Source organism: Vulpes vulpes, chromosome 2 (genome assembly GCF_048418805.1).
Source record: "Vulpes vulpes isolate BD-2025 chromosome 2, VulVul3, whole genome shotgun sequence".
In the NCBI taxonomy this organism is placed as follows: domain Eukaryota; kingdom Metazoa; phylum Chordata; class Mammalia; order Carnivora; family Canidae; genus Vulpes; species Vulpes vulpes.
Window position 1 is genome coordinate 85,729,513 of NC_132781.1, and position 513,673 is coordinate 86,243,185.

The 513,673-nt window shown below is 51.8% G+C and overlaps 7 protein-coding genes across 67 annotated transcripts; 5 read left to right on the forward strand and 2 right to left on the reverse strand.

The window, feature by feature from the left end:
- The first annotated feature begins 13,790 nt into the window (after window positions 1-13,790).
- Window positions 13,791-18,728, forward strand: PHOX2B (paired like homeobox 2B). Its single transcript, XM_072743604.1, has 3 exons — window positions 13,791-14,276; window positions 15,103-15,290; window positions 16,570-18,728. Exons 1-3 carry the CDS (start codon window positions 14,036-14,038, stop codon window positions 17,083-17,085), a joined length of 945 nt encoding a protein of 314 aa, XP_072599705.1. The 5' UTR covers window positions 13,791-14,035; the 3' UTR covers window positions 17,086-18,728.
- Window positions 18,729-65,237: 46,509 nt separating this feature from the next.
- On the reverse strand, window positions 65,238-365,751 carry LIMCH1 (LIM and calponin homology domains 1). 45 transcript variants are annotated; one of them, XM_072749141.1, is made up of 29 exons: window positions 365,558-365,730; window positions 326,939-327,185; window positions 325,889-326,005; window positions 244,586-244,656; window positions 222,771-222,840; window positions 204,540-204,649; window positions 161,906-162,012; window positions 157,107-157,137; window positions 154,974-155,084; window positions 147,968-148,163; window positions 142,682-142,934; window positions 125,090-125,125; window positions 120,864-120,990; window positions 119,899-120,056; window positions 119,288-119,696; window positions 115,817-116,032; window positions 100,088-100,178; window positions 98,618-98,781; window positions 94,928-95,033; window positions 90,911-90,951; window positions 87,416-87,496; window positions 85,619-85,711; window positions 84,402-84,506; window positions 83,136-83,263; window positions 81,382-81,503; window positions 80,785-80,908; window positions 75,856-75,964; window positions 73,716-73,818; window positions 65,238-67,827 (listed from the first exon to the last, which is right to left on the reverse strand). In XM_072749141.1, exons 9-29 carry the CDS (start codon window positions 154,980-154,982, stop codon window positions 67,802-67,804), a joined length of 2,697 nt encoding a protein of 898 aa, XP_072605242.1. In that variant the 5' UTR covers window positions 154,983-155,084; window positions 157,107-157,137; window positions 161,906-162,012; window positions 204,540-204,649; window positions 222,771-222,840; window positions 244,586-244,656; window positions 325,889-326,005; window positions 326,939-327,185; window positions 365,558-365,730; the 3' UTR covers window positions 65,238-67,801. The 45 variants fall into 45 exon arrangements, with proteins under 45 accessions (XP_072605242.1, XP_072605214.1, XP_072605239.1 ...); XM_072749111.1 differs by lacking the exons at window positions 204,540-204,649; window positions 325,889-326,005; window positions 326,939-327,185 and adding exons at window positions 77,546-77,623; window positions 133,781-134,083; window positions 141,569-141,835 and having other exon boundaries at window positions 66,292-67,827; window positions 365,562-365,744; XM_072749112.1 differs by lacking the exons at window positions 204,540-204,649; window positions 325,889-326,005; window positions 326,939-327,185; window positions 365,558-365,730 and adding exons at window positions 77,546-77,623; window positions 133,781-134,083; window positions 141,569-141,835; window positions 287,368-287,460 and having other exon boundaries at window positions 66,292-67,827.
- Window positions 365,752-402,711: 36,960 nt separating this feature from the next.
- On the forward strand, window positions 402,712-430,643 carry WFS1 (wolframin ER transmembrane glycoprotein). Of its 7 annotated transcripts, none has more exons than XM_072749150.1 (10): window positions 408,650-408,804; window positions 414,789-415,000; window positions 418,453-418,524; window positions 419,242-419,376; window positions 421,347-421,429; window positions 421,672-421,816; window positions 422,899-423,069; window positions 424,375-424,455; window positions 426,220-426,365; window positions 428,337-430,643. In XM_072749150.1, exons 2-10 carry the CDS (start codon window positions 414,790-414,792, stop codon window positions 430,143-430,145), a joined length of 2,853 nt encoding a protein of 950 aa, XP_072605251.1. In that variant the 5' UTR covers window positions 408,650-408,804; window position 414,789; the 3' UTR covers window positions 430,146-430,643. The 7 variants fall into 7 exon arrangements, with proteins under 7 accessions (XP_072605255.1, XP_072605251.1, XP_072605253.1 ...); XM_072749155.1 differs by lacking the exon at window positions 408,650-408,804 and adding an exon at window positions 417,777-418,338 and having other exon boundaries at window positions 414,867-415,000; XM_072749152.1 differs by lacking the exon at window positions 419,242-419,376.
- Window positions 430,644-441,426: 10,783 nt separating this feature from the next.
- On the forward strand, window positions 441,427-483,342 carry IREB2 (iron responsive element binding protein 2). 4 transcript variants are annotated; one of them, XM_072749158.1, is made up of 23 exons: window positions 441,462-441,612; window positions 443,011-443,100; window positions 445,181-445,485; window positions 457,017-457,182; window positions 458,446-458,583; window positions 459,640-459,858; window positions 461,654-461,723; window positions 462,239-462,422; window positions 463,348-463,487; window positions 465,510-465,681; window positions 467,169-467,269; window positions 469,395-469,511; window positions 470,507-470,666; window positions 471,344-471,479; window positions 472,471-472,555; window positions 472,909-473,065; window positions 473,523-473,647; window positions 475,379-475,483; window positions 475,576-475,718; window positions 477,792-477,939; window positions 478,025-478,147; window positions 479,949-480,134; window positions 480,759-483,342. In XM_072749158.1, exons 4-23 carry the CDS (start codon window positions 457,082-457,084, stop codon window positions 480,867-480,869), a joined length of 2,721 nt encoding a protein of 906 aa, XP_072605259.1. In that variant the 5' UTR covers window positions 441,462-441,612; window positions 443,011-443,100; window positions 445,181-445,485; window positions 457,017-457,081; the 3' UTR covers window positions 480,870-483,342. The 4 variants fall into 4 exon arrangements, with proteins under 4 accessions (XP_072605257.1, XP_072605259.1, XP_072605258.1 ...); XM_072749156.1 differs by lacking the exon at window positions 445,181-445,485 and having other exon boundaries at window positions 441,427-441,612; XM_072749157.1 differs by lacking the exon at window positions 445,181-445,485 and having other exon boundaries at window positions 441,512-441,606.
- Window positions 483,343-485,446: 2,104 nt separating this feature from the next.
- HYKK (hydroxylysine kinase) lies at window positions 485,447-501,156 on the forward strand. Of its 7 annotated transcripts, XR_003233172.2 has the most exons (7): window positions 485,447-485,570; window positions 488,019-488,104; window positions 488,472-488,827; window positions 489,897-490,036; window positions 492,325-492,508; window positions 494,501-494,605; window positions 499,761-501,156. XR_003233172.2 is itself a non-coding variant. In XM_025986041.2 (6 exons), exons 3-6 carry the CDS (start codon window positions 488,479-488,481, stop codon window positions 500,219-500,221), a joined length of 1,134 nt encoding a protein of 377 aa, XP_025841826.2. In that variant the 5' UTR covers window positions 485,447-485,570; window positions 488,019-488,104; window positions 488,472-488,478; the 3' UTR covers window positions 500,222-501,156. The 7 variants fall into 7 exon arrangements, 5 of the variants coding, with proteins under 5 accessions (XP_025841826.2, XP_072605268.1, XP_025841828.2 ...); XM_025986041.2 differs by lacking the exon at window positions 494,501-494,605; XM_072749167.1 differs by lacking the exons at window positions 494,501-494,605; window positions 499,761-501,156 and adding an exon at window positions 494,196-494,472 and having other exon boundaries at window positions 485,451-485,570.
- A 2,005-nt stretch (window positions 501,157-503,161) lies between these two features.
- On the reverse strand, window positions 503,162-505,812 carry LOC140596480 (uncharacterized). The gene is made up of 4 exons (XM_072745110.1): window positions 505,736-505,812; window positions 504,822-505,610; window positions 503,648-503,774; window positions 503,162-503,452 (listed from the first exon to the last, which is right to left on the reverse strand). The coding sequence occupies exons 1-4, from the start codon at window positions 505,810-505,812 to the stop codon at window positions 503,360-503,362; spliced, it is 1,086 nt and encodes a 361-aa protein (XP_072601211.1). The 3' UTR covers window positions 503,162-503,359.
- Window positions 505,147-512,045, forward strand: PSMA4 (proteasome 20S subunit alpha 4). Of its 2 annotated transcripts, none has more exons than XM_025986045.2 (9): window positions 505,147-505,285; window positions 507,126-507,151; window positions 507,388-507,430; window positions 507,803-507,965; window positions 508,989-509,066; window positions 509,363-509,451; window positions 509,915-510,045; window positions 510,540-510,663; window positions 511,708-512,045. In XM_025986045.2, exons 2-9 carry the CDS (start codon window positions 507,149-507,151, stop codon window positions 511,860-511,862), a joined length of 786 nt encoding a protein of 261 aa, XP_025841830.1. In that variant the 5' UTR covers window positions 505,147-505,285; window positions 507,126-507,148; the 3' UTR covers window positions 511,863-512,045. The 2 variants fall into 2 exon arrangements, with proteins under 2 accessions (XP_025841830.1, XP_072605269.1); XM_072749168.1 differs by lacking the exon at window positions 505,147-505,285 and adding an exon at window positions 505,548-505,643.
- The last annotated feature ends 1,628 nt before the right edge of the window (window positions 512,046-513,673 follow it).

Here is a 513,673-nt window from a genome sequence, read left to right on the forward strand (position 1 = left end):
TCGCTTAGTCCATATTTCTCCATCTTGTCCATAATGATATCAGGATAGGCCTGGACAAATGCCCTGCTGAAGTCCAGATGCATTATGCTGACTGCGGTTGGCTGCTCTCTGAATCCACTGAATCCACTATCCCTGTCACAGGAAATGAAGCAAATCTGACTCTTCTTCAACCATGCCGTGCACTTTGATGATTCGGAGGCTTCACTCACGTTATTTCTCTGCTTGGAACTTTCTCCACTGCACCTTGGCTGCATGACTATTTCCATTGCTCAGATGTCCCCTTCTTGCTGAAGCCTTATTCCTTGACTCCAGGCATAATTATTTCATGCCTGGTTTATTTCCCCAAAGCTCTTTCTACATAATATCATGTCCCAGTTGTTTGCTTATGCTCGCTCAGTCTCCTCTCCCTCATCTAGAATGAGCCATGTCTTATTTAATAAATGTATGATGACTTTAATTCAACTAGGCCCTGGTGCCTAGTGACCATTACTTCCTTTCCAAAAAACTCATAAATCACTCATTCCAAAATTCAATCTAGGGCCCACAACGTGGTCTCTAAATACCAATTCCGACTAAAAAGGACCAGGGCTCCTTGGAGAAATGCCTGATACCAGGTCTAGGCAAAGAGAGTAAAAAATGAACCTGGGACATTGTGTCATACCAGCTAGCAGAGAAGCTATCAGAGACCATGAGGGTCCTGTCAAAAGAACTAAGAGGCAAGTTGAGGAGGCTTCTGCTGGTCAAAGTTTGGATAATTTGAGCATAAATAAGAATAAATACTGCGATGAAAGAAAATACATAAAACATATTCAGACCTATGAGCTCATAATGCTGAAAAAAAAAAAAAAACCCCAATCCCAAAATAAGACAAAAAGCTCCACTGATGATCTTTGAAGGACACTCAGGGAGAAAGTCATTATTCTGAAAACTGATAAACAGAGGGAATGAATCCAGTATTTATCTTGACTTGCCGAACCTTAATATATACCAAGCATGTCTTAGGTACCCGATGAACGATAAAGGGAGTTATTTTTTTCTTCATGGGAGTCTTCTAGCTAATAAGTTAACAAAAAATGATATAGGGCATTAACATTTTCACCCCTTAAAATGAATAAAATCTCATAGTTGAGGCAACACACTGATCAACGTGGTCGAGGCTCCTAAAATCACTAGGTAACAAGCTCATGGGGAACTTTATAACGGGTGATTCCAGGTGATAACACCCCAACCCCACAGATCAACAGAACCTTGTTTGGACCCTGACACCCTTAAAGGACCGATACCCTGCCTCCCGATGTGTGCAATGGGACTTACGCAGCACCACCGAGGAGCCTCCTTGCTAAACGCCAAACCTGAGTCCGAAGAAGCCTCTACACCCACCACCAGCTGACAGGACATGAGGGTTAGGTCCCCACAGCACGTGGAGGCCACCAGCCTAACCCAGGCCGTGTGCCCTTCAGAGCCCAACTCGGCTGGGGGTGGAGGGGAACTATAGACAGCTGAGGGGAGAGGGCAAGTATAGAGGGCTGAGGGGGGAGAGGGGCAGTGTAGACAGCAGGGAGCTCGAAGGACACACAAACACGCCCAAGTGCGGGGTGTGGCCTTGTTTGAACTCTGGCTCAAACCAACTAAAACAACTTCTGTGGAACAAATAAGGGGAAATCGAGCGCGGGCTTGGCGAGGACACAGAGACATCGTTGCGGGGTGGTTTCGTACTTTTAGAAAAGAGCCTTCGTCTCTGAGAGGTAAAGTTCTTAAGGAAGCGGTGGCGGCCGGTGAGGCCGAGGCGAGGGACGTGGCCCCGGGCCGATGACCCACTGTCCCGACACGGGGGCACCGTATTTTCTGTGGGCCGTTCCCTGCCTCTGTGTGTCAGGGACATTCTTTGCCACAGTTTTGAGATCTAATAATCTAGAATCTCCCCTGAAGCTGCAGGGACCGCTCTCCATCCCTCGCGGCCCGCGGCCCACTCGCCCCTCATCCCGCGGTGCCGCAGAGCCCGGGACCCGGCACCTGCCTAGGCACCTGCCCAGGACGCGGGCCCGTGGCCGGCACTGTGACCTCCTGGCTCTGGGCCCTGGGCTCGGGTCCCGCCGACCGCTGTGGCCCGAAGCCCGTGCCCCGCGACCGGAGACAAGCACTGGAGCTGGCCCTCGAGTCCGTGCTATCGTTTCCCAACATTCAAAAAATCAGTCCCAAGTGGTAAATGTATTGCTTTTATCACCGAGTTCTTCCTAAACATAAGGAGGAGACCTCTTTGTCATCATTAGATGTAAAAATAAATAAATAAAGCTGGATGCTGGCATTTTGAACTCTGCTCGTGCCGTCTGTTGTCCTTGAAGATGACCTGTTCTGGCTCCTTCTTTTGTGCAGGATGGCTAGTTTCTTTGGGCACGCTCTCCTCTTTATTCTTTCTTTTCTTTTCTTTTCTTTTCTTTTCTTTTCTTTTCTTTTCTTTTCTTTTCTTTTTTTCTTTTCTTTTCTTTTCTTTTCTTTTTTTTTTAGGATTTTATTTATTTATTCACAAGAGACACAGGCAGAGGGAGAGCAGGCTTCCTGCGGGGACCCCGATGCAGGACTCGATCCCAGGACCCTGGAGTTGCGCCCAGAGCTGAAGGCGGATGCTCCACCACGGAGCTCCCCGGGGGCCCCAGCTCTCCTCTTTCTTAAGGATTTTTGCTCATTTCTAATAGCAAAGTAAGAAGAGGTCATTGGCTGGTATCACACGGTGCCGCTGAGTATTGGAAAACAGGTATTACCGTCTTCTGCTCTGCACATACAAACTGGTACCGCCTTTCTGGAAGGCCGAAGGCTACTTTGCAACATGTGTCCAAAGCTTGTTTGAAAATATGTCATCCTTGTGTTATTTTATATGTTGGCAAATTGAGCACCAATAAAAATAAATTTATAAAAAAATAAATTAATTTTAAAAAAAGGAAAGAAAATATGTCATCCTTGATCAAGGGTCATCAAGGGTCCCACTTCTTGGGAGGTGCTGGAAGCAAGTCGTGTGGATATGCAGAGATTTAGCTAAAAGGGTATGTGGAGCAGCGTTTTTTGAATATACTTTAATAATAAGAAGCAAATGAAATGTTCAACAAAACAGTTGACCGGATAAGCTATGGCTTATCGCGTGACACCATACAGCCATAGAAAAATACATTAGAAGAATATTTCATAATGTGGGAAGATGCTCATGATACATAGCAGTCCGTAGAGGATGCCTCCCATTTTAAAATCATTTATATGTATGCATAAGGAAAAAAAAGATTGAAAAGTTATATGAGAAATTCAAGTATAGTTCTCGGAGAAATTTTAACTTTTATTTTATTTTATTTATTTATTTTTCTATACATTGCTTTGTTTCCTTCCCTAATTTTTTTTATTGGTGTTCAATTTGCCACCATATAGCATAACACCCAGTGCTCATCCCGCCAAGTGCCCCCCTCAGTGCCTGTCACCCAGTCACCCCCACCCCCCGCCCACCTCCCTTCCCCCACCCCTTGTTCGTTTCCCAGAGTTAGGAGTCTCTCATGTTCTGTCTCCCGCTCTGATATTTCCCACTCATTTTTTCTTTGGAGAAATTTTTATTTATTTATTGAGAGAGAGAGAGAGAATGAGCCTGAGCAGGAGGGGCAGAGAGAGGAGAGAATCTGAAGCCCTGACTTAGGCCTCGATCCCATGACCCTGAGACCAAGGCCCGAGACAAAACCAAGAGTCGGATGCCTAACCGACTGTGCTACCCCCCAGGCGCCCCTCCAATAGAATTCTAAAGACCATATGCCAGGACATTTTCTAAAATGGACATTTGTTACTCTGAAAATAAGAAAAAGAAGTAATTAATGATAAAAATAGGAAGAGGGCTCCCAGGGCAGCTGTGACCTCCCCGCAGATGGGTGTTGGGTGCAGCGTGCTCTGGCCAATCATCCCGCGGGATCAATCACTAGCCCCCCTCTCTGTGCCAGAGGCCAGGCCTGGATGAGGGCCTCCCTGCATGGAAGGCCGCTTTGGCAGCTGGTGGGAAGGTCGCCGCCGCAGCAGCTGCCGACCAGGGGCCCTGCCCAGAGTGGGGCGGCCAAGGGCAGAGTCTGGCTCCACCCTGGGGTGCTTGGTGCCCAGCGGTCAGCACTGTGCTTTCAAGAGGTTTCCCGGGTCCGGGCTAACGCTGTTGGCCTCTGCTGTGGCCCGCGTGTGGCCTGCGTGACTCACTGGGCGGCCGTGGCAACTGCTTCGTGCTGCGTCCCTCCCAGCGGCCTCCGGCCTCTCCTTAGACCTGCCCCATCCCCCTCCTCCCGCGCGGCCCAGTCCCACCCCAGTCCCACCCCAGTCCCACAGGGGGAGCACAGTGAGCCGGAGCTGGGAGTGCACTAGCTGGCGTTAGAGCCCTGGGCCTGAGCTCCTGCGGTGTCTGCCCTTAAACAGACGGAGAAGGGGTGGCTGGCGGGGAGGGAGGAGGGAGGAAAGCAGGTGCCTACTGTCCATCGTAGCCAAGTGGGGGAACACCGGGAGCTCGAACCACGGGGACCGGCCGCCGCCCCCGCTCGCAAGGTCTGGGACGCATGGTGCCTGTCCCCGAGGCCTGGGTCACGTCTGCCTCCGAATCCTGAATCAGCCGAAATTCACATTAAAATGCATGATGCTGCAGTCTGTTACTGGCAAACCCACAACTTCCCAAAGAACGCAAAGTGACATAAGCAAGCGACAACAGCGGCCGCAAGATCTTTTTGGACAACCCAGAGAGGAAAACATCTTCAGGAGTTTCAGGATCCTCTTGCATTCTTTATTTTTAATTTTTTTTAATTTTTAATTTTTTTTTCCTCTTGCATTTTTTAGACGTATTTCAAGGCTGAGCCGTTTAAGAGGGTGAAAGGCTCCAGGGCTTCCGGCGCGGCTCTCCTTGGGCTCCCTGGGCTGGGTCAAATGCAAGATCACTTCCTGGGAGTGGATTCTGTGTTTGGGGAGGCAGCACGGACCCCAGTACCAGCACCTGCACGTAAGCCTACTGCCCTCGGGGTGCAGGAAGTGGCTTCCTCGAGGTGAGACAGGAGATGCAGAGGGAGGGGCCACCCACTTTTAGGATGCCCTATATCCCACCATCAGTGCTTCTTCCCTCTGTGGTGTCTGGTTCTGGCACCTTCCTTTGAAAATACTCCTAGAGCACAGCATCCTAAGACCTTCATATAAAGAATGGAGAAACGGGGGACAGTCACTCTACTCTTCCCTACTCTCCCCGTTACACTCTTCCGGGGGCCCTACACACCCTACACACCTCCTTCCCTCAATACGTTGCTCCTATGTTCCTCCTTTCATATTGAAATGGATGTAGAGGAGGTTCCTAAGCCCCGCCCCCAAATAATAATAATGATGATAATAATAAATCAGAGGATAATAAATAAGAGAATGTTGGGACTTAAAAGAACCTCACAAATTTATGTTCCAGCTCTTGATGCCACTAAGACCTTTCCCCGGACACACGGAGCAGGGACCGGTCTGATGGCCAGTCCAGGGTGGAGATCCAGACCCAGCAAATTCAGCGCCCCAACAAAGCCATGCTGTCCCTGGTTGGGAAGGGTGAAGGGGGTCCCCACCGTCAGCCCAGTGGTTCCCCCACAGAACCTGCTGACCTGGGGTCTGCTCTGTCTCAAAATGAGCTTGCAAGACAACACCTGAGCCACCTGTAAAGCGCAGGTTTCTAGGACACCACAGGGTCGGGATTTCATACCCACAGGTCATGAAACAGGAACAGAGGTGCAGATCTTGCCCTCAGATACAGGAGAGGGCTTAGGTTTTGAGGTGTCCTGTTGGGCCTCCTGAGATCCCAGCACCGGGCACACCTGCTCCTGCACCTGCACCTGCCCTCGGGCCCTGCCTCCGTAGCGTCTCTTGAATCCCCTACCTCTCCTCATCCGGACGCTGCTCCTCCCTTGCTTTGGAATCCATCATTTCTGCGGAATCCATCATTTGTGGCCTAGAACAACCCTCCCGATGAATCCCTGGGCTTCCCCGCTTCCTCACTCCCTGCCCCCCAATCCCTCTACGTGGCATCTGTAGTCCTGCAGGACCTCATGCCTACGTCTGTCTCATCACAGCCCTCCTTGGGTGGCCCCCGCCCCCCGAATCTCCCCTGATTCTAACTAAGTGGCACGATTTCTAGATTCCCAAACACTCCGTGCTGGCCGGCATCGGAGTCACTGACGGTCGCTGATTCCTATGCCTGCAACTTTCTCCTTTTCCCCTCTTCCTGCCATTTTATTTGCTCACTCCCACCAGCTCTTTAGGACCCAGCATAGGGATGCCACCTCTCAGAATCCTTCCCCGACGCCCGAAGGAACTACATGTCCATCCTTGTGCGTCTCCCGGACCCCCTTCTCCACCGCATACGTATTCCAGAATCAGGCTGACCGAGGAGCCACTGCCTGAGCTCCGCCGGCTGCCATGGAACAGGGCAAAAGAGCGCAGAGACTCAGACACTAGGTCTTGGGGCTTCCCCACGGAAGTCACAGCTCACACTTCCACTCCGTTTTCATTGTCCGAAGCAAGTCTCAAGGCCACTTCTAAACGTTTAGGGGTTAGGGAAGGAAAAGTGTACTCTGTGGTCAGAAATGGCGAGAACTGGCGATATTTGCCAGGCACCCCCGGTGACTTCCACGTTGACATGAGCCGAGGCCTGGTAAATCCCCAGTGGATTTGGTGATCTGAAGGGGGAGAGCGTTTAATTTGTGTGATGGCGGCGAAAGCCAAGTCAGAGGGCGCAGTGCAGTGCCTGAGAAGCAAAGAAATAAAGAGAGCGTGAGGATAAAAGACAACTCTTTCGAGGTGTTGGACTGTGAAGTAGGGAAGGTAGATAAGGGGCGGCGGTGGCGGCTGTAGCCGAGGAAGAGAACAGTGTTCGTTGGTCAGTTATTAGCATGAGTGTAGCCTGAGCGCATGTGGGATACTTGGCGATGAGCACGGCTGTTGGAAGGTTCTAGAAGGAGCAACTGGGTAAGGTCTCCGAGCCCGGGGAAGAGCCTGGGCTCTAAAGCATGGTGGCATGATGGGCTTTGGATCGCAACCGGCCTCCCTCCTGGATACAGTAGGAGGAGCAAGTGGGCACCAAGGTCAAACGGCTCATAGATTGGGAAGCAGCAGGGAGTTGAGGGAACCTGCTTCAGTGGCTTCTGTTGTTGTGATCATAATCTATTCCCCTTGGAGGCATTTAGGAGACCCTGGGGGGGGGGGCGTAGGGTGGGGGGGTGTAGATGCCCCTTTGTAATCCTACACCCAGCACAAAGGTGGGGAGGATGCTGAGCACACTGCAGCTCTGTACACCTTACGCGATTTGAGGCCTATTTCAGGCGCTGCTGGGGCAGGTTTAACCGCCAAGTGCCATCTCTTCTTCTTCTTCTTCTTTTTTTATTTTATTTTATTTTATTTTATTTTATTTATTTATTTATTTTTATTTATGATAGTCACAGAGAGAGAGAGAGAGAAAGAGGCAGAGGGAGAAGCAGGCTCCATGCACTGGGAGCCCGATGTGGGATTTGATCCCGGGTCTCCAGGATCACGCCCTGGGCCAAAGGCAGGTGCTAAACCGCTGCGCCACCCAGGGGTCCCTTCTTTTTTTTGTTTTTTAAAGATTTATTTATTTATTTATGATAGACAGACAGAGAGAGAGAGAGGCAGAAACACAGGAGGAGGGAGAAGCAGGCTCCATGCTGGGAGCCCGATGCGGGACTCGATCCTGGGACCCCAGGATCGCGCCCTGGGCCAAAGGCAGGCACTAAACCGCTGAGCCACCCAGGGATCCCTATTTTTTTAAATTAACTAATTAATTTTTTTTCAAGTGCCATCTTCTAAGCACATATATATAAACCCACGGAGAACTGGCTCATTCTTAGGAGTTTTAACACAGCTATGAAATCAAAGTCCATTTTTGCCCAAACTCATCCCTAAATATACTGGGCTATTTATTAACTAACCCCAGAGGCTTCCTCCTCACCCCCCTTTCTGTCTCCAACCTGGAAATGACTTCCCAACCCACACTGTCCTCACACAGGTCGGGACATTGCTTAGCTGAGAACATCTGACCTGCTCCTTTCCTTTGGAGCATAAGAGGACGCCTTCAAAGTCTCAAAACATAGCTACCTTAGGATGTTCCTGCTCTACTCATTCTGGAAACCGCTGGCCTGGAAAGTCACGATCCTCTCTGTAAATGCTCTTCTGCACCCTGCAGGCTTGCTCAGAGCCCTTGATTATATTTTTCCTCCTTTTTCAAATAGTTTTTTTTTTCCTTCCTTTTTTTTTTTTGGTTCAGACAGAGAGGCCTCCCTGCCTAATTTAATTTTGTTTCTCCTTTCTTTGTTACAAGCAGATGTCACTTTTACATCTGTGACTCTGATCAAATGCCCCATGTCTCCCCACCACCAGCCCAGCAGATGTTACTACTATTAGCCAAACTCTGGAAAAAAAAAAGGTAACAGGCAGCCCCTTCTGTTAATCATAGCATGGGTGGGGGAGACAACAGGAGAAGTAGAAAGGGCCTTTCCCTGTGATGTCCTTAAAAAGCTGCAGGCTGGAGATTTGTATCCCATCAGCTATACAGAGCACAGCATTTGCATCTGGGATGTCTCCAAAGTTAGTCTAAAGACAGAGGCATCATCTAGGAGTTAGCCATGAAGCTCCAACCCCAAACCACACAGCCAACCCAGGGCAAAGGCCCTTTATTTTTTATTTATTTATTTATTTTTAATTATTATTTTTTTGGACAAAGGCCTTTTAAAGTGACGTGACTCTGAACGCATAATATTTATACACGGGAGTAAAGCAACCTATTAATCATGCATGATTATTGGGTATAAACTAAGAGAAAACATATAACTAACCTCTATACAGAAACACACCTTCCAGTAAATTCTTAAAAGGGAAATTTGCTGCCCGGCTGCTTTGTTTTCTCCCATCTGATATCTGAGAGCCTGCTCTTCGATTTGTCTGTCCTCTTTCATAGGCATCATAAACACGCAACAGGAAGGACAGGGTCCAGCACCGCCTAAATCCCGAAGTGTTTACTACACAATCCAAGGAGACTCCAGCACCATCCTCATGGCCACCGTCATAATCCTCATGTCCCACATTCCCGGGATTCTTTCCAGGTGCCAAGCACTGTGCTAATTGCTCGGCACACACTATTGTCAATCAGTTAATAATTGTTAGTCCCCCCAGGCCAGGAGGTTAGTTACCAGAAATACCAGGAATTTCTATTATGAAACGTGTATTATGGTTGCTAGGCAAATGGAAAATGTGGGAAAAAACTCTAAGATGCCAGGAGAAGGTCTGTGTCAGTGGCTCTTCCTGCTTGGAAGATGCTGTGGTTGGTTTGCTCCATGGACCCAGGGAAATGTCCTCTCGATAAATTCTGACAAGGTTATTTTCTTGGTGCAGGTGAACGGGAAAGGCTGCTGCCCGTGGAAATCTTTTTGGAGAAACCCAAGGACAAATCTCGCCTTTGAATTCTCCGGTTGAGGGAACCGTTGGTTCTGAGTTGAGCCTTTGGCAGTCCGTGGCCTCGCTGTGCTGGGATCATTTGGATGCAGGATCAAATAAAGCAATCAGAAAGAAAATTCCTCTGAAACTCTCACTGGTATTTAATATTTTATTCATTCCCATGTTATTGTGCTTCGCCTGCGGTGAAACAGCCTCAAAACAGCCTCCTAGGAGTGAGGCATTAGGAGGCTGACAAGCGTTTGCCCATGAATTGCTACTACAATACAATGGCATTTTGTTTGCTGTTTTGTTTCCTTGTCTTCTAACATTCTTTCTGACTTTCAAGGAAAAAAAGAAGAAGAAAAAGAAACCCTCCTGTGAATGGCAAAGAAAAGGAAAGAAAAGTTTCTTTTAAACTTTCAACCTTTTTCATTTGGTACTGGGTAGCATGTAAACATTTTTTTTCTCATGGTATATATGCTGGTAGTTTCTTCCCCTTTTTTTGTGCTTTAAATGGCTCCCCCCTCCCTTTTCTTTCTTTCTTTTACCACATAGCACTGCCTTTCCATTATTGATTCAGAAAATCGGCAAGGGGGAAGGAAAAAATCAACCGTGTACACATATTAAGAAAGGGAATTCAGAGGAAGATGGATCAAACCATCCATCTATCCATGTGGTCATTTATCTATCAATCCATCTCGCTACCCACCCGCCTCTATTAAAATAAATAGCAGGCACTGTACACACTGCTGGTTGGCTGAAGTTGTGATCTGGACAAAAGGTCTGTTTGGGAAAAGGATGCTGAAGCTCTAATTCTATTTGTGCCGGTTGAAAATCAGGAGGGGTTTTTCTACACTTCACTTTTATTAGATTATTTCTTATAGATGGTTTCTTTTTTCCTCCCAGACGCGTGGTGGAGGCTGCTGAAGCAGTTGGTCCATAGTTGGAATAATCAAATTAACCATTTGGTACAACTTTTAGGGGAGAGCTCGCGTGTAGAAAGCACAACTCTTAACAAAACAGGGCGCTGGGGCTGGGGCTCCGGTCTGGCCCGGCCCCGCAAGCCTTTCATCTTCGGAGCAGAAGCAGGACCCCGGGCCACAAAAGACCCGCAGAGGGGACGCGGGGGCCCGGCCGGCGGGGGCGGGGTGGGGGGGCCGGGACGGTGACACTGAACAAAATAAACCTACACGGCCTACAAAGGGGAAGATGAAGTCAAGCGCATTTGCTCATCCGACCGAGCGGTCCGGGCTCGCTGAAAGGTCCCCCTGCCAAAGGGAGGGAGGTGCGCAGCACCCGGACCCCGCGGCCCTGCGGCAGAGGGCGCCCCGGGGAGAGGGCCGAGGAGGCGGGGCGGGGCTGCCCCCTGCACGCCCTGCACCCCCTGCATGCCCCCTGCACCCTCTGCACGCCCCCTGCATCCCCTGTGCCCCTGCACGCTCCCCTGCGCCCCCTGCACCCACTGCATACCCTGTGCCCCCTGCATCCCCTGCACGCTCCCCTGTGCCCCCTGCACTCCCTGCGCGCCCCCTGCATCCCTTGCACCCCCGGCACCCTCTGCAAGCCCCCTGAGCCCCCTGCATCCCCTGCGCACCCTGCACCCCCTGCACGCCCTCTGCATCCCCTGCACCCCCGCACCCCCTGCACCCCCTGCACTCACTGCACCCCCTGCACGCCCTCTGCATCCCCTGCGCCCCCCTGAGCCCTTGCACCCCCTGCGTGCCCCCTGCACCCCCCTGCTTCCCCCCCCCTGGAAGCCCCCTCCCTGCTCCCCGCTCCCTGTGCACACGCAGCGCTCCCCACGCGCACCCAGCGCTCCCCGCAGCTCCCGCTCCACCCAGGGCCCCAAGTTCCACGGGGTCACTGTGGAGCCACCCTCGGCAGTGCAGCACCCTGCTCCGCCCAGCACCCCAGGTCCGGGAGCACCAGGGGCACTGGGGACGTGGGGCCGTGGCCACCCTGAGCGGGGACCTCCGGGGAGCGTGCTCCCTCCCTCCCTGGGAGACGCAGCCCCGGGTTCCCCCAACCAGGGCCTGGAAGCCCAAATGCATCCCCCCACAACGCGCACACACTGTCCCTCTGCTGTGGAGAACCACGCTGGGTGCCACTCGGGCCAGGGCTCCTCGCACCCACACCCCCTGCATGCGGGCCTGGGGCAGCGGGTCGCCTTTGGAAAACCAGGAGGCACCCCCCCCCACACACACACACACACAACCTGGACAACCGCAGCCCTTACACTTGACAACCTATCCTCTGCCTCCCTGAAAGGAGGTGGTGGTGAGGGTGGTGTCAATAAGGGTGAGGAAATTCCGCGTGTAGCGTCCAAAGGGGCACAGCCACCTCCGGGTCTAAATGCAGATTCATATTCATGAGAATGGGGTAAATAAAGACAAATCCCCACTGTAATAACACTTGGATTCCCATCCGTCTTTGCTGGCCTTTAGGTTTAGGGGACCGAAGACAGATGTTTGCATCTCTTTTCTCCTCTTGTCTGGTGACCATAAAGAAAAACCATTTAGAGCGTTGCAATTTGTTTCTCGCCGCAGTACAACCTTGTACACATTTATTTTCATTTCACCCCCGTGCACAAAAAAGTGCACACTGGTCACCAAGGGCCCTTCTTTATCAAATACGCATTGTACACCATGCAACTGCAATAAAACTATCAGCCCTCCCCATAAAACTATCAGCAGGCTGCTCGGCCGGACCCGCTGCCCGCACGGCCGCCCTTAGGTGCGGAGGCCGCGGCAGCACCGGAGAGCAGCCCGCAACTCACCCCGCACGGAAGCCCCAGGCTGGGGGGCCCCTGTCCCTCTTTAATCCATTACAGCGTCCGCTGCAGTTTAGTGCGCAATAAAACACGGTGGCAGCGGAGAGCGGGCGCCCATCCGCTTCCCAGCACTAGCATCGAATTAAACCACTTAGTTTGGCAAACACTGAACGCCTAAATGCCCCTATAAAGACTTTATGAGTTTGTTACTTTAATTACTGACTTGTTACAGAGCACATAAAGGGGGTAATGAATGCAATAAAACTAATTATCTACACATTTAATTCATATAAAATATCCAGGGTTTGTTTACACCACCCGGCGATTCAACTAAGCATTCCTCCTCTTGTCCACCGAGAGGAAGGGTTTAATGAAATAGTTTTCCTTATTCTGCTAGAGCCTAACGAACCAAATGAAAATTACCCTCTGCTTAAATCACGGGGCCACCGAGGTCCACAGATCACCGATGGCTCCTTTGTCTGTACCTTGCCGCCAGCACCCAAGAGCCTGGGGAGTTGGGGAAGGAAAGTGCTCGACCCGCAGCCTGGGCGCTCAGTAAAGAGCAAAGGCTCCGAGTGGTCAGCAGACCCGAAGGGCGAGTGCGCACACCCCTCTTTTCGCAGCCGCGGGTCTGGGGTGGGTCGGGGGGCACCTGGCAAAGCGTAGTGGGTGCTAAGAGAGCAGAGTTCCCATGGAGGGAGGGAAGAGGACACACGTTCGTTCGGGACGCTTCCTGCCCGCTTGCCAGTCACGGCTTGTAATCAAAATCAACAACCGCCCAGAACCTCCAAACCAACGAAACGCAAACCTGCAGCTAACGCAGAAAGACACAGAGCCGACCGCAAGGAAGCCATCGGTCGACAGTCCAGATGTTTCACATTCGAGAGCTTTACTTGGACGTTGCTTTATTTTTTAAACAGCTGTGTAAGCGGAGGCTCTAGAAAAGCATGTTAAGCCGCGACAAGAAATGCAATTTATAAGACGCTCCTTTTTTTTTTTTTTTTAAACCCCCTCTACCAGGTGTATTGTAAAGAAATCCGCTTCTCCTTCACGGAAACCCCGTCGGCCCACTTACTCCACGTTACAGGGCGCCCGAGTCTTGCCAATGTCCCAGTCCTTTATAACATTTCATGCACTTCGGGGGGTAGGCTTGTTGTTAAATTGAGCGTGTAACGCTCTTACAAAACAGGTTTTCTATGACATCAAGGTTTCTTCTTCCTCACCGAGGGGAAAAAAAAAGGAGGACGAAGGGGGAAAACACACACACTATCTCAATTTATGCCTAAGGTATATGATCAGTTAAAAAGGCTTAAAAGCTCGGGGAAATTGGATCAGAGTGAATCGTCACCCAACTTTCATTATTTCCAAGTAGTGTGATTGAATTAAAGGGCAGGGAGCTGGTTAGAAGGGAGGATCAGGGGCTCGGTGCGTAATGGTGTGGTATTAAATTCTAATTAGAGATGCAGGAATCAATGATAGGGAGGTTGGGCAGCTCAGTTCCCCAGTGCCAGCCCAATAGACGGATGAGTTATTGTCATGTAAAAAGCGCCAGCAATAAGACCAACCGCTTTGCTATTGTCCAAGTGGAAAGAGCCAAGTTTATTATGAGGACTATATGCTCTAGAGACCTCAGACAAGGCATCTCATAGGAGGCTTTTTCATAAAACTAGGCTCTGCTGGTAGTAAGGAGGCCAGTTTGGAGGCAGGCGTTGAGCTGTGCACATCTCCCCACTCCAGCCACCTTCTCCTTACCCATCTTTTATTTCATTTTTCCACTTGGCTGAGCCATCCAGAGCCTTTTCAATGTATAAAATGGAATATTCTTACCTCAATTCCTCTGCCTACGAGTCCTGTATGGCTGGGATGGACACCTCGAGCCTGGCTTCAGCCTATGCAGACTTCAGTTCCTGCAGCCAGGCCAGTGGCTTCCAGTATAACCCGATAAGGACCACTTTTGGGGCCACGTCCGGCTGCCCGTCCCTCACGCCGGGATCCTGCAGCCTCGGCACCCTCAGGGACCACCAGAGCAGTCCGTACGCCGCAGGTAAGGACCGCCAGCTTTCTCGGCCGAGGAAGCCGCCTTTCCGCTCGTATATAGGAAGCCTTGATTGCATTTGAAAATGGAAATGTGTTTAGTATTTACCAAACGAAATTTGCTTACACAAATGAAAGAATTTATCACGTTAGAAGCGATTGCAGGGAGGGGTAATTCACTTACAGGGTTACACTATCCTAGTCACACCCGAACCGCCAACAAAATTATCTTAAGCTGCCAAAATGATAGGCATAATTTATTTACTTTGCGATGAGACGTAAAGCTTAGAAAATAATTAAATAACAAAGAGTAAAGCTCATTACTGGCAGTGTCTCCCGCTCTCGCTTTTTAAGAACCGACAGCGGCTCACACCTCTCTGGCTGGTCCTGTTTGTGATTATTCCTTTAATTTATTATCGTTATCATCTTTTTTTTTTTTTTTTTTTTTTTTTTTTTTGCAGCACTTTTCCCCCTCCAACTTTTCGGGCAGGGTCAACTTCTGGGAATTGGGAAGGTGCCGCGGTGGGAGTGTTTGGGGGACTTCTTGCCCGGTTCCCCACATGAGCCTACTGATGTTTTTGGACTCTTTTCCGCCTCTCTGGTTCTCTCTCTGTTTCGCTGACCCCGGGGCACCGTGTCACCCCCTCCTACCCAGGGCGCGGGAGCCGAGGGGGACCCGGCTGCAGCCCGAGGCTTGCCCAGCTCGCCCCAGCACTAGCCTGCCCGCCGCTGGCCGCCCGCGCCGCCCTGCCTGGCCTGGGTGGCCCCACACTGCGGCCCCGGGGCGCGCCCCAGGCAGCTCGGCTCACGCTCTGTCCCCTCCTCCGTCCCCCCAGTTCCCTACAAACTCTTCACGGACCATGGTGGCCTCAACGAGAAGCGCAAGCAGCGGCGCATCCGCACCACCTTCACAAGCGCGCAGCTCAAAGAGCTGGAGAGGGTCTTCGCTGAGACGCACTACCCCGACATCTACACCCGTGAGGAGCTGGCCCTGAAGATCGACCTCACCGAGGCGCGGGTCCAGGTAGGCGCGGCCCGGCCCGGGGGGCAGGGGACAGGGACGGGGACCCAGCCGTGCTCCTGGCGGCTCCATCACGGGCCCGAGCCCGGGGCTAACCCAGGGCTGACCCAGGGCTGACCTAGGGCTGACCCAGGGCTGACCTGAGAGGCCCAGTTCGGATGGGCTGAGTGTGCTGCCAGGCCCGGGGGCAGGGGACGGGGACTGGGACCCGGACGGTGCTCCTGGTGGCTCCACCACGGGCCGGGGCTGACCCAGGGCTGACCCAGGGCTGACCCAGGGCTGACCCGAGAGGCCCAATTCGGACGGGCTGAGCGCAGGCGGTGCGGGCTCGTGTCTATGCGGCCCTGTTGGCAGCGCTTCCCGCCCCACGCAGCCCTGCGCAGGCTTCAGGGGTCTTGGGCCGTGAGCGATCGAGGCTCTCGCAGGACTGGAGCGAGCGCCCTGGGCGGGGAGCGCAGACCTCGCCCCCGTGTTGCCCGAGCAAGCAAGCGGGGCTTTGGTTCCCGCCGTTTGCTGCCTCCTAACTCCGTCTGTCTAACTCGGAGCCCTGGAGCGCAGCTGCCTCCTCCGGGTCACTGTGCCTTGCATCACGTTGGCAAAGGGGCCGTGGCTCCACGAGGGCCATGAACCCCGGCTGGCTGTGACCTTGTAGCGGCCAAGGTGAGCCGCGCGCCCTGAGCTCCTCGGGGCGCAGAGGCCAGGACGGCCCCGAGAGAGCCCCTCCCCCTCCCCGCGGCAAAGGGACTTTAACCTTAGAGCCGCCGCTCCGGAGGCTCTCCGGACGCACCGCGCGGGCTGCTGGGGTAGGCCTTGTGCGCAGCCTGCCCAGCTCGGGAGTCCGCCGGGGAGGGTTCCCCGGACTCCAGCACCTGGGGCAGGTGCAGGGGCGCGCACCCAGGGTAGGTCCAGGGGTGCGCACCCGGTGCAGGTGCAGGGGCGCGCACACGGGGCAGGTGCAGGGGCGCGCACCCGGGGCAGGTGCAGGGGCGCGCACCCGGGGCAGGTGCAGGGGCGCGCACCCGGGGCAGGTGCAGGGGGCGCACCCGGGGTAGGTCCAGGGGCGTGCACCCGGGGTAGGTCCAGGGGCGCGCACCCGGGGCAGGTGCAGGGGCGCGCACCCGGGGCAGGTGCAGGGGGCGCACCCGGGGTAGGTCCAGGGGCGCGCACCCGGGGTAGGTCCAGGGGTGCGCACCCGGGGCAGGTGCAGGGGGCGCACCCGGGGCAGGTGCACCCGGCCTCCGCCCCGCGCTTCACCGGCTCCCCCCCTCTGCTCCCGGGCCAGGTGTGGTTCCAGAACCGCCGCGCCAAGTTCCGCAAGCAGGAGCGCGCTGCAGCGGCGGCGGCGGCCGCGGCCAAGAACGGGTCCTCGGGGAAGAAGTCCGACTCGTCCCGGGACGACGAGAGCAAGGAGGCCAAGAGCACCGACCCGGACAGCACGGGCGGCCCCGGCCCCAACCCCAACCCCGCTCCCAGCTGCGGGGCGAGCGGCGGCGGCGGCGGCGGGCCCAGCCCGGCGGGAGCCCCGGGGGCGGCGGGGCCCGGGGGCCCGGGCGGCGAGCCCGGCAAGGGCGGCGCGGCGGCTGCGGCGGCGGCGGCGGCGGCGGCTGCGGCGGCGGCGGCGGCGGCGGCGGCGGGAGGCCTGGCGGCGGCGGGGGGCCCCGGACAGGGCTGGGCCCCGGGCCCCGGCCCCATCACCTCCATCCCGGATTCGCTCGGGGGCCCCTTCGCCAGCGTCCTATCCTCGCTCCAAAGACCCAACGGTGCCAAAGCCGCCTTAGTGAAGAGCAGTATGTTCTGATGGGGTCCGGCGGCGGCGGCGGCGGCGGCGGCGGCGGCGGCGGGCGCGGGGTCGGGCGGCCCAGTGGGCAGCGAGCGGGCTGCAGGCCGCCGCCGCCCTGGAGGAGAGCCCAAAGCAGTCGCCCTAAGAATAAAGAGAACGTGGCGTCGCCCCACTTCCACCCGCCCCCACCCCACCCCGAACCCCCAGCGAAACAAAACTTAGAACTTCCCCGTAGCTTCGCACCTGCCTCGCACCTGCCTCAGGGCCGCGCACCTGCTGGGCGCGGGGGCGAGCGGCGGCCCGACTGGGGGCGCTCTCAGGGGGCTGCTTGCGTGCGCGTGCCGCCGTCCGTCCGTCCGTCCGTCTGTCGTCCGCCTCCGGGACTGTGTGTCTGCGGCTCCCCCACCCCCCGGGCAGGGGGCAGGCGGGGTGCGTGGAGAGGGGGGCACCGCCGGCTCGGCCACGCGCTTATGGAAAAGAGGAAAAGAAACATCCCCCCTCCACCCCCACCACCGCCGCCCAAGTTTTAAAAAGGGGAAATTTAGGAAGGCGGCCATCAGTTTAAAAAAAGCAGCCAAGGACAACCGGAGAGGCTTTAGAATCCAAGGGGAAGCGAGGCAGGTGGGGAGGAAGGGAGGCCGCGGCCCGCCGCACCCGCGCCTCCTGGGGAGCTCGGAGTCGCCGTCGGGGCCTGCGTAGGCGGCGGGGCGACCCCGGGCGCACAGGTCCCCGCGCTCCCGCCGCCCGCCCCCCGACCCCGCGCGGTTGCAGCCCCCGCCCCCGCCCCCCTTTGCAGCCCCTCGCCCGCCCGCAGATGTGCCCCCCGAACATGAGATGCCTTTTCACCCGCACACTCTGCAAACCGGCCTCCCAGCTCGCAGCTCTCCCCGTTTGCTCTCTCCCGTCACCCCCCACCGGCATTTTTCTTCTTCCACCAGCTTTTACGGAACTTTTGTGGCCCTGCGTTGGATGAGAGTCACGGGGCGGCCCCGCGGCGACAGGGGGGCCGCAGGTGTGCGGAAGCTTGGGCCCGAGCCGCCCGGACTCCCATCCCGGCCGGTGGATGCGCTGTATATTGATGATTCCATTCAAGCCGATTAGACATCTCTGTTGGGACTTTTGGTTTTTGTTGTTGTTGTTGTTTTGGTTTTCTATTTTTCTTTTTTTGGTTTTGTTTTGTTTTTATTTTAAAAGGCACAAACTATAGATATTAGTTGAATGTTGAGGCTTTAACTTTTTCGGTGTCTTTCTACGACTGTGTTCTGTGACTCAATTGTATCGTGTTAATATCAGTACAGACCGTCTCCTCTACGTGACCGTATAATGTTTTTCTCCCCTTGTAGTGTCTATGGCGTGTCTTTATGGAGTAATAAGGTTCTCACGGGTTCAATTCCTTTGTGTTTAGAGAGACCACGGTTCAGACAATGGTATATATTTTTGTTATCAGGTGCATGTCTGTCTGATTCCTTTTTTCTTCTTGTCGGACCATGTTTGTGGACATAAGCGTTCTAAGTTATGTTTCAGATTTTCGAATTTATTTATATGTGTTATAATGAATGCTTCTATTTAAAAGGGAAATATTTCTACATGTGCATATAGTTTTCCAAGAGTGTACCATTAACTTGATTGTTGATAATAAAAACAAAAAGCAAGTCTAGCAATTGAACTCTTCCAACTTTTCCTTGATTCGTTTTTGTTTTGTTTTGTTTTAAATTTGATTTTAGAAATGATAAGGGAGGACAGAGGAAGAGGAAGTGGTACAAAATATCTAGAAGCCACTGAGGCTCTGGAACCCCAGGCGGGTTGGGGAGTGTAAACTCATGCGGCCAAATTCAGCCGATATAAGATTTGGTGCTTGGGATAGCAGGCAAGTTTCTCTGGTCTGTGTTTATTGGTCTCGCAGGCCCCGCGGAGGACAGGACACCAGGGCATCGATAAAAACGTTCAGCAGGCCTCAGTGGCAGCAAAGGCGGGTTTCTCAGACCCGACTTTGAGAAAGACTCAGAAGTGAGGATTCGTGTCCGCGTTTTCAGGACCAGTGGCATCTGGTGCCCGCAGAATGCCAGCCCCCTGGCGCATCCGAGGGCCTCTGTGTGGGCATGTGGGTCAGGAAGGACAGCCCGGCCTGGGAGCAGCTCCGCAGTGTTGGTGGGTTCGGAGGAATAACGCTGGCAGCGACCGAGATCAGTGAGAACTTGCACGTAGCATCTTCTGCTTTCCACGCGTTCTCTCATCTACCCCTCAAACAGCTCCTGGGAGCAGCCTCAATTCCTATATTCATTTCCCTTTAAACAGATGAAGTGCTAAGGCAACAGGCAAGTTGAGCTGCTTGAGAGTCTGCAGTGTATGAGCGAAGGGGCCTGTCTCTGAGCCCGGGAACTCCGCTTCCGGAGCCCGCACGTTTCACCAGGCTCCCGGAGCGGTCCCTGGGCCAGCAGCGGCAGGATCGCCCAGGAACTTGCTGGACACATGGATTCTTCGGATTCTTCGACTCCCTCCAGCCTCGATCCACTGAATCGGCAGCTCTGATAGGGGCAGGGTGGGGGGCAGCAATACACATTCTAATGAGCTCTGTGGAGGAAGGAGCACCACTGAAGGACGCTTGAAGGAATCCAAACGGGAAAGTTCTAGAATTGGGGCTCCTCTGGGAACAGGTATTGGGGAGGGAGGCACTGGCAGCTTCAGCGATGCCCCTTTGGAAAGAAGGACTCATCACCAGAGCCCCAAAAGGGAATTTCGCCTCTTCCTTGCACTGTTTAGTTGGGTCACTTCAGGCACTTCTCTGGGCCTTATCAATAGATGACTCCATCCCCTTCTGAGGGGAGCCCCGGGCCTGCTAGCTCTGGTCTGAGGATTAGCTGCTGATCTGGGCTGAATGTATCAGAGCTTCTTACCTTATGCATCCAAATACCACCGGCATCAAATCAGGCAAGTTTCATTCAGAATTTTCAAATGTTTGGATCTTATGTAACTTCTAATAGTTTCTCTAAAGGGCTTTTAAATAGTCTTAAAAAAACCAACAACAACCCCTCCTATCTCTAAATGCCTCACACAAGGGCTCCTGGGTGGCTCAGTCAGTTAGGCTTCTGCCTTCAGCTAAGGTCCTGATCCCAGGGTCCTGGGGTCAAGCCCCACCAGCTCTCTGCCTGGAGGGGAGCCTGCCTGCCTCTCCTTCTCCTTCTGCGTGTTCTTTCTCCCTCCCTCTCTCTGGCAAACAGATGAATAACATCTTTTTTTTTTTTTAAAAATGCCCTATGCAAACTCCCTAAGACGATATTCCATATACGATGGCATTAATTGTGCTGGTCTAAAACACTAGCAGTTGCTAGATCCCTTGGTTATAAATGTAATTTATATGGTCTGGGAGAGGCAACAGGAGGGGCAGAGATTCATAGATGCAAAGAACATTCAAAGTTTGGGTAACTTGGTCCTAGGCTTGGCTGGAGGAAAATTAGCCTTCCCGTGGGCATCGAGGGACACCAAGTGGGAGCCTGTGCAAGCTGACGGTCAGAACGGTGGGGCAGGCGTTCTGGAGAAGGCAAGACCGGGGGAAGGAAACAGAATGAGAAATAGAAAGAGGAAGAAAAGAGAAAGAGAAGAAAGAGGAAAGACAAATAGCCAATGGGGAGTGTTTAGAAACCGCAGTGAAGGGCCTAGAAATCCTTTCCGAGGGGCACGGACTAGATAGGGATCCCCAAATCCTCTTCTCTTGGCCTTGACCTTCTTTGAACAACTTATCTCCAGGACAAGGGAAAATAGAGATTAATGAGGAAAATATGCTTCCCACCCCCACAGCGCTCTGGCTTCCCAGAGGATTGCATTTTTAATGTCTGGAGGCACCCAGCTTTAGTATTTTAAATATCAACTTCTTTTTAATTTGGGTCACCTCTGCCTCGCTCACCGGTCAAAGGAGCAAACTATTAGGAGGCAAGTTTATGATCAAATGCAAAATAATGCCCCTGTAATATGATGGAACCCAGTGGCAGGACACTGTGTCTCTTGAGTTGTGTCATTTCCTTGGAGCCCTGCACAGTGTGAACAAGCTCACTTTCACTTTTCCTCTCCTAAGGAATTTGCATTTTGGCTCATCAAGGCATCCTTTTTCCTGGCAAGTCCGGGACCGCATGTGACTTCACAAAAGCTGCATGAGCCGATGCCAGATGGCCACCTCCGAGCCAAGTCTCCTTCAAGATGGCTGAGCACAGAGAACCAGAGAGCGGGCTCGGAGTAGAGCAGATAGCCACGCAAATACGGTAGCTGTCCACACGCACCTCAGCTGCTTCCCCGTGGCCACTCCACATCCTCAGGCAGGCAGCCCGTGGCTAGACAGAGGCGATCTTCAATTCAGGGAAGGGATCCACGTGACTTGGGACTGCAAAAAACTGAACTCCTTTGAACCTGATTTTTCAACACAAACGTGGATAATAAAATAATACAGAGATATGGGGGTATTGGTGGGATTAAATAAAATGTTCAAGTACCCAGCATAGCAGGAAGTTCTCAGCAAATATCAGATGATGATGATGATGATGATGCAACTTCTAAATCCTTCTTGATCTCCTCAGAGATCAGCCCCCAGAAGATTAAAAAGGGCCCTCATTTGTCACTGAGGTCAATGGCCCAGGAGCACAGAGTGTGAAGAATATGCAAAGGTTGGCATTGGAGAGCTTTGCTGAGGGTGACAGTAATAGCCAAGGGCTGACAAGGTAACTGCTAGTATTTACTGAGTGCTCATTATATGGCAGGCATTTTTAAACTTACAAGCTTTAAGGTATTTATGCATTTATTTATTTTGAGAGAGAGAGGGAGAGCGTGAGTGAGGGTGGGGAGCGAGGGAGAGAGACAACCTTAAGCAGACTCCGCTGGCTGTCGGAGCCAGAACCCAGGGTTGATCTCATAGCCCTGAGATGGTGACCTGAGCCTTAACCCATTGAGACACCCAAGAACCACTTAAATCTTCTTTTCTTTCTTTATTTTTTTTTCTTTTCTAAAGTAGGCTCCACACCCAATGTGGAGTTTGAACTTACAAGCCTGAGACCAAGCGTCAGATGCTCTACAGAGTCACCCAGGTGCTCCCTAAGCTTTAAAGCTTCACAACTACCCTATGAGAAAAGTACTGCTTCCATTTTTTTCTTTTTCAAAAGATTTTATTTTATTTATTTATTCATGAGAGACGCAGAGAGAGAGAGGCAGAGACACAGGCAGAGGGAGAAGCAGGTTCCCTGTGATCCCAGGACCTCGGGGTCATGCGGTGAGCCAAAGGCAGACGCTCAACCACTGAGCCACCCAGGTGCCCCTCCATTTTTTTTCTTAAGAGGAAACTGAGGCGTGAAGGATTAGGTAACATGGCCAGGGTCATGCAGCTAGTTGCATTGCAACAGGAATCCAACCCCAGCTGGTTTGTCTCCACAGCCCATGTTCCTTATGGTCTCTGCAAAAGGAGGAATTCATTTCAGCCCACGAAGTCACATATTTCCAGACCTGGGAGGAGATCTTATTTTGTAAAAAGACTCAGAAAGATAGGTGAGGGTAGAAAGGACAACAGGAGGAGTAACACTGGAATGAGAACCCCAGCCAGATTCAAAATGAAGTTCAAGGGCTGAAAGGGGAGAGGCTTTTGGATCCCCAAGAAGACAGAGAATGTTCTCTGCAAAGCCAACGTATTTGCAGTTCATGGTGTCTTTCTGGCAATTGAACAAGCCAAGGGGTAGCCAGAGGCATGGACCATGCCAGGGAAAAGGACAGTTACATCTATGAAGTGTGGAACATTGGTCAGTGGGTCGGAAAGGGTGTCAGGAGTAGATGCCGACCTCTAGGCTCATTTATCACCGCCATGACGATGGATGGCACAAATGGCAAAAGCCCACCTGAATCCTTAATTTTCCAGCCTGGATTCGAAAGTGAGTAATCGCAAAGCTACACAGGTAAATAATGACCGAATGTCTTCACCTGTTGGTACTTCCATGTTGGAAAGCCAAGACCTACCAGTGTCCTAGGCCAGTAGGCGGGATTATCTGAAAACAGCGTATGGCCATGTCCCTATCACCATGGTAGACATTTGGGATCATGTTGGTCATGGCTTAGTTCAGGGATTCTTAATGCTGGGCTCTTGGGTTGAATTCAAAAAGGATATGAAAAAAATGTATACATATATTTTTAGTAATATCCACGTGAAATCTAGTCATTGCTTCAGTGATGAATGTAGGCCACAAAGCCACATTTTGTTTGTTCCTGAGATTGTCACCAATGGAAATCACAGATATTTTCATTTCACATTAGAGTTTTTGAAGCTATCTCAACATACCATTTATATCCATCATTAATTTGAAATTATGGCAATTATAAGCCTAGCCTCTTGGTCTGGTTATTTAATACATTAATAAAGAAGCATATGCAGAAAAGAATCACGTACGCGACTATATTACAAATCATGGAAGCAGCCCAAGTGTCCATTGGTAGGTGAAAGGATACAAAAGGGTGGTTATATATACACTGGAATATTATTGAGCCATAAACAAGAATGAAATCCTGCCATTTGCAACCACATAGATGGGGCTAGAGCATATTAGACTAAGCAAAATAAGACGGGGAAAGACAAATACTATGTGATTTCACTCATAGGTGGAATTTAAGAAACAAAACAGATGAGCAAAAGGAAGAAAAAAGAGAGAGAGAGACAAACCAAAAAACAGACTCTTCACTCTAGAGAACAAACTGGTGGGCACCATGGTCACCGAGGGGAGGTGGGTGGGGGTGGGTGAGCTGGGTGATGGGGTTAAGGAGGGCTCTTGCGGTGCTGAGCACCAGATGATGTATGGAAATGCTGAATCACTAAAGGGTAAATCTTTACAGTAATATTACACCATGTGTTAACTACACTGGAATTAAAAAGAAACTTAATAAATAAAAATGTTGAAACATGCCTGATAATTTTATTTTAATTGGCTTCTTTTGTAGTCCTATGCATTTCAGTTTTTGCATTTAAAAATGTTCTCTGGAAAAAATTAAAAAAAATAAAAATAAATAAAAATGTTATCTGGGCAGCCTGGGTGGCTCAGCGGTTTAGCGCCGCCTTCAACCCAGGTTGTGATCCCAGGGTCCTGGGATCGAGTCCTGCGCCGGGCTCCCTGCATGGAGCCTGCTTCTCCTTCTGCCTGTGTCTCTGCCTCTCTCTCTCTCTGTGTCTCATGAATAAATAAATAAAATCTTAAAAAAAAAGTCATCTTTTTTTACCATGAGGTTCCACCCCCAGGGTGGAGCCCAACCCCGGAGCTTGAACTCAGGACCCTGAGATCAAGACCTGAGCTGACATCAAGAGTCAGATGCTCAAACAGCTGAGCCATCCAAAGAGCCACCAAAATGTTATCTTGAGAGGGGTGTGTGGACTTCACCACACCGCCAAGGGGTCTGTGGCACACGAAAAAGCTAAGAGCCCCTGGCTAATTGATGGGAGCAGGGTGCTCCCCTTCTCTCTGAAGCTCTGACTTCCAGAATCTCTCATTAGGACCCGAGCACAAAATCCATTTATCCTACAGGTGGAAGAAATCGTAGAAAAGTCTTGAACCTAAGAAGGCTTATCCAAAGGACAAAAATTGAATAAAACAACCCCCTAAAGCTGAACAAAGAAAGTTTTAGGATTTTAAAGACTACTGGCAGCCCCAGGGGGGAAGAGGAGGTGATTCCGAGGGTTCAGTGGGGCTTGCACGTCCGCGAACTATTGAGTCTTTACCCGAGACAGGCACCGTGCTGAGTGCTCCCCAGAGCAGTCTACGAGGAAGGTGGTGCTTTCCTTCTTTTACGCTATTGAAGTTCAACGCTGTCGAATCACTTGTCCAAGCCACACCGCTAAAGGCAAAGTCAGGACTCAACCCAAGGCCCAGCCTCGCAGCCAATATGACAGAAAGGTTAAAAAAAAAAAAAAAAAAAAAAGAGAGAGAGAGAGAGAGAGAGAGAGAGAGAGAGAAAGGAAGGAAAGGAATTTTTCATTTGCCTAGTTGTCACTCACTTTATTTTTTAACTGAACCTGAAGCTATTTGGTTTGTTCAAATACCCTAAGGCCAAGTGATGGAGCAATGATGTTACTTTAGCCATGTGTTTCATGTCAAAGATCTCCCTCTGGGGAAAGTCAGACATCAAGGGGGAAATAAAAGCTTCTTACCTGGACATAATTTCATTAGGGAACCAAATGGATGACTGTTTGCTATTTGCCATCCGATGATTTAAGCAGCGATTTCCAGAACAGGAAGAGTCTGGGTGTAGAACTTAATTTCTTTAAGGTCCCAGTGGTTTGGCCACCTCAGGCAAAAGCGGAGCGTAAACCTGGTTTGTGTGAGGCATAAGGGGTCGTGTGCCCGGAGTCCGTCCGTCCATGCGTTAGATACTCGGCTCACTCTTCTGCGTTTGTTGTGTGTTATGGGTCTCGAGACTCCGGAGGCAGAGAGGAGTCTCACTGCACGGGTGAAAAGAATCCACGTAATAGGGAGGCTGAGCAACCTCAATCAAGGTGCTAGAGCTCGTAAGTGCTCTGAACCTCTGTACCTTGGACCCCAAAGCCCCGTTCTCTAGGGGGTCCCAGAGTCCAGAGGATTCACGGAGGTCACAGTCTAGGGCCGGGCACTGCCCTTACTTGCTGCTCGCACCCTAAGCCAATGTCCAAAAGGATAGAAAGGGTCATGCAAACGTCCCGGTAGCCAGGGTGATGGCTACCCAACTTTGTGAATATACGGGAACCTACTGGACCGTAGACTTTATACAGGTGAGTTAATTTTATGCGACATGAATCGCAACTCAAATTTTTTTTTCTACTGAATCCATTTGACATGTAACATCATATACATTTAAGGTATCTAGTTTGCTACTTTGGTACATTTATATATTGTAAGATGATCGCTGATGTACTAACGTCACATTACTCACGCTAAATAATAATAGCACAATGTTATTGTCTATATTCATTAGACTGTGCATTCGATCTCATGGCTTACCTACCACTGGTTACAGTTTGTACCCTTAGACGTCATCACTCTTATCCCCCCAGGCCTCATCCCCTGGGAACCACCACTTTACTCTATTTTTTATAGGTTTGACATTTTTAGATTTCATGTATAGCTGCTATCACGTACTACTTGTTTTTCTCCCTTTGCCTCATCTCACCTAACATGAGGTGCCTGAGGTCCGTCCATATGGCGCATGAAAGGGTATCCTCCTTTCTCATCTAAATAACGTTCCATCGTGTGTATGTACCACATTTTAAAATATCCATTTACCCATCGATGGGCACTTGGGTGGTTTCCGTATCTCAGCTGCTGTGAATAATGTGCGATAATCAAGGGTGTGCACGTATCTGGTCAAAGTCTTGGTTTTAGGCACCTGTTGGCCTCTGTGCAGACTGGACTGTAGTCACTGGTGCACCCGGTTCCGCTTCCTCTGCAACCGCGTGGGACAAACTCAATATGGCTAAGAGAGAGAAATTTGATAAGCTGAAATCGAAGAAGACAGAAACTCGAGAGAAAAGTCCACTGCCTTCCAAAGAAACCAACGCGAGAAGCAAGCAGGTGAAGTGCAATGAGGTGCGCCCACCAGGACGCTTGTTCAGCTGTTTGCGTAAGATGCAAAGGTTGGATCAAGTTTAAGTGACTGTGCCGCCCCCTTTCACATGAACGAATCAAGAACTACTGACAAGGAAGGCCGCGCCTGCCCCTCCCATCTGCCCGCCTAGCTGGCCGGGAAGGAAAAGAACTTGCATGTCAGTGGAGGAACACGCTGGGTGGGATCGATAGAGAAATCTAGAATAAAAAGCAAACTGGTCCAAAGCGTCCCGCAGGCTGTAAAATGCGCTCTAGCCAGAGGGCCATTTGTTGTTGCTGTTGTTCAAACGATGTTAATTACTGGAACACACGATTTTTTAAATATGCAAATAGTCTAAAACCTGAAAAAAATATCCTGTGGTTAATTTCCTTTGGGTGTACGCCCAGAAGTGGACTTGCCGGGTTGAAAGGTAGATACATTTTAAATTATTTTGGTGACTCTCCATATTGTTTTCCATAGTGGGTGGACTAATCTACATTCGCACCAACAATATACAGGGGATCCCTTTTCACCACATTCTCACCAGTGCCTGTTGTCTTGTCTCTCTTTTTAAAGATTTTATTTATTTATTTATTTATTTATTTATTTATTTTGAGAGAGAGAGAGTATGCATGCAAGCAGGGGGAGGGCTGGAGGCAGGGGCCAGAGACTGTCAAGCAGACCCACGTCAGGCTCAATCTCGCTATCCTGAGACCCATGACCTGAGCCTAAAATCAACTTATTGAGCCCCCAGATGCCCCTGGATAGTGGCCTCTTACCTGATACACGGCTTGCAAACATTTTCTTCCATTACGTCGGTTGTCTTCATGTCGGTACAGAATGTATCAAATTTGCTGTCCAGAAGCTTTTGAGGCTAATCTAGTCCCGTTGGTTGACTTTGGCTTTTTTTGTGTGTGCTTTGGGAGTCGTGTCCAAAATCACGTCCAAAACCAGTATCAGCGAGCTTCTTACCTATGTTTTCTTCTAGGAGTTTTATGGTACTGGGTCTTATGTTTAAGACCATTCTGATCCATTTGATCCATTCTGAGCTAACTCTCGTGAATGGCATGGGAAGGGCTCCAATTTCATTGTTCTGTGTGTGTCTTGCTGTTCCAGCGCCATTCGTTACAGCGACCATCCTTTCCCCGCTGGGTAGTTTTGGCCTCCTTGTCAAATAGTGGTTGACCGTATATGCTGGGATTTAATTTGGGGCTTTCTATTCTGTTCCACTGATTGATCTATTTTTGTGCCAGCACCACACTGTTTTTATTACTATGGTTTTGTAATATAGTTTGAAATCCTGAAGCATGACACCCTCGGACTTGTTCATCTCTCAGTTTATTTTGTTTTGTTTTAAGCAGAGACGAATACAGGAAACCCAGCATCGGTTGGTCTTCCTGTGTGATGTCCTCAATTTCCTGCAAGCGTAATTCACATACGCCTTCATCTGAGTCTTAAGCCAGAACAACATAAATTAATAGAGATGGAAGAGAGTGGAAAATATTACTGTTTTCTTGAGCAATTATCCTTTTTTTTTTTTTAGGCTAATGAATGTATGTTCTACAATATTGATTTCAAAACAAAGTAGACAAAACATTCTTAAAGTGAGGGCTTTAGGGATCCCTGGGTGGCTCAGCGGTTTAGCACCGCCTTCAGCCCAGGGTGTGACCCTGGGGTCCCGGGATCGAGTCTTACGTCAGGCTCCCTGCATGGAGCCTGCTTCTCCCTCTGCCTGTGTCTCTGCTTCTCTCTTTCTGTGTGTCTCTCATGAATAAATAAAATAAAATATTTTTTAAAAAGTGGTATGCTGTGGTAGTTTTTTTCAAATTAGTCATGGGAAGTCCAGAGAGCCATTAAAATGGTCAGACATTTGAAGCATCTCCGTACCTGGCCATATAGTGAAGCATGGGGACTCCTCTGGAGGGAGGAGAAGTGCTCATCTTCTACTGAAGGAGAAGAAGTAAAATTTAAAGGATGTTTGAAAAATGCCTGAAGGCATTCTTCCTCTTTTCCTGAGAGTTTGTTCAAGTCCATTGAAACATAAACAAGTAATTTCTTTAAAAAGCCTCAAAAGACTGAATTTTCAGCACACATTTATTAACAGAAATCAGGATAGTCCACCTAAAAATGTGTTTCCTGTTTCATTGTAAGGTCTTTTGAGAAGGTATAGATGATGCTGGTGTATCAGTTTCCAAGAGACACAAGTTGCCTTTTGAGGAGCTGATTTTCTGGTCTTAACACCATCGTGTCTCTCTCTGTTAGCTCAGGGTTCTCCTGCACCATAATGTTTCTGCCTGGAAAGAGAAAACCCATCAGATGACAGCCCTGTGGTTACGTTCTTTTTCATGGGATGTCCTTTAGCCCTGTTATAGCTGGGATGAGCTAGGATGGTTTCCTCCTTGTTGAAAAAGTAGCTTGTCATAAGTAATAGAAATAGATCTGAATAATTCAGTGACATCAAGGTTCTAAAAAATTGCATAGGTAACACGCACAAAATTCAAATGATTATTTTATTTTTTTAAAATTTATTTATTTATTCATGAGAGACACAGAGAGAGGCAGAGACACAGGCAGAGGGAGAAGCAGGTTCCCCGCAGGGAGCCCGATGAGGGACTCGATCCTGGGACCCTGGGGTCACGACCTGGGCTGAAGGCAGATGCTCAACCGCTGAGCCACCCAGGTGTCCCCAAAATTCAAATGATGTAAAAGGTTATTCAATGAGAAGTATATCTTCCTCCTGCCTCTGTCCCCTGGTGTTAGGTTTTTGTTTTTGTTTTTTGTTTTTGTATCTTTAAAGCAGTCAATATATATGAGCACAAAGCCATTACATTATACTCAATTTCTGTATTTTGTTTTGTTTTTTTTTTACTTAACATAAACATCCAAAAGGTCAAAACTTTTGAGTCTGCCTTATTTTTTTATAATAAAAATCATTATCAACACAGAGTTTGAACTCACAACCCTAAGATCCAGACCTGAGCTGAGATCAAGAGTCAAATGCTTAACCAGCTAAGCCACCCAGGGCCCAATCTGCCTATTTTTAATGGCTGCATAGTGTTTGGTTTCTAAAAGGGAATGCACCATAGCTCCAGCAGTCCTAACGGTGCCTCGAAGAGAAAGGGAGACTGTGACCAGAGACTGCTAAGGGTTCCCTGACAAACATTCTCCCCTTCTTCCAGGTACTAAGAGAACCTCGTGACTTCTCGGCTGGCTGGGACATGGCCACTTGGGTAGAGAGGACATTTCCCAGCCTCCCATGGCCCTAGATAGGTCCACGTGCCTGAGTTCCAGTCAATGAGGTGTGAGCAGAGCGGTCGTGCCACCTCTAGGTCATGACCTTGAAAGAAAGCTACTCAGCCTCAACTTCTTTTCTTCTTGCTCTGAAGTAGAATGTAGACGTGGCAGGGAACTCTAAGGTACCTAGCACTACTCCTTGCAGTAGGACCGTCCTATTACACTTTGCTGATTTTTGCAGAGAAATACGAAAACTTATTCCACTGGCAGCTATTTGGTCCATGTTAAACGATTGAAGCATCGTCTTAACAAAGATAAGACCTGCCCTTGAAAAGCTGACATTTGTGCCGAATATCGAGTGGGATTCGCCCGATGGACTGGGGTGTGAGAATGACACTCCAGCCTATTGCGTGTACAAAGCTGGGGAAACTTAAATGATTTTTTAAAAGAGCCAGTAACTGGCAGATGGATTAGATAATTCAGGTCTATTGTCGCCAAAAAGTCCATAATCATTTTGCAACACCATTAGTACGATGTTCACTTAAGGTTTTTATTCTCCTGGAAAATGTTGATGGACTTGGGTATGACCAACATGAACTGCCTACTTTGTGATTCCCCGGGAAATCCCAGGACAGATTTTCCCACTGGAATGACAGGAAGACGGGTCCCAACCACTCCTAGTGCCAACAGCGCTGAAGAACAATCCCACCGAAGAGCACGTAGCCACAGGGTTCGCATCTAGTTGCGGTTCTTTCCTTCTAAGTAGCAACTTTCTGAACAGGAGAATCCTGGGTCCACAGAAAAGACATAACCATCTTAAAGTCAAAATAACTCCTCAAAATGCAACTTGCATCTTATAAACACTCACACGCCGGCACCATCTACACTTCTCAAAGTACCTTACAACGAAACACAAAGCAACCTCATCAAGGACTAGTTCAGGGGGATTAGGTACCCAGCAAATGACCTTTCTGCGGCGAGTCTAGAAACATATTTACTTTCGTGAAAAAGGAGACCCACTACCAACAGCCAAAAATGATGATATTAACTTTGATTCAGGGTTTATCACGCCCTAGAAACTGTACCAAGCACCTTCTGCTCGTTGTCTCCTGCAATCTCGCTAGTAGCCTTATGGGATGGGTGCTACAATAACCCCCATTTAAGAGGTAAGGGAACCAGGCCTTACAGTGGCGAAGCAGCTCGTTTCAGCTCCTACCGCCGCTAAGCAGAAGAGCTGCAACTTGATTTGAACTCGGGACAGCCTGACTCCGGGCTCTACTCCGCTCTACGGAATCTGGTTATACACACTGTCCTGAGCTTCCTCATGCATTGGAACATAGAGTCCTCCTCACGACCCCAAAGAGGCCTGATTGTGCACAAGCCAGTATTGGTGCACAGTCTTGTGTGTGATCACGTATTCAAGAGCCTTAGTTGTTGCAGGCTCGAGCCTATGGGTTCTGAAGCCCCATCTCCGGGCAGCTACTGCGTACTGTTTACCTGTGCGGGGGGTCTACTGCTCCGCTCAAGGAGTTGGAGCAAGAAGGACTCTAAGGTGCTCGGGGCTTGGGTAAGATCCTCATGGGGTCGGGATGCCTGGGGGGCTCAGGGGTGAGCGCCTGCCTTCAGCCCAGGGTGTGACCCCGGGGTCCCAGGATGGAGCCCCGCATCGGGCTCCCTGCATGGAGCCTGCTTCTCCCTCTGCCTGTGTCTCTGCCTCTCTCTCTGTGTCTCTCATGAATAAATAAATAAAATCTTTAAAAAAAGACCCTCGTGGGGTCTACTTTGGCTACTCCTCTCCTTGCCCATGAGTCCTCCTTCAGGCAGCCTCCCCAGAGCCCCATACACAGGAAGATAGCCAGAAGCAGCCATATGAGGTTGAGGTCAGGAGGTTGGCTCCAAATGATGAGGATCCTGTCTAGACCCTGCCCTGTGTGACCTAAGACTTCCCTCTCTAGGAGCAAGCGGCCGCTGCCTCTTCCCACTTTGGTAAGTAGTGTAGTAGGTTGATTCAGGAACGTCAACACTTTTCAGTGTGAGCCTGGGACATCTGTAGCAGGTGATAAATGGATTATACTTACCCAAAGGCCAGCCATGTCCCCAAACTAATTTATGAGTCCAGAACCTGCCACGCTGCTAGATCGAGTCCGAGTATGATTAATCTCACTCGGGCCTCACAGCCACCTTACGGGCAGGTGTGATTATTCCCATTTTCCAGATGTATGAAGTCAGGTTTGGATGGGGAGCAATGACTCACGTCAGATTGTTCGGGCTGTAAGTGGTGGAAATTTGGATTCAAAACCCCATGTGCAGAGACTCCTAACTCTGGGAAACGAACAAGGGGTGGTGGAAAGGGAGGTGGGCGGGGGGTGGGGGTGACTGGGTGATGGGCACTGAGGGGGGCACTTGATGGGATGAGCATGGGGTGTTATGCTATATGTTGGCAAATTGAACTCCAATAAAAAAAATTAAATTAAAAAGTGCGCTTTATCCTGTGGCTCTGCTGCTCCTATTCCACCTATGCCTGGAATGGAGATATCATAGAAATGACAGCCATTCAGGGCACACATGACCTTCTTTGGCCCTGTCCCTCTGGTTGCTTTAAGCAAGGAAAATACCCGTAGAGATACCCTTGGTCCCCGTTCCCCAGGGCTGCTGGGAGCAGAGCACAGTCTGAGATCACAGGTTGTTACTGAATAACACGAAGTCTGCAGGACTCAACACGGGCTGGAGGCCTTCAGACCCTGAGGAGCCAGGCCAGAGCCCAGAGTGTCAGGACGATGCGGCCTCTTCCTTGCGGCAGGATCATTTCCAACCACCGCCAGGGACGCAGAGGCATTAGCAAGCCTGCGACGTCAAAACGGCCAGATCAATTCGCAGAAGCACTTCTAAGGGAAACAAATCAATAAATTCCTTCCCCTAAAGATCGACAGCATCATCAGGCAGCAATAGATGCCTTTTAGAGCAGGCACGTTCCCAGCGCTCCCCGTGCTCCGCTTCTGTCTCAGGAGAAGCAATTGTAAATCAGGGGTTGAACATCAGAGCTCGCAGCACCTGTCAGGACAATAAAAAAGAACATTCTCAATGTACCAGGCAGGTTTCAAAGTGCCATCAGGTACTTTGTCTCTTTTGATTAAGATCCTACGAGGCGGATGTTACTTTCCCCACTTTGCAGATGAAATCCAGCAAAACGAAACCGCTCCATCTGCTTAAAACCATGATTATTCATGACCGAGCTGGGGCTTGAACCCTGACCTGGAATCCCAGAGTCTGCCTGCGGGTCCGGTGCTCCGTGGCCTGCACTCACTCCCTCACCACCTTTGCAGTGTTGACACATCAGAAAACCTCTATGTAGTTGACTATTTTTCTTTTCGTTAACCCCCCCCCCTTTTTTTACCTAAATACATGATGTTAAAAGGAAATTTCTTTCTTTCCTTTTTTTTTTTTTTTTGATTTTATTTATTTCTTCATGACAGACAGAGAGAGGCAGAGACACAGGCAGAGGGAGACGCAGGCTCCATGCAGGGAGCCCGTCGCGGGACTCGATCCCAGGACCCTGGGGTCATGCCCTGAGCTGAAGGCAGACGCTCAACCCCTGAGCCCCCCAGGCATCCCGGAAATTTCTTATCATAAGAAAGAATTTCTTTCTTATTTCTTGTCACTTATAGATGAAAACAGCATGACTTCCACCTATAAACAGAGATCATAAAGGGTTACATGATCTTTAAAAAAAAACAAACCCACGTATACATGATACCTTTGCCAATGGTCAGGGACCATACATCCTTAGGAAACATGGACACAGTAGTTTTAGATTTTGAGGTCCTAAAACATGCTTGATTTAAGTAAGATGTGTGGGTTTGTCTTGTGTGTGTGTGTGTGTGTGTTTGCCCAAATTGACAGACCGAGGTTCACTGTATCTCTACAGTGATAAGAACTTACGGTTTTAGGGCAAATAAATAGTTTGTTTCCAGTCTCCCTTCCAGAGGCCGGCCCCCGGGTTATGCCCCAGGGGAGTGGAGGCGTCAGTAAGAGTAAACCATGATGGGTTTCCTGAAACCTGAAGAAGAGAGACAAACGATTCCAAAGAATACTGTCATTTAGACAAATACAAACCAGGCCAGTGTCCCCCGCGTGCAAAATAGAAGGGCACTAACACCTTAGTCACATCACGGTGAAGGGGGCGCCTGGCTGGCTCCCTGGTGGAGTGCGGGACCTGATCTCGGTTGTGAGTTCGGGCCTCACGCGGGATGTAGAGATGCTTAAAGATGAAATTTGTGGGGCGCCCTGGGGGCTCTGTGGTGGAGCACCTGCTTCCAGCTCAGGCCATGACTCCGGGGTCCCGGGATCGAGTCCCCCATCGGGCTCCCCACAGGGAGCCTGCTTCTCCCTCTGCCTGTGTCTCTGCCTCTCTCTGGGTGTCTCAGGAATAAATAAATAAAATCTAAAAAGTATATATATGAAATATTAAAAAAAGATAAAACACGATGCGAAGAAGCAAAGGAAAAGCATCTAACTCCACTCCTTGACCCCTGAGTTAACCTATCATTTAAATTTGCTTCAGAGCCACGTAAGCATCATGGTCGGTCCTGCCAGGGCAGCGCTCTCCCTCCCCACCCTCGGATGCTCACCGAAGCCCTTGGCTCATGTTCCCGGGATGGGCCTTCAAGCAGCATCCTCGGGGACCGGGAAGGGGACGTGGCCCCAGCTCAGCTCCTCACAGCGCAGAGATGACCCGGGCACCGTGAGAGTCTCCTCCCTTCGGTTCCTTCCCTCCAGGCGAGTCCCCTCTGATTCACCCTCCACGAGTTGCCTCGGAGTTCCCAAAATACAGATCCCTCCCCATCACCCCACACATGCCACAGAACATGCTTGATGCCTCCCTGTTGTTATAGGATAAAATCTAACTGCCTTAATAGGCCCACCTGGCCCTTCCCCAGGCCCCAGCCACACGCCTCTCTGTTTTCTAGGCTTCCAAATTAAAATTTAAAAAAGCATCTGGTTCAAAGGACATGTTTTATTTATAATATTAAAACCGAGCTCTTGATTACGTCCCTCCCCTTTCCCTAACGGTTTCCTGCCACCACCTTGAACTCCTCTAACACGGAGCCCAGAACACACCAAATACTTGTTGATGGGTCTGCAGAGAATGGGGAGTTTTGCACCTCCGGGGCCAGGTGTTCTGTGAGCAACGCTAAAGAGACACTGGGAGATCATCGCTTGCCAGTCCATGAATTATGCATGGATTTCTACTTCCCTTCTTCTTTAAAAACAAAGTTTATTCATCGATTACTTCCTTTTAGTAAGTGGAAATGTTGACTGAAATTTGGGGCTTGGTGTGAAACCTAAGACTTTAGAAATTCAAATGCAGGTTTGGAAAAGCATCCATTTTCATCTATTAGCTGACAATGACCGAGACAGGAGGCTCTTTCCTCCTCAAGCAATTGCCAGTTTGAGACAAGTGTAAAACAGCATAATTCATGAGTTGGTTCATTTTTCTGTTTTCAAATGTTAGTCTGGGTTTGGTAGGAAATCAGCCCCCACCTACCTCCAGAACGTCCGGCTTTGTGCTACCTTTGCCTTGCGAGGTCAGTGGGAGCGCGACACATCCAGGCCTCGACTCAGCAGGTGCGCTCGGGAGCCTGCCCTGGGCCAGGGCAGCCCCAGAGGTGGAATTGGGGGACGAGACGTTGGGGGATAATCCATGCATGCGGGGCAGCCCCAGTGGCTCAGCGGTTTAGCACCTGCCTTTGACCCAGGGTGTGACCCCGGGGTCCCGGGATGGAGTCCCGCCTGCGTCGGGCTCCCTGCAAGGAGCCTGCTTCTCCCTCTGCCAGTGTCTGTGTCTCTCATGAATAAATAAATAAATTAAATATTTTTTATAAAAGAATCCAGACACGCGCTGAAACGTCAAGTGTGGCCGGTTTGCTGGTTCGGCCGAGGACGTGTGGGGCTATGATGGGAACTCAAGTCAAGCGTCGGCTCCTTCGGCCCCTCGGGGCTCCAACCCGCAGTCCCCCCATCTGCAGTCTGCTGCGCGTGCCTCATCCCACCTCCCGAGAAATCCTGCACACTGAGACACGGAGACCATACATCGGGTGACCTGCCTGTGGTCCCACTGCCCGTGCCCGTGCCCGTGCGTGTGCAGGTGTGCAGGTGTGCAGGTGTGCACGCCCGCCGGGGCCCAGGGCATGAGGAAGGGTAGGAAAGAGCGAAGACAGAGGTCAAGGAAGAAGACCAAAACTTGTATTGAGTGCCTACTGCGTGTCTGTCACCCGCAATACCCCAGTTCGCTCGGGTCACATGGCCACTTGGGGTAAATACCACTATTTCCTGTCATACCGATGTAGAGGCTACTATCGTCTGTATTGTCAACCAGGACCGGGACACAAGCCCGTTCTTTTCACCATTCCAAGCTGGTACCCAGGTCTGGTCGCCCCCTATCCAGGGTTCTTTCCAGTGCATCGCACCTGCCTAACCCACAGGAAGAAGGATTTGATGCTCCAGAGATGTCCTTGGTGGGCTCTCTATTGAATTCATTGTCTTTCCCACATTTTAATTTCTCTTTGTTTTTTGTTCTTTATTATTTATTTATGTATTTTTTTTCTTTATTTTTAAAAACATTTTATTTATCCATTCATGAGTGACACAGAGAGAGAGAGAGAGGCAGAGACACAGGCAGAGGGAGAAGCAGGCTCCTCGCAGGGAGCCCGATGTGGGTCTCGGGTCTGGATCCCGGGACCCCAGGGGTCACGCCCTGAGGCAGATAATGAACCCACTGCGCCCCCACATTTTAATTCCTTAAAGTTTTGTTGTGTTGTTTTGGACACAGCCTGCGTGTCTCCCTCTCTCAAGCTGAGCCTTTCCCCTCTGTAAGTCAAGCCCCGCCCGCAGGGGTCATACTCCCCTGTTATGCGTCCTACAAATAGGGCTAATTCAGCTTCAGGTTGTGTGTATCTAAAGCAAGATTTCAGGAGGAAGGTAAGGGTGAGGTGCAATAACCTCTGTCCGGTGCACTCGTGTCTTTATTTTGGAGTGGATTCGGTGGGTGAGAGAGGACTCGGCGGCCAGGATCACAGGCGGGCCCGAGGAGATCCTAGAGGAGGATTCTCTACCAGCTCTGCTTCAATATTTCAACCACCAGCACGTGGGTGCCTTTTGACTAAATATCGGCTCCGCTTCTGGCCTTCCCCACCTGAGAGCTTCAACGCCCACCCCCCTCGGCAGGTGACTCCCCTCCACTGAGCTGGTGGTGCTTGTAAAGACAGGGGCGGGGGGGGGGGGGGAGGGTAGGGGCTGTGTGCAGCCCCAAAGGGCTGATTAGTCTTCCTTCCTTGCTTTCCTGCTGTCTGGCTTTTGCTTTCACTTTCGCTTTCTCTTTCTTTTCATTTTTTCTTTTTCTTTTGTTTGCCTCTCAGCAACTCTGCAAGCTTTGGGGGCTAATGCTCTAGGGCGGCAACTGGTGCCCTTCACCCAGGCCCATTCCTCCCTGCCCCTAAGGACCCAGCTTTGGGGCATCCGCTGGATGCGCGGCTGCCCAGCTAGCTGCACACTCCGTTGCTCACCCCACCTTGAGCCGCAGTGCGCCCTGTGTCTGCATTAGCCCAGGGGGTCGTGCCACTCTTCGCCCCTTCCATCCCTCGGATGCCCGGGATGCATGCAAGACATAGGAGCTGCTGCCTCGGAGCAGAAGGGAGCTGCACGCTGGGGGCGGCGGCTCGGCTCTCCCAGCCTGGACTCAGCTCCGGACTGCGGTGCGGGAGAAATGTTGAGCTCTTTTTATTTAAGCCACGTGATATGAGGGGATCTTTTTTTTTTTTTTCTTTGTAGCAGCTAAGACTCTACCCTCAGAAATACTGCGTATTGAAGGTGTCATTAGCTGGTTTCCAGGACTTACTGCCTTTGGAAATGGAGAGGGGGGCACAGTGGGCTTAAAAGGCACAGCAAAGGCTTTGCATATGCAAAGGCTGAAAGGTCAAGAACCAAAACCAAGCCCCAGAATGCAAAGGGCCTTCAGAGAACTGTGCAGTTGAGGGGTGCGTCGCACGGGGCCGTTGCACAAGTCATCCCCGGGGGCCACGCTGTGGCTTTGCTTTGAGTCTAGGTGGACTCGGTGAAGAGTTTTGAGTAAGCATGTGGCCCAGTCCAGAGTCTATTGCCTTGGAGGGTGGAGAACAGATTGCAACGGGGCCGGGGGAAGGCATTAGAGACTGAGAAGCCAGGTATGGGGCCGCGGTGGTAGAGCGCGTGAAAACTCATGGTGGCCCAAAGTAAACAAGACCGAAGTAGGCAGAGGGAGAAGCATGAGGAGGTGGGGGTCTCTGAGGCCAAGGAGAGATGATGGGAGCGGGCTGGTGAGGGGGCAGGTGTTCAGCAGAGGCCCTCCTGGCAGGATCAGAAAGCTGACAAAGCCAGCCCGGGGTGTCCCATGTCCCCGCAGGGACCCCCTCGTGTTCGCCGTATACCGTCCCTCCTTCACTTGCTTCTCCCCAAGGTCTCAGCTCTGATCCCTTCTCTTGCTGCTCTTCTCTGTCCACGCCTTCCACCAGTGCTTTCCCACCCTTCGCCGGGGATGCCTTCGATTCAAGCCCACTCAACATTTTGAGACATTTTTCCTGAGAAAGCAAAGACTGTATCTGTGACTTGCATCGGTCACCGTAAGCCCATCTCCAGGACTTCCTGCAGAGCAGACACCAGCCAAGCCACTTCAGAGACTCCTGGGGGTCGCTCAAAAGCCAACCAGAGCTTCCGGTTCCCAGTATCCTTACAACGGTTGACATGATTCAAGGAAAAAGGGGAAGGAGTCACGCTTTAAATAGTCTCTTACCAGAAGTCAGGTGTGCGTGGTTCTCTGCTCGGGATTTCGAAATCCTGAGCCTGGAGAGCAGGCTCGTTGGTGACCCTCTTACTCACAAAGCTGTGAGTTGTGGGGATCCCGGACATCATTTGTCTACAGTGACGAGTAACGGCTTAAGATCTCTTTAACGGCACCAACGGTCCCCCCTTCCCTTGGAGACAACTCTTACTCCACTTCGTGGGGCTCCACTGGGAGTCCGCCCTCGTGTTTTCCTTCTCCGGCCGCAGGGACAGGCACCTGGCCTGGATCGACCCAATCACGGTGCCCCTTCCTCCCGACGAGTGACTGATCCAAGCGTTGGTATGTGACCCATTGGGCTGCTTGTGGTTTTCCCTGGGATCGGTCAATCGATGCTGGGCGAGAGAAGGGATCCCTGCGTCGTGGGTGCTGCTAAGCCCGGAGAACGTGCGTAGAGATCCGTCAGTATCAATTTTCCTTGGCAGGGGGGGAAAGCTCGGCCCGGTAACAGAATATCGTGTTGACCCCCAGAGAGAGATGGAGCTGGAACATGGGGTGGGAGAGCTGGGGTGGCATCAGGTTGGCTCCCAGACCGCGTGGCAGTGCCCCCGAGGCTCTCGCCTTACTCCCACGAGCTGCCGCTGGTTTCTCGGCTCCGTGGACCAGGGCGCTCCTCATCTGGTGAGGTTGGCTGCAGGTGGCCTGCTGGCACCGTGGGCTCCCCACCGCACACGGCCGCTTCCTCGCGATCGTCGATGCCAGTTAAGCCGAGAGCTCGTGGGTTCACTCGAAGTGGTATGCTCCCCGTCTGGGTGGACATTCGCATTTTGCCCAGGGCCTTCCAGAACAAATGCTTTGACGCGAGTGGTGGGAGCAGCTCTGGGCAGGGTCGCGAGCCACGTGTGGGGAGGTCCGCTGGGGCACCTCTGCCGAGCTCGGGGCCGCAGAGCAGAGCCCCCACTTCCAGCCCGTCCTGTGTGCGAGGTCCGCAGTGGGGTAGCTGGGAGGACGGACGCGGTGGGCCCACTGGAGGTCAGGACTGTGTCTCCCGGGCCCGGGCCCATCCACCGCAGGAGACCCGGCCCGAGAACACTTGCTCCGCGTACCCCCGCACTTCAGGGAAGGACAGTTTGCGACTAATTACTTCCCGTGAAAATACCCCAACACAATTTTGTTCATGATTAAAATTTTCCAATAATAGATTTATCTTCCCCATTAAGCAATACATTATTCTCCCACGAAACACACAGCGAACTAGAATTACTAGGCACTGTTTATATTAAATTGTTGCTTAATAAATTAAAACTCCTATGGTTATGAATAAACTAGGTCATCTGCACATTTTGTAAATTAGTAGTTCCTTGTAGTTATTCTCTCCTGGTCAAAGCCTAAAAGAGGGGGAGAGAAAAAAATGGTTATCATTATTATTTTATTGTTTTCAAGCAAAGTACTGCTCTCTGCACTGTAGTTTAAAATAAGCCACTCAATCTAATACAGTAGAATCAATATCGTTGAGTATCAATCAATATGGATGAATTTTAAAGGCAATGGTCTATAAACTTTTTAAGTCACATTAAAAGCTACATCTACTTGGATATGTAAGATCTGATAAATAACCAACCTCAGAGTCTTGATGCAACAAGCCTGGTCCGCAATGATTTTAATTATTGATCAAAATGTTTTTTTTTTCCTGCTACAACTTTTGGGTCAGTTGAGAAGCTTTTTTTTTTTTTTTTTTTTCTGACTTAGGGAAAGGCAACTTCTCCTCTGTCAGCTTTTAAATTTGAGATAATTAATAGAGATTTTCTGAGGTCATATCAAAAATGGTTGATGCTATTAAATCGCTTGCAAGGACTCCTCAAGTTACAAAATCCTTACATAAGGAATCATATAATGCTGATCGACTGCTGCGCTCCGTTTTGCTGTGTTTTAGGTCCCCCCAGCCGTTCCAAGGTCACCAGGACGCCAGCCAGGCCACACTCAGACAACTGCACCCCCTTCCTGGCGGTACATGGAGCTGTTGGAACCCGTGTATTTATCACACACATTCCTCCTTTTTTGTCTTGAAGGTGAACATACTGAGTCTACCAGGCTCCCTCCTCATCCTTGTTTCCAAACAGCTAGAGTTCAGTTATTATTATTTTTTTTAGATTTTATTTAATTATTCATGAGAGACCCAGAGAGAGAGGCAGAGACCCAGGCAGAGGGAGAAGCAGTCTCCATGCAGGGAGGCCCGACCCGGGACTTGATCCCGGGTCTCCAGGATCATGCCCTGCGCTGAAGGTGGTGTTAAGCCGCTGGGCCCTCCCCGCCCCCCTCCCAACCCCCGCCAAGCTGCCAAGTTATTATTATTTTTTTAAAGATTTTATTTATTCACTTCACAGAGAGAGAGCACAAGCCGGAGGTGGAGGGCAGGAGAGGGAGAAGCAGGCTGAGCAGGGAGCCCGACGTGGGGCTTGGGCCCAGGATCACGACCCGATCCGAAGCAGACGCCTCACCGGCTAAGCCACCCAGGCGCCCCTACACGGGTGTTCTCTACGAACACATTCCTCCGTGTTCTCGCTCTTCGACTATTGTCCGGCACCTCGGGAGTCTCTGTGTCTTTGCCGAGCAATTTCTCTCCTATAGAACCTTCTCCACTTCTCTGTCCACTGTGGGACCAAAAAAAAAAAAAAAAAAAAAAGAAACAAAATGAGACAAAAAACTTTACCATGTCTAATATATACAAGAATAGTGCTGATAGTAATAAGGAAAACAAAAGTCAAACATTAAAACTGTAGGGCCCCTGGGGGGCTCAGCGGCTGAGCATCTGCCTTCAGCCCAGGGCGTGACCCCGGGATCCCGGGATCGAGTCCCGCGTTGGGCTCCCTGCATGGAGCCTGCTTCTCCCTCTGCCTGTGTTTCTGCTTCTCTCTCTCTCTCTTTCATGGATAAATAAATAAAATCTTTAAAAAGAAATAAGGAGGAGAAACTACTGCTTCATGGGGTTGGAAGTCAGGTTTTGCTAGACTTTAAAGGAATAATATTTTCTTTGAAAAAATACTCTTTTTTGGAAGAACCTAGTCAACCAGGATGATAAAATAAGTAATAAACGCACATTTTCACGCGTGCCTCATCCTCCTGAATCCTCTGAATAGATTTTCACATTTTGCAAACCCACACACTTGAACTTCTGATAAAGAAAAACCAAAACGGAGGCCATGGAAGGAGCACCCCGCAAGCGGCCCGCTGCCGCCTTGCGACCCAGCCCCAACCCACGTGGGTTTCCCCAGTCGCTTCCGGTGACCTGGGCTGAGGCTGGTGGCCCACGGGGAGTGCAGCTCTGGGCCACCGCCTGGAGCCCTGGAGCCCGGAGCACTCACTTTGTCACTGAGCTGGAACTGCCCCAGCCTCAGCACTCGATGGACGCTCGGTCACTGCTCCTTGGGGTGCAAGGGACGCCCTGTCATCTGCCTTTTTTTTTATAAATTTATTTTTTATTGGTGTTCAATTTGCCAGCATATAGCATAACACCCAGTGCTCATCCCATCAAGTGCCCCCCTCAGTGCCCGTCAGCTAGTCACCCCCACCCCCCGCCCACCTCCCCACCACCCCTAGTTCGTTTCCCAGAGTTAGGACTTTGACGCCTGTTTACCTGAAATGTCCTTTCACTCTGGAGCCTAGAAACGACTGCAACTGGGCACGACTCAAGGCGGCCACGCTGGGTTTTATTTTTTATTTATTATTTATTTTTTTTAAAGATTTTATGTATTCATTCAGAGAGAGAGAGAGAGAGAGGCAGAGACACAGGCAGAGGGAGAAACAGGCTCCATCCAGGGAGCCTGACGTGGGACTCGACCCTGGGACTCCAGGATCAGGCCCTGGCTGAAGGCCGGCGTTAAACCACTGAGCCACCCAGGGATCTCCCCACACTGGTTTTTAAAGCATCAATGACGGACGAAAGAGAAAAGCATTTTTCTTTCTTTTCCCCTTTCCTTTCCTCCCCTCCCCTACCCCTCCCCTCTCTTCTCCTCTCTTCTCTTCCCTTTCCTTCCCTTCCCTTGTCTTCCTTATCCTATCCTATCCTTTCCTTTGCTTTCTTTCTTTTCTTTTCTTTTCTTTTCTTTTCTTTTCTTTTCTTCTTTTCTTTTCTTTTCTTTTCTTTCTTTTCTTCCTTTCCTTTTTTCTTTTCTTTTCTTTTTCCTTCCCTCCCCTCCCCTCCCCTCCCCTCCCCTTCCCTTCCCTCCCCTCCCCTCCCCTTCCCTTCCTTCCCTTCTCATCCACAGAAAGTGCAGCAACTATTATGTTGAGGGCACAATCAGCACCAGGTTGAGTCCCCCGCCAGGCTGCCACCATCTCCCTGGCCATGCACCATGTCACCGGATTTGACAAGGCCACACGTCTCGGTGAATCCGAAGTGACTTGGACCTCCTTGCACTCCTCCCTCAGCCACCGGCCTTCGGGGCTCTGTCACCAGCCCAGATACTGGTCCTTTTGCACCCGAGAGAGGACGCCTCTCCGTCACTGTTGCTTGGCCCTGATCCCCTGGCCCGTTGCCCTGGTGGGCGCACGCAATCCCCCAGTATAGGGCCTGCTGGCCCCGCACAGCCCCCGAGGCCTCCCCTCGTCAGCCCCTGGCCTGGGGCCCTGTGGGCCCCGCCTGTCCCCGTCCTCGACTGCACCGGGCCTGTCCACAGACCCTCGCTGTCTCTTGAAGGGCGCCTGGGTGGCCTGCTGCGGTCGTGATCTTGGGGTCCTGGGATCGGGCCCCGCGTCCGGTGCCCTGTTCAGGATGCGCTCTCTCTGTCCCTGAAATAAATAAAGTCTTTAAAAAAAAAGAGACTTAAATATAATCTACAAATGTCAGAACCGTGAGTGTCTGGCCCGGGTCCTGGGCGGAGGTGGACGCTGGAGGAGGCCGCGTGGGTCACACGGGGCCGGGCCCGCGGCTCTGACAGGAAAGCAACAGTCCTGTGAAAAGTCTCTCGTGTGCTCCTATTACTCGGGCATTATTATTTTTCCAAATTAGATGGATTTTTGCCGGAGGGAGAGCAGAACTGTCATTTCAATGCATCCTTTACTCTCCACATGAATGTTTTTAAAATAATTGATTCTTTCCCATCATTAGGGGAAATGGTGCCTGTAAGACAACATGAAGTTTACCCACCACCCTAAATACGTCCTTGGGCTGACTTTCACCAAGGCTCTTCTCCTCTTTCTTTTTTTTTCTTCCCATTTACTGAAGATTGAAATTATTTCCCCCTGGTGAAGGGAGTGGTTTCACCTACTTGATCCTGATGGGTCATTTCTTCTTACTAGAAAAAAAATTCTTTTTTTCTTGTACATCACACCTTGATGTGATTTTATCAAATTCTCGGTAAACTCAATCATGAGGAGGAGAGGTGATGTGAAAGGGCGCTTTGTTTGGATGGCGGTGGCGTTCCAGGATTCCCGGGGCTACCCTCGGAAAAACCCCTAAGTGGAATTTCACGGAACCTTTAGTCCCTCCCACGTAGCCTGTCCCTGTGACTAAAATTGACCCTGGAAGCTGGAAAACTGCTGCTCATTGGCCACTTCCTCCCCCAATTAGTGTATTTTTAATAACGCTGCAGCCTTGCCATGCCGGACAGCCAGTGAACGTTAAAGGGAAATAATCATCCTATAATTCAGACTGGGAGGAAACAGTCATTTCTAATTATTGGTTCTCTAATGGAATTAAGGATCTGGCTTGGGCTGCAGCCTCTACACAGCTGCTGTTTCCGCTGATTCTTACTTATGACGGAAAAGGCGAAGCCCGCCAGCCCGGCCATGCGCTGCCTCCTGCCACAGAAGACCCCTGGCAGGGTTTTGGCAATCTGGGCGGCGGACCAGGCTCGGAGAGCTGGCGCCTCCCAGGTCCTGGGCTCAGGACAATCCTCGGGGATTATTATCTCCGGAGGTGGCCGGGGACACTTGCCCGTGCTCAGCGCCCGCGTCTCGGTGGCCCCTCTCTGGAGGGCCCGTCATGCTGAGCTGCTTAGGATGCGGACACAATTTTCTTGCTCCCCCCAAAAGACCGTTTTCGTCCTTGCCCTGCTTGGCCTTTGTCACAAAGACATGTGATGGTGTTGCCGGGTTCAATCTAACGTCCCCTGCCCGGGTTCAATCTAACGCAGAGGACCACGTTTTCTGGTTTCCCCATAGTTCATGTGGAACCTCCTTCTGGCCCCGGCAGGTTTGGGGAGAGCTGCGGGCGACGGCTGTGCCGAGGCCCCGAGGGCACGGGGACCCCCTGAGAGCTGCCCCCCGTTGGGGCTCCGGGTCCTTCCCTTTACGGGCGGAGACACGGGATGAACATGGCCCGGCCTCTGGGGCGAGGGCTTCGCGTGGGCCTCCTCAGGGCCCTGCGAGTCCGGGGCCCGGGGCAGGGAGCCCCCAGTGCGCCCGCCGTGGCTGGGGCGGGGTTCTGTTCCGACGTCATCACCGGCCTGTTCTGGCTTCCAGCCTGGCCGGCGGCACCTGACCCTGCCAACATTTCCTGGATCGTGCGAGTCAGAGGTGTCTTTGGGGTGTCTGGGGGGTTAAGTGCCGTGGGACTCCGGATTCCCGCTCAGGCCGGGAGCCCGGGGGTCCTGAGCTCGAGCCCTTGTCTGACCCCGCGCTCCAGGCGGCGTCTGCTCGGCGGGCGTCTCTCTCTCCCTCTCCCCCCGCCCCTCCGCTGACTTGCTAATAAATAAATCTTAAAAAAAGAAAAAAAAAAGAGCTCTCCTGATTTTCCTGTGACCCCTTTGACCTCGTCCCCGCGGCTTCCCATTAAGCTTCTTCTTCCCAATCCCAATCTTTAAATTTTGGAGTTTCTCAGTTTTCTACCCCGGCCTCTCATGTCCTCTCACTCTCCTCGGTCTCCCTAGAGCAGCTGCCACACGACGGGGACGCTCCAGCCTCCATCTCGAGTCCAGGCTTCTCTCCTAACTTACAGATCCCTACCCGTGTCCCCCTCCTCCTGGACGTCTCCTATGGATCTGAAGCTCCGTCGACTCGAAATTCAGCTTAAAAGCTCTCCCTCTCTCAAGACGGCTCCTCCTCTAGTCTTTTTTTTGTTGTTGTTGTTGTTGTTGTTTGTTTGTTTGTTTCTCAATTCTCAGTGAGCACTAGCACCGTGGACGGTAGCTCTTCTCCGAAGAGGGCCCCGGGGACCCAGACCTCCCGCGTTCATACTCCTGTCCACATCACCCCACATTGACTCTCTTTGGCCCCGTGACCCACTTTAACCAAAAGAATGTAGTGGAAATGAGACACGGCACCAACAGCTTCCACGTTGGCTCTTTTGGGAGCATTGAACCGCCACCTCCGATGTCCAGCTGCCCTTCTGTAGGGTCTCCAGGGCAATACTGAGGCCCTGGGTCTATACGGAAGGAAGGCAGAGGCCCAGGTATCCCAACACTCCAGATGAGCCAGTTTCCCAGGCACCTGTGACAAGGCCCTGGACATGTGCTGAAGCCTCCTTGGCTGCTCTAACCCAAGCTTCGGGGCGACTGCAAACAGGAGAGAGTCCCAATCATCAGAGGAGCCATCCAGCTGAGCTGTGCACATCAGCGGAGAGAATCGTGCAAAATAATAAAACAGTTGTTTATAAATAATAATAAACAGTTGGTTATAAATAATAACAAATAATAATAAACTGTTGTTTAGTTATTCAGTGTTGAGTGGTTTGTTATACAGCAACACAGACAACTGAAACACTATGTGCCCAGACGCCTGGCCAATCCTCTTTTCATTTCTCCCCTTCATCCTCCACATCAGGGTTCCAGCCCTTTTGATGATACCTCCTAAATATTTCTTGAATAGCACGTTCCCCCCCCATGCCACTGCCTGTTCCAGATCCCCCTTCTCCAGCGTTGGATGCCTCCTGTAGCAACAGGAATCATCTAAAATGCTAATATGATTATGGTTTTTGCTGGCCATCTAGAACTTTCTCATCGATCTCTATGGTTTTTAGGATAAAGTCCAATCCTCTTACCACTGCTTACAAATCTGTGCAGGCTCTTGTCCCTGCTTATTTTGCAGCTTCACCTTATGTGACTCTACGTTCCCAATCATCCTTGATTTCTTTCAATTTTTTCAGGGTATCATGTTGTCTCTTGATTCCTTTTGCTTTTTTCCTTGTTGTTCTTTCTACCGAAAATACTTTCTCCTGTGGTCATCCCTTCCCCTTTCTCCTTTTTTCAAATTCCTGCTCATCCTTCAGGTCTTAGTTTAAATATCATTTCCTCCTGGGAGCCTTCTCTGATCCTCCAAGCCGTGATTTGTTGTCCCTGCCAAGTGCTTCCATATCATTCATCAATTCTTTCATTCATCAAATTTTTATTGAGCTTATACTATGAGTCATATACTGTGTCATCCTTCCCCTATAATAGCACTCATCATCCTGTTCTGTAATTATTTGTTTGTCTGGCTCTGCCGTGAGCCTGCAGGCTCGTCAAGGGAAAAGACTCTGTTTATCTCATTCTACTTTGTACCCCTGGTGTTTAGCACGTAATAGATGCTCAGTGCATATGTAATGAATAAGTCAAACTAAAGTCAGTCTCCCCAGATGGTATGGCTAGTGGAAGGAAATAATTATTCAATACATACTTGTTTCTGATAAACAAACCACCTAATATTTTGTTTTATTTTAGTTATTTTATTTTATTTATTTTATTTTATTTTATTTATTTATTTTTTACCACCTAATAGTGAATATTTGGCAATAAAAAAGTTCATGGTTTACTGGAGACAAAGTACAATTTTCAGGGACAAATCAGGATAAAGACTCAAGTCCAGTTTGGCTTTCTCAAAGCATAGTTATTTACAAATTAAGGGGCTATAGTAGAGACCACTGAGTGTTAAGCCAGCGGCTTTGATGCTGGCCCATTGCAAACATCGGGCTAGATAGGAAAGCTAAAGCCAGAGAGTCACTGCATCATTTATTTCACAGACAGCACTGTTGTCTGGGTACCACTCTGAGAACAGCTTAAATATATTTGCTACAGAAAGATAGGATGTGAGGAATATCTTTATCCCAAAGACCAAGCATGCCTCAAAGATGAGTGGTTTCCAGGGTGCTTAGACCTGGTAATTGTTGGTCCCTCCCAGAAAGGACTATCCCCCCGTTGGCTGTTAGGAAGCTTGGAGAATGCTGGGTAGGTCAGTTTCAGATAATTGCCTCGCATTCATGGCCCCATTTTAGGGTGATTTCTGCAACAAACCTGGAGCAGCCACCAAAGCATAGGGGGCAGACAAACAGGCAGAGCCCCCACCACCGTGGAACATGCATTGGCAGCCATCGGCGGCTGTTTCTGGCCAGCGAGGTCTTGTATTCATCGCAAAGACTTTCTACTTTTAGCCTAATTTCGGTAGTCCTTTGGCGTGTCCAGGAAGCCACCCCAAGCCCCTTTTGAAAGCATGTCGGCTGCAAATAGACATTTCATGTAACAGCTGTTTATTAAATTAAAATGGAGGCTTTATTCCAAAGACTGGTTTCTTTGGATATGGGGAATAAGTGTGAACTGTATTTTTCTATGGCTTCTGAAATTTTTTTTCATTGAGAATATATATATATATTTTTACAGCAAGAAGTAACAACATAACAATTAATAATAGCATACGGGGGTAGAAGAGATCTTAATAGTTATTTTGCTATGCCTGTCATCATACACTTGGGAAGGTAAGACCCAGAGAAGATGTGATTTACTTGATCTCTGATGACATGTAAACATTAGTCAAAAGTGAGCTTTTGTTTAGTATTTCGAATTAGATGTCAATACAGCTTATATCATCAGGAAAAGGGGAAAGCTTTGACTTCCTGGCCATACTGTTTAATACTATCTGCACCCCAAATCTGACAAATTGGCTCATCATTGGAGATAAATGCCTCTGACATCTGTATCTGAACTTGGATTATACATGATTCTTTTGGGGCATTTGAGTAATAGAGCCTGAGTTAGCGTCTTAGTTTGCTGGGGCTGCCGTGGCAAAGCACCACAAACTGGGGGCCTTAAAAATCAGAAATTTATTGTCTCATGGTTTGGGAGCCAGAAATCTGAGATAAAGATGTTGGCAGGATTGGTTCTTTCTGTTGGCTGTGAGAGCATCTGTTCCTTGCCTCTCCCCTAGATTTTGGCATTTTACAGGCAATCTTCGGGTTCCCTGGCTTGTAGAAGTGTCAGCACAATCTCTGTGTTCATGTGCACATGACACTCTCCCTGCGTGCATGTGTCCGTGTTCAAATTTATTCTTTTTATGAGGCTACCAGTCATATTACCAGAGGCCCAGCCTACTCTAATATGGCCTCATCTTAGTTGACTCCATCTGCAAGGAGCTTATTCCTAAATAAGGTCGCATTTGTAGGTACTGGGCAATAGGACTCCAACATACAGATTTTGAGGGGGACACAATTCAGCCTATAATACTGTCATAGAAAAGGGGATGTTACGGTGTGGATGGGTGGCTCAGACTCTTGGTAGCGGGTCTATTCTGAGTGGCAAGTTCTGGACAAAGTCAGGTAGGAGAGATTTGCCTGAAGTTTAGACTCGTGTCTCAGGGTGTGTGGGGATCAGTTCTTTGTAGCACAGACCCAAGCCGTGGGTCTGTCCGCTCGTGGCCCCTGGGAATTTCGTGGCTGCCACGCCTCAAGTCCAGACCCCGCTATCTGGGTTTCTCTGGTGGAAGGGACTTCTCTGACTCCTCCAGGCTGTGGGAAGTGGATAGTTACCATTTGGTATGCTGTTTTTTGGCACCAGAATGATGAATGGACTTATATTTTATTTTCAATAAGTAGGCAGGTCTATTGCACTGGGTAATTTAAGAAATAAAATGACCATTATGCCAGTATTTAAAAAGACTCAAAACTCTAAAAGCAAAATTCAAAAATCTCTTCTACTCCTAAGCCCTCACATTCTAGGGAAGGGGCCAACCTTTGAGACTGTGGATTTGAGATATATGCACCCCTACGTGATTACAGAATTATTCACAATAACCTAAATATGGAAGCAACTTAGGTATTCATCAATAAACAAATAGAGGGGCGCCCGGGTGGCTCAGCAGTTGAGCATCTGCCTGTGGCTCAGGTCATGGTCTCAGGGTCCTGGGATCGAGTCCCACGTCGGGCTTCCTGCATGGAGCCTGCTTTTCCCTCTGCCCGTGTCTCTGTGTGTCTCTCATGAATAAATAAATAGAATCTTTGAAAACCCCCAAATAGATAAGGAAATATATATATATGTCATATACATAACAGAATATTACACAGTCATAAAAAACGATGAGATTGTGCCATGTAAGACAACAATGAATGGATCTGGAGGGTATTAGACTAAGTGAAATAAGTCAGACTGAGAAAGTGAGAAAGACCAATATCCTATGATTCCGCTCATAACTGGAATCTAAAAAAATAAAACCCCACCAAAAACGAGTGAATAGATAAACAAAAAGCAGAACCAAACCTATAAATACAGAGGACACACTGATGGTTTCGAGGGCAGTGAGATGGGCCGTTGGGGGGAGTGGGTGAAGGGGCGGGGGAGGCACAGGCCTCCAGTTACAGAACGAGCAGATCATGGGAATGTGGTCAAGGACATCGTAATCGGGACGCAAGGGGACAGAGGCAACTGCCCTTGCCCTGAGCCCGGCATCACATATAAACTTGCAGAACCGTTAAATCGTACACCCGAAACTCCTGTAACATGATGTGTCAACCATACAAAAAAAAAAAAAAAAAAGACTGGTTTTGAAACTATTCAGGATAAAAAGAAAAATGAGTTGTAGAGTCCGCCCCCCCCCCAACTTTTCTTAAAGCCCAAAGCTTGGGAAGCGAATGAATAATCGGGTGCCGGAATTTGCTGAAATTACCTATTTTCTCAATTGCTCCATTCATCACTCTTATTTTATAGACAAATACGAAGTACCTGCACTCGACATTGGAGACATGCTCTTTCTGTAAAGAGATGCACAACGAAGTCTTTAAAAAATATTAAGGGAAGTTTTAAATACGTTAGGGGGTGACTGTGGAATATTGCGATAGAGTCTTCCCTGAGGAGTCCCCCCCCCTGCCCCCCGCCCCCCACCCCTGAGCACGTACCTGGAGCTCCAGCAGGGCACCAGCCTGCAGAACACGGCCATTCCCGGCCCTGAGCAGGAATCGGAGACCTCCACATCCTACTTTATGTAAGAGAATTAGCAGAAACTCATCTCAGTGGGCCTTCAAAAGAGTCTTAAAAAAAAAATAAAAAATAAAAATAAATAATAAAAAAGAGGAAATTAAGCAGACAGCCTCGTTAATTTAGCATATAGACTTGGAATGCGGCACAACATCCATCATCTCATTAAATTCAATTAAAACATGGGTTACTGGCCAAAGAAAAGGAGCCAATTTTCTCTCTCCCTCCCTCCCTGCCTCTCTCCTTCTCTCTCCCTTTCTCTCCCTGTCTCTCTCTCTCTCTCTCTTTTTGGAAGAGTTCTTGGAACATCACTAAGCCCTTAATGGTTCTTTCATTATGGGAGCCAATTTAAAAGGATAGTTTGAGCATTTGAATGATCCCTAACATTAGAAATTAGAACTTGAGCAGTTACACAATTGCTCTTAATTTAAAGCACGCCGGCGCTAGCCATAGTGGGCAGGGAAGGAGCATATTTAAAAGTCTTTTTAAGGACTTTTGATATCATTATAAAACTCTTTAGATCCTACAGGATCTTCTTTTATATGGCAGAGAATGTGTAGTGGTGATTATCCACTTAGCTCAGACCCACTCCACAATTTAAAAAAAAAAAATGTTATTTGCTAACATACAACCAGACTTCACACAGGGAGAGGGTAAGCCCACAGGTCCTGTAACACGATTTGCAGTGTTAAATGTAATTGGGTCTCAAATTTTAAACAGTTAAATGTCTTAATTTGTTCTTTTCTTCCTACCATAATATAATGAGGATAAACTTTGACACACAGCAGCTCTGCAAAGAGAAGATTTCTCCTCGTTCATTGTTTCTCAAACCAATCTTCTTTCCTGAAATTTGATTTCCGAAGTGCCTTACAGTCCTTAAGCCAGGTGGGCGGCAAGGAGTCCACTCGGAACATTCATAATCATCTGAAATAAAAACACGCTCCAGAAGCCAGACGCACTTAAGACAATCAAATGGGGTTAGTCACCAAGTAGAAATAACTCTCTTAACCTCTCGCTAATTCTGCCCAGGAGCCAACCGACTGCAGCTCAGGTTGCTGAAGGGAATCACCTTGGCCCTGAAATAAATACTATGAATCTCTGTGGGTTCAGTATGTACGTGTTGCCTCATCCACACAATTCATTTTTCTGGTGCTCCGGCCCCAATATTGTCAATTGGAGATTTGCCTCGTGGCTTGAAGAAGGAAAACCACAGTACGCCGTCCAAGGGACCCAGACGAAGCCTCTCTGTACAGGCCTTTCGAGCCCAGACTTCAACCCTAAATACTGAATGTGATATTTTTTCCATATCAGTTAGCCTTCCAGCCCCGGGAAAAGTCAACGGAGACGGTGATTCTTAGATTCTTAGAAAAATCAAAGAAACGCCACGTGCAATTCGGGGAGGGAAACCATGGATTTGGATTTGACCACACCTGGCTATGTTTTTGTTTTTCAACAAAATTGGGCCTGGTACACACGTTTCCCATTACCTGGTCAGCCCGAGGAGTAGGCTTCATTGCCCTTGTAAATAGGAGACCTGTCACACCCTATCGAGAAAGCCGACTTTCTAGAATTTTTTATGAGGTAGAAGTAACTGTTGACTTAAAAAGAGACATCTCTTCCTTTTGTTTTTGTTTCCTCCTAAATAGGCAAGTCAGGAGTTTGGTGTTGACGAAGAATAAACGAGACAAAAGTAAAACCAATGATAGTATTTGAAAAAAAAACAATGATATTAAAGGCAAAGAAGGTGTTACTAAGGAAAAACTACAGAACCTATTAAATTTTGACCTTAAAACAAGTATAATCATATATTAAAAAAAAAAAATCCCAAGTACTTCCAGGAATGAAATTGTAAGTACCTGTGCTCATTTTAATGTGATTTTCGGGGTGTGCCACAGACCAATGTTTCTGCCTCAGTTGGAAAGCCTCTCCATTCCAAGTGACGGAAAGACCAACTCGCCTCACCTTAAACAATGACGGAGTTAATAGGTTCCGTGGAACTCCGGGGGTGTGAGTTTCAGAACAGTTAGCTCCATGATGTCATCGTTGACTCTGTTGCTTCCATTTTTTTTTCAGAGCTCTATCTTCCGTCGACAGTGTGGGCTTCACCCGAGGGCCGGACCCCTTGAAGTTATAGGATATCTGTCGGTACAAGTAGATTCACGTGCTTCCTTTTTCTTATCTGGGAAAGATAGGTTGCTCTCCGCAACTACCTAACAGACGTTCTGAGATTCCCGCTGACCCAGCCATCGATTGGCTTAAGCCAAGGCCACTGAAGCCAACGTCCACGGCAAGGGGGTGGGATGATCCCGATGTATCCTAACAATCAGACCTGAGCCCTGGGGCTGATGGAGGGGTTAATTCCACCTAAACTACACGACTGCTGTAGAATGGGTGTGGGGAAGGTAACCCTGGACACTGAGCTCAGGTGCCCCCACCTTTGGGGTGTCCGTTACCGTAGGCAGTGAAAAACACAATGATGCCTTTAAAGTTATTAGAAATCTCAGTGTTTTAATTTATTGAGGCCCCTTTCTGAGAGCTATTACAGAAGGAGAGGTTGTGAGGTTGTTCAACGGTTTCCTCACTTATGTCACTCAGACTTTTCTTCTATGAGTCACGTAAAAGCTTACTGAGGTGCATATGAGTACAATTCAAAGTCAAAAATCATTCTCAAATTCTATGCAAAAAGGGGGGCATTTGGGGGGCTCAGGGGCTGAGCGTCTGCCTTGGGCTCAGGGCGTGACCCCGTGTCCCAGGATCGAGTCCCACGTCAGGTTCCTGCACGGAGCCTGCTTCTCTCTCTGCCTCTCTCTCTGTGTCTCTTGTGAGTGAATGGATAAAATCTTAAAAAAAAAATAAATGATGCATTAAAGAAAAAGACATTTCTTGGCCTTACTCCACCCCTCCGTTTTTTACAAAAAGAAAAAAAAAAGCCCAAGAAGTTGGGCGAGGGCAAGTGATAAGCCCCGCCCTTCAAAAGATTCTCCAGACAGAAAAAACAACGGCCCGCGTTGGCCACTCTTCCGGAACAACCAGGTGAGATGACCCAGAATGGAATCCCGTGTAGCCGGTCAGCTACGGCCAGTATCAGCCCCTGGCCCCAGCTCCCCGACTTTCAGGCCTTCTTTATTTTGTCGGTCAGAGCAGACTGTCCCAGGCTCTCCCGCTACCACCTCGTGCTGCTTGTCTGTTCCCCTCAAATCTGGGTCAGGGGTTCGCACGGCCCTAGGATGTGTGGTGGCCCAGCGGCCCGGACAAGGTGCAGGGCGTGAGATCCCCGAGTCCTGTGTCCGGGGCTGTCCTCGAGTGTGGGGTGGAGGGAGGAGGGCAGGGCCTGCTGGGCAGGGGAACCACTCTGTCCTCCAGTTTGCCGTCTGTTGGGGTATCGCAAACGTTGTATTTGAGGAATTATCATTCCTGCTCCGAGAAATAAATACTTCCGACCATATTGCTGCCAGAGCTCCTCGCGAAAGCACTGCTTTCCCCTGGAACTCTCCAGAAGTCGGCCCCAGAGAACAGCGTGCTCGCGGTCCCCGGCCATCCCACAGCTGCCCTGGGCCTTCCCTCACACGAGCCTCCCAGGGGGACGGAGGGATGGCTGCCGTCCGTGAGCCTGGATGTCAGAAGAAAACACTGCCTAAGACCTGAAAAAACACATCTGCGGGTTATCGAGGTACTTGCATGGCTTCCCAAACGTAGTACTTGCTCAGTTAATGTTTCCCCAAGTGTATTCTCTGAAACCCAAGCATCAGAAGAGTTTTCAAGAAGAGTCCGGAATAGTTTCCTGATGAAATATATTTGGGGAAAAAAATGGGCTACTGCAGAAAGGCTCAGGCCTTTGGTCTGTATTCTCTGTCCCCAAGAAAAGGGATATGGGGCGCTGTCCCCACTTGTTTGACCATGGAATTCTTTTCTTTTCTTTTTTTTTTAAGATTTTATTTATTTATTCATGAGCGACAGAGAGAGAGAGAGAGGCAGAGACACAAGCAGGCTCCATGCAGGGACCCGACGCGGAACTCGATCCCAGGTCTCCAGGGTCAGGCCCTGTGCTGGAGGCAGGTGCTAAACCGCTGAGCCACCCGGGCTGCCCATGGAATTCTTTTCTGGAAGAGTGTTTCATGTCATGCATCTGAGGAACACACTTTGGGGAAAGCTCAGCATGTCCAATCACTACGTTCCTAGGACCCTAGCATCTGCCCGTCTTCCGACAGCCTTCCTTACCAGCTGTGCTGGGACTCGGTTCCACGACACAACCCCCCAAGAAAAGCTTTGCCAGTTTTGTTTTTTTTTCAAGGACTCGTAGGATAGAGAAAGGCCCTCACGCTGTTTTCTCAAGGAGAGCAGATGTGATTCAGAACCGGACGCCTCTGATTCATCGTCATTGTCGCATGTCTGAGGGCAGAGGACATTTGCCATTAACCTCTACCTGGATCCCTCCTCCCCACTTAACCCATATCCTGCTGTGCACACGCGAGGTCACAGTGGATGTGGGAGGTGGTCCCGCTGAGGTCTGAGACAGCTGACAAGGGTCGAGGGAGGCGTCCTTCACAGCCCACTTTGAGGGCCGGGGTGATTCCTGTGCACGGAGGCTGCAGACGGAGCTCAGGGCCTGGGGTCAGCTGCGGGTCCCCGTGAGGATCCAGCTGGCCCTGAGGGCCCACCCTAGTCCCCACAGGGAGGCTGGCAGGTCGGCGGGCCGCCCCCAGGCCTGTATGACGGCTGCACAACGGCGAGGCCGGGCCGGGCCCAGCCACCCAGACGAATTCTCTTTGCTTCACCCAAGAACACCTTTCACTGTAGAAATTTTGTAGCCGAATGAAACTCTCATACACGGTCTTACCTGCTGTGGATTTAGGAGGAGGCTTTCTTTCCATATTTTGTAATGCTCTTATTTTTTTTTTCATATTATAAACGCAATAGGTGGTCAGTGTGGGCAAAACACACAAGGGCATACAGATGGATACAATCCGAATCACCCATAACCCCACCAATCAGAAGTAACTGCTACTGGTATTTTGGTTTATCTATTTAAATATTTTATTTCTTTTTGATTTTGGCACATTCTTATTTTGCACAGTGGTTTGAGAGTAGTTCTGTGCTCCTTGTGGCCCTAACCATGCAGGCTGGAGCTTATTTTGGAGGGTCTGCTCCCTTTTCTCAGAAGAGCTATACTGATAAGCCTGTCCAGCCACAGAGATACAAGTGCAGTGGGAGTATATTTTTTTAATATATTGGCCCCAAATAATCGTAGATTTATTTTATTTTTATTTTATTTATTTTATTTTATTTTATGTATTTTTTTTTTATTGGAGTTCAACTTGCCATCAAAGAGTGTAACACCCAGTGCTCATCCCGCCAAGTGCCCCCCCCCGTGCCCGTCACCCAGTCACCCCAACCCCCGCCCACCTCCCGTTCCACCACCCCTATTCATTTCCCAGAGTCAGGAGTCTCTCTGGTAGAATGATTTTATTTCTGTCACTACCAACACTCAGCAATACTAATGCTAATGGAAACTGAACATTTTTTTAATATGTAGAATAAGTCCTATTTTATTTTTAAAAAATATTTTATTCATTTATCCATGAGAGGCACAGAGAGAGGCAGAGACACAGGCAGAGGGAGAAGCAGGCTCCCTGCAGGGAGCCTGATGCGGGACTCGGTCCCAGGACCTGGGTCACATCCTGAGCCGGAGGTGACACTCAACCGCTGGGCCCCCGGGTGCCCCTGTCCTATTTGAAGTACATTTTCTGATTTAATTCTCACAACAGCACTGTGTGGACATTCTATTATGCCGCGTCTCCCCCCCACGGAGAGGACGGACACCTGCCAAAGCGTGGCGAGGGCCGGGGCGGGCCTCAGAGGGCAGAGTCTGCGCTCCTTCGATGGACAGAGACGTGAGCCGCGGCCCTCGGGTGAGGGAGAGGCTGCTTCGCGGTGGGCTGAGCGCGGCCAAGGAAGGCCTCGTGGTCGGAGCCTCGATGTGGCTCCCCCCGCACGTCCCTATGCAGGGGTGCCCTCCAAGGGGCAGGGGGACGGGGCGGAGGGCCAGAAGCCGAGTGTGCCTTTCATGCCACAGCTGAGGAGGAAAAGCCCTTGCTCCCTGGGAACAGGTGCGCCTAACAGACTCTAAGAGGCACGATAGGTGCACCAGGTGCACCGTGGTCTGGGGTTCCGCTCTCCGGCCTACTACTGGGCTCAGGGCCCTAAGCCGCACTGCGGGAGCTGCTGCAGCCACAGAGCCGCTCAGCTGCTGCCTGGAGAGCAAAGACGCGACTGGCCGGGTCCACGCTCGGGGTTTAAGCGCCAGAAGGATGGGAACAGGCAAAAGGGCCGAAGAGCAGCAGGAGGCGGCAGCCAGGCCCGGAGGGTGGAAAACCGCAGCCAGGACGAGCTGAAGATCATCGCAAATAACTGCAGTGAGGACCAGACCGCAAGGCCTGTGCGCCGGGGCACGCATCTATATTTGGGTGCTATGCGGAACCTCAGTCCCGTAAGTCTGGATGGATGGGGACTCCTGGGGTCCATACAGAAGGCAGAACATATGATGTATAATTTACTTATAAAACTGGAATCATTATATGTATCGCTTGATATCATGGCTTTTCACTGTAGTATTTTAGTATATTTTTAAGGGTTTGTTTATTGTTATTTTATTTTATTTATTTATTTATTTATTTTGTTTATTGTTATTTTATTTTATTTTATTATTTATTGTTATTTTAGAGAGAGAGAGCACAAGCAGGTGGAGGCGCAGAGGGGGAGAGAGGACCTCAAGAAGACGCCCCACTGAGGACAAAGCCCGATGGGGGCTCCATCCCACGACCCTGAGATAGTGACCTGAGCTGAAATCGTCCGGGGGATGCTTAACCGGCTGAGCCGCCCAGGTGCCCTTTGAGGGTCAGTATTTTGACAATTCAAATGAGATATTTTTGAACATGCAATTCTTCAACAGTAGAATGCAATTACAGGGACGGACCGCAGTCTTCGCCACTACTTCCCTGTCGCTGGGGGTCTGGGATGTTTTCTGACCATCCTGCCAATGTAAAGAACACCGTGATTTCACTACCAAAGTACAAAATCCCAGAGACTGTAGCTGATAATGTCATAGTGACATCACACGGAGACGGGTGGTGACCGCACTTACCGTGGGATGCCCCGAATGATGCCCCGAATCGTCACATCGCCACGCTGCCCGCCTGAGCAGATGTGACGTTGTGTGTGCACCCTGCTCCCTGAGTAAGTATTGGAAAGAAATGAATTCAAAAATGAAATAACCTAGAATATGACAACGTGGTGAGACAAGGAATCTCATCCTTGCCGTTTACTAGTCATCTTAACAATAAAATGACACACGAAGAAACGAAGATGTGATTGGAAGGAGACAAAATAATATATATCTATTTTTTTGGTAGATGATGATTGACTTCATAGAAGATACCGGAGAAATGATAACCTATTACGACTAATAAGAGTCTCACGGAGCTGATGGCCCTGGAGTAACGTTTAAAAAGGTATTTTTGGATACTAACGAGGCCAATTAGAAAATTATTGTCAAGTTCGATTTTGATCACAATTCCAAGAGGCAATTTGGAGAAATTCGCGGTTTATTCTAAAACTCGTCTGGAGGAGTCAAGGCCAAAAACGGCCGAGACAATTTCGAGAAAGAAAGGAAATCTCTCCTTCCGTCTATCAAGGCACGACCTGAAAATGCAGTGACTAAGGAGCGCGATGCGGGTGCGGGGGGCAGACAAATAGCCCGAGTGGAACGGAAAAACATCCCCAAATCAGCAGGACCAAGGATGAGCTATTTTTTTTTAACAAAGACAGTTTTTTTTTAAATTTTTATTTATTTATGACAGTCACACAGAGAGAGAGAAGCAGAGACACAGGCAGAGGGAGAAGCAGGCTCCATGCACCAGGAGCCCGACGTGGGACTCGATCCCGGGTCTCCAGGATCACGCCCTGGGCCAAAGGCAGGCACTAAACTGCTGCGCCACCCAGGGATCCCCAAGGATGAGCTATTTAAGAAGTGGTTCTGGGAAGATAGATGGTCCAGAGGGAAAAACATGAGACTCCAGTTTTCTTGATCCAGATGTGAGATTCCAAACTTTAAGGACTGTTAAGAGTGGGGAGCACAAGATGTCCACAGAATCGGGGCAGCGAGGGCCTGGGTGGGACTCCGGGGGCTCCAACGTGCACAAGGGTCCGTGCATCTGTTACGCCCGGTTACAAACAGGCATGACAAAATTCCCAAGATAAGCCACAGGCTGAAAGAATTGGGGCGCCTGTGGCCGATAGGGGCATAGGCTCCAGAACTTCCCTGAATCCCTAAAAGGTAACAACACAAAGAAAAGCAACTAAGTAGGAGAACTGGCCAAAGGAAGGGGCCGTGATCCCCAGAAGTGAAACCGGACCAACAAGGAAGTGTGAGGACACGCTCGGTGCCACCAGTGCCAGGGGGCGCTGACCAAAGGGGGAGCCCCACTTTCCTCCCGCCAGGCAGGCCCAGCACTACAAAGCCCGACAGCAAGTTTTGGGGATGATGCGGGACTGGGTCGTCCACACGTACTCATCACACTATTAGAATCACTTTAAAAAGCAGTCTTGGGGGGCACCCGGGGGGGGCTCAGGGGTGAGCGTTGGCCTTCAGCTCAGGCCGTGACCCTGGGGTCCCAGGATCGAGTTCCACATCGGGCTCCCCACAGGGAGTCTGCTTCTCCCTCTGCCTGTGGCTCTGCCCCTCTCTCTGTGTGTCTCATGGATAAATAGATAAAATTTAAAAAAAAAGAAATAAAAAATAAAAAGCATTTTTGGTGGGACGCCCGGGCGGCTCAGTGGGTTGAGCCTCCAATTCCTGGTTTCAGCTCAGGTCAGGTGTCAGGGTCCCGGGGCCGGGGCCGATCCCCCGGCGTGGGGTCTGCTGTCGGATTCCCTCTCCCTCCGCCCTCCCTGCCATCGCCTGCGTGCTCTCTCTGTAAAAGAAAAAAAAAAAACTAAAAAAAAAAAAAAAGCAATTTGATAATATCTAGTGAGGCTGAAGGTACTCCAAACAGAACTTATGAAGGATAAAAAATGAAAAGGCAATAAAGCCCTTACTCCCCGTGTGCGCTCCTTGAGGCATCCCCCCCCCTCCCGCCGCCACCTTGAATCCTGAGCTTTGCTTCACTCTTCTCACTATCACGCACCGCCCAGGAGACCATAATGGTTAATTTTCAATTGTCTTTGACTTTCAGGGCGGTGGTGTCTCCGTGCAGGTCACAGGTGGTGTCCCGTTACATGTGCGCACTTGGTAGTTTGTTCTAGAATGTGCCCGTGGGGGACTGGTGACCGAGTTCTGAGCTTCTCTCCAGGTGAGGCTCTGGGATTTACATTTTGGAAGGAAATTCCTACATTCCGGGGTGTGAGCTTCGTGAGCTTCACCAAGCTGATGCAGAATCATGTACCAGCATTTACTCTTCAAGACAAAAAAACCTCCTTCACCCGTGAACTACGCCCCCCACCTGTCTGGCAACCACCAGCTTGTTATCTGTGTTTAAGAGCGGGGTGGCTGTTTTTGTCTCTCTTTTTTCCTTTTTCTGTTCATTTATTTTGTCTCTTAAGTTCCACCTACAGGGGAATCCATGTGCTAATCGTCTTCCTCTGGCTGATTTATTTCACTTTAGGGCCGGCGATGTTGCAAGTGGCAACGTGTGGAGCATCTTTGTGGCTCATACTCCGCCGTGTGTGTTCCACGCACACCTTTATCCACTTACCTGCCGTGGACGCTCGGGCCGCTTCTGTATAAACAACAGTGCAATGAACCCCGGGGGGAATGTACTTTTGTGATTTAGTGATTGATGATTGGTTGATTGATTGATTGATTGAGATAAATATCCAGTAATGGAATTACTGGATCATAGGGTAGTTCTATTTTTGTTTCTTTGAGGAATTTCCAACTTTTCCCCACAGTGGCCGTACCGATTTGCGTTCCCGCCAACAGTGCATGAGGATTTCCTTTTCTCCACATCCTCGCCAACACTTGTTTCTAAGTGTTTTCTATTTTCACCATTCTGACAGGTGTGAGTTGATGCCTCATTGTGGTTTTCACTTGCATTTTCTTAGTGGTGAGTGATGTTGAGCATCTTTTCGTGTGTCTGTTGGCCGTCTGCATGTCTTTTTTGGAAAAATGTTTATTCAGGTCCTCCACTCATTTTCAAATCAAGTTAGTTGTTTGTTTTGCTTTTTGGTGTTGTGTAAGTTCTTTATGTATTTTGGATATTAACTTTTTATCAATATACATTTTTTTATAAGTAGTGTTTGAATTCCCATTGCTCCATATCTTTACTTAATGTCATCAAAGCTTTAAATTTTAAAAAAAATTTTTTATTTATTTATTCATGAGGGACACAGAGAGAGAGGCAGAGACACAGGCAGAGGGAGAAGCAGACTCCCTGTGGGGAGCCCGATGTGGGACTCGATCCCGGCCGGGATCATGCCCTGGACTGAAGCAGCTCTAAACCACTGAGTCACCCACGGATCCCAAAGCTTTAAATTTTTATCAATTGGATGGATATAAATGACATTTCATAATGGTTTTAATTTGCATCATCTTCCTAATGAAATTGAATGTATTTTTGCCTTTTTTTTTTTCTGTTCATGTTTCCTATGATATCACTTTCATGTTTTTGGTTTATTTATTTATTTATTTTTTTAAAGATTTATTTATTTATTCAAAGAGAGAGAGAGAGAGAGAGGCAGAGGGAAAAGCAGGCTCCATGCAGGAAGCCTGACATGGGACTTGATCCCAGGTCTCCAGGATCAGGCCCTGGGCTGCAGGCGGCACTAAACCACTGTGCCACCAGGGCTGCCCGGTCCATTTTTTTAATTGACCTGTTTATATTTTTCTTCCTTTTTAAAAAAAGATTGTATTTATTTATTTGAGAGAGAGAGAAAGAGTGAAAAAGAGCACAAAAGGTGAGGATGAGCAGAGGGAGAGGGAGAAGCAGATTCCCTGCAGAGTGGGGAACCCGACTCCAGGCTCGACCCCAGGACTCCGAGATCACGACCTGAGACAGAGGCAGACGCTTAACCAACTGAGCCACCCAGTTGCCTGTTTGTATTTTTCTTATTGATATTTTGAATTTCCTTATTCAGTTTGGATACTAATCTTTTGTTGGTTGGACGTGTGACAAAACTTCTCTTGGTTTGTAGCCTTTTAAAACCTTTATTTTTGTGATATGGAAGTTTTTAGTTCTTAATATAATCTATTGACTTCCTATTCTGGGGGGTGTAGGGAGAGTCTTATCTTACTGTTGTTTTAATGTACATTTCTTTGATCACCAGTCAGCTGAACATTTTTTTCATGTTTACTGGTCATTTATATTCCTTTTCTGTCCTGCTTTTTTAACGTCCTTGTGCCCACTTTCCATTGATTTGCAAAGGACTTCAGATATTGAGGACATTAACCTTTTGGCTTATTTGTTGGGAATATTTCCCCCAGTTTTTCATCACTTGTAAATTTTGCCTAAAATTCCCTTTATTATGTAAACGTATGTAAACCTATCATTTTTTTTGCACTTAAAACTTTAATTAATCTGGAATTAATTTTATTGTGAAAGGGTGACATTAATTAACTGTTCCTCCTTTATCCACTGATTTCTGATACCATTATTATTATTATTATATACTATAAGTTGTATATTTATTTGGGTCTGTTTCTGGGCCATATACTTTGCTCCATTAATTATAATTAGTTTATTAATTTTTGCCCAAGATATGTACTTGTTTATTGTTATCTTTATAGTAAGTTTTCCGGTTGGTATGGCAAATTTCTTTTTTCCTTCTCTCCAAACTTTCTTGGTTCATCTCAGAATAGGCATCTGCAGTTAGCGAATCAGATACTCCACTTGTTTCGCGGAGTGTTATCATATAAAAAAGGTGTAGCTTCTCAGTCTTCAAAATATTAGAGAACAGGAAATATTATCAGAACTTTTCATGTTTTCAGGAGGAACTGCTGAATGCTTCAGGATCAGAGCTTGAGATAGTAAGTAATGCTGCCCCAGAGAAGGAGTGTGGTGCTTGAGATGTTGGCTGGGGCTTTGTAGATTTATACTTCGGTCACTTTCCAGCCACAGTATTTTCTAGACTAACAGCACAGCTGAACTAGTTCTCTGGCTCCTTGGTGGCCAGTAAACAGGTTTTTCATGGATAATGTCATTGTTCCTGCGGGAAAGATGAAATGCCTTGATTTAATGTTGGCAGTGAGATACTATTGTGCTAAAGGAATCTGTGGGCTGTGCCCTCCGGGCCGTCTCCCCATCAGAGGCCTGTGCTGTTGAGTTTGAGACGGGCTGGACAAACGTGTTATCAGGAAGGCTACTTTTTCCCAGCTCTGGGGACCAGATTCCGGGAGGGTGGAGAGGCTTTGGAAGTGTTGTGGGTCAGGGTAGGGGTCGCTGGGCTCCAGCCAGGTGTGAGGTTAGCCTGAGAGACTCGTTAGCGACCACGCTGGCAAACACTAAGATGCCCAAAGTCACGTCACAAGGGCCAGCTCTCTTCTCTCTTCTCAGGGAAAGACATCAAACCCTAAGGGGTAAAGTGGGAATCCTAAGTCCACTTGAGGATTTTGTGAGTGTCAATTTACCCTAAGAAGACGGCTCCGCTCTCCATTTGGGTGTAGATTAAATCCTGCCAACTTCCAGGCAGTTGGTGGCTCAGGCTCCTCTGGGGTGGGCTGGCGAAGACCAAGCAGGGCCAGTCCCCGCTGTGCGGGAGGGGAGTACGGCCACCCCGGCTGGCGACGGTGACGGATACACAGTCACGGACACTCTCACTCGCCCTCCCGGGACAAGCCTCACTTGCTCTCACACCTCCATTTGCCACCTGCAGAATGGGGGGGCGGATAAACCACCCCCCCAAAGTGCTTTGTGATGCATAGAACAACTTGGGCAAAGCTACCCTTGGTGCAACAATGCCCAAGAGGCTTCGACAAGCGCAGGCCTGGCCGAGGGTGAGGGCGCTGCGGGAGGGAGGTGGGCACTGGGGCTTGGCTGCAGGCTGCAGAAGCGGGCAGAGAGCAGCTGGGAAGGGGGGGCACTCACTTGCAGGCTCAAGTCGGGAATGCTCTCAGTGCTCCTCCTCAACATTTAAAGGCCCACGATTCCGTCTGGAGACAACTGCCCAGAGTCACGGAGGCACCTCTCTTCAGAAGGACAGACGTGGCCATGTGGCAGGTGGCTGTAGTCTACGCCCTCCGGATTGGCCACCCTTGCTCCTCCTCCGGGGCATGACCAGTCCCTCCGGGTGCCTGAGTTGGGCCGCTTGACTTAGAGAACCCCGAGGATGGGCAAGGGTCCCTTGTGCTCTAAACAGGACCCTGAGAAGAAGTCCTTGGGTCTTGAAGAAAATCAGTGGGCGGCAGGCGGTGCAGACCCAAGCAGAATGGGGCCCTGCAGTGGGGTCCTGGGATGGGGCCCTGTGATGGGGACCTGGGGTGGGTCCCTGCGATGGGCCTCTGGGATGGGGACCTGGGGTGGGGCCCTGAGATGGGCTCCTTGGGATGGGGACCTGGCATGGGGCCCTGCGATGGGGCCCTGGGATGGAGCCCTGCAGTGCGGCCCTGGGATGGAGCCCTGCGGTGGGGACCTGGGATGTGTTCCTGTGATGGGAACCTGGGATGGGGCCCTGGGATGGAGACCTGGATGGGGATCTGGGATGGGGACCTGTGGTGGGGCCCTGGGATGGGGACCTGAGGTGGGACCCTAGAATGGGGCCCTGCGATGGGGACCTGGGACGGGGCCCTGTGGGGAGTGCAGGTTGTGGGGACACCTCCTCTTGGTGTCAAAGGTCTCACGGAGGCCTGACTCTCCTTAGGAACGATGGGCACGGGCGGCGGCCTGATGGCTACTGCAGCTGCCTGAGGGTGACAGGTCAGCGACCCTGGAGGCGCAGCCGCTCCCAGGGCCCAACCACCTGCCGAGATCAGGACGCGCCCGGGCGGGGGAGCGTCCCAGGACCTGCCTCCCTCACCCTGCTCCCACACCTGCGGCAGGGCCAGCCCAGGTGCCTTCTACTCTGGAAAGTTCCCGGCATCAGCAGGAAGCCTCTGTTTGGCACATTTCCTGGCGGGAGGCCCAGCAGCGCGGGGACAACTGGCCCAGCCCCGCGGCTCCCTCTGGTTACAGCCCCTCCGGGGGTCCCAACCCTCCAGGGAAGGCGCTTCCTTGGCGACTCCTGCCACCAGCTGCTCAGTGTGATCGCCTGCAACACCCGCCCCCGAAGGGCATCAAGGCGCCTCCCTGCTACCCCGTGACCGGGACCCTGGGCCACGCACGGGCTCCCCGGGGTCACTGTGTGAGCCTCCCCACCCCCCCCACCCCCCGCCCCGAGAAAGCTGCTCCTCCACGCCCCCCAATTAACGGAATACAGAGTTGACTCGAGTATTTTATTTATAAATGTACATTTACTATAAAAGCTGTTGCATTTTAGACAACTTTAATTTTTTTTTTAACTATTTGTCAGAGGCATTTTAGAATAAATATCTTAAATGAAGGTTAGTATAACTGATACGGAACACTGGCCCACCCACCCAGAACAGTAACATCTCTTGGATGGACCCACACAGGAGGTGGCTCGTCTCAGTCTGTTAATCCTACACGGCGTACAGAGAACTACAATAGGCGCCGCATTAGTAACACTACACGGAAAGGATGAGGAAATGCCATGAAAGTGTGCTAGTGAGAAAACAAAGAGTTACCCATTTCTTTTCTTTTTTTTCTTAAGAAAGGACTAGATTCTGCAGTATGAGGGGGAGAAAAATCAGATATATTTCCTCAGGAACGATAAATCACTCACTTGCCTCATCTGTTTTTTAAACAAACGCATTTACCTCGTAGCTCCACGGAGTAGAGCATCTTTTTTTTTCTTTTTCTTTTTCTGGGATTTCAAAGATTATTTGAAAAGAAATAGATCATACTCCTTATGCTGCATTGGAAAAAAACAAGATCTAGTCCATCCAAGCTGCCATGTAACAGACTCCAAATGAAATATAAATCAAATATAAATAGAAACAGTTGGCAATTAGAATTTAGAAAATGTTGGAGATTATTCTGTGCTGGTGACTATTGTTCATTATGGGAAAGCACATTTCGCAGGCGGAGAATGGGGCTTTATTTTTCTTGACTCGATTCAGGCTTCAATACATGTACAATGAGTCTAAGAAATATGTATAAATGGGTTTGTGAAACCAGAGGAGAATGTGCAATATTCATATAATCCTTACATAACAGATGGAGTTCCACATGTAAAAAGTATCCTATAAAAATCGGTTATGAATGATCATATTGTACATGTTCTGTGCATTATTTGTGGTAAGGTACTCTGCTAATATCATGCAAAGTGTAAACATCCACATTATCAAAATATTTAATAAAACATGCAGGTGGTTAATCAAAATATTGAACTTAATCTGTACATTTTCAAAACTTTTTGATTTTTTTTCTATTTTTCTTTTTTTTTTTTTTGAATTTTTTTTTTCTCCCCGTAAAACAGCAAACACTTCCATGCGAAGTCTTGGTGACTTGGAAGTGACTTCTCTCTCTCCAAGGTACTGCATCCATAATTCATCACGAACTATGTGCAACAGCTTCGCATTTTCTAAGGCACGATTTTTTTTTTTAAATGAAATGATGTGTAAATTTCAATCTAACGACAGCTCATCCAAATGGCAAAATGGTCAAAATACCTCCGGTGGCTGAGGAAATTTCTGCACTTACATGGAACCCGCATGCAGAGGACAGTCTAGCCTGTAAATAAATAATTGCTAGCCATACTCAATAAGACACAGAAAAGAATTATTGCTTACATAAACGGGACGGACATCTACTCGAGCTCCTCCTCATGACTACGCTAACCTATTAGGAATCTACCCAGAGTCTACATTCACAAAATGTCATCTTCACTTATTTGCCGTCTTTTTAAGGCAGGATAAATAGGCCCCGCGGCCCGGTCTTGAAGAAAACAGCCTGGACACGGAGGCAGTCGCGCCGGGGACCCGGAGCCTCCGTTGGCAGCCAGCTCCTGGCACGGCCAGCCCCGCGGTCCCCTGGCGGCCTCCCCCGAGCAGTGGGTGACGCGGGACGCAGGAGGATGGATGGGGCGCACCTGCTGCAGCAGGCAGGGCACAACGTGGGCTCTGGTCCCCGCGATGGCACCGCAGTCACTCAGGGCAGCAGGTCCCGGGGCCCCTGTGTGCACCTGTCGCCAGGCTGGGGTCTTGCCCAGCGCCCTTCCAACAGGCAGCCTCCTCGCGGGGTTCAGTCACAGCTTCGGAAACGATGCCCCAAACCTCTCCCTGTGGGGTCCACCCCCCGGCAGGGCCCAGGGTGGGGGTGTCGGGGGGGCTCACCAGGTGCGGGCTCCGACGGGCCCGCCGCCAGCACGCCACAACCCCCGAGGCACAGCCGCCACTGGCATGGCCTCTGCGTCCCGGGGGTGACAGGTGCTGCGGGTGTGGCACTGCAGCCCAGGTGCGGCTCGGGGCCAGTGGGGACCCCCCACCCCAGTCCTGCCCGCTGAACCGTAGCTTCGGCCCGAGGAGGCCACACTCACACGGCCCGAGCCGCAGCCCTGCAGCTGCCTTCCGCAAACTGACGCGTGGGACCCCTGCCCACTCCCAGCGGCCTTGCATCCCGCATCTGGCCGGTTCTCAGGGGAGGCCGCCCAGGGACCCCGAGCCATTCTGGGGACCCACGGGCCCCCTACAGCTCAGGACTCTTTCGGATGTACTTTGCGAATGCAAACCCAAAACAAAACAAAAGTCAAACCCGAAACAAAACCGGGGAAGAACACAAACACTGTGCTACAGAAGAACAGATACCAGCTTTTCAGAAATGGGATCGCCGCCCAGAAGGCCCTGCACGTGGGGTGGTGTTAAACGGTCGCAGGGGACGCCCCCTCAACTGAGCGACGGGTGAGCGGGAAGCCTGAAGCCACGTCACAGGGTGGTGGGCTGGCCGGCACCTACGACGAAGAACACAGCAACATCTGGTTAGAGGCCGGCGCTGCCTGCCCGGGACAGGGCACGCGGGGGGCAGGGGCGACCCACCCGCGTCCCTTCCCTCCGGGCCGGCAGTGCCCGCGTCAGCTGCGCTCGTCAGAATCGGTCTCGGGTCCCCCCCGGAGCTGAACCGGGAGCCCCCGGGGATTCGTGTGAAATCTGGGGTTCACCCTAAACCAAACGGTCTTCATCAAGTTTCCTACTTGTCTTCTGGGGCAAATACGCAAGAAAATCATTTCTCTTCTCTGGTTCTTTAGGTTTTGGTTTCTCTGAGAATACGTACATCGCTACAGGAGGATCCGGTGATCCTGTGATCCACCTATGAACCCATGCAAGTCGGACTGCTAGACGTAGGAAATGAAAATACATAGCACCCAATAAAATTTGAATTTCAGGTAAACAACAAATTAAAAAAAGGGTTTTTTTTTCTAGTATATCACATAGGGGTATTTGAGATTGTGCTAAATCCTGACCATGCAATATTTGGAACACACATACTAAAAAAAGATCATTGTTTCTCTGAAATTCACATTTAATAGGGCAAAAATATTTTACTATTATTTTTTTAACTTTTTAAAAATTTTATTTCTTCCAAAAATTTTATTTATATTTATATTTAATTTTATTTTAAAATTTTTTTATTTTAATTTTTAAAAAAATTTATTTCTTTTGAAATTAAAAAAAATTTTTAAATATAAGTTCTTAAAATTATATTCATGAGAGACCCAGAGAGAGAGGCAGAGACACGGGCAGAGGGAGAAGCAGGCTCCCTGCGGGGAGCCCGATGTGGGACTCGATCCCAGGACCCCGGGGTCACACCCTGAGCCGAAGGCAGGCGCTCAACCACTGAGCCACCCAGGCGTCCCAGGACAAAAATATTTTAATGGAGCATCTTGTGTTTTATCTGGCGACTCCATCTAGAAGGATGGTTTGGGTTCCGTATTTCCTGCTGAACCTTCGCAAAGTTTCTCCTTCCGTGGGAGGCACAAGAGTTGTAATGAGGCAATCACAACACTGGAAGAGACCCTGGGGATTTTACGTTAAATGCGTGTCACCAGAATGAGTGATGGAACAGACACAGAGACACAGCCATCCAACACCCAAGCGCAAATGGCACAGGCTAGCCACGTGACGGCTTCACTTGTGGCAGGTGATTTGTTTTGCACTTCCATTCCCATTTACATATGAACTTAAAAACCGTTTACATTGCTTTTAGGAATTGCATTTTAATATGCCGTTATGCTATTTTTCCCCTCCAAGAGAAAAATTTCATTTAAATGTGACTAGTTACTTGAAGAAAGTGGGATTATATATTCAGGCTTTATTATTCCACACAATGAAATTATTTCGTTTCACTTAGAATGCCTATGATGTAAACCACCCCCCTGCCCATCTACCCTGCTCCCCTCTTCTCAGCTCAGATCCAAATCAAATAAAAAAGAAAGAAAAATGGTTTTTAGCCATTTCTTTCCATTCTGACTTCTTTTTTATTATTGCAGCTGGGATATACTCAACCAATTCAGGTTGGCTCAGTAGCTTACTTCTTAAGCCAATTATTTATCCCCTCCACTGATTCACTCTTTTTTTTTTCCCACTGATTCATTCTTAAGCTATATTTTTTTCTTCTGGCACCAAAAAAGAAATGTGCACTAGTCTCAGATATGCTTATCATCGTACCTGTCATGTGTTAAGTACAGTTTAGCCCAACATAATATTAATATTTAGCTGGAAAAATAAGAATGAGAGAAGAGTTAAGAAAAAATTGAAAAAAAAATAGTTGGCAAGAAAGTAGTCATTACTACTCAATATTAAAACATATTATGAAGCTATAATAATTAAAACGATTCAATACTAGAGAATAAGTAGGTTAATAAGGCATAATAAAACATCCAGAAATAGACCTAAATATTTATGGGAACTTAGTTTATGAGAAAGCTGACATTTCAAATTAATGAGAAAGAAAGGAATTATTAAGTTATATTTGCACAGCTGCTAATTGACAAAAAGATAAAATAAAATAAGGCTGGACATCGATGTCATTTCTTATCCCAAAATATATTCCTGACGATCACATATTTACATGTGAAAAAGAAAATAAAGAACAATTCTAGGAGAAATCTAAGATAAATCCTCGGAGTAGTGAAAGTTTTTCTAAGCAGGACACAAAATTTGGAATCCATAAAAAGGGGGGGAAAAGGTACGTTTAATCACCTTAAATGAAAATCTTTTCCATCAAAAAAAGTTCCAATGCAGAAAGACCAATGACAACTGCAGTAAGCAGCAAATATAAAATCAAGGGGAAATGTCTCTAATTTACAAAGAACTACAAATCAAGTATCAACAAAACAACGGGCAAAGGATAGAGAAGAAAGATAAATATTTTATAGCAAAAAAGAAATAGAAATGGTCAATAAACACATGAAAAGATGTTCAAGCTCACTTAAAGACACACAGATCAAAGCAATGGGATCTTCTCTCACCCACGCGACAGTGGACATTTACAGTCTGATGCTCTCCAGAGCTGACACAGGCATGGAGAGAGAACGGGGCCCTCTTCTGCACTTTTCTGGAAAATAACTAGACAAATTGTCTGAAAAAATTTTAAAAGCACATGACTGTTGACTCAGTGGTCCCCCTGCTCCGAATCTGCCCTACGGAAAAGCTTTCAACCGTTCACAAAGACCGATGTCTGTGGACGGTCCTGGGAGCCTTTAAGAAGACCTACCAAAAAAGCTGGAAACAACCAAAGTGCCCCTGCACAGAGAATTAGTTTTAAATCATGGTAAAAGTCCACACAATGGCATTGTACTCGGGTATTAGAAAGCCATTGGGAAGAATGAGGAGAAAGAGTATGTTACATGAAAAAAAATGGCCATAATATATCATATTAAGTTAAAAGCAAGAGCAACAAAGAGTACAGAACCCTACAGAACCCTATACCCAGCACACACGTAGGCAGACGCATCACACACGCGCACGTGGGTATGTGTACGCGTATACCAATGTACACTCTGCCTCTCTCTCTAAGAAAGAGTTAGAAAGTGATTACAGCGGTTAATTCTGGAGACTTTCATTTTTAATTTGGTGTCTTTCTGTGGCCCCTCGGTGGCTCCAAGAGTGAATAGCGGTGGAGCGTCTGCCTCGGGCTCAGGGCGTGACCCCGGGGTCCTGGGATCGAGTCCCGCATCGGGCTCCCTGCATGGAGCCTGCGTCTCCCTCTGCCTGGGTCTCTCATGAATAAATAAATAAAATCTTTAATTTGGTATCTTTCTAAACAACCCACCACTCTAACTTTATACCATTCATAGTTGCATTTATTTATTCCTTTGAATATCTATAGGCAGAGGAGGAATGAGCCTTCTTGCTTTCTTCTTAGTATCCAAAAAAAATCCTGGTAAAATATTTCATATAAAATATAAAACAAACAAAAAAATCGTTTTAGTTTACCTCCCAATCACTTTCTTATTTTTTATCTAGGGGACTATTATAACTTATAACCTCTTATGGATGAATGTAACTCCATGGTTCTTGTCTTTAGATTTGGAATTAGAAGCAGTTAAGGCCTTTTTTATTTGTATGCACAGGAGATAAATTACTGGCCTAGATCCAAAAAGCTAGTTTACAAAAGAAATGACAATAAATCACTCAATCTCTCAATTAAAAATAAAAATGTGGGAGAGCCTAGGTGGCTCAGTCGGTGAAGCATCTGCCTTTAGGCTCAGGTCATGATCCCGGGGTCCTGGGATGGAGCCCCAGGTCGGGCTCTTCTCTGCTCAGTGGGAGTCTGCTTCTCCCTCTCCTTCTGCCCCCTGCTCATGCGCTCTCTCACTCTCTCTCAAATAGATAAAAATCTTTAAATAAAATTAAAGTAATAAAATAGATTTTATTTTAATACTATATATTTCATAATAATATGTAAATATAAGTATTTACTATAGTAAATCTAAATAAAATATAAAAACAAAATATATTTAATAAACACAAAATTAAAATACTAAATAAATAAAATTTACATATTTAATAAAATAAAATTAAAATAATAAAATTTAAATTAAAAAATCTTTACATAAAAATAAAAAATAAAATAAAAATCTGGATGAAAACAGGTCACTGTCACTCAGAGGTGGGTTCAGGTTTATTCTCTGCTGGCATCCTCCAAACACTTTAAATTGTGAGAGAAATTCAGATTTACAGTAGTTTTCCAATCTGGCGTAACAGTCCTTCAACCTAACAGTGCCCTCTTCTGGTTCCATGATTCACATTCATCTGGTTCATGGAGATAAAGTATAGTTTGTAGAAGATGATAGTTAAAAGCACTTTGGCATATGGGAGAAAAGGGCTTAATTTTCCATTGTAATGTATAAAAACAAAACCAAAAAATAAATATCCAGTTTAAATAAATATAAATAAATATATTTTATTACTATACACTATATATGTATAGTGTATACTTACATACTTATGGATTAAACAGAATAAACTATTTTTTGCTGGTCATTTTATGGAGTTTAGGGTTTTTTTTTTACTATTTATACCCTATTATATATATAAAATACATAGTATAAAATGAATATCAATATTACATATTATGTCAATAGATATCATAAATGATATATAAAATCAATATCAATATAGTGTATGTATATATAGTATGTGGTACAAATAACTCAGCTGGAGGGCAGCAGCTCAAAGTCGGAACTGTTTTGACTTTAAGTCCAATGTTTGTTATGGATTAGAACCACCTGTGTTTGATCTCTTTTTTTTTTTTTAAAGATTTTATTTATTTATTCATGAGAGACACGGAGAGAGAGAGGCAGAGACCCATGCAGAGGGAGAAGCAGGCTCCATGCAGGGAGCCCAACGCGGGACTCGATCCCAGGACCCCAGGATCACGCCCTGGGCCAAACGTGGTGCTCAACCGCTGAGCCACCCGGGCTGCCGTGATCTAATTCTTATTTCCCATTATTTTATTAAAGTGGGCATATACTTCTCTCTGCATTTACTAAATCCACAGCAATAAGACAACTTCAATTTCACTCTCCAATCCTCAGGCTTGCAGATTTAGAGACCCACGTAAAAAAGACTGTAAAGACGTCCCTTCACTTACTTTGAGAAAAAAAAAAAAAGATTCTTGAATTTCAAACTCGCTCTCTTCACTCCCACGGTTTTTAAAGGAAGAAATTCTGACTCTGAATTTGCTGGCGGCCCAGCTGGGGGGTGCCTGCCAGGGGAGTCCTCCCCCCGCGGCCAGTGAGCGGGATTCTGGGGAGAGCCTCGGCCGAAGTGGGCAGCAGCACCCCGGGGCCCCTGACGCCAGCACGGGCCTCCCGTGGCTGGAGAGCCAGGGCGCGCCAGGGCCTGCCGTGGGGGCCTCGGGGCCGGGGGCAGCCTGCGGGGAAGCGGGCCCTCGCTCGGCTCTGGCCGTGTCGCGAGGCTCCCGGGGTGGCCGGGCACACGGACAGACGCTGGGGGGGCTGGGTTGGGCGGCGCGGGGAGCCCTTCCTCCTGGGACCCCAGGGAGCCGCGCATTGTGGACCTGCACCCCCCATCTAGCTCCCCCAAATCTCTGTGGTGAGCTTGGGCGAGGTCTCGGGCTTGGTCTATGGTGTTCACCTCCGTGGCGGTGGGCACAAGGGATTTTTCTGGATAAAAAGCATTTGGCCTCACCGTGCGGTCACTTCAGTAAGGGACGGGCAGTAAATAGGGCTCATTTCCTGGTTTCTTTTCCCGCAAGGCAAGGGCCTCTGGACGCAGGCCCTCCTGCCCTGGGGGGCCGGTCAGTGAGGAGTCGCTCCCGTCCTGCGCGGGCCGCCACCACCACCCAGGGCCCCGAGCCCAGTGCCGTGCTTACTTCTGGATCGCAGGTAGCAGTCGTTACAATTGAGCAGGCCGCTGCGGATCCTGACGTCTGTCCCGCTCACTGCGTCCCCAAGCTGTCCTTTGCAGAGTCCACACTGCAGGGTGGGAGGGACAGAAGTTAGACGGCCGAGCGCGCTCCGCACCAGGGCACAGCCACCACCTCCACTGCGTGCATGGTCAGGGGCAGGTCTCGCACTGAGAGCCCCCGACGGCCACAACACGCTCACTCGCGCCGTTTCACCCCTGCTCCCTGCATCTCACAGACAAGGACACTGGATCGCAGGCTCTGGTCGGTGGTCCCAGGCCGAGCCCGGGTCAAGACGGGATGGGGATGGCTCAGCCAACGCGGAACAACTACTTCAAACAGAGACACTCTAGTGGTTTTAAGTAAACGCTTGGCCAGTGATGATCTGCTGAAACCCGTCTGTGGGCCACCCTTAAACGCTTCCCAGAAATGCTGCCCAGTCCCACCGGGTCAGCTACTCCGTCCTCCGCTTCCGCATCAAAAGCAGGGACACGCGGAGCGACAAATCCACTGGGAACAGAAGAGACCTCAGCAAAGTCTGCCCGGGTGCAGGAGGAGACCTGATGGCAGCAGGGCAGGTGGCAGAGGCCAGCCTCTGGGGGGGCTTGGGACCCCGCTCAGGGGAGGAGAACCAGCCCCAGCCTCTCGTTGCGAGGTCAGCAGCGGCCCGGGGAGGCCTCCTCCGGGTTCTAGGCTCCACTGACCTCACTGGGGCAAGGGCTCAATCTGGGAGGCGATGCGCCTTAACGCGTCGCATCAGCTCCAGGACAGGAATCGGGAGCGAACAAAGGCCTCGACAGCCAAGGAGGCAAGTCTCCGAATCCCGTGAGAAACGGCAAAGACTCTCTGCCATCCGCATTATCTCAAGTCCAGGGAGGGTCTCTAAGAACAAACTGTGGTATTGGGACACGGAATCTTGGCATTGCCAGGAAATGTCTAAGAAGCACATAGTTTGAGCCTTAAGACACCTCCACACAATTTAGGGACACACACTGTCCAGCTTCATTTCACAATCAGAATATCGATAAATTGAGTCTGATTAAGCACCCGGGTTGTGTTTTGCCCATGATGAGTCTTGCTTTCCAGTCATCACGGAAAGCATTAAATTAATAATTTTAGGACTTTGCTCACTTTCTGTGGGTTTATAGGTAAAGTGGGGCTTATTTTTCACCCACGCAAGTTTAGTTTATAGCTGAAAAAGCTACCAACAAAGAAACACAACGAAATTAGAGAGGGGGCTGGGGGGAAAGAAAGCACGTTAGAAAAAAGTGACTCTTATCCAGAATTCAAGGTTTAGCTTCAGAATTAGGTATTAACAACTTGAATTGTGTCCACGGGTGAGACAAAAAAAAGAGACGCCAACAGTCCAGCTTGTAAATTCTATAAGAAATGAGCTAGAGGAAAAAAAAAGAAAAGAAATGAGCTAGAGGTTGTTAGTTCACCTCCTTATTAGCAGGAGATGTGGGACTAGGGTCTAGGACTCCCCATTTTCAGTTTATTGATTATTTCATTCATCAAAAACTACTGACACGATCTCTGCGGGGATCGGAGGGAATGGCGGTGAGCTGGACGGATGTGGCCTCTGCCCTTACGGAGGTGGCGGTTTATTCGAGGAGATGATAATTAGACAAGCAAGCGAGCGATAAAGGACCATGAAAGGCTCAGTAAGGACCGTCACACGGGCCACTGAGCTGGTCCGGGCGACAGGGACACCCAATTGTGGTTGTGCACGTGTTCGCCGGACGCCTACAATTCTGCAACGGGCCATCAACCACTTAGTTGGCAGGAAGTTTTCCATTAGGTCAAAGACAAAAAACTCTGATGCGACGGCACAGGAGTGTCAGAAGCCACAAGGTCGTGGCGTTCCACATAAATGCACGCGGCCTTCCCAGGCTCGGCGGCGACCAGGCCCGGCTCCTGCCGCCGCCCGCACGCGCCCTTGGCCCCTTGTCCCCTGACACCCCAGATGGACGCGGGGGAGGGGGCTTCGTCCCGAAGGGCGGGCTCTGCAGGCACCCGCGCCGCCCGGGCCTCACGAAGGCCGCAGGGTTTCCAGGAGGCGAGGTCCCCGCGCAGAGCCATGGCGGGGCGAGCGGCGCGCACGTACCCGAAAGCACTGGATGTGGAAGTAGAGCTGCAGCGTCTCGATGATCATGGCTGCTCCCCTCCCCAGGGGGAGCCCACAGGACGAGCACAGCTTCTTCCCGCTGATCGACCTATAGGTTCGGCACAGACGTGGAGAGAAAACGTCCATTTAGAGTATAGTCGGTCTAGCGCACTAACGCACTAACGCGTGACCTCACGCAGAAAAACAAACCAGAGCGTGGATTTGACGAACGTTTACATCCCGAGTGGAGCTGGTAACGGGCAGGAATCAGGCATCAGGGACAAGTCGCAAATGAGATGCACGACCCGATGCAACAGGCATCCGCTGTGGCATGGATGGGATTTGCGGGGTCGGTCTGTCTCTCTGTCATGTGTTCTAAGAAGCCTACATCGCGTCTCTCCAACCACAGCACTTAAACGCCTTGACAATGATTCAATGCATTTATCATATGTTTTCTTAAGTCCTAAAAGGTAATCAGCTTTAGCATTCCTAAGGTTTCGACGTTGCTTTGAAATTTTCTATAATCGGTTCACTGGCCCGCTCGGGCGTTTCTTTTTACGTATTAAGAGAAAAGTCTTGGTTGAAACATAGAGAGGCAACTGTGACGTAGCCCAATAGGTGCCAGGCAGACATGGGGCCACTCCCTGCTGTCATCAAGGTCTAGGATCTGGTGGGAGGAACACGCTCCGGGTTTTTCCTTTTACTGTTAAAATGAGGGGATTGAATTAGTTGGGTCCCTACCCACCACCTCTTGTAGTGCGACCGCCCGGTGACTCCATGATCTGGGCACCTGCTGCCTCTCTGAGCCGTCAGCGCCTGGAGGGCACGGCAGCGTCGCCCCCCCGCTCTGGCCCCCTGCAGCCCCCACGACGGGGCCCACACTGGACTAGAACCTGGCCCCACAGACTGACCGCCAGCCTCCAAGGCAGCTTTCCCACAGCTAAGGGCACATCGTCATGATGCCGGACTGTCTGGAAAGCTCTCGGAATTACACAGGCCGTTTAAAAATATGCAATTTCATCCAAAAGCCAACAGGGTACAGAGGAACCGAAGAAACAGAAAGTAAGACAAGAGAAAAGGGGAAGGGTTGCTCTGAGCAAACTCTGCGTCTTAGGATTTCCCTGTTATCCGGTAGTAAAATGAAATTTCCAAATCAAAGAAAACCTCTGAGTAGCCACTACTTTGTCTCTCCAGTGAATGGGAACTCAGGCAGCTTTTAAGAATATCATGGGGCCCAATTAATGTCCAGAAGCCATCACGGCCGAGCCTGAGTGGGGTAAGGGAAGGATGGAGTTTTGTGGCCAGCCCCCCCGGGCCACTGTAAGAGCCATCAGCAGACCCTGCCCAGAAGGACTGGGCAAACTTGGAGGGAAAGGCGCCGGCGGAGGAGCCCGGCAATTGTCTAGTGGGTTTTATTATTAGATTGCAGATTCTGCACAATGTAATTAAAGCCCCATGGCCACAGCCGTGCCAACATCATGCACTGGGCTTTTTCTATCACGGGCTGTGCAAATCTGCAGGCGGATGGGGGGACGTGTCCCTTCCTCCGGCCCGTGTGCGGGACTAGGAAGAGAGGGAGCGCAACGATTCACTCAAAATCATCTGGCAAGCACGAATTTGGCCAAAACCACGCTCAGCAGCCTCCAGGCGAAACCACGCAGCCTCAGAAAGGCTCTCTAAGCTCTTGTACCTGTTTGGTGATTGGCCAGGAGGGGTGGGAGAGCAGGGGGACAAGTGCCCGGCCTGGAAATTCTCTCGAGGGCTTTTCCTGTAACACGGTAAAGGAGCCAAACATTATGAGGAGTCAAGAGAAGCCCATCCCACAAGAAAAAACATTTTGGATCAAAACCACACAGAACAAAAAAACCCCACTCCCTTGGTGACCAAACAAAAAACAACGGAACGTCCTAGTGGTAATTTTTTTATGAAAAACAAACAAACAAAAAAAAACACCAGCCATTCCACCTAGCAAAGACTGTACATGCACTGGCTGTACAATATCAAAGCCAGGCTGGCACAGCACAGCTGGAGAGAAAAGATCAAATACCTTTCTAATCTTTATTATTTATTTTTTTTGCAAGGTCCTTTGCTAGTTACCTTTTCATGCTGGGTTCGATATAAAACTTAGGGACTGGGTGGGTGGGGAGAGATGAGGAGGGATACAGGAAGATGCTCTTTAAAGGAGCCCAGAGCTAAAGGGCAGATCTTAAAGGAGGTATTGTTGCCACCAGGTGGCTTCGACCCCTACCATCACGGGTACCTCTGATTAGGGGTCATGTTCAAAACATGCAGTGACTGCTGTGTCATGAACATCCACACCGCAGAACGGCCCCCAGCCAGAAGGCGTCACAAGGGTTTTACAGGTGCTCTGTGGGGGTACCTGGGCTGTGCCTGCGCCTAAGCCCTGCTCGTGGTGGATGTGAGCCTGCTCTGGGCTCTTGCTTTTAGGAGTTAACTTCATTTATGAAGAAAGGGACAGAACACAGAAAAGAAGGAGGAAAAGAGAAATGCCAACACAGAAGTGAACAGGGCACGAGTGCGTCGGTCCTTGAACTGCCTTCAGAACGACTCCCTGAGCCCCCGCCCGCTCCAACCCCCCTCCTCAGGCAGAGCCTGTCTCCTCCAGGGGATCAGACTATATACCCGGAGGTACTCACGTACCAATGTACTCATATAGAGGGTAAGTACATTGCCTTTGAAAAGGCTGAAAATCAGAGCAGTAATCAAGATAATAATGATTACTTCTATGTGATTTTACCTTCTATTGATTTTGAGTGTCATCGGGACATATGGTAATAAAATAGGATGGACATAAGCGATAAGGGGAAATGGTTCAAATACTAAATTGAGAAAAAAAGTGTAACTAAATAAGGTAGAAAGATGAACTCATAAAACAAGTCATCACCGCCATCACCATCATCATTATACCATTACCATCATTGTCACCATCATCACCATCCCCCTCCCACCACCATCACCAGCACCACCAGCACCATTACCACCAGCAGCAGCAGCACCATCATCACCAGCACCAGCATCATCACCACCATCACCATCACCATCACCAGCATCACCAGAACCATCACCAGCACCATCACCACCATTACCATCACCAGCATCATCACCAGCACCATCACCATCATCATCATCACCAGCACCATCACCAGCACCAGCATCATCACCATCACCATCACCAGCAGCACCAGCACCATCACCAGCACCAGCATCATCACCATCACCATCACCAGCAGCACCAGCACCATCACCAGCATCATCACCATCACCATCACCATCATCATCATCACCAGCACCATCACCATCACCAGCATCATCACCATCACCATCACCAGCAGCACCAGCACCATCACCAGCATCATCACCATCACCATCACTATCACCATCATCACCAGCACCAGCACTAGCACCATCACCATCACCATCACCAGCAGCACCAGCACCATCACCAGCATCATCACCATCACCATCACCATCACCACCAGCACCAGCACCATCATCATCACCAGCACCATCACCAGCATCATCACCATCACCATCACCACCATCACCATCAGCAGCAGCAGCACCATCATCATCACCATCACCAGCATCATCACCATCACCATCACCACCATCACCATCACCATCAGCAGCAGCAGCACCATCATCATCACCATCACCAGCATCATCACCATCACCACCAGCACCAGCACCATCACCAGCATCATCACCATCACCATCACCAGCATCACCACCATCACCATCACCAGCACCATCACCAGCATCATCACCATCACCATCACCAGCATCACCAGCATCACCATCACCACCACCATCACCAGCATCATCACCAGCATCACCAGCACCATCATCACCAACACCATCACCGTCATCATCACCAGCATCATCACCAGCACCATCAGCAGCAGCAGCACCACTACTTGCATTCTCACCACTACCACCTACACTATATAGCACCTATCATTTGCCATGCACAAAACCCTAGGAGGGTACTAAGATTATTCTCACTTTATACATGAGGAAACTGAGACAGAGGAAGATCAAGTAACTTGCTTAGAATACAATGTAGGCAAGTGGCAGAGTCAAAGCTTGAAGCCAGGTGGTCTAGCTCTACATTGAATGATTGGTCAATGTATCATGACTGTCATGGATGTTACTATATATGTTAAAAACTGATTACAAGACCTCTGGCCCAAATATGATCTTATCATGGAACGATGGGTTCATTTTGACTTCCTCTACCACTTAGGCAGTCAAGTACTTTGGATAAGTTATTTAATTTCCTTAAGCCTCAATGTTCTCATCTCTAAATGGAAACAACAACCCAGTTAAGTTATTGGAAGAGTTCAGTGAATTAATGTCTATAAAAAAGGGGAGAGATATGTAAACCCTTTGACACAGTGCCTATTACATATTGAAATGCCTCAAAAATGATAAGAACTATGCTTATTGTAAAATAATACAGTTTTTTACAAAATAAGAATACAGCCTGGAGGTATCGCTTAATGGGAGAGCATGTAAATGAGAGAAAAACATTTTTTTCTCATTTATTTTCTCATTTTTCTGTTTTTTCAAAGAACATTTGTCAACAGGCTCTGAGACAATTTAACTCACTTCAATAAATCGCTAATACAACAGACCTGCACATTCCTCCCAAATGTTCAGATCTGAAGGTTAAAAACATTACTTTGCTCTTGCAAACTGATAAAAATCAGTGTGCATGCTTAGTTGCCAGGAAGACTGTCTCGAACACCCATAAACACTTATCATCCGATCACATGGCGTCAACGGAGAGAAGCACAAAAAGACTGCTGCCGTCTCGCCATCTCACACTCTTTCTTCCCATTCTTAGTCAATAAATTAAAAACACACAAACGAAGGAATTCCACATGCATCTTATTGGCTACTCACTTCCGTCTCTCACTCGGCGACTCGATCTGATGGTTAATGCTTTTATCCAAAGGGAGCGTTTTTGGCTTCACATCTTCTAAAACGTGCATTGGTGGGTTTGATACCTGCGGATTCTGGGGTGGATCTAAGGCCAAGTAAAGAATAAAGAACACAAACTCAGTGTTCAGTGACATCACCCTAGTGCTTTGTATGTCATCTTTTTTAGATTAAAATATTTTACTTATCCATTCATGAGTGACACACAGAGATAGAGAGGGGCAGAGACACAGGCAGAGGGAGAAGCAGGCTCCCTGCAGGGAGCCCGACACGGGACTCAATCCCGGGACCCTGGGGTCACGGCCTGAGCAGAAGGCAGATGCTCACTCCTGAGCCCCCCAGCGGCCCTGTATATCATCTTTCTTGAAAGCACTAATGCCTGCTGTGGTCTCGTGGTGGGTTCGTGCACTCTGTGGGCCCACGCTGGTGGGACTCTACTCCCTGTACTGTGCAGCATCAGCTACAAGAGAAGCTTGCAGCCAGTAGAGGTCATACGTGTCTGAACCGTGTTTGGGGGGAATTATAATAATTTAATTATTGGGTTTAAACACCCATTCTTACCCTGAGCTAGCTGGGAGTTCATCCCGCAGCAAAGGGCCCCCGTTTCTGCATCCAGCTGATGGTCCTGATGGACTCCTTTCGATCCAGGATTCTTAGAGGGAGCCAAGGCCCCTTGAGTTAGGCTGTTAGGATAAACAAGCATATTTCAGAACACAGATGGAAACAACTGAACTGGGTGGTAAGCTCACCCTATCCCTTCAGGCCTGGAAATTGCAGCTACAATTTGAAAAACAAATGGGACTAACTGCGTGTGTATTTATTCTTTTCATTTTAAACCAGATTTAAAGTCCTGGAAAGTCATACACATTTTCCACTATCCATCAATTTAATCAGCTTGAGAGACCATCATTTCTGATGTCTTCTCCGTCTCCCTGTCCAGACAGCTCTTCATTCTGATCATTTCAAGGGATGTCGGGGCTAACCGGGATCTCCCGGATTTTCACAAAAGAGGGACTCATTGTAGAGACCACTTGGGCCACGCAGGATTTGGGGAGCCCATGCGAATTCCCTGGCCTTGCAGGAGCTTCTGTGTGTAAAGGGAGGAGGAGGAGGAGGTTCAAAAAGTTTTTGGGAAAAACAAAGTTTCTGGAGATAACAGGGACTGTCTGGAAGGGCAGCAAAACGTCACATACAAGGCTTAGCAGCTCCATTCAAACATTCCTGACTAGCGGCTTTTGTTTCATGAAACTGGGAAGTTTCTTTCGATAGTGCCAACTGGAAACAGATGTGCTATTTATTGCAAAGGCTCTGCAGACTCTGGACATGGACTCGGGGCTCCTAGGGTCACCACTCACCCGGTCCTCCAGCTGATGGATGCAGGAGGATTCTCAGAGCAGATCCCACTAGAAGAGCTCAGCCTCCAGCCAAACTTTCAAATTGGACAGCCTTGGAAAAATGGCACTTGGCCGGCCCTTCGTGTCTTTGGGTCTCTCTGAGGATGCTGTGTGCACACACGTGTGTAGGCATGCAGACTGGTGGACGTGCAGGTGTGCATATGTTTGTTTGCACACTTGCCAACATCTGTCGGGCGTCTCAGAGCCCCAGAAGCAAACATCTGCTTCGTAAAGAACTGTCTCCTAAAGAACTCATAAGGGAGGCAGGGTACTGGCAGCTGCTTGGGGTTCTGTGGGTCCCTCGCAGGTTAGGCACAGGGTGGCATCGGTAAGTCCACCATACGCCAGAGCCACAACCAGATTCCGCTCCAGTTTGAGTGAGCTCTGAACGATCCAGAGGCTTCTAGGTACCTGTTTGGCTCTCCCGAGGAACATGCGGGAACCCGCGGGGTGGGGTGATGGTGATGGATCTACAACCGATCCATTTGTTAGTTATCCTTTATATTGTCACCCAGAGTAAATGTGGTTTCTCACAGCGCAGAGGACACTGACGGCAGAAGCCAGGCCCCCAGTCAACCCACGGTGGGTAGGACCCCAGGGCCTCATTGCAACCTCTGTCCCTCGGGACACGTTCACCGTTTCAGGTGAACGATACTTAGATCTGGGGCTTTGAAGCAACAACGTGCTCCTTTGATGGTCTATACGATCTCCCCTAACTTGAAAAAGATCTCACCTATTTAAACATAAGATGATTCGTATCATAAAGACTGACTTCAGAGATCTCAGAATGTGTTGGGGGCAACACACAACGTGGCACAGGAATGACAGTTTTGAAGCTGAATGTGATGCGCATTAGGAACGGGTCCTCTTTCTGGGGAGCAGACAGGCCTGGCCGCACGCAGTTACGAGGACGGTCCATACCTGCCCTTTCCCTCCAGGGGGTGATCTTCCCTAGCCTTAGGCATTAAATCACTGTCGTCCCCCCGGAGTGGCTTCTTCTGTTTTGTCTCCTGTTCTTCCTCCCGACAATTTTCCAAGTCCATCTTACTCTAATTGAGAAAACAAAGATAATATTGGACATGATTTATCTATTTGCGACAGAGAGAAGGAACGCGCCTGCGCACACAGGTGCATGCTACGGGAGGGACAGGGGAGGGAGAGAACCTCAAGGAGACTCCCTGCTCCGCGTGGAGCCCAACACGGGGCTCAATCCCACGACCTGCGAAATCGCGACCTGAGCCGAAACCAAGAGTCGGCGGACTCTGAATATAATTCATATAATTATAATATAATATATAATTATAATATAATTCCACCCCGGCGCCCCTGAATATAATTTTTAAACACACTGGAAAACACTATTCTCTGGCCGTGGGATATTTGAAACACTTTTTTCCAATCACAGTGCCTACAACGTAAAGCACAACCTTCCAGACTAACTGAAGAGTAACGGATTTCCAACGATCTGAAATAAATGTATAATCTGGATCTCTCTTGAAAGTCATCATGGAAGAGAGCTGGTTAGAAAACCACCCTTCAAAATAAAACGAAGCCATCGGAGTATTCATTTAGGAGCAATGGCTTTCGAGTGCCTATTTTTTTTTTTTATAATGCAGATTACAGACTGTTCTAGTCTCCGTGTAACTTTTGTTCGGTATCTTCACAACCCGACTTGGGGGAAATGGAGGTGGACCACCCTTTCTGCGCTCCCAGCAGCCCGTGAAGATGCATATAAATTTCATGTGGGATTTTAAGAGTGGGCTGGAGGCAGCTTGCGTGGAGCTGGTGGGGGTATGATGCTGGCCCCCCGCTGCTATCATCTGGTGCAAAGGAACACACGGTGTGGCCGACAGGGACACACATCTGTTGAATGAGTGAATGATGGGCGGTCAGGGGGACGTTGCAGCACAGGGTTCCACTAACCAGGATGTCTCCAGCCAGTGCAGAGACTTCGGTGGCCAGGCCGTGGGAGCAGATCGGGCCCCCGTAATGATTTCCCTGCTCCCAGGGAAATGACTCGGAGGCTGGCCATGGCAGTGACAGCGCTTGGTCCAAGGGCCACACAGCGGCTGACTCTAGGGGAATAGCCTAGTCCCGGACTCAAACTGATGGGAAAGTTGTCTTGTTGTTATGTACTTCTCTTTAGGTTTATTTATTTCACAGATTGATTTTAATCTAAGGTCTCACCACTGTCCCGGTGCCCTCGGTCACAGAGGAGGACGTAGACAGCTGGTCTGCAGAACTTGAAGAAAGAGTAAATGGAACCACAGTGTCTTCAATTATTTTGCGCTCCTAAAGGGAAGGATAGTAGTTGGTGAAAGGGGAAAAATAAAATAATAAAATAAAATAAAATAAGATAAAATAAAATAAAATAAAATAAAATAAAATAAAATAGAAATAATAAATAAATAAAATAAGATAAAATAAAATAGATAAAATAATTAAAATAAAATAAAATAAAAAATAAATAAAATAAAATAAAAAATAAATAAAATAAATAAAATAAAATAATAAAATAAAATAAAATAAAAAATAAATAAAATAAAATAATAAAATAAAATAAAATCTCTTGACATTTGTCAAGAGGAAAATTGCATTAAGGAACTAAAAAAAAAAAAAAACCCACAAAAACAAAACCTCCAAAAAAACCCATTGGATTATGTGCAAACAAGCAAGGCATTTAAAAAAAGAGTGTGTGTGTCTTATTTTCTAAAAGCATGTAAATCAGATAACACTTTCTATGGGCAATAATTTAGAAATTAGCATTTAATTTGGAAAAACCAAAGTCTTTTGCAAATTACTTAGTCCGATTCAAGAGGCCTAATTAGAAATGCTTTCAGGGATCAGATTATGCACAAAAAGTACTGAAGATAAATTCACAACAAAATTAGTCATGAACAAATTTTAGATAATACACATTAAATAGAGCTCCCTTCCAACTCTCTACTGTGGTCTGGTGTGTTCATCTAAAAAAAAAAAAAAAAAGATGAGACAAACAAAACCAAATTCTCCTCCCTCCAGATCTCTTTAGTACCGTATCGTGAACTCAGTGGTTAAGGACTCACTTAGCCTCAATGTCAAAATCATCGTCTCGAAATTCAATTCACTCCCAGCAAACTTGGCTTCCTGAGCAAACACACGGGCTCCCAGGCCGCCTCCCCAAGGCAAATGAGGACCCTGCCTCTAATGGAGACCCAAAGGCCCGCCTGGCGTCCCCGCCCGTGACCTGAATGCCCTTCCCACCCTCCAGACCTGGGGCCTGTGGTCTCCCCGAGCCCCGGGACTGGACTCTTGGAGGAAGCCCATGGGGCCAGGATGCAAGAAGGACAGTGAGACACTGCTTATGCCACCGGGAAACTGAGGCATCAGAGCCACGGGTCAAATTCCTTCCTGGGACCCCCTACCTCCTCGTAGTATCTGCGTTCCTCTTCCTCTACCTCCTTCTGGGCCTTTTCCCACTCTTCCTTCAGCTTGTTCTGTTCCTTCTGGTATCTCTCCTGTTACAGAATTTCCAGAAGGCTCGTGAACGGACGTTGCACAGACCACTGGGAACCACCCCCCCAAACACAAGACATCGCAGGACCAACTTCGTGCGGCAGCAGTCTGCGTCGGACCCTCTCATGCCGTGCAAGGGCAATGCCACCTTGGGGCACCCCAACGGGCTAGGGTATGGGAGCCCTGACCGGGACGGGGTCTTCTGTGCTTGGCGTTCTCCAGGTACCTGACTGGACGCTGGCTTATGCAGAGAAAAGACAGACCAAAAAGACCCTAAGGTCTTCCTTAGCTTGGCTTTTGTCCCAGGAGGTGAGCTAAGCCTACGGTTTGGGTCGACTGGGCCCTCGAGGGGTAAGTTCTGTTATTTCGCGGACAGAAATACGTTGGTATTGAGAGATTTGGATAAAAGGCAAGATAACAACCAACCAACGAACCAACCAACCAAACAGAACGTTGTAGGTTTACGAGACCCATGGTGCAGAAAGGGCCACAGTAGACAAGATGATGATCAGCTGAGTAAGGGTGGCTTTGAAAATGTGACTGGGGTCCCCCAGAGAGGTGACCAGAAGAAATGAAGACATGGAGATTAAGATTCTAATGGTCACGATGAGAGCCGACACCCCGGACGCCTCGGGGATGGTGCCCCCGATGCGGCCGAGATGGAGGCATCCCTGGTGAACCCCATGCGGCCAGAGGTCCCAGCCTGACTATGGTCCGCTCTCTCTCTGGGGCCAACACGAGTCCTTTATCCTTTTTACCCTTTATCCCCTTGGGGAAGGCAGTGAGGCTTCCTCCAGGCATCCCCAGGGGCGTCATTATCTTGGGAGCAAAAGGGCTTTATTGGGATTGTCTGCAGCCTGATGTTTTTATGATGCTCGGGAGAAACCACTGTTGGTCACCCCGTGGCCGGCTTTTAACTCTGTTTTGTTATCAAGATCAGACCTTACAGAGTCTCTGAGAGGGACCTCGGGAGCCCTTCCGGATAGAGGAAAACAGGCTCTAAACCTTAACGCAAGCTGAAGCACCAGCACAGCTGAGGTTTACTGGCTCTAGAAGCTCACATCACGTGCTCCCCTCCCCAAGGCGATGGACGGGCACGGCACAGGGAGTGGGAGACGCTCCCAGGGCTTTCCTAGAATTAAAAATAGCAGCCTTGACTAAAAGATGGAACAAACATTTCCACTTAAGGAACAAAACCGAGGCCAAATTTTTTTTTTTTCTGAGGCCAAATTTTTATTTCATGTGTATACCATCAAATAGCTTTTCGGTAACTCATCCCCACTGCTCCTTGGACTGGAGTCTGGTTGGCAATTAGGGAGGTGACACATGGACAGGTTGGCCCCCAATACCTGCATTTTTATTTTTTGGGAAGATTTTAAGTCATCTCCGCACCCAAAGTGGGGTTTGAACTCACAACCCCAAGATCAATAGTCACGTGAACCAGTCAGGCGCCCCCTTGGGTGTTTTGTTTGTTTGCTTGTTTTAATGAAATGCTTTTTCACTGTGCTCATCAGCGTCGCCTCCCTGGCGAGAGGAACCAGACACAGGGCACCGTGTTGCACGGGCACAAGGTGAGCGATGTAGACTCACCAGTTCCCGAGGAGACCTAGTTCCGTGCATCTGCAGTGCTGAGAATCCATTTAATACAAGGGTCACTAAAAGAGCATCGCCTAACGGAGAAAAGGAAGCTGTGAGCCCAGTCGTACCTGGAGCAAACGTTCCTGCTCCTGTTGCCACTTTTCCTGTCGCCGGCGCTCCTCTTCTGGGTCCCACGCCCAGAACTTGAACTGCGTAGAAAATAAAATCGTGATCAGAACTAAGCCGTGTCCTCCTGGGCGGCCCGGGGTGGGGGACGCAGCGGCCTACAGCCTGGCGCCCGACGGATGCGCCCAAGCAGGAGCCCCCTGCACACAAACACCCTCTTTGGTTGACGGAAACCACTTTCTAATCTTAACCCCTCCCTGGCTGACTTCCAAGAGGCTGGCAGGACTCTGAACATCGCTGGGGCTAAGGAAAACGTGGAGGCGATTAGCCCCCAGCACGGGAGGCTTTTGCTTCATTTCTTGCAGAAGTGGTCCCTTGCACGGATTCACGCTTCTGGGCGGAGATGCTCGTTGTGCATCTGGGTTCACGCTCCTGGGCAAGAGGTGCTCGTTGTGCATCTGGGTCCAGGGCCGCATCGGCGGGGCACTCTGCAGAGCGGTGCCTGCTGCACGGAGAGCTGTTCTCGCTCCTCCCACGGCTGAGGTCGCAGGCGTCCTCCGGCACCCCAGGGACCCAGGTGACACGGAGCCTCTGCCTGGCGCCCGCGCAGCCAACCTCAGACCCAAGCCTTCTTCTTCTTTTTTTTTTTTTTAAAGGTGTTTGTGGGTTTGGCACCAAATGAATGAGCGGGAATAATGAGAGAAGGAGCACGGAGCGAAGTGGGCACCCAGGTCACAGAACCTGTGCGGCTGAGCAGGTTCTTGCCACAGGGCAAGAGGAGTCACGGCTGGGCTCCGGGCAACCTGTCTATGGGCTGCGGCCTGCGGCACTGAGCCTGGCCCTCCCGACACCCGGAGGACTTGCCAAGGCCAGCATGTGCCCCAGGAGCCAGGCACCTTACCCCCCACCCCATTCTGATCGGGGTGCCTGGGCCAGCCCTCCTCCCACCCTGCCCTGCCCCCGGGGGGTGGACTGGCCCAGGGAAGTCTCCCGGCTGGGAACGGAGGTCCCGCGGGGGGTTGCCTGGCTCCTTACAATATCAATGTGGTGACCTTCACGTAGTTCCGCTTACGAGCCCCCGCTGAGGCTCTTGCCAGGGTGCCTGCACCTGCTCAGGATGATGCCCACAGAAGGTCAAGGAAGGGTGGGCAAACAAGGCGGGGAAACACATTTCCTGGATGCCGCGTGCGGGATTCACGCCAAGCCAAAGGCTCTAACGCGTCGTGTAGGAGAAAAGCTACTTAATGATAGTCCGAGATTGCCCAAGTCTCCTCGCAGGGCCGTAAAATGTCACCCAAATGGGATTCCAGGGAAGAGACCTGGACTTAGTGGGTTAGAGGTTGGCTTCACTTGGCATTTCCTAAACCTGGGCGGGGGGACCCTCAGGAGCGGCAGAACGGTCCAAGAACCTCCCTCAAGGGAGGCCCTTCTTTGTGTTTTGAGGACAAAGGATGCGGTCACGTGAATAAAGCCAGAAGGAGTCCGGTGGGAAGATAGAGCTTCGATGAAGAATGCTCTCATTTTCCGGCTTCTCCAGGCGGGAACTGCAAGCAGAGGTGAGGGGCACACAGGCAGGGCAGGCAGCCGGGAGGTGAGGGAGGGACACGGGGCGCAGGGCTGGGACGTCTAGGGAAGACGGGGAAACCCTGAGAGTTTTCAGGGTCAGATGCAGAGGAAAGGTGATCCCGCCCCTTCCACAGGTGACTCCCGGCTGAGCCCTGTTGGGGGCCAGGTGCGGTACCTGCGGCCCAGGCCCCGTGGAGCTCACACCTGAGTGTGCAGTGGGCGGTGGGTGTGGGGCCCTGACGCTGGGGACGCTGCCGCAGCTGCTGCAGAAGAAACGCGAAAGGTGCTAGAGAAGACCGGGCGCACTTAGTGCACTTGGTCCTAGAGTCTGTATGTCTACACATCGCATCCCCGCCCCCTGCTGGGGCCCCGCTGGGGCCTGCGGTGACGCTGAATCCGGGATGGAGCCACTTCATGCTGCGCACGCTTCCTCCCCCGTCATAGGCTCAGGCCCCAGAGCCTCGGGCCTCCCGCGGTCAAGTGCTTCCTCCCTCTTGGAGCTTGTCTGCAGATCTCACGCCCGTGCTGTGGGGGCCAGCTGTGGGGTCCTTCTGGGGGCTCCCACCCACCGCGGTGCACTCAGCTGCAGGTTCCCCGTCCTGGCCGCAGGTGGCTGGAAATACTGAGGGTCCTGAGACCCTTCCCCGTCCTGCAAGGACACTCAGGAATTCCCAAAGGGAGACATGTCACCTGTAGACGAGAGCTGCTCTTGGCTCTGGGGGGGCCTTGGCCACTGAGGAGGATTCATTCCGGGTCAGGCACTGTCCTCGAGGCTTCATGTCATCACGCCCGCGAAAGCTCACAGCACCCTTAAGGGAGGGATGACCTCTTCTTTGCACAATCAAGGAACGTAAGGCTCAAAAAGGTCACGTAACATCTGCAGGGTCACATGCTAGGAAATGCTGGAATCTGGGGGCACCTCCGTGAGGATGCCGCTTCGCCCGGGGGCTCCCGGGAGCGCTATAGGCAGCTGTGCAGAGGAAGTCTCTGAATCCGGCAGGAATTTCAGAGGGTGAGCCCGGCGACGGCGACGGGCCCAGCGCCGGGAGCACTCAGTCCAGGGAGGAGTCAGGTCTGCACAGAGCGTGCACATGCAATTCGGCCGCCAGCGGTTTCTACAGCATCATGTGTCTTCAGGTTGACTTTCTGCAAATGCTTTTTTTTAGGTACCATCGGAATAAAAAATTGAAAGCTAAAGGTACAGTAAACACTGTCCAAGACATTGATTGTGGGAAGGAGCGCAACAAGGACAGCTTGGGTTGCCCAGAGAGTTCCAGGTGGGAACTGTCCGCCCGTGGACAAGTATTGTCCTCGGTTAAAAAAAAAAAAAAAAAAAGATCTTGAGCGCTTATAGAAGTTGCAGGTTCTACTACTAATTCCTATCGTCACCTTCATGGAATTTTACTTTCCTGACTCACCATTTTGTTTCTGGGCGTGATCACGACTCTGCATAGTGATCATCCACGTCTGTATTCAAATTTCACCCGACAGCATTACATGTGACTTTTTCATTGTTCTTTTACGATCATTTAGAGCCCATTTTTGATCGAATCCTCTTTAAGCAAAACGAATGCTTTATACATTAAAATCACACTACAGGGGATCCCTGGGTGGCTCAGCGGTTTAGCGCCGCCTTTGGTCCAGGGTGTGACCCTGGAGTCCCGGAATCGAGTCCCACGTCGGGCTCCCTGCATGGAGCCTGCTTCTCCCTCTGCCTGTGTCTCTGCCTCTCTCTCTCCGTGTCTCTCATGAATAAATAAATACGGGCACTGAGGGGGGCACTTGAGGGCATGAGCACTGGGTGTCATTCTATATGTTGGCAAATTGAACACCAATAAAAAATAAATTTACTAAAAAAAAATTAAAAAATAAAAAATAAGAAAAAAATTACACTATATGCAAGATCTTATTCCTTAAGATGAGCTACTTACAGGAATAGTTACAGGCGACTTTTCACTGCCTGGAGAATCCACTGTAAGGAAAGAAAGAAAGAAAGAAAAGATCACGACGTGAGCAGCTTCCAACAGTATCTTGCTTTGGTCCTCGGGGTGGAGCGCGGTTGCTAGGTGAGCCTCCGATCAATTTTTTTGGTAAGCCGAGAGCATTAGAAAATCATTAATGAAGCACACCCTTGAAGCAATTTGAATCCATCACCAAAAGGAGTTATAGGACCAGCGTAGTATGACCGAGCCCATCCATCAGCACCAGGTACTAGACTCTAGGAGCAAAAACGACAGGTGGTAGTGTTGAAGGCCCCTGCGTTGCGGCTGGCTCGCCCGGTTCCCTCACTGTCTGACGTGGAGAATCATCACACAGAGGGAGGCCAGACATCCGGGAAGTAGACAGAGGGACACAGTTAACAAGAGAACCATTACCAGTTCCTGGTAAATGCTTCTATCCTTGGCTAAAAAAAAAAAAAAAAAAGGACAAAAAACGAGTTTGAACGCTTATATTTTGGTTTTTTGGTTGTTTTTTTTTTTTTTTTAAAGAAAGAGTCGAATATTATTTCTTCAGATTTTCAAAATCAAAGAAAACTACGAATTTCCTTCCAATTTCAGTCTACGTGGTACTGGCATCAAAGAACTCGCTCTCTGCTAACTGTGTGTCGGAAATGAGCATTTTTCCCCCCGAAATCAGAAATGAAGAAGACGACCAGACATTACTGGCAGCCCCGACAGGGATTTTTGCACAAAGGAGATAAAGCTACCCAGGACGCATTTTACCTGACTGCGAGAAAAACTGGGAGCGCCGCCAAGAGTTCTGAACTCTGAGCGGGAAGCCGGCAGCGCCAGGCGACCCTGGAGCAGATGGCACAACAGAACAGACAGAAAACCGTGAGAACGGGGGTGAGGAGCCAGGAGGACCGAGCTCCCCAGTCCCGAAGGAGGTCTGGCTGTAGTGGCTGCAGGCACCGAGAAGGAGTGGATCTAAAATACAAAATATCTCAATAAAACACATGAAACCTGAAGACGTGGGCGAAAACCAACAGAAATGGGACAGGCCAGGGGTGCCCGGTGGGCTCAGCGGTGGAGCACCTGCCTCGGCCCAGGCCATGACCCCGGGTCCCGGGATCGAGTCCCGCATCGGGCTCCCTGCATGGAGCTTGCGTCTCCCTCTGCCTGGGTCTCTCAGGAATAAATAAAGAAAATCTTAAAAAAAAAAAAAAAAAAGAAAGAAAGAAAGCCCGTCCTCAGGGTGGATCAGGACACGGACTTCCAGAGCGAGCACCTGTCTTCGCGCCACGCCAGCACCGAGCCGCCGGGACACCGCGGGGCAGAGGACCGTCACCTCCAGGTGTACTTGATGTTTTCAGGGTATTGGAAGACGTGTGTGTGTTTAAGGGGAATCTGTGTGGTTTTGGGGCTCGCGGCCGGATCTCCAGCAGCCCCGACAGCCAGTCTCTGGACAGGTGAGTCTATAAAAACGGGGAAGTCATCATGGCCCAGGGGAGGGGACAGGAGGCGCCAGGGTCCTAGCCGTGCAGCTTCCTCGGACTCCGCGCGACCACAGACCCGTGGACCCCTGTCATCGAAGCGCAGAGAGGTGGCCCCAGCCCCAGGTGCAGGGCCCAGGCCGGAGCATGGGGGCAGACACGCGGAGCCGTGCCTTTCGCCCCCCTCACTTACCTGTTCTGCCCCTGGAACCCTGCTCCTCCCACTCCCACTGAGTTTTTTTTCTGGGCAAAATCCTATGCCTCCCAGGGGTTTTCCGAGTGTGGCCCCTGGATCTGCAGCCTCGGCACCGCCTTTGGGAACTTGTCAGAAATGCGAACCCCCCGGCCCCGGCCCAGACCCACCCAGGCACTGCAGGCCGCAGCCCAGACGCCCGCGTCTTCACCAGCTGGTTCGGAACCCTGGCTCTTACGCACGCTCCAAAATTGCCGCGTTAAGCTGTGAGTCTACAACATACACCCCAAGCTTAAGAAGAGCATTTAGAATAGCTCATTGCCACCTGGCATCTTGCTTTGTACTAACACTCCCGCTGCCGCTGTTCTGAAACGACTAGATTATATTATTGGTGCTTATTCTGGGCCAGGTCTTGAGCTAAATAAACACTTTTGTGGGGTCGATCTCATTTCATTAATTCTTCCAATACCCCTATGAAGTCGGCGGTATTTTTACTTCCACTTTACAGCTGGCAGGCGACAATGAGAGATTAGGAGCTCTTGGTGGGGGGGAGACGAGCGAGGATTCGAACCCGGGCTTTCTGTCTCCAGAGCCCGCAACGGCCACTCCAGCTTCCGTGAACCGGACGAGCGCACAGAACAGGTGTGCACCAGATACGATTCTATCTTAAAGACTCATGTTTGAAATGCTCTAGTGCTACTAAGCTTCATTTTTTTTTTTAAATCACTCGACTTCGGTAACACGTGACGTGAAGTCCCTTAGTGAACAGCACGTTTTATAAAATCGGAATGCCCTACCACAGGTAACGGGCTGTCAAAACATGTGAGACAACAAAACTAATTAAGGTGGCTTAAAATAGCTACTTCCCCTCCGTATTACTGATCCGCGCAATTAAAAAGTGGTAAAAAAAAAAATGGGGCAGGCTCAAGATCTGTCTAAATACGGTCCATTGCCGACCCAGTTACGAGACTTTGTTTCTGTCGATTCCCTTCAGGACAGGAGGGCTGACAAATTTAAGACAAACGCTTTGAAGACAGTACTGAACCCGCTTCCACGTTCAGAGACCAGGCACCGCGGCTGCTCCGCCCCCCCCCCCCCAACCCCCGGGACGTCCTGCTACCCAGTGACAGCCGCCGCCTCTCCCAGCCCGCTACTAAGGGGATGAAAGCCGACCCAGGGGCTGCCAGGAGCGGCTGGAGAAGGCTGCTCATCCCCGGAAAAGAAAAAGGAAAAATAAATCCCCAGCCACAATGGTCCTGGACCATCTTCTCTTTGCCTGACCTGATAAATCTATAAAATGTACTGGGAAGAGTAGGTCAAAAAAAGACAAACAAAACCTGACAGTCTTGCCTCCTAAACTCTGGCTGCTTCTGCCCCTGGACAAGCACTCACACCAGCAAGGCCGGAAGTCTGTTCTGAAGAACACTCTCGCACTCGGCTCCCTTTCTGCTGTTTGGGGGCACCTGGGTGCTCACGGGGAGGAAGGTACCCCAAGAGCGCTCCTAAAGAGCAAAGCGATGCGTTCACAACTATGCATGGCCTGGGGGGCTCCTGGGGAGTCTGCAGCATGTGCTGGATCCGTGGGTGGGAATGATTTCTCAGCCATCATCATGCACACCCTGGAATTACTATGAAACGATAAAATCTGATTTTCTTCTGAAAAATCAGATTGTCAGATTAAATGAATATTTTATAAAGATGAGATAATTAACAATTAATGAAGTTGACATCATACTAGGAAAGATAAACTTTTTATTAAAGTTATTTTTTATTTTGTATTTTTTTTTTTTTTTTTTTACATTTTGGAGCCAATAACATTATTTTAAGGTATCAAATACTTATGTAGGCTCCCTTATGCCGACAAAATGGTTTTGGCAGCTGGTTTCCTGGCCGGGCCAAATAGAGAATGTAACCTCAGATTTCTGTTCGGAAGTCATTTAATTCAGCCACCATGGACGCTTGCAAACACTACGGCTAATGGGATTTAACATAAAGGAAGTAATCTTCCTTTAAAATAAAGAGTATAAAAAAAAAGTATTTTAGTTAACAGCCTCTTATGGTTTGACTCCCTCGTTGATTTTATCTTATTTCACTTTTCCCTCCTTTCCCCTATGATCCTCTGTTTTGTTTCTTAATTTCCGCATATGAGTGAAAGACTCACTAAACTCTACCTCTGAAACTAATAATACGTAAGTCAACAAACCAAAGATTATGTTAATTCATTGAATAAAATAAAATAAAATAAAATAAAATAAAATAGACCATTTTACTATAGTTGGGCCCAGCAAAACACGTAGAGCTAAAATAAAGCATTTCTTTTACCTTGAGAATTGAGATTTGGCAAATGTAATTGGTTGGTTTCAGATATTTTTTCCAGAAATGGATACGTCAGGGTTGCTTCAGGTTCTGGTGATTTTGGCTTTACCACCTGGATCATGGGCAACAGACAGAAACATTATAAGCAGTGTCCATTAAAAAATGCACAGGTGAAATAAAATTTAATGACTCATGGCAAATACGTAAGTCAATAAACCAAATATGTAACCTTTAAATGGAGATGCTTACCCTTTCCCCAAACCCTTTTGTACTTTCTACATTGATACAGAGGCCAATTTTTTTTTAGGGAAATCAAACTGGAGCATAAAAATACGATCACTTTTCTCCAAACCCAGAAGATAATATTCAATTTTTGGGATTGTATATCACTCTGTCCCATTTTCTGATAGATCCATCACATATTCTCTACATAATACTGACTACATAATACTGATTTTGTAATGTCAGGAAGTGGGATGTTCCACAATAAGATAAAAGAAAATCTCACTCTGTAAGTGCTGAAAATTAAAATAAAAATAAAATAAAAATAAATAAAAAAATAAAAATAAATAAATAAAATATCACCTTCTAATGGACATTATTCTTGAGAAATTATAGAGCCTTCCCATAAACTTACACAAAGCACATTGAAGGCGATGGATTTCCCATGTTGACAAGGAAGTATTATTATAACTATTATCAACTAGTGTCATAGCAATGGGGCCATCAGGAGGTCTTTGAGCCATGTTACACCACTTGTCCTTAGGGTAAATAGTTCCAAAACGACAGGCTTTAAAGATTATGTTTGCTTTCTAAATGAAATAGATTTTTTCTTGTCATTGCTGTTTTTAATTTGTTTTTCCCCACCCTGAATGGCCTTTGGTAGAAGCACCGTCCTTTGGATTTGTTGCTTCCAATCAACTGATTGCTGAAAGACCAGATTAGCAAACACATGTCTGAAATAAGAGTCAGTAGATTCTGAGCAAAGATCTCAAGGAGTGGCATGGCTGTATCAGTTCATGTCCTTTTGGCTGCTTTTATAGGGCTTTCTCAGATTTACTCTGGCTGGTGGTTGTGCTCCCAATAGACTAATTTGAAAGCCAACAGGGCAATTGAGGCTGAAGAGCATTGTTTCATCATAAGCTGATCTGTGATTTGGTTCTCAGGATGATTTAATACCTATAATTTCTTCTTGGTAAAATTTTATTTTTCTTTATGAATAATACATTCAACCCTAATGGAATCCTGAAGAAAATAGAGATAATCACTTCATTCTGCATTACAGAGGTCAACCAGATGTCCACGTGAACTTCGATGTTAAACACGCAGCCAAAGCCAAGGCTTAGATTTACTATAAAGTTGATAACCCCCGAATCTTAACCCCATACCACTTCCTCCATGGTGGAGTCTGACAAAAATGCCTCGGTAATGCTCAGTTGTAAATGAATGCTCCTAGCAGAAATGCTCAAGACCACCTTAAGAGGTGACAAAAAGGTCAGCCTGTGTGCATGGGCACTTTCTTTCATAAAGGTGACACTCTCAAGTGAAGTCAGGAAACAAAAGCTGTGGCAACGGTGACCTGCTTTCTTTTTCTAAGAGGTATCTCCACAGTAGGGAGAAGGGACGGAAGGGATTCATACGGTGCAAGAAAAGCACTGGGTTCTAAGACCATTATTCCATTTGCTAAACCACTAGTAGAGATTCTTAACCTGGAGTCCACAGAACAGAATTTAGGGGGTGGGTATACTTGGTATCACTTGATACCAAGGAAAACGTGGTAAAATATGTGTGTTTTATGCTTTCACCATAGTATCTTGAGAATACTGTTTACCAAAGGATCCACACACACACACACACACACACACACAATTGAGAACCCCTGAAAACAATTTTTTCCGTAGTATACGGTAGACATGACACTGGCGGCCCAAAGATGGGTCACACAGATGAGACATGCAGATAAACACTTTTTAGTTTTCGTGTTTATTTTGTTTCATTTTTAAAAACGACACAGTTCTCTTTCCAGTTTAGACTTAAGTGGGGAGGCGGGGAAGCCTACTTGGAAGAAGAATAAATAAATAATAGCTACAAGTGTAATGTGGATAAGGCAAGATCTGCAAAGGTGGGAAATCGTGTCTGCCCCCAGTGTTTTCTTACAGGTTAGTTCCTCCGTTCAGAATTCTGGACCACTCTTTAATCCCCTATTTATAACTAGAGGTTGAAATCCCCCCAAAGCATTAAGGCAGTGGGCATTTCTGAGGCTCCGAGGACACAGCACTGTCAGCAACTCGGACCATGGGCTGCGTGCTGTTTGCTGTGGAACACCCACTGTCTAGCACAGTGCCTGGTTTCTAGTAGGGGCACAGTCAATAGAGTAAACGATGGATGGAGTGGAACTAGACGTGGTAAAATTTTCATTCTAAAGCTATATCCAAACTTAGGGTTAATTTTTAAAGTTGGAACATCACCACCTAGAGTAAGCCAGTGTGCAAGTCCCGGGCTCTCTACTTGGTGGCCTACTGGAATCACCTGGGGCCCTTTCACAAACACAGATGCCTGGGCCCTGCCCCCAGGGAGTCTCATCTATTTGATATGGGGCATGCCTGGAATTTTTAAATTCTAAAGGGTAGCCAAGGATGAGAGCGACTGGTATAAAAGATGAAGACTTTTCTTTTTTATTTATTTTTTTAAAGGTAAAGACTTTTAGACAGTGGCTGAAAACAGACCAAATTAATATGAATGAGATGAGACTCCAAGCAAGGAAGAAATTTAATAAAAACAATACATTAAAACTCATTATATCAGAATGATAATTTTCTAGTTTTCTTGCTGTGCAAGTCCAGAGGCATCAGAAGTACCGCTGTTATAAAGCAGGTAAATATTGGAAAGAGAGTATTTAGTAAGCTGCAAATATGCAAGCTCATGCACAGCAAACGAACACCTAACCCCAAAGCTTTAGAGCTTGTATTACATTTTCTTTTAAATGTATGTAATTCTTCATAATTAAAAAATTATGTAAAATAAAATTTAAAAGATATTGAGTGAATATATACAGACCAATATATGTCAATTTTTACTAATAGAGGCAGATTTCAGTGACCTTTTCTCTATGTTCTATTTTTTAAGGTTTATGTATTATTTTTTATATGTTTACATATTATCTCTTGATAAATCTGTTACCTGTGTATGTACATCGCTATAAATACAAGTTAAGAAGAACATATAGCTACAGACTGAATGGAGCCTCCCAAGGTTCCTATGTTGACACGTAGGTGATTCGTGTCCTTATAAAAGAGACTCAAGGCAGCTCCCTCATCCCGGCCGCCAAGTGAGGACAGCGATCGGGGAACCGGGAAGCAGGTTCTCATCAGACACCTTGACCTCGGGCTTGCAGCTTCCAGAACGGCGAGGAATAAATGTCTGTTGTTTACAAGCCACCCAGTCCGTGGGAGTCTGCTCTAGCACCCCGATGGCCTAATGCACACACTTTTCTATATGCATTTAACTTTTTTTTTGTTTGTTAAAACATGGAACATGTAGCACATTTGTAGTTAGAAAAAAAAATACCCATTAAAGATAGGAATAGATTCAGAGAGAAAAGACATCTTCATTCTGAAAAGTGCCACTTTATCAATCAGTTCACTTCAGAAGCCGGTTGCAACATGAAGCCGCGCTCATTTGGGATATGCACTTCACCTTTTGGGACAGCACCAACTCCACCTTCCCACTCATTTCATTTCCCAGTTTCTTCTGGTCTTCTTCTGGCGGCACATCGTTCCTCCGCTGGGGGCTGGAGGGAAACTCTACAAAGGGCACAGTCGGGCTGGACCGAGTCACAGTTGTCGTGAAATGCTGTGGCTCTGAAATGGAGTGACATTCAGAGACATGAAACAGAAGAGGGAAACCACATCAAGGACCATTTATCCCGTGATGCCGCAAAACACACCAGTCCATATCCCCCCTGGGCCATAGGAAGTTGGACTGTAGTGTGATGAGAGGTATTAAAGAGCCTCAGATGCCAGAGTTTTCTAGGCTCTTTCAAGATATTAAAAAAAAAAAAATCACACAACATTAAACACATCAAAGAACCCCACTATGGAAAATATAAGTTGTTAATAAGAGTCGCAGTCTCCATGTGAATGACACTACACGGAGCAGAACGCTGGTGCAAAATATTATGGCAGGCGGGCTGGTTGGGAGAACATTTAAAGAGTTTCTACCCAAACGACTGAGTCGCAGCCTGAGTCTTTTCTTTCATATTCCTTTTTTCTTTTCTTTTCTTTTCTTTTCTTTTCTTTTCTTTTCTTTTCTTTCATATTCCAATGCTCCTTTTGAACAGAACATTTTCATAACTGGAATGTGTTAAGGGTTGCGTGGTATATAGAATGCAATGAAAATAAAGTGTTCTCTGATTATATAAAGGAGACTCAGGGATAGTCTAGACTCCGGTACAGTCTAGAGCGAGGGCCGTATCAAAAGGTGGAGGTGCTATCTAGTTTGAAAAAACATATGCTGAAATTCTTAGCATATTTTAAAACATTTATTTTTTAAATACATTTTAAAATAATTTGGGATTTAGAGGAGGGTAAGAGGTTTTTACATCTGCCAAAAGACGAAACATGTTAAAAGTACTGAGGAACATTACCTTAGGGAACGTTCATACTCACTGTCCACACGAGTAGCATTTACTTCATTCATTCATTCATTCATTCATTCATTTTACTTTATTCTTTTTTTTTTCTTTTCTTTATTCTTTTAAACTATTCCCCAGCGGTTTTCATTTGAGCATCTGTTTTTGTGATATATTTTTGGTTTATATCTTATTTAGTGATGTGCCGTGTACTAAAATAGGACCCGCAGTTTTTAAGCATCGTTTATTTGGGGAAATATAATCCTTCTGGTGATGGAGATACACTTTCAAAATAACAAAAAAACACCACAGGAGCAAAAAAGTATGTGTGGGCTCCGGTTGCTACAGCAAAGACCAGTCACATCCCGGGATTCCCCCAGGCAGCCTGCAGGTGGCAGCAGGACCACACCAGTGCCAGCGCCTTCACCGACTACCTTTCTCAGGCTCAGCGGGAGAAATCCTTGACTATTTTCATTGTATCTTAAGAGTTAGGACATCTACCATCTACCTTAAAACTAGTTTGTTAGCGAACAAACCTGATGGGGCGAGTTCTGTATTTCCTTTCTGTGTTTTTCCGCCATCATTCTCATCCTCTTGACTGTTGGGTTCAGTTTCCTCAGTGGTTGCCTGAAAAAAATAATTTTTCCCCCTTTGAATAAATGATCTCTTTGAAAGTTCTAAAGGGTAAAAGATTTCTTCCTTTCTTTCTTTTGAATAGTAAGTTTTAGGCTAATGAGGTAAATTGCCTTTATGAGTTCATTGCTTTTCCATTTCCCGGGTAGCCTTACTAGGAAAGGCTGGATTGCTTGGAAAGAGATAGTCGTGAAGGTGAAGGGGGCAATAGGAGTTCACAGGCACCCACCACCTCCCCACCTCCTCTGGCCACCCCAGATGCACATCTCACTTCTCCTTTCCCATCACCACTGAATTTTCAAAGTCACAGTCACCGCACACTTGCTCCCAAATGTCTTTAGTGTTGGCTTAGGGTCATATCACCAGTGAAAAGAAATCTTTTAAAGTTATAATTAGCTCGTCTTCAGCACAGATGCCTATGACTCTTAGCACTGTGGGTTTTGGCCTTGATGTTCTCTTTCTGGGCTCTCAAGAACTATTGCCTGATTTCTCATTCTCTCTCTATACTAAACTTCAACTATTTTCCATCACCTGTGCTGAATCGCCCTCAAGTGGATCAGCTGTTCTCATGAACTCACCATTATGTTCTCCACCCATTTATGAGTCGTACTTTCATCTCCAGCCCAAGCACCCATCAGAGCTTCAGTCTGGCACATCGGTGTCATGGTAAATGACTCACGCTCAACGTGCTAAAAGTTACCTTCAAGTAAGCCCTCCCCCAAACTCACAATTTCTGTTTACGATATTAGTTCTCCCTAGTACACAAATTAAACTCGGAAGTGCTTCCTGACTCGTATCTCACGCGTGCCCGTCATTTGCCAAGTCTTGCCAAGGTTCTAACACAATAGTTTTCATATGCATCCCTTCCTTTCTGTTTCTATAAGCTAGGGCCTAAGTATATCCTTGACTCCCATGCTCTTCCACTAAGGGGTCTCTCTAATTTGACTCTTGGTGTCTAATCCACCTGGCACATCACCATGATGTTCATCTCTTTCAGTAGTACCTCAGTTAATCACTTTTATGCCTGTGTTCCTCTCTTTCAGGAGTACTTCAATTTATCTGTTTTATGCTTCATAAAATTTATAACATTAAAAAAAATTTGAATGACCTAAATGTCCAACAATTGGAGATGGCTGAATGAATTACAGCATGTCCATAGAAGGAAATACTATGCAGCCATTAAAAATGGTATTGAATAATAGTTAATGATATGGGAAAATACTTATTATCTAATGTTGAGCCAAAAAATATAAACTGCATATCCAGCATGATGCCTACAGATATAAGATTTTACACATGCTATATTTATACACAAATATACCTGCTAAAAATATATAAAAATGTCTTTTTATATAAAAGACAGTAAGGAAATATACTAAAATGTTAATAGTGATTATTTTGGATGACTTTTTCTTCTTTATAAATATATTTCCTATATTCTAAAATATTCTCCAATGACTATATGTATTGCTTCTGATTCAGAAAACAAAATCAATGTAATTTTACATTATCTTTACTTGGGAGCCAATTGATTCCAGGGAGATTTCAAAATTCTCCCACTGATATTATAGTAGTTGCTTGATAAAAGTAATTAAAAGGATGACTAAATACTGGCTAAAATATACTTGAACAATCAAAGAAAACAAATTAATAACTATTATGTTTTTTAGTCATAGTGTCTTATTGTAAAGGGCTGAATTTGAATTTTTAAAATATGTATGAAATAATACATTTTAAAAGGTTTTAAGATAAATATTAAAATTGGTTTCAGAAAAGGCATTATTAAGTACTTTATAAAATATCTGCATGGGTTCTCAAAAAGCAATGCATTTATTGACATCTTATAAGTACATATATACAAGTATATATATTTTACTCCTAAATCGATTTGCCTTTCACCCAACCAAAATGAAAGCTCTTAATAGTTAATGCATTGGTGGAAATTGTTATTGAATTCTTTAAAAACAAAAAAAACTTTATGAAAGAATGCAAGAATGGTTCAACTATGTAAATCATAAAATGTGATATACCATATTAATGAAGTGAAGGATAAAAATAATATGCTCATCTCAATAGATGCAGAAAGAACATTTGACAAAATTCAACACCTATTCATGATAGAAGTGCTCAACAAATTAGGTACAGAAGAATCTACTTAAACATAATAGGGGCCATATTTGACAAGTTCATAACTAACATAGTATTTACTGGTGAAAGCTCAAAGCCTTTCCTCTAGGATCAGGAACAAGACAAGGGTGCCCACTCTTCCTGCTTCTATTCAGTATAGTAGTGGAAGTCCTAGCCAGAGCAATTAGGCAAGAAAAAGAAATAAAAGGCATCCAAATAGGAAAGGATGAGGCAAAATTATTTCTGTTTGTAGATGATATGCTCTTATATATACAGAAAACGGTAAAGACTCCACCAAAAAACTGTTAAAACTAATAAATGAATTCAGTAAAGATGCAGGATACAAAATCAATATACAACATAAAAAAAGAAGAAAACAATCCTGATTACAACAGCATTGAAAAGAATAAGATACTTAGAAATAAATTTAACAAAGGTGAGAGATTTGTATACTGAGAACTAAAACATGGGTGAAGGAATTGAAGAAGACACAAGTAAATAGAAGATAGCTTATGTTCATGGATTATTAAAATGCCCATACTACCCAAAGAAATCTACAGGTTCAGTGTAGTCCCTAACAAAATTCCAATGGCATATTCGCAGAAAGTTTTAAAAACCCCTAAAATTCATATGGAACTACAGAAGATCCTAAATGGCTAAAGCAATCTCGAGCAAGAAGAGTAAAGCTGGAGACATCATACTTCCTGATTTCAAACTATATTAGCAAAAGCTACAGTAATTGAAACAGTATGGCACTGTCATACAAGCAAGTACATAGATCAATGGAATAGAACAGAGAGCCCAGAAATCAACCTACACTTTTATGGTCAACTATTTTATTTTTTTATGGTCAACTAATTTTTGACCAGAGCACCAAGAACACAGAATGTATAAAGGATTTTTTCCACAAATGGTGTTGGGAAACTGGATCTCTACATGTGAAAGAATGAAATTTGATTCTTACCTGACACCATACACAAAAATCAATGTCTAAATGGGATAAAGACTTAAAACTGCAAAACTCCTAGAAGAAAGCAGGAGAAAAGCTCCTTGGCATTGGTTTCAGCAATGATTTGACACCGAAAGCACAGGCAATAAAAGCAAAAATAAACCAGTGGGATTACCACAAACTAAAAAGGTTCTTCAGAGAAAAGGAAACAACAGGATGAAAGGGTAACCTATACAATGGGAAAGATATTTGCAAATCATATATCCAATAAGGAATTCATATCCAAAAATACACAAGGCATCTTACAACACCATAGCAAAAAAAAAAAAAGGCACAAATAATCCAATTAAAATAGTTAAATAGTATATGAAAAGATGCTCAACATCTCTAATCATCAGGGAAATCAAAACTACCACAATGAGATATCACCTCATACTGTTATTAAGAATGACTTAAGAATTAAGAATGACTGTTATTAAAAAGTCAAAGGTAACAAGTGTCATCAAACGTGGAGAAAAGTGAATTCCTGTACACTCATGGTGGGAATGTAAGTTGCTATAGCCATTGTGGAAAACAGCTCCTCGAACAATCAAGAATAAAAAAATAAAAAACAGAACTATCGTATGATCTAGCAATTTCACTTCTGGGTACATATCCAAAGAAAATGAAATCAGGGTCTTGAGGAGCTATCTGCCCTCCACGTTCACTGCAACATAGTTCATAATAGCCAACCTAAGGTTGATGGATGAAAAGATAAAGAAAATGTGATGTGTAACTATTATATTACATGTATAATGAAATACATAAGTGTGGTGATATATAAATATTAATATTATATACAAATATATCATTCGTGCATGTATAATTTGTATCTATATACGAATAAACACCTATCTCTTATCTAACTATACACACACACATATACAGACACAGCGGGATATTACTGAGCCATGAGAAAGAAGGAAATTCTGCTATTTGCAACATGGATGAACCTGGAGAGTCTTAGGCTAAGTGAAATAAGCTGACATAGAAAGACAAATATTGCATGATCTCAGTTATATGTGGAGCCCAGTTACCACAGGCTGGGGTGCGGGGGGAAAGGGGACAGAAAGTAGGGTCTGGGGGAGGGGATCGTGGGGAGTTATTGTTTAATGGGTGACGAGTTTTGGTTTTGCAAGATGAAAAGAATTCTGGAGATGATGGTGGTGACAGTTGCACATTATGAAAGTACTTGATACCACTGAAGAGACACGTAAAAATGGGCACGATAATAAATTTTAAGTGTTGCCACGATACATAAATTGGAATAAAAAAAATTTGCTTCAATAAAAAAATTAGAAAAAAAAACGCTGTAAAAAATAAATAAAAATTATTTGCAAATTTTCTAAGCTTTAAAAAAAAAGCACTAAGAAACTTTAGGCAACAAGACTTTTGAGCTTCTAAAAGATTTTACAATAGCATCTAGTGGCAAAAATAGCATCCTCTTTTGGAGGATGGGGTGATTTTGAACTCATAATTAGATGGGCATTTTCTTTCTTTTTATAAAGATTTTATTTATTTGAGACAGAGAGTGAGTGTGAGACTGAGAATGAGCAGGGGAGAGGGAGAAGGAGAAGTAGACGCCTCACTGAGCTGGGAGCCCGACGCGGGACTTGATCTCAGGACCCTGGGATCACGACCTGAGCTGAAGGCAGACGCTCAACTGACTGAGCCCCCTAGGCGCCCTGATGCACATTTTCTCATGATGGATTATTATGTATCAATTCTGGAAGAACAGGGATCCCTGGGTGGCGCAGCAGTTTGGCGCCTGCCTTTGGCCCAGGGCGCGATCCTGGAGGCCCGGTATCGAATCCCACATCGGGCTCCCGCTGCATGGAGCCTGCTTCTCCCTCCGCCTGTGTCTCTGCCCCTCTCTCTCTCTCTGTGACTATCATAAATAAATAAAAAAAAAAAATTAAAAAAAAATTCTGGAAGAACATAATATTAAATTAAAATATACTTTTAAAAACGGAATAAGCACCATATTTGTATTATTTGATCAATTCTGTAACTTTTTAATATATTACCAAGCCTGAGTTGAATCCCTTCAAAGAGACTTAATGACTGGAAATAGTTAAAGTCTCTTTTATCATATGTGATACGCACGTGGTACACGTGTTTGCATTCTTACGTAAATGGCTGATGGAAAAGCAGTATTTGAAGATCAACCAGCCTCGCATGACAAAAGAATAAGTTAGATTTTATAATTTAACACACTCCCGCACCACACATAGAAATATGAATATGTGGTAGTATTTTTATGATGTCCATATATAAACTACTATCAGAAATACTGATTTTTAGCCTGTGCCCCCAAATTCATTATAGAAAACTATCTGACGTTGGAAGACAAATTTGCAGATTTAAATATTGGTGAAGAATGCTTTTGAGAATACTAGCGTTTCCGATCACTAGGAACAAAAGAAAGAACTATAAAAACCGGGCCAAGCCTTCCTGCTCCAAAAATGAACAAAGACATGGGCACAGTTATCACATCTCGGATGCCAAGTCTAAGTCGTGTTCCTCTGGGTACGACCTAGAAAGGGTATATACGCTCCTTCTCATGATACGCTGCCGGCGGTAAGATACAGAGCGATTTAGAGACCTTCAAATGCGGAAAGTGTGCCACTTGGAATCCAGGAAATAATTCATGAAGCCCTTTAGACATAATTTATAATGCGCAGGAGACAAAACCCTCCAGCGCTCCTTCACTGAAGATTATTTTCCTCGCACATCACATTCCAGTACGAGTTTACTTATGCATGACTAATGGAGCATTTCCATTTCCAAGAACTCTCAGATTTCAGAATTCATTTCTCTCTAGCTTACTGCTCAAACACTGAGCTCCCAGACGACCCTATTTACCTTCCCTTAAACACGATGCTTTAGACGTTACGTCCCGTCGTTACCTTTGATACTGCGTTTACCACGTGTCAGTGCTGTCGGGGCACCTGACAGGGCTTATCTCTCTTGATGCTCACAGCAACTTGGAACGTAGGTATCAATAGGATTCTCTTAATACAGGTGAGGAAACTGAGGCCCAAGGGGCTATGTGGCTTATGTAGGGTCAGTGCTAATAGGCAGAGGCGGTGGGAACCTTGGGCCCAGTGCTGGCAACCTCAGTGCTCCACCGTCTGGGCTCAGACTCACGCCCACCTCTGTATCGTCCCCAGGTGTATAAAGGTTTTGGTTGTTAAGACGAAATATAAGAACCTGAGAATCCCCAAGTTTATTGCTGAAATGATTCAAACTGCCCTTTCCATTCCCTTCCCTTGTCATCCATTCTCCTTCTCATCTGTTTGTTCTGCAGAAGATGAGAACTCCCTGGAATCTCTCAGAACAGGAGGCAATCTGGCCAAGACTCCACTTCCGAGGGCAGCTCGAGACCTGACTGCCCCTAGCCACCACCCCATCTTGGGGCCCTCCACCCGGCCCAGGTTCTGCGGGGTCGGGGGAGCACGCAGCACAGCACCTGGCACCGAGCAGATATGTAATCCGGGTCAGGTGAGCAAATATTCTGTGCATTATTTATGGAATTCACACTCTCAAGCTTACTTTAAACACACAGTAGTCACCCAAGTCAGGTTATTAGCTAGCAAAATATTCAGGGTAAATGAAGAGAAAAAACAAGCTATGACACATTTGAATAACATGAGCCCATTTAATAAATATTTTATATGCACGGAGAGAAAGAAGAGGACATACATTTAAAAAGAAATCTTAGGATCCATTTCCATATGGCTGGAGCCATATGCAGTTTTATTTCCTTTATACTGTTCTGTGTTTTGCAATATGCTTAGACTATGGATGAATCTTGAACAAAGGTGGGGTTGGGGGCGCTGACCCCTCTGCACAGTCAAAAATTCATGTGTAACTTTTGACTCCTCAAAAACTATTCTAATAGCCTATTGATGGCCAGAAGCCTTACCGATAACATAGTCGATTAATACAGTGTTTGTTATATATATTCCATATGTATGTTTTTAAAAGATTTTTTATTTATTCATTAGAGAGAGAGAGAGAGAAGGGAGAGGCAGAGGCAGACGGAAAGGGAGAAGCAGACTCCCCGCCACATGGGGCTCGACCCCAGGACCCCGGGATCATGACCTGAGCCAACAAAGGCAAACGCTTAACCAACTGAGCCACCCAGGCTCCCCCCATACATATTCTTAAAATAAAGTAAGAAAATGTCACTAAGAAAACCATAAGGAAGAGTAAATACATACAGTATATATAGAAACAAATCCACACCTAAGTGGACCCACGCGGTTCGAAGCGTGTTGTTCAAGAGTCAACGGAGGATGTAATCAAGGGAAATCCCCCAAAACAGTTTGATTAACTTGTGTCTGGCTATTGCATCTTGAAAGTTTGTTATCTTTGTCCTCACATTACTACTTCAAAGGAAATGAGATCAAAATTGGCAGTTCCAAGCAGTCCCGATGGGCTGGGAAACTGGCCTGGGACAGACCGGACTTGCTGGAAACGGCACTTTCTGATCTGTACGTTCCTTTGGTTCCAGCTACCAGGAGCAAGGCCTTCCCTTCTCCACCCGGTAACACTGCCTCAAGAATGAAAACAAGTAAATAAGAACAGAGCCCTGGACCCGAGTAAATAAGAATACAGAAAGGTGACGGGGCCTCGGCCCCCAGTCGGCCTCTCCCGGACGGAGAACCAAGATGCAGGCTGGCTCTGGTGCCAGACTTAGCCTCAGGCCCACGGGTGGGTGGTGGCAGCTTCCTGGCCGCAGAGGAACCTGGTGTGGCCACAGGCTCCCCTGGCGTCTGGCTGCTAGGTCTAACCAGGATCTGCCCGCTGGGTTGGCCTAGACCGCCACACGGGAGGAGGAACTGGAAATACGAAGCCGGAGAGCAGGAACGTCCTGAGACCCAGAGCTTGGGTGGTCCCGTTTCCAGGATGGAGTTGGATTGATGGTTTGACCTCTGTGGGTTGGAAGAGGTGATACCCAAAGTGCTTTCTTCCCTGAGCTTCTCTTCTGTGACTGAGTGATTTCCTGGCTTCGGTCTCGAATAACTTATCTGGACGGAAGCCTGGAAAATCAGTCTATTTATGTCTTGGCACCATGACCCAGGTATCACATATGCCATGCATGTGTTTCCCCATCCACTTTTATACCTCCGAGTATCTATTTTCACTGGATGAAAGAGGATCTACATGGAGAACCAGACTCCCCATTCCTTAGACTTTTTCTTTTCTGCTTAAGTTTTTTTGAACCAACGATGTGAGGCTCCGGTCCAGGTAAGATGGGCTAGTTTGGATTTTTTAAGAAATCGTCTCGGATGTATACTTTTTTTTGAAGTCTGTGAATGCTTCTGAACCTCAACAGTTTTAACAGCTTTTAATCACACACTCTTACAGTTACTTCTCGACAGAGAAAAAGTTTCTAAGTTTCTAAAGTTTCTAAAGAAATGCCTGTTGGCATTTGACATCTGAAAGGAATTTGCAGTTGGTCTCAGTTGTAAGGAAAACAGCACCTACTCAAATGCCTTCCCCCCGCTCTCACTGCAAAGTGAAATGTTCTAAGCAAGATCTAATTGTCTCTTTTCCTGGGTCAGGCCACGTTAGTAAAGTACTGAATTTTCAAGACGAAGGCTTAAGGCTGATATTATCAAGGTTGAAAAAAATTCACCTACCTAATTACTTGGCTTGAGAAAAGCAGGTCAAACAGTCCAAACAGTGACTAGTGAGGTTTGGTCCTGGGTCAATGGGCAAGAATTGGATAGGAAGGTGCTGGCCAGCAGGGGGGCTTGCACGACACCCCCCACCCCCACCCCGGGACCTGCTGGTGAGTGGGAGCTGATCAGCAGGGTCTAGATGGCAGAGGGAAGCCAGAACTGGGCAAGAGGGGGGTGATGGGGGGCCAGGAGCACGGGGGAAGCACCACAGGAGCACCTGCAAGGGCAATCATCTTCTGGAAGGAGCTACTCCCAACTGCACGTTTCCTAGTGAATTCCAGCCGGAAGGACCGACAAGCCGAGCTGGACGGTGACAAGAAATTCATCCCATTTGTCTGAAATTCGCACCTGAGCACAATGGTCATTTTGATGATCTTGGTTTAAGCTAAGAAACGTTACTGAAAAATATACCATGACTGTCTCCCATCTGTTGTACAACCGTTATTACATATACTGTAAGGGCACCTCTGTCCTTGAGCCGCCTTGACGTCCGCCAAGTGCTCTCTGTACATGAATCCTCACACCAACCATCGGATGACGTGCTCGCATTGTCTTTGTCTTTCATATAAACTGAGGCTCAGGTGGGGTTAGATCTCTGACCTACTGCACAGAGTAGTATACTACTCTTGGTATTTTAGGAAAATGGTCATTTTTGGTACCACAGAGGAAGAGGTTCAAATATAAATACAACTCGCAGTGGGTCTAGATTTGGGGGAGACAGAAACATCTTTCTGCAGGTTATTGAAGAGGATAAATTCACCATCAGAGAAGAAGAACTTACAACTTATTTTCTAACCTGGGATTCCAAGAGTCTGGCTTTATGCTATGACATGATTTTCTTACAGGAGCCAATATTTTTAAATGCTTAATTAAAAAAAAAAAGTGTTAGGCTTCTGCTGGGAAATATCTCAGGGATAATCAGATGAAGCCGTGGGAGGCAGGATTCCCCTGCTTGTAGTGTGTAGTACCCCAGTCACCCTCGTCGCCTCTTCACCCTGTGACTCCCTCTTGGGATCGTCTCGTGGATTCCTCATCACCGTTCCTCATCGTCCATGCCTTTGCTCCCACTATTCCCGACATGCTCCATACCAATGGGAATCCCACATCTAAGGCCAAATTTCAAAATCTCTATCCCACACAAAATCCTTCCCATAACCCCAACCTATGACGGTCTTACCTGTTCTTTGCAATCTTACATCCCTTTAGTCTTCTGACCCTGTTGATCCAGCACTTTTTAGAAAAAAGATTTTATTTATTTATTCCTGAGAGACACAGAGAGAGGCAGAGACACAGGCAGAGGGAGAAGCAGGCTCCCTGCAGGGAGCCCGATGCGGCACTTGATCCTGGGACCTGAGATCACGCCCTAAGCAAAGGCAGATGCTGAACCACTGAGCCCCCCAGGGCCCCTAACAGGCCTAGTTTAATTTCAGATCCATTTCTAAAGTGAGAGAGCAATGGTCCCAAGGGTTTTCAGGGACAAAGGTGAGGCAGGAAGCAACTGAAGAGATGACATAGCGTGAATCACACGACAGTGGTGGCACTGGCCTCACAGGCTGAGCCTCCAACCTCACCCCATCCCCTCCCACTGGAGCCCGGCGGTCGCCCCTCTCTGCGGCGGCGCCCCACGGTCTGAAGGAGTGCTCCTGCCCACGGCTGCTGTGCCCTTGGGACAGCTCCAGCTCGCCCTGGACAACTGTGACATTTTCGTGGTGGGTGAGGCTACTCCTCTGTAGAGAGTGCATCTGTTGGGAATGCAATTTTTGGAAGAAAGACACCATTTAAAGAGAACACTATTCCTTTGACTCCCCACTCTGTGGGGCCAATGAATTAGAAAACGGAACCGAGTCCAAGCTGGTATCAGGCCCCAGGAGGCCTCTGTTTCAAGCTGGTCGCCATACCCTGCCCTGACCAGTCAGGCCCACCCCTTCCCCAGGGATACACCGGCTGTCACGCAGTGAGAAGTGCTTTTCTTGGCGTGTGGTGGAGGAAGTAAAATGGGGAGTAGGTTTACTAGAGAAGAGAGTCCTTTAAAATGATGCTGGAGATAACACATTGGGAATGGAAAACTTCTGGAGTCACGGACTGTGAGTATGGAGACGTTATAATGATGCGCCGACATTTCGTTGTCTAGCAGGCACACGCGGAGCCACCTCCCCAGGAAATACTGCCACGGCCCCGCATCGGTTGACCAAGGGCATCGAGGCCCAGAGGCAGCGCAATGAATGCTTCCTCCTCGAAACCACCAGGGCTTCTTGAGCCAGAAATTACTCCGAACCAGACACTCCTTCCTTCCTCCCTTCCTTCCTTCCTTCCTTCCTTCCTTCCTTCCTTCCTTCCTTCCTTCCTCCCTTCCTTCCTTTTCTCTTTTCTTTTCTCGTTTCTTCCTTCCTTCCTTTTTTTTTTTTTTTAAGATTTTATTTATTCATGGGACATACACAGAGAGGCAGAGACACAGGCAGAGGGAGAAGCAGGCTCCATGCAGGGAGCCCAATGTGGGACTCGATCCTGGGTCTCCAGGATCCTCCTCCTCCCTTCTTCTTCTTTAAAAGAGGTCTTTATTTTAGAGAGAGAGCACACATGGGAGGGGCAGAGGGAGCAGGAGAGAGAACCCCCACAGACTCCGCACCGAGTGCAGACCCAGACACGAGGCTCCATCCCACGACCCTGAGATCAGGACCTGAACCGAAACCAGGAGCCGGATGCTTGACCGACTGCCCCACCGGGCGCCCCTAAACTAGGCAGTTTTTTCAAGTAAGGGGCATATACAGGAAGAGCCTCCCAGGCTTTTCCATGAGTTTGGACCCACACCTTGACCCCGCCTGGATCAGTGGCTCAGGGGAAGGAAGCCCAGCAGGACACCTTCGGATCAGAGCTCTCCTGGTTATACTGTATGAATTTCTGAAGTAACCTGATTCCTTTCAGATCATCTGATTTTGCTCCTCCTCAAACAAGACACTTCAGGGGACAATGCAACAAGTGTGAAATATTTTGGTCCCTCTTCGCTTTGACCTCAGGGTGCTTAACGACTTTTAAAGTGGAAAATGCGGGATCACTGGGTGTCGCAGTGGTCTAGCGCCTGCCTTTGGCCCAGGGCGCGATCCTGGAGACCCGGGATCGAATCCCATGTCGGGCTCCTGGTGCCTGGAGCCTGCTTCTCCCTCTGCCTATGTCTCTGCCCCCACCTCTCTCTCTCTGTGACTATCAAAAATAAATTTAAAAAAAAATTTAAAGTGGAAAATGCCTGCCCCTAAAAAGAGAAGACATTGCTTTTTGGAGAATTTTGCTCCCTGTAAAATTGAGAGAATTACTAATCATCAAGAATGAGTATATTTTTTAAAGGGAGGCTATGCTTCTCTACAAACCAACAAACTCCTTGCTCTTTCTTAGGAGTCTTCTGCTTAATGCCACAGAAAAAGCTGTTTTTTCCTCTAAAGGGTTAAAGACTTAGAGCAAGTTTGGGCTTCATACCGTAACCTCGTCTCTTTAACTTCTGTTGGGAATAAAATCTATTCATCCAAGGGCAGGGTTTCCCCCAAACTCAAACAACAAAATGGTCAGAGGGCAGAACTGGTTAAGAGGTAGAAAGCAGACATGTGCCCAATAGCAGAGCCCTCAGGGTTTGTTCTCATACTCAGTCGGCTGTGCCCGAGTCAGCCCTGTGTCCCTCTATTACATGGCAGGTGTCACGGGACAATCATGGCACCAGAACATTGCTTTTCCTAAGGAGAATGAGAAAGAGCTGTGCTGGATAGTATGTGCAAAGGGCCTGTGGCCTGACAGAGTCATCAAACCAAGTCATGGAAAGTCCTTATGGAGGGAACTGAAGAAATGCGTATCAATAACTGTGGCAAAAGACAAATAAGAACAGAATTCCTGAGTGTCCCAGAAGAGCAATCCTACCACTGTGATGTCGAGTTAATTACAGGCACTTCTAATTTAAAATTAAGAGCGTGTGTTGACTCTACCAGTGAAGTTCCCACGCTAGCAACGAAACTCAACATTTCGTCTTAGGATAATTTGTTAAGAATTCTTCAGAGATGATAACATTTATGCAAATGAAAAGTGAGATTAAATTCCACAATGAGAGACTCAGCATATGCGTGGATCTCAAAACTTTGCTCCTGGAGGCCAGTGAATATGTTACCATGGTGAGGAAATTATTTAGGTTTATTCCAGTTTGAAACTCCTCCACAGGACTTGGGCACCATGGGGAAGACCTATGTCCTCCCCTCAGCTCCTCTGAGAAAACACATTTTATTCTTCAAAAGACAAACCCCAGAATGAAATCCGGCCATTATCTTACACCGTCTACAAATAAATCCAAAATGGATCAACATATTAACTGTGATACCTAAAACCATAAAATACTTAGAGGAAATCATAGGTTCTTTGACGTTTGTCTCAGTAGTATTCGTTTGGACCAGTCTCCTCAGGCTGGGCTAACAGAAGCTAACCCTGGAAAAACTGGATTATATCAAACTAAAAAGCCCCTGCACGGCCAGGGAAACCATCAACAAAACGAAAAGGCAACCTACGGAAAGGGAGAAGATGTTTGTAAGTCACCCGTCCGATAACAGGATTAACACCCGAAATATGTAAAGAAGTTACACCTCTTGATATCAAAAAACAAAGTGATTAAAAAAAAAAAGGCAGAGGACTTGAGCTGTTTTTCCAAAGACGACACCCAGATGGCCAAGAGGCACACGGGAAGATGCTCCACGTCGCTCGTCCTCAAGGAGAATGCAAATCAAAACCACAACCAAAAAAAAAAAAAAAACAACAACAACCCAAAAAACAAAAAACCACAACGAGATACCGTCTCACTCCTGTCCCGTTGGCTACACCAAGAAGACAAAGAATAAGAGCTGGCAAGGAGGCAGAGAAAAGGGAACCTTGTACACTCTTGGGGGAAATGCAAACGGTGCAGCCACTGTGGGAAACGGTGTGGAGGTTCCTCAAAGAATTAAAAATAGATAAATAAGCTCCTGGTTCTACAGCAGGTCACGGGGAGACGGCGTACAGATAGGGACTACAGTCCGTAGTATTGTGACGACTCCGCATGGCGATGGCGGTACCCGGACTCACTGCGGGGACCGCTCGCAATGTGGAAGGCTATCGGGTCGCTCTGACGTGCCCTAGAAATGAAGAGGACGTGGTACGCCAGGTACACTGCACTTAAACGAGGGTAAGAGGTAAGAGGATATCTCCGGAGATCAGAAAAAGAAGGTCCAGCCCACTGGGGAGTTTAGCTCGCTGGGTCTTCTGACTCAGCCTCGGAAGACAAGTTTCCCTCTGGGTCGGACCCTTCCAGGCTCTGGGGCATTAAAATGTGCAGGTCTCCCCCATCCTCTGCGATTCCGACCCAAACTCCAGCGACGAAGACTGCAGAAATCAGCGTCTGGTGAGAATGAACAAGACTGTGCAGAGTCCAGCCTGCGTCCTAAGAGCTGGGCTGTGTCCGTGGTCGAGAAACTTTGGGTCTGAGCCACAAAACCAGCAGGACCCGTCCTGAGAGCCCCTGGAAAGCGAGCTCTTCCTGACTGTATTTTACATTCTGAACCAGCAAATATAATAGGATTTTGAGTTTTCTCTTCTGCTGTTCTTGAACCACCCTATGTTTTTCAGCTTGGCCACTCAATAGTTGGGTCCAGTTGCTCTGAATATAAGGGGCTAAACTAATAAAACATTTTATTGCTTTTAATCTTTTGGTTTCTTTTTAATCTTTTTGTAGTTTTATTTATTTATTTATTTATTTATTTATTTATTTATTTATTTATTTAGCTAATAAGATAGATACCCTTTCATGCATTTGTCAAGGATGGAAAGCCAGGTCCTTAGGGCACCAGTCATTTTCACACGTATTCACAAGGCTGATGGGGAACAAAGAGGGAGGGAAAAGGTCCTTTAGAGATGGATTTATTTTTCTGTAACACTCGATAACCAAGAATGTGAAGACAAGGAAAAGTCTCTGTTATTCATAAGCTATAATACAACTTCTGTAACACCCCACGGTTCGGGTTGAATTGTGTCTCCCCACAGCACCCCAAATTCGTGTGTTGAAGTCCTACCTCCTCGCACTCCTGGGAAGGCGAGGCCTTCCTGGGAGGTAACCTCATTGCAGATATAACGAGTCACGTTAGGTGTGGTCCTAACCTCCGGACCTCTAGGACCGGAGCAGAGTGGGTCCCTCATCCAGGATTAACGCGTGTCCTTACAGAAAGGGGAGGCTTGGGCACGGGCAGGGAACGGGTAGGATTGCAGGTGAAGATGAAGGCAGAGAGCAGGGCGGCGCTTCTACAAGCCAACGACAGCCAGAGATGGGCTAGCAAACCCCCGAAACCAGCAGGGCGGCACCGAGCAGAGTCTCCCTCGCAGCCCGTGGAAGGGGCCATCCCGCAAGACCCTCACTTTGGGCTCCCGGCCAGCACGACTATGACGCAGGTCGTTTCTGATTCCTAACCCACTCAACGTATGGCACTTTGCTACGGCAGCCTCAGCAAGATGACATACCCACGCGGAGGGAAGAAACGGTGGCTATTCAAGACCAACTTATTTTTAAAAGTAGACTCTTTCGGGGATCCCTGAGTGGCGCAGCGGTTTGGCGCCTGCCTTTGACCCAGGGCGCGATCCTGGAGACCCGGGATCGAATCCCACGTCAGGCTCCCGGTGCATGGAGCCTGTTTCTCCCTCTGCCTGTGTCTCTGCCTCTCTCTCTCTCTCTCTCTGTGACTATCATAAATAAATAAAAATTAAAAAAAAAATAAAAGTAGACTCTTTCACCACGGAATCACCCCAAGAAAAGGAAAAGAAAAGTTCATTCTTACTCTCAGTTCTTGGGGAACGGAACTGGGCTTCTTTATGTTGATCTCAATGCTATTGTTGTCCTGTTTGAGCTCCACTGGGGACCCGTGCACTCTGGCCACACCTTCAAACATCTGGGGTTTGGTTAATGAGGGGGCAGGTGCCACCGTGGGACATTCTCTCTCCTTCTCCTTGTCACCATGAACTGCTTCTCCATTCATGCTGACTTTCCCATCTACCTGTAAGACACACAATGCACAAAAACCATGCTATTTCCCAACGAGATAACACATTTAGGGTCATTGGAAGACATTATCATTTATTAATCTTAGTCCAGCAAAGAAATGAGGTCTTTCATATGCCCCCATCCGTTCTGGAAATCGGGCCTCCCATAAATGACCTTTCTGATGGCCTCTTTAAAAGGTCATAAATCCCCAAATGAATGAGACCATATGACTGGGTGACAGGCACTGAGGGGGGCACTTGACGGGATGAGCACTGGATGTTATGCTATATGTTGGCAAATTGAACGCCAATAAAAAAATCTAAAAATAAATAAAAAAATAAATATTTAGGCTTTGAAGGAAAAAAAAAATAAAAGGTCATAAATCTCAGGCCACTTCACTCTGGATTAAATTTCATGCTCACCTTACTTGGGGTGGGCTCTTATTTTAAAACGTAGACTCTGAAATGAATAATACACTATGTTAATTAGCACACCATGTTAATTGATTTCAAATAAAATAAAATATAAATATATAAAAATATATTTATAAAAATATATATAAATATAAAAAATACAAAAAAAATTAAGTGTAGAAAAAAATCAAGGAATCTTAAGTACGGATGCACATCACCTACTTGGATTGCGCTACTTCTCCATTTAAATTCTGAATGCTATTCCACGACTTTGAGATTTTTTTTTTCTATGAATGAGGTGGAACCCGCATCAGATCAGGAATCTTTTACAGGTTACCCTGCAGTAAGGGGGCAACGGGTACATTTTCGCAAGCTAACACGGAGGGCCCCTGGCCCGATGCTATGCTACATCACAGTAAAGCCCTATTTCCAGGTAATTTTACAATCCCGATTTTTTCAAGAACGGAAGGCCATACACATTAAAATATCTTTGTTTTGCACCCATGTCTAGGGAAGGTGGGAAAGGCAAGAAAGGAGGAGTCGAGAGGGGGCGGTCAGCTAGGTCTGGCTTATTGAAAGGCACCCAGAACGCCCCGTCTTGGGGTCTGAGGCGAGTACACAGCGGTCACGCGAGGAGCTCTGCAGTCGGCCCCCCTCGGGTCCCAAACCACATGATCTTCAGGTGTTTCCCTCTGTGTGCTCGGGCTCCCCACCCAGCAACTCCCTAACACCTGCCTCTCCTGGAGAGCACCGTAGAGGGGATCTCACGGACTGACTCACGTACGGAGTTTACACGGTGTCAGGCACATTCCGTGCGTGTAAACATTAGCTATTATAATTACGAGGCACCCTAAGATCCTCCACAAGGAATCCAGGGAAGGCCAGGTGTTAGGTGTCGCTCATTCACCATGAGCCAGTGGCTCACGTAATCTGTTGCCTGTGATCCATAAGAAAGAAACTTAAATCACAGCTGAGCTCCCCCCCATAAATACAGCTGAAAAAGGACTTTTGCAGAAACGCTATTTACTTGTATTCTGTGTGGTGCACTAGAGGTTGTTTTTTTTTTATTATTTTTTATTTTTTAATTTTGCTTTATTTTAAAAAAATGCTGATACCAAGCTACTAAGTGGATTTCACAACCTGGCGACAGGTAGCAACTGTCACTGTGATAAACGCTGCCTTTAACTCCTCACTTGATCATCCTTTACCCTTAATTGTATCGTCCTGGGAACCTGAGCCCATACTGTCTGTCCCCGCCGCCCCCTGCCCTCCCCACAGGAACACGCACATCCCCCTTAGCTTCCGAGCTGGCCTTACCCTTTGCATGTGGCCATGGCTGGTCAATGGTGGGCTGCGTATGGGGCAATAGCCCCCAATGCCAGTGACGCGTTCACGGCTCGTGGGTGGTCAAGAGCAAACCCCAGCTCTAAAAAGATCTCAGCTGAAGCTCTGCTCCCCCCACCCCACATGTGTTCCTCCTGAGGCCCTCTTACGCGGTTTTGCCACAACAGTGGGAGGCAAGGTTTCCTCAGGGTCAAAGTCCTGCCTTCAAGTCATCTATCCTGGTTCCTCAGTTTACATGAGCACCTTGTACTACTCACATAGAGGACGGGAAGTGGACAGCTGGCTTATCCCAGCAGATGCTCGGGTACCAAGTCAAGTATTCCCATCCCCGCGCTGGGCCACCTCCGCATCGCATGATCCTTTGTAAACCATCACGGACCGCGCTGGGTCATGAGCCCGAGACGGAGAGCTGCCGCAGCATAGGTAGGACGTGAGCGCGACGGGGACACGCTCGTCCCTGTGTGAGCGTGCATGATGAGCAGCTCGGCTTCTCAGGGGGAAAATCCATGTATTTATTCACTAAGAACTTCCTGAGCGCCCACTACGTGCCGGGCACCTAGGCCAGGCTCCCGGGACAGAGCTGGGAAGACACAGCCCCAGCCCCGCGAGGGACCCACATCTTGACTCGGCCCAGATGGGACATCCAGGACACCCTCCTTCTGTTCCATCAAAGCCTAAGGCAAGGATGGTTAAGATCCATCCCGAGTCAGTTAAGCCAAGTTTGGTTCCCTCTGAAATTCGACGGGAAGATCCGTGACGTCACATCGTCAACGGGCAGTAGCCAAGCAGACTTTCCTTACGGCCACGTGCCCGTGTCTCCTGCTCATGAATCCCGCCTCTGTGACCCATTAAGAACCCACGTGCTGTGCAGGGACAATGAAAACTAGTTTTTCTTTGTAGTCAAAAGAGCGTAAGCCAAAGAACGGCCTGCTTCCTCGTGACGTGAGGGAAAACACTGGAATCTGAGGAAGCGAGAAGATGCTTGGTTGACACAGGAGGTTCTTTGGTTCCGGAACATTACCTACTCATCGGCAGGAAACAACCTAGTTTTTTTCCCCTTAAAAAAAAATATTTTTCGAAACCCGTCTCATCTGAGAATCAAGGACATCCCGCGTTCCTATGGGCTCCTTGCGTCGTTCCTTCTGTGCGACTCTAGCATCTTTTTGGACATGATGCCAAATTCTTTAAAAAAGAAGGGGTGGCTGCATACGCCTCTATCGAAACCAAAGGCAATTACGATTTTTTTTCGGGGGAGTTTGCTAGACCTCCACATGGCTGGAGAGCCCCAGGGTTTTACTAAATCAAGGGTAGAGAGACCAGTTATATGGGACTGGAACTAAACCCTGCTCCTATTTGGAGACTTTAACCAAATCCCCCGAGACCCAACCTTCACAATGGGGAACGCTAAACCATTCTGCTTTTGCTTGATAAAAAATAATTGCATCTTCTTGGGGGCAAGATGCTTCTTTTTGTGGATCGATTACCTGGGATTCTTAGGGAGTGTGTCCTACCTTAAAGGTCTTCAGAACGTCTTGAGAGTTTTTGGGCTGGGAGTAAGGCTTGGGTGTCAGCATAGGCACTGCTTTGGGAGGGACAGTCTTGCTTGGAGACCCGCCGCCTGCTGACACGCCGGTATCCAGAATACTGGTCCGGGCGATGGTGGTCTCCACGGTGGCAGTGAATTTGGGTGGAGGCAGTGACTGTCGCCGCAGGTACTTCATGGGGTTAGGGTCATTCAGGAAGGGCGTTAAGTTTGGCTCCGTTGAATGGCTTCTTTCCAGAATTTTTGGCATCTCCAAGCGTTCGAGGACAGCCTCGCTGATGGTGAACCTCTCGATGTACTGCTGAAGGATCCCCTCTGCCTCCTCCTGGGACCGCGCGTTCTTATAGGCCTCGTGCAGCTCCCTCTCTCTCCGCTCCCTACAGGATGGACACGGCAGGGGAAGCAACGACACAGTCAACAGTCATAAAATCACAAAGACCTTGGTAGGAGCCAAGGCTGAGCTGAAAGGGGGACACCCCGGGCCACGTGGGTGTCCGAGCCTTCGCCATAACCACCGTCTTAGAACGAAGCACATCTTGATACTACTGCATGTTTAAAACAACAACAGAAATGACTCACTTTTCTTGAACGATTTCTCTGTAGGTTTTGATGCTTTTCCTTCGTTCACTCGTCCCATCCTCTCCAGCCAGTAACTTCTCCATTTTCTTCCTCTCTTCCTCTTTCTTGATTAAGTCCTGGGAAGCACTTCTTCTACGGCTCTTCCAACGAGCCAGGTCCTGGGGGCGTGGGGGGGTGTAGGGGAGACATGAGATGCTGCTACGGATGCGGATGCGCAGGTGAGCCTGGGTCCCCCTTCGTGGGCCCAGCGCTCGGCGAGCCGCCCCCACTCAACCCAGCGGAAGTCTGGTGGGAACAGGGACGCCTCGAAGGCAGGAGACATCCGGATGGAGCCCGTTCCCCGGGCCAGGGCAGCGCGTCCGTGTAACCATGGTAATATGAGCTAGCATCATAGTTCACTCATAGCCAGCTGCCGGGGTTTAAGGTGCTGCCTCCCGGGGCCCCTGGGAAACCTCATTTCTTCCCATCTATGTCCCGCACATTGCGAATGCGCTCACTGACGATGGAGTGGTTGGGATCAGGCACAGACCCCGCAGAAGGCAGAGGTCATTGTTCCTGTGGGGTCGGGTGGGTGGGGGTGCAGCCGAGCGGGTCCTCCCTGCTTTGGGATCTTGGCACGTTTAACAGCCTATCTGTGCCTCAATTCCCTGATGTCTAAGGTGAGGGTGGTAGTGACGTGGACTCCTGCCAGCCTGCCCAGGGTCACAAGGTGGGGTGCCTACGGGGTGCCAGCTCTACTGTTGGTGTTACAGGCTTCAGCTCTTCAGGGACGGTAGGGTCCCCACGGGCTGCTCGGGGGCTCTGTGAGGGCCGCGAAGGGCCACGCCCGGTCTGGTCACCGTCCTGGCCCTCCCTGCCCTGGCCCCGGGTCCCGGCACTCCGGCTACGACAGGGCCTCTCAGCCCGCAGGCCCCCTGCCCGCCCCCCGTGCAGGCGCAGCCCGGCCCGCAGCCCACGGCACTCACGTCCTGCCACTTGTCGTCCTCCTCGCGCAGTTGGCTGTTTATGAGCTGCAGCTGCTCCTGGCGGGCCCTGCTGTGCGGCTGCACCGCGGCCTCCTCCTCACACCGCATGTCCAGCAGGCTGGAGCTCCTGGGGGGCACAGGGGGCAGCCATGGGCCGGGTCCTGCTGCTAGGCACGCTCCGCCCCGGGAGGACCCCTACCCCCTCCCGCAGCCACTCGGCCTGCAGGGCGGCCGCAGCCAGCAGGTGCCGGATGTGTTTGGAAGAGCAGGGAAGGTACTGGGGAGCTCTGGGCTTTTCTCATTGGCAAATGTGTCAGAAAGCAGAGTGAAGACAGAAGGTGCAGGCGGGAGGCTGTGGGCAAGGAGGCTGGCATTCCGCAAAGCAGAACTTGCCCCTAGGTGGGCGCTCGTGCGTCAAGAGCTGCCTTACACGCTCTGCACACTAACTCAGGCGACCTCTGCACCCTCCAGGCATCACCCGGCCTCCAGGCTCACGCGCCCAGCTGCGTCTTCTGAGCTGCGGCTGCATCCAGCCCTAGGCTTGATTGACTCATAGATCTGATGTGGTTATTTCTGGTTCCTGTAAGAATGTCTACACTGGTAGTGCAGTCGATAGCGCCTTGCAATCAATGATAAAAGGTGTTTTATTGTAAAGACGCAGGAGTAAAACATAGAAACCAGCGTATCCTAATAGTCTCACGAGCATTTTACCTGACTTTAGCTTCTAAATTTACTCTTTGGGAGGGCGAGCAATTTTTTAGACCCTTAGGCTACACGTATTACTGATAACATTCTGTAGGAGCGCATTACACGTTGGGCAAGACCACAGGGACTATTCCATGGTGCTCATGCGGCCTTTGTTACGGCAAAAGCTGAAGCAGCAAGATGAAAACAGAAATACAAACTAAAGCAAAATCCTCCCCCTCCCTCTTTCCCTCCCTCTTTTTTTTTTTTTTTCTTCTCTCAAAGAAATGAGTTCTGGGACCAAGTGGGTCACATGGTCCAAAATCAAAAAAATGCAGGTCTGCTGTTAAACTCCAAGAACGCAAGATGAGGAGAGTCCATTTTCGAAGCCAGCTTAATGCAAAAAAAAGAAAAAAAAGAAAAGCCATGCACTTAGACACCGATTAATTCTAGACATCGGGGTGACGTGCAAAATAGTCATCCCCACGGCCAGACGACAAGCAGCAACAGCAGCAGCAGCAGCGCTGGATGCCGGTGGGTCCTTAGCGCCCAGCTCTCTGGGAGGGGAAGACCGACGCTCAGCGCAGTGGTTGCCCACCTGCATGGCAGTGTGTCCAGGTTCAATCCGTTGGGGGGCCTCCCCCTTCTGTCTACACATTCGATTATTTAAGTCTGACCTAAGAGAGCCAGCGTGGGAGACTGTGCTTGTAACCGGTCTTCCCCAAGAGCATTCTGATACCTTGACTGCACAGACTGCATGGAAGGACTTTTACCTGCGGCTTCTACGGCACAGATGGGACAAGCCAGCACGTGGAGCCGCCTCTGCACGCTCCGTAGGTAGTGCTGCCCACGGCCGCCAAGCCTTCCAGAAGGATAAAGTGCAGCCCTCCAAGGGGCAAGGGGCTGTGGCTTTTCATTTATTTTTTACTATTTATTAATGTCGTTTAAGAAGGTTTGGGGAGTTTGCAGAGGTAGGTAGAAAAGTCTAACCTGGTTGGTTTTTTTTTTTAACATCGTGCATGAAAACTCACTTAAGTAGGCTTTCCGGAGGGAGACTGACATTCATCACATTCCTGGAGCCGGGTCTCCCTCTGGAACCCCAGGGAAAAAATGGTCTTGTCCAAGATTTGGGATTTGGTTTGGTCACTCGGAAGAGGACAGGAGCAAGGCCCTGGGAAGTGCCCTCTTCTGCCCTGGGTTCCTGTCTCCGCCCCACCGTGAAGTTGTAATTACCGCAGCCCAAGTGTGGGCAGAATAAAAAGAGAAACTCTCGTTTGCCCTCCCGGATACCAGGAAGGACTATTTTCCCCGATAGGGGTTTTTCTGTTTTGTTCTGGGTTAAGAAATACCAGCAAACTGGCCAAAAAAAAAAAAAAAAGGAACTAAGCAAGTGGAGAATTGATAATACTAGCTAGAACATGGGCTGAGTCACCATCGGGAAAATGTTTGGACCTCAGAGGTGGGACTCGGCCTCCAGCACAAAGGGGCGCGTGTCTGGGGGCAGGTGGGGGCCGTGGAGGAGCCCAGGTTGCAGGATGTTGATGTGACTTGCATGGAGCATCTGCTCCGAGCCTGTGCCACGTGCTGCTGGGACAGGGTCCCCGGGGGGGGCGGGGCGCAGGCTCGAGGGGTGTGCACCTGAAGAGCAGGGCAAGGGGGCGAAACTAGATGCACGGGCATGCCAGGGAGGTGGAAACCTCTGCCCCCCACCCTGACCCCCACCCCGACCTGCGTTTTCCTTAAAGGGCACATTTTTGTTCGACTGGGGCTGTCCTGAGAACGTGCCGCTCCTGAGTAGAGAGCCCGGCCAGTCGTGGCCCCTGAAAGGTCTCCGAAGCGGGAGAGAGTGGGGAATGAACTGGGCCACTAACGCTTCTACTTGAGAAACAATCTCCCGACACGACCTTGCACTCTGTGCCCCTCACGGTTTCGGGGAGGCGTGTCCGCTCCCGAGAGACACCCGCGGGCCCCTGGACGCTCCAGGTAAGACCCCTGGACGGCAGCTCCGCTTCCTCTTTGCCCGTGAGGCTGCTTTTTGTGAATTTGGAGCAGAGCGGGGAGACCCACTGGCACCTCCTTAAGGAAAAACAAAATCCATGGACGTTTCCTGTGGGTGAGGTCTCGCGTTTAGGCGCAGCAAGACTCGGCCGCGGCCTCCTGCCCCCAGCTCCTGGGATTTGCACCTCCATCGGGCTCTGCACCAGCAGACAGCAAGTCCAGCCCACCAGCATGTTGGCGGCCAGCCCGTCCTGCCCGTGTCCCTCTCAGGGGGGCTCTGTCGCCACCACAGACCCTGCAAGCGAGAAGCAGGGCTCAACCCCGCAGACGCCTCGGCGCCACGCAGCCCGTTCAGCTTGGGGAGACCTCAGGGCTGTGACGTGACCGTCCTGCACACCGGGCCACCAGGCAGTTGCTGGCCGCACACCGGAACACGCCCTGGCACCCGAGGCGGACGCCTTAGCGCAAGGAGCACGAAGCAAGCGGACACCTGAACGCCAACAGGGACGCGGTCCCGGGGCAGCGAGTTGGGGGCCTAATCGCATTGCTGTGGGCGGCAGGCATTTCTGAGTCTTCACACCTTGACCCCTTGGTGCCGTCCGCATCTCAGGCCAAGCACTGCCGGTCGGACGGCCCGGGCTGCACCAGCATGCACAGCGCTTCCCACGGGGTGGCCGGTGCGCCACTCCCTGAGAATTAGATATGAATTAAGTTTCTTAAAATACAAAAATTTACCCAGATCTGCGAAAACTAGGAATCTGCAAAGGGGACTTTTGCCTTGGAGGATTTCTGCTTCAGGATGCTCTGCAGATGGGCAACCCGTTTCTGAGACAGAGTCACTGCGGTCACGGGTGGGGAGGGCTGGCTTCTCACACTGAGATGTGAGGCAGAGGCAGGGAATGACCTCCGAGAGCAGCGGAAGCTAAGGAGCTGGGAGCGGAAAGCCCACATCGTGTTGGACATCCTGACCCCTTGCTATGCCACAGAATTCGAACGCAACCCCAAGGGTCTGGTCTTGAGCATCCCACAGTTTACGTTACTCCAACCTGGGAGGAACTTGGGCTTCTGAAGCCATCATTAGTGGTTTAGGATTTATTTTCTTAGCTCAAAAAAAAAAAAAAAACAAAAACAAAAACAAAAAAAAAAACAAACCAAGGCCGTGAGAATGACTTGCTTCATTGTTAAGGCCAAGTCCTCACATATCAAGAATTAAGTGCAAAACGCAGAACGATTCTGTGGTTCACAAGGGGCACCAACAGCTGGGCCCTATGAGCAGCCCCGCCATGCCACGCCCGTGGAAAGCAAATGTTAGGGTTTAAGCAGCAGCTGTGCCTCAGAGTCATGCTTGGGGCACCCTCGCGCCCGCGTCCCCGCAGGAGCCTACGTCCTGTGCTCCGCTCCGAGCGCTGCCGGGGCCGCGTGAGGCAGGCCAGCCGCTCGCTTCGCTGCTGCCTCCATGGCATTCCCATTAGTGGGGAGTCCTGCGGGCATGCAGCTTGGGCCAGTTATTATTACCGGGTTCCTACAAACGCAAGGCAACTTACTCTGCGTCATCAGACACAGGAGTCCTCGGCCCGTATCTACAAGACCAAATACAAAATTAGAGGAGGGGGCGAGACAGACGGTCAGCTCCGGAACCGGGCCGGCAGCAGACATCGCCCGCGACGTGTCTGCGGCCGGGCCGTCGCTGCCCATCACACTGGAAGAGAAGCGTCGTTAGCTGCTGAGACTGAGAGCGGAGTCCCGACATTTCTAAGGAATGCAAAACGTGTATTAAAACACCGAGAAGAAGTGAAAATAGGCCCCCGTGCTGCCCACAAAAACACACACACAAAAAAAAATCTGCTCAGTCCAAACACAAGGCGGCTTAGGTGCAGCCCACGATGTGTGCAGGAGGCAGTGTCAGAGGAGGAAGGAGAAGAGAAGCCAAACCTGAATTACGGTCGGTCACAAACGGTTAAATTGCTCATGCCCTTACGTCGGCGGCGGGCGGGCGGCGGGCTCCAGGGCACCCGGAGCGGGGCGCACACTCCTGACTCCGCCCTGCAGCGCTCATGCGTTTGCACAAGTGCCATCAGGGAGCGTTTCTGCAGTTTTCTGAAAGCAAACCAGAACTCCAACCAGAGCCCCAATCAGTGCCTTCCGCATGCATTTGACAAAAACCACAATTCCTAGAAAACTGGCAGGGCCCTAATCAAAACCAGACTTGGATAATATTCCATAACTTGAAAAACCGAAGTTTTGGAATCTTTTTTTTTTTTTTTTACAATCTTTCACAGTCTGATAATTCAGAGCTACGAAGCTGTACCTTCTGCAGTACAGACACTTTACATTTTAAGGTATCTGATAAAGCCAAGAAAAAGGTTAAATTGGAAAAAAAAAGAGAGAGAAATGAGGGCACTGAAAAGACATATTTTAAAGCACGTTTTTAAAAAAGCCGCTTCCACAAAGGACTGTCTCCTGAGCTCCTGAGCCAAGGGAAATTTTAAAAGAAGGTTCTTACCTCCGCTCTCAGAGGCTGTTCATTTCTCACTCTGATGGTGGACAAAGACTTATTTGAGTAAAGGGGGAAAAAAAAAAAAGCTCTGCTTTCAGTTCCCAGCAAGTTGAATTTTGGGGTTTTCAGCAAAAATTACCTAGTCTCGTGTTCAGTTTTGAAACAGTTTATGGGGAAAAGAGTGATTTCTAAAGACGTGTTCCTGCATCTTCGGGGAAAACACCCTGGAATGCTCGGTGCACACCCCTCCCCCCCCCCCCCCCCCCCGACTTACCTGCTCCCGTCGTTCTAGAACACTGATTGGTCATTGTCCTTGTTCACAGTGAAGGCGACCGGACCAGGGCCCGACCCAAGGTCTGGGGAGGGGGGACGACCAGAGGGTTTGTGGGTCTCTCTCTCCCAGCAGCAAGGCCCGCCTCCTGCCCCTCCTCCAGGGGACAGTTCCAGGAGGGGCTAAAGTCTGAAAACCCTCGATTGTCTCGGGACCGTATGACACTGGAGTGGACGACCTCCCCCAGGTCAGGGGACAGCGTGTGAGCCCCCAACTCCCACGTCTGCCGGTTAACGGGCTATTGCAATGGGCGTATTCAAATCCAGTTTTCTAGATTCTCCAGGGAAGAGAGCAGGGAGGTCATGCCTGGTTAACCTACGGACGACCAACTAATAGCTCGTGTTTTTGCGTCTCTACCTGGGGATCTTTGTGAGTGTTTTATGGAGCTTTAAAGTGTATGCAGCAGGTGCACCCGCCACACACACTCCCCAGCAAAGCTGCACAGGCCACACACGTGCCGGGGTTAGTGTCAACCGTGTTGTGCCGTGGGCACAGAACCACGCAGTACGCGTTCCTCTGGGTTCGGCTCCGTTAGCACGTTTTTGTCGAGGAGACTGAGCTACACATTGCGCATAGGACGGATTCGAATCCCCACTGCTTCTACCCGAGAATCCTTTTTTTTTTTTTTTTTAAGATTTTATTTATTTATTCATGAGAATACACAGAGAGAGAGAGAGAGGGAGAGGCAGAGACACAGGCAGAGGGAGAAGCAGGCTCCATGCAGGGAGCCCGAGGTGGGACTCGATCCCGGAACTCCGGGAGCACACCCTGGGCCGAAGGCAGCGCTAAACTGCTGAGCCCCCCCGGGGTGCCCATACCCGAGAATCCTTAACGGCATTCGTGGAGGTCTCTGCCGACAGACGCGAATTCACCACAGCGCAAGCTCCAGGAGGGCGGGGGTGCCTCTCTGGGCTCCCTGAGGACGGAGCGGACGAGGCCCTCGGGAAGCAGGTGTCGGGCACTTAGGGACCAAAGAATAGCGCAGTCTCTGAGGATGCCCTTCGTTCACCCCTTTGGGAGGCCTAGACTGACTTAGGGGACTTCCTCTCTGACTCACTCATGAGCTTTGAGAGGGCATCGCTGTGAGCGGAACGGCCTTGCCGTTATAGGGAGCAGGTGATTAGAGCTCGGGCTCCAGATGGCTTTCTCTCGGGTGTCCTATGGGAAGCCGGGGAACCACTGATAAAGGGACTTTTTAAGGAGCGCAAAGTGGGTGGGTCAGTAGGTACAAGATTGGGCAAAGCACAGTCGCTATGAGTGTCCCAGCAGAAGGAAGGATGGCAGAGAGGAAGGGAGGAAGGAAGGATGGAAGGGAGGACGGGAAGAAGGGAGGATGGAAGGGAGGGAGGGAGGATGGCAGGAAGGAGGAAGGAAGGGAGGGAGGGAGGAGAAAGAACGGCTCTGAGTAGAGGCCAGTGGTGAGGCCGGGACGTTTAGGAAGGTCGGGGCCCACTCTGCGCACCTCCTGACCCGTGCCCCCCGGGGGCACCCGGGCATCACTGCCCAGCAGCCTACACGCCAGCACCCTGGAGCTGGCGTCACGGGACGGGAGTGGCCGCCCATGCTCCCTGCCGTCCCGCCCTCAGCCCCGGCCCCTGAGCCCCAGCCCCGCTGCGGTCCAGCCTTCACCCCTCAGCGCGCACTCAGGGAAGGAGACGCAGGTCCCCGAGGCGCTCACCTGCTCGGTGCCCCAGGAGCCGTCCATCCCCATGGGGTAAAGAGGACCCTGTCTGAGCCGGAGGCAGGGAATGCATCAGCCCCTGTAGCCTCCAGGTCCCCTAGGTCCCCTGTGCAGTGGGGCGGGTGCTCATCCCCCCCCTTCGATGGGTCTTCTGTGGGACGTGGTCATCACGAGCTGGGGGGGTGCCAGCCCCCGCTTCCTCCCCGCCGAGTCCAGGCAAAGACCTGGCCTCTCAAAGGCCGTGTGGGGCCTGAGCAGGGGCAAGCACCGCGAGTGCTGAGTAGGCCCCGGGCGGCCACCTCCCTCTGCTCCGTGCTGACTTGCTTTATGGGGTCAGGGACACGGGGCCCTGCTGGGTCCGGGCACCTGGGAGCTGCATGCGGTGGCCCTTCGGTCCCTGAGCGGCCCAGACCAGCCGGGACCCGCGGAGACCCGCTCGCCCATGTGAGGCATGGGCCCCGGGCAAGCCCTACAGGGCTCTGGAGGGTGAAGCCGGGCACCGAGGACGCCGGCTCCAGAGGCCCCTCTGGGAGCCCGTGTGGCTCAGGCAACGGCCACCTCAGAGCCAGAGCCGAGAGACGCGGCTGGACGTGGATTCTAAACCTTGGGTGTCGCTTAAGGTCTTCGCTGCTCCCATCCCACCCTCTGTCCCGGTCCTTTCAGGTCCTGGGACAAGCGGAACTATCACTTCCTGTTTCACGGTGGATCCTGTAATTATGCAAAACACCCCGTAATTATGCAAAACACTCCATAATTATGCAAAATCCCCTTCATTCTGCTCAGATGTGTCGGGCGACCCTCCCAACAAAGACGCGGCTCCCCTACTAAACAGCGGAGGGGCTTCGGCACCTAGGACTTCAGCCACGAGCCCTTGATCCCGTCTTTACTCCTCCCTGCACATCGAGCCACCGCCCGACCCAAGCGGGCCTCCGGACAGCGCCGCTGGCTGTTCTCGGACGTTCAAACGAAGTGAAGGCGCCAACGGGCAAGTGGTCCACGTCCTCCCGGAGCTGAGAGCGTCCTGGGGTCCAAGTGGAAGCAGCAGGTGGGAGAGGAGCTCTGAGCTCTGAGCCTTCACGCTGCCCACAGGACGAGCCAGAAAAGTGTGCTTAGCGGGAAAACCCCAACTGCACCTTCTTTGCACACCTGCTTATAGGCCAAGAAAGGAAGAAATAAAGATTCTGGGCAGGCGGGGCCGGTTCTTATCATTCCACGTCGGCAAGAACTGCAGGCAGCGACATGGAGGCGCCATGGTCGTTCGCAAGGCGCCCGAGGCCCCCCGGGGGCGAAGGCTTGGGAGAAGCTGCTGACGTCTTATCTGTCATCGGGGCCTTGGCAGGTTCCTGTGCAGCCTGGTGTCTTACAAATGGAACTGGAGGGAACTGGTTCACCTTGGATGCGACATGCGTGCCAGACGTCGGGTTGCCCCGCGTGGGCGGCCTGTCGTGTGTCGTGAACCGTGCGGGTCCCCTTGGCTGCTTGGGTCACTGCCCCTCCAGGCGGTGCCGCCGTCCCCTCCGAGTGCTCTTCTGTCCCCTAACCTTGTACTCGGAGGCCAGGGGACATACACTAGGGCAGCACACGGGTCTGCCAGTCAAGGCCGCCGTGCGCCCCAGCTGTTGTTGGTCGCACCGTCCCAGCCACCACCTGGATGGGGACGCCGGCGTGCAGCGGGCGCTTCGTGGGGACGGGCCCCCCCTGGGCTTCACGGCGCCGAGAATGGGCCTTGGCTGCATGCAAAGGCCGGCCGCTTGGCCCGGGGAGCGCCACCCTGGCCACGGGGACTGCCGTCAGTGCCCCGGGGTACACACGCTGCTCGAGCTGCATCCCAGGGCCCGACAGCCGCAGCAGCGCAGGCGAGTGCTCCCGGTGGCCGCCGCCTCTGCTCCTTGGCACCCACCGGGTCCCCGTCAGCCTCCGAAACACCAGCTGGTGGCCCAGGATGACCCAGGCCCCCGCCCGCTCGGTGGCGGCTCAGCCCAGGGGACTCTGGGTCCTCAGGAACCCCCAGCGAGGCCTCTTTTTCCATTAGTGACTTATTACACTTTTTTAAGTGTGTGTGGGGGAGACCTTCACTCTCGCCTTGTCCGTGTCAACGTCCACGTGTGAGCTCCTGATGTCGATCACTTTTTTCCTCCCTCCGTGGGAGCGGAGACAGGGAGGCGGTAGGTGAGCCTGACTTTTATCAGCACGTCCTTAGAGGAAACACAAGGGGATCCTCAGAACCTTCCATCGAGTTCCTTCAATGTCTCCGACCCATAAAATCGCGCCTGATGGAGCTGAGGGAGAAAGGGTCACTTGCCGAGATTGCGGCGATCCCGGGCGACGACTTGGGCGACGCCTGCCACGACCCTCGTGCCGTTGACGCGGAGCCACCACAGAGCGCAACCAGCAGCAGGACGCGGAGGTGGGACTGGGCGCCCGGAGCCGGGCCGCCTCCCTGGGTGCGGCGTGAGCTCCATCGCGAGCCTGAAGCGCAGGGACCCGTGTCGCGGGCTGCACGTGGTCGCTGGGATCACTGCCGTGGCCGGTTTCTGCCTCGGTTCCTGGTGGAGACTTGGGGGTGCAGGCGAGTGCAGATTAGCGGGAGGTTTTAGTTATTTTTATTTCCTTGAATTCGAGCTATGAGACCTGTGTCTACGGCTCCCGCAGAACTGCTTTTCCAGCCGCCGAGCCAATGAGGAAAGGGTCCGTGTCTTGCCGGGTGAGCAGGGCCTTGGGCGGCCACGGCCTTTGGACGCGACGCCGTGGAGGTGGCGGGGCAGCCGCATGATCCAAGTGTAAGTTCCTCCGGTTAAACAAGCCGCCAAGTGCCCCTCGGACAGTCGGTTCAGGGAAGGAGGATGCTTTCCATCCAGCAGCTCCTAACTCAGCTCATGCCCGATATACCCCGGGTCTTGACCCCGTGTCTTGACAGGTGTGTTTTTCTCTGGCCTTGTGAGTACACAGAGGTACAGGGGTGGCGTTTGATTCCGCTGACGTGCAAAGATGACGTGGCCCGGGGAGAACCGGGGCAAAGGCCACACACCCTGAGCCTCTCCATGCGTCCGAGTCAGTTTCCGTGATGTGGGCGGCGGGCCGGCCCCGAGTGTCCGCTGGGTGAAGACTGGGGCCGTCCTCGCGCCCCTTCTGCAGGCGGCTGTCCCGAGTGCGAGCAGCCCTGGCATCCGTCGTTTTTATCCAGGCCCCCATATCCTTGGGACAAAAGCAGGTTCGAGGGAGGGGGGCAGACAGACAGACAGACAGACGGAGCATCAATCGAGGAATTCCAGGGGCCAAGTGGACAGGATAGCAGCACCTTTCCCTTTCTCAAAAAAAAAAAAAAAATAGGGAACCGCCTTTCACCTGAGCTACCCTTCTGAGCCTGCCACGGGACGGGGTTTTTGCACCCAACGGCGCTCTCTGCTTTGAGGAAGGGAAGCCGGGGCTTGGCTGGAAGACCACTAGGAATGGTAATGAGATTTCGGGTTGCCGGTAACGAAGCCCGATTCCCACACTATTCAAGTTACGATAATGAATTCGTTCTCCTGATGGAATCCCCGAGCCCGCCCGGAATGTCTTTTACTGCAGCAGTAAAATGTCAGTAACGAGCCCTGCACGATCCAAATTCTAGGATTACTTTGGAGCCGGCTGGCACGCGGCTCACATGCTAAATCTCTCAGCCACAAACTCTCGCGACTGCCGGAGAGGACACGTAGGTCAGGTCCAGGACAGAAGGGCTCGACCTTCCTGGTCCGTCTCTGCCTCCTGATGGCACCGGCTGGGTTCAGGGAACGTCGACTTGAAAACCAAACAGACCCGTATCCCCTTTACCTGGGTCTACAGAGCCAACACCCGTTTGTTTCTTTCTTCTTCTTTTTTTTTATAATAAATTTATTTTTTTATTGGTGTTCAATTTGCCAACATTCAGAATAACACCCAGTGCTCGCCCGTTTGTTCTTGTGTTAATAATCCGTCCCCTTTGCTGATGCTAAAATGATGTCTTTTTTTTTTTTAATTTTTTCTAAAATGATGTTCTCAACTGTTCTGCTAAGACGTGGACGTTAGACAGCTTCATGCTGCCAGGTGCCGTTTGCACCAAAGCTGTGGCGTCCATGTGCATAAACATCCATAGCATTAAAAGCCAGATTCTAGCCAAGCATGCTTCCTAGGAGAGAAAATCTCAATAATCTACATAATAGGGCGATTTGTTTTTTTTTTTTAAAAAGGCATCACCATCACCCAAGCCAGAAAACCAAGCGGCATTCTCTTGTTACATGGATGATGTGCTGCGTTTGCAGAGCCTAGACACGCAGCAGGGCTACAGAATTTTCTCTTTACCTTTAGTTTGGGAAAGGGGAGGAAGGAAGGGCGGAGGCGAGAGCCACCAGGGCGTTCTCTTCTTTCATCCGTTCTCTGATGCTCTCCAGAGAGGTCACGGGCCATCCCAGGCCCAGAGCCTGGGGTCAGGTGACAACACACAAACGAGGCTGGAAACAGCAGGAATTAAAATTGCATGCAGGAGAAAGGGGAAAAAGGAGACACAAAAGCTCCTCCTTCTCCTGACTCAAGTTGCGGGTCCTCATCAACGTAACGCGATGTTAGTCCACGTTGTCCGGAAGTCTCTGTTTCACATGCACCAACGGATCCCCTGCAAAACGCGTGCTTACAAGGCATGCCCACAGAAGCAGCACGGGTGAGAGGCTCCCGAAGCTCTAGTGCGCCCCATGAAAGACATCATGCTGGCTTCTGTGTGCTAATCCCTGCTCCGCTTTGGGGGAGCTTCCAGGTATTTAGTACCTGTCACGTCCCAGAACCACCACCACCACCACCACGGACGGACTACTCCCCTGGGCTCAGCGACTCCGCCCAAAGAACCATCCAGATCAGATCGTGTAAAACACAGTCAAGATGCTTATACTCTTCATTCAACAGAATCCACAGACCTCTTAAAATGATCGGCAAAGAGTTGGCAAATTGGGACGATGCAAATCGCGGATTTTGGCACAAGGAAAAAAATACAACAATGATCAACTCTGTACGATGAAATTTAGCCTTAAATAAAACCATGCATCTCCTAAGATTTAAAATAAAAAAAATCGCTGGCCAAAACCCATCCCGTGACCATTTTCCTTTGCCAAACTAAGAGGGTGGGAAAAACGCTGGGAGAAGGAAACTCAACTCAGAAAGTTTCCATAACAGGACAAATAGGAAAATCGAGGTGTATTGTGTTTTTGAGAAGGTTGTTTTGTTCCGTTTCTGGCTCGCTGCCCACCGTGGAGCCCAGTGTGGCCTTGAACTCATGACCCTGAGATCATGACCTGAACTGAGATCAAGAGTCTGGTGCTCAACTGACTGAGCGGCCCAGGCACTCTGGATTTGTTTTGTTGTTGTTGTTGTTGTTGTTGTTGTTTTGTTTTAAATGCGAGGTTATCCATCATTAAACGCCAAAGCAATTTTGTTGGTACGTGGGAAGAAAGAGCAGGCCTCGCTCTCCCCGCCTTGCAATATCTAAAAGGCGCCGATAAGAGAGAAGAGGCTACAGCCAAGGAACAAGTGTTTTCTGCTTCCTCTGAATGGACGGGGGCACTGGATATCTGGATAAACCACCATGACCAACTACCTGTAACTGGGGCAGGAAAGAAAGGAAGCGGGGCTAAGACCCGAGACCCCTCTCTTCGCGATGCTCCCCCCTCCCTCGCGCGCGCGCGCACACACACACACACACACACACACACAGTGCACACCTTTTATCTTCTAGCCTGTTCTTTTCTGAAATTCCCTTCGAGCACTCTTCTCTGCCGTCTGATTTTTCCGCCTCTCTCTTCGGGTACGGCCCATAGAGGAGCTGATTCAACGGCACCCTTGGCTTGGTCTGGTTCATCCTCGCTCTCCTCACAGCAAAGTCATCTTTCTCGGGGTCGGGCCGTCGACGCGCGACGTCGTCTCCTGACTCTGAATCTTTGCCTCGCAGGTGGGTCGGGGAAGGGTTATCTTTGCGAAGGACGGTGTCCTGAACGGCTTCCTCCCCGCTACTGGATGGCTTGTGACTGGTAGAGCAGAGTTAATACAACTCCCCGTGTGATCAGACCCAATGTTTATTTTTAAGCCCCCATCTCCGGACACACAACGGTGCTGTTAGTGAAAAGTCTTCTCAGTATCGTTAGTTTAGATGACGTCTGCCCACTCTTTCAGGCCAGAGTTGTAGCACAGTCGGGGTGAGTCTTAAAACCTTGAGTTTAGCCAGCCATTAGCAATGCTCTAAATCCATTTAACAGACAGAGCCCCATCAGCATCAGCAATGCAAGGTCCTAAATGGCTCTGAGAGGGACCATCCAAAGCCGTCTCATGAAATTGGGAAGAACTGAAAGCTTTTTTTTGGTTGTTTTTTTGTTTTTTTTTTTTTTTTGTTAGCACATTAGCAATGCACCCAATGGGGACTCAATGTGGTTTTGAGCGACAGGGCAACAACTGGAGCCACCAAGGAACTGACGTGGGGAGAAGCTAATGCTTGCAGCCATGTGACAGCCAGCCTCGACCACGGGCCAGATTGCAAAGTGTGAGGAGGGTCTTTCGGCAGAGCCGAGCTAACATGAAACATTTGGAAGCATTTAGGACCATTCACAGGATGGACCCGAAGCGTAAATGCCTCCCTTGCCCTGCACCCTCCCAAGAGCGGCTCTGTCTTCAATCTTCTACCCCCACGACTGGCCACCCCTCAGCTCTTTTTCGTTGTATGCTAAATGTCAACTAAATTGTGGTGAACCATCTTGCCAAAAATGGCTAAAAACCGATCGCTTGGCGCCATTTCCATTTTCAAAGAGATAACTGAAGACCTCAAACCTTAAATTCCTGAACATAGTTTAATGGTGGACTATCAGGACTTTTCACTCAGTTTTGTTTTTGTCTTCGTTGGAGGCATGTGGGTTCGGAATAGGGGCAAGTGTGTCCATCTGGTGTGAACACAAACTCCCCTCCCCCTACTCCTAAGATCAGCCTTGCTTCTAAGCAATTATTATTCTAAGCAATAAGAAAATGTGAAGATCTTTAAAGTCATTTATCTTTTCATTTCATAAAGATAAGTGAAGGAAAGATCTGGACTTGTAAAGCCTACCTACTTTGTTTCCACTTTCTAAGAGAGAATGAAGAGTAAATTCTTCATCCTCAGAGGACAACTCATCTCAGAAATGAAGAAGGAGGAATTAGCTGAGCTGGGAGGAAAATGAGCAATGAGACCGTGTACCTGGTCAACCAGGTGGCCCGTGCTCTTGCTCCATACGGCTCCCGAGGGGGACGCATCTGACGGCTACAGCAGGCCCTCGCTTCATCTGACTTTTAGAAAATCAAATCTTCACTCATCAGACCCAGAAAATTCCTTCTCCTTACTGCTGACATTTCCTTTTCTTTTAAATATTTTACTGATTTATTTAAGAGAGAGAGAAAAAGTGAGAGAGAGCACGAGCGGGGTGAGGGGCAGAGAGAGAAGCAGACGCCCCGTTGAGCAGGGAGCCGGATGTGGAGCTCGATCCCAGGACCCCGCGATCATGACCTGAGCCGAAGGCAGACGTTTCACCGACTGAGCCACCCGGACGCCCCAACTGACATGGTTCTCAATAAAAATTTAAAGCACAGAGTTTGTAAGTCGTCGGCAGTGCTTTGCTTCCCGAATAAATTTCTTAAAATATGAGACCCTGCCCCTGGAGCTGTACGCCTGAGTCTCCGTGTCCTGCCTGGCCACCTCCGGACGGCGCTCCTGCTCCTCCCCGCCTCCTTGGCCAGTGCGCCTGGCAAGTACCGCCCGGCGTGGGTTGACTACGGTCACAAAGAATGGCCAAAGGAAATCACGGGCCATTGACTCAATCTCCTCAAAAAGGCACTACTTGAAAAGCACAACCTTGATGACAGAGGAAGCGGCCAACAGCCACTGAGCACACACTCTGGGATAGAAGGCCGCCTACGCGTTAGTCCCCTAACCCTGCGATGTCTGTGTTACCAGCGTTGCCATTTCGAGAGAGGGGAAAGTAGGTTCTAGCTTAAGAAATCTGCCCAAGGTCAAAGCGCCAGCGCTTACGTTAAAATCCAAACCCAGGCAGCCTGGCTCCAGGGGCTCTGTTGTGGCCACTGCACTGCACGTGGCCGGCCGGGAGCAGCGCTGAGAGCAGGACGTGATGTAAAAATAGGGCATTATCCCCACTACGGACGCAGGAGAAAGAGAAGGATTCTGGTTACTAACTCAAGGGACCCCGAGGGTGATGCTTGGATTGGAGCCGTGACTGGCGTTGCTGATGACGGACCGCAGGGTTCAGCTGGGATGAAGGAGCAGAAGCTAAGGGATCCCACCTCACAGTGCTCGCGGGGCACCGCACGCTCACAAAGCGTTTTCAAGCTCATTTTCTCATTTCAGCTGATCGGACTCTACGTTTGGGGGCGGGGGAGCGGGCCCCTAGCTGGAACCTCTTAAGGTTCAAAGGCAGCATGCTTTTCATGCTTTGACCGGGAATCACCGGTTCTGATCTCCCCCCAACTCAGGCAGAAATCTTTAGAGCAAAATGTATGTGTTTATGCAAATGCCCCCGCCAACCCGCGCGGCCAACTTGAGCGGGGGAATCTGGTGTTCCCTCTATCACAGGAGCCCAGGCCAGCCTGCCAGCTCCCTGGGGTGTTTCTTTTTAGGCTAAACGCCCAGTGTGGCAGGACGTGCCTCAAGGGACCTCAATCTAGCTGTGTGGACTTACAACACAAAACGACGGCGAAGAAAGCTCCCTGTGTCGTTGGCCACCGAAAGCCGCTCCCTGCCCCCTTGAAAAACAACGGGCACAATGACTGATTTTCCGCTACTACTTGCTTGAATCCTGTAAATTCAGGGTTTGAAGGCAGACTCAGAGAAAGAGGAGAAAAATAAAATAAAAACACAAAATCCGGGCGGTACCTCTGGCCACGTGGGAACCCCTGATGCATAAGCGGTAGATGCCTCGTGACTAGCTTTTAAGTGACTCTTTGTATTGGGCATTTCTTTCTCCCTTGAAAGAGCAGAAGGCCGGTCTGCCTAAAGCCTCAGCCGTCCCTCCTCGGGTTTTGATCCTCACGGCACCCGGAACAGCCTGTGCATCTCAGATTCATGAAAACTCTGGGAGACGGGGCGGGGCGGGGGGCAGCGGTTATCACGTCTACTTTCTGGAGGAGAACCCTGAGGCTTCGAGCTCCAGTTATCCGAATTTAGGGCAATGAAGTGACTTGCAGGGGCAGGCTCAGGGCATCTGGCTCCATGTTCACAGGGGAGCCTGGACTCTTTATTTTTTCCAGTCGTTCGGAGAGGAGTCACTTTGGGAAGAAGGGGCGGCTCTGCTTCACCCGTGACATGAGGAACCCTAGCCCTGTCCCCAGCCTGGCAACCCTGTCCAGTCTCACCGGCAGCAGGGAAAGCTGCCTCTGCAGGGCAGACCGTGGGCTCAAGGCGGGTGAGGGGAAGAAAGCGCTCCTGCCTCTAAGTTAGAGATTTCAGACTGACCGAGAGAGTGATTGAACTAAGGAGGAGCTGGCATTTGCTTTCCCCCCTTTCCCCTTGGTGACACACAAGCAACCAGCTCAGACTGGCAGCCGGTTTGTTCTATTGAAAGAGACCAGGCTCTCCAGAAGGGCCCGTGAGGCCCCCCGGGAACGTCGGGGGCAACGCCAGAAACCTCCACGCTCACCCTGGTCCACCCTGGGCTCTCGTCCAGTGTCCCAGAGGCCCCTGCAAGCTCCCTGTGCGCCTGCCCCGCTCCCCCAGGACCTGCTCAGCCATGGCCACTGCCACAGGCTCCGCTGAGCAGAGGGGGCTGGCACTTAGCTGCATCCACTCTTCCTCTAAAGATCTCAAAAATGCCTATTGTTCCTCGGAGAGATTTTTTTTTTTGCCCTCTGTAATTAATTACTATGTGGTTGAGAAGATCCACAGACCAGCAGAAAAGACTGAGTGCTGGAACATATGAAAACAATTAGAAGAGAAGTACAATCACGTGAAACCTATAATTCAGCTTGAAAAACAAAACAAAACAAAACAAAAAAACCCCCAAAAGACACGTCAGTTCTCCAATAGGAAACAGCAGGTAAGGGAGCTCAAATCTCCCTGGCATTTTAATTCGGGGGAAGTGAATGTTGGTTCCTATTTTATCCTCTTAAAAACAGAAATCTTGGCTTTTGTGGCACAGTCTCATGTTTGGGGGTAATTAAGCTGACTTAATCACAAACTAAAATAGAAGAGAAAGTAGTTAGTATACTTCTTATTTCGGTGGTGACTCTAAAACACACTAAACTCCACACCTTCATTACAAAGTCCTACTTTCTCTCCCTCGATGCTAAGATACCTCCTAATAGATGGTTAGGCAGGAAGCCCGGGGCTTCTGGGCTTCTAATCTCCTACGAAAACAGAATACAGAGCATTCTTGCTCCTTTTCATGCCATATTAGAAAGGCTACAGGAGGTGTCTGAGAATACTGGGGGAAAACGTAGGACAATAGTACAGAAATAAAGCCTTGGTGTTTGTGCACCTCCATCCCTTGCCTGGGACTTTATGTCATGACCCATGTCTACAGACACAGACTTTCCCAGCTACGAAATGGGCCAAGGAGCAGATGTGGAGCCTCTTGCTGGGTTCAGGGATGTGGCAGCCAGAAGCCATCCGGATGGCAAGGACGGGAAGTGGAGGTTCAATGTGTTACATATTTCCTATCCTTATTTTCCAGATCCCAAGACGCCTTTTCATCTTTATGTGTTTCATTCCCGTTAAGCTACTTTCTGCCACATTAAAAGCAGGACTCCAAATGTGGATAAACTTAGCGTGACTCTCAATTCCAGTAAAGGCTGCGGAACGTGAGTGACAGGGATGCAGGCAGGCCAGGGACGCGGTATGTGTACGACCTTTATGGGAGAGCTCGCGGCTGAACAATCTGCCGACAGAAGAATTCCGGGCGTTTGGAGCAGCTGCGTCACACCGCTGTTGGGGACATTCTCTGGGAATATGCATCGTTTTCCTGAACCCAGTTTTAAATGCCGAGTCGGAAGATCTCAGGTGTGATGATATTTACAGACCTGGGGATCTCGGCCTCATGCCGCTAACTTGGATGGAATATGTGAACAACTGAGCCAGGTAACGGGAAACGTGGACGGCACCAAGGACAACCACATAAGTAATATTCATCCGTCAGAGTTACATATGTAAACGAGCCAAGATTCTGGGTTCGTGCACAGAATGGGAGCCACCATAAAAGATTTCAATACGTCATCACGAAATAAACCTCACGGTCACTGACACAGGTCACCCAGGGAATTCCCAGCCTCGTCCAATCTCTTCTTTTTTCTCCATCACCATGGCTCCTGGGTGTGCTGACTTAGCTTCGTGAAGCTCCGCACTCATCTCTTATTGCCCTTTTGGATACTCTAAAGACGACAGAGAGAGTCCTTGAGAAACTAAAAATGGAGCTACCCCCTGACCTGGCAACCCCACTTCTGGTTATTCAACCCAAAGAATCGAAGTCAGGACCCGTAAGAGGCTCCCGTGTTCACTGCCGTACTAGTCCCAGTGGCCCAGATTGTGGCAACGACCTAAGTGTCCACTGATGGATGAATGGAAGAAAATGTGATATTTACGTTTAGTGGAGTATCGCTCAGTTTTTAAATAGAAGAAAGTTCTCCACTACGTGACACTATGGATGAACCTTGAGGCTATTAGGCTGAAACAGGCCAGTCACAGAAGGAAAAATGCTGCACGATTCCTCTGAAATGTCAGATCTAGGAGTCAAAATACTTAGTCAAATACTTTAGTCAAATACTTATTTCACCACCGAAACGGGGAGTTGCTGATCAATGGGCATAAAGCACCCCTTAGGAAGGACGAATGAATTCTAGAGCTCAACACGTGACACTACCTACAGTCAACAACGCTGTATCGGACAATTAAAGATTTGTTCAGAAAAAAGAAAAAGATTTGTTCAGAAGGGAGATCTCATGCTCAGTGTTCTAATAAAATGAATATTTTTTTTAATGGGGAGAAAGTGGCCAAGGATTATGGAAGAAGAAACTCGAACAGCCAATGCAAATTACCCTCAACCAGACTGGTAATTATAGAAGAATCCATTTTTTAAAGATTTTAGCCGAGCAGAGTAGTAATTTTTGAAAGTGATAATAAAATGGGGGGAAAAATATCACGGTGTCTTCGGGAAATTTTGCCTTAAAGACTTCCCAGATGTCATCAAAATGAAGGTATGTGTGTCAAGGATATTCTTGGTGACTTCACAGTCTTACCTGTGTTACCTACTACTCCCCCTGGGCCTGAAAGCCGATACCTGGTTAGGGGACATTACTCATCTTTGTATTCTCAGCAAGTAATGTAAAATGGTGTTGAAAAAATAAGTCTCCAATGAGGTCTTTCCACCAAAATTTATAGAATATCTGGATTTTTTTTACGATTCTACAACATCACTCTTATTTCAGAAATCCAGAGAGCTGCTTGTAACGCACTTTTACGGTAGAGTCTTCTAGAAGCAAGTGTGTGTTTAGGACACACTTAAGTGGGATACCACACACGGGGTGGTATTTTCTCCTCTCAAATCAATACAAAGGTGCTCCACGATTAAGTCCATATAGGTTCAGGGCTGGAACTTCCAGTTTAAGAACCAGACCGTGTAGCACTAACCACATTTGGAGTCGTACGGAAAAATGGCAAACGTTCTGCTCAAGCACAGATGCGGTTCTGTGGTCGGAACATTAGGATCTGGCCTCCAGGCGGGCGGTCAGCAGCGCTCGGGCCGGCGAGTCGTCGACTGTCACCGGCCCTCAGTTTACCCTTCCTGAAAATGGGTATGTCACCCACTGCTTCCAGTTAAATGGAAATTCAACCGTCAAACTGTGTGTTAGGGATTTTAACGTGTCAAGGTTTGGTGTCGTGACGGTTTGTTGGGATCTCTGCGGCTATTATAGGGGGGAAATGAAGCAGCTTCTCCAAGCGCTGCCCCTGACTGTGGAGCTGGGGCTGCCCACGGCTCCCCTCGCCCCGTCCCGCGGAGACAGGCTGGTGCCTTCGGTACAACCAAGGAAGGCATCGCGCCCTCTTTTGTTTTGGAATCAGCGAGCCTTGGGAGGACAGGCCGACGGGCGCCTCCTTACCACTCCTGCGGGACGAAGAGGGGGTGGGTCGGCGGGGGCCAGCTATGCTTTCTAAAAAGGGAGCCCCCCATTTCCAAGGAACTCGTCTCCAGTGAGCGCAGACAGGGTTAAGAGCCATTTAGGAGCAGTGGGGCGACCAACACGCGGCGGGCTATCGGGAAACAACATTCTCGCATGGGGGATCTGCGGCCCCCCGAACAGAACGAGTCTAATGAAGCAGCAAAAAGCTCACCGTTAGCCTCCGTTTAGAACAACCAGGTTCTTGACGGAGCCGTGCCCGGGGCCAGGACTCACAGCCCCTTCGGGGTGCAGGGGCACAGCGCTGCAAAGGGCAAAGCGGGCAGTGGAAGTAGGGCGGCCCCCCCCGTGCCGCAGGCCGCCCTCGGCCTAACCTGGCAAAGCGACGCGCCGCCGGCCTCACTCTGATCCCAGCTTGCTCCAGCCGTCGGCGCTTCTGGACTTCAACGGCATCTCTGTCTTCGGCCTGGGGAGCCGGTGCCGCTGTGGGCCCCCCCGGAGGAGGCTGCTCCGTCCCGCGGCCGGCGGGCCGTCCTGAGCCCCCGCCGCAAGGCTTCCCACCGGGCTGCGCTTGGCCGGCGGGGTCCACGTCACAAGGAGACCCCACTTCACTTCCCTCTTCCTCTATCGTTTCAGGATAGCTATGTGAGTGGACAACACGGTTTACCAAACTAACAGCCCGGGGGGCGGGGGGCAGCCACGTGTCACCCCGTGGCCACTCTCATCTTACTTTTCACTTAAAAAAAAAAAAAGTCATGACGTGCAATACAGTCCTGGCAACGTGAAGAAAGGTGAACGTGGCTGTTAGCTACGGGGCAGCATCATCCCAACGCCAAGAGCTATTTCACGGGGGCTAGTGAGAGGCGAAGGGCCTTTTCGGCTGGGAAGGTGGAAATCACATCTTGCTCAACAATCAAGACTTTTAACAGCGTGTTTGTTCGATGAAAGTCACGGACAGTAAAGGCGGACCGTGGGAAATAAGGGTGCAAGGGACAGGATGGTTCTGCTCAAAGGACCGGACTGGCTCGGGAGTCCCTCGAAGGCAGGGGCTCGTCTTATTTCCCACTGGGTCCCTGGGGCCTGAAGGGGCCTGTAAATACCTGCTGAGTAAGTGGATACGCACTACGAGGACCTAACCGGGTGCCAGGGAGATGCCCGCCGATGTCCCAGTGCACCCCCTGGCCTCGGTGCACCCCACGCAGGGGTCGGGGACACATCCCGCGCACCCTCGCACCCCCGAGCTCGCATCCAGGTGAGCACGTCTCTAGGCCCAGGAAAACTCTTCTTGCACCAAGGCAAGGCTCTGTGCACCCAACTGACGGGAGGGGGAGGCAGGCAGCCTCCGCAAAGGAACCGGGCGGCCGCTGTGCCCCTAGCGACCTGGCAGCAGACCCGGTCTCCACCATCCACGGGCTCGGCAGGGACCCGCAGACGGGATGCCCGTCCCCCCGCACTGCCCCCTCCGCCAGAGCCCCCCCGGGCCTCACCTACAGGGCCGGTCCCCGCCCAGGGGCGAGGTGGCGGTGCTCCAGCTCTTCCGGTACTCCTCCCGCTCAGCCTTCCTCCTCCTCAGAGGTGCCGGCACATAGGCCGTCTGGTTGCTTTTGTTCGGGAGGTACTGGTTGAACGGCACTGCCGACTTGGGCTCGCCGTGGGACGTCCGCCTCGCAGACATGTCATCCTTCTTCACGTCCGGCAGCTTGCGGTGCGGCAGGTCAGACTCAGAGTCGCTTCCCCTCCCTGGAGAGGAGACACGGGCGCTGAACCGGTGCGCGGGGCCGGCCCGGGCCTCCCCGGGGCTCTGGGATCCCCCACCCCGGACCGTCCACTGACCGAGCGCCAAGCATCCGTCCAGCAGAGCTACGCTGGGGCAAGCTCCAAACTCAGATCAGGGGGAGAAAGTCAAAGTAGGGGTGCAGAGGTGAGCCCGGCTGTGCAGGAGGCCACAGGGCCTCATGTCCGCGGGACAAGCAGAGCCAGATTACAGAAGCCCGGGGGGCATCGGCCATCGCCAAGGGGGAAACACGGAGGACAAGAGCGGGGCTCACACGGGCGGCCGAGTCCCACGAGGCCCAGGGCTGCCTCCCAGGAGGCGCTGTGAGGTGTGATGCACGCGTACCCCCAAGCCGGAGCCCTGCCTGCGGCCTTCGCTGTAGCCCTCCATTCCTCCTGCAGACCCCGGGGCCCCATCCACCCTGCCCTGCAGGTGCGTGACCCCGCTGACCTCACGCTTGGAGGACAGGTATTTGCAGGGTTCAGCTGGCGTCTCTGCACCCGGCGGGCAGCCTCAGATCATCTGACGGGCACACGAATCGGTTCTGGCTTAGCGCTGTGGGCGACGCAAAGGAATTCAGTGGTGCCCAGTGAGGGGGGCTCAGGCGGAAACCCTTCAGCACGGCGAGCATCAGGAAGGGGGGACTCCTGTACACTTGGGAGGAGCACCCGCGACGGAGTCAAGAGAAGGGGCGGCCGAGGCAGAGAGGACAGCGGACAGGGCCTTAGGACTGATCCACCTCGCTTTGAGCTCGGCCACTCACTAGCTTTGCAGTCATTAGGTCATGCCTCAGTTTCCCCAATCTGCAAAGGGAGGGTAAGGATGCCACCTGGTTGGCGGGGCTTCTGGGAGGACCGGGTCCGTGTGAGCGGCCGCACGGTGAGCGCTCGGCGAGCGCGGGCCGCTCTCTTTCGCCGTCCTGGGTGGTCCTGGCGTTCACTGCGGGCTCCCAGGCCGGCTCCAACACACCTGCCGGTCCTTGGCGGTAACAACAGGAACGAAATGATGCTCCTGCAGATTAAATGACTCGACAGCTTCTGAAAGGCCTTAAAAGTCAGAAGCACAGGCCGTAAATGAGTCATTCCTTGTCGCTGACGGAGCGCGTGGGTGCGAATCCCTCATGGCTTCGCCTCCCTTCCCAAGTCGTCCGTGTCAGTCCTCGCTGGCTTCTGACGCGTCGCTCCGCACTCTCCCACCCCGAGGCCGTCGTCAGTGTCTCCGCCTGCCTGGGGATGTGGTCACGGGCCCCCCGCCCCCCCTTGCCCGCCCCCCCCCAGAGGCCTCATGAACAGACCCTGATGTTTTCTGACCTTGCCGGGTGCTCGGATCTGAATCCTGATCTGATACTATCCCTGTTTCGCAGACCCGGGCGGACGTGGAGGCTCGGAGACACCCAAAGAACCCCCTCCGCGGCCGGGGCCGGGACGCAGCAGCTGGGCCCCCGCTTTCTCTTCTCCAGACCCTGGACCGAAGCTCCTCCTTCCCCTGGGTTCACTCCTCGCAGAGAAGGGTCCTCCCCGTGTGCGTGCGGCGCCCCGACTAGAGAAGCGCTACCCTTTCCCGAACGAACGAAGGGAAACGATTCTGGGATCAGCTAGGCCGGCCCAGGAATCGGCGGCGTCTCAAACTGCTGAAATCCTATAATCCGCGAGGCTTCCTTGGGTGCAGTAGCTGAGGACATCCTGTCCTGACGAACCCTAGTGCCAGTCTCAGGGCAGTAGCTTAGCACGTGCGCGATCACCTTTTCTCTCCCACGCTTTTTGGTAAAAGTCTTTGTCAAACAGTTGAAGAGGAGCTCATGTGCCGATGCTCCGAGGCCCAGGGAGGGACCCAGCTGAACACGGGGCAGCTTTCCGGACTCAGAGGCCGGGCCGTAATTCCAGTCTGTCCCCTGCATTGCTGCACACAGACCTCAGGGGCCTCCTGGAAGCCTGCAGACGGTAACAGGTGGCGGGGGCCCAGGAGACGGCACGAGCACCCAGAGAGTGGCTGCTGCGGCCTCCCCTCCGTGAGTTGGGCGGGATCCTCATCAAAGGCAGGACTTCAAAAGAGCTTGACTTCACCCCGAACACACACACTGGGGTGGCCTCGATCTTGATGCTGACGTCAGGCAACAACAGCGCAGCACACGATGGGGGAGATGCCGCTTTGTCCGAGTCCGAGCCTGCCTCTCCAGGGGGGCTACGTTTCTCTCCTTTCTGCTAACCAGGGGGCTTTCTTTTTTCCTGTATTTTGACCATATGCACCCCAACCCTTGGCTTTCTTTTTTCTTTTTTTTTAAAGATTTTATTTATTCATTCATGAGACACAGAGAGAGGCAGAGACACAGGCAGAGGGAGAAGCAGGCTCCCTGCAGGGAGCCCGATGCAGGACTCAATCCCGGGACCCCGGGGTCATGCCCTGGGCCGAAGGCAGACGCTCAATGGCGGAGCCACCCAGGCATCCCCGGCTTTCTCATCTTCCTTTTACACTTAAATTTCTCTCGTTCCTTATTTCTTTTCCTCAACTCACCCTTTTATAAAACACTGTTCATTTAACAAAACACATCATATTTATAAACTATGTTCTTAACTTTATTTATTTATTTATTTATTTTTTATTCTTAACTTTAAAGGCAATCGAGTGGAAGGCTTTGTATTTCCTCTTCCGTGAGGTCCATCGAGTGGCCTCGGGAGGAGGAACCGGCACCGAGGCAGCAGGACGGGCTGGCTTCACGGGCGACGGGAGCCAGCAGGCCTCCTGCATGACCCTCACGAGCGTGGCTCTTGCCCGTCCTCCCTGAATAGGTCAGCGGGCCTCAAGGGTATGGAAATACGGACCCAACATGGAACCCGAGAAATTTATGCTAGGATTTTCCCTGATTATGAGTCCTTAGGAAATGAATTTTCAAGACTTAAAAAAAAATGTTCTTCTAGATTTAAAAGTGGGTTTTAGGATTAGCAGTCTTCTTGATCGACATCATTAAAAAAAATACCGTAAACGCTGATAAACTACAACATGTATTTGAATAAAATCATGCTATTTTTAAAGGCAGATTTTTTTAAAAAGTGCTTTTTTTTAAGTGTGTTTTTAAACCTCATTAGGTCTCGATCAGTTTGCAAGAACATAAGCCTGCAGATATGTGGCTGCTTGGCAAGATCGGTGTGTAGGGTCCTCTTTCCCAAACGGTGTTTTGTGAGGCTCAGTTTCATATTATTCTTTATGCAGAAAAAATATTTATAAAAGGACTTGAGCAGGGGATCCCTGGGTGGCTCGGCGGGTTAGCCTGTGCCCTCGGGTCAGGGCATGACCCCGAGGTCCTGGGATCGAGTCCTGCATAGGGGTCCTGCATGGAGGCTGCCTCTCCCTCTGCCTGTGTCTCTGCCTCTCTCTCTGTGTCTCCCATGAATAAATGGATAAAATCCTTATAAAGAAAATAAATCAAAGGACTTGAGCGCATCCATCCTAACTGTTGCAAACTACATTGTGCCTCAGCGCACATTAGCGGGATATCAGCGATCACCACCTCGGATGCCTTCAGGATGGGGCTCGTCACAAACTCTGAACCACCCCCCCCCCCCGAGGTTGACAGAATGAAGGATCCGTCACCACTTGTGAAGCTCCAAGGTGAAGAAAATGGTAGGTCTCTAAAAAAAAAGAAAACAGTCGGTAACACGACATAGTTCGGTGCAGACGTGCTCGGTAATCGGGTGGGCCGGGCGGCCGGTCACGGGCTGGCGCTGCAGCTTCTAGTCCGTGGGTGGCACTGCACACGCATTCCACATTTTAGGGATGTTTTCCAGGCCGCTCACAATGCGCCATAGAATTCTTTCGGGGTCACATACTACGCGGCCCCGAGGCTGCTCCATTTGTTGCAAAGCTGAAAAACGAAAGCATCAGCCCAGTCGTTCTAGAATCCCAAAGATCTATTGGGTAAATAGAAGTGTGGGCACCATCCCTTTAAGGGTCTAAGTTTCGGGCTCACAGTTCCTGACCCTCTGTCGGGTTCATCCATAAAACGCAGATGCACAATATCCCGCGGCCCCAGGAGGGCTGAGCAAGAAGCCACATGGCTGGAAACCTGTGCTGCCCCGCATGCCAGGTGCCAGGTCACCCATTGAGGACCCGGGCGCGAGAAACCTCCAAGTATCTTAGGCTTTTACGGCAGAAAGGGATCTTTCAGCCCTAAGGGGCAATTCTCATCCCCAAGAGGAGCCCTTAAGTCTCTAGAAATGTCAACATCAAGCAATGCATAGAAAAAGTAGAAACAAAAAAAAAAAAAAAAGAAAAGAAAAAGAAAAAGTAGAAACAGATTAAAAAAAAAAAAACACTGCGCCAGCCTTAGCCCCCTTCTGCAGGTTCATGGGGACAGGAGCGAGCCACCCTCCGCCATGAAAGTACGGAGGTGCGGAGGTGCACGGTAAGTGACGGCAACAGCTTCCGGAAGGTGACGCGTCAGATGCACATCAGGTTGCACGACCCCAGATTCCTAGAGAAGCGGCCATTCCTTGCAGGTGATATGAAATCCACGGGGTTTAACTCGAAGCTGGACTCGGAGCAGCCCGGCAGGCTGGGCCGTGTACCGTGAGGGCCGCAGCCAGCGCGCAGGCGCCAGGGGCTCCAAGCAGGTTGCCCGAAGCCCCCGTTAAAGCCTCCTGGGCTTCAGCCCGTCCCTGAGCATGCGGCACGGCTCCAGTCTGGGAGTGGGTTCGTCTTCACGTCTACACTGCGGTGACGACACACTTCCCTTCCTTGCACCCAGAGCATAAAAGCTTGGGCACACGGTCCGAGCTCACGGCTGCACAGTGCCTGGGTCCCTGAACCGGCGGGGAGGGAAGCGACCCGCTTTCCCCTTGCCTCATGGAGCCGACCCCAACTGGGGGGGCCCCGGAAAACAACATTCAAGCACTTTTCTCCTCCCAGTTCGGAGTTACTGGTCCCAGCAAGGTGCCCACGGTGCCATGGCCGCCCCTGTGCACGCGCGACCGCGAGGGCGCAGGGGCCCACGGCCGCCACCTACCGTCGCTGCTTCCCCGGAGGACGACATCCGGCGAGGGCGTCTGCCGCGATCGGGACCCGAAGGAGTCCAGGCTGTCGAAGGAATCATCTCGGCCGTGGCGAGGCGGGGACAGTGAGTCGCTGCGCTCAGAGTCCCAGCAGTCTATGTAGCCGCTGTCCCGGATACTGCGCTTAGGGCTCTCGATGTCATCAGTCTCCTGTCCAAAAACAAAACGGAAGGACTTCAGGCCCCCCGGCCACAGACGGAGAGGGAACCCGGCTCGGGCGCCGCAGCGAGGGCCCCGCGCGTGGCATCGGGTGGAAAAGTCATGGAGGGCCGCCGCCAGGCCGGCATCTCGTTCCCAGACCCCGGCCACACCTTCCCGATCAGGAAACCGCGCACAATTCAAACAACAAACAGAAAGACCTGAGTGACGCACGTGCCACCATGGTTTGTCTTTAAAGGTCGAAGGAAAGAAGAATAAAAAAATCATGATGTTTGGATTCACAGGAGGACAGCGACAGAGCAGAGCCGCCGGGGAACCGCACGCCGTGACCTTGCCGGGCCCTGGGGCACCCATCAGCCCCCCCACCCCGCCCCGGGCCCCGCGCAGCACTTGCGTGTGTCCCCGAGCAGCGCGCGTCCATCCTGCCACCCCGGGGGAGCTGCCGGCTCTGAGAGGGACCTGTCTTTCTGAGGTGGAAAGTTAGGAAGGAAAAAAAAAAGCAGCAATGAAAAATATGCAAACTGCTTTTCTTTTCGTGGTGCCTCCGAAGAATCCAGGCGGCCGGCGGGGCGCTGGGGGCCGGAACGGCTGCCAACAATTCGCGCCCCACAGACGGAGGCCGGCCAGTGCCCGTGGCACACCCGACGCCAGGCCCCGGGGACAAAGGTCACCAGAGCCAACTGCGGCCTTGCACCATAATGAAAGCCTTGTCCCTGCTGCTGTCTTCGCCTTGGTTACATCAGTCCGGGCTGACGCCGACAAATGCAACTCCGGTCGCCGAAGGTAAACCTCAGTTTCATCCCCTCCAGCCGCGCCTAAAACCTGGACGGCGCCGACGCTGGCAGGGGCCTGCCCTCACCCGCAGCGACGGAGCTCACCCCGTGGCCGCCCCGGGGCGCTACTGCCTGCACCTGCCCCACGCAGTTCTGGAAAGTGTCTATGCCGGCGGGTCTGCCCTGGAGCCAATGCCTCGGTGGGCGGCATCCCCGCCAGCAGCCCGGCACCCCCGCCACACTCGGCGGCAGGAGCCTCTGGACGGGATGGTGGCTGCGCCCACAGGCGTCCAGGGCTCGGCCTGCAGATGGGCACTGGGTGCTACACCGCGTGCTGGCAAGTTGAATTTAAATTAAATAATGTAAAAAAAAAATCCCCCTCCCCCCAGAAAAGAAGGGAGGGGGAGAAGGGAGGGCAGGATGGAGAGAATAGCCTCAGCCTCCACCCACACGGCCGGCTCAGCCCCAGGAGGATAGGGTGTCACGTGGCCTAGGCGAGCATGAGCATGAGTGCGAGGGTGAGGGTGGGCGTGAGCGTGAGCGTGAGCACAAGGGTGAGCGGGAGCATGAGGGTGAGCATGAGGGCAAGGGTGAGTGTGAAAGTGAGGGTGAGGGTGAGCGTGAACATAAGGGTGAGCATGAGAGTGAGCGTAAGTGTGAGAGTGAGCGTGAGTGTGAGGATGAGCATGAGAGTGAGTGTGAAAGTGAGGGTGAGCATGAGAGTGAGGGTGGGTGTGAGCATGAGGGTACCGTGAGGGTGAGCTTGAGGGTGAGCGTGAGCACAAAGGTGAGCATGAGGGTGAGCATGAGTGTGAGGGTGGGTGTGAGCATGAGGGTGAGGGTGAGCATGAGAGTGAGTGTGAAAGTGAGGGTGAGCATGAGAGTGAGGGTGGGTGTGAGCATGAGGGTGAGCATGAGGGTGAGCATGAGTGTGAGGGTGGGTGTGAGCATGAGGGTGAGGGTGAGCATGAGAGTGAGTGTGAAAGTGATGGTGAGCATGAGAGTGAGGGTGGGTGTGAGCATGAGGGTGAGCATGAGGGTGAGCATGAGAGTGAGGGTGGGTGTGAGCATGAGGGTGAGCATGAGGGTGAGCATGAGTGTGAGGGTGGGTGTGAGCATGAGGGTGAGGGTGAGCATGAGGGTGAGCGCGAAGGCGAGGGTGAGCGTGAGCGGCCATGCCCTCCACCCCGTGGCGGGCCGAAGCCGCTGCCTCGCAGGTGGCAAGTGGCCGGGCCGTGCCCACAGCAGGCGAGCGGCTGCCCCGGGGGAGCCCGCAGCGGCGCCGAGAGCGCTCGTCTGACCCGGATCCAGTCTTGTACTCGATTCCTCTGGAAACGTAGGTGCTGACCCGAGACCAGGTGTCCCTGAGGACGGGCCAAATGGCCAGAGCCTGGCGCTTTCTGAGCTGCACTTGACCCTTGCGGCCCCTCGGCAACGTGGGCAGCGTTGTCCTCGTTCCACCGAAGAGAACAGTGAGACCAGAGAGGCCACGAGACCCGTGAGGTCACATGGGAAGCAGCAAACCTGGGATCCCCACGCCCGGCCCCAGCTCTGGCTGCCGCGCCCGGGGGGGGGGAGGGGGTCATGTGTCACGGGCGGCGCGGCCCCTTCCCCACGGGCGCCGCTCCTCCCTCTGTGGGCGATGCCCCCTGCTAAGGGCTGCTGGGGCCCCGGCCCCGAGCCATGGATACAGCAAAACAGAGGCCATCTAGGGGCGTGGAGAGTGGGGTGCGAGGCTCGGGTGCGGGGCTTGAATCCCGGCTCTGCGCCTGGTCGTGGGGCGCCTGGGGCAAGCTGCTCCCCCGACCTCAGCTTCCCCACCTGTTGAATGGGCCAGTGATACCAGCAAGAGCCGGACACTGAAAGGCACAGCCGGTTGGAAAAGTGAAAAACGGGCCACCCGTTCGTAGTCACCCTTGGCCAACCTGGTCCCTTGCACCCTCAAGGTGAAGCGAGAAGCTGGTTCTTCAGCCAGAAATAAAGACGTGGCCTCAGCTGCAGGAGCGAGTTCCCGGATTTTCCATCAGGTCGTCCGAGGTTAAGCTGCTGGGGACAGCGAAAGCTGAAAGCCCAACACAAAGCCAGACGGCCTGCGCTGTCCTTCCGGGGCCCGTGTCGAGGCATCCGTGTTTCCAGCCAGGACCCCAGGAGCATTTCCACTTCTACGGGGAGCACTTCAGCGGCGGAGACCGGACGCCAAGCCGCCCGCCGTACCTGCTGCTCCAGCAATGGGCGCAACGCCTGCGTGGGGGCCGAGGCTTCTGCGGTGTTTCCGGACGCTCTCACTCTCCATCCTTGCCCCGTCCTCCTCGGTGGAAACGAGAGCCGCTAAGGCTGCCGGGCAGCTGGCGGCGTCTGAGGAAGCCCAGATGCCTCCGTGTTCCCACTCAGCGTTGTCCGCTTCCTCTGTGACTTATAAAGTGGCCGAGCCGCATTCTGGGGCGGTTGAGGCTCTGCTTCTCCAGCTCGATGACCCACCTGCACCTACGACGCGCCGGCTGGGGGCTGTTCACCCCTCGGATGCTTCCCGGCATCCTCCAGGAGCCCGAGCGCGGCTCTCCACGGAGTCCATACATACCTGTCCCCGCTGGCTTGCGCTCTGGCAGGAAGACAGAGAGACGCACACGCGAACATAAGGTGGGGGGCGAGCGACACGCGCAGACCAGGCAGATGAAGGGGAGCGAGGTTGAGGCCGGCCGCCCCGTCCGTGTCCCCGGAACGCCAGTGCGTCGGCCAGGGGCGGTGGCCACAGAGCCTGGCTCGGGAATAGGACCCTCGCCGGGCCCACAGCCCTGGGGCTCGAGCAGCCGGGCCTCCCAGGAAGACTCCCCGCTGTCTGGGGAGGGGCCAGAGGCCGGTGGTCCTGGGGGCGCTGCTGGCCCCAATCCCTGATGTGGGACGTGTCAGGACAGGCAGGAGGAGGTGAGGGACAAGGGGAAGAACCCGACTGCTCACGCCCAGCCCTGCCTGCGCGATTCTGAGGCCACCGTAGGTCCCGAGGTCTTGCTTCAACCCCAACGCTGTCATGGTGATGCCCCTCCGCCCCCTCATGTCCCCTCCGCTCGGAGACCCCCCGGCGACAGATCTGGGCTCACTGAAAGGCCGCAGTCACCACGCTTTCGGAGACGCGTCGTTGCTACAGGGCAGCGGCGACCGGTCGGCGCTTACGCTCAGGGCTCTGCCCCCGTTATCTTGCCGATAGGTACTTTTCGGGAACATTTCTCCCACTTGAAAAACGAATATAAAAAAATCTCTAGTGTCCTTCCTGAAAGAAGACGTCGTGGTTCCAGGTGTGTGTCAGCCTGTGTCTGTGCAGAAGCTGTGGTCGCTGTCGCCTCGGTATCCGCTCCCCGTTCCTTCTCCAGTGAAAACACCCGGTTCTTGACTGAAACACAGTCTACCTTTCCCGGGTCCCCCCGGCAGGTAGGTACGGACGTGTGAGCACGCTCACATCTACAGGAGCGAGCGGGGGAGGCACGCACGACTTAGCAGACATGCCGTCGGGCGGCGGGCACGGGTCCTCCTCCCCCTCAGCCCCCTCCCCTCCCGACTCGGGTGAGGATGCGGGGGCTACTCCGGGACAGCTGGGTCGGATCAGAAGGCGGGAGCCCGGGGACCGAGGATGTCGGAGCAAAGGACCTGAGGGCCCTGGGTCCCTGATGATCACCTGCCCACTGCTCTCGTTCAGACCTCTTTTCTGTGAGTTCGAAATAAGATTCTATCGTATTTATTTTTAAATATTTTATTTATTTATTCATAAGAGACCAGATTGAGAGAGGCAGAGACACAGGCAGAGGGAGAAGCAGGCTCCGTGCAGGGACTCAATCCCGGGACCCCGGGGTCAAGCCCTGGGCCGAAGGCGGCGCTCAGTGGCTGAGCCACCCGGGCTCCCGATTCTATCATATTTAAACCACATTTAGGCTTTTCTGCATTTCCCACAAAACCCAATTTTAAGCAATAAAATGAAATAGGATCTACTCCAGGTAAGCTAGCTTCTGCAGGTGTTGGTATCTATCCGTGAAGCTCAGGTCAATACGCTTTGCTGTGTTCAGAGGTTCGGGGGCTCCGTGGGGGCCGTGCCAGCAAAGCCGTGCTGTGTCCAGTGACACCGAGGCCTCCCTCGTGGCCTGTGATGTCGTGCTACGTTCACTAAGAAAGGGGAACGGCCGTTGGCCACGAAAGGTCATCTCGAGGCAGCTGGTGTAACAAGGGTCGACAGAAGGGAGTTGAAGAAATCATAGCTGCGCAGAGTGTAGACAAGCTGGGTTCGTGGAGACACAAGAACAAATCAGATTCCAAGCAAAGAAAGGGACTGTGAGGCAGGGGCTTTTACGCAGTCGTACCCAGATGACCTACGGGCGGCTCAGTCGGTTGAGCCTCCAACTCTTGCTTTCGGCTCAGGTCATGATCGAGCCCCACGTCAGGCTTCCCACTCGGTGCAGAGTCTGCTTTTCCCTTCACTTGCCCTCTCTCTCTCAAATAAATAAATAAAATCTTTAGAAAAAAGAGAGATGGCCCGTGTGTCATTATTCAAATCTGAATTGAATATTAAAAAAAGGGCAGACCGGGTGGCTCAGCGGTTTAGCGCCGCCTTCAGCCCAGGGCGTGATCCTGGAGGCCCGGGATCGAGTCCCACATCGGGCTCCCTGCGTGGAGCCTGCTTCTCCCTCTGCCTGTGTCTCTGCCTCTCTCTCTCTCTCTCTCTCTCTCTCTCCTGTGTATTCTCATGAATAAATAAATAAAATATTAAAAAAAAAAAGAATATTAAAAAAAACAGGCATTCGAGTTTCACAAAGCAGACGGGACCTTACCTGTGTCCTTTCTCTAACACAGACTTGCAGGAAACAGTAAAGGACGCACAAGAGTAAAAAGTAAGAAACAAGGCGTCACTGGCTGTGTTCAGTTATTTTATTTTATTTTATTTTATTTTATTTTATTTTATTTTATTTTTTTATTTTATTTTATTTTACTTTATTTTATTTTATTTTGTTCAGTTTATTTTTAAAGGCATTTAGCTAAAAGGTCTTTGTCTATATGTGTAATGACCAATATGGAAGCTTTGTCCATTTATAAGATACATGAGCCAGACCGGCTCGGGCCAAATGGGAAGAATTGTCAGGACTATTATCTTCAATTTAAGGAAAGGAGGATAAATCGTTAGAAAGCTGGAGCTCGTTCTTGTGTTTCAGTATGAAAAGAAAGTTTGGAAAGCGTGGACGGTCCCTCAAGGGGGGTCTCATTAGTGCCTTTTGTGTGTGCGCTAGACGGGTGCAGGAGGGCACGGCCTTACCTCCGTGCAACCGCAGGGACCTCATCCAAACCCGCCGATGCGACCGCAACCGTGCGCCCCCTCCACTCCCGGGCTGGGCGGTGGGGTCCCCAGGCGGAACCACAGCCTCGGGCCTCGGACCACGGCTTCCCTGACACGCTCCTACCTTAGCTCAGCCTCCCCATCGTCAAATAAACGTTTATTTTATCAAAAAAGAAAAAAAAAGGTTTCCCACATTTCCTGGTCACCCAAGTACAAGGGTCGTAAAACACACACGTTGGGGGTAGCTGCCCCTGGTTTGGCGGCGCTTGGCCAGGGTGGGCCAGGCAGGAAAGTGACCTCGCCCACACCAAGGCCCTGACGGGGAAGCAAAGTGACCTTTAGGACAAAGGCAGAGCAAGCCTTGTCTCTGGACAATACCGTATTGTTCTGTTCAGGCCACTCCCCCGCACGGGAGCAGGGGCTGAGCTCTCCGGCACACAAGCCACGTGCCGTCGGGCTGGATGTGGTCTTCGGGGGTGCAAGCTGGGGACAACTGAGACCTGCCATTCCCTGAAGGCTCTGCAGGCTCAGGCAGGCACGGGGTGCACGGGGTGCACTGGGCGCACGGGGCACACGGGGCGCAGGCCTCACTGGGGGGAGCCCGCGTCTTCCCGGGGGCAGGGCAAGCTCACCGCGCTGAACCGCAGGGACCTTAACCCGTGTGCCGCTTGCCATTGTGTGCCAGCCTCTTGGGATAAAGAAGAAAAGTCCAGTTACCTTTCTCATCTGAGCCAGCAAGCCTTCGAACTCCTTCAGGTTCAGCGTCGTTCCGCTGTAGGACGCGGAGCTATTTGCTGCTTTTCCCAGCCAGTAAATGGTAACTAATACCTGCGAAACAAAACCGGGCACGAGAGCGGGGGAGTTTTCCCTCAAGAATCACTTTCAAACCAAGGAACCAATGATGCTCCGCCAACGCGAGAGCAGGAAGGAGGGAATGTGCAACGCTGATTTATGGCGCCCACCACCCATGAGGGATCCATTAAATGGAAAATCATGTTAATAGGAACCCAATGCTCTATCAGTCAACACAAACACGATTCGGTAGTTAAAATAGTTAAAACAGAGCTCCAGCCTTAGGGAACGGTTGGTTGGGGGAGAATGGTCTCTGAGGCAGCCAGAAGGAAAAGTAAATGCCCCCAAATCATTTTTATGTCATAAAGGTCTCAAAATCAGAAAGTGAAAGTCGTCAAGTGGTCGGAGACTCTGGGGTCTTTACCCCGGTGAGCATGACACAGGTCAATTCCTTTCGAGGGACAGGTGCTTTTACAGCCTGGCGAGTCCTACCTGTGGGCACGAGGCCCCGCTAAGGCCCGCGGCCAACTCTCAGCAGAGATACGGGTTAGTCGGTGTTTCCCAGCACAAGAGCAACACCACACATCTAACTAATCACAAGAACGCAATGTGATGAAGCATATGCTCTTCGGATGCCTGGTGTGGGGGTAGAGTTAGAGTCCCATTAATCCGAGATGGGACATTTTTAGCCTGGACAAAAATCACTGCCAATTGAATGACCTTGGATGCTCATACAAGGGGTTACTCCGTGCCCGTGCATATTCGGCAGCCTGAAGCTACGGCCCTAAGCTCATCCTTTCTGTCTTTCCATAGAAACTGTCCACAAAAGCAAAGGTTCTTGACCTTGGTTTTTCCATAAAGCCCAGAAGGCCGAAGATGAGCACCTTAAAACGGAATTATTTGGATCTGAAGCTCACGGAAAAGCTATTAATTTATTTTCACATTTGGTCTTATTGCTTCTATCGGGCGGGGAAGTACTTCCTCCACCTCCCTCCCCTTGCTAGGCCAGGCAAGATCTGTGAACACGGCTCCAGATGGCAACAGGCCCAAAATACGGTTAATGTGTATCAATGCTACGATGGGATTCGGTTTTCTACCTCTGTGGGAAATCTGCACTTCAGGACCCCTTCAAAACTTCCAGAAAGTCTTTTTTTTTTTTTTTTTTTTTAATACTGATTGCTTACAAATAAATTCCCAGAGAGCAGACAGTTCCAAGTCAGGATGTTAACTAGGACCATAAAATAAGTAACGTGGGCTAAGGGTACGAGGCTATTTTGGAAGGTGTAATAGGAGAAAGATAGGACTGTGTTGTGTTTTAGATTACGGGTTTTCTGATTTGTTTAAAAAATGCATGATGAAAAATGGCGTTTATCCCTAGTTTTATAGAGGACAAAAAAGGAAGACGGGAATGAAAATGCCAAGCGAAAGTAATAGCATCCTGGAAATTAAAAAAAGGAGGGCTTGGTTGCAGCCGGTTTTGGATTTTATATACAGAAGGTCATATTGTACATTTCTCAATTGAAACTTAAAAGAGCACTCACATACTTGCTCTTTGAAGACGAGATCCAGCTCCAAAAAGTTGATTTGGGGGAATACCAATAAAAATGCAAAAGATTAATAAGAAACATAGAAAAAGGGCAGGTCCATGACAGGCAGCACGATTTATATCATGTGGATCTTTTCCCTAAAAATATGTGCCCAACTGCCTCATTTCATCATCTCCCATCTGTGCCTACTGGCAGAAAGGAACGGATAGTGGGGCTGAGACAGGTCATCCTGTGCTCAAGAAATGGAATTACAAACGGTGCAAGCTTTCGTTCATTGACTTCTAGGGTGAGCCCTTAGTGATTACACAGACTCCCCCCCCCCCCCCCATCGATAATTTGTGTTTCTGTCGCAGCGATTGGCTCTTGCGCGTCAGGGACACCTAAACTTGTTTGCTAAGGACACCATCTAGCAGGCGTATGAGAGTCACCCAACCTAGAAGCACATTTTACACCCGAGCCATCATCAAAGTTAGAAGGAAAAACGTTTTGAAAGTGAACTGAAAACACTTACATTTTTCAGTTTCCTACTGTAATCGAGGCTCCTGATTAAGAAAAAGAAAAAGAAAAATCTGGTCAGAACGGCAGTTGCTTCCCTTAAACACCTCTAAGATGTACCTGAAGCCAGCAAATAGGATGAAATCAGTAGAATACGTTATTTTTTCTAACGCCCGTGCTTAGCGGTTTCAGGTACTGGAGGAAAGTCATTTAGGAAACCAAGTGCGGAAGGACGGGACGATATCCGACTTGCAAAGTGCACCATGAAAAGACGAATTCGTTGTAACAGCTGGAAAATGAAGGATTCCATCTAAAACTGGGATGCTTGATGCTTGTGTCCTCGAAGCTCGACTGTTAAAGTGAAATCTATGCCTTGACCACGGGCCACTGTCGAACTGAAACCCCGCTAGGCTTCCCAAACCCTCGTACGACTGGTACTTTTAACAAAGGTCTACAACCTCCCTTCGTTAAGCAGACCTGAAAATACATGCAGAAGAGGCAAAGCCACCCAGGTGGTTGTTCTTGTCCGCTAAAGATGTAAATTAGCAAAAAAAAAAAAAAAAAAAAAGATGTAAATCAGCATTGGGAATTAGCCATGGGCAGGAAGATACGTGTGCTACGTTCAAACGCACTCATGTGCATCCTTAGAAGTAAATATATGAATGTTCACTCTTAAGTCATAAACCAAAAACAAACAAAAAAAAGCTAGTTGATGGTACTTTTGTAATATTCATACAGCGAAATATAAAAGTTTCTACAAAGCTAATTTGAAGTTTCCTTAACATGTCAATGAATAAATGCTAGGAAAACCCAAACAAGCATGTCCTTTTCCCTTAGTAACCTCAGCTGGGGTGGGGAGCAGGGGGCAGGGATTGTAATTCTATAAATTATAAACCACTCAGGAATTGTGTTGCGTATTGAGACACCGGTTACTTCGTTGCTGCAAATTCCACCCAAAGGATGTATGAATGAACAGGTGTATGATTTTAAGTCAATTGGGATTTTGGGGAAGAGAAAACAACTAGTAAGTATATACTAAGCAGATGAACCCAGCGGCAGGGACTTGAACTGAAGGACACCTTGGTCTAATTTGGATTTGATTAACAGAAAGCTTTCAAGTTTCTCACTTTTAATTTAAAAAAAAAATATATATATATATATATATTGCTTAGAGGTTTCCCAAGATTTTTTTTTTTTTGACTTACAAAAAATCCCAGATGGAAACACACACAAAAAAAAACCTATGCAAGATTTGAAATTTTAATGAACACTAAGAACAGGGAACATAAAATGTTTTCTGCATTGACAATAAAACTTCATTGACTAAAGACTGAAACCTGGTTCTAAAAAAAACTCATAAAAAAATAAAAATAAAAATAAATAAAAAATTAAAAACCTCATGTTTGGCACACAGCAGGAGCTCACAAAATATTTGTTGGATGGCTTCTACCTATCAACCGATTATGTGGAAATGCTTCCAGATTTTTCAAGAGGTGCATTCAGGAGCAAACCGAAGCCTTTCCTCATTTTCATGCAGTTGCTTCAGTTCCCTGGACTAGCAGGCGCTGCAGGCCCTGCAGGAGGCCCGAGTCCGTCAAGGTGCGGCTCACACGGTCACACACGCACTAGCCATTTGCAGCCTCCACCCCGCCCCCCCACCTTTCTTTTTCTTTCTTCCGTCTACTCAAGTAACTTCTCAAAAAACAAAACAAAACAAAAAACAAAACAAAACAACAACAACAAAAAAACAATGAGGTAAGAAAAACTACCTACAACACAAGCCAAACTGAAGAGCATTCTTTCGAAACCAGTGTCAGGGACACCCCACAGTCTGTTCCGCGGGCCGAACCCCGAGGCCCTGCTGCGCGCTCGTGGGCTGTGGCGCCAGTGCCCGTTCTGCGTCTGGCCGACCTTCTGCTCAGGCCTCGGAGGACAAAGTGGGGGAACTCCAGTCCTGCTTCAACCTGCGTGGCTAGAAAATCCACGCGGGACAGCTGCCCCGGGCCACGCCAGGTGAAACGCGCCTCATTTCTGGAATAGTGGGGAGCAGAGCTCGTCCCACGCTCCACCTGCCACCCCAATTGGAAGTGACTCTCCACGGCCCGCAAAGGAGCTCACGGTGTGACTCTGACGTGGAATTCTGTGTGTCCTTCCAGATGCTCGGATGGCGAAATTCAAGTTCTTCCCCCTGGTGCTCCGGCTTCGCGTCACGCCACGGTGGTTCTGCGGGCTCCTCGTGCCACCTCTCGGGTTGGACCCCTGCCCTGAAGCCCCAGGCCGCTCGCGCTGCCTCCCGCTCGTCTGCTCCGCGGCCTCCTGCGGGCTGTGCCCAACGGCGCCCACCGCTCGCTCCCTCCTCCAGTCCTACTCGGCTGTCACTGGCGGGCCACACCGTAAGGTCATGCGACGCGCCACGGCGAGTCTCTCATGTCATCTCCTTCCTTCTCAGCACTTGTCACTCCTGCCGCGATCGCTCTGATTTTACCCATTTATTTCTCATTTCCTGACACTGCGTGTAAATCGCACGGACCCAGGAGTGTTGGCTTTTTCTCGTTCGTTCCAGTTGCCTGATGACTGCAAAGTATCGGACGCACAGCAGCTGCTCGGCCATTAGCCACTGAGTGAATGAAAGATGCTACAGTCGGAGCAGACGGTGACGGGAAAGCACCGCTTAGAGAAAATAATAATGTGCAAGTAAAGGAAGAACAGAAAAGGGAAGAGAATGAGAGGAAGAAGTTGCAAAAGGGGAGAGAGATGGAAAGACGAGATAAAGAAAGGAAGGGAAGCACAGGGAGGAAGAAGAGGTGGAGACCAGAAGCAGCTGGAAAGATGAACAATGATGGGAACGGGGGAGGGGAAGAAGGTGCAGATGGCACAGCAACTGGGACGTGACCGCGTCTGTGCCACTGGGCTAAGCGACTCTTCCTCCTTATGTTGTCCTCTTGCCTTTTTCTTTCGGCGTTGATTGGGCCATTGTCACAGATCTGAGCAAGCCCTAGCTAGTGTCGTTCTGTGAGGACCTCCTGCCCAGCCCCGTCTCACAGCGGAGACACAGAGCCCTGCTGAAGGCAAGACCCTTCCAGACCTGGGAGTAGCAGATCAGGGCCAGCCCTCAACTTCCTCACGCCCAGTCTTTTGTGGAGAAGCAACAATGGCGATATAAACTCTGAATTTCTGAAACCAAAACCGTCTCAGAATTCTCCTGGTTCAGGGACATATGGGTTTGGGGCAGCTCCAAAAAGCAAACAGTGCAGCTGCCAACACCGTCCAAACAAACCTTCCTGCACTATCAAAGCGACGTGTGTGGTGCCAGCTGTTATGATGTCATGGAGTTGTTTCTGGTCACTTGCCACTCAGGTGAAACTATAAATGTCAGAGGAGTCAGAAAGCATTTCCTAAAGTGAACAATTTATAGAGGCCAGATTTAGGTGCAGTAGTGCACGGAGCACGTGATGTCTAAAATGAGGCAGGGGCGCCTGGGTGGCTCAGCCAGTTACGCATCTGACTTCAGCTCGGGCCATGATCTCAGGGTCTTGGGACGAGCCCTGCGTCAGGCTCCCTGCTCAGCGGGGAGGCTGCTTCTCCTTCTCCCTCTGCCCTTCCTCCTGCTTGTGCCCTCTCTCCTTCTCTCTCACATACAGACATATCTTTAAATGAGGAAAACGGTGGTTTTCCATATCCAGATACCATAATTTGTATTCTATTTTTGCCTTCAAGTAAAATTTTTCCATGAGAAATATTAAAGAGAGGCAAGTGGACAATGGAGAAGTGTGATTTTATATGATCAATCACAGCTGGCTCTCCCTTATTTCCCGTCATGAATCATAAAATCCAATATAAACTAACTTGATTTCATTCAGTAGCTCCCATTTTTCTTCCTGATAATCATTATTGGCAAAGAGTATGAAATTACCAGCTCTGAATTTTGGCTTCTCTCCCTTTTTCTGCACATCCGTGATAAAAATGACCCAAAAGTAATCAAAAGAAGCGTAGCCAGCCCACAGACCCTCAGATATCTGGCAATATCATGCCAAATATTGTCTGACTGCAGTGGCAAGTGTTCTGTGTGAACTCCGTAGGGTGGGAAGAACTTCTAAACTACAGGAACGTCATCGCTACCACCCCATGAGCTGCTTTCTTCTCATCACCCTGCTCACCAGCTATTTTTTTTTCCCACCAGCCAGCTATTTCTTTCCCGAGAAACACACTGCCTTTTCCCTTACTGTGCCATTCTTTCCCAAAAATTCTTTGGCCGCAAAACTGGCTCAGTGAGTAGACACAGTCAACTACAGTCAAACGGCCAATAATCCATCTTCAAAGAACCTGATCACTGACACATGAGAAAACAGTTACCCATGTAAATGAGGAAGCGATTTCTCCATAATCTCTTGCCCTCTTTGCATAATAATCAGAGTCCGGATCTGTTTACCAAGTTTGTACCCTCCCGAGAGCCTATTCAAATGCCCAACTGGAGCCAGTGAAGGCTTTCAGTCTAACACAGGGGGTTTCTGAGCATATTTCTCTCTTGCTTCTCCCTCCAGTAAGTCTCACTTAACGTTTTTCTCCTCTTTGGCATTCTAACTCTCTCTGTGTGATTTTTGCATTTCAAAGAAATCACGTTTGACCAGAATGAAAGCTACGTAGTCACAAGGCCAACATGTCTTGTTTTGAAAGCTTAATTTTTACCTTCCCATTTTTATTTCATGAGACACGTCCAGTATGTGGCCTCTTAGACCTTACTTACAACATCACCACAAAGCTGCGAACCAAACCATAAGTTAAGTTTTCCTTACACGTAAATCTTGTGTTACTTACTTGACGGTCACTCTGTTGGATGTATCCTGTAGGTCACTAGGGTCAAAAAGTTGAGATTCCCTCAGGCCAAGCTCTTTACAACCTCTCAAGAATAAGATGATATTGTCCTGAAAGGAAAAAAAGAAATCCCGGTCTATATTACCTTGTATTACCTTTATGGACCAGCCCCTCCTCTTTAATAGTCCAGATTACCAGAGGAACACCAGTTGTTAAGACGGCAAGAGTCGGATCTAAATTATGGCTCGTTGGATAATAAAATCTTACTTTATTAGAGTATGCCAGGTGCATTTTTTCCCCTTTACCTTAACACATTTATATAAAACAGCAAGTAAAATATCATTGAAAAGCAGAACCAACCATCTTCCTAGGAGCCAAGTAACCCTTAAAACTTCAAGGTTTTGCCCATGTCTTATTGCTAGAGTTTGTTCAAACTGGATAGATTCTTTTAAAAGTTAGTTTTACCACCCAAATGTCAGCAACAGGCTTTTCTTTTAAATTGATCTTCTAACATGCATTCTTTATCAGCAGGTTTTGACTGATAATACTGCTTTGTGGACCATAAATTGTGCTAAGTGGGGAAAAAATATAGACTTAACTGTGAAGGGAAGGAAGAGGAGCGAGGAAAGCTTTTGAAAATGACGCACAAGGCCATTTTTGAAGGGAACCTTTCCTCTAGCAGGTACATATCAGGCACATCAGACAATTAAAGGTTCGGCCCTTCATCTCCGGGAGTCAAGAATATGCAGAAGACTCTGGAAAAGACTGCAACCAGGGGCCACCCGTTTGCAATCCCAGGGTATCAGCAGCCGGCTCCACAGTTACGGGTCCCTCATTGTCCTCTTCCTAGAAGACTTCTGACGGGCTACCGGGTCCCACCAGTTAGAGAGAACTACAGGAGAGGAATAGTAGGCTTGGTTCCAGGGGCCAGAGTGCCGTGAATCCATCCGAATGCCCTAAGAAAGTTGCTACAAAAATCTGAAACGATGGGGGCGGTGGTCACCGAATCATATACTCACGCAGATGCAGTTCAAGAAAGCAGGCACGCGGTGGGGATTTCCCAGTTACCCAGTCTGTAGGCAAGAGGCCAAGGTGACTCCCGGGAGCACTGCTCCCTGTGCACACCCTGCACAGTCGCCTCCCTGGGAGGGCAAGGCCCATGAGTGTGCTGGACATCCCCCTGCGGTTCTCTTCCTATCCAGCTGGCTCTGCGTTAATCCCAAGGAAGATTATCTGACTGGGCCTCACGTAACCCCGGGAGGATCTAAAGGAAAGTGAGCAGAGTTCTTGGTGGCTCAGGGTTCAATGGCTGCAAGGAGCTGAACCCCATCAATGACCACAGAAGCTGGGGCGAGGCCTGGAAGCTCAGGTGGGACTCAGCTCCCGCACACACCTTGGCTTCAGCCCCGTGGGACCCTGAGCAGAGGTCACCCCACGTCCACACTTCTGATCTACGGAAACTAAGAAAAGAAGTGGGTGCTGACCTAAGACTCTAAGTGTATAGTAATTTTTAATGCAGCGACCAAAAGTTAATCTACCCAGGCGCACAACCAAAAGAGCAACAGCAACGAACGGCTGGCTGTGCACGGCCCTTCTAGGCCCAGTACTCCCCCCAGGAGCTTCCTACACGCTAACTCACGTAGCCCCTGCGCCGCCCTAGTAGGTACTCCCGGCTTACCTTACTAGGGACCCCGTAGGTGCCGACAGCAGGTATTACCATCATCCCCGTTTACGGATGAGCAGCCTGCAGCACAGAACCACCAAGCACCTGGCCCGAGGCCGCGCAGCAAGGGGTGGACGTGCAAACACATGGCATACAAAACAAGCTCAGGCATCAAATCTGAGGTGGTGCCAAAGGAAGATGATGCTCTGGAGGTCACAGGGGGTTGTGGCGGCCCTGGAAGGTAAGCTGTAATCTGAGAAACAGTGCCCAGATTGGCTGCAGAGGGAGATGGCCGGGAGACAGGTGCAGGGAAGGTGCGGGGTGTGAAGGACTTCAGGGGAGTAAGACAGGAGGCGGGGAAACCGAGGAGATACCACAATCTCAGCCCTCCCCCCTCCTCCGGCATGGAGGGCGACCCCTCCTAGAATATCTTTCCTTTGTTTGGCCTGTGTCCTTGCATTTGCACGAGACTGTGTCCTTCATGAGTGACAACGAGCCGGTCACAGTCTGAAGTTAGCCATCCCCCGTCCGTCTCTCCTTCGGTCACTTGGCATGTTTTAAAATTATCCAATTTCGGGGCACCCGGATGGCTCAGGGGTTTAGCGCCGCCTTCAGCCCACTGCGTGACCCCAGGGTCCCGGGATCGAGTCCTGCATTGGGCTCCCTACAGGGAGCCTGCTTCTCCCTCTGCCTGGGTCTCTGCCTCTCTGTGTGTGTCTCTTGTGAATAAATAAATAAAATATTTTTTAAAATTCATCCAATTTCTTTTCGAGGTTTCTCCATCCCCTTCACCCCCCACCTCCAGACTTCGACTAGATGTTCATGTGAGTCTTTTCTATGGCATGCAACCATCTTCTTGCTTGGTCTCTGAGCCCTGAGGGCTTCTCCCTGGGGGGAAAAGAAAGGATGGGTCCTGGAGCTCTGTAGGACTCCTTCGGGATCGCAGTACAAGGACCAACGGTGAGCAGCACGGAGGCCCCTAAGAAGCACATGACTGTGGCACCTCCAAGGAGGCGCGCCTCCCGTAGGCATCCCCAGCCGTGGCCCTGAGTGCCACGCCACCTTCATCACACAGACGGCTAACCCAACAGTGCTGTGCTGCCAGCCGGGCTGAACAATTGGGGCCGGGACACTTAATGACTCCGGGTCTCCCTCCAGCTCCTCGCTGCAGCCTGATGATGCTGGAGGGGAGCCAGGCCCGGGCAGGAGAAAAGCCAGAAGAAAGGGCTCCGTGGCCAAGAGCTAACAGGGGCACCAGAGTGGGTAAAAAGGACTGGGCCTTTAATTACGTAAAACGCATCCTGCAAATTGCCATCTGCCTTGCTCTTCACGCTGAGCTTTTTCCACACGTACAATTCCAAGCAAAACTCACGTCTCCGTGCCTTTGCTGCAGACGCCGAGCGTTACAGCAGTGTCTCGGGCCCACAGGAGGGAAGCAGAAGTCACTGATGGGTGGCCCTGAGCATTACATCAGCTCTCACTATCGCAGCATTACGCACCCATTAAAACTTGGTGAGGCTTCAGAAAAAGGTTTTAAGGGACTCTTCCAAAAATTCAATGTCATTAAAAAACAAGAACTGGACATGAAGGAGACGTGATGACCAGGTGGAACTTACGACCTTGCTGGGATCCTAGATCCAAAAAGGAAAAAAAGGGCTATAAACACCTAATTTAAATATGGACTGTGTGTTGAATGACGTTATTGAATGAATATTGATTTTCTTAAGGGGGGGATGATGAGGTTATTGCGGCTGCAGAGGAAAGTGTTTTTATTTGTTTTTATTTTTATTTTTTTCTTTTTGAATTGACACTTTTATTTTCTTTTGGTAAATACCCAGTAGTGGAATTATTGGGTCATATGCTATTTTTATTTTTAATCTCTTGGGGGAATCTCCAGAGTGCTTTTATTTTTAAGCAAATATAGAAACGGTTCAGGGACAATTTATCATAATGTCTGTGACGTAATTTCAAAGGGTCAGAAAAAAAAAAACATGGGTGTGCACCTATCGGAGAGATAGAGAATGTTTGCCTGTCGCGGAGAAAGGGATAAAGCAAATATGGCAAAATATTAACAACCGGTGAATCTAAGAATTAGAGATTGGGAAGGTTTCTCTGTAAAAGCCTGGGCCTTTGTGGGCCTCTAAACATCTCTGCCAAAATGACTTGATTCTGTCCTCCGAGCCGGACGATTCAGAAATGAACGCAAGCCTGCATATTCCGACATTTTTTTCACAAAACCAGGCCCGGGGCTGGATTAGGACACGGGCTGTGCAGCCCTCGGCCCTACTCCACGGAGGGATACGAAGGTATTCACCTCGGCCTTCTTCCAACTTCTCTGACCTTCGGAAGTTTTCCTAAAAAAGTTTGAAGGAAACGTCTTGAAATTTGTAGACACATGAGGCGCCGGAGCGGCTCAGTCCCTTCGGCATCCGACCCCTGGTTTTGGCTCAGGTTGTGACCTCGGCGTCCTGGGATCGAGCCCCGCGTGGGGCTCCGTGCTCAGCCAACCTCTCCCCCCACCTCTGCTTCTCTTTAAAATCAATCAATCAATCAATCAATCAATCAATAAATACAGTCTTTTAAAGAATCTTTGGGGGATCCCCGGGTGGCTCTGCGGTTTAGTGCTGCCTTTGGCCCAGGGCGTGACCCTGGGTACCCGGGATCAAATCCCACATCAGGCTCCCTGCATGGAGCCTGCTTCTCTGTCTGCTTCTGTCTCTCCCTGTGTCTCTCATGAATAAATAAATGAATCTTTAAGAGAAAAAATTAAAAAAATAAAAATAAAAGAATCTTTGTAGAAGCGCATCCAACTACACGACTTGGCTGGCAGGACCAGTCCTGTCAAACTCAAGGAGGAAATAGCGGTTGCGTCAGAGGCGACTCCTGCAAGGCCACCAAAGAAGACGCTCAAGTGGTGCTGATGGAAGGGCCACCGTTTGTGGCGAGCTGGGAAGTGCTGCAACGTGAGTCTCAATTCAACACAGATGCTCGACGTCGAGTCCCTCAAAGAGTCCACTCTGTGCTCGGCCAACGTGCATCCACGTGTCCATTGCTCTTGGGCTGGTGGTCTCTCATTTCATTAATTTCTGGGCTGCGCCGTGCGTGAAAACACTCCCTGCAACCCTGGGGTGGAGGCCTGAGCTTTCCACCCTCCCCAGGGCCTCTTCTCTGAAAAAGCTGCTTGTACTTTGCTCACCCTCTTCTCTTGTTTCAACGGCAGGACGAGGGAAAGCCCGGGGTGGTCTCTACCTGTGGAGCGTGGCACGATCCCCGGGATACAGGAGGCACGTACTAAAGATCTAACGTGAATGAAGTCCTGGGTTCTGGGGACTCATGAGAATGAAAAATAGCTTCTCTTCTGGGTTCGCGTCCACGACACGTTAAACAGCTGGATTTGTTCAAGAAATCCCCAAACCGAGGTCGGCCCTCCAATCCGACAGTGGAAATGAAGGGCGTCTGGGTGACTCGGGGTCACGAGATCAGGCCCTGCAGTGGGCTCTGTGCTGAGGGTGAAGCCCGCCAACGGGTATCTCCAGGGACATGGCGAAACAGCCTCGGAGTCGGGGGGTCTCCGGTGAGAACTCCAGCCTCGTCCGTCTGTTGGCTCTGGGGCCTCGGCCTCACGGCCTCGCCTTTCTGAGCCTCGGGTTCCGAATCTGGAGGCCGGAGGATGCGGTTCCCCCTTACGGGACACCTGAATCACAGAAGAGCCGGGCACTCGGCACGCGGAAGTCGTCGTCACCTTCCTGTCCACTCCGGACAAGAAAAGCCCGTGGAAGGTGGAAGGAGGGACCGTTGGTCCAACCGCGGAACACAGGCGGGGGGCGTGCGCAGCCCTTGCCAGTGACGGAGGAAGTGGTGAAAATAAGAAAAAGAAAGAAGAATTTAAAAGGTAGTTGCTGTTGTTGCGTCGTCACCGCCATGGACCATGGACGCCGACCGGGGGCCTCAGCTTCACCCCCGGGGGCGCCCCAGGCCCCGCACAGGGCCCCGCACTTCATTCCTCAGCCTCTCACAGAAACCATCTTCGCACGGCGGCTCCCAGAGGTGGAGACGCCCACCGAGTCCAGAATGTGGGGGCGCCGGGGGCTCAGGGGTGAGCATCTGCCTCTGGCCCAGGCCGTGACCCCGGGGTCCCAGGATCGAATCCCACGTTGGGCTCCCTGCATGGAGCCTGCTTCTCCCTCTGCCTAGGTCTCTGCCTCTCTCTCTCTCTCTGGGTCTCTCAGGAATAAATAAATAGCATCGTTATAAAGAAAACACAGAGGCTGCATCCGTCCGGTGGCAGTGGGTGGCAGTGGGTGGCAGTGGGGACAGCCACCGGGTGAGTGCAGGCCCGCTCCAGGAGGGTCCCAGCAACTCGGGGGGCAGGGGGGAGCCGAGCTCACGTGGAAGCAGGAAGAACCGAGGGGAGGCCGCGGTGAGCACCTGCTGCTTGGCAGCTGAGTGCACTCGAGGGAAGAGAAGGGGAGGCAGGGGGCTCACCAAAGGACAGACGAGGGGAGACCTGAGAGTCAGAAATGGTAAATGAAGTCTGGATCACTATCCAGTGAAAGAGCCACAGTCCTTGGGGAGCTTGCATTCGGGTCTGGAGCCCCGAGGTGAAGCCCGACAGCCACGCAGGTCTGGGGACAACCAGGGCGCGCCCACCCAGCCACCCGGCCACCCGGCCACCCGGCCAGAAGTTGAGAGGGAGCGGGAGAGCCTGACGCAGGGCCACCCGGAACGCCGGTACCGGGGGGCCGTTCGAGGACAGGGGGCCCGTTAGGACTGCGGGGGAGCCCAGGCGAGTGGAAGGGAAGCTGGAACACCAGCAGGGCCGGGGGGAGCACTGCTCAGGGAGCCCCTCGGGCCCCGTGCCAGACGCCGCAGCCTTACATCCAGATCCCGGCACTGCCCCCGATCGGCCAAGTACCAGGGCCAGGTTGCTTACCTGGTTCCTGCCTCAGTCTCCCTTTCTGAAAGCACAAATGCTCACGGTGGCCCCAAAGCCCTCGAGCGGCTGCCCTGCCCATCCGGCCTCGTCCCTCTCGCCCTTCCTCTCCCTGCAGCTGGACACAGCCCCTCACTGGCCTGGGACCAGCCCGGCCAGGGCCTCCGCATGCGCATTTTCTTACCTATGTGTTACCTAAAACGGCGTCTGGCTAGTAGCAGGTACACACCCAACAAACACGCGTGGAAGGGGCGAACGGCCATAAAAACAGGGATGCCCCTAATATCACAGGGGCCCCATGGGGGTTCAGTAAGCAACGGCAGACACGATGCATGCTTCCCACCGACGGCACTTGCTTCCACCAGAGTGAAAACCGTGAAGTCATCAATGAACGGACTTTCTGACCCAAAGGACAATCCTGACTTTGGGGAGACCTTCAGCGCGACACTAGGGTAAAAGTCAGACTGTGGGAACGTTCAGAGTCGGCGTAGAACCCAAACAATGGGGGAGACGCACGGAGGCACCTTTGGGAAGTTTAGCGGAGAAGAGATTATGGGATAAGGCGCGGGGGGTCCAGAGACGGCGCTAGTCCCCTCTAGGCAAGCCACGGGCCTGGAGAAACGCGGGTCCCAGCCTGGCCGCCCCAGGCCACCGTGCTGGGCTCGCGCTCGTCTCGTCCGAGGTTCGGGCCATCAGCCCTTCACCACGCGGTCTTCCGTCCCACTCACTACCTCTGTCACAATCACGGGGACCCTAGCGCCAGGCTCGCTCCTCAACACAGTCGCCGTTCTGGGTGACGTCACGTTCCCTGTGGGCAGCTTATTTGACGGTTCTCGGACACCTTCGATTCCAACAGCATTTACTCACATGCTGCATTTTAGGATCCTAGTCATCCTAGTCATCACCTATACCAGCCAGTGGGATTTGAGACTCCAACACCCTGCCCTGGTCTAGCCCCCCTTCCTCCAGGCTTCTGGCTCCTTCCCTCCCCTAACGCCCCCTCTTCCATCTCCAGATGCTGCCCTGCTCTCTCAGTCCATCTCCCTCACCCCCTTGGTGCCTGGCGTCCCTCGTGGCCCAGTCCAGACCAGCGAGACTATTCCGCTGCCCCACTTGCTGTATCTTCAATGTCCCCACTTTCTGTCTTTCTCTTAGGGAGTGAAGAGCAGGAAAGGAGATGGTGCAGGTGGAACCGTGAGCCTTAGATGCGAGCCTGGCGGCCAACCAGCCCAACCACGTGTGGCCTCTACTCGAAGGGGCATCGGGTACGCCCACCCCTCCTGTCTCTACGCCGAGGGACGACACTTCCGGCCCCTCACTCTCCTCCGCTTGGTTGCACAGACGGAGGAACGGGGCATGCTCAGCTCAGCCGGGTTGGACCTCCCTCCGTGGAAGTCAGCCTGTCTGTAAGACATGTGTCCTGTCTGCCTCTGCCACGTGGTGGGAGGCCTCTCTCTGCGGGGGAGGCCCGTGGTTGTCCAGCTGTGCCAGGAGCGGGTGCATCAATTTGTTTAATTCAGGAGTGAGGATTAGCAAACCCTCCTGGCTGCTGCTCTAAACCCCCGCTCTCCTATTTATTTCATGGGAAGTAAAGTTGATATTTTGGTCTCCATCTGCCTCCTGCGTTTATACCTCAGCAGGGAGGGGAAGGGAGGAATATTATTTGCTGATCACCCTAAATCCCTAACAATCTTCTCCTGGTGCTACTGGAAATAATGGTGCCGTTACTTTGTCTGGAGCTGCGATAAATTTACAAGCGCCCACCTCCCTGGGCCCCTTGGATCCACGTGGTAAGCCTTCTGGGTGTCCCTGCTCAGCTGCGCTCTCATTCCTTGCTGAGATTTTATTTTTTAAGATTTTATTAATTTATTCATGAGAGACACAGGCAGAGGGAGAAGCAGGCTCCACGCAGGGAGCCCGACGTGGGACTCGATCCCGGGACCCCGGGGTCACACCCTGGGTTGAAGGTGGTGCTAAACCAATGAGCCACCCGGGCTGCCCCTTGCTGAGGTTTTTACACGCCCCTTCTGCTTTCTAATATCTCTCTACCATGCCTCCATCTTCTCCATCCACAGATAGACATCATTAGCCCCAAAGAGTTCAATCCCTTCACCCCACTAATCCCAGGTTGTGTATATAAAAGCTTTTCAAAAAAGGAATAAAAAGTTGGATACTGTAAGGCATTTGCAAGCAGTCAGTTAACGTTTTTTCAGCAACGGGGGCAAAATGTAAGTCTGTGTTAGAGTGAACAGCCAACAGCCAGTGGTTGTGGCCATCTTAATTTTAGTTTATTTTTTTAAATGTGTTCAAAGGTATTTATTGGGCAGCCTGGGGGGGCTCAGCGGGTTTAGGCCACCTTCAGCCCAGGGTGTGACCCTGGAGTCCCAGGATTGAGTCCCATGTCGGGTTCCCTGCATGGAGCCTGCTTCTCCCTCTGCCTGGGTCTCTGCTTCTCTCTCTCTCTCCCTGTGTCTCTCATAAATAAATAAATAAATAAAATATTTTTTAAAAAAATATATTTATTGCATGAAATGGTATGCAATTCAACTGTATGAATTGAATTCTTATTGCGTGAAAGATGGTGTAATGTGCTAGGTGCTTTGGGCAGGAAGGGGTCCCAGTGAGAGCCGGGACCCTAATCTCAAGTGAGAGAACCCTGGACGCAAATAGACATATACTGGATTCCAGAGCCCAGTACCTCCCAGCCACAAGGGACTGGGGAGGCAGCTGATCCTTGGAAACGACTGGAAACCAGGGCCTTGTGTGTTTGAAGCTGGAGCTGCTTCATCTCTTGTCTGCTCATTCTGCAAGCTGGCTTATTTGCTTTCCTCGCAGACAGTTTTCATCCACGTGGATTCCTAGTTCCCGAGCTTCATGTATGAAGGCTGTCACCCCCCAAGAGGACTAATTTTCTTCTTCACTTGCAGTTCAAAAAAAAAAAAAAATCCTGGGAGAAGGAAAAGACCCTTAGTGGCCTGCCTAGGGTGAGGTTCCCTCCTACAGCGCGCAATGGGATGCCGTAAAAGAGACCAGGGATCGTTTTAATCGATGGTCGGGGTCCAGGTAGGGGGGCACAAGAGTTTCCAAAAGAGGGAGGATGATTCCCTAGAAAGGGGACCCTGGCAGCCAAAGCTAGCCATGCTGGCCATCTTCACAAGAGTGGCCCAGGTACGGATTTTTCTCTCAAAGTTCTCACGGAGTAGTCTACAGAGCTGCTACTACCATTTTTTTTTTTTTTTTTTTAGTGTTTCTATATATGACTGATCACATTTAGTTTTCCTTTAGATGTTCTTTTCAAAGAGCCTACAGACTAACTTGTAATGTTGCCTCATCTTCCCAAACTTCACAGGCTTAGTTGCCAAAGACCACCAACCCCCGAGTGAAACAAGCACGACGACTGAACTAACTCTGTTGGAAGAGCTTTCGAGCACGATTCCTGGTTCACGGTGATGGGAGACTAGCTCCTCTTCCTTTGGGACATTTAGGAAAATAGAGCTCCCGATCCCAAAGGCTCAGGCACCTTGATTTTTTTCTCTCTCTCTGGATTCCAGACTCATGACCATCCACAGAGCAGCAGCTTCTCCTCTCCTGGACTTGACATTCGAGCCTACTGGAGGGTCGGTGCCATAGCACTATCTCAGGAGAACTGGGATTCCAGCCTATCAGAAAAGCTGTCTAGATTCCAAAGCATCTCTCTCTCTCTCCAAAAAATGACCAAACTATTCCCCAAACTACTCGGACTAACCCTAAAACACAGTGTAAGTGTTACCGTCATGTTGCCAGATTGTTTTCCAGCATAATTCACTCATTGTACTTGGGAATTTAATGAAAAATAGCTTTGCATTATGTTAGAATACTAAATAAAGCTGCTGAAGCTATCATACCTCATTAAACAATACTCATATATTTGACACGTAATATATGACTTCAGCATTTCTCAGGGCAGTGATAGTCAAACTGGGGTCCATGGATGGTTGCCTGTTTGGACTTCTCACCCATGGTGAGGCAAATGCAGAACCAAAAATAAGTTTTTAGAAACTTTTATAATAATTTGACAGTCTATACACATTTAAGTATGCGATCAATAGGCACATCTCACTGAACAAGGTAAACACCATTCTGGATGCTTCTCCAGCCTGCATACTATGTGAATGGTTGGTTAATGGTAGTCAAGTCACCTATCAGTCCTAACTAGGTTAGAAATTAAATAAATGACAACAAAATGCAAATCAAAATCCAATGAGATGCCATTTGATACCCAGCAGAATGGCTATTTAAAAAAATACAAGGGGGGATCCCTGGGTGGCTCAGCGGTTTGGCGCCTGCCTTTGGCCCAGGGCGCGATCCTGGAGACCCGGGATCAAGTCCTGCATTGGGCTCCTGGCATGGAGCCTGCTTCTCATTCCTCCTGTGTCTCTGCCTCTCTCTCTCTCTGTCTATGATGAATAAATAAATAAATAAATCTTAAAAAGAAAAAATCAGTGAAAAAAAAAATACAAGGGATCAGGCTCTCTGCATGGAGCCTGCTTCTCCCCCTGCCTGTGTCTCTGTCTCTCTGTCTCACTCTCTGTCTCTCATAAATAAATAAATAAATAAATAAATAAATAAATAAAAAAAAACTGGTGAAAAAAAAAAAAAGGCAAACTGGTAGCGACGCCTGGGTGGCCAGTGGTTGAGCACCGCCTTCAGCCCAGGGCATGATCCTGGAGACCCTGCATCAAGTCCCAGGTCGGGGCTCCCTGCATGAAGCCTGCTTCTCCCTCTGCCTCTGTCTCCGTCTCTCTCTCTCTCTCTAATAAATAAATAAATAAATCTTAAAAAAATAAAAATAAAAAATACAAGGAAGGGGCACCTGGGGGGCTCAGGGGTGGAGCATCTGCTTCCGGCCAAGACGTGACCCTGGGGTCCTGGGATCGAGTCCCACATAGGGCTCCCTGTATGGAGCCTGCTTCTCCCTCTACCTGTGTCTCTGCTTCTCACTGTGTCTCTCATGAATAAATAAATAAAATCTTTTAAAAAATACAAGGAAAATAACAAGAGTTGGCAAGGACGTGGAGAAATTGGAATCCTCGCGCGTTGCTGGGGGGAACGTAAAATGGCACAGCCTCTGTGGAAGATAGTTTGGCGGTTCCTTAAAAAGTCAAACAAAGAGTTCCAATATGATCCAGCAATTCCACTACTAGGTATGTACCCAAAAGGGTTGGAAGCAGGGACTCAAACAGGTACTTGTACATCAATGTTCATATTCACAGGAGCCAAAAGGTGAAAAGAAGCCAAACCACCTGCCCATCAACCAATGACTGGATAAACAAAATGTGATACATACATACAATGGGTATTATTTAGCCTTTAAAAGGAAGGAATTTTTTTTTCTTTAAAGATTTTTATTTATTTATTCATGAGAGACAGAGAGAGAGAGAGAGAGAGAGAGGCAGAGACACAGGCAGAGTCCCAGGTCAGATAAAACGCTGCCAAGTGCTTGCCCTACCCTTGGAGTTCATAAGGCTTAGGACAGACCGTTCTGAGAAATTCCCTCTACCCTGTTTATTTCCAGGTCTTCACTTTGCACTTGGCATTTCCCAAGCTTACTGGACGTCAGGACCCTTCCTGCCACCATGTCCACCGCTTGCTATCGCACGAGACATAAAGAAATGTTGATTGCCCCATGGATGCGGACACACGGTTCACACTTTCACACTCAACACAGAGGACAGGGCAACAGTCGTCACACTTGGGCTGTGGCTCCTCGTCTACAACGGTCAACCTTTGCTAGGCGCCCTCACCAGTTCCTGTGCAGGCAATGCCGAGGCCCGTGGCACGCCGGGCTAGCAGAAGTCCAGCAGCCAGGACCCGGTTATCTCTGCCCCCCCTCAAGCCCCACAAGGAGGATACATTGCACAGCTGCCTTCACGGGGCTGCAAGCGAAGCCAACGACTTACTAGTCCGAGTGACCCCAGGAGAATATAAAAAATAGTGAAAGGGAATAAAGGGGAAAGGAGAAAAAATGAGTGGGAAATATCAGAAAGGGAGACAGAACATGAGAGACTCCTAAGTCTGGGAAATGAACTAGGGTCGGTGGGAAGGGGAGGAGGGCGGGGGGTGGGGGTGACTGGGTGATGGGCACTGAGGGGGGCACCTGATGGGATGAGCACTGGGTGTTATTCTGTATGTTGGCAAATCGAACACCAATAAAAAATAAATTAAAAAAAAAAAAGAGTGACCCCAGGAACAAAGCGCTCAGGGGCCGGGTCAGACATGTGGAGGACATTAGAAAAAAAAACAGGCGAAGGAGTACAGAAAGCAGGAGCCACGTTGATGGACCCAAACACCATTACCCCTATCGTATTTAGGGGTCACCACCTCTCTACTGAGAAGGCCAGAAAAGCCAGCCAGAAAGGAAATTCCACAAAGTAAAACACCAGAATCCACCTTTGCAGTCGTCGCCATACACCACGGCCCGGAGAAATTGCAGTATTTAACATTTTTGGCTGGGAAAAAGCTTGCTGCAAACGTTCTGCTGATACTCAGACACATGTGAGAAGGAAGGAGAGGTATGCGGAGTAGGAATCCGAAGCAAAAAAAAAAAAAAAAAGAGAGAGAAATCTGGTGAAAACATCACTGCCATTCTTTGTATTCTTTTTCAAGTTTATCAGGTTCTTAACCCAAGTTGGGCCCCCCCCCCCCCTTAACTGTTCCTTTTTTTTTTTTTTTGTTCCTATGTAATTCAAAAAAGGTGCGGGCGGAAAGATTACCTTCAAATGACTCTAGATTCTCGGCTTTGTAATCATGCACAAGTGGAAACCACATTTCATCTTCAAGAAACATTTAAAAAAAAGGTATGTTCAAAAATAATAAATTTTCCATGGATACTGGCTTCCTCTTTCCAAGTCAGCGTTTGGCCTAATTTATACAATAAATCTAATGGGCAAGTTATCGCTCACAAACAGCACCTAGCACATTCTTGGCCTCGGACGGGAGCTAACACGTTGCACATGCTGTTCGTGTTCACAAAACAAGATACCGGAGGAGAGGAACCAGCAGGGCCCACCGACCGGGGAGGGCGAGGGTGGGAACGTGGGAGGCCCCGGGGCGGCTGCCGAGGGCCGGGACCCCGAGGGCGGTTCCCCGCGCACCTGATTCTAGAGACGCAGCCGCACCCGCGGGAGGAGCCAGGGTCTCCCAGCACGGAGGCCAGTCGGCTTCTGACCCAGCGCGGGGGACGAACGGCGGTGACGGGGCACAACGGCGGCAGCAACTCGGTGCCACGGAGCCGCCACCTAAGATGGTTACGACGGTCAAGTTTAAGTTGCGTATGTTTTACCAGAAGAATAAAACAAAAAGAAGAAAGAAAGGTCACTCCCGTAGCTTCCCAAGGTCACGCTGTGTGTCCACGACAACACTAGGGGCACGCGGCGGGGCCCCAGAGCCCCCAGGCTTTCCCTGAGTCTCTCAGATATAACGGTAAAGGCGCTGATGATGAGGGCATTGTCGACCTCGTCCTCACTCCATCCTTATCCTCCCGACCCTCTGCTTCTTTTTTTTTTTAAGATTATTTATTTATTTTGAGAAAGGGAGCAAGCGCGTGTGCACGAGGGGGTGGCGCAGAGGGAGAGGGAGCGAGACGCTCAAGCAGACTCCGCGGCACCTGCCTGCGGGGAGGAGCCGTTCGGGCCCACAAGCGTGAGATGGTGGCCCGAGCGACACCAAGAGTCCGCCGCTCCACGGCCCGGCGCCCCTGTCACCCGCTTCTGGCACCCGCGCTCTGTGCCACACTCGTGTGCCTTTGGACGCCGGGGGCTCGGGACGGCCCCGCCAGGGGACCTCGGCGTCGGCCCGACCTTCCGGGGGAGGAAGTGGAGCCCACAGGGCCTCGCCCGAGTTCCGACCGTGCCCTCAGCTCCCACCACGGCCCCACGCCCACGTGTGTGCCCAGGGTTAGCACCAGGGCCGGTATTTGTCCTCATTTTTCTTCGTTCACCCGGAATAGTTCAAATAATATGACTGTTATCTGTTCCTGAAAGGCGAGCTCTGCAACCAGCTGGCCCGTGAGCCGCCGTCAGCCCTGACTCTACCTTTCCAGTCCCTTCGATGGTAATTTCAGTATCTTCAGGGTTTTGGTTGTTCCTGGGGACAATTTCAATCATTTACATTTTGCTAAGAAATCGTCCTTTTCTGCCGGTTTTTTACCCCTTTGCCCCAGGTTTGTTTATACAAGTCTCAAAATGATTTTAATTTTTCTTGTATCTGTTGCTTGGCCATTTCTTTTCTTTTTCTCAAATCTTTGTTTTGCATTCTCTTGCTTCCCTGCTTTATCCTGAATTGGGCTTGCAAGGGGTTTATCTATTTTATGGGTCTTTTCAAAGGGCCAGCTTTAGGATTATTTATCCATTTGTGGTTTTATTTTTATTTTTTTGAATTTTAAATGCCAGCATATAAACAATAAAAAATAAATGCCAGCATAATTAACATATAGTGTCTTTTAAAAAAGATTTTATTTATTTATTCATGAGAAACATAGAGAGAGAGGCAGAGACACAGGCAGAGGGAGAAGCAGACTCCCTGCGCGGAGCCCGATGCGGGACTCAATCTCGGGACCCGGGGGTCCTGTGAAGTCTCTGTCCCGTCGCCGAGGGGTGAGGCGTTCTCTGGGGGTCAGTATGCGACTCAGGGGAAGGGCAGCAGTGTTGGACGACTGGGGACGTCCACCTGCCTATTTTTATCGGCCGAATGTGATCTTTGCCAGGTCGGCAGGACGTGAGGTCACCTCACCGTTGTTCTACAGGACACCTCGTATGACGTGATGAGGCAAAGCATGAGATTTGCGTCTTCCCTGTGTAGGGCCGGGCCTCCGGTGCTTGGTCCTACTGGCCTCCCGACGTTACCAGCGAGAGGAGGAGCGAAGCCTGGGTGCCCGCTGAGTGCGGCGCCCTCCTGAAAGTCCCAGGCAGCCGTTGAGACGCTGCCCTTCGGCAGGAGCTCCCCGCAGCCCCGGTGGGAGCAGGGAAGCCTCCACGTGGAGCCGCGTGGGCCAGGCGCCGGGACCACCCAGGGTGGAGGCATGGACACGGCACAGCACGTGTGTTACACGCAGCCCAGAGGCAGCCGTCCCAGGCCCGGGGTGCCCAAAGCACTGAAGTGCTTCAATGCCCTGGAAACACCGAGTGGGTGCGCGGAAGCAGGGGCGCCAAGGAGGGCTCCCAGGGCGGGTTCGCTGCTCCAGTCCGCGTCCTGCAGAGCGGTTCTGCAGCTCGGGGCTGACGGAGAAGGACATCAAAGGAGTTTGATTTGTTTGATGTCTGGACACGTACACACGATGCGGATAACTGCGGGATTACCGACGCCCGTCTGCGCGCCAGATGGACAGCGACCCCGGCAAGACATCTGACTCAGCACCATTCGGAAAGCAGATTAAGGTCAAAGCATCCTAGTGCACGTGCCCTCCCCCCCCAACGTCTAAGGGTCTGACGTGGCGCTGCTAGTCCAATCACCCCACAAGCTACAGTGAACTTTTACGACCTCTTCTTCCTGTGTCAACGCCGCCGTCGTCCGCGTCAGAAGTGGTGACGGATTTGCGGGGCCAGCTTCTGAGGACAGGCAACCGGACGGGGCGAGCGGCCCCGACGCTGAGAGGCACGGTCGGGGATAGCGCAGCAGCTGGCCCGCAGACGGACGCGACCACTTTAGATTTGACATTTGTCAAAGCTTTTCCTCTGAATGTTTGCACAGGCAAAAATAAATACGTGAATAAGCAGACACACGCGATCTCATCCTCCCAGAACTTCTTCTAAGGCGCCTGTCCCACTGGGAATCTGTTTATTTTTCTTCTGCTAGCTTTTACTCATCGGATGTACGAACGGCCAATAAGGATAAGGGGGAAATTTTAACCTATCGAACCAAATTCAATGCAAATTAAGACCGCGGCGTAAAACAGCTTTAGTGTCAGACTGGCCACGACGAGCACAAATGCCGAGGCCCGGCACAGGGGAAGCTATGGGGGGTGGGCCGTGCCGCTGCTGAGCGAGCAAGAGTGTAAATCGGCTGCCCTGCCCTTCAGGGGCTGATTCAGAAACACGTGCCCGCTGCTGCGAGGAGCACTGGGCGTCGAAGGAAAGTGGTGAGTCACTAAATTCTACACCCGAAACTGGTATCACGCCGTGTGTTAACCATGTGGGATTTAAATAGAAACTTGGAAAGAAAGGGAGAAAAAAAGAAAAAGAAAGAAGTGCCAAAGCTTTAGGACTTTATGTTCCTTGGCTGTGGCAATTTCCCTCTTGAGATTATGCTCTAAAGACAAACGTGAAGCGATTCACAAAGATATTTGTAAAAGTGACTGCAATATAGTTTATTTATTTTTTATTTTTTGCAATATCGTTAAAATGAAAAACTGAAAACAACATAAATACTCAACGACAGGGGATCCCCGGGTGGCTCAGCGGTTTGGCGCCGCCTTCGGCCCAGGGCATAATCCTGGAGTCCCGGGATCGAGTCCCACGTCGGGCTCCCTGCATGGAGCCTGCTTCTCCCTCTGCCTGTGTCTCTGCCTCTGTGTGTGTGTGTGTGTGTGTGTCTCTCATGAATAAATAAATAAAATCTTTAAAAAATAATAATAATTTATTGAATGTCCACATGGGGTAAAATGATATACGCCATCAAAATGATGTTTACGAAGGAAACAACACAGAAAAATCCTCCTCATCAAGGACAAGGGAAAATGAGAGCTAGAAAGCTGATGCGCAGCAGAACCTCAACCACGTCCTTTGTAAACACGCGCACACGGAGAAGCAACGAGAAGACCGTAATCCAGGATGCCAACCACCTGACTGCACTATATGCATGACTTTATTTGCCCTTCCATATATTTTTTTGATTTTTATGTTTAAACATAAATGTGGATGTTATGATTACATATTACAGTTAAACCCAGAAAAAGATGACACATAGGTCTTTTTTTTTTAAAGATTTTTAAAATTGGTTGTAGATGCTGTTGACCCTCTGAGCCATGAGCCGTCTCCGGTTCCAGCCAGCTCAGTTGGCCAGGACTGTTTCTCTTTCACCTTCTGGCCTCTGACCGATTCATAGCTTATAGGTATTATCACTGGTGTCGAAAGGTGGAGTGAGAGGGTGAAACCCAAAGCCATCTTTTTTGGTAGGACAGACCTATTGCCATGCGTCTGTTTGGCCAAAATTTGGAATTCCAAAGTGGCTAAAGTTACTTAGAGATTTCCCTTATCCATGTAACCCCTGCTGCAGAAATTGCTTCATTACCGTATCTTGGTCTAAGGCAATAAAAACCCCTTAAACTAGGAATTCCCATGATGTCGACGCGGGGCCACAGCCCCTGGGAGGCGTCTGCCTCCTCCTAGGCGAGTGCCCTCATCTCTCTCTGCCTTCAATGTCTCGACGCCTCGGAACTGGGGTGTCCCTAACCAACCAAAGACTTGCTAACTAGGCTCTTCCCTACTTTCAAGCCAAAGTTCTAACCATCAAGATCCTGGAATCGAAACCCCGAATCCGTGAGGCAACGTCCTGGCAATCCACCTTCACAGACACTAACCCAGTTCATTCTGGCCTGTCTTTGTGTTGTCCCTGTTGGCATCCTTTCTCCCTTGCTTACAAAACAGCCTGTTTCACATTATCGTCCTTCACTATGATCACTTAAAATAGGCTACGAAAAGCCTTGCTTTCTTTTGCCAGAATGTCTTGTCTCGTGGACCCTTTTTTTCATTTACTTCCCCGCTGAATTCCTTCTCACTCGAATTCCACTCTTAATTTTCCTCCAGGAGTTAAGATGTCTCCTGTTTTCTTTCCCTAAGTAAACAACAAAATAAAATCAATAAAATCAATAAATAAAATAAAATAAAATAAAGTAAAGTAAAATAAAATAATGGAACATGCCTTCTTAGGCACCGAGATGGAGTACACAACCCCTTCTTATGGTCATCTACCTAAATCCAGTGATTTATCTGTGATCCTAAATCCCCAAACGGTGAGCATCTCCGTATTATTCACAGTAATCCAAGCGAGGCATTTGCAAGACCACTTTGTTATGAATTGGAGACGATGCTGTGAGTCACATTTCCAGAAGGAGCTGCATGTGGACAAGTTTGCTGACAGTGAGTGAATTCAGTTCAGCAGCTGGAGTTTTCTCTCTTTGCCTGTGGTCGGAGTTCACACACACTCTCTCCACACGCTCCTACCGCTGTCGACACACCAAGCAATAAAATATTTCTGGGAACTGCCCCTTTCACCTTTCATTCATGCTTAGCTAGGAGTCATCACAGATGAAAATATTACCCGTGCCAGTTCTATTCCAGTTTACGACAAAGGCAAGGACGTGTACAACACCCAAGATAGGAATTTTAGGCTGTAAATAGCTACTTGGAGCAGGGGTGACTTTCTGCAGTGAGGATGGCATTTCAGCATCCCTGACCTTAAACCCCATGGAAGCCTCCTGCGTCACCCTCCTGTTAGGCCAGGCTCCACTCTGGAGGCCCCCCAGGACCCTCGTCCTTACCTATAGTGATAGCTTGGAAAATCCAGCTCCCCTTCACATGGCCAAATACATCTATCTATCGATCTCTCACCTGCAAAATGCATTAGTTTAGACCTCATAACCGAGTTCTAACCTCTTGATCACTCAACAGAGCATGCTGGCTCCATTATAAATTCATGATTTCTGAACTCAGTGGGGTCCCTGCTGAGAGCACCTTCCTAGTCCCCCTCGGCAGCAAATGCAACCTCTCACTCCTCTGTGTGTGCTTTGTGCCACACTGCCCCTGCTTATTTTTACCTATCCTTGTCTGTCACTGCCCCGAAAAATCGAGGCCCTCGAGAGGGCACCATCAACACTCTGTTCCCTATTTACACACATTGTGTTCCCCTCTGCTCCTCTGGACTGAGGGCACAAGATGCCTCTCCTTCTTTGTCAAGGTCATCCCTTCCTATGTCCGAAGACTTTACCCTCTCTTCCATCTACTTCATCCTCTCCCTTCTCTCCTTTTCTCCTTTTCCTCTCTGGTCTTCTCTTTGTCCTACAGACAGGATAAAACAGTTCCTACCCTATAGAAAAATCCTCCGCAGACTGTGTCTCGCTCAGCCTATGCCCACTCTCCCTGCCTCTCCCTCAGCTGTCATGCCCATGTGTGGTGTTGCCAGGAACAGTCTTTATTTCTCTCCCAGCTTTGGAACCCGTGACAACTTGAGTCCAGGTCTCACCACCTGGTACAAATGATCTTAAGGTCAATAATCAAGGGAGACTTTCCGGTTCTTACACTGGGCTCTCTGCCCGCGTGTGACGGAGTTCACTAGCTTTCTCTTCCTCAAGACATTCTCCCTCCTACTGACGCGATAATGTGGCCCTCTCCAACAGTCCTCACCCTCGTTTCTCAGTCCTCTTCCCGAGTCCCTCCTTCTCCCTATTCCATCACTGATATTCCACCCCCCCCCCCCCACGCCCCGTGGCTGATTTCTCTTCTCAGTCTGCTCTTGGGCCCTACGATTCATCCCTGTGGTTCTAACCATTGCCAAAACATTCACGATTCTTGAATCCTTCAAGACTTCCCAGAGCTGCCTGCAGGATATCTTTCATGTTCCACGATGTCCCGAGAACGGTCACCATTACAGATGGTGCTGAGTGACCATTTCCTCCTTTCCTCGGTGTTTAAGCCCGACATCATGATTCATTGCATCTACAGAATTAATGCTTCTGCCTTGGTGTACGCATGCAAACGGAAGTAAACACGAGCTTATAACTACTCCCCTGCAACGCTAAGGCGACCACGTCATGTAAAGAAAAGAGGGCTGAATGGAACAAGAGCGAGGCCCGAAAGTCAGACGTTACAGCTCCCGCTGGAACCACAGAATGTCCACCGGGATCGGGCCGGTGACCACGTTTTGATGATTTACTTGAACCTCATGGGAGACAAGGCTGTTTTCGAGTTATAACCAGAATGCTCGGGTAAGAGCTTTGCTTTAGGACTACAGGTTAAGCCACGGGGGCTGGAGGGGCTACAGAATTCCAGGGGTCAGGCAGGCTTACCGTCTTCCATCAGGCTGATGCAGCGCATCTCCTGGGGACCTGATGCGACAACACCATCCTGCAAACACACGGTTAACACTGTGCGGCCCTCGGCTGCGCTCCCACCCGGGATGCTACGGTGACCGCCTGTTTTCTCCTGTCCTCCTTGAAGAAAAGTTCAGTCATAACAGCAAGAGAAACGCCACGTCGATTAAATAGTGTAGGGGCTTCTATGCGTAAACTCCTTCCTGATGACGAGAAAGCTATGGGTTGTTCTTCGGTGGTGCGCCTGATGCACAGCCGGAAGTGACCTTGTTGGAGTCCTTACTCTGTATCATCACCTTTGAAGCCATCCCCAGTACTGAACGCGGCTCTGGACCTCACCGCCTTGACCAGCCATCGCGACTGATCTGCATTCGTAGGGTAAGTTAATCGCGCCACCCGGTAAGTAAGCACCACGTACCGGGTTAGCGGGTTCGGGTTTGTAAAAGGCCTAGATTTCAGCTGCACCCTACGGTTTCCCACGGACAGCGGGCCTGTTATTCCTTTGCTTCATGTTTCCGGGTGGCGGGGCCCCAGCAGGGTAACCCTCCCAAGCGTTCTCGGCCGCCTGCCCCCGAGTCATCTGAGGGCTGAGAAAAGGAGAAGAGACTGCACTTCCAGCCCAGGCTCTTCCTGCCGCTGCTGGCGAGGGCCGGGCTTTCCCTCCAGCTCCTGCAGCAGAGGCCTGCTTGGCGGGGCGTCCGCGGGCTGGCTGGGCCCCACTGAGCTGGGGCTGCACCAGGAGCAAGCAACCCTGCCAGACCAAAGTCACAGCCTCCAACCTAGTTCTTACCAGTAAGAAGTGAGCATTTTGATCTTTTTCTGTCAACTTCCACATCTCTCGAGCGGGGAGACAGGTGATTGCGTTATTATAATGAGAAACAAAACAAATTATCACAGTATCTACGCTGGTTTGGGCTATTTTTACAGTCAGCTCTTTTCTATTTCCTCTGGCAGAGAATTCCTTTTTTACTATCATGTCAAGAAGCCCAACGGTGTTTTCTTAATTACTTAGAACAATTTCTCTATTTCATTCAGTGTGTATTTTTGTAACACTGATACTCGGAAGGTCAAGAGGATGAAAAACTGGCGATATGAACGCAAACTGACCAAAAAAAAAAAAAAAAAAGAAAGAAAATTTAGCGAGATTGCCAACGAGTCAAGACAGGCAGGGTAACCTGAATAGAAAGTCAAAAACACGTCTCAAAGACCTAGACTTTGGTAAAGTACTTGTGAATGTCTGTTCTTGCGAGCAACTTCAGAGTCAGGCATGGTCTTTGAACAGTTCCTTACTATTCACAGGAAATGCCAACACCTACACTTGTAGCCTGGCTCTATTTTATGACAAAGAAGACAATTTACAGCTGGTTGAACACCCATAGACATTTCATCAATGTTTGGGCTCATTTTAGCAACGTCATGTTCTTCTTACACAGCCTTTCTGAAGGAAAGCCAGAAGAAACAGTCCATTTTAGAGGAGTTTCCTAACCCTGGTGTTTGAAGATATTTACCAAAAATAAGTAGAACATCATGTCACCACACTTTCAAACACACGAACCCGGTGATTGCATGGGTCAAATTCCATGACACCCCTTTCCAAGGGACCGTGACATTCTTGTCCCGTAAATCCGGTGTTTCAAATAGTGTATAACAATAGCAGAGCCCAAGGCTGGGTGTCAATGATCTTTTTTTACGAAAACTATTTTCAGATCACATGCCTTACCGTAGAGTGATAAGGAAAGCTTTCTTTGTGGCGAGGCTGGAATTTCGTGGCCGCTTCTAGCTGCACATACTGGATCCCACTGGCCATTTATTCTCAAATGCCGTCTGACTGCCCATGTTAAGTAAAGGTCTGAGCTGCAAATCTTAAATCTTTTTTTAAAAAGATTTTATTTATTTATTCATAGACACACAGAGAGAGAGAGAGAGAGGCAGAGACACAGGCAGAGGGAGAAGCAGGCTCCATGTAGGGAGCCCGATGCGGGACTCGATCCCGGGTCTCCAGGATCACCCCCAAGAACATCGTCTATGAAGTGAAACAAACCCATAATCATTTCTGATGCCACTTTATTTATGGAGTTGTCTCAAAAAAGGCTGTATTATTACTGCACAGGGGGTAGATACATGTCCAAAGAGAAACCCAGAAAGACCCGGGTTCTAGTCATGCTTTCCTACTCCCTGGGAAACCTGGGCGAGCTGCATAATCCCTTTGAGACCCAGGTTCCTCACTTGTCAAATGTGAGAAAATATGCCTACCAGGTTTCCCCAAGAAATAAATGAGATCACAGAGGCACGGCACGTAACTCTGTACCCGACTCCAAGTAGGTAGTTAAAAGTGTGGACTCTGGAATTTAATTCTGGCTTATGACTATAACTTATTAACTACTATTGCTGCTGCTGTTGAGCTTGTCATGGCTACCATTGAATAAATTGGCTGAAATAAGGTCAAAAGCACACCATGGTGTGGAGCTAACATGAACACTGAGTGCCCAGAACATGCCAGGCACTGTTCTGAGGCCTTAAATGTATTGACTCACTGATCTATTTTAATATTTAACATTAATATTTTAATATTTTAATTTTAAATAGTTTAATATTACCCTATTTACAGCATAATACCCTATTCACAGCGTAATAGGAACCTGTGCACAGAAAGGTTTAGTACCTTCGTCAGGCACACGCAGTAAGTGGCTAAGCCAGGGTGCAAACCCTGGCACACCAACCCTTAACCTGAATGTTCTCTCTCTTGGGCCACGATGGGCCGTCTGGCCGAGTGCTTGGACATTCCCGAAACTTGGTGAAAGGAAGAACGGCTTCAGGAACAGAGAAGCCTGAGAAGGCGGATGGTTTTGCAGCCTTTCTGATGGGCACTTTGGGGCACTGACTGATAAGAGCATTCGGGGTTGGAATCAAAGAAGCAAAGGACTGACAGTGGTTGGAGTCTTCGCCAGGTTGACGTCCAGCCTGAGGCTGAAGAGCTTCACTGAGGAGGCGGTGACCCATTTCTGAGGCACTTCGGTCCATTTTTGGAGAACTCTGAACGTGACATAAAAGTCTCCCGTATATCCCGCCAACACGCTGTTCCCAGTGGTTTCTCCTCGTTGGTTCTGATTCTGATCCACAGAACTGCCCGCCCCGCGTCATGCTCAGGCTGCCCCCCCACATGCCCTTCAACACTGTGCAGCTCCCTCACGTCTTCCTCTGGCTTCTCCTCCCCACACTCAAAGCCTCCCAGTTGCTCCATCCACATGGTGCGGCCCTTGCTGTCCTCCCCACCGGGGACTCTACACTGGTGCTCAACCGTTAGGGGATGGAGCGAGGTGGACATTGGTTCAAACACCAGCTCTGTGTCCCTAATTCTGCGACTTCAGGCAGGTTTCCTCATCTGCCAAACAGGAATGAGAATACGTATATGGTAACTGACGGGGATTAAGAAACCTCCAAGACCCTGTAAGAAGCTCCCAAGAACCCAGTGCCACGCCCGGTACACAATACATGTCCCCAGATGTCAGTTGCCGATAGTTGCTGCCGTCATCGCCTGGGATGTTGTGAGACTGTGGGGTCCCAAGTAGGAACGAGACCCCCACTCTGATCCAGCGCCAGGACAGCACAGGAAGAGCTGGGCGGTCACTCTGAGTCTTAAGCGTGCGCCACGCACGTCACCACCATGTCCCGAGACGAGAGCCAGGACACCCGCGTGTCCCCTTCTCGACATGACTCACCTGTGCTTTGGAGACTTACCTACGTGCCCGTGTGCCACTCCAAGCGTACCGAGGGGAGCGGATACATGGATTTTGGCAGACGTAGCGGAACTCTTTTTAGCGAAAGATATTAAAACCACATGATAGATTTTACTATGAGATGGGAGATTCTGAAAACCACAGGACTGTTAGGATCAGCGAGGAATGCCAAGCTGGAAAAAAAGGGACAGAAGCAGCTAAATCCCTAACCCCCCGGAAGTTAAGTTACTTCTGACCTTCTTTTTTTTTTTTTTTCTGACCTTCTTTGCAAAGACGCCAACCTCTGATGGAGAGCAACAAAACCCAAATGCAAAAACCAAGGAAATCTTGGCTCCAATGGCTGATCCTCGCTTGGAACGGGACGGTGACAACTCGGAAGAGAAAAATCATTGCAAACTCGCTCAAGCTCTTAGGCGCTGTCAACACACCGCTGTCAAGCTGTTCCCACCATCTACCCGAAGCCTAATTTGGGGATTCTTTATTCAGACATTATTCTCTTCTCTTATTTGCTTTAACAGGACCTATTATTTATCCTTCAAGTAATCCAGATTTCCTAAAGACTAAACAGGGCCCATGATACAAAGCGATCAGTCATGTTAACATGATTGAAGCCGCTGTGAAGTTGCAGGAATAGAACAAATCTTCTTTGAGGACAAAGCTGGCATCATTTCTCTCTTTGAGTTTCACGCCCCTCCACCCCAGAACCCGGCACAGACCCTTCGCCATATTATGTACCCAATAAATCATTTCTGGATAAATGTTCCCGAATTGCAGGAAAGCAGGCCTTTGTCTTTCGCCATAAGGACCTTGAGCAACAGAGCTGATGTAAGGCCCAGGAGTCCTCTCTACAGAAAGTTGGAAATTGGAAACAGCTTCATCTGAGTCCTCTTCCCCGTTCTGCTGGTGGAGCAAATGGGTGAGAGAAGCCTCTAGAACCAGGCATCTGAGTTCTAATCTCAGGTCTACCAACTTGAGGAGTCCGCTCAAACGTCTCTGTGCTCTCTGCTCCCTTCATACAGTGGGGATGGTAGTATTGTGGACGCCTCTCGGGCTTCTTAGGAGAAGTAATTGAAATAAGACACAAAATGCTTAAGGAGAGCTTTTGGCCTACAAATGAGCACCCAGTACAACGTCCGCCATCGCACTACTGGCTCGTCCCAGGGCCTGGGTAAGTCACCTAGCTGCGGGAAGAGGGTAGCTATGGATCCAAGGGTCCTCCCACGCCAGCACAGAGCCAGGGAGGCTGCTAAGAAGTCCAGCCCCCGTGACCTCCAGGGAAGTGGCAGGAGGCCCCTGATGGAGAAGTTTCTGATCGCTGGACGAGAGGGAGGGAGTCGTAAAAACATCAGTTCGTGGGCAGCCCGTGTGGCTCAGCAGTTTGGTGCCGCCTTCAGCCCAGGGCGTGATCCTGGGGACCCGGGATCGAGTCCCACGTCGGGCTCCCTGCATGGAGCCTGTTTCTCCCTCTGCCTGGGTCTCTGCCTCTCTCTCTCTGGGTCTCTCATGAATAAATAAAATCTTTAAAAAAAAGAATCAGGAAGAAAAGAAATTTGCCCTCTTTTTTGTATCTGTCGCTATGAGTGACCTAACTCTGCCCTTCCCTACAGGGAAAATGCAAGAATCCATCTGCAAGGGTCCAAGTGCCTTGGATTTGAAACGCACTCTCCTCCTTTGACAAGCTCTTCGGGGGACACCACGTTGCCGCAGTGTCGTGGGCAGCACGTCTGCCTCCCCAGCTCTTGGCGGGGCTCTGCTTATCCACGCCCCGGATCTTTCCTGGAACGGAATAACATCTGCAGCAGGATGGACAGCAGGGGACGGAGTGCTCGCCCTTGAGTCTATCACCACTGAGGTCACAGGCACCGAGGGTTGCGGTGTTGACTGGCACAAGTGAGATTCGAACTCAGGGCTACAGTCTGTAGCTCGTGCTGTAACCCTCCAACGACTCGAGGTAAGAAGCTCCCCAGCGAAGCACGCAGTTTGGAGCGGACAGGCCGTCCTGTCCGGCCTGCCACTTGGAGAGGAAAAGGCCCACCTTTACCGGAAATGCTGCTGTTCAGTTTGACACAGTGGAGCGTGCTGCAACCCGGGGGCCGTGTGTTCACCATGCACTGCAGTGGGGTCTTACTCCCAGGCCTCCCGAGGATCCTCCCATCCGAGGCCTAGCAGTTCTGGCGACAGGGAAAGCTAGAGGCCCACGTCCTGTGGTGGCCCCAGGGGCACACTCTTCTCTCCCTGGTGCAGACGGTCAAATACCCTTCTGATACCAAGGAAAAGCTGTCTGGACCCTTAGCGCCAGAAAAAGCCTAGACTTTACCGTTTAAACGTCCCTGCACCAATAACAACGGCCGCGGCAGAAAGGGTAGGAAGCTCCCCAGTGTATGGGGGTGAGGACAATCTTTGGGTTAGCTGCAGATTTTGCTATCTGACTGCACAATTTATTTAAAGTCTAAATTAATTTCTTTTTTTTTTTTTTAGATTTTATTTACTGATTCATTCATGAGACACACACAGAGAGAGGCAGAGACCCAGGCAGAGGGAGATGCAGGCTCCATGCAGGGAGCCCAACGCAGGACTCAATCCCAGGCCTGAGCCAGAGGCAGATGCTCACCCGCTGACCCACGAAGCGGTCCCTAAATTAATCTCTTTTGGGACAGGATGACTGGTCCCACGCTAATTTTCACGACGGGTCAAAAAACACTCCCTTTTCATTTAAACATCTCACCAAGACTGTTCTCCTACTGCCAGGCTTGTTGACATGTCCCCTTTTTCCCTTTCACTTTTGGATAGAAACTTGGCTAATTGACATTCTCTGCAACTTCTTGGAAGGCTACTGGGGACTAAGGAGAGCTACAAATAACACCTCGGAAAGCCGGAGTCGCCCTGACCACGCCGAAGGGAGAGAACCTCCCCATCCACCCGCGCCGCTCAACCTGTTTGTGGGATAAAAAAATCCGTACATGTTGGAAGGAGGCAAAGAGCTTGTGGAAAGTTCTGGCTAAGAGGTGAGGAAGCGGCTTGTTACCCACCAGGCTCAGTGGAGACGCGGCCGAGGTCTGTGGGGCCGCCCGGCCCCGGCCCGCAGCACCCGCGTGAGGTTCTGCACACCTCCCAAGGCCGCGCACAGGCTCCCCCAGAAGCCCGAGCCCACAGGCGACCGTGATGCTGCCCATATAAGGGCGAGACGCACAGAAGATGTTTTCTCACCCCAATTCCCTCCAGACCGAAGGATTTTTAGAGGTCTTCGGGGAGATTTCTGAGGATCATTAAATACTGTTTCCAGGCAAATGTTTACTGGCGTGCGTGTCCTTGCGACATTCCTATTTCTCCACCGTATAATTAGGAGGTACAAAGAATACATGCTTGGGTCCTTTTCTCATCTTGCTTTGCCTTTGGTTCTCTTGTTTATCAGATCCCTGGTCGTTCAGTTATTCAGCGCCAGTAGAATTTTTGAAAACTATCCATTTCTTTTTTTTTTCCCCCTCCACGGTGTTTGGACCGTATTTTAATGCCCACGAATATGAATTTTAGATTAGGAGAGATTTAGAGCATTTTATGGACTGGTTTGTCATACAGGATAAAGCACACCAATTCCCCCTTGAAAACCGTCGACACGACTCGAAAGCTCCATATTTATTTACAGCCTCCTTCTCCAAACCCCACATGCCAAGTGCGGAGACCATACATTCTAATTCGTTTATCTGCATGCCGCTCACGCGCCGCCCCACTCAAAGAACTTTAAGACGTTCATCGCCATTCACGAACAGGCCCTGACTCACCAAGATTTATAAAGCAATCAGTGGCAAAGTTAATTGGAATCTAGATTTCCTAACAGCTACAGAAAAATCCATGCGGTGCTAGGGGCAAAAAAAATAAAAATAAAATAAAAATAAAAATAAAATAATAAAATAATAAAATAATAAAATAAAAAATAAAAATAAAAATAAAAAATATATTTATTAATTAAATTAAATAATTTAATTTATTTAAATTAAAATATATTAATTTAATTTAATTTAAATAATTTATATATTTATAAATATAAATAAACATATTTATATTTAAATAAAATAAAATAAATAAATATTTAATATTTATTTAATAAAATAAAATATATTTTATTAAAATACATACTTGTATATTTTATTTATTTATATATGTTTACTTAAATATATTATTTATATAAATATTTATATATTTATTTTATTTATTTATATGTTTATTTATATATTATTTCATATAAATATTTATATACTTATTATATTATAATGTATATAATATATTATAAAAATATATTATATAAAATAATATATATAATAATTTATATATATTATATAAATAAATATATAATTAAATATATATTATATAATATATATATAAATATATATATAAATATATATTATATAATATATTATAATATATATTATATATTATATATTAAAAATATATATATATTTAATATATAATTAAATATATAATTATATATTATATTATTATAATTTATATATATTACCCAGGGATCCCTGGGTGGCGCAGCGGTTTGGCGCCTGCCTTTGGCCCAGGGCGCGATCCTGGAGACCCGGGATCGAATCCCACATCAGGCTCCCGGTGCGTGGAGCCTGCTTCTCCCTTTGCCTGTGTCTCTGCACCTCTCTCTCTCTCTCTCTCTCTGTGACTATCATAAATAAATAAAAATTTAAAAAAAAATTAAAAAAAAAAAGAAATTCCCAGTGTCAAATGGTTAAAAAAATAATAATAATTTATATAATAAATAAATAAATAAATAAATATATATATATATATATATATATATATATATATATAGCCAAGGGGTGAAACTAAACTTAAGTATGGCATTTCTAAACCAAAGGGAGAGAGGTGGGAAGGGAGAGTTATTTGCAAAGGGTTTAAACGTGGGCGAGGGCAGCATTGTGCTTCCCCTTCACGTGTAGGTTGGCTGCAGCCCCAGGGCCTGGAGAGCCTGGCAACCTCTGCAGACTCGTTCAGCCCTTGGTCTGCTCATGGGCCCCAGGTGCCCGGGGGGGCGATGAGTCGGAAGCATCCTGTGCCCAAATCCAGGAGAGACCACAGATTGGGGAGCATCTGGGGAATGCAGCTCTGAACAGAGAAACTAGGGCCCGGGGCAAGGAGGAGGGCGGCCCTGGTCAGCTGTGCGTGAGCCTCAGAGGCCCCGACCTGTACGGCGAATAGGGGGCTGCCTCCTACTGCGGCCTGGTGATCCTGTGAAGTGAGTTAGCCAGGCTTGCGTAGCCTTGCAGGCAGTGCAAAGGGCCTGGGGCCCTCCAGTGCTGTACTGGAAGGGCCGGGAAGGAACTTAATCCCCACCATGGGACCGGAGCTTCGACAGAGGCCGGTGGGCGGAGGAAGGAGGAGACGGACGCGTGAGGGAGGGCCTGAGAGAGGACTGGACATCGGGGGGTAGGAAGGAGTCCTGGAGATGCCTTCAAGCACGGTGGCCGGAAAGACGGTGCTGCCGTCAAGGGAAGTCGGTTGTTACGGGGAATGAGGCATGTGACATAGGAACGGCTTGTGACACGAACCGTGTGTCCCACAGAATGAAACTGAGGCACTGCCAGGAACACGGGAAATGAGGGAAGAGCGTCCTGGAGAGAGGACGGGACTGCCGACGCACGCCTGGGCGTCCCTGACTCACCTGCGCGGGGCGAAGAGAGTAAGCAGGACCGTCAAGGCAGCGACAGGCCCACGGAGGGAAGCCGGAGACGTGACCTCCAGTAGGGATGCATCAACGAGAGCAATCCTACGGGAGGTAGTTAGTGACCTCCAGTGACTCGGGGGGTAGGTTGGACCCGGTGGTGGGAGATGTGAGGAGCTGCTGAGACAACGATCGACATAAACGGGCAAGTCTGTCCCTGCAGAAGCCGGCAGGCAGATGGAAGTCGGGGGAAGCAGCCCAGCTCGGGAAGGGGGAGGGAGGGGTAAGAAGGGGCTGAGCGGGTCGCTGGGCTCAGAGGGCGGAGCTGGGGGGAGAGAGATGGGCTAGAGCGGTGGAGCCCAGGTTCTGGAAGATTCTAGAAGAAAGCAGGACCAAGATGGGACTGGGGGAAGGAGGACAAGACACGGGCTGCAAAGAACATCTGAACCAGAGAGAAAGGGAGTGGACGGGGTTTCCAGAAGACTGTTCGGAGCTCGGCTCGTTTATTCTTATCGCGTTTTAATGGCAACGGTAACAAGAGTATTTTATTTAAACATCTTTTATTCGTATTTGTTTAGAAGTGATTTTATTGTTTTAAAGATTTTTTTTTTACTTGAGAGAGAGCAAGAGAGCATGTGCGCAGAGTTGGGGGCAGGGCAGAGGGAGAAGCAGACGCCCCGCTGAGCAGGGAGCCCGACGCGGGACTTGATCCCAGGACCCTGGGGTCAGGACCCGGGCCGAAGGCAGATGCTTCACCGACAGGGCCCCCGGGCGCCCCAAATCTACTGTTCTTAGAAGACCGGGTTTAAAAGCCAAAATGTGAAAGCCTCGCCGTGCAAGCCCGTCCCGCCACAGGAACCTCCGAAACTGGACCAAAGATTTACTTTTCTTTAGCTACAAAGATGGGGACTTTTTGGGTGATACAGAGCAAACAAAGCAGCCCAGAAATCCGCGCATGTTCAACAAACCTAAATTTCTGTATTAGTAAACCAAATATTTATCATAATTGTGCACGGCAAAGACACGTTTGTGGACACGTGGGCTGAAATTCAAGAATTTTGAACCAAGGAAGGAGCCGTGCTTGCCCTGAGATCGTATGGGGAGGCGTCCGCTCTGCCCGGTGGCATTAGCACGGTCACCGGGGGCGGGGACGGCCGGCCAGACCCCGCACCCCGGGGCACTGTCTCCCGGAGGAACAAAGCCCTCGCGCCCCAGGGCTGCCAGGTGGCGGCCGGGAAAGGACGGGGACGGGGGATGTGGCCTGTGCCTGCGGTGGGGCCCACGTGCTCGAAGCCGGACGGATCCAAATCCCGTCTCCACTGACGCTTCCGACGAGACTTCTGAATGTATCTGAGTCTCGGTTTCCTCAGCTGCGGATGGGGATCGACACTACAGCCTCCCTCCGGGCTACGGCTGTGAGGCAGCCAAGGCCTGGCCAGATGTGCCGAGCAGCGGAGGCCAGGATTCTTGGTCGGCGGAAACGTGGGACCCAGGGCTTGGATCCTGTCCGTGATCCTTCCTGGTGGCTGCACGGCTCACTTTTTGACTTTTTGTCAGATTCTGGACCAAAATACTATGTTCTCAAGGTGGCCGGCCCTGACATTTCAGTTCTCCACCAGGACAATCCACAGCTGTTCTTCCCAACGTGGTCACCAAACACGCTCTCCTGTTTTCTCACCTATTGTATCACAACCTCTTGTCCCATTAGAACATCAGCTCTGCAAGGGCAGGAGTCCTGCGGGTGTCGCCTACTGGTGCATGTCCAGCGCTTGGTGAGCTCTTGATATTTGCTGAATGGATGAAAGAAGAAGTGTGCCTACGCTGGTTCTGTATCTGAACGCTGGGTCGCTCAAAGGGGGGTAATGCTTCCCCACGGTGCTCACCTGTCAGCTCCAGGCTCCGCGTGGGACGGACAGCGCTGCTAACTGGGCGCCCAGGACCATCAGGACGCACTCAAGTGGCCCTCGCGTGGACATACCAAGCTCTGAGTGACATGGGGAGCTTTTCGGAGATAGGCTTATGTGTTCACCACATGCTCCCTTGCCCAAGATCCCTCACACGTTATGCCCATCCAGGAGAAGGCGTCTGAACTTTCCACGAAAACGGTAGGAGACTCCGGCTAGATCAACATCGCTGTGAGCGCGATGTCGGTCAAGCTCGTAATGTTCAACAGAAACCTGCTTTTTTGAAATTTGTGAACAGTTTCCATATCCGCAGACTTATTCATGCCTTGTTCGAGCAGATGTGTCAACATCTCACCAAATTATCAATCAAAAGGCAATGACTGGAATTTTAATCAACTACAGGAGTGCTCGAATAGAACAGAGAGGCTCCCAAAGCACAAAAAAAAAAAAAAAAAAAAAAAAAAAAAAAAAAAAAAAGATACTACAGGGTTGATAACGCCTTTTAGTCCTGACTGCTGAGTCTTCAGCATCCGGCCTACCCTGCTGCAGTTACAGCACAAATTCCCTACGAGCAAGGGCGACGTCGATACCTTGACCCTCGAAGAGCGCCCAGCACCTACCAGGCCCCGGACAAGTATGTACTGAATGGGTGAGCAAATCCAGCTCCTTTAATACATATTTCAAAGACCCTTTAGGAAACCCAGTTGACACAGTTGAAGGACTAGATAAAGATTGCAGCCAACTGGATGAATGAGCGTTGGCAGCCGTATATATGGAAGGAGATCTGAGAGGTTTTGTTTTTCTCAAGCCCGACATGAGACGAGGGCCAACTGTGCAATTCATGTGCTAAATAAGCTAATGCCATCTGACCCCAAATTAACACTTAACAGAGCAAAAGTGTCCAGAGGATAAGGATAAAAAAATGGTTCCTTTGCATTTTTAGGGGGTCCAACGACACCTGGCGGAGAGCTAACCAGGTCTGGGTGCACCGTTCTGACCTGATGGGGAGTAGTCCAGGAACTAAGTCTCAGAGGTAACAGTAGAAGGAACTGGGAGGCACGAGAACATGAGCAGGGCGGCCAACCAGAGCAAGACAGACAAGTGGACGGCCCTGGTTCAGCCCTACCAGCCCGGCTGACACCAGGTCACCCCCCTGGCACCGGAGAGGGCCTGGCCAACTCAGAAGATACCAGGCTGACCATCCCAGATCCGTGAGCAATCACAGGCTGGTCGAAGCTGCTGGACCTGCACTGCCCTGGCTTCACCTGACCTTGGCCAAAAGGCCTGGCTTGATATCGGAGAGCCTGACTCGGGTCACTTAGCTCAAGGAACCTTATCCGTTTTGTTCTTCCATCCTACGCATTCAGACAATAGCACAGGATCTAGCACAGAGTAGGTACTCTAGAGATATTTATTAAACCAAAAACGAATGGAAGACGGCAAGGCTGGCCCCTAGTCCCCCCCCCCGCCCGCCCCGCCGAATCCAAGAAGGCAAATGGTCGAAATTGGGCCTACAAGCCACATAGACCCAACCAAATATTTAGAAAATATTCAGAAAAAATATTTATAAAAGCTAATTTCCAAGTTCCCGAGGAAAGGAGCAGGAGTAATAAGTAACAGGCTGAGTGTCCAGGGGAGGTAGAAGTGGGACATAATGGATATTTGGTGGCACAAGACTCTTAAAATATTCATGGTTATCATTTTTATAGATTAGTGAGAAGCAGCCCAGGACGACAAGAAGCAAGGAACAAAGGAAAGGTACTGATTCCAGGAGAACGTGAGCCGGTAAGGAAAGGCTTCAAGAGCGAGGGGACAGTGTTTATAAATATAACGGGCCTTGGGCTCATGATTCCAGCCTTCTGGAACATTCTTCCTCTCAGATGGATCCTGATGCAGGCTTAGCAGACGTCACGCTCTAAAGGTCAGTACCTGAGGATATAGGAGATGAGCCCCGTGTACAGAGGCCCCTCAGGCTTAGGGAGGTCCCTGCCCCTCAGAGAAAATAGCTCTTCTTTGTGCAGATCTCTGCATAGCACAGGAAGGCACGGAAAGTGCTCTCCGCACTGCGACACGAGTCAGCAAATTTTTCTTTAACGGTACACATTTTAGGCTTTGTGGTCATGTGTAGCCATAGACGGCACGTAAGTGAATGAGGACAGCCATATTCAGAGACAACTCTATTTACAGACACTAAAATCAAAACTAATTTTCATGTGTCCCCAAATATTCTTCTTTAATTTCATTTATTAATTTAATTAATAATTTATTAATTTATTATTAATTATTTATTGTATTTATTATATAATTTATAATTTACTAATAATTTATTTTATTAATTTATTATTAATTTAATTATTATGTCTCTAATTTTTAGCCATTTAGAGACACAAAAGCCACGCTTAGCTTGTAGGCCATGAAAAAAGGCGGCAGGCTGGTTCTGGCCCGTGGGCCAAAGCTCCAGCCCCCTTGTCTACATGAGGACTCTAATGACATCTCACAGTTGTGTCTTCCCACTGCCCAATGCTTGCAAAAACGACTCAGCCATTAAAATGACAAATACCCACCATTTGCTTCGACGTGGATGGAACTGGAGGGTATGATGCTGAGTGAAATAAGTCAATCGGAGAAGGACAAACATTATATGTTCTCATTCATTTGGGGAATATAAATAATTGTGAAAGGGAATAGAAGGGAAGGGAGAAGAAATGGGTAGGAAATATCAGAAAGGGAGACAGAACATGAAGACTCTTAACTCTGGGAAATGAACTAGGGGTGGTGGAAGGGGAGGAGGGCGGGGGGTTGGGCTGAATGGGTGACGGGCACTGAGGGGGGCACTTGATAGGATGAGCACTGGGTGTTATTCTGTGTGTTGACAAATTGAACACCAATAAAAATAAATTTATTATTAAAATAATAATAATAATAATAATAATAATAATTCCAAGGATTAAAAAAAAAAAGGACGGCCCCCGGAAGATGCTCAGGAGTGACCATTTTGATATGATAAGAGCAACTTGTAATTTTACGACACAGCTGCACAAGGAAAAGTTAGAACTCACCCAAGTTATCTTGTCCCGCACAACACCCTCAGAAAATTTTAAGGGTCGGGCGCTTATTTATTTATTTTTTTATTGGAGTTCAATTTGCCAACATATAGCATAACACCTGGTGCTCATCCTATCAGGTGCTTATTTTTGTGGCCTTTAGTGAGCTTGACAATATAAAGTAAGGCTGTTATTAGTATCCATGATTATGAAAGTTCAGCTACACTCATGAACCCTTAGGACAGTGTTTGAGGGATGAAAGACACCATTTCCCCCCATAGGCCAGTTGTATGTTTATGTAACTGTACAACTCCCCTGACAATGATTTTTTTTTATTATTAATTAATTAATTAATTTATTTTCTGACAATGATTTTTAAAATTTGCTTCCCATGAACGGTGTCGATTTCCTATCATGGAGGTAGAAAGGTAAAAGAAACATTCTGCATTTTTTGTTTGTTTGTTGTTTTTTTCATTCTGCGTTTTTAGAATCAGAGTCCCTTATAGAAAGATTTATAAAAGGAATTTCTTTAAACTCTTTGAATTTCAAAATTCTTTGAGACCTAGATAATAAGGATAGCCTTGTCCCTCAAAATCAATTAATATGACCATGTCTCATGGAAGTGAAGACGTTTATAATTAATCATATAATTAATCACGTTTTCCTTTGTGTTGTGGCTGCCAGAAAACTCAGAGTCAAGTCTGTGCCTCAGTTATAGAAATCAAATAAAAATATTTATCCTTTGGCTATACTGATATTTTCAAATGCTCAAAGCTTTTATTTATTTATTTTTGCCTCAATATCTTTATTTTTCCTCAGGAATTTCCTCAGGAATAACCATGTAACCATGTTAGCAATACATTTATTTCAAGACAACCCAAATGAAGCATTTCTTTCAAATATCCTTTTTCAAGATTGCCTTCCATTTCTCCATATGTTTCTGTTCTTCATCTGGCTGTTAGTTTTTTGTTGCCATGACACTTAATATTTATACAAACAACAAAAAGTAAAATAACAACTCCTGCCCACTTCCTGTCAACTCTAAGTTAAAATTTCAGGCCAAGTGGTATGTGATTGATTGCAACTTGATGCACCCGGAGACGGGGAGATGGGATGGCCTGGAGTCATTTACTCCAAATCATTTAGAAAGTAGAAGACTCATTCTTTTAATGCCTTGGAGAGTAAAATGAAGTAAGGGTATCAGATTAATTTTCCTTATTGATTCAGCCAGCAGGCATTAATTAAGCATCTACTGCTTGTCAGACCTACAATAAAAATTAACTAATTGGATTCTGTATCAAGTTTTGGGTCTCATCTTCCTGTAAACAGAAAATAGATTTTTTAAATGGCAGAGTGAATAATTAAGGACGTACATAATTAGAGCTCCACTAAGGATGTTGGGGGTGAAACCTGTCGTCTCCTGCAGTTTGGTCTCACAATGAAGTCTTATTAATTCAAAGAGCATTATTTGGAATCTAAGAAAATCAGACAGGAATTAGATTCAACTGTAACATCTTACTAAATAAAAAGAATCTCTTTGCAAATAAATAATATGTTGACTACAAGGTGATTTATGCCCGGCTCTTTGAGTAAATCTGGTCTCTTACGTGCTTAAAAAAGTCTTATCACTTAAAAGCTTCTACTTGGGGCCCCTAGGTGGCTCAGTTGGTTAAGCATCTGCCTTCGGCTCAGATCATGATCCCGGGGTCCTGGGATTGAGCCCAAGTCAAGCATCCTGCTCAGCGGGGAGTCTGTTTCTCCTTTTCCATCTGACCCCCCTCACTCCCTACTGCTCCATGCTCTCGCTCTGTCTCTTTCAATAAAATAAAAAATATTTAAAAATAAATAAAAGTTTGTCTTACATGCTTAAAAAAAAATAAAATACCCAAACGAAAATGTGCCATCACTTAGCTTTTCACTAATCCCAAAGGTACCTGTGAAAGTAGTGAGAAATCCACTGAGGCCATGGAATGTTCTGGGTAAGAGCCAGGCTTGAGTTTGAACCCCCAAACACTCGTTGGGTTACCATGGCCAAACGTTTGACCTTCCCGTGCTTAGTTTCTTCATCTATAAAACGAGGGCACTATTACATCCTTCCTAGTGTTGTTGCAGGAAGGAAAAGGAGAAAAAGGGAAGTGCTTAAGGAATGATGTATAACAAAATGATTAAGGGCAAGGGTATGGCGTCAGACTCTGGATTCAAATTCCAGCGCCATCACTCATTCACTGGCTCCTTTATTCACCTTGAGCATATACCTAGCATCCCTCTGTCTTGGTTTCCTCATCTATGAAAGGAGGATACTAGTTGCATCTACCTTGTTGGGTTACTATGGGGAGTAAATAATACATGTAAAGTGGTTTAGCATACAACGAGCACTCAATTAATGTTAACTTATTAGAATAATGTCTGGCATTTATAGGTACTAAATAACTGGTAGTAAAAATTGACAGTATGGAAAAGATGCTCAACATCACTGATCATCAGGGAAATGCAAACCAAAACCATGATGAGATGTTGCCTCACACTAGTTAGAAGGGCCATTATCAAAAGAACAAAAAAAAAAAAAGGACAAAAAATCACAAGGGTTGGCATAGATGTAGAATGAAGGGAACGCTTATGCACTGTTGGTCAAAATATAAACTGAGGAAGCCACTATGGGCAACAGCATGGAGGGTCTTCAAAAATTAAGACTAGAACTACCACATGATCCAGTAGTACCAATTCCACTTCTGGGTATTTATCCAAAGAAAACAAAAATATTAACTTTGAAAAGATACATGCACACCCATGTTCACTGCATCATTATTTATAATGGACATGATATGGAAGCAGCCTAAGTGTCCGCTGACAGACGAAGGGATAAAGAAATCATGAGATCGATCCATCTATTGGAATATTATTCAGCCATTAAAAAGAATAAAATCTTGCCATTTTTGATCACATGGGTGGACTTCAAGGACGTTATGTTAAGTGAAATAAGCCAGAGAGCGAGATAAAAACCCTATGATCTCCCTTATGTGTGAAATTAAAAATAAACAACCAACGAAGCTCATAGAGAGAGAACAGATTGGTGGTTGCCAGAGGTAGGGGTGAACAAAATGGGTAAAGGGAGTCAAAAGGTACAAACTCCCAGTTATATGGGATGTAATATACAGCATGGAGACTATAGTTAATAATATCATATTGCATATTTGAAAGTTGCTAAGGGGCACCTGGGTGGTGGCTCAGTTGGTTAAGCATCCGACTCTTGATTTTTGGCTTAGGTCCTGATCTCAGGGTTGTGAGATTGAGCCTCGTATTGGGCTCCATCCCGGGTGTGGAGCCTGCTTAAGATTCTCTCTCTCCCTCTGCTCCTCCCCTCCCCCTCTCCCTCTCTAAGCAAAAAGGTTGCTAAGAAAGTGAATTGTAAAAGTTCTCATTGTAAGAAAAAAATTCTTCTTTTTTTTTTTTTTTGAACAAAATTCTGTAACTAAGCATGGTGACAGATGTTAACTGGACTTACTGCATGATCCCGTGGAGATCATTTGTAATATAAGCAAATCAGGAATCACTGTGTTATATACCTGATAGAATACTGTGTGTCAACTATGCCTCGATTGCAATAAAAATAAAAACAAGCCACAGGAAACAAAAGAGCGCAAGATAAAAATGGGAAGGGATAGGGATAGGCTTCACAGGTAGATAAATCTAAGGGATCATTCTGTCCTTTCATTTGACAGATGGGAAAAGTGAGGATAAAGCCAACAGTACGTGTACTATCCATAGCCTCACAGCCCTGGGGGCCGGGCCTGGACTGCAACCCAGGTCTTTGGGATTCCAGTTCAATGTTCTTGGACTCAAACCATACTGCATACTTAGTCTTCCTACCTCAAGGGTGATGAGATCGTAATGGAAACCAGCTTCTCATGTCTATTCTCCAAAGAGAAAAAACTGGCTGGGGATTTGGGGGGTAGAACAATGCGAGAGCAGCCATTGGCAAACAGACAAAATTGAATACTGTTCCTCAAAACGGATATATCGCAAAGGCATCAGGTTTTAATTTTTGGTAGAACTGGCCAAGAGTTTATAGATTAAAAATATAAGCATGAGAAGTAACAATGGCTTTGGAAAATCTAGACAGATCGGCTACACGTCTGGATAGGGCCAACTGATACAAACAAAACAGCCCGATTTTTTAAAATAAGAGAAAATTTGCTAAGAGCTAAAGGAGACTAATTTAGTAAGGTCTTTGGTGGCAGAGGGCAAAGAAGTTCTTTTGGATGAGTTTCTCATTAAGAGGTTATTTTCAAAACTGCGTTGACTGATGGAATGATCATTGTTAAAATACTTAGGAGGAAGAGACGCGTTGGGGCACTGAGTTCAACACTGTCATTTTACAATGAGTCATCGGAACAGGAAGAGCTGGTGCCTTGCTCTAAGTCACTCTGCCTACAGCTGACACTTTGAGCCATGAGCTGATCCATGAGGCCCTGAAACTAAAGTAAGAGTAGAGACAAACAGGAGAAGGATCATGAATCTACATCAGCGCGAGAGTCTCCACCACGACGGAGAGCGCGTACGATGCCAGACAACACACTACGTCGACCCATGTATCTTTATTCCTCACCAATCAGTGGGTTAGGCACTATTACTATGCCATCTTACAGATGAGAAAATAGAGGTTTCAGGAAGGATGGGAGTGACGACCACCTGTTTCAGCACCAATATCATCACGACCTTTTTAGAGCACGTATTACGCACCAGGTAAACGTGCTAGTTTTACCTACATTAGCTCACTGACCCCTTACAATAGTCTTAAGAGGTTGGCACTAGGGTTGTGCCTCATTTTAAAGATGAGAATGCTGAGGTTTATTAGAAGAAGATTAAATAACTGGCCTAAGGTCACCTACCCAGGAAGAAGTTAACCCAGGAGATAAATCTGGGCCTCTGCAGTTAACATCTTTAAGAATAATCGGATTGGGGGCACCTGGGTGGCTTAGTCGGTAAGTGTCCAACTCCTGGTTTCAGCTCAGGTCCTGATCTCAAGGTTGTGAGATCAGCCGTGTATCAGGCTCTATGCACCACACTGAGTCTGCTCAAGACTCTCTCTCTTTCTCTCCCCTTCGGCCCCCACCCCATATCTCTAAAATAAATAAATAAATCTTTTAAAAGTAATAACAACAAGATTGGTGGTTGTCAGAGGCAGGGGTGGGGAGTGGGCAAGATGGGTGAAGGGAATCAAAAGATCTAATCTTCCAGTTATAAGATAAATAAGTCCCAGAGATACAATGGACAGCATGGTGACTACTGCTAACGATGCTCTATTGCATATTTGGAAGTTGCTAAGGGGGCAGATCTTAAAATTTCCCATCCCGGGAAAAAAAAATACTATAAACTCTGTGTGATAACAGATGGTAGGTAACCAGGATTATTGCGGTGCTGACTCATAATATACACACGTCATGCATCATTACATTGTCCACCTGAAACTAATACAACATTACATGGCAAATATACTTAAATAAAATTTAAAAAATAAAATTAAAAAATAAAATAAATGATGATAATACTAGGAAGAAGGACGAAGAAAAAGTCCATTTGCAAAGCTCTATCTCTGTATTAAAGACCCACCTTGACAGAGAGGTACACCTACGGTGACGATCCAGAGGAATGCCATGGGGTGGGGTGGGCGGAAACACTTGGCCTTTCTGTGGCTAACAGAACATGGGGCTGAGTTGAGGAAGAACGGAGTCGACCCTGGAGAACGAGTTTTGCTCCAACTGCACCAAAGCTCACTATTGTTTAAGCGCTGTGATAGGAAGCAACCTGTTGATTGTCCGGAGTGCTGTGCCAGTGGAACGTGAAACCGGGCAAGGAAAGGCTGTGAGAAAGTGCCCGAAAGAGCCCAGAGCAAAGAAATTGAATGAAGGGTGTTAAAAGGGACCTAAGCTTGGAGAAAGGTAAGAAATAAAGACAATCAACAGCTGGGTCTCATTCCATGGACACACGATCGTAACAGAACAACACAGACAATGTCTCCTGGGATCATTTTTATTATTTTAATTTTTTTAAAATTTTTTTTCGTTTTTATTAAAAAACGTTTTTATTAAAAAACGAAAAAAAAAAAGTAGAGAAAAGCAAGGGTTTCCTTCTACTCTGCAGAGGAGGTGGGCTTCTACGCATCGACAACAATGTCACCAGACGTCTGTTTACAGATCTACTGGCAAAGTCTGGAAAGTCTTGGTGAATGAATAAGCAGGTAGGCCAAGCAGGGATGATTTATTTTTTTGTAAAGTCCGTGGTTAGTACTTCATGCTGGCAAATTTAACCAACAGAACAGCTGGGCCACCGAAACCGTGGCTCCCAGAATTAAAATGCCAAGTAAGTTATGAGATGAAATGGATAGTCCCAACCAAGCGCATCACCCCGTCTTCCAACCCCGTAAGTACATAAGCTCTGTGTTTACTTCACTTTTTGAAAAGGCAAACCTGTGACTTCTTTCATGGACATTTTCTGATCAACCAAAAGACACTATCACTCACTCATCTGTTGGTCAAATAACCATTTTATAGGACTCAGCGTCCGGGAATACACACGAGTCGATGAGCCTTTGAATCAACCCGCGGAGGGAAAACTGGAAGCCATCAGTCAAGGTCGCTGTGACTTGGCTGGCAGAGCCGTCCAATCGCTCCTGCTATGATTTTCCTAGCAAAGCTCTCTGTTTTCCGTTCCTGCCAAGGATCCGCCTACCACGTTATGCGGTGACTCCCCTCCTTATACTGACAAACAGGAAAAAAAAAAAGCCACTCAAGTTCTTTCTTACATAATGTTTTTGTGTGTATGTGTGTGTGTGGGGGGGTAGATCCAGAACTCAAAGAGCCTTGATGCTTTTTATCAATTCCACTCAACCTCAAGGGCAGGAAATAAAAATATTTTTCTCTTCCGACTCAAATACAATACCCCTTTGTGAAGTTGCTAAGAAGGTACAAATAGCAGATCTGGGAAAAATTTCAGGTGACGGATATGCATCAAAATATTTCATCTGGCTAAAAATACCTCTGAGTCGCTCCCAGCATTGCAACACACGACGTGCTACGACTTGGGATGATGAACCAAACCTGGTTCCCCACCCCTAGACTGGTGCTAACCCTGAGGCTGCACAGAGGAGTAGAGCATCCTGTGTCACGATGCCAACGTCCCCGCAGGCCTGGGCCAGCTGGGAGCAGCTGTTCTCAGGATGGAAACAAGACAGAAGAGGGAAGACAGACAAGTTCAGATTACTGCATCCTTGTTACCTGGCAGCCGGGGTTTAGACCAAAAACCCAAGGGGTGAGTCAGGCCATGTGGGGAGTCCCACAGAGAGCTAAACCCACGGCGGCAAGGCCCATGCGCTTCCAGCCAGCTGTCTCAGCACCCAGCAATGCGGCTCCTAAGGACGTGCAGCCACCCCAGTGGCATAGGCAGGTCTTGGGTCCACAGAGGAAACTGGTGGCTACGGAGGGTGTGTGTGGTCCCGGGCGGACTCCAGCCCCACGGCGGTGGAGACCCACAAGGAAACATAACAAGGGAAGAAAGACCCAGCCTTGGGGAGCAGGGCAAAGGCAACAGAATAAGTAGGAAAGCATCTGGCTCCGGTGGCACCTGCAGCTCGTGCTCCTCTGCAGGCTTGTCCCTGCCACCCCCGTCTCCTCCTCCAGCCGCTCCCCTCAACAGGAGCAGAAAACAGACGGCAGCCAAGTCTTCTTCAAGTCCTGCCAAGAAAAACACTGCAAGGTTAAGAACACAAAAGGCTCCAGATATCTTGCTACTGAGGTTCTGAGGTCCTTTTTTTTTTTTTTTTTTTAATAAATTTCAAGTATACACACACACACACACACACACACACACGGAAGAAAATCCATTTTCAGTCAAAGGGTTCAAGAATGTTGACGATCTTTCAAGGAGTCACACTATGTTCTTAAACTCTTTCTTTTCTTTTCTTTTCTTTTTTTTTCTTAAACTCAACAGCTCTATTTGTTTTCAAAAGGGTCATAGGTTTATTTAAGAGCAGTTTATCTTTCGGCTGGCCCGTTAGCAGCCAAAGCATAACACAGAGAGCATCCAGCGTAATCATGGCTTGGGGCTGAGCGGGGGGAGTGGGAGACACAAGACCCAGAGTCCACCACGCTATCTGCGCCCAGAAAGCACGTCTGCGGCCACAAGGGCTGAATTTCAGACACGAAGATAGAAATAATCGTCTAGAGAGGAAGTGTTCCCACGGCATGCCCCCTAACTTTGTCACCCATGTTGAGGAAACCACCAGGATCTGTGAAAGGATGGGGAGAGTGATCGCGGACTTCAGACACAGGAACATCTTCCTACCAAGTGATAAAAACCTATCACAAAATAAATACACACCATATGCGCTCCATAAAAGCACGACACAGAGATGCCTTTGTGTTTTCATCAGAAAGCTGGCCAAGACATGGGGCCCCCGGAGCCAGGCACTCCTCTGGGGCTCTGGGGCCTGCGGGGGCAGACGCAGACATGGGTGGGAACATGAGATGGTGACAGCATCCCTTCATCTGCTGTCCCGCTAATCCTGCCCGTAATGCAGACAGAATGATGACAAGGACGCCCCGCAGCCTCCTGGACGCTGTGCTGGCCTCGAGCCCTGTGCGCAAAGGGAAGGCGGGAAGCTCCCATCTGGGTCCGACGGACCCAAAGGTTAACCGTCATCCATCAAACCTGCTGTGCTGTTTCGTTTGAATGGATTTCATGAAAAGTCCAACTTTTTAAAATCCAAGTTGTCTTAGGGGCAAGGCACAGTCGGTCAATGCGGTACCTCAGAAACGTCCCTAATGTCATACTAAACCTATTCCGTGTGTTCTACGGTTTTTATATTTAAATATTTATTTATTTATTTATTTATTTAAAGATTTTATTTATTTATTCATGATAGACATAAAGAAAGAGAGAGAAGGAGGCAGAGACACAGGCAGAGGGAGAAGCAGGCTCCATGCAGGGAGCCCGATGCGGAACTGGATCCTGGTTACGCCCTGGGCCGAAGGCGGTGCTAAACCGCTGAGCCACCCAGGGATCCCCTATCTAAATCTTTAAACATAAGTTAAAATATTTCTATTAAAATACGTGAAAATAAATAAATAAATAAATAAATAAATAAATAAATAAATAAAATACATGAAAATATATAGCAGGTATATTCTAGTAAAAATCTAAATATCTTTAGCCTGGTTAGACATTTTGTGCTTGAAGGACGTCAGGCGTCTTAGGAACAAATGCTCCTTCACTGGGGAAGGAAGGGCTGGATCCAGCAGAATTAACACTTGCGTCCCTTGGACCCAGTTCCACAGGCTCCTTTCTCCCTCGCATGCGACAGCTTTTAGCTTTCATCAGCTCAACATGTCATGCACCAAAAAATATATCAATGGCGCCAAAGATAAGACCGCTAATTATTTCTTGAATCTCAGCTGATCCCTGGAGCGTCATATTTGGTGGTCGGCTTTGCCGACCTCAAAACGGATTAATTCTTCAGCAGTCGTGTGAGACTCCATTAAGATTTTATGATTTTTTTTTTTTTTTTTGTCCTTCTGTCCCCTGTATTGGAGTTCATGCATATAAGCAAAACAGATGGATTTCTGGAGACAACGGAAACATCCATGTGGCAAGGAACTTTACGAGTATTTGTTTTACAGGAAAGGAACAAGAGAGAAATGGGGAAAATAGGTCAGCTTCTGGAAATAGATATATATATATAGAGAGAGAGAGAGACAAGAGAGATCTGTGTATATCTGAGAATTTCCTAGGCTTCTCCATGTTTCTAAAAGCAAAATGCAGCAACAGTAGATCTGGATAAAATCAATACGTTGGCCACTGCCGAGGCTGGTTAGTTATTCTGGGAGTGAGAATTCAAGCAGAAAGGAGGAAGACGCAATGTGAGCATCTGAGAAAAGGCTGCAGCGGACTCAGGGCCGGGTGGGGATCCTAGGACCTGCAGAGGGGGAAAGGGAAACTGAGGCAGCGGAGCCCCCGCCCCCCTGGGGTGGAGCATTCTCTGTGGGCCGTCCCCAGCCCGGGATGTCCCACGTCGTCGGTGCTGGGGTCGGCTCAGGGGGGACGGGGGACCTCCGGGACACTGCAGCCATGTCCTCTGCTAAGAAGCCTCGCTCGCCAGCACTGCCCGCAGAGCCCCCGTGGACACCGCCGCCCCCACGGAACCAAGCCCAGAGGCCCAAGCAGAGCCCTGCGGAGCGTGTCCCCTGCTCGATGCGGCCGCTGTGGGAGAAACGGAGCGCGGGGAGCAAGGCGGGCGCAGGGGGAGAGCCCGGCGAAGCTCCTGGGCCATCCCACCCGTGCACACCAGGGGCCCCTGGGGACAAAGCGGTCGCGCAGCATCGGATCTGGCCAAGGCAGCGAGTGGTTATGGGGCCGGGACACACCGCCGCGGTTATGGGGCCCGGGACAGACGCCACTGGGGTTCCCCAAAGCCGCAAGGCAAAGGGCGCTTCTCCAAGTTAGAGCAAGAGACCGACCTGCGGCCTGGCGAGGCCTACGGAGACAAGCTGCTCACGTGTTCCAGGAGACGTGAGGGCCCAGGGGCCGCAAGGGCAGGAGGACCCCCGCCACCCCCACCTTCAGGGTCACGCAGGGGGGAACCCGGGCCTCGCTGGGAGGGTGTCTCTACCATGTGCTCTCAGTCCCTCACTCCCCGCCCGTGTTCCTCACTGCGGCACAGACGACCATCCTCGCTCCCGACGCCACAGGCCATCGGGTCCCCCTGCCCACCAACGCCTCACCCATGGTGACGGGGCCATGGAGCGCAGCCGCTGAGCCCCCTGAGCCCTTGAGGCCTCCACGCCCCGCAGCTTGGCCCGGCCCCACAACCGGGCTTGTTTCAACGCGGGGCAGCCAACGCTGAGGTCAGTACCTGGCACACGGCGGAAGCTCAACAGCCACTTGTCCATAGCTTAGAAGTAATCTCTTTTCCCCCTTAAACTCTGTTCTTCTATTCTCAAGTTATTTTCTGTACCAAACAGAGGCCGATTTGTAAATCACCAAAATCGTGGCTTAAGGGAATTAATTGCTGAACCCAAAGGGAGGGCCAAAACCCCAGAGGTCCCCAAATTCGTCCCAATAACCAACCCTCTTTCCCCTCCGCCTCCTTCTCCAGCTTTTCCTCCTCTTCATACCTGGAGCCACATCCCAGGAACAACTCTAGGCTCTTTACCTATTAACTCACCTGATTCAGGAGGAGCATACAAGGGAGTGATTGTATTGCTCCCATTTCGCAGACAAGCAGACAGAGGCCTCAAATGATGTCACGAACCTGCCAAAGAGCCCCCGGCTGGGCTGCAAACCCAAGATGCCGCGAGGCTGCGCACCTGACCGTGTCCGCGGCCCCCCGGGAAACAGCTGGGCCTGGCCATCCCGATCCTTAAAGCCTTTACTGAGCACCTACTGTATGCTAGACACCGAGAACACCCCCAACGGCCAGGAGGGCTGTTGGTGGGTCACAGTCAGTGCTCCTGTTGCTTTCCTGTCCCGTTTGCCTCATCACTCCGACGCCGAGCATGCCGAGTCCGCTGGACCAGGAAATTCAGGAACAATCCCTCTTTCCTCGCTCTCTAGCCTTCAAAGGCCCCCCGGAAACAGTCCTCTCCCCGCAACTCGAGCTCCAGCAAGACGGAGCAGGCGGCCCTGGGCCGCAGCCGGGGCGGCACAGACGTGCGAGCACGACCACGGGCACGGACACGGGTGTCTCGGACCCCTTGGCAGCCTCTCCACGTCCTGCTTTGGGGTCCAAAAGGCAAGCGGGGGGCAGAGGGGTGAAGGGGCGCCGACCTTGCAGCTCACACTGCCCCGCACGCACCTGCCCTGCAAGGCAGGAGGCCCGACCCCCCACCCCCGGCCCCGGGCAGGCCTCCGAGCGAGCCGCTGGGCCCAGCCTGCACACGTGGGGGCCAACGGGGCAGGCCGTCCCCCCCCCCCAGGCCGCGGGCCCCCCAGGAGAGGCGCCGCCGCTCAGCCACGGAACAGACGGGGAACTGGCTGAAGAGAAGTGATAAAAATAGACTTTCCAGCCCTGCAGGAGGAATCCTTGGGCCGCAGGGACTCGCCGGCTGTCGCTGCGAGCTTCTCGCCGCGGCCTCACGACCCTGGTGGGGGAAGCGTCTTCTCCGGGGCCCCAGGCGGCGGCGGCCACGCAGGCCTGACCCGCTGTCATCGGGTCATACAGCCAGCTGCTGTGGTGACCCCATGGCCCTGAGCCACAGGTGGCAGGTGGGCCGGGTGGGGGCGGCCCCTGGACCCAACCTGCCCCCTTAAACACCCGCCCCCTCTTTTCTCGGTCCTTCCCCCTCTCCCATTTCAAGAAACAGAAATTTTTAGAAAGCAAAGGTGCAGGTGACAGAGAAAGAGCACGCCTGGGGGCCCCGGGGAGCGCTGCCCACACGCGGTCACGCATGCCGGGCGCCGGGGGCAGGCTCTCAGGTGCAGCAGACTCGCGAGTTCACAAAACTCTTGAAAAAAACCCTCTTTTCTTAGGACTGAACTCAGTGTCTGTGCGTCCTCCACAGCCCCTCCCCAAAGATAAAACAGTGCTTTCCTTAGAACATTAAAAAAAAAAAAAAAAGCCTTCCTGCAAAGCGCCAGGCAGGAGGAGAGCCGGGCACACGGAGAGCTGGGGGGACGGAGCCCTGCTGCTGCCGCAGCTGCTCCACTGACTGTATCAAAAGGAACTTTTTTTTTTTAACCGAGTGGTCACGAACGAGCGCCTTTCCTCCCCCCGCACCCCCGACCGACCCCATAATCCTGAGTCCCTGGGGCTCCGACTTACCCCTGGGGTCCTCCCGCCTGCCCGCGCGGGGACGTGGCCCGGGCATGTGTCCGGCTCCCCGGCGACTGCACGCAGCCGGCCGTGCCCTCCCGCCCCCTCTCCCCGCCGCCTGGCCAGCTGTGCCCGGCAGGCTGCAGCGGCCCAAGTGCTGATGCAGGGAAAGGGAACTTACTGGAAGGGAGCGTGATTGCCACACCTAGTGGGGGAGGGAGGCGGAGAATTCCGCTCCCTCGGAGGATGGGAGGACGGGAACAGACTCCCCAGGAGGTGGAGATGCTCCAGCGCCAGCTCCGCGGGGCACTTGGCCACTGGGCGGGCGCCCGCAGGACCCCGGGCAGGAGGCCGCGGCCTGGCCCTGGCACACAGGAGCTGCACCACCCCAGGCAGGCCCTGCCTCTCTGAGTCTGTTTCTGAAACCCTAAAAGCATCGTGATAGCCACGAGCCTCAGCCATAAGCACAGACGCCGGAAACCCAGGCGTGCCACCCGCCACCTCAGGGACGCGTGTCACACAGACGTCGGCGCAGCAGTCCCGCAAAGCTCGGGCGAGATTCACCAACCCCGTCTGACAGATAAGGAAGCCGGTGAACTCACTCCGTGGATCCTATCCGTGCGGTGCTTTGAATTCAAATGCAGGCGTTTAATCTTTGCGGCTGAAACTGAGATGACAGCTGAGAACGGAATTTCTGCGCGGCCGGTGATTGATGTGTTTACAGCCCTCCGCTGGTAGCGTTCCGAGGCCCGAGTATTTATGGTGATGACTGTTCGTGCTACTGCAGAACCCATTTCCCACCTGTTGTTTTTTTTTTATGAAACCTCCCTAAAGGACATGAACTGTCTTTGTGCAGATTCTAAAAACGGGGATCTTGAAATGTGTGAGCGGAAACCTCACGTGTATGGATTTACTGTTTTGGAGTTTTCAAATGCCGTAAAACACAGTGTTTACAACCAATTCATCATTTATAAAAGTTTGTTCGATTGATGGGCCAACGGGCTCCCTGCTATAGGGCCGTTTATTGAGGCCCATACATCAAATGTTAGGCTGACATCCAGTATTTGTTAATAACTCCTGTGCTGCTTTGCCTGTTTTTGTAGTTTCTGTGTATCGTGCTCTATTTGGTCTTTATCTCCATTCTGTTTTTTTTTTTTTTTAAGTAAACTTTTTATTTCAGGATGGTTTTTAGGTTCACAGAGAACTGCAAAGACAGCACAGACAGTTCCAGCACGACCCACACGGTACCTCTGACGCTGCTGTGCTGCACATTTATCACAGTTAATGAACAAAAACGCTGGGATCCGACTTTTAGCTAAATGCAGTGTTTTATTTGGATTCCGTCAGTTGTTCCCTCGTGTATTTTCTCCGTTCCAAGATCCCATCCAGGGCACCACATGGTGTTTAGTTGTCCTGTCTCCTTAACTACCTGTGGACTTGCCTTGCGTCTTGGCCGTTCCTCACGTCGATGGCCTGATGGTTAGGAGGAGCTCCCGTCGGGGCTTTGGCGCGGCGTTTTGGGTTTGTCTGATATTTCCCTCGTGGTCAGACGGGGGCAATAGGTTTTAAGGAGGAGGATCACGGAGCCAAAGCATCACCCTCGTAATACCCGATTAGCCATCTTCTCATTTTTTTTAAATAAACGTGGAAAATATGCAAATCAAGACTTGAAGCTAAGCAGAGTTGAATACCAACGATTAAAAAAATCAACAAATTGGGATCCCTGGGTGGCGCAGCGGTTTGGCACCTGCCTTTGGCCCAGGGCGCGATGCTGGAGACCCGGGATCGAGTCCCGCGTCGGGCTCCCGGTGCATGGAGCCTGCTTCTCCCTCTGCCTGTGTCTCTGCCTCTCTCTCTCTCTGTGTGCATGACTATCATAAATAAAAAAAGAAAAAAAAAGTTATGTAAAAAAAATCAACAAATTATCCACCGATGATGAATTAAATATCAACCGACTCGGAAATACGAGGCTCTCTCCTGAGACGAGAATGACCGGCTTCGAGGCTAATTTTCAGACCCACCGGGATGAGGGGAGACCTCGGAGCCCAGCAGGAAGCCAGCTAATTACCAGAGAGGTGTCTAGCGGGTTCTTTTGAAACGCTTGCCAAGGCAAACTTCCTGCAAAAACAACCTCAGATTACGGCTCGTTTTGGGGAGAAGTCCTGGGTGAGCCTCGAACAGCCTCACCGAGCCACGCGATGCTCCAGAGCCCGGGGGCACTTTCTCCTGCCGCTAAACAACAAAATCCCTACGGCCCCCTGTCTGGAGTGGGAGCCAGAACTTGGTTCCTCCCAAATTTCTTCTTGAGTTAAGCTAGGACCATGAAGGGAAAAAAAAAATAAAAAATAAAAGAAGTAAAATTCAGGCTGGAATAAGTATTTCCTGCTATTATATATGCTTTCCTCACCGTTCCTAATTGAAGGTCTGTTCCTGAGGGGGACAAAAGTGAGGAACTGATGTAATGTCACAAATTCCCAAACGCTGTCCAACGAAAGATAAGGGAAAACAAGTGGTTTCTTTCTTTAAAGAATGGGTTTTTGGTGGTGGTGGGTTTTTTTTTTTTTTTTTTTTTTTTTTTTGGTGTTTTTTTTTGTTCAGGGACAGGAAGGCAAAAAAAAAAAAAAAATTTAAAGAAACCAAAAACTAGCAAAAAAGCCCTACAGCCGTGCTATATATAACCTTCTACCTCGGCACGGACACCAAATAATCCTGGAAACCAGCTTGGAAAAATAGCCTGTGGTGCACAGGAGGCTTTGGCGGGCAGGCCGAGGCACCCAGGACACCCGAGACGGGATCGCAAGCACCCGGCCAGCCTCCCACGGCGTGGGCTGAGCAGGGCCTCCCGCTGCACAGAGGTCAGGACCCCAGGGCTCAGAAGCGGCCGTGCCTGCGCCCATGGTGGACGGTAGCCCCGGCCCAGGGAGCTGCGAGGAGCGGGGCAGACGGCAGGGCGCCCACCACCCACCACCGTGGGGCCCTGGCCTCCTGGGCACGCACCTCCTGCCGTGCTGATGGGCGCGGCCGCCCTCCTCATCCTGGGGTCCAGGGGGCAGGATGTGGGGCTGGCCCAGCCGCCGATCGTCCAAGCGCCGCGTGCGGGCCCGTGGTCGCAAGCCAACTGCCGCACCTGCTCCTCCCGCGTCCCCGCACACGGCCCACGCTCCGGGGGGAGGCTCCACCGCGGGGGGAAGGCCTCACAGCTCGCAGCTTCGGAGAAAGCCGTGATTCGTCTTCGTATGCGCTTGAGCATCAGGACCCAACCTCACAACCAGCCACGCACCAACCCCGAGCAATGTTTTATGACTTTCTCGAGTTCCAATCCCGCTATTTCCAGCTGTGTGTCAGCCATCTGCGCGGAGTGAGGGCCTCCTAGACACGGCCGACTAGGGATGGCCAGGAGCGGATCATCCGGGCTCCCGGAACCCACCTCCCAGCCGCGGCCCCTGCGACTCGCATCAACGGCATCATTATCCTCCAGGTCGTCTGCGTCCCAGACGCCGATGCTGTCCTCCCCAGATCGCTTACCGTATTTCATCAGCTCTACAAGCCACGTTTTTTTTTCTAACCTCCGAGATAAAGACGCATCTTCCCTCGCCGCCATCCCCGCGCGGTGCCGTAACTCACCTGGTAGCTTTTCTCCAATCAGTCATCCTGCACAAAATGTCTTCTAATTGAGGACATTGCACTCAGGGAGAAACACAGAAACATAAATCCTGCCTCCTCCCTGCCACTCCCGCCGCCTCTACCAAGATCTAGGTGCTCGCCATCCCGTCATCCACCCCGACCCCGCCGCTGCCTCTCTCCACAGCCTGCTCCTCACGTCGCCAGCACAGTTGCCGGGAACACGGGACTCCTTTGTGATCAGTGGCTCTGATGCACAGAAACATGTCCCAGCGCCTCCAGGTGGCCTTTCTGGTCTCAACCTACTAGTCCTCGTCCACTTTCCACAGCACTGATGTCTCCCAGAGACCCAAGGGCCCAGCCATGGCCACGTGCAAATACCAGCCACCCCCAGACAAGACCCAGGCTCTCATGGCCCCGAACCTTTCTCGTTCCAACCCCAGAGGCGAGAATGTCCTTCCTCCAACTCTGGTGCTCCTCACTCCCAGCTCAGATCCCACAACTCCCAAAGCTCTTCATCTCAGATATTTTTCCCCTTGTTCGTCCTCGCATGTTCTATTTCATTAACGTCGCACCCCCTACCTTTATTAGACCTTGTTTGTGTGTCTGTCTCCCAGGAGGTGAGCTCCTGACAGGCAGGAATTACGTCTTGAGTCGCGAGTAGATTTTCAGTTGGAAAGCGAGAGAGAGCAAACCATCGCTCTTTGGCGTGCAAAGGAAAACCGGAAGACAGGCCTTAAATGGCAGGCAAGAGGGGGGTCCGAGGGAAACTGTGTTATCTTTAAAGTCCTATAGGAGATGCATTATCAGGAAAACCGTTAATCTATGCCCCGATTTCTCAATAGATTAACGTAACCATCTCACTCACTGCGGAGGCAGCATCTGAATAGCGCCCAGCGACCCTTCCTCCTGCGAATGCGTCCTTGTGTGATCTACCCTGAGCGTGCGCTGCGCTAGCGACTTGCTTTTAGTTTATCTTGTGTGTGTGTGTGTGTGTGTGTGTGTGTGATTTGCTTTCAATGAATAGACTATGGTAGAAGTGATGAAATGTCACTTCTGAGATTTGGTTACAAAGGACCGTGACTTCCATCTTGTTTGTTCTCTCTCTCTCTTTGGTTCTTCTTGCTTGTTCCCTCTGATGAAACGAGCTGCCACTTTGTGAGCAGTTTTATGTGAGCAGGCCCACAAGGCAAGGAACTGAAGATGGCTTTGGCCAACACCCTGCAAGGAACTGAATCCTGCCAATATCCGCGTAAGTGAGCTTGGAAGCAGAACCCTCCCTAGTCAAGTCTTGGCATGACATTGGCCAACTCCTTGAGTGTAGCCTTCTGAGAGGTGCTGAACCAGGGTCTGACCTAAGCCACGCCCAGAGTCTTGACCCACAGGAAGTATGAGACAATGAATGTTTTAAGTCACTAAGTCTTGGGGGGGAACTTGTCACCCAGTAATGGGTATTTAGCACACTCACCAAATAAGAAAATCAGAAAGTGGATAATCATAGGATGGATGGGAAGAACCAAAAAAAGCTACTATTAGGTCTTCCCAAGGACTCAAAATAGGTGTACATGGGGACTAACCCATTGGTCTGATCCAAGCACATCAGTAGGCATCCAATTTCCCTTTCATTCTGTCCAACTCACTGAAGAATGGCTCTCATCAATGGTCACACTGTCACCTGGTATTCACTACATGGCCAAGTCTCTTGGTTCAGGTCACCCGTGAGCTGTCATCCTGGTTCGTCAGAGTGATGTATTCAATGGAAAATAAACCTGGAATGCCACCTTAGCTCAGGGAAAGCCGCAAACGCCCTTCTGAGGGATTTGGATTACCTCCCATATGCAATGGGCGGCCGTAGAAAGTTATTTGCGAAGATAAGGGGCACGAAACAATCTGTACTTTTAGAAGCTACCTGTGGAGGCTGCTACAACCAGCAGCACACAAGCCACACTGACTTGGGGGCCGTCAAATAAACCGAACACCCCCTAGGTTCACCTTCTACCACTTGACCGAAGGCAGGGTTGGGTACCAGAGGCCGTGCGTGTTTTGTTGTTGTTTTCCCCTGCAGCCTGTGCTCCGTTGTGCCCAAACCTGCTAAAATGCTAACCACCATCCCTACTTCGGCTCGGCAAAAGCAGCAAACTGCGCATTCCTTCTGCGTGTGGTGGGAGAACATGACCGACATGCCAGGGATGAGGATAAAGGAAAGGGTGTCATGAAACTCCATCCTGGCTGAGATTCCTCACAATGTCTATTCATTTCTCTCCGTGAAAATACCTCCTGCCCACGGTAAAGAGGGGAAACCAGAGGGAAAGAGAGGAGGGCATTCTAGAAAGTTCTGCCGCACGATATAAATGGAATCACTCTATGACATTCTTCCAAAAGACTTCAGGAAAGATTTCTAGTCTATTATTTCATCATTTGCTGAACTGGCGCTTCACTGACTATGAGACTTGAGGTGTGCCCCGCCCTCCGCCCCTCCAGGAGCTTGACTTCATGGGATTGACACTAGAAGAGCCATATTTGGAACGGGCCACCGCCACAACCTGGCAAAGTCAGTAAATCTTCAGTGAGAGGGATGCAACACATGAGATCTCCTTAGCCACAGACGTGTCCAAAAACAGCGACTCAGGGGTGTTGGGGTTCAGTGACATGGGGCAAGGCATAAAGGACACAGTGCAACCCAGTAGAAAAGGCATGGTCTCCAGTTGGGGCAAACCAGGGCACAAATCTCAACTCTGTCTCTTATTTACTGGAAAGCTGGTAACTTACTGGTAACGTTGCACCTTTATTTCCTGGGATATTTAAAGATACGGCAATGACTATATTGCAGGGCAATCGTTGAGACTAAGGAGAACCCGCCACTGTACCTGTCATGCAGGTACTCCCCGTGGGGTGGTATCACTACATCCCTTACACCTCTGGCCTCCTGCTTGGTCTGCTCTGCCTCCGTCCTGGCCTAAAATGTTAACTTCAACTGGAAGAGAAACAGAGGCAGAGAATAGAACGTGGACCGGCTTCTTCCAAGGACCCCTGTAAGCCAACCTGTGAAGGGAAGGGGAATGCTCGAGAAGTTCTAAAGGAACCGTAGGATATAAGGCCGAAACATCAGACGCCGCGGGGGATGAGCTACGGCCCACAAGAGTCAGGCTCCAGGTAGGATCTGCAGGGAACCAGGCCTTGGCAGGCAGACACCCAACACACCTGCGACTCAAATTTACGGTGTCGTCATCTTGCTGAAATCACGAAGTCTGCATAAGGGCTTTTCACGACTGCTACTCGGTTTTCAACAGCTTCTTATGTTTACCTTTTGTCCAGAGCAAAATTTTTAATCTTCTCGTAATGCGGAGATCTCTACTGGCTTCTTTCATCTCTTCCCCTGCTCTGACCTCCCTCGAGTGATGAAACGCCAACTGTCCCAGTATCAGTCTCATAAAATAAAGCAGATACGCTTTGAAAGCTTCCTAAAGTCCACAGGGTTTATGGAAACTCGCATTTTTATCCACTTCAGGAAGCTCAGCTCCAGCTGTATCTGAAATATTTATCTTTTGACTAAAGGAGAATACATCCTCTTTCAAAAGAATAAGGGTGAGTGGGTTGTCCAGGTGGGCGCGGGATAATTCTACTGGCCTCATTCCTGCTATCTCGTACTGAGCTCCCGCCACCGGCAAATTTCTAGCATCCATCAGGCAAAGAGACGCTCCACGAAGTGAAGCCCTTCAGAGCTTGGGAAGAGATTTTGAAGGTAGAGTGGCCCAGAACAGGGGTGGGGATGGGGACAGAAATGAACCTAAAAAGCAAGTCTTAGCTTTCCCCTCTTTTCAGTAAGAGGGAAAATAACCTGTCATTTACACGTGTCCCATTTCCAACCGGAAGCATTGATGAGTGACACAACCGAGGAGGAGGGTGGCCCGAGCCCTGCCCCCATCTCAGCATTTATTCTTTGTGTAACCTGGGGCAGAGAGCTCCCCTCTATAGACCCGCGTGTCCTCGTCTATAAAACAAATATCCCCAAGACGCCCCTCCTCCAGCTGTAAAATTCTCTATTTCTCGGATCACTTTCATCCTCATGGATTCACGTGCAAGATCAAGCGAGTATGTCACGACGGCTCTAGAAAGGCTCGGCACCCGAGGGCTGAATCCCCAAATATCATCTCCTGCCAGTTATACTTCACACGTGTGCGCGTGCATGTCCGGACACGCACACGCACACACAATGGCAGTTACAATTAAAATCTGGGCAAGAGAAGGCTTAATCCACAAATTCCTATTGTTAGCGAGGATTTCGTACATTTGTGTCTCTCACACAACGTCTATTTCTGGGATGAAAGAGAATTTAGCACAATCTCTAATGACCATTAAATTGCATTTCAGGATGTGGCTCGTTGTGCAATCCTGACAAGCTGGCAGACTAAAGGGCAGCATTTTTAGAAGTCTCTGGTATGCCAAGCCCTAAATTCGAGATCTTTCTCATTGGCAAGAGCCAGCAGTATCACTAACACCTAAAAAAGAATGCAAGCATCTGCAGGCGGTCACCCCTCGGCTTCATATGTCAGCAATCGTTACCGAAGAAACCCAGACCCGGATCCAGGGTCACTGCATTCCTGCCAGGAAATCATTTTCAACTACTTTGTTTTAACACCTTCACCCCTGAATGCTTGGTAACCACAGCTCCACTCGGAGGCTAGAACACACCTATCCATGCCTCTGTGAATGTGCACGTGTTTGTAATTTGGGATTGCTATGTGAAAACACACTTCTCCATTTATCTTCAAGTCGAGCAGCTGGGCCACCTTAATGGATTCTTCTCAACACCAGGCCATTAAGACACCGAGGCATGGCTCCAGGCCTCAAAACCCCTCCGGCCACACTTCCCGGGTCTCCGCGGGCCCGGCCACTGAGGACTTCTGGAGCCCTCGGTGGTCAGTGAGCTGTCAGCCCCCCCGACCGAGTTCGAACCAGCCTGCAAGTGTGTAGGTTCGCGCGGGTGCTCGGTCTGCCCTTTCCTGACGTCACAACGAGAGAGGAAGAAGATGCCATGCGGCGGACACACGCGCATAGGAGACTGCGGCTCTGCAACCCGCGGGGGCCTCGCCATCTCCAAGTCCACTGCTTACGCGCGGTTCCCACCCGACCCCTCAGGAAGAGACAAGAGAACTAATGTCTTTTCATCCCCAACTCTTTATATTGCAAGTTTTCAAGCCCTCCAAGCCCTTCTTGCAACTGCAAGAAGGGTACCATGAAAACTCTCTCCTTTCTCCAGAGCCAACATTTTGCCACATTTCCCAACTTCCCTCCCTTTCACTCTCTCTCTCGCTCTCTCTTCTCCACTATTTGTGTATATAAAATTATACAGTATATACACAAATTTCTTCTTGCTGAACAATTTGAAGACTAGCATACACATTACGACACTTCATCCCTGAATACGTCAGCCTAAGCGCCTCCTAACATCCAGAGTGCTCCCCTGCGTGCATGACTGTCTCTGACAATAGAGTTACCACATGCAGGAAGTTCAAGACGGAGAGAATATCTTATCTAATATTCAATCTACACTCAAAATCCTCCAATTGTCCCAATAATGTCTATCATAGCTGCTTCTCAACCAAGGATCACATGTCCTTTGGCCTGGCTCCTAGGTCATCTTTCATCTGTGACCATTTTTCTAGCCTTTTGAGAAGAGGAGGTGTCTTCACGGTATGTCCCCTCATATTGGGCTTGTCTAATCGATTGTTCCTCAGAGTTGGATTCGGGCCAAATACTTTGGCAGACTTTCTATCCAGGTGATGCTGTGACTTCTTAGTGCATACTAGGACACAGTATTTTACGTTGTTTGTACCCATTATGCATGTTGGTGACTCTGATCATGCCGATTAACTAAAGCTACAATGTCTTAACATGAATACTAAACCGTGGGCCCACCTTCTATTTCAAACTGCTACCAACAGTTATTCAAAATCTTACTCCCCGAAGCATACTTCAACAGGGCTGTCTTTTACCTCTCTACTGTATTTGGCCATTTTTCCTAAACTAAGTAATGCTAACTGTGCTCTACAATAAAAGGTCACAGGCACCGTAAATGCTAAAGGCTTTACAAAGGAAGTGGGTTTCCACTAGGTCTTGATAAACAAATAGGATTGTGTTGAGAATCCAGGCGGAAAGCGTCATATTCACAAGACGTGTCTTGAGCAAAGGCACTGTGCATTAGAGTGAATACTGTTGGAGGAACTGTGGGTTGACGGTAATAATGCAGGAAAGGGATGAAGCCTCCTCAAGGCCTTGGCTAGTGGCCAAGCAGATGCAGACGAGCAGACTGGGGAAAGCTGCCAAATCCTCTGAGGGCTGAACGGGGGCGACTGCATGTCCATGAGGCCTTTACTGGCACTGGGAAATTGGTGGGTGCAAGTGGTCATTTAGGTCTAATTTGAATGTTAAGTTGTGGTGCTGGTAGGACACCAAGGTGGAGCTGTCCAATAAACAGAACAAGAGGTCAGAGTTCAGGAGAAAAAAATGTGGTGAGGGATGATGATTTGGGTCAGGGCTATGAAGAGCTGGAGTCACGGAGTCAGACAAGAACATGAGCGGAGGAAGAGAGAATCTAGAAGGACAGCAACAGGACGAGGGGATGCAGGAGAGAGGGTGACAGCTTGGTTTCTTGCCAGGTCCCCGACTACTGTACTCGGTTTTGGCAACGCCGTTTTGAAGGTGATTGTAGGAGAGGAAAAGCATTTGACGAGATGTGCAGGTTCAGGAATCATTAACAAACGGGTAGCAATTAACTACCCTTCAGTAAGTCTTTGCAGGGGGACTCAGGATAACTCTATCGTGTGTGTTTTCAACACCGTCACGCAATTAACTCAATTCTGACCCCGTATACCTGAAGATAGTGTTGGATCCCGCAGGTTAAGGGCTCAGTCCCATGAGACTTGCTCCCTTCCTGACTTCAGGTCGGAATCCCAAAGCCAGGTTGTCAGCTGTGCTTCTGATCAGTGGGCTGGAAATCCGAGGCTCCCGTGACCCCCTACTTGGACTTGATTAATTTGTCAGATTGGCTTGCAGAACTCAGAGGAACGTGGACTTATATTTACCAGTTTACAGTAAAGGACACGGGTGAATCGCCACGTGAAAAAATACGCAGGACAAGGTATGTGGGAAAGGGCAGAGAACCTCCATACGTTCTGGGACTGCCACTCTCCCCAAATCTCCGTGGGTTCACCATCCTGGAAGCCCTCCAGAACCCCCTTTTTTGGGTTTTTATGGAGGCTTCATTGGCCACTGGTGACTGAACTCCATTTCCAGCCCTCTCCCTTCCCTGAAGTTTGGGGGTGGAGCTGGAAGTTCCAACCCTCTGATCACCTGGTTGGTTCCCTTGACAACCAACACCCCCCACCCTGGGGCTTCCCAAGCCCCAATAATGAGGTGGTTACCTCATTAACATAAAGCCAGGTGTAGTTGAAAAGGGCTTGTAATGAATAACAAGACACCCCTTCAAACTTCCCTGAACCCAAGCTATTTCAGGAACCAGTGATAAGAGACCAAGTATTATTACAAAGATGTTCCTGTGGCTCCTAATGCTTAGGAAATTCCAAGGGCTTTAGGAGCTTTGTGCTACAAAGGGACAAGACCAAATATACTTTTCTTATTACAAATGACAGTATCACAATAACAAACTGGTAAAGAAGATATAAGTGATAAGGAACAAAGGTAAGCGAGGACGTGTCACTTGGAAAAAGGCAAGAAAGAGGAAAAATCACAGAAAGGACAAAGTGGAAAGGGAATTCAAATGAAAAGGGCAAGAGGAAAAATAAAAGTCAAGGATATAAATGGGAGGAAAGCAACCAGGGCCCCTTGTTTTCTTGAATCAAATTTCTGCACTACGTAAAGAATAACACTTGGATCATGATAAGAAATACTGTAAAGATCAATGCCCATGTCTTAAATCTGTAATTTTTCTAAAATTATTTATAATTCACATTTGAATCAAAATCACAAAACCCTTTTCTCCTTAACTTTCTGGACTCCGGGCTACTTGCTTCTGTTACACGGATGAAATCCCACAGTTCCAAGGTCAGGAGATGCCACAGACTCGAGGCCAAACGGATATGTGTAACATCATTAAGACTATGATTCTAACATTTGGAAGAAACAAGCTTAATAAAAAATGTAAATAATATACATACCCATTACTATACATAATATATAATACAGATACAGAGATTATTTGTTTTATAAAATCATTCAAATCTATTCCTTCCAAACCCATCTATCTATCCACCTATTATCTTACCTGGCTCACAAAATTAGAAGGATTTTTACTAAGTAATTACCAGCTCACTACTAAGTAGTATGGGAAATAAATGGGTCCACAGAAATATCAGTTCGTACAATTAAAAACAAACCTACTTTGTTCAACTTGCTGAAACCATGTACCTTATTCCCATGACCCTGACAGTTCTCAAACATGATTTTTTTCGAGGGGGGGAAGGTACCTCTAATTTCAATTAGTCATCCTGACAGGGCTAAGAACCTTTTTGACAACACTCAGTAAGGTCTATGCAGGAGCCTGTCTAAATTCTTGACATTTTTCTAATTGTTTTCTGCAAAACCACACGCAGAGAAGGAGGCCACGATGGAAACAGTCTTTAGGCGACAGCCATCCTCAGCTTTTTGTGCACGTGTGTATGTATGCACGTTCCTTCCAGAACTAAGGTATGTTTGTCTCGTTGATCTTCCAACTCCCCCCGCCTTTTTACATAAAAGGCAACATCAACTAAAATAATCATTGGTTGCCAAGAATTATGAAACACAGCAATGCATTAAAAGATCCTGCTTCTGACCACACGGGAACACGTGAGTCTTGTCTGTTTCAATGGTTGGGTCCAGAAAGGTCAAGGGCTCTCCTCCAACAATTCTCTAGAGGATCACCTGAGTGTCCATCGGGTCTTTAGAAGAGTTGGTCTACAAATGTGGTATTTAAACACAAGTAGATTTTGAGGTTCAAAACAGCAATTTATGATGGAAACGCTGCTTGTAAATCATGACATATGCTCTTCCTCCGCCTCCCCTCCCCTCCTCTTCCTCCCAGGGGAGTGCAGTGGAAAAACTGAAATGAGGAAACCATAATTACAATCACATTCCTCCCCTGGGGTCAACCTAATTATCAGCCTCTCACCCCAAAACAAATTCACCTCTTTTAAGGATGAAGGTCCTTATCACTCCTGGGAAGGATACAAACAAAGATTAAGATGCCATTTAGGCATAACTGCGATCTTTCATTTTTAAGTGACCTCTCAGTCTAATGCATTCAATGCCTCCTCATTCAAGTGGAATATATATTGCAGGGGAGAGCCGTAATAAATGGCACTGTCATGACCCTTAGGTTAGAGCAAAGGAATATTGGAAAATAAATCTCAATTCTGGATACTCACCAATCCCGCAATGGGGGTAGGCAATCTATTGATCTTTTTAACAAGTCCTGGCTTTATAGCATTCAGCAACCTGTCATGAAAGAGGCAGAAAGAATGTCAAGTGAGACATAAAGCAAGATGGATCACACAAATCACCTTTATCCGGGGCTACGGCTAAACTGCTGAATAGGAAAAGCAGTGAATTTAAAGCACGTAGTAAATCTCAATAACCTATGAGCCTTCATGCGTCCAAGTGGAGGGCAGTGCCAGCGTCCGGTCTGCCCATAGCAGGTGAAGTTTGAGAACTTCGAAGTGTCGGGAGAGGAGAGATGGAGACGGGGAGGTGCGTCAAGGGACAGGACACGGCTGCGAGCCGGGTCGCGGTCGGGAGGGAACCGTCTAGGACCGGAGCCAGCTATTACCACAGGCGAGGCCTGTTCCCAATTCTCGCGGCCAAGGCAGGGGTCTCTCCAGGAATGCAGTCAGTTCAGAGATCAACATCTGCCTTTGCAAATAATTTGCCAAGACTAATTCTACCTCCAGACCCTTTTGCTCGTTGAGAGTGGCTTGTTAAATGTGGGTGATCTTCACTTAAGAGAGGGAAGACTGCGGTTAGCGAGAGGTTAACCAATCATGTCTTCGGGATCCTAAATAAGGCTCCCCACAACTCCCTAGGTAGAGAAGATATGTGAGCAAAACATTTTGGTGGAGGTTGAAATCACGTAAAAATGGTAATATAAGCAAAGGAATGCAAAAGAAACAACACTAGCTACTTGTCTTCAGGAAATGGTTCAGTGAAGAGAAACAAGGAAGGCAATCGGTAAAACGAAAATAGGTTTGGCGTCGGGACCATGTGGTGGAATGTTCCGCTTGCAAACGAAGTTATTCAGAAAGGGACGATCAAAGGTCGAGGGGCTGCAGCCTGGAAGCATGTGCTCCCACATTCAGGAGTTACAGAGGAGAGGATGCAGGGCAGGGACAAACCTAGGGCGGGAGTTTATTAGAACTTGGAGTTCAGCGAACTACGACCCCTGGGCCAAATATGGCCCAGGGCCTGCTTTCGTAAATAAAGCTTTACTGGAGCCCAGCCACACACACTCATTTCCGTACTATCTACTGCTGGTTTGGGGACAGCGGACTTGAGTTACTGTGACAGAGAACATATGGCCCGCAAAGCATATGGTTTTCACTATTTGGCTCTTTACAAGAGTAAGTTTGCCAACTTACGTTATCATCCATGGAGTCCAAGATCATAGAAAATTCTGAAGAACCTATGCCTGATAGATCTCCACGAATCAGTAACAAAAGATCCTCTGACATAGTCTAGTGATTAGTCTTGGATTCGGCTTGCATTTGACTCTGACACATCCTGTTTCCCTGAATGAAGAGAACCATTGCTCCAGGGCTGTGACGGCCAGGACACTGGTTCCGCACCAGGCAGCGACCGAGCGCCTGTTCTGCGTGACTTCCGCTGCGAGTCCAACCCACTGCCCCCAGCAGGTGCCCCTGAGAGGACACACGTGCGTCCTGCCCACAGAGAGCCAGGACGGCAGTCTTTTCATGAACTCGCTTACTAGTTTTTTTTCTTTTTTTTTTTTTGAATCACAAAATAATTTTATTAAAACATAAGAATTTTTTGGTATATCTTTTATGGAGTTCAATTTTCCAACATATAGCATAAAAAACAGTGCTTATTCTGTCAAGTGCCCCCCTCAGTGCCTGTCACCCAGTCACCCCAACCCCCCACCCTTTCTACCGTCCCTTGTTCATTTCCCAGAGTTAGGAGTCTCTCATGTTCTGTCTCCCTCACTGATATTTTCACTCCTTTCGCCTTTATTCCCTTTCACTATTTGTCATATTCCCCACATAAATGAGACCATATAATGTTTGTCCTTCTCCGATTGACTTATTTCACTCAGCATAATACCCTCCAGTTCCATCCACGTCGAAGCAAATGGTGGGTATTTGTCATTTCTTTTTCTTTTTTTTTTTTTTACATCTTTTTAATCGCTTATTAGTTTTAACCATGGACTTAGTATTTTTCTATTTTATTTTTATTATTTATTTTTCTTCCTTTTTAAAATTTTTAAGTTTATTTTTTTTATATGTAAATGTTTTAGTGGAGTCGGATTTGCCAACATACAGGCAACACCCTTTTTTGAACTTGGCCACAGCGGCTTCTTGCAAGATCCATCTATGAAGGAGAGGGGAACAAAAGCAAAAACGAACTCTTAGGACTTCATCAAGATAAAAAGCTCCTGCACAGCCAAAGGAACAGTCAACAGAACTAGAAGATAACCTACAGATGGGAGAAGATATTTGCAAATGACACATCAGATAAAGGGCTAGTATTATTTTTTTTTAAGTGCTTCTTTATGACTTATTTCGGAATCACTAGTTTTTCAAGTCGGAAGACAACTTGTCCTCTCCTCATTCTATAGCTTAGAAGGTTGGGCCTGCTGATGACACGTGAGGAAGCTGCCCAGGCCTGATCGGTGGTGTAACCAGGCCCAGCACGAGGTGCCTGGACCAGCTGCTCTCTGGGGCGGTGTTAACGTCCTGTATCTTATGCTTGAAAACAGAGAGATGATGTCTCCAAAGTAAAGGTTTTCAATCTGTGAATGTTTAGGACAGGTTACTTTTCCCCACTAGTTCTTCACCGTCGTTTTTAACCGGATTTTAAAATCATATCTGTGCACAGTATCGATAACTCAAAAGTCTCACTGGTATCCCCGTCCCTCAGAGCCCCGGACTATCCCCTGAAGTTGACCTTAAAGACCTTGCCCAGAAAACGCATCGAGATACAGAAGATTTTTTCAAAAGGACACATGTGGCATATGGGAAACGCCGTCTTGCCTGTCGTTTGGCCACTCACCGCCATCCCGCGGAGGCTGAACATGTCCCTGCTCCACACATGGGGACCGACGTCCTCCCCAACAGCCTGCACTGCCGACTGTACAGAGCTGGCAGGGGCCGGAGCACTGGCCCCGGAGTCTGAGCTGCTGACTCCCAGGCCAGCCCCGCCGCTCCCGGGGCCTCCTTAGGGCGAGCCCATCAGCTGCAGCCTCGGCGGGGACGGGGCTCCGGCTGCGAGGCTCGGCTGTGACACGGCCAACAGGCCAGCGTGGGGCCTGGAGCTCAACATGCTCTCACCGGGCTCCTCGGCTTGGGTCGGTCGGCGTTTATCCTCTACTATTTCAACGCATAGCATTTTATTTTTTTAAAGATTTTTTATTTATTCATCAATGAGAGACACAGAGAGAGGGAGCAGAGACCCAGGCTCCCTGCAGGGAGCCCGACGTGGGACTTGATCCCGGGACCCCAGGGTCACGCCCTGGGCTGAAGGCTGGCGCTAAACCGCTGAGCCCCCCGGGCTGCCCCACGCATAGCATTTTAGATCGACCGCTCTCTCGAATACTTCTCGTTTTCCCGATGAAATAAAACTCCACGGCTACCAGAGTCTCCTCGAGCTTCGTTGTGAATTAGCCCAGCAGAGAGAACAACAAAGACCCTGTTAAAGAATTAATCAACTAAAACTCCTCTTTTACAGGGGCTCCTCGTATGAGTACGCTCAGTGGCGATGCGCCCCAATTCCTCTCCTATCCACGTTTAGATCTTTAAACGCTGTTAAATACTTCAGCGTATTCACCCCTTGTACAATTGTGTGGCAGAAATACTTCCTGTCGCATGATGTTGTTAAAAAACAACTATGGGGGCCCCTGGGGGGCTCAGGGGTTGAGCGTCTGCCTCTGGCCCAGGCCATGACCCTGGGGGCCCAGGATCGAGTTCCGCGTTGGGCTCCCTGCACAGACCCTGCTTCTCCCTCTGCCTGTGTCTCTGCCTCTTTCTCTCTCTGTGTCTCTCATGAATTAAATAAATAAAATATTTTAAAAAATAAAAATTAAAAACAGCCATGATGCTGGACCTCAGTTAAAAGTGCAACAAAACACTTTATCGGTCAAAATGTTTAACCACAAATTATAAAATAAAAAGCCAAAGTGTCCTGAAACAACTGGAATGCTTTCAAGACTAAGGTAGCTGTATTTTTCTTTTTTTTTGTATAAACACTGCTTCAGTCCCGAACCCAGTTTATAGTACACAACAACAAAAGATTACACTGAATTGACGTTGCAGGCATGCCCAGCACCTGCTTGTATTTTTTTTAACTGTATTTTGTGTTAAACTGAGGACCTTTCTTGTCCATGTGTTAAGAGACAGGTGAGAAGTTTAAAAATACGGCTATGAGTGAGAGCCAAGGATATCCACTTGCAATTTTACTAAAAACCCTATTGAAAAAAAAAAAACCATTGTCTTCCTATGTAAATTAAAATATAAATATTTTCCATAAATGCTTATTGATGACATGCTCTAAAGTGATGAACATATTTTATATTCACGAACCTTGCGAGATGCAGCGTCTCCAAGTACCCTGTCCTATAAAGACGAGTCATGTATTCATCCCACCGTTTTTGCAGGAGAAAAGACAGCCCCGGACAGACGCGAAGAGCTCCCCCAGAGGCACGCGCACTGGCCTGCAGGACGCCAGGACAGCCTTCACGTCGTAGGCCCATCATTTTATACAGAAACTTAGAGCTTTGGAAAGTCCAGCTTGAGCCTGTGCTGTCAAAGCACGACTCAAAACCCACGCACCCAAAAAAAAAAAAAAACCCACGCACCCAGAAAACAGACCTTTAACACTTAATGAAAAGGAAGGTGTAGTGGATTAGGAATAAGTGGTCTAGGTTTTAAGAGCTAAACTCGGGGCACCCGGGGGGCTCAGTGGTCGAGCGTCTGCCCTCGGCCCAGGGCGTGACCCCGGGGTCCCAGGATCGAGTCCCGCATCGGGCTCCCTGCATGGAGCCTGCTTCTCCTGTGTCTCTGCCTCTCTCTCTGGGTCTCTCACGGATAAATAAATAAAATCTTGAAAAAAAAAAAAGCTGAACTCAACACTCATTAGCTGTGGGCCACCGGGGAGTCACTTGAGTAACCTCAGTTTCCCCTTAATGGGGATTCCCAAAATGGAGATTTTAATAACCTCACCTTCCACCAACCAGGACTGTGGTGAGGAGCCAATGGGACAATGTGTGGTGCTCACTTGGTAAGTGGAAATCCGTGCGTGGAGACCCACGTGGTATATACCAAGCACACCCCTTTTTTGCTAAATAAACTCAGGTCATTTTAGTTTCAATCTTTCCATTGGCAGCTGCCGAAGATGATAAGTTTTCTTTATTATTATTATTATTTTTTTGGCCACCTTTGGACCAACATTTCATATTAATGAATCAAGTCAACACATACGTACAGCCCGCCTGATGTACGTGTACTGAGAGATGACTAGACACAGGAAGGCAAGTCACGGTCTGGGATAAGCCTCAATTATGAAAGAGCTAATGACATTAAAGGCAAGCGAAGATACATGTGTCTTATGGGATAGAAATTAAATGGTCTCTATTAAACTCATATTCTCAATCCGAAACACACTGCGACCTATTTCAAGGAAGGCTCGTCCATATGTTCCTTCACATACATGACAAATGCCCACGGAGCACGCGTGCTGTTCTGGCCCGAAGCTGGTGCGGGGGAACAAGGGGAGACGACACAGGCCCCAGGCTGCTCCCTCACAGGTGCGCTCACTGAAGACTTAAAACCCACAGGAGGACCAGAGCCATGCACATATGTGGTTCATTGTCACACCGCCTGATGCGGGGACCATCTTGAGTCTCCGAGAAGACAAATTAAAGACGCGCTCGGCATAGAGCCCCCTGGAGGGCTCTGATGTTAACGTGGCCTGTTTTCTTGGGTAATTCTCTGGCCCTCTCCTCTCTGGGTCCCCCTCCTCTTTTTTTGCCATCCGACTTCCCTATTTTCCTTCTTCTTTTTTTTTTTTTAATTTTTTTATTTATTTATGATCGTCACACAGAGAGAGAGAGAGGCAGAGACACAGGCAGAGGGAGAAGCAGGCTCCATGCACCGGGAGCCCGACGTGGGATTCGATCCCGGGTCTCCAGGATCGCGCCCTGGGCCAAAGGCAGGCGCCAAACCACTGCGCCACCCAGGGATCCCCCCCTATTTTCCTTCTGAGCCTGATTCTGCCCGTTGCTTTTGCGTCTTTTGTCCTTTTTTGATGGTAAGGTTTAAGGCAAGCCAGGCTGGACCACTGCCTGTCCTCTCTTCAACAGGAGGAGTGGCACACTGCTGAGATGACAAAATAGTAGAAAAATAGAACATTCTGTTCCTTCCTATCACCTTTCTCCTGTCCTCCTAGCAGTCTCCCACGACCCACCCTCCTCATCCCCCCTCCATTCGTGTGTTTTCATTTCACCCTTTCCTCCTACTCTTAAATATTATGCTATTTACCTGAAAGAAAAAGAGAATTATCAGAAGTGCTATTAATGCGTAGAAGAATCCCTGTTAATTCTGACTATGCAAATTATATTACAGCAGACCCCTACACTCCCAAGTGACAATTCCAGAGCTTTTCAAAATCCCCAAAGTCATGACCATCCTCATCTGGCCAGTTTCCAACTTTTGCTCCCAAGATGTCAAGATGAAACTGTTCCTACCCCCAATGCAAATTTTTATGCGTTGTGTGCTCTTGGGATTGCTCTCAAATGCCAGGGGGTTTGTATTTTTAAAAAATAATTCCTAGCGTCATATTTATTACTTCTCTTTTGTAACTGCTGTCTTTATAACAGGAAAACATCTGCATTTCTACTTTACAGCTGTCTCTTTTTAAATAAACCATGCAAATGGACTTTGCCATCAAAAAAAAAAAAAGAACAGAATTCTTAGAAGATTAGGATGATTCTTAGAAGATTAAAGATGAGATTCCTTAAAGAACCCATTGCCGGGACACCAAGGAAGGATGTGCAGGCTGCCGCTCTTCGTGACATCCGATATCCAGCCTGTGGTGACCTCTCACCCACGTGCAAAGGTCACAACAAACTCACTGAAGAAATCTGTGTCTACCTGCGATTAAAAAGAAAAATCTCAAATCTCGAGGCTGGGATGGAGAGTTTCCAGGAGTTTCCAGTTCATTCTGATTCTTCCAGAAGCCAATCTAATAGCCCTGCAAGGGGCAGGACACGGAGAACATGGTCACCAAGGATAAGTCCCGAGACCGTCCAGACGTTAGGAATCAAACCAGTGAGAAGTCTGTTATTGGACAGCAGCGTGAACGTCAAAGGCAAAATTTTACAAGGATCACAAAATTCAGCTCGCTCTACGAGTCACTCAGTTCATCAATTCAGAGTCTAACAATGATCCAAGAGAGTGTTTGGGGGAGAGCGGAGGAGATAGCTAGACCTTGAGCACGGGGTTGGGAAGGTCATGCTGAATCTCACGGGAAATCCCTCGATTCTGGGCAACAAGAGGTCACATCACAGTCTCGTTGGCTGGGCTTGTACAGCTGCAACAGGCGGCGAAGACCACAAAATTACCTACGTTGCATCCCTTCTAATTCGGCTCCATGTGGTTTCCTTGATCACTTTCTGGGTTTGACCCCGTACCCTGAACGAAGGTGCATGCACTTCCTTTAACGTGGCAACTCTCTCCGAACCCAAGCCCGCGATCCATCTAACTGGGACCGTAAGCCTGTTACAGATGTCATCTTTAAAGACGTCTTTCTAGACTTGCCTCTCAGCAAAGGGACTAATGTTAATCCGCCTCCCGAGGTCAAGAAAAATTCACCAGAATGTAGGGAAAGGTGAAACCCGAGCCAAACAAGAATTTTGTACGAACAAAAAGCTAGCGATGGAATGTAAATCGCCATCACGGACGCCTTCCAAACGTTTGAGGGGCACTACGCATCCTCCAGGGCGTTGGAGCATCGGGCTGGTTGAGCCCCTGCCTGGAACGGGCACAAAGAAGAGACCGTAAGAGCCTTAGAAGGTCTTGCCTCAGGATTCCATGCGTTGGGGCCGACTCTGCGGGCAGTATTTAAGCAACAAACTTTCCTCATTTCCACGGCCTTTCTGTGTCTAAGATCATGATGCCTGATTTTTTTTAAATAATAAATTTATTTTTTATTGGTGTTCAATTTGCCAACATACAGAATAACACCCAGTGCTCATGTTAGTATGCGTGATTAATCAATGAGTTTTAGTTTTTGTTTTGAAATTTTCTTTGTATCTTTTTGGAAGTAGAATATTAATATGACCTGTCTACAGGGCCTTCTCTTCAAGGAAGTTCTGGAATAGCAGCACATTACACCACGATATTATACATCTACAAAGGCACTAAATGAATCCGATTTTTCTGGTACATTCGCAGGATCGTGCAACCATCTCCGCGAACTAATTCTGACTTTGCTCCCCTCTGAGAGAAGCCGCAGACATGGTCCCTTGACTCCCATCCACCCACACATGACTCCCGAGCCCAGGCAACCAGCATGGTACTTTCTGTCTACAGATTTACTTATTCTGGGTAATTGCAACAGGACCGCGTCAAATGTGGTCTTCTGTGACTGGCTTCGTTCACTTGGTATAACGGCTTGGGTGCATCCACGCTGTCCTACGCGTCGGTAATTGATTCCTTCTTACGGCCGAATCATTTCACATTACATGAACATGCCGTGTTTACCTCGCCGCTCATTGGGTGATGGACGCTGGGTTGTTCCCGACATTTGCCCATTGTGAATCATGTTGTCACAGACATTTGTGAACAAGTTTTTGTTAGGATACACACTTCCATTTCTCCTGGATATGTAAGTGCTGGGTTATGATAACCCAACGTGTAGCCCTTTGAGGAACTAACAGGTTGTTTACCAAAGTGGCCATCCCGTCTCGCATTCCTCCAGCAGAACGTGAAGGTTCCAGATCGCCCACACCCCTCACACACACCTATAACCTTCCTCTTTTATTTGGCCATCCCAGTGGGTGTGTGGTGGTTTTTTTTTTTTTTGTATAGTTTTATTTATGATAGACACACACACACACACATATATATATATATATATAGAGAGAGAGAGAGAGAGAGAGAGAGGCAGAGACACACGAGGAGGGAGAAGCAGGCTCCATGCCAGGAGCCCAACTGTATTTCCCAAAAGATTAGTGATGCTCAACATCTGTCCCTGTGCCTAATGGCCATTTTTATATCTCCTTTTGAGAAATATCTATTCAGATACCTTTGCCTATTTTTTAATAGATCGTTTATTCTTTTGTTGTTGAGTTACAAGAGTTCTTTGTATATTCTAGACACAAGTTCCTTCTCACACATAGGATTTACACATTTCATCATATTTTCTCCCATTCTGTGGGTTGGTGATGGTATCATTTGCAGTTAAGATGGTATCATTGCAAGTTAAGATGGTATCATCTTAACTTTGAATGTAGTCCAATTTATCTATTTTTTCTTTCTTTTTTCTTAATTTTATTTTTTTTATTATTACAAATTTATTTTTTTATCTATCTTTTCTCTTGCCCCTTGTACTTTTGATATTGCACGCAGGAAACGGCTGCCTAATCCAAGGTCACAAAGATACACTCTCGTGTTTTATTCTAAAAATTTTATAGATTCAGTTCTTACATTTAGGTCCATGGTTCATTCTCAGCTGATACAGCATGGTTGGTTTGTTTGTATTTTTAAAAATTTATTTATTTTTAGAGAGGAAGAAAAAGAGAAAGCACACAGGCGCACGGGGAGGGATGGGGCAGAGGGAGAGGTAGAGAGAGAATCTCAAGCAGACGCCACGCTGAGCATGGAGCCCTGTGCGGGGCTCAATCTCACGACCCTGATCATGACCTGAGCCGAAATTACAAGTTGGAGACTTTACCAGCTGTGCCACCCAGATGTCCCAAGCATGGTTTTATATACATTTATTCATTAGTTCTACACACATCAACCATTTGAAAAATGTGAATTTTGGACTAATCTTCCCCCTTCTCATTCTTCCTCCAAAATGCTATATTACACCCCTGCCACATGTAGGCATCATTAGGCCCAGAAAGATGGTGAGTTGCAGTCACTACACCAAGAACTCATAAACAGAAAGTCAAAACGTACAATCTCGTGAGTAGTGCCCTATGGAAGACGAATTACTTGCCCTAGGCACCGTCAAAATACTTTTCAAACCAGAAACGAGAAAGAGAGCACTTGAAATCACGGTTGCCGTCTCCGACCCAGGATGCATGGTTGTCACCACCGTGGGCGCGGAGAGGAGTAGGGAAGCACTGAACTCAGGCTGTCGTGAGGAGGATATTTTAGTGAAGGAAAAGGTACCCGACGGATGGGTTTAGGACTTAGGGGGATGGAAACGGACAGGGAGTGAGCGCCCTAGGACAAAGGAAGTCAGAGATACGAGGATCACTCTCCGTGGCCAAAGGGACAGTAGAGATAAGCCAAAGGGAAACGCTGCACCTACGCAGTGAGGGACACCAGGTTCTGGGCTCAGGAACTTGAATCATGTCCTGTTTTGCGGGAAGGGCATCAGGGGTGATGCAGCCCAGTTGGGAAATGTTAGCCCCATGGCAAAGTCCACAGTGGTGGAAGGAAGGGCAGGCCCTGGAGCAAAATCACTCAGCCATTCTCCCTGTCTTGTCATTCACTCTTTCTTCTCCTTAATATAAAGGGGGACGTCTACGTCTGCATAGTTGACTTTAAAAATAAACTATTTCTAACCCGGGTCCTTGGTGGGCTATTTAGGTCCTCTTCTGTGGGTTACCAAAGGAAACGTTTAGAATGGCAGCCTCGAGGCGGGAATTTTGCACAGTTCATTGTGGGAAGTCAGCCCACCCAGCCTGACAGCCTGGTAGAGACAATCCAAAAAAATGGATTATTAAGGAAATGCAATTAGGGAGCTACTAAATCCTCTCAAATGCAAGCAAAGCCTAATCCAGCATGGAACCCCACAGGCAGGCAATGACCTAGACCAGTGTTTCCTCTACCACACAAGCAGGCCATATTTAAAACCCTTATTTATGTATTTTTTTAATCAATTGATCATTCCAGTAAATGCGTAATAAATTTATTCAGGGGTAAAGAGATGAAGCCTGTGATTTAAGTGAAGGAATCTTAATTTTTTTTTTTTTTTAAGGCACAGATTGATAGGGTGAAAGAAGTCACTGCATCTTGAAGGGAGTGGTTCCCGGAAGATAATTATGCTAAATTAAGTTTCAAACACATTTTTTAGAAGCATCAATACAAGCTCTATAATTGCCCTACTGAGTCTCAGTCATGCAAATCTGCATATTAGGAAAAAAGAAGCTGGGGCACCCGGGTGGCTCAGATGGTTAAACATCTGCCTTCAGTTCAAGTCATGATCCCAGAGTCCTGGGATCAAGCCCCGAATGGGGCGCTCCCTGTTCGGCAGGGAGTCTTGTTTCTCCCTCTGCCCCTCCCTGTGCTCATGCTCTTGCTCTCTCTCAAATAAATAAATAAAATCTTCCAAAAAAAAAAAAAAAGAAAGGAAAGGAGAAAGAAGTTGTGACCAGGATTATATAATTTTTCATGGACAAACAGTTGCAAAGATGGATAAGCTTGAGAACGTTTCAACGCACACAAGTCCCCGTCACTCCCCCAGGAGCCGCCTGTAATTGATGCTAAGACTCAGTTTGAATGGGGATAGTAGCACCCTGCACGCACTGTGCTGAGCCCCCCTTTTGAGTAGAAATCATGCTTATTTGATGAGATTCAAGAAGGAAAAAAAGGCAACACTGAGAGTCCGTTCTGCTCATCACGAGTCCTACAAGATCTCCTATGTTCTTCATCTGTATCCATCCCTCCTGACAGAAGGCTGTTGTGATACTCAGTTCTCACCTAAGCCCCCACCTAAGCCAGGCCAATCATCAAAGAGAAAAAAGCAGCTTTTCAGTGGAGAACTTTAAAAAAAAAAAAAAGAGTGGGTTGAAATGTCCTTACTTGAACTTGAAAGCTTAATGAGCCTTGGTGCCAAAGAGCGGGAGCCTGGCCAAGTCTGTGAAGCCAACTGTGATATGGCCGAGGGACAAAGGAGAAGCCTACACAGAAGGCCTATCAAATTCTTACCGGCCGCTAAGCCCCAAATCAGCGAGGGCCATAGGGCCCAAGTTTGCTGAGATTCGAGTGAGCATCTGGGTTAGAGAAAGAGCCCCAGACAAAGAGCTGGAAGACACGCTGCGCTCTAACCACCCTGAGTCTCCACCTCATCACGACAAAGGGAGGCGAGAAGGGCTGACCCGGGTCGTTCACCTACCGGGGCCGCCCTGAGGATCAGGAAGGGGATGGGTTATGCCGACGATGAACAAAGCAGCGGGGACTAGAAGGCATCAGTCTGGGGTTGCCCACAACCGGGGCAACCACATACCCCCATTTGCCGGGGACGGTCTCCGGTTTCATTGGTTGTTCCAGCGTCTCGGCTGGTTAACGCCCCCAATTTCACCCTCAAAACCGTCTCGCCTGAATGTCGTCAGTTCGGCGATACGGTCAGTGGGGCCAGACCCCTCTTTTTTTCCTTTTTTATTTTTATTTTTTTTTTTTGAATAGTTGAGGAAAATACCGCAGGTGTTGTTGATACTAGATGGAGTCTCTACCAAGAGCCTGTTGGAATGAGGCAACGGAATGAGCCAGACTCGGAGCAATCTGGTAAAATCATGATCCGCGGGTCCGGCAGTTGCCAGAGATGGCCACTGGCTCAGAGTCTGCAGGGCCGCCTCTACCCTCTACCCGGGAGGCAGGCCTGTTCCGAGGCCTCGGGCAAGCTGACGTCACCGGGACCGTGGACTACGGGTGACTGCCACTTCTTACGTCTTCTTAGCTCCCTTGGCGTCCAGGGCACCACGCTTCCCGGGGGCCCCTCTCACCTCTCTAATGCCCCATGGCGAGCTTCTCCGTCTCTCACCCCTGACCCGGGGGCAGGCCTCCTCAAACTGCTGCTGCTCTTTCTTAACGTGATCTTTGGTGTCAGACTCAGACTTTGGTGTCATCACCGTTGGGCCTTGATAAGTCTAACAAATCATACTTGCAAAAGCGAAATCCATGGCCTCACCCCTAAGCTCCAAGCCCTTGTCCCCAGTGGTCTACAAAGCCGCCCCCTGGACGGGCTATTTCCCAAACTCACCTGAAATTACAACGTCTTCCAACAAACAGGGTCATCTTCAGTGAGCGCCAGCGGCCCTAGTCTGCTGGCCCGTTAACTGAAACACTGCGGTTATTTTTGAGCCTTTTCTTTCATTTATCTGACTCCTCTACCCTACCAAGTCCTACTGATTTCTTCAGGACTCTTCTTATTTCTATTGCTCTGGTGGAGGTCGAACTCAAAAATTTTCCCGTGGCTTCAAGGCCCTCAATTTTGCCCCTGCCTCGTCCTCCTCTCCACCTACCCTCATCTCACACCATCATCCCCGGCCACCCGCCCCACCCCACGTCCTACATTTTGGTCAAATGAGTCTCCTTGCGATTCCTCCAGTGCACGAGCTTCTATCTTAGGGAATTCAGACGCGTTACGCTGCCGCTCTAGGCTCCTCCCTACTTCCCTCTCTCCTGGCTAATCTCTACTCTTCATTCAGGTCTCTACCTTCATGTCTCTTCCACAAGAGAAGCTGAGGTTTACATCCCGAGGGAGTCAGGATCTAGAGTCCAGATCTGAGCGGGGCGGCCCTACTACGTGGTTTTATTGCATCGTGTCCTAGGCCTTCCAGTAACTTGCTGGTAAGTGGGTTCCTACAAAGGTTGGTTGAATGAAGGAAGGGATGCCCCCCCCCCCACACTGTCAGGCACGTCCCTCCCGGGGAAGCCACGCACAGCACACTGCTCCCTGACTTCAGACCTCGCCTTCTGCTCCTGCCTCCATCCGGGATGCCCTTCTTTCCCCTCAGCCTATTCTCGTCTTCGGTAAAATTCTGTTGATGTAGCATCTCCCCAGTAACCGTCTCCCAAGCTGTAACAATCTCCCTTTGTTTGCCTTCTTATTAAATCCTGGCAATTAAAACTTGGTCGGTCTCATTTACTCACATGCTGGCCTCCGCGGCTACTTAACTGTTTCCATGCATGTGTTCGGGGCCCCAAACGCATCATAAAACTCTCGAAGATCCGGATCGGGCCTCCCGTTCCCTTTTTATGACCCCTCCGTTCCTAGTCTGAGACCGCGCAGAACACGGTCACTATCTAACAAATCCTCCATATGGCAAAATGTCTCCATGCAAAGCCACCCCGTCCGAGAAGGGCCAGGACACGTCTGTGGCACACCACATCTCACGCTGGAACGGGGACAGCAATCCAAGGCAAGCCTTTCTTCTCAGAAGAAGCAGCTCATTCATCAGTAACGATATAAACAACTGTTTGCCGACAGATTTCTTATCTTCAGAAAATTATTTCGCCGACTTAAGAACTGAGACAAAAATCCACTGAGACGTGGTCGAGGGGTTCCCCGTTTGCAGACGGACACCCTCAGGCTTTGCGTTCCATGAAAACGCATCTGCAGAATGAAACCCGTTAAGTGCAACCTCTATTAACCCCGAGGCGGATGGAGCTGTAACGGAGAATCTTAAAGAAAATAGATGTTTCAAAAAAATAAAAAATAAAAAATAAAAATAAATAAAAAATAATAATAAAAAAGAAACTAGATGTTTCTATGCTGCGGGCTTTAGCCTTCAAGGATGGGGCTGTTCCTCATGTGAGAGTGTATGGGTGTGTGTGTGTGAAGGGACAGGAGGGGAGTGGAGGGAAGGGGGAGAAGGAGAGGAAGAGGAGGGCAGCGGAGTGGAGGGGAAGAGACAGGACAACCCCGACAGCACCGCTAGGACGGGGAGAAAGTAAAGGTCGCTGACGATTGGTACCCGGGGGCAACAGGTGCCTGTGACACAGGCGTCGGGTGGGACCAGGGTCCAGTGGAGCAGACCCGACGACAAACAGAAGAGCTCTTCCCTCCGGGCCGGGCCGGCTGTGATACAGGCTACGGCCGCTTGGAAGCCAGACGGGAACCTGCTAACGCCGCCTGGACGGTTCCGGAACAGCTTTCCAGAGCACGAGACCGCAGGAGGCTGGACGGGGTGGGAGGAAATGACATCGCCGCGAGGGCAAGGTCGCGGTGGCCCACACAGTCGGTCTAGGCCCCCAGCTCCGGCAGCCGAGGCTCGTTATTCACAGATGATCGGGTCTGTAAAGGGCCCGGACCTCCCTGCCCAGTGTTTGATCACAGGCGACGCAGGACAAGCTGCGGAGCAGGGCCCAGCTCTTCACCCCTCGGCTGGCAGCCACCCCAGAGAAAGAGCTGCTGGGCGCCCGGTGACACAGAATGGCACTGACTGTGCCGTATCCGTGATAACCTCGGGCCTGTTTCCAGTGGTGACAACGGCTGGTGGTCCGGAGCGCCAACCCCGGGCCCTGCCGAGCGCCGCGGCCCTCCCGCCCTCGGGTCTGGGGCCTCGTGAGCGAGCGAGCCCCCCATTTCGCAGATGAAGGGACACAGCGAACAGTTCAGCGCTCGCAATGCTCCAAGCGCTCCACAGAGACGTTCATTTATCCGCATTATCAGCTCACCCGGGCCTCCCATCGGCCCTGTTTTTGCTCCAGTCATGCCGCTTGTTCGGCTACGGGAACCGGGCTCCGGAGGCCGCGGGAACGGCACGGGGACGCGTGTGACACGGTGTTTTCTGACCCGTTACAGTCTATTTCGCACAGTTCGATAGGATTCGAACTCAGGCCTCCGCAGGGCACTGCACTTGCTCATGAAAGCACGGGGACTGGCTTCGGTTGAGTGGACGTCGCGGGATGGAGGCCGAACGGAGAGTAAAGAGGGTGACAGAGGGAGGGTGGGAAGTCACGGCCGAGCAGCAGAGCCCGCGCCCTGTGACAGGTGCCCCTGCGGCCGCAGATGCCCCCGTGACCCCGCCTCTTGCCTATTCCTGCCACCCCGAGGCCTTGCCGGTAGCCGGCGGCCCGTTCCCGTGCATGTGGTGTGCGACATGCGTTCTGTGTGGCATTCCCACGGCGAAGGAAGGGGAAGAGCATCCTAGGAGAGTCATAAGGAAGGGGCGCCCCGGGCTCAGCGGTGAGCGTCTGCCCCGGCCCAGGCCGTGACCCCGGGGTCCCGGGTTCGAGTCCCGCACCAGGCTCCCCGCAGGGAGCCTGCTTCTCCCTCTGCCTGTGTCTCTGCCTCTCTCTCTCTCTCTCTCTGTCTCTCAGGAATAAATAAAATCTTTAAAAAGAAAGGAACATCATAAGGAAGAGAAAACACACGTGCCGTCCTGGCCTGTGTTGATCCAAAAGGCTTCCACAGGGAAGTGGAGGGATCCACAGGATCCCTTCCACAGGGAAGTGGAGGCGCGCGTCCAACCTCGCTGTTGGAGGGTCGGCAGCCTCCCCTTTTGCCTCCTTACTTCATGTGTCTCCGCACACGACTCTTTTCCTGAATCATCTGCTTCTAGACGCGGGTGCGTGCATCACCCCTACGGGATTCCTGTCACTTTCCTTTAAGTCTAAAATTTTTTAAAATAGTTGGATGGGCGGCGCGGGGGGAAGATTTATAAAAAAGTCCTGGGAAAACCTTTCCTGAAAAGCTGTCTTAGTCTCCTAAGTAGCATTCTGGTGCTGTCTGAGCCCAAGGACCTGAGTCTAGGAGGGGGACGGTCCCACCTGAAACGCGGCACGGCGCCCACGGCCAGTGCTCTCCGTGAGCAGCCTGCGCCCGTGGGCCATGTCCGCCCAGCCTCGCAACCCGCAGCCCCCCAGAAACGGGAGGACCGTCACCATGGCCCCCTAGCTGGGACACGCAGGCCACCGCTGCGCCCTGAGCTGCACGGCAGGTCCTCGAGCTCCCGCTAAATGGTACAGTCCGCGTCACGGAAACCACTCAGAAGGCTCCTTTCTGGAATTCTCTCCGAGCAGGGCGAGCCGGGTGCTGGGAAGCAGGGCCCGGGGGCGCCACCATAGGGGCTGCTGCTCGCCGCCTCCCTCCGAGGCCCTCCAGTGCTCGGGGCCACCTGCAGCAGCTGGTCCCTGCCTCTATGGCGTGACCCTGTCGCCACTGCAGCCCGGCCCTGCTTGGACCACACGTGTTTCACAGGCCGTCCCGTCACATGAGCATCTAACCCCCACACGTCCAGGGTACATTTGGGGCGATGAACGGTCACAGCTAAAGCGCGTCGGCTGTCCCCGGCCTGGGCACACGCAGCCCGCCGTCCGCTGCTGGTGTCGCAGCCAGAGGCCGGGTCCCAGGGCTCCCTGGTGCTGCTCCCTCCCTGCCTGGAGCTCCCTCTTGCCCCGGAGCCCCAGGTGCCCCTGGGCATCCCTGTCCCCAGGCTCCACCTGAGAAGGCCTAAGCCGCACCCTCGACCGCTCCCCTGCACCCGCTCCCCCTCTTCGGGAGGCCCCCGGGCACCCAGGGCTCATTTCGGGTCCTAATCTCAGGTCCCAGGATCAAACCTGCACTGGGCTCCACGCTCGGCAGGGAGTCTGCGGGAGATTCTCTCCCCTCCCTGCCCCTCCTGTGCTCATGTGCACGCACGCACGTGTGCGTTCTCTCCAAAATACATAATCGTAGAAGAAAAGGAAAGACCAGACCACCCCAAGCACTCGCGGGGTGCCTACACCCCAAGACCACCTGCTGTCCTTCACATCACCCCCTGCCCTCTCCTCCCTCCACACTCAGCCTTTTCTGCACCAGCCCCGGGCCTCTTGCTTCTCTCTCCCTTTAACATCCCAACTGTAGGCTCAGGACAGTCTTTAAGAGCAAAAGCTAAGAAACCAGGCCCTGGATGTATTTCTCATCCATACAGCCTCAGGCGGGTTAGTTAATCCCCCAAGCCTCCACTGATCGCCTCCGTGCAGCGGGTATGAGGACAGTCCTCACAGGCCACACGGAAGTTTGGCAAGAAGCAAAAAACCAGACCCCAGACCCCAGACCCAGAAGGAAGCCCTCTGTTTGATGAGAACTATGAATTTCTTCAGACCCATCAACAGCTCAGGAAATGTTTAGTGAACAAGGAGCATGACGTCTCCCCGGCTGGACCGGCATTTAGGGCCAATCCAACCCGGACAAAGGGAGGAGAGTCTGTCGAACAAAAGGAGTCATTCACTGACGCTGTTCATGTGTTCCTCCGCTGGGGTCACAACACTATTACAGGACACCAGCTGGGCTTCTGTTCTGAATAATACGAACTTGAAAAGCTCCAAAAATTTTTATTTTATTATTTTTTTAAGATTTTATTTAGGGGATCCCTGGGTGGCTCAGCGGTTTAGCGCCTGCCTTTGGCCCAGGGCATGATCCTGGAGTCCCGGAATCGAGTCCCGCGTCGGGCTCCCTGCGTGGAGCCTGCTTCTCCCTCTGCCTGTGTCTCTGCCTCTCTCTCTCTCCATGTCTATCATGAATAAATAAATAAATCTTTAAAAAAATAAAGATTTTATTTATCCAACAAACTTTAAAAAGAGGGCTCGGGCAGCTCAGTGGCTCAGCGGTTTACCACCAGCCTTCAGCCCAGGGTGTGACCTCAGGGTCCCGGGTTCGAGTCCCGTGTTGGGCTCCCTGCATGGAGCCTGCTCCTCCTTCTGCCTGGGTCTCTGCCTCTGTGTGTGTGTGTCTCTCATGAATAAATAAATAAAATCTTTTAAAAAAATAAAATAAAAAGAGGGCTGCATGTTATGAAAGCCTCAGTCTCTGAGGAGCTGAATTGCTAGTTTTTGAAATCTGAAATTACAGGGAGTTCTTCGTACAGTGTTGCGTGTCACCCCATTGGTGGAGGGTTCCAAGCCAGAACCCCTTAGTCACCAGCACCCAGGAGGTGCCCTCTGGTCCTAGAGAGCGGCACGGCCTTGCACACCCCCATCTGCTCTCAGACCCGGGACCCACCGTCAGGGAGCCCGCGCTGTGCTCAGACCCTCCGTCCCTGCCGTCTGGTCCTCGCCGTGAGCCAGCAACCCCAGCGACGGCACAAGGCCTCACCACGCGCTCCCAGGACCCAAGGCCCAGGAGTCACTGCTGCTGATCTCAGCCTGGCCCTGCTCTGCCCAGAGAGGAGGGGACCTCTTCCTCCTGTACTGCCCAACCTTCAGCGCGGTCAGCCCCGGGGGTCCTGCACTGAGGCTCTCATCTGGTTCTGCTTTCTCCAGCCGTGGCCCCAGCTCTGTCCCAATGGCCCAGGTGGAGACGGGCTACATCTGGTGCATGCGCCTTAGCACCCTCTCTGTGGGTCCCACAGGGAAGCCAGGACTCGCCCCAGTCCTCCGACTCCTGCAAGTACCCCAGGGACTCCCATCCTCGGCGGGTAGGAGGCTTAGACAGTAGCACACTTCTCTTGAGCCTGGCCTAGTACTGCTCAGTGACCCTTGTGCAGCCTCAAGTCGGCCAGCTCCCTCCGCCTGCCCCTGGCTGTCCGCAGTCCAAACCCTCTATTTATCTAAAGAGGCCCCTGGCTACATTCTGTGCCTCCACCTTGTCTAACCATAGTGTTTCCTAACCTGGCCTGGGCCCAAACCCCATCCCTCCACCCCTAAACAGCCCCAAAACTCATCAACGTGTTTGGGAAAGGCCCACGGAGAGCACCGCTGCTCACAGGACTGAATCCATCCTCTAACTTAACCTTTTCATTGAGGGAAGAAGCAACTTATTTTCTTCTTTCTTCTTCTATTTTTTTTTCTTTTTAGAGATTTTATTTGCTTATTTGAGAGAGAGTGAGAGCGCACGCACACAAGACGTGGGGAGGGGCAGAGGGAGAGGGAAAAGCGGGGAGCCGGGATGCTGGGATCCTGACCTGAGCTGAAGGTAGTCGCTTAAGCACTGGGCCACCAGGTGCGCCGAGAAACAAGTTCTATTCATGCAAAAGTGTCCAGACCCAGAGCCTTGTCTGCAGATGAACCTGCCCAGTCCAAAGTCTGGGAGGCAATACTGAACCCTGGCAGATTTACTCGAGGGAGCGTCGTGGGGAGGTGGACACCTACAGGGACCTTTGGAGCGAATGTCAGTTAAATAAAACTTGGTACCAAAGACCCACTTCAACAGAGTTAAGAGACCACAACGTACATAAACCAGACCAGATTCAGTCCGTCCACATCAGGAGAAAGCTAAGCCCAGAACCATCGGAGAAGCAGGTGTTGGAACACAAGGGAGGTGTCTGTGGTCTGCCTGCCTTTGTCTCCACTGAGATGCTAAACTACTTATGGTTCATCTAAGAGATGAGCTCTGATTGAGGTTTAATAAAGGGAAAAGAGGGGCGCCTGGGTGGCTCAGCCAGTTAAGCGTCTGCCTTCCGTTCAGGTCATGATCCAGGGTCCTGAGATCGAACCCCACATTGGGCTGCTTGCTTAGCAGTGAGGCTGCTTCTCCTTCTAAAAAAAATAAAAAATAAAAATAAAAATAAAAAAATAAAGGGAAAAGAGGCAGTGAAGGAAGTAAAAGTATGAGAGGAGCGAAGAGGCCCTGCAGGAAGGAATGCTTGGAAACAGCAAGCAGGGCATGCGCATTTCTCCTTGAAGAAAAAAGGACTATTGACTTATTTCACTCAGCATAATACCCTCCAGTTCATGGGATGAGCACTGGGTGTTATTCTATACATTGGCAAATTGAACACCAATAAAAAATAAATTTATAAAAAAAAAATAAAATAAAGGTCATATTTTAATAATAATAAAAAGAATTTTTGCATATCCAAAAATAAATAAATAAATAAAAAAGAAAGGATGATGGGGAGCAGGGAAAAAATGCTGGTGTGAACTGTGTTGAAAGATGCTGCATAAGAATCAACATTTTGTATGGCACGTGATTCTTTAGAGCACCTCATCCACGTGATCCTGTTGAAATTCACAAAAAGTCTATGACATAAGCAAAAGTGATCACTTTTTCTTACCATTTTAGAGGAAAAAAAAATTGAGACTCACGGAGGTTAAACGATTTAAGGGGTACAGTAAGGCTTGAGTTTCTAGTTCTCAGGTTCCAAGGCCTGAAGTCTTTCGACTACCTCAGTGGGTCCCAAACAACATTCCGGAAGTCGCCAAAATCAGGGTGGATTCATTCTATGTAATTTCACTTACATAAAGTTCCAGATGTAAGGCAGGTAAATGTTATGGTGATAGAAATTACGGTACTTTTCTAGAGGAGGTTGAGACTGATCGGGAAGGGCGGGAAAGAACCTGCCGTCCTCCCTCTAGGTCAGGTGTAGGCTGCAAGCGTGTACACAGTTCTCAAATCCCACCAGACTGGGTTTTTGAAGCTGTGCATTTCCTGAGGTGCATTTCACCTTAATGGAACAAAAAGCAGTATCCAAATTACAGAACCTATTAAATTCAAAATTTGAGATCTGAAAGTCTATGTCCATCCATCTCTAAGCATTAAGGCTCTTGCTTATTTTGTGTCTAGAACCACTTCACAGAGAGCTCCTGAACCCACCATACCAGCAGCACTTTATGACAAAATCTGGTTTTGTCATAAAACATAAAAATTAAACATTACAGTTATTGTTCGCATTTGACATTTGCCAAGGGCATAAATTATTCAAAATAAGTCAGGGGAGCAAGCCCGGTGAGGAACATTACCTGTCACGTTTTAAGATGTTGTAAGTGGATGCATTTTTTTCACTTGGCATAAATTGCTTTTGTTTTGGGGAAATAGGGGGAGAAAAGCTGCTACTTTTACTACAATTGGGTCTGCATCCTTTCAATTACTTGGGCCCAGATTCCTACATAGTAAATGATGGTTGGAGCTAAAGCAGCTACCAGATACTTCTTACCTAATTAGAAAGTCCCCATCACTCCCTATCGTACACTCAAACTCCCTCACTTACTTATATTTACTGCCTGACCCAGTGATTTTTTTAAAATTTCAGAATCAAACTATGAATAAATTCAAAATAAAATACAAAGTTTTCAGATGAACTGAATAGCACTAATGATTTTTCTTAACAAAAACAGACTGAATAATAGACTATACTTACTCGCAGAGGAGGATTCCATTTTCTAACCCTGTCCGAAAATCTTTGTCACCAAAACTTCTGCCGGTTACTTGCTGGAAAAAGAGAGAGAGAGAGAGAGAGAGAGAGAGAGAGAGCATAAATTTTTCTTTTTCAATCAGGAAGCTCAATGATTTTTTTTTTTTTTAATATTTAAGAGGCTTCAAATAACTGGTGACATTTCCAAGAATGGGGAAAATCTGTTAGGTCTGAATTTCCTTTCCATGTGTAGCTTTGCTGAGATCAGCTAATCTTAAATTTAGACCATTATTTTGAAGCTTTTTCCTACCCAATACCTTAAAAAAAAAAATGTCTGTTCTTCCTGATAAGGATATTACTTTTGGGGCTTGGCCATAATAAGTCAAGGCCACGGCCTCAACCCACACACTTTCAAAAAAGTCTGCAGAAAGCACCACCTAAGGATAAAGTCTCTATTTGTTAAAACATTAAAGGGGCAGAGGAGGGGAGGATACAGACACTTAACCTCAAGAGACAAACATCAAGACAGGAATATGAGAGCCAATACCCATAATAATTTGGGGTGAAAGAGGAAAATAAAATCTGGAAAAGAATGAGTAACAGCCCAGGACTGATTCTTGATGCCTCTGGCTCTCAGCAGCCGTTCGACCTAGGCACTGGGGCACTCACTGTCAAATATAAGAATACTGAGTATCTACAGTGTGCCTGATAAATATGCATACTATAAACCCTAAAGCAACTTCTAAAGTAGCAAAATAAACACAGTATAGTTAATAAGCTTGGAAAGGAGATAAACTAGAACCATAAAAAATACTCCTAATAATTAAAAAATGCAAAAAGAAAAAAGAGGAAAAGAGAATACAGAACAGATAAAAAAATAAAATTAAGTGACAATACTGTAGACTTACACCTAACCATATCAATAAGTGCATTAAATACAAATGGCCTAAACATCTCCAATTGAAAGACAGAGATTATCATATTGGGAAAAAAAGCAAGAGCAAACAATGTGCTGCCTAGGAAAAATGCAGTTTAAATATAAATATAGGGATCCCTGGGTGGCGCAGCGGTTTGGCGCCTGCCTTTGGCCCAGGGCACGATCCTAGAGACCCGGGATCAAATCGCACGTCAGGCTCCCAGTGCATGGAGCCTGCTTCTCCCTCTGCCTGTGTCTCTGCCTCTCTCTCTCTGTGTGTGTGTGACTACCATAAATAAATTAATTAATTAATTTAAAAAAATAAATAAATATAAATATAGCAGTAGGTTAAAAATAGAAGAATGGAATAAAAATAATAACATGCTAATGCTAATTTTGAAAAGCTGGATATTAATATCAGACAAAGAAACTTTTAGAAGAGTAATATGAAAGACAGACAAAGTCATTTCATAATGACAAAGAGTTTAGCTAATTAGGAAGACAAAAAAAAAAAAATCCTAAACAGTTTTGCATCTAATAAAAACTTCAAAATACATAAGCCAAAACATATATCTTCAAGGAGAAGTAAACAAATTCACAACTAAAATTAGAAATATATTATCTCTCTCCCACAAGTGATAGAATAAGCAAACAAAAAATGAGTAAGGATATAGAAGACTTGAACAACACTGTCAACCAAATTGACTTACTTGACATTTCAACAACACTTCACCCTACAATAGCAGAATACATGTTTTTCTCCTTTAGTTCACAATGAACATGTATTGAGGTAGACCAACTTCTGGGTCAGTAAACAAGTCTCCACACACTTAAAATAACTCAACCCATAAAAAAAGCATGTCATCTGACTACAATGGAATTAACTTAGAAATTAACAACAGAAATATCTCTAGGAAAAAAAATCCAAATAATTTTAGACTAAGTAATGCCATGTTAGCCCACTGATGAAAGAAGAAATAAAAAGAAATTAGAATATATTTTGTAGTGAAAGAATATGGCAACATAAAAATGTATGGAAAGACACTAAAGCAGTATTTTGGGGAAATATATAGCACAAAACACCTGTAACAGAAAAGAAGACCTTAAATTAATGAATTTTGTTTCTTTCTACATTAATTAAGTCCAAATTAAGTAGAAAAAAGGGGGGGGGGGAACCATATCAGTTGCAATCAAATCAAATAGAAAACCACAAAGCAATAAAGAAAAATCAATGAAATCAAAAGCAATTTACTTGAGACCAATAAAATTGGGAAACATCCAGCCAGGTTGATAAATCTTTAGCTAATAGAACAGAAAATCTTTGGGTTTTAGCCAGAAGAGAAAGACACAAATTACTAACATCAGGAATGATAGAGATGACATCATTACAGATTTTACAGGCATTAAACAGATAACAGTGAATTTTATACATGAATTTATTTCAATATATTTACCAACTTAGATGCACTGGATAAATTTCTTGACACAAACAACCCAAGTTCGTTCAATAAAGAAACAGGTAACTTTCCCCAAAGAAAATGTCAGTCCCAGAAGGTTTATCTGGTAAATTACAACAAATGTGTAAGGAAGAAGTAATGCAATTCTACATAAACTATTCCAGACAACTGAAGAGGAAAGCATACTTCCCAACTTATTCTATTAGGTCAGGATTACCCTGATTCCAAAATCAGGCAAAAATATTAAAACATGCACACACGCATGCACACACACAGAAAATATGCCAACATGTCTCTTCGTGGTGGGAAGCAGGTGTGATTTTTGTTCTCTTTTTTAAATTTTCCCTACTTTCCTAGAACTTTCAAGAAAGAAAGAAAGAAAGAAAGAAAGAAAGAAAGAAAGAAAGAAAGAGAAAAAAGAAAAATAGTCCTTTGTTAATATCTTCTCATTTTTACTTAAGGGAATGTGAGAAAATGGATAAAAAGTAGCTTGTAGTTACAGTTTGCAAATATCTAGCTCTCTTCCTAAAATAAATTACGAAATATCTCTTTTAAAAAGCTAAGATTTTTAAACACAGACTTTAAAAAATTTAGCATTTTCTTTCCTGACTCTATTAGTTCTAATTTATATTCTTAAAACACCACTAACATGATCTGTAAAAGTAACCTTTTTGGGAGCACTTAATGGGATGAGCACTGGGTGTTATTCTATATGTTGGCAAATTGAATACCAATAAAAAATAAATTTATATATAAAAAAAGTAACCTTTATTCACCAAGAAGTGATTAGAAGGTTCTGAAAACATTTTCCCCAATTCTTTACATTTTTATTATAATTTGGGGTGCTAACAGTGGGAACCCAGAGGGTTTACCTATATCTATTACAGAATCTCTGGCCAAGATAACCCAGGTCCCTCTCCATTTAATGAGCCATGATAATGGGCAGGGTCATCAGAAACACAATCAGACATGGACACTGCATGTGAAACGCTCAGAGAGGAAAGTGGATACCTAAAACTCATATCCTAAATAGAAGGTAACAGGACTATTTAGATTATAAGAAAACATTGGTGGTCCATGGATTACTCAAAATTCTCATGTACTATTTAAAATTATGTTGTATGTGATGCATGGCTCGGAAGACACGTCAAGGAGACTTGATTTAACAGCCAGTCTGCTAATTAACATCCTCCAGGGTGTAGCCGCATTAAATTCAATTTCCCGACTGCCAACGCTAGAGGTGGGAACGGGGCCCCGTGCATCTGGAGGAAGGTCATTTCTGCCTCTGTTCTTCCTCTCTTCCTTCCCTGCTCCTGTGTCCATCAGGCCACAGCCTTCTCACTGCTCTCTGCGGACCCTAATGCCATCCTTTCTTCCGAGCCCAAGTCATTCAGTATTGACGGGTCTAGATCTTGGTTAAGAAGGTCAACAGTTGAATAGACTCCAGAGATTCAACAAGGACCATGCACTGAAGAGGCAGGTCCTGAGACCAGCAGCAGCATCATCTTCCCCTGGAATCAATGTCAGAAATACAGTCCAGCCCTCCTTTCCCTCTACGAGATCTACTTAATCAGAACCAACATCCCAAAAAAGACCCCCCCATGTGACTCACACGCACAGGAAATTTTACAAAGCCCTGACCTCGCCTATGAACGTGAGCCAACAGCTCAGCATCAGAAAAGGACGACCTTCCACTGGAATCAGGATTTCGGACGTCCTGTCTCAACAACCCCTCTCAGCAACATCTTTCTGTTGTGTTTACAATGTCACACATTGTGTATTTTGACGCTAAAGACCGTTAATTACTGTTCCTTTCGTGACAGCATTAAACCATTGCTATAAAAAATAGGACTGTCAAGAATCAACCACGGGCACCCACGGTCCAGGAGCAGCGGAAGTGAACAATCATCCCCCAAAAGCTTCACTAACCTTCCCCCCTGGATCCCAACTAAGGCCTCTCATTAACCTTCCAGACAAGGCACTGGCCAAGCCATGAGCTCCCGATGACTCTCCAAGGACGCTGAGCAGGATGGGGAAGACCCAGGAAAACTCTTACTACGGAGAGCCTGAGGTGGGGACAGAGAGAGGAGTGGTGGGGAGAGCACCCAGGTTCAGGAGCATCCCAGGGCTAGCAGTGGAAAGGCAGCTTGAAATGTCAAGGACGCCTTATCATTTCCCCCAGATCCTGCTCTCCACTCCCTGCTGACCCTCGCCTATCTGACCATTAGTCCTTGCAGCTCCATCCTGGCAGCTGTTCAGCTTTGCCATGCTTGACCCCTCTCCCTCACACCCCGTCACACCCCATCACACCCACCAACAAATTCCGTTGGTTTTCCCTTCGGAACTTAGCCAGGACTCAACGGCTTCTCACTGCCTCCACTCTACCACCTACTCCGAGTCCAGATAAGTCTCTTCGCTGGCCTTCCTGCTCCCACCCTTGCCTCCCTTCCCTCTACTCTCAATGGAGCAAGCCCGGGTAACCTCGTGACGTTAGATCATGCCACTATTGCACTTAAAATCCCTCAATATCTCCCCATCTCACTCACACTAAGGGCCAAAGTTCCTACTGTTCCCTCAAGGCCTTCACCAGAGAAACAAGCAAGAAACAAATAAAAAAACGAATACAAACCGCGGACCAAACCACTGGACGCCACCGTGAGTGGCTCTAATGACCTTGTGCACACGTCCTCATTCGGAGAGATCCAAGAAGCACTTATGCTGGCACCTATGTCACCAACTGTGCCCTGCGCGCCTTTCGGGAAAGCCTAAGACCAGATTTCTTTCCCTGCTTTATGCTTCAGGATTAATTCATTTTTATCACTATCCAAAATAGTGGTGATTTACAGCAATGGAGGGACATGTGGCAAATGTCAGATTAAAATAATAAATGAGGACGCCTGGGGGGCTCAGGGGTTGAGCATCTGCCTTCAGCCCAGGGCATGACCCCGGGGTCCTGGGATAGAGTCCCGCGTCGGGCTCCCCGCAGGGAGCCTGCCTCTCCCTCTGCCTGGGTCTCTGCTTCTCTCTCTGTGTGTCTCTCATGAATAAACAACATCTTTTTTAAAAAATAATAAATGGATAGCTTAACAGAACACTGGTGATTTTGGAGGAAAAGAAATGCTTCCATCTACCTGAGAAATTAAACCAAAAGCAGAGGAAGCCACCACAGTTGTGTTATCCCACTATTTTACACAAGGAATTATTAAGTAAACTCATCTGTATTTGATTTCCTTCTCATTGAACTAAAAGGTAATTTTATATTTCTGAGTCTGTGCATGTCGGTGGCGCAGCTCTCAACCATTCAAATCACTGAAATATGGAGGGCTTAAAAAAAAAGTCTACTAACACAACCACACAACTGGATGGTAACATTTTTATGTGTTTCTAATGTAACACATTATATACCAAAATGATACACTTTGCTAACTACCTTGTTACACTATTATTAATTGCCAGGAAGAGTTAAAGACTCCCAAGAGCCAGCCTCTTGCTCATTATCATTTATACGAACTATATTTCAGAAATATTTTCATTAATCTTCAGTTGTTTGTTTGTTTGTTTTTAAGAATTTATTTATTTATTCATCATAGACACACACAGAGAGAGAGAGAGAGAGAGGCAGAGACCCAGGCAGAGGGAGAAGCAGGCTCCATGCAGGGAGCCCGACGCGGGACTGAATCCCGGGACTCCAGGGTCACGCCCTGGGCCAAAGGCAGGCGCCAAACCGCTGAGCCCCCCAGGAATCCCCCAGTTGTTGTTTTTTAAAGCAATCTGGTGGACAAACTGCAGTCCCCTAATAAACTGCATGCCTGAAGAGGATTTTAAATAAACGTTGGAAACCCGATTAACATGGCCCTAAGAGGAGAGTCCATTGCCTGACAAAACGATGGTCCCTGGATTCAGGCAACTGAAAAAAATACAGAATTTAATATATTTTGACTTTTTGAAAGACATGGATATTTTCTAAGTTGTGCAAAAACAGGCACGCTTCATCCCACGTTTTATTTTTTTTATTTCCCAAGTCCACCTCGTAAGGTGAGAGTGGGAGATTTTACTTGTCCCTCCGTGCTGCGTACCCCGAGCCTAGAGAAGTCCTCGGCTCGCAGTAGATACTCAATAAATATTTGTTGAAATAATGATAATTTAAAAAAAGGTACGCTTTCACAAGGTTGTGATCTCCTCCTCTAAACAGTAAAATGAAAAATAATACGCCTTTGAAATTCACGGGAGAAGATCATGTGCGGCTCCTCACACGCCCTTCTCTCCTGATCACATCTGACTTATTTAATAAAAGGACATCTCAGCATATTTTCACACTTCAACTGTAACATAAAACAGAACAGAATTGCTCTTATTTTTCACATTTACTGAGAAATAAATCCACCGCTATTTCTGTCTCCTTCATGGGGTTGCTAGAAAAATCCAATCAAGTTTCTATGGAAACTCTTCATAAACAACCATAAGTCATACTCCCCTGAACTAGAATTAGCAATCGGCCAGTCAATCATCCACCGAGTACCCGTGTCGTGCCAGACGATGTACCAGGGGTGCCTGTGAGACCGAAATAGTGCAATCTGTAGGCCGCCCAGCAAGAACCCACAACCCAGGGGCAAGGATCACACCGCAGGGTGGGCGCCGGAGGGGGAGCACGGACGCGGCCTACGAGGGCGCAGCGGGAGCAGCAGGCAAGGGTGCAGCCCCAAAGGCACAGCCGAGTCCTGGGCGCCTTCAGATCCACCAGCCCCGCCGGACGTGCTCTCGGGTCCAAATGCCGCCAGGGATGATGTCATGTGACCCCATAAGCACCCAGTGAGGTGGCTCCTGTGATGGTCATTGGTTCCACTGCGAGACCAAGGAAACCCAGAGGTCAAGCAATGCGACCAAGGACTGAGCCCCAGGTGGTAGGACTGCAGGGTCCTCGGCCCCCAGCATGATTGGGGCAGCGGGGAGCAGAGGAATGAATGGCTCTGCCCGCGACAGGCCAGGACGGCCCCTGCGGACCTGCTCCTCAACAGGCCCCAATGGAAAGAGCCAGAGGAGGGCGTCCACGCAGACCCCAGGCCCCGCGAAGCTTCCCTGAGCCCAGGGGGGTCCAAGGGCCCAGCGCAGCCGGGAGGCCACAGGAGGGGTGCTGGGTCCCGAGGCGCCAGCGTGGGCACGGCCCCCACGTCAAAGGTCTGGGCGCCACAGCCCCGGGCTGACCCTGATGGGAAGCGAGGCAGGATGGGGAGGAGCTCCTTGGCCATCGTTCTCCCGGTGCCCCCACCGCTCACGCCTCAAGGGCCCCCCGAGGTGAGATTGTGCTGGATGCCGTCCGTAGGGCCTCGCGCACCCGCCCAGCCCTGTTGGTGGACGTCAGGGCTGGGTGGGTGCACACTGGCTGCCCAGGCCTCCTTCAGCTACCCCAGCCCATGCTCCTCTACAGGTGCTTTCTGCCCCTCTCTTTTCAGCCCTTCCTCTGAAGGAAGAACTACACTTTACCCATCTCGTCCCGTCCCCAGGCACCGTCCCCTCCCATCCCCAGGTGCCATCCCATCCCGTCCCCGGGTGCCATCCCCTCCCATTCCCGGGTGCCGTCCCATCCCGTCCCATCCCCGGGTGCCATCCTGTCCTGTCCCCTCTCATCCCCTGCTGTCCCATCCCATCCCATCCCCGGGTGCCGTCCCCTCCCCGGGTGCCGTCCCGTCCCCTCCCCAGGCACCGTCGCCTCCCCAGGTGCCATCCCGTCCCATCTCCAGGAGCCATCCCATCCCCGGGCGCTTACCTGCCCCTCGGCCCACAGTAGTCTTCATCTCCCAGCTGGGAGCGCGCGTTCCCTCTTCCCTTAAAGACCCGAATTTGGCCCCTCCAACCGTATCCGGTTCGTCTCCTTCCTTTTTTTTTTTTTTTTTTTTTAAGACATTTATTGATTTATCTGACACCGAAAACGAGCGCACAGGCAGGGGACGTGGCAGGCAGAGGGAGGGGAGGCACAGGCTCCCCCAACAGGGAACCTCACGCGGGGCTCGGTCCTAGGCCCCCAGAATGATGACCTGATGCTTCGCCACCTGAGCCCCCAGGTGCCCCTTTTCCCCGCCTTCCAGGGTCCAAGCTCCCCGCGTGAGCGTGCAGTGTCCGCCACCTTCTCCCCGTCGCCCGCAGGCCTACGAGCCGGCCCGGCCACTCTCAATCCGCGGACAAGGCCTCAAGTTGAGTGGAGACCCGTGGGCTGGGCCCGGGCTACAGGAGCAGGAGCGCGCTCAGCAGAGCCACGAATCCGCAGCCGCCATCAGCTCCCCCCACCCAGAGGGAGGGTGCCTGCCCCTCCTCCAGGGGCCTGCGCGGCGGGCGCACGCCAATTCCGCCACGGCGCCTGGGCACGGCCGGACGGTGACTGTCACTGTCACATGGACAACAGCACTAAAGTTAGAGCCCGTTACTACTTTCTCTCTTCCATACTGGGCGCAGGTCCTCCTCTCTGGTGTTCAGCAGCCCATGCCTCCCCGGTCCTCCTGGGACATCCCGGATCCGCCCCCTGATGTGTCCTCAGTGGATCCAGGTCTCAGCAGCGTGACAGCGGCCACTCCCCGCTCCTCGGACCACGGGCGTCGCACAGGCCCCCCCGGGCGGGACAGCCCCGCTGCCCCTCGACCCCCACTCGGCAGGCAGCCCCCTAGCACCGGGCGGCCCACGGCCACGACCGCGGCAGGCACTCGCTCCCTGCGGGTACGACAGGTTCCCGTGCTTCCTTCGCTCGGCCCTTGCCCCTCGCCAGCCGCACGGTCCCCCGCTGGGCAGGCCCCGCCTGTGAATGCGTCTCGTACCATAACTCAGCCTTTCTAGAAGCACCCCACCTTCACATCTCCTTAACTAGGGCACGTGAACTCGCATTTTCCAATGTGGCACCGAGCCTCCTCCCCACGCTCGAGCATCCGACGCCCAGCGTCTTCCCCGACACGTCCCCCCAGTCACCTACTGACTGTTTCACATTGAAGGGGGTCCGAAGTGTGAGACACGTCCCTGACCCAGGAGCAGCGAGGAGGGCCGGGTGCTCCCTCCAAGCGGCCTTCGAGCCTATCCCGCCCGCCCGACATGACCGCGGCTGCGCGCAGCGCCGAGGAGCCCCCACGGCCCGCCCGGCGTCCCTTCGCACCGCACTGACGTCCGCCCGGGGCCTTGGCACAGCCCTGCATGTCACAGGTGCCGTGGAGCGACTCGCTGTGGTCCCACGGTGGCTCTCGGCGAGGATGCGGCCGGCCAGGCCCCTTCCCGCCACCCTCGCGCTGCCACACTCTCCGCACGACAGCTGCCTGCGTGCCCTGCGCTCCGCGTAGCCAAGGAAGGGACGTGAGGCCTGCGGTGCTTTAATCAGTGTCAGGACCGTGATCCTCCCTAGCCCCAGGCGGAGGCCCTTAGCCTGCAGGATAGCGAAATGCCATCTGTCACCAGAAAGCCAGAGGCACCTTTTGCAGCCGCAGATTGACAGGCTCTAGTTTGAAACCGCCGGACCTGATGAAGAACGCAGGCCACGCTCAGAAGCACCCGGGAGCTTCGGATCCTGCGTGGGGCGCCGTGGGCTGTGGCGGGTGCGCAGCCTCGGGGTGCACTCGCCTCCCAGGGGACGGGACCCAGCAGCACGCACTGAGCCCCCACACGACACAAAGCGTCCGTGCGTTGCGGGGAGTAAAGCCGACCAGGGGGCCCGGGAGGCCGGCGTCCAGCGGACACACTCTGGCTCCGCCGTCATTCTTACCTGGTGGCATGGTCTGGTCCTTAAATAAATACGTCAGTCCGGGCTAATTTTGGCAGCTCAGTGTACATGACCGTCACCCACCCCTCGGCACATTAACGCAGAAAAACCTTGGAATGAGGCAGGTCCGGGCCCAGCTTTCAGGTCAGCACTCAGCACTCAGGAGCTGCGTGACCCTGAGCAAGCGGCTTCAGGTCTGAGCCCGCTCCTGGGGCCCCGAGACACGGTCGCAGGAGCCTGTTCTTTGGGGCACTTGGAGTTTACAAATCACACGTAGAAACCATCTAGTAGGATATTTCATCCTGCTTGGAAGTTCTTACTTCCTCCTCACCCCCCACCCCACCCCAAGCTTTATATCTAAGGAGACAAAAAAGAGAAAAAAAGAAAGAAATTCACGACTTCAGTGTCTAAATCAGGTGGTTGCAATTTTCAGAAATAAAGCTCAGGAAAAAGGGTACGGTTGGGGCCACTCGACAGATGGAGCTGGGCCTGCAGGTGCCGGGTATAAAAGCACACAGGCAGCCGGCGTGCCAGCCGCCTCCACGCAGCGTCTGGGCAAAACGAGACCACGGGGAAACAGTTGTGCAAACCCAGGATACGACACGTCTTGTAGGAAGACTGCCCTTCAACATGCCACCGTCCCCAAGAAGAGAGGAGGGGAGAGGCTTGGGAGACAATCGTTCAAATGCTTTGCCTGCTCTCTAAGAAAACCCCGGTTTCCGGGGATCCTCGGGTGGCTCAGCAGTTCAGCACTTGCCTTCGGCCCAGGGCGCAATCCTGGAGTCCCGGGATCGAATCCCGCGTCGGGCTCCCTGCATGGAGCCTGCTTCTCCCTCTGCCTGTGTCTCTGCCTCTCTCTCTCTCTCTATCATGAATAAATAAATAAAATCTTAAAAAAAAAAAAAGAAAAGAAAGAAAACCCCGGTTTCCAACGAAACTTCACCGAGGGCCTTCTGGGCACCAGCGCGGAAACCTGAACACATTCCGGCCATTTGCTACAACGAGGGCATCACCCACTTGACGAAGACCGGCAGCGGCCTGTGGCTGCGTAGGAGGACTTGGAGCTGCACGCTCAAGTATTTAGAGGGAAGGAGGTCAGATGCCTGTGATTTATTCTGGAATGGTTGAAAAAATACTTGGGGTACATGTGAGAGCGTGTGAGAGAGAGAAATGCAGAAAATGTTTGCAATTATTGAAACCAGGTGGGGTTTACGTGGGTTTCTCTGAACTGATCTACCTCCCTTCCCTCCTCCCTCCCCCCTCCTCCTTCTTTCCTTCCTTCCTTTCCTTCTTTCCTTCTTTCTTTCAATGTTCCAAGATGTTCGTAGCAAACCGGTGTCTGGGGCTAGGACTGCAAAGTCACCAAGCGGCTCAGCCCTCAGAGCGTGCAGGTGAGCAGCCCAGCCCGTGCCTTCTCCTCACTCGGTCGCGTTCCTAGGGCCCCTTCTCCCCTTCTCTTACCTGTTCCCACCGACGACAGTCACTATCGCTCACTTGCCAGTGTGCTACTGGGCGTTTCATTTATATGCACCCACCCTCTCACCTGCTCCCTGCACGCAAACGGCACTCGCCAGCCACCCAACCGACGTGACGTGAGCACCGAGGATGGCAAGGAAAGAAGGGTCAAGCCCCTCAGCTTCCTGACTCGGGGCAAAGCCCTGGGACTGGACGCTGCCAGGTACATGCAGTCACTGCAGCGGGGCCGTGTGAGGAACGATTCATTTCGCCACTTGATGGTCTAATAACCGAAGAATCCTCCGCCGAGAATCCCAAGTAACTGCAAAACTGTTGTCTTTCACCAGGATTTGGCATCTAAGAAGGCATCCAAGTCAAATTAGGACACTACTAGGCTTCACCCAAACAAGTTATTAGATAACCAAGCGAAAATAAAACACGGCAGAAGAGAAGGAGACCTTGCCGTTTGTGACGACATGGATGGGCCCAGAGGGCATCGTGCTCGGTGGAAGGAATCGGCCAGAGAAAGACAAACACAGATGACGGCACTTATATGTGGAATATAAAAAAGTAATAATAATAAGCGAACCACAAACAAACCCAGAAAAAGAAAAACCCAGACTCTTAAATATGGGGAACAAATCGGTGGTCACCAGCGGGGAACAGGGCAGGGGGGACAGGTGAAATAAATAAAGGGGACTAATAAAAAAAAATAATAAAATAAAAATAAAGGGGACTAAGAGGTACGAACTCCTGGTTATAAAAGAAATAAGGCACGGTGACGCAAAGCCCAGCATCGGCAGTAGGGTCAACGGTCGTACGGAGACCGAGCACGACCGCACGTCACAATGAGCACACTTGAGTCGTTTCTAAAAATGTCAAATCGATATGTTGTACGTTTGAAACTAATATAGGCTAATTATGCTTTAAAAAATTATAAAATGGGGCAGCCCGGGTGGCTCAGCGGTTTGGCGCCTGCCTTCGGCCCAGGGCATGATCCTGGGGACCTGGGATTGAGTCCTACGTCAGGCTCCCTGCATGGAGCCTGTTTCTCCCTCTGCCTGGGTTTCTGCCACTCTCTCTCTCATGAATAAATAAATAAAATCTTTTTAAAAAATGATAAAGTGCTCATTTTATGTAGATATTAGGATGACATTTTAAATAGCTTATCCCTTAAAAAGTTGCCATGAAAAAATAAATAAATAAATAAAAATAAAATAAAAAGTTGCCATGACTTGGGCAACACAAGTATGAAAAAAACCCAAGGAAATGGTCAATATAAGATGAGCAGAGTGACTCTTCCAACGAGGGAAGGACGTCTCCTTGGGAGGAGGTGAGGAAGGGTCTCCAAGGGGGCAAATTCTATTCCTTGGTTTGGATCAAGGACACGGTGTTTCCAAGACCGTCCCCCTTCAGTAATTAACTGAGCTCTGTGTCGGTTTCACGCGGTTTCTAGAATTGTGTTATATTTTATAATCCTGAAGATTTTTAGAGGGAGGACTGGGAATACATAGGCTGACCTCCGTCGTGACTCACTCAACCTCATTTTCTTTTTTCTCGTTAGTGAGTAAAGCCATTTTCCATTTGGTTTTACTCAAAAGAGCTCAGAGTGGGAAGAGACCACTTTTCTTTTTTTTTTTTTTATAAATTTGTACTTTATTGGTGTTCAATTTGCCAACATACAGAATAACACCCAGTGCTCATCCCGTCAAGTGCCCCCCTCAGTGCCCGTCACCCAGTCACCCCCACCCCCCACCCACCTCTTCTTCCACCACCCCTAGTTCGTTTCCCAGAGTTGGATGTCTCTCATGTTCTGTCTCCCTTTCTGATATTTCCTACCCATTTTTTCTCCTTTCCCCTCTATTCCCTTTCACTATTATTTATATTCCCCAAATGAATGAGACCATATGATGTTTGTCCTTCTCCGATTGACTTATTTCACTCAGCATCATACCCTCCAGTTCCATCCACGTCGAAGCACATGGTGGGTATTTGTCGTTTCTAATGGCTGAGGAATATTCCACGTATACATAAACCACAGCTTCTTTATCCATCATCTTTCACTTTTCAAAGGGTTTTCACTCCAGTTAACAGAAGGACACCTCCATATAATAATACTTCTCAAGCCCACTGTTAAAACGGTGGCTGGGATCTATGCATGTCCTCTGCATAGTATATTTTAAAACAAATACGTGGATATCGGACAAAAGAGCCAATGTACTGTCTGGCTTTGAAAAGATGCATCATTTTAAAAAAAAAAAGAAAAAGAAAAAGAAGAAGAAGACGCATCATCTGTGAGTTTGCCATGTGAATGGCTCTCGGCAGGCGCTGGGTGCGAGGAGTGGCCACAGCGCCCTCACCCTCATCTTCCATCAATGGTACTTTTGTGTGAGTCACACAGTTGTCTGGCGACACCTCCTCAGCACTGGTAGGAGGCCAGAAGTTAGGACAACGGGTGCTGGCCGTAGTCCTGCCAATAACCAACCACTTCTGGCAAATCCCTTCCCTTCTGGAAGACAGCACCATGCAACTCTACAGGCTTTCTGAGCCCTCCTCCACCCCAGCCTCCCACCTTGCAATTCTGATGACAATAATAACAGCATCTTTTGCCGAACCACAACTGACTCATGGATGCCTCAGCTTCCCAGGGCGTAGTCGGGTTGTCATGGCTGATGACACAGGTTGTGCCTCGGACGAGGGGGTCCCGCTGGCTCCTTGATCAAGTTGAGGCTAAGCGCCAGCGTGGGCTCTCTTGGCCAGACCCTACCGACGCTTCCAAAGGAAGAGTCATGCTTTCCTAATTCACACAAAGCCACAGTGCATGCCCAAGCTCCCACGGTCCCCTCCGAGAGGTCTTTTTGAGTTCACACAAAATCACTCCTAAATATCCGTGTCCCTGTGATTTCTCCCCTATTATCAGCTGAGTTGTCAATAAGGCTCTGACTTCCCACTGTCGTGTCACCTTCTCCTCTCTTCAGTGTGCCTTTTCCTTACGGCGTGCAATAGGAAATAAATCCCCAAACCCAGAAAAACGTCAAAACGGCCACACGTTTGTTATCACTTGGCTCAATGCCGCGGGGGTAAAATAATAACAACCCGTGATATGCTATATTTTTATCTCTGTATGCAAAGAATCATCAGAAATATCCAAAGAATCCAAACTGAAATAATCCTATATACAACGTGACCCCCTATGGAATGAAAAATAAATAAATGCCTATTGACGGGGAATGGAGGGGAGGAGGAGGAAGGAAGGCAAGATGTCTTGTCTAAGACCGCTAGGCATTTCCGCAATAAAATCCCTCCCTCTCCACCAATAAAAAATAAATTTATAAATTAAAAAAAAAGTGGTGGAAGGGGAGGTGGGCAGGGCATGGGGGTGACTGGGTGACAGGCACCGAGGGGAGCACTTGATGGGATGAGCACTGGGTGTTATGCTATATGTTATATAGCATATATATTCTATATGTTGGCAAATTGAACACCAATAAAAAATAAATTTATAAATAAATTTTTTAAAAAATTTTAAAAAATCCCTCCCTATCTATCGTCCTCTGGTTCTTTAAACTCACAAATAATGTGTTATGGCAGAAAATCTGCTCTGTTGGCTGGTTGGTGGTGAAGACAGCAGGTGCTCGTCCCCCGCCAACACGCCGCCCGTCACTGGGCCTCACGACCCCGCGGCGCCATGAGCGGCCCAGACGGAGGGAGCAGCTGCCACCTCGGCCCCAGGGCAGAGAGCGTTGCTCCGGGTCTTCAGCTCTCCTCGCCCTTCCTGCACGACTAGGATCCACATCAGCAAGAGGGAGCCCTGGCCTCAGGGTGATGCAAAAGACTGTGAGAAAACCCGTGTAACGCAGGACAACTGCGGGGCAATTAAGGAAAAAACGAGAAGACTGTGAACCCAATAGGTGAGGGCTGCGCTTAACCAAAAACAAGACCGACTGAGCGTTGGGCGCTGCTGCCCACGCATCATTTTGAACCAACATTAACCAAAACCCCGGGGAGAAGGAGAAAGGAGAAAAGTTTTAAGAGGTGACCCTGTTGTCGTCAGCACTAGTGCTGTGCTCTACAAGGTCCTGCGTTATATTTTAAAGACCTTTTATGATCAAGGCATCCTCAGAGAAGGCCTAGAGCCAAGGCGCGTTCTGCTGCACGTCTGGCGGTGGGTTTTCCCGAGGGGACCGGGGAGCCCTGATGTCCGGCACTTGCTGCCTCCGCCGTGTGGGTTCCCGCCACCGCCCAGGGCAAGCTCAACCTGACTTCAGCGTGTCACAGAATCCTCTCTCCGGCAAAATGTCACCACGACCTTGCAATCCGAGTTACATAGACACGGTGAGGCCAACAGGTAAATACGGTATTTTAAATGCATTACAATTTCCAAATATCCATGATATTGGGAATCTATCAAATAATAATTGGAAACACAGCACAGGACCGTATAGCAACGTCAATGCTCCTAAACTCGCACACGCTCCTGTGTGTAAATACTCAACCTCTTAGAGAACACGCAACTATTGCGATGATGGGGATCTAGTATCCTTTCCAATCGCCGTTTCCAACTTTCTGGCTAAGGTTAAGCAATGCAAAAGGTCTCTACTGAATTCTTGACAACTGGGGATCCCTGGGTGGCGCAGCGGTTTGGCGCCTGCCTTTGGCCCAGGGCGCGATCCTGGAGACCCGGGATCGAGTCCCACGTCGGGCTCCCAGTGCATGGAGCCTGCTTCTCCCTCCGCCTGTGTCTCTGCCTCTCTCTCTCTCTGTGACTATCATAAATAAAAAAAATAAATAAATAAAAAAATAAAATTTGAATTCTTGACAACTGGAGCAATAACAATCATCCAAAGAACAGGCCTTTTGCAAGCAGTCAAACTCAAATATAAAGTTGGGGGGGTTTTTTTGTTTGTTTTTTTTACTTTTGTTCTCCGGAAGTCAATGTTTCCGAGCTGTGCAATATAGCTCAGGTCCTTGAGAGTTTGTACAGTCTCTCAGCCTAAATTTGCAGACGTCTTTCTTCCTCTTCCTTTTAGAGGAGAGCCAAGAATTAGAGCGAAGCTAGTCATTGTTCCCAGATGCATTCTAACAAACAGCATTGAAAATGTATATATTTTTAAAGATTTTACTTATTTATTTATTTATTTATTTTATTTTATTTTTTACTTATTTATTGATATCTTTATTTGAGGGAAAGAAAGAGAGCAAGCAGGACTGTGGGGGAAGCAGCAGAGAGAGAAGCAGACGCCCCACCAAGCAGGGAGCCCGACGCGGGGCTCGATCCCAGGACCTGGAGCCCACGACCCTCACTGAAGCCAGAGCCCTCAGACGACTGAGCCGCCCAGGTGCCCACAGCAATGAGATTTTTTTTAAAAAAATATTTTATTTATTTATTCATGAGAGAAAGAGAGAGAGAGGCCCAGACACAGGCAGAGGGAGAAGCAGGCTCCATTCAGGGAGCCCAACGCGGGACTCGATCTCGGGTCCCCAGGGTCACGCCCTAGGCTGAAGGCGGCGCTAAACCGCTGAGCCACCCGGGCTGCCCAGCAATGAGATTTTTAACTAAGTAAGTTTGGGGGCATTTACCCGGGACGAGGGGAATACGCACTTCCCCTCAGACATAAGGACACAGGCTACCCAAGCGACAGCCTTGACGGCCCTGCTCGGAGGTAATCGGAACTCGCAGGCCGAGCAGTCGCTGCCTCTCGCCGAGGGACACAAAGAGCTGCTATTCGGGGAAGGAAGGAGGGAGGACGGATGCTGTTTCCAACAATCAGCAGCTCTGTTCTTTCTCCTCCTTCCTTTATTTTAATTGCTAGAACACCTGCTGCCCCGTCCCTTTGGCCTCATCCATTATGCAGCGTGCTGGCAGGACCCACGGCGGCGACAGACCTGCCAAAAGACAAAGGGGCAGACCCGGCCCCTCAGACGGCGGACCGCGAATGACACACGCTTCCTCATCTCCACTCCTGGCACCGGCAGGTACCTCCAAAACCCATTCACCGGAGCTTAATGGGTTGGCATTCTATGGCCCTGGGTGGGGTGAAAATGCCCGGACAATACTGGCTCTTCACATCACGTCTTTGGGGGCGTCTGGTACTAGTTCGTGGGGACCGGCCTTCACGTCCTGCCCGAGAGAGGAATCGTTGGAGAAGCACCTCCGGGGCCCCGCAGAACCCTCGCTCCACAGGATACAAGCCATATGATGTGGAAAGAAGGCTCCACGGTCAAGTAACTTTGGGGAATGCTGTGTTTTTAAAAAATGTATGGGTTTTTCTTGTTGTTGTTTTTCCGACTTTGAGCTTCTCAGAACTCGTAACGGGCCAGGGTGCGCAGACATCCTCCAGCGGGAGATGACATAGCACTTCCCCAACCGTCTGACCGAGACCTCTTTTGGAGAAAAGTCCCTGGTGGGTGGAACCAGAGGAAACTCTGGCTTTCTTCAGAGCTGGCTGACTCCCGGCCAGGGCACCCACCAGGCCCTCACACGTGTCGTCTGGCCTTCGCCGTACTGCGTCACCTAGTCGCCGGGTTTTTAAAAAATGTGAATAAGCTGCCAAATTTAAAAATCAGAAGTGCTAGTGTTTAAACAATCAAGGGTTTTTATTGCTTCTCTTGAAAGAAGGAAAAAAAAAAAAGAGGTGGACTCATGGAGCATATCGTGCCCACAGACTTGCTTTCTCTGTGCAAAAGCTTTTAAGCCATAAAATAATTTTTAAAAAAAACCCAAACTGGGTGAACTTAAGGAAAGAAACATGACAAGTGCACTTGCGTATGAAGGTTCGGAGAAGCGAAACAAGGCCAGTGAGAAGGGGATGTTAAAGAGGTCTTCCGAAAAGTGGGGATGAGCTCAGATGGGCAGGGGGAAAGGAAGCTCCCAGAACACAAGCACAGGGCTGGACTCAGTAAGTCATAAAGATAGATCACAGGCTGCTTCAAAATAGAGATACAAAACACACACACACGTTTAATTTAAATTTGCAATTTAACCGGGGAACTCAGCAGTCAGGAATTTTAATAATCAAGTAGCTCGGAGCCATGCATGGGGTCAAATCAAGCCATTTGGCCATTAAATCCAGTCTTTGAGAGGATAAACACTAGATATTTCTTAGATATCCGACTAAGTAATTCCCCCCAAACAATTTCCATCAAATGCCAGGTGCAAAAGCAATCACCTCAGAATCCTCTCCAGTTCCACCGACCTGGGATAGCAGGGCCTCCAAGAACCAGTGAACCAGTTCGAAAATGATTCTGGAACTTCAGAGATCCTATTACCAAGAAGCAGAAATAGATTTTCAAGTGCTCGCTTTGAACTATTAAGCACTGTTCCACCCAGATCTTTCTACCATCCTAGAACATTTATTAAAAACCAGTTCAAAGTGAGTCAGCTTCTAAAATAAAGCTTCACCTCGCCTAAAGTCACGACGCATAGTAGTTTAACTTCACCACAACACGATGAGCACGGTCTAAAAAGCAAAACAAACAAACAAACAAACAAACAAAAAACACAAAAAATATTTTCTTATTAAGAAGTTAGAACCAACACAGGACAGGAGCTCAGAACGTGGTTCTCTGCCTGAATTAAGACCCAACTGTGCATGTCCTGTAACTTGTTATTTTTCACATGACGACTCTTTTCCAGATTTCTACTAACAACTCAAAATCTCAACCCCAGATTTGTTGTTTTTTTTATTATTTTTTTTCAACCTCAGATTTGATTACTCTCCCGCCTATATTCTCGAAAGCATGCCTTGCTTTAATAAGGACGGCGTTCTCAGACACAAAGAAAATTGTTCTCCAAAATCTTGGAGTCTCCTCCACCATCAGCACCTTTTTTTTTTTTTCTACCTCTATGAATTGCCTCTCTTGCTTTCAGAGCAAATCCTTCCAACCCAGGCCCTTGCTCCTGCTTGTCCCACTCTGCTCCCCTCTGCCCCCTCGTCTTTGCGCTGATGACCAAGCCAGGAGGTCTCTGCAGTACCTGTCTGCTTGTGGCAGTCTTGATTCAAATATTTCCAAATGTCTCCTACTGCCTGGAGCTCAAGCCCTACCTGCAAACTGCTGGTCAAGGAACCCGCTACAGGAGTCTCCTCTTCCTGTGAATTCCCCCCACACACCCCTGTTTCTTTGCCTTCGCTCGGCAGTTCACAGCATTCAGAATGCCTTCACCCTTCGCACATGCCCCGTCCCACGTGCAGATCTCCAGATACTAATACTCTTAAGATTTCCACAAAGCAGCCACGAGGGCCTATATTTCCTGGTAACCCAGATTTCTCTCCAACTCCCAAAGCACTTATTGTCTCTCATCTGTGAAATAGATAGGATTTATGATCAAAAGATCTGGGCTTAAATCCTGCGCCCACCACTAATTCTCTATGTGATGATGTACATCTGTACGAAGCTCTTTCCTCACCTCTAACACGGGGAAGATGATAGCACTGATTTTTTTTTTTTTTGATAGCACTGATCTTAAGTAAGGATTAAACGAAATGATGCATATGAGAGCACGTGAGAACTGTTGGTGTAATCTACCCAGAACGGCCATTAGAACCTGTGTGTTTTGTCCCCGGGTTCCTGAGTAGATTAAGGAATTCAACACTTATTTACAGAGCACATATTCTGATGCTATTCTAGACCCTGGAGATGCAGTCTCTGAATCAACAGCACCGTCTAGTAGACAACACAGATAATAAATGACGTGATATAGGGTCGTGATAAGAGCTATGAAGAGAAATAGAGCAAAACAAGGGGATAAAAAGTGGAAAGAATGGTTGGCTGCTGGAGATAGTTTACATTAAAAAGGCTTCACCAAAGAAGTGACCCGTAATCAGACAACGAAGGAGGTAGTAAGCACCGCTCATTGCCAAGGGCAAGGCATTACAGGCTGAGAAATGCAAGCTCCAGGCCCACAGGTGGATGGACACACGGTATTCCTGGTGAAGAATAAGCAAGGATGGCTGAAACGGAGCCAGTGAGGGTAGCAGGCCAACGAGACGCGGGCAGAGAGGCGGCTAATAGCCTTACAGACAATGACAAGGACCTCGTGACTTATTCTGTTCAAAGCCACTGGAAACAGTTTTAAGCGGAGAAGAAGTGATGTGATTTGATTAACATTTTATTTTTTTAATATTTTATTTATTTATTCATGAGAGATACAGAGAGAGAGGCAGAGACACAGGCAGAGGGAGAAGCTGACTCAGAACTTGACCCCGGGACTCCAGGATCGCGCCCTGGGCCAAAGGCAGGTGCCAAACCGCTGAGCCACCCAGGGAATCCCATGAGTAACATTTTAAAAAATTACTCTGGCCGTTGGATGGAGAATTGATACGGCGAGACACATGAGCAAGATTGATGCTAGGAAGACACTGAGGACAGTACCGCATAGGCCGGGTGAGAAAAACGGTAATTTGGCCTAGGCGGTAGCCAAGGGGGCATTGAGAAGTGGTCAGATCCCAGGCTTATTTTGAAGATAGAAGCTAAGAGGTTTGCTGCTGGACTAACCAAGCCAGAGATATCAGCAAAGGAGAAGTTTCGAGAATATCTGTACGTTGTGAACAACAGGATGCACGGTGGTACAAGGCACTCAGACAGGGAGGGCTTGGAGAGGAGCAGCTCCGGAAAGAGAGCAGCATTTTATTCCTATCAAGACTGAGACGACCGTGTGATACCCCAGTGGAGACACCGGGGAAAGAGATACAGTCGAGCTCGGAGCAAGGTGCTAGAGGTACGCGCTTCGACGTAGACCACGAGATAAAATCAGCCATAAACCGTCCATGAGCAAGAGAAGAGGTCCAACGGCTGAGCCCTGGGGCCCGCCAACCATCGAAAGTCAGGAAAAAGAGAAGAGCCCAGCAAAGGAGAACCGGAGGGAACAGCTCGTGTGCCAGGAGGCCAATTCTAAGGGGAAGATGAAAAATGTTTGAAGAGGGAAGGCGTGGTTGGCGGTCCACCGGTGCTGAGGGGTTGTGCGAAGTGAGAGCGGGGCGTTACCTGTTGGATCTGGGCAATGACGGGCACAGGGGACGTTGACGTGAGCGATTGCCAGGGTATGGTGAGTATGCACACAGCCTGGGGTAGATAAAGGAAGGAAAAGCCGCCGTCTGAGGGCCCATCCCTCCCTCATCCCCTCCTGGGGCTCTGGCTCAAGAACCCCTCTAGCTTTGCAGCTGTTGTCCGCGAGCCCGAGATCCTGCGGCTTGTTTCTTTGAGGAACTCTAAACTTGAAAGCCAGAAGAAACTCAAAGCCAGAAGAATATTTACAAGTCTTTCAAAACCGGCAGCAATGATATCATCCTGAAAGATGGGGTGTTAGAACTAAAAGGAAAGTTTTTCTGGACCGTGTGTAGCCGGCCACACGTCAGACACCATGGAAAATGCCCAGGATGCAAGCGTGGTCCTCAGCCCACGTTCAGGGTTCCCTCCATGTCTCACTTTGACGAGACATGGGAGTCACTGATGGATGGGACATCCCAGAGAGGCAACTCGCAAAAATGTGGGAAATCTATCCCTGAATTAAAGAAGGAGGCAGGGATCCCTGGGTGGCTCAGCGGTTTGGCGCCTGCCTTTGGCCCGGGGCGTGATCCCGGAGACCTGGGATCTGGTCCCGCGTCAGGCTCCCTGCATGGGGCCTGCTTCTCCCTCTGCCTGTGTCTCTGCCTCTCTCTCTCTTTCATGAATGAATGAATAAATAAATAAATAAATAAATAAATAAAATATTTTTAAAAAAATAAAAATAAAGAAGGAGGCAGAAAATCAACCAGCATGGTACGAGTTTTGAGTTGTGACCACACTTCTGTACCCTGGAGCGACATAATGGATCCTATTTTTCCCCAAAAAAAGAAGCGAGGTCAACAATGGTGGAAGAGGGTCCGTCACTCAGATGTGGTCGGATTCATTTCAACTGTGGCAGTGGTTTATTTTTTTTTTATATGGTTTTGAAGATTTAGGGGGGAGGGCCGAGGGAGAGGGTGAAAGAGAATCTCAAGCAAATTACCTGCCAAGTGCGGAGCCCAACGACCCAAGACTCGATCTTGCGACCCCAGGGATCGGGACCTGAGCTAAAATCAAGAGTCGGACACTTAACAGACTGAGCCACCCAGGTGCCCCTCCATTGTTGCGGTGTTTTGTTTTGTTTTGTTTTTTTAAGATTTTATTTATTTATTCATGAGAGACACAGAGAGAGGCAGAGACCCAGGCAGAGGGAGAAGCAGGCTCCATGCAGGGAGCCCGAGGCAGGACTCGATCCCGGGACCCTGGGGTCAGGCCCTGGGCTGAAGGCAGGTGCTAAACTGCCGAGCCCCCCGGGCTGCCCCTGTGGTGGTTTAAATCCCCCAGGGCTCAAGTACCCAGAGGCACAGCTGACTGACCTTGCACCTCCCGGGAGGCCACCGCGGTCTACAGCCCCGTCGATTCACAGGATGACCCTGTGACAACCTTACAATACGGTGAAAGCTGCCCATCTGACCATGTTTAAGTGGAGCCCCAATGACAGATTCTCCGCGGAGTCTCCTGGGAAGAAGGGTGTGATAAGCACTAAGATAAACACCGTGCCTGGGTTTCCTGGGTAATGCGACAGCTTTGTGGCTCCTTAAAAATAAGAATCTCTCAACAAACGAGCTTCCTGCATATTCCCGGCAGATCCAAGCCCGGGTTTGAAAGCTGTGCAGCTACTCCCGTGCTGCGGTGGCCGAAGACGAGACAGCAAGAGCAGCTAAAGGGACCTAGAACGTCATCACCACCTTTGATCTCATCTGAATGAGAGCAAAACAGACCCTAGATAACGCAGGGCTGAAGCCGTACCCCACGCTCCTGAAGGTGGTTTACCGTTTCTTCGATTTTTGGAAGGTCATTTAATGTAGGTACTGTCTGTTACGTAACATCTCCAAGAGGTCTGGCTGAGTGCCCTGTAACCAAACACAGTGTTTTTGTGGCAAAGAATCGGAATGTTCACGTTAAATGGAGTAAATAAAGATAATGAACAGCCTGGAGTCATTTAGGATGAGGTTAGAGTTTTGCCACTAAATAAATTATGGAAGGGAGGAAGGAAGGAAGCAAGGAAATAAGGGAGGAGGAAGGAAGAAGGGAGGAAGGAAAGAAGGAAGGAGGGAGGAAGGGAGGGAGGGAGGAAAAAGGGAGGAAGGAAGGAGGGAGGGAGGGAGGAAGGAGGAAGGGAAGGGAGGGGAGGGTTTGGAGGGGAGAGGGAGGGAGGAAGAAGGAAAAAGCCTCAAATTTTGAAAAACTAAAATTAAAAAGAACGCCTCTACTTCTTTAGGTTTTGTAATTGTGTTCAAGTGACTGTGGACCTATAAAAATAAAAGGAAACAGGCAGCCCAGGGAGCTTAGCGGTTTAGCACCACCTTCAGCCCAGGGCCTGATCCTGGAGACCGGGGATGGAGTCCTGCATCGGGCTCCCGGCATGGAGCCTGCTTCTCCCTCTGCCTGTGTCTCTGCCTCTCTCTGTGTGTCTCTCACGAATAAATAAATTTTAAAATCTTCAAAAAAATAATAAAATAAAATAAAAGCAAACATGCAAACTTCACCCCGTAAATCTGCTATCCTGAACGCGCAGACCCCCAGAGAGCTTGCACTTTTACGACGTGAAGAACAGGAGGAGGACAGGAGGACAGGCCACCGCCGCACATCAGCAGGCGCCCGGTGGAGTAGGCTCCGGCCCGGCGGGAATGGCGCCCCGATGCTGCTGAGCGCAGGCCGAGCGGCGCTTGGCCTCTGGGCCCAGGGGCCCCTGTGGACACGAGGCCGAGACCCTGTTTTCCACCCAAGCCGCACGATGCACAACGCCGGTGCCCCCGAGCTCCGGGAACATTACGTGCAACGTGAGGATGGGGGCCACAGCCAGGCCCGAATCCGCCACAGGCAGGATCTGCGATGTCGGGTCAGAAAGGGATGCGACAGACTGGCAGGGACTCTCGGGCCTCAGCGCACAGCCGCCTCCCTGGCAATAGCGGAAGGACAGAAGCCACCGCAGGACCAGCCAGCGGGGGACGGGTGCAGGACCCGCGACGGGCATCCAGGGGACCCACTGAGGCTTGAGGGTGGGGGCGCCGCAGACAGCAGCCAGTCACAGGAAGGCCGGTGCCACGCGGAGCCCAGGCAGCTGTCCTGGGTGGGGACGAAGCGCAGGGGTGAGGGACGGACACTGCTGTGCGGGGTCCACACAGTGCGGGGCGTAAGACCCCCAGCCCACCTCATAGGGCTATGTGGCAGATTCGGGTTATTTGCCTTCATCACCAAAGTACGGCTCCCCTGGCCTGGGGGACGCCAAGGTTTCAGGCGGACAGGCCCGCCCCTTCAGCTTCGGGAGCCCTGCGGACCGTGTCGCCGCTCAACCCGACCCTTGTAGTGTGGAAACGGCCCTGCACCAACGTCCACGAGTGGGCGAGGTTTCCATAGACCTTTATTTATTTTTATTTTTATTTTTTCCCATAGACCTTTAGTTATAAAACCAGGCGGTGGGCCGCAGTGTGCTGATCTCTGCTCTATGGGAAAGAAGGCTTCGGATTTTCTACATAGATTAAAAAAAAAACTATTACTTGGGCTTTGGAAGGGGAATTTCTTTTTTAAGATTTTATTTATTCATGAGAGACACAGAGAGGCAGAGACACAGGCAGAGGGAGAAGCAGGCCCCCTGCGGGGAGCCTGACATGGGACTCGATCCCGGGACCCCAGGGTCACGGCCTGGGCCGAAGGCAGATGCTCCATCACTGAGCAACCCCTCCCACCGCGTCCCTCTAGACGGGGCCCTAACTCAAGGCCTGGAGTCCCGAAGTTGAGGGAAGCGGCACCTTGAACGGGTCATGTGGCCGAGAACACCGAGGACCCCCCCACCGCAGGTGGCAGCGGCCCGGGAGCATCACCCGAGGCACTGTGGGTCTGGAACTTCGTTGGGCCGACCGCCCAGGTAGGATCAGGTGGGGGCAGGTGGGGGCAGGTGCGGGCAGGTGGGAGCCCCGGGAGGGGGGGGTCACAGATCCGAGCGGTCCAAAAGGCAGGCGATGTGGGCCGCGTGAGGAGCAACCTCGGGACCCGGCGGAGCCTGTGAACAGGGCAACAGGCGCCAAGGGCCGTAGCAGTCAGGGCCTCCGTGCTACGCTGCCGGGGATGCGGGCAGGAGAGAAGTGGGGCAGTTTGGGCGGGGCGGGGGCAGACAGCCCAGGGTCCCCCCACAGCCCCGGTCGGGGACACGGCCGCCGGGGGGAGAGTGCTCCTTCGGTGGCCGTGGGAGCCGGGTGAGCAGAGCCGACCCAGGACCCCAGCCGGCACCTGAGACCCCACCTGCACCCGGGACCCCACCCGCACCCGGTTCCCGAGGGCCCCAAGGTCCCGCAGGCACGCCAGACGCCAGGCGAGCCCAGGAGCTGCGGGAGCCGCGGAGTGACCCTGAGCAGAGCGAGACAAGGGGCGACAGGCCAGACGCGCCTGAGGAAGACCCTGCAGGGGAGCAGGCCCGGGTGAGGGCCCCACGGAGACACCCACCCAGGAAGCCGCCGCGGTGAGCCTGTCGGCCACGTCCGCACCAACCCTTTAGGGGCCTAGACACGTGTCACAGTGCCCGGGCAAAGGGAAGACCCCAGAGCGCCTCTTGCTTTCTCCTGGCCAGAGCCCTAAAAACAGGTACGGAAGTCTCGTGTTGGACGGTCACCGATGACATAAAACACAGGTTTATCATCAAAAGAAGAGACGACCCCCAGGAAGTGGACGGTGTCCAGGTCTTAAACAGCTGGCACCCTGCTCCCCTGCTGGCCCGTGGGCCTTCAAGGTGTCGCACAGAGCTTCACAGTAAAAAAAAAAAACTTAAAAAAAGGAAAAAAATTCGTCAACCTGTCACCTCGCCGGGGTGAACGGCCGCCCCACCCGCGGGCGCCCCGGCCTCTGACGGGCTGCAGGCTGCAGGGGCCCACGTGCGCTGTGAAACCTGCGCCCGGACTCCATGGAGGGCTGGAATTCCAATATAAACTCCGAAACAGCAAAAGGTCTATTTTAAATTTCCGGGCCATTATAAGTAAGGCAAAATGTTGGCTTTTGCCAGCTGTCTTAGTTTTGGGGGGGAAAAAAAAGCCAAACAGACTTTTTTTCCTCTTTTATGTTTCATATCCAAGCCACGAGCCAGAAAACACTGGTATTTACTCCAATGCTAATAAAAGTAAATTACTTCGTGGTTTTGGGTCACTGGTATAAAACTCGTGCTCTTTTTAGTTTATGTAATGTACAAAAGTTCAAAAATCTCAAGATGTACCCAGCACAAACCAAGGACTTACTTATGCTTTTCTTTTTTTTTTTTTTACTTTTTTTTATTTTATTTTTTTTAACTTTTTTTTACTTTTTTTTTTTTTTACTTTTTTTTACTTATGCTTTTCTAGGTGATTCAAAGAATTCTTTTTTGTTTTCGTTTTTTGGTTTTTTCAGTTCATGTTTGAACTACTTGTGCTCCTCTACACCAAACGCTCTCATGCTTCCCATGGGATTCTTGGTCTCTCGTCTTCTGTTATCTTCTTTGCCTTTACGACGTTACAACTTTTTTTTTCTTCTTGAGCCATCTCCTGGATTACAGCTACTCAAGGCAGAAGTCAACCCCGTGGGATGTCACATTTCCAATGAAAACTCTCCTCCTAAACAGCGAGCTACCCATAAAGATCTTTTTTTCCGCCCCCTCTGCAGGGAAATGGAATCTAATTAATCCTTTTTGCAGTTGTCTTTTTATTTCCTAAAGAATACAAGTCCACTGGGACCAGAACAAACAACTTGAAAGGAACATTCTAGGGCCAAATGTGCACATGCCAAGCATCCTGCCCCCCTCCCCAATCCATCAAGTCCCTGCACCAGATGTTGGGGCTGGATCCACCCAGAGTTCAGCATGCTTTCAAGTCAGTCTTTCCATCAGCCAGATGCTCAACTCGACGGTTCCCTTTATTTATTATTATGTATTATTTATTATTATTTATTATTATTTACTATTTGTCACACGAAGCACCGCACAGACCCGGAGCAGCAGCGCCCTTGCTGACGCCGGCCAGGATGCTAAATAGGTGGGTTTTCCGCGAGCTGCCCCAAAAACATGCTACTGATTTAGACCCGCCCGCGGAACCATCAATCACAGCCCGGGCCGACGAGCGGCCGTGCACTGCACATGTTTGCTTCATCAGGATCTTACTTAGGTCTCGGGGCTTTTCTCCTTTATGCTTTTCAACTAAAGTAATCATTTCCATGCAAAGGAAAGGGACAGGATGTGAAGGGGAAATGCCACTCGGGCTGTTGCTTTGCTGACCCCCCCCAAAAAAAATCCAGATTATGTGGAAGGCCCCCCAGCCTGTAAGACATTGCCAAGCTTTCACAAACCTAACAGAAATCAGGCACCGGCCCCAAAGGCAACCTCAGTAATAAGGCCTTTTCTGCCATTTTTGTGCTAAGGTCACGACACACGCACGTCCCAGTGGGCGGGAGGGGGAGATGGGGGGGTCACAATAAGCAAAGACTATACTCGTGATTTGAGTCGGGGGTTAGGGATCCACACAGTGAAAGGCGACCACGGAGCCTCAGCTTCTCAGAAACAACACGTGTAATTTTCTTTTATGTTTTTTTTGTGTGTGTGGTTTTGGGGTTTGTTTTGTTTTGTTTTGTTTCCAGCAAAAGACAATAAAAGTTGTGCAACTCCCGATACAACTGTGCATCAAGGGAGGCAAAATGTCCTTGGTCCACCGTCAAGGAAACGCACGCCCACAAGCCAGGCGGCCTTTAGGCCTCGAATGGGAGGGCCGCGGCCACGGGCGCCGGAGCAGTGCGGGGTTGAGACCAGTTTCCCCACATCCTGGCCGCGGGCAACTGCCACTGCAGCACGTGCTGCCTCAGTTTCTTCGTCGGTGAAGCAGGGGACAGGAGGGGTCTCCTCGTCCCCGTCCTCACGTTTATGCAAGGATTTGGTGAGTTCATAGGTGCTCAGGAGGTGCTGGCTTTTGGAAGACGCCCTGCTGTCCCCTTGGGACTCCCCTGCTGTCCCCTGGGGGCTCCCCAGCTGTCCCCTCGGGGGAGGTCCCCGCTGCCCCCTGGGGAGGCTCCCCTGCTGCCCCCTGGGGGCTCCCCTGCTGTCCTCTGAGGGGGCTCCCCGGCTGCCCCCTCACGGCAGGCCCCCCGGCTGTCAAGAGCACCAACCACGTCACATCTGGAACGCCATGACCAAGACCCCTCAAGTCCGATTCTATGAAGCACTAGCTCCAAGGTTACGGGTAGAAAACAGGTTCACAAGATTTTGGGAACGGCTCGTCCCCAAGCTTCTCCTAAAGCGACACCTGCCTCCTCGGCATCCCCTCCCGCCGTCCGTGACTCTAGGCCTGGCCCCGGCCCCCCACCTTCTTTCAACCGTCCTCGGGGTCTGGCCTTGGGTGAGCCATGGCCCCCTCGGAACCACAGTCGGCCCCCCGTTCCCGCTGCCCCCTCGCCTCCCGCCCGCGGCCTCTGCTGGGCAGCCACAAGTGGCTCACCCCCCACGCCCCGCGGCTCACCCCTGCAGATCCCCATTCCCGCTGGCACCTCCCTGGAAGGGACGGGCTGTCCCCAGCAGCCACCCCCAGGACCTACGGCCGCGCACACTGTAAGTGCCCATGGGTGTTGATGTACCGGACGGATCCGCAGCCGCGCCAACCTCCAGTGGGACTTTTCCTTCTCGGGGTGCGAGTGAGAGCAGGGGCGGGGGGGAGTGTCAAGCAGATTCCACACCCGGGGTGGAGCCCAGAGCAGGCTCCATCTCGCGACCCTGGGACCCTGAGACCCGACGTCGAGGGTCCCTTAACGGACTGAGCCCCCGCCCCCGGTGCCCTGGGGCTCCTCCCCGGGGTCACCCCTCTGGCCCTCCATCCCGTGTCCTTGTCGCCTGAAGCCTCGTCTGCATCCACCCGGTGCAGCATCTCCCGAATGACCCGGTCTCCTCCAGCGGCACCCACTTCCCGCCGTCCCTGTGGCTCTTGACACCACTTCCTACCTACACGATTGGCCTTTCGCTTCCGTCAGGACCTCCAACCAGCCCGCTGTCCTGTGGTCGCCCCTGGTGTTCCGCCGTCAATGACTTTCCCAGGCAGCTGGGCCGCATGCGTGGCAGCTTCGGAGGGAGTCGCCATCCCAACTGGCCAGGGCGCGGGCCGCGGGTGGGCTCCCCATGCACCTGTGCCCGGCCGGGTCCCAGCCCTAAGCGGGCAGCCCTCCTCCCGAACGTCCAACAGTCACTTCTGTGCGGACAGCCCTGCGTGCCCGTGTCCAGCCCGACCCCTAACAGGTGCACAGCTGCCAGCCCGGAGCTGCTGCAGCCTCGATCCCACGGCCCCATGGAAGCCTGGGCTCCCCACCTCCAACGCAGGCCTCCCGCAGGCTGCCCCCGTCGCTCCCGGAGCACCAGCGGGTCGCCACGGGGACAAGCCTCCGTCTTCTCCGTGCTCCCGCCCCGGCCGAGAGCCGTCCGCTCCCCCTACGTCTCTGCGCCTACTGGTCCCTGCACGGTCAGCCCACCACCCTCACGCCGGTGGACGGAGCAGTGCGGCCCAGCAACTCTCAGCGGCGAGGGAACCCCACGTGCCCCTAAACACTCGAAACGCAGCCGCTGCAGCTAAGGAGCCGAATTTCACATTTAATTTAAACAGCCGCGTGCGGCCAGGGCCACCGCAGAGCCAAGCATGACTCCGACCGTCCCGGCTGCCCTCGCGGCTCCACCGCCTGTGGCCCGCCCTGCTCTATGTCTCGGGGCCTCCAGGCCCTCCTGACTCCTGCTCCAGGTGTGCAGCTCCGGCGGCGGTCCCCCCACCCCCCAGCCCCGGGGTCCCTGGCTCTCCGCCGCCGTCCACTCCCGTTTTGCCTCTTGGCTCTTAAACCAATTCCCTGGGGGGTGGCCCAGGTTGCACAGCGGTTCAGAGCCACCTTCGGCCCAGGGCGTGATCCCGGGTCCCGGGATCGAGTCCTGCATCGGGCTCCCTGCATGGAGCCTGCTCCTCCCTCTGTGTCTCTGCCTCTCTCTCTGTGTCTATCATAAATAAATAAGTAAATCTTAAAAAAAAATAAAATAAAGCTAATTTTAGCTTAAATCATTAAAATGACGAATCATTACAGACCGTGTGTCTAATGCATTGCTTGACGCCAGGCAGATCACCGACTGCACCCAGGAAACCTGTGGTTGCTTTTTTCAGCAAGAAAACATCACCCCCAAAGACCAAATAACCTGAGAAATTAGAAAAAAATGTATCGAAGATGGTCCAGATACCTAACGATTGTGAGAGCAGAGAAGCAGGCTGGGTCCTTCATCTCCTCTGTTAACAAAAGGACGTGCTGTGAACCCTCAAACGGCAGCTGGTAACAAGCTGTGTGAGGAAGACAAGCTTAGCCACCTTCCAAATACTAGTCGATGATGCTCATGCTGCTCCTGACTCTCAAGTTTTGTAAACGTCGATGGACCAACTATTCTCATTGACAAAATCACTACTGTGATAAAAGGTATTGATCTAACTGGGTCACTGATACCATAAGAACCCATACAGGTAAAAAAAAGTGTCTCTGATGCAGGAAATACACAGAATTAGAACCAAAGGAATGTTGAGATCTTCACTAGCTAAGGAAGCAATTACTCCAGTTATTGTAAAGAAATAAGCCATTTCTATGTGCTTAGGATCAAGTCTGGGGGAAGTACCCCAGGGCTCCCGTCCGCAGCTCGTCGATCTATAGCGCCCGTGTAGTGAGTACAGCCGGGATGATCAACAAACTCTTGCTGCGAGGGACCAGCCGCAGCAGCAACGATTCAGGACCAGAATAATTCCCCGAGCTCAGCATTAAATTTATCCGTGTGCTGAGTCAAAGCAAACAGATGCAGAGGGCCTCATCAGCAGGTCTGCGGTACGGCTGGTCGTTTTTTAAAGATCATCTGCGGTTGGGGAGGGTGGGGGGATGCCTGGGTGGCTCAGTGGTTGAGCGTCTGCCTTCGGCCCAGGCCGTGACCCCAAGGTTCCGGGATCGAGTCCTGCATCGGGCTCCCTGCATGGAGCCTGCTTCTCCCTCGGCCTGTGTCTCTGCCTCACTTTCTGTGTCTCTCATGAATAAATAAGTAAAATCTTAAAAAAAAAAATCATTTGAGGCGGTGTATGAAATACACGTAAAAGAGGACCAAGCTGAAGATGCCAGCCACCCCAAAAGAGATGCGTTCAAGCCACATTCCAGGAGGCCGATTTGGAGCAGCTACAGATCAGGTGCCGCGGGCCCTGCGCACAGCCCGCCTACAGCAGCGTCCTCCCCGACACCCCCCCGCACCGTGGGTTCCAGCCCCACCCCGAGGATGCTCACAGCCCTGTCACTCCTGGCTCACCCTCCATCGGGGCCAGGGGAACACACCCAGATGTGGTCCACCAGAACTTGCTCACCATAGTGTCTGATACATTAAACCACTAGTCATCCTTTCATCTGGAGCCACAGTTGCAAACACTGTAATTGATAGCAGCCCCGCGGTTCTTCAGCTTTGGTGTTCCTCCTGATCTGGGAAAACCGTATTCCAGAAAAGAAACTACACAGAAGTACTTACAGCGGTCAAGCTGGCAGAGAAGCACAGCAGGTCCCACGGCCGTGGGCAGAGCGGTCGCGCCCACAGCCCGGCTAACCAGTCGAAGAAGCCCCGGGTCGCATCTGGCCGCACACATGTACCCACACGCTCGTGTGCGCCTACACCCACATGTAAAACACCAAAGATACACCTTCTGTACTACGAGAGCACTTGAGGCAGAATCACAGAAGGTCGGGATTTCAGTTTCCCACTTTCTCACCACCGAGCATGTGACCGCCCTTAACATGCACCTACCACGTGCGAAAATACCCGGTAATCAGATCAGAGCCCTGCAGAAATCAGCCTGCTGTGAATGTGGACGCGCCTCGCATAGCTCAGCCCCGCCTTCATCTTTTAGAGAGAGCTGTAAGATGTGCTGCCCCTGGACACAGCACCGTGAGCCCCTCAGGGGCCGCGTGAACGGCACGCAGAGCCCCAGAGCCGGCGGAGGCGGCACCCTAGAACGGCTCAGCGCACCTACTCCCCAAGACGCGCCTTCAGATGCACATTAACCCTCTCGCTCATCCACCCATTTGACAAAACTCTCATTTCCATTGTCATTCAGCAAACACGTACGTTTTTCTGAGTGTAAGTCTTTAGACAGGGCTTTACCACCTGGCGAAACAGAAACGAGACTGTGGTGTGACTTCATCAACTACTGATCCAAGAGAACCACCTGGCTGTTGCATTCGTTCACTCCCTTATTTTAAACCAAACAGATAGGGATTCCTGGGTGGCGCAGCGGTTTGGTGCCTGCCTTTGGCCCAGGGCGCGATCCTGGAGACCTGGCATCAAATCCCACGTCGGGCTCCCTGCATGGAGCCTTATTCTCCCTCTGCCTGTGTCTCTGCCTCTCTCTCTCTCTGTGACTATCATAAATAAATAAAAAATTTAAAAAAATTTTAAAAATAAATAAATAAATAAACCAAACAGATTCTATCCCCAGCCCTTGAAGGGGTTTCTTCTGTGGTGGTGGCTAAAACATTAAAGGTGCATATAATCGCAAATGGTCGGGGCCCCACCAGGTAGCACGAAGGCCGTTATGGCAGAGAATCGTGGGGAGAGGGGCCAGGACTCGAGGCCGATCCTAAGCAGTAGTATCGAAACTAAGCTACGAAGGATGAGCAGGAGTTGACCAGGTTAAGAGCATTCGAGGAAGTGCAACAAGGAGAGGAGGGTGGAGGAGAAAGAGAAAGGTGGAAAAGGAAGGAATGGTTTTCCAGAGAAACCGTAGGAGCGGAGGCACTCAGGCAGGCAATTCATTCGAGGAAACAAGCTTTATAGGATTCATAAACTGGCAACACGCAAGAGTGTTAAAATTCTTAATGTAGGAAAAGGCCATTCGAACAACAAGATGAACACCCTAAAAGAGAAAAAGAACAAAGAATATGCTCTTAGTAAAGGAGATCGTGTGTGTGTTGCATGTATGTGCACGTACCTATGAGCTAGCTGACATTGACAGGACGTCCATCCCAGCTAATGTTCGACGTCAATCAAAGCACAGAGATGCCATTCCTCCCTCTCCTACTGACAGACGAAGACTGGCAATGCCCGCACGGGGCGGGAGTGGGGCGGGAAGGCCTCCTGTCCCTCAGGCCCTTCTAGGGCATCAGCTGCAGTAAGTGCCCGTCTTTTGTTGGCAACTCCACTGCGTATCATGAAATAACAAGGGTGTAAATGGTCTAGAACATACCCGGCGGTGGAGGGTTTGCATGCACACCTACCAAGCACCTGAAGCCCACAGAGTACGGGCACTGCAAGGGTCACTAAATGCTCCCTGGCCTTCAGGACGAGCCACCTGAGGGGCAACAGGAAAATATACGTCTAGATATAACACAGGGCAGGCTTGGGCACCCGGGGGGCTCCGCGGTGGAGCATCTGCCTCTGGCTCAGGTCGTGATCCGGGTCTCGGGATCTGGTTCCATATCGGGCTCCCCGCATGGAGCCTGCTTCTCCCTCTGCCTGTGTCTCTGCCTCTGTCTCTGTGTCTCTCATGAATAAATAAATAAAATCTTAAAAAAAAAAAAAAGATAGGGCAGGCTCTGGTGAGTGAGAAAGTGGTACAAATAGAGTGCCTCCTGTCTGCCCCTCAATACGCAAAAGCCGTCTGATTTTGAGTGATCGACAAAGGCTTTGTGGAAGGTACGGCACTGGAAATCGGCCTTGTGGTATAGGAGGAGGACGAAGGAGCTGGTTCGTCCCTGCCTATTAGAGTCTACGGGTCGGAAAGGACATTCATCAAGTAGGATGAGAGGCCAGAGGTGCCGGGAGCCCTAAGGACACCACAAAGGCAAATATCAAAAACAAAACAAAACAAAACAAAAAAACAAACAAACAAACAAACAAAAAACAGCGTTAGAGAGAATGCAGGGAACGGACACTCAGATGTCTCAGTGGTGGAGGAGTAAGTTGGTATAATCACTGCCAGGAGCAACTCACAGACCGGAATCTAGAAAGGCTGAGGACACACAGGTCATCTGACTCCACAATCACACAAATACACCTGCGAGACTCCTGTGCCAGGACACGCGCAGAGCCGTGCAACCCACCAGGGCCGGCAACGGTGGAAAGTCGAGACATCTTAAGAGTTTATCAACTGACGGCATGAAGAAGTAACGTCTTATTCACGCAGTAAGACTCAACGACAAACATCACAAAGAGGAATTACATGGATAAATGGCAAAGGCGAAGAGGGTAAGTCACAGAATGACACTAGCGGTGTGTGGTTGTTTCTATAAACGCGCAGAACGATATCATACCTAGTTTACGGATACACTCATATCAGTGGAAAAAATATCAAAACATGCGTGGAAATGATAAAAACCAAAATCAGATGAGTGGCCAGATGGGGAAAGAGAATGGAACTGGGGGTGGGGGCATGAGTAGGCTTCAAGCACGCATCGCATTCACTCTCTTCCATGGATAGACCAGAGGCTCTCGAAGCCATGACAACACTGATGACCCCCAGGTCTCCATGGTCTAGAACTATGCCCAACATCTAGTTCTAGTCCCCAAAGTCCGATGAGTGAGTTGACGCATCGACACTTCCTCTGAGCATTAACCAGACGTTTGCCTTCCGTGGCTTTGCGTGGACATATCATTTCTTTCTACGGTCTCTCCTGGCTGCTCGACGACACACACCAACGCTTGCACACTGCCTGGGGAATTTCAACGGCTGGAAAACCCTGTAATCAGCCGACACGACGACGGATCTTAGAAAGGCAGCTTCAGTAAGAAAGTGCTAAGGAAGAGCTGGAACAGGATCTTAAAAAGTTTTAAAAAAAATTAAAATTAAAAAAATTAAAAAGAGTGACTTTCCAGACCTTGAACATATCGACAGTGGAGCAAGAAACCTACTGGGTGCAAAAGCCATAAAAGGGACTCGGGAATCCTACGAGCTTACAGACTTCAGGATTTTTGCTTCAATGACCATCTAAAAGAAGCGACCTCGATCCTCATCATGGTTGGAAGCCCTCCACGTGCTCCCCGTCACTGCCTGCACCCAAGTCTGTCTTCCCACCGTCTTCTGGACATCTTCATCCTCGCTAATGGTAGCAACTAGAGTAGCCCCTGTCTGTAAGGAGACCGTTGTCAGGAGCCACGACGGGTTGTTGCTCTCGCAATGGCCCAACGTGAGCTACGTCGTGCGTTCTTAAGTCCGCACTTTGGAAACAATCACCCTACTCTGGATTTCCAGTGGATCGCAGGCCGGCCCAAAGATGTTTTCACACTGAGAGTGCATAACAAGCCGACGCCCCCCCCATACGCGAGGGCCTGGAAGCTCTAGAGACAATGCTGCCATCAGCGGGGCAAACACTCCAGGATCTGCAGCGGAGAAACCCAGGCACCCGGGAGCTACAACAAAGGAAGCAGGACAAGACCCTCCTAATGAGGATCGGGAACAGTTAGCAGCATCGGGTCCCACTGTTGGACAATGTCATGCAAATTAACCTTCCCAACTAGGAAATAACTTCAAAATGAGCTAATAAGTAAGCAGGCAGTGGTTGCCTTGGCAGCAAAAGCCGGCTTTGCCGTTTTCCAGTTCTTTCTCCGTGGGGGCGGCAGGGGTGGGGGCGGCGGTGGGGTCAGGCTCTGAGGACAAGAGCTGGAGCCGAGAGAAAGGGCCTAACTGGGGCTGGGCTGTTCGATTCCAAGAAGGACGATGTACACCCAGGAAGCCCGTCCTCGGCTTGCGGGGAAGCGAGGCTCACGGCAGCACAGTCGGCCTCAAAGGGAAGAGGACGGGCAGGTGGGAGCTTCACTGGAGACGTGGATTTTCAAGCAGAACAAAAAGGAGAAAGAAGAGGACACCACAAAATAGTGGAACATGCGGTGCCGCCCCAATGGCGGAAGTCCCGACCAGGCCCGTGACTAAGGAGCAAAGGTGCCAACGTCGAAGCCACCGTGTGCGACTGGAGCCGCGACCTGCAAGCTGCAGAACATCCCCGTGCTTTTGGAACTTAAAATATTTCCGCGTTCGTCTATAGGACGGGGGACGACGTGTTGAGTGCTGATGCCCGAGGCCTGTCCTCGCCCCCTCCCAAGCCCCATTCAGCAGAACCGAGGAGTCCAGGGGCTGGAGATGCGTCAGGGGACGGCGGGAGGCAGACTCCAGTTTTCTTCTGACCATAAAAATAAATGCTTTAAAATAATTGCTCTTTTATATAAATATATTTAATTGGAGTTCAATTTGCCAACATATAGCATAACACCGAGCGCTCATCCCATCAAGTGCCCCCCTCAGTGCCCGTCACCCAGTCACCCCATCCCCCCACCCACCTCCCTTTCCACCACCCCTTGTTCGTTTCCCAGAGTGAGGAGTCTCTCATAATTGCCCTTTTGAGGGCATTTCTGACTCTTCCCAAGAAGTATAAATAATTTTCAATCACCCGACAAGGAATGGGGGACTGTAGTAATGAGTGTATTTTACGCAAGCTTCTCATAACGGCATCTCGGCTCCCACATCTCCTCTAGGACGAGCCGTGCACACAGAGTGGGCTGGGGACTAAAAACTTGGTCTGTCCTGATAAAGGACAATTTTAGAGTAATTTAAATATGTAAGTGTCCCCAGATTATCCAGCAACACCTCCTACAACCTTTACATCCCAAAATCAGATTTTCTGCTCACTATTCCACTCTGTGGTTCTTCAGCAAACGCCCGCTGCAGGTGCTCACGGGACGTGCGCCGGGAAGGAACGTGTCCGTGGAACACGCGACACAGCACTGATCTCGCGCGTTCCCAGCAGGCGCCCACCCCAGACACACGCCGGGTGCTCAGGATCGCTTCAGTCGGACATTCAGGCACCTCCACGATCGGATCCCAGTCTATTATCCCGGGAGAAAATTTTTAACTATGATAAAAAGCGGTGTCACTGCTTTAGGAATCAATTCTAAGAAACCAAGTGGAGGGGCGGCTGGGAGGCTCCACTGGCTGAGCGTTGGCCTTGCATCCCCACCACGACCCCGGGGCCCTGGGATCGAGTCCCTGCTCAGCGGGGAGCCTGCTTCTCCCTCTGCCTCTGCCCCTCCACCTGCTGCTGCTCTCAAATAAATAAGTAAAGGAGCCAGGAGAACAGGCGCGGGAGGTCCGGGAATGCGGAGGCCAGGCCACTAACCGCACTCAGCCATCCCAGAGAACTGGTGGAGGTAAAGCGTTTGGCCTCCTCGGGAAGGGGGCCGTGGGGAGACGAGGGGAGCAGGACCTCTGGCCTCTGGCAAGGCTCCCCGGGCTCCCGGAATGGAGGCAGGAGTCCTGGAGGACAGAAGAGGGGCCAAGGGCTCAGCCGAGCCCCGACCACGCTGCCAGGATGTGCTGGCCCCGCAGCTCTCCTGCCTCGACGGCACCTCCAGCACCCGCTTGACTGGCCCGTCGCACGTCCACGCCATGACCTATGCCCCTCGTAGCCGCGCGTCTCTGCAGCCCCCTTGGGAGTTCGTACTCGAAGACTGGCTCCTAAAGATAATGTTATTTATTTCATCATGAGACACAGAGACAGAGAGAGGGGCAGAGACCCAGGCAGAGGGAGAAGCAGGCTCCCGGCGGGGAGCCCCACACAGGACTCGATCCCAGGACCCCGGGGTCACGGCCTGACCCAAGGCCAACGCTCCACCCCGGACCCCCCCGGGGGTCCCCACTCAAAAGTTTTTTCTAAAGAGGGAAGTGACCTGGAGAAAACCGCGGAGTCAGCCTGGAGGTGAAAGTTAATCTTTTCCCTCGAGGGCCCTGTCAGCCCAAGGCCAGAAGGACTGGGGGACAAGGCTGGCTGACGGCCACACCGTTTCCCTTCAGAGACGGCGGCAATATCTAAAATTGATGGTGGTGAAGCTCTGCACGGCTCTATGAAAATCCTAAGAGCCAGAATTTGCAAACTTTAAGCGGGTGGCCAGTAGGGTATGGGATGTAGATTAGGTAGGTGTACGCAGAGCTGTTATCAAACAAGAGTTAAAAGAAAGACTGAATGAGTCGTCCCTCCTTCCACATCTAGAACATCGCCTCCAGGTCCAGAGGCGGCCGAGGAGCGCAGCAACGCAGGAGGGGACCCTTGCGCCCAGGGCCTGGGGGCCAGCCAGGTGAGCGGCCGCTGATGCTGCAGGGACAGGGCAGCGTTCACAACACGGGCCTCGAAAGCTGTAGCTACTCCGCATCGGACGTGCACTGCTTTGTGACGGGACCCCTGGTGCCGCCAAGCCCGAGGCCACCTCCGAAGAGGAATCCAGGATGGACAAGCCACACGTCGTGGTTGCAGGTCCACAGCTGGCACAGCAGCACCCGCCTTCTGCTGTATTCAATGCTCTCTGACATGGTTATGCCATGTCCTTGCTTTTGGATGCTGGTCACAACCTGGGGCGCCCGGGTGGCTCAGTCAGTGAGGCATCCGTCTCCTGATTCTGGCTCGGGGCACGATCCCAGGTCCTGGGGCGCGGCCTGTGTGAGGCTCTGTGCTCTTGGGGAGTCTGCTTCCCTCCCTCCGCCCCTCCCCCTGCCCACACATGCTCTCACTTTCTCTCTCTCTCTGGAAGAAACGAATAAATCCTTAAGAAGTAAAAGAAGGAACGCTCACTAGTCGCAACCCGTTCCGTGACGCGACGACCTTTGCAAGGTTGCAACCAGCAGTGTGCAAATCCCTGCTCCACCGGCAAGAGGTGAGACAGACAGGCACCCGTCTCACTAGGCTGTTCTCCGTTTTTCCACATTTTCAGGACCCAGAATTAAGCCGCTCGACAAGAATTCTCCCTCCGTTTCATAAAAGATGGAGGGATTAACATGCGTTCCGTATTATAGAAGACAGATTCTTAAGAGCAGATGTGCAAATCCCAACTCCATTACTTTATTAAAAAAAAAGAATATCTGGTTTTCCTTGAAGATTCCATGAATCACAGTCATCCAGTTTGGATCGACATCACCGCGATAATAAAAACAGCATTTCCCTGCCTACGAGTCCTCCTATCTCCCGACACAGACACGGGTGGTGGTCCTGCTGAAGAAGTGGACGCCAGCGTCCGGCCCACCTCAACCAAGGGCCCCTCGCTTTCTCTCACAGCACCTGCGCCTCTCGAAACGCACAGAGTTGGTGTGACCCTTGAGTCTGTGTCTGGTGTTTCCGTCACACCGATCCATCCGCACTAGAAGATCTCTAGCCGAGGAACGCACGCTCATGCCCCGCATGCTTGCTTGCTCTTCGTCTCTTGCCGATTCAATTTCTGGAGCCACTTTCCATTTTAAAGAGACTTCGAAAGATCAAGAACATTAGGGATTTTATCGCTTGTCGTTATGTAAAGTGTCACAGACTGGATTTACCTGCGTGCGGGCTTTCCCTGGTTTAATCATAAACGCATGGGCTAGTCCTTTAAATTCCAGCTAATTGCCCGAGGGCTCGTGTTGCCTTCCAGTACTTACTCAGCACATCTCTCCATTTGTTCACCATTCCAGAACGGGTAGAGGATGTGTGGCACATTAACTCGTTAGCTAGTATGGAAAGAAAGCAACCGACGTTCAAAACTCACTTCACTCCAGCTCCTCCCACGCGGTTCCCCACACACTGACTTCTAAGGGTCATGGTTTCACGGATTATCTGTGTTGGCAAACCTCGGGATGATCTTCCCTTCCGTATTGGTTAGGGATCTAGTCTTCCACCCGTTTTCACACACACGTGTACAGGGTATTAGGACACTCAGAGGCTTCAAAAGTACAACGGGACTAGGAAACGCGGGCCTAAATTCCCTGCGCCTGGCCGCACCCCCAGCCCCCCGCCCACACCATCCCCATCTTCTACGTCTTGTCAGGCTTCAAACAAGCCAAGCTTATTACACTCCTACGTTCCGGTTGTACCTGCGGCTGAGAACACTCCCCTCATCTCCTGTTTGGAAAATGGATTGGCAAAAACCCTCCAACCCTCTGACAAGAAAGACCTACTTTAGAACAATTACTCAATGTACGGAGGCTTCAAACCATAATCCTTTAGGGAAACTTCCTTCTACTATATCTGAACCTTTAATTCTTCCCACAATTGTAATTCTCTGGGAATTCTTCATACGGGGAAATAAAACCCACTCCAAGTTGCTATGTATTTATCTCAGCCACAAAGAGCTGAAGTCTTCCAAAGATTGCATTTGTTTCACTGAGCCATTCTGGGAATGCATCCTGGAAGAGAAAGGTTACTGCCAAGACCAACAGACAATAAACCAAGATGTAAAGGTCAGTAGCTACCCATCTCCAGAATGCACAGGAACTCCCCTCTCAAGTCATTGGTGCAAAATTAATTTCTATTTTTAGGCTAAATAAGTGCCATTTGAAAAGTATTGTGGATGGGGCACCTGTGTGGCTCAGCGGGTCAAGCATCTGACTCTGGATGTTGGTTCACATCATTGCCCCCACGTCGAGCTCCTCGCTGAGCATGGAACCTGCTTAAGATTCCCTGTCTCTGGGCAGGGGGTGGGGGTAACTGGGTGACGGGCACTGAGGGGAGCACTTGATGGGATGAGCACTGGGTGTTAATCTGTATGTTGGCAAACTGAACACCAATAAAAAATAAATTTGCAAAATAAATTAAATAAATAAACAAAGGAAGGAAGGAAGGAAGGAAGGAAGGAGGAAGGAAGGAAGGAAGGAAATTAAAAAAGAAAAAGATTCCCTCTCTCTCTCCTCCTGCCCGCACCCTCCACCACTCACACATGCTCTCATCATTCTCTCTCTCTCTCTCTCTCTCTCTCTCTCTCTCTAAAAAAAAAAAGAATAGGGGATCCCTGGGTGGCTCAGGGGTTTAGCCCCTGCCTTTGGCCCAGGGCACGATCTTGGAGTCCCGGGATCGAGTCCCGCGTCTGGCTCCCGGCATGGAGACTGCTTCTCCCCCCTCCTGTGTCTCTGCCTCTCTCTCTATCATAAATAAATAAGTAAATCTTTAAAAAAAAAAAAAAAGAATAAAAGGAAAAGAAAAGTATTGTGGAAAGATACAAGTTGGCAGGTAAACAGATAAGGAAACCTTCACATACTTTCATGTTTTCCTTGAATATCTAATTGGGGAAGCTAATTATAACAATTCGCTTCTACTGTTTTTCTTGAAAATATTAAGAGTGCTTCCAGTTACAATTTTTATTGCCAAAACGTTTGAGGACAAAAATTCCACAAACGCCTTCAATTCTTTAGGCTTTCTGGTTGCCTTACAGGGGCTCCCATCTCAGAAGAGAGCCATCACCTTCACCCTAGACTAGTGCTGGCAAACTCGGGATGGGATGAAGCCCTACGTTTCATGGTCAATCAACTGATCATCAGTCAGAGGCTTGAGGTCTAAATATGCTTCCTACAAGTTAATAAAGAGTGGGGACATGGTGGAGGGCCCTTTGATCTGCACCTACAAAAGCACGCAGTGGTTATTGAGCAAGACCACCAGAGCCAGAAGAAGTTGGCGACATCGCCAGTGAATCGTCTAGCATGTTAACCTCAGTCTGGTGGTCTGGTTATCACATCAGAGACTGTGGATGCGCAGACTTGAGCAAAATACAGTCCACAAGATTTTTTTTATGAGAACCATATGCCTAACCACTAGGGAAAGGAAGATTATCCAAAGAGATACTCAAATCCCCAATGTTGAGCAAGGCTAAAAATCAAATCCCATGGCTCTGACGGCCAGCCTCTGAGGCCCCGACCTTCCTAAGGATGCCCCTCCTTAGGGCAGATGGAACCTCACGTTGTTGTCCTTGGCAAAGGTTAACAGTTGTGTTAGCTCCTCTGTTCCCAGGGTTATTTGGGGAGGGAAGTGCTGCTGTGACATGTTGACTCCTTAATGAGAGGTAGAGCTTGCCAGGCAAAGACGCCATCGTGTTGAGCAATGAAGAGCCACCACGAGTCCAAGTTTGCGCTGGCCCGACACCAACCAAATATTCCCAGGACCAGTGGACTTACCTTTAAGGTCAAGCTTATGTATTAATATTGACTTTCCCTAAAACTCTGTCATTGTGCATCATCCTTACCGTTTCTTAATGATGCTACAAAAATAAACCCGCACTGTGCCCCGAACAGCAGAGAGAAATACGTATGAAATATGACCGAACGGTCACCAAGTGGCTGCTTAGGAGGATCAAGAATAAAATTGTGCACAAAGAAAATCTGCTAGAGCTTAAACTAAATGAGTGCCTAATTTGGGGAAGTGTTGGGACTCCTACCAACTGGAAGAGGTCTTGGGTCTCTGAGTCATCTGCACACATTTCAACTCCCTTCCGACCCCGTTGACAATTGCAATCCGGACAGAAACATCTGCCCTATCTGTCTGATTGCAGGGTTTTCTCGGGCAGCCTTTTCTTTTTATCAATCATAGTTTCGGCTGGGCCTCGGCAGCCTGCGGGGCCTTGAGTCCATGAGTCTGATGTGGCACGTCCTGCAAGACAAACAAGTAAGGGGGCGTAGGTTGCTGAGTCACTTGTATTGCTGGTTCTCGATTATCAATCACCTTGAGGCCAAGCAAATCTCCTCGCACCCGTCACAGGCTGCAAGAGAGGTCCAGCAGCACCTGCAGCGTTGCTCCCTCGCGCCCAAACTGCTCCCTTGGTTCACGGAGAACATCCCACTTTATCTGGCATGAGGGCTTTCCTTCACCAGGTGTGTCTCTGATGTCTTCAGAAAAAGTTTAGGCATTGCTTAACAAAAACCGTGCATTAACAGATCTTCATTTCTCCTAGGAAATGCTGCTTTTGGATCCCATACGATGGTTTTGAAAAATACAGCTGCCTTGGCTTCCTAAAATCTGGAAAGCTTTACAGCATGAAAGAAGAATGGTTTCACCGGATGGTAATCTATCTGCAGGAAGAGCAAGGTCCATACTATTAAATGTGTTTATCCACCGAGTCATCTGAATATTCCGTGATTTGCTTTAAACACCATAATCAAATGCTGCTTTTTAAGTTCAACATAGATTCAGGAAGAGCAATCTGGAGTCTCCCAGGTGGTCTGAACTCACTGTGTTTGTTGTGTGTGATGCACTCCCCAGAGCAGAACGAGAAGGGCATTCCATAGGACGTTTTTCTCTTTACACCGGAGCCTGGGACACAAAGCTTTCACGAGGGAACGCGTTCCCCCCAAAGGTGAGACTGTCACTTACTAATGTTTCCATTTCAACAAATCTCTAAACACACAGAAAAACGAGATGACCCTTCCTCTGATAAAAATCTAGCATCAAACATTGGCAGGCGAAATTTAAGTCACTTCCTGAATTGCTAAACAGTCCTACAAAAAGGGTCACCGAACACGGCACGTAGGCATGTCTCCCTTGAGTTTACTTAGCCATTCCTGTCTTCAAATTAAAAAAAAAAAAAGTTTTTTCAGTTTTCCAGCAACTATTACCTATCTTGGTTAAACCACGGATGCCTAATACTGTAATGATCTGTGATTAAATGGAGTGAGGAGGGAAAGCAGACCTGCGCCCCTTACGTGATTAAAACTCAGTCTGTTAAAAAATTTTAAAAGATAAAAAATAAAAAAAATTCAGTCTGTTATTATTTTCCATTTGCATCACGGTAACATGAGCTTTTTTGTGAGAAGCTATATTTAGGCTTCTGGGTGGTGGAGAGTCTCCTCATCAACACAGGGTACAGAGAAAATGAATACAGAGAAAGTTTGTCTGGAAAACGCAGGTAATTGCACCCGTAACGGTGACCCACACAAGTGAAGTTGTAAACTACCACCGAAATCACTCAATCCATTGGTTCATCACATACCCAATTTCTTCCTTCATGCTTTCGCTCCACACATACATGTGGAGCTTCGGAGGTGCCAGGGAACATGCCAAGCATGCACACAATACTGAGAAAAAATAAATACTGACCCTAAGTGGTGGTCTTTTTTTATTTTAATATTCTTTTATCGGCTTCAATGGTGATCTCAAGGTCATGAGAATCCCACTGTGGGTTCCACACTCAGTGTGGATTCTACTTAAGAACTTCTCTCCCTCTTCCTCTGCCCTTCCTCTCTCTCCAAATAAATAAATATTTCCTAAAAAATTAAAAATAAATAAATAAACTAAATGCCTGGAGAAGGAATCATATCTCTTGTTTCACTCACGGTCTCCATGTTCCCACTTAACCTAAGAGTTTAGGGACACAGAGAGACAAAGGAGCAAAACTATTTGGGATTCTAATTATATTTCCTCACCACAGGTCCCACCAAAAAAACCTGTAAAACTAATATATTTTTAGCTTTTACTATTATTAGTTTATTCTAGCAAATGAGTTTAGGTTATTAGCAAAGTGGTTACTTGGTATTAATTTTTTTATGAGGTCTTTCATTCTTTAGGAAATCCAACAACAACAAAAAAAAAAAAACAAGGAAAAGAAAACTAAGGACCTACATACAATTTAGCAATCAAAATTCCTAAACGAAATGCACTGTTCAGAAATCCAAACTTGTCACCATTTAAAAATGCATTTTTTGAGTATCTGTGAAAGATCTTGTTCCTAATTTGTTTTCCAAATCCCATGCATATTTTAGATGCTGAGGGTGGGGAGGAAGAAAAACTCCAAATATTTCATACAAATTCCACCCTGTCTTCATTTTCTTTCATATTAAAACCGAGGAGCAATAATGCCTTTACCAAAGAGGGGGCGAAAGTCGCGGATTTGAGAGACTGCACACCTTAGATTTTCAAGTCTTTCTCTACAGAAACTGATCAACAGAGAAAGCCAGAAAGAGGGCTGAGCCAAGGAATCTAAAACAGACATACGTATTTTGAAAAAAAAAAATTAGATCTTTACTTAAGATTTTATGGATAGATTTTATTTGCAAAAAAAGCCGCTCAAGTCTCCATTTTCATTTAAAGCAGAGGCAAATTTCATTATTCATTGATCCCCGTAATGATTTAGAAATGCATTTCCATATTTTCTCCCCATGAATTCATTTGAATTCGGAAGATCAGCTAAACAGTCAACCCACAGCAATCCGCGTCATCCTTGACCTTCCAGGACAAAGGGGTGGGGGGGGGGGGGGGATCGAGGCCGGTGCCCCTCCGTGGGCAGCGCCCCAAGGGACGGGCGTCCAAACAGTGGCACGGAAGCGCATCTGCCGGAAAAGGGTCAGTGAACAGAGTCAGAGACTTGGGACCAGGTGTACCGTCGGCGCCTTCGTGGCCGGCCTCGCCGCGATGGCACTGATGTCGGGATGTCCCTCATGTTTTTTATGCTCCGTCGCATCGAATTGGGTCCACCCAAACCGCCCGAGACGGACTGGGCATCGTTCCTTTATCTTGTAGACCCCAGAAGCCCAAATGGTACCGTACTGCACCGCTTACCCGGGACTGGCTCCCGGGACAAGTTACCCTGCTAAGTGCAGGCAGTTCTCGCACTTCCGTGCGACAGGTTTTATTCCCGAGGAAAGCGTTAAAGTCAAAAATATTCCAGCAAGAAGTGACTTTGCCATAGAAACACTGTTCTAATTAGATGCTACTTTCCCGGCACATACCCTCAAACATACACTGCTCCCACTGCCAGGTCTCAGCACCTGGGCTGTAATCCAGCCTTAAAGATGTCCTTAAAATTGTCACTTAGAGAAGAGCAACTAATAACAAAATTGACACTGATGTTTATTCAGTGGTATTTTTCAGGTTTCCTTCCTTCCTCCTCTGGCAGCAAAATGAGCCACGAGGCACAGGCACCCTCCTTGGCGCCGGCCCCGAGTGAGGACGGGACAGGCCCCGTGTGCCAAGGATGGGACGGGCCCTCCCCGAAAGACAGGATGGGGCCCCCACTGAGGACGGGACGGGCCCTGCGTGCTTAGGACAGGACGGGGCCCTGTGTGCCAAGGATGGGACAGGCCCTCCCCAAAGGACGGGATGGGGCCCCCACTGAGGACGGGATGGGCCCCGCATGCTTAGGACGGGACGGGCCCCCCACCGAGGATGGGTCGGGCCGGCGCAGGAGCCCAGCGGCTGCCAAGTGAGATGGATGCGGAGGGAGCACCTGCAGGGACGCTTGCTCTCTGCCCTCGTCCTTTCAAATCTGTCCTCCCGCCCCCGCAGGGCTTGTCGTGGGTTCTGGAGATGACCCAGTGCAGAGAATGGCACAGCGGTGCCCTGCGTGTGGCAGGAGCGTGACGGGGCCCCCAGAGTGGCCCGAGCACCAAGCCCGCCACCTGATGCCCAAGGCCCCCTCCTCATTGCTCAGCACCCGGCTGCCCCACACCCCTCTGCCTCCTGCCTGGGCCGGGCTGCCACCCCAGCACTGCCGACCCGTGACGTCACGACTGCCAGCGCCGGAGACAAACCTCCAGATGTACCCACAGCCACCTGACGTCACCCAGGCCCCAGCGCACCAACAGGGGTGAGTGCCTAGTGGTGGCCTAGTGGCAGGCACCGTGCACAGGGCACGGGACATGGGGCATGGGGCACGGGGCAGGCCGTGTGCACTCGGTGCCACCCCAGGGCCACACCACAGGCCGCAGCACAGCGCAGCCCAAATGCAGGGAACCGAAGGGGTACCTGGGCCACAAAAGCTCGAAGGGGCCTGCAACACAAAGCGCGGGCAGGCCGATCCCGCCGGGCCCTGACTTGTGGCCTGAGCAGCCCTCCGAGCCTCTGCACCCTGCCGGCCGCTTCCTCGGCGCCGGGCGAGACGGGCAAGAGCGGCAGTGTGTCCACACCCCGAGGTCACATGCGGGCGCCCAGCACCTTCCCCAGGAGGGAAGGGTTTGGGCAGCAAATCCCACCCACGAGGGACTGGATGTGGCCACAATGACCCCATGGTGGCTGTGGGTTCGGGCCCCACCACATGGGACGATTGGGCCTCTCAACCGCGTCCAACAGCAGCTGGAGACCGACCCACGGCTCCCGGGGCAGCGCACAACTCACGGCCATAAACACAGGAGCCGTGGAGGGGAGCTGGAAGACGAAGTGCAATCTATGTGGAAGGGGGGGCAACACGCAGGCCCGTTTGCACAAGCACGCCGACGTCGTTCTGGCCTATCCGTGAATGAAAACCAACCCTGGAACCCCCCTGCCCAGTACTGTAAAGGCACCTGCTGCACCCCCGGGGCAGCACCTGGCAAAGGAGCATCCCCTTTCCGGCCCTGCACGTGATTTGTGCTGGGAAAAGCGTGCTTCGATCCTTCCTTCCCTCGTGCCAGTTAACGACCTCGTGTCGGAGCTTCCTCCGCGCTGTGACCCCCGCGGTGGGGACCCCGCAGGACGAGGCGCACACAAGCGCGCACTGCTCAGGAATCCGTTCCCCACGCTCAGTCTGCGGCGGAGTCCCCAGGCGTCCTCGAGGGCACACAGCCCAAGGCAGGAAAGCCCCTAAAGCCAGGACTGGTTTACGGCCTCGGTCCCCGAGCTCAGGCCCCTCGCACACTTCTGGCTCCCGTTACACTAGCTGAGCAAGAGGTCGCTCGGGTCACGCGGGACCTTACAAGATTTCTGCAGAGAATAATGACTTTTCTGTACCCTTTCCTTATGCTCGGCACGACCGTCTAGACATGCAAAGCTATTTTTCATGGACACAAACTAGGTTTTGTGGGGGTTTTTTTGTTTTGTTTTGGTAGGAGTTTTTTTTTTTTTTAAACAGTGAGACACACACAGATTTACTTTTATCCTAAAGCAGGCACGCAGCTACACTGGCCGTTCTGGAAATCCTCCTTAGAGAAGACTTCTGTGTTGGGCTCAGATTCCACAGGACAAAGAGCATAACGAAAGGGATCGAAAGGGATCCGAGCACCATGGGGGTATTGGACATGTTGCCGGGGGAGCTCTGGGGTGGCCTTCATTTCCACATTAAAGGAATTCACTTTATAGACAGGAAGTGTGGAAGACCAGCCCAAACCAGGTATTTTATTTTTAAGATTTTATTTATTTATTATTGAGAGACAGAGAGAGAGAGAGAGGCAGAGACACAGGCAGAGGGAGAAGCAGGCTCCATGCAGGGAGCCCGACGCGGGACTCAAACCCGGGTCTCCAGGATCACACCTGGGCTGAAGGCGGCACTAAACCACTTAGCCACCTGGGCTGCCACCAAACCAGGTATTTTTACCCGAATTTTCCACTTCGTGATGCATGCCCTTAGTGGATTTGTTGTCTTCGGGCTGCCCTCCCGATGCATGGCCGCACACTGACTAAATCTGTTTCCCTACCTCTGAATGCACAGCACAGCTCCCCGCGGGTGAGTCCCCCTCCCCGTCCTGCCCGCAGCTTCACACACACCGGCTATTATTCAGCTGCTTCCCACGCCGCCCCTACAGTCCTGGCGACAGCACGCAAAAGCTGTTTTGCTGCAACTTGTGCTGCAAATAGCATGGTGACAATGTCAGGAAAAAAATCTCTCTGAGTATTAACTGGGTCACAAAGAGTATGCTCAACGCAAGCTGTCACCGACGTCCGGATATCACTTCTGAGTGACCCAGACCCACGAGCAGGCCCGGAGCGAGCCCACCACCCCGATGCGCCTGCGGGGACGACGGCCCACCTTCCTTCCGCCGGAAGAGCCCAAGGAGAAGGGGCCCGGAAGTGTGCCCACCCGCGTGCCAGGTGGAGAGTGTGCACGGCGGGAGGTCCCCGTGTCTGCGTCCCTGGATCCGGGTGAGGAAACAAGAGGCTCAAGTCACCACCATCCACGTCACCCCCGAAGATGAAACAGGGCTTCCTGGCATCCTCATTCAAACGTCAGAATGTAGCTGTGGTCATTGCTTTGCTTTCTCTTTTTTTTTTTTTAAATAGAAAAATAAAATCTGAGAGATTTTTCTGCGGCTCCCTGAACTCTCCCACCCAGAGAAGTTGGAACAACTGAACTTCGTAAAAATCTGTAAGCGCACGCACTGGAGACTGGCTGCAGCACTAAAGGTAGAGCATATGGTATCCCGGCTATTCCTTAAGGATGAGGGGGCCACGGGGTCATGCAGAGTCACCTGCCTTGGTATTATTTCTATGAAGCATCACATCTGTGAGTTCTACGCATAAGACTTTTAAGACCGGATTTTTGAGACCCTGAAATCTTGCTCATTATATAGATTTCTACTTGATATACTTGGACACAAGACCATGCTCTTGTGGGATGTCCCCAGAGAGCTCCATCTGTGGCTCTAAAGGGACTGAGTTCTAATCCTGACCACTCAATCTGGACAAAGTTACTCAAGTTCACTCCCCGCCCCTCAATATTGTTATTTATCAAACAGAACTAGTATCTCACGAGGAGAAGGAAGGGTGGGGGGGCTCTATGCTGCTCTCACACCAAGAAAGGAATTTTAGTTTAAGTGACTTTGGCTGGACGTGGGAGGGACAGAGTCGTCTCCTAGGAGGAGCTACATGAAGGTTGGTGGTCTACAACAATACAAATATTCTCCTAACAATGTCAGAAGATAGGGCTACATTCCCGCTCCAGGCTTCCTGGGAGCCTGCCTTGTGTTTTCCAGCTGAATCGCCCACCCACATCCCTGAGCTCACAGCTCCTTCCTCTGCCCTCAACACGTATCCCTCCAACCATGTCTGGTTCCATCATCCTATCTCTTTCTCCTGCCTCTGATGTCCTGGATTCCTCTTACAAGGAGACCTTGTGATTCCACGGGGCCGACTCCAATGACCTAGGAAAACCTCCCCAACTCAAGATCCTGAGCTCGATCCCATCCACAAAGTCTCTTTCACCACATAAGACAACATATTGAGAGGCCCCAAGGACGCAAGCATGAATGTACCGGGGGGGGGGGGGGGGGCATTATTGAGACTACCAGAGGGAAGGCGACCAGGTGAAGATGGACCAAGGCGATGGACTGAACAGCTACTCCAGACCCAGTCGCTTTAGCCATCATGACCGCCCTCCTCCTGCTTAGCTCCAAAACAGTAACTAGACGAGGACAGGGGCGCTGGCCCAGGAGGTGGCAATGGCAAATGGAACGGAGTCCTCTGGATCCCGGCTGGCCCCTCCTGCAAAGGGCTGGTCAGCGCTGCGGCCTGGCCTGGGGATTGTGGTCATGAGACTGGCTAAACCCTCAACCCTGGGCCTCGGTTGCTGACATCCACGCTGGTGGTCAAGGCCTGGGGAGGCCCCTTCGGATGCTACAGCCGGCTTGTGACCTCATGGACCCCCAGCTCCCGGCCTAAGCCCATCACCTCTTAACTCAGCCATCCTCGGAGCCTTTCTCCTAAATTCAGGAACTTCTTGCTTCCTCTGCCACCACCGAGGAGCTAAGAGAGAACCGCAAGTGCCTGTGAGACCTCCCCCATCTGACCTCATTGGTTGTCCTCTCGCTCTGCACTCTTCAGCTTGCATGGAGCTGCTCCATGCACCAGCCTCTGCCCAGAACCCTAGAAAGGAAGTGGCACAAAACTCACCTCCGCCTTAAGCATGAGGCCCTCTGCTCTCAGACTCCCCTCGACCCGTCTGATTTGGGTCATGGGTTCCTCTCCTCCTTCTGGGCACATGTCTTTCCATCCATTAGGAGGTGGGATCTACTCCTCCCAACTCCCTGCCCTTGAGTCTGGGCCTGACCCCATTAACTCCCTTGACCGAGAAGATATGGCACAAGGAATGTTCTGGAACTTGCATGCCCAGCCTTACCTGGACTGGAACCTCCGCCTTCGGTCTCGTGAAAGCCCGCTAGCTTTCTGGGTATGAGAACCTCGAGACCACTGTGCCGTGAGACAGCTCAAACTACAACGTGGGTGGTCTCTGTTGGTGGGAACACACAAGGCAAGCTCCCCCACCCCCGCCCCCCCGTCCACGAGGCGAGGTCCTGGGGCACCAGGCACGTTGGGGAAGGCTTTCTGGACCTTCCAGCCCGGCCCTGACAGCCGCGGAGGACGACCCGCTAACACCACGAGGCACAGAACTGCCCCGCTGAGCTGCTCAACGCAGGGAAATCTTGAGAAATAATACATTGTTGTTATTTTAAGCCACTAAGTTTGGTTTCCTGCCCAGGAATAGAGAACAAAAGCAGTCAGGAGGAAAAAGAAACAAATAGAAAAACAAATTATATAAATACATCCTAGTGACACGGCAAAAAGACACAAAACGACCAAGATGTGGCAGGCGCGCATCTCCACAGAACGCCCGCACACCTGGTTCGGTTGTGCTTTATTTTCTCACTAAATGCACTTGCTCTTTTAACTCGGCTGTAGCCAAAGAACGACTGACACTACTGTGTTCCTCCCCAAATGGCGTGCAAGGGCTCCCTGCCCCCCTGTAAGAGAATGTGATATGCAAAGTCACTGGACCACTGTCTTGCATAACAAACCAAAAGTCTTTTGACATCAGTGAGAAAATTCCTCAAGAATGCAGAGGACATAATGCCAATTGTTAAGTGTGAAATTCCAGGGTATTAACCCTTTGGGCGATGCTGTCTTATTCAGTTTTATTTGTGGCTGATCAAAAGAACCGTGAAACTAGATCAGAAAATCACGCACCCACTTCCACTGCCTGCTTAAAAAACCTCTATAGGTATGTGCTCCTTTTAGGGTCTCCAAAATGTCCTGTATTTGAGCAACCAGGTTTTATTTATTTTTTTAAAAAAATATTTTATTTATTTATTCATGAGAGAGAGAGAGAGGCAGAGACACAGGCAGAGGGAGAAGCAGGCTCCATGCAGGGAGCTCAATGTGGGACTCTATCCCGGGACCCCAGGATCACGCCCTGGGCTGAAGGCGGCCCTAAACCACTGAGCACCCCCCCCCCCCCCAGGCTGCCCCCAGGTTTGAAGTCATGAAAGATCACTACCATTTAAGACGGTGTCCAGCCTAGTAAGCCTCAGAATTCACAGCAGAAATCCGGATCCATTAGCTGTCACCCAGCCCTGTAACACTTCCCTTAGGAATGCAAGGCCATGGTCAAGTGCCACCAGGTCTGAACAAGGACAGAGGACCCCCTAGATTTACTTAGCAGGAAAGTGGTCAGGGGTGTGGAAAAAATGAGAGTGGTTCAGACAGGAAGGCAGGGCTTGTTGGTTTTTCTGGTTTCCAACTTTACGCTCTTCTTACCACTAGCCCTCACTGCTCACTAAAATAATCGCTCAAAATTCGAAAGAACATGAGAAGAGAGTTATAAGCTCAGAAAGGGAGTTAACGGGACTCGGTCTACATGGAATCTAACAAGATGATGAGTGAGGGAGAATGTAAACAGAGGAGAGAAGAGATACACGTGATTAAATAAGATCTTTGCTAAGTCAACTATGGTTGTTACTCCAAGAGAATTCAAAAAAAAATTTTTTTTTGCAAGTAAATGGAAAACCGATCCAACTATACGCCTTCCATCTCCTTGATGCATTCCCAGGAGATAAAATGCAGTGAAATCCTCTGAAAACCAGTAAGCACAGTGCTAGTAGAGAATATTTATTGGGTGCTTGTTACATGTCAGACGGGATTGGCGTTTTCTAGAAACCATATACTCAACCCTTTGAAACGGTTCTTAAGTTCCTGGTTTCACCGTGAAGAAACTGAGACCTAAAGGGATTATGCAACTTGCCCGAGGTTCTACAGGTAGCAAGAGGCCGGCCCAGGCTTCCACGCGTGTCTGGATGGCCAGAAGGCCTGCCTCTCCTACCAAGTAGAGGACACGGTGCGTCCCAGAGCTTGGAGACCTTCCTCCGAATTCTGCAGAGATGAACAGGAAATGAATTACACAAGCATTTTTCATTTCATGTCTAGACTCTAGGAAACAACCCATAACCCACTAGGAAGCAGACAAGAAGCATGGGGCTGTGAACCCGGCCCTGAAAATGCCTCCGAGGAGGACGGAGAAACAACAATCTGGACATTCAGTCGCGGTTTAGAAGGTCAGCACCAACTTCGGACAGATGTCCGGGACTTTAAAGGACAAATTTGCTTGTGTATTGTGCTGAACTGCCACACTCTCAACCGGGGGCTCACACTGCTGGTTTATTTCCAGTTTCAGCACTGAAGGTCACATAGAGGAAAAAAAAGAGAGAACCAGTTGGCTTTCAATGGAATTTTGGCTGAGTTTTCAGCCAGCATGTAATAAAGAAGTTATTCTCCTTGGGCGCATTCAATTTTTAGACTGCTAACGCATGGCAAACACACAGAAACTCTGTGTTTCAGAAAGATTCTAAGGAGGACCCAAAACTGGTGTAAAATCAGGGAAAGCCAATTTTCCTTAAACAGATTTACGTCCTGAGGATCACGTTGTAGCTATCTGGTGACTTTTGGAAAATAATTACAAAAACTAGAAAAATGGGATGACAAAGGAGACCTTCCTGATCTTTTTTAATACAGAGATCATTTTTAACCGTTTTTGCCTCATTGTTACATCTTTGAAATTCCTACATAAAGCTGTTTCCACTAAACTTAATTTCTCTAGGACTAGGGTCCACCCTACTCATTTCTGTGTTCCAAGCGTGCATTATGGTATCCGCCGTGGGGAAAGTCTGTGGTAAGCATTTAGTGCTGTTCACCAAATATTTCTGATTTCTCTCCCTCCAAGAACATGAGAAGATCATGCCTTCCTGCCTGCTGGACGTAGGCATGGCCGCTGACACGCCTTGGCTCGCCTTTTATCAACTGGCCACTGAAACGTGAGTGCAAGTAATATCACTTCTAGGACAAATCCCTTAAGATGCCGTACGTGAGTCACCATGTTTCGTGTCCTTCCCTTCACGTGGTGACTGACAGCAGTCCAGATGGGGAGGGCCCCCCCAACAGCCATCCAGGACTGAGCTTCACCCTACACCAGCCCTCCACAGACACGTACCATAAACAATAATGAAAACTTGATTCTCTTTTTAAATTCATTTTTATGGGAAGCCCCAGTGGCGCAGCAGTTTAGCACCGTCTGCAGCCTGGGGCATGACCCTGGAGACCCCGGATCAAGTTCCACGTCGGGCTCCCTGCATGGAGCCCGCTTCTCCCTCTGCCTGTATCTCTGCCTCTCTCTGTGTGTCTCTACGAATAAATAAATAAAATTAAAAATAAATAAATAAATTCATGGATCACGACCTGAGCCAAAGGCAGACGCTCAACCACCAAGCCACCCAGGCGTCCCGAAAACCTTATTCTCTTAATAACTGAGATAGGAGGGATCCCTGGGTGGCGCAGCGGTTTGGCGCCTGCCTTTGGCCCAGGGCGCGATCCTGGAGACCCGGGATCGAATCCCACATCGGGCTCCCGGTGCATGGAGCCTGCTTCTCCCTCTGCCTGTGTCTCTGCCTCTCTCTCTCTCTCTCTGTGACTATCATAAATAAATAAAAGTTAAAAAAAAAATAATAACTGAGATAGGAGCGTTGTGTGTTACTGCGGCATGACCTAGCACACTCCAAGTGATTAAAAAAAAAAATTCTAAGTGAAACTTTTCAATGAAGAAAACTCAAGAAAGGAAAACCTGAAGATGATAGGTGGAATGACCACTGCCACTGAAACCGTGGTTTTTTTTTCATAATCCCCTACAAGTGCAAACCTGAGAATAGTGCCCTTACCCCAGCCCGACACGAGCACTACTACAACCAAGCCGACTACTGGTTTAAATGGAGTCAGCATCCTGCTGCCGAATGCCCCTGCCGTCAGCACCACCTCACTAGGACACTAAGGTCTGTAGAGAACAGCCTGTTCCCATCTTTTATGCCAGAATAACAGGTTTGTTCCTCAGAAACGAGTACCCTTCACTCGATGACCGAACACCGTAAATTTATATTTAATAATATATTTAATAACACATTAAATATTATATTTAAATGAATTATTTAAATTATTAAATTTTTAATTTAATAAATAAATTTAATTAAATACACAAATTTTTAATTTAAATTATTATTTAAATTATATTTAAATAAATTATTATTAAATAGTATATTTAATAATAATAATATCTGACCAAGAAGTCAGAGCACTGGAAGCAGAAACCAAATGCTGCTTTATAGAACAAGAGAATTTAAGGAGCCCAAGGGGAAAATGAGAAGGATAAAGCAACACCCACCCCCACGTGCACACACACCATACATGGAAGAAAACGGTGCACAGACGGGCCGTAATACCAAAAATGTGCTGTGCAGTTAGGCAGAAAGAACTCTGCAGCCACATGAGCCCGACCTTTGCTGGGACACACCTGGAGCACTCGCACCTGCTCCTTACGCTGCTGCTAGCATCCTAGGCACACCACTGCCTCCCTTCCCCAGTGGGTCACGAATGATGAGGCCCCTTCATGTGCAACTTAGAAAGGGAAAGGATGGATGGATGGATGGATGGATGGATGGAAGGAAATCAAGAATCAAGAAAGAAACACAGCCAAACGTTTGAGAGGGAACACATGTAGGAAACCCATGAAGGTCCCTAAGGCAGCGGTGAATAACCACCTTCATGAAGCAACTCAACTCCTGCCTCCCAGCCTCAGCCTTGCCCTCTTTTTTCCTTTTTTTTTTTTATAAATCTATTTTTTATTGGTGTTCAATTTGCCAACATACAGAATAACACCCAGTGCTCATCCCGTCAAGTGCCCCCCTCAGTGCCCGTCACCCAGTCACCCCCACCCCCCCGCCCTCCTCCCCTTCCACCACCCCTAGTTCATTTCCCAGTTAGGAGTCTCTCATGTTCTGTCTCCCTTTCTGACATTTCCCACTCATTTTTTCTCCTTTCCCCTTTATTCCCTTTCACTATTTTTTATATTCCCCAAATGAATGAGACCATATAATGTTTGTCCTTCTCCGATTGACTTATTTCACTCAGCATCATACCCTCCAGGTCCATCCACCTCGAAGCAAATGGTGGGTATTTGTCGTTTCTAATGGCTGAGGAATATTCCACTGTATACATAGACCACATCTTCTTTATCCATCATCTTTCGATGGACACCGAGGCTCCTTCCACAGTTTGGCTATTGTGGCCATTGCTGCTATGAACATCGGGGTGCAGGTGTCCCCGTGTTTCACTGTATCTATATCTTTGTTGCCCTCCTTTTCCATTCGCACCCAGATAATGACAGATCCCAGGTGTGGACTCTGTAATCTCTCCTCCATAGTACCTGAAACCACGGTCTAGCTGTTGCTCCAAGCGTTTCATTAAAAAGCCAGACCCATTGACTTCCAGAGTTGGGACGAACCTACAGGAACATCTAGTCAGCTGACTGGCACCTTGTACAGATGGGAAGGTTGAATGACTCGCTTAAGGTCACACACCTGAATAGCTGTAAGCCGCTCGGGCTCTGCAAACCATCAACAAGGACCGACTCCTTGTTTACCTTCAGACTGTCGACCTACTTGCTCTCTCTACCACTTTTATTTTCTCCCCGTTAAGTAGCTCTTTTCACTTTCAATCAACCCTAAGGGATCTTGACATCAATCAACCTCTCCTGGCATTTCCCCATCTCTACCTCTTTTTAGTTCATGTTAACACAAGCTTATAGAGCAGTTACTACGCGCTGGGCATTGTTCTAAGCGCCTTAGAAATATTGACTTATTTAGGGGCACCCGGCTGGCTCAGCTGGTAAAGGATGCAATTCTCGATCTTGGGGCTGTGAGCTCAAGCATGTTAGGTACAGAGATTACTCGGTAACAAAATATTTTTTGAAAAAGTTTTTTAGGGGGATCCCTGGGTGGCTCAGCGGTTTAGCACCTGCCTTTGGCCCAGGGTGCGATCCTGGAGTCCCGGGATCAAATCTTGCATCAGGCTCCCTGCATGAAGCCTGCTTATTCCTCTGCCTGTGTCTCTGCCTCTCTCTCTATCTATCATAAAAATAAATCTTTAAAAAAAAAGTTTTTTAAAGAAGTATTAATTTATTTTATCACCATGATGGGGGGGGAGTACTATTATTATCCTCATTATGCAGATGAGATGCAGAGCAATTAAGTGACTTGCGCTCAGTCCACCGCCAGCAGCAGAAGACCACGTAGACTGGGCTCGGAGTTGGGTTTTTTAGCACCGTCCGCCGCTCCGTTGCTGCATCCCCTTCCTTCCCGAAGATCAGAAAGTCAACGCTCCCCCTGCCTCATCGAGAGGTCACCTTTGAAAAATACGACTTTCAGAGTAATCTAGCCATTGGGCTGTTAAGACCACCCAAGGAAAACTGCTTATTTTTCCCTCGCACACATTCTGGAGCCTTTTTGTTCTAACGGCAGAACACATGGAGGGGAAAAGAAATCAGTAAACTATTCTTTTTTTTTCCCACACGGACTGACCATTTGGTGTGTAAACAAGGTGAGGAAACTGAGCTAAGCCCCGAGGACTAGACAATGTGGTACGAGTTAAAGATAAAGCTAAACTTGCGCTGAATTCATCGGGGATGATTGATTGGAACCTAACCGGGGAACTCGTGTGTTTGTTCAATCTGAAGAAGGAAGGAGCCCTGTTTTGGTAAGATAACCTTAAGTCTGGCTTCTGTTTTATTTTTGTTATGTATTTTTGTAGTTTGGGGGTATGAGCAGGAGTGCAAAGGTCTCCTGGCTAAAGCTCCTTTGTTAAGATCCAGAAAAACAAACAATCAACAGCGATGTTTTGGAACATCCCAGAGCTGCCCTGCACTCAAATATTTTACCTTCCATTTATTTAAGGAAATGAGCACACAAAGGCTTCCAGAATTGTGTTTGACCCAGTGGAGGTCACTACACGGGACCACACCGTATTCTTGCATAAGACGCGGAGAGGGCAGTAGGGTAGGAAGGAGGAAATGGCCATGCAGACTGATAAATACAAAACTGCCCATTCTCTTGACCCTCGGGCAGACAGAAAATAAAACCCACCTTCTGCGAGCGTGGCAAGAGCAGCTTCACCTCGAAGGCAATCTTTACGGGGTACTTGGGGTGTGCGTGACGAGGCCATCCTCTGAGTCGGAAGAAACAGACCCCAGGCACCCCACGGCAGAAAGAGGGAAGGGACAGTAAGAGCAGTGGACGTTCTCCAAAACTTCAGATTTCAGCCTCAAAATGTCAACCTCCGCAAACTTCCCAAGAACTGTTTAAACGCAGTTTAATAAAAATAAATAAATAAATAAATAAATAAATAAATAAATAAATAAATAAAATAAAATGCAGTTTAACACCCCTGATCCAAAAAAATAAAAAATAAAAAATAAAAAATAAATTTAAAAAAAAGTCCCTGATCCATCCATTCCCTGATCATCAGCTGCTGGAACTGGGAGGGGCCAAAGGTCGATCGATCATTGATCGGCTTGATGCATGGGCATGCGTCCTGGCCCAGGAGCCGTGAGACCCGCCGGTGTAGACTGTAGCACCCCTGCTCCATCGGCGGCCTCAGAGGCGGGCGGGCTCCCTACGATTTCAACAAAAGCATCAGGCAGGTGTGTTTTTACGTGGCAAGAGAAGTGAAGGTATTTTACCCACTGTCCCTCCCGTAATGATCGCTTCTCCTGAGAGTGAAACCGACCGCTGCTCGAAGGCCGTGGGTGCTAAGCACGCAAGCCCGCACGGGTGCGTGGTCCCAGCGAGGCCCAGGAGGGCCGCCCCGGGCTGTCAAGCTGCGTGGGGGGGTGGGCGGCTCTTCTGAGCCCCAGGCGTTCCTCGCCAACCCCAAGCCTAACGGGGTGGGGGGAGTCCCTGGTAGGACACGGCAGTGCTGTGTGCAAACAGCCGGGGCACAGGTCAGATTCTTTACACCTGGGGAATCAGCTTTTCCAAATCTCGTCCCAGGCACGGAAGGCGGGGCCGCGGCGACACCCTCTGGGAGGAAGGCTCGGACCGGCGCTGCTGGGGCCCGTGACATCTCCAGGGTCGCCGCGATCCGGTGGTGACCCGCAGATCTCACGTTAGTCCCCTACGGGACACGCATACGGAGCCAGCCTCCAGCGGTCACGAGCAGGAACGCAGACATCCGCTGCCCACGCCCCTGTGCGCGGACGTGACGAGGCCTAAGAGCCACCTGCACTTCTGTGGGCCCCGCGGGCACCCTCGGTTCCGCCGTCAGCCCCACTTTCAGACCAGAAGTGGCCACGTGCGCACGAAGGGCCCGAGGGGCCGCAGCACGTCTCGCACCCGGCGCCCGGCCGCCCGGAGGCCCCGCTTCCCCCAACAGCCACGAAGCCACGAGTCCGAGGGCCCGCGCGTGAGCGGGAGCCCAGGGCAGCCCTGCGGGGACGGGACGGGACGGGCCGGGACGGGGGCTGGGGAGCAGTGCCCACTGACACCATTGTGTTGGGGAAGAGGATGGCAAGTCCAACAAGTTGCAGGAAACAGGGGCAGCAGGTGACAGGACTAGCGACAGTGGCAGGAAAGAGCCGCTGAGCGCCGGGAAGGGCCCCGGGGGGAACGTGCATCCGTGGGAAGAGGGGTAAGAGCAAGAGCCGAGGCCAGAACCGCTCCCGGGTGCTCCGGCCCGTGCCGATCTGAAGCCGTGGCCTCTGAAGTCCACCTGCCTCGTGTCCCAAACCTTCCTAGGGGTCCGCACAAGAGCAGACTGGGCTCCTCTGGATTTACAGGCCCCTCAGCTCCAGGGCCAAAGCCAGGCTGCTCAGGGTCGCGGTAAAGGGCGGGAGGGACCACGAGGGCGAGCGGGAAGCTCGTGGCTGTGGGCAAACACTTCGACAGCCAAGGTCACGGCCACTGGGGATGCGACAGGGGCGCCCGGATGGACAACCACAGCGGGAGACCTCCTGTCTTCTGGAGACGCAGACACGCCTCCAAAAAAAAAGAAAGAAAAGAAAAGGAACACAGATTTCCTCCGGGAAACAAGACAAACGGTACCAACGGCCACTCCGACCCCGAGGAATCCACGTCTGAAGGCCGCGGCCGGTGGCAGCCACGGACACCAGAAGAGCTGCGAGCCGTGGCCCCCAGCTCCCAGCGCACAATCCCCGAGGCCCAAAGGCCCCGAGACACCGAGTGCGTAGGTTTGCTCAAGGCTCAGTTTGTGACAAAATCTGACCTGAATTTGCCCGAAGCTGTGTATTCTCTGCATTTATGCAACGTGACCATTCCCGCCATTACAAGGACAAAGAGTCCATGTGTTTGCGCAGCAGGGGCCGCTACTCGGGGTGCCACGCATGGCACGGTCTGCAGCCTGGAGATAATGTGGAAATCCCTGGAACGCGAGACGCCCTCGGCCCCAGAGCTCAAGGGGTGGCCATGGGTCCGTGCCCGGTGCGGCTACTCCACACTGCCGGGAAGTCTGAGACACGCACCTGGGCCGGCGGGTAAGCGGTGACAGGCGGCCCCTTGTGAGCGCGGCGCTCGGGTCCCGCAGCTGAGGCCGGGCCGCCCCGTGCAAGCTGTGGTCGGGCAGGGCCACATGCAGTGGGAGCAGCGTGGACTTCCGCGGCCAGAGGGGGGCACTTCGGGCCCACGGTCCCACACACACGTGGCTGCGAGAACGGGACTCTGGCCACGTCCCAATGCAAATAGGGGCCGGGGACTACCGCTGACGCCAGACCCGCGCCTGCCCTCCCCCTGCCAGGGCCCCTGTGGCCACGTTGCTTAAGTCTTGCAGAAACCCAGCGACACGGAAGCCGTGGGTGATCCCGCGAGGAGACCCAGCGGACGCAGCATTGACCCGAGGCCGCGGAGCCGTCCCTCCTCCGCCCACCCAGCCAGGGCTGCCGTCTGGAGACAATGGGACACTCGTTTCCTTCCTGGTCAGGGATTGTCTCTCCCCACGGGACAGGTCCCGGGCAGGCTCTCAGTCACGGGGGTCGGCGTCACCGGGGCCACCCGCCTGCCGCCTGGACGACACCAGCTGCTCTCCGCTCCGGCGCCACTGAAATCACCTCCCACTGCATCTCCAAACACAGTCACGCGTGTTCGCGACCATGACTGCCTCCGACTCGATCTGAAACACGAGCGCGCTGTGGAAGCTCAGCCCCACGGGTGCCCTGGCCACACATGCAAATCCCACACGCGCTGGGCCACAAGATGGGGCCCAGGACGTCCGGGTAGGTGTCGTCGGAGAACGGCCAGGTCCCGTCTGGTGACAGCCCCCGAGGTCCCATCCCGCCTCGGCACCCAAGCCCGGATGGAGGCCGATCCGTGGCCACCTCTGATGCGTGGCCGCAAGGTCACCCCAAGTCAGGGACACTCGCGGGACCCACGGCCCACCACTTGCTGTGGCCTCGGGAGCTGGGGAAGCCCGGGCCACCCCACCCGGTGCTCCCCTCGGGGCCCCTCCCGCATCACCCCCAAGCGCCCAGTGTGGTGGACCCAGGGCCAGGGCTGTCCCCTCGGCCGCCGCCTTGGAGAGGAAAGTCCTGGCTCCACTCGGAGCCTGCGCCCGAGGGGCAACCCTCTGGCCATCCTGCCTGCCGAGGCCCAGGGCACGGGCACCCACACAGCAGGCGCTACTGGTTCCCACGCTGGCCGCCGCGGGTGAAGACACAGCCACCTTCTATTGCCCAAGCCACACAAAGTCACAACCTGGCCAGGCCGGTGGCTCCGCAACACAGCCAACAAGCCCCCCACAGTTTCCCTGGTCTACTGCAGGGGTCACTTTCTGTGTCTGAAGAAACTAGGGATTCTCTTTCTTCTTGTTTCTCCTGTGTCCTCGTATACACTTTCAGATTTAAATATTCACCTTAAAAATTTTATTTGAAATAAGGTAATGCTAGGGGATCCCTGGGTGGCTCAGCGGTTTGGCACCTGCCTTTGGCCTCGGGTGTGACCCTGGAGACCCGGGATCGAGTCCTGCGTTGGGCTCCCTGCGTGGGGCCTGCCTCTCCCTCTGCCTGGGTCTCTACCTCTCTCTCTCTATGTGTGTCTCTCATGAATAAATAAATAAAATCTTAAAAAATAAAATAAAATAAGGTAATGCTAATCGTTCAGGTAATTTCCAAAGAAAGGGAGACTATCTGGGGAGTGACCGCCAGAGCTCACCGCAGAAGACAAAGCACCCGCTGTGATCCACGCATCTCTGTTCATTTTGAGAATCGCGTCCTTTGTATAGTTCTGCCTTCAAGGAAAGTCCAATTGACCGTTTCATTAGAAATGCCATCTCCCGTCTTATGCTTTCCACGCTCATTATGACATCAGCAAGCAGACAGAAGAGGACCAGGGGCAATTCTAAAACCATCAACAAAAGTAACATCAGGGGTCATTTCAAAATAGCTACTATGAGGGGCGCCCGGCTGGCTCAGTCCGTAGGCTGTGCACGTCCTGACCTCAGGGTCATGAGCTCAAGCCCCAGGTCGGGGTCAGAGTTCACTTAAAAAGCAAACAGAAGGGGATCCCCGGGTGGCTTAGCAGTTTAGCGTCTGCCTTTGGCTCAGGTCGTGATCCTGGAGACCCGGGATCGAGTCCCACGTCGGGCTCCCTGCATGGAGCCTGCTTCTCCCTCTGCCTGTGTCTCTGTCTCTCTCTCTGTGTCTATCATGGATAAATAAATAAAATCTTAAAAAAAAAAAAAAACTACTCTGAACCTCAGTTTCCCCATATGTAAAGCAGGGCTAACAGCTACTAATAATGTGCTAGCTTATTGTTATAAGCGTAAATGTCTTAATATACTCCTTTCTGGAGTCCTGTTTTAAGATCAAAAACAACCGTTCAACACAAGGCAGAGCAGAAAGCTCTCCAGACTTAGAATCAGGAGACTCACGTGGGGTGCAGCTCTGCGAATCTGCTCGGGCAAGCCAGTCGTGTGGCCCCCGGCGTCTGGGTCACCCCCACGTAGTCTTGGTTCTGGCCCAGGCGCTCCTCCGAGGGGCTTACCCACGTGGGCCTCCTCTGCACGGCAGTCCTCTGAGGTGACTCCTGGGAGCCCCACTTCTCGACAAGGAACCAAACCACAGAACAGTTAAATAAGTCACTCCGGGTCTCACGGGTCAGGGTCTCACAGGTCGTGGTAGGACTAGATTCAACGCTCAGACATTTAGCATCGTGGCACTGACAGTCCTCATGGACACCGTCAAATGGTGAGAACCACTGCGGTGGTTGTAAGGCCCGAAGATCCAGGCCAAGGTCTATGTGCTACGCCATGTGAGTGTTAGTCATCGTGCTGTCCCTTCAGGAAACCTGGCATACGGCACTCGGAATAAGGTCTACAACAACCACGACTGGTAAGAATAAATTCAAATTGGCCCACATACAATAAAATGTGCTTTCTCCAGCATTCTTTGCAATGAGGAATCTCTATCATCCAGCTCTTGGCAGCCACAGGGTAACACCTGCTGTCAAACCTTCCCAAGCCAAAGCCATCTCTTCCACGCTCTGCACTATGGAGCTAGGGAATTTCAGCGGACGACCTGCCAAGATGTGAACACATCTCAGGAGCCTCCTGAGGCTAGTGTGTTGGCCCTGCCTTCAGGGCTTCCAGAAACTTACCTCCTTGGGGAGGAGGAACTGAGTTAAGTAAACCCAAGGCGTGGTTCGTATTCTGAAGTCTTTTGTCCAACTCATCTATCAAATAACTAAGTTCTAGCCAACTCTTGAAATAAAGTTGGCATATAATGGAACGCAATTAGCCCTCTGGTAATCTCAAGAGGCCCCAGGCTAGATTCTGGAATCATCTTGTTCGGTCCTACACCCTAAATCCAAACCATGGCTCCAGTAGGTCTTTTACTCTGGCCTCTACTGCCAATGGATTTTTATACAGATGATATGGTGACGACTTCAACTAACAGACTTGCAAAACTGTGGTGGAGAGAAACATTTTTTAAAGCCCTACTATTTAATTTATAATATATATAATACTATAATATATATAATATAATAATATATAATATATAATTATAATATATAAATATATATGATATATAAAATAATATATAATTATATTATATATAATATAATAATAATATATATAATAATATAATTTATAATGGCTATTATCCATCAAAGCGCTATCCTGGCCAGTCTCACATGTTAGCCCAGTTAATCCCAACCACCTGTGAGGCAGGTATCCTCATCCTGCCCCACCTTTACACACGGGAAAGCTGAGGCCCCCATGTCTGGCCAACAGTGTCCCCCTAATTTCTCATCACTCAGGTCTCAGCTGAAAGGTCAGCCGGCCAGCGGAAGGCAACAAGTCCCCTCCTTCTCACTTCTCAGACCCCCATCACGTCATCTTGTTGAGTTTTATCCACAGCACCTGATCTTATCTGAAATCCTGTATTTATTTAGTGTCTGTCTCCAGCAGAATGTCAGTTTCTGAGAGCAAAGGAACTTGTCTGCCTGGTTCAAAGTTCAGTGACAATGAACTCAATGGCAGTCACAAGAGCTGGCAAAGAATAGGCACTTAAGTATGAGAGGAAGGAAGGAAGGGGGGAGGGAAGGAGGGGGGACAAAGGGAGGGAGGGGGGGAGGGAGGAAATGCAGATGCCTCTATAAATTTCTCCATTAGGAGAAAGGTTTATTTTATGCATTAGAAGGAACTTTGTGACTTAGAAATGATGTCAAATTCTGAGGCACATAAACGAAAGAAAGTTGTGGGCAGCCCGGGTGGCTCAGCGGTTTAGCACCTGCCTTCGGCGCAGGGCGTGATCCTGGAGACCCGGGATCGAGTCCCACGTCGGGCTCCCTGCATGGAGCCTGCTTCTCCCTCTGCCTGTGTCTCTGCCTCTCTCTGTGTCTCTCATGAATAAATAAAACAAAATAAAATAAAATATTTTTTAAAGACTTTATTTATTTATTCATAAAGACAGAGAGAGAGAGAGAGAGGCACAGACACAGGCAGAGAGAGAAGCAGGCACCATGCAGAGAGCCCAACATGGGACTCGATCCAGGGTCCCCAGGATCACGCCCCTAGGCCGCAGGTGGCGCTAAACCATGCACCACTGGGGCTGCCCTAAAATAAAATATTTTAAAAAACGAAAGAAAGTTGTGAAATAACTGGAAATTCAGAAGTAAAATGAGTGGCCTAATCTTTTTGGGGAAAAAAAAATGTTAGCCTGATTCTTTGTGAAATGTGGGTGATTTTCAATCCCAGAGCCATTGCACCTTTCAGAGACCTTTATCACTGGTAACATTCAAAACCTCTTGAAATATAGGTTTATTTCCCGGTTGGTAGTTGCTTATTGATTGCTCTTCACTGCTCTCCCTTCCCCAGCAGCACACCACACAGCACACACCCTGTCAGCCCTGTAAAGCCTGAGTTAACAGAGTTGCACGGTCACAAGCAGCGTCTAAAATTGGAATTTGGCAGACTGACCACACGCACCAGCCCCGGAATCCAGCAAACATCTGGGCCAGCGAGTGTGAGAAAGTTCTGCAGTAACAAAAGTTTCTGAAGCAACAGTGAGGGCTGCAAGCCCAGGGGCAACAAGGCACCGGTGCCACCAGGAGGCCCAGCAACCAGGCCTCACCGCCTGGGGTGGCTCCCGGGAGCTTGGCGGCTTCGTGGCACCGCCGCGCCCGGTGACGGGCGCCGAGGCGAAGCTGCACAACTGCGTAGTCTCCCCCCGTGCGCGGGTGGCTGCGGATTCCTGTGCCAGCTGCTGAACAGCAGCTCACCCCGTGCAGAACCTTCTGGCACACTGGTGGGCGGCCCAGGCAGGTTTAAGTTTTACAGCTTCCGTAGAATGTAGGATAGTCACTGGGTTCATTAGATTTGTGAAAGGTAGAGGCTTTGTTTGCTGACGGAAAGAGGCACTCGCTGGCTTGCAAGCTCTAGTTCCAGAGTCACCGAGGTGTCACGCTCCCTGCGTACTGGCCAAACCTGCGCGCCCCTCACCGGTACTGCGAATTTGAAGTCTAGTGGATTCCCGAGACCCAGGAAACACAAAAATAGCGAGGAGGGAGAGAAATAAAGAAGGAATCTTGGGTATTTCTTGTTTTGCATAAGAAACCAGAAGTTTCTTTTGGTGACAGCCATCATCCGCCGCTTCATTTCGTTAACTATAAAATATGTTCATTGTAAAAAAAAAAAAAAAAAGATGTTTCCGATCAAATCGAAAAGTGCCCTACGGAAAGCAAAAGCTCCCCCACAGATTCAGTCCCTAGAGGCAACTGCTGATGATTCTTTGGCAGATGACCTACCCGGGGCTCGCTCTTCTCCGCTCACGATATGCCGACGGCACTGTCCACGCTCACCTTCCACTTGCTCTTTATCCACATCCAAATCCGTCTGCACCTCTTCCTAAGCTACGCGCATACTTAGTTCTCCTCCATCTGTAAATCGAGAATGCTGACAGCCTGACGGGAGGGGGGGGTGTCACAAGGATTAAAGGAGATATTTGTTAGACCTGCAGAACAGGACTTGGCGCATCATGTAAGATTCAGTGACTCTCATGACCATCGGCTGCACAGTATTACACGGTGTGTACGTGGCGTCGGCCCTCCAGCAACGCCCTCGTGTTAGAAGTCGCAGTCGTTTCCAGCTTCACTGTTACAAACAGCTCTGCGATAAAGATCGTAGCTTACATTCCAATATGACGACTTCTTTCATATTACCTTCTATTGCCCAGCATCCGAAAATTTACAGAAAAAAAAAATATTCACATCTGTCCACTTGGGTTGACATCGATGCTTTGCAGGAGACAAATCAAGGTGCGAGGCTCAACGGAGAGGCAAGGACGTTCAGGATTCAAAACACGGAGTAAGTTGCTCAAGACCACCCAGCAAGTCCTGCCTCCACCCTGGCCACGTACTCGTGCAACCGCCTTTACGACATCAGTGCTCACTGCCAGGCCCCGTGCTGGGCACCGGGAATATGAAGATGCAGACAAGGCCCTCAGAGGACCTCCAGGCTAGCGGGTAGGCAGCTACTTTTGTTTTTTAGTAACTGTATGGTGTTCCAAGCATGACGGGAGGCACGTGCATGAGGAGCAGCCCCAGACATGCGGACAAAGGAGGTGATGCACGGTGGAAGCACAGAGGCCTCTGAGAGCCAGGGAGGTTTCCAGAAGCTGTCCTCCAGAGCTGAGCCCAGATGCACGCACAAGGGTGGGCCTCCCCCCCCCCCGCCCCCCTGCTTCTGGCCCTGGTCTGCTTCTCCCACACCACGTTATCTCATAAACTCAGAGAACCTAGCTCACGGAGGCCTGCAAAGATACCATAGCCAGGCTACTGCCACCAAATTTCTCTCTGAGGAGGGAATAACAGAGGGGATGAAAAGCTTAAGGAACATTTCACTTTAACTGGATGTTTAAGGAAAAAAAAAAATCATGGGACACGTGGGTGGCTCAGCAGTTGAGCATCTGCCTTCGCAGGGCGTGACCCTGGGGTCCCGGGATCAAGTCCCACGTCGGGCTCCCTGCATGGAGCCTGCTTCTCCCTCTGCCTGTGTCTCTACCTCTCTCTGTCTCTCATGAATAAATAAATAAAATCTTTAAAACAAAAAAAATTTTTTAAAGCATCATCTCAATAAATCAACACAATATTTCCACGAAACCAGGATGCTCTCTCCCTATTGTATGTATGGGGGAAACGAGCTTGAGGGGCATTAACTACTAAACGGGAAGATTAAGTCCTAAACTAAGATTCAATTTCAAATCTCACATTCCTGACCATTGTGTTATGTGTACTTTCCTTTTAATCCATAACAAACTTTTAAAATATTGTGAATGTAATACGTGCACAATACACTTTAAAAACATAAACGGGGGAGCCTGGGGTGCTCAGTCAGTGAAGCCTCTGCCTGCGGCTCAGGTCATGACCTCGGGGTCCTGGGATCGAACCCCGTGTCAGGCTCTCCACTCAGTGGGGAGCCTGCTTCTCCCTCTCCTTCTGTCCTTCCCCCTGCACATCCTCACTCGCTCTCTGTCAAATAAATAAAAATTAAAAAAGAAATTAAAACACTGAACAATTTTCCTCTTTTTTAAAAAGATTTATTTATTCTATTTATTTGAGAGAGACAGTGAGAGCACACGCAGGGGGAGGGACAGAGGGAGCAGGAGAACAAGCTCCCCGTGGAGCAGGGAGCTCAACATGAGGCTCGATCCCTGGACCCCAGGATCACGACATGAGCCAAAGGCCGAGCCACCCAGGCGCCCTGAACAATTTTACTCTTTATATATAGAGAACCACCTGCAAGATGTAAGTTCCTTTAAAGCACAAATTCATAGAACCTAATCATCACAGCTGGCTGACATTTGAATTCAAAACTGGCACCCTGACCGCGCTCCATGCTCCCGAAATCAGACGACCAGGACCAACTTCAGACAAAGGCTTCCGCGACGGTCAGTCGATGCAGCAACACCATGCATCACGTCTCGTCGGGCTCCAGGCCCAGCATCAGTCATGTTCACGACAAAAACGGCAATTGCCCAGGATCTGTCATATGGAGGCATGGTCCAAGCTGCGGCCAAGTCGAGGCACGTTAGCCGCGTGTGTCTAAACATCTGACTCTCATCACGACGCGAGAGTCAAGGCGGGCACCAGAGGTCTGTGAGTGCTGCTGTGAGGGCAGTGGTTGGGAGGAACACAGACTCCGAGGGGTGACGCCGGGGTAATGTCTTCCGAAAGTTTAAGGTCATCCGCTGTCACTGGCGGGTGACTTGTGTCTTCCAACACTTCCCCTTCCTCTCGCGGAGGATGCGGCTGTGGCCGGTGTCATCCAGCCAATGACGTGAGGCAGAGGACGGAGGAGAAGATTCCGTGGGAGTCCCTCGGCCCTCGGTGGTTTTCCTATTATTCATTGTTCTGTGTCGTCCACACACGCCCGCTTCCTGCCTCCCCTGTCCTGTTAAGATGAGTAACTGCGGATTATTTGGTTTTTTACTCCTTCCCAGATATTCTGGGGAATGAGTTATAATAAATCTGTAATCTAATCTCTTCTCATATAAACATACAGAACTGAAGTTTAAACTAAATATATTTATTACCCTCCGATGATATTTCCCATTCTACCAGGAAGGAGGGAGGCACGGCCCCCGCCCCTCACCCCAAGGTCAACCTCAGAGCCCCACACCAGCGTCCGACCTGTCATCCTCCGCCGTCAATCTCCCCTCTAGCCACTTCCTTCTTAGAAACCACAGCAACCTCTTCTAGTCTTTTTTTTTTTTCCTCCTTTTATCCAATTTATCCTCCTTCTGTTTGAGGTCAGTTTTCCATTATGTGGAACTGATCTGGACATTAACCGCCCCACAAGCAAAACCACAGCAGCCACGAGTGCAAATGGTACAGAGGTTAGCATCTCGTCCTCTCTCTTGGTGTTTACGTTCTATCTCTGCTGTTTTCTTAAAAGTTAAACCGTAGCTGGAATCTTCAGTGGCTCCACGAGACTTTGAACCCTTTGGCTGGATGATAACCTCTTGGAAGTTACCTTATGGCATACAAGAGCTCTGCTTTTTTTTTTTTTTTTTTTTAGCTTACTCAGCCTACATGCTCTATATAGTAAGATGGTTCTTTTTATGGTTTTATAAGACAAAGGGGACTTGGTGGAAAATAAGTAATGTCACTGGAAAAGTCTGAACAATCTACAGATCCATATGTAAAGGAGAAAGAAATTTCACATTTATCAGGTACCAGATACTTCCACATTTATGATTTCAATTGACCTCAGAGATGAAAGTAAGTAAGTTCATCCCGGCCCCCGAGCCTTTAGGTCAGGCATGAGGGTCTCCATCCTCCTGGCCTAGGACCTGTTGCTTACACGGGTTGCAAAGCTGGAAATCTGTTTACCCAGAAGGCACAAGTCAAGCATATTTGAAGGCAGAGGATATGTTTCGATCCTGGTTCTGTCCTAACTACCCCACAGCCTCTTGGTCAACTCCTCTGAGCCCTCAAAGGCTGATCTCTCCATCGGTAAGGCACCATTCTAATACGTGACAGTGTTCAAATGTAATGCAAAAAAAAAAAATTCTTCCCTTTTCCCTTTTCCCATTCATGCATCTTTCTAAAACACACGCACACATATATCACTGACCCAATTACCATACTTTTTTAAAATACTGCCCTAAATATTAGTATTGTAGAGTTTCCCATCTGACCTCTATTTCCCCCTACAACTGCAAAACCTCAAGTCACTTAGTATCCTTGACTAACCTCTACCGACAACGGAATTACCTACAAGTCTTCAAACCTGAAGAGTGAAGAAAACATATGGGTGGAAATAAGCAGTTCAGCACTGAGAACAACAGCTGTCAGATATCTTCGGTACGTAATTTCATTTATTCACAACCTCTCATTCTCAACTGGACTCCTTCTTAGACACATTTGAAAATATTTGGCTCCATGACACAAGAGGAAAACCAAGCTCCACGTGAAATCTTCAATAAGGACCAAAAAAATCGCTGCTCGGCGGCACCAACTCCCGTGTGTAACTCTGAGGATGGGAGCTGTGGGTCTCAGGCTCAAAGGACAGGGAGGAAACATTTTTTAAAAAGAACTTGATTTAAGTTGGATCTAGCTAATAACCTCTGCCAATGGAGTTGGCTTTTAAAACTATACCTTCCCTGCAATCTGTTTATGTTTTGTTTTGTTTTAAGATTTTATTTATTCCTGAGAGACACAGAGAGAGGCAGAGACACAGGCAGAGGGAGAAGCAGGCTCCATGCAGGGAGCCCGACAAGGGACTCGATCCCAGGACTCCAGGATCACGCCCTGGGCTGAAGGCGGCGCTAAACCGCTGAGCCACCCAGGCTGCCCAACTGCAGTCTGGTTTTTTGGGGGCTTTGGGGGGTTTTTTGCAATCTGTTTTAAACAAGAATTTTCAACCTGTGTCAGGGCTAGGTTTTCTTTCTTTGCAAGTTGAGTTCATGGGCAGGCGCAGGGCACAGGAATGGGTGGTAAAAGTGTCAACCAGGCCATGAACCAGACTGTGGCCAAACCAGAGAGAGAGGAAAAGGCGAGGTTTGAAGGTCTCTTTAAAAGCCTTCAAGGGGGGACACCTGGGTTGCTCATCGGTTGAGCCTTTGCCTTCAGCCCAGGGTGTGACCCCGGGGTCCCGGGATCGAGTCCCGCGTCGGGCTCCCTGCATGGAGCCTGCTTCTCCCTCTGACTGTGTCTCTGCCTCTCTCTCTGTGTCTCTCATGAATAAATAAAATCTTTAAAAAAAAAAAGTTGTTAAAAAAAAATCTTCAAGGAAGCTCACTGAGAAAATGCAAAACAACGACATAGTAATTTTCGGCTGATGGCTACTAATGATGACTGTGGCCATGATGAGTTAGAGCACCTCAAACAAAGGAACAGGTTATATATAATATATAATAATATAATACAGGGTTTTGTGTAAGTTTTTTTTTAAGTTTATTTATTTATTTATTTATTTATTTATTTATTTATTTATTTGAGAAAGTGAGAGAGAGAGCAGGGAGCTGGGGGAGGGAGAAGCAGACTCTCCACTGGGCAGGGAGCCCGATGTGGGGCTCGACCCCATGACCCCCAAGATCGTGACCTGAGCTAAAAGCAGACACTTCAAATGCCTGAGCCTCCCGGGCATCCCTTGTGCAGGTTCTTCTCTCTCTATCATCCCAAGTGTGAAGCTTAGTGACTTAACAACTTAGGCTCTGGAGCCAGACTACCTGCCTTCAATCCCAGCCTGTGTTCCTGACATGTCTGTAAACTCAGCCACTCCACGCCTGTGTTCTCCAGTGACACCATCTCAGAGGATGTTCTGAGGACTAGCAAGTGAATGAGCACGTGTCACATATATGGAAGCGTGCCTGGTACCCTGGTAACGTGACCTATTGTCACTTCCCATCATCATCATCATCATCATTGGGTGACGCTAGATCTTCTCTGGGTGCCGATCAAGTTCACAGAATTTTAACTTCCATTAGAGTTTACACATATACACACACACACACACAGATTTCCTCAATGAATATCCAACTTGGAAGGGAAAGAGACATGTCAGAATGGTTACTTCCACGCGGAGCCATGAACGACAGAGGAGGATGTCACTTCTAACCCTGGGACAGCACAAAGACAAGCCATAAGGACTCCCAGGTCCGTGATGGGTGGCTTTGACAAGTCATTTAACCTTGAGGAACAGCTTCCTTTCTCATCTGTAGGAGACTGCCTGCTGCTTCTTCTCTCTGCGACACTCCCTCCGTGTCCTGCCTCTCCCCGCCCCCGGCTGCCACATGCTCCCCAACTCTCTCCACCAGATCTTGTAGATCTCAGTTGAAGTCTTTCAACCTCCGGCCCTCCCCTGTCCGAGGTCAGACTAGGTCTCCATGCCGTGCAGTCACATAGCATTTCTCCACGATGTCCCCGGTGCCTAGATCTCACGTACAGATACCTGGTGTATAGACGCTCAGCAAGTACTGGAGGGATGCAGCGACGGAGGGAAGGGATAATAATGTCTACCTCTCTTCCCTCGTAAGATGGAGTAAGACGTCAAGGTGAAAACACACACCGTAAAAATGCTTTACAAATGCAAACTATTACGGGTTGAATTTGAGAAGCCTGAGAGTCTTCAGTGGAGGCCAGCAGAAGGGGGGAAAGTAACCCGATGAAGGTGCATCATTTCTTGGACTTTTTTTTTTTTTTTTATGATAGTCACACAGAGAGAGAGAGAGAGAGAGGCAGAGACACAGGCAGAGGGAGAAGCAGGCTCCATGCACCGGGAGCCCGACGTGGGATTCGATCCCGGGTCTCCAGGATCGCGCCCTGGGCCAAAGGCAGGCGCCAAACCGCTGCGCCACCCAGGGATCCCCCCATTTCTTGGACTTTGTAAACATCTAGAAACACAACAGGCAAGACTGCAGAATGGGGTTAGCTGGCCTGACCCCAGGGTCAGGTCAGCGCAGAGTTAGGCCAAGGAAGAGCAAGGACCAGCGGGTGAAATGGAAACAGCAGGTGGTATCTCGTCCGGAGCAGATAGGGGCTGCGGCCCAGGAAAGTCACTCACAGCAGGTGAGTGGGCATCACCCATAGACAGGCAGCGTCTATGGACCACGCTGAACGTGTCCATGAATTTGGAAGAAGAAAAATTACATCTTAACTTCACTAAGTCTAACTGCAATTTACCCTTCCCTCCCACTAATAAACCACAGTAGACTCGTAGGACCACTTAGCAGAATCTGGGACTTGGTCACCAAAAAAGAATCTCTGAGCAAAGATTTTTTTTGTTCATGACATTACAATTTTAGATCCCGGAAACATATTTTACTGTCACGGTTACCTTGGAATTATGGTAGGTTTTTGATCCACCACTAAATCTTGTCATTGAATTAGCTTTTTTAAAAAAAGCACATATGGAGGGGCACCCGGGGGGCTCAGCGGTTGAGCGTCTGCCTTCAGCTCAGGGTGTGACCCCGGGGTCCCGGGATCGAGTCCTGCGTCGGGCTCCCTGCAGGGAGCCTGCTTCTCCCTCTGCCTGTGTTTCTGCCTCTCTCTTTGTCTCTGTCTCTATGAATAAATAAATAAAATCTTTTTTAAAAAACAAATAAAAAGCACATCTGTAGAGGGCGACCTGGGGGCTCAGTCAGTGAAGCATCTGACTCTTGATTTCAGCTCAGGTCAGGATCCCAGGATCCCAGGATCGAGCCCCATGTCAGGCTTCGTGCTCAGGGCCGTCTGCTTGGGATTCTCTCTCCCTCTCCCTCCACCCCTTCCCCTGCTCGTGTTCTCTCTCTCTCTCTCTCTAAAATAAATAAATACATAAAATCTTTAAGGGAAAAAAAAAAGCACATACATATAGCTCCATGTAAATTTAACATTTTCATGATTTATTCCAGCATAACTGGCTTCCTTTGCGGCCGCAGGTATATTATTTGATACATTTAAAAATTATTCTGTCCATAGGCTCCAGCAAACAAAGCAGTCCAGGGCATGAAAGACATTAAGGGCCCTTGGCCCTAAGAGGGTCCCTGAAGGGCAGAGACAAGCCACCTGCAGTCATAGACAAAGTGCCTGTGACCCAACAAAAGGGTGAGAGTAACTCTTTGGGGTTTTGCAACAAGTATAGAGAAAAACCGGAGGAGCATTTCACTAACTCAAGGATGAGCTGACGCCCTAAGATGGCAAACGGGCCAATTACGTAGCAGAAACAGAAGCGCCGAACAACCCCAAAACGTGTGGGGCCCAAGGACTTGTCACTGAATGCACGGCTCAGGTTGGGCACTGCTGGCGGTGACGGACACCTCAGGGAAGGGGACGGTCCGGCGGGGGATGCACGAAGCTCCATATCTGACCCCAAGCAGAGGATTTGACCCCAAACATCCAGGGACAGGTGTAAGTACCTGGAGGGCAGGTTCCTCCTGGGAAAGCAAAGGACAGCTGCTAGGACGCCGGGGATGGGACAGGAGGCAATCATTCCTGGGGCAGAGGCTCCGCTGGAGGCCGAGCCCGGGCTGCCCGACATGAGCCCGACACGAGCCCGAGACGCGGCGCCGGGCGGGATGTGGTGATTTGGAGGCCCCGGAACCTCAGGCTGCTTCCTAGGAAGGTGCGCGGTACCGGCCGGCCAGGGCCTCGCCTCCGGGTTCGGGGTGCCGCGTCCTCTACACATGGTCCTCCCCCCCTCCCCCGGTGCTTTCATTCAGATTCTGATACGTTAGTTTTTGTTTGTTTTTCCAGTTTATGTAAAAGGATTCTGGTAGCATGAGCTACAAAGCCCTTTAGGACTTCATCTGGGGCAACTCCTAACCCAGTGCCCGTCCTTAGCTCTTCTGAGGCAGAAAAGAGAGAAAGGAGTAACTTTTTTAGGATTTTTTTTTTCTCTTTTGTTTTCAAAGAGTTTAAATCAAAAAGGACTGCACTGGGGGAAAAGACTTTCATTAAAAGGACCAGAGAAGAGTGAATAAAGCTGGTTATTACTCAATTCAATCAACTTTTAACATGAAAACTAATTTAGCATTGGCCTTCTCACTCGCAATGAGTAAACAGGGCAATTTTCACATTGTTTCAAATTACACTGCAGCTGTAATATCTGGCAACATTATTTGGGTAAATGAGCCAAGAACAGACTTCTAAAAGATTAATACAGTGTTACTGTATCATGACATCATTTATAGGAACCACCCGCACGCCCGCACGTTCATTTCAATATGATTTCTGAAAAAAAGGCTCCGCCAGCTTTCAGCCGGGCCAAGCACCACCCTTCCCCACTCGGGTGCGCATGACGGCTTCCTGGACCACAGGGAGAATATCCAAAACTGTAAAGACTAATCAAATCAGTCAATATTTGCCCAATATCAAGCTCTGACCAGTTATCACTGGACAACATTTCCCGACTCACCTCTGTGGAGGAGAATCCTTCAAATCTGAAATGTCATCACGGAAACAGCCTACTAGCTACACTGACCCCCTTGACACTCTAGGCCCCGTGAGGCCCCCGGAAAACGTCTGCTGAATATTTCCTGATGAACCGACTTTAAAATTCAAGCCGTTGACTTCAGGTGCTCATGAGTAATAGTGAGTCAAATGTGATTCCTTACAAGTAATTTTTTTTTTTAATTTGGCACGAGGAATAAGCCAAGTCCTGGCATCAATTCAGGAACAAGAAGTCATACCATGGAATTCAAGTCAAGTAAGAAAGTCCTTATGTAAGTCATGGAAGAGAAAGTCCCCGAAATGAAGCAAGCACCTCTCGCACAGGGATCCACACACAATCCACGTGCTGGCCGAGTCATGGGAGGTAAATTTCATAAAACACTTTTAAAATTTTGAAAAAAAATTTTTAAGATTTATTTATTTGAGAGGGAGAGAGAGAGAGAGAGAGAGAGAGAGAGAGAGAGAGCACCTGTGAGCAGGGTGAGCAGCAGAGGGAGTAGAGAAAATCCTCAAGCGGACTCCCCACTGGGTGCAGAGCCCGACACAGACTCCCCAGGACCCCAGGTCGCCCCAATCAAGAGCCGCTTAACCAACTGAGCCGCCCAGGTGCCCCTCATAAACCACCTCCAATCAAGACGCCAACGCAGGCAGTGTCGGAGGCCATTGGTTCCCGCAGCCGAAGTGAAAAGCCTTGATTCCAAGACCAAACTGCTGAGCACCTTGGCATTTATGAGAAACAGCAAGACTTTTAAAAAGGGGGAAAAAAAAAGAAAAAAAAAAAGAAATAGCAAGACTGATCTAAGTGCTAGAAGATTCCATGACAATAGTTCTTGGGGCCAATAATCGCCCCAATCTGGGAAGTTTACCCTTCAGTACAATCGAAGTAACTCCCAAAACCTTAAACCATCACAGACGCTTAAGAAAGAGCTAAACAGGGGATGCCCGGGTGGTGCAGTGGTTTGGCGCCTGCCTTTGGCCCAGGGCGCTATCCTGGAGACCCGGGATCGAATCCCACGTCGGGCTCCCTGCCTGAAGCCTGCTTCTTCAGCCTTTTGTGTCTCTGCCTCTCTCTCTATGTCTATCATAAATAAATAAAAATAAATTTTAAAAAAAAGAAAGAAAGAGCTAAACAAAATGAAGATTTTATTTCAGGTGGAAACAGCAGCTGCTGCCCTCTGGTCTCAGTGTCACACAAGAAACGACCCTCCTTAGTCCTATTTCTCACCCACTCCCTACTTCAGCCCACGGCACACAGACACTCTACGGCGGCAGGAGGAAGATTGGAAAATCCAATATTTTTAACATGAGAATGTGTTTCGAGGGCCAGCAGGGAGGCTCTGGCTGTGTTTCTTGCCTCTACAGAGTCTTGATTTCCTCATTTCTGAAGTGAAATAATAACAAACGTTGTGCAGCTTGTTGTAATCACAGAAACACACACCGCAGAGTCGTATTATGTTTGCATTCGGTGACAGAAATGCCAACTACACGGGTGCCACAGAGGGGGTCCCCATGTGGACTTAAGATGGACCCTCTACTGCACTAAACGGGATGCTGGCATGAAAAGGTCTCACTTTTTCACGAAATTGGCTCCTCGCTGCAAGTCAGCTATTAATTCATTCAACAAATATGTGCCGATTGCTCCCCTAGGCCCTTGGTGATGCTGCGGTGAACAAGGGCAGCAGAGGCCGTGGAGGTAACACTAAGTCAGCCGAGAAGGGTGGACGTTGAGGTATTTTAGGGACAACCGTGACTGCATTCACTTTTCACCCTCGGGACCTGCCTTTTAAGTTTAAATCCTACTCCCTGTGCAAGATGAGACTTGGAAGTGAATTTAAAACATAGATGCTTAAGGACGCCACGGAGGCCTCAGAGTAGCCGATGCCACTCTTTGCACGCTGTCACTAGGAAGCTAAAGACGCAAAAAAAAAAAAAAAAAAAAAGGAAGCTAAAGACGCGCTGGATGGGTGGAGGCTAGAGCACGAGTCCCGGGACGGTGCCCTCCAGCTTTCGCGGCCTTACACTTTCCTGTTCCCAAACACGTTTTCTCGGGTACCTGTTCCGGCGGTCGGCTTAGGTACGTAAAATGCTCCCACTGCACCCACGAGGAAGTCAAGGCTGGGGTGCTAGGTGACTAACAGAGCGATACAACCAGTAGATGCTAAAACTACAAGCCTCAAGATTTTTCCTTTTTCTTTTTTTTTTAAAGGGCTGGGGGGGGGGGGGCAGAGCGTGGCAACTTGAGCAGAGTGAAAGCAACCGTGACAGCCTAAGTGATTTTCCATGTAGTGTCTACCCAGAGCCGACATCCACGGGAGGAGCTCAAATTAAAGGCATCGCTGTGGGCGTAAGCACCCAAGGGACGGGCCCTCTGGAGGGCCCGTCTGGGGTCACAGTCCAGCTCCGCCACACACTAGCCGCGCACCTGTGAGCATGTTATGTGACCGGCCAATGCCCAAACACCCTCATCTGCAAAAAATACCAGGAAAATGAGAGCAACCGAACGTCCTGCCAGGAGGATTAAATGAGTAGATACTTGGAAAGGGGCCCTGAGAGCACCTGGCAAGTCGTGAAAGGAAACGTGATAGACACACCTAAACACACGCACACAGACTGCTGGCGGCCGCTTCTATGTGGATTGTTCACTCTCAAGACCCCACGCAGGCTGTCAAGATCATGCAGCCCCTAAGTGTGAGCCCAGTTGTGTCTCATTCCAAACCCCATCCTTCCCATGAGCCTTTCGGAGAACATGTCACAGAATAATAGCTTCAAGAAAACCATTTTTCCCCTGTCCAGCCACCTCTGTTCAACCTTCTCGGACTTCATCAACCCAGAGATTGATTGATTGATTGATTGATTGACTGATATTCTGACTCCTTAAAGCATGCCCAGGCTGGACTCCCCACCCGTGCACGCTTGCCCCGTGGCTGCTTCACTTCCTCTATTGCTAAATCTGCCGAGTACGCGTCCCTCATCTGCTCAACCCGATATTTTGAGCGCCGGTTATGGACAAGACTCTGAGCAAGAGGAGGTATGAAATGAGGCCAGGCAATAGGTTTACAAATAGGGACGCCTGGGTGGCTCAGGGCCTGATCCCAGGGTCAAGGGATCCGGTCCCGCGTCGGGCTCCCTGCATGGAGCCTGCTTCTCCCTCTGCCTGTGTCTCTGCCTCTCTCTCTCTCTGTATGCCTTTCATGAATAAATAAATAAAATCTTTAAAAAAAATAACTTTACAAATACTTTTTGTTTGTATTGTTTCCAGGAACATTTATATATATATATATAAATATATATATTCATTCAGATGATATATATATCATATTGAATATTGAATATATCATATTGAATATATATGATATATATATTCAGGGATATATATATATATATATAAAATGCTCCCCCAAAAGGCCAGCATATGCACGTAGCAGCTCTGCTGAATGACCAAGTGAAATAATCACAACACCGGCCACCTAGAGTTTAAGAATCTGGAAGAGGAGCGGCAGTTGGCTATAACGGCTTCAATACTCAAATATTCAAGTCTAGACCTGGGCCCTTTGGTTTCGTCTTATTTTGCTTTTCTTAGCCTGGCGCCTTCCCAGAGGGCATGGGTAGGCCAAATGGCAACCGTGACATCACCCACCCGGGGACGCGGACTGCCCCCCGCCCCCGGGCTCTGCATGTGGAGGATGGAGACCACACAGCACCCAGTGGGGAGTCTGGGCTCACGAGGGAGTTTCTCTCTTCTACCCAAATCCCAAGAACCGACACAAGGACCAACAGAAGACCTTTATGAGAAAGCGGAGGGACCCATTATCATAAAAGTGCTGGGCTCCACGAAAGGATCCCAAAGCCACAAGGCACAGCAACTGGAGCTGATACAGGGGACCCCAAGAACATCCCGGAACACCCGGAGCCACAGTCGCACACGCCTGCAAGCAGACGTGCCCACGCTCCCAAGCCACCAACGCCGGGAGCTAATGTCACCAACTCTTCACCACGCTTCCGGAAGCACAGTGACTCTGGGAATCTTCTCGTCAAAACCTAACGTTGTATCCTCGCCGGGATCTTTCCTAGCGGAGAATCCACCCTGTCCAAGCTCAGAGCAATGAAATCACTACCACACACACCAAAGGAAGCTTTGATCATTTGATCATTTTTGATCAACAAAAGCAAAATTTTTGTTGCAATTTTTAAAAACGTTAATGCCAAACACCTTGCCAGCGTCCTCAGAACATGACCCTGAAATCCAGCCTCTTGCAGAGTCTTCAGAGACTCCAAGTCACAAAACAAAATCCTCGGCGTTTTAACACTCTCTTCAATACCGTCCAAACCCTTAGCTTCCACTAAGGAATGACGGCGACTTCGCCCGCGACCCGCCGCGCACGGACGCCCTCCTGGCTGCGGCCTCCGGAGCAGTCGAGTCACAGTCAAGTTCCCGACAGCATCACACGGCCGCGTGGATAATTTCCAAATAAAAGTCCAAGTAATCAACTAAAAGAGCGACTGTAAAACCCAGTCATTCCGAAAGCAGACTTCCCAGAAACCATAAACCAGGTAGTGCTCTTCGCCTGCGGTCGGAGCAGGCCTACGAGGGCGTTTAGCGCACCCCATAACGAGGTTTCTCCAAGGCAGAGACACTGGACCTGGTCCCAGAAGGACTTACTTCAGGAGAATGAAGTCAGTAAAAAGAACGTTGAAGTGATTGAGGGAGACTTTGTTACATCAGAATAAAGGGTGGGGAGGTGGTGGGGTGGGGGTTGGGGTGGGAAGTGGTGATGGGGGTGGGGTGGGGGTGGGGAGGTGGGGTAGGGGTTGGGGTGGGGGATGATGGGGTAGGGATGGTAATGGGGACAGTGGGGGGGGGTGGTGATGGTGATGGTGGTGGGATGGGGTAGGGTGGGGAAGTGGGGGGATAGGGGTGGGGGTGGGGGGATGGTAGTGGGGGCGGTGGAGGGTGGGGGTGGTGAAGGTGGGATGGAATGGGGGTTGGGTGGGGGTGGTGATGGTGGTGGGATGCGGTTGGGGTGGGGAGGTAAGGGGGTAGGGGTGGGGGTGGTGATGGGGGTGGGGTGGGGGTGGGAGGATGGTAGTGGGGTGGTGGTCAGGGAGTGGGGAGGTGGGGGGCGGGGGTTTTAATTTCACAACCATTCCTTTTGTACAGCACAGTGGGGAGACGTGCTCCCTCGAGCCCGGGGACCCCCCAGCAGGCCGCGGCGCCCCATACCTGAGCCCGCGCCCCACGCCCCCCCACCCCTCTGTGCCCCCCACGGGACCACTCCTCTAGAATAACTTTACTTATTATTCAGAGGTTTTCTCGGGTGACCCGAATGACGCATAATAGTCATGTGACCCTACAGGTAAACCAGCAAGGGGAAAATCACGTTACCAATAAAACTTTAAGATATTAATTGAAATGTTTAATAAATCATCGTTTCGTTTGCGTTTTAATTGAAACTGCTTCATGGAAATACTGAGAAAAACATACCACCAAGGATACAGTTTGCTCACTGCTTGGTCATCAAATATGTAGTAAGAACCGCAGGAGGACAGCGCGGTAAAGAAAACGGGTCCGGTTCATGCCCCAAGGAAGCTAAAGAATAACGGACTCAAAAGAAACACGCAAGAAATCGATAAGGCCGTAAAAATGAGTTAAAGAAACAAACAGCAAAGAGTCCACAAGTAAAATAAAATCAAGAAAACAAATAAATCAAGGCTTCCATTATGTTCTTGATATACGATAGCTCAACAAATATTTACCGAAGGGATAAAGGAACGAAGGAATGAAGAAAAGAATGAACGGACAAACACGCCCTGGGATCACTTCTGTGGCCACCGCCTCCGCCTGCAATGTCCGTTTGTCGAAATGCTCCGAATCTTTAAAAAAGAAGACGCTGTCGGGGGGCAGCCCGGGGCCCGGGGGGCCGGCGCCGCGCCCGCCCCAACCTGGACGGAGCCTGCGGCTTCCCGAGGGGAGGCAGGAACACTCCTGAGCGTGGCCCAATACAGGAAATCTCTAAAGATCCAAGTGAGTGTTTTGATGATCCTCCTTTAGAACAAATGTGGGGGATCCCTGGGTGGCGCAGCGGTTTGGTGCCTGCCTTTGACCCAGGGCGCGATCCTGGAGTCCCGGGATCCAGTCCCGGGATCGAGTCCCGCATCCGGCTCTCCGCAGGGAGCCTGCTTCTCCTTCTGCCTGTGTCTCTGCCTCTCTCTCTCTGTGTCTCTCATAAATAAATAAATAAATCTTTAAAAAATAAAAATAAAAAAATAAAACAAATGTGGACGGAAAAAGGGAGGCAGAGAAGGGAAGGAGGGAGGGAAGGCAGGAAAGAAAGGGGGCTCCCACCATCCCATCCTTTCATCCAACGGAATCCCCTGCCGTTCCAATTCTTCGTCCCAGCAGCGGACAAGGCCATGGAATTAAGGAGATTAGCGAATCCTGCCACGGGAATCCCACACACAAGCAGGCCGACCGAAACAGACCGGCTGGAAAATACACAGGATCGACGCAGGCGTTAGCAGATTGCAGGGTTGCTATCAGGAAACGGTGGGTCCCTTAACACGGGGCAACGCTGCGGTTCTTTACATCTTGAATTTCATGTTATAAATCAAGGAGGAAATTCCATCCGCCACCCTTTGTCCACGAGAAAATTTAGTCACAAAACATCTGATAGACAGTTGAGGAATTTTTGCAGCATTCAGTCTATTATCCTAGATTTGATTCACGAGGGTCCTTTAGTTTTTGGATTTGGGAAACGGGGCACGATAAGGACACAAAACCATCACCATGAAGTATTTCGTCCTTACCTAACTCCTGCTCGTTTCACTCTGAGCATTTGGATAGATCTTTTTTTTTTTTTAATAAAACAAAAAAGCGGGCTCCAAGGACACTTGAATGTATTTAGCTTTGAAATTCCTGTTGCAAATTTCAAGGTGCAAAGTGTGATCCATGGCTAATCGCTCACGTTGTCACCAAAACGTGTCCTAAAGTTGACTCTCCAGGCCCGGTGCTCCGTACCTCCCCGTTGGTTTCCTCCTCATGCCCGTTTGAGGTCTACCTAGAAAACAACAACGAGACCCAAACTGTACCCCAGAGCCCGGGGCAACTCGCAGCCCAGTAACGATGCTGGTCGCTGTTGGCGCTGCACCCCTGCTGGGCGGAGGGCACGAGGGGGCGGGGACACGGCACCCCAGCTTCTGTCCCCGCAGCTCACGGCATCTCCAGCCATTGCCCCTGCAGGGTCCCAGGTAAAGCCGGCCTGTGCCCTACACTCCAGGGAGGCGCTGCGGAAACTAGGGGGCTGTGCACCCCGCGCCCTCGGGAGAGCGGAAGCACGGGGCTGGGAGGGTTCCTGGGACACCGCCCGGGCCTCAGCCTTCTGTCCTGTAAGCTGACCTCGAAAGACCTCCTCGACGTCCCTCTGCTAGGACCAGGGCCGCCCGCGGGCTCTGACACTTGCCCTCTTTTGTTTTAGCTAATGCACCTCCGCTTACCCCACGCCCCCACCCCCAGCCACGCTGACACGGATCACGCTCTTTCTGCTCTTTCTACATGCCCCCTGCACCCGCACCCCTTCAGCCTATTTGTGTGTGTGTATCGGGGGGGGGTCCTCACTTATTTATGCCACTGAGCCGTCTCCGTGTCCAAGCAAATAAATAACGGAGTCTGTGTCGTATAAAAACACCATGTTTGTCAGCGGAAACAATGAGACAAAGCAACAAGGCCCCGTGCGTTAAGCCTCACACGCAAACTGACCTGATTCTGTGACGGCACCTCCCATGCCCGCTTTCCCCCTGAGCAGGCAAGGAGACAAAAGGCAAATTTTAACGTATCTCTGCAAAGCTTAAATAACGCATCACACGGCGGCAGGGCGACGGGTCCCCTGGAGATGTTAACGGGCTGAAATCGTTTCGCGGGACTCTCCTTTTATGTCTGCAGACCCCGATGCACAAGGAGCTCCTGGATTCCGCCAGGATCAAAAAGGAGCTGTCTCCCTGTGAGGCGTTTGGAGCTGTTGGCTGGCTGGTGCATCCAGGGGTGAGGAAGGTGGGAGCAAGGAGTATTCTTAGGTCTTTTCGGTATCCCACAGCCGTGCTGTGCTTGGGATGGGGACACGTGGGCAGGGAGTTCTTACTCACGCATTTTTTGTTCACCTTTTCCTGCAAGATTTCGAAAGAGAAAGAGAATTCCGATCTTTTGGAATTGACTATCAGAAGCCTGCCAGGCAGCCCACTCCAGACTTGGCAATCAGAGAAATATGCACAAAGCTACCTTGTGCAGAAACTCGGAACCTCTCAGATTTCAGTTCAGATACAGAAAAGACACTCGCTGTTAGCATTTTCCCAGGGTCACGGCCAAACTTTTCCTTCTACCTGCTCACAGCCCGTTGGAGAAGCGAGGTTCCTCCCTGAGCCTTTATAACTACTAAAGAGATACATGAGGAGCTTGGACAAAATACCAAAAATATGGTTTCAAGATAAATAAAGCAATGATGTTGCTAATCCACCGAACTCAGTCAGATGATGGAAAAGTAAAGGAACTGGTGGGACTTCCGTCTTGGCCGCCTTAAAATCCTTGCCTACTCGGGTCCCGAGTTGCCAGTATCACTTGTGCTCATGAACAGCCTTAGTCAATGAATGGGATAAAGGCAGGAATCCAAAGCTTTCGGATGGTATCTTTTTAGGTTCTTAAAATACATGGGTTTATGTGAGAATAGCTCCCAAAGAATCTGGTATATGGGCTACGTTTGTCTTAAAAGTTACCTTTATGCTTGTTCCATTGTCAGTTCAGATGTTTAAAGGGTTCAATTTATTTATTTATTTATTTATTTTAGGGGGATCCCTGGGTGGCTCAGCGGTTTGGCGCCTGCCTTTGGCCCAGGGCATGACCCTGGAGTCCCGGAATCGAGTCCTGCGTTGGGCTCCCTGCATGGAGCCTGCTTCTCCCTCCTCCTGTGTCTCTGCCTCTCTCTCTCTCTCTCTCTCTCTATATATATATATATATATCATAAATAAATAAATAAATCTTTAAAAAAAAGAATATTTATTTTAAAGGGTTCAATTTAAAGAGCAATGATCATTGGAATAAACCAACATTATCTAAAGAGTCCTTTCAGCTTTTTAAATACCCAAAGTTATCATATTTCCCCTCCAAAATGACATAAATGCACATATACAAAACTCCAGATATTATACGAAGGCAATTTAGTGTATCCGTGCTTCCATTTTAATCTTCTAAATTATTTCAGTAACTTGAGGGTCCAGGAAGCCAAGTGCCTCTGGAAAACACTAAGTGTGAATCCATAGGACGTCTGTGAAAAGGGCGGCGGGAAGAGAATTCACAGACCTTGGTCCGTTGGGACACTTTCGGCTGTAAACTAAACAAACCCGCCAACCTGCCTCGGTCAGTATGAATCTGTGTCACCTCATACCATGAAAAGCCCAAAGCGGGTGGGCTCCAGCGTCGGATGGCCCCATAGCTCAGCAGGTCCTGACATCATGGTCGGGGGCCGGGGGCGGGCGCAGCAAGAAGCCTGCAGCTGCTCCAGGATCGCAGACAGACCAGAGGCTGAGAGACAACCTCCTGTGTCTTTCTTAGAAGCAAAGAAACACTTCCGGGAAGTCTCCCCGACTTTGGCCGCGTCCGTGCTGCGACAATCCCTGGCAAGGAACAAAGGAACGCCGCCACAGCTGGCTGCGTAGGAAAGACGCGCCTCAAGGAGCCCCCAGATGAGCAGGGTGGCACAGGGCGGCCCGCGTGTCACCGAGTCGACCACGCCAAGCAGCATACGGAGAACACACCTGCCTTCCCGGGCTTGCTTTCTGCAAACGCCCTGCTGCAGGTGAACATCAAAGCCAGACCTGAAACTACGCACCAAGCTCCTGTCATGGCCGGGGGCCCAGTGCATCCGACTGGGGAGGGCCCTGTGCGCGGCACAGGCGAACAGGCCCGTGGCCAGTGCTGCTCTCCCCAGCACGGCGCCTGCAGCCAGACGGGGGCTGTCGTAGAAACAGACACCTGGGCTTCAACCGTTGCATTCAGCACTTTGTTCTTTGGGTTGTGTTTTTGTTTGTTTGTCGTTATGTTTCGTTTTTGCTAAACGTGAAGACGCCTGCCTGGTGACATGACCGGGGACAGCAGAGGAGCACAGTGGAGGGCGAGCAGAAGGGACGCCGCGGTCCCTGAGGATGCCCGCACACAGCACCAAACCCCAAGTCTTTCCTTGGCCGGGGAGACCCTCCCGATCTGGTCCCGTGACCTCTCAGTGCCTCCCCCGCCCTCCACTCCATCCCCGTCGGGTCTCTGCCCAGATGTCACCCTCTCAGTGAGACCATCTAATGCAGAGCGTATCCCCACCCCGAACGTCCCCTATCTCAACGGCCCTGCTTCCTGTTTCTCTGCAGCTATCTGACACAGGTATTTCTCTTTCTTTTTTTTTTTTTCAAGACTCCACCCCCTAGAGCAAAAGTTCCCTGAAGACAGGGATCCCCAAGAGCTAGAAAAGCATCTGACACGTAATAGGTGCTCAATAAATATTCGCTGCATGGAAGAGTGGAGAGAACAGGAAACCATAGCAGGAAAAAAATACACCCAAGCCGTTAGGTATTCCCCGAAAGGACACCACAGCCTAAGAGAAGGAGACCAAGACTTAACCACAAGGAAGTAGTTTCATCAAGCAGTAGGCTTTCCTTTTTTTTTTTTTTTTTTTTTTTTTAGATTTTATTTATTCCTGAGAGAGAGAGAGGCAGAGACCCAGGCAGAGGGAGAAGCAGGCTCCATGCAGGGAGCCCGACATGGGACTCGATCCCGGGACCCCGGGGTCACGCCCTGGGCCGAAGGCAGACGCTCAACCGCTGAGCCACCCAGGGATCCCGTTTCCTTTCTTTCTTAAAGTCAAATGTGAAAATAATCACACCGCCACTGGGCATATTCATTTCCACTGATCCAGCTAATAAAGAAAATCCATTTTAAAAACATAGTGTATCGAGTTATTTGTACAAGGTAAGCGCAAGAGGAATTGCATAAAATTATTATTTTTTAAATAATAAATTTGTTTTTTATTGGTGTTCAATTAAAAGTATTTTGTTAAAATTCATACTCGATGCCCGACAATCACAAAATGCAGGCAAACTTTTTCTCTTCCCTCGTCTCCCTTTTTTTTTTTTTTTTTTTAAATAAGAAACTAGTTTAGGACGGCAGAGGCGCTGGGCCTGTCGGGAGCGCAGTCCTAGTACCTCCTGCCTTACACTGACAGCGCATCAGTAACATCTCTAAATGCATCTGCGGCTCGGTTTCCCTGACAGCCAGCAGCATGCTTCTGCTTTTGTCCAGAGAAAGAAGTGAAGCCGTGAAGTTAGGTTTAATGATTCCGTCTACGCGGATTCTCAGAGGAGCAACTCGGGCCGACTCCGTAGTTTCTTTTCCACCCTGGATCCAGGCAGTGCCCCCACCCTGAGCACAGCACGGAAAGGCCGTGACCTGCTGCGGGGTCTCCAGGCGCTCAGGTTCCTGCAGCCACCAAGGCCCGTGCATCGGCCGCCCGGCCCTACCTGGCTACTGACACTCGGATGCCAGGGAACCCGAAGGCATCTTGGACTAGAGGCCACAGGGGCCCGCGCAATCCCAGATCAAGATGGGCAGGCGCTTTGTTGGCATTCTCACCTCCATGCTCCCTTCCGCTACCAATCTCAGGAAATCCTAAGGTTTTAAATCCCGGGACCCAGGGCACAAGTGCACGGCTTCTCCAGCCTGCAGAGAAGCATGACAGAGATTTTCAGATTAGGGTCAGCCTACAATAGGTCTTTATTCTGCAGCTCCTATATGAAATTTAAGAATTTAACAGGCTCCATGCAAACGAATATTTCATTCTTGTTTCATAGTATAATAAAAAAGTCCTTTTCATTGGGAGGTTTGAGTGAAACCTAAGAGTCCGGCGTCTGATTCCACCGGGACACCACAACCAGGGTCTCTTGGAAGCGTTCGTTCCCTCGCACGCACAGCACGGGGCCCAGCGACGTGCCCACCCCCACGACGCTGGTGGGTCCAATCGCAGACCGCCAATACGACCTAAAACAGGACCAATCTTGGCCCTAGAACACTTTGGAATCAGAGGGAAAACCTCACTTAGTTACTTTGGACTTGCAGGAACTAGGTTTACGTAGACAAAGAATTCCGCCCCGAAAGCCAGGACAAAAAGCCGCCCTCTCGTGTCAACTTCCTACTTAAGCCCATAGATTTCGGGCTCGGGGATGTTTTATGTTATTCCCAAACCATCGTCATTTTTCCTGACGACACAGTAAAAAATCGTTCTGGAGATAATGCAGTTGAAAGGGTCACGTTTTATCCATCTCCCGAAAGCGAGGCCGTCTGGCTGGCCCAAGACAAGCCTTCCGAGGACAAGGAGGTTCACATCTTCCGGTATAAGTATCTTCAAGTCTTTCCCATGTTACGGTTTACGTTCACACGCGTCCATCCGGAGGCTCAAGGCAGGGGCTGCTGGTTTACAGGCGGAGACGTCGGCTGAAGCCCTCAGCAGCTTCGTTGCAAGGTACTAAGGCTCCGAACACAGCCGCGGTTCTGTCCTCTGTGGGGAAAACCCACAGTGGGCGATGCCTCAGGGCCTTTGCACATGCAATCTCCTCCGTCCGAGAGGCTTTTAGCCAAAACATGTCCACGGTCTCCAGGCACCACATCCCTCGGTCTTCGTGTCTTCTCCATCAGGTCCTCTGGGAGCCTCCAAGCTGGGCTCCATCAGTCCTCCGACATTTTATTTCTCCGTCCTGCTTTACAGTTCCCCACAGCACTGAAAACTACGTGCACTACACAGGTTGCTTTTTTATCTTGTTTGTCATCTTCTGCTACAAGAATACAAGCTCTGTGAAGGCAGAGGCTTTCTTCCTTGACCCTGGTGTCCACTGCTGTATCCCCAGGGTCGGGGAAATTCACGTGTAAACATCCACTGGTAAGGCAGTGACCTGCTCTGATGCTGGAAGAAAAGTGGACCTGGGGGCACCTGGGTGGCTCACCTTCAGCCCAGGGCGTGACCCCGGGGTCCTGGGATCGAGTCCTGCGTCGGGCTCCCTGCATGGACCCTGCTTCTCCCTCTGCCTGGGTCTCTGCCTCTCTCTGGGTCTCTCACAAATGAATGAATGAATGAATGAATGAATGAATGAATGAATGAAATCTTTTTTTAAAAACTTCAGATTTAAAAAAAAATAAAAAATTAAAAAAATTAAAAACTTCAGATTTTATAAGAGCTGTGAAGAGAGCTCTTGCACATCCTCCACCCAGCTTTCTCTAATATTAACGTCTTATCTAGTGATGGCGTCTTTACCAACAGTAAGAAGTGACCGTCAGTACGAGACCATGAACTCAAGCAGTTTACTCCCGCCGACCGTTCGGTCACCCGCCTACGTACTCCCCCCCCATCACGGACGGCCCTTCAGGAGTCCCTGGCTTTCCGCGGGCTGGAGTGGTAGGTGAGGCCGGGGCACCGTCTCTCCCCGTCCACGTCCCACGTGTCCTGTGTGAGTCACTAGCAGCCCACACCCAGGGCGCTTTTACCCACGTTTGCATCGCGTGCTGACTCTCGGGATCTAATTCCTACAAAAACGCAGCTCCGCTTTCAACTGTTCGCCAAGGCAAGGTGAGGCCTACGAAGTGTAGGCGGTTTGTCCCAGAAACGCAATCAGCCATCAGCCACGTATTAGGATTATTTCTGTGGACCGGGGGGCGGGGCGGGGGGCGGGGGGGGGCGGCGAGTAGGCCGAGCGTGGTCACAGAAACGGAAAAAGTAGAGGCCGGAAGATTAAAATATTTCCCCAACAGAGCAGAATAAAACAGCAAGTGAATCGAACCCAAGAATAATCCCCTACTCTGCGTCTTTGGCAACGACCCAATTTCTTGATTGTTGCAACTGGGCGATACCATTTGTTCCATCAATTGTGTTTCCTCAGTGGCATTTATTTAACGGGCTTTAGAAAGGAAACAAAAACGTGTGGCCAAGGCTGTTAATTGTCCCCAAGTTTTTCCTTTATAACGGAATCCTCGACGTAGACCAATGGCTCAGAATAAAGACCCAGTGCAAGGGCCCTCAGAGCACCATGCGCTGTGCCTGAACCCCGGACACCAAATGTGAGCGGGAGTTCTGCCTCAGCGCTAGGGCTAGTACTGCCCCGAAGGCCCAAGTCCACTGAGGACGGGAGCCCGCACCTGCAGGCCACACGGACCCTAAACTTCGGATAAAGAATCCACGGTTCAGGGATGTTAAAGAACCTACAGAGAATAAATAAAACCTTTAAAAAATAATAATAGGGCAGACCCAGTGGCTCAGCGATTTAGCACCGCCTTCAGCCCAGGGTGTGATCCTGGAGACCTGGGATCGAGTCCCATGTCAGGCTCCCTGCATGGAGCCTGCTTCTCTCTCTCTCTCTCTCTCTCTCTCTGTATCTCTAGTAAATAAATAAAAAATCTTTTAAAAAAATAATAATAAAGAACCTACAGAATTTCTAAGTAGCCAAGTGGAGAAGCCAAGGGTGAAACCACGTCTGATGGAAAGTGTAGGGTCGGGCAGCCCGGGTGGCTCAGCGGTTTAGCGCCGCCATTCGCCCAGGTCGTGACCCCAGGGTCCCGGGATCAAGTCTTGGGTCAGGCTGCCCGCATGGAGCCTGCTTCTCCCTCTACCTGGGTCTCTGCCTCTCTCTTTGGGTCTCTCATGAATAAATAAATAAAATCTTTAAAAAAAATAAAGTGTAGGGTCGCCTAATAAAATGCCAGAAATAAAGTTAGGTTTGAATTTCAGATAAAAGAACGGACCGATACTAAAAATCTTGTTATTTACTTGAAACTCGGATCCAACAGACACCTTGTGTTTTTATTTGCTGAGCCGGGCAGACCGAGTCCAACCACAGAGCAGAGGTACCTCGCCGCCGGCCAGTCACCCGGACGGAGCACATCCCCGCACACAGCGCGTGTGGCCGGAGGGGACCAGGCAGGACTCAGCCACGGCGACAGGCACACGCAGCGGCCGGGCAACAGACTGAGGGACACTCTATTCCCCAGGATTCCAGGGAGTCGGGGGCAGCCCAGACCGAGGACTGTCCGGGGAGGGAAGCGGGGCGGCGAGAAGGCGTGGGGTCATCGAGCTCTGGGACGCAGCGGGGAGAGAGGCCCGCGGCGGCAGGGTGCAGAGGTCACAGGCCGAGGGCGAACACGGACACTGTTTGCTCCATGGCTGATGCTACTTTTCTGCTAAAAAAAAAAAAAAAAGAAAAAAAAAAAATCCGTGGTGCTGATGCTCCTGGGTGGGTCAGTTCTCCAAGAAACCACGTGTAGCTTTGAGTACAAGAAGCAAGACGGCAGGGCCGGCCGCGGGGCTCTAAGGGGGGCCAGGCACCTACTCACATGGACCAGAAGGAAAGGGGGCATCCAAAAAAACAAAAATAAAATAAAATAATATAAAAATTTAAAAAAAGGGGGACATCCAACATCACAACCACCCATGTCCTTGTATTTAGAGAGCTCGTGCTCCAGAGCCACGCAACAGCTTTCAGACCCAACTAGCCATGACAACCGCCCAGAAGAACACCGAAAGCAAGGACGTCAAGGACGGGCTTTGGGCCCAGGACTCTTTTTTTTTTTTTTTTAAACTTCTGATATGATTCTGGTAAGTACACAGGTTGGGTCATTCTGGCATCTTGAGGAACTTCTCCCACCAGCCCCAGCAGCTCTTGCCCCTCCCTTGGCCCTGATACTTGCAGGTGACTTCTAAAAGGCTGCATTGCACGGACGCCCGGGGGGCTCAGGGGTGGAGCGTCTGCCTTGGGCCCAGGCCGTGACCCCGGGGTCCCGGGATCGAGTCCCGCGTAGGGCTCCCTGCATGGAGCCTGCTTCTCCCTCTGCCTATGTCTCTGCCTTTCTCTCTGGGTCTCTTGTGGATAAATAAATAAAATCTTTAAAATAAATAAAAGGTTGTATTGCAAAGAAAAATTCATCAGGCTATTTGCTGCACATTTTTCGTGACCTTTCTTCACTAAATGGCATTGCCCCCCACAGGGCACCAAACCCATTCTTTCTTGAGCTTACTTCCAGGAAGCCAGCCGCAGGCTCTCCATTGCTCTTGCACTCGTCATTGCCTCGTTTCAGAATTCCACTTCCAGAGGAACAAATATGAGCATTCTATCAAGTTGCCATGGTGTTGTTTTTTTTTTCTTTTTTCTTTCTTTTTTTTTTTTTTTTTTGCTCTCCTTTCTGGAACATTTTTTTATATACAGAATAAAATATCTGACAGCACTCCCAACGACTCCGAATTATCCCACAGGAGACATTTGGCAGTTACCATCCACAAAAATTACATTTTCAAAAAATTTGTCACAGCAGACAAGGAGAAGCATGACAGTGATTTCTGCACGACTCAAAACATCAAGGGGGAGGGGGAGAAAAATCTCTGAATTATCAATTTTATCCCTATAAGGTGCTCGGGTAATAAATACTCACAATCCCAAATGGCTTCACACACGAGGGGACTCACTTATCTGCATTAGTTTCTTAGCAGGGACGTCTGAACTGGAACGCGGTGGAACAGAAACAGATGTGCAATCCGTGCACGCAGATAACAATTCTTCACTTGCCTGCTTATCGCTGACAGATGAGGAAGTCCGTTCATTAAGGAAGCGGAGCTCGCCCTGCTGGAACACGGCCAGGTCCCAGGTACCCGCTGGCCCTGACTTTAACTGAATTTTCCCGATTTCAAAAGGACGAAAGTAAAATGCACTGAAAAAGCCAAATACAAGGTCTGAGAATGGATGAGCCGGCCCAACTGGCTCATCCGAAGGAGACTGTGCCCCTTCCATCAGCTCTAGTCCATTTACACCCAGAAGTGAGCTGCTTCGTTCCCTTTTTTTCTTAAATTTCTCGCCGATTCTTTTTTTTTTAATAAATTAATTTTTTATTGTTCAATTTACCAACATACAGAATAACACCCAGTGCTCATCCCGTCAAGTGTCCTCCTCAGTGCCCGTCACCCACTCACCCCCACCCCCCGCCCACCTCCCCTTCCACCACCCCTAGTTCGTTTCCCAGAGTTAGGAGTCTTTATGTTCTGTCTCCCTTCCTGATATTTCCCAACATTTCTTCTCCCTTCCCTTATATTCCCTTTCACTATTATTTATATTCCCCAAATGAATGAGAACATATAATGTTTGTCCTTCTCCGATTGACTTACTTCACTCAGCATAATACCCTCCAGTTCCATCCACGTTGAAGCAAATGGTGGGTATTTGTCATTTCTAATGGCTGAGGAATATTCCATTGTATACATAAACCACATCTTCTTTATCCATCATCTTTCGATGGACACCGAGGCTCCTTCCACAGTTTGGCTATTGTGGACATTGCTGCTAGAAACATCGGGGTGCAGGTGTCCCGGCGTTTCATTGCATCTGAATCTTTGGGGTAAATCCCCAGCAGTGCAGTTGCTGGGTCGTAGGGCAGGTCTATTTTTAACTCTGAGGAACCTCCACACAGTTTTCCAGAGTGGCTGCACCAGTTCACATTCCCACCAACAGTGCAGGAGGGTTCCCTTTTCTCCACATCCTCTCCAACATTTGTGGTTTCCTGCCTTGTTAATTTTCCCCATTCTCACTGGTGTGAGGTGGGATCTCATTGTGGTTTTGATTTGTATTTCCCTGATGGCAAGTGATGCAGAGCATTTTCTCATGTGCATGTTGGCCATGTCCATGTCTTCCTCTGTGAGATTTCTCTTCATGTCTTTTGCCCATTTCATGATTGGATTGTTTGGTTCTTTGCTGTTGAGTTTAATAAGTTCTTTATACATCTCGGAAACTAGCCCTTTATCTGATACGTCATTTGCAAATATCTTCTCCCATTCTGTAGGTTGTCTTGTAGTTTGTTGACCGTTTCCTTCGCTGTGCAGAAGCTTCTTATCTTGATGAAGTCCCAATAGTTCATGTTTGCTTTTGTTTCTTTTGCCTTCATAGATGTCTTTTGCAAGAAGTTACTGTGGCCGAGTTCAAAAAGGGTGTTGCCTGTGTTCTCCTCTAGGATTTGGATGGACTCTTGTCTCACATTTAGATCTCTCATCCATTTTGAGTTTATCTTTGTGTGTGGTGCAAGAGAGTGGTCCAGTTTCATTCTTCTGCATGTGGATGTCCAATTTTCCCAGCACCATTTATTGAAGAGACTGTCTTTCTTCCAGTGGATAGTCTTTCCTCCTTTATCGAATATTAGATGACCGTACATTTCAGGGTCCACTTCTGGATTCTCTATTCTGTTCCATTGATCTATGTGTCTGTTTTTGTGCCAGGACCACACTGTCTTAATGACCACAGCTTTGTAGTACAACCTGAAATCTGGCATTGTGATGCCCCCAGCTATGGTTTTCTTTTTTAAAATTCCCCTGGCTATTTGGGGTCTTTTCTGATTCCACACAAATCTTAAAATAATTTGTTCCAACTCTCTGAAGAAAGTCCATGGTAGGACTTGCATAGGGATTGATAGGGATTGCATTAAACGTGTAAATTGCCCTGGGTAACATGGACATTTTCACAATATTCATTCTGCCAATCCATGAGCATGGAATATTTTTCCATCTCTTTGTGTCTTCCTCTATCTCTTTCAGAAGTGTTCTATAGTTTTAAGGGTATAGATCCTTTACCTCTTTGGTTAGGTTTATTCCTACGTATCTTATGCTTTTGGGTGCAATTGTAAATGGGACTGACTCCTTAATTTCTCTTTCTTCAGTCTCATTGTTAGTGTATAGAAATGCCATTGATTTCTGGGCATTGATTTTGTATCCTGCCACGCTACCAAATTGCTGTATGAGCCGGTTCTTCATGCGAGTTCCATCCTGTTCCCAAGCTCATGAAGTCGAGGCTCAGGGAGTTCTGGTCGACCGCAAGCAACCCCCGGCTGTACTTAGAACGGGCCTGGAGGACAGCACGCAGAGCACGGCCGGCCGGAAGGAGGGTGTCGGCCCCAACACACAGGCGCGCCCCTGCCTGCCTCAACACCACACCCCGTCTCCTCCTCCTGCTTCGCTGCAAATTGCAGAGGATGCCGCGGCCCCGGGCCCAGACATCAGGCCGAACTGCTCGTCCCCTTTGCCCCCTTCCTCTCCCGCCACCCACACCTGCCCTGACTTGCACGGTGAGCACCAAGGACTCTCGGTGACCACAAGGCAGATCCCGGTGGGGAGCACCTGCGGCCGGAGGCCTTTTCTCTTCTTCCACCCGCGGCCGAGCGTTGTCCCCACCACGACACCCTGCATCCAAGATCTCCAACCGCCTTCAGGACCCGAGTCCACTGGCTGCTTCCAGCTGGTTCTTTGTCTCCATGGCAGCATGTGACAATCGTGTGCTCCCCTTCCCCCTTGAGAACTTGTCTTCCAGGAGCTTCTGAGACTCCACCCTCCCGGCCATCCATCGAGATGTCCGACGTCTGTACCCCGGCTCCTCGGCAGGTCCGCCTCCCACTCACCCTCCGAGTGACGTGGCCCTTGGCGTTGCTTACTGCTTGCCTGTTCCCTGGCAGGTCCCACCCATCGTCACGGGCTCAAGTGCCAGGTGCACAGCGACGACCTACACTCCTTTACCTCCAAGCTCCAGCTTCTCACGACTATTAGAATTACCTGGTGGACAATCCTATGAGAAACTTCCACTGACTGAGCTAAAACCCAAAGCCTTCCCTTCCTCACAACACTTGCTCCTCCTATGACACGTCCTAGACGAGTGAGAAGTACTACCTCCCGCTCTGTGGTCACGTTGGGTGTCACCTGCAAACCACACCCCTCTGTCTCCCTGCAGGCAATCAACCTCACGCTCCATTGATTTTAACCCCTAAGTCTCTAAGTGCGCACATTTGCCCCAATCCCCTCGAAGACTCTGGTTTGGGCCACCGTCCTCAGCGGCCCAGATAACTCTCCGCCCCCTAGTCTCCCCGACTCGGAGCTGGCCCCTTCCCTCCACTCCTTCCTCTGTGCCGCAGGCCCCGGGGTCTTAATCCTGGCCACGCACCAGAACCACCTGCTTTAAAATACACACCCAGACGCCGCACGTGTGTGGACAGGGACCTGCACCTATGTAGACAGGCCACACGCTCCGCTAACGGTGGTTCCATAGGTTTGGAGTGGGATTCAGATATCTGTGTTATTAAGATCTCCATAAGGTGGTTATGACGTGCAGCCAAAATTGAAAATCAATCAAAGTGATTTTTCCCAACCCATGAGGGCCCTTCACGGTCAAACTACGCTTGATTTCTTTTTTTTAATTGGTTTCAGAGGTAGAATTTAGCGATTCATCAGTTGCATATAACACACCGTGCTCGCTACATCACGTGTCCTCCTTCATGCCCATGACCCGGTTACCCTGTCCCTCACCCCCTCTGCTCCAGCAACCCTCAGTTTGCTTCCTATGATTAAGTGTCTCTTATGATCTGCCTCTGTCTCAATTTTCATTTTATTTTCCGTCCCTCCCCCTATGTCCATCTCTTTTGTTTCTTAAATTCCACATACGAGTGAGATCATACGGTATTTGTCTTTCCCTGATTGACTTACTCCACTCCGCATAATACCCTCTAGTTCCAAAAAATAAAAATTAAAAAAGAAAAAATACCCTCTAGTTCCAGCAATGATGTCGCAAATGGGAGAATTTCATTCCTCTTGATGGCCGAGTACTATTTCAGTTGTACATACGTGCACCTCCCTCCAGCGATACGCACGCACACATGAACCGCGTCTTCTGTATCCATTCATCTGTCCGTGGACATCTGGACTCTTTCCAAACTTTGGCTCTTGGGATCCCTGGGGGGCTCGGCGGTTGAGCGCCGCCTTCAGCCCAGGGCGTGACCCCGGGGTCCTGGGATCGAGTTCCGCATCGGGCTCCCTGCATGGAGCCTGCTTCTCCCTCTGCCTGTGCCTCTGCCTCTTGCTCTGTGTGTCTCATGAGTAAATAAATAAAATCTTAAAAAAAATAAATAAACTTTGGCTCTTGTGGACACTGCTGCTGTGGACGCTGGGGGTACAGGTGCCCCTTGGGGTCATTGTGTTTGCAGCTTCTGGATAAATACCTAGCGGCGCACTTGCTGGGTCACAGGGCAGCTCGATTTCCAGCTTGAGGACCCTCCACGCTGCTCCCCACAGCGGCTGCACCAGCCTGCGTCCCCACTGGCAGTGTACCAGGGCTCTTCCCCTTTCTCCACATCCTCGCCCACATCTGTTGTTCATTTGAGCCATTCCGGCCCATATGGGGTGGGATCCCACCCTGGTGTTGATCTGTAGTTCCCTGGTGCCAAGCAAGGTGGAGCATTTATTCATGCACCTGTTGGCCGTGAGTGGGCCTTCTTTGGAGATGTGTCTGTTTGTGTCATCTCTAGCTATGCTCAAGTTTGTTCCCCAAATATGAATGTTTTCCTTCGATCCACGGTCAGAAAAACCACAGTTGCCTGGCCTTAGTTCCTCCTACAACATACCCTACCTCTTTGCCATTTCATTCTTCCAGGGAGCCTTCACTGGGACCCTCTGCCCCAGACTGTCTCTCTGATATGACCCCACACCCTCTTTTATTTTTATTTTGTTTTTTTTAAGATTTTATTCATTTATTTTTTATTTTTTTAATTTTATATATTTATCTATTTATTTATTTAAGATTTTATTTATTTATTTATTTATTTATTTTAGATTTTATTTATCTATTCATGAGAAACAGACAGAGAGAGAGAGAGAGGGAGGGAGAAGCAGGCCCCATGCAGGGAGCCTGATGCGGGACTCAATCCCGGGACTCCAGGGTCACACCCTGGGCTGAAGGTGGTGCTAAACCGTTGAGCCCCCCGGGGATCCCTCCAAAACCCTCTTTTACTTCTCTCGTCACAACATGTACTGTGATTGCCTGTTTATCAATCCCCACTAGACCAGAAGCTTCCAGAAAGCACAGACACAGAGTAGGTGCTTAATGAGGGAACAGAGGCACGTGGTGGGGGGAGCACCATGAGCCATACTCTGGGTTAGCAAATTGAATTTAAATGCTAAAAAGTCTCACAAAATGGTCCTTAGGGTGCGGGCACCCTGGCCCCTTCCTGCCCCTCGCCTTCGCTGGCTGCGGAGCTGCCCGTCGGGGGGCAGCAATCCACGTTCCACTTTGCCTGCACGGCCCCCAACACACGACAGCGGCCCAAGGACTGCCCGCCAGGTAAATGAGGGCATCCAGGCCAGGGACAGCGACGGGGACGTGGGCACACACCCTGGGACACCTGGGACACCCAGGACACCCGGGACGTGATGCAGGGAACACAGAGCTTCCCCTAAAGGAACCGTGGTCAGATTAGCTCAGATATTCGGGATTCTGTGCCGTTCTCTGCAGGCCGCCGCGACACACCATTTCCTCCATCACAAGAGCCAGGGACGATGTTGGCAGAAACGACCCTGGGCCCCGGTGCACATCCTTTCCGACGCCCCCACAGAAATGACCATTAGAATCCGCCTTAAATTCCACCGCCGCGGATACCGCCCTACGGCACCTGCTGGTCCTGCGATCTGGGGTCTCTGCCCCGCTGCACCTGGAATCACTTGGGGAAACGGTGACACCCAACAAGGCCCAGGCGCTGCTCCAGATCGTTTGCAACCAAAAGCTCCCCAGGGACCAGGGACCGAACTGTGCCGCCCGAGCCCAGAACCGCTGTGCTCAGGCGCCGCACACACGGGGCAGCAGCAATCATCACCGAATGCTTAGCCTAAAACCTAGAATTTGAGAAAACCCTGGATTTCTATACGACTGTATTTGAACGAAAGGCTCCAGAATGAAGCAAAATCCGAGCGACATGGATTTAGGTGCAAATGGCGCATATTAGCAGCGATGGCCTGTACTGGGTGAGACTCGGGCTCGAAGCTCTTGACTCCTCTATCGTTTGCGGTTGCTAATAATCTTACAGTTAATTTTTTTATTGAGATGTTTATTAATAGATTAACTTATTAAATAAAAAATCAATTTATTAAATAAAAATTTAATTTATTGATTTTTTAATAGATGTTTATTTATTTGAGAAAGAGAGAGAGAGCACGCATGTGTGTGGGGGCAGAGGGAGAGGGAGATACGGGCTCCCCACCCCCACCCCAGGCAGGGAGCCTGAGGCAGGGCTCGGATCCCAGGACCCCGGGATCACGACGCTTCACCAACCAAGCCGCCCAGGCGCTTATGACCCCACAATGCAAACGACTAGATTCACTTTGGGAGAGATACCTGGAGAGAACTTCTTAAACTTACTGTTTACCCACACAGACGAGCGTCGGCCTAACGACTCTGCGTAAGCATCTCTAATGTCGACTCCCTTGTACATAAAACACGTCACATGCTGGTGCCACAGCCCCCGTGGTGGTTTTCAAGTAGGGCCACAAGTTCCTCGAGGTTCCTCCCTCTCCCTGAAGCCTGAACCCCATCCTGCTTGATGGGGACTCTGTTAGGGACCCATTTCCAGGAACAGGGTGCAGCCGGGAGGGAAGCCTGTGAGGTCTACGGCCGATCCTTCAGAGGGCTTGTGTCCTCCTTGCCCTCTGACTCAGTCGGGGTGACGGGGAAGGTCAGCGTGTGTTACAAGGACACACACACGGCCCCGTGGAGAGGCCTGGGTGGTGAGGTCCTAAGACCTCTGGTCAACCGCCACCAAAGGCCCGTCGCCCGGCCCTCAGGCCACCGCAACCCCATCCAGCACCTTGGCTGCAACCTCAGAACTGCCCACTGATCCCAAGTCTCTGACCCACAGAAACCACAACGTGATCAATATTTGTTGGTTTACGATGCCATGCCTCGGGCTAACTCGTTACGCAGCAAACGTCGGTAACACACCAACACAAAATGTTATGCTCCCTTGGCAAACACCCCGCAGTGTCCCTTCTGCTACCACATGACCTCGACGCCCTCCCCGCGTGTCTCCGGGATCTGGCTGTGCCCGTCCTGCCTTCTCTGTCCTGTAACGTGTGTCCCCCTCCCTTCTCGGCAGGCCCCCACTGTGTCCTCGTCTGTCCCCCTCAAACACAGAAGCAAGCGACCCCAGCTGCGATCAGCTCCTCTCTTGCCGCTCTTCACCACTCTCCTCCTCCGCTGGCGAGGACCACAACGGACCCGTTTCCACACCTCCCCCGGGCCTCCAGCCACTCCCGCAGTCACAAGGCAGCTCGCCCTGTCCCCTGACCTCTTGCAGCCACAGGCCTGCTCCTTAAAACATCTCACGGGATCCTCGACGTGCAGGCCTGACCCACCCCATCCCCTCACCCCACTCCTCCCCGAGGTTCCCCATCTCAGGAAATGATCCAAGCCCCCCCCCCCGGCGACCAAGCAGTACATTTGGGACGTTTCCTCGATTTCTCCATTTTGCCATGCATCTCCCACGTTCATTCAGTCACTAGGTCTCATCGAGTTGGCACCTTGAACACTCACGTCCACTGCTCTTACGTCACCACCTCTGACCTCTCTCCCTGCAGCAACCCTGCGGCCGCTCTGCTTCAGGACTGGCCGCTACCATCATCCCAAGGTCACCCTCCTGGAAGATCCTACAATTATCCCGTCCGTACCGTGCAGTTACCCCGCACTGCCTACGGGTACAACCCCCACGCCATGTTAAGGTATTAACAGCAGGTAACGCCTATTGAGCCCCTGACCACGTGTCAAACGCTTCCATTGAGGCACAATCCCTGCGGCAGACACTGGGAGTACCCTCGCCGTTTCACAGACGATGAACCAAGCCCCACAGAGGCCAAGCAAGCTGCTCACAAAGGTCCTAAGCGAGGCCGCCGACGCTGGAGCCGCCAGTAGGGTTCAGCACCAAGCCCGAATGCGAGGAGTACCAGGCCCTCCCCGACGTAACCCAGCGCCCTCTCGCACCATGCCCTGCCCCAGCCCTGCAGCTGTCCACACGCGCCCCACACACCCCCACGCCTCTGCCCAAGTCTAGAAGGCTCGTCTCCAGCCCGTTCTTCCCCCTTCTCGCCCCTACCTTCCACATCCAGACGCCGATACTTGCTCACCGCTCAGGCCTCCAGCCAGCACCCTTCTCCTCGAGGGTGCCAACCCCTACCAGGGAAGAAATGTTCACTTCCTCCCATGTGGCCCCAAGGAAACTGGCACAGACCCGTTTCCCAACACTGCGGCGGTCGGAATAGGATTTGAAAAACATGCATGCGCTCCCCTCCCACCGTGACTTAGACTGTCCTCCCCTTGCCCCCGCCCACTCCAGACTCTGGACGCAGCCACATTTCATGCTCTGACACTGCAACATGAACCAACGTGAAGCAAGGTGGAGACTGGGAGCCCGTTTACGGCTTGACGGGCTCTGCTGCACCTGCCGTTCATTTGCCGTTAAGACGTCCCCTCCACTTGCTTCTGGTTGAAGAGGACGCAGACACGGAGCCGACCTGAACCCGACCCACGGCCTTGAGCGGACTGCGGCCAACCCAGAGCCAGAGGCAGGACCATCCTTGATCTGTGGCCAGAAAAGAGCAAACCATCACCGTCTCCCACCGGGTGTTGGGGGTGGATCGTTGCACCATCGTACCTAGAGCTGACTTCCCCGTACCCGAAAGCCTTATTTCCGTGTCTTGAAGGCTAAGCATAGTGGTTAGAACAGTAAGAACCCTAACACCGTTGAGATACAACTCCTATAACAGAAGCTCAGCCTTTCAAAGTGCATATATCAGAATTTTTTAGTATTTTCACTAAATACTATAGATGACTGGGCAACCATGACTGCTCCTTAATTCAAGAATACTTCCACCGCCCCAGAAAGAAACCCGGGGCCATTAGCAGTCTCTTTGAAGATGTCTGTAAATGCATGACTTAATGAATGAATATGTAAGAAAGTTCTTAGAAGAACTCTTATTCCACGCTAGCAGGATAATATAAACATTGCAGGAAAAAAAAATTCAGAAACGTTTCTGTTAGGTATTTCAAAGTCATTTTACTTCTTTTAAATAACTTATACCTATATTTCTCATATATTTTATTTTTTTCTCACATATTTTAAATATAAATGTTTCATATTCTTTACAATTGCCACTGCCAAGCAAATGCCATTGGGGGATTTGACCTCGTTCTACAGATCACAGAGAGATGCCTACCTTAAGAGCCACAAAGCTTACAGGAGGAGGGAAGAAAAAAAATCCCACATAGCTCAAAGCTACCTGTAAACTGAGGAAAACAGGATATGGAATCTGCATTAGCACCAAAAGAAAAAAAAAAACTTAGTCAAATGCCAAAAATAAAATCTCAGTATTTCTAATAATAGGGACCAGAGCTTTAAAAACCAGCAAATGCCACTTTAAAAACACAAAGATCAAAAAAATAAAAATAAAAATAAATGAATAAAAAAAACACAAAGGTCAAAACCCCAAAGAACGGCAAGATTGAAAAACTGCTCTGCTTGGATCATTGATACAATACTGAAACACCGTTACTCTTTTTTTTTTTTTTCATATTACAAAGAAAACCATATTTTTTAAAGATTCTATAATGACATGCTCATTTCAATGTATTAACCAAAAAAAAAAAAAAAAAGGAGCGGCGGGGAGGGGAGCGTCTTCGGTGGAGGAGTAACTCCGTAGAAGAGGTGCCTTTGGAAAAACAGTTGATTGAAGGCTGTATGGTAAGTAATGAGGCAAATAAGAAGCTCGTGTCAAGGGCAAGGGTCGTAAACTCCAAGCACCCTCTCCAGTGAGGCAGGTGCCCCGCCGGCCGGGCAACTGCTGAGACGGATCCCGGTAACCTGCAAACCATCACCGGAACCACCACGACCCCGTCAACAACCGCAGGGAATGGAAAATCCCACCAAGGACCAGCAGCCACTGAGCTTCAGGGGTCCTGACCCAAGGCAGGCTGCCTACTGGTTTTTATTTTTACCCTCCTCCTTCGTGCACCAGCTTCGCAGGAGACCTGCTGCACCCGGCCGATCCGGGGCCCTGGGCCGGAGGATGGGGATGACCGCCACCGGGCACAGCCAGTGGCCCCCAGCCCGCGGGGTCCTGCAGCTTGTGGGATCCTCCAGCCTGCGGGGTCCTCCCCTCAGCCTGTGGGCTCCTCCCTCCAGCCTGCGGGGTCCTCCCTCCAGCCCATGGGGTCGTCCATCTGGTGAGATCCTCCCTCCAGCCCGCAAGGTCCTCCCTCCAGCCCACAGGGTCCTCCAGCCTGTGGGGTCCTCCCCCAGCCCGCGGGATCCTCCCTCCAGCCCGCAGGTCCTCCCTCCAGCCCACGGGGTCCTCCCTCCAGCCCGTAGGGTCGTCCATCCTGCAAGGTCCTCCCCCCAGCCCGCGGGTCCTCCCTCCAGCCTGCGAGGTCCTCCCCCCAGCCCATGGGGTCCTCCCTCCAGCCCACGGGGTTCTCCCTCCAGCCCGTGGGGTCCTCCATCCTGCGAGGTCCTCCCTCTAGCCCACGGGGTCCTCCAGCCTGCAGAGTCCTCCCTCCAGCCCACGGGGTCCTCCAGCCTGTGGGGTCCTCCCCCCAGCCCGCGGGGTCATCCATCCTGCGAGATCCTCCCCCCAGCCTGCGGGGTCCTCCATCCTGCAAGGTCCTCCCTCCAGCCCATGGGGTCCTCCCTCCAGCCCACGGGGTCCTCCAGCCTGTGGGGTCCTCCCCCGAGCCCGCGGGATCCTCCCTCCAGCCCGCAGATCCTCCCTCCAGCCCGCAGAGTCCTCCATCCTGCAAGATCCTCCCTCCAGCCCACGGGGTCCTCCAGCCTGTGGGGTCCTCCCCCCAGCCCGCAGGATCCTCCCTCCAGCCCGCGGGATCCTCCCTCCAGCCTGCAGAGTCCTCCATCCTGCGAGATCCTCCCTCCAGCCCACAGGGTCCTCCAGCCTGTGGGGTCCTCCCCCGAGCCCGCGGGATCCTCCCTCCAGCCCGCAGGGTCCTCCCCCCAACCCACGGAGTCCTCCCTGCAGCCCGCAGGTCCCCCCAAAGGACACCCTCAGGTGAGGAATAGGAACTCAGTGGGGACACCAAGCAGATCCCGGTGCCGAGGATTTTCAAGTCGAATGTTTTTCCCAAGCTGCTGTTTGAAGACGCGGCACTAAAGTCCGTTCATGAGCAGAAAGGGAAACTGAGGCCCAGGTGCACCTTCCTCGACTCTCTCCCTCACTTTACGGAGGCAAACTGACAAAACTTGTAAGGCACTCAAAGCTGCACAGGTGGTAACCTGACGTGTGACCTTGAGAAAGGCTCCCGCTCGCCCAGCCACTATAACGCGCCACCTCGCGTGTCACACAAGTACATGGACACGTGTAGACGTGAGAAGATGCTCAAGGACACCTGAGGACGTTTCAGTTCTGCTCGCAGCAGAGCTCGCTGCTGCAACACAGTCAGAGCCCCAGCCCCCGTTCCTCTCCCCGCGAAGGCCTGGGCCCTTTCACCAGCTCCCCCCGTGTCCCTCCCCGGGGTGGGCGCCTCACCCAGTCGTGCCCTCACGGCCACCCACGTTGCCACAAATGGCAGGATTCCCTCTTTCTCTGGCGGCACCCGACCATGCGATACGTGCGGGTGTGGACACTACAGACATGTCCACGCCGCGTGCATCTGTGTGGGACCTACCACGCCTCACCTCTTTATCCATTGGGGGGGGGGGGCAGCTGGATTGTTCCCGTATCTCCTCCAGCATGGACAGTGCTGCACGAGACGTGAGAGTGCACATGCCTCTTTGGTATCTTGGGTTTTGGTTGTTTCTTAAGATTTTTTTTATTTATTTATTTACTTACTTACTTACTTACTTACTTACTTATTTATTTATTTGCAAGACGGAGTAGGGGAGGGGCAGAGGGAGAAGCAGGCCCCCCGCTGAGTGGGGAGCCCCACGTGGGACTGGATCCCAGGACCCCGGGATCATAACCCGAGCAGAAGGCAGACGCTCCACCCACGGGGTCCCCCAGGCGCCCCTGGTATCTTGTTCTCATTCCCTTTGGATGTATTGCACCCAGGAGTGGAGCTGCTGGGTCATATCGTAATTCTCGCAATTAATTAATTAATTAACGTGGGGCTTGAGCTCTCGCCCTGCGATGGAGATCTGAGCTGAGATTGAGAGCTGGAGGCTTAAAGGACTAAGCCACCTACGTGCCCCTGATAATTCTGCTTTTAATTTTTGAGCCGCCTCCATACTGTTCTCACAGTGGACGCACCAATTTGCATCCCCAGGGCGCCAGGGCCCTTGTCCCTCTACCTCCTCACCAACGCTGCTTCCGCTCTCCGGGGCGGTGCCATCGCCATCCCAACGGGTGTGACGTGATGTCTCACTGCGGTTCTGAGTTGCATTTCCCTGCGGATGAGTGATGTTGATGGAGCACCTCTTCAGGCACCTGTGGGCCATCGGCAGGTCCTTTTTGAAAAAAATCTCTATTCAATTCCTCTCCCTATTTTTAAATTGGATTATTTGGGATTTTTGCTATTGACTCGTGTGAGCTATATTACCTGTTAACACTTCTGAATCATTCAATCGCATTTTCATACCTAATAGAACCAATTAGGTGCTGGGTTGAGCACTTTGCATTTAATGACATCTTTAAAACCGACCCTCTTCTAGTCTTATAAAAATCGGAATAAGGGATCCCTGGGTGGCTCAGCGGTTTGGCGTCTGCCTTTGGCCCAGGGTGCGATCCTGGAGACCTGGGATCGAGTCCCACCTCGGGCTCCCTGCATGGAGCCTGCTTCTCCCTCTGCCTGTGTCTCTGCCTCTCTCTCTCTCTCTCTCTGTCTATCATAAATAAATAAATAAATCTTTTTAAAAATCGGAATAAAACAATTGATGAATGCCTTTTTTTTTGTCAATCCCTCAAACTCACTTCCAAGACGTAGCCACTGTTCTGAGTTTTTTATTTTAATTATTTCCTTGCTTTTCTCAAGTCTTGCCACCCATGTGTGTGAATTCCTATATGCTATCTTTATTATTCTTTTTTTAATTTTATTTAAATTCAATAAATTAACATATAATGTATTATTAGTATCAGAGGCAAAGGTCAGTGATCCATCAGTCTTATACAAACCCATCCCGTGTCCTCCTTCATGCCCATCGCCCAGTTACCCCGTCCCCTCCACCCCTGCCCCTCTAATGACCCTCAGTATGTTTCCTATGATTAAGAGTGTCTCATACTGTCACATTTTAATTAAAACGTTGGTAACTTTGTTGGTGGCCTCCTTGGGTCTACTTCCCAGATTTTGCTCTCGGGAGCCCAGCGCTTCATTACAGGGTAGCAGCCGCGATCTTCGTTAGAGATACACCAGGGTGGAGCCAGTTTGGCTTAAGCTAGTCAACTCATCCATTCCCCTGGTGACCAAGAGGGGGATGTGTTCCCTTCCTGCCTAGAAGGCAAAAGGAGAACGCGGGGACTGGAACCGTTCTTGCCCCGTCAGCCTTCAGCTGGAGGAGCCTAGACTTTCTGGGGCTCGCAGGACAGGTGCGGATGTGCTGCGTAATTCCTAAGCATACAGTCCTGCGATGCACAGCTCAGGGATGGCGGAGAGAACCCTTGTCCTCACTGATAACATTCTGCTGCTGAGTCAGCTTCCTCTGAAATAGGGATCTACCGCCAGACTGCCAACGAGCCAGTAAACCGCCCTCCTATCCAAGCCAGTTTGGGTTGGATTTCTCTTGGTTGCAACCATCAGGATACTAACTGAAACACGTACCCAAAAAACGTGAATGAAAAACTATGCAACACACGCTCATATAAAACCAAATGAACGGAAAAAAAAAATTTTGGCATCATACAATTCATGACTCTTGGTGGTAGTTAAAAGTCAGTAACCCACCATATCAGAACACCACCAGGGTTCATCGGGCCACCTGGAGCCCGGGGTTCCCTTATGCATTAGAATGTGGGGTTGGGGACGTGCCCAGAGCCTCGTTTGGATAAGATTCCTCTCCTTCCCGAGTGGCAACTATCCAGCAGGGTATTGAGTGAAGACATTCATTTTGGGGGGTTTTCTTTGAAAATACTGAAAGCATGTCTAGGGCTAACAATGGCCTCCTGCATCCTTAGGCAGCCCCAGCCCCACCTGCACTCCTCGCTATGCTGCCCCTGCCACTCTTCCTCAAGGGTGCCCCTGGTGAGGAGCCCATATCACACCCCATAGCACGGGGGTGACCAGCACAGGTGAAGCAGGCGGGCTGCCTGGGTTTGAAGGTCTGCTTCACCATCTAATGACTATGTGGCTTTACTTATTTCTCCTTAAAGTGGAAATAAAAAGAGTTCGAGTCTGCCTCACAGGGTGGGTGAGAAGTGAAGTGCTTAGAACGGGGCCGACGGGGTTACCAGCCCTCAGAAACTATTGTCACAGGCTATGGTAATTTGAGGGAGTTTGGGAGAAGACCCTACCTCCTTGACAGCCATGCATGGCCCTCCGGCCCAGGCCAGCAGCACTGAGGACCCCTATATTCTACCTGAGGGTTGAGCAGTTCCCCCTCCACCTATGGCAGCTACATCCTGCACCTGCACCTCTGACTCCCAACACTCCTGCTTTACTGGACTCCTTCATAGGGTTCCCACATCCTGCTCCTTTTTGCCTGGCCAGTCCCTGCTCACCCTCTGGGTCTCTGCTTAAACAGCACTTCCTTGGAGGCCTGACCCAGGCCCCATAGACCAAGGGTGGTCCCAGCCTCTCCACCGTCCACACACCCTGCTCTCCCCTTTCTGAACACGTATCGTGCATGGAGCTCTGTGTTCAGGGTCCATCTTTCACGGTGGAATGTAACCCCGCAAGGTCTTCTGACAGTAGATAGGAAATGTGAAGTTCTCTAAAAAGTCGCTTTATAACCCAAGACCTCAGATTTCCTGATTACAGCTGTATGTCTGAGCCCGTGAGTGAAAGACGGTAAAGTCTGCACAAAACACGGAGATCCAAGCATGTCTACTCTAAAAGAATACACACGCCCCTGAAAATGAATGGACACTGTCCCAAAGGAAGACAAATAACCAACAACCTTGTGTTTTGCAAAAGCACAACCTAAAAAAAAATAACAGGGCTTATGGAAAATATAGGTTTCAGGCAGAAGGCTCAAGCCCCATTCAATTTCATAACCGAACACTGACAAAAGCAGTAAGAACCCTGGAAGTGACTAGCACAGAGAGAGCGGTCTCCTAGCAACTGATGGCACCACGCACAAAGAAAGTGCTCAATAAACGGCTATTACGGGAAAGAGGAGGGGGAGCGGAGGGGTTGGTTAGAGAGTTAATCCAGACCATGATTTTTAAGAGTTTTGCTTTTACATCAGTCACCAGCTGAAGCTCCACCTCTGAAACAGGACCTCCCGGGTACAAATTCCAGCCCTGCCACTTATTAGCTACATGACACCGGGCAAATCAGCTAACTGTATTCCAGCTTTCTCATCTGTAAAATGGGCATAAAACAGCACTTACCTTTGTGCCAGGCACCGGGCCAGGTGTGATACACAGATACGACTTCCCATTAACTCAAACAAGGGACTAGACTGGCACAGGCACAATTTGGCACTGAACTAGCCGCTTTATCACTCTGTGTTATCACATTTTGCCAACTCTCTCATAACACGATGAATCAGACGCCACTTGTCACCCGGCCCTCCTATTTATTACATCTTACAAGGTCTCTGCGGAAATAGGCAGCAACCACATCTGTTGGTTGATGACAACATTCAGCTCCAAAAGAGCCCTTGTAAGTTTTCTGCAGGAAAGGCAGAGAGGATGCTATTTCTCAGTGTTTCCATTGGGTCATGACAATGATGTTCATAGCTGTGGTCATTTATTTATTCCAGTTACTGGCCATTAGCTTTTATGGGATATTCTCCTCTTAAAAAAAAATACCTACCTAGTAATAATCACACAGGTTATCACCATATTAGAAGTTTTCCTCTCACCAAAAACCATAAGATACCTGGGAATAAACCTCACCAAAGAGGCAAGGGATCTGTACTCAGAAAACTATGAAACACTCATGAAAGAAATCGAGGAAGACACAAAGAAATGCAAAAATGTTCCACACTCATGGATTGGAAGAACAAATTTTGTTAAAATGTCTATGCTACCCAGGGCAATCTATGCATCCGATGCAATCTCTATCAAAATACCATCAACTTTTTTCACAGAGCTGGAACAAATAATCCCAAAATTTGTATGGAACCAAAAAAGACCCCAAATAGCCAAAGCAGCGTTGAAAAAGAAAACCAACGCTGGAGGCATCATGATTCTGGACGTCAAGCTGTACTTACAAAGCCGTGATCACCCAGGCAGTGTGGTCCTGGCAGAAAAACAGACACAGATCGAGGAACAGAACAGAGAATCCAGAAATGGGTTCAACTCAACTCTGGGCAACTAATCTCTGACAAAGCAGGAAAGAACATCTAATGGAAAAAAAAAAAAAGACTGTCTCTTCACCAAATGGTGCTGAGAAAACTGGGCAGAAGAATAAAACTAGACCCTTCTCTTATGCCAGACGCAAAGATACACTCAAAATGGATGAAAGATCTAAATGTGAGACAAGATCCCATCAAAATCCTAGAGGAGAACAGAGGCAGCGACCCCTGTGACCTCGGCCACAGCAACTTCTTGGTGGACACGTCTCCAAAGGCGAGGGAAACGAAGGCAAAAATGAACTACGGGGACGTAGCGAGGTAAAAAGCTTCTGCGCAGCGAGGGAAACAATCCACAGAACCAGAAGACAACCAGCAGAACGGGGGAGGATATCTGCAAATGTCTCCTCAGATAACCAACATCTATAAAGAACTCAACAGACTCAACACCCAGAGAACAAATCATCCGATCAAGAACTAAGCAGAAGACACAACCGGGTATTTCTCCAAAGAAGACGTCCAGGTGGCCAACAGATGCACCGCAGGATGCTCCACATCACTCCTCCTCCAGGAAATGCACACCAAAACCACAACGAGGTGCCACCTCACACCTGGCAGAGTGGCTACAGTTAAAAACATTGTTCTTTTTTTTTTAAAGATTTTTTTAATTTTTATTTATTTATAATAGTCACAGAGAGAGAGAGAGAGAGAGAGAGAGAGAGAGGCAGAGACACAGGCAGAGGGAAAAGCAGGCTCCATGCACCGGGAGCCCGACGTGGGATTCGATCCCGGGTCTCCAGGACCGCGCCCTGGGCCAAAGGCAGGCGCCAAACCGCTGCGCCACCCAGGGATCCCCCAGTTAAAAACATTGTATGTTCTCATTCATTTGGGGAATATAAATAATAGCGAAAGGGAATATAAGGGAAGGGAGAAGAAATGTGTGGGAAATATCAGAAAGGGAGACAGAACATAAAGACTCCTAACTGTGGGAAACGAACTAGGGGTGGTGGAAGGGGAGGAGGGCGGGGGGTGGGGTGAATGGGTGACGGGCACTGAGGGGGGCACTTGACGGGATAAGCACTGGGTGTTAATCTGTATGTTGGCAAATTGAACACAAATAAAAAATAAATTTAATATTAAAAAAAAAGACAAAAGCTAAAAAAAAAAAAACTCAGGAAACATGAGAGGTTGGGAGGAGGCAGGGGAAGGGGAAGAACCTGCTGCGCTGTGGGGGGACGCAGCTGGTGCAGCGGCTCCGGGACGGGGCAGCAGGCAGGTTCCTCAGGAAGTTCCAGGCAGAGCTGCCCTGCGGCCAGCAGGTGCGCTGCTGTGGATTTACCCCAAAGGGACAGAGACAGCGATCTGGAGGGGCAGCTGCACCCCAGTGTTCCCAGCAGCAGCGTCCCCAACACCCAGGCTGCGGGAGGAGCCCCGGGGCCCCAGGCGGATGATGGATAAGAAGCTGCGGTCTATACGTACCCAGCCGTCCAAAAGAATGACACCTTCCCATTTGCAATGACATGGATGGACTACAGGGGGATGGACTAGAGGGGGTTACGCTAAGCAAAATAAGTCAATCCGAGAAAGGCGATCGTCATACGACGTCACTCGTATGTGGAATTTAAGAAACAAAACAGAGGATGAGAGGGGAAATAAAACAAAACAACCCATAAGAGACTCTTAATCACAGGAAACGAACTGAAGGTCATGGGGCGGGGGAGGGCGGTGAGGAACGGGGTAACCGGGTGATGGGCACAGAGGAGGGCACGTGATGGGATGAGCTCTGGGTGTCGTAGAGGACTGATGGATCGCGGACCTCTGCCCTTGAAGCTAACCAGACACTACATGTTAACTGAATTTAAATTAAAAATAAAGGGGATCCCCGGGTGGCTCAGCAGTTTAGCGCCTGCTGTTGGCCCAGGACATGATCCTGGGGTCCCAGGATCAAGTCCCATGTCGGGCTCCCGGCATGGAGCCTGCTTTTCCCTCCTCCTGTGTCTCTGCCTCTCTCTCTCTCTCTCTCTATCATAAATAAATAATCTTTGAAAAAATTAATTAATTAATAAGAAAGAAATACAATCAGTTAAAAAAAAATTAAAGAAATCACCTATGTATTCCCAATTGTATATTTTTCATAGTATAACACGTACAGGGATGTTGGACAATTATTTATAGAATAAAAATACTGTATTTCACTGAAAAAAATAAAACAAAATTTTTTTCAAAAATTCTTAAAAATAAGAAAAAATTTTTTAGAAATGCCTCAGGGCTTTTTTGGGGGGGATATCCTGTAAGCAGACGTGCTCCGGTCTTTCTTTCATACTAAGAGGTGGGAATTACCTGACGCCTCAACAGGGAAGAGGGGCAGCTGGGGGCTTGGAGGGAGGAGGGACGAGGGAGGAGGGAGAGGGGAGGGTCCCAGGCGAGATCGTCGGGGGCATGTGTTTAAAGAACAGGGGGGCTGCCCAAGGCGGTCCACCTGAGGGGAAGCTGGCCACCCAAGTCACTCCTCCAACTGATAGCACCTGCCTGCAGCCAGCGGTGACATCACGGTCCCAGGGTCCGTCCAATCAGCGGCTGTCTCCGGGCCACCCCCGGCAAACTGCTTTTTATAATGTCTTAAAAAAAATCCCAGCAACCTTGCTTCCTGTCAGTCTGTTTTCTGTGCCACGAGGGGGCCTATGCGCTGGGCCCAGGCTCCCGGGAACCCTGGGCGCGGGGAGCACACTGAGCAGGAGCGGCCACGTGACGCAGACCCGGTCGGGCCCGGGGTCCCGGGATCGAGTCCCGCATCGGGCCCCGCGGGAAGCCTGTGTCTCCGCCTCTCTCTGGCCTTCCGGGAATAAATACATAAAATCTTCAACGAAGCAACAGGAAGGTGCAGGCCGGGCCGCAAGACCTCCAGGGCTCCCCAGAGGAGGCCGTCTAACTGGGCACATGCTCGGCCCACTGACCTACAGCAACGCTTCAGACAGAGGGGGACACTCGGCGCCGGGGGCGCACGGACAGGACGGACTGACGGGCTGGGAGGAATCGGGGAGTCAGCTTCGGAGGCCGACGTATCTGAGCTCGGTCTGGCAAGGATCTGCCCCCCAGGAAGTGGAGAAAGGACACCCCCAGGCTCCCCTTTCCTCAGATGAACAGAACCCGGTGTACGGCCTGAGGACCCCCAAGCCTCCCTGTGACCAGCAGTGGCCATGTCACTGAACATCTGGGCGATGAACGTGAGCGGAAGTGTCGGGAGGACTTTTCTAGAAGGATGTGCTCTTCATTGCCTAGTCCTCCGTCCTTCTCTCTGGACAGATGACTTGATGATGAGTGTGCAGCAGCCGCGTGGAACCACGAGACGCCAGGGGCGGGGGGGGGGGTGTCCAGTTGTTAAACCAGCCCCGCACCTGCAGACTTGGGGACTTGTGCTCAAAAAGCGCCTTCTTGTAGACAAGCCTGGGGCAGGTTCCCTGACGAGAGGACACGCACTTGTCACCCAGGGGCCTGGGCCAAGGCGCTCGGCTCGCTCACAGGGCGCCGGCAGCCTTCTCCAGGCCTCTCCCCTCCGCGGGGCAGGTCCCTCCCAGGAGGGCAGGTGGGCCGGGTCCTGAGAGGCGCGGGGAGCACCCGGCCAACGGGCCGCCCAAATACTCGGCACGTCGGACACCCCCCACCCCGCCTTCAGGGCACCTGGGGGTCCTGCACCTGGCTCTGCCCCCTTTCCTTAGTGCGTCACCGCAGCCCAAGCACACGTTACACGTGCATCGCCTCACGCCCCACCTGCCCAACCCGTCAAGGGTTGCGCGTGAACCCGACACTTCCCGGGCCCTCGTCTGCCTCAAGGACCCCTTCCCTCCAGCCCCGTCTCCTGTCCTCACTCCGCGTGTCCCGAGTCGTGCTTGTGCCCCAGCTCGAGCCCCCAGCGCGCGAGGCCATGCGCCCCACATGGACAGGAGCCAGGCTTAGGCCTCGCCGGCCAAGGCCCCGCTCGCCCCGGCGGCTCCAGCAGCTACTTTCCAGGAAACGAGGTTTAAAATTTGTTTAAAATACTTTCACACATTGATGTTTACTTTCACCATGTGCTTATTTTTAGCGTCTGCACTGGAGGGAACTTACAGATGACTGATAGCCTGGTGCCCCAAATAATTATTTTCATATTTTAAACAGTCTGGCCGAGCCTACCATAGCCTTACCCTTCACTTTCCCACTAGAAGAAGATAATTGTGTGAATAGCATTCTTTGCAAATGTTTATCCGGGGGAGGAAAAGAGAGCTGTGTGCTCCGCGCAATACATAAGACTTCGACGCCTTGGTAAGAAAAATAAGGCTAAAAAAAAAATTAAAAAAAAAAAAAATAAGGCTGAGGATTTTTTTTATGACAGCCTTGGGTCAAGGAAGTAAAAACGCCACAAGGCCTTGCCCTTGACATTTACTTAAGAGAAACAAGTGCAGGTTTCTCCTTGTCTCTCCTTACACGGCCTCCCGATGGCTATTTAGGGACGCACGGGCGGGGTGCAGCTGGACGGTCCTCCGGTCCTCGGCGGGCCCGGTGGCCACGCCGGTCATGGGCAGGACGTGGGCAGTGAGGCATGGAGCTTCCTCAGCGTGACCCGCATTCGGTCCCTGGGGTCCCGCCACGGGTGGAAGGACGCGGCCTCTGCCGGGAGTGTAAGGCCAGCGGGAAGACGTACCCGGCACGACACGCCGGGTCCCGGCCCCGCCGTCCCCTCACTGAAGACAACTCCCCGGGCTACAGCAGCCACCCCATGGGGTCAGCGCCACAAGGACGCGTCTCCCGAGGTCGTTCTCAAGCACAGCCCAGCTCCACGACGTCCTTCTTCCTCGGGACACCGACGGCACAGCCCCTCGCGTCCAGGCAGGCATCTTTCCCATACCTTGTCAGTCTTTCTTCTTTTTTTTTTTTTAGAGGACTATTCTTTTTTTCCTGTAGCATCCAGTAACCCTCCAATTTGGACTATTTTTATACTCACTTAAAAACAAAGTTATTTCATCCTTCCCTTTTCCTCATTGGGCTGCACTGAAGTCAGCGTTTTCTCACCCAACCTTCCGCCCCAAAAAGATCGTATCTGATACCTTTCTTTTGCTTCACATGTAAACACACACACACATCCTTAGGAACGAATGAGAGGAAATATTATAAAATTGTTTTGCACCTTGTTCTGAACTACAGAGGAGTAAACTGGGATTAAAAAGAAAAATCAGGGATCCCTGGGTGGCGCAGCGGTTTGGCGCCTGCCTTTGGCCCAGGGCGCGATCCTGGAGACCCGGGATCGAATCCCACATCAGGCTCCCGGTGCATGGAGCCTGCTTCTCCCTCTGCCTGTGTCTCTGCCTCTCTCTATCTCTCTGCGACTATCATAAATAAATAAAAAATTAAAAAAAAAAAAAAAGAAAAATCAGGGGCGGCTGGGTGGCTCAGTCAGTTAAGCGCCCCGGTTCTTGGCTTGGGGTCAAGTCATGATCTCGTGGTCGTCAGACGGAGCCCCACAGCAGGCTGTATGCCCAGCAGGGACTCTGTTCAGTCTCTCCCTCTCTCTCTCATAAATCAATCAATCAATCTTTTTAAAAAAAAAAAAAAGAGAGAGAGAAAGAGGGCAGCCGGGGTGGCTCAGCAGTTAGGGCTGCCTTCAACCCAGGGCGTGATCCTGTAGACCCGGGATCGAGTCCCACGTCGGGCTCCCTGCGTGGAGCCTGCTTCTCCCTCTGCCTGTGTCTCTGCCTCTCTCTCTCTCTCTCTCTCTCTCTCTCTCTCTGTCGCTCATGAATAAATAAAATCTTTAAAAGAAATTTTTTTTAATTAAAAAAAATGATAAAAGAGAAAAAATCTAGTTCCAGTGAGACTAGTTTAAAGAGCAACCAGTATTAACCGATTCAGTCCTCAACCATGAAAATGAAGGCCAGAAGGATTACGGTGAGACTGGAAGATGCACGCAGGATCCCCAGAGGTCGCAGGATCCCCAGAGGTCACAGAGCTGCTTTGTTCCGGGCCTTCAGCTCCGGGGGATGGGACGGGGCTGCCAATCTCCTCTCCTGGAAGGACCTGCCTCCGGGCTGAGCCCAACAACACAACTGTTCGCAGGTGAGATCTTGGCCGGGCGGGAGCACTCCCAGGTGAGGGCGAGAGAGCAGTGGTCAAGGCCGCAGACACATGCACTTCTACACGTGAGCCTGGAGAAAGGACATCCCTTCGTGCTCTATGGGAAAGAGACGAGCCACGGGGACCCACGGCCTCCGAAGTCTACAGACGGGCGGGGGGTGGAGGGCTGGGAGGCCTCCGTGGCCAGAGAAACAGGAAGCTCCGTCCTTACAGGAGTTTGTGACACCTGGTCCTGACGTGAGAGGCAACAGAAGGGATCAGATAACAAGGGCTGCAAAGTCAGACGGCCTGGATTTCAATCCCGACTCCAATCAGGACTCACTGACTAGCTGACTCTGGATGGGGTTCCCCATTCCCGAAAGCCCCGATTTCCTCAACTATAGATTTTGGGTCTCTAACAATGCATATGTTCAGAAAAGTTAAATGGTGGCTTAGGGCACCCGGGTGGTTCAATGGTTGGGCGTCTGCCTTGGGCTCAGGGCATGACCCCGGGGTCCTGGGATCGAGTCCTGCCTTGGGCTCCCCGCAGGGAGCCTGCTTCTCCCTCTGCCTGGGTCTCTGCCTTTGTCTCTGTCTCTCAGGAATAAATAAATAAAATAAGAAAGAAAAAGAAGGCAAGAGAGAGGAAGGAAAGAAAGAGGGAAGGAAGGAAGGAAGGGTGCTTTAATTAAGTCCTACTTCCGCCAATTACTTGAAGGTTTGGGCAAGATACTTAATCTCAGGGCCTCAATTTTCTCGCCTGTAAATAGGGGTAACAGTAGTACTCACTTAGAAGGGATTCATGGAGACGTAGACGCCGCAGCCCGGTGCCCGGCACATAGTAGGCACTCAGCAGACACCAGCTTTTATCCTCGCGGGCATCAGCTTCGCACCATCGTCACCCCGGTACCCTAACTGCAACACCCTTCAATTGCAGAAGAGTCCAGAGCAAAGAGAGAAGCGGCCAGGCCAAGTGGCAGGCGCTGCCTGGCCCCACCGAGCACGGACTGCCACCCATGGGATCACAGCCAGATGTCCACATCACGGCTCCATTGTCACCCACCGGCGGAGTGGGGAGGCCAAGAGACCCAGTGGCTGGGAACACACGCCCCGCCCTACCCCCCCTTGGTGGCCAGAGCTCAATCTTGCATGTGGAGCTCGCCCGGCCCGAATGCAAACTCGGTTTCCAGGGAGATGCCGGGGCAAGAAGCGCCAGCCCCACCTCCTATTCCAATCGCCTTTCCCCAAATGTGTGGGACCGCACTGTTCCCCTACCACGTGACGGCATTGTGCCCGAGCCGCTGGTCTACAAACAGGCAGATTATTCCCGCGTCCTTGGGAGAAAGATGCTGCCCGCCTTAATTTACATATGTATTCAGACCCTCCTCCTCTCCTGACCTAGCAGAAGAGGTTTCCTGGGTCTTCCTCAGCTCCCGGACCCCACAGGCACCTGCCAAGCCACAGCTCCACTGCAGCAGTGAGAAGACTCAGCACGTCCCCACGGAGGTGGGGAACTTGAATCAGCAGAGAACTCAGGGCACGTGTTCGCTCGTCACTACACCGCGAACGTCACGTGTTACCGGCCGCTAAACGCGAGGCTCTCTCAAAGGCTATGCCTGAAGGCTCCCCGCCGCCAAACAATACACCCCTCTCAGCCTGGGGGGCTCAGGGACTCTGGTGCCTTTCACCTTCAACGTCAGATCCCAGCGAGTTGGAGAACGATTCTACATGGGCTGGGGAGGGGGGGATGACCCAAAGCGATGATCCGATCCCTCCAGGGCTCATGCACTGGGTCACAGATCAGATCGCATTCAGCACCGGGCCCCACGGGCAGGCTGTGACGAGAGCTGCAGGAGCCCAGACACTCCTGAGCCGCGTTAATTCGCAGCCCCTCCCCAAAGGCCTGGCAACCTGTTCCAAATCACAACTGAAACCAAGCTGAAGGGACATCTGTCTCTCCAGAAAGGGTTTGGCACCGCAGAGCAGAGCTACAGATTAGAACCGATAAATACTGCTGTGGGCAGAGAGGCAAAGGCCGGGCGGGGCCGGCGGCGGTGGGGGGGGGGGGGGTGGGCGGTGGTTACCAAGAAAATGAGTATCCTCAAGAGAAAAAGAAAAAAAAAAAAAAGAAAGGAAGGAAGGAAGGGAAATAGAGGGCAGGGGTTCTTTTTTTCCTACCAGGAGCAGATGCAACTTGAGCCAACAAGACCCTGCAACCGGGGAGGGGACTATTCACACTCAGTCCCTCTTTGTACGATGACTGGTTCGTGCGCAGGAGGACAGGCGCTGAGCCTCTGCTTGGAGTTGCGGGACGAGCCTCGGCCTTAAGCGCAGATACTCGACACGAGGTTGAGGGATCTATTTTCTAAGCCTCCCTGGACCACCGGGATCATTTCAGGAGTAGATATGACTGGTTGTGCTCGGATCCCCTAAATCGCTCTGAATGCGAGGTGTCCGAGCATCTATTTAACTTCTAGGCCGGGTATCAGGAGCCCGAAGGGTAAGAGAATGGAATGAGGCCGGTGTGTAAATCGAGTTGTATTTCTTTACAGTAAGAAACTTAGGGTCCTGAAGATTTTCTTCCAAAACAGCAGTAGGAAAGACAGCAACAATGGCGGTCACAGGGGTGTTGGTGATGATGGTAGTGATGGTGGGAAGAAACAGCCAAAGAACCCATTAAGGGTCCTACCATCAACCGTCCCACGGGTACTCTCCCACCCGCTTAGAATGTTAACTTCTTTAACTCTCACAGCAGTCCCAGGGGTGGGTACGCTGTTCCTACGAGGCGCCTCCGTTTCACGGACGCTTCCAACGACATCTTTGGGATTTTTGCTGCTGTTAAGCGCTCAAGCCGGCTTTCAAAGAAAATGATTCAGAACCAAAAGGAGAGGAAACGCAGCGTGGCCGAGGGCACACAGCTAGTGGGCCACAGCCCCGGGATCCAGATCCAGGCTGCCCAGCTCCAGAGTCGGACCTCCCAATCCCTACGCTGTCCTAACTGCCCCTTTGTTGAGAAAGGCTCTTCTAGAAAAGGAGTGTGGAAGGAAGTCAGGCCCCCGCCTGCTGGTGGCCACAATCAATACTGGAAGCCTGCCCCTAAACCCACATTAAGACATGCAGCCTTGGGATCCCTGGGTGGCGCAGCGGTTTGGCGCCTGCCTTTGGCCCAGGGCGCGATCCTGGAGACCCGGGATCGAATCCCACGTCGGGTTCCCGGTGCATGGAGCCTGCTTCTCCCTCTGCCTGTGTCTCTGCCTCTCCCTCTATCTCTCTGTGACTATCATAAATAAATAAAAAATTAAAAAAAAAAAAAAAAAAAAAAAAAAAAAAAAAGACATGCAGCCTTGGGACACCTGGGTGGCTCAGTGGTTGAGCGTCTACCTTTGGCTCAAGGAGTGATCCCCAAGTTACGGGATCGAGTCCCGCGTCGGGGTCCCTGCAGGGAGCCTGCTTCTCCCTCGGCCTGTCCCTCTGCCTCTCTCTGTGTCTATCATGAATAAATAAATAAAATCTTAAAAAAAAAAAAAAAAAAGACATGCAGCCTGCTTCTGCAGCCGTAAGGGGAAAAAAGGCACCGTGTTATGGGGTTGACCCCAATTCCGGCTCTCCCCTCTGCCAGCTGAGGTGGAAGCAGCAGTTCCCAGGCCACCGCTTCCTGCCAGTCACGCCGCCCGCCCAGAGCCAAGGCCGAGAAATTCCTCACTAACGAGTGAGCTCGGGGAGCTTTTCCCTTGAGCCTCTATTAAGAATGAGTCTCTTCTCGCCAATCCATGACTCAAGGAAGACCAAGGGCTGCGGGGAAAGACAAGCTGCAAAGTTTGTTTATTAACCTGCTGCACCCAAGGGAACATTTTTCTGAAAGGGTGAAATTCCTGACTACTCAAAGGGAGGGGGAGGGTGTGGGGGGCCTGGAGGGGAGGGGAGCGTGTGGGAAACTTAATCACCGACCCAACAAAAGTGGAAAACAAAGCCCTTCCAATGAGGATGTTGCCGAAGACAATGGGGCCCCTAAAGGAGATGCAATTGTCTCGAGATAACAATCCACCGAGGCTTTCGGCTCCTCCGAGTACCACGTTATCGCCCCAGGAGCCCAGGAATCTTTGTTCGCTGGCCAGTGCGCCCAGAACCATCTGTTACGGCTCCGGGATCCCCACTCTGCAAACGCAGCATTTACATCTCAAGAGGAACGTCCGGGAAGGAAGAGGGGAGGTTGCTATCTGTCCCTGGAGCAAATACCTTTCTACCTGCCCGGGAGGGGAAGCTCTCCTTTCCCAGAAACCGAACTCCGCAACTGAAAGGAGATAGGCCGCTTCAATAATGCACGCGCCCAGTGGAGCCCAGCAGAGCCCAGCGGAGCCCAGACTGCCCGTCCGAGCCCACAGCCCACGGCGGGCCCGCCAGCAACGCCGGGCGTCCGCGGGGCCCAGCGGGGCTCGGCCTTCCGGGGGAAGCCCTTCTTCTGCTGGAAACCAGTGGAACCAGGACAAAAGCTGCTCTCCTGTGCCGCGCATGTCTGGCCTGCCACGTGCCACCCCTCCAAAACAGACCGTGGTCCCCCCACCCCGGGCTGAAGGCCGCGCCGCAGGCCCTGATCTAGGTGGGGCTGTAACCGTCCAGACATGAGGGCGTTCGGGGACGTGTGCACTGAAGACGTGTGCACTTTCCTGCGTGGAATTTATACGCCGACCGCCCGTCTTCTAGGTAGACTCTACCAATTACAATTTGTACAATTACAAGTTACGGTGCGGGATATTGAGGGTAAGTAAACTACTCGCCTTCAAGACCTGCAAGATTGCTCCGCTCTGCTACCCTCCCCTCACCTCCCACCACGTCCAAAATGTCTCCTGAGGATATTTTTAATATTTTAAAACTTTAATATTTTAAAGGTCCAGAACACACACACACACACACACACACACACAAAATACAGCCCTCCAACTCCCAACTAAGCCAGTGACTACAAACGTGTCCTGTGTGTCCCGTGAGCCCAAGGATTCAGCACAGACAGCACCTGTCACACCCCACCCCCTTCCAGCCGCATATTGAAATTTAAAAGCCTGGGTCTTTCCCTCATCTCCTCATGTGCCAACGAAGTAGGAGACGTGTATGACTGGGGCTTTGGTCAACGGAGCCGCACGTTCAGTCATCTCTTTGACCCTATTTTTAAATGCATGCTTCCAAGCTGTGCCTAAGGCTCATGCTTGAAGCAGGTGACCCTGCGGGGGGCAGGGCTCTGCGGGGGCCGAGAGCGGCAGGGGGGGTGCAGGCCGCTGGCAGGGTCCCATCTGCACCCACCCCCGGCTCTGGGGAGCTGCTGGGCTGCAGGGGTGTCACGGAGCGGCGGCCTGGGTCCTCGCAGGCTTGGCAGCCGCACCTCCTCCCCCCACTGTCCGCGAGCAGGGCTGTCACCGACCGAGGGTCACATTCGCCTTGCCGGGCCTCCCGCAAGGCCGCCCAGGATCCCAGGGGGTCACCTTGCCCCTCGCGCCCTCCGAGGCCCGACCCCCGCGCACACGCCATCCGGGCGGCGCCGGGCCAGCGGGCTGCACCGACCGAGACGCCGAGCGTCGGCCCCGAGCTCCAGGGGTCCCTGGCGCCACCCGGTCACCCGAGGGGCGCAGTGCGCGGCGGGGACGCCCGGGGCGCGCGGTGGGGCGGGCAGGTGGGTGCTGCGGGCTCGGGCCCGGCCTCGCACCTGACCCGCAGGACCCGGCCCGGGGGCGCGGCGGGCAGGACGCGGGCAGGACCCCGAGGGCGCGGGGCGCGGGGACGGAGGGAGGGAGGGAGGGAGGGAGGGAAGGATGGAGGGAGGGAGGGAGGGAGGGAGGGAGGGAGGCGCCCTGCCCCCGCGCACCGCCCGGCCGCGGCGCCCCTCGCTCTCGCCCGCCCGGAGGATGGCTCGGAGCCGCCGGCGAAGGAACCGGGAGGGAGCGGGGGGAGCGGGGGGAGCGGGGGCAGCGGGCGGCTGGACCTGCCGGGCGCGGTCCGTGTGCGCGGGTCGGGCCTCGGGCGCCCCTGCAAGGCCTCCCGCCAGCCGGGGGCACCTACCTCGATCCACTTCTGCGCCTCGCAGAAAGCGGGCTCGGGGAGCGGCTCCGGCTGCAGAGGCTGAAGGGCTTCCAGCCCCAGGGCCGGACAAGCCATTTGCGAAGCCGCGTGCACTCGAGCGCTGGGCCGCCGGGATGAGCACGGCCGCCGCCGCCGCCGCCGCCGCCGCAGGAGCGCGCCCCGCCCCCGCCCGCCCGGCGCCCCGCCCCCGGACCCGCCCCTCCTGCCCTCGCCCCGCCCGGCGCCGCAGCCGTGCCCCCGCCGCCCGGCCTCTGCGCCCCAGGCCTGTCCCAGGCGCCCCGCCCCCGGCCCCGCCCCCGGCCCGCCCCTCCCGCCTGGCGCCCCGCCCCCGGCCCGCCCCTCCCGCCTGGCCCCCCGGCCCCGCCCCCGGCCCCGCCCCCGGCCCGCCCCTCCCGCCTGGCGCCCCGCCCAGGCCCCGCCCCCTGCCCGCCCCTCCCGTCTGGCGCCCCGCCCAGGCCCCGCCCAGGCCCCGCCCCCTCCCGCCCGTCCCACCTGGCGCCCCGCACCGAAGCCTGTCCCAGGCGCCCCGGCCCCGCCCCCCCGCCCATAGCCCCGCCCCCTCTCGCCGCAGGCCCCCAGGACGCCGCCGCAGCTGTGCCCCTGCCGCCCGGCCTCCGCGCCCCAGACCTGTCCCAGGCGCCCCGCCCCGCCCCTGGCCCCGCCCCTCGCCACGTCCACCCGCCTCGGCCCGCCCCCGGCCCGCCCCTCCCGCCTGGCGCCCCGCCCCCGGCCCCGCCCCGCCCGCCCCGGCCTCCCCGCACCGAGGCCTGTCCCAGGCGCCCCGGCCCCGCCCACCCGCCCGTAGCCCCGCCCCCGGACTCTCCCCGGCCCCGCCCCCTCCAGCCCTCGCCCCGCCCGGCGCAGGCCCCGGACCCCGCCGCTGTGCCCGCCGCCCGGCCTCCGCGCCCCGCCCCCGGCCCCACCTCCTCCGGCCGCTCGGCCCCCGCTGGGGAGGCTGCCGGCTACCGGCGGGGCTGTGTGTGGGGTCCCCGCCCGCCGCCCCGCGCACCTGCCGCCCCCCCGTGACCCCGCGGGAGGAGCTGCCCCAGCCCACCCTGCTGCGGGGAGCGCCCTGCTGACCCCTGAGCCCGGTGAGGGCGCCGGGCCCGGGGCTGCGCTGGGGACCGAGAGGAACCAGGGACTCGGGGGCGGGCGGGGGCAGGCGGGGGCAGGCGGGGGCAGGCGGGGGCAGGCGGGGGCAGGCGGGGTCGCGCCCAGGCCGGCCCCGGTCCCGGGGTCGAGCCCCCCCGGGCTCACCGCGGGCCTGCTCCTCCCTGGGCTGGGTCTCTGCCCCTCTCTGGGTGTCTCAGGACTAAATAAATCTTTAAAGATCTTAAAAAAAAAAAAAAAGAAAGAAAGAAAGGAAGGTCATTGTGGAGACCCCTGCGTGACCCGGCCGAGGGCAGGAGGTCAGGGGGAAGGAGGAGAGGGGAGCGGGGTGTTTGTGCGGCCCTACACCCTGGCCTGCGGTCCCCTGCAGCCCCCGGGCCTACAGCTCCGGCTGGGGCCTGTCCTTGGTTCTCAGAGGCCCCGGGTCACCTCTTGGGCCAGCCCGGCTCCCAGGCCAGGTGCTGCTGAAGGCCTCCCCACCTTACTGTGCCCCCACCCACCTCCCCAAACGCTGTCCTGATAAATTGGGCCCCTCCCTGAGCAGCCCGGCCGCCTGTTTTGCTAGGGAGCACAATCTGACCGTCACAGGCCTTTCTGATAAGGTGAACTGAGGAGGTGACGGGCCGCGGGAAAGGTGTTAATCGTGCAACAATCAGGGGAGATAATTCCGGGTGCGTGCAAAGGCCTTGAGATAGGAATGAGCCTGGTGGGGGCCGAGGAAGCCAGGGCGGGCCTGCAGACTGGGCCGGGGTGAGGAGGGAACAGGACCCTAGAGAGGCCTCGGGCTAGGCCAGGCCCGGGCGGGGAAGGGGGCCAGGCCTGGCCGGCAGGGATTTACAGCATGGGCATCCCCTGGTGAGCACAGTAGTCTAAGCCAACTTAAAGCAAGTGGGTTCACCTCTTAGCCTAGCTGATGGCAGGAGGGGCTGCCCGGACTGCTCCGGGCAGGGAAGACCCTGTTCAAGGGAACAGGGAAGACCCTGTTCAGGGTCCAAGTGTAGCTTAGTTTAGTCCCAATTCTGCAGCTTTAACAGGGGAAAAGAACAAAAAGCAGGCCTGAAATTCCACCACGACGGGCTGTGGAGTCAGACAGCTTTCAGTTTATTTACTCTTAAAACACTCAGATGGCACTTGCATCGTGCTTGGTGCCGGTCTAAGTGCATAACAAACAATCGGCTAGCTCTTTCCCTCTTCCAACCCGGTCACCTAGACCATTATCCACCCTGCAGGGAACTAGGAGAAGGGGGGGTCCCCACAGCTGGTGAGCACCGAAGCTCGGATTCAGCCCAGACAGCCCAGCGCCAGGTAGGCCCTTAAGCACACACCACACTCCTGGCTGCCCCGGGCCGGCCCCTGCTGCTGACAATGTGTGCCTCAGTTTCCTCACTGCAGTGAGGTTGAAATGGCAACTGTCCGGCAGAATGACTGTGAGAAGGGAGCAGGCTTTCTGAATGTGCAAGGGCCACTGCCGGGGCTGGCACACAGTGCCCAGTGTCTGCAAGCACCCCTTCCCTCCCGCCTTCCAGAAGGGACGGAAGGGACAAATTATAAAGAGGAGGAAGGAAGACAAGCTGAGGAAAGGGGCTAATAAAATATATTGTCAGAGGACGACCTTGGCTCCACAGAGAAACACGCCCAAGTGAATAATTCACAAGCAGACTCCAGCAGGCCAACGGGAGAGGCCGCTTCCCCGGCAGGGAGCAAGTGCAAGGCACAGCCAGCGACCCAAATGCCATAGCGGAATCTGTTTGAAAGTGATTTCTTTTTTGAGATTTTATTTATTCATGAGACAGAGAGAGAGAAAGAGAGAGAGAGGCAGAGCCACAGGAGGAGGGAGAAGCAGGCTCCACACAGGGAGCCCGATGCGAGACTCGATCCCAGGACCCCAGGGTCACGGCCTGAGCCGAAGGCAGGCGCCCAACCACTGAGCCCCCAGGGGCCCAAAAAATGAATTCATTAAGGTGAAATGCATCATATCTGTAAAATACCCGCTGTCGAAATAGCATTCAAACTAAAACACGTTTTTCTTTCAATGAAAACACTTCTCAAGTCTTTTAACGTTTTTTTTTTTTTAAGGTTCATAATCACAATATAACCCCTACTTTTCCCGAACTCTCTGGCCAATAAGAAATTCGCCCGGATTACCAAAAACCGAGGACCGCCGTGGAGTTCAAACCTAGCGCTGTCACCAAGGACAGCTTCAAATCATCGTTAAGCAGCTACTGTGTATGAGACTGTGCTAACATCGGAGGAAATCACAGGGGGACACAGGCTTTTTCCTTTAGGAGCTAATCATTTCGTTCCTGAAACAACACTTTCACCTCTGTATGATGTAGTTTTCAGATATAAAAGTAATATACACCCACAGGAGAAAATTTGAAAACGGTGAAAATTCGAAAACGGTGATGAAGACACCAAATTCATCACTCCTTGGAAGGTATGGAGCAACATTTTGGTTGAAAAAAAAAAATAACCGTAAGATGAGGTTCTCTGTGATAAATGCCAAATGAAGGGGATAGTGTATTCAAAGACCGTGGATTTTTTTTTAGTGAGATTTATTGAGATTTCATTCACATGCTGTTTTCTAGTATATTCGCTGGGGCAACAATCACCGCAGCTAATTTTGGAACATTTTGGTTTCTCCAAAAAGACACCCCAGGGATCCCTGGGTGGCGCAGTGATCCCTGGGTGGCACTGGGATCCCTGGGTGGCGCACAGGTTTAGCACCTGCCTTCAGCCCAGGGCGTGATCCTGGAGACCCGGGATTGAGTCCCACGTCGTGCTCCCAGTGCATGGAGCCTGCTTCTCCCTCTGCCTGTGTCTCTGCCTCTCTCTCTCACTGTGTGCCTATCATAAAAAATTAAAAAAACAAGACACCCCATAGTCTTTAGCTGTCACCTCCCCAAACTCCCCAGGCCCATGAGCCCTAATCTACTTCCTGCCTTTATAAATTTGCCTCTTCGGGGCGTTTCACAGAAATGGATCGTACAACATGTGGTCCTTTGAGTATCACTTCTCTCACTCGGCATAATGTTTTCAAGGTTCATCCAAGCGGCTGCACGTACTTTATTCCTTTTTATGGGCAAACAATAGCCCGTTGTTTGGGCGTGCCACATTTTGTGTATCTGTTCATCAGCTGATAGACATTCGGGTTCTTTTCACTTTTCGGTGATTGTGAATATTCCTGCAGTAACCTATTCATGTGCAAGTGTTTGGACCCACGTTTTCATTTGTGTAGGTGAGTGCCGAGTGGAATCACTGGGTCCCATGATGGTGCCATGTTTAACCTGGTGACCTACCAGACCCGTTCTCCAAAATGACCGCATCATTCTGACGTTCCCGCCGGCGAACAGTCAACACCTACCTCCTGGTCAACACTTGCTATTTTCTGATTTTTTTGACTATAGCTCTCTTAGTGGATGTGACGTGGTCTCTCCTTGCGTTTTAAACTTGTATTTCTCTGGTGCCTAATGATGTTGAGCATCTTTTCACGTACCATCGGCCGTTTGCACATCTTCTTGGGAGAAATGTCTATTCATATCTTTGTTCACTTTTTTTAATTGAGTCATTTCTCTTTTTATCATTGAGCTGTACGAATTCTTTGCATATTCTAGCTAGGAGTCCCTTATCAGATCTATAATTTGCAAATGTTTTCTTCCATCCTGTGCGTTGACTTTTCACTTTTTTGATGCTGTCCTTTGAAGCAGAAAAGTTTTTGATTTTGATGAGTCTAAGGTATCGATTTTTTCCTTTTGCTGCTTGTGCTTTGGGTGTTATGCCTAATCCAGGGGCATGGAGATTTATGCCCACGCTGCTTCTAACAGTTGTATAGTTATGACTCTTACATTTTGATCTTTGGCCCATTTTTAGCTATTTTTTACAAAAGCGTGGGTTTTGAGGTCACACAGACTGGATGTGATAGTCTGGGTCTTCTGAGAAGCGGACACCACGGTGGAGTCAGAGGTGCAAGGATTTGGTTAGGGAAGTGACTTTGAGAGAAGATGCTGGGCAAGCAGTCAGAGCACAACGCAAGTGCGCTGAGGTGGCACTTGATGGGATGAGCACTGGGTATTATTCTATATGTTGGCAAATTGAACACCAATAAAAAATAAATTTATTTAAAAAAAGGATGGCGGGGGAGGAGGTCAGGCAGGGTCAGCCTGGGCTGCTCGCAGTCGAGGCAGGGCTGGTGGGAGGCCATGAGCCGCTCTGCCCCAGGAGTGGAGCATGCCTCCCTGTCCCTGCGGCGGTCGGTGGCTAGGAGCAGCCCGAGGAAGGTGGGGCTCTGTGCCAACGTGCAAAGGACTTCTGAGCACAGCAGCTGGGCCATTGGTCAGATAAGCTCCCGGAAGGGCGCACTTTACAGCCGCCACACTCGGGTTCGAATCCAGCCCCATCGCTCATTATGTTACAGGAGTGAAAATGCTCTTTGGCCTTTCTGGGTCCTCAGTTTTACGGATAAAGCATCTGCTTCCTTGCCTGCCACTTAGAAATCAACGGATAATAATGACTTTGAGACATCGTGTGTTGAAATATGTATGCTTATTAATATATAAAACAAGCTAACTCAACTGGACCAAGATTAACTCTAAATTTCACTGTGTAGAATAGTTTGGAGACTAATGGTTGGCGGTAGATAAGTGTACTAAATTTCTCATGCTCTGAAGTCTGACGTAAATGTCACCATTCTAGCAACTCCCTCAGAATTAGTCACCTCTTCTATGTTCCCATAATATGGGGGTGCTCAACACAGCAAAGTAGGTGTGAGAATCTTTAAGGAGGGCTTTGAAAAATACTCTCAATTCATCATTGCTCTGATTTTTAAAGCCACTGAAGAACATGAATAACAATTTCAATTACCCAGACTATGACTGACTAACTTTCCTGCTACAAAATTCCTGTAAATGCCACACAAAATAAATAAAATATTCCTTACATGAAGAGTGGAGCTCAAAAGAAATTAACAGATGCCCCCAGGAGGCAAAATGGAAAGGGAAGATAAAACTAGAGGGGTAAATATGTGATTTCACCCTTGACTGTCCCATGGAACGACAGTGCACAGTAGCTGCTAGACTCAGAAACCTTGGGTTAGAGCTGTAGTACTGGAAGTTGAGGCCTTGTGCTTGAGCCATGTGGAGAATGCACCTGAGCAGCAATGCACACGTGCGCACGCACACGCACACGCACACTAATCCCACAAAGAGAGACTAGACCAGAAAATACCTGACCACCACATAGGGAGACAATAAGGACGTTCCTTTGTCTTGACCTCTACTCTGGGTTGGGGGGATATTGGGGAACCTGCCTTGAGGGTATGTAAACAAAAGCTTAATCCTCTTTATAGACAACATGTACATGATCCAAGGCCCCTCAAGCTGAGATTAATTTACAACTTGATATAGGACTTCTTGGGCCTCTAGAAGAAGCAAATGTAAAGTCCCTTTGGAAGACATCCTTTCCATCTAAATCTCATGGGACTCTCACAAATAAACCCTAATGGAGATGAGCTTTCGATTTAAAAGTACTAAGTACATGCAAAAACCATGTAACCTAAACAAAATTCAAGAGCCACAACAAAGAACCCAATTAGCTTTCCCAGAAATTCATTTAATACAGTGATCAAAATAAAGTTTCAGGGGATTGAAAACATAGAATAATGAATCCAAACAGAAGAAAATAACAAGACACAGAAAAAAGGACACAGCGACATGAACGAGTACAAGAAGAACAACTAGAAAACTGTAGTCGTAAGTTTAAAACACAAAGGACGGGTTAAAGTGTAGGTTAGACACAGGTGAAGAGAACATTTGTGAACTGGAATATTGATCTCTGGAAATTATATGGAATGAAGCAGAGGAAAATAAGAAAAAGTACTAACGAATGGTTAAGAAAATACAAATTCCCCACAAAACAGTTACTAGGAATTATAGAAGAGAATGGAGAAAATGAGGAGAGGTGGTATTTCAAAAGATAATGGGTAGAATTTTTTTTAGAATTAATGAAATGCATGAATTATTAGATTCAGGAAGCATAATGAATCCTGAAAAACATATTACATATATTTAAAAGAGATATTAGTTAATGACAATGAGAAATACTGCGATCGCTGCTCCTTTATACCTCCACCATAGCACGCATAACACTGTACTGCGGTTGGATGTATAGTAGGGATCAGCCCTTTCCTTTGAGATTAGCACCGCCATGGCTTAGCACTGCTGGATGGGTGGATGGGTGGACGGGTGGATGGATGGATGGATGGATGGACAGATGGGTGGGATGGACGGATGGATGAGTGACTGAATGAATGACCATGGCCACATGGGACCTAGAACAAATAGGGTGAGCCAATCGATAGTGAAAGTCAACTACACTTCTAACATCCTCATTTTTAATCTTTTTAATTTTTCAGCTGCATTTTTTTTCACAAAATTTTAAGAAGATTTTGTAAGAAAATGCAAGTAAAAATACTTCTGAACTATCAATCTGGGTCGTGAGAAACTCCTTAAAGTCTGAAAAGTCATGTCATTCCTCAAGTCTTAAAATGTTTTTTTCGGGATCCCTGGGTGGCGCAGCGGTTTGGCGCCTGCCTTTGGCCCAGGGCGCAATCCTGGAGACCCGGGATCGAATCCCACATCGGGCTCCCGGTGCATGGAGCCTGCTTCTCCCTCTGCCTATGTCTCTGCCTCTCTCTCTCTCTGTGACTATCATAAATAAATAAATAAAAATTTTAAAAAAAAAAAAGTGTTTTTTTCAAAAAAAATAAAAATAAAATAAATAAACAAACAAACAAATAAATAAAAATGTTTTTTTCTTTCAAAGTTTCCTCCCTTCCATTTTCTTTCTTCTGGGACTTCTCTGGTGGAGCTGTTCCTCTGACCAGTTCCCCATGTCTCATTTTTTTCTCAGATTTTCTATGTCTTTGTCTTTCTGCTTGACGTTCTGGGCAACTTCCTCAACCTTAGTTTCTAATCTTTCTGTTGAATTTTTAAGTTTAGGAACTCTAAGTTTATCACTAAGAGTTTTCTTGTGTTGAGTATTGCTTTTTCTCAGCAAAATATTCTTATTTTACGAATATATTGACTTCTTAAACCTGAATATCTTAGAAATTTTAATTTTTTTGAGGTGATGGGAATGTTTTGCATCTTCATGGATGCTGGTTATACCTATTTATATATAAATAGGTTAAAAATTAATAATCTGTATATTTAAGATCTGTGCATTTTAGTCTCTAAATTCTTCTCAAAAAACTGACTTTGCGGGACACCTGGGTGGCTCCGTGGATGAGCGTCCATCTTTGGTTCAGGTCATGATCCGGGGTCCTGGGATTGAGTCCCACGTCGGGCTGCCCACAGGGAGCCTGCCTCTCCCTCCGCCTGTGTCTCTGCCTCTTTCTCTGTGTCTCTCAGGAGTAAATAAATATAATCTTTAAAAAAAAAAGAAACCTGACTTTACTGTTATGGGGGAACGAGAACAAGGGTAGATCTAGATTTTACTGGACCTCAAGCTTCTACAAATTATGAATACAAAATTGGGTTTAAACATGAATATATTTATGATGATAGAATGATAAAGGAAATAAATTATAAATTTTGAGAGGCTATCCAATACTAGAACCATGACAAAATCCAGAAAAATAAAATTATTTTTGTTGATTGCTTGCCTGACACATGTCTGTAAAGTTTTTTTTCCTACCTTTTTTGGGTTGTAACCTTTTTAATTACCTCTTCATATGATGTTTTCTATGATCACTTTCTGGAGAGAGAAGAGAGACTATGCCGCCTTGTGTCCTACATGGTAAATTCACATTTGGTTTGGCTTTTTTCACCGAAATTTTCCTTTATTAGACTTTATAACTCATGATAGGAATAAATAAAATAGTAAAATCACAAAACACATTACAGAAAAGACAAGAAAAAAGTAATAGATTAATATTTTTAGTTACATTACTATATTCTCTAAAATGGGGGGGGAAAACACATAAAAAATTGATCCGAAAAAGTAAACTCTGCAAAGTCCAGAGGCTGATTTTCACTAAGAAGAACAGCATTGCAGTAACTCAAGTTCTATGTCCTCATATTTACAATCGTCCTGCTATTATTGTGGATTAGAAGCTACGGTTTTACATGCGGAGTGTGTATTATCACAGGGGCTAGGGCCACACCGAAGTAAAGCTTGAAGTAAATTGGAATAATTCTGAACTTTTATTAATTTACTCTCAAAATAACACCTACCTGCGTCGATGCGTGTCTGGGGTGCCCTGGATACGTGGGAGTTTGTCAAACATGACTCCAATGTCGTCCATAATGCTTATTAAAGAAGAGCTAACGTAAGATGGACTAACTTAAACTAATTTAAACTAATAATAGTACATCTATTATGTTGTGAAACCTCAATAGCAACAGCAGTGATCGTTTTGAACTTAGACCAGCAGATGATTTTTTTTTTAAGATTTTATTTATTTATTCATGAGAGACCCAGAGAGAGAGGCAGAGACCCAGGCAGAGGGAGAAGCAGGCTCCACGCAGGGAGACCGATGGGGGACTCGATCCCGGGACCCCAGGGTCACGCCCTGAGCCGAAGGGAGATGCTCAACCCAGGTGCCCAGTAATGACCCATCTTAATTGCTCTTTGGATCAGCAGTTCTCACTGGCCACCTTGCCATCACTGTCCCTGCGCGGTCACGTATGGAGCTCCATGTTACCTTCATCGTCAGTGCTTCGTGGTCATTCAGATGGGAACTTACGGGCATTCTGACGAGCTCTCAATCACACGGTGCCCATGGGAAATGTGCAGCATGTTTACCGTCGTCTACGCTGCTTTATTAAGCCTACTTCTCATAGGCTGGAACTTCAGTTTTTCTAGGACCCATCGAGAAGCCAGGTCTCCCATTTATAACTTCCCCAGTCTGATGACGGAAAGCATCGTCCACAGGCTAGAGCCTGGCCGCACCTGGGTTTGTTTCTCCCGCACACCCGCATCCCAGGCGCCAGCACCGCAGGACATATACCCGCGTCTCCATCCAGCCTCTGAACTGGCTCCGAGGCATCCCGGACCTGACACCCTGTGGATTAGCGTAGCGGGCCGCAGGGACAGTACTAGAAGTTACTCCTACTCCACGACAACTGGCAGCAAAATACCCTACACACCCACTGTGACCCACGTACATATCCCACTACACCCATGACCAAGGTGTCCCTAGGTCGGCCATCCCTTACCCTCACCTCGGAAATACCTGTGTCCAGGGCAGCCCGGTGGCCCCAGCCGCCTTCGGCCCCGGGCGTGACCCCGGGGTCCTGGGATCGAGTCCCACGTTGGGCTCCCCACAGGGAGCCTGCTTCTCCCTCTGCCTGTGTCTCTGCCTCTCTCTCTGTGTCTCTCATGAATAAATGAATAAAATCTTTTTTTAAAAAAAAGTCCTTGGCTTCCAGGTTAACCGGCCCCCGGGTGAGAGACAGACCCACGATGAAAGGATCCCGCTCTGCTCCCTAACTCAGAGAAGCAGCCACTCTCCAGATTCACTTACTCCTCCCCTGTTGAACGCTGGGAAGTTTAGACCAAATACATATTATTGATAAACTTGATTCCTAAAGAAAAAAAAAACCCCACATTGACAGAAAAATTAAATCTGTTTGAGTTGTGAATTCCTTAGAGTAAAATAAGATTAAAGCAGTGACTTCTGCTCGCCGAGGGCTCCTCTGGCAAAGAACACAGTCCTGGGCGTGGGGACGCTAAAGCGGGTTAATGCCTCCGGGCCTTCAGCCAGCAGAGGCTTTCGCTGCCTTGGCGCCCCGAGAGTCGGGCTCTGACTTGTCCCTGAGCGCGCTGTCGTTGTCCCCCGGTCGGGAGTGCGAGGCAGAGCCCGGGGTTGGGGTTAGGGTTAGGGCCACGCAGGCCCCAGGCCCCGAAGCCAGCTGCTGGGGGGCTGCGTCCTGCTGGCCTCCCGGTCGCTGTGAAACCTGGGCCTCGCAGAAGTTCCAGTGGGTTCCTCGCTGCCCTCTGCCTGCGAGCCGGCCGTGTCCCCAGGAGGCCGCGACCGGCACAGGCAGGGGAAGGACGGGGCACTCAGAACCCCGGCCCAGCGGCTCTGGGCCGCTGCTTTTCGGAATCAACCTCCGTGGAACGCAAAGGGGCTGAGACAGGATATGAAAAATAGAACAGAGGCCGTGGAATGTGTTATGAGCCCTTTACGCTCTGGTTGCCCGTTTCCCTGGGCTTCTTGGAAACGCTGATGATATTTCAGATCAAAGGTCGCAAGCGGCTGAGCGTGAACCAGCTCGGGCCCGCAGACAGGGTTGGGGCCTGCGCAGTGTTTTAAAGCAATGCTTGAATTGATCACCAACTTCTAGAAATTCAGAAACTTCGTGGGGAAGGAAAAGAAAAAAATTCTAGATTTCTGACTTCTCTTGACAACTTGAAAGAGGCGACCGGCTCTGCATCCTGCGCCCCCGGGCCAGGGCTTGCAGTGGCTGTCCCCAGCAGCGCGGCTCTGCTGTGTGCTGCAGTCGCCGCGGCGCCGCATCCTCTCCCGTTGGCCCTCATTCGGGAGCAGAAGCTGCGTGGCCTCTGCGGCACTTGCCTTCACAATCTCGGCCTCGATCCATGTAACGCTCGCTACCTAAAAGTGACTCACAAACTCACGACTCAGTCGTGTTCCAGCTCACGGAACAGTGTGTCCACCAGCCCCGCAGGCTAATCAGTCCTATTCCCTTAGGAATAATCATCAATAAAATTAATTACTTCTGTTTGCTGCTCTAGCGCTAAGTCTCCAGCACCCTTCACTTGAAGGGTTGTTTAACTTGCAGGGCCGGCCGTCGGGTACCAGCAAAGTTGAAGACTGTGAGCATGTCGGCCTTTCCGTTCTTCACCTAAGAATATTCATTAATACTAATCACCTGGGGATCCCTGGGTGGCTCAGCGGTTTGGCGCCTACCTTTGGCCCAGGGCGCCATCCCGGAGTCCCGGGATCGAGTCCCACGTCGGGCTCCCTGCATGGAGCCTGCTTCTCCCTCTGCCTGTGTCTCTGCCTCTCTCTCTCTCTCTATGTCTATCATAAATAAATAAAAATAAATAAATCTTTTAAAAAAATAATAGTAGTCACCTGTATTTGCTGTTTGCTTACTAAGTGGCAGGCACCGTGCTTTAAAGCAATTCCATATCCAGTCCCGATCATGCTTCCCATTTTGCAGACAAGAACACTGAGGTTTAAGAGGATCAATAAGTTATACAGCTGATAAATAACAAATTCCAGCTTCGCTCAGTGCTTTCTGATTCTAGAGGTTCCACATTAAACCACTTCTGCTTCACTGGGTGTTATTCTGTTATGTTGGCAAATTGAACACCAATAAAAAATAAATTTATTATTAAAAAAAAAACCACTTCTGCTTATGCATCTCCACTTTCGTGAAGTATATTCAGTAAGAGCTTAAACTATTTCCGTATTTCTAAATCTGCTTTAGGACATGTTCAGAAAGGGAAGAAGTCCCACACGATGCTTTTGTTCAAGGAATGCGGTATTTCAGTGAGAAGGATAATTGTGGCGGCAGAGTTCATGGTCTACACCGCCCACAAACAAATAACTCTACAATTAAGTGTAGCCTGATAAGTGTTCATTTAGAGGGAACTAGAACTAGGATTACACAGATAATTGAAGCAGGAGTTAACCAGAAGAAAAAGCATGCACAGACATTTACAAGTGCAAATGCAGTTTTTGGAGAAAACTGGAAGCAGCTGGCACGAGCAAAGAGCAAGAGCGGGCGTCTCACAGAAGGATTAGTACAATTGGCTAATAATAGTGTAAGATAATACTCTGAAATATTGGCAGATGTTTTTAACTGGGTATTTGCTTTCTCCCTTTGCCCTTCCCTCTCTGCCTTGCGACAGCTCCGGGTTTGGTACTGAGTGCCCTCGGGAGGGGTGGCCGGCCTGCACCTGTGAGCCTGTGACGGCCTGCAACCCCCCAACCCCCCCGAGGGTGGGCTGCCGCAGGGATGGCAGAGCCGAGCGCTCTCCCAGACACCCGACACCTTGTGGTCCCTTATCCTCCAGAGACAGACAGACAACCAAGAACCCAATGGATACTCCAGCCGGTCCTAGGGTGGGAGGAGTGACTTGGCCAATCAGCAGGATCCCCCAAAACACACTCCAATTCTCACATCCTTCGCACTTACTACCCTGGAATTTGGCCGTGATCCCGGGGGGAAAAGTGTGTGGAATGGAGATTGTTTCCATCCTTCCGGTGGAATGAGGACTCGGAGGATGAGAAAAGAGGCTGAGCACAGAAAAATAAAGAAACAGTGCCTTTTGCACTCCTAAATTGTGGAACGAGTATCCTATCATCTTTTGGAAATCATTAATAATCAGAGATACACAGGTAGGTCATAGCAAAATTCCACTTATTTTGCCTAGCAGATTGATAAGCATGAAATAGGTTGATAATCACCAGTCTGTACGATTGTAGGGGAACAGGCCCTCACCAACACCACTGGCAGGAGAACAAGCCAATACAAACGATCGTGAGGACATTCTGGAACCATATACCAATTCTAAGGAAATCACTGGACAAGCAACTTAATATATGTAAGGAGCGTTCATTTGAGTGTTGCAATAGTGTAATCACAGCAACAGATCCCTCAATAAGGGGTAAATCATAAAATAGTATTAAAATGGTGCAATATATAGCCATTAAAAATCATCGAGGTAGTTCCAGGCTCCCTAACATAGTATGCTTCTAATATATAATGAAAGGGGAGAAAAACAAGTTTCCAAATAGTGTATATATATTAATCAAATTCTTTTTTTTATATTAATCAAATTCTTATAAACACATACTTGCATGGAAAACTTTTGTAGGGATGTTCTCCGGTGTGTTAACAATGGCAATATTTGATCGATATGATCATGAATAATTTAAATTTTGTTTCCATCTGACTACTCTGTATTTTCTTTTTTTTTTTTTTTTTAAGATTTATTTCGAGAGTGAGAGAGCACGCACACGTGTGTCCACAAGCGGGAGCAGCGGCAGGGATACCAAGGTTATCCAGGGTAGTGGGAAGGGGACACCAAACAGACTCCGTGATGAGCGCGGAGCCCCGCTTGGTCCTGAGATCATGACCCTGAGATTAGGACCTGAGCTGAATCAAGGGTGGGACACTTAACCCCCTGAGTCACCCAGGCGCCCCTCCATCTCATTTCCCTGTATTTCCTAATTACTTTACGATGGACATGGATTGCTTGTGTTACTATTTTCTCAATCTTATTTTTAAAAAAGGAAATTAGCTGAGGCTGGCTGAAACCTACCGTGACCATACTTGAACGATAAGAGTGAGAAATGGATGGGCATTTAGGATGCAGATCATAAGCTCAGAGATATTTGTTATGCCTTGCACATCAAAGAGGTGCTTTTTCGACATTCCAGTAAATAACGTAACTGTAAAAAATGACTGAGCTATTTCTCTCAGCCGGTACCAAGAGCCTTGAGAATTAATACTAGAGCCAATATCTTAACGTTTCAAATCTCATGTAAACGGCTTAAATATAGATAAAGCACTTCCCTTTGCCTGTGTTGCCTAGGCAACCAAGCCTAGAGTGGCATGTCTCTGATACTCATCTGCTCTCCATCTGGTATACCACAATTATCTATACCCGCTGGTTCTCCTACTTTTATTCAGATCCAGCCCAGTTGAGGGCCCCAAAAACGAGGTAGTGATTTTAAAGCAGAACCTGTTCCCCATCTAGTGCCCTCCTCCCTGCAAAAGACGTGCTTGAGACTTCACACCTCCTGCGGGTGATTCTAAAACATTTCCCCCCAAACACTCCCACTCCAATCCATGCTATTCAGTTGTACCAGACCACATAGTACCATGTTACGTCCTTTATCTCCATTTACCACTTGTATTGGTTTTCTAGGGTTGCTGTAACAAATCACCACAAATGTGGGGCCTTAAAATAACAAACTTTTTCTTTCATGATTCTGGAAGCCAAAATCAAGGTATCAGGAGCGATACATTCCATTTGATGGTTTAAGGGAAAATCCTCCCTTGTGGCTTCCTTTCCAAAAGCTCCTGGGGTTCCTGGCCTGGTGATGGCACAACCCAATCTCTGCCTCCATCTTCAAATACCTTTCTTTTCTGTATCTTTTTCTTCTTTCTCTTCTGTGGACACCTGTCACTGGATTGAGGATCTACCTCAATCCAGTACGCTTTCTCACCTCTTGAATAGCATCCACAACTTAGCCGCATCTGCAAAGAGCCTATTTCCAAAGAAGGTCACATTCAAGGTCCTGGGGGTAGGATTTGCACACATCTTTTTGGAGGACACAATTCAACCCACTAATACGTGACACCTAATATATGATGTTTTTTAAAATAAGAAGCTAATTGGGATGCCCAGGTGGCTCAGTGGTTGAGCGTCTGCCTTTGGCTCCAGGCATGATCCGAGAGCCTCGGGATCGAGTCCCACGTCGGGCTCCCTGCATGGAGCCTGCTTCTCCCTCTGCCTGTGTGTGTGCATCTCTTTATCTTTTGCGAATAAATAAATAAAATTTTTTAAAAAATAAAACCTTTAAAAAATAAGCGAATTATAATCATAATCATAGCTAACATTTATTGAGAACTTATTCAGCCAACACAGTAAGCCTTTTACAAGCATTATCTCAGTTAGGTTACAAAATGTCTTTCCCCTAACCTACTTCTCCACATCCCATCAACTATTGAAATATCCAGTTTCCATTACTTTGCTTTCTGGTAAGGAGAGTAGCATTTCAAAATTCCAGCCAGTGAATAGAGCAAAAGCTTTCACCTGTGAGGAAGAATTGCTCCTCGGAGGCATTACCAGTATGACCTGTTTGGCCACTTTTTGAAGCTGTACAGCTAGATTGACGCTTGGTTGTAATACCTACGTGATCTGCAAAACTCAATACCTGATATCAGGCTCTTTTGAGGGAATATAATCTCTGTCTGCTTCCCAACGTATATCGAAACGCCTTATGTCAAAAGCTCAACCATCATAATGCAGACTGGTTTTTTTCTGACATTTTATTATGAAGAACTTCAACCATACAGCAGAATTGAAAGTTTTATAATTAATACCCTTAGATCACTACCTAAATTCTGTATAACATTTTATCACTCTTGCTTTACCCTATAGTTACGCATCTATCCATGCCATCTGTCCATGAATCCACCTTGTTTCTCCCCCTCAAGTACTTCCCGGATGCAGGTCATGAAACCAGAACAGAACACAGGCCCTTTGGTGGCTGGCAGGGCTCTACAGAGAGGAGAGAGGGACGAGATTCGCTGAGCACGTCCAATTCCTTCTCCCACATAACCGACTAAACCATTTCAACTAAACCAACTAAACCAACTAATGGACTCCTCTTGCCATGGGGAGGAGTAGGAATCGGCAAGAGGGGCCACGAGTAAGGCACGACGGATCTCTCTGCCTAAGGAAACAGGAAGACTGGGCAATGTATTCCTCTACGAAGAATACACCGAGTGAATTAATGGATGAGTGTCGTCAATAGCATTCAAATAATAAACAGCGTTTTCTGTCATTCCTGACACTACTACCAAGAGACTATTCGGACTGGAGTAATTCTAGTATCTTCCCTTTTTCACGATTCCCCCAAGACTCTATCCATCTCTGTTTCCCTTTACTTTCACTTGCCTGTTGGTCTTTCTTTCTCCAAAAGTTCATTCTCCATGCAAAGAGGAATATGGTGGCCTATGGTGATGGACTCCCATCCCAACATCTCCCTGATGAGGAATGAAAAAGGACTGTTGACTTCCAACTTCAGGCTGAAATATTCCAAGGAAGGACAACCCAGGTCAGCTTGGATCACTTGTCTATCCTGCATCAACCTCTGAGGCCAAGAGGACAGTGTCCAGCTTGAGCCATGTGTCGATCCGGGTTCAAAGGGATAGTCAGCTAGAGAAAGGAGCGAGGGGTTTGGGGCCTTACTAGAAAACAAGGGAATTCCAACGTTCTTTTTTTTTTTTCTAAGATTTTATTTATTTATTCATGATAGACATAGAAAGAGAGAGAGGGGGCCAGAGACACAGGAGGAGGGAGAAGCAGGCTCCATGCAGGGAGCCCGACGTGGGACTCGATCCTGGGACTCACGCCCCGGGCCAAAGGCAGGCGCCAAACCGCTGAGCCACCCAAGGATCCCCAAACTCCAACATTCTAACTCATTTATTTATACCCCTTTACCCCAATGGCTGCTCCACCCAGAAGCTTTGTTAAAAGTTGAAACTCCTGTTATGTTATAGTGAGAAAATCTCATTAGCAAACATTTTTTATCTTGTGACATTGGGAGTGGTGATTTTTTTTTTTTTTTTAAGGATCTCTTTAGATTAAGTGAGTGATTACCAAAAGTTGAATAGACTTTCCTATTAAGGAATATGAATATTTTTATTGAGATTGATCATGAAAATTTTTGTTCTTGAAATCTTTGTTGAGTAAAATAGAAACTTTAAGATCGAAATGCCTGAGGAGCTCGGTATGAAGGGGAGCATTAACTGTTTAACCTTTGTTTAACCTTCTCCCGAATGTTTATTTAAACGCTCTGCCAATGTTGATATGATTCACCCAAGAATGTAACCCAGGTTATGTACAGTGAGATATAATTTATTTACAAATCTGCAGAACTTTGGTTGCTCCTATAACAAACTTTAAGAAAATAAACTGAATGTGTAAAGGCTTTAATCAAACGGTGTCAACGTACAAAAGCAAAACCCAAATCGAGACAATTCCAGTCTTTAACAATTCTGTGTTTTCCAATTCAAATATTTGACCAGTAGCCAAATAGAGATATTAAAACAGATAATACCAGTTCATTATCCCTTCCGTCAAAAATCTCACCCATTTCTCCAACTTTAATATCAACAATCGATCCGTTCTATCAAAATACAATAAAACCAACCAAAAGCCCATTTTATTTTGCAAAAACTACCATCAGTTTTGTGACAGCATTAACAGAACTAAAATTCTAGGACTCCTTATCTTTCCCAGCACATGGGTTTTCAAATCTCAAATAGTCACTCTTTCAAAGTTCCAGGGCTAAATCCTATGAGCAATTAGAATTTGGGTAAAAAACATACTTTCAAGTGTAATCAAAGAAGGAAGTGAACCACAAGCCCCCTCTGGCCCCCCCTTCCCCTTTCCCTCACTCCCCACCCAACCTCGAGACCTCTTCTCCTATTCAGTATTCAGTTTAGGTTTATTTCAAAGATACTGAGGAAATTCTGGCTTGATCCTACACCAAATCCCCTTCGGGCTGCCGAACCCGAAAGCCAGGGTCCTCCAAAGCACTGATCTGACCTCCCGCCGTCCCCTTCCAACGCGTGCTCTGCCCCTGCTTTGCAGACAGCCTCTCTGCCACGGGAATCTGTGCCTATCGGTCCTAAAAGCCTGGGTGGGGTTTCCCCCGCACAGAGCTGGCCTGCATCTGGACACCCTGGGAGAGAAGATAGTCGAATCGGACAGTCGAAACATAACAGGAAGGCAGTTCCTCCAGGTTCCTGTACCAGGAAATAGCTCCTAGCACCGACACTGTGACTCCAATGCCAAGACCACGGTCGTGTGCAGTTTGACATTCTGTGTTTAATTCCAGTGCTACTAATGGGGAAATGCTTCGCCAAACACCGCGATGTCTAAAGGGCATCCTGTTCGGCGTAGAGCCTTGAGCAAACACAGAAACCTTTGTCCCCGTTCCGAGCATATGGGGGACAAAGACTTCCAGTCACAATTCTCTACTCATTCTGGACAAATGAATCCCCAGAAAAGGGGAAAAAATAAATGTAAGACATTCAGACGTTGGAACCACTGAGCCAAACCAGAGGGAAATCCATCCAACCCAATATTTTGCTTTTAAGAGTGGAGACTAATGAATATTTTGAGGAACAGTAAAATCGCCCTTCATGATGTCAAGCCCCAAAGGTATCGACGGACCCCAAATATCTCTAGTTCCTCTTGATTACAGCTTGCGGGGCCTCAGAAGCCTAATGCAAAGCATGTAACACTACCGCCTTGAACCCAGCCAGACAGACGGATCCGTGTTACACAGTCCTCACCCAGCACCCAAGGAGTTAGCCCCTGAACTTCCCGCTTCTCTTACTTCCTCCCCCTTTGGACTTCCTTCAACACATTTTTTTTTTCTTGACGTGTCCAGTTTAATGAGTGGATGACCACCTCTGGATTCTAACCCAAGGTTCCGTTTCTTGGTTTGGAAATACCTTCCACGTCCCTCCAACGGTTTTTAAAATCACAAACAAGGGACACCTGGGTGGCTCAGCGGTTGGGCACCTGCCTTTGGCTCAGGGCGTGACCCTGGAGTCCCGGGATCGAGTCCCACGTCGGGCTCCCTGCATGGAGCCTGCTTCTCCCTCTGCCTGTGTCTCTGCCCCTCTCTCTCTCTGTGACTCTCATGAATAAATAAATAAAATCTTTAAAAATAATAATAATAAAATAAATAAATAAATAATAAATAAATAAAATCACAAAGAGGATGCTGGGAGTCACCTTCTGTATTGACACAGCCACCTCACCCAGACAAGTCACACTGAGTATGGCTCAACCTTCCAGACACACTCTTTGGGAGGTCCCGCACCCCCGAGGTCACTGCTCCTCCCCTTTACAAAGTAGCACGTTCCCTTATTCACAACAATCTACCTGGTTCAAGCATCCGAGCCAGGAGCTCCAACCTGCACATGGAATCAAGTGAGACGTTTCAAAGACCAGCCTCTGCCGGCATCTCCCCCCCAGCATCTGGCTTAATAAGCCTAGGATGCAACCCCGTTAAAGGGTTGCATCAAGAGTGGAGGGTTCCTAGATTTCAAGCGTACGTTCCATTTCGGGCCGACCTAGCCCTTCTCCACACATGTTCTTTACTGACTGCGAAGTTGGACCCTTCTTAGGATGACTCCTCCCAGCGTCCTTCTACTCTCTTGGATTATTTTAACTGCTGCTCTCAACTCACTGTGGTTTGTGATGTTAATTTGGGCACGTGAGAAGAATAATTGATACCACCTGCAGGCCGCAGAGGCTAGACGGCCAGCGGATGGAAACAATCATACCGTGAGCTTCTCGAAGGAGGGGACGTGCCTTATCCATCTTCGCATTTCCACAGTATCCACCGTGGTACTCTGATCAAAGTAGGCGTCTAATACATATTTAGGAGGGAAAGCGGGATGACCTGTATATAGGGTCTGCTTCCAATGTTTAAAATATCCGCAATATATACGACGTGTGTGTATAGTTGAAAAGTAGTGTGGTGGGGAGTAACCAGTGTTTCTTTTCAATTGGCTCACTTTTTTTTTTTGAGCCATTTTATTGGTTATAAATCACATACCGTACAATCCACCCTTTTAAAGCATACAGTCCAATGGTTTTTGGTATAGTCAGAGTTGTGCAACCGATACCACAATTTTAGAACACTCATCACCCCAAAAAGAAACCTCATACCCACCAGCCGTCACTCCTCATTACTCCTCAAGCCCTCCCCGCCCCCCCCGCCCCCCCGCCCAGACCTAGATCACCACTAATTTACTTTATGTCTCTATAGCTTTGCCTCTTCTGGATGTTCTTATAAACAGAATCACACAACATGCGGGTTTATGTGTCAAGCTTCTTTTCGCGTCACATAATGCTTCCAGGATTTATCCGCGCTATAACGTGTGCCCACGGGCCTTTCGTTTTTATCGCCAAATAATAATAGTCCATGGTACAGATGGGAGCATCTTAGTTATCTATTCATCAGCTGAGGGACCTTTGGCTGCTTTTCCCTTTGGGCTATAGGGTGACTAGTGGCGCCGCGAACATTTGATTTTCTGTTTGCATGTATTTTCAGTCCTCGTAGGCACAGGCACGGGGGTAGGATGCCGGCCCCTGCGGTAACTCTGGGTTTAACCTCTGAGAAACTGCCAGACTGTTCTTGCAGATTGGCTGCAACGTCTCACGAGGCCAAAACCGCCCCCCCTTCCTGCCCAGCCCCGGCCATTCAAGCAGCGGGGTCTTTCTTCTCCCTTTGCTGCAGGGAAAGGATGTAACCAGCTGAAATAAGAACCAAAGGAGGGTTCCTGACTTTGATTCCCAGAAGCCTACACCCCGGGGGGGGGGGGGGGGGGGGGCGGGGCGTGAAGACTGGCCCAGGAGACAGGATGGGAGAGGACGTCCCCAGGGCACGCGGCTCCCCACCCCATCCCCAAGACAAGAAAGGAGTCCCTCAGGGCTGGAAAGAAAACGAGAGAGAGGAGAGGCGAGAGAGGAGAGAGGAGAGCGCATTCCTGGCCCCAGAGGCTGGTTGTTGGGTGGGCAGCCTGCTTGCCCCACCCCGCAGAGTCCACAAAGCTCCGGGAGGGAATTGGTGGAACACATACGTCCTGGGTCTTTAGAGAATCTTGTAGACGCTTCCTCACCCCGTGTGGCAAGAAGGGCAGATGCTCCCACTGTAGTCAAAGCCAAGCCCAGGGGGCAGGGGGTGGGGTGGGTGGATGAGGGTGGGGGTGGGGGTGGGGGGGCAGCTTAGCAGGAGTGAGGGACGTCTGGGTGACCACATAGGGAGGAGGGATCTAGGCCCTACGCCCTCACCACTTGTCACTGCACAACCCTGTTGGGACTTCGACTGAATCTCAGGGGGACGAAGTGGTAAGAGGACCCCGAACTGACGAAGATTAATTCTCCACCAGGTTGGCAAACTACAAGCTTGAAACTGAAGCCAAGTTGTGTTTCGGTGAAGTGAGGGAAATTGTATTTCTGAGTTATGCACTGACATTGGACCTACCGGGCAACATCAGAAAAAGGGCCAAGGAAGTCAAATATCCAATAAAAATATGAATAAGGGGATTTCTGGGAGGTTCAGTGGTTTGGCGCCGCCTTCGGCCCAGGGCGTGACCCCGGGGTCCTGGGTTCGAGTCCCGCGCCGGCTCCCTGCATGGAGCCTGCTTCTCCCTCTGCCCGTGTCTCTGCCTCTCTCATGAATAAATAAATAAAATGTTTAAAAAATATATGAATAAGAACCCCACAACCCCACACCGACAATACTCGGTAGAGCAAGGGTGTGGCATGAGAGGAACTGTTCCGAGCTGCTAACAGGAGAGTCCATGAAAACGGCCCGCGTGGAGAGCACGTTGGCGACCCTGTGGAAGTCGGGCGGGCCGTGGAGAAAAGGGACCTTGCACTCGCCGCTGGGAGGGTGTGGGTTGGGGGAGGCCCATGGAGGGCCATGTGGAATTTCCTGGAAAAGGTAAAAATAGAACTGCCACCCAGTCCAGCAATTCCCCGTCTGGGTTTCTATCAAAACACACCGCCCCCTTCGGGGAGACATACGCGCCCCAGTTGACCGCAGCACCGATCCCAGCAGCCAGGCCACGGAGGCCGCAGGGCTGCTGAGAGGCAAGTGGGGGAAGCGGGGTGAATAGACACGCGTGACGGGCGCCTCCGAGCCGCCACAAGAGGAGGCGGGCCGGCCATGCAACTACCTGGGCGGCCCGGGGTGGGGCGCTGCGTGGGGCAGTCGGCCGGGTTCCACTAGTGTGGAGGCCCTAAAGCAACAGCCGCATAAACCCTGGAACAGACGGGTGTGGCCAGGGGAGGGCGGCGAGGGCTGGGGCACAGGTGCGGGGTCTGAGAGGACGGGCCTCCGGGTTCGAGGTCCGCAAGTCGCAGACAAGAAGCCCAACACGGAGGGTAGTCAGGATCAGTGATGAGGCCGGGGGTGTGCAGGATGCGAGCCCTTGCGGGGGGCCAAAGCTAAGTCCGTGTACCGACACGACCCTGTGCACGTATGCACACACTCGTACGTGCACATACGCGCACACTCACACACGCATACAGATGTGCACACACATGTGAGGCCCGATGGCCCAGCAGTGGCCGCCCCGTGGATATAAGCTCGAGGACGCCCCCAGGGGTGCCAGGGGCCATGCACAAGGTGTTCCCTGTAAGAATGTGTGTAATGGGAAAATAAAACAAGGCAACAAGTGGAGAGCCCAGCAGCAAGGGCCTGGACAAGCCGACGGTACCCATGACCTGGTGCCCCCAGGGCGCCCCGGCCAGGCCTGGACCCCCGCAGCCGCACACCTTCCCCCGGAGTCCGCAGTCAGCAAGATCCTGGTAATTCACCCACCCGAAGTGCGTGCTTCCCACCCGTGAAGTGAGTGGGTGAGGGCTCCTCGCGTCCCCCCAGCGACTCCCCGAAGCATAACATCCAGAGGCGACAGTCCAAGCCGCCCAGGATCAGCGAAATATGATGTCATTTAAATCAGACGTGCAAACACGCACGGTAGTGCTACGTGTTTTCACAGATGTGTCCGTACGCACCGGGCAGTGGGTCGGTGAACAGAAATATCAGTTTTAGTGCAACTGGCATTTTTTAGTATTTTTCCTTTACGACTGGCGCCTTCTTGTGTTTTAAGAAATTTTTCCCTTTCTAGAGTCCTTACAAAACCATCCTGTCGGATCCCCATCTGGGCGCTCACAAGCCTTACTGTCCAGGGTTGGGACCGCGGCCCAGGGGCTGGGCGACCCCGGAGACGGCAGGAGGCCCGTGTGCCTTTCCCCCGGGAGCAGCATGCTCAGGCCCGGCTTCCCTGGAACCCGGGGCCCGGTCTTGGGATGACTCTGTGCCCGGTCCCCACGTCCCTGTGTGGCTGTGTTGTGCCACGGTGGGCCTCGCTGTTGGTGGCCCAGCAGGTCTGTCCCCCACCCACTCTCCCCACGCACGTCTGCACCCCCCCCACACCCCTGCATCATACACTTCGCAATCCGAAAAGCGAGTTTTGCAGAGAACCTTTGGATTCCTGCTCGGAACCGCATGAAATCAGGCAGTGTGGGGGTTGTGGTGGCGGGTCCTCCCCTGCTGGATCCCCCTCACGCGGGTCCTGCTCAGTGAACACCATTCCCCGGGGGGTGAAGATCATCAGACAGAAGTCTCATCTTTTTTTTTTTTTAATTTTATTTATTTATTCATGAGAGACACAGAGAGAGAGAGAGAGGCAGAGACACAGGCAGAGGGAGAAGCAGGGTCCCTGCAGGGAGCCCGACATGGGACTCGATCCTGGGACCCCGGGGTCATGCCCTGGGCCAGATGATGCAGACACCCAACTGCTGAGCCACCCGGGCATCCTTTTTTTTTTTTTTTTTTGTCAACAGAGATATTTGTCATTTTGCTTCGCCGCCGTAAGCGGTGTCCTCACGGAAACCGCCACTGTCCCCCAGGTGACCCAGGCGACCGCGGTTAGAGTGCCCGAGCTCACCAGGTGAGGCCCGAGTCGTGCTCGAGTCCCCCACCTGCCCCAACCTTGCTGCTGCTGCTGCTGCTGCTGCATTTGTGGTTTGTCCTGCTGATGAGGAGGAGGTGTGCGGACACTCCACGCTCCCCGGGCGGTGGCGCCACAGCCCGGCCGGTGTGGGCAGGAGTGTGGAGAGCCCCTGCCCCGTGTGCGCCCTCGGCGGGGACATGGACCGGCGTGAGGATTCCTCACAAAGCCACACAGCGCTCCCACGGGACGCGGCACTGACTTGGGAGAGCAGCCCGAGGAGCGGGCGCAGGAGGGGACCATCACAGGCTCCCGTCCTCAGCAGCGTCACCGCCCGTCCTGCAGGTGGCCGGCGGCCCATCGGCAGATGAGCGGTTGGCCGCACGCGGCACACACGCACTCACACTCACAGAGGGACACTGTTCACCCATAGCAAAGAGGGAAAGCCCGGCTCATCTCCCCATGGGTGACACGCCGCCCCCCCGAGAGGACAGGCCAGGGTGCTGGGTGGGACCAGGGGCCGGGGCCGTGGGAGATGGGGGGTCTCCGCTTGGGAGGAAGGTTCTGGAGACGCATGGTGTCGATGGGGGCACAACAGCGCACGTGCCTCGCGCCCAATCCCTCCATTACGTGGTGACGACGGCAGACTCGACGCCACGCGTGTTTTGTCACAACCATGAGGTGTTGGAAAGAGGCCCCAGAGGTGCGGGTTCGTCCCCTTGTCCTTGGGGCTCTGCCATTGTTTCACGAAGCACCTGTGCCCTACAGCGCGGCCCCTTCCCGGTGGCCTGACACCTGCCAGCGACCTTCCTCGTGCTGCCCCACGGCCTCCTCGAGATCCGCCACCCACGCTGGCTTTGGCTCAGGCTCGGCTCGGGGTCTCGGTGGTTGGGCTCCGCTCCACGGACAGGCCGCCTGGGACTGTGTCTGTCCCTCCTGTCCCTCGCTCGCGCGTGCACTCTCCTCCTCGCTCTAAAATAAATAAGATCTTAAAGAAAAGAGAGAAGTCTCAGCCATCACTTCAAACAATACGTGCTTTGCCCTCTGTCACCTTTCTCCGGGTCACGAGGAGTTTGTCCGGTGTTAGAGTTCCAGCTTCTGGGGTGTGAGCATCGTCCATTTTACAGACACTATTCGTATTCTTCTGCAGGTTTAAATATTTGGTCTCCAGTCAATCCCTGGATTTCTTCTTTGATGTATTAATCAGAAATGTGTTGCTTAATTTCGTCCTATTTGGGTTTTTTTGTGCACATCTCACTGTTCCTACATTGTGACTTGGGTCATCAGAGAACAGGGCTCTGATGGTTTTGCTTCCTTTCGATTTGAGGCGTGTTTGGTGGACCAGCACGTGGTCTATCGTGGTGAATTTTTCATTCGCACGTGAAAAGCTGCAATTTCTGCTATTACTGGGCAGAGGATGCTCACGTCAACCAGGCCAGGTCCTTGAGGGGGCTTTCCAGATCTTACACAGCTCCTCACTTCCACCCTCTTTCTCTGCCGTCCGCTGAGAGAGGGAGTGATGTCAAGAAATCTGCAACTAGGATCACGAATCATCTGTCTGTCCGTCCTTTTGGCGCTGTTGGTGTAGATCCTGCATTTTGGGGCGTCACAAACACAGATGTTCACAGTCAAGGTTGCCGTGGCTTCTTCGTGCATCAGGCCTGTGCCCCGTGACACATCCCCGGTGACATCCCGGGCTGCGAGGTCAGTGTCGCCTGTGTCCCTGGCTCCTGCGCCCCCCGCCCCCTGTGCCCACCGCCAGCCTCTCCCCCTTCGCCCTGACACGGCCCCGGCCCCCCAGCACCCCAGCCCCTCTGTGGGCCGCGGCTGCCTCCCTTGTCTCCACGGCGCAAGTCCCCCCGAGGCTGCAGGCGCTCGCAGTGTCAGGCTGGCGCCTCTGCCTTAGCACTTGCTCCTCCTTGCCTGTTCCTTGTCCGTTTTTCTTCTGTCCCTTTGTTTTGAGTTCACTTGTTTTAGGACCCCGTCTCATGTCTTCTGTTGACAGCTCTCCCACTATTTTCTTTTTTTTGCTGGTTGTTCTAGACTTTACCATGTGCATCTTTGTCGTGGCCTCACTCAAACAACACAGACTCCCTCCTGCGGCCTTTCCTCTGTGCTATCGGGAGGGCTATATTACATCTGTGTTTCTTACAAACTCACAAGTGCAGTGCAATTACTTTTGCTTTGTCGACCCTATTTTTGTGACTTCATTGAGGTAAAATCAGTCCAGAATGAACGGCGTGTATCTGGGAGGCAGAGAAGCTTTGACATGTCTATGTGCCCCCGTGCCCATCGACGCAGTCAAGAGGACGAAGGCAACTGTGCCCCCGAAGGTTCCCAGAGCCCCTTTGCAAACCCCCTGTCCCTTCCTGCCCCCCACATCCCCCCCTCGCCCCGACAGCTTTCCTGGACTCGTGTCACTAGGGCACAGTCACGTTGAGGCTCGTGTCCTGGTCACCGCGTGTGCCAGGAGTACGGCCCTACTGCTCGGCAGCACCCCCATCTCATGGGGGGACCACGGTTCATTTATCTGGTTACCTGTTAATGGCCCTTTGGGGCCATTACAAATAAAGCTGCTGTGAACATGCGTGTAGGAGCTTCGGGTGCAGGTGCGAGTGTGGGTGTGGGTGCAAGTATGGGTGCAGGTGTGGGTGCGGGTGAGGTGCAGGTGCAGGTGCGGGTGCGGGTGCAGGTGCGGGTGCGGGTGCAGGTGCGGGTGCAGGTACGGGTGCAGGTGCAGGTGCGGGTGCAGGTGCGGGAAAGGTGCAGGTGCAGGTGCGGGCTGCGCACCGAGAGCCGGCCTGCGGCGCCCGCAGGCTCGCGCCCTGTGCCGCCAGCCCTGCGCCCCCACAGCCCGGTGCTGCCCCCGTCCTCGGCCGTGCCGCAGCATCCCTGGCCGTGCCGCAGCATCCCTGGCCGTGCCGCAGCATCCCTGGCCGTACCGCAGCATCCCTGGCTGTGCCGCAGCATCCCTGGCCGCAGCATCCCTGGCCGTCTCATTCCTCCTGAACGGGCTCCTACATGGTCCGAAGTCACACGCCTGGACTGAAGACGCCGCTCGCCACCGACCATTCGCATGTGCCTCTTTTTAAATGATTTTTTTAAATTTAAATTCAATTTGGTTTTTTTGTTTTGTTTTGTTTTGTTCTTAAATTCAATTTGGCTAACAGGGGTCCGTCCCGGGGCAGGACCTGGCGGCCCGCCAGCCCGCACTTGCTCCTTCTGGGCTCCGGGGGGCGCTGCGGCGCCGTCGCTATTTTCCGGGGGGGGGGTCCGAGCGCGAGGGCGTGACCCCGGGTCTGGCGCCCCTGGGCATCCCCGCCCCGCCCGCGAGCTGCTCCCGGCCGAGCGCTCCCCGGCGAGTCCTCGGCTGAAACGAAAACACGGGATGGAGCGCGGAGCCTCGGGAGTGGAACGACCCAAACTCGTGTCCGCGGAGGACGGCGCCTCAGCCCGCCACGTGCAGACGCGGTGACCGCCCGCCCCGTGCCCCGACCCCGAGCCTGAGCCGCCCCAGCATGGTGCCCCCGGACCCGTGAAGCGCTTGAGGCCCAGGGACGCGGAGCCGGAGCCGAGGCCGCCCAGCCCGCCTGCAGGCAGCCCCGCCACCCCCACCCGCCGCGGCCGGAGGGCACAGGGGGAGCGGGGAGCGGAGCGCGCGGCCGTCGACCGCTCACGGTCATCTTTGGTGCTTGGAGAAACGACGGTGCCCGCCCCAGGGAGGCGCGGCGGGCTTCGAGGCGGTGCCGGGGGCGGCGGCTCTGGCTCTCCCGATTTCGCCACAGCGATGAGGCGGTACGTGCTCTGCGGGGACTCGGGAACGTTCGCGAGCCTGACTCCGACACGGGGCGGGGCGGGGCGGGGCGGGGCGGGGCCCCGGGCGCCGGACAGGCTCACCCCCGGGACCCCGCCCCTGGCCCCGCCCCTCCTGGCCCGGCCTGGCCCCCTCCTGGCCCTGCCCCTCCTGCCCCGCCCCGCCCCCTCCTGGCCCCGCCCCGCCCCCTCCTGGCTCCGCCCCGTCCATCCTCCTGGCCCCGCCCCTCCTGGCCCCGCCCAGCCCCGTCCCTCCTCCTGGCCCCGCCCCTCCTGGCCCCGTCCCGCCCCCTCCTGGCCCTGCCCCGTCCTCTCCTCAAGGCCCCACTTCGTCCCCCTTCTCCTGGCGTCTCCCGCCCCGCCCCTCCTCTTGGCCCCGCCCCTTGGCCCCGCCCCCAAACCGCCTCCTGGCCCCGCCTCCTGGCGTCTCCCGCCCCGCCCTCCTCTTGGCCCCGCCCCCAAACCACCTCCTGGCCCCGCCTCCTGGTGTCTCCCGCCCCGCCCCCTCCTGGCCCCGCCCGCCCTGGCTGCCCGCAAACCCCGGAGCCCGGACACCCTGCGCGGCTGGGACTCCGGCGGCCCGAGCCCAGACCCCGGACCCCGCGGCAGCGAGCAGAGCCACCGGGGGCGCCGAGCCTTAGCTGCGGCGCGGGGCAGGGACCCGGGAGCGCGGACGACATGCCCCGAACGGCGTCCAGGCTGCGGGTCCGTGACTGAACTCCCCCCCCCCCCCCCCCCCCGCCCCGTCGCGCACCCAGCTGCCCCGGAGCGCGGGGGTCGTCCCGGGGCCCCGGGCGCTCGCGGTGTGGACCCCCGTGGTGCTGGGGGGGGCCCTGCAGGGTCCACAGGGGCCGGGGCCGGGCGCTGTCTCACTCCGCCCTGCAGGTCGTCGAGGGCAGCAACCAGGATCGAGCCCGGTTCCGGGGGTGCGGAGCCTCTTGTCAAGCGCACAGGTGTTGACGGGGCGGCCGGGCTCTGTCCAGGGCCCTCCATCTCGCAGACAATCCTGCTCCCTGGCCTCATAGGACAATTGCGTGGGAAATGGCCCCGTTTGCTCCCGGCTTAGGTGTCTCACGGCCCTGCAGGCCGGAGGTGGAACGCGCCAGCCAAAGGTTTGCTCCTGTTCACGGCAGCCTTGGAAGTCCCCCTGAGAGCACCTTGGCTGTCGCCTGCTTCCTGGGGGCCGGGCCTGCATCAGGGGCCTCAACCCCTTCTGCGGGCCCTTCTGTCTGCAAAGTTGCATCTCACAGGTAGGGAAACAGGGACTGAGCCACGTTGTGGCTGGCAGGTGGCCCTGCAGCCAGTCTAGCTGACCGAGGGCTGTGACCACTGCACCAGGCAGCCAGTGGGAGCCAGCGCTCCAGCGGGTCTCGGGACCGGAGATCTTTAGGATGTCATAGAGCAGGCCCAAGCTTCCCGGGCTTCTAACCAAAATGAGAGCAATCCCACAGCTCTTGTCCTGCGGGGACCTAGGCCTCAGTGTTAACTAAGACTGTGCCGTCTGTGCGGTCGTCCACTGCTCTCTCCGCAGCCTCTGCTGGGGCCTGGCAGCCTGTCCGGCCCCTGAATGACTACGTCGTCCTCGGGCTGACTCCCAAAGGGGCTCGTCCGTGTTGCCCTCTGTGCTGGACCTTTGGAAATGGGCCAAGGCAGGGGAGACGTGGGGCTGGGCCCAGCAGGGTGAGGGCGTCTGAAGTCGGGCTGTACTGGGTGGGAGAGGGTTTGTTTGTTGGCCTGCTGGGTGGGGAGGTGGAAAGGGGAGGCGGCCCGAATTGCAGAGTCCCGTCTGCCCCTACTCTGCTGCAGACATTGAGGAAAGTCACTGATCCCCCAGAAATGCCTTCCCCACCTGGGGTGTCACCACAGTGATGAGTCATGCCAAGGATTAAACAGGATACTACGCACAAAGGCTCTGTTGAGCATCCGTGCTGACTACACCTGTCTGTCCTTACGTCACTGGACGAGTGTAGGGCTGGAGCAGCCTGAGGGCTCAGCCCTCTGGAGCCTCAACTGCCAGGCGGGGGGCCTGGACTTCATGCCAAAGTCAAGGGAGCCCTAGAGGAGTGTGAGCACAGAGAGAGGTGATGGGACTGTCCTCTCGGGGCCCAGAGGCAGGGATCTCTGGGAGGAGAACCCGGGCGTGGAACGGGTCTATCCTCACAGGAGGGAATGTGCCAGCCAGGTTCTGTTGGGACTACACATACACATGCCCTTTGACCCAGCAACCCAGTTGCTAGAGAGCCCTCCACATGCATGCAATGCCGTGTGCGCAGAGACCGGGGGTAACCTGCGTCTGCCACTAGGAGCTGCACAGTGCTCGTCTACACTGCAAACATGATGCAGGCCTCCGCGCAAATGTGGCAGCTCCAGATGGCCAGAGGGAGGAGTTCCGAAACACAGTCAACAAAAGAAGCCAGTTAAGTTCGGTGCGACCACTTTGCTGCGGTGCAGGGGGGCGAAGTGTGTGTTCGTGCGCAGACCAGCTCCAGGAGGGTGTGTGACGTGCCCCCGACACTGGTGGCCCCCAGGGAGGGCCCAGTGCTGCAGGGGGAGGCTTGTGGGCTAGCGCTGGCTTGCATTACCCTGCAGCTTCTCCCTTGGACTCTAGGCCATACCGTGAATGACGACCCGCAAATCCCATCTGCAAAACAAAGCAGAACAGTGAATGGGTTACAAGGCCTGGCCATGTGGGTGCAGAAATGAGGCCAGGAAAGTTCTGGAACTCTGGGTTTGGTCATCGGTATTGGCCACAATTCCTCTTCCTTGGAGCCCAGAGGAAGTTGGGGTTCCGTCTGGCCTTTCCTCGCTCTCAGATGAGGCGGCGCCCGGCACAGTCTGGCCGGGAGTGTTCACTGCTTCCTGGCTGGTTAACTAAGACGGGGCACTAATGGGGTCACACGCAGGGATGCACCCGGAGAGGTGTGACCTTCCCCTCAGTATGGGGAGCCACCGCTGGGACGGGGTGGGGGCACTGGGCGCTGAGCTGGCAGCCAGGAGACCTGAGTTCGAGACTTCCCTCAGCCCTCCCTGCCTCTGCTTCCCTGTGCCCTGGTTCCCCGCGTGCACGCGGCCCGCACGTGTGCGTGGGAAGGAGAAAGCACGTGGGGCTGCACCTAACAGACCCCAGTGAGGCCACACCCCAGCCCCGCTCCCTCATTGCCATCCTGCCTCCTTCACCGGGGTCAGGTATCAGGGCTAACGACCACAGTCAACGCTCCCGAGGCGTAGATGTCGGCTGCTGAGCCCACTTAGGACGCCACGGACACCGCGGCCACACCTACCGGGGCCTTCGAGGTGCCCAGCGCTTCGAGGTGCCCAGGGGTCCTAGAACAAGGACCGCAGGAGAGCCGGGAGGAGCCGGATCGCTGTGTGCCGGGCACCACGGTCTGCCGTGCCCACGCCCCGTCCTGTGGGTACGTACCTGCTGTGTGCCCTGCCTCCCGACGCCCCGTGGGGCCGCACCTGCCCTAGCCTGCCAGGGTGGGCGGGGCCTGCCGGGGTGGGCGGGGCCCGGCAGGGTGGGAGGGCCTGCCGGGTGGGCGGGGCCTGGCGGTGGGCGGGGCCCGGCAGGGTGGGGAGGGCCTGCCGGGGTGGGCGGGGCCTGTTGGGAGGGCAGGGGTGGGCGGGGCCTGCCCTGGCGGGAGGGCGGGGGCCAGGGGGTGGGCAGGGCCTGGCAGCCTGGCAGGGTGAGGGCTGTGGTGGGGTGAGCGGCGGCGAGCGTCGTGGGCGGGGCCTGGAGGGGGCGGGGCCTGCCCTGGCGGGAGGGCGGGGCGAGCGGGGTGGGCGGGGCCTGGCGGGGGCGGGGCCCCCGCGAGTGGACATCAGCACCGAGGAGGGTGCGTCCTGCAGCCTTGGCCGAGGGTCCACGGGGAGCAGATCACGGTTTCCCTCCTAAAGATGCTGTTCGTGGGCTTCTCCGGGAACACCCGCCCGCGGGAGCCGCGGCTGTCCGCCCTGCAAGCCGGTGCGGCTGCCCGGGAAGGCCACTGCGGCAGAGCCGGGGCTCAGGCCAGCCTCCCGCGCCCCTGGCCGAGGCCGGGCCTGGCCGTTTCCTACAGTCAGAAGGGCCGACGCCTTTCCTTGTTCCCCGCGTCCGCTCCTGTCCACACCTGGGAGTCAGGGGTGGCCTGCGCTGCCGCGTGGGTTTTCGGGGCGCCCAGGCCTCGGAGGAAACTGAGCCCCAGAAGCCGAGCGCAGGCGGAGCAGCGGGGAGCCGGGGCCTCCAGCCCAGGTCGCAGGCTCCGGGCGTGAGGCTGGGCCCTCCCAGGTGGGAAGGGGCCCCCGGGGTCAGGAGGTGTTCACTGCTTCCTGGCTGGTGGTGTGTGCCCGCCAGCCCGTGGGGATGTGGCCTTGACTGCGGGCTCAGCGCTGCCTCTGACGGGCGACCTGGGGCACATCCCCTCGTCCTGCACGGGAGCTAGACCGGCCAGGGCTTGTCACCGAGTTGGAACGCCGGGCAGGTCCGGAGCCCTGTCCTCTCCACGTGGTAGGCACCTGCCCAGCAGGACGGTCACTGGGAGCCACCGCGATAGCGACAGCGGTGCAGCATCTCTACACCGGGCCAGCGGCTGTTGGCATGGTCACTGACACAGCTCTGCCAGGATCCATCCCCAGACGGCGGGACACCTGTCCTGGTGACGGGCCTCTCTGGCTGGGCAGGTAGGAGGTCCGGGCCTGGCCTCCGCCCTCTGTTTGTGCTGGAGGCAGGCCCTGCTCCCTGCAGGGGTGGAGCGAGTGACAGCTCCCGGTCTGGCCATGGGAGGAGGACCTGCCCGCCTGGCCGGGGCTCAGGCTGCCGCTTGCCGCTGCGCCACCCGGCCAGTTACTGCACCTGCGCCCGCTGGGCTTCCCCATCTGTAAAGCGGGGCTGGGAGGGCCCCCGTGGGCTGCCGTGGGGATGTCACGGCCACAGGAGCCAGGGCCTGGCACGTGCTGAGCTCAGGAAGTATTGGCCATGACAAGTTCAGGGCCGGTTTCACAGCCGGGCAGCCCGGAGCCACACAGAGGCCCCGCAGCTCGTGGGTTGGCAGTCTGCTGTTGTCCTCTTGAGAACCTCCGGAAGTTTGTCCCTGAACCCGCGTTTTCCAAGTGACACTTGACGTGGGTAGAGGGGAGGCTGTGGCACGGGCCTGGTGGGTAGCGTGGGCACCGAGCCCTTGGCCTGGCTGCTGGCTGACTCCCGTGGGGCCTCGGGCTGGGGCGCAGGCCCGGTGCTGGTGGTGGTGTAGCAGGGCCACCCTGGAGAGGCCAGGGCCCCGTCTGGTGCCCGTGCCCGCACCTTCCCCACCCGAGTGCCCATGTGGGCTCAGGCGGGACACCTGGCCTGCAAGTCGTCACGGAGCAGAAGTGTGCATGTGGGCGTTGCAACAAAGCATGCCACTTACCAGCACTCGCCAACCGGTGCAGGGCGTCCGGCTGTCAAAACGATCACAAAGTTGTAAAGCAAATATCCGAAGGTCTCAAACTGGAAGTAATGTAGAGATGGTGACATTTGGTGGAAAAGAATTCTATTTCCATATAAAGTCTGATGAACCGGTTATTAAAAAGGAAGACAATTTTGGGGGGCGCCTGGGTTCAGTTGGTTGGGCAGCCGAGTCTGGGTTCCAGCTCGGTCGTGGTTGCAGGGTCCCGGGTCCCGGGTCCCGGGATTGAGTCCTACCTTGGGCTCCCCGCATGGAGCCTGCTTCTCCCTCTGCCTGTGTCTCTGCCTCTCTCTCTCTGTCTCTCTGCCTCTCTCTCTCTGTCTCTCATGAATAAATAAATAAAATCTTATAAAAAAAATAAAAGATACGACGACAGAGTGCTTGAGCAGGACGTTGAACTACCTGCGAGTCGTGAAGCCACTGTGGCTTCTTGTAAGACCTGCCGGGTTACAGAGAACGTCAGACACCAGACCCTAGAATGTATGAATTTACATTTAACACTAAATTCAGACTTACATGGAACTGACTTACTGAAAAGAGTTCAGTCTTTTTTAGAAACAAGGCTCTGCGACACTCGGCGGCTCTACACAGACTAAAATCCGTATTTCAAATCGATAACTGGTCTGAAATTGATCCCAGTGTCATCACAGCCTGCAAAGTGCTCAGCGGCCCCAGTAACGCTTGCATCGGCAGAAAGATCCTCAAGATAAAAAATCATCAGGAACGATCTGCAACCTTGAACCTGCCAAGAGCAGCGGATGTCACTTCCCGCTGCGTGGACTGGGAGTGAGTTGCTGGAAGTACACGTTTCCGTGACCTACAAAGGGATCCGCAGAAAAGCAAATCAGGAAAACCTTATTATCAAGCTCTCCCTTTAATAAGGTATTATTATATGGACCGTGATACCGAAATATAGGCTCTGAGATTTGCAAGGTTACGTTGTTACCCACGCGTCGCTGTTGCTGCTACCACAGCGGGTGCGTAACACGACCTTTTAAAGGGAAAATCATCATCATTCATGCCGTCGACTGCACGTCTCCCTAGCTTTTCAGGTACATTTTTAGGTTTTCCACCCAGCCCCGCCAATTACACCGGCGATGATGATTACGCAGGTGGGAAGCTCCGTGTAAACCGTGGTGTGCCCTCCGTGGGGCCCCTTAACACGTCCCACGGGTGGGGGAGCCTGGCTTTCCGGGGTGTTCGGTGGGAATCCCACCCCGAATGTACGGAGCCAGCTCTGCATCCTCACCGAATCCAGGGTGATATGTGGACGTGTGAAGGTCTGAGACCCACCTGGACCGGGTGCTCGGGGAGGACGGGCAGGTCCCTTACCCCTCGGCGTCCCCAGGACTGCTATTCAATGTCCGTGCGCTGGAGGGCAGCGGAGCCCGGTGAGGAATCCCTGGCGCAGCCGCGGGAGTTCGGGAGCGGTGCTGTGAAGGAGCTCGGCTCCCTGGGCCGCTCTTGCTGGGGGCTTGCTGGCGGCTTGCTGGCAGCTTGCTGGGGGTGCTTACTGAGGGGGCTTGCTGGGGGGCTTGCTGGAGGCTTGCTGGGGGCTTGCTGGGGGGTCTTGCTCAAGGGTCTTGCTGGGGTCTTGGGGGGGCTTGCTGGGGGTCTTGCTGGAGGCTTGCTGGGGGGCTTGCTGGGGGCTTGCTGGAGGCTTGCTGGAGGCTTCCTGGGGGGCTTGCTGGGGGCTTGCTGGAGGCCTGCTGGGCGCTTGCTGGGGGCTTGCTGGGGGGCATGCTGGGGGTCTTTCTGGGAGGCTTGCTGGGGGCTTGCTGGGGGCTTGCTGGGGGCTTGCTGGAGGCTTGCTGGGGGCTTGCTGGGGTCTTGCTGGGGGGCATGCTGGGGGCTTGCTGGGAGGCTTGCTGGGGGTCTTGTGACACACGCCGCATGACGCCGCCACACGCGGATTCGCTGGGTCTCAGACATGGGGTCTGGGAGGGGGGAGGTGGCATCCCAGCAGGGACTGGGGTCGATGTGGTCACACAGGTGTCTCAGCCTCTGCGTCCCCCGTCTGTAGCCTGTGGTGATACCTGCCCTGCAGAGTCACCGCCTGGACGCCACGGGCCAACAGGTGCACAAGCGGTGGTGATGGTGTCTGGTGCACGGGGAGGGCCCTGGCGCTGGCGCTGTGCCGGCCACTCCCCCGCAGGCCAACTCGTGGGCCGTCCCAATGACCCCGGGCACAGGGGCATGCGGTGACCTCCAGACAGGTCCCCCAGAGCACGCTTGCCTCGTGACCCTGGTGCTCGGTCCTGTGACGGAGAAGCAGCCCCGCTCGGGTGCTTCAGCAGGTGACGCTCCGTCCACGCACAGAGTGTTGCTCAGCACTCAGCGGCACGAGCTTTTGAGCCCTGAAAAGGAGTAAATGGGGCTCGATGCACAATTGGAAAGGCTGCACGCTACAAGACATTCCAGAAAGTTCCAGGTATGTGACATTCTGCAGAAGGCAGCCTATGGAGGTAGTGAGGATGGGTGCTTGCTGGGCCTGGAGGGCAGGTCCCAGGGGTCTTGGGGCAGCGGGACCACGGCGCAGGGAGCTACAGGAAAGTGCGTGTCGTCCCACTTTGTTAAACCGCAGAGAATGTACAGGATCCAGGGTGACCGTGTGGTGCTCTCAAGACCCAGTGACTCATGAATTGACGTAGGTACATCGGTTGTGACACACGAGCCATTAGAGCAATTATGGTGCCGGACGTCATCGGTGGCGAAGAACCCACGTATGTTGGGGCAGGACATCCCTTCCCTGGACATCCCTGCCCCTTGGGTATCACTGTCCCTGAACATCCTTCCCCCCAGGGTATCCCTCCGTCCTGGGCATCCCTGCCTCCTGGACATCCCTCCTCCCTGGTACCCCTCCCCCCTGGGCATCCCTCCTCCCTGGACATCCCTGTCCCTGGGCATCCCTGTCCCTGGACATCCCTCCCCCCGGGTACCCCTCCCCCCGGGCATCCCTCGCCCCTGGACATCCCTGCCCCTGGACATCCCTCGCCCCTGGACATCCCTGCCCCTGGACATCCCTCCTCCCTGGTACCCCTCCCCCCTGGGCATCCCTCCTCCCTGGACATCCCTGTTCCTGGGCATCCCTGTCCCTGGACATCCCTCCCCCCGGGTACCCCTCCCCCCGGGCATCCCTCGCCCCTGGACATCCCTGCCCCTGGACATCCCTCGCCCCTGGACATCCCTGCCCCTGGACATCCCTCGCCCCTGGACATCCCTGCCCCTGGACATCCCTCGCTCCTGGACATCCCTGCCCTCAACATCTGCACTCCTGGTCCTCCGGCCTTTGGATGTGGACCCCAAGTGTACCACGGCTCCCCCGGGTCCCCGGAGTGCGGCCGGCGCCTTGTGGGACTTCTCGGCCTCTGCAAGCCCGTGAGCAAGTCCTGTGCGTACGTGTCTGTACTTGTCATCGTGGATCTGTCCCCGGACGAGGCTGACCAATGAGCAGTAATGAGGGCTGGCGTGGGTGGCGTGAGAGACGGAGTGGCTGTGTTGGAAGGCACTTCTCTTCTTGCAGAGCATTTGTCCTTCTTCTGCATCCAGTTACCTCCGGGTCGTTGGTGTTCTTTAATCCCACGTGACACTTCGCAATGTGCTTGGTGACTCACTACCGGCCATTAAGTGGCATTAACTGTCTGCCTTCAGAGGTGAGTAATCACGACTCAGACCCGTGGGTGGCTCGGTCCCCCAGGCGAGGTGTGGGCGCCCGCGGGGGTGGAGGTGCAGGCAGGGGCAGGTGCGCAGGGCTGCAGAGCCTGACATCCCCCCAGACCCAGTGACACGGGCCGTGTGAGCAGCACCAAACCCTCCACCAGGGAGCTGCTGGCAGGATGCGTGTGCGTGGGGGGGGGGGGGGGGGCGGGGAGCAGAGGCTTGGGAGTCGGGAGTGCTCCTGCTGGTGCGTGAGCCTGGGAGCCTCCTGCTCCCCTGAAATGGGAAGGAGCCCCCTGGTCCGTCATGGCACCGAGAGGATCCACTGAGCACACTGAGCCGGGAGGGCAGGAGCCTCCTGTCCCAGATGTGGCCAAGGGTGGGCGGGACCGCGTCCAGCGGGGGTGGGGGGTGGGAAGGGAGCCTGTTAGGGCGCCTGGGCCTTGCCGACCCCTGGTGTGGCTCCCCTCTCGCTGCGTCCCCAGTGTCCTCGCAGGCCCCAGACCTCTGCTTTGCTGGCCCGGCAGGCCCGGAGCATGAGCCTGCGTGGGCGCCCCGTGGGCTGTAGTACCTGCACAGATCACGGGGTGACTCAGGACATGTGAGGGGGCCGCCCGTCCAGGCAAAGGGGGCCGGTGCCCGCTGCCCCGTCACAGAAACCACAAACCACTCGGTGGGGGGGGGCCCGCCCTCTGATACGTGGACCCCAAGCCCGCTTGCCGACAGGTGGACCTGCCAGGCCCCACACCAGCTCCTCGGCGGGTGATAGAGGCCCCGTGGTCTGACGCGTGATCGCCTATGGAAGGTTCCTGCTGTGACGAATGCGAACCACCCCAGAAGCTCACCCAGCAGGACTGCATTTGTCACAGTGCAGAGGCCCAAGGTCCGGCCAACCCCCAGGAGCACCCGTCTGTCCCCTTTAGTTCCCGGTGGCGGCAGGCTTTGGCTTTGGGCCGCATCCCTCCCATGGTCGGGGCATCCCTGCGCGCCTCGGCCCCTCTCCACGCTGCCCGCTCTGGGGGTACCCCCCCCCCGCCTCCGTGTGATGGCATCTGGCTGCCGCCCGGGGCACGGACAAGTGCCCCATCACGGGCAAGCACAGTGCACGCAGCCCCAGCCCACCTGCAACCGCCTTTTCCCAAATACACCACGGCCCGCTGGGGCTCCGGGGGGCAGGGCCCGTATGTTGGGGTCCGGGGCCCTGACGGCCCGCAGAGGCCCCGACCTGGCTCCCCTGCAGTACAGGACTCAGCGGCCTCTTCCCTTGCTTTTCCCCGTGGGCCTGGCAGGCAGCCCAGTGCTTGGAGCTGACTCGAGGGTGGCAAACGTCTGTGGGCAAGGTTGGGACGGCTGGAGCGGCAGCAGCAGGGAAGGAAGCGGGACCCACGCGCGAGTGCGGACTCTGGAAGTGGGCGGAAAAAATCCGAGGGCGGCTGGCGGGACAGCAGGACCCAGAGCGGCAGGCGTGTTCAGTGCCATGTTGAGGAGCCTGGACACTGTCCCGATGCCGAGGAGCTCCTCGTGCGGTCCTAGGATCACCTAGCACTCGGTGACTCGCTGGTCCTTCCTGTCCTCAACAGCACAGCCCAGGGCTTGGCTCTGCGGGGGAGGGGACAGGCCTCCTGCCCTGCTCTCCCAGGCCCACCTACATCATAAACACAGGGGGACGCAGATAAGCAGCTGGCACAGGTGAGCGCAGGGGCTGCAAGTGCGGTTTGCAGGGCGATGGCGGGCTGGAGGCGCAGGGGGGAGTCGAGGCTGTGGCGGAGACCCAAAGGCCATCCTCTGCCCGCAGAATGCTCTCCTCATCTTTCTTTCCTAAGGACTTCAACTGATTAGGTGTGGCCCACCCACACTGCAAGCAGTGATCGGTTTTACTCAAAAGTTTACTGATTCGGACATTACTTTCACCTAAAAGGTATCTTCGGGGCAACGTCTAGGCTGCCATATGACAGAGCTGGGTACCACGGCCCGGCCACTGCGACACAAAAACGCAGCGCCTCGCACAGCACGCAGCACGTCACGGCTGCTGTGCTCCTGGTACGTTCAGATCCACGATGTTGGGCCTCCGTGGACTGCCCCTTGCACCGTTGCCTAATATCCCTGTTCGTCCCCGTGAACGCTTTCGGTCTTGAATTCCTCCCTGGAGGCCACTGATTGGCCATTCTTGTCATTTTTGAATTTCAATTTTCAGATGTCGTGCCCTTTGACCTCTACTTCTCATCAGTTGGGGAGCATTTACTGTAAACAGCACTTTATTGGATTTTTAGTTTTACCCCAACCTTACAGGCTTTTGATGGGAAGTTCAGCCCGTTCCCTTTAAAAAAAAAACAACAACAACAAAAAAAACGAAAGCCGACATGCATAGTTTTATTTCGCTTCCCTTTGTATTTACTTGGACTGAATTTTGTTACCGCTGTCATTTCCTCCTTCCTTAATTTCGCTTTCCTGCTCGCTCTCTACACTGCCGGCCACCCCCCTCCCTGAATGCAGAAGTTCCATTCTGCTTTTTTTCCAGGACTTGCCTCTCCCAGTTCCTCATATTTATAATCACTCCGCTTCTCCCCGTGATCGCAGGAACAGGCGCGGTGGCCACAGCCCCGGAGCCTCCCCTGTCCCACCGGGTCCCCTGCCCCGACGCCCACCCTCGCCCAGCAGCAGATGCAAGGGAAGGGCTCCACTGCCCCTGCTCCTCCGACCCCAGGGGCGGCCGAGATCGCTTCTGTGTTTCCTCCGAGACGCGTGTGGGTTTCCCTGAGAGTACGTGGCACAGATTTCAAGAATCCTTACTTAGCGATTATGGTACAAAACCCCAAGCATATTTAGATAAACCTGAGTATTCTGCAAGGCTCACAGCTCACCACCATTTCCTGTTCTCGGCTCTGCTCTCTCTTTCACCATCTTCACTGTAGTTGACTTGGTGACGGGACCTCCCGCGGGGACCCTCTGTGCGTCTTGGTCTTGCCGTGTGGATATTTTCCATCTTGTTCCCCAGCAGAGGAATTCATCATAGCGTGTGTTGGGGGGGGGGGGGGGAGGCTTGTTGATCACATAAACGGAGTCCCTGGAAGTTGTTCTCAAGTCCCCCAGGAGCTAGCACCACGCTGACTCTCGATGTCACTGGTTCTTTCTGGAACTCTGCAGGACTCCCTCCCTTTCTGGGACGGTAGAGCTTCAGCCCCAGACGTGCGACTCCAGCCTTTCTCACACTCCCAGCCGTGCGGCTACACCTCCTGGGACTGCCTGCAGCCCCTCACTTTCCCCTGGAGGATCTCCACATGCTTTTCCTCCATCTCGGAAGGTATTTGCTCCACATCATCAACCCATTTGCTCATTTTCCTTGCCTCGAGGGCTGTTCTTCTGAACCTGCCTGTGACGTTCAAGGCCTTTCTCTCCAAGCACCAGGTTAAGTGCCTCCAGGCTTGGCCTGGGCTGCTCGGCCCTTACCCTTCCTCTGCTTATGAGACCCCTCAGAGGGGAGGGTCTTGGCTTCTCTGGGCTGTGTGAGGCCCATAGGGACCGGGCATGGTGGTCCCCCCAACCCCCGGGGTGGAGGAGGAGCCATTTATGTTCCTGTAAACACCAAGAAAGAGTCGGCGAGGCACTCCCAAGTCCCCAGAGGAAGGCCGTCTGCCCCAGCCTCCCGGGTGTGAGGAGGCCTGCCGGCCCCCAAGCCTGGGCTGCCTGAGCTTTCTGGGTGGGCCCCCATCCTGCAGGCTGAAGGGGATGACAGGCGAGAAAGACGGTAGACGGGTAATAAAAGAGCTCATCCCGTGGGTTTTCAAGGAGCCTAAGGAGCCCAATAGACGAGTGAGAGAGCAGATGCTTTTCAAAATTAAAAAAACCTGAGAAGTCTAGCCTCACTAGTTTCCATGGGAATGCATACGGCAAAAGCAAGGAGACCATTTGTCACTTACTGTAGTGGGAAAAGGGTAAACCAGGTAGCTCCCCGTGCCAGTGTGCACCCCTCAGCGGTGTGCCGGAGACAGTAGTGAGAGATGGGTTTTGGTAAAAATGTACCTAGAGACCTGATAAAGCCTATCAGGATCAGAGCTTCTGTTTCCTGGACTTTGCCCTACTGAAGCAGGCATGTGTGCACACGTGTGGTGTCACCGCAGGGACCTTTGGAAACCCCTTCTTCAATATGCATCGATCCCAAAACGTAGTTCTTGAGTGATTTCTTTCTTCTTTCTACCTTTTGCAATTCTCCAAATTTTCTGTCATCAGTACATTATAAGAGGGGGAAGATTTCTATGTGGCACTGGGCAAATAACCTTCTATGCCTGAACCTCAATTTTCTGATCGATGAAAATGAGCCCCATGCCACTTGTCTCAATGCCACACTCATTAAGGATGCAGTGAAAACCCTCAATGCGTGAAAGGCCCCCAAACTGAGAACCTGGGGTGGAGTAGGTGCTGCTCGGTGCCCATTTCCTTCCTTCCCCTGTGGGCCTCAGAGCCTTGGATGAGAAGGGGGGGCAGCTGGAGCATCAGATGAGGTGACTGTTAGGAACCACGCAGCTCTGACGAAAGCCCTCGGGGCTGTGTGTTCTGTGTATACAATACACCCTCAAAACCATCTGGGATGTTTTGGCTCCCCACCTGTTGGTGACATATCTCTGGCAGTCACTCTGAAACGGGTTCTGTAATGATGACCCAGGACAGGCATCAAGCTTGGCTACAACGACCAGACGCAGAGCAGATGCAGCCCTCCCCCCAGGGTGGGGGTGGGCACCAGCCAGGAGAGCCTGACTCGGGGATAGACCCTCACCCCGACCTGCAAACTACACCTTCTCAGACCTAGGGCACCATTGAAAGAGGAGGGTTTCCAAACTGCCTGAGCCTTGCACCATCCCCGGGGCTGATGTGTTAAACGAATCTCGTAATTACCTTGTAAAAAGCGTGCATCTAACTCCGTGCATTTAAAGCTGCATTTGGAAAAAAAAAGAAAAGAAAAGAAAAAAGCTGCACTTGGTGACTTGCACACATTTAAACGGGCCATTTTCTCTATCCCTGCTGCTAAATGAGGGGAGCCCCCTGGGTCTCTGGCAGGGCTGGAGCTAAGCGGTGAGGTGCCCAGCAGGCCCTGTTAATGTGGCCATAGAAATGATCATGAGGGGCATCCCTGGGGGGCTCAGCTATTTGCTGCCGGCTTCGGCCCAGGGCGTGACCCCAGGGTCCCGGGATGAGTCCCACATGGGGCTTCCGGCATGGAGCCTGCTTCTCCCTCTGTGTCTCTGCCTCTGTCTCTCTCTCTGTGTCTCTTATGAATAAATAAATAAAATCTAAAAAAAAAAAGAAAAGAAATGATCATGGACCTGAAGTTGGGGACGTTGGGGCCAGAGAGGTGGGTGAAAGGTGGCCTGAGTCTTGTGCAAGGGCCCAGCCACCTGTTAACAGATAGAGAGGCCAAGGGGCCTAGATCAGAGCCTGCCGCCCTGGGAGGGGGCGGGGCCTCGCTGGCGGGGGCGGGGCCGGGGCGGGCCCTCGCTGGGTGGGGCGTGGCTGCAGCCAGGCGGGGCGGAGCCGGGGCCGACTCGGTTCGGAAACTTTCGCTGTGGGCGGGTCGGACCCGCCAGGGGGCGGCCGGCGGCGGCCAGGCGAGGCGCCCTGTGATTGGCGGAGGCGTGCGGTGATTGGCAGGCGCGCCGGCCGCTCCGCGGGCCGAGCCGGCGCCGCGTCTTCCGAGCCGCGTCGGGAGTGGAGGTCGGCCCGAGGCCCCGCCCCGCGCTGGCCCCGCCCCCGCGCTGGCCCCGCCCCGCGCTGGCCCCGCCCCGCGCTGGCCCCGCCCCGCGCTGGCCCCGCCCCACCCCGCCCCGTGGGGGCCGCGCTCGCAGGCGCTCCCCGCCGCTCGCGTCGCCGGCTCCGCAGGCCCGTCCGCTCCGCCCCGGGGCGTCCGGCTCTCGCGAGCGGCGCCGCGGCAGGCCCGGAGCCCGAGGGCGTCGCGCGGCCCACTCGCGGCCGGTGAGTACCCCGCGGCGGGCGGCGGGCGCTGGGAGGGCAGCCGGGAGGCGCCGCCCGCCGCCGGCCTCAGTTTCTCCACCTGCGCAGCGGCCCCAGCGGGTCCCCGGGAGGCGGGGGCGGGGCCTGCCGCGGGGGGCGCCCTCGGGCCTCGCGGGGCCCCGCGGCTCCGAGCACCGGGAGGCGGCGGGGCGGGGGGACCCAGGGCGCCCGGGGGGGTGGGGGGCGAGGGAGGGGGAGGGGAGGAGGAGGGGAGGGGAGGAGGAGGGGAGGGGGAGGGGAGGGGGTCCCGCCCGCACAGCCCGCCGGGGGTCAGGGATGTCGCCCAGCCCTGGGGACGCGGGAGCGAATCGCCCAGCCTCGGTGCGGGCCGGTGCAGTGTCAGGGAGCAGGAATCAGAGCCCCGGGGGCTGGGGTCAGCGGGGGCGGGGAGGCGGCCCGGCCCGGAGGAGGAGCCGGACGAGGAGGCCGGCCCCGCCCGTCACCTTGCACGGCGACCCCTGGCCCCGGCCTGCTCCCGAGGGCTCTCCCTGCTGCCGGTCGGTCACTTGCGGGTCCGGGCACCCTCTCTGCTGCCCGCCGGGGAGCCTCGCCCGCAGAAGCCCCGGGGCAGGCTCCCCGCTGTCCGGGCCCGGCCCCGCGTCAGGGCAGCCCCAGGTGCCTGAGCCGGGACTTGGAGGAGGGCTCCTCATATCCCTGCTCCGTAGGGCGCCGCCCCCACGCAGCCCAGCCCGACCTGGAAGGACCTGGAACGAGGGAGGGATGCTGGGAGACCCACACCCGCCTTCCCAGGACGAAGACTGCGTGGAGGGCTCCTTGCTCTCGCCTTCCAGCCCCTCCCGCGCCAGAGCTGGACAGGCCCCGGGGGCTGGCGACAAAGGGGTCCCCGGCTCACCCCTGGCCCAGAGGTACCCCAGCTCTGGGACAGACACCAAACCAGGGCCAGGACGATGATGCTAAGGATCCTAGGAGGGAGGGAGCTTTATATGGCTCCTGCCCTCTCCCACGTCCCCAGCACAGACCATGGCACTGCTGCCATGGCCCCAGCCACAAGCCAGGCCTCCTCGCCCCCCCCCCCCCCCCCCCGCCACGTTCAGTTGCCGACACTCTTCTCTCTCCTGGGCCCAGAACCACAGGCAGATGCCTGCCCTGGACCAGGCCTCCTTAGCTTCCCCCGGAGGGTCACCAGCCCCTTCCCTGGTGTCCCCGCCCTGTCCCCACACACCCCAGTGGTTCTGTAACTGTCACTTCCCTCTGGGCACCGTCCTCCTGCACTCCTGGCCCCACGCTGCACTCTGGCTCCGAGGCCCAGTGCCCATTCAGGCCCGAGGCTCCTGCCCTAGCTGCCCACACTCCCGGGGGTCACTTCCCAGCCTCCCGCCCCTTCCTGGCCACGTCGCAGGTCACTCTCCCTCCGCTGCCTTTTCTTCTGGGCAGTTCCCTGTTGGGGTGCCCACACTCCTCCGTTCCTCCTTCCTGCCATCCTCGCCTGCCTCACGCCTGCTTGTCCTGAAGGCTGAGTCAGGGCCTCCTTCCACCGTCCCTACCTTGCTTCCCAAAGCTGAGTGAGAACCCCCCTTGGGGTGCCTGCACCCAAATGCTGCTCCGTCTTTGTAGCCGCCTGTTTAGGTGTCCTCCCCCCGGGGGTGAGCTGCTCAGAGGCCAGCCCTACAGAAGCGCTCTGGGGCAGGGAGGCCCTGCACAGTGCGTAGCAAGGGGTCGTCCCGCAGTCCAGGTGTGCTGACCCGCCGGGGCCGGGCGCAGAGCAGGGGCTGGGCATGCAGTGCGGGCTCGGCCCCTGGGCATCGTGCATGGCTGTCCTTGACCAAGGGTTGGGCATTCCCTCCTGCCTCCCACTTTCTGTGAACTTGGCACATTGAGTGGAGTTGGAATGTTCCTTGCTTGGGCCCTTAATACTCTGGGGCAAAAATAGGTATCTGGGAGCCTCCAAGGGCTCTGTGCCCTTGTCTTGAGGAGCAGCCCTGTGCCCGGGGCTGGGCTGGGCCACGCTGGAGCAGACCTCCCAGACCTTGGGAACCCCCAGCCCTTTCCCTCAGGGCTCCGGCACAGATGCGTTTTAAAATCTAGTTTGTTTTAATTTCCCTTTTTTTTTTTTTTTTAAGATTTTATTTATTTATTCATGAGAGACACAGAGAGAGGCAGAGACACAGGCAGAGGGAGAAGCAGGCTCCCTGCGGGGAGCCCAACGCGGGACTCAATCCCAGGCCTGAGCCAGAGGCAGATGCTCACCCGCTGAGCTCCCGGGGCCCCCGACTTTGTTTTAATTTCCAAAGCCGTATACAGCTGTTAGAGAAAATTAGGGAAATACGTTTAGGAAAAGAATAGACCAAAGCCGCGAATCATCCATGCGCCCAGAGAGAGCCAGTCCTAACAGGCCAGGGGGCACCTTCTTTCCTCTTTTCTGCAGGGAGCTTTTTCCTTTCATTCTCAAGACACTGGAGGATAATCCTCAGGCTGCTTTAAATCCCGTTTAACAGTGTTGTACCAATAGCCAGCTGTGCCTGGAACGTTTATTTGTATACAGGTTGCGGTGACGGTCTGTGGAGGTCGCTGCGGGCGGAGGGGCTGTAAGGGGCAGGGGTGCCCCTCTGGATGGTGCCGGTTTGCCCCGAACGCCTGAGAGTATCCCTGCCTACTCCCCTGGGCCGGGCTTCTGGTGCGAGGCTCTGGCCAGAAGGCGCTCAGCGACCTTACAGCTTCCCGTGGGGGGTGCCTCAGAGGTGGGCTGCCCCCTCCCCCACCAGGGCAGCGGAGCGGGGCCTTGCTGCACACGGGTTAGAGCCTTTGGGGCAGAAGGCCATGCGTGGTCACTGTGCTGCGTGTGTCCGGAGACGTGCGGGCGGCAGCTCCTCAGCCGAGCTCCGAGCTCCGTGGTGCCGGTAGTTTGTGTTTTGTTGGGATAAAAATATGCCTTGGTGCTCACGGGGAAAGAATGCCAGCACTTTGCTTCTCTGGATCTTGCACAGTGACAGGCTCTGAGCGACGCCGCTCTGGCCTCAGGTGGCAGGGGGTGGGCTGCACCCCTCCGCCCGGGCTGCGGGGATCTACGGGAAGATGCACTTGTCTTGCAGCCGTGGTCTGGGGCCTGGGGGTGCTGCTCCGTCACATGCAGGGCCCCATGTCACCCAGCCGAGGCTCTTCCTGAGGCCGGGCCGTCCCCGGTGCGGGCAGGGCAGCGGGTGTTCTAGGTGAAGGCGGGCGCCCCTTGTCCCGCCACCCAGGATCACCGGGGAGAGAGCTTGTTACGGCAGGAAAAGCCAGACACGGCGAGTGGGCGGGGGGCGGGGGGGGGGGGGGAACAGCGTGTGACCGTGCCCGTGACCCCGCCATGCAGCGACTCGTCTTCTTGACCTACACGTGAGAGGCTCTTCTGACCAACTCAGAGAACCTTCATGCCTTCCTACTCACCAAGAGTTTACTCGAACTGGTCGCTTGACTGCAAGCGACCTGGGACCCCAGCCCACAGGCAGCCCGTGCGTGCCCTGTGCTCCAGAGGACAGGTTTCTACGCACGTGCCCTGGTTCAGCCCCGGGAGATCCAGCCTGGGTCGGGGGCGCTGGGTGCTTTAATGTTTTAGGGTCTGCGGACCACGTCCTCGCCCTCACACCCTCAGTCCCCGGCCCAACACAGGGGCGTTACCCCTCGTGCAGACCGGGAGGCCGAGGCGCACAGAGGCTGAGTGGCCCTGCGCCCGGGCACAGTGGGACTCGTGTCCCGTTGGCCCGCGCCGTCCCTCCCGCCCGCGGCAGGGGACCTTCCAGGAGGGAGGCCCAGGGCCCTCGGCTCAGCCGGCGTGGGAAGAGGGGCTGGCGTGCGGGGTGGATGGAGCGGGCGGGAGGCGGCTGGGGCTGGAACACAACAGCCCCCACCCGGATACAGGCTCTGCGTGGGATTCCGGCTCCACAAGCCCGAGGCCGCCAGCACAGCTCCACCTTCTCCACCCGTTTCCTCATCCGTGAAACAGGCCGAGGTTGGATTGAAGCTTAAGCCGCCCGCCCATCAGGCACACTGGCCGGCAGTGGTGCCGGTACCCCGGGCCGCGTGGGACGCCCCGGGAGCCCCCAGACACATGCCCATCCCTGCTGCTATTCATGACGTGGGGGCCTGGCACAAGTGGGCGTCCCCAAGGCCAAGGGGGTGGTGCTTGGCCTGGGGGCGGGGGCTGAGACTGGCCCCGTGGGGCCTATAGAGCAGACGCGCTTGCCGCCTTGCGTAGGGGGTGACCTGCGTGGCCCCACCTGCACTGGCTCCAGGAGCCCTCCGCTCCGCGCGTGCGGCCGAAGCATGGGGTTCACGGGAGTCACCTCTGTGTTTGGTCCCTAAGGCCTGCGGCCGCGGAGCAGCTGGGAGCAGCCAGCTGATGGCAGGGGGCTCCTGGGGCTGCCCGTGTCCCCACCGTGCCCTGGGATGTCGCAGGACACGGACGCTGTCCCTCGGGGGCGGGAATGCCCAGACTGAAGTTTGTGGGGTTGTTTGGTGGACGCAGATCCCGTGTTGGGTACCCACGGTGGCTGGGGGACAGGGCGGGCAGGGCCACGTGGTGCCTGGGCCCCTGCCCCTTCCTGCGTGGCAGTGGTGATGGAGCCGGGCCCAGGTGCCGCCCACCGCGTCCAGTGTTGTCTGGTCCTCGCGGCCCCGCACTGGGACGCTTGTCCCGCCTACGTGGCCTGCCGGGGATGCAGGGCAGCCTCTCCCTGCTCCGCGCTTGCGCTCCCGGACTGGGCGACGAGGGCGGCCGTGGCCTTGATCCGGGGCGGCTCACGGTGTCTTCTCGAGTCTGACGGGCCACCCCGGGCCCAGGCACACGTGTCGCCCAAAGGCTCAGGGGCGCTTGGCCCCGGGTCCGCCCGCCCATGTGGCTCCTCCCTGAGCTTCCAGCCGGCTCTGTGGCCCTGGTACTTCCTGCCATTCTGCCGCGGGCCGTGGGGTCCCCTGACTGAGTCTCGCCCGGGTCCCCGAGGGCTGAAGAACCCTCATTCCCTGTTCCTGGGCCTCCACCCGCACCAGGCTGTGCACCACTCACCTGCCCAAGCCGTGGGCGGGACCTCCTCCCCACCTCCCCCACCCCTCCTCCCCACCTCCCCCCACCCTAACCCCTCCCCACCTCCCCCTCCTCCCTACCCTCACCCCTCCTCCCCACCTCCCCACCCCTCCTCCACATCTCCCTGTACCCCTCCCCCCTCCAAGCCCCCCAGCCCTCCCCTCCTCCCCCCCACCCCTCCCCTCCTCACCTTCCCTTCCTCCCTTCCACTTAACCTTCTCACATTTATGAACTTTTTCTCTGTGGTTGGTTCCCTCTGGGGGCTCCAAGGTCATCCTTCCCGGCCTCCCCCCGGGCTTCTGGTGAAGGCTCTTGACCCTCCGTGGCCCGTGGTTGCAGCTGCGTTTCCTGTCCCCAGCGCCATCTTCACGTGGTGCTCTCTCTGTGTCCCTGTTTCCTACCTCCTCTTGTCAGGACACTGGTCATGGGATCAGGCCCACCCACAACCAGGGTGATCTCATCCTTAATCACACCTGCAAATAGGGTCACTTTCATGGACGGGGGTGGACATACGACGTGCAGGCATGCGAACCGTGCACCGAGCCATGCACCTCTGCCCCGAGCCAGGCACCGTGCTCAGCTCCGTGTGGAGCATCCCACTGGAACCTCACAAGGTTGCACCGTTCCTGCCACTCAGACAAGGACACTGGGGTCGCATGGCGCGTGCCCGGTGAGGCTGGACTCCAGGCCTCAGGATGGAGGGCCCGAGCTCATGACTGCTGTGGGGCCTGTAGAGCCAGAGGCCTCGAGGGAATTTCTTCCCTCGGTTTCCTCATCTGTTAAAGTGGGAAGGTCTAGGTGACTATCGTGAGGTTGAGGGAGATCCCTCATAGACCAGGAGGCAGCCCCCACCCATCCCTTTCCTGTCCCCTCTCCGGCTGGGCCTGGTGCCCTATGTCTGACCCTCGGCTTTTCTCTCGGGCAGGATGGACGCCAGCAGCCCCCCTGCGAGCCCCTCTGGCCCACAGCCTCCGCCACCGCAGCCCCAAGCTCGCTCGCGGCTCAATGCCACTGCCTCGGTGGAACAGGACAAGAGGGGGGCGCCCCGTGCTCCGGGACCAGATGCGGCCAACGCGGCTGCCCCCGCTGCAGCCCAGGCCCCGAATGCTCGGAGCCAGGAAAGGGCGGACAGAGCAGGTAAGGGGCTGGGGCTGCAAGCTGACCGTCCTCAGCGCCACCAGCGCTGCGTGAAGCCAGGCGAGCGGCGAGTCCGGCAGGTGGCCTCCTGCGGGGCAGGTCCCTCGGGCCCTCCCGGCGATGAACGGCCTGGGGCCTAGCAGGTGTCATGGTCCCATCTTATCTATGACCTGACGGCTCAGCGCCGACCTGCGCGCGCCCTGGGCCAGCGGGCGGTCCCCACCAGGACCACGGCGGGGGCAGGAGGGCAGCCCCTCCATGCGGGTCCCACCCAGCACGGGGAAGCCCATGTCCCCCTGCCCATTGTGGCCGCCTCTCAGGGCCGTTGGGCCAGGCAGTCCCCTTGGTCCGGGAGCGGCAGAGACACTTCCCTCTGGGACCAGCTGCCACCTGGAGTTGCCTGGGCCCAGGTCCCCAGTGCCCTGTGGATCACTGTCTCCATCCTCAGGCCGGGTTGCTTGGGGCAACCCCAACCCAGGTCTCTGCTCCCTTAGGGACCTTCCAGGGGCAGGGGTGAGGTGGTGTGAGGACCGGAGTGGGACAGAGGGTTCACGGGACCCCTCGGTGAATCTGGGCAAGGTGCTAGGGCTGGGTCATGGGGCCCCTCGGTGAATCTGGGCAGGGTGCTAGGGCTGGGTCATGGGGCCCCTCGGTGAGTCTGGGCAGGGTGCTAGGGCTGGGTCATGGGGCCCCTCGGTGAGTCTGGGCAGGGTGCTAGGGCTGGGTCATGGGGCCCCTCGGTGAATCTGGGCAGGGTGCTAGGGCTGGGTCATGGGGCCCCTCGACGAATCTGGGCAGGGTGCTAGGGCTGGGTCATGGGGCCCCTCGACGAATCTGGGCAGGGTGCTAGGGCTGGGTCATGGGGCCCCTCGGTGAATCTGGGCAGGGTGCTAGGGCTTGGTCATGGGGCCCCTCGACGAATCTGGGCAGGGTGCTAGGGCTGGGTCATGGGGCCCCTCGGTGAGTCTGGGCAGGGTGCTAGGGCTGGGTTATGGGGCCCCTCGGTGAATCTGGGCAGGGTGCTAGGGCTGGGTCATGGGGCCCCTCGGTGAATCTGGGCAGGGTGCTAGGGCTGGGTCATGGGGCCCCTCGACGAATCTGGGCAGGGTGCTAGGGCTTGGTCATGGGGCCCCTCGGTGAATCTGGGCAGGGTGCTAGGGCTGGGTCATGGGGCCCCTTGGTGAATCTGGGCAGGGTGCTAGGGCTGGGTCATGGGGCCCCTCCCTGAATCTGGGCAGGGCACCAGAGCTTGGTCAGGCCTCCATCCACCTCCTGCTCCCCAGCGCAGCCCTCAGTGGCCACGGGCGGCACAGGTGAGTCAGGTGTGCCCCGACCCCAGCCGGGCACAGTCGGGGTTGCCACAGAGGGAAGCCTAGGGCTGGGAGGGCTTGTGCTCTGGGCCCCGGGGCTGGGTGGCGGGACCCCGCTGTGTGGGAACAGGGGAGGCCCGAGTGAGTGAGTGGGGGGGGCTGGCAGGAAGGGGCGCCCCCCGGTCCAGGGTGGGGTATGGCGGGGCCCATGAGCCCTGGGCCCCCAGTCCAGGTGGGGGGCTCAGGGGGATAATGGGGCTGCGTCAGGCCTGTGATGGAGACAGCCGCTGGGAGGAGCCATTGCCCGGCCGCCGCTGACACTGCTCCTGCTCTAGGGGCCGCAGGAGGCAGCGCTTGGGCCTCACTGGGCACTCCAGACCTGAGGCTCGTGGGGAGACGGGCTGGTACCACACGCCTTGGGGTGCCTCACCCCACGATTTCCCTGCGTCTTCTTGTCGCCCCGCCCGCCAGGTGCCCGCAGGCTCCAGTTCCCACGTGGGGCTCTTGCCGGCCCACCCAGAGCTCTGGTCCTGCTGCCACTCCTGGGGTGCTAGGGCCCGGCACCCTCACATGCAGACTCTCGGTGGGAGCAGAAATGTCCCGAGCTCTGCTCTCCTTGCCGTGCATGCTGCCAGCCGACCGGGCGTCGGGCCCTTCTGTGCAGGGGCCCGCGCCTTATGCAGGCAGGGAAGTGGGCTGTGGTCTGCGGTGTGGGCACCTCAGGGTGTAGAGCCCACGCTGCGTGCGGCGCTGCCCGCCGTCTGACTCCAGGGCCAGCTCTCCGTGAGCCTCTCCCAGCCGGGCCCCCCCGGAGCTCGTGTCTGTCCCCATGCACCGCGACTCACAGGTCGTCGGGCCCTGGGATGGGCCGGGAAGGGCCGGCGACAGCCGCGGTGGGACCCTTGGGCCGCGCGTGCCCTTGGGGAGTCAGGAGGCTGCAGACGCCCGCGTGTGCATCTGTGAAGGGCGAGAGCACCGCAGCCGTGAGGAGTCGTGCGGGGGTCGTGCCGGTGCCAGGACCGTGCGCATCGGGTGACATTCCTCAGGCCCCCACGCGTGCAGGCGGGTGCTGAGTCGGGCCCCCACCCCGCGGGCGCCGATATGCTTCCTGAACATCCCCAGGCCGCCTGGCCCCGGTTCAGACCTCCTGGGGCCCCCCTTCCTGAACTCCTGTTCGGTGACTGGTGTTCCTGTGAGCTCGGGGCCGTGTGTGTCCAGCGCCCGTGTGTGCACACGTCTCCCGGGAGAGCCTTGTTGGCTACAGCCCAGCTGTGAGCACGTGTTCAGGAGCCGGGTGTGGCTGCTTTTGCCACGTGCTCTGTCCCCGCGGGCGCCCAGGACGCGGGGACCCCCGTATCCCCGGGCTTGGCAGGAGGCCTTGCTCCCCCAGATGGCCCGCACGGTTGACACAGTCCAGCGCCCACTGCCCCAGGCCACACCTGCGCTGCCCTTTCTCCTTCCTCTAGAGGCCGCTGCTCAAAACGACCGCCGCCAGCTCAGCAGTGCGGCCCGTGCAGCCCAAGCCCCCGACGAGCACCTGCTGTGGGCGTCTGTGTGTACCCCGTGGCCGGCCCTGTCCCTGGGCCCCGTCACACCCCCTCACGGCGGCCGGTGCAGGAAGCTCTGTGTGGCCCCACGTAGAGACGAGGACGCGGAGGCACAGACGTGCCCCAGTGGCCAACGCTGAGTGACCCGAGGCTCCAGGTTAAGGGCGGCTGAGCCGGCGGAGATGGAGCCCTGTTGCCGCGGGCCTGGAGCTCCCCTGCGCAGGTCACGCGGGGCCACGGCCTGGTTTATTCCAGAAACGCGGCCTGTCCTCGGGCACTCCTGATCCCTGCATCTCCTTGAAAGGTCACCGTGTTCTCCACTGTTTCCGAGGCCTCCGGGCCGCTGGGGGGTTCTGACCCTGGGCTCTCGGCCACACACGCCTCGCGGCTGCCGAGCACAAAAGCCAGGGCTGGAAACATACTTGGTTTCGATCTGAGTGTGCAAACGTCCTGGGACGGCAGTCAGGACTGCAGGTTTCACGTAAGAGGAAACAGCGGTGGCCTGTTGGCCCCCTGCCCCCAGGAGCGGGAGAGACGCCGGCCCAGCGGTCCTGCGGGGTGGGGTCCCACTCCGCGTCCTCTGTGTCTCTGCCAGCCCTGCACAGCCGGAGAGCACATGCCCCCGCTCCTTCCTCACCTGCATGTCTGCACGGGCAGGGAGACCCAGGTAGGCACCTCCAGGTCCCGGGGAGCGGGAGTGAGGCAGCACTGCCGCCCAGCTGGGCCCCCTGCGTTAGCCCCCCACTTCTCTAACTCAGTCAGACAAACCCGGGGGACGGCGAGAGCTGGGTGCCCAAGGCCCCGGCCGGGGAGCCGGGAGCTCGAGATGGGCGCACACGCCGGGATGGTGCTCGTCAGAGGGCTGCGGGGCCTCTCCCCAGGGACCCCGGTGCAGGCCCAGGGCAGGGATGCTGAGCTGCCAGGATGCTCCCCCCAGTGCTGCTGGGGACCAGCGCAGTGGGGGCAGAGACGGTATGGCAGGTGGGCCCTGCCCTCCGGGGGCCCCTGCATGTGCTCTGGGCGCCAGGGGCTCCAAGAGGGAGGCCCCAGGGCAGGGGTCAGGGTGCGGGTCAGGGCGGCCGTGCTTCAGGGCTCATGATACGGAGAGGGTGTTGGGGAGCCTTAGAACATTCCACACGAGGGCCCTGCGGCTGTGCTGGCCCGTGGCTGGGGCCGGTGGCCGCAGGAAGCCAGGCGGGCCTCCAGGTGTCCGGCAGGAGCCACAGGTGGGGGCCGGGGTGGGGGGCTCAGCGCTGGGCGGCCAGCGCCCTGCCGCTGTGGGGTCCTAAGGCGCAGAGCGTGGAGGCCCCAGGTCAGGCACCTGCTGGCGGCACCTGCTGGCAGCGGACAAGTCGCGGCTTGGTTCTCCACTCTGGTCACGCAGGCCAGGGGCACCCAAGGGACTTCCTACGACGCTGGTGCGAGCCCTGCTCCCCTGGTTCCTGTGCCGGGCCGTGGCCCCCTCGCTGGAGGATGTCCTGTCACAGCACAGATGGCAGCTCAGACGAGGCTCTTTTGGGTGCGGTGCTTTCCTGAGACCTTGAGAGACTTGGCGGCGCGCCCTCCTCGCTTACCTTGAACCCTGTCCTTGCGTTCCCAGCCTCAGGCATCGCTTCCTCCAGGAAGCCGCCCGCCCCCCCCCCCCCAACCTAGCAGCATTGATGACTCCGCCCCCAGCCAGCACTGAGAGATGTCACAGGCCTTCCCGCTCCTGGTACCTGGGGGACTGGCCCCCTCTGGGCATGTCCATCCGTCTGGTTGGGTGTGTGACGAGGAGCTGGGGCCAAACCCCCTTCCCCAGGGAGTCAGGGGAGTGATGACCTGCTGAGACCCCCGGCCTGAGCTCAGCTGGCCCTGGACGGGTGGGGGGGGCTGGGGGCTGCAAATAGTCACCCCGTTGTTCATGAAAACCAGAGTCCAAAACCACAAAGGGGGTGAAACCCACGAGGTGCAGGGACCTAGCTCTCTGTGGACAGGACCCCCCACTCCCCGTGTAGACCCCCTGATGCAGGGACCCGGCTCTCTGTGGACAGGACCCCCTACCCCTGTGTGGACCTCGAGGTGCAGGGACCCAGCTCTCTGTGGACAGGACCCCCCACCCCCCTGAGGGACCCCCCTGGTGCAGGGACCCACCAGGATGAGCACACACAATGTTACCTGGCTGGGTTCCACCCGGCCCTTTCCTACAGCACCACCCCCGCCCCCCAACCCTTTCCTACAGCCTCCCTCTCCCCATGGAGGCTGTCCTGGGCGGGGCCAGGGTCAGGGCGGGTGCAGGCAAGTGCAGGGGGGTGGTGAGGTGCAGGGGGGGCCGAAGCTGAGCTGGCACTGCTGTCTGAATTCAGCAGGTCGTGCCCGCGGGTCAGGTGTGCTCCCCTCTCTGAGCCACACACTGCCGCACGGTTGCACGGGGACCGAGGGCCCGGAGCCCGTCCTGCCCCCCCACCCCCGGTCTACGGGTGCTGACCGCCAACCAAGCCCCGAGGCCCCGGGCACGAGGGAAGGGCGACGCGCCTAGGCCACTCCGGGCAGGGCAGGCAGCACGCAGTCCCAGGGCACAGGGCGCCCGCTGTGTTCTGGCCGCGCCCCAGCAGGCCCCAGGGAGACGCAGGCCCCAGACGCGGGGCTGGGGGCCCTGGTGAGAGGCCCGGGGGAGCCCACAGGAAGCCGGCCCTTGGGGGGCAGCACAGACTCCCGGGGGTGAGGGGTGCGTCCCTGCTGAGCGGGAGCCCCGCAGTGAGGTGAGCGTGTGCATCCCATGGGTGCCTGGGGCGCCCTGGACCTGCCACCCGCTGAGGAGGGCCGTGGGTCCCGGACTTGGACGGGACACAGCCGTTGCGTTTCCTGCCCGAGGCTGCCATGGCCCCTAAGGCTGTGGGGCCAGGCTCCCGGAGCCCTGCAAGTCAGAGGCCGCCTTGGGAGGCAGACTGCAGCGTGCCCTGCGTGCCGGGACCCTTCGGGGAGCACAGCCGGACCTGCGGGAGAACAGCCCCAAGGAAAACGCGCAAGGGTTGGTGGCACCGTGGGAGGAGACTGGGGGGCGTGGGGGGTGACAGCCCGCAGCTGAGCGCGGCCTCCTGAGCCCTGGGGGTGCTGCGGGCGCCCCGGTTACCGTCCAGCGTGGGGCCCGTGTGAGCGTGCGTCTGAGTGCGAGCACCGACGCTGACCTCCCAGAGCCACGGGACGCCGGCGCTGTCCGGGGGGCACGCGCCAGTGTTCACCGGGGCTCAGGTGCCCCGTAGGTCCGGGCTTCCACCCCGGAGCCGGGATCTTTCTGGAGCCCCACGCGAGCAGGCCTGCGCCCGGGGTGAGCGTGGGCCCTTCCTGCCGCTCGGAGCTGCCGCCGAGGTTTGGCTGCTGTGCTCCAGGGCGCCTGTGTCGCCCGAAGGCCGCGTTCCAGCATATTCCGTCCACATCCGCCTGACATCAGTGACGGCCCGGGTCGGCCGTGGCCCGCGGCTGATGCGCTCTTGTCTTGCGTTACTCAAGGGCCTGTGAAGGCAGATGTGGAGGCGCCCTTTGGAGACGTGCTGGAGAGGGCCAAGGCGGGGGACGCCAAGGCGCAGACGGAGGTGAGCCAGCGTGCCAGGGTCCAGCCCTGGGAGCCGGGGGCCCCTCTGGGGGTTCCTCCCAGCCCGCCTGGGGCTCCCCCTCCTCCTCCAGGAAGCCCTCCATGCCCCTCCTGCCGCCGGGATGGGGGCCACACCATCCCTAGGGTCCCTCACGGGCCAGTAGGCACAGATGCCACAGGGCTCCCTGGCCTGGGCACACGCGGGGCGCCTCGGGGCAAGGCTTCAGCGGGTTCTCGCCACAGGTGGGGAAGCACTACCTGCTCCTGGCGGGCGCCGGGGACGAGGAGCTGAACAATTGCATGGCCGTCGACTGGCTCATCCTCGCCGCCAAGCAGGGCCGGCGGGAGGCTGTAAAGCTCCTGCGCCGGTGCCTGACCGACAGGAAAGGTGGGTTCGCGGGAAGTCGCTCAGGTGCCCGGCCCCGGGGGCGGGGCTTGCCCGTCAGGTGACGGCGGGGAAGTCCTGGGGAAGTCCGTTCCGCTGCCGCTGCTGGGCAAGAGGTGCGGATCCCGGATCCCGTTTCGCCGCAAGTGCAAGTGACGCAAGTTGGCGGTGCGCGCTGTGGGCTGTCCCCTGGCGCATGTTGGTGTCCTCAGCCCCCCGAGGAGGCGCCGCAGCAGAGCCCCCGGACCGCCAGCTCCTCAGGAGCGGGCGGGGGCCTGAGGCACGGGGCCCCTTCTGCTCCGGGAGCTTCAGCCTCGGGGAGACGAGAGCTTGTGTCACGAAGGGTTTTTTTAAACGACTTTTTCCCAGGCCAGGAAACTGCTTTGTGTTTTTTGTACAAAACTTGGAATATAAAGAAAACAGGACACAAATGAGCCGTGATCTTGAAACGCAGACAGAAATGCTCTGAGTTTGCAGTATTTTCTCCTGGTTTGTATCGTGTGTTTAAGAGCCACGTTATCATGCAGAATCTTCGCTCTTTGGAAGTGGGGCGGATGCCTTTGAGAGCGCGGGATGGCGGGTCTCCGTGGGCTCCTGTCCTGGGCAGGAGCAGGGGCTTCGCGCTGCCGCTGGCCCGAGCCAGTCCGTGCGGCCCCCGCGGCTGCAGCTGGCGGTTCCCCGAGGCCAGGAGGGAGCCCGTGAGGCCCGGCGGAGCGCACGTCCTGCAGGGGGCCAGCCGGGGCCCCACGTGCCCCTCACACCCCCCCTTTGTCATACCATGTGCTACCCGGCCTGGAAAGAAATGTGCGCTCGAGGGGACGACTTGGAAGATGTTTGGAAGGACGGAAAGCCCTGTCCCCATCTCCGGCCTCACTGCCCTTGGGGGGGCGGGGAGCGCCAACGGCCCTGACAGTGGTGGGGGAGAGGCAGCTCCAGCGCCCGCGGGACCCGGGCCCACCTCCCTCCGCGGCAAGCGGTCTCCTCGGGAAGGGCCGGCTGTGCGGGACCCGGATTTCCCAGCCGCCCTGGGGGGACAGAGCCTGGAAAGCACTGGGACGAGGCCTGTGATGCCTCCTGTGTCATAGGCATCACTTTTGAGAACGAGCAGGAGGTGAAGCAGCTCTCCTCCGAGACCGACCTGGAGCGGGCGGTGCGCAAGGCGGCCTTGGTCATGTACTGGAAGCTCAATCCCAAGAAGAAGAAGCAGGTGGCCGTGTCCGAGCTGCTGGAGAACGTGGGTCAGGTCAACGAGCAGGGTACGTGAGCCTTACGGGGCCGGGCCTCCTGCGGGGACCTCTGGGCTTCTCTGCTGGACACGGGGGGCTCCCCTGGGAGCCTATGTGGGGTCCTGGGCAGAGACCCCCGAGTCCCCTCTAAGGCTCAGGCAAGCCCCTCTGGGTGTCGTCCTGTCCTGGGGGTGGCCTTCCCGAGCCCTGCTTGAGCTCCGGTGCAGTCCACGGGCAGAGCCATGAAGCTGGTCCTTCTCGGGGTGTCCTGCTCCTCCGGTGGGGACAGGGCGCAGTAAGAAGTGTGGTGGGGAGCAGGTCCCCGGATGCCTGGGCTTGTGGGGCGCTGAGCCCACCGTGGCTTGATGGCCTCCCTGAGGCAGGCCTCCCCCAGACTCCGCACCAGCAGCCAGGCAGGAGGACAGGAGGCCAGGAGCGCAGGGCAGCGGGCGCCCGGCCGGGAGTGGCCGCTCCGTTTCCCGGGGTCTGACCCGACTGCCTCTGCGTCCTTGGGGGAGCATCCGCCTGCAGCCGTTGAGGAGGGATTTGTGCCCAGGGCCCCGCGCAGCCCTCTCTGGCCCCCCAGGGCTGCCCCCTGCCAACAGCACAGCAACAGGGGTGGCTGCTGGGGAAGCCTTTGCCCCTGCCCCCCGGGGTCTCCGGGCAGGACCCCGCCCAGCTAGACCCGCCGAGGACTGTCCTGCTCCCGGGCCAGGGTCGGGGACACTGCTGGGGCGAGCGCAGGGGCCCTGGAGGCCGGGGCTTGGGGGGCAGCACCCTGCAGAGGCGTGCCTGATGGGGCGAGGTTGGGGCTGCCACTGTGGGGTCCTGGAGCCTGCGGTGCCAGCTTGGGCCCCTGCTGCCCGCGCGCCAGACCGTTTCCGTGGTCCTTGGCCTCTCTCGCTCACGCGCCTCCCGCCCGAGCCAGGCCTCAAAGGCCCCGTGGTGCCCAGCATCAGGAGAACCAGGGCTTGCCAGGCCCGGGCTGTGGCAGGTGGTGGCTGCGACGCGAGGAGAGGATCCTCTGGTCCGGGCTCAGCACTCAGCTGCCCAATGCGGGCGCCAGGGCTGGGGGGACAGGGACAGGCCTGGTGGGAGCCCACTGTACTCCAGGGGACAAGCATGCCAGGGGACGCGGCCAGCAGAGGTGTCTGGGGATGAGTCATGCTGACCAGGGCACCCCTGCGTGTCGGGGCTGCAGGGTCGGAGCTAGCTGCCAGGGAGGTGGCCCCGACCGGCCCATGGAGGACTCACAGAGGCCCCGGGGTCCCCAGACCCACAGCTGCCCTGAGAGGACTTACCTGCTTAGGTCCTCCATATGTGCGTCACTTGCAGAGGGAGCGGCACAGCCGGGCCCCGTCCCCAAGTCCCTCCAGAAGCAGAGGCGGGTGCTGGAGCGCTTGGTCAGCAGCGAATGTGAGTACGGCCTCCGGGCCCGCACCCGTGACCCCTCTGGCCAGGCACCTAGGCCCGTGCCCCCGGGCACCACGTCCACTCCCGCTGCAGGGTCCAGACCTGGGGTCTGGGAGGCCTGACGGGTCCGGCCCGGTGGGGGCCGTGGGTGTTCTGGGCGGTGGGACCTGGCCCCTGCCCAGCGGAGGCACCCGGTCCCAGCAGGGCCGCAGGACAGTCCGTGCAGGACAGCGGGACAGGGCGGAATGTGGGCGCCAGGGGGGCTGAGCAGGTCAGCAAGGATAAGGAGCCAGTCGGCCCCGGAGGGTCGGGGAGGGCGTGGGGGCACCCGCAGGGGCGGGGGGGCGTCCAGGCCGGAGACGACCTCACGTGCCCCAGGAGCAGCGGCCCAGCCGTGTGGGCGCACAGCTCTCGGAGTCCGGCACCTGTCCCGGAGGGGACCAGACAGGAGGGACGTGGGGCTGCCCGGCTCCTGCCCGTGCGCTCAGGCAGGCCTGGCTTCCTCCTGGTGCTGAGCCCACGGTGATGGTGGGAGTAGGGAGCCAAGCCTCAGCCCCGAGAGCTCCTGGGGGGGCCCGGGCCGCGCAGAGGGCCCCCCCTCCTGGCTGCTCAGCAGGGTGCCCATCCCATGTCACGTGGCCTCCCCGGGGCGTTGGGCCATGGGCAGCACGGACTCGCCTCCCTGCTCTGTTCAGGGAGGCAAAGCGCTGTGGGACGCCGGACGGCGACGGAAGCCAGCGCGCCGGACCATTCTGGGCGGTCGTCAGGCCGGGGTGCCAGGAGCCCAGCTGCTCTCGGGGCGGAAGCCCTTGCCCACAAGCCCATGGGGTGGTGCCCCCAAAGGAGCCCAGCTCCGCCCTCTCGGCCACCCCTCCACTTCCCCTGGCCCCTGGAGCCAGACGGTCGGTCGGGGGCCGTGTGGCCCCTGCAGGTGTCTGCGGCGGGGTGCTCCGTGCCGCCAGCAGGCCAGCTCCCCTCTGGTGCAGGTGTCCGCCCTCCCAGCGGCCCAGGCGTGTGCTTACACCTCTCCTCCCAGAACCACAAGGAGGAGACTGCCCCCCCCCATTCCCATAGCAACCCACCCGGTCCTGCACTCCCCTCGGCCACTCCCCTCGCCCCCGGCTCCTCTCCTGTCTGGGCCCTGCCCTCGCCATCCCACCAGCATGGCTCTGTCCCAGGCTCTGCTGACCCGTCCTCGGGCCCCGTGTCTCGGCGGCCACCAGACACCAGATGCGCAGCCCGGACGGGCCCCTGGGTCCCGTCCTCCCACTGGTCACCTCGAGGCATCTTAAGCCTTACCGTCCACCTGCTCCTGCGCCCTGTGTGGGGTCTGGCGGTCAACTAGGCCAGGAGCCTGGACGGGCACATGCTGGGCTCACACTTCCCAGCTTCTGGCGTGCAGTAGGCCGTCGGGCGCGTGCTGAGCGGAGGGTCAGCAGGGCCGTGAGGCCGGGGCTGGGACGAGGCGGCAGGAGGTGCTGGTGGTGAGGGTGGCGCAGGGCCCGGGGCAGACCCTGGACTTGAGGGCCGGGGCAGGGGCGTGGGGTCAGCGTGGCAGCAGGCGGAGGGCTTGGCTGGAGGCCGTCTCGGCTGCCCCTCTCCTCCGTCCGCCAGTCCTCGCCCGCCATCTGTCTGCCAGGACAGAGCTTGCCGGGCTTCGTCCTCCGCAGGGCCCCAGCCTGCGCTCCCTGGTTGGCCGCCCGCCCGCGTGGGGTGGCCAGGCACTCGCAGGGTGGGCAGACCCTGTGCCCTCTGTCTTGTGCCCAGCCAAGAGCCACATAGCGCCGGACGACTTCGTGGAGATCACCAAGAAGTACGCCAAGGGCATCATCCCCGCCAACCTGTTCCTGCAGGACGACGACGACGACGAGCTGGCGGGCAAGGGCCCCGAGGACCTGCCCCTGCGTCTGAAGGTGAGTGGGGCCGGGGGCTGTGAGCACCCACCCACCCGGCCTCCCCCCACGCCTGGGCCCGCCCTCCTCTGGTGCCCTCAGCTTGTAAGGACCGTCCCCACATTGTCCCTCGGACGCTTACCCGCGCCTCTGCGGGAGGACGGGCCGTGCTCTCCTGGACGGGCCCCGTGAGCCTGGGCTCCGAGGCCGGGGCGCCGTCCTGCCCTGCGGCTGGCTCCTGCTCCTTTTAAAAACATCTTTCGTGCTCAGGGAACAGCCGTTGTAACTTGCTGGACCTCGTCCACAGGACGGTTCTCAGTTTCCCAGTTGGGGCCCCAAGAGTAGGGCTTGGACGGAAGCTCCCGGGACAGAGTTGGGCCCAGTGGCCCCGGCACCTCGCTGTGCAGACGCAGGCAGGACACGGCGTTGCACAAGCCTCACGGTCATTTTTTAGACATCTCACTCCTCTGTTTGACAGAGCGCGCTTGCAGAAGCAGGGGGAGTGGCGGGGAGCGGCAGGGGCAGCAGGCTCCCCGCAGAGCAGCACGGGTGGTTGACACGCTGACAGGGAGCCCCGGTTCCTGTGCAGGGCTGCACGCATGTCCGGGAGTCCGGGCGCCTGCACAGAGGGCCTGGGGGCCACAGCGGCCCAGGAGCTGCAGTCTGCACGGCTGGCGCTCAGGGACCCCCGCCGGCCGCCTGCCTGGCCATGCCTCCTCTGGTCTGGCAGGCGGCACAGGTGCGCACTGGTCACCTGTGAGGTGGAGGCTGCTCCGGGCGGGCGGGGGGGTGTGGTCGTCAGCTGGGTCGTGCGGGGTCATCGGCCAGGGGTGGCGGTGGGGTGGGTGCACATGTTCCCTAGTGTGTCAGGCCCCCGTGTGTGCCCGGCTCCCTGCCTCTGCAGAGCGCACTCCGGTTCCTCCCAGGTGTCGTCCTCTCGGGCTGACACGCGCGCGACACCCTGCGCTGGTACAGTCACGTGGTCGTGCCCACCCAGGACCCCCCCAGGTTCTCCAGGCTGTGGCAGGAGCTGTCACGTGGCCCCTGAGGAGGCTCCGGGCACCGTCCAGGCTCCCCTGCCCCCCGTGGGTGGTGCTGTGCCCTTGGGCACCCGCTGCCGCCCCTGCAGACCCCATGGAGGGCCAGCACCTGCGCCCCTGCCTCGCTTCCCCGAGCCCAGCAGGGCGACACTCCTCAGAATTGTGCACAGTGCTGGAGCCCGGCCCGGGTGTCGGAACGTCCCTGCCCCCTGCCCTGGACGGCCCCCCTCGCCACCCCCCATCCCCCTTCGTTCTGTGCTGCGCAGAGGTCTGAGGGTCGCCCCTGCCTTTCGCACCGGGTGCAGGTTGTGGCAGTGGCCGTCAGGGCTGAGCGTGGGGCAGCATGGCTGCGTGCAGGTGGCGGCCAGGCCACGGGTCCTCTGGGTTCTGGGGTGGGTGGCGGCCAGGCCACGGGTCCTCAGGGTCCCGGCCACTAGCCCGCTAGCCCACTAGCCTGCGTGACTCCCCTGCCCTCAGGGATGAACCCCGTCCCCCGCAGGTCACGCTGGCTGAGCCCTCCTCCTGGCTCCCCATCCTGGCTCCCCACACCCGCTGCCTGCCCGGGGACGGCGCAAAGCCCTCCACGGGCTCCTCTGCCTTTAGCCGACAGAGGAGCCGGGGGCCGGGGGCCAAGGCTTGGGGCACCCTTGCTGCGGGGGGCCTGCCCGACGTGCCTGCGGGTGCTGAGGTCTCCAGGGGACGCTGGCTCTCAGGAGTCTGCACACCTGGCAGGTTGGGACGGGAGGGGGGCCAAGGACGGGCAGCAGGACCTGCGGCCCTGGTGCAGCTGGGGGACGGGCCGAGTGGACCAGAGCGCAGGGACCCGCCGGGACCAGGGGACCAGGGGACCAGGGGCCCGGGGGCGGCGGGCTCCCACGGTCGGCGGAGTGTGGAGGGCGGCGGGGCTCCGGTCGGTGTGGGTCACAGCTGGTGTCCGTGTCCACGCCTGCAGATGGTCAAGTACCCGTTGCACGCTGTCATGGAGATCAAGGAGTACCTGATCGACGTGGCCTCGCGGGCGGGCATGCACTGGCTGTCCAGCATCGTGCCCACCCAGCACATCAATGCCCTCATCTTCTTCTTCATCATCAGCAACCTGACCATTGACTTCTTCGCCTTCTTCATCCCGCTGGTCGTCTTCTACCTGTCGTTCGTCTCCATGGTGATCTGCACCCTCAAGGTGTTCCAGGACAGCAGGGCGTGGGAGAGCTTCCGCACCCTCACGGGCCTGCTCCTGCGCTTCGAGCCCAACCTGGACGTGGAGCAGGCCGAGGTCAACTTCGGCTGGAACCACCTGGAGCCCTACGTGCACTTCCTGCTGTCCGTCTTCTTCGTCATCTTCTCCTTCCCCATCGCCAGCAAGGACTGCATCCCCTGCTCCGAGCTGGCCGTCGTGTCCGTCTTCTTCACTGCCACCAGCTATGTGAGCCTGAGCTCGTCCGCCGAGCCCTACACCCGGAGGGCCCTGGTGACCGAGGTGGCCGCCGGCCTGCTGTCCCTCCTGCCCACCCTGCCCTGCGGCTGGCAGCACCTGAAGCTCCTGGGCCAGACCTTCGTCACCGTGCCCCTGGGCCACTTGGTCGTCCTGAACGTCAGCGTCCCCTGCCTGCTGTACGTGTACCTCCTGTACCTCTTCTTCCGCATGGCGCAGCTGCGGGGCTTCAAGGGCACCTACTGCTACCTGGTGCCCTATCTGGTCTGCTTCATGTGGTGTGAGCTGTCCGTGGTCATCCTGCTCGAGTCCACCGGCCTGGGGCTCGCCCGAGCCACCGTGGGCTACTTCCTCTTCCTGTTCGCGCTCCCCGTCCTGGTGGCCGGCCTGGTGCTCGTGGGCGTGCTGCAGCTTGCCCGCTGGTTCCTGTCGCTGGAGCTCACCAAGGTGGCCGTCACCGCGCTGCTGTGCAGCGTCCCCCTGCTGTTCCGCTGGTGGAGCAAGGCCAGCTTCTCGCCGGTGGCCATGGTCAAGTCCCTGACGCGGAGCTCCGTCGTCAAGCTCATCCTGGTGTGGATTACGGCCATCGTGCTCTTCTGCTGGCTGTACGTGTACCGCTCGGAGGGCATGAAGGTCTACAACTCCACGCTCACCTGGCAGCAGTACGGCTTCCTGTGCGGGCCCCGGGCCTGGAAGGAGACCAACATGGCCCGCACCCAGATCCTGTGCAGCCACCTGGAGGGCCACAGGGTCACGTGGACGGGCCGCTTCAAGTACGTGCGGGTGACGGAGATCGACAACAGCGCCGAGGCGGCCATCAACATGCTCCCGCTCTTCGTGGGCGACTGGATGCGCTGCCTGTACGGCGAGGCCTACCCGTCCTGCAGCCCCGGCAACGCCTCCACGGCCGCGGAGGAGCTGTGCCGCCTGAAGCTCCTGGCCAAGCACCCCTGCCACATCCGCAAGTTCGACCGCTACAAGTTCGAGATCACGGTGGGCATGCCCTACAGCGGCGCCAACGGCTCCCGCGGCCCGGAGGAGGACGACGTCACCAAGGACATCGTGCTGCGGGCCAGCGGCGAGTTCAAGGACGTGCTGCTCGGCCTGCGCCACGGCAGCCTCATCGAGTTCAGCACCGTCCTCGAGGGCCGCCTGGGCAGCAAGTGGCCCGTCTTCGAGCTCAAGGCCATCCGCTGCCTCAACTGCATGGCGCAGCTGTCCCCCGCCCGGCGCCACGTGAAGATCGAGCACGACTGGCGCAGCACCGTGCACGGCGCCGTCAAGTTCGCCTTCGACTTCTTCTTCTTCCCGTTCCTGTCGGCCGTGTAAGCCCGTCCCTGCCTGCCTCCCCCGGGCAGCCCGGCTGAGCGCGTGCCTGTGCCCACCGGCCTGCAGACACCTCCAGTCGCCACCCGTCCCGGGCACCAGCACCACGGGAACTGCCTGCGGCGTCGGGAGCCGACGTGGCCGAGAGCTGGCGGGGAGAACACCGTCCAGGGGAGGCCCGGCCTGCCCCTTCACTGTCCTGCACCGCGGCGTCTCTTATTTATTGGGTCACTGCTAAGCCTGGACAGCTGTCTGCTGGAGCGGGGCTGGGGCAGGCGGGGGGCGGGGGGGGCGGTCAGCCCCAGGCGCTCGGGCTCGCGAGTCAGCGTGCAGACGAGGGGCCGATGCACCCAGGATGGGGACGGGGACGTGGGAGCACCCGCGCCGTCCCCTCCTGCGCCGTCCCCGCCCGGCGCTCAGAAGAGCGTGGCCCTGCTCCATGCCGGACACAGAACGTCAAGGTCCAGATGCAGCCGAAATAAAAACACTTCACGAACCCCACTGCTGGCCTTTTCCTCATTTAAAAACACAGTTTTCTGATATTTCCCACACATTTCTTCTCCCTTCCTTTATCAGGGAGGGAGACAGAACAGAAAGACTCCTAACTCTGGGAAACGAACTAGGGGTGGTGGAAGGGGAGGAGGGCGGGGGGTGGGGGTGACTGGGTGACGGGCACTGAGGGGGGCACTTGACGGGATGAGCACTGGGTGTTATTCTGTATGTTGGTAAATTGAACTCCAATAAAAATTAATTTATTAAAAAATAAAATAAAAAAAATAAAAACACGGTTTTCCTGTACGTCGCGGAGAGCAGGTGGCTCGGCCGCGCTGACCTCACTGCCACAGTCGCCAGGAGCGGGGCTGACACTCCCGGTGGCGGGCGACCCACACCCAGCCCGGCCAGGGTGCAGCCGAGGGCCCGCCGCACTCGGGGCCTGCAGGGTGGGGGGCACACACGGTCCCGGGGACCTGAGGGGCTCAGCCCTCCTGAGACGGCGCTCGCCTGTGCCCCACGGTCGGGAGCAGACTCACGCTGGCAACAGTCGGTGAGGCCGTGGCCTGTGCTCCTTGCTGCACCGCGATGGAGCCACCTCGGGCCTCGGAGCACGAGGCCGTGCCTCTCGGGTGGGCGCTGCGTCTGCATCCCTCCTGTTTCTTCCCTGACTTGGAGGTCGGGGACCCAGGGGCCTCCCTGCTCTGTCTGTGCTCGGCTCCGGGTGGCTGCCTCTGGGCTCCATGGACCTGGCCCATGTGGACTCGGTGCCGGCAGCTGTGCCCCTGCACTAGCTGCACGTCCCCCGCACCTGCTCCCGGGCTCCTCGCCTGCGCAGCAGGTCAGCAGCCCCCCCCTTGTGAGTCTGTGGCTCCGGGGCGGGGTGGGGGGGGTGCTAGGTGACCTCATCTGATCCTTGCACTCCCTCAGTTGGGAGGGGTCGCGACCCCGACGCACAGACAGGACAGGTGCAGAGCGGGGTCGGGGTCACAGAGTCTGTCCCATGGGCCACCCCCGGCCCCCAGTGGAGCTGCCTCTTGTGTGCTCTCTGGGCCCAGGCGGGGGGTTGGACCCCAGCTTCACCACCTCTGTCAAAGCCCTGCACAACCGGCAGCCGATGGGCCCGACCCCATCCCGTCCCATTTCCATCCAGTCCTGTCCCCATCCCATCTTTGTCCTGTCCCGTCCCCATCCCTATCCAGTCCCCATCCTGTCCCCGTCCCCATCTCCATCCCATCCCCGTCTCATTCCTGACCCATCCCCGACTGCAGAGCAGGCCGTCTGGGTGGGGCCCGGTGCCCAGAACTTACAGGGAATTCTTTGCCCCCCTGCATGTGCCACGAAGCCGCAATGCACAGAACGATGGGTGTTGGCGTCAACTCAGGTGGGTCCCCACGACCTGCTGCGAGCCCCCGCCTGCGCCTGCCCCTGCGCACTGGGCTCCAGCAGGCCCAAGCGTCCCCCGCCTCTCCCTCGAGGCCTCACCACACAACCTGTGGGGTCCCCTCTGGCTTTTTAAGAACGTGACCCTGGGGCACCAGGGCGGCTCAGTCGTCTGGGGTCCTGGGATCCAGGCCTGAGGTGGGCTCCGCACTCAGCGCTCCCTTCCCTCCCCCCTCCCTCCCCCCTCCTTCTCTCCCCCTTCCAACCCTTCTCCCCCTCTCTCCCTCCTCCTCCCTCACTCCCTCTTCCTCTCCCACTCTCCCCTTTCCTCCCCATCTCCCCCTCCCTCCCCCTCTCCCTGTCCCTCCCCACTCCATCTCTCCCCCTGCCCCCTCCCTTCCCCTTCCTCCCTCCCCATCCCTCCTCCTCCCCCTCTCTAATAAATGAAATGTCAAGGAAAAAAACCACTTTACAGAATAACGGTGTTTAGGTTGGGACTGAGCCGAGTGGGCCTGCGTCCATGAGCCGGGTGCGTCCCCACAGCCCTGCCCCAGGACCCCAGGGCACAGGCCCGCCTCCAGGCCGCTTCACAGGATCCGATCCTCGGCTGCTCGGCTGCGCGTCCAGATAAGCTGGGCTGATGCGTACAACAGGCTTTGTCCAGCGTCACTGAGGAGCCCTGAGTACTGTCCTCGCCACCCACGAGCAAATATTTACCGCGCCGTGATGGTGGGCAGAGGCCCTGACCCCGCAGTGTGTGCATCAGGCCTGGGCCCACCCCCAGGGGGGTCACGTGGTCGGGTGTCCGTGCCCCAGGTTCCCCGGGGGGCCTCCTGGCTGCAGACGGGAGGGGGAGGCTCTGCAGCCCTGGGATGGGGGCAGGAGGCTGCGGGAGGACGGGGGCGCTGCGCTGTGACAGCGAGGGCAGGATCACAGGCGGACAGGCTGGGGGACGAGGGTCACTCAGGGCGCCACGGGCGGCCCAGGCTTGGGGGCCAGGGGCCAGGCGGGGAGGGCGCCAGGGACACCCCACACGGTGCTCCGGCTTCCAAGGAACCATGAGCGTGGTAGGGCCTTGGCCCCGCGGCCCGGAGCTGTCCTGCTGGGTCCTGCTGGCGGGGAGGCCGGGCACAGGCTCGGGAGGGGCTGAGCTCATGCCTCGGGGCAGGGGCGCCCCCGAAACGGGCTTCGGAGCCAGCTGTGGGCTGGCATGTGGTGCGCATGAGGGCATCAGGCGCACACGCAGGCCCCACGTTCCCGCCCCCCCCCGCCGTGTCACACACACATGGGTCAGGCTTGCGACATGTCATGGGGCCGGGACAGCAGAGCCGGGGTGCGGCCAGGTCCTGCCCTGTGTCCCCGGGCCTCTAAGACAGGAGTTTGCGGGGCTGGAGCTCTGTGTTCACGGCACCCACAGAGGGGCCGCCCCTCCACCTGCTGGGGGAGACCGAGGCGGGGGGGGCGGGCAGTCCACGCCTGGCACCTGCCAGGCGCCCCTCAGCCCTGCGAGCACCCTGGGGTGATGCAGCGGCACCGCGGGAGCTGCTCCGGGAGGCGCCAGGACGTGTCTGTCCTGAGTGTGGAGCCAGTACAGCGGGCGCCTGGTGGGAGGGGAGGGGGGCACCGTGGTGCCCATGTGCCCGGGACGGGCCCCTCGGCCTCCTGCGGCCCCGGGGCAGGAGCAACCCCGGGTCCTTATCCTCACTCCTCACCCCGGGGACGCTGCTGGCCTCAGCTCGGCCCCCATCCCTGCGTCCCCTTAACCCCGCACCTGACACTCATCCCCCTTCTCCCCTTCGCTGGCTGCCGCCCGGGCCCTCCCACATGCTGCTTGTCCAAGGCCCCGTCGCCCTGGTTCCCCCTGACTTGCTGACGGACATAGCGCCAGGCTCTTTCTCTTATTTCGTAATTTTTCTATTTTAGAGACAGAGACAGAGCATGGAGTGGGGTGGAGGGGAGGGGAGGGAAGGGCAGGCTCCTCTCAGAGCACGGAGCCCCACGCAGGGCTGGGTCCGGGACCCGGGATCACGACCCGAGCCGGAACCCAGAGTCCACGCTCGAGGGACTGAGCGCCGCCCCCCCACCGCCCGCCCCGTGCCCCGGGCCCGCCGTTCCCCACCCCCACCCCCCGCCCCACCCGGCAGCCACTGCCCTTGTCCCCTGGCCAGGGTGGGGGCGTCGGGAGCAGCTCGCAGAGTCCCCAGCCCACGCTCCTGCTCCCCAGTGCCCATCCTTTACCCAAACCCCCACCTCCAGTGGCCCCACAGAGGCCTGCAGCTCCCCCGCGGGAGCCCCCGCCCGCACCCTGGGCAGACCGTGGGACTGCTCCTCCCCTGTGGCCTCCCTGTGCCGCGGCCCCTCCCCGCCTCCTCTCTGGCCTGCCTGCCCTCCCCCTCACTGCCGGCACCGCAGAAGGGCCTGGGGGCTCTGGTCGCTGGGCAGGGATGAGTCCCGTGTGGGGCTCCCTGCCCAGCGGGGAGCCTGCTTCTCCCTCTGCCCCTCCCCCTGCTCGTTCTCTCGCTCTCTCTCAAATGAATAAATCAAATCTTTTTTTTTTTTTTAATGGCCATTTTGGGTCCCAAGTGCAGTTGCCCGTGGAGTCAGCCCTAAGCGCTCACAGCCCCGCAGTGGAAGCCAACTCGCCCCACCCTCACTCAGGAGGCAATGGGGAGCCCTGGCTGGGGGAGATTGGGCACGGAGCAGCGAGGGCGGGGGCGGGGGGGGGGGACCGGACGCAGCTGGGGGCCCGCGTGTCCCTTGTCCCTGACCCTGCTGGTCGCCCGCACCCGCACCCGTTCTCCCAGCAGAGGTGTGGCCCATAGCGGGGGCTGTGACCCGGGCTCCCCATGCCACGGCTGCCAACCGCAGCCAGGAAGGTCCTCTCCAGCTGAGATGCTCAAGTTGAAGCTTTCAGTTACTCATTAGAGAGAGAGAAAGAGATGGGGGGGAGGGAGACAGAGACGCCCTGTGGGGGGGGTGTGCAGGGCACAGGGGGTGCACGGGGTGCAGGGGGCCAGGGGTGCCCTTGATGCAGGAGGAGCTGAGAGCGCGAGTCCATGGGAGCAGGGCTGGGCCCTGGGCGCGCCCCTGTCAACCTCGGGAGCAGCGTCCACGGTGGGCACAGGCCCTGAGCTGAGCCAGTCCTGGGGCCTGAGAGAAGGGTCGCTGCTCGGGGCCAGGTGCTGTCTTCACAGGATACAGCCCAGTTTGCCTGCAGCTCCTGGCTGCACCCGAAGTGCGCCCTGTGGCCCTACCCCTGATTCCCTGACACCCCCCCCAACCCCCGCTGCGGGCCATGCCCCCCGCCCTCCCCCGGTGGCCCCAAACGTCCCCCCAAACGTCTGCGGGCTCGGAGACCAGGGGCGGCTGGCATTCTCGGGGGTGTGGACACCTGGCACTGCCCCCCAGGTGGCAGCCCTCCCCACAGCGCCCCCCCTGCCTCCCCTCCGCCCTCCCCACAGCCCCCCGCCCTGCCCTGCCCCCCACCCGCCCTCCCCCCTCCCCACAGTCAGATGTTTTGATGCAAGTCAGCAGTTACCACAAACAGAAGCACAGGTCGGCTCACCCTACAAAGGGGTTTATGGGATCCCAGAACAGAAAACAGCTTTAGGGGAAGTTCCTGTGGAGATCGAGAGGCTGCCCCGCAGGCTAAGGGCTGGCACCGGGGACCCAGGCTTCCTCTGCATCATCTTTTCCCCTCTTGGATTCACCCTCAGAGTCCCCACAGGCAAACCCACAGCGCTGGACTCCCCGCCGTGGTGGTGAAATGGCTGCAGTGGCTCCAGATGTCACCACCTCACTCCCCGACTTCTGGAGGAGCCTGGAAGCTTCCTTTCCTCAGCAGAAGTCCTGGTGTTTCGTCGCCTCCGACTACATTAAGCTCTGGCTCCTGAGCCGCGTCCGGAGTCCAGCGGCACCTGCGCCTACAGAGGGGGACGGGGCGTGTCGCCCGAGGGGCAACCATGGTCCTTTGGAAAACGGGAACCAGGCGCGCACACGCTGCTGGGAAATATCCCGAGCACAGAGTTTCTGCGTGCACGCAGTGCTGCCTCCAGTCACTCGGCCTGCCGGCTCCTTGCACGCGCACCGGGCAGCCTGTGTCCTGCCGGAGTAACAGAAGTCCGGCTCCGGCCTTGCTCCTGGTGTCCGGGCCCTCGAGAAGCCACCCCGGCTCCCGCTGCCTCGGACGCTGCAGGGGGGCCGCGGGGGAGCCGATTCTGAGACAACACAGGACTTCAGGGGACATGCAGGCCAGCTCGCATTTGCAGCCCAGCTGGGCCGCATGTGTCCTGCAGCTGGCAGCACCTTACCTGGTGGCCTTGGGGCAGCGGCCAGTGTCCCAGGAGGTGAGGCCTCTACATCTGCGAGTGTCCCAGGAGGTGAGGCCTCTACATGTGCGAGTGTCCCAGGAGGTGAGGCCCGTACAGCAGCCAGCGGCCCAGGAAGAGAGGTGGTGATAAATCTAGGTGATGTGTGTGAGAAAGTTTATCATAATCTTCTCACCATTTCTGTATCCTTGAATTTTTTTTTCCAAAATAAAAAATTTAATTAAAGAAAAAGAGATGGGCCTTGGCAGGACACAGGTGTAAGGGGAACTGAAGTAGCTCAAAGTCTCCGCAGGACGGTACCTTGAAAAAAATGTATCAGGAAAACTTCTCATTGAAGAATACTGATGTGGTTGGAAGAAACACTGGGGCTCCTGTAGGGAGACAAAGCTCCCAGGGGTGAACTGCGGACAGTTACGGTCAGTGTGTCGCCCCGCACGGAAGGTCCGCCTCCTCTGCTCTGCCCCGGCGAAGTTCTTCCTCTCTCTTCTAAATAAAAACTCAGGACATATTTTCTAAATGTTCAAAGGAGAACCAAAGTGTTAGCCTTTCTTTTTAATTTGGTCTTAACAGCTATACAACCTCAAGCAAGTCATTCCATTCATTGGACGGACATTTGCGTTGTGCCTCGTCAGTACCAGGCACTGTCTTAGGTGATGGACATGGCACCACAGGCCCTCGCAGAGGGTGAAACGTGGCAGACACTGGGGGTTTCCAGCCTTACGGTAGTTTTCTCTTCTTCCTTGCTAATAAAAGCTCTGATTTTGTCCAAAAAGCATTTTGTGAGGGAGAAAAAGCAACTTGCGCTACAGATTGAGAGAAAATATTTTCAAACTGCATCTCTGACAAGGAGACCACATTTTGACTTTACATCTAGAATGTGTAAAGAATTCTCAAAACTCAGTAGGGGAAAAAAAAAAAAACAAAAAAAACAGCACTCCACCTAGAAGATGGGCAAAAGACATGAACAAGCATTTAACCAAAGAGCATATAGAGATGGCAAATCGGCACATTTGGTGTGCCGAAAGGTGTTCAGATTCATCAGCCTTTAGGGAAACGCTAAGTAAAGCTGCATGAGGTATCACTTCACACCTCTCAGAATGCTAAAGTAGAAAATAGTGACGTCCCCGAGTGCTGGCAAGGGTGTAGAGCTGGATCACTGACGTCGTTGGTACGAATGTAAGCAATACAGTCCCTTCAGGAAACAGTTTGGTAGTTTCTTTTCTTTTTTTTTTTTTAAGATTTTATTTATCTATTCAAGATAGAGAGAGAGAGAGAGAGAGAGAGAGAGAGAGAGAGACCGGCAGAGGGAGAAGCAGGCTCCACACCTGGAGCCCGACACTGGACTTGATCCTGAGACTCCAGGATCACACCCTGGGCCGTCTCAGGATCACACCCTGGGCCAAAGGCAGGTGCTGAACCACTGAGCCACCCAGGAATCCCCAGTTTGGTAGTTTCTTTAACACTAAATATGTAATTACTATACAACTCAACAGCCGTGCTCTTGGGCATTTATTACAGGGAGATGGAAATTTATGTTTACACAAACACCTGTACATGAGTGCCCTTAGCGACCTTATCCTTAGGAGCCCCAAATGGGAGATAGCCCAAATGTTTCTCAGTGAGGGATGGTTGACAAATTGTGGTGCATCCACATGACGGGTGCTACTTAGCAATAAAAAGGAACCAAGTAATGATAACAATCTTGATGACCTCTTGGGAATGACATTGACTGAAAAACACCCGGTCTCCAAAGGTTAGACAGAGCGTGGTTCTATTCGTATAACACCGTTGAAATGTTGAAATTACAGAAATGGAGGGGCGCCTGGGGGGCTCAGCAGTTGAGCGTCTGCCTTCAGCTGAGGTCATAATCCCGGGGTCCTGGGATCGAGTCCCACATTGGGCTCCCTGCATGGAGCCTGCTTCTCCCTCTGCCTGTCTCTGCCTCTCTCTCTCTGTCTCTCTCTAATAAATAAATAAATGAATTTTAAAAAAAGAAAAAGAAATTACAGAAATGGAGAACAGATTGGTGGTTGACCAGGGGTCAGTGTACAAGGGAGGCGGGTGTGATTATGAAAGAGCAACAAGAGGGAGCCTTGGAAACGGTCAGTATCTTACGTGGCTACAGTCATGTGAGTGATAAAATCACATAGAATTACACACACACACACACACACACACACACCCTGGCAAAGGAGCAGGTGTAAAACTGCTCGAATCTGAATGGAGTCAAGGACTGTACCCAGCTCAGTGTCCTTACTGTGCCACCGTGCTAGGGAAGTCTAGGTGAAGTGTACGCAGACTCTTTATTACCTCTTACCCCTGCATTTATTTATTTATTTTTATTATTTTTTTTATTTTTTAAAGATTATTTACTTATATATGATAGAGAGAGAGAGAGAGGCAGAGACACAGGAGGAGAGAGAAGCAGGCTCCATGCAGGGAGCCCAATGTGGGACTCGATCCCGGGATTCCAGGATCACGCCCTGGGCCAAAGGCAGGCGCTAAACCGCTGAGCCACCCAGGGATCCCCAACTCCTGCATTTAAATCTGCAATTATCATAAAATAGAAAGGTCTTAAAACAGATGAGTTAAATATTAATAAACTTGTGTTGTTGTTGTTTTTAAAGGCAACGAGTCCAGCCACAGGACACACGGTGATTGATCTAAGTTAGTGCTTCTCAGTGGAAACAAGACATTCAGAGAACGGGAGGGTGGTTTGGGTTGTGACCGTGGTGGGGGAGCACTTCTGGCGGTTGATGGGTGTGAGATTGCCCGCACTGCACAGCGCACAATTGCACAAGAGTCACACAACCTCCCCCACCGAATGCGAACGCGCTGCCAGATGTTCAGGTCGGTCACACACAAACAGGAAAACAGTAACAACAGATTTGTTTATGATTATTTGAACCCAAAACGTAGCCCCATTTACAAAATATGAGTAATCCGGGTATGGTTTTAATGTACACTGAATTTCCCAGGTGTGCAAATATTGCACAAAAAGAGGAAAGACTGTTTTACTTTGGCACTTTACCGAGAACTGTTCACTATTTCAAAACATCAACAGTGAAAATGCTTCCAATATTTGAGTCATCAACACATTTTTGTTAGTCTCTGGTCACGACATACATGTAACGTATGTGCGCTTATCATACACGTATCTTCATATATATGCACAATATATTTATTCCTTATTCTGGAACATCAAATGTAGATGAAAAAACGTTTAAATTCTGTGAAACTATTATAATTCGATGCAAGCATCCGATCACATCACTATGTAATGTAGCAGGGACATGCTGTGTGTCTGTATTGCAATAATATTTTCTGATAAGTTACTTACTTTTTCCTTTCCTTTCCCCTTCTGTTACAGTTAGGCACCGTGTAGATTATTTTATTGTTTTGTGTAAGTTCTATTATCTGTGGATTTCACGCCAGGATGGTAAAGGGGGACACTACAAAGTCACGTGCCTTAAAAGGGAGTGTTGGGTCTGAGTGGGTGGAGAGCCGCCATCTGGTCAGAGGTCCCCCGAGGATCTTCAGGAAAGTGCGCCCTTTAATAGAGACACTTGCACGCCCTGGGGCGCTCCGCTGGCCCAGGCCTGGGGCTTGCACTCTTGGTCTGGAGGTCCTGAGCTCATGCCCCACTTGGCCGAGGCGCCTACATACAAACTGGTAATAGGGCGTGGGGGGGGGGCAGCCCGGGGAGTCTGCGGTTTAGCACTTGCCTTCAGCCCAGGGCGTGACCCCGGGGTCCCACGATCGAATCCCGCGTCGGGCTCCCTGTGTGGAGCCTGCTTCTCCCTCTGCCTGTGTCTCTGCCTCTCTCTGTCTCTGTGTCTCTCGTGAATAATTAAAAATCTTAAAAAAAGAGAGAGAGATGATCTGCACCATCTCCCCTCCTGGGTCGGGGAGTTCCAGGACGGCATGTTTGTGTAGGATGCGGTCATCTCACCACCATGAGGTGACAGGTGTGAGCAAAACCAAAATGCTGGAGTGTGAGGCCTAAATACGGAAGAGGCTTTGGCAGTGCGACCGATGTGCTGCCCAGCCGGGGAACTGCCTGCTGCGGACTCGGGGACACGACTGTCAATGATTCCGGGTCTGGGTCCCTTAGGCCCCCGCCAATGGGTACTTGCGTGTGGCTGAAAGAACCTCACTGAAACATGGGACGTACGGGAAATGAGCAAGTACAGTCAAGTAACAAGCATATTACCTGGAATATAGGGTAGGGAAATGGGGGAGCGGCGGGGGTGCAGGTGGACCCTGCGGGGATCTGCTGGGCTGCAGGTGGACCCTGGCGGGGAGCTGCGGGGGTGCAGGTGGACCCTGGCGGGGAGCTGCAGGGGCTGCAGGTGGACCTGGGGGGGAGCTGCTGGGGGTGCATGTGGACCCTGGGGGGGAGCTGCTGGGGGTGCAGGTGGACCCTGGTGGGGGAGCTCTGGGGTGCAGGTGGACCCTGGTGGGGGAGCTGCTGGGGGTGCAGGTGGACCCTGGTGGGGGAGCTCTGGGGTGCGGGTGGACCTGGGGGTTAGCTGCGGGGGCTGCAGGTGGACCCTGGTGGGGGAGCTCTGGGGGGCAGGTGGACCTGGGGGGAGCGGCGGGGGTGCAGGTGGACCTGGCGGGGAGCTGCGGGGGTGCAGGTGGACCTGGGGGGGGAGCTGCGGGGGTGCAGGTGGACCCTGGTGGGGGAGCTCTGGGGTGCAGGTGGACCTGGGGGGAGCTGCGGGGGTGCAGGTGGACCTGGGGGGGAGCTGCGGGGGTGCAGGTGGACCTGGCGGGGAGCTGCGGGGGTGCAGGTGGACCTGGGGGAAGCTGCGGGGGTGCAGGTGGACCTGGGGGGAGCTGCGGGGGTGCAGGTGGACCAGGAAGCATCTGCAGGGAACTAACTGCAGCCAAAGGAACCTGCGAGACGGGCCAGCGCAGGGGCCGCGGGGGCGCGGACCTGGGCTCTGCCGCAGCCCGACGTCGGGGCAGGAAGAGAAGCAGCCGCCCCGGGACTCGGTCACGGCCGCCCCCCGCCCCGCCCCCCGGGAGCGCCGCCCCGCGCCTCCCTTTGTTTCGCGTCCGGAGATCTCGCGACAGCCGGGCGCCAAGTCCCGCGAGCACGGGCGCCGGCGCTGCGGCTCTCGCGGTGTTTGCGCGAGACTCTGCCCCCGCCGCTCCCCGCCGGCCCGCGCCCGCCTCCCGCCCGCGGCCGCCCTCCCCGCCGCCCCCCGGGGTACTATGGTCGCCGGCCATGGACGCCCCAGGTGCAGGTGCAGGTGCAGGTGCGTGGCCGCGCCCCCCGCCGCCCCCCGCGCCCCCGCGCCCCCGGGCCCGCCGCCCGCGCCCGGCCTGCGCGGCCCCCGTCGGCCGGCGGCCCTGGGGCGGGGGGCGGCGGCGGCGGCGTCCTGGCCGCGGCGGGGGGCGGGGCGGGGGGCAGGGGCGCGGGGGGCGGGGAGGGCGGCGGCGCTCGAGGCGGGGGTGGGGGGGCGGGGGCGGACGCTGCGGCGCCGGCGCTCCCGAAGCCTCCTGCCCTGGGTCCCCGGCTCCCCTCCCCCCGCCCCTCCTCTCCCGGACCCCCGCCCTCCCTCCCCTCCCCCTACGCCTCCCCCCTCCCCGCCCTCCTCCTCCCCCATCCTCCTTCCCCCACTCCTCCCTATTCTCCCCCTCCCCTCCCCCTACTCTCCCTTACCCTCTGTCTTCCCTCCTCCCTCCCTTCCCCCACCCCTTCCCTCCCCCACCCCTTCCCTCCCCCACCTCTTCCCTCCTCTCCCTCCCCTACCCCCTTCCCTCCTCCCTCCCCTCCCCCACCCCTTCCCTCCTCCCTACCCTCCCCCACCCTCTTCCCTCCTCTCTCTCCCCTACCCCCTTCCCTCCTCCCTACCCTCCCCCACCCTCCTCCCTACCCTCCCCCACCCCCCTCCCAGCTATCCCCCACTGCCCTGCACAACAGCCCGGAGAGAAGCTCAGGCTCTCCCTCCAGGGGGCTGCGCCCCTGCCTTGTCCACGGGGCCCAGGGGCCTGCCCCCAGGATGAGTTTGCACAAAATACCCAAGGGCCCGCTGCCTGGACGCTTCAAGCCGGGGGGGCGCCCCAGTGATGAGACCCCAGGTCCCTGACCTGGGCCCCCAGTTCATGTTCCATCACAAGGAATCTGCTGATTTACCAGATGTTCCATCATTTGTTTCTATGTTCAGCCTCACCACCCAGCATGCCTTGGGTGCTATGTGGTGTTTGGCTGGGGTCTGCATTCTGTCCTGAATGCTCTGTGAGAATCTGTCCCATTATTTTTTTTAAAAGGCAGCTCCCCAGCGCGATTGCTGCGTCCTCAGATTGTTGTGTCTTCCCCAGAGGCCTGTGCAAACTCAAATCATTCTTGTTCCTCCCTTCTCCATGTTCTGTGTTACCACCTTTCAGGAGTTAATTTTTTTACCTGTTTTTATTTGACCAATACCGCAGACCCTGGCCATGCAGGATCGTTTGACTTTAACAAAAATTGAATTTTAAGATTCAGTTCCTCTGTGGCTGTAGCCACGAGTGGCTGCTCACTGGACAGTACAAACAGAGAACATTTGCATTGCTGCAGAAAATTCTGTTGGACAAAGGGAGTTTCTAGTATTTTCATTTCAGATTAAGGTATTCCATAGCTGTATTTTAATAAAACTGTAAATTTTTTTTTCCAGGACACCCCTTTGAGTACCTTATTGAAACATTGAATGACAGTTCACGTAAGAAGTTCTACAATGTACCTAGACTTGGAGGCACCAAGTATGGTAATGTCGCTGGAATTTGGGGGGGGAGGGTGTTTAGTTTGTAATAATAAAAATGCATTTGTTAAGTCGAGCTGAAGGAATTTTAAATGTACTCCATGTTGTAGCAGGTAAACCTACACATACCTCTAACATTTTAAAGGCTCCTCTTGGGGCAAATTGTTTCGAGGAGGGTGTAGCGTATACCTTTACTTCTCATTTAAAAACGTAAGTACATTTAGGAATTTTTTTTTTCTCCTGCAGGGAAACTAATGCAATTTAAAAACAGCAAAAAAGTCTGATGATAATCTCCGCGTGTAACGTGCACGCTTTACTTTCTCAAGTGAACAGTGTCCACAGTCCTTCACCTGTCCTACCTGGAGAGCGGCCGTGGCCAGGCCCCACTGCTGCGACTTGTGCTCCAGTACAGGCCGTGCTTTGCCTTGGCCTATGCGCCAGCGCTCTTGGCGGACCCTCGCAGGTGCCCGATCAGGGCCAGACCTCTCACTGACATCTCAGAAGAGTGAGCTCGGCGCAACCCTAGGGTATTGGATGGAAGTCTTGACGTTAGTCAGTCTGTAGATTTTGATGTATTTAAATATCCTAGACTGCCAATAGCAGGGTTTTTTTTTTTTTACATCATGAGAAGATTTTAATATTTTGGAGAAGAAACCTGTCTTAGAATTAGGTTGCCTTAAAAAATAAAAGGTTCTCCAGAATGAGAACAGAATCCTTTACCTTTTATGGTTGAGTACAGTGGTTTATATTAAGAGAAGTAGGTAGTTTTGGTAGGTGCCACGTGTCTTTAATTCGCATCTATCTTACACTTTCACCAATGATGAGTTTGTATTAGTTTTGAGAAGGGAGCACCTAAATTGCTTAATGTAAAAAAGATCTTTTATTTACTTTTATTTTTTTCTAATATTTAGTGATTGAGGCCTGCAAGTTTCTTAACCCATATTTTATAGTTTAATAAATAAAAGAACACACGTGAGGATATTTTAAAAGTTGGGCATAAGTTCTTCCTGTGATAATTTGTGGAAATGTGCCCACTTGAAGATGGCCTGTATTTGCAAAATGCGGAAAATCTGTAGGAAACTATCAAAAATAAGATGCATTCAAAGAGAATGCTTAATGATGTAAAAGCTAAATTTTGTCTGTAAAATAAGTTTTTATGGGCATCTGGAGGTAAGTGAGTTTCAGAGTACTCAGGGTTTTTATAACCGTGATAAAGACAATAATGACATCTGTAAATATAAATGCCTTCAAACCAGAAATTTGACTTTAATTACATGGGATTAAATCCTTGTTTTATTCATAGAGTGGTTATTATGAAAAGCTTATTAATAATTACTAAGCAATTTCTTAGTAATTACTTGAGGGAATAAAATTTGAAAGAAGAATGGACTTGGAGAGACAGAAGTAGCTGGAGTAGAAGGTTGTTTTGCTTGTTTATCGTCAGAGCAGGAAGCTTGTGTTGCCCTTTGGAGAGCAGGTTGAGTGGCCGTGCTCGCTGTGCTCAGGGACCTGCGTGGACAGTCGGCGGGGCCCGGGGCCTGGAGCGAGCCGGCGGAGAGAGCTCGCTGCTGGCCAGGGGAGGAGGGACGGCAGGCCTCAGGAGCTCGGGAAGGCCTGCAGCCTGTACAGTGACTTTAACAAATGGAGGTTTATCTTTCTCACGAAGCAAGAATCCGGATTTGGCAGACGGGGACTGTAGCGCACCTGGGGGGGGACCCTGGGGGGGAGCTGTACTCCAGGACCCAGGCTTTTTTTCTGTTTTGCTTTCGTTCTTTTGGTGGCAGATAAATAGTTGCTGCACCTCTGGGCAGTGCTTGTGTTCTAGGTGGCTGGAAGGGAGGGAAGCCCCTGCCTTGGCCCGTCGCTGCTGCCCTCCCCTTCCAGGAAGCTGGTGGGCAGAGGCGATAGCATCCCAGCTTTTACTGGGACGTGCGGGGTGGAAGTGCTGGAGTGGTGGGGGCACAAACCAGCCTGGATTCCTCCTCACGGCTGTATCTTCCCTCCCTCCGTCTGTCTTCCCATAGGGCACGACACAAATCATTTGGTTTCTGCTCTTTGACTGCTGTTGGATCTTTCTGCTCCCCAGGTGTATACTCCTGGTATCTGTGGAACTGGACACGTTGTGCGTTTGGATTCCATTTGGGTCTTCTGTAATTTCACTTCTGGCAAATCACCTTTTTAGCGACACAGAGCTGCCTGTGTGGCCCTCCGGCGCCCCAACTACAGCCTTGGAGATGTCGAGGCACTGTTGCCGTGGTTCTCCAGAACAGTCAGAGGCTGCTTCCTGAAGGAATGAGGACTTGAGATGATGTTGAACAGAGCGGTCATAGAGGACAGTCCGTCCTCGGGGAGTTGGGCCCAGGGCAGGCCTTAGGCCAAGCGGAGGGGCAGGTGTGTGTGTGGAGGGGCGGGCTGCGGGAAGGCTGGGGGAGGGTAGCTGTTCCCCAGCAGTGGGCCCTCCTGTCCTTCCGCAGCCACCTTGTCTGTGACCTCCCTGACCCCATGGGTCTCTAACCACTGGCCTGCAGTAGAGCCAAGGCATGGTTCGCTAAATCCTGACCTGCAGCCTCCCCTCCGAAAAAGTCTAAGTTTTTAGGAGAGTTTTTTTTTGATAAGAAATTAGATTGTGGTTGAGAATCACAAAAAGACAGCATTACAGGTGGTGCGGTAGCAGGCGCGTCGTGTAAGTGTAAATATAGGTAAACGGGCTACTTTTTTTTTTTAATTTTTTAAATTTTAAAAATTTATTTATGATAGTCACAGAGAGAGAGAGAGAGGCAGAGACACAGGCAGAGGGAGAAGCAGGCTCCATGCACCGGGACCCCGATGTGGGATTCGATCCTGGGTCTCCAGGATCGCGCTCTGGGCCAAAGGCACGCGCTAAACCGCTGCGCCACCCAAGGATCCCTAAACGGGCTACTTTTAACAGAAATGTGGTGAACGTTGTAGTGTGACCTTTGTTTATTTGTTTACTTGCTGTATCGTGAACATCGTTCCACGTCCTGGAAGACGAGCGTCCCGTGCTATCTGATTGGGTTTGGTTTCTCAGTCCGGGAGTGAAGTCGAGGTCGCAGGGGTTACCTGTGCTCTTCGACAGCCTGGGATGGCTGCGCAGGCCGGCATGCGCGCCGCGGGCTGGTGAGCAGCTGTGGGCTCTGGAGGCTGTCGCCAGCTCTTCGACGTTCACACGCAGCTGCTCTGTATGTGTTATGTTTCGGTTCTGATGTGAGCTTGTCATTTTACGGTGTTAGTGGATCGGAAGCCTTGTCGGCGTTTTTCTTTCCTACTCTTACTGTATACTTCGTGTTCAGGCTTCAGACTTGACGTAAGGAGCAGGAACTCGTGGAAAAGTGTTACAATTTCCAGACCTCCAAGGTGCAGGGAGGAAGCACAGTCCGTGCTCGTGGGGACGAGGATTTCTAAACCAGAGGCTGTTCTTTTTGTCACGTGAAGGCTGCGTGGTTTCTTTATCCCCTTTTCTGTTTGAGTAGCCACCCTCCGTCGCCTGTCTCTGCGGCCCACGTACTCCTCTTGTGCAATGCCCAGTGTAGCCACTGCTGGCCACGATGTTGCCATTGTCCTACCGGCTAGTTAGGACCGGTTGTACCCGTAGCTGACCTTATCTATTGCCTGTCGCTTTAACCTAGTTTGGCTGGGCTGTCACATGTCTGTCACTGGGGCAGTTACCTTGTTGGAAGGGACACAAGTCCGTGTTTCCTAATCGTGTCTCTGCACTGGACTCTGGGCAGGGCTGTGAGGGGTTAGCGATGACATGACGTGCTTGCGGAGTGGACATGCAGTGTGTACCTCCAAGGATCCCTTTGACCTAACATGACTCTGCTATTCCAGCGACGACCACGGACCCACCCACCCTCCACATGTTGTCCCCGGCTCTGTTGATGTTAACTCTGCTTTTGTTGACGTTTTCTCTTCTAGATTTTGGCCCTTTGGGTGCTGAGATAGACACCCCCCACCACAGGTGAAGAAAGATTGTCAAAGTACCGAGCTCCTGGGCTGGGGAAGCGTGGCCCTACCTCAGGAAGATGGGCCTGGGCCGCACCGGAGGAAGCTCGTGTGTGTTCTCTCAGGGCTTCAGATTTCTGCGCCCCCTGCTTACTGCAGCCCAGCCTCTGCCCCCACGTGGCGGCTCTGAACACCCTTCCGGTTCGCTCAGTCTGTGTCCTCGTTGCAGATTCTTGGGAGAGAAATCTAATTGTTCTGTGTGTTTTTTTCTCACGAGACTGTTGGTCATCGACCTGCCGAGGATTGGCTTCTGCCTCGGTGCCATAGCCAGGGAGGTAGCAGGACGCAGGCCTGTCGGTTCCCCGGAGGCAGTGTGAGCAGGTGCCACAGGTGCATCTGTTGTGTTAGCGGCTAGCGCCAGGTGACGTGCTCGGGACAATGGGCACACTGGGTGCTTCACTTCGTCAATAATTGGTGCTACTTTTCTTATTTTCTCCACCTTTGTCAGTGAGTGGGGGAAAAACTAAAAAGAAGCAGGAATCTTTTCTTTTTCTGCTTTCTCAGACTCTTTTCGTGGCAGTATATATATTTTTAAAACAGGTCAGTTCTTTACTGGAAATCTATCCTATCTGGCCTGCTACTAGTTGGACACAGAAATGAAACCTGGACTCTGATCAGACACAGGCCTGAGTTAATCCTGTTGCCAGATCTGAGGGGTTACGAGACCTGGAACAGTTTCTTCATCTTTTCTCGAGCCCCCGGCCTTGACCAGGGTTTTAGGATCGCCCTGTAGCTGCTCCGCGGGTTCTTGCCCACTGCCTGGCCCGGTCGTAGTCTAGACTCCAAACTCCCTTCTTCGGGGCTTTAGGCAAGCCTGGAGTGTTTTTCACTCTCCCCCCTTCCGCCTGTGTTATTGTCCGTCCTGTTTAGTTTCTCTAAGGCCTGCTTGTTAGCCAGTTGTACTGGAATTGCCTGTGGGTGATTTCTGCACCTGCTGTTTAAACCTGGAGTTGTCGCTTGTGAGACATTAACAGAACCCTCTTGTGTGGTCTGCACGTCTTCACTACATTGCTTTGTGGTGGGCAGGAAACATAGTTCTGTTTCCACTTTATACACATGAGAGAAATGAGGCTAAAAGTCTAGGTGATTTGCCTGAGGTCACGTTATCTTGTAAAGGAGGAGATGTGGTCTCGTATCTTCTGATTTCCCGGTTTCATACTGTTCTGTTTCCCAGCTCAATCACAGTAGTGACGGAAGCACCAGCAGGGATTGTTTGCCGTTGCCATTCTGTCCTGTAAGCCGTGTTGTCACCACTTGACCAAGGTCCCGCTTCTGATACCGTTACTGTATTGGTGGTGGAGGACCATTTTGAACTCACAGCCTTGATTTTGAAGCCTGTACTTGTAAAACTGTTGTGTGCTCATGCGTACAAGGACCACAGAGGCCACCTCAGCAAGTGGGTGGCCCGGGGGGTGGGGGGCTGAGAGAAGAGCAGGTACCCGGTGTACAGGGGCAGGTGCTGCTCGTTGCCAGCAGAAAGGTGAGGTTGCTATCGTAACATTTTCTGATTTATGTTTTATTTTTAAGAAGCCAGAACTTTGGATTCGCATGTGAAAAAATTCTGTTTTTTCCGTGTTGGAAATTTAAATGTAAGGTGTTGGGCTCTGTGGAACACGCACAGTGGGTCTGCAGGCCAGCAGTCTGGCCCCCACGCTAGGAGGTGGCAGCAGCCATTCAGCCTTGAGCAGGAGGCTCTGCAGTCCCGGAGGCCAGGCTGTGCCTTCCCTCAGCTGCCCGCCGGCCTCAGAGTAGCCCTCAGCATCCTCTTTCAGAGCCTGAGCCACCTGTTGGATCTTCCACTAAGTAATTGATCAAAAGGATATCAGTTGTTATCAGCTCATTTCAGAAGCGTGATAACACGAATTATCATACTTTCCCAGTTTCAGTTACCAGTTTGTCCTGGTTCCCACATGTCTTTTTGATAACCTATCCTTAGAGGATTAGCTTTCTGGGTTCATGGAATTCTAGAAATTTCTGGTTAGAAGAGGAAGAATCAACCTAGTCTGCTCTTCTACTTTGTGCACAGATGTGTCAACACTGTTTAATTCATTCGGATGACATCTGTTGGATACTCACCTGTCTCTGGTGAGTGTAAGATGGCTGGGAGAGCATCTTTGTGCTGGAGAGAGAAAGCACACGGTTTAGTAACAAAGATTAAGTGCAAAGCCCTTAAGCACAGTCTTTGGTCAGTCCCAGCAGCCTGGGTCCACTCAGGTAGGACGGAGGAGCGTAACATAAATCCTCTTGATCTGTGATGGCAGAGTAGTTGTAAGATACAGGAGACCTTAGGGTCCCGTAGGGCTGCTCGAGAGCACTCAGGGAGGGGCCCACGCGAACAGGGTGCAGAGCCCCTTGGACTAGGTGTGGCTCAGCCCCCAGGTAGCAGCAGGATCACTGGTGTGGCGGTGCTGGAGCTGGCCTGGGGTTGCTGGGCAGGTGGCAGGCACCGCCTGGGGCGCAGGCAGGGGACTTAGGTGGCTGGCGGCTGCGGCACAGGGATGCACACTGAGAACGGGCATTGAGACGGAGGTGGCAGGTGCCTGGGCCACGCGGGGGCTTGCAGAGGAGGCCCAGAAGCTGGCAGGACTGGAGTGACTTGGTCCACGTAGCGGCACAGGCAGACGCCCTTGGGAGTGTGCGGCTGGCCTCGCAGATGCTCTGGCTGCGGAGCGGGCGGGCTGGCGTGCGTGTGTGGGTACCTCTTACACGGCACATCATAAAGTGTGTCCACGCTGGAAGATGTGTGTAACTTCGGGAACCTTTCTGTCTCCGTGTGATGTGCGGAGCGTCTAGACAGTGGGGGGACCTCGGTCATGAATGGACGGGCTTCCTTCATTCTTAAGAAAATATCTGTCAGGTACCTACGTTTGAATAACCGTCGTCCGTCAGTTCTTTCTGGTGAAAATGGTGTTCTTTGCAGAAAGTATCTGGTTTAGCTTGCAGTTCAAACGATGACACGAGAGTTCCCCCGAGCAGTCACACTTTGGTGTTGAGCAGAAGTGCTGTCTACACACTGTCAGTCTTGTCATCTCAGCAGTTGAGATTTAATAAAAGTAACACTTTTCTGCTTCATCAAGGACATTCGTCAGTGAAGCTGGTATTTTGTGTGAGAACGAACAGTGGGATGAGCATGAGCACCGTGTGCTACCTCCGCCTTGAGCTCTGCTGTGACACCAGTGGTTTGCGCACCATTGTTTTCACACCATCGGCGCCTGTGTCTAAGCGGTGACAAAGCAAGTCATGTCTGAGCTGACCTTGCAGATTCCTGAGAGAATCTTAGGGGCCTTCAGGAGTCCAGGGACCACTGGCGCAGGGTGAGCGTGGAGGTGGAAGGCCAGCTAGGGGGTCTGGGTGACACGTGATGTGGTGGTGCCTTGGGCTGGATCTGGAGGTGGTGATAGGAGGAGACAGGTTCGAAGGATGTGTGAGAGGCGTCCAGGATGATGGCTAGCTCGGGCGTGTGCTCTGGGTGGGTGCTGCTGCTGAGGCTGCTGCACAAGGGGACACGAGGACGTGGTGGTGTGGGTGGGCGGGTGGTGGCGCAGGGTTTGGTCCAGGTGCTGCGGAGATTGGGAACATCGCAGCATTCAGGGAGAGGTGTTCACGAGGTGACCAGGCCTCTGGCTGCAGAGGCACATTCTGAGACTGGGTGCAGAGTCTGGTGAAGCCATAGGAGCGATGAATGCTCTTGAGGGAAGAGAGAACGGGGCGAGAGGGGAGTTAGACGTGAACGCTGAGCGACGCCAACGTCTGAAGATCCGGGTGAGCACGGGGGGCGGGGCAGAGGCCTGGGGGCTCCGTGGGCCGACCTGTGACCCTGGATCTGAGGGTTGTGAGCTCAGGCCCCACGCTGGGCGTAGAGCTTCTTAAAAAAGTAGTAAAAAATAAAGAATAGGCACAGATGTAGAGGCTGGCCAGGAAACCGAGGCAGGGCTGCCAGGCGTGTTAAGGTTCATAGAGGATCGAGGCTCTTACTCTCCTGCCAGTGGACGAGTTACCCGACGTGGTCTCAGGTGCAGGCAGAGGCCGTGGGCGGGTCAGTACCCACGGCACAGGTGCCAGCATTTCTCTCGGCTTCCCAGGCTTCTGTCTCAGCGGGTGATCTCGAAGAGGGGCAGATCGCAGTGGCGGGTGTGCCACAGGAAGGAGCCCAGACAGGACAGGGGCACGCCTGCCTTCTGCCCCGGGAGCCGCTGCCCTGATCTTCCAAGTCTACTTGCTGTGTTAACACTGTTTAAAAAACATCCCGGGGCAAGGGCAGCTGCTGGCTGTGCGAGGCGTGCTGAGCTGCGAGGCAGGAGACCAGAATGCGGCCTTCCCGCAGCCTGTGCAGGCTCTGTGAGTGGGAAGGTCCCGACGGGCGCCCTGGTTGGCCCTGCTGGACGTTGGGGAGGGTTAGGCTGGAGATCACATCGGTGTGGGCAGAACAGAGAACGAGGCTTAGAAAAGTGGGCCTTGGGCAAACCTCGTGGAGGTTGGAAGGAGAGCACATGGCTGCTGTGCGTGGGCCAGGGGCTCACAGCCGCGGGGTGGGCGAGTCCAGGGGCCTGAGTGGCCGATGCGGGAGAGGGGGATGGGTGACTCGGGGGCCTGCCGTGTGCCCACAGGAACCCCCAGAGGGGAGAGCGCCTCCTGGGCCGCCCCACACTATCTCCCGCACAGACGAGGAGCCCCAGGGGCAGCTGGGCTCAGGCGGGAGGTGCTGGAGGTGGGAGTGGCCCGGCCTCGTGGGGGGGACGCCAGGAGCACAGAGGACCTTGCAGTCACGTGCTCAGCTGGCGCCCAGCCCTCTGGGTGCTGCAGGGCTGTCCCTCCTCTGCGACACTGGCGTTAAACCAGAGTGGGCTATTTCACACCTGCTAGAACAGGTATTACATGAAAAATGCACAGAGAACCTGCTACGTTGCTGGTGGGAACGTAAGATGATGCAGCCACTTTAGAAGACCGTAGGACAGTTTCTTAAATGCTAAACGTACGTTCACCATGTGCCCCAGGAATTCCCCCTTAGGAATCTGCCCAAGAGAAGTAACACCGATCCCCACGGAGGTCTGCGCACGAGAGCCGAGCAGCATTATCACCATAGCTGGAGACTGTGTCCATGCCCTTCGCTGGGTGCGCAGGTCCACACAGTGGGTTCTGTTCAGCGGGAGCAGGGCTCGGGTCCGATGCGCGGGCAGCGCGGACGCACTGAGGAGCGTGCCTGGGCGAGCACCAGACACGGCTGAGGGACCCGGCTGAGGGACCCCCGTGTGCTTCCTGGGAACGGAACTCGTCGGAGGCGGCGGAGCTGTAGAGATACCGGCAGCCAGGGGTGGGGGTGGGGGTGTGTTCCGTGCAGCGGAGAGGAAAGGGCGGTGGGGCAGGAGGCAGACTCCTGGGAGGCAACACCTTGCTAGCGTCCGGCTCCCAGCAGGGAGCTGTTAGGAACGTGGTGTGGGGCTCGGACTGAGACAGGCCAGGGATGGAAGAGCAGAGGGCCAGTGAGGGAGCGGCGCCCCGTGAGTGCACATCCGTGTGGGACGCCTGTTGCTCCCTGCACCCTCTGGTTACGGCTCGGGGATACCTCTCTCTGGGTCACCGTCAGGGGTCAGGTGCCCTATGTAGGTGAGCGCCTCAGCCTCTCCTGGCCGGGCCTGAACCAGTACCTGCAGGTGTCGCTGTTAGAGTAGTTGAGGCAGATGGGGTGTCTGGGGGCAGATGGGGCGTCTGGGGGCTCAGCGTCTGCCTTGGGCTCGGGGCGTGACCCCGGGGTCCTGGGATCAAGTCCCGTATTGGGCTCCCTGCCCAGTAAGGAGCCTGCTTCTGCCTCCCCTTGCCCTCTGCTCCTCCCTCTGCTTGTGTGTGTGCTCGCTCTCTCATAAAGAAATAAAATCTTAAAAAAAAAAGATAGTTGAAAAAGAATATCGTGTGAGTCATTACTGCGTAACTGAGGAAAAGCTTTGTGCCCTAAGGCAACAGTAAACGTGTATGTCTCCCAGCTTCCTTGGGTCTGGACGTGGAGAGTGGCTGCAGCCGTCCTGGCAGGGGTTCCCAGGAGGGTGGCCAGGTGCTGGCCGGACGCGCGGCCACCCGAAGGCATGGCTGGGGCTGGAGCATGTGCTGTCAGGCCGCCCTGCCCACCCACAGCTGGCGCCTGGGCACCCAGCGCGCCGCGCCGTTGGCTCAGCCCAGAGGGAGCAGTCCAGGAGGGGAAGGCCGATGCTGGGCCTTGCACCTGGGCTCAGAGGCCCTGTCGCCCTGCCATCCCTGGGCTGTGGGCGGATGCAGGGCGGGGAGGAGCGCAGAACTGCCAGGAGGCCCGAGGGGTGGCAGATGCGCCTCCGCACCTCCCTGCAGGTAGTTCCCCACGTTCACGCAGCTCTGCAGGTTACTGAGGAGCGTCACTGGCATCCCCATTAGTGGTTTTCCATGTTCGGCGTCGCGGCCCCTCCACTGTGCAGAGCCAGCAGGTGGCCCCTCCCTGCTCCGTCTCCTGATCTCTTAGACATCGCGGCCGTGGGTTTGGGTCGTCAGTATCCCGTGTTGATGTTATTATGGCTGTGGGGTAAACGGCTGCATCTCGTTCCTCATACAGCTTTGTTCTTTTTTCCTGGGAGTAATCCTTGTCTCTTTTTGTCTGCTAAGTTTCGGTATCTTTATCAGTAATTCCTCCCCAAACTCTCCAGAAAAACTGAGCTCCTGGTAGAATCAGGTAGTCTGTTAGTTACGGCCTCGCCCTTCTCTTGGCAGCGTCCCCCCGGACGTCCCAGTGCACCCCACGGAGACGGACAGCATCCTGGCCCGCGTGCTTTCCTGTTCTCCACTGACCTGGGGTCGTCGGGCGCCTCCTCCCGTAGCTTCCGGGAAGTACGGGGTTTGTGGCCTTGTGCGATGGACGGTGGCCTGTGCATGGAGGTCTCTAGGCTGGAAACAGATTTCACCTGAAATCTCTTTATTTTTTTTTAATGATTCTATTTATTTATTCATGAGAGACACAGAGAGAGGCAGAGGCACAGGCAGAGGGAGAAGCAGGCTCCATGCAGGGAGCCGGATGTGGGGCTCATCTGGGTCCTCGGGGTCATGCTCTGGGCCGGAGGCAGATGCTCAACCCCTGAGCCCCCCGGGGCACCTCTGTGAAGATCTTTAAACAAAAAATATTCCTGACGCCGGTTTTCCAGAACAATTAACCATATAGAAAACTGGTCTGCATACTTGGTTCTGTGATCATGTTTCCCTCAGTATTTCCAAGTGTTTATAAAAAAATGTCTCCTGGGCAGCCCTGGTGGTGCAGCGGTTTGGCGTCACCTGCAGCCTGGGGTGTGATCCTGGAGTCCCGGAATCGAGTCCTGCATCGGGCTCCCTGCATGGAGCCTGCTTCTCTTCCTTGCCTGTGTCTCTGCCTCTCTCTCTGTGTCTATGAATAAATAAATAAAATCTTTAAAAAAAAAATGTCTCCCCTGCAGTTCCTCGAGGTTTGGCGGACTTCCTTGTGTTTTGATGGAGGTAGGATGAAAGCTGGTACTCGGGAGGCACCTGCTGTCATGGCTGGAGGGTTTACGGGTCGGGCGCTCCCGTGCGCCCTGTGGCCCTCCCGTAGCCCTCGTGGGGTCAGACCTGGCGCCAGCGCAGGTCCGGGCTCCAGCTGGTGATTCTGGGTGTGCAGTGCTGTGTCTCTTCCCTTAACACTCCCTCATCTTTAACTGGTGTGAGTTAAAATTTCAATCATAAGATTAGGGACACAATCATAACCCACTGTGCATTTGTCAGCCAGTTATCAACATTTGCTGACCTTTTGTTTAAAATATTTCACGGTTTCCATGACCTATAAATACACTTGAGCATGCATCTCTGATGTGTGAAGGGCCCTTAAAAAGTAAGTCTCACTGCCTTTGTTTACCTGAGAAAATTAACGGTGATTCCATAATGATCTAGAACCCAGCATCCCAAGAGGGCCACGCAGCATTGGCTCATCCCATCTCCCGAGTCCCCGTCCGTCTGTGACCTTCGTCTTCTTCCCTCTTCCGCCGTCTTGATGTTGAGGAAGCCGTGTGTGTCGCGCTGTGCAGGTTTGGCTGGTGGCTCCGTGGCGTCCTCCCGTGCCCGTGGGGGCTGCTGCGTGGACGTGCTGTGTTCGCAAGGACCCTGCGGCCGGGGCTGCTCTGGCGGGGGCTGGCCTGCCGTCTCCGCGGGAGGCACGCGGTGTCTCTCCTGCCCCGATTCCGTGAGGCCGCACCTGTTCTGAGTCCACGTTTGCTCCCACCGGATAGTCCAGTGATGTCCGCATCCTCTCGTCAGGTGCCTGCACATGGGACATGTTTCCAATGACCTCGTTCCCCTTCTCTTCGCATCGGCTTCAGTTCTGTGAATAGGAGCTTGCTCTGCACCATTTGTTCCTTGAAATTAGGACCAGATTATTTGACTGATTTTTTTCCCCCCTTTGTGAGTTTTCAGGGTCCTGAGCTGCTCCAAGAGCTCGCATTGGCCGTCAATGAAGGTCTTTTCAAAGAGTCATTGGGAACTAAGGGCCATCTTTGTGTTAAATACATTTCAGTGAGTTTCTGTCATTTTTCATTTCGACGCTCTCACTGCCCCATCAGCAGTGACATGATGCTTTCTGACCCCAGAGGGTGTCGCGGCCCATGTCCTGCCGGTGGTTCCTTCCTCCCAGGAGGATGGTCATTAACGTAGCCGCAGGCCAGGGGCCGGGGACACTGCGTGTGCACTGTCATGTTTGGGCCATTTTCACGGAACACAGCTGGAAACATTTTTTGGAAAGAGAAAAATTATGAGTTTGTACCTATGATTCAAATTGGAATTTTTTTTAAGTTAGCCACTCTGATTTTATATTTCTTTATCATTACTTTTTTCTTGGTTTCCAGCCGTGTAACAAAACTGCTTTTAGTTTTCCTCTCGTTACATACACGACGACCTCAGGTTGCCTGTCGGTAGTAATACCTGAACGCAGTTGGCTTTCTTTGTGGATTTTTTGGTCTGTATTACGTGACCCGCTAGGGAGATACAGCCGAAATACTGTGGGAATAGATGCTAACTTTCCTGTTTGTCCTTTCGTTCTTTCTGGGGGAAAAAAGTACATGCTGTTTTTTATGTAATATAGTTTTATTATTTTTTAAAAATACTTAATATATTTAAATATATTTAATGTATGACTTTAAATTTTTATATTTGACATCTGGAAACATGAATCCTTACACCTTTTTTAATGGCTTTTCTTACTGAAATGGCAGGGTCCTGTAAACATGGTCTTGCACTGCTTTTTCTTGGAATCTCACGTTCTGGAGGTCACTCCTTACCGTAGGCATCATCATCCCTGTGGACAGCTGCGTGGCACTCTGTGGGGTGGGCTGCTGGCCTGCTCAGCCAGCCCCACACGCTCATCTTCCCTTTAAGCTCTGAGGACACACTTTCACGTGGGAACACCTGCTGTGGGACTGGCGTGTGCCTGAGACCTCGAGGTGCTGAAGTTCCCTCTGCAGTGTGCTTACCTGGGGACTCGAGGCTCAGGAGCGGTGTGCATGAAACGAATTTGGCTCATAAGCACCCTAAACCAACCGCTCTTGATGGAAATCTTGAAAGTCTTTAAAATTACTGCACAATCTAGGGATGTTTTTGTTACTGTGTTTAATTCTGATTTTCCTGTGTCTTCCCTGAATGTTCGGTGCCAGGCAGCTCTTTAACGAAGGTTTACTCTGCTTTCTCGGAGCCTCGGCTTACAGTATGGGAAAGCCAAAGCGATAGCAGGCCCGTGTTAACCGTAAGCTGGGTTTTCCTCCGTGTTCATGGAGGGTGAACGTTTTTTTTCTACTGAGAAAAGTGCATCAGTGTCTAACTTCTTGCTGTTGCGGATCTTCAGTGTGTCCCTGAGACTCGTACGTCACTAACCGTGATACTCTCTGGCTCAGGTGCTCTGCCTTACTCGATACGGGTCCTGTTGGAAGCTGCTGTGCGGAACTGTGATGGCTTCCTGATGAAAAAGGAGGACGTCATGAACATTTTAGACTGGAAGACCAAACAAAGCAGTGTCGAAGTGCCCTTTTTCCCTGCCCGTGTCCTACTTCAAGATTTTACGTGAGTAATAGAGTATTTCCTTCTGAAAATTCAGACTGCCTGATACTTGGCTCTTTTTAATTCTGAAGATGAGTTTGTAAGTGTAAAGAATTGTCCTTTCTAAACTTAAAGCAGTTCATTAAAAATTAGGCACTCGTTTCTTACCCTCTCTACTGAAAACCCGCTGTTGTTGGAGTCGGCCTGCTTGCCGTCTCCGCGAGCGGGCCTCTCAGACGTAGCTCGTGCAAAGCCTAACCGCCCCACTGCCGTCCCCATCCTCATCTGTGCCGTCACAGGACATGCCCCGTAGCCTCCAGCGTAGGGCGGGAACGTGAGGATTAGTCGTGACTCGTGACTCCCTTCTTTCCTTCCCACCTCATCCAGTCTGTCGGCAAGCTCTGAGGACTTGACCTTGACACGTGTCCTGAGCCCAGGCACCTCTTACCATCTGCACCGCCACCCCGGTGCTGGTCCTGTGCTCTTCCCGCTCGACTGCCGCTGTTAGAGTCTCTAGCTGGTTCCCCTGCTTGCACACTGACCATCTGTAGTTGTCTTTTCACAGCAGATCACGTGACTTAATTCAGACTGTCAGCCAGAGCCTTGCCGTTCCCCTGTACGCCAGGGGAGCATCCATCACACTTAGAATAAAATCCAAACCATAGCCTGAACCACGTAGCCTGATCTGAGTGTCCAGGAATGGACCGTGGGGAGAGTTAACCTTTAACTGAGTTTTGAAGGGGCTGTAGGAGAGTTAGCTAGATAAATAGAGCATCCCTCTCACCCACCCACCAAAATCTGGTTTGTATGCCACTGTTGCTTATGCCCTGTGCACGCTGCTGCTGCAGTACGTAGGATGCTGTTCTGTGGTCGCGACTACATCTTCCCTGCAAACTCCTGTCTCTTACCAGCCTGTCCCATGGTGTCTGGAGGCATGTTCGTCTAGTCGAGAGCTTGGGGTCGTTGAACGCACTGGGAGGGAGCGGGTATCATAAAATTTAAGACAGGGAGAGAATTCTGTAGATAGTTTTTGAAGTTTTCTCATGCCTCTAAAAGTCATCTGTTGTGGTGTTTGTGGCACATCTGTCCCTGAGCACACAGGTTCTCAGGTAACAAGGCTAATTCTCATTAAACCAGGAGACATCGAACTCTGGAAAACAGGTGCATAATCTAACATGAGTGCAAACTAGAAAGGGATATTTTTAGATATGAGAGTGAATAAGTATATTAATTACTTGAGTGTAAGGAACAATTCAAACCATAATTTCATCATTTTTCACTTTTTAGTGGAATACCAGCAATGGTGGATTTTGCTGCTATGAGGGAGGCAGTGAAGATTCTTGGAGGTGACCCTAGGAGAGTCCACCCTGCCCGTCCGACAGATCTCACAGTTGACCATTCTTTACAGATTGACTTCAGTAAATGGTACATTAATAGGATAGAGATATTTGTGAAGGCAGCAGCGAGGAGCCAGCAACAACTGGGTGGGGCAAAGGGAGTAGAGACAGTTCCTGCCTGGGTGAAGGCTGCCACATTTAGGATCCACTGATCTATAAAAAGACCTGGTGGAATTCACGTATTGATGAATTTTTTTAACAGAGTCTGAATTTAAAATGGTATTCATGTTTGTTAATCTCTGCTCCCATTTTGGATAGAAATGTATGAGCCTAGAACCTGTTCCGTGGAGCAAGTTCATCTTCAGTATCTTTTATTTTTTAACCTACTTGCCTTTGAGAGAGAATCTAAAGACGGGAGCGATGAATGTCTTTAATTGGGGATTAAAATCATAGTGCTTTCTCGGGCGCCTTGGAGGCGCCGCGTTTGAGCATCTGCCTGCAGCCCAGGGTGTGACCCCAGGGTCCCGGGATCAAGTCCCGTGTTGGGCTCCCCGCATGGAGCCTGCTTTTCCCTCTGCCTGTGTCTCTGCTTCTCTCTCTGTCGCTCATGGATAAATAGATACGGTCTTTAAAAAAAAAATCATAATGCTTACTTTAAAAAAATTATATTTTTCCTTATGCTGAAATACATTTCTTCTGTTTAAAAGGTCCCTGTGACTGGGGTTAAACTAGATAAGACCTAAATTCTCTTGTGCTCTTTCGCATGGACCTAGACACAGTTGTGCCAGCACACGGGTGCTTTCACCCTCTAGATTAGCACTGTGGTTCTGTGCAGCTTTTAAGTTACTACCTGGGGAAAAAAAAACATTTAGGTGCTTGATAAGTTATTTAAATTGTCATAGAAGTATATGAAAATGATTTCCTTGGGCACGTAGAATTGTGTTTTCATCTCCATAAGTTTAAATTACCTATTTGTTCTTTTGTAATCTGAGTTTTGCTTTTGAAACCTGAGTTAAATGCTGTATTATCGTGTGAGCAACATTTAGCTAGTTCCAGATAACATTGCCAAGTGTGTGCTTTTTGAAAAGCTAAATTTCTGTCATTTTTAAATGGCTTTATTCTGTTTCCTTTTTTGGCATGCTAGTGCAATACAGAATGCTCCGAATCCTGGAGGTGGTGACCTGCAGAAAGCAGGAAAACTCTCTCCACTCAGAGTGCAGCCTAAGAAGCTTCCCTGCAGAGGCCAGACTACCTGCCGTGGATCCTGCGACTCTGGAGAGCCGGGCCGAAACTCAGGGAAATTGTCTTCACAGATTGAGAACACGCCCATTCTCTGTCCTTTTCATTTGCAACCAGTGCCTGAGTATGGGATTTTTAAAAAATACTTATCATTGCCAGGTTATTTTTCAGTTAGAAAAACCCCATTTGTCCTCTGTCCGCTCCTGCTCCGTATGATGGACGTAGCTTCTTCACACCTGCAGACGTGTGTGTCCTACTTTCCTGAACGAAGTCAGTTAAGACTTCATCCTAAACAAAGTCTGAATCCCGCTGTTTCATTTCCTTAGGAAGAAAACCTTAAGATTTTTCTAGAAGTATATTTAATTTTTGGACTAATACAGAAAGATGGGATTTTATCTTAAACTCTGAATTTTTTATTTTAGTGAATCTGTACCTTTCACATGCTCTTTATTCATTCACATTTCTTTTGTGAATTCTCTATTTATTTATAGCTTTAGCTTTTCTCTTACTAGGTTTCTTGTTTTTTCCAATTTCATGAGGAGCTTGGTGTTAAGAATATTATAATCTAAAAAGCCCTCTTAGGTAAGCAATTGCCTAGATGCTGCTCTGGGAAGCAGTGAATCTGCTCAAGAATTCTGTTCTGAGGAGTTGGTACAGCTACTTGTGCCAGTTGTTAGGGTACCTGTTCACATTCAAGATGGACATCTCTTCTTACACACAAATCAATTTCCCGAAAAGGAAGACTTACTGATTCAAATACCGTGGATTTATTTTTAATTAAAAATGCAATCTGATGCAACATTTCCCCTCAGTTTTGACTCCAAATCACACAGAATTTGGATGAGTTGGACTGTGGTCCCCGCCTATAGGAAAATAGTGGCCCTCTCCTGTGTGCTTTGGCGCGTCCGTATCCATTACGGACCCAACAGGAAATGGCAAGGTGGGAGGTTGAGAGTATACGTTTGGCCCTTGAAATTGATGCCCAATTGGAAGTGGGGTTCTGAGCTAGCAAATGAGGGGCACTTTACGGTCCTCGCCGTGGAGAGGCACAGTAATCGCGCTGGCTCCGGATAGCCGTGCTCCCAGAGTCCTGAGGAAAATCTCCTCGAGATAACGCTGTGGCTTCAGGGGATCACTCAGCAATGAATTAGTCTAGTAATCTTTGTGGGTTTTTTTTTTTTTTTTTAAGTTGACATGTAAACAGCTGTAACTGGACCCTGGAGGACACAGTATAATTTTAGTCATACTGACATCCTAGTCAGCACTTGATTACCAGCTGGCAGGTGAAATAAACAGCCTAAAACCATTTTTTAAATGTCCATTAGATCTTCCTAAAAGTGGCACAAGTGCTGACTGTTTTGAGGTGGATTGTTTTTACCTTAGTTTAGGTAATGCACATAAAATGTGCCTATAATCTATACGAAGTAAGCTCCTTATACGTAAAATAGTGCTTTCCACTACAAGCATTTTGCCCAAAGCTTTCTAGACATGAAGTGACGTTGCACCATTGGCCCCGTGCTCTGTCCGTGCCCGGCGCCCCGCTGAACTGGCACCGGCGCAGGCGGGAGGCAGCGCATGTGCATGTTGACGTGCACACTCTGCCCTCTTCTGGCGGGGGACGTTGATGGGGGTACGTTGATGGGGGTTGCAGTGTTCCTGATAGCTTCAGTCGGCTCGCTTGCGCCGTGTGTTAATGCAGTGTGGGGCCTGGGGATGGAGGAGCTCCGGAGAGAGCTGCCTACCATGCTGTTGAAAGCAGAACTTCCTTGTGGGAAGAAAACAGGATTCTGAGAAGTCTGTCTAGTAAACTGCCATTCCGGGAATTTTTACAATGTGCTTGTGTGTGCGTCAGAATGAATACTTAGAAATAAGTTTTTTCTGTGATGCGTACGTTTAATGCCGGCCCTTCTTCCTTTTAGACCTGAAACAGTGTTAAAAAACCAAGAAGTAGAATTTGGCAGAAATCGAGAGAGGCTTCAATTTTTCAAGGTACAAATGATCTGGAGGAAATTTTTACACTGAAATTCACACAATATTGATAAGTATACTTTTTATACCCTTTAAATTAGTAGTTTTTAAATGCTTTGTGGTAGTAGAACGTTTTCTTCCTTCAGATAAAATCTTGTTGGAAAAAAAAATTATAAAATAAAGTCTTGTTGGAAACCCCAGTATATAAAACAGAATGAGACTCAGTGGCTGCCATTCAAGGTTGCTGGGAAGGCCTGTGCCTGGGTCCCCCTTCCTGTCCACCAGGCCTTAGGGCACAGTTGAAAACTACCACTTATCTGGACTATTGGAACAATTCTCTCTGACTTAATTTTGCCTTAATAATCTGCAAAATGAGTATGTTTAGAGTTAGTCTCAATGCTTGTCTCTGTGTATACTGTCAAGTTTGATCATTTGGAACATCAGTAAAATATTTTTAGTGTCAATATTTGTATTTTTATTGTGAGCCCACATTGATATAGTAATGCTTGGATTTCTTGAATTTAAACATAATATAGTGGAGTTCAAGAGTTTTTAAGAACGTGGCTGTAATCCCTCCTGGAACTGGAATGGCTCATCAAGTAAACTTGGAGTATTTGTCGAGAATGGTTTTTGAAGAAGACGACCTCCTCTTCCCAGACAGTGTGGTTGGCACAGATTCTCATATAACCATGGTGAATGGTTTGGGGATTCTGGGGTGGGGTAAGTAAACCACTAAATGTACTTCCCTTTGGGGGGACCTGGCATCAGGAACGTTCTAAAGGAACATAAGTAGCAGGTCTTCGTAGCGGTTCCTCTAGAAAAGCAGCAACAAGATGCCCCGGGTGTTCACAGAGTGACTGTAGTTGACGTGGTTCCTCCCGTGCTCGAGTCCACATTCGTCAGGACTCCACACCCCTTGCATTCCAGGCCAAGGCCCTTGACGGCCCACGGCCTCTGGCTGTTCACTCACACTTGTCTCAGAGTCCGGGGCTTCCCCAGTGGGCTGTGTTGTTAGGTCCCCTGGCTTGGTCCAGGCTGTTCCCTCCAGCGGAACACGCATACTCTCTACGGGTTGTTGACCGTCTTGTCTTCATTGTTAGACTCAACTGCTTGAGGTTCACAGGTTCTGGGGTCTGTTCACATCTGTGTGTTGAGCACAATACAGTACTCGGTGTAATAAATACTAAACGTTCATTGAATTTAATGGAAAGGTAGGGGATCCCTGGGTGGCACAGCAGTTTGGCGCCTGCCTTTGGCCCAGGGCGCGATCCTGGAGACCTGGGATCGAGTCCCACGTCGGGCTCCCGGTGCATGGAGCCTGCTTCTCCCTCTGCCTGTGTCTCTGCCTCTCTCTCTCTCTCACTGTGTGCCTATCATAAATAAATAAAATTTAAAAAATAAAAAGATAAAAAAATAAAATAAAATAATGGAAAGGTAAACGCCAGGTTTTTCTCAACCCCGTGAGTGGAGCCCGTCTTCTGAGGAGCCTTGGGTCCCTGTCCACAGTAACAGCGGCAGTGTGGCGGCTCTGTGGGGTCTTTGTCAGTAAGACAGCCTCATGGAGCATTTGGGGATTTTGATGTTGCAAGAGAACCTACGTTACCTTTAAATGTGCTGTGCTCACCGTCTGTCTTTGTCCCTCCAGGGGTTGGCGGCATTGAAACCGAAGCAGTAATGCTTGGTCTGCCAGTTTCTCTCACACTCCCGGAGGTGGTTGGATGTGAGTTGAGCGGCTCGTCAAACCCTTTTGTCACATCCATAGATGTCGTGCTTGGCATTACAAAGGTAATTGTGCCAATCATGTGACGTAGTGGACGTTAAGTACAGGGCCCCTCGAGGGCGAGGTTTGGGTCCGCGCTGCGTGCTCTGTGCTCTCGCCTTCTTGGCCGTGGCCTTGTAGTGACCATCACAGGAGCGGCCGCACACGCAGAACCCTCCCTGGGGGTTACTTACTAGCGTAAGTACAGACACGCCTGTGGGTGGTGGTCCCTTGACCTGTTAACTCGTTCAGTCCTCAGTACGAGCCTGGAAGAGTGCTCCCGTGACCACCCCCATTTCAGTTCCAAGAAAACAGGCACCGTCAGGCTCTATGCCTTGGCTGAGGGTCACCTGGCTGAGCACTGGGGGTGCACCAGGACGAGCCTGGGCTCCCGGCCCTTACGCCTGTTGACCGTGTGATTAGAGAATCATGTTTAGGAAAAGTGCGTCTCCTTTAATTGTTTGCCCTCTAAAAGCCATTCACTGGAGAATAATGGACTGTTAGAAATGTGGAAGTGTCAAGATTTTCTGTTTCGCTGTTTTAACACTTTAACGGATTATATAAAAACTTTTCTGAATTTTTAAAACATTGGTTGTATACATTTAATACATGTATGCTAGAGTTTCCTAGTGAACAGTAATTTGTAACTCTCCTAAATTTCTGGTTTTCACTAACTCTTTGAATAGGAGTAAGTCCATTTTGTTTAAATAAACGAGAGTGGGCAATATCCCACCTGCACCTCCAGCTTGGATTCTGGAGTCTCTACCTTGGTTAGATTATTGATCCGAAGACTCTCCAGATTCTCTGCAGAGAAAGAAATGGTCCAGCCGCCCGGTCAGCATTTAGTACGGACCCACGGACCCTCTTCCCTAATTGAGAACATACTGACGCCTTGCAGAAGTGATTGATCCCGTGTATGGTGCTGGAAGATTCAGAAGTTAAATTGAGAATTGCAGGGTTGTTCTAAAGGAAAGAAGTATGTTTTCAGAGAACTCTGTGCTTCCTTTGGATGACCTGAAAATTAGTGCAACTTTTTAGGCCCCCGGCTATAATTTTTTATAACAAGATCACAGGTCTATTTAAAAAATGTGGCATATTGGTACAAACATTAAATCTATCATGAAGTTTACATTTAATAAATGTTTTTCCTCCTGGGGTTCTGTCCTATTCATGATCTTTACGGATTAATCCTGTATCAGTTTTCAAAACGTATATTGTGGCACCTCATGGATTTGTTGAAACAGCCTTAACTTTAGTCTAAAAATGTTGTTCTGATCCTCGGAACTGTAACTGGGTATAAAGAAGCAACTTAGCCTTTTACAAAAGAATGGATCAAATGGCCGGTAGCGCCTCTGCACTGTTGGGGCTGGGTGTTCCTTGCGGGTTCAGGGTAGTCTTGTACGGTGACCTCCCTAGGCTTCTCTTGCCCCAGGCGGAGGCCGTGCTGGGGGTGGGGGGGTAGCTCTGGTTTGCTGAGCCGCCGTTGTGGTTACCTGGTAATAACTCAGAAATGTGACTTTCCAAGGACACGTGAAATCTTGTCTAAATGACATTAACCAAGAGGGAGTGATGCTGTAAATATGTGGACTGGGGTTGGAATTTGAAGAGTTTTTATAGCCAGTACATCTTTTTTAAATTAAATGTACAGTTTCATGAGTATGTTAGTATTTCATTAAATCTTAAGATGCCATCAGTGGTTAGAAGCAGCCCTGGTTCATGTCTGCTAAGAAAGAAGAAAGGCTGCCAGCTAACACGCAGTGTCCAGTCTGAGGTCCACCTCGACGTCAGAGACGTTCACGTGTGGATCTAGCCATTTTCACTCGTAAGCCGTCTCCGCCCTGCCTGACGGTGACATGGGGCCAGTCTTCTGTGGACTGTCTTAAAATACCTGCAAACCCAGAGTGAGTTGATGTGTGTGATAAGAACCACAGGGAACCTCTTTCATCCGTTGTCACTGTTAGGGGTTAAAAATTAGAGTTTGTTCTTTTCAGAGATTCCATGCCAATCTTACTAATTTTGTGTGCGTTTCTGTGTATCCCTTTATATAGCACCTCAGGCAAGTAGGAGTGGCTGGAAAGTTTGTTGAGTTTTTTGGAAGTGGAGTTTCACAGTTATCTATAGTGGATCGGACCACAATAGCAAACATGTGTCCAGAATATGGTGCTATCCTCAGCTTTTTCCCTGTTGACAATGTGACTTTAAAACATTTAGAACATACAGGTAAGAAGATGAAAGATCATTAGGGTAACTGTGTTACACGTCCAGTGTGTCTGTCTGAATAAACAACTACCTCGTGCATGGTATTCAATGTTCAGGAAGTTATCTTATTTTGAAACAGTGGCTCTCACATGAACTGCCTCAGGTGTCTTTAGAGTGTTGTGCCCTTTAAACCTCATCCCTCCCGTGTGACCCATTTATAGTGATTTGAAGGAATTAGTGCAGCTGCTAGGCTTGGCCTCACTTCTTCCAGGATGCATGGCTGCCACACCGTAGCGATTGGGGCTGCAGTTTCATGGGAGGTGGGCTCGCGCGTCCTCACGGCTGTCCCCGTAACAGGAGTAGAGGAGCCATCTGACACGAGAGGCTGGGGATCGGTGCTCTGTCTAGAGACCATTGCTGAGCTAATCTCTGATCATAAGTACATTCAGGGGGTGTGTTCTATACTCTTCACTGGGGCAGCAGCTTTTATAAGTTAATAGGTCAAATGGCAAAATGGACAATGGTCTTTCGGAACATTGGAGGGAATGGTTCTCCTTGAACACAGAGCTTTTTATAAAGGGGATTGGGCCGGTAGGACATCTGAGAGAAGTGGCGGAGGTGCCTTCTCCCTTACGTGTTAATATGACTTGTGTCTTGATGATCTATTGCTCTGTAACAAATTACCCTAAAACTTAAAACAGCAATGATCATTATGACATGGTTTCCACGGGCAGTAGTGGAGGTGGCACAGCTAGCACAGCTGGTCTCTGCTCCGTGAAGCCCGGGTCCCGAGGGTCGCTCACCCCTCAGCAGGTGCCTCGCTGGGACTGTCCATCCCAACTCCCATGTGGACTTTCAGGGCGGGTGACCTGGGAGACAGAGCACCAGCCAGCCAGGAATTACATTGCTCGGGTCCGAGGGGTCGATTGTGCCTCTTGACTGAGGGATGGCATTGTCACGTTGTCAGAAGAACACGCAGCTCAGGGTCAGTGCCTGGGAAATACAGTCAGCCGCCACCACGTGCTTCCTTGAGGCTTGCAGAGAACTACCCGTAGTTAACACGTAGGTTCTTTTACCTTCTGGAAGATCTCGTCCACCCCTTTCTGCTCATGAAACTACCCCTAAGTTTCATTTTGGTTATTATATTGATATTAAAAAGTAATGAATGTCCTTTACGATGGGTGATAATTTATCGTATGCGAGCTTATTGATTTATCTTCTGCAAACTAGCAGAAGATAAGTGAGTTTTGTGAGTTTTATAGAACTGGCTCAGCATTCTTCATCTTGTCATTGAGTAACTTCTAAGGGGGGGGGCTAGTATGTATTTGATCAGGTGTCATGAAGGGTAAAACTTACTACTCTTGAGCAATATAAAGTAGTAATTTATAAAGCTATTCTGAGTACTTAGTAATGTGCAGTGTCTGTGTCTTGCTCTTTGGAATTCAGCACCCTCACCCCCAGGAGTTCAAAATTTCTTACTGTGTTTTTGTTATTAATCTTCTTTTTAGGTTTTGACAAAGCCAAACTCAAGTCAGTGGAAACATACCTTAAAGCTGTGAAATTGTTTCGACATGACCAGGATAATTCAGGAGAACCCGCGTACTCCCAGGTACGTGAGGAGCAGCCCCCTGGTCACCCAACCACCTGGGTCTGGATGCCGGCAGCTGTGCAGCCGTGGCCACTTGAGCCTCTCTGCCTCCATTTGCTCGGCTCTGAAACGAGAGGCTGTTCTGAATGGGTTAAATACGTTAGATAGATGTGTTAGAATGGTTTCAGGCACCCAGAAACTGCTCAATAAATGTCCACCGTCGTTAGTATTTAGCCAATTAATATTATTTGTGACTCTGCTTAGATTTTACTCATTAAGTTTACATAGATTTCTGTTAGTGAATTTTACAACATTTTATTAATCTAAATTTTTAATATTTAAAATACAAACTTGACTTTTAGTCTCTCACTCTAATCTTTTCTGCTTTATGATAAGAGCACCATGATGTGCTCTGTACCTGTCCATTCTGGTAACGTCTGCCTCTGGTTAGCGTCTGCATGCTGTCAAAATCATTATGAAAGGGCAGCCCCGGTGGCGCAGCAGTTTAGCGCCGCCTGCAGCCTGGGGTGTGAGCCTGGAGACCCGGGATCGAGTCCCGCGTCGGGCTCCCTGCATGGAGCCTGCTTCTCTGAGAACTCTGCCTGGGTCTCTGCCTCTCTCTCTCTCTCTCTTTCTCTCTCTCTCTCTCGTGTGTCTCATGAATGAATAAATGAAATCTTAAAAAAAAAAATCATTATGAAAGGGATTTACAGTTTTGTGACCTTAAATATTAAAGGTATTTTATAACCTGGCCAGTGTTTCCCATCTGTTGGGTATTTATACTGAAGTAAAATTCATTTTCAGGGAAGTTTGAATTTTAATGACATTCCTTTTCTTCTAAGAGTTATGATAAGCATCTAAAACACATTTGGTGGTGTTGTAGGTCTGGTTAACTGTTAAGCTATTTTCTTGGGTAGAAATCCATTTTTTCACCCAGCTTTATTTTTCTTCATAGCATGTGTCCCTGCCTGAAATCTGTTAATTTCTATACGTGTTTGCCTCTTCCCCCCACCAGAATGCAAGCAAGGTGCACAGGAGAGGAGCTTTGTCCCTGTGTTTAGTTCTGCACCTCCAGCCCCGAGAGCAGTGGCCGGCACGTTGCAGATGTGTTAGGTGGATCAACGGGTCCACCTAGGCGTAGTGAAGGCCAGTGTAGCACCCGCTGGAACTGAATTTGTGTGAACTCTGGGCAGATCTCCTAGCTTTACTCATTGTTTTCTGATCCTTTTCAGCTCTGTTTATTTTAGTGCTTTGTCCATTTTTTTTTTTTAAAGACATAAAGGGAAAGAATAAGAAAAAGGAAAAATCTTGCATTGTATAATAAAAAGAAAGAAACTTGTTTCTTAAGGATCTGACAAGATTTAAGAAAACTAAAACCCATTAGGATATTGATTTCAAGACAGTCTCATTTTAAATACGTAAAGACAGGGATCACCTGGATCCATGAAGTGAAAGCACATGCACAGCAGGTGTGGCAGTTACAATCGGTCAGGGTGGATGGCGCTGTTAAATATTGGTGAAGGCCACAGTGGATAGAAACTTGATTTGAACTGATTATACATAAAACGGACACAGGAAAATGGTAGAAATGTCAGAAGGAATGCACAGAAACCTAGTTGGGAGGTTGGGTTTTAAGAACATAACATTTTTTTAGCCAAGGAATGAAAGTAAGGTCTTGCTGGAGCCTGGCCAACTAGACACTCTGGAACCAGGAAGAGAAAAGTCCTCTGTCCTTCCAGCACCCTGTGTTGACCAGACTTCGCGCCATGCAGGCCCCCTCCGTTGTCACAAAGCAGGGAAGGGTGAATTTGGAGCCCAGGGGCAGAAGGCTGATAGCTGGCATAGGCATCTGCTGTGTTGTCGGGCATCTGTGACGACAGGGAAGAGAAATCGGAGCAACAGAGTATTCTGTGTGGGCAGTGTGGTTGGTGTGGGGCGGTGCACACACTGATCTGCCCTTTTAGCAAATGTTTGTATGTTCTGTTTCATAAATTAATCAAGATTGTTTTAAAATCTTTATTTCTGGGGGTGTGTGTATATCCCCATTACAACAAATGTGGCTGTACTCTGCTTCAGGAAGTAGCGCTAAATTGCTGTCTCTACCTGACAAATTCTGATTCTTTGTCTCTTTCTTCTTGTTTCCTAGGTGATCCGGATTCATCTGAATTCAATAGTTCCATCTGTCAGTGGTCCAAAGAGACCTCAGGATAGAGTTGCTGTGACGGACATGAAGCGTGACTTCCAAGCTTGCTTGAATGAAAAGGCAGGTTACTGCGCCGCCACCTTTGTCAGTATTCCTCGTGCCAAGTGGCCAGGGCCCAGGTGCTTCTTGTGCGGAGTGGCGAGGGCCCAGGTGCTTCTTTGCCGAGTGGTGGAGACCCGCAGGGGGGCCTGCACTCAGGCTGCTGCTGTGTTCACACGTGTGAGCGCACACCAGCAGCTGCCGGTGCCTTCCTGTCTGCAGTTGGTCAGTCATTGGTGAACTTGTGCCCGCACCCACGGTGAGGGTCAGATGTGACACGTGTCCATCGCACAGTCCTGATGTTGGTGCTCAGTGGTGTGTATGGCAGTGGCGCTCCTGTGGGGGACGGCCTGCACAGTGCGGTGTGCATCGTCACGCGAAGCACTGTTCTTGGAGTCCGTGGCCCCTTGGGTGAAACGCACTACACTGGGTTCTCGCTCCCATGAGGTCTGGTGACTGTACCTGGATAGCACGCGGCATCTGACTTTCAGCGTCTGTACTTCTGAGAATTGCTGACACTGCCTGTTCTGAGAACTTGTATCTGGTGCTCTTTCTGGAGCCTACCTTTTTATAATTTCTTAATTTTTGTTGGTGCCGCTGCTGTGCTAGTGTGGAGCATATCACAGCTGTGCAGTGTGACGTAGGATGGTGGGCGTCGCAGTTCCCGGCTCCCGGCCGGTCTCCGTCACGTGCTCTGCACGCACTCCGCCCGAGCATCCTGTAAATACAGCCGTCAGGGCCGTGTCCATGCCGAGTACCGAGAATGGGTAGTAGGAAGGCACGGGGAGCTGCAGAGCGTGAGACGGATCCCGGTAGTTAGGCCCGCCACAGGCTCCTGTTGCGACGGCCCGGAGTCCGGCTCCAGCGGAGGTCTGGCTGCAGGTGTCTCGCGCCTTCCCCGTCATCTGAGTCCGCGTTCCAAGCGTAAAACCACCTGTTGGGTCTGCTGTACTTTCTGCTGGTGTGTTTTTCTATTCGTACCCAGACTATTTGTGTTTCTGTGTACGTTTGCGTAGGTGGGATTTAAAGGGTTCCAGATTGCCGCTGAGAAGCAGAAGGATTACGTCTCTATTCGTTACGAAGGAAGCGAGTACACGCTGTCTCACGGGTCTGTGGTCCTGGCCGCGGTCACCAGCTGTACCAATAACTGTAACCCGTCCGTCATGCTCGCCGCAGGTAGGCTGTCCCTTTCCAAAGTCCCCTTCCTAGATTACCCATGGGTATTGGGATCGTGTTTGATATCGGAGACTTCCTGAGATTCTAATCGGGTCTAATGGAGCTTGAGGTTTGATTTTATGTTCTTGTGTTTTTACCACACAGAAGGTAAGTTCTTTTTATTATAATTTACATGTCTGTTAGTTTTAGGTCATTATTGCTGTTTCTGTTAAGCTAGAGCAGAGTTAATTAGCAGGTGTCTTGTTGGGTGATCACAGCCGTGCGGGACAGTCCACTGAGAACAGAAGGAAGTAAAAGATTGTTGACAAGGGTTGTAAAAGAACACAGTGTGTTGTATGTACATAGCACAGTCGATAATTGTATATAGTCTTGTGTAGCGAGTGCTGTTTATTATGATGGCCTGGTGGCTCAGTTAGTGATACGTGTTGTGTGTGCGTAATATTATTATATATCCTATTTTTCCCATGTGTTCATGATGCTGTGGCTTCGGGCTGTACTTGAATTCACAGTGTAAAGGCTGGTATATCAGTATAGTTTTTTATTTTAAATGAAACCAATTTATAGAGTAAAATGGACACGGTAACAACAGCAAATTCATGCGTTTGGACTTCGACCCTTAATGAGTTGCAGACTGACCTGCCGGGCACTGCCCTAACGCATCATTGTTTACCTTGCAGGTCTTCTGGCTAAAAAAGCCGTGGACGCTGGGCTGCATGTGAAACCGTACATAAGAACAAGTCTATCTCCAGGCAGCGGGATGGTTACACATTACCTCAGTTCCAGCGGAGTGTTACCGTATCTCAGTAAGCTCGGGTGAGTGGCGGTCACCGCTGGGTCGCTGCTGTGCATGTGGACCTGCAGATCCCGCAGTGATCGAAGCCGCTGTCAGAGCCTTTCATGGGCAAAGAGAAGTCGGGAAAAATAGGCTTTGGTACCTTGCGCTTACCACGCAGTCCGAGGCCCCTCCCTCAGCAGACGGGGCGGGGGAGGGGGCAGATTCAAGGAGCCGCCGCAGGACTGGTCTCTAGGACCCGGATGTAAAGACAGACGCGGATGCGGGGCGGCACAGGGAGTACGTTATCTTGGGTTTGTGGAGGTCAGTTTTCAGAAAGAGTGACATGTTCCAGGCAGCGTCATTAATGGAGAGATTGGGAGGTTACCGGGTCTGTCAAGCTTGAGTTAAGTTATCCCTGAACTTTGTAGAAAATAACTTTCCTGTTTCTCACAGACTCAGAAAAAATAATTGATGTCGGCTGTGTGTTTTGAAAACTGTTTTACTTTACACAAATCATCAGTTCTTTTGCAAGATTGGCAAATTAAAACATTTTTTTTGCTTTTAGAAGAGCAGCTTTTTTTGAGGGTTATGCCTGGCATTTTTTAGCAGGTATTTTTGTGTTTTGGTTGGTCAAGAATTAAGAGATTTCCTCGCTTCGGCGTTCCTGGCTACAGGGTCCCTGCCGAGGCCTCGCTGCACTGTCCAGCCAGCTTACGCCCCCTGCAAGCAGCGGTATTGGTGTTCCAGTGGGCGTCTTAGAGCCCCCGCGAGTCACGTTTGGCCAGTGCCCTGTGCGTCGTGCGGGTTTCGTGTCGTGGTTAGACAAGCACATCTACCTTGGGGATGCTCTAAGTGTCTGCGTTCTTGCGCCCAGGAGAGACAGCCAGCCTGATAGCCAGACCTACTGACAAGGGTTAATCTGCGTGTCCGGTAGTCTCATGACCGGGACGGGAGTGAAAGATGAGACCTGCCCTTCCTTTACAGCTGTTACGGCCTTCCGTTCACTCAGGTTTGTTTTTTCAAATACAGATTCGAAATTGTCGGCTATGGATGCTCAACATGTGTGGGGAATACAGCACCCTTGCCAGAAGCCGTTTTAAGTGCAGTAAAACAGGTAAAAATGTGTGGATCAGTGACGCATCTGAAGGGGTTTCCTTCACCATGTTCTGTTGTTACATTATAGAAAGTATGTACTGATGTATTTATAGTCCTGTAGTCCTTGCACCTGTTGGGAAGACTGGATCTTAAAATAATTGAAAGAATCATTTTTAGATCCTTGAAATAACCCTTTAATGAGGTAGCAAATTAGTATTTAGAGGCTTTGATAGTTCTCTGCCTAATAATTGGTTATGTGCTTTTTCAGTTATCTTGGTCTCAGACATGTAATATTTGAGATTGCATGTGTATGATTACCTGAATTTGCACCATCTTTTGAATTGAATATATATATTTGTGTATATTTTTCAGGGCGATTTGGTTACTTGTGGAGTTTTATCTGGAAACAAAAATTTTGAAGGCCGGCTTTGTGATTGTGTTCGTGCCAATTATCTTGCCTCTCCACCCTTGGTGGTAGCGTACGCCATAGCGGGCACGGTGAATATAGACTTCCAGACGGAGCCTCTAGGTATCTCTTCCTTTGCACGTATACAGACATAACTGCACATGCTTTTTGCAAACTGGGACACTTCCAAGACCATGTACTCTGTTAAGTATTTCAGGAAATCCTATCATGCAGTCACTCATCTCTGTATTCAGAGGAAGAGTATAAAATGCACAACTACTTAGTTTTTTTAGCTGCTTATGTCTGAAGCACTCCTGTGATTTACTTGGTTTCTGGGATAGGTCTCTGAAAATATCTGAACAGCTTGAAGGAATTACTATTTTTTGTTTTTAAGATTTATTTATTTTAGAGAGCAGACCCCCTGCTGAGCTGGGAGCCCGACGTCGAGCTTGATCCCCCAACTGCGAGATCATGCCCTGGGCCAAAGGCAGACACTCAACCGACTGAGCTAGCCAGGCGCCCCCAGAGAATTATTTTTTATACTAACGTTGATGTTACCGTGTTCCCGTGTTCTCTCCAGGCACAGACCCTACTGGCAGGAGCATTTACCTGCAGGACATCTGGCCCAGCCGAGAGGAGGTCCATCAGATGGAGGAAGAGCGGGTTGTACTGTCCATGTTTAAAGCTCTGAAAGAGAAGATGGAGGTTAGAGGCTCACTTGTTTCTTTTTTTTTTTTTTTTTAAGATTTATTTATTTATGATAGACATAGAAAGAGAGAGAGAGTCAGAGACACAGGAGGAGGGAGAAGCAGGCTCCATGCCGGGAGCCAGACGTGGGACTCGATCCCGGGACCCCAGGATCGCGCCCCGGGCCAAAGGCAGGCGCTAAACCACTGAGCCACCCAGGGATCCCCAGCTCACTTGTTTCTTAAGTAGTTTAATAAACGGAGGTGTTTCTTTCTTGTGTCTTTTTGAATTTAATAAAAATTGAAATCACATTATTTTGAACATGGTTTTTAATAAGTGATAATCATTTTGTATTTGGAACCTAGTATCTGGGAGAACAGCTTAGAGTGTTAGCACTGATCTTTGCTTTTTAGAAGTGGATACGGGCGGGATTCACAGGAGCTGCCCGTCTCTCTTCCCATTCAGATGGTTCAGGTTCAAAAGATGCGAGAGGAAGCAGTAGAGTGTCCCTCCCGCCCCTCAGAGGCAGGCAGGCGTCACTTGCTCACACATCGTCCCAGAGAGGTTGTGTGCACCTACACGCAAATGCATGTGTTCACACTGACAGAGCCCTGAGAGTAGAAGAGGTATTCACCGAGCAGACACTATTGGGCCCCTACTATATGCCAGGCACCCTTCTGGATGTTTTGAATATATCCAGGAGCACGGCACAGAATTCTCACCCAGAGAGGCAGGCAGTGAACTGTAAACAGATTATTAGGAAAATTTCCCAATATGTTAAGAAGTGAGAGGTGCTTTGGAAACGTGCAGATTGACCAAAATCTGAGCCGTAGATCGCAGGCGGTCGTAGGTGGTCGACAGCAGGACGTGTCTTGAGCAGGACTTTGGAGGAGGCGTTTCCGTGTGCCTGGGCCAAGTGCAGAGCCACCGGGAAAGGCCTCGGGGAGCCCTGATGAGGGCGCCGGGGCGGCAAGCGCACAGGAAATTAGGGGCCTGGCAGGAGGTGCTGAGGACGAGGTTACAGACCAGGCGTTGGGCCGTTGGTTACATGGAGTCCTTGAGGAAGTGACGGAAGCCTCTGCGAGTTGTGGACAGAGGAGCGTGCGTCAGGACTGCTCGGTCCTGTGGAGGACGTGGCGGGAGGGGGCTGGACAGAAGCAGGGGTGCGTGGGACTCGTTTTCTCAGGGTGGTGAGTTCAAGCCCCACCTCGGGTGCGGAGCCTACTTTAACTTAAATAAACAGGAGGACAGACCCAGAGCTGGGCAGGTGGGTTGCCCAGCGTGCGGGGAGGCTGCTGGTCGTGGTGGCGGTGCGGGGCAGTGGTGAGACCCCGTGTGGTTTGCAGGCAGGACCGATGCCGTGTGGGGGACACGCGTGTTGAAAGAAGCAGAGGGTTATCCCTTAGCCGTGTTCCTAAAGATCACCGCACGCGCGACCACGCAGTCTGTTCTTAGCTGCATGGGTAGCTCTTTTTAAACCCTTGACCCTTGTTTTGGATTCTTTAAAGTTTTATATTAAAACTTAATCTTGGGGTATTTGTGAAAATCCACTGTGTTGGAATTTGATGAGTAAATCTTCATTCATTCTGCCCAAAATGCTGTAATGTTCTAGAACATTACATCTAGATCTTAGCTTCCTTTCCCAGTGAGTAAGGCCTTTTTAATTCCCTCCAACATTTTTGTGAGCCTCTGTTTTCTGACTCCATTTTATCTTTTCGTTTTGTTCACCAACCAAAATCAAATTCACAGATGGGAAATAAGCGGTGGAATTCCTTAGAAGCACCGGATTCAGTTTTGTTTCCATGGGACTTAAAGTCCACTTATATCAGATGTCCTTCGTTTTTTGATAAGCTTGTAAGTATAGTTTTACGCGTTGATCTTTTCAAGGTTGTTATGAACTAAAAAACCCTCAGGAGTAAATGCCTTTAACTGTTTTTACCTTTTAGACCAAAGAGCCAGTTGCCCTGCAGCCTATTGAGAATGCCCACGTCCTGCTGTACCTGGGAGACTCGGTCACCACCGACCACATATCGCCTGCAGGGAGCATCGCCAGGAGCAGTGCTGCTGCCAAGTACTTGACAAACAGAGGGTAGGTGTGCAGCTCCGGGCCCGTGTGAGTCGGAACCGTGTGGACCCGCGCAGACTCAGGTCGGTTTTGATACACGTAGTCCAGGACTGTAAGTCTGTTTGTTCCTTGTGCATTTTCATTCTCTGCTGACTTGTAGGAACAGAGGTCAAAACGTGTGACCCGGAAGAGGTGTCATAGGTAAGGGTAGTCTGGTCAACAGGAGGGTAGTAAGTGTTTGGGAGTGGAAACTCACATGCAGATGTTCGACTGTGTGTGGGGTTGGCGCCCACGCGCCCGTGTAGTTTGGGGTTCCGCTGCGTAGGCCACCGTCACGGGTGTCTGATCACTGCTCTTTGACCTGAACGCTAACTGGGGTTCCCGTCGTAGCTGCATTTCCTTATAACTTTAGAAATTGAATTTGCTCCTTTAGATTGAGCCCTTGCAGCAGACTGAACAATTGATTGGAAGTGAGATTTTTTTTTTAATACTACTTTATTGAACAGTCAGCTTTGTTTGACCCCAGATGAAGCCTAACGGCTTCCCCATCCTTGGAGTCCAAAATTTAAATGTGTGTTTTGTGGACTGTAATACGTGTACATGAGCCTGGGCTTCATCTGTATCAAATCAGAAGACCATGAGTTTCTGCCCATTGAGCTTAAAGTTTTACAAGAATAAAAAAAAGAAAAAAAAAAAGTTTTACAAGAATAATAGAAGAGGACGTAAACGTCATTGTAGTGGGAGATGGAAGTGTAAACCTAGGAAGATTTTATCTCATTTCTACACGATTGACGATGTGGAGTTGCTCTGTTATCAAGACAAAGTTTTTTGCAAAGAGCAGAATTTTCTGCACCGCTGCCTTAGATGCTAGAGCTGTTCGAGTGATGACTTTTCATCAAAATATCGTGTAAAAAATCTGTACCCCGTAACGTGGTCGCACACATCCTCGTGCCTGTGGCTCTGCTTATAGTCTCATCAGTGCTATTGTGAAGTTTGTGTTTGAATTTTTTCCTCTGGTTAACTGTAGCTTGGTATGAATTAAACACTTTTTGGTAGAAGTTGCAAATAGCAATTCCATTTGATAGAACTTGATAAAAATGAATCTGTTACATGCATGGCTTTTATTTGTAGTATTGAGAAATAGGTTTTTAAATATTTTTTGGTTATGATTTCTATCTTGGTCATAATTATGACATAACATCCACCAAAAAAAGTCCCTGCTTTTCTCAAATATGTGACTACTGGGTGGGTTCTTTTTTGTTTTTGTTTTTTTTAAATTTTTTAAAAAGATTTTATTTATTCACGAGAGACACAGGCAGAGGGAGAAGTAGAAGCAGGGTCCCTGCAGGGAGCCCGACACGGGATTCGATCCCAGGACTCCAGGATCACGCCCTGAGCTGAAGGCAGGTGCTCAACCCCTGAGCCCCTGGGGGGCCCTTACATGGCATTTTTAAAAAGAAAGACCTGCATTCGTACTTGTTTGCACTGACTGAACGATCTAAAGAGAGTTTTACTTTTCCAAAGAAAAGCTGTTACCATCCTAGTGTTGTGTGGGTTTTTAGTAAAAGCCAAATAGCACAAGGTGAATTTCTGGAAAGGGGTGGATAATATTGCCTTTATGGCATTTTGACCTGGGAGGTGTTTCCTGGGAGTGTCTGTTCTCAGGCAGCAGGAAAGCTGCTTGAGCTACCAGAGGTGGAGAAATGACTGATTTCAGATTGGGAGGCATTTGAAATATTGACTGGCCACGTGATAGGAAGAAATTGTGGGTTTTTTTGGGGGGGGGGCGGGGAGTGGTATCAAGATAGTATTTTTAAGACTTCATATATTTTAGAGAAAGAGATTTGTACGGTTAAAATATGTTATCTGAGTTTGCTTCAAAATCACCTGCTAGGGGATAATTATAAAAGAAACAGGATTCCACGGCCACAGCTCAATGATGACAGGCAGCCAGGTGTTGGCTGTTGTGTTTTCTCCACGTTTGTATATGCTTGAAATTTTCTGCAATAAAAAGTGTTTCTGAGTAAGTTTTATGATCCAATAATGCGTGATGGTTTTTCCATCTGAAATGAAACTGGCTTCACGACTTCCTTGCAGCCTTACTCCTCGTGAGTTCAACTCCTATGGGGCCCGCAGAGGCAACGATGCCGTGATGACCAGAGGCACGTTTGCGAACATCAAGCTGTTTAATAAGTTCCTTGGGAAACCAGCTCCCAAAACAATTCATTTCCCATCAGGACAGACGGTAAGTTTGCACACGAGCATTTAGGCAGTGGCCACCTGGACCCCAGAGCAAACTGAAGGTGCTTGTGTTTGTCTTCCATCCACAGCTAGATGTGTTTGAGGCTGCGGAGCTGTACCAGAAGGATGGTGTCCCGCTGATCATTTTAGCAGGAAAAAAATACGGTTCCGGGAACTCCAGAGACTGGGCTGCCAAAGGACCGTATCTGCTGGTACTGATGCTTCGCTTTTATCTTCTTAAACTTGAGTTTAAATGTTCTCTTTTGTGAGTAACATCTTTTCAGAGTTTGTTTTGCTCATTTGGATTTTTTTATGCTTATTTGGAACTCGATTGGTGAGTCAGGTTGACTCTACATCAGTCTTTCTTGAGGATGTCAGCACGGTGCAGGGAAAGGAGGCCAGTCTGGAACTGACGCTCTGTAATGCTGATCATTCAGGTCCACTGAGAGTTGTACTTGCTCCCCAGTCGGGGGTTCACAGAGTCCCAGGTGGGCTGAGGGGCCAGGCTTCCCCAGGAGATGACAGAGCCTGGCCGCCTGCAGGGAGGGCATTTCTCGTGCACCCGTGCCTTTGCTGAAGTGCAGGGGGCGGGGGGGGGTGGGGCGCTGGAGATATCCTCAGGACCAGGGCTCTCCTGCTCTCCTCCCAGGCTCACTCACGCCCCTCAGAGCAACCGTGGCTGGAAAGAGGCGGCCACGCCAGGCGGTCAGATCACGTAATTGTGCACACGTCATTCTTTTTTTTTTTTTTTTTTTTTTTAAGATTTTATTTATTCATGAGAGAGACACAGGCAGAGGGAGAAGCAGGCTCCATGCAGGGAGCTCGATGCGGGACTCTATCCCGGATCACGCCCTGAGCTGAATGAAGGTGGTGCCAAACAGCTGAACTACCCGGGGATCCCTGCGCGTCATTCTTGAATCTTTTGTTTCCCCCCTAAAGATGTAAATACTCGAAGGAGTTGTAGCAATAAGCCAGTTTCTCTCATCTTGCTGAGATATTATCACTATTGTGAACATTAGTTACAGATTCAGGTTCCGTTTTTTTCTGATGTTTTTTCTGTTTTTAATGTTGGAGGCTTTGCCTATATTTGACCCTAGGCTGTCTGTTTGGTTAGACATTGAGCGCTGCTCATAAGCCGGGGGTGTTGCCTGGGTTTTGTCGGGTGATGGGCCTTACCGTGGATGGCTGGACGACCACCTGCCTGCTTCACTGGGCGAGCCCCGTGGGTCAGTATGTGCAGGTGTACACTCTCACGTCTTGCCCGATTCCCTGCCCACATGGGGCCCGGGGCCCGGCGGTCTAGGGCATCCATTCGCGTCAGGTGATGGTGCTCACTGGGGTGAGAACTGATTCCTGGGCATTAAAAGAATCATACTGTTTTTATGGATAAAGGACAGGTGTACACGTAATACTGAAATAGACACACAGTACGTGTTTGTGGCATTGAAATTTTAGGGTGGCAGCAAGGAGGAAGATGTGGCTGGAGGAGGTCCAAGAGCTCCTTAGGAGAATGGTAGGAAAGTGGAGAAGCTGGGCCCAGAGCCTCTGGCTGGTTTTCTGCAGAGAATAGGATCTTATCGTCACAAACTGACCCAAGCCTCACTCGTGTCGGGCTGTAGATGGAGTCTGTGGTTTCTGTAGTTGGGCGTTGTCTGCTTAAGGTCCCTCATCCTCTAAGTATTTGTAGAATCCACACCTCCTATTTCCTCTGCTGCCGTGGGGCGTCCTCCTTTATTTCTGTATTTAGTGGCAGTCTGAGAGCGAGAGAGAGTGAGTGAGCACCGGGGCACCCCCCCCCGCCCCGAGCCTGGGGGGGGCAGAAGTCAGGAAGCCACCTGCAGATACAGAAGAGTGATCTGTGCATGCTCTGATGCAGCACTGACCTCTAGCGTGTGCTGTGAGGTTAAGAAGCTTTATCGAAAGGCCACAAGTAGAATTTTTTCCCTTAAAAATGGCCCAAAAAAGCCACTTTCAAGAAATGGTTGGAAGAAGTAAAATGCACATTTGTTACAGGGCGTGAAAGCTGTTTTGGCTGAAAGTTATGAAAAGATTCACAAAGATCATTTGATTGGAATCGGCATAGTTCCACTTCAGTTCCTTCCGGGAGAAAACGCAGAGTCCTTGGGCCTCTCCGGCAGAGAAACATTTTCCTTAACGTTTCCTGAAGAGCTGTCTCCTGGACTAACGTTAAGTATAAAGGTATCTGTGAGACTAAGTCTGTGACGGCGTCGTGCACATCAGCGAGAGGGTTGCAGATGGAATAGAAGGGATGGTCGTGAATTGCACGCTGACGTCAGTCGTAGCGTAACGCGGTGAACCCATGCTGACGTAGCTGGCCTCTGAGGGAACGTAGGGAGCACAGGTCCTTAGTCCAGAACACAGGAAGGTGCTGGCTGCAGGGACGCAGACTTCGCTGCGGGACAGGGCGGAGTGGCGGGCGTTAGATAAGGGACCGAGAGGAGCAGGAGCGGTGCGACTCCCCTCACTTGGAGGCCAAGGTCTCCGTCGTGTGAGTTGCTCTTCTACGTGATGTGGGACTTGTCATTGAGAAAGGGGGACGGAGGGGCGCCCGGGCAGGGCAGGCGGTCCAGCGGCGACCCCCGACGTCCACTCGGGTCTTGATCTTGGGGTCGTGAGCTTGAGTCTGAGACACGGGGATGAGAACCCCCGTTGTGTACTTAGCTGTGGCAGGACTTCCAGGCAGGACGAGGGTTTCCGAGCGTGTGGCAGGTGTGGTCGTGGAAATTGAAGACCGGTGGTGCGCGCGCTGGGGACGCTGGGAGGATTTCACCACTCACGGGGGCTGTTTCTGTTTGTTTGAAGACAAGCACTGGCAAAGTATTCAGCGTGATTGCTGCTTTCGAAAATGACGTGGAAGTGACGTTGTACAGACACGGAGGATTATTAAACTTTGTGGCACGAAAATTTTCATAGTATCTACTCCACGCGGATACCTGTCAGAACTGCTAACCGCAGGGAAGCCTTTCAGGCTGGACCAGGGATCTTTGCTCTGGAGCTGCAGACGTCCCGCGCGCTCGGCGGTCTCACCGTGGGTGTAAATGATAATGAATCATCATAGTGACTGAAATGAAATCTTCCTGATTTTAAATAATAAACGAATGGTGCTATTAACATTGCTAAAATCAACGTGTGAGGTGTGCTGTGGGAGAGGCGTAAGTCCCGGGGTATTTTATCGGACCATTTTGTAAATAAAGGCAGAATTTGAACTCGTGTTGAAGATTCTTACACGAATAACCTTCCTGAGGTCGTTTAGGTCCGCGCCTGTAAAACCGTGCGCTGCTGTTTGTTGGTTCAGACCAGCAGTTGGGAAGTCAGAAGCCAGGTGAGACCCCAGACTGTGGACGCTGGACTCTGATTCGCACGTGAACTTTCCGATACTTTCATCCTCTGTCAGACTTGAGCGGGACATGGTTGGCGTCCATTGTTTGTGATCCAGCCAGGCTTACCCTAGAGTCGGTCTGACGGGGGCGCGACGCGGCCCCGACACCCTGTGCCGTCTGGCCACGGCCCCCTCATGTGGACGTGGAGCGGCCCGGGTGGCGCCCCGTGCTCATGTTGTTACATGATTTGCTGCTGTGACGTGCTCGCCAGCCTCAGATGGTGTGACATCAGGACATCAGTTGGGTCAGATCATGTTGCTCACGTTATGTGACACTGTTACTTCCTAGGACCTATTATTTTAGGTGTCATTAACCAAAATTCCACACTCCCTTATAGTTGCTAAAGAGAGCTCGATCAGTAAATGCTAAAATGATTTCCTCTAGGCTCTTAAATTATCCACCCTAAATTATATGCTTGATGCTCAACTCTAAGCATCTTTTAAACATTATTTCTTAATTATTTAAAATTGATTTCCTGTCATTCTGAATCCGTATTTTACCTGGGATGCATGATTCTATTAGTTATGTTTTTGTTTTAACCAAAGCTGACTATCAGGATAAAACACTTAAATTGTTGCCGCCTGGAGACTCCGCTTTCTCCATCTGCATGTCCCTTCACCGCAGCAAGTGTTCAGTCTATAAGACGTTTGGTGACTTTTAAGAAAAAGGTTGGATAATTAATTCCAGAAAGTCCTATACCTTTTTTTTTTTAATTAAGAACTTAAACTTAGCAGCCAAAAGGTAAATTGTAGAGTTGTTTTGTTTTGTTTTGTTTTCACTTGGAGATCTTCCTCTGACCCAGTCGCCCGCGTGGCCCAGAAGGACTGTTCGCTGAATTTCAGCTGCAACTAGCAGAGCAGGGGCTGCAGACCACTGAGAGCTTGGCACGCTCGCACTCCCACGCGCCCGTTGGGCATAGTCTGTGCGTGTGTGTTTAGACAATCACGGGGACTGCGGTCTGAAGACACGATTTCCCTTCTTTATTTAAATTTTCTATAACAACTTCTGTGGTACCTTCTGTTGTGTTCTTGATACGTTGTTACAGCGTGTATCTGTCCGTGCGTGTGTTTAATTTACATGAAAACATGAATTGGGTGGGGTAAGTGGACGAGTCCCAAGTGTCCCCGGACAGGAGGAGGTGGCTCCGGGCGCCTCATGGGGACGCGTCGTGCCATCTCAGGCTGCCCTGTGTTGCGTGGCTGCGGGCGGATGCGCAGGTGCATGTCACTGTCCCGTGTGCCCACCCGCTGTGCCCGCAGCCCCACAGCCCTGCCCCAGCCACACGCTCTGTTGGCAGAGAGGGGTCATCTCTTGCTTTTACTGTTTTATTTACCTCCTTTGTTGGCTACATCTGGGTAATTTGGTGTTTCAAAAAATGCACAGTATCGTAGGAAGGGAGCATACTAGGCGCGTGAGAAGCACACGAGGGTGTGACCTGGAGGCTGACGTCAGAGGCGTTAGCACAGCAGCAGCTTTTCATCCCAAGAAAACAAAGCCACCTGCCGTTGCCACGTTTCCTGCCTCAGTGTTGCTGCTCCCACTGACCCCGGGATGAGGGAGCCGCGCCGCCGCCGTCGGTGCCTCCTGGGGGGCTGGCAGGAGGACAGCCCGCCGGCCTGACGTTTCTCTGTGGTTGTATGAAGACCACGGTCTCTGCCTGTGGGTGTAGGGGAAGGTGCTCAGACACTGGGTGTTGACCTTAGTTTGACTTGGGGTGATGGAGGGGGAACAGGGAGGCTCTGTTAGGCTTCCTCCCCTCCTGTGTGATAGTGCCGATGTTTCTATCAATTTTACATATAATATATGACTATGAAACCATGTATCTCAAGTAACTATAAATCATTGTCTATTATTTAAAGCCAACAAAACAGTGTAACAGTTTTAAGTTCAATAATGTCAAGTATTGTATAAAAATATATCGGAGGCAGAGTTCAGTTGATGACAATTGTGTATATGTTATTGATGCTGTAAATTATTTTTAATAAAGAAAATTGTATTATCACACATCTCTTGCTAGAAGATATTTTGTGGTGATTGAAAATAAGACCCCAGAACTTAAAGAGAACTAGGACGGCCTCCAGAAATTCCTCTTTGGCGATGTTCGGAGGGAACATGCTCGGCACTGATTCCCCACCTGATTCCCGACCTGACTGCCGGGACGCGAGCCATGTCCCTCTTGCTGGCCCGGGCTGAGGCCCGAGCGCTCACCCCACGTGGGGTGGCCTTGTGGGAACAGGGGAGTCCGCTCCATGCAAGCGTTGTTCCAGGGGGTTCTCGGGTCCGTGGAATCCCATTGCGACAGTTGAAAAGACTGTCCTGTCCCCAGGGTGGGACCCCTTGCACGGGGAAGAGCCAGCGGGCAGCGTTCCGTGAGCAGCGGTGAGGTGGGCGGTGTCTGCGGTCTGAGCAGCCCCGTCCCCTCAGCTGAGGTCTGATGGTCTGACAGACTTCACACCACGCTGAAAATACTAACTACAGTCGCCTCCCTGCAACAGCCCCGGTTCCGGTCTCCCCGGCGTCCTCAAGCACCTGGCGCGCTGGCACACCTTGCAGAGTCAGGAGGAGCCGGACCAGCTGCGTGACCTGCTGCGGACCCCATCGTGGAGGGTTTGTGATCCGGATGACAGCTCGGACGGAACTGTCTGCCGCACTCGGCTGTGTTACATGGGGGTGGCTCTTTCCTGAGGAGGCAGGCTGGAGATGCGGGGTTTTCACATCTGCGCCCCGGCTCCGCGGGCTCACAGGGACTCCCTCCCCGAAGCACAGCTGCCAGGGCCTGGGCCTCCACCCTGGAGCAGTGTGTAGTCTAAAAATACCTGCCCTTTGTACCACTTTTCATGGCACCCAAAATAAGCAATGAGAGTTTATTAAAATTTGGTAGATGTAGGGGTGGGGGGCCCTCAGGGGGTGGGGCCTGGTGCTCTTGATCTCGGGGTCCTGAGTTTACGCCCCGTTGGGTATAGAGATGATTTAAAAAGAACATGAAAGGGCAGGTTACCAAATAGTCTTTCTAAAAGCGGTGGCGTGGGTGGAAAGGGGCCTCTGTCCCCATGTCCTGACCCCAGAAGAGCAGAAAGTGGAGAAGCAGACCCGCCACTGAGGCCAGGCCGCCGTGAGGAGCTGGGCGGGGACCAGCAAGCTGAGCGTCCTGGGCCGGGAGTCAGATTTGGGTTGTGGGTCCCCTGAACCGCGCTGGTCAAGGCCCGCCTGACACCCTGAAGGGATTTCCAGAGAAGAGGGTCTACCACGGCCGCCAAAACACGGCCCTGCTCCTTGGAGGTGAGAGCAGAGAGGAGGCACTAATGGGGGAAGCAGGTGGGAAGGCAGAGGCTCGGGAACCTCCCGGGGGGCCAGGGCGGGCGTAGTGACCCCCCGGGGGACGGGTGCTGCACCTGCAGGGATGGGTGCGATACCTGTGGGGGGGGTACTCGAGGGCAGGGTGCTGTACCTGCAGGGGGGGTGGATGCGGTACCCTGGGGGGTGGTACCCACTGAGGAGGGATGCTGCACCTGCAGGGGGGTGGCACCCAGAGGGCAGCGTGCTGTACCTGCAGGGGGGGTGGATGCGGTACCCTGGGGGGTGGTACCCACTGAGGAGGGATGCTGCACCTGCAGGGGGGTGGCACCTGCGGGGGCGGGGGGGTACCTGCAGGTGTGTGCTGCACCTGCTGGGGGGGTACCCTCGGGGGGCGGGGCGGGGGCGCCGCGGCTTCCAGGGGGAGGGGCTCGGGCTCCGGCCCCGCCTCCCGCCCCCCCCCCCGTGCGCTGTGCCCGCGGGTCGGAGGAGCGCGTGGGCCCGCGGCGCTGGGAGGGCCGCTCCGAGAGCCGCAAGCCCCGCGCATTCCCGGGACACCGGGCGGCCGGGGTCGGGGTGGGGGAGGGACCGACCCGCCGCAGGTGCCACTCAGAGCGGGGCGCCTGCCGAGTGGCTGCCCGTAGGGGGGCGGGGCCTTGGGGAGCCAATCAGAAGCAAGAGGTCCGATTACGTGCGAGGTACCCGGATTCCGAGTGGGGAGGCGGGGCCGGGCTGTGGAAGGCCAATCAGAGGCCGGAGCCCCCCGGCAGGGGCGGGGCGTCCGCGGGCCAGCCTCGCCCCTCAGCACTGAGCGCTGATTGGCGGCGGGGGACCGCGAGCGGCCAATCAGGAGTCGGGGCTCGCGGGGTCGGGCTGCGGGGCCGCGGCAGGATCGCGGGCGGCTGACAGCCGTGTCCTCGGAGGGCGCGACTCCCTGCGGGTGAGCGGGCGGGGAGCGGGGCGCGCGACAGCGCTGGGGGTGCCGGGGGGGTCCCGGGCTGCAGCCCCCCTGCACCCCGCCTCCCACTTCCTGGGGACCCCGGGGTAGGGAGGGGTCCCGGGCCGCAGCCCTCCCCGTGCACCCGCCTCCCACTCTCTCTGGCGACCCCGAGGGGGAGGGAAGGGTCCCGGGCTGCAGCTCCCCCCACCCCCCGTGCACCCGCCTCCCACTCTCCCTGGGGACCCTGGGGTGGGGAGGGGTCCCGGTCTGCAGCACCCCCTCCTCCCTGCACCCTCCTCCTTCTCCTGCCTCTTGGGTCTCCAGCCCCTCCGCAGCCCTGTGCACCCCACCAGCCCCTTGCCCCAGCGGGAGGACTCTGAGCCCCCCTCCCCCCGTGCCCTGTGGGGCCCAGAGTATGGCCCAGGGCAGGGGGCCGTGAGCAGGACGCCCCGAGGCGGAGGCCGCCCAGCCCCTGGAACATCTGGCAGGGAGGGGAAGCCAGGGGACGGCCCGAGTCCTCCGGGGGCCCCTGGCACAGAGCACAAAGTGTAAGGTCCAGCCCCCCGGGGTTGGGACAAAGGTTGTGGGATTCAGGCCCGGCTGTGGGCGGAACCCACTGCTCCCTGGGGGTCTCAGAGCAGCTCAGGAAGGCGCTGTTGGCCGCAAGTGTAGACCAGCTATGGCAGGATTTGAATCCTCCTCCTGTCCCTGCTCACGCACCAGGCGTTTGGCTGACGGGAACCTCGCAAACGCATCTTTCATTTACCTTCAGGAGCTGACTTGATCTGTGCCATTGTTTCATGATTTGAGGCCTTGTAGTCAAAGAAAAAAGGCAATTTTAAGCTCAGAAAGAGAAACTGTGGAAGCCCAGAAAGTTTCGGGGCTGATTTAGTCCGAGCGCAGGCCGCCCGGGTTCCCACCATGTAGGGGAGCCGGGACCGAAAGGTGCTTCCGTTCTGCCAGCACAGCTACTTTTTGGCCTTCCGATTTTTTTTTCCTTATTGCAGTAAAATCCGCTTAACCAGCACCACTAGTTTTTATCGTACGAGCCTGTCTCAACGGCTCGAGCCACCACTTCTTCCGAGGCCTCCGCGAGCCCCGTTCAAGGAGGGCCTGGGAGCGTTGTCTAGCCTGGAAGGGAGACTGGCTTCACACTGGCCTGAGGTTCCCTCTGTCTTTAAGGATTTATCTTTGTTTTTCTTTAAGGATTTATAACTGATACCAGACTCACAATTATCCTGACATCCTTAACACGTTAGGATTCGAAAAACTGCGGGTACACTTCATCTTGGATTTAAAGCTCTCAAGTATTTTGAATTTAAAGCATTCTGAATCCTGGCCTCACATCAGCTTGTAAATCTCCAGAAGGAATGTTAAATTTTCGTGCCAAGTCTTGAGGCCGAGTACAGTGTGATAGGATACTCTGGTTCCCAGAAGTGTCAGGTGCAGGGGTGACCCCATTCAGCTTTGTCATGTCCTTAGTGAATAAAACAGGAAAGCAAATACTCTGCACAGCAAGTGAACGTGAGACGTGAGTGGCAGGAAGGCAGCACCTGCCACGGGTGCCGGAGCCACAGGGGGGGGGCTGCAGGCAGGCTGGGGGGCAAGTGGGGGAGGGGAGGGGCATTTTAGGCTGAGTTTCTTCTCCGGTCTGGAGGCCCCAGGCCACGGTCTTGGGGCTGGGGTGGGAAGGGCATCCTTTGGGGGAGCCCCAGTGCACCCCCCTGAACTGTATCCCCCTCTCCTCACTGGAGGGAGGCGAGATCCGAGGTGATGAGGCATTAATGGGAACAGGTGATTAGGGGAGCTCCGAGACGGCCCTAAGACCCCACCCGCAACTCCTTGTCCTTGCCAGTGTCTCACAGCGGACTTTTTTTTTTTTTAAGGTAAAATTTACGTGCAGTGAGATTCACAGATCCTATGCTTAAGTTTTAAGTTGTTTTTTTTTTTTTTTTTTTTTTAAGATTTTATGTATTTATGTGACAGCGAGAGAGAGCAGCAGCAGGGGGAGCAGGAGAGGGAGAAGCGGACCTCCTTGCTGAGCAGGAGCCCAGGACCCTGAGATCATGGCCTGAGCCAAAGGCAGGCAGGCACCCAAAGGGCCAAGCCACCCAGGTGCCCCAGGTTTTAAGTTCTGACCCATGTATAGGTCCGTGTAAGCAAAGCGTAGTCAAGATACAGACGTTTTCCTCCGGGAAGTTCCATCCTGCCCCCTCCCTGCCCGAAGCAGTGGCGGCCCTGCTTGCGGAGGAGCTGACCGTTGTTGAGATTCTGTGTCCCGCTGCGTCCCTTGAGCAGCTGTCTGCGTCGTGCCCTAAGTGCAACCCGCCGTCTGCGTGCCAGCCACACTTTAACCCTGGAAGTGCGCCCCATGAGCTGGCTGGTGAGGTTTTCAGCAGGACTCGTGGCTGGGGGAGGACGGCCAACGCATGTGAATTTCTATTTTAGCCCCAAACCGAGGGTTGCGCAGTCCAAGGGGAGCCTCCCGTGACCTCCCGTTTGGAGCCTCGAGAGCCCGTCCTTCCTGTAACTTGGTGTGTCCCTGCGGCTTGTCTCCTGTGACGTGTCCTGGGGGCGGGGGGGGGGGGCACGGAGCAGGGGCGAGGCGGTGCCCAGTGCTCCGACCGGGTTGTCTGTGCGGGGCGGCGGGGGGGCGGGGCGGGGGGGGCCCTGGAATCAGCCCTTCGGCCTTGAGGCGAGCGTAGAGATGGCTCCTGCTACGAGGGGCTCACCTGCCCAGACCCCCACTTCTTTATCTCCTTTGCTGATTCGACTTGTTCAACTTTATGAGTGAAAATCAGTAAGAAGCAAGGGGTCCGTGTGGAGCAACATTGTTGGTCTTAAGGAAGCGCACATCTAGGGAAATGGTGACATCCGCGCCCCTTCGGGTCTGTTCCGCAGAGACAGCATGTCGCGCAGGGACTCCGCTCAGCCAGCCCGGGCCCTCGCCAAGCCCGCCTTCAGCGACCTGCAAGCCTCCGCGCTCGTGGAGTCGGTGTTTGGCCTCAAGGTTTTCCAGATCCGGCCGCTCCCTAGCTACGACGACCAGAACTTCCACGTGCGCGTGGTGGGAGCCGAAGGCGGCCCGGGCGGCCCCAGGGAGTACGTCCTCAAGATCAGCAACGCGGAAGCCAGCCGGACGCCGGAGCTGCTGCAGGTGCAGACGCACGCCCTGCTGTTCCTGAGAGCCGCGGGCCTCCCCACAGCCTCCGTGTGCCGCTCGAAGGGGGGTGGCCTCACCTCCCTCGTGTCCGCAGGTAAGACACCCCGCCTTGCGCCGCTGGCCTTGCTCCCCGCCGCATTCGGGCTCCCCTGAGAAAAGCACCTGGAACAGGTAGGGAACCGCAGGTGCGGCCTGGGCCCTGCTCCCCTGGCGAGGGCAGCCAGGCCACCAACCCGGACAGCGGGCTCCCATCCCCAAGTGCCTGGAGCCCGATCTCGTGTCGCTTCCCCGAGGACGGCCTTGGGGGGTCGCCTTTGGCCCAGGCCGGGGTCCCGGGTCCTGAGATGGAGCCGCAAGTGGGCTGCACGCCTGGCAGGGCATCTGCGCCTCCCCCTCTGCCCCTCCAGCTTCTGGGCTCTGTTGCTTCCTCTCTCTAGTAAATCAACGTCAAAAGAAAAAGAAAGGACTTGAATAATCACTAAAAGCACGTGGGCTTAGGGAAACTCGTTTTCAAATATAAAATTAAGTCCTTTTCTTCGCGGGGCCGGCTGTGTATTTGGGGCCGTGGGGTAGAAGAAAGCCAGAGTCAAGAAGCAGGGGGTCGGATGAGGCTCTGTCCTTTCCTGCGCGGGGGACGTGGGGCACAGCACCTGACGTCCCTGCCGCTGTGAGTCCTCGTCTGTGCGACTGACGTGGGCCTTTCATGTAAGTGCTGAGGCTCCGAGATGAATTTGGCGGCCGGGGAGCAGTGCGGGGCGTCCTGGAGCAGCTCGAGGCCTCGCTGTCCCGGGGTCCACGCTCCCTGCCAGCGGCTGAGGGTCTCGTGCTGTGTGGGCGCCTCCCCGGGGCCCCGGGGGAGCCTCCAGGCCCGCGGCCCTCGCCTCACAGTCCTTGAGGCTGAGCTGACGGGGGGCGGTCGTGCCCCCTCCCAGGGCAGGCGGTGGGCATTCGGCTGTGGGTGTCGGGCATGCAGGTGTGCAGGTGTGCGGGCGCTGGGTGTGCCTGTGCGTGTGGCCAGCCCCCGCCCCACTCAGCCCTGCCGCCTTCCCGCGGGGGCGCCCCCGGTCTGCGGCCCCCGCTGCGCTCGGCGGGCACAAGGACTAAGGCCGAGCAGCCCGTCGCCATCCCGACCGTGGTTGACAGCATGTCCTTGCACCACCCAGATGGCGGCTCCCGCGTCACCAGCTACGTGGTGAGGCTGCTGACCTACCTCCCGGGGAGCCCGGTGGCTGAGGTCCCCGTCGGCCCCCCGCTCCTGTACGAGATTGGAAGGCTGGCCGCCAACCTGGATGAGACGCTGGAGGTAGGATGGGGTCTCGGCTCCTGTACTAGGGCGTGGCTGTGCTTGGGGTGCATCCGTCCCCCGTGACCGGTAAACCCGGGCTCAGACCAGGCCCTACCATGGGGTGTTGGGCAGGGGCTCAGGCCGGTGCCGCTGGGGCCCCACCTGTCTCAGCTGACCCGGTGTCTGCGCGGTCCTGGGGTTCCCGGGCCACTGGGCGGCTGCCGACGGCCCGCCTCGACTGTCCCGCGTCCAATGCACCCCCACGCCCCGCGTCCGCTCCTCATGGGGTCCACAGACGACCGCGGAACCTGCCGGTGCTCCTGGCTGCCCACCGGCCCTTACCCTGCCCATTCCCATCCCTGCCCCGATGGGCCGCCCTGTCTCCGGCGTCCGCACACCTGCTGCTGCCCAAGGCCCCGGTACCCTCCGCGTTCACCGTGTGGCCCGTGGCTCCGGCGTCGCCCGGCCTGTGACCCGCCCCGACCCCTTCTCTCCCCCGCTGTCCGTGGACCATCCCGTGCTCCTCTTGCTACTTCTGGGTGCTCTGCGGGTTCCTGCGGGTGACGGGCTGTGCCCCTCGTTGGGGACGTCTGTCCCGGGAGCATCGAGGAAGCTGCAGGGCTGAGGGCAGGGGGTCGGGCTCCCCGGGGCCGCAGGCCTCTGCTGTTCCCGCGTCCTAGTTCATGGCGGGCCTGGGGGCTGCTGCGGCCCCGCGTGCGCCGCTGGGGAAGCCGAGCGAGCTGCCCCGGTAGCGCTGAGAGCCCGGGCCTGCTCTCCGCCCCGAGCCCAGCCCCCTGCTGCGGGCGCGGGCCCAGAACCTCCCTGGGGGCCGCAGCTCCGTCAGGAGCCGGACGCGGGTGTTAGATTCTACTTTCTCGCCAAACGGAAGTAAGAGACATGCGTGGCAAAGCCTTCGGAGGCCCCGCCAGGGCCCAGTGACCACTTCGTGCCTGTCCTACCCTGAGGGCCGGCGTCCGGCATGCGCGCTGCTCTCGCGGCCTCCCCAGCTTCAACCCGAGCAGCCACGCAGGGCTGTGACAGATGTGGAGGCCTGGCCAGGAGGCGCCTCTGCAGGGGGATGCGGGGGCCGGCGTGCTGCTGGGGGGGACGCCCTGCTGCTGCCCAGGCCCCCCAGGTCCCTGCTTGGGCTGCGAGCCCCCTGCCGAGGTCCTCGGAGCAAGGCCGTGGGGGGAGGGTCAGACTCCAGGGCTGTGCACTGATGTCAAAGTCAACGAGAGGAACATGTTTAAGGAAAGGGAACAAAATACAAAGCTCCGGAATCCGTCATGCGCGGCCGCCCACGAGCCCCGCGTTGCCACCAAGCGGGCCCTTCTCCCCCGAGCTCACTGGGCGCCCGCCGCACTGGAGCCTCCTCCCGGGGCCGCCCAGTGCCTCCGTGTCTGCACCCGTCCTGCCCTGACCTCATCTCCCTTTCGAGCCATTTCGGCCTCCACAAACAGCGAGCGGTCAAAGTCTCCAGGCCCTCGACGTTCTAGGCTTTTCCCAGAACTCTCATTTATTCAGCAAATATTGCTTGAGCAGCATGTTTTGTGTACCGGGCACTGGCGGGGGTGCGGGGACACGGTAGGGCACGGACAGCGGACACGCCCCAGCCTCGCGAACCTTGCTGCTAGTGGTAGATGGGAGGGTGAGCTCTGGGGGTGTACTGTGTGGGACAGAGGGCTCCCCTGGACCTCCGGGAGCCCACCCACAGCACAGCTGGCAGAAACCAAGGCCTGGCCTGCGGCGTGGGCAGGAGCATCCCAGGACGGGGAGCAGCAGGTGCAGGGGCCACGAGATGGGGGGGCGGCAAGTGCAGACACCATGAGGTTGGGGGGCAGTAGCAGGTGCAGGGGCCGTGAGGTGGGTGGGTGGGGGAGCAGCAGGTGCAGGGATGGAGAGGTGGGGGCGGAGGAGTGGCAGGTGCAGGGGCTGTGAGGTGCGGGGGGGGCAGCAGGTGCAGGGGCCATGAGGTGGGGGGTGAGCAGCAGGTGCAGGGACGGAGAGGTGGGGGTGCGCTGGCACGTGCTCCTTCTGCGGGGAGGCCCGGGTGGCTGGAGGTGACGAAGCAGGAGTAGGGGAGGCTGAGTCGGAGAGGAGCCGAGGGCCCGCGTGGGTCACGTGGGGAGAACGCAGCTCTTGCTGACCGGCCAGCCCCTGCCTTGGGGGCCAGGTGACACGGGGCTGTGCCCACGGACTCCACGGGCTCTCCGCGTGGTCGCTCCAACCGGCAGAGGCTAAGCGTTCCTTGTCTTTGTTTTTTTTTTTTTTGTTTTTTTTTTTTTCGTTCCTTGTCTTTGATTTAGAAATTCCATCACCCAAAGTTAAGTTGCCTTCGTCGGGAGAACTTTATCTGGAATCTGAGAAATGTTCCTCTTCTGGAGAAACATGTGGACGCCTTGGGCCAGGGCCGAAACCGCGAGCTTGTCGTCCGGGTCATTCAGCTCTTCAAGGATGAAGTCCTGACCAAACTGAAGCATTTTCGAGAATGTGAGTCTTCTCCTGATCGAGTGTTTTTCTTGACAATTTAAATTGTCAACTGTCAGAGCATCAGAAAAGTGTGGAAGGACAACGTAGCTTTACCACATCTTAAGATTTTGTCATGTTGCTGCTGCTGCTTTTTAAAGAACAGTATTTGTGCTTCCCTTACAATTGCTGCACTCGAGGTCCTCTCTGACCTTTACTCGGTCACTTCCTCCCTCCCTACTGAATTTGCACATGTTCTAATATCGCTGTGATTTATGTTCATAGGTTATGTGTGTGCATGTTTTCCAGACTGATCCATTTAATATATGGTAGTTCCAGTTCGCTTAGCTTATTTTTTTTTTTTAAGATTTTAAGAATCTATTTGAGAGAGCAGGGGGAGGGGCAGAGGGGGAGGGAGACTCCCCGTCAAGCAGGGAGCCTGATGCGGCCTCGATCCCAGGACCCCGGCAGACGCCCGTAACTGCCGAATACTAACTACTGCAGAGCGAGTGTGCACCACACCTGACTTGAACGTACTGGACCTTTTTGGTCACTTATGTAAATAGAATTTAGGTTGGTCCTCGCTTCCCGGTGCTCCAGGGAGCGCCTGGCTCCGTAGGGACCCAGCCGGCACTCTCGGGGTGTAGGCAGCCTTCCGCGGGCAGCAGGCCTGTCCAAGGACACGAGGGCCGGTACCCGGCAGGCCACATGGGCTGCATGTTCCTCGGCTGCACACGGCCCGCGGGGCTCACGCAGCACGCGTCCGTCTCACGCTTCTGGACGCTGCACACGGGAGGTCGAGGTGCCGGGGACGGCCTTCCTTCCCTGGCTGCAGCCACCTCGTCCCTCCGGAGTCTCTTCTTGGGCCCCATGCTCGGGCTCACCCCGACCCGTTCCCTCCGGTAGGCCCAGCTCCCAATGCGGGGGCTCGGGGCGGGGGTCGGTGCACAGCGCCCCGGGGTGTAAGCATGCTGCAAGGCCACGGCACCCGGCCCGCGAGCACTCCGACCCCGTGCTGTCGGCCGCCTGTGCATGGACCCGGCCAGCCTGGGAGGTCGCGGCCCCGGGGTCCTCAGGGGCTCAGATGCTTCCAGCTCTCCTTGCAGGTGTGCCCTGCCTTTAACTTGTGACCCGCACCGTTACCACCCGGTGCCCCCTCTGGGCTGCTGGCCCTGGATGGCGTGAGGCCTGCGGCAGGACCGCGGGGCCCAGGACACGCCGCGCGCAGCTCGACCCGAGGACGTCGGGCAGCTCCCAGAATGCGGGGAGCCTCAGGCTTCGCCCCAGAGGGTGTGGGTACTCCCGCCAACCTGACAGACGGAGCGATCTCTTGCGGCGGCTCTACCACGATGTCCCTATCCGGGAAATGCCGCTTGCATAGGCTTAGGCGAAGGGGCCACTCGAGTCAGTTTTTCTACTGGGATTTTTTTTCTCATTGATTTTAGAAGTTCAGAGTATTTTCCGGATACAAATCCTTCTTTGGTTCGGTGCGTTGCAGATACTTTCCCCCATTCTGTGGCTTGCCTTCTTGCTCTCTTTATGATGCATTTTGACAAACAAGCCTCCATTTCTTGGCTTCAAATATTTCAATTTTCTGTTCCATGGTTCGTGTTTCATGGCTTGTGTAGGAAATTTTCCCTACCTCGAGGTCACGAAGACATTCTCCTGTGTTATCTCACTACAGCGTTATCGTTTCTGCCTTTCATTATAGGTCTATAAACCATCTGGAATTTACGTACGGTGGGAATTTTTCCAGTGGCCAGTAACTTTTTCCCCAACGCGTATTAAAAGGCTCTCTTGGGATCCCTGGGTGGTGCAGCGGTTTGGCGCCTGCCTTTGGCCCAGGGCGCGATCCTGGAGACCCGGGATCGAATCCCCCATCGGGCTCCTGGTGCATGGAGCCTGCTTCTCCCTCTGCCTGTGTCTCTGCCTCTCTCTATCTCTCTGTGACTATCATAAATAAATAAAAAATTAAAAAAAATTTAAAAGGCTCTCTTTTCTCCCTTTGCTTTGCAGAACCACCTCTGCTATCAATCAAATGCCCTGGGGCTCTCTATTCCATCCCCCTGTTCTGTTTGCCTCTCTCTGCTCCCGTACCGCCCTGCGGATCCCCTCGGCCAGGTAATGCTGCGGTAACAAGTAGCTCCCGGGACTGCAGTGGCAGAGACTTAGTTCCAGCTCAAGCTGCGCGTCTACCGTGGACTGGCCAGGGTTCTGTTCTGTGCATTCTCTCACTGTGGGATCCACACAGATGGAACTTTCACCAACTAGAGTATTGCTGTCGTATGGAGAAAGAGAACATGCGGCACTGTACGCTGGCTCTTAAATCTCTGCCCTGAAGTGATGTCACTTCTGTTAATACGTCGAGGGCCAAAAAACATGGCCATGTGCAGCTTTTTCAGGAACAGGGAAGTGCAACCCAGCATGTTCCTGGAAGGAGCACATCCGGAATGTTTGTGGTCACCTCCAAAGATTACCTTGCTGTCTTAATTTTTTGACTTTTACGGTTTCATAGCTGATAGAATATGTCCTCCCACCTTTTTATTCTCTTCTAAGAGGGTCTTGACTGGTTTTTGTCCTTTACATTTTGATTACATGTCAATTTTGGAGTCAGCATGTCACATTTTTAAAGAATTTTGTTGAGATTTTGATTAGATTTGGATTCAATCTGTATATAAATTTGGTACATGGGTAGTGTAGTATATTTATGTTATACTTCAAAGATTTAGTACTCTAATCCACGAACATTCGTCTAGTTATACAGATCTGTAGATGCTGGTGATGGCATTTTTAGTCACCTTTTCTTTTTAAGTCTTTTTTTTTTTAATATTTATTTATCCATGAAAGACACAGAAAGAGAGAGAGAGAGGGAGAGAGAGAGGGAGAGAGAAGCAGACAGAGGGAGAAGCAGGCTCCATGCAGGGAGCCCGATGTGGGATTCGATCCGGGACTCCAGGATCACGCCTTGGGCTGAAGACGGCGCTAAACCGCTGCCTCCCCTCCCCCCGGGGGGCTGCCCTAGTCGCCTTTTTATTGTTGATCTCTGCGGTAATGGGAGAGACGTCGTGTCAGTGCTGCCTCGCAGAATGGTCCAGTAGGGGCTTCTCTGGGACTACTGAGCACTTAAAGTGCGACTAGTGCAATGAAGGATCTGGATTTTCAATCTTATTTAATCTTAATGAATTTAAGTGGCAACATATGGTTAGTGGTTACGATATCGGACCAAGCCGCTTTTTTTTTTTAAGGTTTTATTTATTTGTTTATTCATGAGAGACAGAGAGGCAGAGAGACAGGCAGAGGGAGAAGCGGGCTCCCTGCAGGGAGCCTGAGGCGGGACTGGATCCCAGGACCCTGGGGTCACGGCCTGAGCCGTAGGCCAACGCCCAACCACTGAGCCCCGCAGGTGTCCCCTGAGCTGCTTTATATGATTTCAGTACCTCCAAATTTGTTGAGATTTACTTGATAATGCAGCATTTGGTAAATTTAAAAAGTGGTCCGTGTTTGATGAAAAAGAAAGTTTACCCTGGGATCGTTGGGTGCCAAGTTATTTATAGGTAAGTAGGTGGGGTTTGTTATCATGTTGCTTAAATTCCGTAAACCAATATTTTTTTGCCTGCTTATTCTAACAATTATTGAGGAAAGTGTATTTTAAATCTCTATCATTGTGGATTGTTTATACGTGTATTTGTGTCAAATTGGGCTTTGTACACTTTCAGGCAATGTGCACTAACATTAGACGGGTTACCTTACTAGCACACTGAAGCTCTGTTGATACAGTATTGCTCTGTATTTCTTCTATTTTTTTTGCCTTAAATATCTACTCCATCTGATGCTATATAGCTACACCATCTTATTTTGTACTCTTCATTTTTTTTTGTCTGTTACAATTCTTTCTTTTCTTTTTCCCCTCTTCTTTTGCCTTGTTTTCGAGGTAACTTTTTCCATGATTGTATTTTTTTTCTGTCCAGAAGTTTGGAAAATATATGCTGTATTTCTACTCTGAGGGTGGTTACCCTAGAGATTCTCATGTGTGGCCCTAACTTATCAAAGTGTAATGTTACCCAAGACAACACAAGGACCTAAAGATACTTTAAGTACATTTATCGCTGTTCTGGCTTAGAAGCTGTTGTTTTAGTAAACTTTAAATCTGTATTTTTATTCTCCAAAAGACATTATTATTTTTGTTTCACAGCCACGTTTAGATTTACTCGTATATCGGTTTCATATCTTCCGGCACCTCGGACTTTCAGCCCAGCATCATTTTTTTCCTGCCTGAAATACATTCTTAGAATCTCTGTAACGCAGTTCTCTGATGGTGAACGCTCTCTGATTTTGTCTGAAAAAGTTTTTACTTTTCCCCTCATTCTAGAAGGGTATTTTCACACCCAATAGGACTTCGGGTTTCTGGGTTTTCAGACTGTCTCCTAGCTTCTCCATCCCTGCTAAGAGGTCAGCTGAGGTCTGCGGCTCCTCTCCAGACCACCTGCATTTTTCCCTTTGCGGTTCTCGCATAGGATGTTCTCTTCTTCTTGATTTTTTTTTCTTAATATGCTTTCTCAAGTCTGTGTGAGGAATTGTCTTTCATCAGTTATGGGAAATTCTTGCCTAGCCCCATTCTCTTTCCTTCTTTTGGGCTCCAGTTAAGCTCATGTTTGGTCTTCTCACTGAATCTTCTGGGTCTTCCCATCTGTGTGTGCAGATTTTATTCTGTGCCCATGCTCCATTTTAGGTAATTCTCTAATGCGACCTCTAGTTTATTATTTTTTTATGTCTAATCTGTTATACCCACTCACTGCATTCTTAATTTCTTTCATTATATTTTCCAGCTTTAGAAGTACTTTTTTTTTTTTAAGATTTTATTTATTCATTCATAGACACAGAGAGAGAGAGAGGCAGAGACACAGGCAGAGGGAGAAGCAGGCTCCATGCAGGGAGCCCGATGTGGGACTCGATCCCGGGTCCCCAGGATCACACCCCAGGTTGCAGGCGGCGCCAAACCGCTGCGCCACCGGGGCTGCCCTAGAAGTACTTTTCTAATTAAAGAAATTTTAAATTATTTTTTTGTTTTAACTTCAGTATAGTTAACATGCAGTGCTTCAGGTCCACACTCTAGGGACCCGCCCTTCCATGTAGTACTCTGTGCTCATCTCCATAAATGCACCCTTTAGTCCCTGTCACCTGATGCATAGTTCTTCCGGTAATTCTTCCGGAGTCATTGCCCTGTGTCCAGAGAACTTACCGTATAATCAGGTACCATGAGCAAGAGCCAAAAGAAACTAACTTGTGGGGCTCCAGGCTGGCTCAGTTGGTAGAGCCTGTGACTCTTGGTCTTGGGGTTGTCAGTTCAAGCCCCATGTTGGGCGTAGAGATTACTTTAAAAAAATTTTCTTAAAAAAAAAAAAACTAACTCAAAACTGAATCAAAGACTTTGGTAACTACAGTGACTTGACATAAACATATCGCACAGCCGCCTGGGGTTGCAGTTAGGTTCAAGGCTCTGCTTTGGTCCTTCTGCCTCTGTGGGTTGGTAGTAGACTGGTCATCCTTTAACGAGTTTGGAAGGTCTGCCCACTGCCGCTCCGATTCAGGTGGTGAGGCCTCTCCTGCACCCAGCACCCAGCGGCAGGTAGCACGTCCAGCACCCATCCTCCCAGGGGGAGGTGAAGCACCGTGGCTCTGGAGCGCAGGAGGCAGGCCCGAGGCTGCATTCTTGCTCACTGCTTGGCTTTTTTATTGTTTCTTAGTATATGGATCTGGCTTTTGAGGCTGGCTGTACCTTTACTTTCGCTTTTTATTTCCATCTCTACTATGTTGTACACAGAAGGGTTATCAAAGAATGAATTCACTCAGCCCTCTTGATCCGAATGCCTTCGCTTTCTTTCTCAAATCCAACGTTTGTCATGTTTTTCCCAGGCCTTAAATCACACTGTCATTTCTTGATGGGCCACTGGGCGTGAGAAAAGAAGCGATAAGATGCTTGCATACATACAGATTACATTCACGAAGTAACGTATTTCATGGATTCTAAAATCCCAAGCGATTGCACAAGATGGACCATTACTTTATCTCTAAGGAAGGAAAAACATTGCCAGGAAAATGGTGACACGGCATCCGTCGTATAATGCATCCCAATTTCACAAATGTGTAGTTTAGGATCTGTGGTTTACAATAATGTTCATCGTTTCTACATGTGCTAAATCACGTAAGCACGCTTTACGCAATCCCAAGTCACACAGAAGAAATCGGCATTACGCTCAGGTGAGTGTTTTGCACTCCCTATCACACACTTATCATAAAGCGCATGCTCCATGCTCTCGGACACCCTTGTCTCTTCCTAATCCTTAATTAGGGTTTTAAATCAGAATGTTTCAGACTGTACCCGATGGAGAACAAGTATGGTTTTTTCCCCAACCCACGACAGTCTGCTTCATGAATCTACTGTTCATGACCAGTTCACGACTTCCTGTGTGAATTCGGTAACACCAAACTGGCCTGTACTCTGTTAATGAGATGTGTCCACTGATCACACTCTTAGATGACAACTTGCTGTAAAATTTTCTAAAACCCTCAATTTCTGTTTTTATCTCATACAGACTAGTAAGCATTTATGGAACAGCACTGACCACAGACCCCCACTTTGTGTAGTACTCACTTGAGATTCCAGCATCTATTCTAGCAATCAAGAGACTGGAAAAAATCAGAATTACTTTATCATCAGATTTTTTTTTTTTGGAAATCCCAGATTAAAATAAAGACATATCTGGCTCCTTCTAGGACTCTTGGCTCTTTTTTTTTTTTCTTTTTAAAGATTTTTTTATTTTATTTTATGTAATCTCTACATCCAGCACAGGGCTCGAACTCACAACCCCAAGATCAAGAGTCGCATGCTTCACTGACTGAGCCAGACGGGTGCCCCTTAGGACTCTTTGTTTCTTATAACAATATGAACATATGTATATTCTTTTTAAACATTTCTGGATTGGGGCAGTTCCGCCTTGCCCTTCACTCTGTTAGCGGTCAGAACAAGGTGTTTGCAACAACTACAACCTCAGTTGAATGGCCTTGTACCGATTAGAAACAAAAGCAAACACAACCACTGAAATTAACTTCTTTTTTCCCTTTCGGAGAAAATTATTTTATTGCAGGACAAATAGGGTTTGGTTCTACCTCTGACTGCTCATCACAACGGAGTGGCTGGGCCCAAGAAACAGGAAATGGGAAGACAAGGAAGTGGGGAATTCAATGCTTTCACATGGCTTGGTTTTTCTCCTTTTAGGTCTCAATCATGGGGATCTTAATGACCATAACATCCTAGTGGAGGCCAGTAAGTCAGCCTGTGGAGATGCTGCGTATCAAGTGTCTGGGATTTTAGACTTCGATGACATGAGCTACGGCTACTACGTGTTTGAAGCGGCCATTACCATCATGTACATGATGATTGAGAGCAAGAGTCCCATGCACGTGGGAGGTCACGTCCTGGCGGGGTTTGAGAGTGTCATCCCGCTGACGCCTGTGGAGAGGGGAGCTTTGTTTCTACTCGTGTGCAGTCGCTTTTGCCAGTCCCTGGTCATGGCAGCGTACTCTTGCCAGCTACACCCAGAGAACGAAGAGTATCTCATGATTACTGCAAAAACTGGGTGGAAGCACTTGCAGCAGTTGTTTGACCTGGGCCAGAGAGCTGTAGAGGAAATCTGGTTTGAAACTGCCAGGTCCTACACCTCCGGGCTCTCCATGTGACTGGAATTGCACAGCAGGGACCACATCTGGTCCTACGAAGCACTTCCCTGCACGGTAAAGACAACCTGATGGAGGTGACGGGTGCACAGGAAACCACCAAGGACATCAAGCACTCTCATGACCACTCTTCAGATTTAAGAAAGGACCGCCTGAGCAAGCCTGTCTTTCTGGGGGTCCTGCTGGCCTTGTGGATAAAATACGCAGAGTGAGGCTTGCACTCAGATAAGCTCTCAAGGTCTATTCCAGCCCTGGGATCAATGACTGTTTTAAGCTCTGAAAGGAATACATATGTTTAGATAAATTCGCATATTTTAAATAATTGGGCGTAACACACACACCCATTAACACATCTCCACTCTCGTGGAGCCTTCTCCCATTGCTCCGTTTTTCTAGGACCCCACAGTACTCCATCTTCATGGATTATGACTGTAGCCTAAGGCTATCTGAGGGCAGAGACTAGTTCTGTCTCTTTTTTGTTTTTTAACACCCGATTTACCGCTTTCCTCGTGGCTTCAAAGATATTTTGCACGCATAATTGCAAATTAATGTACGCTAAAAGAAAGGCATGTGAAGACAAGGCACAGACTAAGATGTCTTAGGAGGAAGCAGACACACTGCTGCTAAGAAAAAGTTCTAACTTGCTTGAGTGGGCAGTTGAGGCTGGAACGCTAGGGATGGAGGCTGGAAGATTCTGGGCCTGCTAGGGAGCCATGGAAGACATCTGGCAAGGCCACCAGCTCCTGAGGTTTTCATAGTGATACTAAGAAAGTGTCTAAGCAGATCACTTAAAATTTGCTCTCATTTATGGCTCTTTTCATATGAATATGTGATGACCTGTAGCTCACCGTATACCAGACGTGAATCATACCACGGTTTCCTTCACGGAGTTCTCGTCATGCCTCCTTACTGTGATTTATTAAAGGGCTGTTTACTCACTTGTGTGGGTTTATCTGTTCCCTAAGACGTCTCAGGTCTACAACCCTGGCCATTGTCTCTTTCCCAATTTTTTTTTTTTAAGATTTTATTTGTAGGGATCCCTGGGTGGCGCAGCGGTTTAGCACCTGCCTTTGGCCCAGGGCGCGATCCTGGAGACCCGGGATCGAGTCCCACGTCGGGCTCCCGGTGCATGGAGCCTGCTTCTCCTTCTGCCTGTGTCTCTGCCTCTCTCTCTCTCTCTCTGTGTGACTATCATAAATAAAAAAAAAAAAAAAAAAAAAGATTTTATTTGTTGGGGAATCCCTGGGTGGCTCCGTAGTTTGGTGCCTGCCTTTGGCCCAGGGCGTGATCCTGGAGACCCAGGATCGAGTCCCACATCGGGCTCCCTGCATGGAGCCTGCTTCTCCCTCTGCCTGTGTCTCTACCCCTCTCTCTCTCTCTCATGAATAAATAAATAAAATATTTAAAGAAAAAGATTTTATTTGTTCATGAGAGACACAGAGACCTAGGCAGAGGAAGAAGCAGGCTCCCTGCGGGGAGCCTGACTCGATCCCGGGACCCCAGGGTCACGCCCTGGGCCAAAGACAGGCGCTCAACCGCTGAGCCCTCCCTGAAAGCAGGGATCCCCTCGCTTTCGCTATTTATGAATAGCCACTGCTTCTCTGTCTCTGGAGTCGCCTCAGAAGAAATTCAGGTGTAGTTGATAGGGGTTTATTGTGAAAAACAAAAGACACTCCTCTCTCCCCCACCATTTGGGAGATTACAGGAGTTTTAGAGGCTTTGTACCAGGACCAGGATGAAGACCAAATCTGTATTTCTTATTATATTATAGTATCTTACTAAAGAATAGTATCTTATGTCTTTACAGTATTTTACATGCATTACTTTTTTATTTTTTTAAAATTTATTTATTCATTCATTCATTCATTCATTCATTCACGATAGACATAGAGAGAGAGAGAGAGAGAGAGAGGGAGAGGCAGAGACAGGCAGAGGGAGAAGCAGGCTCCATGCAGGGAGCCCAACGTGGGACTCGATCCCAGGACTCCAGGACGGCGCCCTGGGCCGAAGGCAGGCGCCAAACTGCTGAGCCCCCCAGGGATCCCCTTTTACATGCGTTACGTCATTTAGCCTCCACAACAAACCCATGAGAAAAGTAGCGCTGTGATTAATCCCCATTTTCAGATGAGGAATTTGCTTAAAGAGAGCCAGGGTCCAATCCTCCCCTTCCCACACACCACGCATGCAGGTGTGAGCACATCTCTGTTAGGATCAAATGAGATGACTTATGCTTCTGAAATTTAAGGTGTGGTATATATTTTTAAGATTTTATTTTATCATTTTTTGAAAAGTAATATCTTAAACATGAGGCTTAAACTCTTTACCCCAAGATCAAACTGACTGAGCCAGCTGGGCACCCCACACTGTTTGTTTTTTTTTTTTATCTAGTTTGACCATTCAGGAAATTGGGGACCAGAAAAATGACCCGAATCTTGGATTCCACTCCTAGACTATCATTCTTTCTCTTACACTGTGAAACTTGACAGATTCCCTTCTCACTTGCTCCCACTAACATGGGTTCTCCCTCCCTGAATTCCTAACGCAGACATTGGGGGCCACTATCTTGATGTTTAAACACCCACGGCCTTGCATTGATATTTAACCCCGTGTTTGTCCTTATCTCCAGGCTGTTGGTTCCACGTAGTTTTAGACTCTGGGGGCACAGGGGCACCTGGCCATCTTAGTGGTAGGGCCTGGGATTCCTGATCTTGGGGTTGTGAGCTGGAGCCCCACGTTGGGTGTAGAAACTACTAAAAACAAATTAGAAAAAAATACCTCTTTGGTATCATAAATTGAATACTACGTACCTCCCGCTGTCTTCAGGACCTGTTTCCACGCAGGCCGCTTGCACACCCTCAGGACACTGCTGGATTGAATGCGTTTGCACAAGTGCCCAGCAATGTCCTTCCCACCATAGAGGAGAAAACCCACTTCCAGATTTGGGGATCGGTACCGAGCGCCCAGCGGCCTCTGCTCTTGCAAGGGTCCGTTTCTGTGCAGGCGCCCCTCCCTCCACGCTACAGAGCCTCCCTTCCTGCTGCTCTTACCTCGTCCTCTTAGGAGCAGGTACACACTTGAGCTCGAGCTACGGGGATTGCGGGGGGGGGGGGGGGGATAATCTGAACCTTGGTGGCCGAAGCCTCAATCATTACGGTCTCCGGGATCCTGCAGGTTGGCAGGCAGCACTGGGCCCGCTGGTCTCCCCCCACGAGGGCACGAGGGCCTGGGCCTCTGCTGGGAAGACACATGAAGGGACAGTGGGTAGCTGGGAGATGCGCTGACTGCGACTGGACTGCCCGGCACCATGGTCACACCCGGGCCTGGCAGGTGATGCTGGGGCCTCGTTGGGCAGGTGGCAGGACACCTGCCCCTGTTCTAGGAACCGCCGTCCCAAGGGCACAAGACAGAAATGTGTTCTCTCTGACTGACCGCTGGAAGCCTTAGGAGGTCACTTCTGCGGTCATAGGTGCAGCCCGACTCGGGGCGGGGCCTCCCGCCAGGAGGGGGACCCTGGGATGGGAGAGGATCAGCCTCCGGTGCCTTCACACCCTGGAACCTGCAGAAAAAGGAACACTTGGTAGAGGGGCCCCCAAATGCTTCCCTCCATCCTTCCTTCCCGCCCTTCACTCTCCCCAGCGCTGGCTGCTGCTCCCCTGGCCCATCCCGTGTCCCTCCGTGACCCTCCTGTCCCCTCCTGCTCAGCTCCCTCAGCTTGCACAGGGACTCAGGGTGCGGGATTCCCCGAGACTCGGAAGTCACCCTTGGGCCTGAGGACGCCCTCGGGGGTGGGGGCTCGGGGGTGGTGACCCGCGGGGGATGGGGGCCTGGGGGGTGTGACCCGCGGGCGATGGGGGCCTCGAGGGGTGACCCGCGGGGGTGGGGGCTCGGAGGTGTGACCCGCGGGGGATGGGGGCCTCGAGGGGTGACCCGCGGGGGTGGGGGCTCGGGGGTGTGACCCGCGGGGGTGGGGGCTGGCGGGGGTGACCCGCGGGGGATGGGGGCCTCGAGGGGTGACCCGCGGGGGTAGGGGCCTGGGGGTGTGATCCGCGGGGGTGGGGGCTCGGGGGTGTGACCGCGGGGGATGGGGGCCTCGAGGGGTGACCCGCGGGGATGGGGGCTCGGGGGTGTGACCCGCGGGGGTGGGGGCTCGGGGGTGTGACCAGCGGGGGATGGGGGCCTCGAGGGGTGACCCGCGGGGATGGGGGCCTCGAGGGGTGACCCGCGGGGGTGGGGGCTCGGGGGTGTGACCAGCGGGGGATGGGGGCCTCGAGGGGTGACCCGCGGGGATGGGGGCCTCGAGGGGTGACCCGCGGGGGTGGGGGCTCGGGGGTGTGACCAGCGGGGGTGGGGGCTCGGGGGTGTGACCGCGGGGGTAGGGGCTGGGGGGGGTGACCCGCGGGGGATGGGGGCCTCGAGGGGTGACCCGCGGGGGTGGGGGCTCGGGGGTGTGACCCGCGGGGGTGGGGGCTGGGGGGGGTGACCCGCGGGGGATGGGGGCCTCGAGGGGTGACCCGCGGGGGTGGGGCCTGGGGGTGTGACCCGCGGGGGTGGGGGCCCTCACGCCGTGACCCGGGGCGGGTCCTGGGCCGTGTTCCGGGCTCACCCCGAGCGCGCGGGGGGCGGGGGCCGGGGGCGGGGGGCGGGGGGCAGGCAGGGCGTCCGCACCGCCTCCGAGGTCCCCCAGGAGGGAGGACGCTCAGCGCCCGCGCCGGGCCCCAGCCTCGCCGCCCAGGACCACAGGCCGCGCTGCCGCCCAGGGACCCGCGAGGCAGGAGCGGCAGGCGGCTCGCGGAGGGGGCGGCGTGGGCGGCGGGGCACGGCACGTGGACGGCTGCCCAGCCCCGCGACTGCGGCACAGGCGGAGGCCGGGGGTCCGCGCGCTGGGGAGCCCCGCCCCCGCCCCCGCCGCCCGACTTCCGGGTCCGCGCCGGCCCCGCCCCCGCCCCGTGTTCTGCGCACGCGCAGGCGCCATATTGGCAGCGGCCGCTCGGCCTCGGGAGCGCCGGCGAGGTTTCTTCCGCGAGGAGCGTGTCGGCGTCGGTCTGTCCTCTTCCGTGTGTCCCGCAGGTGAGCCCCTGCCCCTGGGCGCCCGCGGGAGCTTGGCCACCCTCCCTCCGGGCAGGTCGTGAGCGTCGCGGCAGAGCCGGCTCGGCCTGCAGCCGCCGCCAGGGCGCCCGGGGTGCGTGACTCTGCAGCGGCAGGCGGGCCGCCCTGGAGTCGGGGAGGGGGCGGGGCCGGGGTCAGGGGGCGGGGCTTGGGGCCGGGGTCAGGGGGCGGGGCCGGGCCGGGGCCGGGTGGTGGTCGGCTGGTGGGCTGGGGCTCACGTGGGGGGACCCGCACCCAGCAGGTGCCCCGGCGCGCCGACCTTCCCCCTGCCTGTTGCAGCTGCTCCCTGACCGCTCACCTGCAGTCTCTGCGGCCGCAGGTGATGTCAGTGCCCACCGGCCCCTGTGGCTCTCGGGCCCACGGTCTTCCTGTGGGGCCCCGGTGCTCGAGACAGAAGATTCGCGGTCTGACCTGCGCCCGCCGGCCCCCCGGGGTTGGGGTCTGGGCTTGGATCGCCAGCTGATGTCTCCAGTCTTCATTTCTGACATTGTGCGATTTTTAGGAAAATGAGCTTTGCAGTCCGCAGTTGGCAGCTCTGCTAAATCACGCTGAGCCCAGCCGCAGCGTTTCTTTTTTTAAATTTTTTTTTTAATTTTTATTTATGATAGACACAGGGAGAGAGAGAGAGGCAGAGACACAGGCAGAGGGAGAAGCAGGCTCCATGCACCGGGAGCCCGACGTGGGATTCGATCCCGGGTCTCCAGGATCGCGCCCTGGGCCAAAGGCAGGCGCCAAACCGCTGTGCCACCCAGGGATCCCCAGCCGCAGCGTTTCTTTAGCAGGAGCAGTAATGACCCTAACACAGCCGCCCTTACCTCTAGGTTGGGACCCCATCACTCCAGGAAAGCCTCAGCCCATTTACGTGGCATTCAGGGCTCTGGGGGCATCTGTACCCTTGCCTAGCTCCCCAGCTTCTTTGGCCTTTTTTAGCATTTTGTCTCTGGCCTGCTGAGCTGTCCTGTCTCGGTACCCTGTGAGCAGGCTTTCTCCCCTGCCCGGGCTGCACCCTGCTTCTCCCTTCCCTGCTCTTCTTCTTAAGGCCTAATGGTTCTCAGCCTCGCCCATCTCTAATTTGAGCTCATTTTTTTGTATTTCTCAAAATATACTTTCTTGACTCTTTTTTTTTTTTAAAAAAGATTTTACTTTACTTATTTCTCTTATTCATGAGAGACACAGTGAGAGGGAGAAGCAGGCTCCCTATGGAGAGCCCAACACAGGACTCGATCCCAGGACCCCAGGATCACAACCTGAGCCAAAGGCAGACACTCAACCACAGAGCCACCCAGGCGCCCCTTAGTTTTGTTTTTGTTTTTTGTTTTTTTTAAGATTTATTTATTTGTTAGGGAGAGCATGCATGCACGAGTGTGGAGGAGGGGCAGAGGAAGAGAGAGAGTTCCAAGCAGACTCCACGCCTAGTTGGAGCCTGACTGAGGGGCTGGATCCCAGGACCCTGCGATCATGACCTGAATCCAAGTCAGACGCCCAACCCACTATGCCGCCCAGGCGCCTCCGCCTTCTTGATTTTTCCCCATCCCTCTTCCACTGTACCCCTAGCACCTCTGTTTCCACATTGCTGTATAATTGTCTGTCTGGCTCCCTCACCTGAATACCAGACGGTGTTCAGCAGGAAGCTCTGCGGGAAGGGGATCCGGATTCCCTGTGTTGGTATCCTAGCGTCTGCTGCAGCATAAATGTTAGAGTGAAGGCAGTGAACAAAATGGGTTTGTTTGTTTTTTTAAGTCAGAAAATGCTCCTTAATTGTAAATTTCATTTTAATAATGATCTTACTCTCTTTTTACAGGAATCCTGTAAAGCTCAGAAAACATGGTGAGTGATGCACATGCCAGTAAGCTGTTGCCTGATAAATCCTATTGTTTGTACCTGTAGATGTGCATGAGAAAATTGGAATGGAAGGGAAAGGGGCTGGGATGGTGTCCTCTTGCTTAAGCGTTTCCTCCCACACACTGAGCTTTGCCTGCCAGGTTGTTTTATGAGGTGGTTAGTGGACTTGCGGGAGCCTACTTCTGGTGGATAGGAATCACTTCCATATTTTTCCTTTGCAGTCTCGAAGATATGACTCCAGGACCACCATATTTTCTCCAGAAGGTAAAATGGAAGTTGTTTAAGATATTTCAAATAAAAAGATTTCTTTAGAATTTGACCGGGGTGGGCGGGTAATCTATAGACTTTATCAAAAATTTTATTAAGTAATCTCTACAGTCCGCATAAGGCCGTGACCCTGAGATCAGGAATCATGTGCTTCACTGAGCCAGCCAAGTGCCCCTGCCTACAAACTTTCCTTTTAAATCCTTGCTAAGTTGTTCGTTCTTCTTGTACTTTGGACTAATTGCGGTCACCAGGTTGGTCACATGCTTCCTAGAAGGGTGAAAGCGGGACTCCTGTCCGTGGCCTGCCGGTGTTGGCACTGCTTCCCTTAGGAGCGCTGCTGCTTGGTGACTCACTGCTTGTGTCTTGTAGGTCGCTTGTACCAAGTTGAGTATGCCATGGAAGCCATTGGACATGCAGGCACCTGCTTGGGAATCCTAGCAAACGATGGTGTTCTGCTTGCAGCAGAAAGACGCAACATCCACAAGCTTCTTGATGAAGTCTTTTTTTCTGAAAAAATTTATAAACTGAATGAGTAAGTGAGATCTGAGGGAAGGGAGTGTAAAATGTCTCACTTTCTCACATAAGTGCCATTGTACGTATTTCAGGAGGGCTATCCCTTGACATGGTACAATTGAACAGTTTGTGTTTATCTCTGGGGATTTTGCTTTTAATTTATTGTTAAAACCTCTTTGGGGCCCAGGAACCACATGTTTCTCTTTTTAAGTATAGAACGAAGCACTCAGTGGAGGCCCACATCGTGAAGTGACAGGAGCCCAGGCTGGTCGTCACTCGGATCTGGGTTGATTTAGAAGCTGTGTGACCCTACGCTGCTTGTTTAACTTCTCTGGGTCTCAGTTAGAGTAGTCATGGTAGTTCAGTGAACCATAATGAATATAAACTCACCAGTGGCCTGTAGCAGGCCCTCAGAGCCTTGTTCAGAATGGGTACTCAGGAATTCTGTGGAGTTCTGCTGACTCTTCCCAAACGCCAGGCCTCCCCAAGGTCGGGGAACAGTGTAGCCAGCCCCGTACACCCGGGGACGTTTGTTAACAGTCGGCGGTGCAGGACCTTGCAGCTGGCACGGGGCATTCCTGGGAGGCTCATCCCAAGGGATGCTGTCTGTGCACAGCACCACTGTCTGCTGGCTCGCTGGGGTGATCCCTTGGGATCCTCAGTCCCGGCCTCGTCCTGGCTGCTGGGCAGACTCATAGAACACCCTTCCTGCAGGTCCCTCCCCTTCACCCCCATCACGCCGGGCTCAGATACGGGAGGACGTGGAGCAGCCTGTTTTTCCGTCTGTCAACAAGTCTTGGGCTCACTTTAGCTGCTTTAGTGCTTGCCTGTTGCCTGTGCCCAGGGTGGTAATGAGAAATACATCTGTTGAAGAATTTATGGGAGCCTTTATTTTTCATGTGGAATGACATCAAGTTGAAAGTCTGTCATCGTGCAGCTCCTGTGGAGCATCGTGGTGCATTTGTGACAACTTGTACCTTAGTGCTGAACGCCTGTGGCAGACCTCTCCCTGCTTACCGATAACGTCTGTCCTCTCCTCCAGGGACATGGCTTGCAGCGTGGCGGGCATAACTTCTGATGCTAACGTTCTCACGAATGAACTGAGGCTCATTGCTCAAAGGTATGGTCGTAAATAGCAACATACATAAATGAATGAGTTTCCATGTTTCTGAGGAGAACTCCTGTGAAGAGCTAAATCATTTAAAAAGTCTGTTCATTGAAAATTAAAGTTTTTTTAAACCAAAGCTGTAAAACCTTAAGGGTATTAGGCTGTGGCTACGCTCTCCCCACCTCTTCAAATTACAGGTGACGGTGGGGTTGTCCCTGTGGCACAGATCTCTTTCAGAGGGTATTTTGCTTAGGGCGTGTCTATGTTTTAGAGAAAAGTCTGTTAAAATGCCAATTTCTTTATTGTAGGTATTTATTACAGTATCAGGAACCAATTCCTTGTGAGCAGTTGGTCACAGCACTGTGTGATATCAAACAAGCCTATACACAGTTTGGAGGTACTGAATTTTTTGAACATTGTATTCTAAAAAGTTAAACCATCTTATGAATCATAACCTTTTTGAGATAATAAAAAGAAATTGAAAACGAAATGAGAAAATACTTTGCATAAATCCCTGCTTCACCAATTTACTGGCTTCCACTATGTAGATTGTCCTATGTTTTATTAATAGATGCTGGAAGGCCATAATGCCATTTTCAAATCTGGAAACAAATTGCATTTTACATAATAATGAAATTCAGCACTGGTCCTCTGTGTCTCTATTCTTTTTCTTGGCTGTGTCCAAATCCTAGAGACAAAAGTGGAATTTTGGCTGGAGCTTAGCTGTGGTGTTCAGAAAACAAAGCAGTTTATGAATGCTTAACTTCACAGAGGACGCTTTGGTCCTGCTCGTGGGGTCAGGTAACCATAGTGATACGAGATTCAGATGGCTGATACGTTGTTTGTCATTGCTGTTAAAGGAAAACGTCCCTTTGGTGTTTCGTTGCTTTACATCGGCTGGGACAAGCACTATGGCTTTCAGCTCTATCAGAGTGACCCTAGTGGGAATTATGGAGGATGGAAAGCCACGTGCATCGGAAACAATAGTGCTGTGAGTATTTTGGGGGTTGCTATAAAATCTGCCAAAAGATCTAGTAACCCCCATAATTTTGAAGTAGCCATGAGTATAAACTGTTCTAGAATAGCTGCCGCACCCTTACTGTGATGCGAAAACATTGGATTTCTGTTGGTAACGAAGTCACAGGCACTGCTAATACTACTGGGACTTACTGTCTACATTTATAATTAAAGGAAGTGCTGATTTTCAGTGGGAAGTTTTGGAAATGGGATGTAATTATTTTTTACATCCTAGTTCTCAGACCCCTTCACTTATGTGATGGGCCCCTTGCAGGCCTGGGGAGGTCAGGTTACAGACCCCATTCATAGAGCGACAACCCCCTTGTCACCCCATCTGTCCTCCCTGCCCTTAGAAGTGTGGGTATTGGTTACAGTGCCCACGGTGGTTCAGCCATTATTATTCTGACCCGTCCATGTTCCAGAAATTTAAAGGAAACTTTTTTTTTGATTCTCCTTTATGTTTCATAGGCAGCGGTGTCGATGTTAAAACAAGACTACAAAGAAGGAGAAATGACTCTGAAGTCCGCACTTGCTTTAGCTATCAAAGTCCTAAACAAGACCATGGATGTGAGTAAACTCTCGGCTGAAAAAGGTAATTGGTGTCCACTCTTCCCTTTGGCTCACTTGAGTGAGAGAGCGATTGAGTGGCCTTAACCTGTTCCTGAGGGAGGATGCGCGGGCTTGTGGGGTCCTGGGCCTGACCGTAAGCCCACACTACCCTCTGAGCGCAAGGACTTAGGCCTGAGTCTTCTCGGTGCTCACAGACCTGTTTGAGGCAGATACTTTTCGTATCTAACTGACCAGCTCCTCGGCTGCCTGGTGGGTGTGTGTGTTTGCATACGGTGGTGATGGTGTACTTCATCCAGGGACGACTTTGCAGGAGTCGTGATGTCCTCTGTTCTTTTGAATCCACTGGTCTCTTATGTTATCCCATATTTGCAGTTTTAAATACTTTATTTAGCGTAAGTCATGTGATCATATAAAACAGTATTTCTAAATAAGGATTTTTCAAAAATTGTGGTAAATTAATAGATTGATTCAGTTTAGCATAATTAAGCTCCTGGTGTCCTTAGAAAATGCAGTTTACTTGCGGACTGCCCTCTGTGGTTTCTCCTGCTCAAAAATCCCTCCTTTGGTATCAGTTTACTTTTCTTGCCTTTGGTCCTGGAAAGACCTTTTTATACCTATGTTTTGAAGAGTTTTCAATGGTCCGTGAACAATGAATGTGATTACGGGTTAGCGACTCTGACTGCACCTCCAGGGGCTCCAACAGGGACGTGGAGGTGCCTTCTGGTCATCACAGCTAATGGCCGGCCAGCTAGAGCCAGTGGTTGGTGACAGTGGCAGAGGGCGAGTGGGAAGGTTGCGGGGGGTGAGGAGGACACTTAGGAGAGTTGACAGGAACGTCCCAGGATGGAAGGTGCTCTGTCGCTGTCAGGACGCGTGAGAGCTGACAGGAGTACCTGTGCAAAAGTATGCCTGAGCGTACGTGTGCGAGCCTCCCCTCCCCCCCCGCCCCCCCCCCCCCCCCCCCCGCGTGTCCCCGGGAGCAGCAGCACAGCTGGCAGTGGGCGCCTGGGCTGGGGAGCCGTTGGCGAGGTGCCCACCCGTAATGCAGGCGCATGCTCACTTGCAGTGGAGATCGCCACCCTGACGAGAGAGAATGGGAAGACGGTCATCAGGGTCCTGAAGCAGAAGGAAGTGGAGCAGCTTATCAAGAACCATGAGGAGGAAGAAGCGAAAGCGGAGCGGGAGAAGAAAGAAAAAGAGCAGAAAGAGAAGGAGAAATAGAATCCTGGGCTCTGGCGGCTCCGGGGCCGTGTGCCCGCTGCCCGGCCGCCCTCGCCCGGTGGGCAGACTGGGGCAGGCACCAGCGCGGGCCTGCCGTCTCTGTCCGGTTGAGTCTTGTAGTGACGCTCGGTCGTTGTGGACGTGCTCGTCCCTCCCTGTGTTGGTAATAAAACTTGGAAAGAACGGCCGTGGTGAAGGGGGGCGTCTGGGGCAGGAGCCGTGACTGTCGTGAGGGGGCCCTGCTCACGGGGGGCCCCACTGGGTCAAGTCCAGGGACGCAGGATCCTCCCTGTCCTGGTGCTGCCGGCCGGTGGCGGCCACGGGGTTCGTACCAGACGTGAGCACGTCTGTGAGTCGTTGGCAGAGTGCAAGGCGACTACGGGAAACCCCGTGTGCCCACCAGCCAGCATCCAAGGCCGCGCCCTGACCCCGTGCGTCCCTGTCACATCTGTGTGCACGGCCTGTCCCCTGGGTTCCACCCCTCCGCTCAGGTGAGCTCATGGGGTGGTCAGGCCGAGACCCCCGCTCTGTGCTCAGGGGCCCCTCCTCAGGCTGCGGGGGCCCCGGGCAGCTCTATCTGCAGAGACTGGTTGGAGGGGGCGAGGGCCAGGCCGGAGGAAGAGTGGAACCAGAACCAGGGAGGACAGCAGAGGAGCTGTGACGAGAGGGCACTCACTGCTCGCATGCCGTCCACCACCGGGTGCCCTGACCCGTGCCGGGGAGCCCCCTGCGCCCCGCAGCCCGGTCATGGGTGCTTGTCAGCCCTGCGGGCACACGAGGACCACGCAGAGCTCTTGAGACATCCGGGGCGGCTCCCCTGCGGCTGCCGGTCCTGCCTCGGTGTTCTCCAGTCCCTCTGACGTACGCCTTCTAAATCTGAGGACCCCGTCACTGTGGGCAGCTGGCCGTGGCGGCCCCGGGGGCTGTGTCATCCCCAGGAATGGGCAGGTGCTGCACAGCTCTCGGCAGGGGGACCAGGTCGGCCTCGGTAGTGCCTGTGAGCGGGCTTCGATCGCCCAGTCCGTACGTGACCTGTTCTGTGTTCTGTGTCTTGTGTGATGGATGTTGATCCATTAATCTCATGGCCGACCCTGGATGCACCAGCTTGTCCAGCACTCGGTGTCCCCCCTCCCCCCCCATCGGGTAGCACGGCCTTGCCCTCGTGGACCGTGGCAGCAGGGTCAGCAAAGCACAGAGATGTGACAAACTGGCACAAACAGGCCGAGAAAAGGAGCTGAAGCAGGCAGCTCCCCCAGGCGGCCCGGGTGTCACGGCTGCGTCTGCGCGTCCGCCGCGACCACGAGGGCGCCGTCCGCGGGCGTGGATGTGGGTGACCAGCCAGCCTGCAGGTGCAGGAGGGAGACGGAGAAGGGAGCTGGTACATCAATAGGCCTTGCTGGCCCCGCCATCGGCCAGCGCGGTCTCACGCCGGGTCTCCCCCCAGTCCGCCCGCAGCACAGCAGCCAGAGGGAGGACCCCAGGGGGGCCGGCCCTGCCGTCACCCTGCTCTGTGGATACCACTCCCCCCATACTGGCCTCCTAGGCCCGGCCCTGGCCGCCTGCACGCCGAGGGAGGGAGGATGGCTTGTTCCTTCTCACAGCCTGCCTCCCATCCCCCTGCCTTGACAGCCCTTCCCTGGTCTCTACCCTGTGGCTCCTCCTCCAAGCCGCCCTCCCCACCGCATGCATGCTTACCCTCCGTCTACACCACTGGGCACAGGCTTCCAGGGCAGGGACTGGAGCCCCGATCTGGGGACTGATGCAACGGAAACAGGCCTGCCCCAGGCTTCACGTACTGAGGAGCGAGTGAA

Excerpts from the sequence above, each read along its gene's own strand:
- PHOX2B (XM_072743604.1), top strand. The coding sequence starts at position 14,036 with ATGTATAAAATGGAATATTCTTACCTCAATTCCTCTGCCTACGAGTCC. Across the intron at positions 14,277-15,102 it reads GAGCAGTCCGTACGCCGCAG|TTCCCTACAAACTCTTCACG; the intron begins GTAAGGACCGCC and ends CCGTCCCCCCAG. Across the intron at positions 15,291-16,569 it reads TCACCGAGGCGCGGGTCCAG|GTGTGGTTCCAGAACCGCCG; the intron begins GTAGGCGCGGCC and ends CTCCCGGGCCAG.
- LIMCH1 (XM_072749111.1), bottom strand. The coding sequence starts at position 365,657 with ATGGCTTGTCCGGCCCTGGGGCTGGAAGCCCTTCAGCCTCTGCAGCCG. Across the intron at positions 157,138-161,905 it reads TCCAACAGAGTGACCGTCAA|GAGCCTCGATTACAGTAGGA; the intron begins GTAAGTAACACA and ends TTTCTTAATCAG. Across the intron at positions 85,712-87,415 it reads AGCAGGAACGTTTGCTCCAG|GAGAGATACCAGAAGGAACA; the intron begins GTACGACTGGGC and ends ATTCTGTAACAG.
- WFS1 (XM_072749150.1), top strand. The coding sequence starts at position 414,790 with ATGGACGCCAGCAGCCCCCCTGCGAGCCCCTCTGGCCCACAGCCTCCG. Across the intron at positions 418,525-419,241 it reads GCACGGGCAGGGAGACCCAG|GCCAGGGGCACCCAAGGGAC; the intron begins GTAGGCACCTCC and ends CTGGTCACGCAG. Across the intron at positions 426,366-428,336 it reads ACCTGCCCCTGCGTCTGAAG|ATGGTCAAGTACCCGTTGCA; the intron begins GTGAGTGGGGCC and ends CCACGCCTGCAG.
- IREB2 (XM_072749156.1), top strand. The coding sequence starts at position 441,582 with ATGGACGCCCCAGGTGCAGGTGCAGGTGCAG. Across the intron at positions 459,859-461,653 it reads CATTTGCAACCAGTGCCTGA|ACCTGAAACAGTGTTAAAAA; the intron begins GTATGGGATTTT and ends TCTTCCTTTTAG. Across the intron at positions 462,423-463,347 it reads TTTGGGGATTCTGGGGTGGG|GGGTTGGCGGCATTGAAACC; the intron begins GTAAGTAAACCA and ends TTGTCCCTCCAG.
- HYKK (XM_025986040.2), top strand. The coding sequence starts at position 491,060 with ATGTGGAGGCCTGGCCAGGAGGCGCCTCTGCAGGGGGATGCGGGGGCC. Across the intron at positions 491,801-492,324 it reads CCCAGGACGGGGAGCAGCAG|AAATTCCATCACCCAAAGTT; the intron begins GTGCAGGGGCCA and ends TCTTTGATTTAG. Across the intron at positions 492,509-499,760 it reads ACTGAAGCATTTTCGAGAAT|GTCTCAATCATGGGGATCTT; the intron begins GTGAGTCTTCTC and ends TTCTCCTTTTAG.
- LOC140596480 (XM_072745110.1), bottom strand. The coding sequence starts at position 505,812 with ATGTCAGAAATGAAGACTGGAGACATCAGCTGGCGATCCAAGCCCAGA. Across the intron at positions 503,775-504,821 it reads CCGCCCCCCGCGCGCTCGGG|GTTCCAGGGTGTGAAGGCAC; the intron begins GTGAGCCCGGAA and ends CTTTTTCTGCAG. Across the intron at positions 503,453-503,647 it reads ACCTCCTAAGGCTTCCAGCG|CAGAGGCCCAGGCCCTCGTG; the intron begins GTCAGTCAGAGA and ends GTGTCTTCCCAG.
- PSMA4 (XM_025986045.2), top strand. Across the intron at positions 507,431-507,802 it reads CACCATATTTTCTCCAGAAG|GTCGCTTGTACCAAGTTGAG; the intron begins GTAAAATGGAAG and ends TGTGTCTTGTAG. Across the intron at positions 510,046-510,539 it reads GCATCGGAAACAATAGTGCT|GCAGCGGTGTCGATGTTAAA; the intron begins GTGAGTATTTTG and ends TATGTTTCATAG.